The sequence below is a fragment of the Solea solea genome, chromosome 15 (genome assembly GCF_958295425.1).
Source record: "Solea solea chromosome 15, fSolSol10.1, whole genome shotgun sequence".
NCBI classification, from domain to species: Eukaryota; Metazoa; Chordata; class Actinopteri; order Pleuronectiformes; family Soleidae; genus Solea; species Solea solea.
Genome location: NC_081148.1, coordinates 15,756,953 through 16,205,906, shown reverse-complemented (window position 1 = coordinate 16,205,906; position 448,954 = coordinate 15,756,953). Strand labels below are relative to the sequence as shown.

The 448,954-nt window shown below is 41.1% G+C and overlaps 22 protein-coding genes across 37 annotated transcripts in view; 13 read left to right on the top strand and 9 right to left on the bottom strand.

Moving 5' to 3' along the window:
• Positions 1-318: 318 nt before the first annotated feature.
• Positions 319-15,653, bottom strand: foxn2a (forkhead box N2a). Of its 2 annotated transcripts, XM_058652071.1 has the most exons (6): positions 15,230-15,650; positions 5,055-5,629; positions 3,176-3,300; positions 2,980-3,026; positions 2,261-2,329; positions 319-1,554 (listed from the first exon to the last, which is right to left on the bottom strand). In XM_058652071.1, exons 2-6 carry the CDS (start codon positions 5,613-5,615, stop codon positions 1,181-1,183), a joined length of 1,176 nt encoding a protein of 391 aa, XP_058508054.1. In that variant the 5' UTR covers positions 5,616-5,629; positions 15,230-15,650; the 3' UTR covers positions 319-1,180. The 2 variants fall into 2 exon arrangements, with proteins under 2 accessions (XP_058508054.1, XP_058508055.1); XM_058652072.1 differs by lacking the exon at positions 2,261-2,329 and having other exon boundaries at positions 15,230-15,653.
• A 10,431-nt stretch (positions 15,654-26,084) lies between these two features.
• On the top strand, positions 26,085-36,016 carry fbxo11a (F-box protein 11a). 4 transcript variants are annotated; one of them, XR_009242238.1, is made up of 22 exons: positions 26,086-26,408; positions 28,124-28,248; positions 28,370-28,451; positions 28,846-28,990; positions 29,253-29,382; positions 29,932-30,015; positions 30,113-30,245; positions 30,350-30,456; positions 30,539-30,650; positions 30,738-30,844; positions 31,042-31,179; positions 31,439-31,656; positions 31,775-31,955; positions 32,054-32,176; positions 32,355-32,440; positions 32,594-32,670; positions 32,785-32,928; positions 33,081-33,191; positions 33,330-33,437; positions 33,528-33,578; positions 33,726-33,824; positions 34,369-34,509. XR_009242238.1 is itself a non-coding variant. In XM_058651254.1 (22 exons), the coding sequence occupies exons 1-22, from the start codon at positions 26,315-26,317 to the stop codon at positions 34,496-34,498; spliced, it is 2,640 nt and encodes an 879-aa protein (XP_058507237.1). In that variant the 5' UTR covers positions 26,087-26,314; the 3' UTR covers positions 34,499-36,016. The 4 variants fall into 4 exon arrangements, 3 of the variants coding, with proteins under 3 accessions (XP_058507235.1, XP_058507237.1, XP_058507236.1); XM_058651254.1 differs by having other exon boundaries at positions 26,087-26,408; positions 28,849-28,990; positions 33,528-33,636; positions 34,369-36,016; XM_058651253.1 differs by having other exon boundaries at positions 26,087-26,408; positions 33,528-33,636; positions 34,369-36,016.
• On the bottom strand, positions 35,994-43,566 carry msh6 (mutS homolog 6 (E. coli)). 2 transcript variants are annotated; one of them, XM_058651250.1, is made up of 10 exons: positions 43,153-43,566; positions 41,890-42,095; positions 41,612-41,793; positions 38,846-41,423; positions 38,024-38,307; positions 37,781-37,898; positions 37,593-37,682; positions 37,336-37,490; positions 36,276-36,475; positions 35,994-36,170 (listed from the first exon to the last, which is right to left on the bottom strand). In XM_058651250.1, the coding sequence occupies exons 1-10, from the start codon at positions 43,425-43,427 to the stop codon at positions 36,089-36,091; spliced, it is 4,170 nt and encodes a 1,389-aa protein (XP_058507233.1). In that variant the 5' UTR covers positions 43,428-43,566; the 3' UTR covers positions 35,994-36,088. The 2 variants fall into 2 exon arrangements, with proteins under 2 accessions (XP_058507233.1, XP_058507234.1); XM_058651251.1 differs by having other exon boundaries at positions 41,890-42,092.
• Positions 43,567-53,480: 9,914 nt separating this feature from the next.
• On the bottom strand, positions 53,481-73,661 carry kcnk12 (potassium channel, subfamily K, member 12). Its single transcript, XM_058650875.1, has 2 exons — positions 72,693-73,661; positions 53,481-57,997 (listed from the first exon to the last, which is right to left on the bottom strand). The coding sequence occupies exons 1-2, from the start codon at positions 73,030-73,032 to the stop codon at positions 57,105-57,107; spliced, it is 1,233 nt and encodes a 410-aa protein (XP_058506858.1). The 5' UTR covers positions 73,033-73,661; the 3' UTR covers positions 53,481-57,104.
• A 16,436-nt stretch (positions 73,662-90,097) lies between these two features.
• On the top strand, positions 90,098-112,264 carry golga4 (golgin A4). 3 transcript variants are annotated; one of them, XM_058651052.1, is made up of 25 exons: positions 90,098-90,317; positions 91,567-91,641; positions 94,040-94,141; positions 96,324-96,392; positions 96,521-96,850; positions 97,008-97,055; positions 97,175-97,231; positions 97,312-97,410; positions 97,502-97,649; positions 97,798-97,988; positions 99,105-99,188; positions 99,498-99,645; positions 99,743-99,921; positions 100,337-100,435; positions 100,542-100,697; positions 100,998-104,776; positions 104,890-105,011; positions 105,370-105,500; positions 105,782-105,868; positions 107,290-107,310; positions 107,441-107,509; positions 107,842-107,917; positions 110,259-110,350; positions 111,268-111,354; positions 111,537-112,264. In XM_058651052.1, the coding sequence occupies exons 1-25, from the start codon at positions 90,237-90,239 to the stop codon at positions 111,549-111,551; spliced, it is 6,345 nt and encodes a 2,114-aa protein (XP_058507035.1). In that variant the 5' UTR covers positions 90,098-90,236; the 3' UTR covers positions 111,552-112,264. The 3 variants fall into 3 exon arrangements, with proteins under 3 accessions (XP_058507035.1, XP_058507037.1, XP_058507036.1); XM_058651054.1 differs by lacking the exon at positions 94,040-94,141; XM_058651053.1 differs by lacking the exon at positions 99,105-99,188.
• Positions 112,265-113,298: 1,034 nt separating this feature from the next.
• Positions 113,299-157,840, top strand: itga9 (integrin, alpha 9). The gene is made up of 28 exons (XM_058652326.1): positions 113,299-113,823; positions 114,096-114,223; positions 115,807-115,913; positions 118,316-118,439; positions 119,901-119,968; positions 122,447-122,576; positions 122,665-122,750; positions 122,836-122,898; positions 123,307-123,444; positions 123,911-124,016; positions 125,786-125,880; positions 126,170-126,260; positions 126,503-126,548; positions 126,669-126,823; positions 128,720-128,880; positions 143,559-143,711; positions 144,564-144,640; positions 145,085-145,232; positions 148,854-148,940; positions 149,138-149,217; positions 149,325-149,408; positions 149,865-149,973; positions 150,106-150,213; positions 151,634-151,759; positions 151,958-152,077; positions 152,168-152,263; positions 155,414-155,533; positions 157,567-157,840. Exons 1-28 carry the CDS (start codon positions 113,648-113,650, stop codon positions 157,663-157,665), a joined length of 3,081 nt encoding a protein of 1,026 aa, XP_058508309.1. The 5' UTR covers positions 113,299-113,647; the 3' UTR covers positions 157,666-157,840.
• Positions 157,841-160,559: 2,719 nt separating this feature from the next.
• LOC131474340 (uncharacterized) lies at positions 160,560-166,323 on the top strand. Its single transcript, XM_058652152.1, has 7 exons — positions 160,560-160,753; positions 161,213-161,396; positions 161,883-165,176; positions 165,269-165,448; positions 165,523-165,695; positions 165,780-165,897; positions 166,030-166,323. Exons 1-7 carry the CDS (start codon positions 160,560-160,562, stop codon positions 166,228-166,230), a joined length of 4,344 nt encoding a protein of 1,447 aa, XP_058508135.1. The 3' UTR covers positions 166,231-166,323.
• Positions 166,324-166,397: 74 nt separating this feature from the next.
• LOC131474369 (zinc finger CCCH domain-containing protein 6) lies at positions 166,398-174,843 on the bottom strand. 2 transcript variants are annotated; one of them, XM_058652187.1, is made up of 12 exons: positions 174,202-174,843; positions 172,029-172,248; positions 171,826-171,939; positions 171,507-171,747; positions 171,270-171,406; positions 170,925-171,110; positions 170,698-170,812; positions 170,486-170,595; positions 170,155-170,387; positions 169,666-170,081; positions 169,407-169,577; positions 166,398-169,284 (listed from the first exon to the last, which is right to left on the bottom strand). In XM_058652187.1, exons 1-12 carry the CDS (start codon positions 174,285-174,287, stop codon positions 167,768-167,770), a joined length of 3,546 nt encoding a protein of 1,181 aa, XP_058508170.1. In that variant the 5' UTR covers positions 174,288-174,843; the 3' UTR covers positions 166,398-167,767. The 2 variants fall into 2 exon arrangements, with proteins under 2 accessions (XP_058508170.1, XP_058508171.1); XM_058652188.1 differs by having other exon boundaries at positions 170,925-171,053; positions 174,202-174,842.
• Positions 174,844-177,336: 2,493 nt separating this feature from the next.
• On the top strand, positions 177,337-190,640 carry LOC131474015 (fibulin-7). The gene is made up of 8 exons (XM_058651715.1): positions 177,337-177,808; positions 178,822-178,984; positions 180,200-180,376; positions 183,472-183,597; positions 183,699-183,836; positions 184,615-184,752; positions 185,201-185,339; positions 187,556-190,640. The coding sequence occupies exons 1-8, from the start codon at positions 177,731-177,733 to the stop codon at positions 187,926-187,928; spliced, it is 1,332 nt and encodes a 443-aa protein (XP_058507698.1). The 5' UTR covers positions 177,337-177,730; the 3' UTR covers positions 187,929-190,640.
• Positions 190,641-190,775: 135 nt separating this feature from the next.
• Positions 190,776-199,059, bottom strand: tmem87b (transmembrane protein 87B). Its single transcript, XM_058651714.1, has 19 exons — positions 198,876-199,059; positions 197,553-197,613; positions 197,379-197,470; positions 197,157-197,291; positions 197,018-197,071; positions 196,737-196,908; positions 196,494-196,555; positions 196,196-196,379; positions 195,984-196,083; positions 195,799-195,892; positions 195,161-195,232; positions 194,355-194,463; positions 194,158-194,216; positions 193,962-194,065; positions 193,796-193,872; positions 193,629-193,699; positions 193,440-193,492; positions 193,298-193,328; positions 190,776-192,547 (listed from the first exon to the last, which is right to left on the bottom strand). Exons 1-19 carry the CDS (start codon positions 199,029-199,031, stop codon positions 192,506-192,508), a joined length of 1,728 nt encoding a protein of 575 aa, XP_058507697.1. The 5' UTR covers positions 199,032-199,059; the 3' UTR covers positions 190,776-192,505.
• Positions 199,060-199,798: 739 nt separating this feature from the next.
• On the bottom strand, positions 199,799-213,216 carry mertka (c-mer proto-oncogene tyrosine kinase a). Its single transcript, XM_058652232.1, has 19 exons — positions 212,915-213,216; positions 211,797-212,049; positions 211,599-211,696; positions 211,338-211,508; positions 208,150-208,236; positions 207,941-208,056; positions 207,665-207,854; positions 206,997-207,142; positions 205,182-205,317; positions 204,668-204,818; positions 203,791-203,879; positions 203,583-203,678; positions 203,209-203,289; positions 203,026-203,118; positions 202,812-202,930; positions 202,613-202,722; positions 202,342-202,501; positions 201,430-201,566; positions 199,799-200,516 (listed from the first exon to the last, which is right to left on the bottom strand). The coding sequence occupies exons 1-19, from the start codon at positions 213,000-213,002 to the stop codon at positions 200,102-200,104; spliced, it is 2,736 nt and encodes a 911-aa protein (XP_058508215.1). The 5' UTR covers positions 213,003-213,216; the 3' UTR covers positions 199,799-200,101.
• A 125-nt stretch (positions 213,217-213,341) lies between these two features.
• Positions 213,342-218,803, bottom strand: lhcgr (luteinizing hormone/choriogonadotropin receptor). Its single transcript, XM_058650766.1, has 11 exons — positions 218,505-218,803; positions 217,319-217,390; positions 217,051-217,125; positions 216,883-216,957; positions 216,714-216,788; positions 216,563-216,640; positions 216,418-216,486; positions 216,227-216,301; positions 215,827-216,012; positions 215,564-215,629; positions 213,342-215,426 (listed from the first exon to the last, which is right to left on the bottom strand). Exons 1-11 carry the CDS (start codon positions 218,675-218,677, stop codon positions 214,259-214,261), a joined length of 2,112 nt encoding a protein of 703 aa, XP_058506749.1. The 5' UTR covers positions 218,678-218,803; the 3' UTR covers positions 213,342-214,258.
• Positions 218,804-220,781: 1,978 nt separating this feature from the next.
• Positions 220,782-231,152, top strand: sft2d1 (SFT2 domain containing 1). The gene is made up of 8 exons (XM_058651903.1): positions 220,782-221,039; positions 222,243-222,329; positions 223,260-223,342; positions 225,393-225,474; positions 225,718-225,753; positions 225,852-225,910; positions 227,790-227,819; positions 230,583-231,152. Exons 1-8 carry the CDS (start codon positions 220,974-220,976, stop codon positions 230,620-230,622), a joined length of 483 nt encoding a protein of 160 aa, XP_058507886.1. The 5' UTR covers positions 220,782-220,973; the 3' UTR covers positions 230,623-231,152.
• A 148-nt stretch (positions 231,153-231,300) lies between these two features.
• prr18 (proline rich 18) lies at positions 231,301-234,753 on the top strand. Its single transcript, XM_058651902.1, has one exon. It carries the CDS (start codon positions 233,278-233,280, stop codon positions 234,046-234,048), a length of 771 nt encoding a protein of 256 aa, XP_058507885.1. The 5' UTR covers positions 231,301-233,277; the 3' UTR covers positions 234,049-234,753.
• Positions 234,754-235,592: 839 nt separating this feature from the next.
• Positions 235,593-243,503, top strand: si:ch211-130h14.4 (uncharacterized). The gene is made up of 7 exons (XM_058651901.1): positions 235,593-235,729; positions 237,282-237,383; positions 237,776-237,937; positions 239,553-239,633; positions 239,727-239,865; positions 240,091-240,202; positions 243,147-243,503. Exons 1-7 carry the CDS (start codon positions 235,682-235,684, stop codon positions 243,292-243,294), a joined length of 792 nt encoding a protein of 263 aa, XP_058507884.1. The 5' UTR covers positions 235,593-235,681; the 3' UTR covers positions 243,295-243,503.
• Positions 243,504-247,668: 4,165 nt separating this feature from the next.
• On the top strand, positions 247,669-251,070 carry tbxtb (T-box transcription factor Tb). Of its 2 annotated transcripts, none has more exons than XM_058650765.1 (9): positions 247,669-247,875; positions 247,972-248,439; positions 248,550-248,814; positions 248,910-249,044; positions 249,205-249,266; positions 249,367-249,425; positions 249,512-249,688; positions 250,011-250,143; positions 250,332-251,070. In XM_058650765.1, exons 2-9 carry the CDS (start codon positions 248,234-248,236, stop codon positions 250,600-250,602), a joined length of 1,308 nt encoding a protein of 435 aa, XP_058506748.1. In that variant the 5' UTR covers positions 247,669-247,875; positions 247,972-248,233; the 3' UTR covers positions 250,603-251,070. The 2 variants fall into 2 exon arrangements, with proteins under 2 accessions (XP_058506748.1, XP_058506746.1); XM_058650763.1 differs by having other exon boundaries at positions 247,672-247,875; positions 249,364-249,425.
• A 4,643-nt stretch (positions 251,071-255,713) lies between these two features.
• pde10a (phosphodiesterase 10A) lies at positions 255,714-311,606 on the top strand. Of its 5 annotated transcripts, none has more exons than XM_058651887.1 (23): positions 255,714-256,002; positions 256,140-256,266; positions 285,051-285,182; positions 296,022-296,050; positions 297,454-297,577; positions 298,371-298,420; positions 298,541-298,681; positions 299,137-299,292; positions 300,594-300,644; positions 301,169-301,227; positions 301,462-301,513; positions 302,171-302,313; positions 302,441-302,533; positions 302,659-302,845; positions 303,779-303,921; positions 304,611-304,694; positions 304,790-304,940; positions 305,147-305,302; positions 306,305-306,477; positions 306,600-306,711; positions 306,832-306,912; positions 307,762-307,850; positions 309,104-311,606. In XM_058651887.1, the coding sequence occupies exons 1-23, from the start codon at positions 255,961-255,963 to the stop codon at positions 309,201-309,203; spliced, it is 2,475 nt and encodes an 824-aa protein (XP_058507870.1). In that variant the 5' UTR covers positions 255,714-255,960; the 3' UTR covers positions 309,204-311,606. The 5 variants fall into 5 exon arrangements, with proteins under 5 accessions (XP_058507870.1, XP_058507868.1, XP_058507869.1 ...); XM_058651885.1 differs by having other exon boundaries at positions 256,105-256,266; XM_058651886.1 differs by having other exon boundaries at positions 255,715-256,002; positions 256,105-256,266; positions 297,457-297,577.
• Positions 311,607-314,598: 2,992 nt separating this feature from the next.
• On the top strand, positions 314,599-345,626 carry LOC131474339 (uncharacterized protein C6orf118-like). Its single transcript, XM_058652150.1, has 9 exons — positions 314,599-314,808; positions 315,025-315,204; positions 315,401-315,523; positions 316,032-316,091; positions 344,684-344,793; positions 344,885-344,946; positions 345,149-345,333; positions 345,452-345,505; positions 345,591-345,626. The coding sequence occupies exons 1-9, from the start codon at positions 314,599-314,601 to the stop codon at positions 345,624-345,626; spliced, it is 1,020 nt and encodes a 339-aa protein (XP_058508133.1).
• Positions 345,627-346,978: 1,352 nt separating this feature from the next.
• On the top strand, positions 346,979-350,358 carry pla2g12b (phospholipase A2, group XIIB). Of its 2 annotated transcripts, none has more exons than XM_058652296.1 (4): positions 346,979-347,669; positions 348,874-348,962; positions 349,060-349,225; positions 349,650-350,358. In XM_058652296.1, the coding sequence occupies exons 1-4, from the start codon at positions 347,099-347,101 to the stop codon at positions 349,766-349,768; spliced, it is 945 nt and encodes a 314-aa protein (XP_058508279.1). In that variant the 5' UTR covers positions 346,979-347,098; the 3' UTR covers positions 349,769-350,358. The 2 variants fall into 2 exon arrangements, with proteins under 2 accessions (XP_058508279.1, XP_058508281.1); XM_058652298.1 differs by having other exon boundaries at positions 346,980-347,669; positions 348,874-348,950.
• oit3 (oncoprotein induced transcript 3) lies at positions 350,081-361,127 on the bottom strand. The gene is made up of 9 exons (XM_058652295.1): positions 361,028-361,127; positions 357,765-358,139; positions 357,556-357,666; positions 356,000-356,122; positions 355,779-355,901; positions 355,137-355,297; positions 354,603-355,015; positions 352,276-352,375; positions 350,081-351,260 (listed from the first exon to the last, which is right to left on the bottom strand). Exons 1-9 carry the CDS (start codon positions 361,083-361,085, stop codon positions 351,108-351,110), a joined length of 1,617 nt encoding a protein of 538 aa, XP_058508278.1. The 5' UTR covers positions 361,086-361,127; the 3' UTR covers positions 350,081-351,107.
• A 1,505-nt stretch (positions 361,128-362,632) lies between these two features.
• On the bottom strand, positions 362,633-418,392 carry mcu (mitochondrial calcium uniporter). Of its 2 annotated transcripts, none has more exons than XM_058651866.1 (9): positions 418,180-418,392; positions 391,800-391,913; positions 372,742-372,805; positions 369,856-370,026; positions 369,374-369,478; positions 369,121-369,281; positions 367,943-368,146; positions 366,946-367,062; positions 362,633-366,749 (listed from the first exon to the last, which is right to left on the bottom strand). In XM_058651866.1, exons 1-9 carry the CDS (start codon positions 418,294-418,296, stop codon positions 366,669-366,671), a joined length of 1,134 nt encoding a protein of 377 aa, XP_058507849.1. In that variant the 5' UTR covers positions 418,297-418,392; the 3' UTR covers positions 362,633-366,668. The 2 variants fall into 2 exon arrangements, with proteins under 2 accessions (XP_058507849.1, XP_058507850.1); XM_058651867.1 differs by having other exon boundaries at positions 391,800-391,910; positions 418,180-418,363.
• A 5,961-nt stretch (positions 418,393-424,353) lies between these two features.
• micu1 (mitochondrial calcium uptake 1) overlaps positions 424,354-448,954 on the top strand; it is a gene marked incomplete in the record, with an annotated part of 25,680 nt that continues 1,079 nt past the window's right edge. The window contains 11 exon segments of the mRNA XM_058651428.1: positions 424,354-424,483; positions 427,929-428,093; positions 428,895-429,075; positions 431,434-431,596; positions 434,170-434,213; positions 441,605-441,694; positions 442,424-442,538; positions 443,855-443,937; positions 444,426-444,626; positions 445,822-445,959; positions 447,312-447,420. Of these exon segments, the coding sequence (XP_058507411.1) occupies positions 424,482-424,483; positions 427,929-428,093; positions 428,895-429,075; positions 431,434-431,596; positions 434,170-434,213; positions 441,605-441,694; positions 442,424-442,538; positions 443,855-443,937; positions 444,426-444,626; positions 445,822-445,959; positions 447,312-447,420 (1,291 nt within the window).

The following is a 448,954-nucleotide window of genomic DNA, read 5'->3' as shown; positions in this document are numbered from 1 at the left end:
TGTGAGACAGAGTTTTGCTTTGAAAGGCTGCCATGTTTGCAGTTTCACTCATCATTTTGTTTCAATAAAGTGGGTTTGATCCAAACGAACATAAACAAAAGCAATATAATAATGAAAACAACTAATGTTACCTATTATTTTTTGATATTAAGTAATACCACTTTTTAAAGAATATGTAATAAATATGTTATTAAACGTCCTGAGTGCCAAACACTGTTCACAGCAGGTGGCAATGTTGATCAAAAACAGTGTAGGTTAATGATGTAAAGTGATGGCATCAGAGTCTAGCAGTGTGGAACATCAAGATGCTCACAGTGGTAACAAGAACAGGTTTTATTAATATTTTTAATACCATATATAATGCAATTGCATATCTTTGGCGAAAATAAATCTTCGTTAGCATACAAAAACCAAAAGCCAACAGCTTTAACTTGTTTAGCACTGTATTGGCCGCACAAAACGGAGCAAAGTAGTATAGCTAACTTTGCAACAAAATTTGGCAGTGGCAGAGTAATACTATTTCCATAAAGGTTGTGGATCGATTATTGCATCTCTCTTACAAGAGGAAACATAGATCAAGAATTTCTTTCAAAACGTTGGCATTTTTTCTGTTTAGCACAAAAAAAGGAGAAATTGATAACAGGAGGTTAGATTTTGTCTGTTACAAACATGCACTCATTCGCTTCATAAATAGATTCACTTGGAAGAGGATACAGGTTTGAGGAGGAAGCATGCAACGCTTTGAGTAATAAAACCTTCAGCTTGTCACACTGTCTTTCAGAGAAAAAAAAAAAATCTTGAATCACAATTTTCCAGTCTAACAGATGCAGGCAGGTCATTGTGGATAGGTATCTTGATGGTCCTCCATAGCCCAAACACCCAATCCCAGCAATCAACCCCCCCCCCCCCACCCCGAGTTACAAAAGTCTCTATATGGCTTTGTTCTCCTGTATGAACGATACTATTGCCATTTGTTTTGTTGGACAGGAATTTTCCCAAACAAAAAAGGCTCAAAATGGCCAGTGAACGATCAGATGAGGAGAAGGAGGCACACTGGGACACAAGATCAGGAGTCAGAGGTTAGGGTTCACAGGGTCCGGAGTATGATAGGGGCAAAAAAAAATTATCTTAATTTCCTGTTAAGTTTGTGCTCTTGACAGTACATTTGGAGCCCTCAAATTCAGCTGCGTATACCAGCGAGGTGCAACAAAGAGCCGGCAGCTTCCTTCAGCTCGTCATCTAGCTCCGGCTTGGCCTCACGTCGTGCCCTCTTGCGGACAGGCCACTTGATCGCGGGTGGGCGCCGTGAAGTCTGGTGGGTGCCCCTCTCGTCCCAGAGGTCGGAGTCCTCGTCACTGTGGAAGCCCTCGCTGCCAGCACGGCGGGACTGCCTGCGGTCACAGCCTCCCTCATCCAGAGAGGATAGAGACGAGGAGGAGGAACGGGAAGAGCAGCGCTGCAGGGCTGCGCTGCTGTAGTTGTGGTCCTGCTTTGGATCACTGCTCACCAGAAAGGCGTCGGGTCTGGAGAGGTCCAGTGGGCCGTCAGAATTGCCTGAGGAGGACAGAAATGGACAAACACTTAAGTAAACATTCAACTACAAAGTGATATTTTAAATTCTGATACAGCATTATAAAACCCACAAATGTCTCATATTAAAGTTAAGGAATAAGAATTGTACACACTTTAGCTGAAAAATGTATCTGAAAATAGAATTCTATTGTGACTTTACAGTAAACAGTTATTTTCTGAAGAAGAAATCAGACAAAGCACACACTGAAACGTTGGCTTTTGTTTACAAGTAAAAAGCAGAAGTGAGAAGTTGTTTCTGTTCAAAAGGGAAAAACTGATTTAAAAATAACTTGTCGTATGCATGAAAAATGATGCATCTTTCTCAAGCTTTAGCTGCTGTAGCACTCTGGAGCCATTCAGACAAGAATTTAGAAAAGAGAAAACATAATTCCACCATCATTGTAGCAATAGCGAGGCTCGTCTTTGGGCTAAGCTAAATAACCTTTGTTTACTCTCGTAGTTTCCTTAAGTAGTAATTTCTATAAGTAAAAAAATGTAATTGAAATCTTTTTTTCCATACAAGACCAAAAACATTTTGCTCAAACGAACTGGTGATATACACAAAACAAATCAAAGCACAAAAAAAATAAAAGAAGATTCAAGCAATGATAGGGTGGTACATGTCTGTGGAAGGAGACAAAGAGTTGGGAGAATAGGTGAAAGTATGGCTGCTTGTGGATTCTCTTACATGGGTCAACGTGGTGCCCGGGGGCAGAGTTTAAGAGCATCATGGCAGTGGCAGCATCAATATCAGACTCTGGAAGAGGAGAGAACATGCATGATGGTCAGTCCTAGAGTGTGAGGGCATGGTAGCATGGGCTCTCTGCTAGGACTGGGGGGGGGGGGGCTAGACTCCTCTAATCATTTTAAACCAGAGATATAATGATCTGATCACTGTTTATTGAATGGATTGGATGAACATTAGATTCATGAAAACAAACCAGAGGATATTGAGAGTCATCCAATCTCTACAGACCTGACCAAGTGTCTAAAAGCCTCACAGCTTGCTTCTGGTGCTCTAAATTATTAATGATTACAGTGAGACCAAGTGCTCGACACTCAGCATCAGCAGAACCTCTGCCTGTCGTCAAGGTTACAAATCTAAGAGGCAGAGGAGGGAACGAGGAGGCAGAGACATTGACTGGGAGCTCTCAACAATATGGAATACATGAGGCATCAATGACTGGAAAGCAACAAATCAAACCAAGAGTTGAGGGTAAAAGCACGGTGATGCTGAATGTTCTGGGACTGAAATGTGCGAAGGCAACATAATCAAAATACTGCACAAACACAAGCTAGAAAAAAAAAAAAAAAAGGTGCACCGATTGAAATTTATGTTGAAAGGCAAGCAGCTTTTATCACATGAATCCAAACTTGAAAACAGATACGAAGTCACTTCGCTCTCACCTTTAAATGAGCAGCCTTCTAGAAAGTGGTGGGGAGGTGAGGAGGCACTGTGGAAGGAACGCAGACGACAGATACAGAAAACATTCAAGTTATTTGAAAAAGGGGTTTTATGTCAAATCAAGTGGAAAAACTTCTTGAATAAAACAAGAAAGCCAGTTAGAATATGTTTTGCATAGGTCGATTGATTATGGTTTACCGGGGTGGGGAGGCGGGTGGTGTGCAGAAGGCATGTGCGGCAGGGAAGTGCTGCTTCTTAAGGGCTTGGATCAAGTTGGGGCGGTACTCTGGGTCCACACACCAAAGAGAACCTTTTCCATTGGCCTGTAGGGATGAGCAGGGACATTTAAACTATCATCAATGTAAGGAACTTCCCTGACAAGACACAAGGAAAAGTCTGATATTTACGGGAACATAGGGTTTGACCAAAAATTATTATTTATATTTCTTCTTTCTTTACAAAATTCCTGTTAGTTTCCTTTTAACTAAGCACATGTTTACAGCATTTATACAGCTGACTGCATTGGCAAAGCAGAACTTGTGATTATGTGAAATGTGTGTAGTTAATATTCATGTCGGCTTTTTCACTGCCATAACAAGTGTAAGACTACAATTTGTCTGAACAAAAAGCCCCTTTAAACACAAAATGCTAAACTTTTATTTAAAAAAACACTGTTTCTTTCTCTTAGCTGACACAGTAAACGGAAAAATCAACACAGTCATGGGTCGCATTTCATTATAGTGTCCTCATTTTGCACAAAAAAAAACCCTTAAGGCAATAGTTCTGAGACAAAGAGAGCGGAACACAGCAAACGCATGAGAAAGAATTCCTTAACAGCTTCAACAGAAGGAGCAAATAATTGCAGCTCTAAGTGAGGAATGAATGTGTCTCATGGTGATGTGTGCAGGAGTGTGTTAACTGTCACTTTATCTGATGGCAGCGTATTCTTGCCCAGCCTGGGAGGAGAATGGAGTGAGGAGGGAGGGGAATAACCTTGACTCAGATTACCAACCAGCCCTGATGCAGGAAGAAGGAAATGTCTCTATGGCAACGGAAACCACCAGCCAGTGTGTCATGTGAAACTATTGCTGGTCTCTCAGCAGACGAAGAGCCCACACTTGCTGTGCACCTGCATGCTGAGCGGTCTGCTCTGCACCATGTTTGCCACTGACTGAGCGCTAACCTCCATCCCATGGTGGGAAAATATCAGGTCTTAGCCAGACACAGTTTTGGCACCACACACTATACTGGGCACAAGTCTGAACTCAAACCGAAGGCTCAATATGGCTAGCGTTGTGTCACTCCCTGTATTAATTATAGTAACATGCAAATGATGCTACGTATACTGGTTTGACACAGGCCTGAGAATGTCTTCCTGAGGATGTTTGTTTTGGTGTTTTGGTATTAATCTTTAAAAGAGCTAGCTCCAATTTCTTCTCCTCACCACATTTTTCAACACATATAAAGCCAAAAAGCTAAATGTAAACTGCAACCAGTAGGAAGTGAATTACCAATTTTACAACTCATCAATCTCATCTCAGAGTGTTTAAGCATTTGTCACAAACATGTGCAAATGAGAAGGCCAACTTCTCTATTTTACACCCTTCTGTACACGAAAAAGCAGAATCAGGCTGACATTTCTTTCCTGTATGTCATGTTTGTTTAACTCGACTTGCCTTGTTCTGACAGTGGGATTCTTCGTACCCTGGTTAAAACAATTGCACTACCTTGCAGCGGATCAGGAGATAAAATCCTATCTTAGTGTGCTGTGTTTGCATTTTCTCTGAAGGAGGATCCACGACCTTGACTGGATTCCCCCCTCATTGCAGCAGAGACAGTGGGTCCTGCAGATGTGTATTACAGTCCCAGACACTATCACATGAGACACACTGCAGCTTCACACAGCGACACACAGGGACTCACTCTACTCAAACAGTGTGTTGCTGTATGAAGCTGTAACCACGGTAAGTAAAGTGGACAAGTATTGATCTATGGAAGATATGGTAAAATATGAATGTATACTGATCAATGTTGTGTTCTCAGTGTGTACAGGTTTGGGCTTTGTGTGCAAACCTACCTTTCCCAAACTCCTCTCCACCTTGCGGAAGCATTTGTTGAGGGACAAGTTGTGACGAACTGAGTTCTTCCAGCCAGTGGGAGCATTTGAGAAATAAGGGAAGTGCTCAAGAATCCAGCCATAGATTTCTTTAACAGGCAGAGACTTGCTGGGAGACTGCTCAATGGCCATGTAGATGAGCAGAGAAAAAGAGAAGGGGGGCTTAGACTTCAACGAGTCCCGCTCCCTACTTCTGCTGTGTGCTGAGGATGAGGAGGATGTAGGGCCCTGGCTCGACCCGTAGTCTCCCTCTATGTCAAAAAGGGGGCTTCCACTGGGCTGAGCTTCGGGGCCCCCAAGTGTGAAGTTCTGAAGCAGGTTCTCGTGAAGCCAGTTGAGGTTGGTGAGCTCCTCGTCCTCCGCGCCTCCAGTGCGATCCACACTGGTTGCCAGTGGACTGGATGCGCACTCTGCCTCGGGCAGTGTTCCTACACCACAGACACCTCTGAGCCCCGTCCGCTCCTCTTGCATACCGGGGATTTCCGTTTTCTTATCTGGTGACATTCCAATGATTGGACCCATTAAACCAAAGAGGTCTAGAGGGAGAGAGAAAGAAAAGAGGTTGTTGTTGAACTCAATTTCAAAGTGTTGAAATAACTGGATGTGGCATACTGGACTGATATGCTCTTCGTAGCAATGACCTTGTTAGTCTATGTTTTCCCTGAGGGCACAACCCCTGTAGCTGTGTCTGTCTTGCCTCTATTGTACTTGCTGACCCTCTCTCTCTCAATGCCCCTCTTCTCCGCTCCTGACGAGGACAGAGAGGCCCTCAGCTCCCCTTCCCCTCTTCACTCAAGCCAAGGAGCTTTGAGAAGGTCCTCTTAAGCAACTGAACCAACTTAAGGCTCCACTCCTCAACGCCCACCTCACTTCCTGACAGCCGCTCGTTATGTATAAATGAGCATGAAACCATCCAATAACTGCAGGGACGAGTGGAAAGCCTCCATCTTACAGAGGGGATGGCTCTTACAGGCTGATCTCCCGCAATCAGACAGGATCAAGTCTCAATTTGTCACATGCCAGATTAAGTGGTGTGAAGGGGCTATAGCTGCAGTCAGTCATTGAGAATTGAGAAATTCAATTTTGCCAGGAGCCCTGTGTCATTAACAAATTCCACCAAAGTACTCTTAATAATGAGACCATTTTTACATGAGCTCGGAGGAACCATGTCATCTTGTGTAACATTTAGCATTTTAATTGAACCAAACGTTCAGCATGTACTGTAGTACAGGTTTCGACACGATATACAATATTTCTACATCTCCTACCAACACAGACACCTGCATGATTGAGCTAATTTACTGTGGTCTTGCACATTGGTTGGTGAGGCCAAAAGCTCACAGAGATCACTCTCTGACTCAGCTACCACCAACCTTTATGAATTGGGTGTCACCATGACAACCATGTGGTCCCTTAAACTAAGAGCAGAAATCCCACATACAGTCAACAGAAAAATAGGTAATCTAACAAGTTGCCCTGTGTTCTGGAGTGGTCCTGAATGCTCTGGATCCACACTAAGAAGGGAGTGGGATTTTCAGGAGAGGAGAGGGAAGGAGAGGTGTGCGGTGAATGGGTATATCTTTCCATATCTTAGTGTAAGAACTGGGTCAAAGAGAAGTGTTTGCACAGTGCGAAGTACTAGCGAGGGAGTGTACAAACACTGGCACACAACAATCAGTTTGTGAAAGCAAGTCAGCAGGACAGGAGCAGGAATAAGAAGCCATTAATGCATTTACAAAATGACCACTCAACTCTGAATTAGGGGAGATACATAAAACAGACAGAGGCACTTCAAAATCTAGTGCCATGACTTTTTTTTCAGCCTTAAACACATTGTACATTTTGGTTTATTCTATAGATGGCTTCAATTTGGCTACATTGTGTTCCGCATTCTTATGCCTGCCAATCCTCTACTGCAAGCACTGCTGTAATTTCATTTTGGTACCACGTGTACCTCTTTGATTTCGCTCACAACCGAAGAGGGAGTAAGTCAAAGAGGTTCCCAGACCAAAATGTAAAGGGACAGGCAGAGTAAACAGAGGAAGCAACACAACAATAGGGAAATCCTTTTTGCGCAATAAGACCAAGACAGAAACAGCAAAGTGAGATCCAGGGACTGAGAGGAAGGCAGAGGGAGAAGGGAGAGTCAGCTGAGGCCTAGCTGGTAGGTAGGCTATGTAAAGTCTAGGATGAATCACAGCTCTCAGCAAAATAGTGCAATGAGGGGCAGTGAGCGAATTGCCCATTTGTCTATTCTCAAGGGACAAAACACAAAAAAGATATTCCTTGACACAAAAGGTTCCTGCTCTGAATGTACCCTTCAAATTTAAGCCTATATTGAGCTGTGCATATTTTTTAGTAACTGTTTAGGTAAAGTTAGGGGCATATTTTCAACAATGTAATAAAGAATAGGGGTTGTGTTGACATATTTAAACAACATAGTTAAAAGGAAAAAGAATGCAGCCAACTGACCAACCATGATGCCCTACTTTGGGCTGTTCATGATGAGTTTAAGCCAAGCCTACATCATGACCCACGTGTTGTGTTATATTATCCAATAAATCCTGATGACAAACACTTAGCTCTCAGCAAACAACAAGCTAAAGCCCCTTTTCAACTGGATAAAAAAACAAAAACAAAAAAAACACATAACCTCATTTCTGGGTCAAATAAATCTACATGGATGGTACTTTCTTGGATGTGTTCTTGAACATGAACGGGACAAACATAAAGGCAAACTTCTCCACTGGGTCTACTTGCATTTGAAAAACCTGTGTGTCGAACCAGAACTTATGGTCTATAAGAGGTATAAGACAGGTCAGCCAAAAAAGGCCTAAACTGCATCAGGACCCCTGCCGATTAAAAACTGTTTTTTATAGTCAGAGAGAGTCAACTGTAAACACAACTTTATTCCTCTTTTTCTGTGTATTTGTTTATCTGTTGTGGCTGGGGAATGGAAATAAGGCATGCCTGGAGTAAAGTGTCAGACTGCTGATTTACCTTAAAAGCACCAGAGAACTGCACCTCAGTTCTTCCACATGGCACTGACCTCTCAGTATGGCCCTTGGGTACCAGACAGCGCTTATCCTCTTTTGAGTGGATGCTCCAGAAGAACACATTTGAATATCAACAGACAGGCAGGGTGGACAGATGAGAAAGCTGCTCCACATCCAGCCAAACACAGAAAATGTTTTACCATGACTGCAGCTGGTCAATAACCACTGTTGTTGCGATGATCGCAGTTATCATTGCTCTTATGAAAAGGCATCAAAGAGAGGCGGCTATGAATGCAGTGAATGATGGGATGCTAGAGTGTAAAAAGTGAAGAGGGGAGAGGGAGCTAATCAGCCAAACTGGCCTGTTGACTGTAGCTCATCCTTGAAAATATACCAAAGCTGCTATGGAGCTGACCTGATGGCTCATCTGCAAGTTAAAATAGCCCAGCGCACCGCCAGCCTCATCATATTCATGTGCAAACAGGCAGGCACTAACAGCAGGTGCCAAGGCACATTTTCCCCTCTTTCAAACTGCTCTTTTATCCTGTTAAGCACTTAGCCTATTCAAAAATACACAAAGACATATGGAGATAGCTTTAAGTGGCAAATCAAGCCGTTGATGTGTCAAATATGTACAGGGGATAGTAAAGGAGATGATAGTGGCATCAAAATGAAGAGGTTCTGGTTGGAGATGTTTTCTGGGAGCGAATCTCACAATCAGGACTCAGTTGCCACGGCAGCCAGTGTTGTAAGGGAAGCAATTGTGCTCACGTCTGTGCATGAAGAGAGAGCTAATGTGGGGAGATCAATACAGGCGGAAAACGCTGAGGCCAGCAGTCTGCTGCTGTTCTCCACAAACCTGTCTGACAAAGAGTGGCGTGAAAGACAACAGCCATCCTGGACGTCATAGCACTTACTGACTAAATGACATTACGGCAAACTTTTATTATTATTTACCATGTAATAAACAAAACATGACAAATGACCATTTTCATGTAAATGATGAAACAAGATTTCAGGAGGGAAAAAAACTAGAAATAAATAGAGTATGTAACTGCCTGTTAATGCTAACACCACACCCTTTCCACAAGAAATAAACCACCTGACACAAATCAGTTACACCTCTGTAATAAATACACAAAGGTGTGTTGCAGAGCCCAATGGCAAGGGCTGTAATTTGAAACCCTAACTGATATTTAGGTGACTACTCAGTCAGGCTGGAGCTCTAAAACTGTGAATGAGACAAAGAAGGACTGAGTTGTAGTGGGAGAGACGGGGAGAGCGATAGAGAAAGAGGCTCTTCCAGAACAACGAAACCAAGTGTCAGTGTTCTATTTTATGGGCGGGTCAAATTGTACCATAACAAATAAAGCACCCATTGACAAGAAGGCTAATCGGGCTACTGTTAAATAATACATTTCTAAATTAAATTACTCAATGGATTAAAATGACACACTCTGTGGCCGAGGTGAAGAAAACAGAAAAGGCTTTTTTTGCTTGCAAAAAGAATCACGATTGGCCCTCAGCTCATACAAAGGAGCGGTTGTTTTTGCTCTCGTCATGTTTCAGAAGTGCTCAGTATTCACCTCACAGCCTCAAACAGAGGACCGGGAGGGGAGGAAACACCTCCCGCCTGTTGAGGAAGTTCATTTTCAGAAAACAAATTCAGACTTCACACAGAGATAGTTTGACTTGTTCGGCACCAAAAGAATGGAGTCGAGCAGCGAGGTGGCACTCGTCTAAGTGGCAGGATCTACTTTGGCAATCTATGAATTCCACCATGATGTAGCTCATAGAGTCACAGGCTGATGCAATTACTTAACAGCTAAAGGGGGAAAGCAAGCTAAACAGTGGTTCATGATGATGATGTTCATCCCGAGACATTGATTTCACACTGAGTTTTCAAGCTCAAACTCACTGTACTGCACTTTGACTGTCAACAGAGATGAGGCCTTCCAAAGTACATGCCTTCCCCCCAGCCAACACTGCAACCTTATCTTTTGGGTCATGTGGCCTGTGGGTTCAGTATGCAAACACTCGTCACCAATCAATGTAAACAACAACCACAAATACTTGAAACTTACAAAATCAGCACTAATTTCATTAGACAATTTGCTTTACAAATGTGTCTTAATGCACAAATCCTAGTAATGAATCAAAGAAAGGAGGTTTTATTTTTAAGTTTCAATACTATGGGAGCTTAGCTGAGGTTTCAACATCAGCCCCCTCCGGAATGTTCTATGTAAAAGATTACCTTCCATGTGAGTGCTAAAAGTGTTTGTGATTTGTGCACAACAAACACAAAAACCACCAGGGAAGAGAAATCAAGAGACAACTTCATTCTTGAACTCAAACACTTGTATCTGCATTTTACAGCCATTTGCAACCATTTACTTTTACTGTATTCCTGTTCTACAACACAAACAGCTTTAATTAACACTGACATTTTTGGTTCAACAAGATACAAGCATATCAATAAAAAAAAGCTATAAAAGATGTATTACTTCCACCAAAGAGGTCATGTTTTAGTCTCTGTCTGTCTGTTTGGGAGCAGCAAAGCTTAAAAAGTTAAGATAGATTTTTATTTTTATTTTCTCCAGGGTGTAAGTAGCTCAAAGAAGAAATTGAAATTAAATTTTGGTGGTGATACAGAAATGGGCCGTCTTTTGAGTAACACTGTGGGAAACGGAGTGGCCTTGGTGCTCTTTTTGCTCTCTGTAGTTGTTCACTGTTTTTAGGGCAGGGCAGTGTATAAATTACTTTCTACTAATTAGTGCTACTCCACATTTGTTTTTCTAAAAAAAACAGTTGATATCAGTTGTAATGAACATGGGGCAACATAGTGAAATCAGAACTAGAGGGTGCACAATCACACAAAGAATAATTACACCTGTCCGTGCCTTACAATCTCTGTCACACCTTCAGCTCAAATTAAGTTTCATCTTAAATTAACTGAAATCTTCTGACAATAACTCAGAAATTTTCTGACAATAACTCAAGAAATTTTCTGACAATAACTCACCATAGAGTTGTGAGAACTATGCCACAGACCTTTACAGAGAACAAAGCTCTACACATGTTCAACAGAGCATTGCTGCTACATCTGAACTCTGTATAATAACAGTGTGTGGTGTGTTATTTTTATGTTTACTTTTCATCAGACAATAACCATTGCTGTTCTAGAGGCAATATTGTCAAAGGTGGTGTTTTCTGGCACCTAAGTTTGCACTCAGTGTATCTTTTCTTCAGCCCCAAACATCCAAGGAGATCCCAACCCAGTCATTTGCACACAAGTTGGTGAGCCTGTGTAAGTGTTGTCATGCCATCATCAATAAGATAAATCTCGTTACTTCAGCCAGAGCTGACGAGACAAAGGCCCATTGTGACACAGGACACAGCCATGTTTCCGTCTTCCTTTCTCTCAATCAAGGAAACGCTTACATGATTGTTGCTTTCAATGAGGCGGGCCCTAATGAGCTGTGTCTTGAGTCCACCCAGTCAACGTCAAATGAGACACGCACAGGACAGTCAGGGAGTTGGAGAGTGGAGGGGAAGGGAAGGGGGGCCAGTGCAATCAAGAAATAACTGGAGTGAAGGAAGAGGTGCCACAACAGGAAGAGCATTGTAAATATGCCCACTTTCACAATCAACAACAATTGTGACAAATAAAGTGATTCACAATTCAAACAATTCACACTGTGAATTTTCAGATTAGAAGAACCAAATCTCAACCTATTCACGTTTTTTGTTGACGTCATGAGAGTAACTACAATAAGTTGACCGCAGTTTATAAAATGGTGACAGCTGTTGGATGAAAAGCTTTTGGGATAAAAATAGATGTAATTAAGCTGCACCATGATCTCTCTGGAGACGATGAAATGATGTAAAAACATTAAAAGAGACAAATTGATCATCTTAGCTGAACAGGGCAAACTAACTAAATTCACAGCTACCACCTATATTTGATTAACAGAATGTCAAAGTGGAGTCCACACACTCCTGGGGACGTCCCCATTTCAAAAACATACAGGAGCAGGGAAAGAAAAGAGGAAAGAGGACATTTTTTTAATAAAAATATGAACTTTCTTTTACTGACAGTTATATACAGAACTGCATTTATAGTAAGCTTGTCTACTTTCACTTAATTTACAACATACTGTGAACAACACAAAACAGAATTATAGACATATATATACACACAATCACATACTTATTCAACCTCTAAATTAACACCACTATAAAAATCAAAGTCACAAGTGACTTGGTAATTACAGGTTATTCAGAGAACAACAGGTTAAAAATATAAGAGTTTTTTTCTGTTCAGTCAATCCATGAGAAACAAGGTTTGAACAGTGTTGCACAATCCCAAAAGTTTCTGCCACATGCCACAGGCTTTCGTAATGACAGCTAGTCATATACCAACAACAGACATGTTAGATTTTAGCTAACGCAGCCTATCCTTGGGTCAGAGTATACAATGCTGTGATAAAACTGATTACATGGCAGTACCACCATTTTGAACTACAGATTCTGATCCACTCTTGCTTGGACATAGGATAAGAGCCTGACACTACAATCCAGTACCAAGCAATTTCCTGATTAAAATGTTTTAAACTTAACACTCAGTACTACTTTGTCACAACTGAACAGGAAAATAGAGCTCAACTGGATTTCAACGGGTGGTCTCTTGTGTTATGCTGATTCCCAGTCATCATACATCCTTGTGTTTTGTAAACAGAACAGAAAACGCAGTGACTTCTCAGAAACAACTGTCTTAACCAAGTTGTAAAATTGGTAACTGGTTAGTTAACACGAATAGACTCTGATCTTATCTAATCAAAAAATGTTAACAAGCAAGTCAGGGTTTACTGCCAGGACTGTATGAAACCACCAACAGAAACCTTGACTCTTGGAAGCAATTGTCACCACAAGCAGTTGTAAATTCAGGTTATAAGTTGTGAACGGTTAAAGTTAAATTTCCCTAACAATGACAGGTACCTTTTTGAAACACTGTGATAAAAAGGCGAGAATAGTACACTGCATTAATTAGTATATAATACTGGTCAGTCTACCCCCATTTCACCTCTTGCCGAGATATAAAATATGCCAAACCATAACTGAATGGTACCTGTGGCACCTGCAATATTCCAGAAATTCTCAAATATCCTTCCAATAGTGTACAACAAAAATTCAAATCCTTATAGCTATTAAAGCCATTTCCAATCAGCAATAACTGCATCACTGGGTTAAGACAAGTCTTATTTATAGAAATGAATGCAAGTGTAGCAGATACTTGTCTATTCTGGGAGGCCAAAGTGCTTACCCTTCTGAGGCTTCGGTACATACCAACATGTACAGGAGTGGATACATGTTAAGACTACAAACAACAGACACCAGATGGTTTGACCTACAATATGACCATGGCGATTCTGGCAATAAAATAATGACAGGTTAACAACAACATCTATTTCTTTTTTTGTCTCTTTCTGTCCCTCACGCCCATGCTGCCTTTGTCTATTTACCACTGGGAAACTGACAACTCAGAAGATAGACGGTCACACCCTGAGAAAATGAAAACAAATGTTCCCATCAACCTTTCATAAATCAAACATATAAACAAAAACCTGTCCAAAAAAAGGTAGCAGGTAGTTGAAGTTGATCTATTCAATTATTAAGGGAAAAGGGCGTTGCACTCTGCTGCTTGATCCACTTGGAATCATTTGCAAAAACATTTGAATCTTAGACCGCTGGTGTCACTGGATGCTATTAAATCAACTCTGGCTGGAGATGATGACAATAGTTCCATGTATATTTGTGCTATTTTATGATTTAACTATGACCCGTGCGCATGTTCGTTCAAACTATGGATGGTTTATCCTTTTAGGCTCCTGTAGAAACAAGATGGTGGACTCGATTAAGCAAACCCCTTGTTTTAGTTACATATAAAAGGCTTGGTCTAAGGCTTTAATTAACAGGACTTAAATTAATAGCATAATATTTTGTTTTCTGTAAATGAATAATATATCAATATTTTATGATCGGGTATTTATTATTTTCAAAAATATATTTTAAAAAGCATTTTACAGATACTATGATATATTTTATTTTTAAGATTTTAATGAGGCTTTCCTGTTTAAATAAAAGTTATATTAAGGTTAAAAACATGTGTCCAACAGGATTAAGCAGAGATGTTTTTCCTGCACTCTGATATTATTGGTAGAGCACTCAGTATCTGGGACAATCTTGTGATAATCCATTACATCATGTGGTCAGCTAGCAAGCGTAGCCACCAAGCCGCTGCAACTGCTCATTGCGCCGTGAAATATTTTCAAGTATTTTTATACATAAGAGCGTCAAATGCAAATCTTAAAAGTGACACCAGCAAACACACTTTTATTAACGTGGCTGTGTGCTACACATTGGCAATTAGCGCTAAAAACAATAACATTTAACGGCACACTGGCATAAAAGCGAGTGGGAAAGATGAAAGTGGTGTTAGCAAAAAAACAACTAATATGCTTTGTCGCTAACGCTAAAGACGTTGTGACGTTTAAACACCACAGACTTCACACTACTACGCTCACGAGCGAGCGCTGCCAGGAACACAATGAGGAATACAAAGTTACGCGTAAAGAAGTGGAGACATTGCTCAACACTTCCCGACACGAGGCGGACATTTCTGAGCATTCGAATCGCACTTATAGTTAACTCAGTGTTGTTCAGCGATAATTCCGAAGTAAGTTGAATTGCCGTGACGTCAGCTCACCAGTACAAAGTCGCGGTGACGGACGCTCAGTGAAGGCGAATACAACCACTGCTAGCGTTAGCACAGCATTTCAACTGTACCGGAATATTAGTACACCTGCTCTACTTCCACATATCGAACCATAACAACGACTCGGTGTCGTGGCGATCCTTCACTAGCTTTACGCTTCGAGTCAACACAGAGAATTGAGGTTAACATTAGCTAGCTGACTGACCACATGCTGTCGCCTGGTCCTGCCATGCTGACTGCTCTAAGCAAAGTCACATTTACTTTTAGCTTGTTCGAACCAGAAACCGTACACCGCTTCAACAACACTCGTCATACAGAGGAAACATTTTTTTTAAAAAAGAACAAAAAAATGGTGATAAACTTACATTCATGCACGGCGTGCCTCGCTGTGGTGTGTGTGTTTAAAAGGACACGTTCGTGCGCAGCAGTTTATTCAGATGTCTGTCTCACACAATGTCAGAGATCAGACCAGCAGCTGCTTCCTCCATACACGCGGCGCGCGGATCACACACCGCACGGCAACGCTACCAAACCCTCCTGCCGTCGTCATGGCAACAGGTCCGCTCCAGCCAATCAAAATCCGATCCCCTCCTATCTCCCCTGGCAACTGCCGCAGCGCAGGAGCTCCGCGAACGCGCACGCCATCCCATTTTGCACCGTGCTTTCACTTCTATCGCCCGCTGCTTGTAACGTAATCTACAAATGAGGTTGTCGCTTTTTTTTAGTGTTTTAAACAGACTTAATCATTGGCGAGGCATCGCCAAGTGTAGGATAATAATGTGATTAACTATAAATACAATAAAGTGTGAATATGATCAAGTCGAAAAGGTCCCAAACACATATATTCCCGCGTTATTTGGGCTACACAAACACCTCGGGGCGGAGAGAAAGGATGTGTCACCACACCCAGTCTCATGACGATAGTGGACCCTCAACAAGGCCCCTCCTAGAGTAAATGATGATTCAAGGAGCATGAGTGACATGTACATTCACATCAGACTCGTGCTGGGTGATACCTGAGTGTTTGTGCAAAGCAATAAAGTAAAGAAAATAAATGGGAAGAGAAAGAAAAAGAGCACAGTTAGATTTGGCCAGAAAGTAAAAGTAATTTATTTTATAGTATCTATATCCTATCCAATCCACTTTATTTATTGAGCACATATAAAAACAGCACAGTTGCCCCAAGTGCTGTACAATAACATACATGAATGACACAGCTAAAAAATAAATAAATGAAGAAGTAAAAAATACATTAAAAAAAAAGTGAAAACACAACATCTCACATTCACAGGGCTATTATACGTCACATATAGCTGTGTTTGGATAGGAGTACTCCCAGAAAGGCTGTGAAACTTTTTTTTTGTGAGAGTGTCTCTTCCAGGCTATCTGTTGGGTGCAGCTTTACTGGCCAACTGACTTCACACCAAACTGTAACTTTCACATAATGGTGATACCTAACTCATCTCGCCAATTCCGTTTCATAAGCGTACACGAGTGGCCCTCTGTTGACTGATCTATTATCCTCTGTGTTTGCTTTAACTGTGTCTCAAACTCGAATACCTGCCGTGCAGCAGTGCTGCTGTAAATACTTAAGTAGTGGTGTCGATGCACGCCCATATTTTTCTACTTCTTTTCAACTGGACAAACAGGCTTTGCAGCAGCATAATGACTGTTATGTGTCAGAGTTAATGCCTGTCTGATATTGTGGGAAGTATTTTTTGTTGATCTGGAGCTTGTGGTTTTAACAGCAAAGTTGCCCCATTGACTTCTTCTTTATTTATTTTATTTTCTGTTACACTGTGATGAGTATCTATGTTTTAAAGTATATACAAGTCAGGTGTTTGAAGAGAGATTTACTGGCTCCCCAAACGCCTTCATTTTCATTAATTATTTAATTGATTCATTCATGTTTTTCTGAGCCATTGCGCAGGTTGCTGTGGCATCATTTTCTTGCACACTGAGCTATTCTTAGGGCCAGTGAGCAGCTTAGACTGTGTCCCATTTTCCCTTCAAGAATCACTCCCAGGGATGATGAAGTTGCAAATCCAGCAAATGAGAGAGGAGAACTAGATGCATGAATCACCAGGGAAACACTTGATTGAAGATGCCTTGAAAAGACAGATCCATTAGTCCGTGTGCCTGCAATGGTGCTAATCTGATTGTAAAACTGTTAGGCTAAAACAGCGTGCCCCACTGACCACCATCAGAGATGTTCACAACGGCACTGGAGCATTTCCTGCGTCATATAGCATGCTGTCTGACCAAAGAGCTGATGAGGGACTTCGGAAATTGACTTCAATTTGTATCAAAAGGGCTAGGTAAAGAATAGAAGGATTACAGACTTTGAGAGGAGTCCGTGTGAGGCAGTAAAAGTGGTACAGATGAAGAGATGAACAATAAAATGTTCTGCCTGTGATGGAGGGTAGTGAGCGAGTATGAATGAGGATGCAGCGTGTCTTAGCAGCCAGCCTATGGTGGCATAGTGGTCAGGAGGCCGGCTGCATTAATGGTCCATAAATCTGCGTGGACTGGCTGGTGTGATGCCGCCCCAGTGAGACCCTCTCATGTGGAAAATGAATCAGACCATTTTTACAGAGCACAAGTGTGGATGCTCTCACCCTCCCCTCGCTGCCAGTGAGCCGATAAGAGCTGCTGCACACGCACGGCACTCCATTTCAGCAGGTCTGGAGCTCATAAAAGTCTCTATTAGTGACAAGCCTTGTTTGTATGCTGCTCTTCATTCAATCTGCCCTCTTGCCTTTGTTGTTCTGATTCCTGTTTTCTTTTGTCTCATTTCACACAGCTTTGGTTTCTGCAGTGGGAACCCAAACACTTTGATGCACAGACAGTAAAGAGGTGAAAACAATATAGATCAAATCACATTTCAGAGGAAACTAGTTTTAAGACTTTGAACAAGATGTGAATCTGTCTAATCTCTCTTACTCACACAAACACACTGCTCTTAATAATAAGTTCTGTTTCTGTTACACTTTGGATGAGCCATTATTTTCTTCCTTGGTCAAGTGAGGTCACAAAGTTCAGCCACTGTCCTTGTCCTGGCAGAGGATTTAGATGTTCAAACAACCATCGGCAATTGTTATGGGAATGAAGATCAACAGACAAGTGGCACCCTGATCTAATTAGTTTGAACCGTCTTTGAAATGCGAAAATACAGGAGCCACTGTGAGAAATGTGACACAGATTAAAGAGGGCTAACACACTGAAACACACGCTACTGCATGTGCACACATGTGCGCCATGGCATTTCATGTTCCTAGGTAAGTATGGCCAGGGTGGTTACTAGTTAAACAGGTCGTATTTGCATTCTCTCTAGGACAAAAATGAAACTTGACTGTGAAGCTTTCCAGATGCCGCCTGCTGGGTTAATTGCACTAGAAGGAAAAACTGACGGTCAATGGGGGGGGGGGGGGGGATTTAACATATTTACAGTGAAAACAGTGTAAATATGTGTAGACCTGCATGCCCTTTAACTGTCAGCTGAGCAACCAGGCGCGGTCTGCCGTTTTAAATGCAACATTGTCTTTGTTCTTCAGGTTTGTTTTCCCTGGAGCCTTTGCCAGATTCGGCCTGCAGTTATCCTCATGTGGAGAGTGTGTTTGCCTACAGGAGCCTTTGTTTGACAATCCTTTGCTGCTAACTGGGTCTTATGAATTGTGTCAGCAGTGCAGCAGTGGGCTGATTGTCTGTTATCTGTCAGCAGATAACTGTCACCTTTAATGCACAGGCAATAAAATACTCAACATGTAGGGCAGAGGAATGATCCTTTCAACAGTGAAGCAAATATCCTGTAATTCAGTATTGATTGAGTCTATTTGTTCAGGTTAGATTGGACAGATGCTTGTATAAACAGGTCCAAGTGTCTGTTCCAGTAGAGAATTAAGCGTACCAACATTAACCAAGCACTGTAAATTTAATTTCCTTCATGGAAAAGAAGCCAGCACTGTAACTAACTATTAAGTAATTAGTTTTATTGAGCTCAGTAAACAGTGAGGTAAACAATCATGTAAAATATTTGTAATGACGCATTCACTAAGCAACAGAGACTTCAAGTATACTTACAGTAGACCTTTAGTAACCACTCCAAAAAATAAACGATGATTCATTGCTACCTGAAAAGTTCAGGTTGTAATTAGTGACAGTTTGACAAGCTTGACTGTACCAAGTGAGGGACTTGTTCCACCTAGTAATGAACTTTGGTCCCGTTTTTTTATTTCATTGCCTTCAGTGTTGTTCTTTATTGACCAATATCCATGTTATCCCTGGCACTTTTAAGCACACTAAAACGGCATGACTCCCCTTTTAAAGACTTTCAAATGGCCCTGCCATACAATACACCACGTGCAGGGGGCAATTGAATTAACCCATTGATCTCTAGCTGTTCTATTGCCCAGCTAAATTTTGTTATTCAGCCTAAATGACTGCTTCTTGCAGGCAAATGAACACTTGCAGTCAATTAAGTGAGAAGTAAGAGGGGGATAAAGGAAAGATGTCCCACTCTGACATGTACCTGCCATTTAAAATGGCCCATCAGCGATGTGGAGTCGTGAAGTCTGTTCAGCCAATGAGTTCAACGTAAACAACAACACAACACCAGAAGCTTTGTTTCTTCAACACTCCCTTATCTTTTTACTGCATCTGGTCCTCCCCGCCTTGCCTTGGTCACAGACACACTTTATCTTGTGGTACAATGGTCGTCTTGTGCCTGGCAGTGTTGTCTGGCACTACCAGCTCTGCTAGTGGGCTATGACATGTATGAGGGATTGGTAGTTCTCCTTGAGCAGTGTGAAAATGTGTGTGTGGATGTTTCCTCATGTGATGGTGATCATTTTTAACTTGTATGTGCAGTTTTAAATTAATCGCTGCAAAACCTGTGACCACATGTTGGTGTCTCATTGTGTTTTTCCACCGGCTCTACTCGCCTCGCCATGCGGTTTAAGTAGCGTTTCCACTAGCATTGTACCTGGTATCGGGTACTATTTTTAGTACCTTCTCAGACAAGGTTCCAAAAGCGTGCTGAGTAGGTACTATAAAGATGATCGGTCAGACTGCCGGCCACTGACTGGCCAGAGTGCCGTCACAGGGAGAGATGTCCCACACACAAATCAAGCCGAACAGCGCCTAACTGTAGATCACTTAAAACTACTAAACAATCCTAAAAACGTGGGTTTATCTCCAACAACGACCAGGGAAATCTACATATTTAACAGAGGAGTCTGGTGTATTTAGGGACAGCGCCGGCGATCGTGAGCGGCATCACAGACCACTGCCGCTGTAGTCTGTGGAGTAGGAGGCTGTACTCTGGAGACGTGTGAACAGAAATCAAGCCGAACAGTGCCGAACTGTAGATCAGTTCAAACTACTTCACAATCCTAAAAACGCTGGTTAATCTCCAGCAACTGCAGGAGTCTGCTGTAAAGTCACTAGTCACTTGTGTGTGTGTGTGTGTGTGTGTGTGTTGCGTATAAAACGAAGTCACGCAGTTTCACTCAGCCGTGCAGCCGTTCAGTGATTGCTGTAAAAGTAGGTACTTTTTTTGTAGTGGAGATATAACCTAATCGTGGTGTGCCGTGCTGAGGCGAGTAGAGCCGGTGGAAATACACCAAAAGTATCACCAATCTCAAACCCTGAGGTTATCAACGGTCAGGAGGGTATATTGGCCGAAATTGAATATGCTGCTACCGACTGTATAAGTATGTTTATGTACATGTATAATGTACACTTTAAAAAATAAAAATTGTTTGGGTTCATGGCTTAGAATAAACTATTTATATGTTCTCTCGGCAAGGGCCTTGCTTTACTGTGGCCACCATCTTGCACGGCCATGCATCCAGAGCGTCTTAAGTGGAAGCTTATTACGCAAACAAAGAAGAATGACATCATCTCTGGTAAGCGAAGGCTTCCATAATTGCCTGACATGCTTGGGCAAGGGAGGGATGAGCTGAAGAGTTGTCTTTTTTTTTTTTTTCCCACAAGATGTTTTTAATTCTTACTCATTCTTGTGACCTTTAATTCAGCTGTGACGTCTGTACAATGTCAGAAGTAAGGTGTGTGAGAATAATGCACTGGTGGCAAAACCAATGCGAACATAACAATATTAACCTATTTACAGTTCATTTGTATGAAAATGCTGTGTAATAAGCATGTTTGGAACAAGGCAGGTGGCATCGATGAAGGGGTTCATCCGACACGGCTGTGTGGATGTCTGCTTATGATGATACAAGTATGTGCGTTGTGTGTCACATACAAGCGCACGTATAAAGTGAGAATGACCTGATGCCTGAGGGGCAGAGCATAACCTGCCTGGGTCTACAGAGAGCCTGGCTGACTGTAAGCGGGCACACGGATGTATAGTGTTGAGAAAGTGGTGCAGTGCTTCTCTGTGCCTGGCTGAGCACTGGGTAATGAAGCATGGCTTAGAAGAGAGGAGAGGAGTGTGTCTGCAGGGTAGGCATGGCCCTCGTGTTCCTATGCAACCAGGGCGGATGGCTAGGTGATGCAGGACCGCCTCTGTTCTACTTAGTTGTCATGCTGCTGCCACACTTTCTTTCCCTTGTTCTGGTTTGCTGTCCCTTCTTCCTCCCTCCTCTCCCATCCTTTTCTCCTGCAGCACATAAATGTGATGGTGTCAGACATCATCCCTCAGTTTGCCCGGTGCGCCCCCCCCCCCCCCCCCCCCCCCCACCACCATCCCCACCCCACCACAACCATGTGACAATATACAAAAGGTCGTAAAGATAATCAATGAACATTAATCCACATTATCATGTCATGTCATATCATTATCAAACGAGAGGGAATTAATCTGGACAAAGACTTTGATGTGATTGAATCTGGTAAAATCGGATCCAATCAGAAATAACCGGTAAAAAACCCAAAACATGCTTGAGTATTTGTATATTATTTTCGTTTGTTTAAATTAGACTCTTGCTTTCTCGATTGATTTCTCCTCCTTCCTGTCTGTGAAACAGTTGGCTGCACTTGCCCTTTCAACCGGAGGTCTAGTGAGAGCAGATGTGCTTTTGTTTCAGGTGTGGTGGGCTGGCTGTGATACTTTCCATAAGCAGAAGTGCTTCTTCTTTTGTATTTGTATTTACACTTTGGTGGATGCATGTAATGAACAAGTTCAGTCATTCAGACGAGGGTGTTCATATGAGCAGAACATTGGAGATTAAAAAAACAAAAAAACAGGTCATGGTGTCAAACTGTGTGTGTGTTTATGAGTCGGGGGGGTGTTTATGGTTATTATTTCAGAACTTGCCTTTACAAGAGTTGGCAGTTCATTGTCATTAAGTGTTAGTAAACTAAATGACAACAAGAGAGAAGCAAAAGACAACCTGCCATTATCCTCTGTGACTGATCCTCATCCGAGACACAGCATTACACCATTACAAAGACAAACTCTAAACATATTATCATCTATTGTGCAGCCACACATTTTCTGTGGGCAACAAGTGAAGATCTATTCTTAGCTGATGGCCTGGGCTTCTGCACTTTCTGTTCCTGCTTCTGATACGTTGAATGGATTGAGGTGTGATTCAGTCCTGCCAGGTCTGACTGTGCTAGTGTAGCCTGTGTCCAGCTGTATAGACGGTGGGGCCCATCGACCATCTGTCCCCCGACCAGCAGATTCAAGGCACTGTCCCCAGAGCAGAGAACGAGGGGGTGGAAGCGATATGAGGTCGGATGGGGGAATCAGCTTTGTGTTGCCATAAAGCTGTCTTTCCTCTCTCCTAGCAACGGCCTCCCATTTCCTTGGTTTTGGGTGGCATGGTCCTGTTGGTCGGTGTGCAAGGCCCCCTCACTTACTCTCTCTGTCCTATTTATGGTAATGAGCCATCTGCCCTCTCTGTAACAGCCGCCCAAATAGAAGAGAGGCTGGGAGGGGGGTGTCTCTGACAGACAGTCAGAGACAAAGACGCTTATCCTGTTGTGTCTGCCTCTGCACCAGTGGATGCCTTCAGATATGGATAGGATTCAGTGATGGCCAAGAATGGAGACAATCCTACAACATGTTCATCCTGTTACAAGGAAGAATGCAGTGTGTGTGTGTGTGTCTGTGCGTGCGTGCGTGTGTAAGTAGACAGAGAAAGTGATGGAGACAGAGAGTGCTACCACCTGCAGGTCAGTACATTAGGTTGTTAGACACAAAGAGCATTTGTATTTTTAGTGACCCCTCCCCAAGCACACTCACCCACAATATTACACAACGCTGCCATTATTGAGAGCCGCTATATGGATGCACCTTTTTAACTTGGTGACACAGGAGAGTGGTGGGCTCACCAGCCAGTGCTGAGCCACCCAGCATTCAATAGACCTCTGTTGCCACTGGATACTAGATTGGTTACCAAGCCAACACATGTGCCTCACTGTCATATCTCCTACATATTAGCATCAAAAACAATAGATCTTGACAGTTAAGATGTCTGTGTTTTAAGCTGTAAAGGTACCTTTCAGTATATTTGTCTAAGAGGGTGAGTGCTCTGGTATAATAAAAGATATTTTGTCAGTCCATCTTTGTCATCGGAGGAACACAGCTAGTGGAGTGTGAACAGAAAGGTAATTTGTGTTGTCACTGAAAACACCAAAGAGTAATCACTTCGATAAAACTGCAGATTTAACAATAGATGGCACAGCAACTATAACAAGAACTTTTACTTAATGCGAACAATGGGTTTCTTATAGTACCATTTTCAACACAAGGTGATCCCACTGAGGCCAGCCAACATTAACCTCATCAGACAGACAGACAAATGGGTCACTGACCACAGAACAACAATTTACAGATGGTCCTGCTGACAGGCCCATGGTTGAGTGAAAGCACAAGACACAATGGGAACGCACACAGACAAAAAAATATACAAGTTTGTATGAAACAACAGCATTGCATCAGTTGTGCATATGCTGCCACCTAAAGGCAGTTGCAATACAGTTTTACAGGTACTTAATGAATCAGTGGAACTGTATTAATTTAGATGAGCCATTACATGTGCCAATTAATTAGCATGTTGTCACCACAGGGACATATTGATATCCTACTCACATACAATGCAATGCTGAAAATAGCTGCTATAAAAATGGGGTTCGGTCAGTCAAACAGGAGGTCATGGTTCAATGTATTTAATGCACACAATCAGTAAATGACAAACCACACTACTGTTGTCATGGCAGCAGCCTCTGGGGCAGGAGGTCTTGGAAGATAAAAAAGCAGGGCTTCCAGTGCCTGAGACGAATTAAAACACTCATATATGTACATCAAACAAAACAAACTGGTGTTTCAATTACGGCGTTAAAGAAACTCCAGGGTGAGGCATCATTAAGACAAAGGAGAGAAAAAAGACACAGACAAAGGTAAAGTGTCATGTGATGCTCATCTTACCAACACATGTAGTGAATACTTAGAGGTAGAGGTGAAGAGACATCTAGTGGACAAGCTGTCTACTACATAGATACACAGAGTACAGGTCAAGTGTCAATTGTCTGTTTTGATTAGACATGAAGTGAACTTATATATGCAGAACATTAAAAATAAAATTAAATAGCTAATCATATGTTGCAAAAAATATGCATTCATTTCTTTTCAAGCTACTATCACTCTTGTCAGTGTAAAATGGCAGAATTACACACACATACTGTGTTTGGAGTATGTCAACAAGTCGGTCTGATTAAACAAATTTTGTTTAATGAGATCGACTTGTTGATTTGTTATCTCATGCATTCCCTTTATAATGATGATATCAACACAAACAGACTAATCACAATCACACATCAGAGTAATTACCCATTGATTACATGATTAATCATGCGATGATTAATCAATGATCCACATAATAAGTTGAAATTTAAAAAAAAAAAATAGTATTTACCTGTCCAACTGTTTCAATGTCCACTCACTTATGGATTCCATTTTACATTTGGATCAGGACACAACATTGGTATTTTGTATTCTGGGTCATGCAAGGTCATGGGGGTTGTCCCGCTTCCTCCCACAGTCCAAAAACATGCAGAGATTATTAATCAGACACTCGATAATTGACAATTAATGGACAATTGAGTGTAGGTGCAAATGTGAGAGTGAATGGTTGTCTGTTTCTGTGTGGCCCTGCAATGGACTGTGACCTGTTGGGGACTGGGGACAGAAGAGACAAATCACGTTTAACATTTCAACAGATCTATTGGTCTACCACTGTAAATCATGCAACAAGAATTTTAAACCACTCTAGTTAAGCCTTTTTCAGCACTGTATCATCACAAGATATTAATGTTATTATTAATAAGGGACACGCGGGGTGAGCCAGGCTCAGAGTTACAGGGGGCTGTCACATTTTGATTCAGCTTAACCAACAAAAATGGTTCACTTTAAAATAATAGTTTGGGATTAAACAATAGTTTTGCGATAAAAAATTTCACAATGTAAACCACATGCAAAGGCTTAATGGCAGAAAGCATTGAATACAAACCTCCTCCATGTCTGTATGTAGCAGGCATCCTAAGCACATACCTCCACAAGCTCCTCTAAATATGAGTGAAAAGTGGCTTATTATAAATCTCCTCAAAATACTGAGTTCAAGAGCATGTGAAGTGAAAACCCTCTATTTGACCCAAACACAATGGAGGGCACCACACACAAATTTGAGGAGCTACTCTTAGACTGCATTAACTTCCATGTATTTTAACAGCCTACACAAAGCATTATCCTTAACATTAACCTTAACCAGTTAATGCCTAACCCTTACCTTAACCTAACCACAATTCTAAGATTAGCCCTAATTGTAATCAGTTCCCCAGAAATGAGGATCTGCCTAATTCAGACCAGGTTTTTGTCTCCATGAGAACCAAGGTCAGTGTATGCCAGAAAAGGGGCAACAAACACATGCACTATCCTTATAAGAACACTCCATTGACATCCATGTGTTTAAAAACCATTACCAAAGCCTTATCCCCAACCTTAATCCATAATCAGTTAGACTTATCCCATATGCTGTTGTGTAATGTTGGATATTTTGGTGTGATCATTAGGATAATGTCAGATTTCCTTGATCCTTGACCTCCACTTTTGAGTGTTACACTCTAAAGTCACTGTACGTTATTCTTTGATTGCGTTAAAAACAGTTACTGTTGTTGAATAGACCGCCGTGTATGAGGAGAACGACGTGACGGGCGAGAGGTCCTCCCATGTGATGTGATGTGACTGAGGCCTGACTGACGGACTGTGCCTCTCTGTAATGGCTCCTCCTGCTACTGTAGAACGGGACTAGACGTAACACCAGCGCAGGGGAACGGGAACAACACACCGCGTACGTTTTACTGGAGCCGCGGCTAAACATGGCAGATCGTAAAATGACAACAAAAAAGACATAAACAATGTGCTCGGTGTCGCCTCTTCTGCTGTGAAGGCTTTAGCATTTCTTTCAAGATTAACAACACCCCAAATGAACTCCGTCAGAGCAAGCAACGTTAGCAGAAGACCTAGGCGAGTGTCGAGGCCGCGCCCGGTGCAGCCGGAGAGGAACCACCAGGAAAGAGGTGACGTGATCTCGCTGAACCCTTTGGCTTTTCTAACAGTTCGCTTCCGAGTTTAATTGTGTTTGCAATTATTAAATAGATTCATGTGTTGTTTGTGGTCATATGTAGGCGTGTACAGTTGAGCAGCGCGGATATTTGTGACTAAACAGTGGATAGTCAGGCAGCCAGGAAACACCGAGGCTTACGTTTTAATCTAGCATTGAGGCCGCGCTTTGTTTTGGTCAATTCTTTTAGGAGAGTCTGTTTTTCTTTTACTTGTCTGGTCTCATATCGACGATAAACGGTGCATTTTGTCAGCTAATTTTACGCCTGTGGTGTGACTGACACTAATTAGGTTATGGGTTGCTTGGTTCACGAGAGACCAACGCAGATAGTGATAGACGAAGTGGCTTTGCCTGTTGTCTTAGCATGCTACATGGACGGAGCCTGTACTAGTTAGCTGTTATTATTAGCATTTATTGCTAGCTACCTGCGTCCTGGCGTTATTAAAAATGTTGCGTTATAACTGTTCATAATAATGTAGCAACGGACTATTACACTGAGTTTGAGGTTTTATTTCCATGAACGATGTATAAACACAGACGGTGTGTCGTAAACGAATTTCGCTACATTATTTTCAAAGTAAACATTAGCTAAAGATGCTCTATGTTTAATCGCCATTGCTGGACGTTGGTGTGAGACACCTGGGCAACAGTGATCGGTAACGTTACAGGTGAATGTGTTTGAGCGTCGTCAGGTGCTCCAGTAGCATGTTGTGATATTGGATCTCACAGCATTAGCTGAATGACAAACAGCAGTGGGTTAACTCCTGCTCATCCAATTAAAACAGTCTGACAGGAAATTAATTTCTGTTCATTATGATAAATGTTCTTTTATGTTATTCTTACTTTATCAATGAAATTGTTTAGACATGACCTAGATACATGCACTCATTTATCAGTGTGAAATGTTTACATCATAGACCAAGTGTATTTTTATGGTGATAGTTATCAAAATAACTAATAATGTATGGTATACATGCTGTTCAGTAAATCTGTTTATGTTGATCAAGGCAGGAGAACATGAATTAGATTTTTTTCTGAGATAATTTTAATTAATTAGCTTTGTTACATGTACAGTGTTTGTAGTGGTTGCTGGCCCAGTAGCTGGGAGAGTCATCTTTGCAACCAGAGCAACAAGCACACAAGAGTTTGCATCTTCCATTCAGGGTAGCATCAACTCATCACGTCATTGTGAATGGGTTTATAAATAGATTTCTGATTTACTTCAGGGTTGATGCTATGGTTGTTTTGTTTTGACTGTTGATTGAATCCTCTCTTGATAGGATCTGTAATCAATCCATAGCACAAGGATCAGCCAATGAACTTAACTGTTTTCTGTGTGCCTTATGTGATGAATACTGCTAAAGCAATTGTCTTTGTTAATCTGTTTTTCTTTTTTTTTTGCTTAATTCTGACAGATTTATGTTTTTTGAAGCTGAAATTTTATGAATATGATATGCATAAAACCTAGATTATAAAACCAAAGATTATACTGTTTTACCTGGTGATTGGTATTGAGTAAAGACTGAAATTCTTAATATGCATTGGAAACACTACATTTTGACCATGTCTCTTGTATCTCCTTCACTTGTATAAGATACAGTATTTTGTATTCGTTAATTAGTAGTATTGCGTTTGTTCATTTTTAAAAAAAAATCTTTTGTCCCATTCTAGATGAGGACGTTCCTGCAGATATGGTTGCAGAAGAATCCGGTCCAGGAGCTCAGAATAGTCCCTACCAACTTAGAAGAAAGTCTCTTCCCAAGAGAACAGTGTGTCCGACAAAGACGAACATGGAGGTACATTTTATTGACTCATACTGACCTTCTTAAAAAAAGAGTGAAGAAATGTTTTGTGAAGAGGCACTTATCAATCTTATCAATACTTTAATCCAACCACTGACTTCTTTTTGATCTACAGGGTGCTTCCACTTCGACCACAGACAATTTTGGACACCGACCTAAGCGTCCCAGAGTTTCAGGGAAGTGTCCAGATTTACCCGGTAAATTTATATTCTCTAATTTTTCAAACATTTGAGAAGAGGACTGGTTGGCAAAAGTAACGTGCATTCTCACATACTGAACGTCCGTATGTCTGAAAAGCAGCTTTAACTTTTTTCCTTTAATCCATAATCAGAGCATAATTATATGTATTGTTAGTCATATCATGTTTGCTAGTAGAGGCCAGTTAATGCATCACTCAGTATCATGTTGCCCTTGTGTGGTCACAAAAAAAAAAACATTTTGGAAAAGTCATGAAGCAGCTAAACAAGCTTCAAAAAGTGGAAATTATAGCTGTTTTATTTGTAGCATTTTAAGTCATGGGTGGTGCTGTGGCCATTGCATGACATGTTGATTATTATTTGTTTTAAATTCAAAATCTCACCCTCCTCCCAGCAGCTCCAGCAGAGCAGTATTTGCAGGAGAAGCTACCAGATGAGGTGGTGTTAAAGATCTTCTCGTACCTGTTGGAGCAAGACTTATGCCGGGCTGCATGTGTGTGCAAACGCTTCAGTGAACTGGCCAATGACCCCATACTTTGGTGAGACATGTTGAAAAATATATAAGTATTTTCTCTTGATCACTATCCTGTGTCACTTTGTTTTAGTTTTGGGTCACATAAATATTACTATGAATACATTGCACAACCCACCAACAGTCACTTATACAGTCTATAGCTTCTTGTTCAGCTTTTTATGGGTTGATGCCTTCAATGTGTATTTGTTTGTGTGGATCACCAGATTTGAATTTACAAACAGCGTGGTTTGGATGGTATTAACCATCTTTGTGTCTTTATGTTTCAGGAAGAGGCTGTACATGGAAGTCTTTGAATACACACGGCCCATGATGCACCCTGAGGCAGGGAAGTTCTATCAGATAAACCCAGAAGACTACGAGCAGCCAAACCCTTGGAAGGAAAGTTTTCAGCAGCTGGTATGGATCCTCTTGTGGCCTTAATGACTCACTGCTGATTATATGAATGTGCTTCATGCGTTTTTCCTCTGTTCCTCTATCCTTATCACATTTCACCTTAAAAGTAAGACTTTTGTCATCATTCTCTCATGAAGCTAATGCCCACAATGGGACAGCTGTTGGAGCAGAGCATTACTCTTTGTAGTAGAAAATGGGGCATTGCATTTGTTGTTTCCATCTGTGCAACATTAAAGCCCACTTTACCCACTGTACAGACACCTAATGTCATGTGAGAGGGCAAAACCACAGGCCATGATGGTGATATTCAGTAAGCAGAGTGTAGAAGAGAACTGTGTTTTAATTGTATTCTTTTACAATAATTTGACCTTTTCGGATTGATTTCTCTTGATGAAATATGTTTTACATTTTTTTGGTTTCAAATTCTTCCGCCATCTTGTTGAGACTTGCATTAGTGGTGCCATGTTTTTGGAGTCTTCATTACGTCATTGTAAATCATTTGTTTCTTTAGTGTGTGTCTGAATAATTGTGTTGTTCATTTCATTTTTACAGTACAAGGGAGCACACGTTAAACCAGGCTTTGCAGAACACTTCTACAGTAATCCTGCCAGATACAAAGGGAGAGATAACATGTTTGTAAGTTAAATGATTAAAATATCTTCTTTTAAGTCTGATTTTTCTTCCCCCTCTTAAATGCTCCTGTCATTCCCCTGATTTGTGATGTTGTCTCCAGTACTATGACACCATTGAGGATGCTCTCGGTGGAGGTCAGGAGCCTCACTTTGACGGCCTGATATTCGTCCACTCTGGTATTTACACAGATGAATGGATCTACATCGAGTCACCAATCACAATGATTGGAGCTGGTATGTGTGTATGTGTGTGTCTTGCATCATGCGTCATGAAGGCAGTTACATGTACTACGTATGTTAAGTGTTGTTTCTGTTTAATTTCTCTTCTCATGGTGCAGCTCCTGGAAAAGTAGCAGAGAAGGTCATCATTGAAAACACCAGAGACTCCACGTTTGTATTCATGGAAGGCTCAGAAGATGCTTATGTTGGATACATGACCATTAGGGTGAGATGACTATTAAACGTTCATACCACGCGTTTGCTCGTTGTGTCATCGTTGTTCTAAACAGTTTTTGTGTGCACTGCAGTTCAACCCCGATGATAAATCCGCCCAACACCACAATGCACACCACTGCTTGGAGATTACGGTCAACTGCAGCCCCATCATCGATCACTGCATCATACGCAGCACGTGCACAGGTAGTTGATCTTTTAATCCAAGTCTGTGTGGGAATATTTGGATGTGGATATTTATGTAGTAATACATCTCTATCCTGCTTCTTTCAGTGGGGTCAGCTGTGTGTGTTAGTGGCCAGGGTGCTTGTCCCACAATCAAGCACTGCAACATCAGCGACTGTGAAAATGTTGGTCTGTACATCACTGACCATGCACAGGTAACCCGCAGCCTTTCATCTATATTGTGCATTCTATTAATACAACAAGGCAGGTGACCGAATCCATATCACAGCACAGTTCTTTTGCTTCACTTTACATTAGTTAATTAAGTAGGAGTAGCAGGGATTTTTCATCTTATGTGAAGTTGACGTAATTGTGTTTTAATAAAACAAAACCTTCAACTTGATCCTTTAAGGGAATATATGAAGACAATGAGATTTCAAACAACGCTCTGGCTGGGATCTGGGTGAAAAACCACGGAAATCCCATCATCAGACGGAATCACATCCACCACGGCAGAGACGTGGGTGTTTTCACATTTGACCACGGCATGGTAAGATGTATCTCATTGGTGTTTGTTTTACAAATTAAAGCTGTTGGACTGATTGCTGACAACTGAAGTCTTTTTTTCTTGAATACATGAGCACTTTTAGTTGTGGTGTCTCTGTGGTACTGTGGTTGTTTAGTGCTCTTATGTGTTTGCTGCATATCTACTATTTGGAAATATAAAGTGTAAAGGTTCTCCATCATTTACTGGAGTATTTCAGTTGGAGAGACAATATCATTTGAATATATTCTGTCCATTTCCCCAGGGTTACTTTGAGAGCTGCAACATTCATAGGAACCGTATAGCTGGATTCGAGGTGAAGGCGTACGCCAATCCGACTGTGGTTCGTTGTGAGATTCATCACGGTCAGACAGGAGGCATCTACGTGCATGAAAAAGGCCGGGGCCAGTTCATTGAAAACAAGATCTATGCAAATAACTTTGCTGGTGTGTGGATCACATCGAACAGTGACCCCACAATAAGGTCAGTGTGGTGTGGCTTTCAGAGTATTAAATTGAAAGTATAATTTAAATATGATCATTGGTCCATGCAGCGTTGTATTATGTCCTTTTTTTAAAAATGTCTTGTTTTGTCCAAACAGGGGAAATGCTATTTTTAATGGCAATCAAGGTGGTGTGTATATTTTTGGCGATGGCCGAGGCCTCATTGAAGGAAACGACATCTACGGTAATGCCCTAGCAGGAATCCAGATCAGAACAAACAGCTGCCCCATTGTCAGACACAACAAGATCCACGACGGCCAGCATGGCGGGATATACGTGGTAAATATACATATATGTGTATATTTTTAAAGCATTTAGGTCTGAAACAATTGTTCTAAAAACAGCGCGTAATGTATGGGCTGTTTTGTGTGGTGCAGCATGAAAAAGGACAAGGCGTCATTGAAGAGAACGAGGTGTACAGCAACACACTGGCAGGAGTGTGGGTGACGACAGGCAGCACGCCAGTACTGAGGAGGAACAGGATACACAGCGGGAAGCAGGTAAGATGACAGGGCTTTTACAAGCGTAATGGCGAGGATTAAGTGAAAGTCAAGAATCAGAGTTGTAGTGTCAGCTGCTAATATGGGATGTGTATGTGTAATGTCGGTAAATGTCGTATAATAACATAAGCATAAAATGCATGGATAAATGAGATAACGTTTTCTGTCGTTTAAACAGGTTGGGGTCTACTTCTATGACAATGGCCATGGTGTGCTGGAAGACAATGACATCTACAATCATATGTATTCTGGAGTTCAAATTAGGTGCGTATAAAATGATTACAATACTGACTTAGGTTTGCATGTGTTTACAACAGATAAATAGGCTTGTACATTCACACTCAGGACCTATTTAGGAAAGGAAAAGTATTAAGTATTATTGAAGCAGTGTGCTGTTTTGTTTTGTTTTTTTGACAGGACTGGCAGCAATCCTAAGATCAGGAGGAACAAGATCTGGGGAGGCCAGAATGGAGGCATTTTGGTTTACAACTCAGGTGAGAGGCTGATTGGGGGCTGATTTGGCTGTTGCTCACGAACTGTTTGAGCGTGACGGCAGCATTCTTCCCCATTGCCCCAATGACCAAACCTGAACGCTGAACGTTTTTCAGGCTTAGGCTTCATCGAGGACAACGAGATCTTTGACAATGCTATGGCGGGAGTGTGGATCAAGACGGACAGCAACCCCACTCTGAGGAGAAACAAGATCCATGACGGCAGAGATGGTGGAATCTGTATATTCAATGGTGGAAGAGGTAACCTTTATATTAATGGTTCAGTTATTATTATTATGCCTTATAACAAAAAAATCTTTTTAGACTAAGTTTGCATAGTTTCAGTTGGACACTTTTTATAGTTAATTTGCATGCTTGGTTTTTGTAATTGACTGTCTTATGGATGTCTTCAGGGTTGTTAGAAGAAAATGACATCTTCAGAAATGCCCAAGCAGGAGTCCTCATTAGCACCAACAGTCATCCCGTCCTACGAAAAAACAGGATATTTGATGGTTTTGCTGCAGGTGGGTAAAACCGTGTGCACATGCCGTTATCTGTTATATGGAATATTGTTTTTCTCTCATTACGGCTTTTTAAACATTACTTCACTTATATCAGTGCCAACTGAGCTCACTGTGAAAAAAAATCTGTTTGTTTGCCAGGTATTGAAATCACCAACCATGCCACAGCGACTCTAGAGGGCAATCAGATCTTCAACAATCGCTTTGGGGGATTGTTTCTCGCATCTGGTGTCAATGTTACAATGAAAGGTACTGTCACAGCAATTTCTCTTGGCAAAACAAAACAGTCTGATCCAAATGTAACTGACTGTATTATCTGTGCTTTTGTTTTTCTTTTAGATAATAAAATAATGAACAATCAAGATGCCATTGAAAAGGCTGTGAGCAGAGGTCAGTGTCTGTACAAGATTTCAAGTTACACCAGCTACCCAATGCACGATTTTTACAGGTAACGTGGTCAAAGTGATTGGAAGATCCTCAGCAGTTAAGTCTGTTTTGTGATCACTAACAATCAAACTCTCTCTGGGTTTCGCACAGGTGTCACACCTGTAACACAACCGACCGCAACGCCATCTGTGTGAACTGCATCAAGAAGTGCCACCAAGGACACGATGTGGAGTTCATCAGACACGATAGGTCAGTCCTAATGAACCATAACGTCTTTCTTGCACGAGTACACGACAACAGCTCATCAAAACATTAATAACCATAATGGATACAGCGAGGAAATCAGGCAGTAACAAACAATTGTAATGTTCTCATGTGCATCACAAAATTAATTGCAATGCACACACTCCTACTCTCGAGACAGAACAGAGAATCTCAGTTCTTGTCTGTGTCAAACTGTAATCACTAAAAAAAACTTCAATTTGATTGGCTGCCACAATGTTGGCCTGACAGATAACAAGGAATATTACAGCGGATAAAACTTCTGTAATGATTGTAAAACCTTTTTAAAGACATTAACATGGTTATAAAACAATGCACAATCAACATCTAAATAAAAACCTGTCTTATATTGAACTAAGTAAGACTTTCTTTGGTATTAGCATTACTGATTTATGCAAGTTTATATATTTTTGTTTTCAGAAGTCCCTAAAACTTAATTTAATGTCTCCTATCCAGTATATTGTGTCTGTAGTTTAACTTGTCATTATTTCTCCTCCCTCTCCACCTGCAGATTCTTCTGTGACTGTGGTGCAGGGACGCTGTCTAATCCATGCACGCTAGCCGGAGAGCCAACTCACGACACAGACACACTGTATGACTCAGCTCCTCCTATAGAGTCCAATACACTGCAGCACAACTGAGCAGAAGAGCTGAGTTCCTTTTGTGCTCCAGCGGGAATGGACATAAAGACACTTTAAGTTGTGCCGTGGAGGAGGAAATCCAAACTACAGATTCACTTTTTTCCCAGAGCATATACAGTGGCATAACATTTTAAGACTTCAACATGAATATGCTAAAAGAAGACTTTTAGACAAAAAAAAGAGCGGAAAGTCTGGTCGTGGATGCCTCACATTTTTTTTTTCCATCAGTTATTTTTCAAAAAATAAGAAAAAGTTGGGACAGAGCAAAAGAGCAGCTGGCTCAGGGTTTGTGGGTGTGTTGGTTCAGTCAAGTGAAACCGATGAGAAGTGGAGGAATGAGATACTGCAGTAATGTACAGCCCCATCGCCAACAGACAGTCAGAAGAGGCACAACTTTCTCATGAAGAGGCAAAGGCCCAAAATACAAAAATGCTTCCATCACTGGGCATCCGACGTGCCCGTGCGATACGTACGGGAAAAATGATCTAGCACTTCACCTCCTTTTGCCCCCCCATCCACCCCCACACAACTGTTGAAATTTGATTTTAATGCTTTTTTGTGTAGTTTTGTATTTTTCATGCAAAGATCTTACTGTACTTGAATGTCTTTATTTTATTAAATGTGTTTAATTTTTTGTTTATTATACCCTAGAATTGCTGTAATTACTCATGTCGCAGTATCTAACTTCTTTCTATGAAAGAGATCGGAGAAAAGAGAGAAAAACACTATAAACATTTTTTTTCTCCAGCAACGTTGACTCACATTTGCAATACAGTGAAATAGATGCTGAATTGTGCTTTCACAAGACTCGTTAGGGACTGAACAGTTGTTTTTTTTACGTTAATGTATGCATATGTTCCATTTCTCATGCAATACAAGTTACCATAAGGTGTGAGAATGCAACGAGGAGAAAAGGCTGCAGTTGTATCACAATTTATGGATGTCATTTTGTAATTACAATACACTTTTTATTGGATTAAACTGTAACTGCTGGTTTTGTCAAAGGTTTTTATGTATTACATGATGATCTGTTGGTTTGTACCCTCGGTGTTACATTGATTAGTCGTCACTGATTTCAGCTCAGTAGATTTCGAAATCTACAGGCAATTTTTTTCCCTGTATTCGAGTCAACAGACATGCACATATGCTGCTACTTAGTCATTATTACACATATTTGAGACATTATATGATTAAGGCTGAGACTAAGTCTTGTGAAAGTACAGATATTTACATTTATCCCCTCATTTGTCAATGTTGCTGGAGAACTTACAGTTTTTACTCTACTGAAGCTGAGACAAGTACCTATATACAGCGCTATATGGTTTCACCCCCCCATTCATGTGTATTGGTGATTGTGGGTTCTCATACAGATTGAAATGTATGCATGTATCATAACATCTAGACTTAATATATTGTGAAGTATTCAATAACCATTATGTAGGCGCTAGTGTGCATTAAAAGGGATTTCCTAGATGAAACATTGTCTTTTTTTAAAAAATAAACTTTATTAGATCGTTACAGTAGTGTATTTTTTTTTCCACCCAAGAGCTGACAAAACAAATTCAGCAAGAACAAATCATATTTTTGAAATTACAGGTTGTTGAGCACCTGAACAAGTGAAATAAAGTGTGTGTTGCCCTGTGTGGCGTCTTCAGCAAACTGGCAGAGCTTCCTGCAAGAGCAGAACAGACAACAACGTCGTTGTTAGTTAATACCAGTTATAAATTCCTGCTATGAATATTAACTGCAGTCTCGGCACAAAGCAACAGATACATACTTAAATAGCCGGAGGCTGATGGTGCTCTTCTCAAACTCTCTGGCCTTCCTGTGTCCTGATTGGATGACCACCTCTGGCAGGCTGGCAAGTCGAGCGGCGTTGAAGCCATAGCTCTTAGGACAAGAGCCGGTGATAAACTTGTAGAGGAATGTGATGGTTTCTTGACTCGGGTCCTCGCATTCATTCTCTACCATGCAAGCCTGGGACAAAACAGTGATGTAACACTTAATACCAGAACCCTGCACATGATTTGAGATCACTTATACAGACAAATTACTACTTTATGCTTCTTTTTGTGAAAGAATTGTCCCCATTATTCCCACACTTTTCAGAACACAAATAGGCCATTAGAAAACCACAATCTCCTATACTGGAATGGTAAGTGGTTGTCAGTTCTGATACGTCTTTAACCATAATCATCAAATACCAGCAGGCAGATGCTCGAATTAGTTTTATTTGCACACAAATCCATTAGTGATAGTGAATGTGAGCTCGGCATTTAACCCATCCTGTCTACACCAGTAGTGAACACACAAATCAGGCTCAAGAGCAAATGTCCAAATTCTGATTATTTAAATGTTAAATGACGCAAAATAGATGGTACGAAAAGGTGGAACTCCGAAACGCAGCACGCCGTCACCCGGACACTTTATGGGGATATTTGTGCAAGTACACACAAGTATGGATATTGAGAAATGGCCTTTATCACCCATGACATTGCTAATGACGCTGAGCTGTTAAACATTTTAAGTAAAAAAATAAGTAAAAGCATGATCCAGTTTACATTTTGTCTTAAACATGTAAATTGTGATAAAACATGTTACCTGTTTACAATGCAGCTGTAACTCTCCAGTTCACACGTTATTTAGTTTAATAAATAATAATGGGAATGAATTAAACTCTTGTTTCTCATTATAAATGCACAAAAAATTGCTGTGGGTAAGTGGTGAGTGATCACAGAGTAAGATAAAGACTTTCAAAACACTGATTGAAAGCGCATCGAATAGTGGCCCCTGAATCGTAATCGTATTGTGAGGCAAAGATTCCCAACCCTACTCACCATATGGCCCAACCGCACAGCAGGGTTGTTGGTGTAGTCCTCCACCAGGGAGTGGTAATGTGTCGAGAACAGGGTACGACAGCAGATCTTCTCAGCAAGCTCCTTCACAACAGCACTGGCGATCGCTGTGCCATCATATGTTGCTGTGCCCCTTCCTGCAAACAATTCACAGGCAAAAAATGACACTCCAAACAAACCGCTGTAGTAGAAAACTGAAGAAACTACCCAGGAACATGTGCAACAACAACTTCACTTACCTAATTCATCCAGGAGCACAAGTGAGTGGTTGGTGGCATGGTGCAGGATGCTGGCAGTCTCGCTTAGCTCCACAAAGAAAGTACTTTCCCCTACAGAAAATGGAGCCCACAGAAGAACTTGTAAACCTAATGAACATCATTTTACAACACAATATATATTGGTTATCTAAGGTGTTCTAAGGTGTTACCGGCCATAATGTTATCTGAGGCTCCCAGGCGGGTGAAGACTCTGTCAACTGGCGTGAAGCGCAGGCTCTCAGCAGGAACATGGCAACCCAGCTGAGCTAGGATGATCACAAGTCCACACTGCACACAAAGAGCAGTGGGGCATTTGAATATGGGACAACAGAGACACCAAATAGATCTCCCGAGCCCACCATTTACCCATTAGTTTTTCTATGTACATCTATGCATGTCCATAAATGACCCACCTGTCTCATGAGAGTGGACTTTCCACCCATGTTAGGCCCTGTGACAAGAACACACAAGGCGCCACTTTTCTCCTCTTCAGTTTCACCACTACCAGGACAGCCAATGCAGATGTCATTGGGGATGAAGTCATCCCCAAAGAAGGTCTTGGTGACACAGGGATGGCGGGATCCAACAAGGTCAATGAAGGGAGCTTTGCGGTCATCAGCGCCGGGAAGCACCACCTGTGGCCTCCCCATTGGTCCGTCCCCACCCTGACTGTAGCGGGACAAGGCCAGCAATACATCTGTGGTAGAAAAAATAAAGGCAAATTAGTCGCTGAATGTGCTTTAAAAACTCAGGAAAATTATAATCTCAGTATTTTATGGAACATTTTTGCAGCTCAGCTGTCATAACTTAATTGAATGAATAAAACAAAACAAAACATTAGGCCAAGGGATGGCGTAGTGAAACAAACAAAAACAGAGGTACATTTCTGCCTAAAACAAACATCACTGCTGTCTCCATAACAGTCAATCCTAACTATTGTTTGAAATGGAACAGTTAATTGTTCTACAAAAAAACATATCAAGCACTCAGACTGTTGCAACTTCCCTGCACATAGACGTTACAGAGAGATTGTGTATATTGATAACGTCTGCAGGAAATGTATTCAGAGCAGACACCTGCAATACCAGTGTGTCTCTATTACAGAACAAAAAAAAAGAAAATAATTAAAATGACTTTGTGCTGGGGTCATTAAAAAAAAAAAAAAATACTTGGCAAATTACTTTGACTAATATTGAAAATAAAATTCTGATTCAGAGTAACTAAAGTATAATTACCCAGCACTGCCATGCACTCCACACTAGTCTGCCACTCTCTGTAGTTTCTGTCAAAGTTGTAGAAGAGCCTCCTCATGCAGTCTTTCAGGGCAGCGTCTCTCTTCTCCTCAAATCCCTGCAGCTCTGAGAACAGCCGTTCAGTTTCCCGTGTTACGTAGCGCTTCCAGCCCTTCTTTGTTGATTTCACCTCGTACTCTTCTGGAATATTTCTCTCCGAGATGCTATCTGGCACCTCCATCTGGTAGCGGTTTCGTCCTGTTCCCCAGTAGGACATGTTTTTACAGCCGAGCCTCTTCTTCTGTCTGTCCAGGTATTCCTGCAACTCTCTTTCACAGTCCTTGATCTCAGCCAGAGCCTGGTCGAACTCAGGATCAAAGCCAGTCTTTGGGGTAATGACACCAGTAGTGCGGGCTTTCTGATGGTCAAAAGATGTGTCCCAGCGCTTGAGCTCAGCAGAGAGGTCAGGAAAGAGGCCATCTTTTTCACTTTTAACAGTCACAACTTGACGGAGCAGCGTGGAACAAAATTCAGCTGAAAGTGGAGCAAGAATAGAAATAATATCCCGCATAGTTTTGAAACCTTCCAGTGCAGAGAGGAAATCAGCTATCTTGCGCTTGCTGTAAGTGACCTCCTCATAGAGAACCGCTCTGCTGTCAGGGTGGTCCTGACCCTTCGGGGTGCCAATGCTGTGGATTTTACTCAGGAGACGCTCCAAATCCGGGAGTTTCTTCAGCAGGTCTGACACCTCTGTAGCCTGAGCCTGAGCTCCCATCAGGTCCTCAACTGCATCCAGTCGATCCTTTATGGATGTGGGATTACATAGAGGAGCACAGAGCCACTGCTTCAACAACCTCTTTCCAAAAGGGGTGGAGCATGTGTCCAAACGCTCCATAAGTGTCCCCTCTGTGCCTCCTGAACCATTCTGAAAGATTTCCAAGTTTGCTAAAGTCACCCCATCAAGGACCATTCGCTGAGAAGTCTGGGAGAAGAAACTGGCAGGTCCAGCAGCTCTCTCCATCTCAACATCAACTGGGACATATTCTTCAAAGTTAGCCATGGAGAGCAGCTCAAGGTCTACCAGACATTTCTTCAGGTAAAACACACATCCACCCAGTGCTGAAAGTGCCAGTTCATAACCTTCCTTAGGAGTAAGGCACAGGGAATCACTCTCAGACGTCATCTTCTTTAGAAGAGGAGGAAGAACATTGTTCCCAGTCTCCATTTCCTTGCTATCTTTGAAATAATCTTCCTCCGAGAAGGTTTTTAGAGTCTTCTGGGCATCCCAGAATTGCGTTCCTGCATTAAGTCCTTCCTGCAGGGCAGAGGACAGCGAGGCCTTGAGTATTTTACGTGTTTCAACAGATGGGTTTCCCTTCTCAAAGAGCACCTCCACTGGGGAAAAGTGTGCTATCAGGGTGCGCAGACGTGAGCAGTGACGATCATCTGGGAACTGACCTACATGAAAATAACCCACTGAGGTGTCCACAAAGCAGACTCCATAAGTGCGGCAATGACCAGAGCTTTCCTCTTCTGCCTTCTCCTTAAAACTCAGGAGGAACTTGCTCTGACTCTCTGAAGGAGCACCGTCCAAAACACTGTAGGTCTGAGTGCCACGTGTGATAATGCGACAGACCTCTCTTTTCACCACGCGGTCAAATTTTGTGGGCTTAGCCATGGACTTACAGCGGGCTTCCATCATATCTGGGGTTTCCGTCTGCTCCACTCGAGCAACCTTATATCCTTTCTGGACCAGTACATCCGAGAAGCGCCCAAAGCCAATCTCTGGGAAGCCCGAGTGTGCCCAGGTCCCCTTCATGAATGTCAGTCCCAGCTCGTTGACTCCAACCACAGCATCCATATGGTAGAGCTCATAAAACTTCCCCACCTTGTAGAAGATCACTGTATCAAACATATCGGATTTCAGCTGCCACCACCGACGCATGCCAGGCGTGACTCTGTTTAGAAAGTCTTCAGGCACATACAGGGTGGTAGGATCATAGTCATCCTCCGATTGTCGCCGCCTTCGACTGTCTTTTCTCCTCCCATCGTGCAACCACTCCAGTTTGTCATGGTCCCAAACGGTTGCGGCTCCACTGGTGCCTGAACCATTTGCCTGGCTCTCAAAGCTGTCAGGTGCAGAGAAGGCTGACAAACGTGACTTTGTGTCAGCTGCAAGAGGTGCTGGAGCTGCTGGAGCTTGTTTAGGTGCAGAGACAGATGGGGTTGTGGATGCTTTGGATTTTACATTAGGAGACTTTTCTGCAGGACGTTTGCGCTTCAAAGGCTTGATGGGGCTTTCAGCTTCTGACTCCTGTGTGCTCTCCTCTTCCTCCGCCTCACTACTCACAGTTCCTTCCTCCTCTTCATCTTCGCTACTTGACGCAGCATGTTGTGGTTTGAATTCCTCACCCGAGTCGTCACTGTCTGAGGCAACAACAATGCGACGGCGCTTAGCCTGGTTGCTCTTTTCTGTTGAAGCACGGGATGAGCGGCGACTGACTTTAGATGGTTTCACTTCCACAGGTTTCTCGTCATCGTCATCACTGATCTCTTCATCAGTTACACCTGACTTGTCAAGCTGACAAAGCAAAAAAACAAAAAAAAAAAACTTACATGAGTGTTGTTGACATACCTGGATACAACCCCCCCAGTAGTGACATATGTATTAGTATTTTAATCATACGTCATAAAATATTTTAGTTAAAATGCAAGCTTTTTAAGATTTACTTTATCAAAATGCTAACAAAAATGTAAAAAGAATGTCACCTCCATTTCTTCATCCTCCTCCTCCTCCTCCTCCTCATCTGATGCATCTGTACAGAGGGGCATCTTTAATCTTTTCTCAGGACTGTCAAACATGACCCCATCAGCAAGTTCCATTGCATGCCGTATCACAGGCTTGCTGCTAAAGAACACCCCTCCGGTTTTAGCATCACTGCTGTCAGAGCCTGAAAAAACAGAATGTGAACTAAGTATGATAGTACAATATAATTAACTCAAAGTTCAGCGCTTTTGTTTTTACAGTAAAAGCAATTGTTACAAACCTAGATATTCTCTGATATATTTAGTGCTAACCCATCCTCTTGTTGGAGGTTCATCAAAGAAATGGACGTGTATGCGTTGGGCTCGACCACGACCCCTCATCTGCTGTCCAGTCAGAGGTTGGGGCACCACCATGCATGGCCACCAGGGGTGTCCCTCCAGTTTTGCCCACACTAGGGCGCCAGCACTGAATGGGAGCGTGGAGCTGCTGGACAGAAAGAAAATTAGTTACAAAACAAAGAGGGCAGACTGCAACAGGTTAGTACTGCGCTGAAGAGACATTATATTCATGTTTAATTATGTCAATTTTCTTACGTTAATTAAACAATTAAACAGCCCTAACACATGCACTGTAATTTCACTTGTCATATGACCAAGCGTGAGGAGTACATGTGGAAATGAGCTAGCAGCCAAGTCTGTTACAATGCAGCTTTCCTCTTACAGAGATGTATTTTGAACATTGATACATAAATTTAATGTAATAAAATGAACTTGATGCATGTGTTTCTATCTTAATTCAAGACATACCAACATCATCTTAACTGTCACTAAATAGTGCTGCTAATGTATTCCATTTTTTCCACACTAGAAGCTCACTGGCTCCTAGGTCATTTTAGTTTGACACCCTTGGTTGCTATAATATATTAAAAGAGCCCATACAGTGTTAAATAATATATCCCTTTAATTCCACACTGTTAAATTAGATGGATTAGCATTGATAACAGTACAGTGTGCAGTTTTCATTAGGGTACTTGATATTTTTATTCCTATGTCAGGCTACAATTAAACGCACAAAATGAACATGAAATAAACAGATTTTTTTTGGATTTCATCAATTCTATACCAAATAAAGATGAAAGTTCACTTTCGAGGCAACAAGCTGGAGCACACAGTAGTTCCTTCTTTCCATTTATTTACTGGCTTTGCTTTATTTTTTTTAATAGTTTTTGAGTTTATATGACCTGAAATTATTTTCATGTCATGTGTTATTACCATTTTTAGTAAAAGGTTACTAGTATGGATTAGGTGGGAGTCAAAGAAATTAGTAGCAAAATGTGACATTCACTGTCCATGTTTAAGTAACCGTTACCTTACACCAATAAACAAATGATTAATAAAACCGAATTATCAAAGCCGCTAGGCTATCTATCCTATGATTCACTAACTGCATAGACATATGTAGTTGATTTTAAATCAATGTATAACTGAAGAACTGTTGGCCAGTGCCAAACGTCTCCACGCCACTCCTCCACATTATCACCCACCTTTCTTTGGTTGTAGCGGCCATGTCACCAAACAGTTTCTTAAACCCTCCTTTTGCGGACTTGCAGTCCGTTTTTGATTTGACTTTGTTACTCTTGGTCGGTTTTTGCTGCTTTAATTGTTGCTGTGTCTGTTTCGCTTCCTCTTTCGGAGAAGAGTTGGACTTCTCCACCGAGGAAGGCAGGTCTGCCTCGGCCGGAGAAGGACTCGGCTTCGGCTTGGAGACCGGTGGCGGAGACTTGGAGAAAAAGCTGAAAATAGAGCTTTGTTTCGCCATGATTGCGACTCAAAAAGCAGCTGTCTGTCGTTATATTTAAACAGAATAAACTAGCAATAGCGTGTGTCTCCTCGCATCAACAAGCACACGGCTTCACCACGGCTCGAGAGCGTCTCACTCGCGGGAAAGAGACGCACGAGCCTCCGCCAATGACAGGCGAGTGGAGACGTCACATGGTCCCAATATAGGGCCAACGTGACTTCCGCCCTGATCTGTTTTGGCGCTTAGATTATTTCCGGGTTTTTCCCAACTTTATTGAGACAGTTAGATACACATATAGATAGATGGATGGATGGATGGATAGATAGATTCATAGATAGATAGATAGATAGATAGATAGATAGATAGATAGATAGATAGATAGAGTACAGTAAAGGGTCAAACAGGACAAAACTGATACATTCTAAAAAAAAAACTAAACTGAATGTTTAATTAGGGTGGTGTGTTATTTATGTGTTATTTTTTTAAACTTTACTCTATGTGATTAGAAGTATTAATAATATAGAGCAAAACTGGTGGTGCAGGAAATGAGTGCCCTCTCTGTGTGCTGATTAATGTTGCACAGCTTGTTTATGGAGCATCATGCAAAGTCTATAACCTGCACTACTCAATGCTACCAGCAGAGTGCAGTACAATGCCGGAAACCTATGAGTAGCACAGGCAAAAAAAAAAATCACCTCTGGCAACACATGAATTTTCTAAAATATCTCTGGAATATTCCTTTGCTAGTTATTGACACACAACTGAGCCACATGCTGTCTTTTAGTGAACATGACCTAGGAAACATTAATGTGTGGCCATTTTGTGTAGTGCAGACATTAGCAGAACACAAGCATTCAAGCATATCAGAGTTGAATTGCACAGCCCTTGTTTCAGAGGCAGTCTTGAGATGAAATATAGAAGTGTGCCTGCAACTTCCAAACATAAAATAAATGCATACAGCATATTATTCATTACTGCTAAAATCATAGTGTAAATATTACTGCTAAATACTAAAAAAATGTTAACCATATATATTTTTAAACAGTAAAAAATCATCAACCTGCATATGACTTAGTGTGTGGCTTTTTAAAATAAATATTCAGTGCGTAAATACATTAGTTATCATGTATTCCTATAAATCCAAAGGGCATGTGTATATCAGACAGACAATATGGATAATGCACTATAGCCTAAAGCAGTTAAAAGATAGACTTTTTTAATGATGAATGCAGTTTACTGTGGAGTACAACAAAAAATTAATTTCCTCATAGTAACTTGCAATAGGTCCCCAGGACATAGACTCCTGAAAAGCAGGCAGATAATTACACGTAAAAAAGGAACAAAAAACAAAAAAGGTAAACATTTCCTGACATAAATAGGCTTCTTTTCCCCTCCAGGCACCTTCAATTATCTTTGGAAGAAAAACACAGAAATAACATTAATGATGACTCAGTTTTATTCTAGTATAGCCATGAGGTCATGCCAGTGTGAGTCAGCATAATAAAAATACCGGGATCCTGAAATTAAAGCAGCTATATGGAATTCAGCCATCGTTACTTTTATCCTTCCAATGGAATACAGCAGCTTCCCATGCATGAATGAACTGAATGTGGCACCCAGAGGACCAGTCCTCATTCCACAGTTCATCAAAGAGGAGCCAACGGTCCTGATGGTGCCACTACTGCACCTCTCTAAAATGTTAAACTTTGAAAAATTCTTAATGTTGCTTCTAGGATAGGAGGAGCACATGAGTGCAACGTGAATAAAGAGAGTCCCTCTTCTCACTTCAAAAACCCACCAGCAACACATTTAGAAACAAAGACGATGTCTGCTAACAGTCTGACTGCCAGTGTTTGGAGAAAAGTCCACCACATGCAGAGAGAAAGGGACAGAAACAGGGAAAGACCCTGGTCTTGTTACACTAAGAAATCATTTGTATGTACAGAATGAAACATACTTTCCTCCATGTTTGTTTGCTCAAACTTTCACTTATCCATTTTCAGTCAGAACACAGATTTTTTGAAAGATCAAAAACTGAGCCCTGCGTCAAAAGGTTTGACTGTAAACACTTGTGTAAACACCTGTGCTTCTTTCTATACTGTATCACATTAATTGTCTTGGGTGAAAACAGGAAGAGCATCAGCCGTCGTAGTAGAAAGATTAGAGATAATATATGTCTTTAAACTGTAAAATAAGAGGGGATAATATCAATATTTACAAACAAAAAAATAATCTATGTATTTATCACTGACATTAACATGAATAAATAACTGAGGTGAAAACTGAAGTGCATGTTTTTCTTTACATCTGTAGTGTCCAAAGTGTTGCCCTGCAGTCGCACTGACAAGGCTGATGTGAGGTGTTTTCTATTTAAACTCCACCAAGTGCATCATGTATCTATATATTCCAAGCTCAAAAGTCCTTTTAAAAAGGAATAACAGCCTTTTTTTTGTTCCCCCCGGAGCTCTTTTGATGTGTGCGTGTCAAGTGCTGTGTCACATTGGCAAGAAATATAAGGTGCAGCCTTGGAGAATAATATAAAGCTCTCTTTCCCTCCCTGATTGTGCAAGGCCGTCGTCATCTGGTCAGGCAAGATTAAAAATAAATAAATACACGCAGCACATTTACATTTTGAACCATGAATTGCGGCTGCAGCACAAGGTTCTTCTTCTTGAGAAGTGCAGAATAAAAGTCACACTGTGAATGCTCATTAATGACTGATTTGAATGGGAACTCCTCAGCAGCATATTAAATAAGCTGTAATGATTGTAATGATCTGCCCAATAACGAAGCTCTTTTGTCTAGTAAATAGTTTTAAACCAACATCAGTTCTTTTCCATACATTTGTTACGATGCACCTTGATTTTATATATTATTTTCAATATTCTTCATGCAAATTGGATTATTTTTGGTTTGATTACTGCAGCAATATGCACTATATGTGAAAGATTAGCAGATGTTTATATTTATTGGTTTTTTTTCGTTTTTGTCAAAAATAGTGATTTGAATGGGGTTTTAATGAGCACATTTTTGTGTGTAGGTGTGTTAGTGTGAGTGTTTCAGTGAACGTTGTTTCGACTAAAAAAAATAAAAAATACATACATTTTTAACAATATGCATGAAAGCCAAAAACACAGAAATGTGTCTCGTGTGTTTAAGGGTTAAGATATACCATTTTACAAATGCTGTCATGTACCGCTTTTGTTTCTGAAAACAATGCAGCTGAAGGAACGGCAGGATTGCAGGATTTCTCTCCTGGCATTTTTTTTTGAATCCCATTAGTCCCTGAGTTTTTATTGCACCAGCATCTTTGATGTGGGGAAAGATGTGGGAGAATTCCTTAAAACAGTTACATAATCACATCATATTCTGGACTTCAACAACCGTCTTCGCACACATCAAGCGTGTGGAGCGAAGCAGATGCAACAAAGTTGAAGAGAAGAGGACAGAGCCTCTTTCTGCATCATCACCATCACCTGGTGTTATTATTATTTATTGTGATTATTTTCACTTGTACCCCCAGGGTGTCTTTTTTTCCTCCTTTCTCCTTGTGCAGTGCAGCCTCAACGGTTTGTCTATTAGCATAATTAAGGGAGCACATCAGGCTCATGGAGAGACTGGTTCCATGTGCACTGCTGGGGCTGCACAGAGCCACAAAAACATGAAAACACAACTCAGGCCTCCCCCTCTTCCTACCCTCATTCCCTCCCTCCTTCCTCCCATCGTCTATTCCACTGCTGTGCTGCTTAATAGGGTGACCAGAAAAACACAGGCTCTCCCTCTGTTGTTGCTTTCACTTTACACAACATTTTTCACAATCACACAGGTTCATTTTTACAGTCAGTTCTGCCCAAGACGACAGCAATTAAAGGTCCTAATGTAAATCACTTGTGCCAGTTTGCCTCCTCCTGTGAACAGCGAAGCATTTTATTCTCCCTGTCCGTTTCTCGCCTCTCTCTCCTGTTACTGAGCCTCTCCCGAAATACCATAAACGTGTGAGATTCAGTCACATCATTCTTTCAGTCACATCTTTCCCCCGAGAGCAGAGGGGGGCCAGCGCTGATAGTCAGATAGTGCTGCTGCCTGTCAGCAAATTTAACACCAACTGCAGTATCTCTCAGTTTCATTCTCCCAACCAGAGGTAATGGAAAAGTATTTGTGTGGACCAAAAAAGGGGGGGGGGGAATGGGAGAGAAGAGAGATGGAGAATTACATTACAATGTACACTATGGCTCTCTCTTTGGTGCAATAAAAGCACATTTGTCTATACTTAGTGGATTTTGTAGCAGAGTCTGTGGAAACAAGATTATAGCTCACATTCACACCAGGGGAAAATATCCAGAATTTGACCATGAAGGACAAACAACTTCCATCATGACTGGAATTTAAGATCACCTTGACTGCGCACGCACACACACACACACACACACACACACACACACACACACACACACACACACACAAACTAGTTTGAAATTCAAAAGCAATTTAACCTTCCACATATTTTAAAGTCAACTCAGTTTCCAAGAAATTAATTTTCAGTTTCAGAACTGCTTTGGTAGCTGCATTCTAACTGCAAATCCTTCAAAGGACTATTTCAATAGTTATTTGTGCAAACAGTGCTGAACAAATGTATTAGACCACGACCTAGCTGTCCTAAATTAACTATCAAACACATTTTTTTTATGTTTCTTTAATGGTTAATACACCAGTATGTAGGAGCACTTCGAAATCGAAATGATAGTTCTAAGGCTAAAATAGAATTATTATTGTTATCCATGAATTTTCAACTTCAAAACAGTGGAAAAAAATAATAAAGCACATTATTATTTCTTGATTAAGATATCAAATTATAGTTATTTACTTGCATTCCTGCACTTCTCAGAGAAGAAGCCCAGTGAGTCGGCTTACTATTTGCCAAACAATAACATTTTTAGTTTTAGTTAGTTAGTTAGTTTAGTTTATTGTCCGCTTTCCACAGTTTCTGTACATCTACATGTACATGACTTTGCAAAGTCAAGGCAGAAAAAAACATACAGGACATGAAAATATCAGACATAAAAGAAACACATATAACATACATGTTTTTGTTTAAAGTGGAGATGGCTGAAGGTATTAGGCTTCTGCTGAAGCGGGCTTTATTGCATTTCATACTTTTAAATCTCCTTCTGTGAAGGTAGGGGTTGGAACGGATGATTGAGTGGGTGTGTGGTGTCCTGTGATATTGTGATGGCCTTGCTGTTTTTTTGTTAAAAAACAAACTTGCTGGCTTTTAAACAAAAGATTTTCTCATTTTTATGACAGGTAGTCTAATACATTTGTGAAGCACTCTACCTATATGCATGGTTTATAATAAGTGTGATTGTATTGTTCAGGATCTGAACTGATTTATTTAGCCAAATATAATGAAAAAAATCTCGATCTGAGTCACTAAAAGGTTTCCTTCTCAGCTCCAGTTTGATTGCGATTCGTCTTTACCGGCTGTGAACTGCCGTGGAGCGGGGCTGACACTGAGGAATTCCTGCGATAGTAAATGCTGCTGTTTCCTAATCTGTGGAAGAGATCGTATTGCACTTCATTAGCAGAACGGCTGAGTTTCTCTTATCTACTAACCCTTCATTTCCGGTCCCTCCTCCCACAGTGAGGGACCTTTTTTTTGAGCAGGTGTTATGATGTAATTGCCTCATCACTCACACTTCTCAGCCTTACACGTGTAGATTTGACTGTGACGTTTGATTTTAGTGGCTTATGGTGTCTTTAGATAAAATTAGAGCACCAGCAGCAAAATCAGCAGACGTTCCCTTGTCCATCCTGAATAGATTATAGTGCAGTGACCACTTGTTATATGAAAGGCAGGTGTGTGAAGAGGTTCCCGGGTTGAAAGCAATCCTAATAAATGTGTAACTGCCCCTAGTTAAGGTATGACTATAAAGAGTTCAGAGCCCGAGGCTATTAAAGCAACTGAAGCAATTAACCCCATTATCGCCCCCATTTATTTAAATGTATCAATTTATACTGTGTGGACATATTAATCCTGTAGAGTCACAGTTAAAGTCTGTCCCTATTCTAAGACTTTTTACATCATCGGTTTGCAGCCTTGATAAACCTTGATAGCTGTCAGCTAAATTCTGACTAAAGTACATTTTCATGAATTTTGACGAGCGCAATGAAAATGTATTTGCTGCTTTATTTGTGATTAAAGTGTTAAAGTTCTAATGCGTGTTCTGTTAAAGGCACTTTGAGACGTTTGTGGGTCGTATATGACACATGTGTTTATCATATTTCAAAGAGAAACACATGCTAATACCGTGCACCTTTTTGATTTTATGCACTCTGAGTTGCAGCTGAGATGACAAACACATTTATTTCTAATAAATAGGTGTGTGAAGGACAGGTATGAACAAAATATTCTTATTACTAGTTATTTTATTATTTTTTTAAATGCACTTTTCGTGCATTATGCTTCAAATTTGTCATCACTTGCTGCTTACTTCCTGCAGAAAATGTTTTGGTTTGAAAATGCTGCCCAACTGAGTTTGAATAGTCAACAACAACCTTGAACAACTGTAGTCATGGTAAACAAGAGAACATAGGACTGTTTTTGGTGGCGATGAATTTACATTTGGTACATGTGTGTGTATATATATATATATATATATATATACATATATATATCTATATATGTATATATATACATACATATATATATATATATATATATGTACAATCTGCTTTTTCTTCAGTTGAAAATGCACATTCTTGCCTTCATTCCATCCCATAAGTCAGTATTTCTTATCTGGTTTTGCAGCAGTGCAAAACATTCAATCCTTTAAAACCCCACAGTGACAAATGTACATGATTCACTGTTCTCATGGGGATCATTGTACACGTGTCTACTGCCATTTTAACCGTTTACACCCAAAGGAGTTTTATCATTTATCACTGTTTAATCTGATTAGGTTTTAAGAAAACCTGATTTTTCAACAGCTTGTCGTCCAAATTAAATTGGAATTTGAGGTCTTTCCGTAAAAATAAATTCTAAATTCTTTTTTTTACCAGTGTTTATTCAGCTGAAGTGTCAAAGTTCACCCTCTTCTCTCCTATTTGTAGCAGAGTTTTGCATTTGTAGAGTTCATATTCATATTCTGCTACAGTGAGGATGCAGAGAGAGGGAGGTGCAGAGACATAGTGTGAGCAGATAGATGGCAGGGAATCAGAGGTTTGTGCTGCAGTGAAGAAATCGAGGCACATGCCTCTGACAGCTGGACCCAGAGGAAACACTTCAGTTTGCTGCCGAAGGTTTAACTGCCGTCATGTCTCCCTGAGGAATAATCTCGTGCTGTTTGCACTGTAACAGTGTGACATGATGGGTTGTTTGCGTGCCGAGAATGAGGAAAACAAAGAAAAGACACAAGAAGGCGGTGTTGTTGTTGTTATTGTTTATCATTTCTCGTCACAACTGTCTAAAATCATAGAACTCTTTTGGGGATTTTGGGCCTGAATTGACCACGTTGCAGAAAAAATGTGTGTGATGTATTAAACAGAATCAGACTGGCAAGACTGGCAGCATGCCGATATTTCTGCAAAACAATAACATGAGTGATCAAAAGCAGTCCCGCATGAGTGGAGGGGAAACTGCAGTCATTCTAGGTGGGTGTTAATTCCTCCAGCAACAACACGGGACTGTTTTATGTCATCGCTAACAGTAGAAAGCAGACGTCTCGCTAAACAGAAAATTACAGATGAGTACAGACATTTCCTCCGCACAGGCTCCTTTCAACTCTTGTGCAGTGAGATAATGTATGTTGTTTTTCTGCATAATTTGCTGGGATCAGACTCATTTCAATAATGAATGCAATTACAGGTTTCCCCTTTATGACTAACATCCTGATCAACCCATTACCCACTCAGCAGCAGTGTGTGTGTGTGTGTGTGTGTGTGTTGTGGTGGAAAAAGGACCTGAGAGAAATATGTAGGCTAAAGGGAGACTTAACTAACAGTGATATACTGACATGATAAAACAATTGAAATTAAATGGTAAACCATCTGTGACCACAATCAAAGAAAGAGCATTTCCTATAATGCAAAAATGAAAGAAACATTTTGTTCTTTCTTCTCTGGGGAATATTATAATAAACCGCTGCTGTTGAGATAAACAAGCGAGTATTGGGACTGCAGGTATCACAGTTTTACAGTGTTACTTTACATAGTCTGACCATGGTTACCATTGTTAACCTAACTGTGGTATCACGCTCAGCGACACCTTTTATAAAGGGCTCATAAATTATACCATTATTATCACAGTATTAACACTTGGCAGACCACTAAATAAAGCATTAATAAGGAAAACAATCTGCAAGTCTGTGAATATTTATTTCTAGCTGGTGAGTCGTGTAGTTTGCAATTCATTTAGTTCAAAACTTCGATAAAAAGAAAGCCTGTTATATATGCCAAACAGCTTGATCTTGCTATTTGTATTTCAAGAAACTTCTACTTCCACTCCACTACATTCCCTCTAACTATCTTTGTTACTCGTTACTACCAAATAAAATCAGAAGAAGAAGAGTTGGTAATGGTCTGTATTTAGGTAGCGCGTCTCTAGTCTTGATGAGCTGCTTTAAACTATAGTTTTGCCATTCACATATCTTTCATACCCATTCACACGCTGCAATATGTTGTTAAGTGTCTTGCTCAAGGACACATATAGACTAGCAGAGCCAGGAATTTAACCCACAGCCTTGAAAAGTTGAATGACAACTCGAACTACCACTAGCTAGTGCTAGTTAGCACTAGCGCTTACTAGCATGAGCTATCATGGCTCAATCCTAACTCCTCACTATTTTTAATACTTTTACTTCTAAATCTTATGTTTTATATCAGAAAATGAATTTTGATACTTTAGTACAATAAATGTCATATACTTTTAGACATTTACTTAAGTAATATTATAAAAAAGTGACTTTTCTGGTAAGATACTTTAGGTACTTTATAGAAGACTGCACATTTTAGTCAAAACTGCTACAAGTCAATATCTACTTCAATAGTTAGTGTAACACTTGTTGTAATAAAGAAGATCATAGCATCGTCAGCAAATATCCGTGTTTAATGGAACCCCTCGTCTCATATAGGTTTGATTTTAATTACATAAATATAAAAGTACAATCATCGGTAAAAATGTGCAACTGGCAGAACAGAATTTATTTGCATACATGAGCTGAATGTTAAACGACAATGCAAGCAAACATGTGACACACGCCGAAGTGTCGAGAGGTCAATGCTGAAGGAGGAAGGTAGGTCAGTATCTCTGAGGATGAAAGACATCTGAAGCAGCTGTCAAATTGAGATCTGAGTGTAGTTTGTCGCTCCTTCAACAAAAGAAAAAAAAAAGAGTTCCGGATCAAAGCCGACATTGTGACTCCTGTTACAGACGCAGCCAAGCAGAGCTGTAATACATCATTCTGTTACCAAGCCACTCAACTGTTTACCTGCCTGCTGGTAAACAGCCATTCCCACGGTACTCCAGCCAAATAAAATGTGCATGCAGTTTGTTCCTGAAACAAATGGATTTAACAGTCTCAAAATGCTAAAAATAATAGGTTACCGCACTCTCACTGAAAGTCGAGAAAAGAACACAGTGCCATACGTTATTCAAAAAGAACCTTGTTGAATACACGATAATGCCTTTAGCACCATCAATGAACACCAAATAAATCTTCAGTCTCTGCTCGTTTCAGTCAAATTATGCATGTCAGTTTATTTGAGCTACTTAAATGTGCTGTTGACCGCAAATCTAATTTCACCATGTGAGCAAAGCCTGGTGTTTTTAACTGGAATAAATAGTTGGGACTGTGTTGATTTTTGCAATTAAAGGTGAAGTCACCGCCGCCAGCTTCACTGTAAATCTCAGTCTGCTGTGTTCACTTATGTTAAACACACATAGTCTAATCCATTTTAGAGAATTAATTACCCCTACAATTATAAATGGGCGACATGACATGTGTTTTTGCAACAAACAAACCAACAGTAAATCCACCTGTCTCCTCTTACAGAACTTACCTCTTACTTACACAGGAGCATGAGTGGAGCAGTTAGAACCATTGCAATCAATGGAGATCAATTTTGCAAAATGCAAAAGGATTGTACACTACAACACACAAGCTCTACACACTAGGATCTGTTCCATAACGAACCATTTTCTTATATGCAAAGGCTAAATAAGGCATTTGATTTCAAGACACGCATGCATTTTTAGGTGAGCAAACATTAAATATATCTGACGTCTTAAAAGCGGGATGTGTCTGATTGAAGGGAGATTTTATTTCAATAGACATTCTACAGAATCAGTGTGTGTGTTTATGTATGTACTGTATATGTAACGTTCACAGTCCTTTAATTTTCTTTTTCAGTCCTTTTACACACAAATGCAGACACACGCACACATGCTCCTTGTTGAAGGTCAGGTTACGGGTACAATGGGAGCTTTTAAAAATCAGGTCGCAATCTTGAAACCTTGAGCCTCAGAGGGAAAATGAAGGTTCACATACTGTAAAGCATCATTTGGTAATCATTATTCTTCACACAGGCTGAGTACAGAGTACAGAGTACAGAGTATGTCATTTTGCTACTGCATGACCAAACTCCATTTATATCCTTGACTGTTCAGTGTCTGCAATGTCACAGTTTGCAACAGTCTGGCAACTGACTATGAACCAAGCAAGCGTCACGTCACATCACTAATATCTCTTTTTATTTTTGTTTGTTTAGGAGCCAAGATATAGAGGGAATTATTAAAGAACAACATGTTCATATGTGGAAATACATGTGTTAATTAATATGAAGCTAAAGCCAGTAGTTAATTCGCTTAACCTGGCATAAAGACGGTCAAGTAGTATAGTCATGAAAGTTGGTTTGTTTATGAATTGTATATTGTATATTGTTCAAACTAAAAAAAAAGAGCTGTAAGTTTAGATTTAGACGTGCAGCTAGAGTTCCTTGAAGGTACCTAAAACAAAACAAAAGAAAACCTGGCTCTTAAATGTCCGGTGTTGAACATTTAGGTGCGGTTTATTGGCAGAAATTGAAGAGAGTATCGATAAGTATGTTTGTACGAGTCTATAATTAGGTGATTGTAGCCTTAGAATAAACCATTTTATACAAGGTTTATGGTTTATGTTTCTACAGCAGCCTGAACAAACTAGCCAGAGCATGCACTTCACTTTCTAAAATGGAAGTTAACTATGAAAATGAAAAAAAAAATCACTCTATTCTATTCTACTATATTAAATTCTGCGGTCTCACCATTAGATGTCACTCATTCTTACACACTGGACCTTTACGGTCTGTAGTTGACAATTCACTGCTTTACGGAGGATTATGTGTAAAATAATCTAGGTTTTCTAAAGCTAAGGAACCTCATACTTTACAAACAGCAGTCGATGTGTTCTTTATGCTAAACTGACCTGCTTTAGCTTCATATTCACTGTACTGATGTGAGAGGGCTATCAATCTTCTCACATTACCGTCTGCAACAAAAGTGAATATGCATATTTCCAAAACTTTAAACCCGTTGGAAAACCTGTGTTCACTTTATGTCTGGGGTAGTTAAGTTCTGAAAGCTGCATCTCGTTGGTCTGGTGACCGACGCGTGTTTCCGAGACATGGCGTCTTCACTCGTCCACGTGTAGATAAGTGAAAGCTATGCTGTAAGTAGAAAAATAGACGTTAAATAGTCCTCTGTTATATACATCTATCTCATATGGCTTTGCCATAATGGCATGCAGGAAAAACTAAGACAAGCCTGAAGATTTTTACTACCTGAGTAATTTTCTCTATTCTTCTCTAGGTGAGACTTGGGAGTAAAGAAATATTTTCAGCTAATGACATGTCTCGTATTCACAGTGTAGGGGGGTGACGAGCGTGAGGAGAGAGCCGATCTGCAAACGGAAAAGGAAGCAGTAGGATTTTGGTGCAGAAAAAAAAGCAAAGCAAGCAGCCTGTAAGGATAATTAGTTGTTGGAGATGGACAAGTTGATTAGAGACGCCATTGATTTGAATTGTGTGTGAGAACATGGATATAAAGAGACAGTTTCGCCATCCGTGTCTTTTCCTCCGTCTTGCTGTGGAGAAATTCCACCATCGCTCAGTGTTCAAATGCAGATGCCGTCTAAGAAATGTTACTGGTGAAAATAAATCCTGACAGGGACGCACCTTATCCTCAGGAAATACCCACATTTCATTGAATCCCTACAACAAATTCACTCTCAATTAAAAAAAGGAGGTTTAGCCTCTGCGGACTTTCACGTCATGCCTTGTTTGTTTCACAAAGATTCTGCAAAGTCTCTTTCAAATTAGGGTTTTGAGTTTTCCTAATAGACTGAACATAAAAGTTAATGTAGAGTCTTTTTTTATGAAAAGGGAGACCCAGGAATTAAACTGGAAGTCTCAGAACAAATTCCCTTTTCCTGAAGACTTAATTGTCTCAATCGTTAGTTTCGGGTCTTCTTCAAAAGCATGTGATGTCAATTTTGTAAATTATGTTCCCACTTAGAGTAAAATAGATGATGAAGAGGACACCAGTGTCCAATGTGTGCCTGATTACAAGTGACGAAGAGAAAGACTGCATCCATCTTCATGTCGAGTCTACATGTTTTTGCTCACAACTCTGAGACTGACCCAGCTACATTTGATCTGCATTATTCAACATTATGTGCTCATGGGATGAAACCGTTCATATTTTTGTATCCATCCACTCCCTCAAATTTCTCTTCAAACAAAACCAAACAACAACACTGAGTCTTCAGTCTGCATTCAAAGAGTAATTAATACCTCGCAAGCCTTTATCATTTGCTTCCTCAAAGATAGCTGTAAGCTTGAAATAAAAAGACGGAAACAGCTGGAAGGGGCTTTCTTTTTTACCTTTCAAGTAGTCCTGGGCCGCCAAAGCATGTTCGGAGCTGATAAGAAGGCCAGTTCCTGCCTCATGAGAAATGGATTTAATTACTCAGCTCTGCTCTTCTTCTCCATTTTAAACAATGGGGAACTACTTTTTTGTGGCTCCTTATTCTCTTTAAAACCCTCCACTCACAACAACTCTGACGCAATCAGGTGCATCACGGACATGTTTAGAAACTCTTCTTGCCACGTTTGCCCCACAAATCAAACTACTCACCTGCGGGTAAAACTGGACCCATGTCAAGAAAGAGTCGGGATTGCACAATCAATAAAGCGTCTAGAAATGGTGCAAAAAATGCATGAGAAGTATAATGCATAGATCAATATGTGCTATATCATTCAGTGGATACACCATTTATATCAGTAATAAATATGTACATTCAAATAAACTGGCAAGTTTTCCAAATAATCGAGATTGCACTGTGTACTTCCCTTGGCTCCTTTACAGTAGAACGTTCGACTTACACTGATATTTAAGATCAATTCAGCGATTTGTTCTGGTTCGGGTTTGTGGGACAGTGAATTGGGTGACGGGTGGTCCCTGTGTTTCCCGATTAGCTTCTCTCTTCATGCCACCATCGCCAAGACCACCACCACTGCCTGTATCCAAAAGTATCCCAAAAATTATATGTATCATGCATAACAAGTTACACTGATGATCCATTTCCAAAGCCTTTTTTTTAATGTTCCTCAGCCTCAGGGTTTGTACACAGCCGGAGCCTCATACATTATCTCCTCTGTGCTCTACCTGGAGTTACTTGTCTCAGCCAGCCTGTTGTTCATGATACCGAGAGCACCGACACCCCCAGAGAAACCATTGTGGCGTGAGCTGCCACACACTGTTCTGGGGTATCCATTAGCTGATTCAGACAGCTGCTTCTGCATGATGGCCAGTGACACTTTGTTAGATGCTGCCAGGTCTTTCATAGAGATCATCTCCCCTGATAGTCTGCGTCCCTCAGTGTCACTATCACAAGGTCCTTCAGAGTCGGGCGGGTGGCCAATCCGACTCTGGCGCCGCTTGGAGCCCGGTCGGATGGCATTGCGTCGGCCCAGGAAGGTGTGGGCTTTATTGCAACGCTGGCAAAACAAGCAGCTCATTTTCTCCAGGATCCAGTTGAGCACCTGCTTGATGACAATGGAGATGACGTTGAAGAGCGAGTAGATGCAACACACACCCATAAGCATGAAGAAGAAGTTGGCCACCCTGTACAGGCTTTGGTATTCATAATCTGCGCTCTGACTGCTGACGAAGTCCCCAAAGCCGATGGTGCTGAAGGTGACGAAGCAGAAGTAGAGGGAATCCAAATATGCCCACCCTTCCACAGGGGTGTACATGGCCGACGCACAGCAGGAGATAGTGATGGCTGACAGGCCAAGAATCAGCATCACATGGTACACAGAGGGCTTCCAGCCAGGGATGGAGTAGGCCGAGAAGTCATGGCGAATTCCTGGAGGAAGCAGACCACTGTTCCGGATTCTTCGCTCCCTCACAGCCTTCATCACCACAGCCAGCAGTGTGATGATGCGCTCCAGGAAAAGGTTAAAGAAGAGGATGGTGGCGGCGCAGCCCACAAGCCCATAAAAGATCAGGAACACTTTGCCTGCAACGGTCACAGGTGTCGTCATCCCAAAACCTGCAAAGACAGAGAAACAATGTCAGTTAATCCTCTAAGTGAGGCTAAAAAAACTGCCTGATTTCTTCAGTTTCCTGAAGAGATATTACTGAAATAAGGGTGCATTAGAGCGAAAAACAACCTCAAAGTCTAATTGAGTGTTTCAAACGCTGCTTAAATCTTATTATGTAAACATCGGTGCCAGTAATGGAAATGATGTAAAAGCAGGTTTGAGTGAAGAACATACAAGTGGTGTGCAGAGAAATTTGATTGGTTGAAAAAGCAAGTCTTTAATTAATGAAGTCAAAGTTGAGTCATTTGTTAGTGATTTTCAAGTGCTTAAATTTGTAACTCAGCTCCCACCTCTGATATTTTCCGTTGTGTAAAACATCGGGTTTGTGCCGCATATGGTAAAGCTGCAGTGCGTAACTTTTGGTGACTTTAGTTGTTGATGTAATTAAGTTGCCTCTGTTTGGTCCTTCATCTAAAAAAAATGTCAGTCAATACTATCAGACCTGACCTGACGAGCAGTAGAATTCCCCACTGTGGGTTTTTTGTTAGTGCCTCTTTATATTTTCAGTAATTCTTCACCCTGTTTGCTGCCGTCTCCTTTTATTAGCGCAATTGCCTCCATCTGTCTTAAATCGCTTCCTGTTGGCAGAGCGGGAACGTTGCCTATAACAACATGAGATAGCAGACATTTGTTTGTATGTAAAAGTGACACATTACAGCTTTAATATGCAGCGTTAATTATGGCGTTAATTGCTGTGGGTGGGCCTGTAAAACCAAGGACACTGGATTTGTATCGAGGTGATGAGAGTATCTCTCTGTGTGTCTGTGTGGTTTGGCTTCCTGCTATTTTTTGATTTCTTGGTCAATTAGACAGAATGTTCAAGCTGAGGCAAGGACGAGGAGGGGAGGGGGAGGATGTTTGTGGATTCAGTTGCATTTTGAATTGGCACTTCAGTCTTTAAGAGGATGTCACAGGTGCAGCTTGTAAAGTCTCCCAGCACTTAAACAGCAATACCTACAATTACCACCAAAGAGTTGCAATTGATGTCGATGGCCATGATCCCAATGAAACAACAGTATAATAATGACGAATAAGTCTTTTGGAGAAACAAACAAGTTAACCCTGCTGACTGACAAACCAATAATGCTGTCCTTTGCTATTACTTTCATTTTGTGAGCGTTCTGATTCCTCGTTTGAATCTCATTCCAGGTCGGAAAAAAAACGGTTTATGGCACAATTGATTATAGCTGCACTAATCATTAATGTTTTAATCTGAATCATGTAATTGCTCTTTTACTTACTGTACACATCTGATTGTTTGTTCATGTAGGTTAAATAAATCACTTTGGAATGCTTTAATCTGTGTGCAGCCTGCCTCTCTGTCACCAGCCTTGAGCCTTGTTCACACACCTGCTAATGTCCGATTTTTCATGTGCAATATTTGTGTGCACACTGCATGGTTATTTGTTTGCACACGGGCAGTTCCTGTACTTCTTCACACACAAACACACACTTAAACCCAATCACAATGTCGCGCAACAAATAAAACGGCGCTGAGAGATCAACTAGTTCACTTCCAGGCCAAGGTTAATTGATTCTTTCACCGTGACTATCCTCCATCTCAGTCTCCTCTGGGCAGCGCTTTTACCTCCTTTACCGTGAGCCTGTCGGTAACCATTCTTGTCAGGCAATAAATGACATCAATATCTCGCCAATACTTCTTTTTATGATACTCAGAATGGCTTTTTTGACCTTATCTCGCACACTCAAAACCACTCTCATGTGGCTTTGCTGTTGACATGCCGGGTCATTTAGATCAACAATGACTGATACAGATAGTTTTTTCGAGACAAGAGGAAATATAAACCCACATGTACACACACCTCTTGGCCTCTCTCTCTCTCTCTAACACACACACACACACACACGTTTGTGCTTCATTCATACTGCGGACACACATAGACATAATGCATTCCCTAGCCCCGTACTATTACCTTAACCATCACAACCCACACTAACCTTTGCCCTTAACCCTGACTAAGCACTTTAAAGATGTGAGGATTTGGTCCTCACAAAGCCACACACACGCGCACACAGAGTAAGAGAGAGGGAGATGTTTTCCACATTACAACAGACAGTGAATCACCTGGTGTCGTCAAAGACAGTGACACAGACAGTCGGTTCAGTAACATACAGAGAGACATCATTGACTAAGAGAAAGGTGAGGGGCAGTCATTATCCAAATCAAGCCCTTGAATGAGACCCTATTTTTCCAGCTCCATCGTAATTAATTAGCAGCCCAAGACTCCCTTCACCCGACTGATTCAAAGGGAAACAGATTACATCTTTTCAGCGCAGACAGAGACGGTCCTCTGCACCGTCTCTCATTACCAAGTAAATTACCTAGGAGAGGAGAAGGCACCAGGCATCGATTCAGAGTAGCATTTCAGAGCCATTACTCCTGACCACTGTGTCAAGATGCATTAGGGGAAATAGAACAATAATAGAAAGCAAAGGACGGCCAAGTTGAAACATAAGACGCAAACGGTGAGTGACTTTTTTTTCCACAAGGACTTCAATGGCGCTTAAAATAAAAATGGTAGGGTGTAACTGTCAAATGTCTGTTAGATTCAAACAATGAGACAGTGAGTTGACACAATGCTGATTAAGAATATCAGCTCCACACGACTCTCTGTTTCTCAGCAAAGTGGTGCTTTGATTGACATTCCTGTGCTGCACACAGGAAGCGATTGGTTTTATAATAAAACAGACAGACAGACAGAGGCAACAGCGACGTTGTGCTCGTAAAGTTAGATGATTGTGTGACTGAAAACACAAAGAAGCACGCACCCGCCCCTGCACTGCTGCTGTATACACACAAATGCTCCCTCAGTCAGGTCTGATAGTATTGCTTGACATAATGGTGCATTGTTTCTCTTCACAAATACCAAACAGAGACAGAACAATGACATCGACACTGACAGAAATCAGCTTTAAACGGTAAAGTAACCGATGCTGAACAATGACCCTGCTGCTGACCCCAGTGAGCACTTTAATCCCTCCACTCTGTCCAAACCTGAATCAGACACTAACAGCACAACACGTCATGGCAGGAAATGCCATGCTAATCCAATCCAATCAAAGCCCAGGGAGAATATTTGCCCATTAACATTAAATATGCCCAATTCAACATTGAAAATGATGTTATGTTCTAATGGGTAATGATATTTGCACGCACGCACACAGAGATCCAAGCAGGAGGAAAGTGACTGAAATGGCGCAATTAGTATCCATTTATTATCATTTGACAGTTTTAAGTGATGAAGGAGCTGTTGTGATTGTTATCAGACTGTGGGAAATGAAATGGAGGGAAATACCTAAATAGGCTGTCAGTGAATGTGGTAACATCGCTTTTCAGGTCGACTTTTATCACCGGCGTCTAAATCACATGTTGGAAAGATCAATCGCTGAGTTGACACAATTCCGACTGAAAAGCTCTCATTACAGACCAGTGTCAGTTTACAATGGCTCATTAAGGCATGTGGTAAATCCAGGACCCAAACACCACAAATGACCAAAAAGGGTTTCTAATAGAAGTATTGATGGACTCCGTGAATGCTCTACATTTTATTTCCTACACTTAGAAGACTACTGGCCTCTAAACAGTAATCAGTCATCAAATTTTACCCCAAAGAGCCACTCTGAATGAAGAACTGCACGACAATCTATGACAATCTCTACAGGTTTTCCATTATCTGGAGTGTGTGGCAGTACAAAGCTGCTCAAAGCAGCTGTTTAACCGTCGAACTTGTTCTGCTCGAACTCTCCTCACCTCAGGGAGTGAAACCACAATGTTCCCGAGCAAGAAACTAAATTGGGCTGTAATTGCTATCGTTTGCATTTCAAAACAATGCAGCAGAATATAAGTATTCACCCTTATAAAAGAGAGCGTTAATCATTACAGAGTTGCGGGGGATTCTACGATGGTGCTTAAGGTTAAGCGGCAATACTTTATTCCCTGTAATTGTCAGAAGACGACACGAAAAGACAATATTTAAATGCATTCTCTTTACTTAACGCTTTCATTCTCGTTGACTCGGAACCTTCGAGTCCTCTGGTTCCCACCGGGCGGTGATCAACCGTAAAACCTCACCCGCTGATTTACCCAGAGCCATGTTGGCTTTCTGAAACTAGAATAAACCATATAAGGAAAAGTGGAAAGGGCCAGACCCGGGAGCTCGTCCTCTGCACATCCAGTGAAAGAGAAAAATGTTTACAATCCATCAAGAAGGGATTTAAATACACATACTACTGGTTTAAGATTCTGAGGCTGTGTCCATTATGGTTCCACTATCATGTTACAATAACAAAGATGCTATAATAAAAACGTCATTGCAAATAAATAAATCAACTGACTGTGGTGGAAAAGAAGTCACTTCCTCCTCAGCTCTAGGGAACATTTTAGAGTCTTTCATCTTATCGTTTCTTTGTTTTCTGACCTATTGATTCTGTGCATTGATTTCTGACTGATTGAAAAGGTGTATTGATTCACTGTAGCTGCAGAGACAGACTGTGACAAGGCCAACCATTGCAAGAAAAAAAAGCTGAGCACATTACAGATTCACGCATGAAGTCCGTATTAAGAGTTCCGCTGACAATTGAGAGAATGTAAATGCCGTCAGAGTTAATCTGCAAGCTCCGCAGAACTGTAAATTATAGCCAAAATACACAAAAGAGCAATTTCAATTGGGCCAAAGCTGCTTATGAATATCCACATAAGGATAAAGGGTATCTAATAGCACTCACACTCATGTTTCTGTGTTCGAACGAAGGATATGCATCAATACATTCATTTGTCAAGGAAAATAGCATGGAGCCTGAAGGTTAATGCTTGTCACAGAGGACACCACTCCCCCCCGTCCCCACATACAGCTCTCCAGTGTCCAAAAAATGGACCAGAGGGCTCATTATGGGGAATGCTCTGCAAACCAAAATAAATAACTAAATAAATCTATTGCCTCCCAATGTCCCCAATTAATAGGCTTGAAAACAAGCTTCCAGTCAGCTGCTTCTCTCCGTAGGGAATAGTTTCGAACGGTCTGAGCAATAGAGCAATAGCAGGGAAATGTCACCAATGCCTGTCCCTCTGATGACTGTGTTTCCGAGATGAACAGGAAACCATTAGTCACGGCGCGGCGTTGCAGGGGTCTGCAGAGAGGACAGAGGGCTGAGGAAGCAGCGACGCGGACAGACCTCCAGAGTTCATCGGCACACCATCTGCTGGGAAGCTGTCGGGATTATTGGCCAAATGGGTGGTAATGGGAACACTCACAACACGTGTATGCTGAGATTTAAGACGGCAGTATGGGTCACATACATGCCAAGATTTACTAAAACAAAGGCTGTAAAATATTAATGCAACACCCAAAGCCATATGGGGCCCTAAAGGACACAGTCCACCCACACACACACACAATACAATTACATTAATGGTAAAGCATTCTGTGCGTCAAGGGCTTGATAATGAGTGTTTTACTCTACACATGTCTGTGCAATAATTAGGAATAATGGACTGTGGTGATCATAATGAAATATGTAGCGTAAAGTCACTAAAGCTGGTCAATAGATATAAATGATAAGAGTGGGAGCTCACTGCGAAACTCAATAATGTAGCACAATCCAAGTCTGTGAAGCACAATATGAAATATTTCTTTTTGCCCCGTTTAGCTTAGTCTTATCTGAATCCAGTCTCGTGTTTAAAGTTATATCTTACCACTTTATTCCTTGGCAGCGAGAGCCAGGGGAATTAATGACTTTGCCGTCATCCATATGGATTTGCTGACAAAAAATAATATATGCTGCACTGATTTTTGGACCTGTGCCAAACACTTTCTTACGTTTTCGAGATCATATATTGTAAAAGTGAAACCACGCAGAGTATCTGTTACTGTGCACTCGCACCGAGGAGATAAGAAAGGGGGGTTAAATAGGCAAAATTAAAATGAAGGTGTCATGTGGCTTCATTGTTCATCTGCAAATGGGAACAGAGATTTCGTCCTTTCATTCGAGTGAGTCATTCTCTCGTCAGAATAATAGCTTCTCCGTGATGGATCTGAAGGCTACGTCCTTGTGTTTCCTATCGTGTACTGTGTGCACAGTCAATGTTTGAATAAAAGCTTAGCTACACAAAGCCCTCTTGTATTATTCCCCAAAGCAAACACACCTGTTCAGGTGGAGCGTTCGAAACACTAACGCCCTCAGGTCACTGTGATAAGCCTCCATGTTCGTCGTAATGGATAATACCGATTGTGGCGCTTGTGTAGTATCACGGTGACGCTACATTAACTGTGTGTCTTTCGTTGCTGCTTAGGCTTCACATGAGAACAGTGAGATCAAATGTTAGCAGGAAGTGAATGCTCGGGGTTTGGCGGACCTTCGATTTAATGGTTTTTCATTACGGGCAAATGATGTAAAAGCATGAGTCCCTGAAATCCAAGCCAGTGCAAACGGCCGATTCCTGTCAGGGCCTGACTGCTACGTCAAAGTGACAGCTGCAATAATGAGCTCAAATCAAAGAAACCACAGCTATATACCTCCCCGAAATGACGAGGCAATGCTCTGCTGCTCGCAATTAGATTATATTCTGCTTTCTATGAACTCAAAGTGGCCAAATGTGTGAGATTGTGACTCTGCCAGAGGCTGTCAGTCCTGGAGGTAGTGGGATAATCTATGAACGCTGGCATTAGGACAACACGTTTTGCCTCGTTTGATCCTGGTATTTTCCAGGGATACCAGTGGATTCACTGAGCGGCTCACGTGGTTTGACTGATTCTCTTCTCTGGATTCTCTTTACAGAACCCCTATGAATCCACCCACCATGAGAACGTACTAAGTGTGGCTAACACTAGTTGACAAATTATGATCAGACTGAATCGCACCTTTGTGCATAAATTATCATCATCAAAACCAAATGAAAATCTTAAAACAAGGTTAAGTAAGTGGTTAATTGCAATTGTTTATTGTCATTGTCTGCCACTTTATCCTCCACATCAGTGTCGCAGGAGGTGCTGGAGCCAATCCCAGCTGACATAAGGCGAGTTCACACCCTGGACAGAACATAGAGACAAACAACCAGTCACTCTCACACCAATGGTCAATTTAGAGTGTCCAATTAATCTCTGCATGTCTTTGGACACCGGAGTACCAGCAGAAATCTCACGTACACATGGGGAGAACATGCAAACCTGGATTAATTGTATTGTGTGGTCAATCGTAACGTGAATTGTTGGATTGCATGATTCCATAATTCTCTGGTGGTACTTGGAGGAAAATACAGAAATACTGTTTTAATGTATATAACAGGATATGTGTTGAGAGTGGAGCTGAGTAATTTTGACCCGAGTGCGTAGAAAATTAAACAACTAACAGAAACATTTGTTAGAGTCACCTTATCTCTCGCTCCATCTTAATCTAATTTCACTACACCAGTGTGTGAAGTATATCTGAGGAAGAGGAGAGAGCAAATGATCTTATTGGGAATAAATATGCCTCCTATGCTCGGCCTATTTACACCACTTTATTTTAACGCTGGCAATACTGGTGTTATTTTGAGAACTCAATATTTTCTTAGGTGTAATTATAGTAGTTTTTATGTCTTTCTTATCTCATATTTTTTGGGTAACATTGTACATGCAGCTGCTGTGGCGAACTGTTGCGAGACAAAAACGTAGATATTTGTCTAACAATTAAAGGATGTCTCATACAGTATCTCGTCGAATTATCTAAAGAAGGATCAGGTGTGCACTTTCATCTGATTCAAACAGATTATATGAAAAAAATTAACATGAGTGGCTCAGAGTACATATTTTTAACCATCTGCATGTAATTTGTCTAAACGGTTTGGTTGGTTTTTCCATTACAATATAGTACCACCTCAACGTGGGCGGAGTCACCACATCACGGCTGCATGAAACTGCCATAACGTTGTTTTATACATGACACACACACACTAGTGACTTGTAAAGCAGTTGTTTTCGGTGTAACTCAATCATTAGACTCAGTTAATTAAAAAGATTTGTTACTTCCTGCATGACCGGAGCACAGCCTCCGTCTGACACAGTCACTGATCCGAAATAGAGCGGCAGTGTTTGTGATGCGGCTCGCTAAACACACCCGACCCCTATGTTAAATATAGAGATCAAGTGAGTCGAATAGCGCTAGTGGAAAAGGGGCTTAACTGTAACTGTATATATAAAAATGCACCATCCATGGTGTGTATTCTAATAATGATTCAAGGTCATAGTCAAAGTTTCATATCTGAAATTCAGTCTCACAATTGCAGTGTGTTTGCATTTAGCCATTTGAAAGAAGCACAGTCACGACACACCGCCGCTCTTTCTCCTTCATACAAAGAGACAGATGGACGGCTGTCAAATCATGCTGTTTGCTCTCGTGTTATTAACACAGATAACTATTTACATCCATGACCCCAAGACGTGGATACATGTGGAGAAGTGCAATCGTTACGCAGACTCTCTGCAGCAGGGTGACATTTTGCCAAGTGTGTGTCCGACTTTACCGCATCAAAGGTTTGCGAAGCGGCCAAATGTTTCCAGAGGAACTTTTCTGCTTATGGAGAAAGTCTCATAGCTGCAAGTCAGCATGGACACCAGCACCAATGCAAATCATGTTGGCCGGCAAAACTGATGATGATCAAATTATGAACACCAGGATAAAGTTTCTTGAACGATTGTTCAAATCAAATTAGCCCTGATGAGAAGTGCAAAGAGCACACATAGTTTATCCTCTCTTTGCTTTGCCAGTACAAAGAGCCGAATCAGTGAAATGCTAATCAGTTTGAGCAGAAGGATGTTTCGGAAAATCTGCTGTGTCCTCTGAAATGAACTTGGCATCACTTGGTCGTGATGGGTTGAGTCTGTGAGTTACTGTATGTAGGTGATTACACGGCTTATCGAGACAGGGCAGATTTATGACCTGCTGTGACAGAGTACAAGCGTTGCAGGGGTTATAGGGTGACACCTACACACACACACACTCACGGTTTGATAAGGTTGTGTAACAGGAAGTATCGCCATTTTTTTGCCATGAAAATATTAACTCGTGCAGCTAAACAGAAAAAAAAAAAAAATCAAATGAAGGCCATCAAACACTTTTGCTCCCGTCCATCATTGTTGTGCTCAGCTTCTGGACTGACACAATCTATAGGGATCTTTCATGAAGCTAAAGGCAATCTGTTTTTCAATTTTTGACAGTGGCATTTTATCTGACTCTGTGCTTTTACTGAGAAAACCTGATGATGTAAAGCGAGGAAGTCAAAAAAGGAAGCAGACATCGGGCCACACGGCTGGTGTAGTGGTTAGCACTCTTGTCTTTGCAGCAAGAAGACAACCCGGTCGGAACGAGGACCTTTCTGCATGGAGTCTGCATGTTCTCCCCGTGTGTGTGGGGTTTTCTCTGGGTTCACACAGTCCAAAGACATGCACATTTGGGGATTAGGTAAATTGGACACTCTAAATTGACAGTGTGAGTGGAGAGTTGTTTATCTCTATATGTGGCCCTGTGATGGACTGGCGACCTGACCAGGGTGTGACCCCGCCTATCGCCCTGTGTCAGCTGAGATTGGCACAGCACCTCCCATGACCCACATGTGGAGGATAAAGAGGTAGAAGATGGATGGAAGCAGCCATTAGGTAGAAAATAGAGTCACGATGGCCTAATTACTCTATTAAGTGGTGTTCATTTAATTGTATGATGTACTGTTTGTGCAATACGACCGGCCTCTCTTTCACAATGACAACATAATTACACAAAGGCGTAACTGGAGATCAAAATGGCAAAGGCGCAAAGTTAAACTTGAGATTGATGTGAAACAGGAGTCAGGACTGTGTGGGACAGACTACAGACTGAACAGGAGGCTTGAGCAAGTCTGAAGCGGCGCCGCGCACTGATGAATCTGCTTTCACAGATTGTGAGCCGAATTCCCACCCACCACCTGAAAGCACATTCATAACATAAACAGTAGCAACAACACAGATGGTTCCGTCCCAACGTGGCAGCGGCGAGCGGTTGATCAAAATAAGAACACGACATCAAAACAAACACGCACTGCCTTCAGGAATCCACCTCAGTCTGTCATGTGACATTTCACGCAGCTTAAATGCCAAACGCACGCCTCGTCACGCTGAGGTGACGCTGTCTTCTAACCGTAGAGACACTTGAATTACAAGGCACAGTATGAGGACAAATGTGCTTCGCAGTTCTCTTCCAGTCACATTGGCCGAGGTCAGACAAGCGTGTAATAGTCACACAAACCTTACAAGTAAGCCTCGGAAGCCGCATCAGCATTTTTTTTTTAAATTGGCACAACAAGAAGAGCAGGATAACACCCACTAACCTATTAGGTAAAGCCGTTTACTCACACAACAGAATATCAATCGTGAGATAGAGAGAGAGAGAGGACATGGGAAGACAGTTTTTGTAAAGCTTTGCTTTTGGATCAGGGCATAACAAGCTCTCAGACACCTAGAGTTTACAGAATGCTCACCAAAGTATTTGTGGGATATCCAGTGATTACTTTTTGATCCCGATCAGTGCAGTTATGTTTTAATAGTAACACTGCAACACCTGATACATACTGTGTCCTCTCTGGTCTTTATGGCTATATATATATATATATATATATATCCTTTATACATATATGTATATATGTATATATAAACTCATATTTAGGATAAAAACATTCAATCCATGGAAAGAAATTTTAGAAATGGTTTAGGTTGTGCTCATCTGTAGCTGAGTGAGTGCAGACAGGCTGTAACTGGCTGTAAATCAAAACAATGAGCTGTTGTGTAAAATACTATCAAATTGCTTTAGCACTGCTCCTATAACGTCAGTGTTTAGCTGAAACCTGTAGTATAAGCCAAAACCATGAATACGATTACCTACTTGAAGACACACATTTGGCTTGTGGCTAAACTTTGGCTTGTGAGAGATTATACCAGTCCTGGTCTATAATGAGGGAAGAGCACGTTGTCATTTTACTGCAGCTCAGCTCTGCACAGCCACGGGTTTAACTCCACCCGACCTTTGACATTTCTCCACGTTTTGAAATGTGGCCTCATTTGTAGAGAAAACTTGAAAAGTGTTTGTTAAGCTGTCCTACTTTTCTTGTCTTATCTTTGTGACTTGTCTGGGTGGGTGGACATGACTGTGATGGAGAAAGACGCTGCAGTGGTTGCTAGGGGCAAGAAGAGACAGGACTGAGCCAGTATTCCCAAGAACAAATTGAATCTAAACCAGCAGCGGATTATTGCATTAAAAATTCAACAATTACTGCCCTCTCAGAGTGTCCCAGTCCGTCTCAACAAGTTAGAAGCCACCACTAAGTACACTTGATTCTCTTAGAAGAGTAGAAACTGTGCTGAAATGAGACAATAGTTTTACAAAATGTCATTGCACCAGCTCTCAGTGAGACATGCAGGCCCAGAAACAGCCCCAGAGACGTGTCCTAATTGGCAGTCATCAGCTATCAATCAGCCTTGAGGTTTATAAATAGCGTCTGTTATTAATAGAAATTCTACTTATATAGCAGACTCTGTGCCCTTTTAATGGGCAGGCAAACAGTACGATATGTAGGGCAGGAAACCGACACCGAGAGATTGATGTTTACAAAAAAAGAAACTTTACAAACGTATGTGTCAACAGATGAAGAATCTCGTCTTGTTTTCCACAGCCTTGCCTGAGGCTCTGGGAGGCTGTGGATTTCTGTGGTTTGGATAAGGTCAACATGTTGTCGGGATATGTGTGGATGTTTGACTTTGGCTTAAGTGGAACAAGATAATGGACTCTGAAATGGCACCTGCTCAACTCAAAGTCAGAGTTGAGTTTCCCCACTGTTCCAAGTCCAAGTACAATTCATGGAGGTTGATTCTGAATCGAGTTTCCAAGATGGGCTCTGATTCTCTACTTTTGCGTTTAAGTTTGTCCATGGTTCTCAAAATGTGGTATGTGTACCACCAGTGGTACGTGAGATTCCTCTGGAATCAGAAATACTGTTCTAGTGTATATACCAGGATATGTGACCGGAGTGGAGTGAATCTAACCTTGTCTCTCGCTCCATCTAAATCTAATTTCAATATTCCAGTGCCTGAAGGAGGATGATGAGAGAGGAAGAAATCTGCCTCTTGTGAAAAGTCTGTAGCTGACTTTGCTCAGCCTATTTACACCACTGTATTTTTAACGTTGGCAACAATGGTGTTACTTTGAGAGCTCAATCTTTTCTCAGGTGGCACTTGATATAAAAAGTTTGAGAACTATGCTCGATATAGTTTGAGCACAGACATTTGCCGTAGCTCTTCGAAGAATTCAGCGTTGTCTGTTTCGGCAAAGTACACGATTATTGTGTTATTTAAATTCTGCACTACAACAGTACAACAATTTTTTTGCGGTTCACTATACATCTGCATCATTGTGTCACAAAAGCGACCCCTTTACATTAGGGCGATGTCATGCAAAGACCGACCGCAATCTATTGGTAAAACTCCGTCACAGCCGCTGTCACACTCCTCCCTCACCCAATTTCTTGCTACACCTATGTTGCCTCACACCGCTGCCACCGACAAAGCTTTATCATCACCACCCCGGCCCTCCCCCTTCCTAGATCAGGCTCAAAAGTTTAAAATGTTATTCACATGCATGCGCAGGATTTTTCTTTGCATTCTCTATAGGGCTTAATGCTGCTTAGCCAATCCAGGGAGCGTCTGACGAGCTAATTATATTTCCATTGTTTGCATAACTAGTTTAATATTGAATAAATAATGAGTTTCCCTGGCTTAATTAATCTTTTTTTGCAGTTTCAAGTGCTCTGTCCATAGGTTTTACAGATATTTCTTTTATAATTTTGGTCTATTAACTATTTATTTTTCCATTGTGATACCATGGGTGGCCAATAGAGCAAAAAGACGTCTCAAATCCAGACCATAGAGCACAAACATCTGCAACAACAAAGATTACAGCAGGACTTGAATCTCTATTCGATGCATAGTGTGCTCCTAATCTGCTTTATTGTTTGACATGATGATGTATGTAGTCTTTAACGCTCTATTTAGATTAGTTTAGTGGAAAATATCTATAAACGGCTACATGGTAAATTTGTATTTTGAATTCATTCATTTAATACGTCTCATGCGAACTCTATTTTGAGAAAAAGCTTGAAGCACATGACTGTAGACCAGAGAAGAACCTTCTTGTCTGACATCCAAATTACATTGTGACAAAAAAATATAGGTCCCCTTTAATTAAAAGTTGTATTTTTCTGAGCTTTACTGGATAAACAACTGGATAAACAAGCGCTTCAAGTGGCAACAGCTTCGCTTTCATTTTTCAAAGTGATATTGGAGGAACATCAAGGGGAAAGAAGTGTCACTGCTGATTTCGAGCCTCTGCCACAGCAGAGAGTCAGAGGTGGGAAGTGTTTTGGAGGAGTGTCTATAGAGCACGCAGGGGGATGCCGCTCTGAGAAAGAGTTGTGTGGGGAGGCCCACAGATCCCTTTGATATCACCTGCTCAAAAGCGTGCACAAAAAGGCAGCACAGAAGCAGGAGGAGTGGAGATGAAAGTGAGATGGAAATCCAGACAGAAATGCCATATCTCACAAAAAAAGACAAATACAGTAGAGAGATCAACATCACCCTTTTCAGTTTAAATTATCTGCTTTGAAGGGAAAACTGCTGCTGCACGGCAAGCGTAGCACTGGAGGATTTCAAGACGCATGTACACAAACACGGTTGTTGTGGTTCGTCTCTGCGACTGGGTGAGCTGAGAGCATCAGCTCCCTGTTTTTCTGCATCTGCATGAGAGAGAAGACGGTGGAAAAGCCTGTTAAGCTCTCCTGACATGTCTAAATTAAATGAACCTCTGACAGGTTCTCTGCTCACGCATCCAATTCTCTCTTTTCCTTATCACTCCCCTTCACACAGTTTTGAACATTCTTAATTGAAGCTGTTGTGGAGGGGTGAGTTCACCAGGCCATCATGCATGCAGTCCACCACATCAAGTGTTCCTGCGAGGGACAGTTGCTCTTTTCTGACCTATTGCACAGTAAATGTTAAATGAGGGGGCGCAGACGGGGGCCCTTGAATTGACATTCCTATTGGTTTGAATGGAAATGTGGCTACGAAAAAAACCAAAACATCCTGCACCCATGGGTGCTGTCCTATAGCCAAGGATGAGTGTGCCATTCCAAATGGCAGGCGAGTCAGATGTCGCCCACATTGCCAGAGTCCCTCACAGCCAAAATGTAACACATGACTGGAAAAAATGTTAATCTGTTATTCTGTGTGTAAGCCAGGGAGGGGAAGGCAGCCCAAAGGGATGGCATGCATTTGACGCCTAGACTGTCAGACTGATGATTTTTGACAGACAGAAACCACATTTCAGTGTGCTATGGACAGTATGATCTTATCTCATCTTCCTCAGCTTCTCTTCTATTAACTGATATTTAAAACATGGATGTGACATCAACAGCTCAGATGCCTTACAACTAGAAAGTAGAGTTCTTTTTTATATATATGTGTACAAAGATTGATATGTGCTTATGTAAGGCAACTCGTTTTTCAACAAGTTTACACAAGACATGACACAGTCCAGAGAGAAATCAGGGAAATTCAGCATAGTATCACCCACCTATAGTCGACACAACAGTTCCAACAAAATAAAAAGCCCCTGTAAAATCCCATCGTGGCCTCAGGGCATCAGCCCGGATCCCGGCGGCGATGGCAGCCTCGTACTCCCGCAGGAAGGAGTTGAGGTCCTGCAGGCTGATGTTGAACGTCTCACTGAAGTTGTGGAGCGTCCCGTTCCAGCGGCCGTGAGCCCGTAGCTCCGAGGGCCTCTCTATGGCCGAGAAGACCGCAGCGCCGCACAGCAGGTACAGGATGATGAGGAGGGCGAGCAGCACGAAGCGGCCGTTGTCCTCGTTGAGGTGCAGGGAGCGGCAGCCTTGCAATCGCAGGGCAGGCATCATCCAAATTTCAGCACCACGCGCGCGTCGGACAGCGACAAGCTCCACATCAGAGGCGACATTCACTCGCGTGCAGGTTCTCTCCTCTGAAGTCACTGTCCCGCTGCCTCACTGCACTTCTAACCCACAGGCAACATTTCCACTTCTACTCATGCAGCCCCTGCGCCACGTTGTCTCATTGTAGTTGTGAAGTGGTGGCAAAAACACTCCACTTGTGGATGTGAAGTCTGCAGAGTTTAGGGCAAAACCAGTGCTCATCATACATGCATTCTCTCTCAGTTGTGCCACTGCAGCTGGTGTGGACTGCAGCTTGAATCCAGCCAGACGCGCTCCTTTTGTGCAAATGCAAGCAGTACAGTTGTATTATCCTCTGGGTCTCCTGCACCAAAATGCCTCTCCGCAAAAACCACGATGACGCTCTGGATTCTACATGAGTCGCAGAAGAAGCCTCCTGTCTTACATAAAGTCATTTATCCTTTTGGCTGTTCTTGTGCTGCATGGACGAGTGTCGAGTTTCGTGTGATCGTTGCACCTATAGTATATGATGGCGAAAAAAAAACCTTTGCTGCAAATCAGGACATAGTGAGGGAAAAGACATAAGGAGAAAGGAAAAGTATCCCCGCGCGTCTTCAGCTGAGGTGATCCTCAGAAAAACTGAGGATTTACATTTTCACTGCAGCCGTGCTACATTGTGTCATGCGCACTGAGGAATACTCCACTCACTGGAAACCAGGAGCACAGACGAACTGCTGAGCAGGAAAAAAAAAGTTTATCAGGAAAAACCAACAATGAAAAATAGAATAAATAGAAAATCAAATAAAATTGTTGGAGGTCATTTTGATTCTGAAATTTATTTTTTGCATAGACTGGTGAGCAATCACGGTTTAGGTTATCTCCACTGTAGCCATCATTGATGTAGTTTTGCTTCCATTAAAAAGCATTTGCTGACTTAGAGGCAAACACAAAACCATATTCAGTTCAGCGATTCTGACTAAATCAATGGAGACCTGCTGTTGATCCATGAAAATAACCATAAAAATATCGACTGAAGCTCCAAAAGCAACAATTATCCACCCGACGTGGAAAGACTGACCCTGTTGTAAATGTCAGAGGTGACATTTAGCTGACATAAACAAAAAAAAAACAGAGCCGCCTTTAAGCACTGTATGATGGTTGACTTTAAAGATAACAGTTCCAAAACTAATGGAAATAGAAGAAAAACAAAAACTTGTTACCAGGTTTTCCCCAGAGTGACTTTGAAGGAAAATGTCAAAACCTAAAATAGTGTGCTTAGAAATTAGAATCAATATCGCTACCATATGTTGATGCTGCTTTGTGATCTCGCTAACTGGATTACAAATTGCAAATTAAGGCAGGCGGCAGAGCAAGGACACGCTCAGCACAGCAGCACACGTCTTTGTCAATTCTAATCATTACCTCAAAACATAAAAAACGCACAGAACAGAGATGTAAATAGGGGAAGACAACAATGTGACAGGACGTCATACCATGAATTATATTACATCATTAAATCTGTGGTATAAAACAGGCTTATATTATACACGGTGCCTGCATATCCGTGTGAAAACTGTGAGACACAAGCAGGATACAGGCATGCACTGAAGGTAACGTATAGCAGCATGAGGAAAAAACTGATCACTTGAAGTGGGATAGAAAAGGCCATCCCCCCTTCTCCTCCCACTGCCCAGCCATGTTCTCCACCCACTAATATCTTTTCAGGGTCATGCGGGGCTGCCGAGTATCCCAGCATGCACCGTGGAGGTACCAGGAAAGTCATCGCAGGCTTTCAGACATATGGTACAGAAGCTCATTCATACCTGCAGGCGTTTTTTACTCTCCGGTTCACCTGACCGTGAGCGGAAACACTTCTCAAGCAGTAGCTCATCCTGGGTCCATTCATTTACGATGGCTATCAACCACTGAGACATCAACGTATCCGTTTTGTTGACGATTGGGTGTTAAAATCTCAATATTTATTTATAATCAATTACGCCATGACAAATGACAATGTGGCTCCAAGTGAGAGGTTGATGTGTTTCGTAGATTGTGCGTTTACGCGGTTAAATAAAGTTAGAACTTGTTGAAGTTAGTCGGACATCAGTCATTGACTATTCAAGTGTGAGAACGTTAAATTAAATGAGGTCTTTATCAGTCCCGCGGGGGAAATTCCTTCCTTCGCTGCATTTAACCCATCCTCTAACCCTCCTAGAATTAGGAGCAGCAGGCAGCCACTGAGCAGCAATGGGGGTAGGTTACCTTGCTCAGGGGTACACCCGCCCTTCTTTTGACCTGGTGGGGACTCAAACCAGCAACCCTCCGGTTACAAGCCAAGTTCTCTTTCCGCTTGGCCATTATGAGGTTACAGTTAAGTTTTTTGGAATGTTGTGAGTGGTACAGATATAGAAAAAAAACAGGAGTTGTTACCTTCATCACTGAGTTCACTTGGCAACAACGGGAGCAGGACGTGGACAGGCATATGCAGGTTGTAGAAAACAATAGTTTGGTAATGAGGATAAGCAAAGGTCCAAAAGTCAAAGAAAACAACAACACTGTCTGAAACTAAACAGCAAAAAAAAAAAGTGCTGGATCACTATCTAGTGCATGTTTTAGAAGTGTGTTGCCCTCCAACACACCTGATTCAAATAAAGGGCTCCTTATCAGGCTTCTGCAGTGCAACAGCAGGTGAGCTGGAGCAGGGAAACATCTAAAACCATGCAGGGCAGTGGGTCTCTCCAGGACCAGGACTGAGAAACTCTGGACTAGACAAAGTGGCAGAGACCGACTGATAAGCAAAGACTAAATAGTGCAGGTGTGGCTAATAGAACCCAGGTGAAGGTAATGAAGGCGGGGGAATGTAATCAATCTGGTGGGCGTGGGAGAATGACAGGAAGTAAAATGATCTCTAACAAGGGAAGAAAGTTTCAAAATAAACCAAGAAATGGCACAGTGTGAGACAGATGCTACACACAGTATTTGGATTTACCAACGTGGCAAAAACTTGGACTGTGGAGCAGGAGAGTGAGCGGTTTATGAACTTCAGTTTCCAGCCAGAAAAGTCTAAAGGCTATAAAGTTGCAAAATATATTTGTGAGGCGTCATCACACATTTTATTAGGTGTGGCTTTTGTCTCAAGTCTGGAATGAATAAAAGGTAGAGGCCTTTTATGCTGCAGGTAAAGAACTTTTTGACACATTGTTAAAGTGAGTAACAATGATGCCATCTAGCCAACGGTGAAATAAAAAAACAGGGTAATGGTTCATGTGAGAGCACACTGTAAAGTGGAAGGAAGTCAGGGTAAAAGCAAAGTAATAGCTTTTCAAAACCTGCTAATATTTGCAAAATTTGTCTTACAAAAGTCACAAAAAAGTGGAAAAAAAACCCTCTCCTGCTCTGATGCTGTACCTGTTTTACAGCAGTGCAGGTTAGTTGTTGAAAGCCCCTCTCTGCACACACCTTAGCCAGCGTATTATGGGAGCCAGAGGGCATGTAGCAAAGACAGAGAAGAGACAATCCGTCAGAGTGCAGCAACAACAGCTCCTGCAGTGCATAAAGATGAGGAGACAAGGGAGGACACACATCCACTTACAGTGAAAAATGAAACAGGGAAGGAAGTGACTGAGGGATTTCCTCGCACCCCGCTGTGCAAATGTAGCTCCCAGTGATTGAGAATATAATGGTTAAATCAATAATTCTGGACACAGTGTATCAGTCATATCGTTGTTCGATATGTGCTGATGTGAACACTTGTTTTTTACAGAATAAGTAGAAAAAGAAATCTCAGACATCCTCTTGAATGTCTGCTTCCGAGGACGGGATTCAACTAAACTCTTTTGCACAGAGAATTTATGTTCACCAAAATGTGTTTAAAATGATAGTACATCATTTCTTAATTTTTTTACATAATACAAATCTTCTGCGTGTTCCCATTGACATGAGCAGGTAAGAGCACACATACTCGTGTTTGAACGAGAGAGAGAGAGAGAGACAGAGAGAGGTGGTATTGATTTGGTTTTTGACTTGACATGGCCAATTTGCACAACGGAGTCCTCCGAGATTTGAGAACAACCCTTTTCAGAATCCTCTTTTATCCGGGTGGACTTAACAAAGCAGCACCTGCACGCCACGTGTCAGAGGTCAGCAAACCGTAATCTGTGTCCACAACAGTACACAACAGCAATAATTTAACTCACTGAAAGGAAACAGACCGAATCCGGAAATGCCGATCTCAATTTGCAGCGTTACTCTCTACATTTGCCACTTTTTTTTTTTGATAAGAAACATATTTTGCTCATAAAAAATAATGTGTCAGCGCTGCAGACTAAATCTAAGATTTATGAGTTTGCCAGTTTCCATAATAAGTTTTCTTTTAAAATAAACTCTTGTTATTCTCTTCTCTCAGACATGGCAAAGCTGCATGGTCAACCATATTCCATTTATTTTGTGTGTGTTATTGTGTGTGTGTGTGTGTGCGTTTGCTTGAAATGAAAACCATTACCCCGCTCATCCTGTCAAGATGGATTTGTCCTCAAGAATCCAGTTAGATTTACAGAGCACAACAATAGTTCTCCTTGATCTGTAGGGGAGGGTGGTGGTGGTGGTGGTGAGGGCCGGTGAACTCTGTCCATTAGTGTTCCACTGACTCACTCACTCACTCACTGTCTACCGCTTTATCCTCCACGCGAGGGTCACGGAGGGTCTGGAGCCAATCCCAGCTGACACAGGGAAAAAGGCCAGGTACGCCGCGGACAGACAGGGCAAACACACAGAGACGAATAACCACTCACTCCCACACTCACACCTACAGTCAGTTACGAGGAATTCATCTCTGTGGGAGGACACCAGAGGACCTGGAGAGAACCCACCTGCACACGAGGACAACATGCAAACCCGGCACAGAGAGGCCCTCGTTCAAACTAGGATTCAGATCTTCTTGCTGTGAGACGGTCAGGCAGGTGAGGCAACAGTGCTAGCCACTACTCCTCCATGTGTGTATTAAATATTATTCTTTAAAATGCTTCAAAAACGAAGTCTTTCTCTGTCTATATTCTCATTATGTCACCTTTTCTTGCCTCATGTCCACATCCATCCCCCGCTACTTCAAACCTTCATGCAACACACACACATTTCAGTCATTCCCCAGAATATGTCCTCTAAATCCATGGGTTCTCAAATTGTGGTACGTTTACCACCAGGGGTACGCAAGCTTCCTCTGATGGTACTTGGAGGAAAATCAGAAATACTGTTCTAGTGTATATACCAGGGTGTGTGTGTGATTGGAGCTGAGCTGAATTTTGAGCGGAGTGCATAGAAAATGAAACAAATAACGAATAAAATATAACTAATTAAAGAATAATTAATAAATAAACTTATTTAGCTGTACCTTATTGGGACTAAATCTGCCTCGTGTGAAAAGTCTGTAGCTGACTTTGCTCGGCCTATTTATTTACACCACTGTATTTTAACCTTGGTGATAATTGTGTTACTTTGAGAGCTCAGTATTGTCTCAGGTGGAACTAGGTGGTGTAAAAACTTTGAGAACCGCTGCTCTAAATCCTAACCTTTCAAGGAAATCCTCTCATACAGCATTATCTCTCTCTGTGAGAATCTCATAAGTCTCGTCGAGTGAAAACCCAGAGGTGATGCGCTCAAAGAGCTTTCGGAGTTTCTGTGTTTCTGTTCATTATTCTACCTTTTAAACGGGCAGCTTGTAGCTCTCAAGGGCAGCTGAAAGGGGAATAAAACATACATATCACAACTGTCTGAATAGAAAATAGAGGGTATAACCAAGTTTACTGCACCTCAGAGGTATTTCGCCTAACACGATGTTTTACTGTCATAATCTTATTCTTATACTGACAACGTTGTATTCATAAGTCACTGAATAAAAGTGCGACAGCTGCTCCTCCTTTCTTAAAACAGACTTGTGTTATAGTGTAAGCTGCGATCCAGTGCTGCAATAATACACATTTATATATATATCTAATACATGAATGAATGAATATCTTCATTTCATATAAAAAGTAGACATAAAGTGAGATCATTTAACACAATTATTAGTGCATGTCTTAGTTTTGCCTTATATCCTGTACAACACAACAAGGAAAAACCAAGAAAATCAGAAAATACATAAAACATTGCGCTTACAATTATAATGCGAGACTTTCAATTATTTTACATTTCAACCCAAAAGAGTTTGTTCCATTTACCCCAAAACGGACACACGTCTACATTTAATATTTGTTCTCACTTTGGTAGTTTCAAACATAAATAATCTTCACAAATTATAATTTCCTTCTCTTGATTTAAAGACTGTCTGAATGCAAACAGGAAGAGTTTCATTCGCCACACAATAAAAAATCATCTCCAGTGTTTTAGAATAACACAATGTCAAGAAATGTTAACACAAAAGATCCTATTTCAAACTGATTAGTAGATACCAGCTATCCAACGTTATTTATTATTCTAATTGCACTTTTTTGAAGTTTAATCATAGGATATTGGTTCATTTACCAAGTGTTACCTCGAAATTCGACACAGTATGGCATATAAGGCATTACAAGTGAACAATACAATATCCTGAGGCAGTTTTTAATTCAATAAACACATGTGTTATTGTGTATAATTTGCCAGTATATGTTTATAAATCGACTGAATTAACTATGAGGATTTAGTGCTTAACAAAGAACACTGTAGGACACTGCAGTGTTTTCTTTTTTCGGGATGTTGTTGTTCCTCAAAAGGTCACAACACAGACGTCAAACTTGAAACATTGAGGCTGAGATGTGGTGCACTTCTGTTAATTACCTGGAAAAGAGTGCGTGGGCAGATCTCTGCTCCACAGGCTGCATCCCCGGTGCAGTGAATCCCCTGAAGCAGCACATGTCACGCTCTTGTGGTTTTGCCTTAACCCAAGAACACTGGAATAAATCCAGTGTCTTACAAGTCACATTCACATATATTATGTTTAGTGTCTTTTGCAAATGGCACTTCTTTGCATCATCATTGTTAAAAAAAAAAAAGAGGAAAGAAAAAGGAATAAGGAATGAATAATAAGATGCTGCATCACAGCCTACCTGAAAAAATCCTTCAATCTAATCCCAGTATAGGGTCCTGTTAATAGTTAGAGGTAGATTTCCACTTAACTAGAATGATTTTTGGCCCATCGAGGAAACTTTACAATGAAGGAAATTTGACTCTACACCAAGACTAATTTATCACAGTGACAACCACCTATAGGCGTTCTCTCCCTTCATATCTTTTTTCGATTTTACTTTCTTTTGTAACCTTGGGGCAGGATGCACAGTGTTTCACATGACTTCATATAAAATAATAGAAACATAGCTGCTATATGACCATCTATATGCTGGTACACTCTGATGGGTTATAAAAGTCCAAGGATAGAATTCCCACAGCAGCTGGTGTGACATTGTATTTCACTTTTCAAAATGTTGTTGGTTTTTTATGACTCCGAGTTTTTTTTTTTTTTTACTTTCCTGCCACCACGGTCCACACAAAAGGAGATCTGAATTTAAGAAGACGGAACTGAACATCAGTCAAACAAAAAGCTGAAACTAAACTTAAAAAAGTGTTTGTGAAGGAATACGTCTTTTAATCTGTACTGTGCAGACGGAGACGGAGCACGTGGAGCAGAAAGTGAAAGTGTCGGTAAGATCAGAGTTTCCCAATCCTGGTCCCGAGGACCCGCTGCCCTGCGTGTTTTAGAAGTTTCCCTGCTCCACTGCACCTGATTCAAATGATCAGCTTATCGCTCATCACTGATAACGATCCAGTTTTTTGAATCAGGTGTGTTGGAGCGAGGGAACAGATCTGCAAATCCTGTATTTTTGTCATCCTCACATCCTGCCACCCTGGTCCTGCATGGAGGAGTTCACGTCCTGGCATCTTGTTCGGCAGTATCTGACCAACCACTGTGGTAAGAAAGAAGCACCTCTCCTTTATAATGGTTATGAGCATTTGGTGGAATAAGAGAGTAAAGTAATAAAAGATGAGCTTCTTCTGTTGGGTGGCTGCAGATGTTCAGAAAACGCCGGTGCTCCTCTGCATCCAAAGATGAGGTGCTCACTCAGAGTATATGCTGATCAGAATTCCCCCCGCAGGAGTGTCTCTGTGGGTTTTCAGGGCTAATAGATCAGAGACCTCAGAGGAGACTGGAGAGATTATATCTTATTTGGCTTGCAAATGTGTCAGGATCCCGCAGTAGCTGGGAAACGCTGCAAATGAGAAGGTGGAAGTTTGGCCCAGCTCCCCGGAACCTTTTGCCTCCTCACGTACACCCTGCCTCCAGATAAGCTGCAAAAAAATGTATTGACAGGCTAATACTGAATATTTCTTCGTGATCACGTCTCTGACTAAAAAGAAAGAAAAAAAAAAAGAGAAGCACTTTAAATCAGGATTCAGTGCTCGAGCAGGACTCTTGATTGATCGACTCTCACTATTTCCCAAACACCAGTAACAAGTAAAACAAACCATTTTTCAGGGTGTATTTAAAAGCAAGCACAAAATGTCCACTGAGAGTTTGTCTGTAAGTGGTTCAAGAGAAGTTCACTGCAGCTGGGACGACCAGGCCTCTTATACAGGAACTTCCTGTGCAGGACCGATCAGCTCCCAGGATCCACCTGAATCAAACATGCACACCTGCAACCCAGCTCACACTCACATGCAGACATGTCATGCCTGTTATGTGCAGTGTCTCTTGCACTGGTGTTTTTGTTGACGTCGCGTGATATTAATGTCGGTTTTGTCTTTTAAATCGTGGGCCAATTTATTTGTGAGTTTTTGTGACGCACGCACGCAGGCACAAGTTTTATGAATTCAACTAGGTGCTTTTGAAGTTGTATGTGACTGAGCCTGGTTTGTGTATTTGGTCTGTGCCATAGTTGTGGAGTAGGATTATGTGTGTCCTCGTTTATCTCATTTGTGTCCAACAGTGGTTTGAGTAGTTTGTTTATTGCAGGCTCCTTTTTTAATATTTCATATGTGTCTGTGTCCTTTAACATTTCCTCCATTTGTTTGTTGTTTGCTGTTGTGTCCGCGACTAGAGCGGTTCTGCCCTTGTCAGCCCGAGAGTACGGCGACGTCTTTGTCCTCGGGCAACGTGAATATGGCCCGTCTCTCTTCCTTTTTCACATCCTCACTTTTCTCTGTGGTAAAAAACAATATTATTTTCCCTCATTGGAAAAAAGAATGCATGCACTCCTGAGATGGTAAAATAATCAGTTTATTAGATAAGCAGAATGTGACTGTGAATGTGAATACACTTTATGAAGAAAAAGAAAATGTTCCAGTGAGAATGTCGTTGGTAACACAGCTTGTAAAGTGGAGCCTCATGTTTCTGACACATCTTTTGGATGGCTGCGATTCAAATGTGACTATTCCAAATTTGTTTTTCTCTATTTATAAATGCACGAGCCTTGTCCTCCACCGAGTTAATCAAGCAAGAGAAATGGTGATGTTTTCAATCAAATCAATTTGTTTTCTTCTTTTAAAATATCTTGAAAATGACTTTAAATTTGTGAGGAGCTGCAAAGACAATTTCCGACTTAAGTTTTAATCTTCCAAAATCCAAAATCATTTGTAGGTGTTATAAATAATGTTATCAATCATGAATTGTGCCCACCAATTCATACCAGTTTAGATAACCTAAGAATATGTATATAGCGACTGTCTTAAATGGCACGGTTCCAACATGTAAGAGCTTAACCACATGCAGGAGAGTGAAGAGGTTATCATGATGTTACAGACACAACAATACGACTGTGAAAAGCACAGATACCATTTCACGTAAACACAGAACAAATGGGAAATTTATGTTTGCTCCGTGGGAAAAGGTTGAGTGAACGGCAGAGATGATTGATGACGCATTTGTCACTTTAGGACATGATCAGATTACTGCTCCTTTCTTCTTTGACGGCTTCTCTGTTTGCAGCCCCAGCTCCTGGAGCTCCAAGTGGGAGGAATCACAGTTGTCAGCAGGATTGCTTTCATCCATTGCCACAAAGCGACATTTTATTATCACAAGTAGATAACCCTTCAAGCCACTGCCCTAAAAGAACCCTCCTGGCCAGACCTGTTCTTTATCAAACCGTACAAGGCATACATGCACATGCATAATAGCCACAGCAAGAACACGCTGAAGACGTTTCTATTATGCGAGAGTGATGTTTGTCTCATCACATCGTCGGCAACAGAGGAGACGCTCACACTCTGTTGTGCCAGATGCTTTAATATTCCCAAAAAAAAACATGAAAGTGTGTCTAATTGGACACATATTCATGTCAGTGAAGATCCGTAATTGGAGCTCACTTGATTTTAAGGAGATAAGTGACAACTTTCAATTCCCCCAGTTATCTTTCTGTTTGATATTCACACACAGCCTATTATAATAATAATAATAATGCTGTGAAACAGTCAGTGCCTGCAGTGTGAGCCACATTTTTACATAATGCCCTGTGTTCATTGCTTTGTCCTCTCTCCACTCACTGTTTCTGCACAACTTTGAATAGACACAACGCTTAGTCCCTGTGTTACACGATTCCAAAAAAGAATCTTTTTGAGAATCTAATTGTTTTAATTAAATAAAATATTTCTTTGTATTAAGTTAATTATATAAATACAAGTTTGCTTTTAGTTCTGGTTGGTCTGGTAACACCTGCCCTTTCACCCTATGTCAGCTGAGATTGGCACATTATGACCCTCATGTGGAGGATAAAGTGGTATAGAAGATGGATGGATGGATGGATGCTCTGGTAACTGTGGTGCTGCATCATTCAGTAAACAATGACAATTCAACACGACAAGCTCACGTTGCATTTCATGCTCCGCGTGCAATTCTTAGGAAATGTATGTTAAAGGAGGTTAATTAAACACAGCTGAAAATAAAACACTGGATTAAAACCTTGTTTCCCATGAACCTCTTTAGCAGAAGTAAGTCATTTTTTATCCTTGCAAAGATAAAACAATAATATAGGAGATAAAAACATAAATATCTTACATGATCTTTTATGATGCCATGAAAATCTTAAGTGTTATAAATATTTTAGATAGTCCTAAAATGCCCAACTCAATTTACTTTATGGACTAGTCAAGTTTAAACATCCAAATACAGAGAAGATGATTCAACTTCAGTAGTGGCTACCACTATTGCCTTACAGCAAGAAGGCTGTGGGTTTGCATCCTGGTTTGGCCAAGTTCTTCTCTGTATGGAGTTTGCTTGTTCTCCCTGTGTGTGCGTGTATGCACAGGTTAACTGGACACTCGATGGACTGGCTACCTGTCCAGGATGTACCCTGCCTTTTGCCTATGTCAGCTGGGATTGGCACCAGCAGCCCCATGGCCCTCATGTTGAGGATAAAGCGGCAGACAATGAATACACAATTCCAGTTCAGTCAGCAGTTGCTACGAGCCATACAAACAATGCATAAATGTTAAATGTGTGTTGTACAATAACGTGTCGTCATTTACTTTTCCACGTTTCAGCTCTTTCCTCCCAAATTAGTTCATGTGAGCACAAATGCCACCGGGATACTAATGTCCCTGACCACAGAGAAGTATGTGAATCCAACTGCACAAGATGGTAATAGCCGTCTGGAGAGATCGTGCCTATTATATAAAACATGCCGATCCAGATGTACCACCCACCTCTCAACATACTGAATCTTTTATCAGCTGAGCCCCTTGTAATGAACATCATTCTTCTCATTAGAGAAGCACCAGTACAACAAACCTGCAGGTGAGATCACACAGAAAAAACCCAAATATTAGTAAATATGTATGTAACATGGCAATGTTAATTTTTTTTTCCAAATGTTTCCTACTGATGTGGAAATAAAACAAATTACAGCAGTAGAGTTATTACCACGACATATATATATATATATATATATATATATATATATATATATATATATATATGTGTGTGTGTGTATTCTTCCTGTACAGTAATCATGTACAGGAAGTTATGACAAAAGTGACTGATGACAAAAAAGGGAGAAACTGAGCTGTATTGCAATTACGTTCTCGGGAGGAACATATAGTTTTGTGAGAGTCCCCGGTATAGTGGGGAGTACCTTTTAATATTTCATGCTGCAATTTAACCACTGCTTGTTATATTTAGTTGCCTTCTCTCCCTGCCAAAAAAAGCATCTCTCTCTTTCTCTCTCTGTATATATATAAATATATATATATATATGTATATATGTATATATATATATATATATACATATATACATATACAGTATATGTGTGTATGTGTGTGGGTGTTGCAGATATCTTATACATCAGACATGAGTTACTACTACTACTCCCAGACACCCACCATGATTTTTAGATCAACACTTTTTAGACTGACAAGTTGTGATGGCAGAAAAGACACCCTGATCGAAGTTGGTGCATTAACTTCACGTGCATAAATAAATGGAGCCGTGCGGTGAAGCTGAGTGCATACATCACTCTAACATCTCTAACGCGATGGCTGGAACTGCTGTAGGAATTCATCCGATGTCAGACGGCAGTGATAGGCATGCTTCACACAGCAGCTTATCAAACTTGGCAGTGATCCTGCGTGCTTGACGATAATGAGTTGGTATTTGCTTTTGCAAAATGGAACCAAAGGCACTTAGAGAACACCTCTTGGTGCAGCACCTGCAGTATACTATATATCAAAGTTAAAAGTTTAAATGTAAATAAATGTCACACAATGCTAATTAAGCGTGTTTCGATTTTGCGTGTTTCGAACATTCCCACACTGCACTGCACTGCACTGCACAGGCAGCAGCAACATTGCGCTAGTAAAGCGAGATGGCTGCAAACAAGCTGGAGTATGACTGAAAACATGAAGAAGGCCCCACAGAAGGTTTCAGAAGTGAATTCCGCTGCTTGGGATAAATACGTCTCACCCCTGCTTGTCCCTGTGCTGCTGCTGCTGCTGCTGCTGCTGCTGCTGTGTAGAGCCTGTTTTCAGACAGCACAGCATAAAAATAATGTTGCATCGTTTCTGATCACTAAGACCAAACAGAGGCAGTATAGTGTGTGTGTGCGTGTGTGTGCATGCGTGTTTGTGCTACATTCAACTTTTGTAAAGGGATGTGTCTATTATATATGTATATATATATATAAGTGTCAGTGTTGTCTCTTTAGGATAATTAATTACCAATTAATTATCAGCTTCAAACAGAACCATTCCAGTGAGACTGGCAGAGCTGCAGCCTCTCTCTCTCTCTCTCTCTCTCTCTCTCTCTCTCTCTCTCTCCCTATCTGTGTGGGTGTGTGATGCAGAATTAGCTCCATCTAGTGGATCCATTCTACACTAAACCGATGACAAACAATCAAAGTACACCAAAAAGGTTCATCGTCTTACCACCATAGCCAGGATTGGGTTTTAACATTTTTTTTTAATATATATAGTATTTAATGGTCGTAAAATGCGGATCACATAACCGCATTACCAAAATAAGTAACTATTATCATCACAGATTACATTTTAAAAAAAGGGTACAGTATGGATGTTTTAATGATAACCAATGCTATAACCTATAATTAAAACCTGGAATAATGCGTCTGAAGGTTTTATGACAAATTTTCTAATCCCTGGCAGAAAGAAAAAAAAGAACAGTCTTTAGACAAGATGGAAGTTTCACGCAACAGCAGACTTTCAAATACAGTCTTATCCCTGCGGCAATATGACTTCGATTCAACTTCAAAATTGTAAACGATTATGCCCACTGCAGAAATAAACTGGAATAAAAACACATCATACCTTTGTCACTGCACTGGTCCAATAAAAGTGCATCATCCATGTACTGAAAATATCCGTGTTTTGGACAATGGCGTGAGAGTTGGTGGCTGTGCTTGTCACAATCTTTATCTTCTTCACAGGAGTGAAAAAGTAATGAAGAATAAAGCTAACAGAGCCTCCCTGCGACAGCAGGCATGGGCACACAATACAACCAGATAATGACACCATGGGAGACGGGGAAGAGGGAAGAGTCGGTCATTGTAGCAGCCCTTAGTCATCAGTCTGTGTCCAAAGCAGCTGTTACCTCAACCTTAGCACAAGACTGACACATTTCGGAAAGGAATAGATGGTGTAACACAAAAGCAACTTTTATAAATTGCCACATAAGTGTCTCACTTGTTATATTTATTTCTTATTAGTTTTTAGAGGAAGGGGTGAGAAAGAGCCTGGGTAAGCAGAGTCAGCGAAGAAGAATATAAATGTTTAATTAATTTTCCTTTCTCTTTGGTGTCAGCAGTGACTGCTTGTGGGAAAAAAAGAAAGGCAATTTAATGTTTGCTTGGTCTTCCCGTCCTGCAGATTTGCCTTTAATTGGGCATCGAGTACCTCCACAGGGGATTTGTAGCTTCCTTCTTATCGATTCGGTCTCATCACGCCCTCTGTGTTGCTCGCAGTCATTTGATGTGCTCATTATTCTCCTGTAGCCAACAGGTAGCAGACATGGGTCTTAGTTGGAGCAAAAATGTTGGGTCATCCTCCCCTCGAACCTTGTTGTTCAGTTAGTTGTCTGCAGATATGGGAACAGATACAGTATGTTATTACAATTCAATTCCAAATCGACCACGGTAACATCTATAAAGAATGAATTTACAGCCCACAACATTGGTTGATAAATTAAAACTGCCATCACTGAGACAAATTAGATGTTTAGACACATTTAAAAAAAAAATGGGAGCATCCAGTCAGTCTTATTACGTGTGTTAAAACCTAGGAAGACCATGTGATCTAACACTTTAGATCACATAACACTCTATTCTATTCCCAGCTGCTTTTACCAAGCGCCAAGATTGATATTTGGGCAAATCTCTGGAATTAATTATGAGGTTTTTCACATTTTATAGCATTGCCAGTAAAGCAGTCCACATATTTTATACATGTTCTAATGCCATACAGTCTTTTAGAACTATACATGCCGCATATTGCATTGTGAGATAGTTGCTGTTTAACATGAGCCTCCGAAACAAACAACCCAAGACAGATGTGCAGCAGTCAGTTCCCCTGCTTGGACACATAAAGTGTCTGCTGTATACCTCAGGGCGAAGCATTAACTGCAGCTCCATCACTCTGCCATTAACCAGCCATCATTCAAACTAAATGTAGCAGACATCCATCATACATCAAAAGCTCCGCTGAGTTGTAATGTAAGCATTAGCGTTTCACAGTCTTGAATGTTGAATGTGTTTTCTGCTCCAAAATGACATGTCCTATATCATCCTCTATATCTTTAATATCTTTACACATGGCCAGATCCTAAAGGAAGAAAAATGCCATGTTACTGCATTGAGCTCGACACACACACACACACACACACACACACACACACACACACACACACCAATCATTTCAACCTCTCTGTCTGCTGCAGTTTTTTGTTGCAATGCCCAAGAAGGAATACATAAGTCATTGCAGCAAAAATACATTTAGTTATTTTTAGAAAAGCAAAGACAAAGATATTACTATAAAACTCTGGAGTGCAGTGGCTTCACAAATATCAACCAGAACACTGATATTTGCTGATGTATGTGTGTGTACATTGACCAGTTTTTTTGACCTGTCACGTAAAATGACAAATTCTCATCTGCAACGTTTGCATAATTGTGCTGTCCCAGTACAAACTCATTTGAAGTTTCACATAGATGACGATATGTGTTGAGACGGAGACACAGTAATTAGTTAAGTTAATGAAAAAGAGGAAAACCATAAAAATCTCCAACATCTTCAGCCGCACACTTGTAAAGTACGCTCTAAAAGCTGTAACTGGCCCGAAGCAAAATCACATTAAATGTTCATGGGCAGTGCCCTCTGATGTCCAAGCAATGTTGTTGTATTATTCAGTATCCTTTTCTTTTTTTATTTATACAAACATGAGCAGAGGGTGTGTATTTCAGTCAAAAGACACAAAGACACAAACATCGATCCGATGAGTAAAATCAAAGAAATGTGAGCGCAAAATACAAGCTGCTTTCACTCCAACCTCCTACACGCACATCACATCAACATTTGATATTGGACTCAGTATTATGTATTTAAGTTAGTAAGTAAGTAAGAAAGAATTTTTATTTTTCACAAAATCATGGATCAAAATGTGCCGAGTCTGTATGGGCACAGCAATCCAAAACAGAGACTCGTGCAGCAGCAAAAATTAAACCAAAATAAGACAATCAATCAAACATAAAGTGCTTATTTTATAATTGTGAGGTAGCAACTTCAGAAAGGCTTAACAAATATTACACTACTGTTTCAGCATTATATTTGAAATAATTCGAAATAGACTACCTACAAAAGAACAAGGCACAAATCATTGTTGTGTTTTTATGAATGACTCTCTCACAATCAGCAGGCACATGAAAACAGCTTGCAATTCCCATGTCTTCTATCTCCTCTGCTCAGTGCATCAGTCCAATAATAATATAATAATACAATATAATAGCTTATCCAATAATTTAGTTGTTCTCAATAGTTTTCTATAGATGCATGAAGAGAGGGCAGGAAATACAACTAAGTGGGTTAAGCCCTCCAATTCTCCCTCATGTGTATAGCTCTCTTTAAAAGTATGCAATATCAGCATATATTTATTCTCATCAAAATTCAAATGTAGCTTAAAATGACTTAGTAAGTAAGTTAGTAAAATGTATTTATATAGCATATTTCACAGATAAAAAAAAATCACAAAGTGCTTTACAATGAAATAAATACAACAAATAATAAAAGAGACATACAAATACAGTGGATAAACACAAACACAAAAACAGCGATTAAAACAGTCGTCTAATAAATAGCCTTTAGTTGCATTTTAAAAGTATTAACAGAATTTAAGCAACGTAAAGACAGAGGCAGCAGAGAAACATGTTATAAGTCGCAATTTCAAACTAATTTACAACTCCATTAGACATTTTTGGCGTGCTACCCTTTTCCTCCACGGGTGTCGCTGTCGCTAATTTAGCCCGGACTGGCCCTTTAAAGATGACGTTTCAGTTTTCCTCCACGTTGGCCGCACTTGCGCAGAGAGCGCGGCCACCTGCTGGAGATCAGGGGCGAACAAGGAAGTCTGGCACTGTAAGGATTGAATGTCAGGCTAAAACGAAAACAGGACACGTCTCTGCCGGATTGTAGTAATCTGCTCGTCAGATCTCAGCTACGTCGGCGAGACAAGATGTTTAAAAAACTGAAGCAGAAGATAAACGAGGAGCAGTCGCCTCAGAGGAATGCGCAATCACCGCAGCAGCAGGCCCAGGTTGGTTGTAGAGTTTTGCTAACAGGCTAAGCTAACTTCTGTTTACATTAATGAGGCAGCTCGGGGTAAGACAGCTGTCGTGTCGCTGACTAGGTCATGCAGCTAAAATGATCATCTATTCATATCGCATTGACTCGTGAAGCTGACAACTTTGCCCGACTTCTTTCGCCAGTTCACCCTCGTGCTGTGTAAACATTAGCGCCGTACGCTAAGCCAGTTAGCTGTTAGCAGCTAGTAAAGCGCGTTCATGAAAACCTGTTACTGGTAAACCTAGTTGTCACAGGCAGACCATTATAAAAACAAAACAAGGAAGAACAGTCAACCGCGATCGTCTCTGTAGCCAAAACACTTGTCAGGGAGCTTCAGTGGACCTCAGATATTATGGGCGTGTCTGTTGAGGGGTATGGCATAAGCTGCATGTAGATGTCAGACTGCTTTACTTGAGTGACACGTTGATAAAAAAAAAAATACTCATGGCAGTATCAAATGTTCCTTTGCCATTGACAAGAGTAACATCACTGGAGACGTTGCTATAAAGTTTGATTTTTATGATTTATTAGCTGTTGTATTGGAAAGACCATATATAACTGGTTTGCAAAAAGACAAAACAAAGGGTCTATTTTACCGAGCAAGTAAACAAGTTCTTCTTTTGCTTTATAACTCTGTGGTACTGTGTTCTGCGGTACTGTTGGTACAAAAGTATACCCATTGCTGTGAAATCAAAACTGCTTCATTAAATGAAAATCTGCTCAAAATCATAGTCCCTCTACTTGTTTTACAAACTACAAATATTAGCAATACTGCAATGATTCTCACAGAAAAGCACATGATTTGTTGACTTCAAGCAGTGATTATAGTAATAACCAAAACATTAGGACCAGTAACAGGACATTTTTATTATATGGTTCTGATATACCTTTTGTATATGTTAAAAGCTTTTTTTCTGTTGTACACCACATGTGTTTTCCTGCATTTTGTGTTTGTTTGCCTGTTGCCTGACAGTAAACATATGGAGAAAACTTCAGTTTGTTACTGAAAGGTTGTTTGTGTTTGCAGTTCTTGACACAGTGTCTTGCTGTTAATCAAGCACGTTCAAAGGTGAAGACTCAAACAGTGGGGTACAAAGTTGTTTGTAATGATGAGTTGGTTCAGACCAAGAACCATTACTTTCAGTTCAGTGTATAATGCTATGAAACTTGAATTATTTAATGTATTGAACTTATATATATATACTTATTTATTCAAACAGGGCTCTGGTGATCGCCGCAGCAGCCAGACTCCCCCATTTCCTCATGACGGTTCACCCACTCCCAGTGACAGAGAGGTGAGCATGCTGTCCGCCTGTGCTCATGTATGCTTATAACATATTTACACATAGCTTCAGCCTGCAGAGATGTCGTGTCCTCTCCCAGCTTCTGTTCTTTTCTTACAGTACAGTGATGTTTCTGTCAGTCCTATGCTATGCTTAATGTTCTCCTGCTTTTTGATTGATGTTTCAAGTGGAAACAAAAAGTGACTTAAGTATTTTCCTTCTTTAAAGAGTAAAGGATATTTTAAATTTTCATTACTTATTCATGTTTCTGTTCCTTCTGACCAATATTATTATTTTGCATTTATTCTCCAAGCACGTCCACTCAGTTGTAGGTGTTCCATTACTTAAAATAACAGCTCTCTCACCACAGTCCTTACAATTCCATTAGAACTCGTGGGCAGGAGTAATCCTGTGATAACTGATGTTTGAGATTAATCGGCATTGCAATCTCTTTTCAGGTATCTCCTCTGTTGTTGTTATTTAACTGCATGCATTTTACCATGGGAGACTGAATTAATCAAAATGTAGATCGCACCACAAAGTATCACAGCATTGAATCAAAACATGATTTTACCATGGCTCATTTAACTACACGCACAAGTTATTTTTCACAGTTGTACCATAACTGCTCACCAAAAAGGGATTCTCATTTCGGAGCACAGGGAAGGACATTTTAGTGGTGGTGAGCAGACCATATTTCAGCATGTGTATGAATAATTGATGTATCCTCTTCCTCAGTTTTTTTTTTTTTTTCTCCTTCTTCCTTCGGTGTGTTGTTGCACTATGTTCTTCTAGTGCACATGGACAAGTCTGTGGGAGGTTTTCATTAGAGAGTACTGCACACTGGTGGTGTGGTGCTGACCATGACTGTAAGATGGTGGATGATGCAAAGCAAGGGTAATACAAATATTTGAAATGCAGTGCAAGGCCAGTTCATTTGTTGAGCACTTTGTAAGACACATAAGCCATTCAATAGAGACATAAAAGAAGGCTAGAGAAGCACATTAAAAAAAAAAACAAGTAGAAATGGAGAGAGGAGGCACTTAAAAAAAAATCATTACAAAAAAAAGTTTTAAAGACATATCAAATTTATTGCAAGAAGAAAAATTAAAATATATCAAAACTTTAATAATAGTTATAACAAAACGAAAAGACTACAAATGGGACAGGGAAGAGTTTAGAATATGATTTATGATGAGGTAAAAGCAGTAAAGTACAGAGCTATTTTTAAGTTAATTTTAAAATGGGTTATAGTTGGGGCCACTCACATCATCATCTGCAGATCTGAGAGTTCTGTAGGGCTTATACACTGCAAGCATATAGAGAAAGGACACGTGATGATTGAAGGACATGTAGACTTTTTACTTAACAAGGAGCTAGAAGTTCTATTTTTTTAGTTTGTGGAAGAACTCTCTGGCATTCAGCAGCATTCTGAATAGCTGTTGTTGTCTAACGTTCTTGTTTGTGAGATCGATGAGGGGAACATTAAAGTAGTCCAGTCTTGAATGTAAATGTATGTAAAGGTTTGTCCAAAAGCTTAGATAAGGATGTTTGCAGTCTTGGCTGTTTGATCTTCAGATTAAAAAAACATCTTAAACAAATATTCATGAAGATTTCTACGTGGATACTCTGCAGACCATTGGATATGGTGTCTCTATTTGGTCAGGTTTATATACACAGGGAGGTTGAATATGTTAATCTCTGGCTAATGTCTTGGTTGACCTCATGTCAGAAGGCATCAGGAGAAACTCTGGAGAGTTCACAGCAAGTGAATGGGAAAGTGTCCTGTTTCCTTCATGTTCAAGCCATGCTCCACCCTCTCTGCTGGATCCTCTTGACATTCTCCTGCTCTTGCAAACATGTCTCACCTAAACAAAGTTCCATTGCATTGGATATGTGAACAGAAAACTGTCAAAAAAAAAAAGATTTGGACCCAGAATGTCAAAATGTCTGAAAACAGTTTATTCCTTTCGTCACTTGGGCTCATGTGCCCTCAAAGTTTCTTGTCATTTCAGCATCTTTTCTCACTTCACATAACTTTAACACTTTGACACACTGTGATAGTGATTTGGTCACTGAAGGCAGATTTAGCCAAATTTGAAAAGCACTAACAATATAACTTAATGCAGAGATGTCAAACTGTTAATCATAACACTGATGTTAATTGAGTGTTTCACTTTCTTGTTTTCCTCACTATTTCATGTAGTCTCTCTCTCTCTCTCTCTCTCGCTCTCTCTCGAGCTCTCTCACACCCTCACCACTCTGTCTTTTTCTTCATCCATCTCAGTTCAGCTCTGGTTAGACACTCCCTTCAGCTCTATTTCACTCTCATGGTGTTGTTTTTCTCATTGCTCTCTGTGTTCCTCTCCTTTCCCCACCCTCCGTCCCATTATTGCACTGACGGGGTCAGATGCTGGCTGGGATGATAGCAGAGCCCGCTTTTCTCTCTGAGTATACTATCTTTGCTCTGGACCATTCAAAACGACCCAAAACGGCCCAGGTAGCCAGTGTGGTGAGTTTGTCCTCACTTCCTGCCTCTCCCTCCTCCTCTTCCTCTTCCTCCTGCTCCTCCTGCCCTGTGCCTTCCTCCCATCGTCGCGCCTGTGGGGTATCGTTAGACAACTGTGGCCCAAGTAGGGACTGCTTGTTCCCTGCTCTGACTCCTGTTTCCTTTGGATTTAGCAACAAGAAGGCATCTCATATTTTAGGCTAACCCTGCATCTTATAAGGTTTACATTGTGGGATAGAAGCTTTGTGTGCTTTTTGCCATATGTTGGTTTATTATCTTACCTTTCAGTTGTTATTATCCGTCATAGAATTTAATGTTGCCTCCTTGTCTTTAGGTATCCTCCTTAGTTGCTTGCCTTATAGACCCTCAGTACCTTGTTATGTTGCCCAGTGGCCTTTGTCCCTTCTCCTCATTCCCCACAAGTCTGTTTAGTTGGATTGCTTTTGACTCTTCCAAGTAAACAAACAGAGCAGCGCAGATTCCCTTTGGTGAAGTTTAAACCGCATGATGTGAGTTCATATTTGAAGGTAGCAAAAAAAACGTTTCTATTGTGATAGAAACAATACATTCTACTGGAAATTTGGCATTAGACTAATTAATTACTGACAAAATAACAACGTTTTTTACATTTAACATGCTCACATTAATGTTGCTAACATTATATACATTTGTATGTATGTTAATACATTGTATACATATTTAATTCATTGCAAAATGTTTGGATTAAAAAATCAGCTAGTTTTGTTTTCCTACTACTTCATGTAATCCTTGTAGATATATTTTAACATTCTATATTTAAATACTGTTTGGGGTTGTTTACCCCAAAATCTAATGCTTTATTTACATGACTGTGTATTTCATATTTCGAAGACAGTTTTTCATAAGACATTCTCCTGGAGCCAATGGTAACCTGTTAACCTTGCCAGTGGAAAGAGAGGTGAATCGGTGCCTTGAATTGTCCTGTGATGCTTGATTACTTCTCGGTCTAATCAAATTGAATCTGTAGCCTCTGTCATGTCAACACTTAGCCTATGTTATGTCAGTGGACATAATTGGACTGTGTGTTTCAGTGTGTTGCAGCTACCAAATGTGGTAAACTATAAACTTGTTAAATCCATCACAGTGTCTCCGCCATGTTCCCTCTACATTGTATCAACATGTCCCAATACAGTGTTGATTGCTGAATACCATGATCATAGTCATATTATTTTTTAATTTTTTTTTCTGTTTTATATTGGATGTACAATCTTGTGTTGCCTGTTTTGTTTGTCATTTGACCCCAAACTTAATTCAAGAATTATTTTAATTGTCACTTCACATGAGTTGTCCTTGTGCAGATTAAGTTCCAGTGCAATCAAAACATTCCTAATTCCTGCCCCATTCACTGACACCTGTTACTGTGTTGTAAGAGCAACAGTTAGCAATGACATAATGCCTTTTGTGTGAATCAAGATTTCCCTGACCACATCAGTATTAAGCCTTTCAATTATCTTTCCTTATTACTTGATCAACTCCGTCCCCCACCCCACCTCCCTGAACACTAATGTAGTGAAACAACTAAACGTGGTAGAACAACTTGCTAAAACAGAAGCCATACGCTATTCTTTTTTTCAAAGAGTTGTTGTTAAACCCAGAGGTAATGGTGATCACTGGTCCATTAACAAACACGGTATAAATGTTGAATGTTGTGCACAGTAATACAGAGGAAGGAGTAACTCGGGAGCTGGAAAAAGGAGGAGAATTTTTGCTCACTCTGATTCTGCCTCTAACAATCACAAGTCACTTAAACCAACTAAGCTGCTAAATGTTTACTCACTTCAGATATGGGCTATATCTTTGTGCTCCTGTAATACAGCTGCAACTGCACTGACAAGCATCTAAACCAAATACCGGCTCTTTGACTTGACTTTGTCTGTTTGTTCTGTCCTCATGGCTGTTCTGTAGTCTAGTCTTAACCCTTTTGTTTAATGTACAGTAGAGATGCCTTCTTTATATGTATATAACCCCTCTGTTTTTTCCAAGTTGCATGAGGGTACCCATTGCCCCTGCATTGCTCCAAGCAATACTAATATTGCTCCCTCCAGAGTAATCAGGGAGAGCCACGCTGGGTGTGGATGACTAACTGGCCCAGGAGTAGTTCACTGGAATGGCTTTTCTTTCTCTGATTATGTCTTTTTATCTACAGGGTGTCTCTAAAGGACCATCCAGGTCACCCAGAGGTAGCATCAATGGTGAAGGAAGTGCTTTTCCTCATGTATGTTTTTCTCTTTTGTCCCATCGATTTTTTTATTTGTAAATTCTAAGGTAGTGTTGTAAATCATATTGCTCATGTTTTCATCTTCTACTTTTTTGTTCATACAACATCTCAAACATCCCTAACAGAGAGAGGAACCTCAGTCTTTTGCCCAGAAATTGCAGTTAAAAGTTCCCTCAATGGAGTCGCTGATTCGTGGAGGTGCCAGTCGGGCAGAAACTCTGTTCCGCTCTCCATCTAAAGAGAACCTGGTCCGAAGCTCATCGCGCGACTCACTGAATCTTTCGGGAGACAACGAGTCTCAAGGCACGCCCATGTATGATGATCCGCCCTCAGATATTGAGAGTGAGGCTGAGGAGCCACCAGGAAGTGCTGAGGCCCTTTCCAAAGAACAGCTGTTGCACCGACTGCTTCAAGTAGAGAGGAGTCTGGGGAAGTACAGAGGAAAGTACTCGGAGGTGAGAGTTGCACAAAGATTTCCCAAAGACAATAAATATTGTGTGTAAATAGATAGTTATACAAATCTTAAATTACAACTTTATTAATTGTCATTGACGATTTTCTCTATTCTTCCCTCTCTGTTTCCTCTTCTTTTACAAATGTTTTATTGAGCAGCTGGTTACTGCATATCGAACAGTGCAACGTGATAAAGAAAAAACACAGGTACATTTGCAAGTATTTCTTTTTTGATTTGTTCTTCTGAAGGAGATTTCTTCACCAATAATTTTTTTTGAAGCATCCTAAATTGATCAGTTCTTCATTTCTTTTCTCCCTCTGCTCAGGTCATCCTCAGTCAGAGTCAAGACAAAGCTCTCCGCCGGATAGGGGAGCTGCGGGAGGTAAGAACAGTATGTAGTGAATATAGATCTGTCTTCCTTGTGGATTGAAGTTTTGTGTTAACACATTGAATGATCTCCAGGAACTTCAGATGGACCAGCAGGCCAAGAAACACCTACAGGAAGAGTTTGATGCTGCACTGGAGGAAAAGGACCAGATGATCAGTGTCCTTCATACACAGGTAAGTGCACTAAAGTGTATGATACATGTCATACACTTAAGTTAAGCACATGGGACAAAAGTATTGAAAGTGGTTTGTTTTTGCCTGTCAGGTTGCTCTGTTGAAGAAACGAGTCAAGGTGGTCCCTGGTGCTGTGCTACCTGAAGATGAGGTTCCTCAGTCTGAGGATACTGATGACTCTTTTTCTGCCACACAAAGTCCTTCTAAGGAGCAAGGACTTGAACCAGAAGCCAGTGAGGGTGAGCTTTTTCTAATTATTGATTTTTTTTTTTAGTCATGTGCAAATTTCAGAAATCATTGTGCAGACATTATATTACAGATTTCTCTGGCATTTCCGAGAGAAATCTATTGATACCTTTTATTTAGTGTAATGTATTTTTTGAACAGGAGAGGGCAACAGTGATCCAGCCAAACTCATGGAGGCGCTACAGAAGAGAGTGAAGAGGCAGGAAAACCTTCTGCATAAGTGTAAAGAGGTGATGCGCACACACAAGGAGCGCAGCACCCAGCTGGCAAGTGAGAATGAAACTCTGCACGAGCAGCTGCAGGAAAGACTGCAGGAACTGGAGAAGATGAAGGTAGTTCTGATGAGTTATTATAAGTGTTGACAGAGGTTATACTACAACATCAGGACAGCGTATTTCACACTGATCTGTAAAGTTTATAAAATATCTGCTACGTTATCACTTTTTAAATAAATTAAATAAGTGGGGAAAGCTGAGCTAAGATGTAGTGAATGACTGACTGAAAAGTGTGTTTAGGCCAATTCATTTTGTGCGAGTCTTTGTGGTCCACTGATAATGTGACTCCATTATCTCAGTGACACAGTGAATTGCAGTTCTCAGTGTCCAAACATCCAAATTCTCTTGACTGCACTCCAGGATGAGGGTTCATGTCATGTCATGTCAGCGTGACATGACTGAACCATTGTTTTCATTTATGTGAGAACATTTAGCCGCAACGGAATGATTGCATGTTTGTGTTGTTTGTTATCTACCGCTGCATCAACAATATCAGCTACAAACGTATGTCGTTGTAAAGATTGTGTGTATATTGATTGACTTGGTTTTATTTTTTGCCTTAATGTTTTATGTTATTTCTGCTCTCTGCTTGGGAGTAGGGAGTTTTCCGTGTCTGGAAAAGCAGAGGTTAACAGGCATTTAGCCCTCTTAAGCAGCATGAAGGCATCCTGGAAGTGCTGGGCTGGGCTGTGCTCATCCTCTGCCTCAGACAAATACCATAAAGCAAACCATCTGTCTGCAATCCATGTCCCTAGGCACACGGATTTTCCGGTAGAAGGAGTATTATGTCCTGTTTTATAAAGTTTTGAACTTCAACTGTTTGTCAAAAGGCCACATAGATGCTAAGCCTCTTGGGACATGTGGAGCAGACAACCAAGAAACATAGTCAACCCAGCATTTCCTGTCAAGTAACCACTAGTTAAGCCGTGGTGGCACACAGACATAGCAACTACATGCCATTGATGTTAAACCAGGCTGTAATTTTGGTCAAAATGTTGGTTTAGCAGTGCCTCTGTACACTTGTTGTGGGTAAAGAATCCTAGGTGGTGCAGAAAACATCTCATTTTGAAGTTATCTGACCAACGTGCATACAGAATATGAGCCTTCTTGTCAGATACAGAAGCAGCCCAGTGTAGTTGAGATTCTCATATGTATTCTGTTTAATGTCTAAAGGAACTGCACACAACTGAAAAGACAAAGTTGATCACTCAGCTGCGTGATGCTAAGAATCTCATTGAGCAGTTGGAGCAGGACAAGGTGGGTAAAGGAGCTTTAATACCTCAGTTCTATTTTGATTGAAGGTCTTGCTTATTCAGTTGTCTTTGAGATCTTGACATGTTTTTATTCTGCCACTGAGAAGAGACACCTTGAAGCCCCTTTTATTTTCCTTAAACTTTAACCCCAGCTCTGTAGGGTGGACAGCAGTTAATGAGATTTCTGTGAGCGGCTAAAAGCACTCGAATTTAAAAACAGGGACACAGGGCTAGTATAAATTCCAGAAATAGCAGTTGAATCAACCGTAGGGCAAGCAAGTCAATTTGATGCTCATTTTGTTGTATGTTACAGGGAATGGTCATTGCTGAGACAAAGCGCCAAATGCATGAGACACTGGAAATGAAAGAGGAGGAGATTGCACAGCTTCGCTCCAGGCTCCAGCAGACAACTGTCCAGAAAGAAGACTTACAGGAACAGAAAGAAAAAGCTGAGAAGTCAGGTGAGTGGAATACACTTTTGTTTCTGTTGAGGCAGAATGTGTTTCCTGGATACCGTATGTTAATGATTTTATTGTTATATGATTTTTTTTTCTAAAGCATTTGAAGAACTCGAGCGAGCGCTGGGTGTAGCTCAGAAGGCGGAGGAGGCCAAAAAGCAGCTGCAGGTTCAGCTGGAGGAGCAAATGAAGAACATTGAGATGGCCAGTGAGCAAGAGAGGAAGCTTTTGCAGCAGGAACTCACTAGAGTCAAACAGGAGGTGGTCGCTATCATGAAGGTCAGAGAGTGACCTCTGCACAATTACTTTCATTTTTGAAGAAACCATACATTCATGGGAGTATTACCCTGTGGGTTTGCTATTAGCTTTTTTCCACAGCAGTCATTTTGATTTAAAGTGTTGGAAAAGCACAGATGTTCCATTTAGCTTTAAGGGCATATTCTGGCTCACTGTCACACTGTCCTGGCTACTTGAACTGAACCAAGCCGTTATTAATGTTATCAATAACACATGTGCTTTTGTGAAAAAGGATAATTGCAAATGTTACAACATAATATCAAAGCAAATCATCTTGTGACTTTAAGTGAAATGCAAGACTATTTCTACAAAATGTTGTATGCTGTAAAAGTACCTTTGAGAACACATAAGCATTATGTGCGGATTGTTTTATTATTATTATTTTTATTTCCTTTAGAAGTCATCAGAGGAAACATTTACAGCTATGGAAAAAGTCCACGGAGAAGCTCTGGCTACTAAAGAAGCAGAGCTGAGCGCCAGAGTGAGCGAAGCTGTGGTAGGTGCCAAATGCTTGTATTCATTTAATTTAACACTACAAACAAGTGCATTGGATGAAAGGCAACAGATATGACATTTTGATTTGATGTGATTATGCTATGTAGGAGAAATGCAAAGAGGAGTTTGCCCAGGTAGCCAAGGAGCAGGAACAGCAGGCTTCTCTTGCTTTGGAGGATGCAGAGTTACAGAAGACCGCTCTGAGGACTGAAGCTGATAATAAGGTTAAAGAGATACAGCTGGAGCTGGAAAGTGCAAGGACTGTGAGTGTGTTTTTTTACTTTTTTTAATGTAACTAGAGCTGGCAGAATGTTTTGAGGTTCAAATATTTTCTCATTTACATGTTAACTGCATTTATACAGTCTTATCCAATTTAATGTTTACGTTATTGTTTGCTGTGTTGTATAATAGTATGATGCAACATATTATAAGTTAAATGTTTTAGACGTGAACAACCAACATATGGATGCCTCATTAAAAGCCTTAAGGTTTTTTTTTTTTAACTGTCAAGTGACAATTGAGGTATACAATCATCTTTACAACCTGCATGTGTGTGATTGCAGAGGATACTGGAGCTTGAGAGTTCTCTGGAGAAGATCTCACAAGACGGATCATGTCTGTCCCATGAACTTTCCAGTCAGCTGGATGAGCTAAACGATAAGCACCAAGAGCAAATCACTGCATTAGAGAAAAAGCATCAGGAGCAGTTGGAAAACCACAAGGATGCCCTAACCCTGCACCATGATGCAGTTGTGGAGGAGCTCAAGGAAAAACAGAGAGTTGAGGTAGAGATGCTTCTGAAGGACAAAGAGCTGCAGTTCCAAGCACATGTTGAAGACATGAACCAGAAAACGGTAGAGAAACTGGATGCAAAGCAGGCAGAGATTGAGGCTCTTTCATCTGAACTCTCTGATGCATTGGCGAGCAAACAGCTTCTGGAGGAGAAGTTAGTGGCAGCTGTAGATGCTCAAAATTTAGCTCAAAAGGAGCAGGAGGAGAAGTTTCAGGATCAAGCAGCAAAGCACAACATAGACCTCGTAAATATTAAACAGGAGCACGAGCAGGCAGTCAGAGGTATAGAGAAAACTCTAAAAGAGGAGCTTAATGCATTGAGCATTGTTCTGAAGGAAAAGGAAAAGAAAATTGAGGAGCATATCCTTAGAGAAACAACACTTCATGATGAATCACATTCCAGTTTGCAAGAAGTAAATGTTAAGGTTAAGGAACTAGAGCAGCTGCAGCAGAGTTTATCAGAGTCCCAGTTGGATAGTGGGAGTCTGAAGGAGTCTAATGCCCAATTATCAGAAGACCTTGATCAGTGTAAAAAGAAATTGGCAGATTTGGAGCATCAGTTGGAAGTTGCAAAGAATGATTGTCAAGAAAAAGGGAATTTGCTTCAAGAACTGGAGAACCAATTACAAGAGTCCAAAAAGGATCTCTCAGACAAGGACCAGTCATTGACTGCAGATCTAAACGCTAAGCAGGAGGAACATGCAAAACTCAAGAAACAGCTGGATGACGAAAAAGCTGCACATGAAAAGAAGGTGAAAAGAATAACAGAGCTGGAAAACAAGGTTAAATCGCAGGAAACTAAAATGGAAAAGTTCAAGCACAAGGCCAAAGAAATGCAAGAGAATTTTAAGAAAAAGCTTCAGCAAAGTGAAGAGAACGCGAAGAAGGAACTTGCAAAGAAGGAGGCAGAGCTTCAGCAGAAAGAGCAAAAGGTTCAAGAGAAAATTCTTGAGATGGCCCAAAAAAGCTCCCAAGGCCTCAGCACTGCAATGACCGAGTTGCAGGCTAACCATAAAGATGAGGTGGAGAAGCTACGTGACTCCCATAAACACGACTGTGAGGAGCTGGAGCGTCAGTTGAAGGAGAAGTTTGGACAGCAGGAAGAAGAAATAATGGATAAACACTCCCTCATACTACAGGAGAAGGCACAGGAACTGGAGGAATTATCTCAGCAACTAGGCAGAAGCAGGGAGGAACATGATCAAGCAATGTGTGAAATAAAGGATTTAAGGGAGGACCTGGCAATTCGAGAAACCACTGTGCAGAAGCTGCAAGAAGAGCTTAACGAAGCAGCAGTTAAGATGGAAAGTTTGTCTCAGGTTGAAACACTGCTGAAAGAGCAAATTGAGTCAGTGGAGAGGAACCTAAAACAGGCAATGAATGAGAGAAATGCCCTCCAAGACGAGCTGAACACAACAGAAGAACAGGGCAGGGAGAAGTTAAAGACACTATCTGAGACGTTGGAGGAAACAGAGAAGCAGCTCAAAGCTCTGCAAGGTTCCAGATGTAAGGAAAGTGAGGACCTACAGAATAAGTTTGAGGAAACTGCTGTCCAACTACAAGCCAAGGAAGCAGAGCTCCAGCAGCAACTAATTATGATCAGCAACCAGATGGAGAGATACTGTCGAGAGGTTCAGTCTAAAGTTGAGTGTGAATCTAATGAACTCTGTCACAGAGTTGAGTGTAGGCTAAATGAGCTGAAGGATAGACTGCTGTGTAGTCAGAATAAGATAGGGCACCTCAAAACCACTATCCTTACTAAAGTAGATAGAGTTTGCACTTTAGAGGAGACTCTCCGCCAGCAAATGGAGGAGAACAAGAATCTATGCATTTCATTAGACGACATGACTGCTCAGGTAAATGCTCACATCGAGCACGTCAAAGCCTTAACACAAGAGAAGGAGAATCTTTCTCTGTCTGTCGATGAAAAAAATCAAAAACTTGAGGAGCTGAGTGAAGCCAACAGAATCATATCGGATAGTATGAAAACAAACGAGGAGCATATCCGTGGCTTGGAAAACATCACCAGTGACTTAAAAAAACAGCTAGAAAGTAGCATGGAGCAGAAGGAGGAAGCCATAAATCAGATGAAGCAGCAGTATGAAGAGGAGCGACAACAGGCTGCTGCGCAAATGAAGGAGACCATAGAGAGATTGGAGCAGGAGAGGAAGTCTGCGTTAGAGCAGGCCGACACTCTCAGGAACAGCTTTTCTGAGTATGAGAATAAAGCGGAGACAAAGTTCATCCAGGATGACCACACTATTACATCTCTGCAGAGCAGGCTTGAAGAGCTGGAGTCTGAGATCTCTGACAAGAAAGAAGCTCTGCAGAGCCTTACAGCAAGTATTGACAATCAGTCCTTAAGCAAGTCCGAGATGGACCAAGTGTTGAGTGAGAAAGAGCAGAGACTCGGCAAACTCGCCTCAGAGCTGGAGAGTTGCATTAGCCAACTCAAAGAGCACCAGGAGCAGCTGGCCTTAAAGACAAAAGAGTGTGAACAACTCACAGCGGATCTCGAGCAGCAACACAGCATCAGGGAGAGTGAAAAACGAGAGTTGGTGGAGCAGCTTCAGCAGGTCCAGATGAAGTGCACTCAGACTGTTAACGTAGAGCAGGAGATGGCGGACAAATTACACTCATTCCAGGAAGACAACCAAAAGTGTAAACTCGAGCTGGAAAGACAAAGAGAGGAATTTGAAAGGATGAAAGATGAGATTATCAAGCGCAAGGAGGAGAGTCTGAAGGCAACTGAGGAGAACCTAGTCGCAGAGAGCGCTAGAAAGGTAGCGGAGCTGAAGAAGAAAGCTGAGCAGAAAATAGCTCAGATTAAAAAACAGCTGACCTCACAGCTTGAGGAAAAAGAGCAGACGATCAAGGCTCTTCAGACTAATTTGGAGGAAAACAAAAGCAGTGAAACATCCAGCACACAACACATAGATGAATTAGAAGAGAGAACAAAATCACTGGAGGAGGCTCTTGCTAAACTGAAAGAGGAGCACGAGAAACAACTTGAAGAAATTCTGAGTAATGAGAGGCTTGAGAAAGAAAAGTCTTTAGAAGCATTGAAAAGTGTGTATGAAGAGAAACTGTCCTCAGTTCAGATGGAGGCAGCTGAACAAGGGGAACGCAAAGAAGCTGAATCAGCGCTGCGTGAAATTGAGGCGAAGCTAAAAGAAGCAGAGGAGCAGAATCAAAGCCTTGTTTCAGAAATAGATAAGCTGAAAGAAGAAATGCGTGACAAGGAAGCCCAGCTTAATCATCATCAGGCAATGATTAATCGACCAGAAGTTGAATCTGAGATCAAGGTTGAATGCAGCAGCCTACAGCAGACCCGGAGCGGGATGGAAAACCACACCCCCATGCAAGAAGTGGATGGTGATTCTCTGGAGTCCCTCAAGAACAAACTGAGTCAGGTGACACATGAGAAAGAGAAATTGCACAAGGACTTTACCAGGTTACAGAAAGACATCCGACTACTGAGGAAGGAGCATGAACAGGACGCGGAGTACACCAAGAAAGAGTTGTTGGAGGAGAATGAGAATAAGCTGAAGTAAGTTTGTGAAATCCAGAAAAGAATCACATTGAATAAAACAATATGATCCTATATTTGTAGACATGAGGTTGCATTATGGCATCCATGCTAACTGACTACATTTCCTCTAGATTGGAGCTGGAGGATTTGGAGATGAGGCACAATTCTACTATCAAGCAATTAATGAGAGAGTTCAACACACAAATGGCCTTAAAAGAGAGGGAGCTTGATACATCAGTTAAGGAAGCTATTGGTAAGGCAGAAGAAAGTACTTCTCTGTTCATTAAACTCAAGTCACAGGATTTATAGCTGTATGTTTATAGGGTAAAAATGAGGGTGTGCATAATTCTCTTTGGCACGTCACACATTGATCACATTTACTTCCCGTGAGTGGAAAATCTGAGTAAAGATGACCGACTCCTACGCAACAACAGGGTGGACCAACACGGAAAGATGTAATATTGTATCTGAAGTGCCATGTCTCCTTATTTCCTCCATGTTTAACTTTTGTCTTACGTTCCAGATCAGATGGAATGTGAGTGAGCGGTTTGGAAGATGAGTTTTGTTCTAAGTTGCTGACTCTGGCTCATTCCTCTTTCTCCTCGACACAGCAAAGGCTCAGTGTGTTGAAGCAGAGCTCATCACTTGCCATCGTGAAGAAGCCAGTCAGCTCAGGAAGGCGATTGCCCAGAAGGAGGACGACTTGCACAGAACTGTTCAGAAATACGAAGAGGTTATACAGGTATGGGTAAAGCAAACGGTCCCAGTTTTAATTGTGATTCAAATAGATTTACCATCGAGAGGAGATTCAACCCATCCACCATTTGGAAGAAGTTACCTTCCCTTATACTTGTCAGAACATCAGCAGTCAGTTGCTGATATGAATCGCCCATAGACATAATTAAAGGGGGAGGTCTGAAATAAGGAAGAGCAAAGTTATGACACTGACAAGAAACACAGGAAATGAATCGGCTGTTGTTTATTATTCCCCTCTTTTTTTTTTCTTTTTTTTTACCTTTTAAGAGTCGAGAGGAGGAGATGGGAGACAGAGTGTGGCAGGTTCAAAAAGAACTGGAGGACTTGCAAGCAAAGAGCCGTGGCACTTCTGAGGTACGAACTATGTTTCTGACCAGGTCATCGGCACATCTGTGATCGGTGTTACAACTGCTTGATGTGACACAGATGTTTGAATTTATACCTTCAGTAATCAAAGTCCATTATATATGAGCCTGGAGCTTTAGACTATACATACATATATATATATATACATCAGTCACTTTGCAATGCATGAAGTACATATGGCTGTATGAAATCCCTTTTTTCAGTTCCCTTATGGGAGTCTGATGGAAGCATTACTGATTTTGAATGGCAGCCTAATCCTCGTGTGTTTTAGTTTCACTAAAAGCTCATATCCAGAATAATAGACTTAGCAGTGACCGGTTATCTGCTCCTTTGTCTCATTTTGTAATTCGTCTTAAAGTGGGGGGGGGCAATTTGCTTACATACTGTACTTAGCGCTGATCAGTGTCCCACATCAGTCATGTGGCTGCACTCCAGGACGCAACGGACGCTGGGAAGCTAGTTTTACTCACTCAGGAATGCTCTCTTCAGAAAACAGAGATTGTGAAGCTGCAGCCAGCCTTGGTCCCTGTTCTCAATTATCATCATGTGAGGTGATTCCTCTGCCTTAGATTTATACTGCATTAATACTCACATTCAAGATGTGCATACTGGCAAGAGGCCATATTGGACAAAAGCTCTCCTGAGAAATGCCCTACCCAGGTGTTGAGGTGCCTGTATTGATTTTTCTACCTTTACACACATGTCCAGATGCACACACACACACACACACACACAAAAAAAGAATTTCGTTGCTCTTAGCTGCATTTTTCCCTGGTGAGGTAATATTTTTTTTTATGGTTGGATTGTAAGGGCTTTTGCTGCAGGAGGCCTTTCCTTACTACGGGCCTCAAAAACCATTCTTCATTTAGACAGTGGGTCAGTGTCTCTCCATAGACACAGCATTTATTTTCCTAAAATCAAGTCCAGTTTAGTTTGCGCAGAACAAACGGGGCATGAACAGTCCTCAAGCCGAACTGTATGTCATTTAAAGACGAGGCAAGTAATATTCTACATTTTCGTCTTTGTATTTATTTATTTAATTTTGTGAAACACTATTGAACAGGACTGACTTGCTTATTTGTTTGGAACTATTTTTAGTGGGGGATTAACACTCGTTGGTGTGCTAATGAGTTTTGTGCATGTGGATCTAATCCAAACCATGTGGCTCACTGATATCTTTTAATAGTGAGGGAGGAATAGGCTGTGTCATGCTTTTCACACACAAATGATTCTTTTCATCAGTTAAATGTTTGTTTCTGGTCTTATCATGGTGCAGTATTTGTTGACTTAACAAAAAATATTGAATATAAATTGAAAGATAAAACTGCATAGATTAGATATTATTATTGCCCTGTTACGATACTTGTATTCATTGCAACTCTTATTTTCCCTCATTATTTCCGGCACAGCTGAGCCCAGAAGAATTGCAGGTATGCTGATTTCACTCTCATATATGATCTATATGATAATGTTAAAAAAATGTATTATACATTGGCACACACTATTAGTACATCGCATGTCTTGGTCCACCTACCATGAATGTTCTGTCCACTATCTCAGGCTCAACTTGCTGAGAAGACGTCCTTGCTGAGCGACGCTCGGCTGAAGGAGCAGGGGTTTCTGGAGACGGTGAGTGTCAGGCTCCGTGCCCACTCTTTGCAGGGACAAGTGAACAGCAAATCTCAAGCGGTGTATTCCCAGGATTCTGTGGCCTCCAGCGAAAGCAGCTACTGCTCTCCTGCTGTATCAACTTAATTACACAGCACATCTGTTTACATTTGGTTTAACCCTATAAACAATCGGAGCATCGCCTCCCACAGTTTTTCTCACTAACATTCCCAAAGGATGGACAACAAAATGTTTATATCACATGCAGCAATTTTAGCTAATGCTAAGACCCAGTGGGGGCAAATTGCCTTTTTTTTTTTTTTATTGATAAAATTTGTGTTTCTCCACTGTAGATTCACTCACTTGAGGACAAGATTAAGTGTTTCCACCGAAAAACTGTCGTAACTCATCTGGGGAGCACGTTCAAAGGTAATGTTGTGCACCATGAATCACTTAGTTCTGCTTTTTAGAACAGTCAGCACCATAAAGATACAGTGTGTGCATACAGTAGAGATTGAACACAGTGCAAACATGCATGACAAAAACAACACACACCTGCACTAGAAGGTAGATTGCACATTTTTATTGTAATAGTGTTGTTTAACGTAGAGGTCGTGATGATGTTTTGTAAGTGTGTGAATTTTACAGTTAGTTTTCCCAAGAGCCTTGCTGCTCTCTAAGATCAGCATCACATTATGGATCAGAGAGACCAGAGGTGCAGATCCTGAACGTGTGTGTTGACATGAGAGAACAGTCTGGTTTGACCCTGCATCTGAGGCTATTTATGGTGATAATATTCTAATGATATAATATAAAACCTTCACATGAGGTTTCGCAAGGGATGCTGGTGCCAATCCCAGCTGACATAGGGCGATAGGCGGGGTACACCCTGAGTGTCCAATTTACTTAATCCCTATATTGCATGTTTTTGGACTGTGGGAGGAAACCGGAGAAAACCCACACACACACGGGGAGAAGATGCAAACTCCGTCCAGCTAGGCCGACTGTCTAACTTTAAAATGTAAACACTTGTCTGTTGCATTCAAACCCTTGTCAAATACGTTCTCACAGTGCTGATTAGGCCTGTCAGCTCCACGTCTCTCTCTGTAGTTCTCCGTATAGTGGTTTTGAGCTCTTGTGTCGCCCAGCAACATTCTCACGCTGCAGATAGCTGTGTGATTTACGCTGATTTCACGCTGATTTATTCTATCAAAGGACACATTACGCTAGTAAAGTGAGATGGCTGCAAACACAAAGCGTCCAAGAAAAGTATCAGAAGAGAATTCTACTGCTCAAAAAAAAAAAAAAACCCAGTGGTTCAGCAATTTGTTGATCAATATGCTTCTTGCCGCTGCTGTGCTGCCACTGTATGCACACAAACCCATTTTCAGATGAAAGAGGTAGCATACAAATAACGATGCCTCATTATTCAGAGGCAGAATAACAACATCAAACATCTCCAAAAGTCATGCACTGCATGGAATGGCAAGTAGAAGGGGAATAAAAAAGAAATAATTAAAAGTAGTAAAAGCAATAAAAACACAGGGTGAAAAAAAATTGGCCAGCTAATGTGATTTTCGGCTTACTGGTTGAGCCATGGGTTTTAATCAGCTTTTATTCAATGTCGGAGTAAGAATTAGGGTTAGACATATAGCTCGCCATGTGGTTGAGATTAAGGTAAACCTCTCCTCGATGCCGTATCATTAGGGGAATAATAAATCGAACATTGTTTGCGTGTGTATATGAGACGGTATTTAGAGGGATTGAGTGACTTCTTCCCTGCCGCTGTGTAATAAAGAGAAGCTGCTGTCAGAAGGAGGGGGGCGGGGCAGCAGCCGTCCTCCCTGGATTTAATGGGTTTTGCAGATCGTGGTCGTAATGTTTCCCACACAAGACCCAGACTTCTCAAATCATCTGCATGCAGTGCACACACTGTATCCTCCAACCTAATGCCTCCTCTGTCCCGTCTTTCCTTTGGACCACGGCACTTTTCGGTGAAAGTGTCCCCCTTTCATTCTGTTGAGCTGATTTAAGCCAGTCGGAAGACTTTTTTTTTCCATGACTGATTTAAACTTGAGATGACCTCTGTGTAGCACGAGGTCAGGAGGACACAAGCTTGGAGGAGGATTCTTTTATGATGCATTGCTTCACAGGAGAGATGAAAGAGCATACACTGATCCCCTCACCCTTCCCTGTCCTCTAAGGTCTCTCTTTGTGCATAGAAGGACATTGGATGTCATCTGAATTATTATTCCAGATAAGAAGAGAGGAAGTGGGTGGTCCATATTAAATACTTAATGTCTTTAATGTTTTTTTTTTAAAGTTGTGAAAGCAGAGGCTCCTCTGTCCACCACATATTCTGTCATTCATAGCTTTTGAAGGGGTGGTCGAGCTTCAGGGCTTAGAATTAAAACGTTATTAAAGTGTTGATGCTGAGCCTCACCACTGTTTCCTGTGCCTGAAGTTGGTGTTTAATTTGATCCCATACCTATGTGGAAAGAGGTTGCTAACACAAACATGATGCTCTGGGTTGTCTCTGACTGGCTGAATGAATGCTCGTCATACTTTATAACGTGATTAAAAAAACAACACTGTACATTAATAACCAAAAATTCACCCATGAAATCTCTTGTGATGTATTATTCCTTTCATGAATGGTAGCACAGAGGATCCACACATGTACTCTTATGATACGCCAATGTTTAATAGGAAATATTATTGCTATAGTATGTGCTATAATGTGACTGCTTTGCTTTGCTTGTCTTCACAGACTCCGTTGTCACTGACGCCCTCTCAGAACCTGCTGAGATGGAATACCTGAGGAAGGTGTTGTATGAATACATGATGGGACGGGAAACAAAAGTATGCTTTTTTTCTTTTCTTTTTTTTTATTATTTCTTTGTTTGGTTCAGTTCTTGTTTTTGTTCATTTCTCATTTTTCTAATATTAACAAATGTCAAACACTGGATGCCTGTCACCATCTGGATTAAAGCTCGATGCCTACAGGGAAACATATTTTAGGTCTTCATTGTTTTACTCCTGATAAATTCTGGTTGTTATCTATAATAAACGTATAACGTGAGTAATGTTGGCAAAACGAAACGATGTCTTAGGATATGGGAGATTCATCGGCCCATCACATTTTTTTTAAGTGGGGAAGGGTGAGACCATTTAGGAAGTCGTATAAAAGTCAGGTTGTGTCCAATCGGCTTGGGTGAAAATTAACAGTGATCTCCGTAATTAACAGTGCTGTTGACATGGTCCTAAAGTCAGCATGATTTTCCCAGCTCCTCAGCAAACAGTTAGCCTTTATGGCTTCAGAGCAGACCTCCGTGTGGAGGATGTCCCCCAGCCTGCCTGCCTGCAAGCACATGCATCTTGCATGACGCAGAATTGCCATTTAAAGACATGCTGGCCTTGTTTAGTGTTAGTTGAGTGGTTAGGTTTCCTTCACAGCAGCCCTGTTTCTGATTATCCCCGGCGTTTATGGGGAAATGCATGCTCCCTGGCAAATAGGCCTGGAGTTGATTATGCAGATGATGTTTTTTCCCCTCTCCCTCCCTCTCTCTCTCTTTTTTTAGCCCTGTTGCACTTTAATTATCCCGGAATAAGTTTAATATAATTAGATATTGTGTCAAACTGTAAAAGGTGTGTGTGTGGTGTTTGTTCTGAGAGTATTGAAATGATAAAATGTATTGAGGTTGAGGAAGTCGAGATTTTATAAGTTGTCAAATGTTTTTATTCATTTATTAATTTTTGATTATTGTCATCTTCTTCAGACAATGGCCAAAGTGATTACCTCCATGCTCAAGTTTCCTCCAGAACAAGCGCAGATGGTTTTGGACAAAGAGGACACCAAACCGGTTGTAAGTATCTGTTTACACACTGAAGATGAGCTTGTTTGCTAAAGTAACCTCAGTCCCACTATGGTTAATGAACTTCTTGTATCTTGTGATTAAAAAGTACATTAAAATAAAATAAAATAAAATAAAATAAAATGACAGTGACCGTGCATTATTCATTAAGTTATTGTCATATCTCTCCACAGCCTTGGTTACGATGAGTGCCTGAAAAGTCCGGGTACATTTGGAGGGAATTTGCTGCTGCTGCTGAAGGGAAATACTGACATGGATCAGATAGAGTCCTTCTCTTTGCATTTTCTGTCATTTTATATGTGAGTGAGTGAGTGAGTGTGTGTGTGTTTGTATGCATACGAGCACATACTAGGGCACAAGTTGGCGTTGTGTGTGTGTGAGTTTTTGGGTGCAGTATGTATCACTACATTTAAAGGTATTAGGGAAATATCAAAGAGAAAAATACTAGAAACAGTAATCTTCCAAGGATTCAGTTTTACGTTGTGGTTAAATTTGTTAATTTATATTTTTTAGATTAAGATTAATTGGTTTCTCTTTTCTTTTATTATGTGTTTATAATATGCATTGGCGCGTGCAATAAACGATATCAGTACCATGTATTGATGCTGATGGTCAGTTGATTAATAGGTTTGTGTGTTGTGCTCTCGTCTGAATCACTTCCTCTGTAAAACTGTTAATGACCCTTTAACTGTGCAGTCGCACCACATTAAGAAAACGGCCTCTGTGGACCTTCAACGCAGCTTTTCTATGCTTTATATTTTGTCACTGATGCTGACATAGAAGCCCCAAAACACAAAAAAAACTGTAAATTGTACTATAATGATTATGAGAACTGTACTTTAGGGCACTATATGACTTGCTATACATTTTCAGACTAACAAATTAAATCTTATTTACAGAACACCATTTGTCACTCCTTTTATTCTTTTTTTTTCTCTCACACTATCTGTAATAAAAAATCGAATTATTTATCTCAGTAGCTGTTTGTGCTTTGCTCAGCAAGATCCCCTGGATAGTCGTAATGAACCTAACCTTAAGCCAGGGTAAGCGACAACACGTAACCTTTGTTTGACCCTGTATAGCTTTCTTCCACGCCATTTCGACAGTTCACTTTTCTCATGTGTTGGACAATGGTTGTCCCAATTTTATGAGAATTGGCACTAGCGAAAGCACGGACAAGAGCGCGAACCTCTGCCATGGTTTGTGTTTCCTGCAGTCTCTCCCTATCTTACATGTTTAACACTCGATGTAAAAGGACATAAATCTAATCATTTCTTCCCCAGGGACTGTCATCCAAAACCCATCCTTTGCTTTGAATTAATGCTGCTCACAAACCAGACGAATGCAGCCAGAAACATAACCTCCTCAGTGTACTGGTAAAGTATGTTCACACCTACACATGACTCATTAACAGTTGAGAAAAAGTAGCCTGTGTGATTTACTGTACAATTAAGAAAACATTGGATCAGAAAACCAAATGTCTAAAGAAACAAAAATACTAAATCCACCATTCATAATTGTGGGCCTGAAAAAAGGACACACTTGGATCTTTTTTAGACTGAAACAAAAACTTTCCACCTTTCAAAATATGTCAGCCTCAACTAAGCGAAACAACTAGAGAGAGGGCGAAAAAAAACACTGGAAAATTGGACGTATAAAAACGTGCAGAGAACACATTGAGGACACAAATGCAGAAGACATGAATACAACTGAATTCTGCTCATTCTGGCTGGAAAACGTTAGGTGGCAGCAGTGCGCCCTTCTTTTTTCCACTTTTTACGAGTTGAGCCCCCAAAAGCCCACGGGTGAAATGCGATGCTTTGCGCCTCAAAATCATTCCCGTCTCTCCTTGACCGTGTTCGCAGGAGTATAAAATGCACTTCCGGCTTTTACCTTTCACATTAAAAGCCACGCCGCGCCGTAAGCCAGCGGTGCATTTCTTTTGAATGTGAGCTCGTTTCTCTTCTTCCCTGACCGCAGTTAACTTGGCGCCTCTGACAGGATTTATCCCCACGACCAGGAGCCTGCGAGCTGCAACTTTCGCAGATTGACACAGAATGGAGAGAAGCTGACGCACCGTTATTTACCGGACTGTTCACTTCCCTCCTCAAGCCTCTCCTCATGCCTTCACAGCCTGCATGTCGTGCTAAACCAGGGAGAAGGAGTTGAAAAAAAGTTTTTGACAACTGAAGTACTGACAATTCCTCCTCATTGTTTTCTTTTTTTTTCCTCTCTCTTTTTTTGGACACTTTAACCGCGTTTTTTTTTTCTTCTAACGTAAGGGATGGCTCCTCTACGGAGACAAAAAACAGGAGTACAACATGTTTTCTATGTCTGTCTCTCCATTTCATTTGTTTATTCTTACAACATAGACTTAGAACATCCTTTAGTGTTCCGCGGACCAAACTCTAGTTTTTTTGGCTACTCTGTGCTGGAGCATTATCATGACAACACACGCTGGTGAGTCCAATAAAAAATATACTTTTTTTTGTATCAGTGACGCCACACATTTGTACTTTTGAACCAATGTTTGTATCCAATGCTTGGGCTTTACCCACACCCACTCGGTTTAAAGTAACATCTTCTGAATTGTCCCGGTTGTACAGAACATGTATTGTCATATTTGATTCAAGGGCTGCAGTGATGGGGTTTACAACTCTATTGAGGGCTGAAACCTCCACAGTGAGTGTCCCATATATATATATATATATACCTGTATGTTGTGTTTCCAGGGTGATCGTGGGAGCTCCGAAGGCGAACTCTACCTACAGTAACTCTGTGCGCTCTCCTGGAGCCGTTTACAAGTGTCGAGTCCACAGCAACCCAGAGCGCCGCTGCACAGAGATGGACCTGGGCAGAGGTCAGTGACCACAGCCCGCAGCATCACCACAGCAGCAGCCTCACAAGATGTGAACAGTTCAGAAAAGGGAAACTCACTCACACTGAGCAAAACCTAAACCTCTCTGCACTATTCCTCCCTCTCTGGGTTTTCTTGAAGCTTCTCTCGTCCACTCCAAACTCCCCCAAGCATCTGTTTTGTTTTATCAGAATAATGCAGCCTTAAGCTTCTCTTAACAGTGCCACTGTTGTTCTTTTAGTTTTGCAACCTGCGTTCTGGGGACATGCAAAGTACAAGAGGGGTCCTGTGCGAGGAGGTCCATAAATATTTTTTTGATAAATATGATTTTTTCGCTTCTACTAATATTTTCCAAGAACGTGAGCCAAAAGATTCAGCTGCTTGACACCCCCCCCCCCCATAACCCTGCTCTGTTCTCGTGGTCAAGAAGCCGGGCTGCACGCATGGCTTTAATATTAACCCTGTGCTCTGTCAATGTGTCACCAGAGAAAAACAGCAACGGTCACAGTGAGCTGCGACACAGTGACACAGAGAAACAGACAAACACAGACTGTTTTATTGCACTGTAGTGTAGGGCTGAACACTTAGGGTAAATATAATTTTAGATTAATCGCACTCTTGATCTATAAACATCTTATTCTACAGACTGAAGAGAACATCTTTGTTCTGTTTGTCACAGATCTGCACAAATATAACAGCAATCATTTTTAAATATGATATCGTGAATCATCCCAAAACATGAAATGATAGCTTTTCCTTAAATCTTTAAAGATCACATATTATGGCTTACGGAAACTGGATTAGTTGTTTTTTATTTTAATGTTTTTCAATTTAAGGTCCAGAGTTTGGAGGGTTTATTGGCAGAAATTGAATAAACTCTCCATAAGTATATGTTTGCATGAATGTATAGCTGCTTTTAAATGTCCAGAACTGGTGTTTTTTTTCTATTGTGTTCTTTATGAATGAATGATGCAATTTCCTTTGTAATTAATACAGTATCTGTCCTATCGATCTATCCATTTATCCATCCAAGCATCTAAACATCACAATCGTTATTGTAGCTTGAGAATAAGAGACATGTACCGTATGTACTTTAGACAAGGGTCTTGTTTTCCAGGGGCCGTTATCTTGCACTGCCATGTTTCCACAGCCGCCTGAATAGACAAACCAGCCAGACCTCGCATTACATGGTTTGAAACAGAAGCTTACAATGCAGATAAAGGAGGGGACATCCTTTCTGATAGGAGTCCTCCTGTTATAAAATGGGCATTAGATGTCCCAAATTCCCACGCACCGGACCTTTAATCGGTTGAGAAAGTAACTGGCATGTTACTCGGTTGTAAAAGATCTTATATATCAGACTTGTTTAAGTTTCAAACATTGATGTTGATGCATACTTGCTGATGTCATCGCGCGAGTAGCTCTCAACTGAGTGCAGTCACATATTCAGTGCGTATCGTGTAACTAATAAAAAGCAGAGCTCAAAAAAAAAAAAAATATTGACATCAGCTGACATGAGATGATTTGCTCCAAGACATCCTTCCGACCTCATGACTCATCTGCAAACGGCTCGCATTGTCTTTCAGGAAACAAGCCGAGAGAGTCGTGCGGGAAGACGTGCCAGGGAGACAGGGACGACGAGTGGATGGGAGTCAGCCTGGCCCGTCAGGACAGAGCCGATGGCAAAGTACTGGTGAGTCCGGGGGCAAAACACCGCAATAACTCCAGCAAACTGTTTAATGCAAACCATGTATGCTCCTAAAAACAGGCCAGATTATGCCTCACATCACTGTTACAAATGTCTTACCATGAACCGCACTGTAAAACCACAGCTGGTCTCAACATTACAAGCCCTCTTTAGCAAAAAACAAAAACCACTCCCACTCTGTGCCACATGCTTACAACCTCTGAATGGCATAAGCTGACGTTCAGTTTGGAGGATTGTCTTATTCTGTCGTTGCGTCTTCAGAGCTGAGGTCACAAGTGAAGGCAAGACACATTTTGGAAGACTGCTGTGTGGTTACATAATACTGTGAAGCATTCAACTCCAAGTGTTTGGAGCTGGAAGAGTTAGTGGAACAGGGTTTGTTTGGTTGGATTGGATTGAGAGGAGCGTTTAGTTATCTCAGAAGAACTAACTAGTGGTGCTAATCCCAGATGTGCTTGGCTGGGCTTTTGCACACAGATTACAGAGGCTTTAGCTCGTCTCGGTGGTCCCGTCAAAGGGGCGGCATCTCATTGAATTTTAACCTTGGTCTATTGCGGTGGCTGGTGAGGGGAAATAGAAGCTCTCACTGAGAGTTTGAAGGAGAACGGTGGACTGGGCAACTCTTGAAACCTTGATAATAGGTGTGAATTTGTGGCTAATTGACCTCAGAAAACATGACAGACATTCTTCGCTCTGAGGAGGTTCAGGTAAAACTTTTTGCCCCCCCCAGTCTCTATTTCTTTCACTTGTCCTTGGTCCATCTTTTTTCTTTCTTTCTTTCTTTTTTTTTTTACCTCAATGGAATGTTTTGGCTTGGTTTTACCAACCATAACGCTTGGCTTTACTTGTCAGTCTGTCTGTCAAACTTTGAACACTTCTTGGAGTTGTCAGTCTAGCGTACACGGCACAGTAAATGCAAGCTGTTAGCTACAGTGCGCAGTCTCTGGCCGTCCATAAAAAATAAAACAAAAAAAAAAAGACGTGATAAATCAAAGGCAGTGGCTTCCTGAGCTGCCTGATGCAGTGCATCTTTTTTTTTAAATCTCCTCTGAATGGACTCGCGTTCCTGTGCAACGCGAGCACAACGGCTGCGTGGCAGATGTGTACAGTGGTGATTTCATCTGCACTTTCGGTGAACATCTCGATTGCGACCCGTTAGCTCTGGAACATGACAGCAGCAGCAGCAGCATACTACAACACTGGAACCTGTCAGCTGCTGCAGAGCTCCTCTTGCTATGTTTTTATTATTTTATTCTATTTAGCCTTTATTTAATGGGGGGGGGGGCTATTTTTTCAAGGGAAAACAGGTAGCAGCGTTAATAAAACATCCCATTGCGGACATAAACACCAACAGATAGATATTTTATTTGAACGTAGCCCAGAGTGTAACTCCCAGAAAATGAGACAGAGCTTTACAATTAGCGATAAAGTTCTGCGAAGCATCTGCAGACATGCAGAAGCTATCTCTTTCCTCCTCCATGAAAGAGTTCACGATGGCGTCGCCACTAATGTTGCTCCAGCTTCGTTTCTCGACACAGCATCTTGCTTCCAGACAGTCATCCGACGCTGTGTGCGCGCCCACAATCAGTCAAACTCGTACATTCATTTAGATTGGCTGCGTGTGTGTGTGTCATGTGGGAGGGAGGCTGGGGGAATTAAACGGCGCATGGGGAGATGGAGTGAATTTGTCTGCACGAAGGCGTCCAGAAGTGTCCCCAGAGCCCCCACCACCACCACCACCACCACCACCACGGCTCCCCCCAGGGGACTAGATTATTACCACATTTACACATATACTGTATGTGGTCAGTATTATTGCAGAGGTCAAACTCTCGTCTATATTCTCCTGTTTGCTGTGAGATATTTTGAAAAACACAGCTGCAAAACATTATTTTAAGGCTCATTCCAGCAATAAGAAATGTAATCTCTGTTTTAGCAGCGGCACATTAAAGCCTACATTTGGTTCTGTTCCTGAACCTTCAACACAGTTTTTTTTTTTTCTCCGTCTGAACCTGTGGCTTCTACGTTTGCCTCTAGAGCAGCTATTTAGGAGGTGAATGTGTTTAGAACACAAATGTTAATGTGAAAATTTCCTTGTTGATCATTAAGTGCAGCTTGGGAAAAACGGATCATAAGCTTCAGTTGAGATATTCACACCACAGACCATGGCTGTTATGGTCAGAGTTATGGATGGGCTGTAATTCTCCCCCCCCCCCCCTCTCATTGAGGATGGTTTGACAGCCACAGAGACTCGCTGACTCTGGCCCAGGGTGTCAGGGGCCTTAAAGCGTGGTGGAGGAACCGCCTGCTCGCACTCTGAAATGTTTGTGTTTACAGAACAAGCATGTGTCTGAATTTGAAGTTGTGCTCCTGCCCCTTCCTCGCAGGCTTGCGCTCACCGCTGGAAGAACGTCTTCTACGACTCGGAGCACATCCTTCCACACGGGTACTGCTCCATCATTCCTCCAACGCTGCAGGGCAGAACGAAACCGCTCATCCCCTGTTACGAAGGTACAGTCAACCAGTATTTACCTCAAACACGTTCATGCACTGCTGGTGCAGACGTCAGGAGCACTCTGGGGTTAAGTGTCTTGTCAGTGGTCACATCGGCATGTAGACTGTTGGAGCCGGGGATCGAATCCCTGACCTTCTGCTAACCTGGAGCACAGGTTATGGTCTTAATTTGGACACCAGATATAAGCAGTGTCAATATTTTTGGCCTTTTTGGAGGAGAGGCGTTTTTCTTCTCACCTTGTTTATTTATTTTTTTGTCTTCAGCTTTAAATGTCCAGGTATAAGCAACACATTTCATCTATAGTGCCACAGCAAAGCTGACGTGTGTGGATTTTCAGTAGAATATCTAAGAACTGTCCGTGTGATATGAACTACAGTATGGGTCATGGGTTCTTTGGTTTGTAACAAAAATATCTTTTCAATAGCGTTCAGCACTTAACTCACTTAACGTGTTATAATGTGAACTGTCAGTCATCTCGTGACCACACAGATTTCTTTTAGGACCATGATAAGTCCAGACCCCCGGTTTGGGAACCCATCTGTTTATTCTCCTCTGTGGTTCCAATTCATCGCAGCGTGTGCTCTTTGCAGGGCCGGCACCATTTCGTGGACTTCTGGCCTGTGATTGGTGTTTTGGCACCGAGGAACAGTAGCATGAGAACCTTGAAGTGTGATCTCTCGTTCTCGTGCAAGAACCGACCCCTGCTGCTAAATGACACACCATTTGTTATGCCAAATAAATGAACTTCTGTTCAGTGGAGGGGGAACAGTTCAGATTTACTATGCAAACCTTTTCGGGGCAAAAGAAAACCCCCATTACCAAGGTACGACTATAGCAATTGCTTTTAATGGATAATAAACTTGACTCGCAAACTTTCAGAGCGCAGATTTTAGCGCGGCCTTTCCAGAAATCATGTGTTTTAAGGAGAGATTTACTTGTTAAGGAGAGAAATAAGATTTCTTTTAATGACTGTAGCAAATCAAATCGATTTATGCTGCCGGTAGTTTTCCTTAGTGCACCCTCTGCAACAGTCAAAATCATTAGAAACAATGTCCTGTGTAAAATAAGGTGTTCCTCATATGTTTTGATGTGACTGTGGGCTATCAATCCAAAGCTGTTCTACACCTTAACTGTGCACGCAGGTCAGGATTCCACTTCCTTCCGTACCTCTGTTGCCAAATAGCCAGACCGACTTTGCATGAGACGACATTTGCAGCGCATTTTTTTGCAAATCCAAACTCAATATTTTTGTAACCTGAGAGCACTGTCATCCTACCCCCCCCCCCCCCCCCCCCCATCCCCAAGTAATAGGTCTTCTCAGTCGACTTTCTGCCCCCAGATTCATCTTGGATGGGACTGGGACTTTGACTAGCTCCATATGGAATGCAGGAAAAACTCCAGTAAATGCTGGCCCCGAGCACACAGTGAAATCATTTGTGGTTTGCTCTTTCTTACAGACTATAAGCAAAAGTATGGGGAAGAACACGGCTCGTGCCAAGCCGGCATAGCAGGAGTTTTCACAGAGGTCAGTAACGCTGCTTGTTCATTTCCTTAATCCATGTAAAACTCACTGTCTGTTTGACTGTTGTTTGTCTGGCACTTCATCAGTCACGTCATCTGTTTAGTAAGCTGAGAGTTAAGTCATCAGTCACGTCGTCTTAGTATCACATATGGAAAGGAAAGTATTGTTCTCGTTTTCTTTGTTTGTCTTTTTTTATCTCAGCTAATATTCTCATTTTATTGTTACCGTGACCACATGTCACCACATTTTTCCACGTATGAAGTTGAGGGGAATTTCTTCTGCCTTCTACAAGGATATTAAATATTGTAGATGCATGCAGTACATGTTATTTATTCAGTGCTCCGGACACTCACAGAGGAAAGATTTCTTCAGGAAATGCTACAGCGGCCTCACTTGACCTCTCGTGGGGTTCAACAAGATAAGGTGCTGGGGGGACTCACCTCACTATATTTGCGTTGACACATAGCAAATTACCTTTTTCTAACCTGGAAAACATCTTTTGGTGCCGCGTATGTGAGCTGTTAGAAACACAGTCGAGGTGGTGAGAGGTCAAATAGGTTTTAACTTTTAAAAGCCTTTTTTTTTTGGTCAAAACACAGTTTGACAGGAACATATGAGCAATAAATCCAACTTTGAAAGCTGTGCATTTAATCACCTTAGTCATTTTGTTTTCTTTACATTAGCAATATAATTCTTCCCCGGTGTTTCCCACGAGCAGTAGGTTCTGCAAAAGAAGTGTCAAGTTACAGCTACGCTTAATTTGGGACATACAGTAAACTGTGGTGCAACTGCTGTGGGCTCAGAATTGTGTCTGCAGATAAAACACTTCTCACTGGTGAGGAAACATTCTGGGCCAGATTTCATGTAATTATTGGAGTTTGTTTAAATATTGTATTATTTATTATGTGTCAAATGTGCCTGGTGCTAATATCAATAAGTAATTATCAAGGCAGACATTTAAATTATTCTAACTATGCTTATTCTCTGCTTTTTTTATATATAATTTTAATCAAAATATCTTAAATTTTTGGTCAAAGCAAGGCATTTGAAAACACCTCTTTGTGCTCTGCTTCTTTTATTAAATATTCCAATGATAATATCTTTCTATTAAGCCCTCATATGCTCTTATACAGTATACGCTTTTAGTTTAGTTCAGCGTTACATCACATTCTAATCCTTGTGTTCAGCAGATCGATGGACATTTCAAGTGTTAACAAACATAAGCCATAACTTCTACTTTGAAGTAGAAGTTATGGCTGTTTTAGTATATTCTCAATAACTTATGTTTAGCAGCTTTCCAGTAAAGCTTCTTGTAAACGTTATACATTAGGAGTTCATACACATATGACTCATTTTATTTCAAATGATCGGTTGTTGTAGAGCAGAACGAGAATAAGAGCGTGAGGTCATGTTTTAGGGAACTAGGTTCATTGTTTTGTTGCATAATCTCAAAAAAATGAAAGCTTGGAGGTGTGGCACGTCGTCAATCATTGTGAGATGGTTTCGTCTTAAAGACATCTGGCTTCAGAAAAGAAAGACTCTGGTACAGTGAAGCTACTGCTTTAAACTCAAAGAGTAATCATCACACCCTCTTTTTTTCCTTTTCTTTTTTACAGCCTGAGAATGTTACTGTTGATCTGTTAAAGCATTTGAATGACTCTTCACCCCCCCCCCCCCTCCCCTCTGAAAGAATGCGGGGAATTTGAAGGAAAGGTGTCCAACTGTTAAACCTTATCCTTGCCTGAACCAGGGGTCCGTGAGCCTGGTGGTGCCCAGATGTTTGACATCACAGTGCGCAGGGAAGGTCTCCTGCTGAGTGAGGTCATCCACTTTGTTTGTGTGCAGCATTGTTGTTAAAGGTGACCGTGCACGCTCTGGTGTAGAAACAATGCCAAAGACACTATTAGAATACCTTGTAATTTAATAGCACGCTCATGTGTTTTGGCCTCAAGCCTTTATCAGGTACATACAGTATGTGTTTTAAGAAGGCATTTTAATAGTTTAAAAGAGAAGTTTTCTTTTCCCATTAAAACAGCAACTCTTGCCAACTAAATGTGAGTCCAGGAAGTGGAACACCAAGCATCAGCTGATGAACACGACACCGTTTATTGGCTGCAGTTGAAACAGAGCGTCTTAATTGTCGTTTTCTGGCTCCAGATAACTGTAGACCGTTGCAGCGAGGATCTGCAAACTGTGCATTTTATGGCTGTCAACTTTGCTCTGGCTCCGAAATGTCATCGTCACATCAAAGCTTCGGCTGGCATGCGGTCTGGATGTGTGGTTGAGAGCAGATAGCGCAAACCAGTCTGCGGCCACTGGTTAACCAGATCTTCACCCAGCTGTGTATTTTATTTTTCACCCTCTCTTCAGCAGACTCCTGTGCTGCTGCTGCTGTCTCTGCTGCTGCTGCTGCTGCCGTTGCTGCTGCTGCACATGGAAGGTGAATCAAAGTCAATGAATGTGTGGGTTTTTCATTTTCAGGAGCTGGTGGTAATGGGGGCACCGGGTTCGTACTACTGGACTGGGACCGTCAAGGTGTACAACCTGACCTCGGACTCTTTCTACAGCCCCAACAAAGACGACGTCGACTCCCACAGATACAGCTACCTCGGTGAGAGTCCGTTAATGTGGAGAGTTGTGTCGAATATCACAGCTATGAGTATGAAGAAGCTGTAACTGATAACTGTCTGTGTCTCCAGGCTATGCTGTGACGGCGGGACACTTCTCCTCTCCTAATGTAATAGACATAGCTGCAGGGGCGCCTCAGCACAGCGGCAGTGGAAAAGTAGGGACTTATTTCCAGCTGGTGAACTGAAAAGCTCTTCTTCTGTTGCTCGCTACAGTAAATTTCTTTTTTTTCTCATGCGCAGGTTTACATTTTCAAAATCGACGGTGTGTCTTTGGTGAAGAGTTTTCAAGCCTCAGGGAAAATGGTACGAGCTGGGATGTGGTCTGACTTGCACGGTGCCAAATAACAGTTCACTTTCTAACCAAGCGCATATTCTGTTTTGAGGTTATTGTAGCAGCGTACTCTTTCATCACACGGGATTGTGTCGTCAAGTTTTAAGATGCGCTGCAGACACAGTATTTTAATCCAGCACTGCTGTACTTTTGTATCCGTCAACTGTTCGGACAACCGTTTAGGAAGCGACACAGGAGTTGCTTATACTTTCCATTGGGAGAATGTGTGCACAGGTTTCTTTAATATTACTGTCCATATGAAAGGCGGCGGGGGTGGGTAGGGGGGAATGGATTAAATCAGCATAGTTGACAAATGTATGAACCTGAAAGACACGTGTCTGTGATCTGACCCATTGCTCTGTGGCTCGGCTTGGTTCCAGATGGGCTCTTACTTTGGCTCCTCATTGTGTGCAGTTGATCTGAACCAGGACGGCTTGTCAGACCTGCTGGTCGGGGCACCCATGCACAGCCAGCTCCGGGATGAAGGCCAGGTGTCTGTGTACCTCAGCAAGGGAAATGTGAGTGGGATCCGTGGGTTGGTGGTAACATGATACTGTCGTTCACAGTCCTTTACTGCAGAGTCTCTCCCTCTCTCTCTCTCTCTCTTTGACATAGACATAACTTATTACTTTGTGTCTCACTTTATGTATGCTCATGTGTGATTCATTTGCTGACCATATTTAATATCATGTCATTGGACTAAAACAGGAGAGCATTGTGTGACTCGGCAGTGAGAGTATTTAATCATCCAAGAAAAAAAAAGTTTCCCTTTATGAACGGTTTATTTACGAGTGCTTGTGAGGAAGCTGTCGTTCTGACTGTTTGACTGTTGAGTTGTTCAGATAAAAGACACGTTTTCGCAGCTGTGGCCAAAATAATTTCATTGTCGGAAAAAACTGCAGTAATTTCACCGGAGCGGTAAACAGTTGCAGCTTTCTCCCATCGTTTGTTTAACTCCGCATAATCACCTGCTTCTGTTTTTAGGGGGTGATGGAAGAAGCCGGCGTTTTAACTGGTGACAGCGCCTTTAATGCACACTTTGGGGAGTGCATCGCTGCGATTGGAGACATAGATGACGATGGTTATCAGGGTCAGTAGTGAGTTTCTTTATATGTCTTTATATATTGAAATGTATTTAAAAGAATTGGCTCAGAAGATCCAGCGCAGTCGCCGCTGTCATGGCATTGTATGATGCACAATGTTTTATTATACTATGGTGCGTTTTTATAGAGAAAACATTATGTTTTACAAAGCAAACCTTGCTACCATTTACACACTAAACACATATTTTGTTGTGAAAATGTGGACGTTGGAGAAAATCTGAGACTTAAACCTTGGGAGTCACCAAATTAAATGTAGCTGTCACAGGATGATTGATGAGATTATAAAGAACAAAAGGACCACACTGTAGTTTCAGCAAGCTTCAGTCCATTTAACCCAAATCATTTGTGTCGTACATTAGCGCTGACCATTGCCACATGTTTGTAAATGGTATTTTGAAAAGTCTTCCCCCAGCAATTTTTGCAACAAAGTAAAATTGATAAAAAAACATATTCACTTTGCCTTAAGTCTCAGGTGCCATGGTGTCCCTGAATGCACCACAAAGGAGAGGCATGAAAACAAACCCTACGCTCAGAGCAATTGCCAAAGTCCAACACTATCTGTGGTCATGTAAGCTATTTTTAGCCACTCTTGAGAGGTCAAAACAAAGCCGGCGGCCATGTTTTGTACTATAAACCTTATAATGGCTCTCATGAGGTCTATGAAGTTGTAACCCGGGCAATGGCAACCACCTTATTACGGCGCTCAGCGCTATTGTACCCGTAGTCGTCCAACAGAACCGTTTCCTCCGTCATCTGGTGAGCAATTATGTCGCAGAGCTCCTCAGGCAAAATGTTGGCTTGTTCAGTAGGTGCAACCAAACGCATCGTTTTTGACAGACATTTTGTTTCAATTACCCTGCGGCAAAGGGTGACATGACGAAAAAAATGTTTTCCTCTCTCGTCCTCGTGCACACATTTAACCAGATGACATCCAAATTAGATGCACACACACACACACACACACACACACACAGACAAGAACTTACACCGCCTGTTTCCCTCATGGCTCAACTTGGCATCTGTCTCAGACTTGAGGCTGGAAGCCACCGTCTGGTTTCATCTCTGTGTGAGATACTGTGTGCCTGCAGCCTGGCACTGTGTGTGTGTGTGTGTGTGTGTGTGTGTGCGCGTGTGTGTGTGCGTGCGTGTGCGTGTGTGTGGAGAAAGATGGCAGCTGTAAAGTATAATTCATCCTGTAAGTTGTCAGAGTGTCGAGAGACTCAGACTTCCTCGCCGAGTGAAAATATTATTTACAGCTTAACCGCTGCCATTTAATTTGAAAGAACTACTGCAGAAATCTAAAAAATAATACATTTGGTTTCACTGACAACCTTTGCAAAATGAGTTAATTATCGTGTGATTTTTTTTTTTTTTTTACAGAACAGAAACAATCCGTTTCTGCTTTGGTATGATCAACCACGCGGCCTGGAAGTGTTTTTGGTTTATAAAAAGGAAGCTTATATGTAGGGACTTTGTGCGAAAACTGCATAAGGAGACGTTGTTTCAGTGCTCTCGCCAACACTTTATAGTCTTGTTTCCACTTTCTCAGAGGTCGCACACGTTTTTATGGCCACTAACAACACTTAATTGTCTATTAAATGCCTTACTGTAACCGCTTGTTTCCCAGGCACTGGCCCAATTGAAAGTAAACAGAAGATTAATGAAAACATTTGTACACACTTTGTCGTTTACGTGCGCGTACGTCTCTATTCCAACTTTTCTAAACACATTTTATGTCCCGTGTTTGTCTTTGCAGATGTAGCCATAGGAGCACCTGAAGAAGATGACTATGGAGGAGCTGTTTATATCTACCACGGGGATTCCACAGGGATCATTAGCAAGTACTCCATGGTATATTTATTTTTTTTCTGCCTTCCCAGTTAAAATGACCTTGCTGGCACTTGATTATTACATAAACAGGTTATAATGCACAATTTGTACAATTCTGAGGTGTGTTTTCTCAGCTTTGACCAAACTCGCCATTTACCATCCAAAATGTGCGATGTGTTATTTACAACACGTCTGTCAAAGCAAAGATGGAGCGATGGAAAACAAACGGCCAGAGAAAAATATATTACACAATGTCCTCTTGTCCATGTTGGCCCACGTGTTGTTTAAAGGTTGGTATCATCTGTTACAGAAACTGTCTGGGCGCAGTATAAACCCTGGCCTGCAGATGTTTGGCCAGTCCATCTCCGGCAACGTGGATATGGATGGCAATGGATACGCAGGTAAAGGAAAAATGGCACCCTCATGTTTTTTTTTTTCCGCTCTCATTCTACTGAGTTACAGACTCATGACAGAGGCGTCTTGTTTACCGCATTCTTCAGCTGACAGTCACACTGCAGTCAGCGTGACACTTAAAGATCTCTGTGCATTGTTGTGGATTTGCAGGTGTAAATTGTACTGACAGCATTAATGCCATATCTCCTTTGTGGCTGCTTATTTTTTATTTATTTTTTTTACATTGCAGATGTCACTATTGGAGCGTTCATGGCAGATAGCGTGGTGCTACTGAGGTGAACCACTGACACAAATCTCTGTGACACACCGCTATTTTGTTGTGCCATAATTTGAGTCCGTTCAGTGTCTGATCTTTCCCCCACACTCTGTTCCTGTGTTGGCTGCTGTGGTTGTAGGACCCGGCCTGTCATTACAGTGGATGTCTCCATCTTCCTCCCCGTCTCCATCAACATCTCCGTGCCACAGTGCCACGAGGGCCACCAGAACCTAAACTGCTTCAACGTCACGGTGTGCATGCGCTTCAGGGGGAGGCAGCTGCCGGGGCAAATAGGTGAGGAAAACCGTTGCAAGGAAAACCTCACATTAATTGTCAGGTTGCTATTATACTGAATGCAGAAGAGATGAACAGACATTTATACCATTTAAGTCTCTATCATTCTATGACAGTTTTTCCGTGTCACAGAAGCAATCCTATTTTGTCGCACAATGTCGCACAACTGGTTGTCAATGTCTCCATGTCGATGTTTCATCTTAAAGATGTCAGATTACATTTGAAATCTCTTCCACCTCAATTATATCAACTACTTCATCAAATTCTCTTTTAAATCAAATAATTATCAAGATGAATACAAATTAGCACAGTACAATAAACAAACTGACAGTACCGACTAGGCTAATGCACCCTGGCAACTGAGATCTGGAGCTGGACCGTAGTGTTAAAAAGTTTTGTCGAGCAACAGTTGTCAAAAGTATCTTAGCAACTGACTAAATCAGGCTCGTTGTTTGGCTTGTAGAAAAGTACAATCGTCGGATTTTATCTGTGACAGTATTTTGGAATATGAGGAAACTATGTGTTTAGTACAGAGCGAGAGCCGGGAGCATCGTCTTTACATAAAAGCAAAGCCAAATAAAACGAAGGACAAAGGCGAGCTTGGCTCTCGCCAAAGTTCTTTTTAAGTAAATATACCAGTTAGTTATCTTAAAAACTTAGAACATGGTGTATCTCACAAATTCAGTCTATAAAACCAGGAATTTAAAAAAAAAACAACTCGTGACCGGAGTAAAAGCCCAGTGATTTTCTTCCGTCTTGTCGTCACATTGACTTTTGAGCCAGAAATCTCAGTAGACATTCGTCAACACATCAGTGAAACACTTGCAGATGTGTTATGTACAACATTGTCCACTAAGTCGAAGCAGTGGTTGAACATTGGTCGATCATGTGATCAGTCATAACGTGCTTCGCTTGTAGCCTGTCGCTGGCTGTCGGTGCTCATGGCCGATGGTTTCCCCTTCAGCCCTTGCTCGCTGGCTCTTGGGTGCGGTGCCTGTTGAGTGCTGAGGTGCCCTCTTGTTCCAGTGTTTGGGTGTGGTTATTCATAGCCCTCCCCTGGGGAGCGGGGATCTGTCGTTACATAATGACTATATCCCCGGCTCTCAGGAATAAAGCGGCTCTGTTTAACCCTCTGGCAAACACCATGGAAATTTCAGCACCATGTGTTTTGGTGACTCCCAAAATGAAACCTTCCTTTGCCTCCTCTGGAGTGAGATCATGACGTTTCCCCCTGTTGGGCCGAGGAAACAGTAGGCTTTGGTCCGGCTGGAGTGTGTGTGTGTGTGTGTGCGCGCCACCCCTCCCACTGTTTTACCAGTGTCACACCCTCTTGAAGCAATTACTACACACTAAGGCTGATTCATGCAGAGGAATGGATGTGAAACAGCCAGAAGCCCATATATGGTTTGTTTCTTGGAAACACTGGGCATGATTGACTTCATACGTACTAGTTCTCATTTCAAAATACATTTTAAAGTGTCTCTAAAGCGTCACTAAGACCGGGGGCCGGACCCAGTATGAATGTTATGATTGAAATGTTTCCTTTTCGCAGCAATACTTCTCTGCTCGGAATATTACTTTTTTTTTTGTTAGTCTTTATCTCCTTACCATGAGTTATGTGACGTTATCTTTAACGTAAAGTCAATTTGTCAACATTAATGGAAGTCGGCTATTTTGCAACACTCATCTTATGTTTGTGGATGAAATATTGTCCACATTGAATCAAAATGATCTGTTTAACTTTCCCTCTGGCTCCCATTCATTTGACAGAAACAAGATATAATTGACTCCCCCCCCCGAACCAAACCCTGAATACTCAAAGTTTATCTTTACTGTCCGACCCGCCGCTGTCAGTCAGTCAGTATTACGTGTAATGCTGTTCGTGTCTCTTCTCAGAATTGCTGTATAACCTGACAGCTGATGCGGATAAGCGACAGAAGAGCCAGCCCTCGCGGGTTTACTTCATTCACAGTGGATCTCAGATCAGCCAGATGAGCCAGCAGCTCAGCCTGGACATCAACAGAGAGGAGTGCCAGCGCTACACTGCCTACGTTAAGGTATGTTTGGAACGCCTATGCTGGATCGTGTCCTCAGCTGATCCCTCGCTCTCTTTCCCATGACCTTAAGCACACTCACCCTGCAGTGTCGATTTGTGGTTTGACTTATTTGCTTAAGTGGCCTGTTGATTTGTCTTTGTTTGCAACATCAAATTTGTTTTAATTTAGTTACCATTAAACAAAAAAAGACAGAAGAACCGTCGCATATCACACAGTGATTTAATAGTCGTGGCTGCTGTAGCTGAAGGCTATAACAGTCGTCTCCTGGGAAGTTAATTGTGTCGTCCTGCTGGGTTCAGTTAAAGGTGCACTCGATGGTTCGTGAAACGATGCTGCTCCAGTGTGTGTCCGCCGAAACTGACAGGGACAGGAAACAGAGTCTTCTTTGTCACCGCATAGTCCTGCTATTGTGTTCCTCTGTGATTAAGTCATGTAGCCACAGAGGGTCCTCGTCCTGAGGTCGCGTCTGTGTTTCACCTCATCTAATACAGGGGGCCCATTACAGGCCTGTAAATTTCACTGGCGTTCTTAACGCCGTTTCTCCAGGCACTCTCACCATGGGAGGCTGACCTGCTAACTAAGGGGGGGGGGCCTGTCTTTGTGGCGCCTGCCTCTCTTCTTTCAGCCATTCAGACTGTAATGAGTGCGTATCACACAGAGCAGTCGTAGCAATGAGCCGCTTCGAGGTTTATTTCGGCACTAAATCGGACATGTGTTGACACAGCCTCTCCATTAAACCTGGATAACACATTTCAAATGTAATTTTCCTCTTCTCTTCATCTTAGTTTCAACACACTCCCGACATTCCCGGGGAGGCTAAGTCATGTAAAGTGGTGTTTCTGCCCAAAGTAAAGCTGCCATTTCAACACTTGTAGCAAATGTCCTCAGGTTTGTGGGTGGGCAAGTGAATTGTCACTCAGTCGATGCGTGTAGCTGCCACTTGTCTTGTCTGTGGCATCTCTCTGGCTGCGAGATAAACACATTTTAACTTTAAGTGCCATCCATCAGGCCAGACGCGGACTTCAGTTTGAAGCCATGTTTTGTAGCTGAGGGTTTGTTTAGCACAAGGGCTGTAGATGGTGAAGCGCTTACTTGGTTGGATCTACTTAAACATTAGAAAAATCCATCCATTCATCTGCAAACTGTCATGTTCACATGTCATTCTTTTATGGATTAAATGGATGAGACATATAGCAAGTGTTAACCCTTTAGCTGTTCAGGCAGGTGGATTTTTTTTATGTGAATCAATCTTCCTTTTACGCGTTCACAACAGTGCAAATGGGTCAATCCCCCCAAATGTTGATCTTTGCTTTTTGATACTCAATATACGTCAATAACGTCACCTGGATGCAAATAATATAACATATTTGCTCTGTAGGAATATTTCTTTTGGCTCGTCCGTGGTGTGAAGTGCCGTGTGGTTGCTGCTGCAGCTGTGTGTATTATTTTTCCACTCTATGTTTTCACAAATTCCACCTGCTCAGCAGCAAACGTCTAAAGTGCAACTCCCAGATCCCAGAGCTACCTAAAGGCTGAAAAGCCACACAGGATGGTGAAGGTGTGGCGCCAAAAAATGACGATCCTCCCAGACTGTTTAAACCCTAAATGACTTGTATATATATATAAAAAAAAAGAAATGTAATGACCTAGTATGATAAGTGAGACGTAAATGAATCATTATAATCAGAAATGATGTGTCTGTGCTCTGTGAGCAGGTCACGTCTGCTTGACCATCATTTATCATCTCCCTCATGTGTCTGCCAGCTCACCCATTCTTTAGGAGAGTTATGTTAATGCAAACCAGCTGGTTGCCATCCTCAAGGATCCCTCCCCCCCCCGTTTTCTCTTGCCTTAAAACATGTGGTGAAAATACAGGATTTCAGCTATAGTGTCACAGGAGGGCGGTGGGTTACTGTTGTGTCAACTGGGGGCTGCGTGCTTCCGCGCTGCTGATGGAAAACCCTCACGTCAGGGTTGATTTGCTCGGGATCTGGTGCGTGAGGGCCGGTGGAAGGAGGCCATGAGGCTATTCTTAACTGCTCTCCCGTTTGCAACCACTTTGTTCCATCAGTCGACCGAGGTTCAATAATGCACCGTTAAAGTCGTATTTGTTCGACGTGCGGACTGGAATAGACGTCCTCGGTTTATAGCGTTTAAAAATGTTGTTGAGAACACAAAGCAATGACAGGAGTTATTCATAGAGCACAAAGTACAGAAGCCAATAGTTGAGTCCTAACATTTTTGTGTAATTCCTTTGGAAATTATGCAAGGCTTTCATGTTGATCATTTTAAACATGTTTTCATTGGCACTGGCCAACAACATACCATTCCTCCAGATGGACTTTGTTTGGGTATTTTTAGCTAAATAAACTCCACGCAGGCTTTTACTCCTGTTGCGCCTCACGTTAGCGAGGGAAAGCGCTGATGACTGATGACTGATGACTGATTAGGGTTCGGATGACCAGTGGTGCTGCTTGTGAGATGGAAATGAGTCAAGTAACAGAACTTTAACCGGAAATTTGTTTTATTGAGTCATTTTGAGCCCTTATAGTTAAATAGCTTGAATGCTTGGTTTATTATTCACGTGCGCATGGATGTCTCACTGAACTGAACTTTATTATCAGGGACAGAGCAAATTCTTATGGGTTGATTCTTCTTCTGGTGTAGGATGGGCTTGATTAAGACTCGGGGGGAATGGAAAAATTGATGATAAAAACCGAACCAGTGAAGCTCATACGCTGTAATTCATCTGCATGCAGACCAACTGTTGAGTGGACTACATCAGCGGAGCTCATAGCTTTAAAGTACAACAGGTGTTGTCAACATTACATTGTGATATACACCGAGTCGTAACTTCAAATAATAAAGCGTTCATTATTCACTGTGTCACATGTTGATTGGTCATAGGCTTGCTTTTACTGCTCACTTGGCTTTGATTGATTGCTGAACACAGTTAAAGGATTCCTCAGTTAGCTGTTAAGCACTCTCGTCTTGATCTCGGCTCATGGCGTGTTTACATTCTCGGCTGTTCATCCGTCGTCGTGTACGTGTTTCTGCTCCGGCAGGTCCCGGTCGCAGTGCGCGTGACGTGAGCTTTGAAACCGTGCCAAGAGCCACTTCCATTTGTGGTCATGAGTGGTACTATGCGGCACTGTGGATGCAGCACAGTCCCCATGGAGGAGCTAAAATAGGCAGCTCGAGTCCTGCCTGTAACAGTTGTCTGTTTAATTTAGCTCGTAAAAGTATCCTGCTCACTTTCCTCTGGCCTATATTCCACTCCGTGTGTGCCCTATATCTTATGTCCCCTGGACACTTGCTTGGCACCAGCAGAGTATTTAAAGCTCCATCAAATGGTTACGCTGAAGACTGATGCTGGTTATTGGGGCATCTGCGGCATGAATATCTATTTGTGAAAGCTTTATGATTTGAAACCCTCTCGAGTTTCCAGTTACATCTCGGTGAATGGACAAACTAGATTTGTGGACATGTTGGATGTGAGCAGCAGCGTGCTCATGGGGTCAGTGGTTGGCAAACAAACAATGGGAGGACAATCCATCGTTTTCATGTATATTGTGTTAGAAAACAAATGATAGAGAAAGAAATGATAATGTAGATGCTCACTCAGGGCCGTGGGCGGGTCGTGATGGCAAACGGCAGGGTATATAGTAGATGCTGCTCCATTTGAACTGTTAGTATCACTAAATGACCACAACTGGTGAAGATGTACTCAGTTGATCTCAGTTGATTTGTGAACTTGTTTTCATCTTCATCTCCAGCAGGAAGATGATGGTTTCCGGATATTTTGTGAAAGAAATTGGAGAAAATTTGATGATTATAAAAGATCATTATTGTTTGCTTCCCCACCTGTAGAAGCAGATGATGCTCTATTGATTTGTTATTGACATCAATCACTGAATGGATGTGATATGAATGGGTATGAAAGTAGTGATAGAAAAAAAAAAAAAAGTGTGGTCAACAAAACTAGAAAAGCATTGTATAAACACAAACCATTAAGTATTATTATTAAGTATGTTGCTTTGTATCTGGTGCCAGACAGGGTGGTGCAGCTCATTGTCAAAATGAAGTAACCACACTGATCTATGAATGACAGCTCACCTGGCAGCGTTTGATCTGTGCCTTGCACTTACATCGACTAATCTGTACCTCAAAGGAAAGTCAAAACAAATGTGAATAATCATTTACGCTTAGTGTTTGACCCTAGTCTGATCCCCGCAGACAAACAGGAAGTAAGGCAGGAGTGGGAGTTCCTGTTGCTGCCGCCCCAAAGAATCTCCAGTCGGACAAAGTCCCAGAGTCTCAGCACCGTCTGGCACGTGGAGACTACGAGCCAGGCTCCTTCCACACTGCCCGCTTTGTTTTCCTCTGAACATTTCAATAGAAACGTGCAATTCCCTTGATGCCATTCCCCTGGTTTCATTTAGCACGGGCCAAGAGACGTGATACAATGAAAGTATATAGCGGGAAGGTAATCAGATCCAGCTGTCGTTTATTAAATATGGCAGCGACTCAAGCACCTACTGTATTTGTAAAGACTGCAATAACAGAAAGGGATTTAAAAAAAGAAAAGAAAAGAAAACGAAATCAGTGTCCTGCAATAATAAAGCACGTGAGAAATGTTACGAACGCTCTCATACTGTACAAATAAGTCCATCTCAAGTATTCATTTTGATGGCGTTCACTGGATACCAAAGAAGAAGCTATTCAGGTTAATTTTAGCTCGGGGTAATATATCGGTCAGGATATCCCTACATGGTCATGCCAGAGTGAACGGGCTTGTTTTGGGAGAACACAGACTCCAACAGACTTTTGTTACTGTAAAACAGATCAAACCTCTCTTGAGGTTCATTCAGTGAACGAGCACTGAAGATATTTTTTTGCGGTATCGCTGCTCATTAGTCGCACTCTGTGCCGTTGCCATGGTAAATCCATCGTTGTTAGTTACATCACAGCAGACCAAAGGTTTCGGCAGATTTCATGATTTGTGGATCTTGGCAGCTCGGAATTCTGGGCAGAATGTTTCCGCAGTTTTTTGGCTGCTCCGCTGCCACACAATGCCACTGCAAAGAAGCGTACTGGGTGGCCAAGTCTAACCACAATGAAAGAGTTTCTCCCGCCATGTCTCCCGCTTTCCACTGCAGAGGAAACATGAATGTATATGCGTGTTTTGGTGGGAACACACTCAACCTGTTTAAAAAAAAAAAAAAAAAAAGTTTGCAAATTCCCGGTGAGATGCCGTCAGTATCACAATCTACTTCCTGTATAAATTGGCAAGATCTGCCACACAGGAAGTGCAGTAAATATATACAGAGGATATTTGTTTATATCTGGCAGCGACACTCACCTGCCTTCATTTGACTAATTTCTAACTTTTATCAGTGCTTTGTCTGGAAACAATGGCTCCAACAATAACAGTGGAGCTAAAGAGCCCCAGATTTAATGCACAGTGACGAGATCAGCTGCAGGAAGCATCTGGACACGTCCTCCGTCACCAGGATGGGATAGACTCAAACACAAACACGCCAAGCTTCGTTTTAAAAAGGAGGTTGGATTTCACATACATCAAATTTCAACAAGAGCATGCGTTTAGACTGTAATGTTATTTAAATGGCCGGGCATGATGCAGCAACTGGTAGCTGTGAACTTAAAGGAAGTCGTTCTCGTTCTTTTAACGTGCACATTTATTTATTTATTTGAATGGGAAAGCAGATAACGCGCTTCCTGTTTATGCAGAAGAAACTTTTTTTTTTTTTTTTTTTTACAGAATGTTCTAGCGACGTCAATCTCTCAAGTACAGGAAGTCTTCAGATGCTTGTTGTCGGTTTTGAATACCAAAGAAATGAAAATAATTACATCTGATGCTTTTGGTTAGAACTCAATAAACCGTCGATTGTGTCCGAAAGATCGTCGTATTAACTGTCTCACACACCCTGCTGTTATACTTCTAAATGTTCTTCTTATTATTATAGAAGTAGTATTTATAGCATTTGATTCACATTTCTCAAAAGCACAGAGCTGTTTCCTTCAGGGGACTTCTTCATCTCGAGTCCTCTTCCCTTTTCCCCCCCAGCAAAGGTTAGGTTTGTGTTACCGCTCAGGAGAGAGCCCTGCATGTGTCCTTGCAGTGACTCCACACTCATCAGTCAGGTTACAATAGAGATCGTCAGGACCTTAACAGTGAAGAGATGTGATGGTGGTTGGAGCCTCCAAGAATTCGGAAAATGAAGAGGCTCTAATACAGGAGTCAGGACCCTTTTAGACCAATTTACCTTCTCTGCATTCTCCTGGATTTCTGGAGCTCAGCCTTAGGGTCATTTCAAGAGTGTGTAAAGCCTTGTAATTCTCTCAAATGAGATGTAATAGCCCTGCAAATAGCACAGAAACAAATAATGTGTCGTGAATATCACAATGTGGGAGCTGAGTGAGGAGGAACTGAGCTACAGTATGAGGGCTGGCTTGCTCTCAGATCCAGATATTGCACTAATGCAGCCATGGTTCGTGCTGGCGCTAAATCAAGTTTTTGTTGATAGAATGTAGTAAAAATAACACGCTGATGAATTTGGTATGTCTCAGACACAAACCTATTCCATCTGCCAATTTCCAGTGGGGGGGAATGAGGCACCTTTTTCTCCTCCTTTATAAATCCCAGCTGTGGTTTTAACTGTCCTAGGGTCAAATGTTGAATGCTTTCTTCATGATGCATGCGAGGCCGTAAAAAGTTTCCTGCAATTTGTGTTTACGCGAACGTTGTTTTTAAAAGCAGTAAATTCAATACACTTGGATCCTCTGAGGCGTCGGAGACGTATATCTCCTTATCTGCACCCCTGGGATCTTTGTCGAGGCAGCGTCGGTTTACTGGAAGTTGGTTGTGTGTGTGAGTCACGGCTCTTGAACAGCAGGTAGTGTGGACTTCAGCAAAATGAATGTTTTGCATGTGACAGTGCAGATGGTGTACGTTTCCTGTCAGTAACGTGACGGTGCGTCTTGGTTTTGGCCCAAGAGGAAACGTGTGTCGCCTCATGGGAGACGCTTCGACACGCTGCTGTGTCAGTCCACGAACGCTTAGGATCTTGGGGCTGATTTATGATTTCATGAAAACCGTGCTTTGTCTTTGAAAATGCACAGCAGCAGATTTCTTTGTATTGTTTGTCACATATTTTTAGCTTAAAGGATCACCGATTAGCACTTAGCTTGTATTACTAGAACAGGGGTAGTCGAGAAATATCTTCATCCTTTTTTTTGTTACGTGCCCAACAGTGACACTTGGTCCGAGCCTTGGCCCGAGGCTTGAAAGTGCAACGCTAATTCCGCACTTTTTCGACCCACTCGTAGCGGGACGGGACCTCATTCCCAGAATGTAAACGGTGTCTGCCATCTTTGCTAACAGCTACGCTAACACTTGGTCCTGTTAGCGTAACTGTTAGCAAAGATGAAGAATGCAGACATTTCTCAACTCAGTGGAAACTGAGGTTGGGAAGCACAACCTTTCAAAAATACTACCACGTTTCCAGTAATACAAAGCTTAATGCAAATCAGTGAAGTATTCCTTTAATTGTGATTCAGGCAATAACAGCCATTAACGTTCGTCAGTAGTCAAAATGAGACACAACAGACTCGCACATTAGTTTTTATATTAAAGTAAACTAAAATAAACCCATCGTTTTGCTTCCATTGTGTGCCACAAGTGGAAGCTTTACACAACCAGAGGGATTTATTTATGTGCAAAGGTTCATTGTAGGCAAGGACACTCCACTGTTTACTGAAAACACAGTTTACATCTCACTGCCATGAGTGTACGATCCTGTAAATCCACACATTTGTTCAATTAACTTAATAAGTTAACCATCCCCTGCTCCTTAATAAGAACATAGTTGTGTGTAGTAGACGCACTCTCTTTCAGCGAGCTCTGAGCGTTTGCTTCGCTCCCATTTGAAAGGATCTATCGTTGTGATTAGTTCTGTGTAGGCGCAGTGAGTCTCCGTGGACAACAGGTTGAGAAAGTGTCTGTGATTAATTAGACCGGTGCCTGAAACTGGACAGAGATCTGAGAATCAGTGTGTCTACGACTTGCATCAGACAGACTGAAACATTTTCCAGTGGTTGCAGTAAACATGGCTGATGGGAACAGTTTTCAAAGGCTTACTGCATTCATTTGGTATGACTGCTAGTGTAGCATTTTCATATTAGTCAGAATGATTTGGTTTTGGACAGGATGAATGTATTTAAGTGCATTTTTTTTACTGACCCCCCCCCCCCCCCCCCCCCCTCATTTCCAGACGTGTTGTAAATAAAATGTGTGTAATTTCACAGATTTGTGTAATTGTTTCATATAGCACAGTTCCTTTTAGCTTTAAGGAGCTTCATAAGCTAAGTGACTGTTTACACTTTAGCAGGTCAGCCCATAACTCTTTTGTTCTCTTCACCCTCATAACGATCTCAGCACTGCTTTCTGGTACAGCAGGCAGCTGTTTTCACTAGAACAACTTAAAAAAATAAAACAAAACAGCACTCTGAATGTGCTCAGCACCAGTCAGCAGTTAGATACAGTACAGTTAGCCACCAGCCGTTTCACACAACACAACATTCAGCAAATGCTGAGCCAGATACTTTCGGCGGAACCCACTGACAGAAAAATCACTCAGAGAGTGCAAACCTCCACTAAAGCTGCTCAGTTTCCCACAGTATCTATAAACTCCCCTCTCTCACAAGGTTAACAATTATAATAAAAAAAAAGAAGAAGACATGGTTTTGGATCATTTTCTCTCACCAAACAAAATCTAATCGCTTCTTTCTGAGAAACGTTCATCAAAATCAACTTTTTGAGTAACGCTGCTCACAAACAAACAAACAAACAAACAAACAAAGGCATAAATCCTCTTTGACGAAGGTTAAAAGGAGTCACTGATGACGGACACAGAGAATCCTGTTCTGCACTTTTGTTGTGGCTTTTTTTAGCATCTGACCTCAACCGAATGGTTTTACAGCCTGTAATTCTTTCATTGACTGTTATGAAATGTTAACTGGCTAATAAGCATGGTGTTTTTTTTTTATAGTTGTATATTTCACTTTCGCTGTTTTGATAAGGTCGTTGGAAACTAAAATAGGGGAGTGAAGTTTGACCCTAGAGTGGCCAGACTGCCTGAATGCTTATGTGTGCTGGATGTGTTCATAGCTTTTCAGCTTCCCCTCAATGTAAAGAAAAACCTCTATCACGATATTATAAAAACATTTGCATCATTAATACTCAGCTTAAGGAAAGGCTAATACAGGAAAAAAAAGATCATCACATTCTTGCTCTGAAGTCCTTAAAGCAAAGTTTTTAGATGTTGTTTAACATCCCACTGGCAACAGCAGTGGACTGAGGCAAACAAACAAAAGATACTGTGGTGCCAAAGCATGCGGAGACTTTGATATTTCTGCCAGCACATGTGACCGGACAGATTAAGCAGCGTGAGGAGCACTTTCACAGTCGGAGTGAAGCTGTTCGTTGACCTCTGTGGAAAAGGTTTCTTGCTAAAACAACGCAGTGACACTCATTTCTGCTCCTGCACACTTTGTCATTCGAGGCATCCGAACATCTGCTAACCTTTTCAGAGCCGAGCAGCTGCTGCATTGACATGTAGTCACTGTAGCGGAGAGTTGCGAATTACACTTTGTCTCACTTTAAGGAATTTCTTGAGCTGTCTGTCATTTGCTACAGACATACTTTCATTTTTTTTTTTGTCTTAGCACACACACACACACACACACACACACACACACAACCCCAGCCTTTGACAGGGTGAATCCATTCATCACTTAACTAAAAAGCTTTTTCCATTTAAGATTCCCTGGAGTTTAGCCCCTTGAATGAATTGGCCTCAACCTGCAACTCATCCAAACACCCATTGTCCTTAAAAGGAGTGCTGTGCTCACGTTTCCCCTCACAAGTTAATTAAGACTTCCCACGACCAGGCTTAGGCTGTGTGGCTTTGAGAGAATGGTTTGAACCGCGAGAGGAGCTCGTGTGCATTTCAGCCGGGCGTGAGGTGTTTAAACTGAGGATCAGAGCCTGACAACATCATCATCATCATCGTCATCATCATCGTCCCCTCACCCACCACAGTGGAGCTGCTCTGTGAACATGAAGGAGGGGCAGCTTGGTGTTTTGCCATCATGTTGATCAGATTAACATGTGAGCGTCACAGCTCACAGCGCTGGAGTATCACTTAAGTGCAGCTCAACTCGGGTTCAGGGTGAAACGTATGAAATTCAAAAGATTCATTCATGCACCAGCTGTCTCCGCGCTTCCGAAAAACATATGGGAGCGTCGAGTGTGGATGTCATACGTGTAGCAGAGAGGGCAATCATGGGAAAAGAATGGGTCCAAATGGGTCCTGAGTGTGAGGGCAAGCGGGAAGATAGTAAATTGGCGGCGTCCTTGTTCGACACAGAGGGTTTTTTCTCGGTGAAGGTTTAGTCCCTAGTTGTTTTCTTTCCAAATATGCAGCGTGGTAAGCTGTCCTCTCTCCTGATAGGAAGGTGCATACAGGGAGCAAGAGCTTCTATCAAGTGTGTCATTAAACATCCCATCTGCTCTAACGTGCAGATTTACATCCCATTGTTGAGAATTTACAGTTTTCAAAGTATGTAGGGAGGTGCTGGAACACAGCTGCTTCCCACCGAGTTCACTGGCATCTCTGTGTGTGTGTGTGTGTGTGTGTGTGTGTGTGTGTATGACTGGAAACATGAATAAGTCATTTTGTCCATAGGTTGATGAAAGGTTTTAGACTAGAAACCATAAAGGAATTATCCTTTTCTGGCACTTTTTCCCCACTCTGTTGTGAATCTTAATTGTTTCAAGGTCCAATGTGTCAGAATTTCTGAAACCTGTAGTTCTCTGACGCGCTTGGAAAAGGGAGGGGGCACTAATTCTGACAGATTGGACCTTGAAACAATGTCTCCCTCTCCCTCGATTTCTGCCATTTCCTCTTTTTTCTTCAATGGTGTTTGCACTTGATGTATCTGGCCACAATGCTCTTCTTTGTTTGAGCTTTCACTTATGAGAGTGACATTTCAATTCATTGAGAAAAAAATATAGTTCACATGATCTGATTTTTTGAGCTTTTGGTTCATACCTCTCTCTTCTGTACATGTTTCTTGAAGTGAGGGAAATTGGGAAGTCTGTTGCCAAATGATTTATTCTGCTTTCATGAAAATATCATGTGGCTCACATTGCCAGTTTATAATTGTTTATTTGATTATTTTGATAATCGATAGCAAATAAATCATTAAACATTAATCCTGTTGGTTTGTGGACAAAACAAGACATTTGAGAACGTCATCATTTCAAGGTTAGACGAACACGATCAGAATTTTTTCAAGGTTTTCTGACATTTTATGGACCATTTTATGGATATTTTAGTTGCAGCTGTACAAATATCTACAGAGTTTGAATTAAAAGGAAAATGAATCCATTCCGTTACATTAAATCTTTGGGATATGCAGACAAAGATCATCAGGATTGTGTATTACGTGATCTCACCAGTTTATTTTCAGACATGGGCTGTCATGTTTGAAAACTTTTCATCAGCGATGCATCTATAATCAGATACTTTTTTGCAGTCATGCAGTAATGGCTATTTTGACATGACAATGAAAAGGAGAACATCTTCTGCTGTAGATGAAGGGAGGCTTTCCAAACTCTTGTCTTACTGTGCTTTTTTAACAATAAAATAAATAGTATGAATGCTCATTTAAAAAAATAAAAAATAAGTAGGCTTATACATTTATACAAACATACTCGTTTTTACCACTTTTACCACCTGTGTAAAAGTTGAAATCTACATTATGTGCCTTAAATGGAGCTGAACAAATCATAAACATCAACATTCTGAACGAAGTAAGTAACAGAAACAGTGGCCACAGTAAGGCTCTTGCAACAAAACCCCTGAATGTATTCAAATGAGCATTTTTTATTTTAAACACTTATTTTATGTAACAATGATTTATTTATTCATGTAACGCTGTAAAGCTTTACTTTCATTGTAAGTCTTGCCCTGTGTGATCTGAGATCCAGGACACACCCTTTGACCTTCATGGTTGAACATGTGTGTGTGTGTGTGTGTGTAGGGAGAAAGCCTTTGACTCACCGACGTATAAGAAACAGTTGTTGGGTTTCTTTCCATAAAAAATATAAGTAACAGGCAGTTAACACTAGATAGTGTCCTTCTCAGCAGGAGCTCAGGAATTCCTCTGTTCCATAAATAGGTGAATTAAAAGCAGGTTCAGGAGGGAGTGAATGGGTGGAGCAGGGTGTAAATGCAGGTGTGGCGATTGGCAGCGTTGGTCAGTGGATAATAAAACCTTAGGCCAAGTGTTCCTTACGCAGCCTCTGGCACTTCCAGAGTAAACTCTCTGCGTTTTGGGAGCGCTCCAGGTAGTTAGAAATCTGATTTCTTGTACTTTATGAAGAAAACTGTCTTGTATTTGCAGTAATGGACACCCTCGCCCGTGCACTTGTACGTAACCGTCACCCTTAAAGCACGACATTGTGCAAACAAAAATGTCATTGCATGTCATTATGCCCTTCAGTTCTCCTGCGGTTTGTGAAAATGTGAGATAAGAGAAGCGGTGGGAGTTTGGAGTCCGGAGACTGGAGCAGTGAACTCCCTGGGGGTCAGTTCACTCAGGGGCCAGAGGACAGGGGCCATTTAAAGCGTTCTGCTTTAATGGCCACTAAGGCTGAGGACTTTGCCAGTGCCCTGCATAGTATACCACCACTTGTCCAGCACAGACTACCACAGTATGTCATGTTACCTCCCAGCTGAGACAGACCCACTGCTAGAACAACAGCACCTCTGTAAGTCCAATGAGGCATGAATCGCACTCCAGGGATCGACGTGAGGTTAATGTCTTTGTCAGCATCTGTGTTACTCAGCTTTATTTGACCAGTGACTTCTGCTGAGTTGATGGGCAGCACTGGGCTAAAATGAAAGTCAATGTTGGGGGGGGGGGCGGTGTTTATTACAAAGTGAGTTCACACTGGTGTCTACTGCAGGAAACAGGGTGAAGTCTGGCACTGGTGTCTGCTCTTTGTACCTGAGTTCACTAAGATTCTGCTGAAATCTTTGTGAATATGCTCACAATCGTATATGATATGTAACATTTTTGCATCAAAATAGCTAAACATGATAAGACTAATGTCACATATTGTGTTTACAATAGCCGAAAACTTTTCCAACACTGTTTAAATCTGTTTTTTCTCGCCTTTTAATGACATCATAAATATCTTTAGGTTGCAAAAAAAAATAGTTTGACCTTAAGTCCTGCACTTTAAAGGTCATGCTCACATGGTTTGTAACCTGTCTCCTATATCTAATCTGATATTTATTGAGACGCCTGCTGCCGACCTCTTGGCCCGTTCACCTTTGGAAAAGAGATTAAGATCTCAAAGGGTTTACCTCGTTAAACACGGCGAAACAGCAGATTAATTAATGCGGAAAATAAATGTACAACCTTTTCCATTTTCTGCTGTGGACTGTGTAATAACGATGGAAAATCACTCAAATATCTCCGATGTTATCAGCGGGAGTGCATTTTATCGGTGTGCAGCACCAGTTCCCAAATGAGCCCCAAATCTTCTTGTTTTCTTTGTCCACTCATGTCCTGCACTAACAGCCGCTGCTTCCTGCTGTAACTCTCTGTAACACTGTTGACGGGTTGGGGTGGGTTGTCCACTGCTGTTGCCCACAGCGTTCAAAGCCCAGCGCCGGCCGTGCCTGAGGAAAGAGGATGGGTGGAAAACACTCTGATAATGGACAAAAGAGGGAAAAGAGCAAAAGAGCGACAACCACCAGAAAACACAGGGAAGCCCTTTGTGTTTACATTGTGGGTTTGGTACACACCAGTGGGGCAAAGGGGCACGGGTCGCCTCTGTGTGTGTGTGTGGTTTTCTGCACATTCATTTCAGGGTCAGACCCTTCATGCAGACTTAGGAGCGGTGACGGACAGAAGAGATGAAAAAGCAACATCAGCATTTGCTCTTTTCCCATGTATTTATTTCAGCGCTGTCATCTAATGAAGATATGGGATTTGATCACTTTCAACCCTGTTTTCATTTTGTCTGCATTGTTTCCAAACCAGATGCCAAATCAAACACTCCTTCTGTGGTCTACTGATGGAGTCGCCAGAAACGCAAAGATAGCTCTCAGAGGCAGCGCCAGCTCCTTCTTCTTCTTCTTCTTTTTTTGCTTCCCATGTGTTCGCTTTGCTGAATTTGCTTTGAGGACTTTCAGCGGTGGCTCTGTTTTTCACTACTGTAAGCAATATGACAAAAAAATAAATGATAATTGATGACACAGTTGTGTCACACATCTGCTTAAAACCAATCGAGATAATTGTGCGGTTTGTTGTGTACTTACATTCGCAATTAACCGTGTGGCTCTTTTGGTGCAGTGATTGCAGTGATAACATAATATCCGCACTATATGATCATCCAATAATCAACAGTGCAACCTTTCTTTTCGCCCCCGCCATCAATTGGACAAAGATGTTCAATGGCTGCAAATCATACAGGCTGTTACAGTTTTGAGGCTTTGAGGTTAAAAGTCGTCTCGATAATTCTGTGTCTATGGTGGGACAATCTCTTTACGATCCCCCTTTTTTTTCGGTCTCTGCAGAAAGATGCGAAGGATGTTTTCTCCGCCATTACGTTCGAGGTGGCGTACAGTCTGGGGAGGCATGTGCTGACCGGACACCAGGGGCAAGACCTGCCCGCTCTCGCCCCAGTGCTGCGATGGAGGAAAGGAAAAAAGATCGCAGTGAGGAACGAGGTAAGATACGGATCGGTATCAAGTTAATACACACACCCAATCCAGCTAATACTGAAGGCCTCGGGGCCTCGCTTGTTCACTGCTGAAAATGACAATGTTTATAGAAAGTGTGTCGAGATGACAGATTTTTCAAAACTCGCCTTGAAAAATACACTTTATAGTATTTATTTTGATTTGAGAGTTAACATTTATGTTTCTGTGGTTGAATCTTAAGACAAAATGGACCATTGTAGGTGTTATTTCCGACAAAAAAAGCTTCTAGTCGAGTCTAAAGCCTGGAAAAAATATCAGAAAGGGTAGTATTATCTGTAATTTATGCTCTTTCACACACGTTTATGTTAATCTTCCTCTTGTGTGAATAGGATCACAGTTTCTCAGCTGGTACTGCAGAAGGGGAAAAAGGAAATAGCTCAAATTCAGGTTATAATGATCCAGTGTTACCAGCTTATTATTGTCCGTGTTAGCTTTTCTTGAGTGGGATCCAAAAATGACTGATTTGTTTATTTTCTTTGCAACCACCTCTGCCCCACATGTGTTTCCCAACTGTCTGGACTTCATGAAAAACGGAGGGACTTTTGCATCTTTCAGCACCCACAGAATCCATTTAGCCGAAAGTAATCGAACGCTTGACTTAAGTTTCCTTTCAGAAGATTTCGCCCCAAAACCCAAAGACCACCCCTCTGACTAATTAAAAGAGAGATCAGACAGAGACAAGATGTTGGACCTTCCTCCATGAAAACCTTCTGGATGGCTCCAAAAACAACACAACACTGCCCCCTAGTCTGAATGTGCAGTTGGTGTTTGCACAGCATTAGGTCATATGAACTGTGTACTTTACCGTTTCCTTTGCAGACTTGGTTTGAGAAGAACTGCCTGTCCGATGACTGTGCTGCAGACCTGAGGCTCCATGGGAAGCTGTTGCTCTCCGGGTAAAAAAAAACCTTCGACTCCGCCGTTTCGATTCATTTTCTGCCTTTGCCTTCTCTTCCAGGCTGATGTCATAGGCCATGTGGGTGTGGGTAATGGAGTCATGACACACGCTTGGAGGATATCCATATGTTTTTTTCCATAGCCAGGGTGTTCCCTGTCTTCTATATTGTGAATCCTGTACTCCTTGTGCATTCAGCGAAGGTTTACATCTGTCTTTTTTTAGAACACACAGGAAATGATTTGTTTTTCCTGAAACATACTCAAGGAACACCCCTCGTCGTTAACTAACATTTTGTAGTTTGTAAAAGATTCCAAACAAAACAAGCTTAGATCTGTTGTTAATATAAACCTTTGCTCTCTCTCCCCACTTTAACACCCCAGAGTTGCTACAGGAGGTTTATTTATTCTCTGAAATGTGTTGTTTACTCTGTGTTCCCCTTCAGGTTGCACAGCGGACCCCATTTGGCCCTGGGAGGAGTGAGAAATGTCTCTTTGAACCTCACCATCTCCAACACCGGCGATGACGCCTATGACACCAACATCTACTTCAACTTCTCCAGAGAGGTTTTCTACATCAACTTCTGGCAGAAGGTTCATTTTCCTCTATTGAAGAATCTGTTATTTATTTACTTTGGTGCTAATGTTTATTTCTGAAATCGGAGCCGTCCGCATCGGTTGAATATTATCGCTCTCTCCGCTCGGATGTACATTTGCTCGGGACGGTTTATTTAAATAGGCTGATTAAATGTCAGGAGTGCAGCCTAAACACTGAGGCATACTGAAGAGAGTGAGGGAGAGAAACCAGCGAGAGGACAGTTGGACTGAGAGCTTTGCCTGAGAGGAAAGACAGCCCTGTAGATGAAAGGACGAAGAGCAGGAGAGCAGCAGATGTCCCATCTTAGGAAGTGGCTCCTCTGACTGACCTCTCAGTCGTTGCTTTGATACATTCAAGACAGTCACAACATGTGAGCAGTGTGCTGGAGAACAAATCATATACTTTAATTACCTCAAGCTTGCACTGTATAAACTGTATTCTTCATGTAGAAAAGTGCAGAGCCTTACTGAGCGGGGGGGGGGGGGAGGGGACTACAGTAAGGCAAGTAGAAGTTAGTGCAGTAATGATGACTGGCGTCGACCGTGCATTGATCAGACCACCTCGCCACACTCGCTGACCTGGAACAGACAAACGGACAGAGCGAGTTCAGCATCCTGCTAAAGAAATGTCTGCCCCCTGTCGTCCCACATCAAACCGTGATGGATTTTCCTAGTGACTGCGCTGCGTGCGGATGGATTTCACAGCGTCCACCTCTGCCTCTGCTCGGGTCTGTTCGCTCAATTGTTGCAAAAAAAGAAAAGACACAGCTGAGAGAGGATGCCACGTCAAACGGACTCCTGCGCGAGTTCACGCAGCAATTCAGATGCTGGAGGGGACTGCGTCCGTCAGGGAAGCTTTTCCCCTCATGATTGACCTCCTCCAGCTGGATTTCCTCTGCAGTGATGGATGGGACCAACTTTGCAAAGCACCAAAAACCCATGACATGATTTAAAACCCCCAACAAAGCCCAAATTGAATTTATATGGAATATATGCTGCAGGCAAATGTTAGAGTGCCTCAGTTTCAGTTTCATAGCTAATCCGATTAACCGGGCTGACGTTAAGTATCAGGTTCCCAGTTCCACAATGGCCCCTGTCGCACAGAGGAGACGACAAAGAGGCCATGACAGAGACATGTCTTATTACCGCTGGAGAAGTCTGAGATTATGATATGAAAGTTAGGGTCAGCGCTCTATACTCCCCTGTGGCTCTTTCACCATAGAGCGGAGCACGGACTTCACTCCCTTCATATTTAAGCGTGGGGTGTGTTATCCCACTGTTGTTCTTGCAACACAAGCTGTCAGGGAGCTGCGGAGGTGAATTGGTTTCAGAAGCACAGCCCCCCTCACTCTCGTGGGACGGCTCCACCAGCTTCTGTGTTTTCATATTTTATCTCTGAAATATTTGAGCAGTCTGTTGATTTTAAGGCCAGAGCGGGGGCTGATGTTTGTACCATTGTGTTTCAGACAGTGGTTAATAATCCACACAGAACACACACATATGATATTGAAGTTTTCTTTGTAAATCTTATGTTTACTCAAGTTAAAGTTGCTATATGTAACATTTATGTGTTAAAATATTATAAAACAGCGACACTAAAGTTATATATTTTGTTGAGGCGTTTACTTTTATTAGCCAAAACCTTTCCAACATTCTTTAAATCCATGGAAATCCTAACTAGTACTAGTAGTTAGCCAGAGTGTTGTCTTTTATTATTTCGTCACTAACTGTTGCTGGTGTTGCTGGAACCACAAAAGCACAGGGAAACCCAACAAGGCGACAAGACAACAGTTCCCATGATTCCACGCTGCTTCCCAACGTCATCCGACCAGGTCTTTAAATCCGAGTCCAGGACTTTAACTTGAAATTATTTTATTGTCCGTGAGTAAAGGGGGTTTGGACATTTTTCGACCTCTGTCTTGCGGTGATTTATCAGCTGGAACAATTGAGGGTTGCCCTGGAAAAAAAAAAAACCAGAGTTTGGAAATGTATCTGAGAAATGTGTGTGAGTGTGTGAATTTCAGCCAACTCTCAAACCTAAGAATATATCACACACACACACACACACACACACACACAGCCCTGCACATGCCATAAAAAGCCCTCGTAAAACTCTACAAATACCAGTTCCACATGTACAGTGGAGATGAAGGCATAGACATGTAGAACATGTAGAGTGCGGGCCTCCTGTGTATCATCATCGTCGCGGGCCGGCTGCTTCACTCGAGGCTTCAGCTGACACTGCCGCAGAGTAAACAGTCCCGGTGATTATTAATGGTCCTGCCATTTGTGAGAATCCCAGCATGCAATTTGCTCCTGAGAGACAAAAGCGCAGCAGAGAAAGTAAGCTGGACAATGAAAGTGAAGAAGTGCTGAACAAACACACTCCGTCATGTGGACGCTCAACTCACTTCATGTTTGAGTGCTCTGCTCTCTCTCAACGGCTGCCAGGTGGGTGACGGGTAAACAGGCCCACTTCCCCAATCCTGCCCAGTCCCGTGGGACAGTCGGTGTTTGTACAGCAGCACACAGGAATACAGGAAATAGAGGAAATTCCACCATTGCCAGTGGTGACCCCTGTCACCACCCCCACTGACGGAGGAGCTTGTCTCCACGCACACAGGGCAACGCTGCTTATTTAATATCGCTTAATGGAGATTGAGCCACACCCTAGAGCGACACTGAGAATCTGCTGAATAAGAGAAATAAGAATGCTGATGCTGCTGTGGATGGACGTGTATTAAATATATCAGTAGACAACCTTCACGCCCTTTTTTCCATCACATTTGGAAACATGTTGAAAACACAGGCTCATTCTGGGCAGGAGGACAAGCCTGCAGATATTTTTTATGACTTACCTTAAGCCCACCGCTAAATCTTCCAGTCTGTCTTTCTCTCTTTCTCTCTCTTCTTTTTTTTTTTCCATCAAAGTGGTGAAGCATCTCTGCTGTCTTTCATGCTTGCAGCACACAAGCTCAGCTGACAGACTCTCAGCGGACTCTGGCGAAAAGAATTCTTACTCTTCGCAGGGTCAAGGCCCGAGTGTTTACCCAGTGCAGCCGGAGAAGCTCCATATTGTTTAGACAAGCTTCCAAACACACAGCCTGGAGACTGGCCAATTACCCACCCGCCAAGATGTGTGTGTGTGTGTGTGTGTGTGTGTGTGTGTGTGTGTGTGTGTGTGTGTGTGTGTGTGTGTGTGTGTGTGTGTGTGTGTGTGTGTGTGTGTGTGTGTGTGTGTGTGTGTGTGTGTGTGTGTGTGTGTGTGTGTGTGTGTGTGTGTGTGTGTGTGTGTGTGTGTGTGTGTGTGTGTGTGCCATCACTGCTTCATACATTCTTTGTGTAACCTAATTTGGGACTTCAATAAGACACGTGGACCGATTACTTTGACATTTTACTGCAGCTTTAAAAACACCGACTGGTGCTTTTGTAGTCACTTGTATAAATGAGATTTTCTTTATGTTGACCATCCAAAGATCACTTATCAGAAGTGACTGTTCCCCGTCTGTCACAGGCTGCAGCTCGTCTCCTGTCTCCACGAGCATCACCCACTCTGTCTCCAGCCTGTCTCTCTTTATCACTCCCTCTTAACTCCCGCGTCTATCTGTCTTTTTGCAGGAAGAGAAGGGTATTTCCTGTGAACTCGTCGATTTGGACTTCCTCAAATGCAGCGTGGGATTTCCCTTCATGAGAGCACAGACGAAGGTAGCACCGAGCCAACTGTGACTAAAGTCCCCGTCTTAGAGCGGCATGCAGTTTATACACCTGTTTTAGTTTTGTCAGTAAACCTGGTGACGGCATTTTTTTTTCTGCAAAAAATCTCACCACAAATGCACTGTAGCTCATGTATTGAGAGTACAGTCGCTGACATCCTGATTTATTCTGTCTTTTTTCCTCTTCAGTATCATTTTGCGGTGATATTTGACACGATTCGTCTCTCTGGAGAAAATGACACGTTGCAGTTCTTAGTTCAAGCCAAAAGGTAAGACAAGTACATAACAGGTGGTTTGTTTCAATCATTTTATCCCCATAAATAAACGTGTGTTTATCTTTGATAATTCACAACTTATGTGACTTGTTTATTTTTAGTGCCAATCCTGAGCACACACTCTCAGACAATATTCTGGATCTGTCCATCCCTCTGGTTCACGAGACCGACACAACCATTACGGGGTAAGGAAAAGAGGAATGCTGCACTGGAGACATAAACTGGTTGCCTGTCTGTTGACTGCGGGGATTAGAGGGAGTGTTTTTGTCGGGATGGAGCACATCGGCTTGAGACGCCTTATCTGTGAAACGCTTTTATCGTAACTCTGCTGTGCAGAGACAGGAGAGAGATGTAAAACAGCCCAAATCCACCAGGAGTCTGACATCTGATAAGGCTGCTGCTGCTGTGTGTGTGTGTGTGTGTGTGCGTGTGCAGTCGTTACTCTGTAGGGAGGTTTAGAGCAAAGCTGGACGACTCTGACTCATATCTCAACTCCTAAAGAAAACTCTGCTGTGCTGCTCATAACCTGACTAAACCAAGAGATTTGTGGCATTTTCTTTCTAAAAGATACTGCTCTGGGCACTGAAATAAAATGTTTATTTTAACGTTAATACATTATGTGGCGTCTCTGTCCCCTTCAGTGTGGTGACACCGAGCTCCTTTGTGTATGGAAATTCCATTGACGCCTCGCGCTTTGTTCAGCTGGAGGACATGGAGTGCAACTTTCAGCCTCTTAATCTCACTTTCCAGGTACTACTTGCACAGTGTACACAAATAATATTTATACTTACATATGTATATATATGTATATATATATATATATATATATATATATATTAAGCTCTCTATTCCTTTCCCTCTATCTGTGTGATGTGTTTCCAGGCCATAAACAAGGGGCCCAGCAGGCTGCCTGGTTCCACTGTGGATATCAGGATACCCAACCGCCTGGTTGGCAGCGGAGCCGACATGTTCCACATCATTGAAACACAGGTGGGTGCCAACAGCAGTCTATGTACATTATTTATCTAGCCTCGATCCTTATTTATTAGTTTGTACATCTGCAGGCAGCCTTATTTTTATTTCATTTGCCCAGCCATTGACTCTTGGTCTCGTATGCAGGTCAGATACCTTTTGAAACAGATTTTTTTTCATGGCTTGCTTAGCAATTTGCTGCGTGTGCGGCAAAAATCTTAATCATATTGTTGATGCTGCTACTGAAGCTGGGTAACCATTTTGCTTCACAACATTTTGCATTCAGATGAAGAAACGCAATACTCCCTCTGGGTGTAAATGTTTTCTTAACCCTAGCGTTGCGCCCTCTCATATAGGTAGCTCACGGGGGAGCTCAAGCTGTTAATTGTATTTGCTGTGAATGGGCAGACGGGGTCGACTGTATCCCACCCTCCTCGAGCCCATCTGGAATCACTTTCAGGGGATCAGACAGCTTGCACGAAACGGGAATGGGACACCTGCAGAGCGGGCTACTGCCCGTACCATCCCCAGCCCTGAACCATACATCATAAACACACTTAAAATTGCCTCGAGCCTGTGCCACGCTGGACATTCGCTCATGTATATTTTATAGCCATATATTCTTACATCCTATACAGACCTCCATTTGTTCAGACATGATGTATAAGTTCCTGGCTGTTGCTCCATATGTTGTAATTTTTCTGCTTTTAACCCCGCCCCCGCCCCCTCCCCCCGGTCATTATTTACCATGAAAAATCGGTTCTTGTCAGGGATTCCATCAGAGAATGATGACCAACCACGACGCTGCCTCAGTCTGCATGTCTCATTGCACACACTGCATCAGCCGAGTGCGCCTGCATGTGCCTGTCTGTATTCGTCATTGAAAAGGGGAAAACAGAAGAACTACTGGGCAGCGTTTGTTTGTTTGCTTCGTTATTTCCATGTCTTTTCTTGTTGTAAACATTAAACCCATCTATAAGGCTCTTGTCAATGCCAACCAGGGCCGAGACAGTGTCGCACACGGCACAGGTTTGTCCCCGGGCTGAAGTCAGTGTTGCATTTGTGTCTTTACAAAAACAATGGCAGCAGAAAATAGGACATGAGAGAGTGAGACTATAAAAGCCGAGGCATGCTGGGTGGCAGCAGAGCAGACAATGAGGAAGGCCAGGAGAGTTTTCCACCTCCACACCTTTCCAAGTGTTCCCTTGGGTCAGGGCAGTAAAGCAGACACCTCTAAATCACTCCATATGGGAAACCTGCATGGGAGGGGGTACCGGCTTCTTGTTGGGGAGAACTTCCTGTGACCCCTGCAGACTCCTAACAATAGTGGGATCAGGCCAGTTTAGGTGACAGAGGTATTTGTGTCCCATTTTTGCGTCGACCTGAAATCCAAAGCCTTTTTTGCATCCCTAAAAATGTCAACCCATCCGTGTTTCAGGTGGCCGATGGTCGAGGGAACTGCACGCCTCACAAGAACCCAACACCCTGCACCATCCCCCAGGACAGAGAGAGCATCTTCCACTCCATATTTGCCTTCTTCACCAAATCAGGACGCAAAGTCTTGGTAAAAAAAAAATAAAAAATGCAGCCCTCACATTGCACTTTGACATTTCAGAGGTCACTGACCGTCACCCCCGGAGAAAATTCCTTTTTTGTACAACATCTGTTTAAGGCACATCCTTCTCTCTCTCACACACACACACACACATATGTTTTCCTGCAGTTCCTAAACACTTTCTTCTTCTTCCGTCTATTTCAAAAGGACTGTGACCGGCCTGGGAGAGCGTGCATGACAATCTCCTGCACTTTGGGTCCACAGTTAAAAGAAGAAGCTTTGAGTATCGACATAAAAATTCTGCTCAATACCGAAATTCTTAAAAGGGTGAGAAACACTGCCACAAAGCATGGGATGTTACATTCCTGGGTCGGAATGATTTCATGATTGAAGTGATCCACCTTGTTTAATCCACAGGATAGTGCCTCAGTGATCCAGTTTGTGACGAGGGGAAGTGTGCAAGTAAACGACAGAGCGGTGGAGGTGATGAATGGTCTCCCGGAGGACATTAGTGTGAGTATTCATCTACACTGACGGAAAATAAATGGATCGTAGTCCCCAAAATGATGAGGAAATGATACGATACATGTCATTATGCAAGCTTATGTTGAGATTGTAGATGTTTTTTCTCCCACAGTCCAAAAACATGCAATATGAGGATGAGGTAAATTGGACACTCTAAATTGACCACAGGTGTGAATCTGAGAGTGAATGGATGTTTGTCTCTATGTGGCCCTGTGATGGACTGGCAAACTGACCTCGGTGTACCCCGCCTATCACTCTATGTCAGCTGAGTTTGGCACATGTGGAGGATAAAGCGGTAGAAGATGGATGGATGGATTTTGAAGTGACTTTACATTTATACAAACATACTTATAGTATGTTTGTATAACAATTCATTTTCAACTTGCAGCTTTATTGGTCACTTTCAACACTTGCTGAACTCATTTCGCCAAACAACCTCTAGAGAAACGATGCCCTTCGTATCAAGCACCAAACAGGAGACAGCAGCCAGCTGGTGAAGACCAAAACAGAAGCTAAAAGAGGAGATTAAATATACGACTTCCATTTGTCAGGTTCCAGGAAAAACTCCAAGTTAATGTTGATGCCGCTCCTTGTCTGTGTAAATATGAACATGACGTTATTGCTTGATATTTTATTAGCCTTTAAACCATTTTTTTTAAGTCACATAGCAGAGCTGCTGCAGCTAGAAAGGCAGCCTATAGTTCTACTTTATTCAATAAGCACATACATATAACGCACGAATACGGCGGATCATGCTGGGGTCAGACATTCGTCGAGACACTGATGTGATGTCATTTGTATAGGATGTGAGTGCAGGGAGCAGCTGGGAATTGTGGGTATAAAATATACGAGGTTGGCACTTGCGATTGGCTGTTTCCATGGTCCTCAGCTGTGCTCAAGGACACTCCCCGCCCCCCCACTGAGTGATTGAATGGCCCGCCAGATCAGATGTGATGATTAAATGGAGCACCCCCGTATGCTCTCAGTGGGATCTCTTAAGTGATTAGGGTGGTGACTGGGCTGCAGCCCAGCTGACCCTGAGCTCCGGGCATGCCTGGAAAAGTCAGACCTTGCTATGAATATGTTCAAGCCGTGACACTCTGTCAGCACACAGTATGTGTGCCCATTCCCGTGACTATTACTCCTCTGGGTTTTAGTAAACACAGTTCACTTTTCTTTTTTTTTTCTGAGGGTTCCAGCTAGAATACACACTGCACAGTATGATTTGTGGTGTCTGGTTGCCTTGCACACACTGAGCCTACCGGTTGTGAGGAGAATAACACGCTTCACTTCATAATTTCCATGACACCGAAGTCCATATGCTCTCGTCGCAAATCCCGAGTTGCGCAAGCTTCCAATTCAGGCACACATTCCCAGAAACTGAACTGATTTCGGAAGTTAAATTTGGGAAAGTGGGAGTCAAAGAGCAATGACCAGTCGAGCCTTGATCTCTTTTGCTCATGCAGGCACTTTGGCATGCATAACAACAGTTAGATCCCAGAGCTGGGAGTAAAAGGGGGGGAGGTGTTCATGTGGGAAGATATTCAACAGAGAGATTAATCTTCACTTGTCCACTTGGTTTTTTTGTCTTGGCTCGCAGTTGGCGCCTCATGCCACATTTGTGTTCAGAGCCCGTGCAGCACCTCACCCCGAAATGTTCCTCAGTCACTTTTGGAAGTGACCCACCACTGTATGTGTAAAACTCATCAAAATGGACTGGGTGACTGTTGTGAGAACACAGTTTTATTTGCATTCAGTCAAGGTAACTTAGTAAATAAACACTTCATAGTGCTAGAAAAGCATCCATGTGAAGTTTCCACATGTGCTTTAAATCAAGTGATCATAGCAATTGCTTTAGAAACGACTTATACACACAAACAGCAAGGAACTATTTTAAATCACAAATGCAAAATTCTTGTTTTCTTGTTACACAAATAAACCTCAAGTTTTTGGTTATGGCACAAGAAAGAATATGGATCCAGATTTGTTTTTATTGAAAACATTTTTAACCTTGCGAGATGGGAGTGTTTTGACACAGTGGGAAACTGTTTATCCAGCGTTTTCCCTAGTTGTTTATTTGATCAATTTTAATTATCCAGGGACAAAATATATTTGTCCCTGGATGCTATTTTGTTTCATTATTAAGTGAGCTGAGGTTGCTGGTCGTGATGGATTAACCACTGGGTCAGTGTTAACTCGTGCCATCATGGGAAAACAGCATAAGCTGTTATTTATTGTGGAACCAGGCTATTTTTTAAAATTTGCACAACCTCCCAGAGATAACCCCCAGACGTAGCCTCAGCCTGGGCTTCAAGGAGTCATCTTAAAAGCAAGGGAGTGTTTGATATATCATTTTCATTTTCAGAGTCATGTAAATATTATTATTTGGCATCAGTAATACATTATAGAACAGTGATGGCCAAGCAAGTTTTATAATGTACTAAAATAGTGAACCAATTCTAATGTGGCTCTAGATGAAAAGTCAAAAAAAAGTGTTTCAAACATGACCAATGTGTCCATTGTTAGGACCGGGCCTCGGAAAGAAACCCTGATCTCAACATGAATGAGGAGACTCCCTCATTCCACCTCACAACAAACCACCAGCAACACATTAAACAAACCATTTTAATAAAAACAAGCACGACATGCCTGCTGGCAGTCTGACCTGACTGATTCAAGGGAAGTCCACTGCAGCTGCGATGGCCAGGCCTCTGTACAGGACCCATTAGCTCCCAGAATCCATCTCTCACACACACACACACACACACACACACACACATGCCATTCAAGCAAACATACATTACACACACTTGCATACAGATAGAGACACACGGGAGTCCAAACACCATATGAACCTGATTTTGACTCCACTTTGATTTGAACTGTTCTGTCCTTGTGTCGCTGATAAAGAAAGTGTGTGTGAGGGCATTTGTACTGTTGCTCCTCCTGAGTCACGAGTTCGGACAACACCTAAATCTGACTGAAACAAGATGTGTTTTGGCTGTTGTTGTCATTGCATTACATTGCATCATTAGCCGCACATGACTTCATGTGTGCTTCATTTCTTGTGTGTGTGTTGAATTTGACTGTGACTCACTCATTCGCTCACTGATTGACTGAGATGTTGCTATGTTTCAGCTGGTGTTTGAGGCTCTCCACAGTCAGGAGCCAAGGGGTTACGTAGTCGGCTGGATCATTGCCATCAGTCTGCTGGTGGGAATCCTCATCTTTTTGCTGTTAGCTGTGCTACTATGGAAGGTAAAGCAACACGTCACCCCTCCACGCTCTATCACAAATATGCTTGTTGTTGGGTTTTTTTTTTCTAACCTGGTAAGATTTAGCAGTTGTCACCAGTGGGGCTGAAAGCACTGTGTCTAACTGTGATTAGATGTCAGCACAGTTTTCAGCTGCACAGAGGCGACAGGAGGCGGGGGGGAGAAGTGAGGGGCAGAGCCTCAACACTGTGAAGAAAGGAAGAATCACAGAAAATGGACTATAATTCACACCATACCTCTCACATGAAAGAAGAGTCTAAAGGGGAAACGGCAATTACGCTGACGTCCAGAGGCCCTGTTAGCACAAAACTCCTTTTTCTTTTTCGCTGCCTCATTTTCCACTGGGAATACCACAACTAAACCTTGGAATGTTGGTCCTGGGATATACACCCCCCCTCCCCCCCCCACACACACACACATGCACATGCACACACTCCCCAGGTCCTCAGATCTTGCCAAAATAAACCCCATTTACAAGAGCAGCACATGTCCAGTATTGCTCTTTTCAGGAAATGCCTGAGGAGAGTACAGGTCTGTATCAATAAACTCAAGTCGCCAAATGCAGATAAATGAATGGAGTCGTCGTGAGCGAGCGAGGCCGCATCCCAGTGTGGCTGCTTTGTGTACATAATACACTCCAAAGAATCTACTGCTTTCTCTATTCAATTCACGTCGTCTTCACATTACGCTCCGTAAACGCCATGTTTTTTTGGGAGAAGCGGTATGTTTCTACTGAGCAAGTGCTTGATTTGCTGCCATCTATGGTGGTGGTTAAGCCCATTAACTTGTAACTGTGTATGCTTCACATTACTGCTCAGAATTGTTCAAAGCATACATGCCAAGATGGTTTCAAGTCATTTCCTATTTCCCACACATCAATTGTGTTTCTTTTTTTTTGTCATGGTTGGAGAAAAGTCAACCAGCAACTATAATTATAGACATAATAGGTCACAATAGTCATTAACTGTTTTAATGAGGCTGTTTTAGACAAACTCAGTGATGACATGTTTTTTTCTATGACCCCTTACAGTAAGTTGATGAATAGCAATGCATTTACAAGCTGTGACAAATTGAATGCAGACCAAGGAAAATACCGTGTAACCCATTTTCCCCCACTCACACAGGGATCATGTTTTCTTTTTAATAGAATTAGAAATTCAGTATTTATAAAAAAAAATATTTAAATGGAGAAACAGTTACTGTACCTCAATGATAACACTGATAAAAAAACAAATACAACATTTAGTTCAGTGTAGGTATTTTTAGGTTGATACAAACAAAGCAGAACAGAGATTTTAACACAAATCTACAACTATAGTAAAAGGAATACTTCACCAATTTGCATTTAGCTTTGTATTACTAAAATAGGGGTAGTATTTTAGAGAAATTGTGCTTCCTAACCTTAGTTTCCCCTGAGTTGAGAAATATCTTCATAATTCTCTTTGTTACGTGCCCACAGTGCTCTATTTGCTAACAGTTACGCTAACAGGACGTTAGCGTAACTGTTAGCAAAGATGGCGGCCACTGTTTACATTCTGGGAATGAGGTCCCGTCCCCCTACGAGTGCGTTTAAAAAGTACGGAATTAGCATTGCAGTTTCAAGCTTCAGACCAAGTGACCAAGTGTCACTGGTGGGCACGGAACAAAAAAAAGAATTAAGATATTTCTCGACTCAGGGGAAACTGAGGTTGGGAAGCAACATTTTTCAAAAATACTACCCCTATTCTAGTAACACTGACTCTCTGCAAGGAAGAAATCTATGTAAGTATGACGTCGACCATTTATACCATTTCCTGTCTTAACCAGTTATTTTTTAAAACAATGACTGTTCTCAAGGAGAAAAATGGACCCTAAAATGTTACAGTACACTTTGGAAAATGGCCAGCGCTAACGTAAAGTCTACGTGATTTTGCAGTTAATGAGCTGAAACATGAAACTATGTTTTTCACCCCCACAGTGGAATCTGACCATTGATACCAACTTTTTTTTTTTTTTTTTTTGTGCTTTCTTAAACAGATGGGCTTCTTCCGTCGGCGCTACAGAGAGATCATTGAGGCTGAGAAGAACAGGAAGGATAGCGATGAAAGCTGGGACTGGATGGAAAAGAATCACTGAGATATCCAGTGAGGCTCCCAGAGGAGCCAATGAGATTAGCGATTGGGTCGAGACGGATCCAATAGCATGGGGGTGCTATGGCCCAGCCACCCCAGTGGCACCAGGCCATTCAGTCTTCCATATGTGGAAGAGTAGAATATTCTCCATATTTTTTGGAGACATGATATTTTTTTGTGGGCGGGTGGAGGGGGGGGAGGGAGGGAGGGAGGGAGGTGAAGGAACAGGTTTCTGAGGTGACAATGTGGCTTACCAGAGGACAATCTCAAATGGAGGAAACTCCCAGCCAGCGGAGCATGGCTGCTGATAGAGACCCACACTTGTGTGGAGATGGCACGAATTACTGGTGGACAACAAAACCCTCAGGACTGTGTTATATAGCAGATTTATTTTTATACATACACTTTAAGCCATACTGTGTAAAACTGGGCTTTGACAGGAGCCGGGGTTATGAAGGCCATTATAAACATACTAACAGTATGTTTTCCGAAAAGCACTGATGTTTGATAAGAATGAATGCCTTGGATCCTTAGCTTTCCTTCTAATGCCAAGGATTTGACCCGTATGGCGTTCGATTGGAGTGAAAGATTGTATCTTCTCTCTCATCAGCCTGAGATAATTCCGTTTTACACCCACACATATGCACACACGCAGTCATTAAAACACTGTGTCGTGATGTCATGCGTCAGTATTTTTAGCTTTGTCTCAAATCCATGAAGGCCCAGGGAAAGTGCCCTCTGAGATCATGATGACCTAGTTCAGGATGCAGCAATCAGCTCTCTGTTAACACTATTTCCCATGTTTCCTTTTGTTTTCCGTGCCTGAAATCTAAAGTATGGGTTGAGATTTTTACCCCCAGAAAGTCTGAGATCGAAGTTTTAAGCTTCACAGATTTCCACAAGCATTCCATTTATTTTGGTCTCTGATGCTTTTACCTGTGTTGGGTGTACAGTAGGTGTTACAGTGGATGTAAAGTAGGATTTTAACTGATTTTCATTTCAACCCTGACACTGAATGATGCTGAGTAAGTGCTTGTGCAGTAGAGAGAACTATCTGAAGCTGCTTTTGCTGGGGAACTATTGCTTAGGTACACAGCTGGCTTTTTTTTTTTTAAGATTGACCCCCCAAAGTTTCCGTGTTCAATAAAAGGGAACCGCGTTGATTCACTATTATGTCAAGACATATGATTGTGGTATATTTCTGAAGCCTTTCCAGACATCACCTAAATAGACCGCTCAATTTTTCTATTATATTATTAGGACTTTAAAATGAAATATGAGACACGACTCTCCACATGCCAGATGAAAACCTGTGATGTGAGTAATTTAGTCATTTACAGGGGTCTATGACATGACTAATGCCCCCAAAAATAGGTGGGAATGTGGCGCACTCAATCACGACTCATAAACGAGCTCTTTCGGGGCTCAGGGGAAAAGCTCATTTTGAAGTCAACATGGAAGAATGTCTGTGCTTATAACTCTGCCCACCACTTAAGTCCATGGCTCATCAGTGCTCAATTAGTTTTTATGTCATTTGGATGACGGGTAAGACAGTGATTAGAATTTTGTAGAACACAGTGAGTTTAAGTGTAAATTAAACGTCACCAAAGGAGAATTTTTCCAAAAACTATTAGACAGTTGCAGAGATTTATAGCCAAATAACCTGTAAAAAAATACTTTTAAATTATGCTTCATGAAGTTATTTTGGAAGACCTAATCATCAGTGACCATCAGATGTATATGAATGATATTAAAATAGATATCAGTGAGTTTGTCACTGTGTTGTTTTTTTGCAGTAGACCTGAGTAACATTGAAACGTGCAATGCCAAAGAACAAAACCTATATTTAAAGACTTCAGTGCTGAGTCACTTTATGTCTCACTATGATAGTTTTCCTCTCTATTGTGTTTAAGGAATTAATACACTTTATTTCACCGTTAATTTCCACTGGCATGATGGCATATACTGTACACATTCACGTCTTCCCTCTGTTAAAGTGATCTTTATGCAGAGAAAACCGACACTTGACATTTTTTTTTATTAAATCTTAACTGTGATGGTTATATTTTGTTTGTATATTTGTTTGTTGTCAGCAAATCTCACAGTTATTTGTTGTTTTGTGTTGTTGTTGTTGTTGAGTATACTACTGTCACTGAATATCATTTCCATTATAGTGTGCCATATTGTTTTTCAAATTTGAGCTGTATATTTATCTGTTGATAAATCTTAGAGTGAAAGGAACTGCCTGTGTTTGCCATTTTTGAGTGTGGCTGTTGGTGGATTTTCTTCTGTTGTTGATGGAGTGTGGTGCTCTCTGCTGGCTGTCGGGTGTACTCGCAGGCTGCTAGATTAATTACATTAATTCCTCCAGTGTTGTAAGATAACATTATACACTATGATGAAATACACTATGAAAAATGGACATTATATTGTATATTCTGATTGTGATCTTTGATGAAATACTATTTACTACTGTAATACTACTATAATTTGTGAAATAACTGACATTGCACAAAGCTGTTATGTTCTAAGTCCAGTTAATATTTGATCCTATTGCCAAAATGGAACGACAAACATTGACTGTGACAAATTATGTGGCAAGATTTGATGACAAAGATTTATTGGTCTTATTTCACTTAACCCCTCTGTCCTTATTGATTAATCAGTTTGTCAATAAAGTTAATAGTTGATGGATTAAGGGATGTTGGCAACCTTCAGTTGGAGAAAATCAAGCTACCTGATGAAGATCCCTTGGTCAGGTGACACCAGTTGCTATGAAACACAAACTTCTCTGTAGAGTACGATGAATTATTAAATACTTGTCTGAATGCAACAGGAACACCTCACCAAAGGGAGCCGCTCACTTTCTTTTGACAGGAGATCATCAGTCTGATAAATATGTCCTCTTTATTTGACCATGGACTCATCAGGACTGTGGTGGTGGAGCAGGTGGTCGCACCGCTCTCGTGTCATTTATGCCATTTGGTGCTGCTGTGTGAGAATTCAGAGGAGCCCGAACAGTTCAGTCACCTGGAGGAAGCAGCGCAGGCTGTGGCTCGAGCTACTGAAAACATGGCAGCAGTGGCTTCCAGGTATGTGACTATAGGAGCCTTTTATGTTAATTCTTGGCATGTCACACTTTTTTTGTTTACAAACGTTTTTTGCAGTAATATTTGTGGTGGTCATTGAATGCACAGGGATTATAGCACAGTTCTTCTCGCTTAATTTACAGACAGATTGTTTAAACCTTTTCTCATTTACATTTGTTTGCCAGAAACACACACGTTACTACACTACATTACAATATAGCATGATAATAGTATGGTTACGGTATGATACCTAATGTAATATTATGCTAATACTATTTTATTTCTAATGCAAATTACAGCTTAGTGATACAAAAAAAATGATATTAGTACAATACTTTACAGCAATTAATCTGCAATTAAGAATAAAGATTTTATGTGTAAAGCTGCAGGTGAATCAATTATGACATGCTTTTGTATTCAACTGTAATACATACTATCAAATAACTGCTTCTGTACCTTTAGGCAAATATGTGAGACAGACGACGAGGTTTTGCACATGGAGATGTCATCGCTGTTGGAGTCGGTCTCCGTGTCTGGACAGCATGTGCTGCTGGCAGCCCAGAAACTCAACATTCAGCCAAGTTTGTCTGAACACAGAGAGGACCTCATCACTGCTACACAAAACGTCTTCCTGGGAGTTGTCAAAGTAGGATTTTTCTTCTCCTGGTCAAAAAGGAATCTCGAAATGTATTAACAAAATACCTCATAGGCCATAAAATACCCTTCGAAATAGATAAAGATAGGCAGAAAGGAATGGCTGCATTGTCCGACGCCAGACAGTCGCTGATTAATAACACAAACAGATTCCAAGATACATCTTCAACAGCTGCATCTGCTTCACTTTCGCTGAGGTTTCCAAGAAAGATATCTGTATAATCTTGCTTTTTAAATGGAAGGACAGTAGGTTAAGATCAGCTATTCCCTGTAAATCAGAAAAAAAGTACACAAGTCTACCTTTTTACTGACACTTCAATAATCCACAGTGTCTGCTCTATACAGTAGTTTGTGATTTACAGGGTTCAGTCAGAGCCAGAGTGGTTGACGCATCATCCACAGTTTCATTCTACTCTCATGGATTCAAGAAGAAGTATGAACTGTAACAGTAACACAGTGACTTTATCTGTGTTTCTAGGTTCTGTTAGCAGACGACGATGCTACTGTCAGGAGAGTTGTAGCTGCGGCTGACGGGGTTTTGGAGTGTCTCGCAGAGATCGGCTCTTCTTTGGACATCAAGTCTCTGCTCAGATCTTTCCAGGTGTTCTCTGAAGCTTTGTTACGCCTTAATACTCTGACAGTGGAGAGAGCAAATTCCTTACAGGACCCCGGACAAAGAAAACAGCTTCTTGATTCACTGGAGACCCTAAAGAGGTGCATCTCCATGCTGCACACGGCTATGATCACGACCATCAAACACCCTGCATGCGAGCAGGCACAGGCAGCTAAGAGGTACATTCTGGAGAAGGTGCAAAGCACGGTGAGCGACATTATTATAACGCTTAATAGCGAATGTTATAAGGGAACAATAGGGCCTTTTGGATATTACACTGGGAGGAGGACCAGCTTGCTGCAGATTCTTACTAGTTCTTCCGCCTACTCAATCCAAAGTAGTGGCTTTGATAGCATAGTAAGAGATCTGGTGTTTCACTGCATGGTTGTGGCAAACTCTTCTCGTAGAGAGTTTCAGCAAAAGGTGGTCGGCCATTGCCGTCACATCCTGCAGTTCTGGTCAGACGTGAAAAGGATTTTAAAGTCCACAGGGAATCCTGACGAGCAGAGCCTTGAGAGCACATCAGCGTTGTTGGTGCAACAGATACGGATGCTTGACACAGATTTGATACCAGCTCTCCTCTATCAAGTCTTGGACACATTTCTTTCAGCATCTTCTGCACTTCAAGAGCTGCTGCGAGTGACGAGACAGATCCTGGCAGCAGATTCGTCAACAGAGATGGATCTGAACTTTCTTCAGCCGCTTGTTGAGGATTTAATTTCTGCCACCGACAGAATAACACAAGTGGCTCACTTAATCTCGGCTGTGACTGCTGATGCAAAGAGTTTGGAGAATGTGGAGAACTCACGGGTTTGCCTGACAAGGCTCAGAGCTCGGATCGCACCTCTGTCACTGGAGCTGGCAGATAATTCCTCGCAAACTGTTCAGAAACTTCACGAGGTCTGTCGAAAATGGGAGGAGGAGGCAAGTCAGCTTCAGGATGCCATCAGTGATGCGGTGGATGTGAAGGAGTTCACCAGTATTGCTATTCAGGAGATGGTCCTTGACCGGCATGGATGTGATGCAGCATACAGCGAGCAGAGCTACACATCGTTTGAGGAACATGCGACAAATCTTCTCTGTCACATGGAGACGGTGATTCACTCGGTGAGGCGGCACTTGGACAGAAGTGATAACCCTATTTACAGGAATGGCCTCCTGGTCCTGCTGAGACAGGTCCAGTCATCTCAGAGCAAAGTGTGTGAGTCAGTCAGAGGCATGCTCCTCGGTGCCTGTCTCAACGTGGCGGTATACTCAACCTTCTCAGACAGTGTGTCCACAGTCATCCAACATTTTAAAGTGTTAAGAGAGGGACTGGACGGCCAGCAGCATCCACATCTCCTGAGCCCATTGCGAGAGGGTGCACGTCAGCCTCGAATCTCGCAGTTATGTTTGCCAGAGAAAGACACTTGTGAACTGAGCCTGGATCGTAGGATAAGAGGCTCTAACTCACCTGTTTTGGAGGTAACAGAGAGGGATTCTCCCACTGAACATGAGGAGGAGCACTCAGATGAGAAAACTGTGGGAGAAGAACTGCCTCATAAATACGACATTGATGATTTAAAGATCCCATGTGTCTCCAGTGTGCCCAAACTGATTCGCAAGCATCTTGAATTTGACCTTCTGCCCCTCATTTATGAAGTTGTGACTGTGACTAAAGAGAAAGATGTGACAGTGCTCAACCAGGCCTGCACCGGGGTTCTTGAGTTGTCAAACTATTATGTTCAAGCGACTAAGGAAGCCTCGGCCATTGTTGACACGGTCGATTGTCAAACACTGGAAGGTTTTAGAGCAGAGCTCTTGTCGCTGACTCCACTGCTCGTCCAGACGGCTCAAGAGACTGCAATGAGCTCGGCAATGAGCACAGAGAGCCTTTATAAACACAGTACACGGTTTTCTGACCTCATCAACAACATTAGACACATTTTACTGCCAGTAGCTGGAACCTGGTTTCATGCTGTTTATGCTGAGCTGCAAGGAAATCTATCTATAGCTGTGGCAACTACTGTTACACAACATCTAAATGAAGTGATACATTTAGGGGCCGACACGGTCCAGCTCCTGATGACATCATCGGATTTAACCTCAACAGACAGTCAAGAAACCTTCAGCATTTTACACAACAAGCTCAACAAGGCACAGAACAACACACGGTGTCTGGTCGAGTTTACCACCTCTCTGAAAGGACAGGTGGATCAGTCAGAGGGTCTCTGTATCCTATGGGGTCTCTCCATTCAGATTTTGCTAAATTCTCTCGATAAGATTTTGGGAACATCCGCTGCAGTGAACCAGCTTAGCCCTCAGAAACAGCTGTCAGTGTTGTCGGAGAACTCGCTTCGGATCCAAGAGGCCGCGAGGATCACCAGCCTGAATTGCAAAAGTACTTACAAATCAAAACAGCTCACAGGGTACCAGGATGAACTCAAAACACTGACTGAAGCGTACCTTAAAGCTGCAGAGGAGCTCGGCCTAATGCCGAGTGTGATGCAGCTTGCAAGATCTGAATTCTTTCAGAGACAACTTTGGATTAAAATGAGAATACTTTCTGGTTATTTGATGAAAGTGAATAAGGATTATGGCGCCGCACTTCAAAGTCTCGTCGGCATTGCTCGTTTTTCAGCTGAACACTTCAGAGGGAGCAACACGGAAGATACAGAGCAAACATTTGAAAAAGCGGCGAAAGCGCTTCTTGAAAATGTCAAATCGGCGACCAAGAGAGTGGAGGACAGTTTAAACTACATCAAAGATCCCCGCGCACGCTCCAGCCTGAGGTCTATCAACGACCACATGTCCTTTCAGATTTCAGATATCGTAAGCAGGGCAAGGCTCATGGCTGAGACTCGTTACGTTTCTGACACAGTCAGTTTGGATGTGCAGATACAGTGCTGGTCGGCTAAAGCTCACCATGTGGTGGAGGAGATCAGGAGGCAAGACGGGATTCACCCAGAGGCAAAAGAGCTCATCAGGACTGGTCTACAGGGCAGAACACCTGAGGTCACCAAAGAAGCGTTGTCTGCATTTCCATCTCAAGTCAAAGAGGAGGAAGACAAAACAGTCACATCCTCACAGAAAGGCAAAACAGAAGGTGTAGATGCTCCACAGGTGAACACACAGGTGGCCGCTGTGGCCAAATACCAGACTGGAAATATGGAAAAATATGTAGGTAATTCATAGTTGGCAAATTTTGTTTTACAACAAATAATGCCTTTGTGTCACAGTGAATTGAGTATTTGTGTTTTTTTTCTCCACAGGATGTTGTCAGGTGTGGAGAATACAAAGAAGCTTCTTCACTGACCTACACCTCCCTTTTTCTGAAACAAGAAAGTGATAGCTGGGATCCCAAGGACAACAAAATCGTCCAGGTGACCAGGAAGATGGCGGACACAATATGCCACATGACTCAGTACTTGAAGAAGAGAGGCCCAATACTAGTAAGGACCGTCTTTAGTGAAAATGGGTCTTGATATTTGCAGATAAGATGATCCACAGCCATTTCTCTTTTCAGAATAAGGAGGCATTCGTCACCGCGGCCAAAGATGTCATCTCAAACTGCCAGTCACTGACTCAGTTTATCAGAGTCATTGCCAACCACTGCTTGGATCAACAGTGTACGGTTGAGCTGTCCCTGATTGTTGAGCAGCTTCTCACCATCACCAACCAGCTCAACATCATCTCCAGGTCAGGAATTCGCTAAAAACTTTGTATGAAAAAAGTATTAAAAGCATACGAAGGCTATAAAATACAATCTTAATGTCTACTTAGCGTTAACGCTGTAACACCTGGGTGCAAATCGTCAAATGAGATCCTGGTGAAGAACGCACAGAATCTCCTCCAAACAGTGCTGCGTGGTGTCCGTGCAGCTGAGACGGCCTGCATCACTGTAAATTCCACACCAATGACACAGTAACAAACCTGTCAAAGCATTACGATTCAGCTCAACGTGTCTGTTACGTGACCTCCTGGGAATTGTCGCCTGAGCCATTAAAACTGCACGGTTGCACTCTCATTCCAGGGTCTGAAGCAGCCGGAACCAAACTCAGACGGAGCAGAGGCTACAGCTCTGTGTTTCCAGTGGAAAAGGAATCTGGAGCTCCACCGAGCCCAGCAGACCTCTAACCCAGAGACTGACGAGCTTGGTTTGAGGAAGACCTCGTCCCACCCTGTAGCACCCAGTCTCGCCCCACCAGTGAACGTACGGCATGGCTACAAGTGACGCACGTTAGACGGTCACTTCTGGTTTGTGTGGACTTACAAGTAGAGCTTTTAAAAATGACGCAAGAAAACCTTTAGACCATCTTCAATGACATTTGTCTTGAACGTGCACACTAACGCAACATGATATTCATAATAAAATAAAGAAATAGTGATTTTTTTTCTCTCTTTATTTCAACTATTCGTAGTAAAATCAATGAAATGTAACCATTTTATGTTAAAATGTAAAACAGTATTATCATAACCACTGTGCTTAAAGAAATAGCCATTACAAAACTCACAAACTCACGAATGCAAAGTGTATTCCATACAAAAGAGGGATTTACAAGGTGAAGTATGAAAACAATAGAAAAGTAAATAGTTTCAGTAAAACAGCCATCTCATCTCAGACGCAGAATTGTCAAGCAAAACAACCTTTCCAAGCGATATAGTGTGCGCCCGGTAATGTTTTATAGTGTTCTTCCTTTCAAGTCCAATAAAGTTCAAAAATATAAACACAAAATACAACGGTGGTCCAATATGACAACTTCCATGAAGCTGACCTAGCTGATCATGTGATTGTCCACCACAAAAGTGTAATCATCGTAATAAAGGCCCCCAAATTTTACACACTGGACCTTTTAAACAGTGAGCGTTTTGGGGAATGACAATGATAAATCAATATAAATGTATTTGTTATTATTACTCATTGGTGATAGGGTTAAAAAAAGGCCACGACAGTAACGTCCTCAAAGCTTTTTGGCCATTTTAAAATGATAATTATCCAACAATGTCCAAAGATTAAAAATTAAATGGTTGCAGTGTTACAAAAATCTAAAATTTCCTTTCAGCAATGCAGGAAACGGTCAATTAAAAACATACTGCACAAAGAACTCAGCAAACTAGCTTAACCATGTCGTTGAAATCGGCTGAAAAAAAAAAAGGCAGCAGCAATCGATTACTGCTACATGCGACAAGAACCTACAGGAAGTTAGGATTTTCTGAGCTGATCCCACGCTCATATGAGGGTGTGTGGTGAAAACTGGAAATACTGGAGAAACACAAAAATCCCTCATACAAGTGAGCACAAATGTAACTCCATCATAATATAAAAGTGTGTTGAAATAAATATGAAATTACAAAAACAGCTAATAACAAGGGAAACCTTTGATCGATGACTCTCTGCAAGTAGAGAGAGAAAGAATGAACTGGGACTGTAATGCCTGGTGTGAACCATGGACAACATGTCATGTTTTCTTAATTCCTTTTTTTCCAAATTGTTCAAATACGTACAAGAAAATTCCATAACGATAAAAAGACCTTAACATAAACACCTCCATAGCGCTCGGCATTAATATGATCACGTTAAAAGGCGGTTTCTGTACACAACTCCGACATCGTGTCCACAATGAAAAGAATGTGCCGTGCACATTTTATACAGGATGATTTATATATATATATGTAGAAATAAATAGATTCATGTAAAGCTAAATAAGATGAACCAAATTGTTTTATCAATATACAATTTTTTTTTTTTCCACATTCCCATATAGGAGTGTTTACTGACAGAAAGGGGAAGCAGTGGGATCAAAAGTCTTGAAAACGTCTTTGAGTGTCCTGTCATCTGCTTCTTCCTCTGGATCCCCTTGTTTCTGCTCCTCCTTTGGAGCCGCCTCCTCCTGCCCTTTCTCCCCCTTTTCCTCCTGTTGCTCCTTCTGCTCCTGGTCCTTCTTTAGCTCGGCCTCCTCCTGTGTTCCTGTAGAGCCCTGTCCTGCAAGTTTGGCCTGTCTGGGGTCAGTGTACTGGGGTCGCATCAGCCCTGCCAGAGCCTGAATGGGTAGATTATGAACTGCAGGCGGTTTGACAGGTGAGACAGGAGGAACTGTGGGAGAGCTGGAGGGCAGAGACTGCTCTGATAAGTCTGTGTTCCTGACCTCCTCGAAAGAGTCACTTCGTTTGGTTGGTGAGAGTGATTGTGGCACAGCACTCTCTCTCTTAGTGGGATGTTTCAGAATCCCCACCTTATTGGGAGACTCTACTTGTTCCTTCTGCTCCGCTTGGGTACGAGGATCATATAGACTGATTCCCCCAAGGATTGTAGTTGGACTCTCTAAACCTCCACCTGTAGATGCCAAACGAGGGGCATAAGGCGGCAACCTCTCAGGCTCTGGCTTGGCTCTAGCAGCATGAGGAGAGGAGCTGGAGCTTGCCTTCTGTAGTCGAGGATCCACAGCTCCTCCGCCAGAAGAGGGTTCCTTCTGAACCAACAGCTTGGAGTCCAAACTTCCAGTACGCTTGAGTCTGGGATCCAGAGTTTTTTGCTGGCGTGGGTCAACGGGCCTCTCTGCGGAGGACCGAGCCTCTAGAGATACTGAGGACAAACGATTCTTCAAACGTGCAGCTATCAATCTGGGGTCAGTGGGCGGAGGACTGGAAACTGGGGGATGGTCAGGCAGGTTTGTACGGTTCATTTGAGCATCGGCTATAAGAGGTGGCAGAGGGAGGTTGATGGAGTGTTCCTGCTTGGGCACCAGGGAAGGGATTAGGTCCTCAGGGGCCCACACCACAGTCTGAGCAAAGGCAGGCCGCTGGAGCAGAATGTCCACCCGGATGTGGCTAAACTGCTTTAACTGGCACCGAGGGTCTCGTAGCACCACACCAGGACTGGCTTCCAGAGGGATCAGAACTGCTCTGTCCCGGAGCTCCCGCTCTCCTTCATCATCCTCTTCCCCTGCATGAGTTTTCTGAGGAACAGTGAGGCTCTGCTGATGATACGGACTTTTATCAATTGGTCTCGTCTTTCTGGGGTCTCTGGAGAGACGTGGATCTGCACCCCCATCTGGATCTTTTTTCACATCAGGAAGTCTTTGTCGAGGGTCCATCTTCACACGTGGGTCAGTGGGTGGTGCCCTCTCCTTTACAGTCCGAGGGTCTACTCCTACTGGGCCCGCTGGGGCAACCTGGGAGGGCTTGGACTGAGGCTGCTGCATCTCACTCTGCTTTTTCAGCGTTTTGAGGATGGAGGCAACACAGCTCCCATCCTCCTCATCGCTGGAGTACCAGTTTGTAGTTTCATCTGCAAAAATGATTCAATCATGATTAAATGTTCCTGAAAGTTATTTTAAGGCATGCAGATAATTTTAAGGGGGATTTCAGGACTTCTGCAGCCGTTGGTTTAGCTTTACCTCAGACACTTACCTCTGTATGCATTAGTATCATCCTGAGCCTCAGCTCTCTGTGGCTCATTCCCCTGGGTCTGTGTGAGGTGTATAAAGATGGCTTTCTGCACTGCTGGAGGTAAAGACTGCAACTGTGACTCTGCACCCATCTGCTGCTGCAGGTTCTGTACGAAGGCCAGAGCTGGGTCTACTGTAATGAGGGAAAAAAAGGTCACATTTTCAGCACTGCTTAAAAGCATATTTAACCTACTAGTATATCACATCAACCTAACACTGACCTCCTGGTTGACCCATGGCCTGGTTTTGAAGGAAGCTGCCAATTGGCTCAACAGGGTTTTGACCCAGTGATGGAAAAGGGAAAATACTTTGAAGCATCTGTAGATCTGGAACAGCAGGAAACGGAGGCCTCTGCATATTCCCCTGAGGGTTCATATTAGACTGGTTTCCATGAAAAGGTGGTGGTTGACCAGGGGGGACTGGTGGCGGCATTGGAAATCCATGAGGTGGGTGCTGGCCTGTCGGGCTCTGTGGCATAGACGGTCCTGCTGGGTGACCCATAGCACCAGGTGAACCAGATGGAGGAAGTGAGGGAGCAGAAGGACCTGAAGGCACCATATCTCCACTCTGTGTGTCCTCTGAGCCGCCACTAAACTGACCAGTGCCTTCACTTTGATTCTGGGAGAAGTTGGATCCACTGAAAAACAAAGTTCACTGTTAGGTTGAGGAAAAGTTCCAAGTACTCTTCAGAGTTTGATTAATTTGGTTACCTGAGACAGATTTTTTGTGCCAAGTCTACAGTCGGTTGAACCTTGATTTCAAACAGGGAGGGGATCTTCTTCCCTGCTTGGCCAGAAGCTCCATCTGTGGGACTGCTCTGACCAGGAGTGGGCAGCAACCCCACACCAGGAGGAGGCTTTGGAAGCGGGGCGATACCCTGCTTCCTCAGATCCTCCAGCTCTAGCTCGTCCTCACGGGCATTCTCCTCCTCTGTGTTAATTATCTGATCAATTTAGTCAGAAAGCAGAAATAGAAATGAATGCTGAGCATTAAAGCTTAGAGGTCTTCAATATCAAAATGACTTTTTTTTTTTCTTCATACTTTATCAAGCAACTCCTTGGTCACGTCAGTCAGAGATTCATGGGAGAATTTGCAGTTGTCCCCTTGATAGCATTTGGCTCCTGTGTGAAAGAACTTGCACGGGTATTCATGTGCAATCACAGGTTAAGGAACAGAACTTCATGACATTTTCGTTAAATTACGCAACACAACTTCACAGTGTAATTAAACCACTTGTCATTAGTGAAGGATATTGTGCATGTAAATGCAGTTGTCTCCTTTACTGCAGTATCCTTGGAGGTAAAATTTACAAAGTTCCCTTTTCTTTTCGAGCGCGACAAGCTCGTGTTCAAACTTGCACTGTTCCCCCTGGAAAAAAAGACACCATCGTTCAATTGTTCATCATATTCTCCACATATTTTGCTGTAAAATGTTTTACATTGATAAAAATAGCAAAAATAACATTAGTGCATTACTGCACCTTGATGCATCGACCCTCCAGGAAGTACTTGCAGATGAATTTGCCATTGTGTTCAATTGTGTGCTGACTGATAAACTCCTTGCTCATAATTGGTCGTTTCTTCTGAAAGCCAGTGGACATTTTTCCATCCTGGAGCATGAAATGAACAAGAGAGCCTTTAGTTTTTAGTTGTATCTTTTTTTTCCCCTGAAATCACAAGCACAATCGGTTATACTGATATATATCTAAAATCAAAAAAAATTTTCAAAGTACTGTAGCTTGCAGTCTGTAGACCATAATTATTAATGTTATGAAACTAATATAATACTATTACTACTCAGTTTTAAAGAACTTCTTTAATCTCACCATGTCCTCCATTCCCTGATCTCCTCCACGACCTCGTCCCCGTCCGCCCCAAGGTTTGCCCTTCATCTTCTTGTTCTTGAGGAGCATCCCGCGTCCTCTACCTGGTCCACTCCCTCTGCCTCGTCCCCTCTGCCCAACTGAAAATGACATCGTGGAAGAAGCTCAGTCTCAAAACACACGACACAACCGTATGTTTGATTCAAAATTAAAAAAAAAAAAAAAAAAAAGTCTTCCTACACTGTTGGTGTTTCATCCCCCTCATGCTTCCTCTCTTCATCTGGTCTTTAACATATCGACCCCTTCCCTGACCTGGGGATGTTGAATCTTTTGACTGCTGATACTCGGACATGTCATCATCATAATCGTCCTCCTCTTCGTCGTAGTCGTCACTGTAGTCACTGTATTTGTCAAAATCACTGCTCTTGTGCGGCGGCGACCTCTGAGCGTTGCCGTGGCCTCCCTTTGACTCCCGTCCATGCTAAGAAAACGACAAATATCACATATTAATACTCTATAAGAACACTAAGTGTCAGCATGCCAGTGGAGCTGGAGTCACCTGGCCATCAGCCTCGCTTCTGGATCCCTGGCTCTTCCTGTTTTTAGGCCTTTCTTGTCGGTCGTAGTCAGAGTCGTAACTGTCAGAACTGGAGCTGCTGGTCGGGGAGTGGTGCTGAGGAGGAGGCACGACATTATTACACTGAGTTTTTAATGAATCTTTGTTGTTGTGACATTGTAATAACAAGCATTATAACGTCATACTTTCTGCCTGTCACGTCTCCTCCTTTTAGACTTCCTCTTCTCTCTGGTCTTTTTGTGCCTTTTCCTGGAGTGCCTGTGAGTCTTCTCTTCTTTCTCTTTGGCTTTCTCTTTTTCTTTCTCCTTGTCCTTTTCTTCACTCACCTCCAGGGCCTCTTTAGTTTCCTCATCGATTCCAATCCCTTCGTCGTCTATTTCTCCATCCTCTAATTCACCGTCCTCTCTGAAGTGAGGAAAAGTGAGAACAGTTAAAAATAAATGATAGAACGGCTGATAAACCTGTATAACATGTTAATAATAACTCTTTAATGCCTTAGAGCAAAATACTAAATATCGTGCCAGACATGTTCCAAAATGCCCTGAGCGTTTCCAGCATTATAATCATCATATTAATAATCAAAGGCTAAGTCTTTATTTCCTGCATACGGTTAGTTTATGAAAACAAGATTAAATTCAACCTCACGATGAATAAAATACACAAAAATCTCATATGAATGTAACCTGGCAACAAAGAACATTGTCAAAAAACACACACTATTTAAATAAACTTATTTAAGCAGCAAAATGACATCATGAAAATATTGTGAATGACAAGTGAAATCCTGTAGCACACGATGGATACAGTAAGGTCAATTATAAAAGATACTAACATCTATTATTTTTATGATTGGCAGTGGGCATCTTTCTACATGTTTGCTGGTGTAAAATATGTGTGTGTGCTTTATGAACAATTTCTGATCAAAGTTTGATAACAGTATTATTTTCATATCGTGTGATATCAGCCGCATAAAAAAAAATAGCGCGGGTGAGATAGTGAAACAAAACCACTGTGACATGACATGACAACTATTTGGACTCACTTATCAGTCCTCTAACACCTGAACAGCTCCGGCTTTAACCAGTCACGCTTAGCAGTCAATGCTAACATGATACTGTTCCTACTCTTTCACTTAGATCCAGTATGCCAAGTTCAATATTTTTGAATGAACTAAATGATTTCATTTTCAACTACTGTTTCCTTTTTGCACACTTGTCCATAGTCGTACCAAACTCAAGACACCAAATGGAAGCAAACAATAACCACATAACGACATTTATAGAATCCACTGATTCTAACATGCAATAGAACCAAAATCTTTCTCGCTGAGCAACACAGTCACACAAAAAAGCCCCAATAGAAGGGACTTTTTGCACCCGAAAATGAAACAGGTGTCCGGGGTGAGCCACGTCAACTGAACCCTACAAGCTTTAAAGGCCTAGTATGCAACAGTTAAGTGACATCTTATGGTGAGCCTGCAGACTTTTCCACAAGCATCAGTAGCCTCTGAATACCAGGGTATTCATTACCACTTTAAAATGCATAGGAACTGCTCCAGCAGGTTTGTCCATATGGAAACATGGCAGTGCAAGATGGCGGCTTCCTTACAGCAAGGCCCTTGATCTACGGCTAAAAAACACTAACCCAAACAATGTTTATTTTAAAGTGGTTTCACACATATACAGACACATCTATAGATGACTAATCCTCCTCTAAATGTTCCACAACTGACCTTTAACCTCCCTCAAATGAAGTCTACACCAGCTGACTCGCTTTCATCGTTTGATGGGAAAAAAAAAAACAGAGCCAACTAAAATTGCCCTCCTGCCTGGCAGCCATGTTAGGATTTACAGACCAATGGCCTTTTGAGATTTCAACCCTGAGTGAACCCTGTGTCTCAGCAGTACAGCCTCACAGCCACTAGGTGGCGTACAGGACGGGGATGGGCGTGGCACTGGCGCCATGGTCACTTGCACAGTTTCCCGGCAGATGGCAACCATGGAGCCGTGAATCCGCCCAGGTACCACAACACATAATGATGATGAGGTGTGCTACTTTGGCATGGAGATGATCATGGAAATGAGTGTTGTCGACGCAGTGATGGGGAAATCTACAGTATCTGGACAGCGTTATTCAACTGCACCACAGATGCATGCAAAGATATGTGAGGTGTGGGAAGGAGGAGGAGGGGGAGGAGGTGGGGGAGGAGGAGAACACCGTGGGAATGGCTCTGTGCCCTGCAATTAATGTTGAAAAGAAGGGGAGGAAAAAAAAGAAACAGTCACACAAGCATGTAGACCCACAGCACTGAAACGCACAGATGAGCGCATTAACAATGGCACAAGAACGTTACTCGACCTTTCATCCCCTGCAAGCTCAGAGTCTGTCATGTTTTTGTCAAGAACAGGGGCTGGGGGACTGGAAACAAGGCTCACAGAAGCCATTGGAGAAACGGATCTGCCTCCCTTTTCTCTCCCCGGTACCAGAGTGAATTAACTCAAGTCACTCAAGGAGACGTTGGCCTGTGAGAGATGCTGTGAAGATTTCAGACTGGAAAAAACTCACGGTGTTACATGTCTCGACAGAGACAAGTGAACAGACACTGTCCTCTTTCATGTCAATGGCGTTTTAACTCAGTGAGCAACTGCTCGGTAGCCCCGCTTTGCTAATGTCCAGTCGGTTGACAGCTGCCATGGTGCAACAGAGGAGACGCAGGGAGGAACAGACACAAGTGTAACGGTGCTCGTTGGCTTCAGCATCTTCATGTTCGTTTCTCTCAACATCATCACAAAATGGCTTCTGAGTTCTGCAGCACATTTGTCGATTATGTATTCCTCTGTGTGTGTGTGTATATATAGCGCTGTGCGGATCGACCTAACGTCGGTACAGCACTCGCGCGTCAGTCATTGGTCGAGCGTCGCTCCGAGGCAGAGAGCTGCGGTTGTGATTGGTCAGAAGCGACGTCAGTCATTATCAACATCTGCAACAATGACGCGCGTATGCGACGCAGGCTTGTGTTCTTTTTCTCGTTGTTTTTTTTAAGTCAAGGCTCGTGTTATTACGCTGTTATACGAGCCCACACGTTGTTTTCTGTACAAGACAACCGAAGTCTATTGAAAGTATCGCTTTTCTTATAGTGACGTATTTATGTTCTTGTTTTTCAACGCACGAGCCCACGCACTGCCCTGTAAGACACGCCCACCTTACACAACACACACACACACACACACACACACACTGTAATACCCCTTTACGTGCCAAACATATATTAATTGTCTCATTGTGTTGAAACTTTATTATGTGATATTTTTATTTTTTTATTTTATTAAAATGTGGAACCATCATCACCACCATTTATGTGAAATAATATAATAACACTACTTTTGATTTTTTCACTTTTTTTAAAAAAAAAACCAACAACCATTACTTACATTTTTTTCTTATTGCTGGCTCATATAAAAACTGTAATGACCGTGAATGGTGTCGCTGTGCTGACAGATAAACTGTAACAGGGTTCTTGTTCAAATACGTTGTTGAGTCAGTGAGATGTAGGCAACTGGCAAATTTTATTAGTACAAATATTTACTACTTGCTATGCTAACTAATTACTTTTACTATGTGTGTCATGTGTGTCGTGCACCCCCAGTTGAGAATTATTGATATAAAAAGAAAAAAGGAACAAAATAAGTGTGATTTTTGTGTAGGATTTACAATACAACAGAGCTTCCTGAATGACTTTATTTTGAGGTCCATACAAATTCTGCAAGGCTTATAATGTGCCACCAGATGTCGCTGCATCTCTATGCATTAGAGAAACTCCTCCCATCTTCTCAACACACTCTGTTCATTTGTAAGAACATTTCCATCTCTGTCCTTAACCACTCTTACCTGCTGCACATCCTTTACATCTCTGTCTGTCTGTCCAGTGAATTGATACAAGTCCTTATGTCCTTCCTTCGTGTCCAGCCTTTGCCTTTGACACTTCTCCCTGGCTGTCCCACTTTTTCTTTGCCATCCTCTTCACTTGAATACTTTCCTGTACTTCCTCGTTCCAACACCAAATTGCCTTATCTTCTTTCCTCTGTCTAAAGGATACACCAAACACCTTCTTGGCTGTATCCCTCACCACTTTAGCTGCACTTTCCCAGTCATCTGGTAACTCTTCACAGCCTCCCAGAGCCTGTGGCAATTCCTTCCTGAACTCTTCCTTTTCAGCTTCCACCAATTAATCCATGGCTCTACCTTCACTCTCTCCCTCTTCTTGTTCAAAGTCATCCCATCTGATGCTGCCTAGCCACGTTCTCCTATCTCCTTCCAATTCTATCTCCATCTTACACTCTCACAGGTCACCCTATGCTCCTCCATCTTCCTGTAATAGTTTTTGCTTTATATTTAAACCACGCTAGGAAAGTTTGAATCCACCTCCAATGCTCCTGGCCTTGCTTCCCTTCCGTTCTCTTGCACACAAACTATATCTACCTTCCCTCTCTCCATCTAATCAGCCAGCTCTCTCCCTTTACCAGTCCCTACAGTTAAACTCCCTTATCTCACCTCTACACTCCACCCCTCCTTCTGTTTCGCTGCCTCCTAACACACCTTCCCCACTCTTTGGACAACAGTAGCACAGTTTCCATCTGCACCTTGTTGGTCCGATGGCAGTCGTTGTTAACCAGGGACTCAAACGATCCGGTTTAGTAGAATTGTTTTCAGTGATCCACGTATTTGATGTGGCAAAGGTTTTACACCAGATGCTTTATCCTCCACATGAGGGTCCCAGGTGGCGCTGGTGCCAATCCTAGCTGGTCAGGAACCCAGGGATTCTCACTGCAAAGGAAAGAGTGCTAACTCTACACATGTGGCCCATGTTGACAATTTTAACTGAATACATATTGGTATGGATTAATCTCCTTATTGACATGTAGTGACGATTCTTATGACTCTTTCTTTACAATGAATATTGAACAATTACATGTTTTGCAAGTACTTCCCCATATTTCAACACCGCAGGTCATTTATGGAACAATAATTGACCTTGACAATAATTGATAATATTATGTACTATGTATGCACAATGTGTTATAATGCACTGTAACATAAATTCTATTCTATAATAATATATGCATACAATTATGGAATGTATGGACTGTCATCAATAGCTTTATCACATTATGACTACTGTGTAACAATAAGTAGTGGTTTATTATCTTTATTTCATTCAACTTTGAAACCTCTCAAAGTTTATTCTGTGCTGTAATACCTGAATTTATCCAGTGGGGCTTAATAAAGGGTCTTAATCTTAATCTATACATTGCAACAGTGAATTGTGCAGTATAACTGATCTGTATGTTAAGCATAACTTGGTCAAAGTAGTATTTTGACAAATACCCTGAGGGTTTTAAATCATTTGAGGTTACAAGAAAATGAACTTCCATTACATGTATACACATATATGTATCATACTTTCACATTGGTCGCGTGATCAAACGCCACAGAATGAATTTCGTCTCAACTGACTTTGATTCATGTGAAAGTTTTTTTCAGCAGAGAGAAAGAAGCACTGTGAAGTGTTTTGGGTTCTTCTCGGTGGGAGGGATTCTTGCTGCAGGGAAGCTCAGCTCGGTGGCGTGTGCAGAGCGCAGAGCGCAGAGGCTGCGGAATCTTTCCAATAGCGCAGGTCCAGAGACAAGAGAGCGCATCTGTGTCTCAGACACCTGAGCAGCGTCAGCGTCTTTCTGCCTCTTAAAGTCAGAGGACACTCGCTTACAAGAGACAACTCTTCCTTTGGATTTTATTCAAGACAAACAACAACAAAACAAAACAAAACAAAACAAAACAGGAGAAGCCTTCTACACCTTGGAGAACTTTCATCACTGCTGGACTCAGAGAGATGACGCTGTCTTTTCGACACAGGTGTTTGTTTTTGCTGTGTTTGACAGCGATCCAGTGTGGACATGCTGCCGTCCAGGTAACACAAGCCCTTTTGTTTTATTTTATTTTATTTTACATTCACTTATGTGCAAATAACACTTCAGGACATTTTCCCCCACGTTGACGGTTTTCCACTAACATCTGGAAAACTTCAAAATAAATCTCAAAATCTGACCAAATCCTGAAACTATTTGTGAAATGATTTATTTAGTTTTCCATTAATAGTCAGACCATGCAGCATATCCGCAAGAAAATAGATTTCACCTGTTGTCACAATGTGACCACATGTCCATAGATTAACAAAAGAAAACTGACCATATGAGCATATGATGGGGGTTTTTTTTCACTTCATTTCCCCTTTTCCTGAAAGAGAAACAGAGTGAAATGTAATGAAATGATTAGTTGTTTCTGCAAAACAAAAAAAAAAATAAGCCCTCGAATCTCCAGCAAAGGAATTTAAAGTATGATGCACAGTGAAAGTGTTCAAATGAGCATATGATTAATAAACCCTGCTGAAGGGATTAGAGGCGCTTTCTCTGGGGAATTTAGCAAAGGCTTTCCCCCTCAAGTAACTGCCAGTGGCACCCATGCTGTTTTCAGTCTGCCCCCATAGAGGATCATCCACTGAGTGTATGCCTTCCTGCCCGCCATGCAAATATACAACACTGACCTCTGCCAGACAGCTTTTGTCCAGCTGTGTCTACAAGTGGAGTTGTTGCACTAAGTGAAGTTAGAGACAGAGGTGAAGGAGAAAGACGATAGGCCTTGGAATATTTCAAATGTGAGTGAGTGCAAGTGAGGTTTGGAATAGAAAAGAACGAAAGCAAGAAAAAAAACCAATAAAGGCAATAAACACGTGTCACTAATGTGCTTTGACGGTGTTAAATATATAAAGTGCCCATGCTAATGAGACGGAGTCACTTTCGGTGACATCATGCTCCACAGCTGCCCATTAATGTTTATTGACCACTCGTGTTTTGTGCTCATAACTGTTTGACTGATACTCGACTGCGTTCACAATTGTTTCTTTTATGTATTCGCTTGCCACAGACATGCATGGATAAGCACCAGGTGGTTGGGGTGCTGCGTCAGATGGAGAAGTTCCTGAAAGGCCAGGAGATGCGGTTCACGGAGGGGCTCAGGATCATGAAGTCGAAGCTGGCGACGCTGCAGAACTCTGTCTCCAAGTTACCCCAGTCAGACCAGTCAGCCAGTGAGTTAACAAAGCGGCCAACAACATGCAAACATCACATGTCATCCAGCTCATAGCTGCAAAGGCACAGTTGTTTTTTGCAGGAAACATTCTACATTCTATGCATTTGAACACTGCAAAACAGAATTTTTCTCACTGACCTGTAGTTTAGATTCCCCCTTGAACAGAGTAGAGCATCATTTAATCTGTAATGCATTATTGAGCCTATTCAAAGAGCAGTTTCAGGACTGTTCAGTAATTCGCTGGCTCGCAGAGTCAAAATCAACACAAGATTCCAAGGTATTGACTATACAGATTTTTTAGCAACTCTTGATTGTTTGAAGTCGATCTTCAAACGTTTATTTCTCTGTCAACCAGTGGCAATAGAGAGCCAGATATGGCTTCTTGTATTATGGGATTACGCATTCATCCAACAGCATAGGGCCATCTCAGTTACACAGCTGTGTACTTGACAGAGGAAGTGGATTTGTGGAATTGTGTTGTTTGGCAGTGTAAGCTGAGGCCAATTTGTTAGTGATGGACCGGTCCAGTCCATAACTTTGTGGAGAGGACTTGGCGAGATGTCGAGAGGCTGATATTTTACACTTGCAGCAGTTAAGATCCAACAAAATAATAATAAATTAAAAAAGGACCAGCAAAATCATCACCACCTGCTTTAAATGTTCAGATTGGGATAAAATCTGCAATGATTTTGGATTGTTTCCACTCGCTGATAGTCACTACACACAGAACATACCATTTCTGTGATGAGTACACTCCTGGTCTTGGTCTTAAAAAAAACATTTGACAAAAAAAAACTGATTAGAAAATGGCACTATTAAACACACTTGGCTGCTGTTACATTACAAATGGAGCTGGACCTCATTGAGGTCTGGTAATGGAAAAACCGACAATGCAGTGTCTGAAATATGCTGTTTTCACTTGAGCTTAAAAATGTGAAATGTGTTCTCGCAATCCACCGAGGTGGAGGAAACACAAACAGCGAAAATATAATCGATTCACAATGTCACGGAATGTAATTACGTGCACCACCACGCATTCTCACTGACCTCTGCTAACTTCCTGGGAATGAAGCGTCCCTTCCACATGAGGCCCCTCCCCCCCCAGTGACATGTGCACATGTATATCCTCAGGCAGAGAATGCCAGAGGATGTCAGGAAGCCTGGACCACATGTGACCGGCCTTCCTGTCATGTCGTCTGCCTCTCTCCCACAGCTTCCACCACCTGCCCCTCCCTGGAGGCCCCGGCTCATGGAACCAAGTTTGGCTCGAAGTATTTTGTCGGACATGAGGTCCATTTCACTTGCTTGCAGGGCTACCATCTTGTTGGCTCCGCGACACGAGTTTGCCAGGACAATGGCACCTGGACCGGTATCAGTGCCATCTGTAAAGGTGAGTCCATGGTTTGTTAGAGCAAGATACAATAATCCCAAATCCTGCTGCTGCTTGTGATGCCTGCTTCAGATCCTCTTTCCTGTCTTGGAATAGGATCGGTGTTAAATATTTTTTTTTTCTCATTTCAGCTACAGTATTAAAATCGGAAACAAAAATACAGTATTTTATTAGTTCTTCTTCACACCCCATCCCGAGCTCTGAGAAACCAGGCCTTTTCTGTAGCTGCAGCTAGACTTTGGAACAAGTTACTTATGGAAACTGTTGAACATTTTAAATCACTCTTAAAGCACCTCAGGATAAGAACAGTCAACCAGACACTTCCATGTAGATTTGACCTTTTTTTATTATGTTACTATTTTACTGTTTTAGACCTTTTATGTTGCTGTGCCTTTTATGCCGTAAAGTCAACCTTGGTTGTTTTTAAATGTGCTCTAGAAATAAAGTTGACTTGGCTTGACTAGTCTCGGCAAGGATTTGGTTTCATGATGGACAGCCCTTGTGATAAGGTCACTAGTTCCAATCCAAAGACGAGTTGAGGGCTGGGGTGCTCCTGAGCAAGGTACACAACCTCTCATTGTTCTCCAGGCGCAGATAAGTGCTGCCCACTGCTCCTGTGCCCAGTTTGTGGGTTCACTGCAGGTTGTTGGTGTTTGTGCAAATAAAACTAATTCTAATTCTAATCCCAGTCAAGAAAAAATACATTACATTCAACAGAGAGCTTTTCAGCATTATTTCCTCCACACACAAACATTCGTCCTATCTCTCTGTCTCACACACACAGCTAACTTTTAAAGGACTCGCATTGACTTGGCCAGCCTAACCAATATCTAACCTTCTCCCTAACCCTAAACATAACCAGTTTCTAACGTTAACCTGACCAGAATTCAAATTCTAGTTCTGCCTCATTAGGCGAGTGTTTATGCCAGAAAAGGTCCTAAAGAAGCAGCAACTACAAGTAAACTCATGTCTTTCTGTAGTTGTGAGGACGTTTCATAGACAGAGTGCATTCCCTGACCCTAAACCTTCACCTAACCACGCTCTGCTGTACATTTAACCACAATTCTAACTAAACCCTGTTAAAGTGTCCTCACAAAGTCAAAAGTCCTCACAACGATGGTGTTTGAATCAAAATGTGTTCTCACGGGCACACAGGCACGCACGTACACAGATAACATTCAAAGAAAAGAGCCATTCTTTTGAGGGGCTGCAGCTTCTGAATGAAGCCCTCGTTAAAAAGGCATTAAATGTCTCCGAACACAGGAAAACACCTGTACTGCATTCCACTGTGGGGAGCTTCCCCCTCCACTTTTCTGCCCCCTCATCAACAGCAATTGTCGGGCTACTGTAAGATAACACCCTCCTCCCTCTCTTGCGAATGTTTGCCCAGCTCTTTTACAGCAGTCCCACTGGACGGGCTCGCGTCCAGACATTATACCCAAACCACGGTCTGATAGCACAGAACTATGCCAAGCACGCTATTGATAGTCCAGTCAGCCTGCACTTGGCGGCCCTCTTCCAAACACTCCCAAAAGGTCCAACATGTGCACGTATGTTTATTGACATTCATGGTTAAACCAACAGGAGAAGGTTTTCGGGCTCTACACAGTATTAACCCTGTTCGTGTTTTCCAAGCCCGGTGTGAGAGGTCTAAATTTAGCCGTGCTTCAAAAGCATGACTGACAGACTGTGAAGCCCCTGAAGTTAAGATACGTTTAGAAATAGTTAGTGGAGTCAAGTGGGCTTTTTCATGTCACGGCTGCGTGGTGGCCACAGGGGAAGCCAAAGGAATATTAAAGGGATTGGTTGTACCATGACTTCAGCGCTGGAGCGCAAAGCCCGGCAGAGGACATCTGCACGATTCTCAGAAGTGACTACAGATCACAAAGATCATAGCATGTGATGTACTATTTATCCACTTGTTTCATTACACACTGACAGACGGAGCGATTGTAAAGCTGCCAGAGATCTGTCAACAGCTTAGAGATTGGGATATTTTATGTTTTGTTAGAAACAGGCCTGACATTTTATTGGCTAATTACGAATTACCCGTGCCCCAGATCAGTCAATGAAACTAAAATGAACAATAGAGAGAGAGAGAGCTGTCACATGGCTTTGCATATTGCACGTATCAAAACACAGGCCACGGAAAGTTCGCTGCAAGTAAATTAGAGATGCAAAATTATTGAAAAGGTGTTGAGAGAATGGAACTTCCAGCTCAGTTTGTTTTATCGAAAGGGAACAAAAAGTCCAAAACAGTGTTTTTAAATGTGTTTTACAACTGTAGAAAATAAATAAAAATAGAAAATATGTGCATGTACGCTAACACCAGCGACTTTGAAGATGCAGATGGACTTATTATTGAATGATGCATTAATAATGATACCCTTCAGATTTCCTGAAGAGAACGGCTGTTTTTCCACATGTGGCACGAATCAAAGGGCATCTCTGTGCCCATAATGACAGTACCAGCTTCTCATTCTTAAGTATCATTTATCAGACTGGATGGGCTCATCCCTGCTTCATGGATGGATGGTAGAAATGAAAGACTCACAGAGACTCTCTCATTTTCCCCCCGTATTTCTTTACCAGTGTCACAAGTTTCTGCTTTTCCCTGAAACCTGAGGTAGTTATTTTTATATGAATATGCACTTCATTCTTTTTCATATTCTTTCCAAAGTGTTTCAGTGGGATGCATTTGTGAAAATGACCATAAATACTATATTTTTCAGTCCCAGATACCTGTGACTAAATGTTTTGAGCCCTTGTAGATCCACTGTGATCTGTAAGTTGTAATACACATGTGTAAATGGTAAACTTAGGCATAATATTGTTGAAATTGCACAATAAATTTCAGGCTTTTCATTATTTTCATCAAAAAAAAGTTTGTGTTTTCCTTTTCATAACCAATCTGGGTAAAATCAGGATTTGCAAAAATCCTTTTTTTTTGTCCCGGCAGTCTGAACAGGACCAAAGAGTTTTAGATTTAGTCGTGGACTCACTTGGGATTTGGATCAATGAGTGCAGTTTTAGAACACATATTCTATCTTAAATATTTCACTGACAGCAGATTCAACCCTCTCTTTCATCCACAGATGTAAGTGAGTGTGCAAGTAATCCCTGCCAAAATGGAGGTACCTGTGTGGAGGGCGTTAACCAGTACAAATGCACCTGCCCTCAGAGCTGGAGTGGCTCACACTGCCAGCACCAAACCCACACAGGTCAGTGCTACAAAACAAATGCCTGAGACTCCAGTGCAACGTGTTCTGCTCCAAGTCAAACTAACTCAGGTTAACATTTCCTCCTCTCTCCCCCATTGCAGCGCCACCTGAGTGGAGTGTTATGAATGACCCGGCATTCAGCCGAAGACCTCGCTGTGCTCAAGTGAACCGAGCCCAGCACTGCAGCTGCGATGCAGGCTTTCACATGAGTGGCACGTCTGACAACAGTATCTGTCAGGGTGAGCTCTAATCATGTGTTACTCAGTTGATCCCCTGGGCACAGATTCTGCTGTTGCTTTTGCTTTTCTCAGAGAAGTACCCATCAGAGACATGTTAGCAGGACAAATGTAACGTAGCCGCTAAAGGAGCTTGAAAAAACTGCAGTGCATACCTTTTTATTGTTGCTGATGTTATTATTCTGCCTCTGTTTAGTCTCCATGAACGGAAACAAAGAAACATTACTTTTGATTTGCTCAAGCAATTCTACCACAACTGACTGAGGGAGCATTTGTGTGTATGCACCAGCAGCTTAGGGTTTTTTTGAGCTGTAGCATTCACTTGTGTAACTTTTGTGTAACGTTTGCAGCAGGCTTGCTGTACTTGTGCAATGTCGCTGGGTTGCATGAGATCTAAACCCGGCTAGCGAGAGTCGTGTGGAGCTGATAGGCTTAATCAGCATTGTGTGACAATGGTGTGAATGTAACAGACAGTCATTTTGTTTTTCAAAGTTGTGCTGAAATACACATTACCCCCATACAAATGGGTGTAATCTGCAGAGCCAGCCTGTGACAAACAAAATAATCCCCTAGAGAGGTTAATGAGCTGATTAGCATTTAGGCCCCAGTTTGGTTGTTTTCAAGTTGTTGAGACTGTTTGTCCAGTTTCTCCAATGTTTTTTTTTTATGTTCAGAAACGGTACAAAACTCTCCTCCAAGTTACTTCTATGCACAAAGCCTTGCAATGCTCATGTCGTAAATGTTCAAGCTGTTCTTCATGTATTTCTTTGCTTCCTTGCAGATGTGAATGAGTGTGAGGTGTACCGGCTCGACCAAGGAGGGAAACTCTGTATCCACGAGTGTGTCAATGTCCCAGGCTCGTACCACTGCTCTTGCCCCAGTGGCTACAAGTTGCTCTCAGATGGACGGAGCTGTGAGGGTGAGTGACAAGATGCAGCAGAGGACAAAGGCTCATTCACACTCACACGCACGTGCCATATCTTGCTGCATATGTAAGCTCCAGAGAGAAATACCAGAATACCTGTGATTTAGAAAAAACCTATGGAGCCTTTTTCAGCTGCAGAGTTTCTGAGGGTATCTGTCAGCTTTGCAAACTTTGCTACCACTTCCATTCGCACCCCTGAAGCTTACGGCGCTTGCCAGTGGAATGAATGACCTCATCTTTTCCCAGAATGAATCTTTAGGACATGAGGCATTTGTGGGAGACTAAACTTAAAAGAAAAAAAAAAAAAAAAAAAAAAAGCCAAATAAACAATCACTGCACAGCACCCCCTGCTCTGACTGTGGTAACCAGGAAGCACAGAGTCAGTCTGGCAAGTCTCTCTCCCTGCTTCTCATTCTCATGCCACTGCTGTTTTGTCCTCCAGATGTGGACGAGTGTTTAAGCCAGCAGCACAACTGTAGCCAAGGGACAACTTGTATCAACACGGGGGGAGGCTTTCAGTGCGTCAGTCCAGAGTGTCCCCGATCTAATGGCGACATCAGCTATGTCAAGACGTCTCCTTTGTAAGTGGACACAGCGCCGTGTGACCGTGTTTGTTTTCTTTGTCACTTGCTCTGTGAGTGAAAACATGCAGAGGAAAAAAAAGAAAGAAAAAAAAAAGAAGCCCTCTCACGTCTCAGCAGAGAGCTGTCATCGACTTTTAAATGATTTCAAGTGAAAGTTCTGCAAATGTACAAGGTGCTACAGCCGCAGCCGGGTCTCCAGCAGACTGCTTCTTATTGCTATTGGTTGAAATAACATTAGGATCGCCATGGCAACTGCTGCGATCTATCAACACAGCAACATCCCTAATGGCCAAGTTAACTAAACGTTTTCAGAGGTGAAATTTAGGGGCTGCCAATGAAACCACACTTTAAATTGTTGTAGACATCTGTCACAGTCAACCCACCAGCCTCCCGACCAGTTGACCTGCTGTTGTTGTGTGTGTTCCCCGTCTCCCAGTGCAGTGATAGATTATTATTATAAACATTTTTGGGAGGTCTCACTTTCTGTTTTACCTTCAAATTAAGTGGCTTGGACAATCTGGTTAAAATGTTTGAATGTTTTTTACTGTTTGAAATTCTTGCCCCACTTTCATAGAATTCAGTGTCACCAGATCTTTACTTTCATGACTGCGGTATTATCAGGATGAATAGAAATGATAACAAAAAAAAAACAATATTACCGAGATATAAATCACTCCCGACAAAGTACACGTACGAGCAGCCAAACGTCATCCGAAGTCCCGGCCAAATGTTCGGAGACATCGCGACTTCCACGTCGCTGTTTGCCCAACAACAGTAAGCTACCTCATTAAAAGGCATGAAACAAAGCTCTGTCTGCTTCTAGTGAACCATCACTGTGGTGAAACACAGCCCCGGTGCCAGAAAAGCGAATGGATAAATGTTTAGGAAAACACTTGTAACAAGGGACAAAGCAGGAAATCAAGTAAGCCAGGAGCTGTGTGTCCCAGTGCCATAGCGCTTACTAATGCTTTTCACAAGTAAGTGTACTTACAGGTGTCAGCGTGCACACATCTGCTTACATCTGCAAGAAATTAAAAGAAATGACAGATGATATATCTCAACAAATGATTATAACGAGGAGATTTCGGCACGAATAACTCACTTTAATGGAGAACTACAGCCGTACTCATCCGTCTTTGAACACAACAGTTTACTTGTGATGCCAACAGGCATCTTTAATAACAGTGACTGCATCTATCAAACACACTATGAGCACATCAAATAACTGTTTAACTGTTTATATCTTTTTTTTTTTTATGTATTATTTTCTTCTGTTTACACATAGATACGCAACAGAAAATGCCCCCAGTCCTGACCTGACACCCCAGGCTGTTTTGACCTCATATGTTCTGTATGTTACGAGTGTGTGTGTCACTCCTGTTCAATGACAAAGACACAGTTACGAGCACTTTCCCACAGGGAGAGACCGATTGTGTAACTGTTCCACCGCCGTCGAATGGCCACACGACGACATGACGACAACTGAAAACACACTTTGCAGTTTACAGTTGCGAATGACTCACGTTACTTCGCACCAATGAAAAAAAGGAAAAGCAAACAAACAACAAACAACAGCGACAATATCCAATGACGTAAGGAAAAATGTGAAGCCTTTGCGACATCACAACTAAATGAAACAGAAAGAGAAGAACCCCATTGTTCTGTGTCTGAAAGTATTGAGTCCTACCCCCTCTTTACATTCTGTTTTTAAACTTCTGTTTTGATTGCAATATGCAATAATATAATAAACTACTCAGACAAATGACCTACACATCCTATTCCATTTGCTGTGGTGACCTTTTCTGTTGTTCCCTCGGTTCCCTAACTTTTGGATATTTGTGCAGTTTAAATCTTAAAGGAATACTTCACAGATTTGCATTTAGCGTTGTATTACTAGAATAGTGGTAGTATTTTTGAAAAATTGTGCTTCCCAACCTCAGTTTCCCCTGAGTTGAGAAATATCTTCTTATTTTCTTTGTTATGTGCCCACTAGTGACACTTGGTCCTGTTAGCGTAACAGTTAGCAAAGATGGCCGACACTGTTTACATTCCGGGAATGAGGTCCCGCCCCCCCTACAAGTGGGTCTAAAAAGCGCGGAATTAGCCTCGGACCAAGGCTCAGACTGAAGAAATATGTCGTCCTTATGGGTTTTATGATTGTAAAACAACAACATTAAGCACTGCTCAATAACTGCTGCATTTCTGTCTTGTAGTCAGTGTGAGAGAAACCCTTGTCCCATGGACAGCCGCTCCTGCCACACAGCCCCCAAGACCGTGTCCTTCCACTACCTGTCTCTGCCGTCGAACCTGCAGACCCCTGCCACGCTGTTCCGCATGGCGACCGCGACGGCCCCCGGGCGCACAGGCCCGGACAGCCTGCGCTTCGGCATAGTGGGCGGGAACTCCCGTGGCATCTTTGTCATGCAGCGCTCAGACCGACAGACCGGCGAGCTGATACTGGTCCAGCAGCTGCGCGGGCCGCAGGAGATCAGCATCGACGTAGACATGTCCGAGTACAGCGAGCGCACCTTTCAGGCCAAGCATGTGGCCCGGGTCCACATCCTGGTCTCGCCTTACAACTTCTGAGGTTTGAAAGGTGACGGCGAACAAAGAAAGAAGTTTTCTCCACCCACACGACATGGCTAAAGTAGCATAACAGTGAGAAACACACGACAATATTACACAGCTATTTTATGAATGTAACAACTTATGGCAAAACACACGATAGACGCTTATGTCAGTATGAGCTCTGACCGATTAGGCTTGACTGCGTGGGTCAGAATGCATGAAAAGTAGTTTAAGAGCATAATGAATGGGTTTGGGAGGAATCAGTACTTATTTCTGTCATTTTTGTTGCTTTTGTGTTTTGTGTAATTGTATGTAGGTTGTGTCTGAGAAGCTCAGGGTCAGGCTGTGGCGTTGATGGTAAAACCTGAGACATTAGTGCTCCTGTGGCTCTAATTTATTGGAAATATTGTTGCCGGTTTTTGCATCGTAACATACTGTGTGCCACATATCTTCAATTATATACTGTATATTTGTTTGTTTTTTTTTGTACTCGCTTGCTTTGTTTAAGGCACCAGTCATTATATTTTTAAATCACCATGTATGTTACACAAAAGCAGCCTTATTACACTCTAAATCATAGATGATTTGACAAGCTTGCCAAAGCACCGCATCATTTATCTGGAATTTTAATTCAACTCAAATAAAGCCAGTCCGGCGTCCAGTTCACTACCTCGCCTGATGCTGAACAGTGTGCTGTTAAATGTTCCTGTGGCAGTTCTTCCTCTCGTTTTACATCCACGCAGAGTGACTTTTAACGAACGAAATGCAGACCAACACTGATAAATAACCACTTCACGGCTATAAATAGTTCTGTGATTGAGTGGATCCATTTTTGGAGATGGATGCACGCCTTTTGTAAATCCTAACTTCTCATCCAGAGACTCACAGGGGAATTCGATTTGAAGCAGGAAAGTAGTTTCACGGTATTTCAGTTTGACTTGAATACAAGGAACTAGCTGTCACATTTTGAAGTCACATCTTAGTGTGTCTATTAGTTACGGGGAAAAAAAAAAGGAGACTAACTTTCACCACATGTTCTCTTAACTCCCTTCACTCCGTGGCTGGGCTCCATTCAGGGGTTTAGATTGCAATAAAAGGGGCCAGAAGCGCTTCATGCGTTCAGGAGGGAGCGGATGGGTGAGAATCAAAACACATGCCCTGACGGCACGCATTGCTTTGAAAATGACAACGCGCCCTAATGGCAGGCCTTATTTCCTTCAGTAACCAGACCAGGAGCACTCTCACATTGCAGCCTTTGTTTTTAGGCTGTTTGATGTTCACATGTTTCATCCATTCTCAGGCACAAGGATATTGCCAGAGACGATTAAAGAGCACTGAGCTACATAATACAAGCCATTTGGAGGGAAATGATAAAAAAAAAAAATAATAGAGTGAGAGCCTTGAGGGATAGCCAGCTTGTGGTTTATACTAGTTTTTATGTCGGAGACACAGCAACATGACTGCACTGCTGTCATTTCATGGACACAACGCAGGGGAAACACATCAAGACACAGTGCAGTAACTCAAGTACGACTCTTCTAATTTGTTTTGCGAAACCGCTGATCCCTTTATGAATGAAAGGTTTCCTGTGCCTTGTTAATGTGTATTTGGAGCTGCACTTCAAAGCTCCTGATCACATGTCACCAGCAAAAGGCATGTGCACCAAAAAAAAATAGGAGGAAACATCAAAAATTCTTGAAATTCCAATGGCAGTGAAAATGTCGAGCTCCAGTCTAAGCAGTTGCCTCCTAAAAACATCTCCTGAATGTATCTATTCAAACACTAAAACCATATATCACACTCAAGTGAAACTTTTAATTGTATTGCATTAAAATGTACAAACATTGTACAAGTGTGTTGCTGGTATGTTCAGCCAGAGTGAGAAGCAATGTAGAGGAATTTTGCTGTACTTTCTTTTTTTATTATTATGCAGGAGAGGAGTGAGGTCGCCAGTGGATCGTCTTTCATGTTGGATCAATGGTTGGAGGAGATCCAGAGGTGCAAAAACACAGTGAAGGTCTCTTCTACTTTTGACTTCTGAAAAGTCATCATTATGACCTGTAATGTGGATTACAGGCCATAATGATGACATTTTTACGTTTGATACAAGTGTTGGACACTTAAATGCAGTCAGTACTTTTAGCTAGAAGCACATAATAAAACAAAACAACAAAACAAAAGCTAAAACCGGTTGCTTAGATGTACAACTGAGCCCCACATGGAGTTCCCCAAAATGAGACACTTTTTTACTCTTAGTCTCCACAAATACATGCTGCTAGTTTGTGATTTCATGCATGTAAATCTGCATTTTAACTCTTTGGTTTCTATGTAGCAGGCGTTCAGATAACTTTTCAAAGTTTGTTTCCTTTTATAAGGATAGGAAGAAACTGTAAAAGTGGTGTTTTACCCCCCAAATCCTGATATGAAGTGATGTTGTACTGTAGGTCACACACAAGTGTCGTTCACTATAAAACTGTCAAAGCTTTTACAGCATATAGCACTTTCCTAGTCTGGATAACCACTTATAGCTGCTTTACACTAGTTTTGTGCATCTATCACACATCTCTCATATCCATTCACACGCTGCTGGCACAGCCGTCAGGAGCAAACATTAACTGCTTTGCCCAAGGACACATGTAACCCACCATCTCACTCTACAGTTGCCCAAATGTTATTCGAGTAGTTTATTCATTGAGGGCTTCTGTGTTGAAAATAAATGTCTACAGCAACTGGGCGTTGTTCAAAGTCTTTCAGATTTTCATTATTCATCACAATTTCCCCTCACAATAGCCCATTCATTCCAGATCCAACCACTCAAATCTCATATTTGCAAGGCAGCTTAAAAAAACAGACTAGAGTAAAATGTGCAGTGTATTCTTTTTATTTTTATTGCCAATACTGAACATAATAAACCAGGAAACAAACATTCTCCTGGATTTATTTCATATTTCTTTTTGAGTGTACAAACTTCCCGAGAAGGAAGACAGAGAACCGCCGGTACGAAAAAGTTTGAAGCCAGTTCTTCATGACACTCGTGAAAAGTAGAAAAAGAAAAACGGCAAATTATCCAGACACTGCTCCACCTCTGGAATTATGAAATAACAGGAATGAGCCACAACCCATCTGTACAAATAATCAAAGGTCCTCTGCAGGTGTCTGCAGCTTTATATAACAGAGGGACAGCCTGCCATTGTAAACACAATTATTTCAATTTTCCAACCAAAAGAAAGTGACAGTATAAACCCATTCACATGATTAGCTTGTGCTAACCACATAACTTCTCTTTTTTAGCATAACATGGGATGACATGTATAGATGACCTGCTGTTACATTTACATGAAGAAGACAATGTTAGTGTTCCAACTTTGAAAATGTCAAATAGAATACAAAAAAAAATCCAACCCAAAACATATTAAGACTTTAAAACCATGAATGTTATTAAGAGTGTCTCTGAAACCAACTCGACGATTTCATTGGCAAAGACAGCAAACACTGGAAAGAAATAAAGTACACATAGCAGTTTGCAGTCTGCATAAAAACATTGTGAGACTGTTCAGGATCCAGGTTAATAAAAATAACAATAATAATAATCATAATAATGGAATCACACAATGTAAACACACACCTCAACAACTTATAAGTACACTTGAAAAAGAACAACAAATAAATAATGAAATCACATTGCTCCATCATGTCAACCTACAAACAGTATATTGCCCCTAGTTTTTTTAAAAGACACAAAACCAGACTCCAAACACACATACAGTAGATCCACAACATGACAGCAAACCCAGTTCTCAATTCAAATTGTACAACTCTCCAGTTTATGATTCATCTCGCACACACACACACACACACACACCAACACTGACAACATCAGGTAGTTTCAATCCAAACATGAATGACAACTTGTATACGCCCGGTTTCCTGAATCAAGAGACAACCTCGCACAACAAATACATGTAGGCACAGCTATGATCTTCAAAGTGCATATGAGCAAACACCTATGCCATTTTCCTTTAAGCGAATTTCTGCAAACGGGAACTTTATGTAATTAAGACAACTTCTTCAAGACATCGATCAACAGTCTCTCATCTGGCTACAAAATTAGCTCAAATAAACCACTTTTTAATTGTTTTCCCCATAGGAAGAAGTTCTTCAAAACAACCAATAATATGTAGATACCCCCGAAAAAAAAGATGTGCTTGTACATTTGAAAGTACAGTACATTCATACATGTGGTCCATACTTAAATTCAATTCATAATCATAAGATAAAATAAAATAAAATAAATACATCAAATAGGGCAATAACAAAAATGAAACATTCTCTTTGGAAAGAAAGCTTCACAACTGATCGAATAAGAAAAATAATGAACTGGTGAACTGGTCGATGAAAAGACAAGTCTTTTTCGGGGAGAAGAAGTTGAGGAAAGGAACCGGGGTCTTCCTAAACTGTGACCTGCACCACCTTGCAGAGTAGCAAACATTCAGGAGGATCCTCTGGAGAAGCTTAATGGAGAAGCTTAATGTCTCCCTGGTGGCAGAGTCAAGGACTTCTGCTGTGTTCTCCCTCCTTCACATGAACATTTTACCTCACTCCAGCTTCGACATCTCGTATTTCGTTGTCATGATTTCCTGAGGGAAAAATATGGAAAAATAAACTGTAGGAAATATCAAATTTAGACAGGAAAACCAGTAAAACAAAGTTATTTTTTTGTTACTACACAGACTGTACATAAGACTTTGGTTAGCCACCAGGGGGCAACTCCTCTTTTTGCAAAAAGAACTACTCCTGAATGGAATAAAGCCCAATTAATAGGCCTAATATTCCTTTTGAGATAACAGTTTCAATCACTAGTTTCAGGTGAAAATTATATTCCCATTTGGAGCAAAATAGCATTACACAATATGAGTGGGTGATAGCTGGTATCATCTCGAGGCCTAAAAATGGGAGTTTGTTTTGCGACCAAAAGACGACGGCCAGTTTACTGCCCAACGTTATAAGTATTTTAATAAAACGGCTCCTAATTTCATATAAAACGAGCTTCTCATTTCTCAACAGCACTCAGCTGGAGTGAGTGAAAACAGTCTCTGACTCTTAACACAAATAAAACTCGTACAAGTACATGATGTCATGCTAAAACACTAAATAAAACTTCCTCTCCAGCTGATAGAAGGAAATAAAGGAAAAAACATGGGATTGGATCTCAAATAAAACTCTTCACAACACTGCAGAACATTTAGGAATGGGGTGAATAAAACAGACACAGCAGCCTGATGTCAGCTGATGTCTCTGATTTATAACTGACTGGTTAAAGTAACACGTTGTGTGTGTATGTGTGTGAATCCTGTTTTGCAGATTATACACCAACGTGTGGTTCCTACCTCATCTGAGTCGAGCAGGACAGGTAAAGCTCTGTGAGGACAAACGGGACCAAAAGGAAGAACAAATTAAAATCACACGTCTTATTCAAAAACAAAATCAGCTGGTTAATTAAAAAAAAAATCAGTGTGACATGATGCTTACACGTCGGTAAGAGAGGTGGGAATGTTATCCTCCACCCACTTCAAGTCCTCCTCCTGGACAAGCAGAAACAACGTTGAACAACAAAGAAAGAAAACACTGCCATCTGCTGAAAGACGCTGCACATGCAACAGCAGCTGTATTTCTTACACATACTCAACATAGAGCTTTGAGAAACAATGTGTTACGTACTGGGTTTGGATCTGTGGACCTCGCTGTGCCGTTTGACTCACTTTTACTTGCTCTCAATTTAATACCATCAGCTGTGGATTAAACAAAACAAACAAACGGCGCTCAACCAACGCAAATATTAACAGCGTTTTGGTTAAAAGGAGAACATTTTTGCGACGTAATCATACCAATGTTCGTCGAGGCGATGAACTCCTCTATCTCCTCATCGTCGTCAGAGTCATCGATGAGAGGTGTAAAAGCATACCTGCACACAGTCGATTAACTGATCCATTGTTCACAAGTGCCAGCCAGAGGGGAAAGTGTTAAACTTAACAGTCCTAATGCATGTCTTACCTCTGGTTGTTGGCAGACGGCCTCCATAAGAACATGATGACGAGCAGGACGATGGAGAACAAGAACCTCCAGAAAGCATCCTCCACCCAGAGCTCAATCCAATCCTAGAGACAAAGAAAGGTACGATTATTAACAAAGCACAAACCTTTAAATTATATCTATTTTTTTTTAATTGACCATGCTGAATTATACTCACAGACTGGCAGTCTGCGAGATGAAATTTCTTTGCTGTCCAACCCATGAAAATGATGGAAGCTGGAGGAAAGGAAACGCCATTTATAAAAAGGCACAGTAGATCTTCTACTGTTATTTATAGACACTCCCCTCTGTGTGCACAAACATTCACTCTGGTACAGAGAGTGTGACATATTCTGGTGCAACTGTGTCACTTACCAATCACAGCAAATAGCAGTGTGTTTGTAAAGTGTCTGTAGAGAGACAACTTCACAGGGTTTCTCCGTAGCTTCAGAGTCTTGATGGTTTGTGCCAGGCTGACAAAGATGTTAGTGGCAGTCAAGGAACATACGTGGCAGACATTGAATATAGTGTGATCAGTGACACCTGTGCTTTTCCGACTATAACATGTCAAACAAGCAGAAACCTTAGTGGGTACATCAGCCAATGCATACAACTCTTTTCTCCTCAGCTGAGTCTGCACCTTTTACTACGAGATGGAAGCACGTTATAATAATGTAAATATGCTTACAGATTTGAAATGTAACTAATATTGTAAATATACATTATTTGATGGATGGATCTATAGATGCAGGTGCATTCAAATGCTACTTGTTTAAAAAGTCAGAAGCTATTTTCTGCTTGCCGTTTGAACAGGAGCACTTCTAAGAGAATAGTGGTTGAGCATGCAATCCCTATTGCTCATTCAGACCAGAACAGTCCATTAATAGCAACAGAGGAAAATGCTGGAAAGAAGAATATGGCAAATCTCAACGGCAGGAAAACCACCAACCAGAAGCAAATCAGTGGTTATCCAACTCAGCAAAAGCTGTAGGATTGATGCAAAGCGGTTTCCACTGCAAAGCAAACTTGCACTTTAACTTTTCTTTCACTGCGAATGATCTTGGAAGGGAATAAGACAAGTGCAGATCAAATGATCCTGGTCTACTCTGGGCACACATTGAAGGAGGCAAGGAGCAGAGAGAAACCACATAAGGAAAGGTTGTAGGTGCACTAAAGGATATCCACCAGCATAGAGAGGAGTCAAGCAGAGCCAGAGGAATGTTGGCCAGCAGGGCCAAGTCAGAGTCTTTTGCCTAGAGGGGAAGACAGAGCAGGACCAGAGGACCCAAGGACAGAGGTGAAAGATGAGGAAAAATCTGACTCAGAGAGCACGATCATGAAGAAGGGGGCAGCACGGAAATGAACCATTTACCAAAAGTGCAAAGAGGGAAAACAAACAGTCACTCAATTCACTATCAGTACGATCAGATATATCTTTTTTTGTATGTCATTACTGGTGCTGCTAACAAGTGGACACAGGTAGGATATGAACCAGATGGCACCGGATTCAAACATAGCCAGACAAATTGCAGTAATGAAAGCGGAGCCATTGTCTGTACCCTTGATTTTTTTTTAAAAATAAGGAAAATACACAAACTGTTAAGTCACTTTCAAACACAATACGACAAAAAAACAAGAATCATACACACAATCAGAAATCTTTAATTTATGAACTCATGCTACGGGTAAAAAAAAACCCCATAACACTACATTCCTCTCCTTAAATTCAGATATTAGCATTGTTTAGTTATCACGACTGTTATTCAGATTAAACAAGATATTAAAATCTTAACTTCTAATACGATACACAACGACTTACCCCAGTAATCCTCAGGACACCTTCGATGCTAGCAAAGGCAAAGTAGAGAACACCGAGCCCCACAACTCTGTGCATGACTGTCCCCAGTCGAGGCCTATAACAAAAAGGAGATGAAGTTTGTCGCCCGTTTTTTAAATAAAGAAACGGTATCTTGTATCTCTGTGTGCAGATATTTGCTGACATACTTTACGATGCCATATCCAAGACTGACAATGATAACTAGCAACCGAGCCAAAGTCCTCTTGAGGGCGGAGACCAGCTCAGCAAAGATCAACAAACCTGATGCTAAAGGCAACAGGAACAGTGGAGGGGGGGGGGGGGGGGGGGCAGTGTTCATTTAAAAACCAAACATCATAAAAATGGTCAAAACATTTTGAGCTGATTTGTAGACGCTCACATGCAGAGCCGACAGTATTGGTGTTTTCATATTCAGCGCAGAAGACGGCCATCTCCACCATCCCGAGGAATATGACCCCTGCTATCCAGAACTGGATCCTCAGCAGATCCTTCCAGTAGCACGCTGCCCAGACAAACCACAGCAGGGCGTACAGGATGTACATGATGCACATCACCATGTAGAACTATGAAAACAAAAGGAAAGGTCCATAAACACGTGTGGGAGAAACTGGCTTAGATTAGGTAGAAACCAACATTTCTCAAAATCTGACTTTTGTTCGACAAGTGTGAGCACTTACGATCATGAGAGGCCATTCTGTGATGGAAATGTAGCCGTGGCTGCCTTTCATCACGACACTGACTGGAAAAGCAAAATCCAGACAGCAAACCAAAGACAGAGTTAAAAGACCTGCTCTGATTATGGAAATGATTTCATCACATGAATGCACCACAATGGACTGTCTTTACACAGGAAGTAAAATAATTCAGGGTGATGACAAATACAGGTGCTTATGACACTATTACGACTTACAAACCCTCACCTGTCAAATTCCAGTGAACCTCCTGTTTATTGGGCAGAAACTTGACAACCAGCAAGTAAGGCCCGTCCTTCCATGTGGTGGCTATGACATTGTCTCTGATATTTGCGCTGCTGTTCTTTGCGGTGCTGCTGCTCTCTTCTTCCTCAGTAATCCATCTGGTATAATTTTGATCCTGCAGTGTTACGAATAATAACACACCGTTCAGGACTTTACAAAAAACATAGTTCAATACTATGCATGAACTCTTAAAAGGAAACAACAGAGCTTCTTTGTTTTCTTACTGGCACTTTGCCCTCAACAGGTGGAACAACTTGACGTGGTTCCGCCTTGGCTTTCTGAAAAACACATGACTGGATATTGTAATACAGAACGATGGTAATAGATAATGCATGTGGGACAAGAGTAATGCAACAAACCTACTTTGAGCATTGGGAAAGAGCGCATTACTCTGTTGCACTTCATGGGACTGTACACATGTTCAATGTACTCTCCTTGTCCGAGGGGATTTGGGTCCAGGCTCTCTCCACGACTCAAAGGCGTTCTCTCATACATTTCCTGCGGACCGTGACAACACACAATCAGCATTCACAAAAGATCAAGTCTAGTCAGATGTTCAGTGGCGCACTTTGCCTTTGTTCTCACCTCTATATTAGTGAATTCATTGTGACAGGGGTAGTATTTTAAATACCAGTGAATTGTGAAGGTCATTTCCTCCGGACAGCCAAAAGAAACAACTAAACAACAACAACAACAAAAGATAATTAACACATGGGACACCACCTTCTCACAATAGACATATTTTCCACATCATCTTACCTTTAAGTTCAATATCAGTGTCTTTATACATGGATTTTCTTAACAGCAGTGGCCTTGAGATCTGTGGGAAATGTAAAGAAGGTTTATGAGTTGGAGTGCAGCCAAGGACTGTTTTCTTATTAAAACAGATGCAATTAGACTGAAGGGACTGTTTGGGTGTGATGGAGGCTCAGTGGTTAGGATGTGCCTTGAGTTCAATTCCAATCAGACTGAGCCCTAACTGTTTTAACAGAGGGAAAGGTCACGGACGTGTGGATCAGGTGAAATGGAAACTTAAATACTATCCATGGGTGTATTTCTGTCTGTCTGTGTGTCTGAGTTCAGTGTAGAGTTAAACAACACAGGTAAAAAATATCTAATTGTGAATTTTGCAATTTGATTTAAGATATGAGTCAAAGTTCAATTTACGTAGTTGTAGTTCAATGTCAGCCAAATGACCTCCCCACGTTTGACCATGCCTCTGCGTGCACCCAACAGAACACATCAGGGCCACCACAACACCTGAGACTTCGCACTACTTAAATTATTAATCGAGGCTTTCTCATTCGTTCTTGAATCCAGTCTGGGAGCTGGCTTAATACTGTACATGTACTGACTCTACATAAGTGAATGACAGGATTGTAAATCATCTTTCGTGGCGTGTTTTCTAGGGATGGGAATCAGTATTGGCCAATATCGGTCCAATACTCAAAATCAATGGATTGGATATTGGACAGATAAAAATGTAAAACTCGAATCAATCCAAAAATCCTATGTATCGCATGCTTCAAGATGCACAGACTGTAAAAAAGTAAATACAAATCAGCAAAAGCATTTTAGCCGAGTCAGTTTGTGCTGTTTATTTCTTCTTCAGGGAGAACAATAACAATATCTGAGACATAGTTGGAGAACGATGTCTTTGAAATGACTTAGCACAAATGTGTTGTTTACATAGTTATAGTTCATAAATGATCCAACATGACTGTATCGGACTAATAATGGTATCGGTAGATACTTAAGTTAATGCTATCGGTATTGGTAACGGACACAAAAAAGTGGTATGTCCCATCCCTAGTGTTTCCATGATGCAGGTTGTTGGAAATTGCATAAATACAATGATTCCAGGAAAAAGCTGGACGCTCTTTTAACAAAGCAGGGGTTTTCACTTTCCTGTCCCATGTTTTCAACAATATTAAGGAGACAAAGCCGAACTCAAGGGTGGCTAACGCAGGACAGTTGACGCGACTGTCAGCTGATAGCGAGCTAGCATAACAAAGCTAATGCAGATAGCATTAGCTAGCCGGTGCTGTGGCTGTCCAGTAGGTGTACCAGGAACATACTCACATTTTCTACTGTGATTTTCCACAGCCCCGTTTCTGGAGCGGCAAGAGCCGCATGTATGGTGTTGAGGAACATAACACCAATGATGAGTCCCCCCCACGGGTACAAAACTCCTTTGCTCGGACAGATCCACGTCCTCATCCCGACGGCGGCAGCCATGTTCCTTGTAGTATGTAACCGCTTCCTGTAGGGGGCGTCATGAACAGCTGGAGGAGGAAGGAGGGACGTGTTATTGATAAATCCTTTGTTCTCAAAGTGTGGTACGCGTACCAGCAGTGGAACGGGAGCTTCATCTGGTGGTACTTGGAGGAGTGCGTAGATAGAAAATGACACAAAAAACAAACAAACCAACACATTTGAGTAGGAGTAGGATGGAAGAGTAAATTATCTTATTAGGAATAAATCTGCCTCCTTTGAAAAGTCTGTAGCTGATATTGCTCGGTCTTTTTACACCACTGTATTTTAACGTTGGTGATAATGAGTTCAATATTTTCTCAGGTGCTACTTGGTATAAATAGTTTGAGAACCCCTGATATAGAGAGATAGTTTTACATGTCTAAAGTAAAAATTCTATTTTCAGTGTGGAACAAGAGTCTACTGATTTACTGTTTAATTGTCACCTTTAAAGGAATGAATATTTTACAGTAGCAAGTTATGGATATCATTGATTAAAATATAGCTGACATTCCATTTACTTTTCTTTCATTAGGGTCTGCCTTGTTGGGATTGGACTGAGAAGTATTGGTCTTGAGAAGGTCAGTGTTTTTACCAGATACGGTCTTTAAGAGGAAACAACACCCACCACACATGTGTATATACAAATCCCCAAATCTACATGTTTTGGAGAATATTTCCTCACCACTATAACTATCATAGTGACCAAAGGTTAGTAAAGAGCTTTGAAAGGAGTCAACAAATGAGTCGTATACATATAAAATCACTTTATAAACATTCTGTACATTTTTATATTTACAAGATAAAATTTCAATTCTGTTCAACAGTTTCACAGTTCAATGTATTTTAAGCTTATTGGAACATGTTCATTAAAACAGACATTTCTAACACTGATGTATCGGCTGTCCAAGTAAGGCACAAGCTGCTTAAATAAGAACACTATAGTCCACATTAGAAAACATCCAGGTGCTCCCAGTGTAAAAAGGCAACGTGTTTAGTACTGATGCATTATGGTGGCAGTTTTATCACAGTTCTGAACTTCTGGGTACCAATCATCACAGCAGGCGAGACGTATCGCATGAGCTGTGCACCATCACTGTCACATCACCATCACTCCACAAAAGAGGAGTGTCCACGGCAGGAGATCTCAGAGAAGGGTCAGAGGCGATTGCCACCACATAACGATCATCCTCCTCATCCTCCCGGCCCTCGTGAATGTCCACAGTGACGACGGCATTTTCTGCTGCCCGATGGCTGCAGGAAGGGGAGGAGCTGAACACCGGGTGTCCAGCATGAGGTGTTTCCCCATCAGGGTCCTCTTCAGGAAAACTGGTGTTAATATAAATGATATCGTCCCTGCTGGAAGACTCTGGGAGCTTTTCGGTGAGCTTGTCCAACATTTCTCGAAGTTGGAGAAAGGCAGGTCGGTCCAGCGGATCTGCCCTCCAGCAGCTGTACATGATCTCGTATCTGGGTGCAGGTAAATAGAAGAGATATCTCTGTCAATAAATCTTGTTGCATTTCTTGTATGACCTTTTGTTTTTTTGCATGCAGTTAACACAGCTGGAGGAGTTTGTTTATTCAACCTTTAACCCCTTAATGCCTAAATATATTTCCAATTATCTATAAAAATGAATGTGTGTTTTTGCTTTTTAGCAGATGCTAAAGTAAGTGGAGGTTGTTCATTTTAATATAGCACATACAATAATAGATCAGGCATTTAAGGAGTCCCCTCCCCTGGAGCACCAGAGAGTCTCATGCCCAGACTCACATGCCCTACTATTGTTCTTACACAGCCATTATTGTTGGATGTTGCGAATTTGCTACAACCCGAAATCAGCAAATAACTTCCACAATTTCCGTCACATGTAGTCTATTCTGATGTGTCAGCAGTAGAAGCAACCAATAAACTAGTACATATCTTTTCCTTAGCAAAACTTCCCTCAAATTTGAGGAATTTCCCGTCATTAGCAGCCAAAATCTATGTGTTCTGCGAGCCAACACTTCTACTTTCATCAACTGGATTTAGTTTACACTGCGACTGCTAGATGGCGGCAAAGTGCTTCCAAATGCGACCCTTGGTATGTGTGGAATATACATCAACCGGCATTAGTGGGATACATACGCCACCTCGTCTGCATTCATACCAGTCGTTCATCTGTCCAATATCACTGTAGATGGCAGTAGTGAGTAAAACCATTTCACTTTTAGAGACTAATGTTGTTTGTTGGATGAAAGTCAAAACAGGAGAACTGAAAACATAATGTTATGTTGCTCGAGTTTAACCATGAACTTTGCTACAACAAAGAGGAAGAAAGGGGGGAGTGGAACATACCAGGGCTTGTTTAGTATTTGTATCACGTCCAGAGGAGACAATACTCACAGCTCATCCAAACAGTCTGCTGGTTGTTTCAGTCTGTGTCCTTCCACAAGGTAGTCGTAAATCTCATGGTTTGGGATGCCAGGGTAGGGAGTCATGCCTCGTGTAGAAATCTCCCACATGGTAACACCAAATGCCCACTGCAAGACATAGCATATAAACTTTAATTGATGTTGCATCATAAAGTAAAAAAAAAAAGTCTGTCATTTGTTTCTCAGAAATACAATTCACTTAACATCATTGTAAGTGAGGGTCACCCCTCAATGATTTCTCCAGTGTAAATAAAGGTTGTATGTATTTCCCTTAACCTTAAATTGTGCTGTTGTGCAATGTACTAAAATATATTTCAAGAGAATAATCCAAGTCCACTAAAAAGTGAATATGTCTTGCCTTTCTTTTAACCCCAGTTCATAAATGCCCAAAAGCTCAGATCTGTGTGAGAACTAGTATATGACTTGTGTCAACAATACAAAAGATGGTTGGACACTTGATGGAAATGGAGGTTAATCTTCAATATTTAGGCTCCCGGAAATCCAAAGGAATGTTGAGGACTGATACCACAACAGAACAAATGACGTGTGAAAGACTCTAAACAAATCTAAATCACACCCTTAGAAAGAAGGCCGAGTAATTAAAGCTGATTAAAGTCAGCAGACTTCATCTAAAATTAAAGACATATTAAAATCCTTCTTTCAGTGAGTTGCTCTACAGTGAATATCATTACTGGAAGAGACGAAATATATTTTTTTTTGTGGTGAACCTGTCTTTTCTGTCAGGAGGAAGGCAGGAGTTGCTGCAATCATTTTGTGTGTGTGTGTGTGTGTGTGTGTGTGTGTGTGATGTGCTCCCATTTTTTGCATACCATGACCAAAGAGTGACAGTGCAGAACAAGCAGGAGCAGATGGAAGTACTTACCACGTCACTTTTTACGGTGAAAACTCTGTCGGCAAGACTCTCTACCGCTATCCATTTCACAGGCATCTTGGCTATTCTGCCTTGTCTGTAATAATCTCCACTGTAGATCTTCTTGGATAACCCAAAGTCTGCTACACACACTGTCATATCATCACGCAGCCTGTAAAACAATGTAAGGAACATATTTGATATAAAACGGGAACACACAATCAGATGAATAGTTTTTATAGTTCATTAAAAGTGAGTGCTAATCATTTTTTTTGGGACTTACATGCAGTTGCGAGCCGCCAGGTCACGGTGTAGGAAGTTGCGCCCACTGAGATACTCCATACCCAAAGCAATGTCAACCATGAACTTTAGGAGTGTCTGAGTGGGCAAAAACTGTGTAAAAAAAACAATTATGAGTTAATATTATTAAGTCTAACAATAATACACTATACACGTAGTTCAGTGTTTGGATAAAATCTTACCATTGGACTCTCGCCAAGGCGTGAGCGGAGAAGGAAGCTATGCAGATCTCCGTATTTCATGAATGGCAGAATGACCATGGGCTTGGGAAAATGTCCCGAGCCAACTTCCAAGCACACACCTAAAGAGGAAGTCAGTGCACATGACTGAAGTTAGAACATGAAAATGAAAATGGACCAGGGAACAAAACAGAGTAGTGAGGTTCTAAAGTATCACCGAGCAGGCTGATGACGTTAGGGTGGTTGAAATCTTTCATGCAGGCCGCCTCGTTCAGGAACTCTTCAATCTCCCTTTGAGAGAAGCTGTCCACTGTCGGAGGAAAGACAAGAAGGTCAAATATTTGCTTGTCAACTCCTTTAGAGTCGATCGAAGAATCCATTTTCCCGATAAAAAACTCACATTTCATTGTCTTGACGGCAACTTTTTCCGATGTCCCATCCGGTTGTCTTAAATGTCCCTCCATCACTGAGCCAAATTCACCTAATAAATGAAACCAGATCATTGATAATTATATTATTATTTGCTAGCATTGTACTTTAAAGGAATATTTAGCTTTGTATTACTAGAATAGGGGCAGTATGTTTTCAAAACTGAGAAAAAAATTTGAGAAACTGAGGTTGGGAAGCACAGTTTTTCAAAAATACTGCCCCTATTCTAGTAATACAAAGCTAAAAGCAAATCGGTGACGTATTCCTTTAACCTAGTTATGATACTAATATGGAAGTGAGTGTGTGTTCTGTGCACACGTCACCAGACTTAATCTGTTTGCTCACCCTCTCCAAGAATCTTCCCTATCAAGAGCAGGTTCCTCATGACCATCACGTCCTGAAGTTTGGCCTGGAGATCATCACTAACACCTAGGTTCCCAACTGCAGACAGATATAAATGACAGTTATTTGATTAATGTGCTTAAAACAAGATAACATAGATATAATCTATATGCATTATGATTGTATCGCCCTCATCCAGTGAAGAACATACGTGTGACTCCTATGACTGATCGATTGTAGGATCTTTGGGGTTTGTATTGTACAACAGGCTGCGGCTTCTCTCCAACTCCAAACACTTGCCTGCAGGGGGAGACATGGGAAATCAAGGGTCAGAAATGAATTGGGGGAAAAAAAGGCTTTTATGTTTGCTGCTCCCTTTGCCTGGAATGAACAAGAGAAATATTTGAAAGTTCAAGGCTTGGTCTCACTGAATGTTCTTAGGAGAACGCTGGACACCTCTGTCTGTACATGGTCTCTCTGATTTATGGGGTTGCTGTGATTGGGTCAGGTTTATTTGGTTATTAAATGTTTTTGTAGTATGTATAGCTGCTGACGGTCTGTTGTTTGTAACTGTGCTGCTGCCTGACATGGCCAGGACACACTTGAAAAAGAGATTTTTGTTTTTTCCTGGCTAAATAAAGGTTAGATAAAAGTGAATAATCCTTTCACTTTTGTCTTTACACACACATGCTGACATTTAACTGAAGAGTTTGTCATAGTACGACAGCCCTCTGAGTTGTTTCTTTCCTGAATGGGTTCAGATACCGTTTTCCTATCTGAGCAGCAGCACTGTGACACATTCCTGTCCGTATCCTGAAAGGCGAGTCTGAGTCACAGACTTGATAATAATGAATTCCAGAGATTTTACAGGTGGTAGCCCTGTGTTTCTGCAGCTGGCCAGTTAAACAGGGGGTGATTAAGAGGAAGTAAAGGCAGTTCATCAACATAAGTGTTTGTCTTACTGCTGCAGATGTATTACTCAGCAACCCCTCTGGGTAAAAAGTTTTTATGTTTTTAAATTGGCCACAAACACAGCGCTCTGCATAAAATTTGGAAAATAAGTGAAGGTGAAAGAGAAATCATCATACCCAAACCAAGATTCAGAGCTCCGGTTGTGTACACAGATACCAGCCCAGAGGATAATAAGCAGGAGACAGAAGCTACACACCACTCCCAGCACAACATGGACAGAGTGTGGAACCCCAGTGTCCGGGCTGGACGATGGGGACACCACTGATTCTGAGACAGAGGGAGGAAATGATTAGCGTGGATGAAGTTTAGTTATGGAAAATCCAGAAAATGCTGCTATTTCAATAGAAAACTGCGTATTTCACCGCAGCCACCTTCAGCTTAATCTGGCACTCATTTGTTCACCAAAATCACTTGTAGTAGTGTCTGTTATCACAGTAAAATGCTGCCCAAAATATGAGAACAGTACATTCTTGAGATTCAGTCAATCAATCTAAGAATGCTGTAAAATTGCTTTATGGATTCATAGGGCAGTTATTATGTCTACGTCAGTGGAACTACTATACATTACATTGTCCAGGTGATAAAGTCCACAGTTCCCAGATGAGGAGTTAAATCAGTAGAGCAACTTACTGTCCTCTGGCACAAACAGCCAGACCCGTGGGCTGACCATGCCGCTTCCTGCCTGTGTGCAAGCAGCCACTTCCACACTGTAGGTTGTGTTGAACTCCAGCACCGGTACAAAGACCATGGTTTTGTAACTGTGGATCTGAAATCAATAAATATAATCGTCTATCACTGGGCACCTGATATTCCGCAAGAATTGGAGCTTTGCACGCTGCCCCCTTTTTTCAATACATCCTAATAGAAATATGTACATGTATAACATATTTTGGGATTATATATTACCTCTGTAGGGAGATTAATTAAATCTGTTGACCCCTTCTTTTCATCCATTCCACTTAATACACAATACGAAACTATAATGTCCAGTCACTTTGTGTAAGACACCGCTTTGTCACGTATACTTGGAATTTATACAAAAAAAGGGAAGGGGACAAACTCTCAGTACAAGCTCAAATGCTGCATGAGAGGGAGCATGTGACAGACATAGTCCTGGATTTCACAACAGCACACGGTAGCATCTGGTGTTCCCGTCCCTCACTAATGTGCTGACAGTCTGACAGAGAATGCTGAATCCATGATTAACAGTCTGTCACGTCTGTGCTACTAAACAAAAGACAACACGTAGATGAACGCTCTGACAACCGCAAGAGCTCAACACATTTTGGAAATGACCTCAAATTTGAAAAAAGAAAAAAAAAAAAAAAAACGGCATCAACACTTCAAAGTCCAAATTTATTATATATTTATTGTAATTCTCTCATTTCTCTGATTTATCTTTCTTAGTAATGATGGCCACATTTTGACTTCATGGCTATTTAAGGGCAAGTGACTCTGAGGATTACGTTTGTGCAAATTCCCAGAACTCATTGCTAATATAAACCATATCTTTGTATGTAATGACATCACTGACTGGGTAGAATATGACAGTCTGTGGCACACATCCCATTGTATTCATATTTTATTGACTCTGGGATGACTCAGGGCCCTGTGCTGAATGAAGAAAAACACTGATGACTACTCTTCACACCATCACCTTCCTTGGACTACTACACACTCAGGAAGGACGGGAAGCCCGCTATTGTACTAGAGCGCACTAATACACTAACAGGGGGATGAGTACGCACAAGCAGCATCATGGAATACTGCCAAGGACGTTTAATACAAACAAAATAGTTTGCCATTAACTTCGGTGTTGCTATCTTTGTATGTATATGCACTTCTTGCCCTGTTATGTTACTTATTGAGAGTGGTGATAGTGTTGATGATCACAGATAATAGGGAAGCTGACCTTTGGTTCTGTAGGCAGGACAAAGGGAGGGTCACATTTTTCAGATTCACAATATTTTTGCCAAGACTCATTCTTTTCACATTTGTCATGCATTAGTAATTGTTTTGTAAAACTGGAAACAACATGTCAGCTGTTCATTTGACACAATACGATATATATTATAACAATCTGAAAACGGTGAACCTATTGCTATAGCATCACCATTTTACATATATTTTACCCCATTTTTGATGTGATTTATTGTCACCTATAATACCCAATTCAAATTATTGTATGTTCTGTAATTACTGTATATTACTTATCAATAGTTTTAGTAGTTTAGTTTCATTGTCAGTGACCTGTGGTGCATTCAAACTACCTTCAGGCTCAAAGGGGATTACTTCTCTGTTCACTCTCTTCACCCCATATCTCAGCTTTAATTTATTGTTACGCAAACTGAACATGCAATATGATCACATAGTGCATTTGCCCACAGTGCATAAGTTATCGTGACTGCCACATAAACACTACACTTCTGTTTCCGGCAAACTCACTTTTTTCTCCTGTGTGCCGTGTCTGACGATAACATCGTAACCGCGCAGAACGCCATTTATCTTATCTTCTGGAGGAGGCTTCCACCTGATCACCAGCCATGACTCATTCCGCTGTATGGTGACGTTTCGGGGGTAAAGCGAAGGCACTGGGGACATGACAAGAAACATGAAAACACATGGATTGAGACGTAATCAAGAGACATGGCAAGATTTCCAATAACAAAAAGGAAAGGAGAAATCATTGCGTACACCTAGGAATGTGGTCACTTCTAGGCACAGCACATCACATCTTTCAACTAAAATATCCCCCATGATGACTTAAGGAAGGAAACTGTAGTCAGTTCCACCCAGTGAGGACTTTGTGTTTTCTCAGAGAGACCACTCCCATTTCCTATGTGCTACCACAGGAAAACCACAGAGATTTAGTGGATATGACTTTCTTCTGAAGGGGACCGACCATGAGCAGAGCAGGTAGCTGCACAATGTGCTTAAATTCTGCTTATTAAAGGTTGCCCCTGCATGGAGGCTTACATCAAGCACATTCTGCATGGGAAAATAGGCTAATTACATAGGCGACCTCCTGAAACCCAAACAAGGTGGAGGAGCAAATACATAACATTCTCCTAAACAACATTCGACCTGCAAATGTTTCCAAGTTTCTCACACACCTCCTTCTGTGGTGCTACTATGGATCCACGAGCTGAAAGGAGAGGCTCCCACTTCGTTGCTGCAGGAAACACTCGTGTTGTATGACGTCAAAGCTTTGAGCCCCGGGACTTCACACTGGAACGGCGGCGCGGTGATGTTGATGAACCTGGTGGTCATCACTTCCCCCTTCCGCCGACTCACCTCTTTAACCTGGAACAGAGCAATGAAGAGTGACAGTTGATCGGTTGAGGTGGACATTAAACGGCGGCACCAGCTTGTGGAAATGTGAGGCTCACCCTGATGTGGCATTTGGTGAGTGGAGCGAAGCCATCGTGGCCAGGTCTCCAGCTCAATATCAATTTATTGGACTGGGTTTCCACCACGGTAACATTAGACACAGGACTGGGAAGCACTAGAAAACGCCACAAAACCATTATTAGCCCCTTAATATGAATGAATATGGTCAGATGGGGATGTCAGCCTGACAGGAAGACTTGCGTCTTACCTTTGATGTTGATACTTGCTTCTCTGGAGGTGGAGACGCCCTTGGCGTTGTAGGCCTCACAGCTGAACTGTGTGTACTTGTCCACGCCTGCATTTGACACAGAGGACAGTGTTGCACGGTGTTGTTTGAATTCAAAACAACCAATTCTCGAGGTCATCATAGCGCTAAATGTTTTGGCAACTAAACATCCCCTCAGCTGTTGTTTTACTTTTGCAGTGGGAAGAAACAGTACCAATCAGGACGACAGAACAACAACTTCTTCTACTTTTTGTACAAACTAACTGATTCCTCTAGGTGTCAAAGGTAAATCTGGGGCTATGGTGCCACGTCAGCCTCAAGAGAGAAGCAAAAATGAAATTGATGCCAACGGTACAGGATGACACACTTCTTTGTTTTAGTATCTCAAAAGTTCACATACTTCCTCAAACAGTAAGATCAAATCGAGTCTTTCCACTGTCATGTCCTGTCATAACAATCCTTTTGCAACGGCCTTTTTCACCAGAACACACAATTCCCATCTTTCAAAAGTCACAGATCTACCCCTTTCGACTAGGACTGGGACAGCTGCTAGATAATGTCCCTTTTGTGCTCTGGTTTACCAGTGTCTCTGTCTCGGAAACCATTCCACAAAGCCAAACACAGAGCAGCCTGTGAGCGATGACTGAAACCAACTTGGGATGTTTTGCTTACATTCTACAGAATAGCACCAGCTCATTAAGTTTATCTTCATCTGCATGGAGGTTTGTACAAAGACAGAGTCACGTCTGATTGAATCATTTGGATTCTGCTGACTTTGTGCCAACAACATACGTCCGTGTTTGGAAAACTCTGCTCAAGTTGAAACATTGCTACACACACACACACATATGTACATATATATATATACATATATATATAGCCAAGCTTGTTGTTTCCCCTTTGTGGCTAAGATTCCGCCAGACATTATGGATTCCTGTGGTGACATGTTTTCATGGTGACAATAAGAATAACAGGGTCCACAAACCTTTCTCCAATTATACCTGCAGCATAATCCTTGCATAAATTCAGTAGTTTCCACTCATAACCAAGAGCTTCAAGAAAAGTAATTATGTGAGACCAAAGAGGAAATTCCCAGTGCGAATCTCATGGCTCATTTAAAACACACGTTTAGTAAAGTTGTATACTTTTGGGAAATGAGAAAAGGATCAATTTCAAGCACTTCCATTTCTGCCTTCTCTGCGCGTGGGAAGTATATGACAACAAAATGCAACAACAGCAGCTGAGGGGAAGAAAATAGCAGGGTTGGAATCTCAAATGGAAACATCATACACGATGACAGGATTCAATAAATGCAGAGCAGAAAATCGGGTGGAACGACCAAATGTATAACGTGGAAGTGGTGCAGTGTAGATCCAGCGGCCTGTAATTATCAGGTCTGGGAGAGTTCCAGCTTACTGAGCATCTATGTTATTTTCCATTTTTTCTTTTGGGCTGCGAGTACAGCCATAGATCACTCCACCGGGTCGCGACTCATGCACTAAGAATTTTCACCTCACTCCGTCTGTTTATTCTGCATCATAAACAAAACAGATCATCTGCTGTATCCCGAGAAAGATAAACAACAATGAGAAACGTCTGTATAGCTTTAGTTAACACATTATGTGATTTCATGCTACAGGAGCCGGTAACAACCCTAAAATAAAACCAACAATTAGTGACCACTGTGCACATCAAAAACACTCTGCTAATGAACTCAAATGTGCCATGGACTCATAGTATGCATGAGTTTGCAGGGGTGCACAGCTTTATTGTGCCAGTGTTTGGTCCTGCAGAGCTGTGGTAGAGTGGAGGCTGCCAGCCTCTGTGTCCAGCCCCTCCCCGTTGGGCAGTGGGCCGTTCTGTGAATAAGGTCTTTGTCCTCTGGGTCAACCCCCGAACCCCCGTCTCTCTGTGCTGCCTTACACATTCTCATACTAGGCCCAGGTCCTTGCACATGCAGGCGGGGCCAAAGCACAGCTCAAAAACCTTTAACCCTGTCAGGTTTTGGTCGTATCTCCACCCAAAGACTGCAGCAGGCAGTGCTTAGCCTGCAGGCAAGCTCGAGATGAAGGGTTAGAGCACTGAGAGCAGAGAGGTTATGCTTCTAATGACAAACGTTTGTGCTTTGTGTGTGGTGTTTTGGGATCCTATGAACTGAGCTTCTCTTATCGAACGAGCACAAACACAAGCTCTGCTGATATTGACATGAGTTTGATTCAAATGTGTTGTGTAACTCTATTTTAGACTTTTTTTTTTAGGTTTCATGCAAAGTTGTTCCCAGTGCTGGACTAGCAATTATTCCACTAAGACGACCTGTATTTAGAGGACATGTAGTGGAGCAGCCTACAGGAGAGACTCCTCTGTCTCTGAACTGCCCTGTGATTGGTCGAATCCTCCTGTTGCACCGCATATCGAGCTGTGAGGCTGTAAATAGAGCCTATAGGCGGCGTAAAAGTGTCATTCTCTCTCCGATCACTTGATTTACACAATGCTGGAAGGTTATTATGGAATTATTGATTAATAACGAGCCTCAAGAGTCCGGCCTTCTGTACCTTTAAGCGCTTTGTTTGCTTTATTTTAGCTCATTGGAGCAGGAGGCCCCAATGGCTCTGACCATGGTGATAAATGCCACTGCAGTATCCGGGGTACAGATGCTGAGGCAGCAGAGACGAGGCAGAATAGAAACCACCAAACAAAGGGATTCCAGCTGAGTAAGACCTCGTCCCTACTGTGTCACCATAGTTTTATCTCTGCTGATGAATGTTTTGTATTTTAAACCACTGACACTTGCAGTGGAGTTATTTTTCCTCTTCTCAATAAACAACCAACAAATACAGACACTGCAAAGAGTTCAAAGGAGACATTTCCATTTTAACAAGATCCTTTTTACGAGAAGAAAATTGCTTCTGCTCTGATCTGACACATTTCAGAATGATAAAGGACCAAAGTACAATGTGAGTGTGGAAAAACAGAGCACGGAGCTGTCAGTTAAACTTAAATCAAGTCTGAACAACTTGCAACAGGAAAGACACGAGAAATTACACTTCTTTTTTTCGACATTTTTCATCAACTCAGAAGGAACAGGAAACGGGAGTTGACTGTGACAAACATAGGCTGTACGTGTGAGAGGAAAAGAGTGACTGTGTGTGTGTGTGGCGGTCGTGTCTCACCTGACACAGAGAAGATGCTGGGAGAGCTATGAAAGTCACTGTCCGGTAATCCATTGCGGAGCCAGCGGATCTGAATGGGGTCTGGGGGTCCCACGGCTTCACAGGACATCGTGAAAGCTGTATTTCTTGTCACATTCCTTTCCTCGGGTTGGTGAATAAACGTCGGCAGACCTGCAGGAAGATGCGAGGCGTGAAAGTGTCAAATAAAAACAAAATAGAGGAAGAGGAAGATCCCATTGTACGCGTCATATTTAAACTCACCATTGACCGCCACAAAAATGGGTTGAGACTCTACAAGTGTGTTGCCAATACTGAGTCTGCAGCGATACTCCCCGGCGTCCAGTCTCTGCACTTTGATGCTGTAACAAAGTACACGAGAAAATGCCATTCTGTATGTGTAACCTCTATCTTTTTATTCTTTTTATTCTTTTTTACATGTTATTATCAAGCTGTACACACCTGACAGTGGAGAGGAGAGTTGTAACCCCGTCTGTGATCGTCTGAAGCTCATTGATGACGACCTGACCGTTTGCCGTCAGGTCCTGGCCATTCTTCATCCAGATGATGGTGGGCTCCAGCCTGGTGTCTGGGATGTCAATCGAGCAATTGAACTTGGTCTCGTGGCCCTCAGAGAGCTGGATGGAGCTGACGGTGGGCTTGAAGTGCAGCTGCCTCAGCTGATCGGGGCTCAGGTAATACCGTGGAACTCGGGCTGGTATCAAAATAGAATCTGAATTACTGGCCGGTCGCTGAACCCGGGTACTAGAGTGCTGGGCTGCTTCCGGAGGAAGACGTTAGGTTATGGCAAACTGACAACACTCTGAGTGAAGATACATCTGCCAGACAGATCTGAGAGTGGTATCAATCAATCTTCTCATCCAGAGAACTTTCAGCAAGTTGCATTCTCACTGCACAGTTATTCTCCACCAGTCATATTACTATGTGTGAATGACCTTGTTAACCACAAACCGGCGGAACCAGAATTAAACACAGAATACATGACATGGGCTGGATTCATGTGAATATTAAAGTAAATATCTATATTAAAGAAAACTTGCATATAACACAATAATAAAAGCATTCAAAGAGAATGTTAAACTTAAGTTGAGAACTAAAACGGATCATTTTCATTAGTTCAATAGTTTATATATTCACTTTTTATTTCATATATACATTTATTTAAAAAATCAATTGGAGAGCAGCAGTTTAAGGAACGTATATACAGTAATTTTGGTAGATTTATGACATAAATATGTTAATTTAACAGAAAAGTAGTTAGAGATTGATTTTTTTGAGATTTTATGTGTTTTTCCCAGTTATATAAAAAGATATATAAAATAAAACTGTTATTGTAACTTGAACGGTGGTGCTGACAGATTATACTGCCAACACACACACATTCAGGAGTTTTTTTCCCTCCTCAAATGTGCAGGACTGTTACTGAGAGTATGTAAACAAACGCCTTTACGCTCCACATCAGCAGAATGTTAAGATTTAAACAAGATGTCGAAGAGAAACACAAATAAATACCAAACCAACAAAAAGCAAAATACCAGGGGACAAAAACAAACACTGACCGCTCACTGGATTCCTCGTTAGAAAGAGAAAAGTCGTTGCAGAGAGAAAAAGTCCAAACCAGCCTGGAGTTGACCTCTTCTTTGCCATGACCACCACCGGACCTGCGGAGCTCCGCGTTCTGTCCCGCAACACTTCACAAAACGTCCACTTCTTTATTTTACACGCAGCCACATTAACAACAAACAAACCCTACATCACACACTCGAATAGCGGCTTCGTCGTTGTTGATTCAGCCGAGGTTTCATGAAGAGCGCAGAGAGGAGGCAAGAGTTTACCTTTCTCCACGCGTCACAGGAGGCAGCGTCCACTCCACGGAGGCGGGACTTAGGAGAGAGGAATGTGTCGAGAGAATGAAAAACACCAAAACAATGTAATAAAATAACAAATGTGTTTGTGATAACACACACACAGAACTCTTAGAGCCTGTATTTTTATTATTTTTGTTTCAAGTTTCACTATAATGTATTTTTTTCTTCTTATGAAAACAGAAACAAATGCCACCTTACACATATTACATAATAATAACAAACATCGTATATGCAGTACATGTGGCCTACTAACACATAGACTGCGTGAATTATTTTATTGACAAGATCCCTCAAAGACATTTAAAAATAATATAATAATATAAAATATAAAAGCCATGGAGCAGTTCAGTTGTGTAACTCTTCCACCCAGTGGTCAGTTTTGGATACAGATTTATTTACTTAATTTTTTTTACATACATTGAAATAGTATGTCAAAGAAAGTAGTTTGAGGTAGCATGCCTATGGCATAATTCCAGTTTGAAATATCTATAATTTACTGACTAGTCATGATTCCAACTGCGGTCAAGTCATTCGTCTTCGTAGAACTGGAAAATATATACATATATATATATATATATATATATATATATATATATATATATATGCCAAAGTGGAATTGTGGAGATGCCCACAACTTACACTGTGAATATGCACGTGAATGAAAGTGACATTTAGCACTGTGGATATCAAAGATTGGGCAGTTTAACTAAGAGGCACTGAATCATGGATTTCTGCTATAAATGCCCAGAGTAGCTGTTAAATATTAAAATGGCTTCCCCTTTGGTTACATGTAAACACACTGAGTGTTTATATCCTTTTCTGTGCAAAGGCCACAGTACTACTTAATTAGGTGTCAATTTGCTGCAATAAGAAGTCTCACCTTTAGGTGTCACTGATTCTTTTACACTGGACCTTTAAGAGCAGCCTCTGTGGACTGGTTTTACTCAGTATCTCCTGTCACTTTTTTCACATTTTCAACAAAAAAACGTTGAACTAAACCGTGGCCCATATTTCTCTGACATTGCCTTGTTGATTTCAGTTGAGCTCATCTTCCTCCTTCACATCATGGCTCTGCTGCTGCAAGGCAGCCAGCCTCACTCCTGCGAGGGCTCCTTTGTCATCGGGGTTTTCAGCACAGTAGGCCTCCATGCGGTAAATGCGGGCCTTGTTTTCGCAGCAGCCCGCAGTGCTCAGGAGCTGAAGTGCATCCTTTCTGAAAGCCTTGGTGAAGATGGCGTAGAGGAACGGATTGGCGCAAGAGTTGATGGGGAAGAAGAGCACCAGCAGAATCTTGGAGTTGGTGACTGTGATGAGGGGGACTTTGAACGCAGCGGAGATAGCAAAGAAGGAGATAGGTGCCATGCAGAGGAAGTCAGTGAAGATGAGCACAGCCATGCGCTTTGCAATCTTGGTGTCCGCACTTCTTCCGGGGAATTCTGGGTGTTTTATAGCCAGATAGATCAGCACATAACAAACACACACAACGACGAAGGTGCCCACGTTGAAGAGCAGGATAATTATGATGAAGGCCTGGGCCAAATGTGTCTCTATGTCCATTGGTAAGCACATGCTGACTTTGGAGTAACTGCTCACACCAATCAGGGGCAGAATCCCCATCCCCAAACAGATGACCCAACCAAATGCCATTATACTTGCTGCCTGCGAAAGTGTGAGGCGGCGCTCCACCTGCAAAGCATTAGTGATGGTGTGCCAACGCTCCAGGGTGATGGTGGAGAGGGTGTAGACGGACAGTTCACCGCCAAACACTGACAGGAAGCCTGCAGCACTACAGCCCGGCCCCGTCTGCCACTCAATCGCGTGCTGACTGTAGAAGCCGCGCGTACGCAGGTCAACGGTCGCGATCATCAGAAGGTAGACCCCAATGCAGAGGTCAGCAAAGGCCAGGTGGCACATAAGGAAGCGGGGGACCGTCATCTTGCTTCTGCTGGTGAAGCAAACCAGGAGCACTGACAGGTTTCCTGCGATAGCTAGAATGTTGATGAACCAAATGGCCACTCTGAGAAAACTGAAACCTGCAATGTCCTCACAGGGATTGAAAGCATCTGCTTCAGGCGTGCAAGTCAAACTCGGCTGTGTCTGACAGAAGTCGAGCTCTGGATAGAGGAAGTTTACATCACCAAAACCTTCGTTCCTGGCAAACAGGTCGTAATCTGGGAAAAATGTCAGGTCGATGGCTTGAGCCCTGTTTTCAAAGAAGGAAAACGGGTGAGATTAAAGTCAACAGATTAGTCCATCTTCAACTGAAGAATTAAGGATGAAATCAAATTTAAGCAGTTTTGGTGCTTCAAATGAAACCTTTCCTTAGTTACAAAGGTTTACCTTGCTGATGGATCACTGTCACCACAATACTTAGAGCCATTTGTCCAAGGATTAACTGGGAAGTCCCTGGATCAAAGAAAACACAAGATTATTCACTCCAGAAGTTTAGTCTAAATTGTTAGTGTTACTTGTAATGTAACAACTTGTTTAAAATAGATGCGATTTTCACCCCAGTATATAATGAGTGTAAACTGGAGTGGGTATAATTGGGGAGAAATTGTCCCTGCTTTACCCTTCTGTAAAAACGGTTAATTGTGAGTCACCTTTGTGCATCCCAGTTCAGCAGTGCACAGCAGTGGCTGTTGTAGGTGAGATGGGCCTCTCGCAGGCTCCACAGCCCCTGCAGAGGAGGCAGACTTCTCAGGGTGTATGCCGACCGAGCCAGCAACACCAGAACTGACTCCAGCCCCTGTGATGGTAATTGTGCGAGAGCTGTCGCAGAAACATCCCTGTGAATAAACCAAGAATATTACCCCTACAGCATTGAAATCTTTTTAAAATCACCCAGTTCACACATTAAGCTTATTGAAGCCAATATACAGTATGACGCTGTATATTGACCCAATAATATACTGTACTTGGTCAGTTTGACTAAGAATTTCTTTTTTTAATCCCAAATGAATCAAATAAGTGTTGCATTAAAGGCTTGTGGATGTCACTTACATGACACCAGGGCCTTTGGCTCCTTTGAAAGCGTCTCTGTGGATTACTCTGAGGTTTCGGTTTTTCTTCAACACTCTGAAGACAACACATTTATTTGAGGACAAGTAACGGAATCAACATTTATGATACAAATCCACTGAAACCATTTATTTAGGAAAAAAAAAAGAAGAAGAAGAAATGTGTGAAAATACAGCTTATCTATCTTTGTTCCATTGAAGGCATGGTCGTGTATTTCTTTGACGCCATTGTTATACAGGTTCCTGGAATCAGTCACACGATTGTTTTAAATAAAGATGTCAAAATAAATAATAAAAATACATTTCTTGCGTCACTTACATTGTGATGTATTCCTTTGTCATTCCATTGAAAGAATTTGAAGGTATTTCCAACAGATACAGGTTGTCACAGATGTCCCTGCAAGAGCAGGACAGTTATGCAGTGTGCCTTGTATTTTGTCTTTTCTCAAGAGTCTCAGCGCAGCACTTACAAGATGAACTCTGATTCAAGAGAATGGATGGATGTAATGTCAGGGAAATGTGTTATCCCAGTGTTTGAGATGCTCCTGTTGTACAAAGGGAAACGTGTGGTTATTCTGTGATATTGCTAAGAAACAAAACAAAACAAATTCCTGTAACGTGTGTCTTTAAGTCTCTCACAGGTAATGTAGTTTAGGAAGGTTATTAAATGTCCTTCTGCCAATGTGCATCAGATTCCTGGTGTTGTGGATTGAGCTGCGAGGCAAACATCAGTCAGTATACAAAGCAGAATCACAGTAGTCCTCTTGTAATGCTGTTAGTTATTTCATGACGAGAGAAAAGACTTACATTTCAGAGACGTTGAGGAGGTTATTAAACGCCAGTGTCTCAATGGTTTCCAGGCTTACACTCTGAGCAATATCACTGAGTTTACAGGGGAAAACAAAGACACTCGGTTCATCCAAACAACATTTGTTTTGTGGTTCTTGAGGTTAAGTTATTTTCTTAAAGGGTAGGAACACTGAAACTACTAGACTAATTCAATAATGAACTCACTTCACTTGCTGTTTTATGACAATATCAGAGCAGTTATAACTGACATAAAATTGATGCTTACATCCTCTGGACTCCCGTCAAACCTTCAAAAGAATGGCTGGAAATGGTGCGAAGTGACAAGTGATAGAGAAACCTGTAAGGAATATGCAAATGTATTTTAACTTTACAGTATCTCATAGATCATCTAAGACATCTTAAGGGACAGCACAATTTCATCGTTCACTCCATTGTCCATTGTTTTGTTGCGTATGAGAAAAATCACCAAAAAAAGTCTGTTTGTTTAAAATGAAACCCCTCAAATGTCCATGTGCACACATGAGACTGTTATCCTTGGTGTTTATGGACACATACTTATCAGGAGAGACTCAAGGTTCTGTGATTTACCAGAGGAGAGGTCAAGCTCCTCCACCTTCAAGGCGAACGACAGTGTGTTGAACCGTTCAAGTGTGTTCAGATGGAGGAGTGAGAGGATGAACTGTGTGCTTGACTGTGTGAAAACACCTTGACATTTTGTTTGCAGGTAATTAAGCTGCGGTTGCAGGGGGGATAAAGGGAAAAAGGAAATGTCAGAAGCTGGTACCTTTCAGTTTGCAAGGGCTGTTTAAAAGGTTAAAATGATAAATCTAAAACATTTTGTAAGCATATACATATTAATAAATCAAAAGAGGGTAACCACTGGTTTTGTAGTTACTGCATTTTAATAAAACTGTAGTTACCAGTATGAAGACTATAATGGAACTAAACCAGAGCATTTTGACTGCATGTGGTTTTGCATTTAGGAGGACGCCTTGGTGTCAGGATATATCTCCAATGAAATAAAAAAGATACAAACCTACAGCTGAGATTTCATTCATGTAATATGGCATAAGCAAACTTTTCTCTTTTTTGATGAGCTATCAAAACAGTGGCATCTTCTCTCCTTTTAATAGCTCCAACAAATGTGGAAAATGGGTTTTACGGCCTAATAACTTGAGTACATCACAATCATAATATATATATACTGTATATCCTAAAATATGAAAAAAATAATCTCTCATTTGTATCACATTTTAACTATCGCTCCATGCGTAATTACGCACGGAATCATTTTGGATGACGATTTTAACAAGGGTATCCACATAAACTGAGAGAAGTGGATATTAGCTGTTATAATCACAGAATCATGCATTAATATTCGGACTGACCAGCTGTCAATAAATAATAACGCGTAGATACACCTGACATTCTTTACAGTGGAGTGAACTTACAGCCTTTTATATCTGTGACCCATCATCGGAGTAGAGCCTTCTGTCACGTTGTTGCACCTGATGGTGTTAGATAAACAGCGGCAGATCCTCGGGCACGCGAAACCAGCTGCGCCTTTGCATCCAAACAGTAATAAAAGAGACAAGAACAGTTGCACTGGCGCAGAAGTCCGCATCGTTGCTGCTGTCCGGGGAAAAGCCCGAACACACAGAAGAGAAAGTGGTGTTTATACACTTGATCATGCGCATTAAGATATTTGACTCTTCCTCACAATGTCTTTGACTGAAACTACAGCAGTGTACGCGCAGGGTGGAAACTCATCTGCCTTCTTATCATCAAGTGACTCAGAGGCAGTGTCACAGAGAGAGTTTGATTTTTATGAACATCAGCTAAAAGTTTATTTGTTAATGTGAATAATTTGTTTTGAGTGGTATAGTCTGTCATTTGAAATTAGTGAGGTGTCATTTGTCATTCGTGAGGCATGCAGGAAATCCACACTTTTATTGGATCACATTCACATGATCTGATTGCATACTGTCCTTAAGAATAGTTATATAATATTTTTACAGGCAAAGCTGAATATAAGTAAGGTTACTACAACTTCACTGAGCCTGCAAAACTGTGATAATACACTCCACTAAATCTGTGGAACAGCATTTGCTTGTTGGGTAAAAGTCCAGATATAGCAACTGCAAGTAAATTGTCTTTTTTTATGTTCAGTTTAACTATTTTGCAAATGCAATAAAGTGTACTTTTAATTGACAGACTGAGGTTCAAATGTGAAAGACATCCGGTGTTAGCCTCACATCAGTATTGTGACTTAATTAAAATATAATAATTTTACGCCAGCAAAGTGACAGAATCTGGAGTTTTATTTACTTTTGCCATGTTAACATCAGTTCATTAGCAAAATTGCCAAGGATGATGTGTTTTTTTTTTAGATTTCTCTGAACCCATCCTCTTCTGCTGGCAATGATGTGTTTTCAGTGCCACGCTTTCCTTCTGATTGTGTTTGCTCATGTAAGTGTTGTGTGTATTTAAGAATAATTGCCAAAAGGATTTCTGCTTCCATACACAAAAAAAAGGCTAAGTTGATGACTGTGTCCCTCAAGAGGACAGTGTGACATAAAGTCAAAGGCCTCCCATAGCTGTGTCTTGTTTCGTGCGTGTTCTGTTGCTGATAAAGACAAGGTGACATTATATAGCCTTGACTCACAAGATTTATTCTGCATTACACGCCAGAAGACACTAATTTGATTTGACTTGAATTCATACAGAAGCCTTCACTGAATTAATGTGTCCATTTTTCAAAGAAAGAAATATGAATAGGGTTGAATTCAAAGAATTCACATTTTTTGTCTTATTATGTATGGAATCAGTCACAAGATAAGTAAGTGGACCTTGCATGGCCATGTCAGCAGATCTGTGCCATTGTCGTGTTGTTGCATTTCCACTAGGTGGCGACAGAGCAACGTTAAAACATAAAGCAGGCTAATGAAAGTAAAGGTAAAATAAATGAAAAATGTAAAATGTAAAGTAAAACAGGCTATTTTAAACAAACCAGTATCTGATCTGCTTAAATTAACAGAATGTGTTTTTGTTTTCTGTTGAATTACATATTGCAGAATTGAATGACGAAGAAATTGAAGAAGACATCATCTTCTTCAATTTCAGATCATTTAAATACAAATGTTTTGTTTCTATGAATAATCATGATCTCTCTGCTGATTAAAATACAGTCATTGTGATGAACATTTTTGGCCATAACTTAGAATCTTTATGATGTACGAGACATCATTTAAATGTGAATAACATGTTGTGGCATTGTGTTTTATTCTTTTTTTTATAACCTTTTAATTTTGAATTCCTCCACACACAACAAACTATTATGCAGTAGGTTTTGCTGAATTTGGTGAATGGGAGATACAAGCCCCACCTGCAATTTCTCTCTGAGCCACCAGTGGGCTCTGGAACAACTGACAGTGTTGTAACACACCAGCAGCTATTTTATTTTGGCTTAGTTTAGTTTGATTACATTAGATTAGATTAGTTTATTTTGGATTAGGTTATTTATTTTTAGTTTATTTTAGTTTCGTTTATTTACATTTATTTGCGCTGATATTCCATCCATCCATCCATCCATTTTCTCGTAATTCCATAATTTCCGACAGCACTGAAAGGCAGCACTGTGTACCAGGAAGTGGAGTTGTGACGTCGCCTTCCTGCACTGATCTGTGATCAGCGTTTCATTGATCTTCTTGCTGATTTGTCAAGCTGTTTAGGCTGACAAACCGATCCTGGGCCAGTCCTGTCAGAGAGTATGGTACAGGAAGTCGCTTTTGCGACGGTCAAAACTTAAGTACTTTGGCGTAAAGTAAGTGTAAGTAGAGGCGCATTAAACATAATCACTAGGTTATATTGGTTTTTTGTTTGTTTGTTTTTTAAAGCAGTGTGTTAGCTAGCAGCTAGCAATGGACAAGCTTCGCCGTGTGTTAAGCGGCCAAGAGGAGAATGAAGAGCTTGGTCTCACTGCACAGGTAAGCTACTCTGCTAACACTGTCACTAACATGTTAGCGGTTAATACGTATTAATTAAAAAGAATGTTACTTGAATAACATATCCGTTTCCCAACATTACTCTTAGCGTACTTGCTGTTGGGGTTGATATAGTTTTGTGTTCTTAGTCGCAGCAGTTTAAATGTTAGTTGACGACAGTTGGCTAACGTTAGCAAGCAGAACAGCCTCATTAACATATGCTTTCTCTTCCAATGTTTCAGGTTAATGATATTAATAAACTGCATTTGCTTATTTATTTATACTTTTTTACACGCGTTCACGATGAGGAGGAAATGAGGTAAGGCGAGGTCTTAAGTCATGTGTTTTATGTTATGTGGTTGTTAATTCAATGAACTCTGTTACACCAACTTTTGCTTTTTTCTTTGCTGATCTACTGCACAGTTTTTTGTTTTGTTTTGTGGTCCATTTCAGTGTGGTTACTGTTTCACACTCACCTTTTAAAGGTGGCAAATATTGTGTTGCAATTCACAATATAAATCATTTGTCATGCAAAAGAGTTTCTATCATTTTGAATAGGTCCTTGGTTCTCAAACTGAGCTTCCTCTGGTGGTAGTTGGAGGGAAATCAGAAATACTGTTCTACTGTATACCAGGGTGAAACTGAGGAATCTTGACCAGTGAAGAAATGAATTGGATGACAAAAAATTATAATAAATTTAATAATAATTTGAGTCACCTTATCTTTCGCTCCATCTTAATCTAATTTCACTATACCAGTGTCTGAAGTATAGAAGAGGAGCATGAGATAGCAAATTATCTTATTGTGAATAAATAATGCTTCCTGTGAAAAGTCCGTAGCTGACTTTACAACACTGTATTTTAATGTTGGTGATAATGTTGAGCTCAATATTTTCGCAGGCAGTACTTGGAATAAAAAGTTTGAGAACCACTGGAATAGGTAAAACATATTCACGGAGTAAATGTTTGAAAAAATATCACAATTTAATGTGAGGCACATTATTTCAAACATATACACATACATCTTCACCCATCTGATATAATGTTCTGTGTTCGTTACTGAGACCTGTTATGTTAGGATAATATTGTGGCTGGCTGTTATCTTCTAGGCTCCAGCCAACACGGTTAAAAAACTGGCTTCCTAGGCAGTTTTCTTTGTGCGTGTCATCAGGTTTGTCTTGTGACATCCTCCCATTGTTCTTGCCAGGTTTTTGATGCCACCACTCTCAGCTACAGCACCAGGGTGAAATGGTTCATCATATGCTTTGCCGGAGGCATCCTGTGCTCAATACTCGTGAGTGTCTCTGCATTTGGAATTTGAGTTTTGTGGGTTTTTTTAAACTGACAGCATCTCTTGTGACATATCTGTAGGAACTAGGTCAACAAGGTCAACTCATGTTTTTTTAAATAAGCCATGACAACAAATTATATAATTGCTGAAGTTAAATAAACATTTATTGAACAACAATCTGCATTTTGTGTCAGCAATACACTGTACTTGTATATGTAGAAATAAGGTAAAAGCTAAATGTTAAATATATGATTCAGATAAACTAAAAAACCAAACTTTTTTCACGTAAACATTTGGATGAAAAAATAGTTGTAGAACAAAAATGTGCAAACTTACATTAATAAATAATAGTTAATCAAAAACATTGGCAGACCAATTTATCTATACTAGCCACTATAAATTGTTAATATTTCCCAGAAAAGTTGTCACCATGACAAATAGCTGTCATGTTACACAATGTGTCTTGCAGTAAATTGACACAGAGACGTTGCTATATCACTTAGAAGGATTCAGTTAGTGGCATTGCAGCTAAGTTGACAGGAAGTGACTCGCCACTAACACTTGAGCCACCACATTGTTACAGTTCCCAACACAAGTTCTCTGTGGAGGCCCGGTGGTCAGGGGGTTTATGTGTAATTTCTGACTAATAGACAACAGTCTCAAACATATCTTGGGTTGTGTCATCACACCCTCTCTCTCACTCTCATCTCTGAAAGCGTGTCAAAATAGTATGTTGGTATCAATTATCAATTATCAAATATCATACCCTGTAAGGCCAGTAAAGGCTGCCCTTATCTATCATCTAAATAATAAAAGAATTTATCCTTTAAAGGCTGCAAATACTCTACAAGGGAAGAGTATTTTTTTTCTTATGTGGAGTTACTGGTGATGTTATTGTATCATTTAGCTGACATTATTTTGTGGTTTTTACAGGGGACAGCATTGTTGTTCCTTCCTAACGGAGCGAAGTTCTTCGCTGTCTTCTACACAATAGGGAATGTGACAGCTATTGCCAGGTACGTCCTACTCAAGTGTGACTTCTCTCTTAAAACTATATATTTCTCACCAGTGTGGCACACTGCCAGAAATACGTCAAATAGTGAGTTACAGACGTATAGACTATGATTTCACTGTCTGGACGACTGCTACACCTCATTGCAGTCATCCTTCCTAAGGCAGTACATTTACCTTTCACAGGTTTTCTGCTTGCAAAGCATATTTACTAAATACTGTGTACTTGTCAGTCAGTATTTGCCCCACAGATGCTGCAGAATACATGAAATTTATTTTAATTTTTCTTGATTGATTATTGATATTCTGTTATTGCTATCTGCTGTTTCAGATGGATTACATTATTAGTCAGCCTATGTGGTTGCATTGTACTTAGCTACCTTAGAGCCTTTTATTATGACATGTTTATCAACTCACCTAATTCATATCTAAGTACAAATAGTCTTGTTACTATTACCACAGCATTTTATGGCAGTATGAAACTGCCTTTATAGTTACCACACTTTATCTGCACCCGAAGGCAGCCATATCTTTATTGTAATTCTAGGACTCTTCATCCGTGCATGAATAACCGACATTAATGTGAAAGGCTTTCTTCTGAATAGGGATTGCACAATTTCGATGCAAGTGGGCATGTGCACAAAGTGCCACAATAGCCCTTTGTGATTATGAGAGCTTAATTTAATGTTGCCTGAAAGAGATTGGGATAAAAACACAGTGGTCATTGAACAGAACAGACTAGTTGTCTGTGTCCCCTAACGTTTTTGTTTTGTCATTGGTCCTTTTGAGCAGAGAGGACATCAGTGTTTGCTTATCACCTTATTAGATTTCTGAGCAAGGAATATATCAACTGAAAACATATCACCACTTTTATTGAAGCATACAAGGTCAAGTGTCTTCCTTGTGACAGGACACCATACAAACCTTCTCTTGGTCTTAGTTGGTCTGAATGTGTGATACACTGTTAGTGAGACGGTGTGGTGTTAAGTTACTGTTAAGTTACTTTCTGACTGTATATATGAATAGTTGATAGTTTTGACTTTCTCAGTGCAGTGTTGTTTGCTTCACCCAGTCAGAGCAGCCTTTGGCATTTCATGTTAAACTGTAACATGGATGAGTATGAGTGTAATGTTTTAATGAAATTGAAATCCCTTTTCACCCATATGGACAGAGATCATTGGCTCAATCATTTCATACAAAGAAGTGGGAGGTTATGTAATCTCTCTTTTTTGATTAGTAGTACATGTGCTTGGCTTTGAAAAATCCCACTCACTGGCCCAAAATTATTTCCTTTTTCTCATCAGCAGTGACAGTGTGTGGGGATGTCGTTAGTGTCTGACACCTGAAGCTTCCTACGATTGTGTATCAATAGAAAGAGCCTGCGTCAACACAGACTACTCTTATGTCTCATCGAACAGATGTGATGCTCCACAGATTCCCTCTACCCACACAGCGCTGCTGAGTCCAGAGCTGTGTGCCTCGTCACTGGGGAAATCCATTGTCTTGTTAGATTTACTGACGTCACACATGCATCATGTAGGAGGCTTTAAAGGCATAATTGTGGTGTTGTCCATGAAATATTTATCGCCCACTAATAACTGTAGTGAAAAATTAATTAGTCACTCAGAAGAGATTTATTTGTATGTGCCTGTACAAACTGTATATGCAGGTCATTCTGAAATTCATGTAAACAAAGTTTTGTATTCATTTTCTGATGTTAAATTTAGGGGAAAAAGACGACCTTTGACCTAAAATGTTGAGCAAACAAAGGTGTGTATTATGTCAGTTATAGCTGACAAGGGTGCTGATGTTGGGTGGATGAAACCCATGTTATGTTATGTAATTAAATTAGTAAAACAACAAGCCAACATGCTAAGACATGACAAAAAAAAGTAGTGTACTTGGCTGCATTATTTAAAGGTGCAATAACATTTTAGCATGGTGAAAAGGTAGCACCAGATATATAAAAAAAATATCATGCAAATGTCCTGTATTAATGCATAATAAGATGTTAGAAATGGGTCAATAGTCTCTTTCTTTTTTCTCTTTCTGAAGCACCTGCTTCCTGATGGGACCACTGAAACAGCTGAAGCGCATGTTTGAACCAACAAGACTGATAGCCACCATTGTTATGTTGGCAAGTATAATATTTTACTGTTGCTTAGATTTGTTATGGATACTCACATTTTAATACGTATTGGAGATAATCTGACATCTTTACCTTTTTTATTATGTAAAATGGTGACATCTGTGTGCAGGTGTTGCTCTTTTACTTTTCATTGGGTTACCGTTGTACATTTTCTGTATAATGTCTAGAAAGAAACGTGTTTGATTGCATAGCATTTAAGAGGCTCTAACAGTTGATTTGTTCTTCCACCAGCTCTGCCTTGTGTTAACACTGTGTGCTGTGTTTTGGGTAAGTAGATCACCTAGTTTTCAAGCTTGTTACTGTATCATCCTCATTGTGTCATTGCAGTGTTGGTAATAATTAGAATCCCTTTTTTTGTTTGACAGTGGAGAAAAAATGGACTGGCCATCATCTTCTGTATTCTGCAGTTTCTGGCAATGACATGGTAAGTGTTGTGAGTGAGCGTGTGTGTGTGTGTGTGTGAGCCATCTCTCCACAACACTACAGCAGGCAATTAACTGACTCATCACTCACACCTACTCGGATGAACCCATCTTTTGTGTGATAGCTAACTTTGCTCCGACTTTGCTCTAACTTGAATTAAATGTTTGTGAGTAGAGATAATTAGGCTGCTAAAGCCTAATTAGGCCTTATTTAGATTATAAAAAAAAGGAAATGCAACACCATATTACATGTATTGATCATAATGACCATGTTTTCAGCCTTACTAAGATGGACAGGCGTTTAATTTTGAGTTGTTTACACAAGACAAAAGTCAATCCCAACTTCCTGTGCATGATTACTTCTACCAGTAATATCACAGGGGAATGGTCCAGTGAGAATACACACATGCAAAGTTATGTATGTATATGTAAAATATGTAAAAAAGCCAGCGTTGAAGGTTGAAAATGGTAACTAGAATCCCAATTGAAAACAACGTAGGGACACAGTTGACAGACAAGACATGTAAGACCCAGCCTGTTTAATTTTTACATTTAACCTATTTGGTTAAACTTGGAGGGTCAGCAACAGGTGGAGACCATAAAAGATATTATATATGCTAAATTTCCATTGGCATATTTTATGAGAGAGAGGGAGAGAGAAGGGTATGCTAACCTTGGCTTAAGTGTCCCGTTCTGCTTCCCCATTCAGGTGAATAGTATCCACACCAGTATGTCAAGTTTGTCTTTGCGTTCAGCCATCCATGTTTGAATATTATCTCCACTGCAGACCCTTGTTTTTCCTCTCCTCTGGTCGAGACAGTTTTAAAAGGGCTAAGCTCACATCATAGTCATTTTATTTCTTAATATAATACAGTTCATACATATAGATCCCTTGAAGTATACAATATTATCTCAGAAATGTTATAGTGGTTTTCTGAATCGGACAAGTGGAGGAAAAAGAAGATGAACTGTTATGGTCAGTGGGGTTAAGTTACAGCTTAGCAGTGAATAGGAAGACTTGTGCTTAATGCATATGGGCATGTTAGTACTTGTATGTTCGTCAATTTGAGCATATTTGCACAGCAGTAACAAAGGAGCTTTGAGTGTGTGTGAACGAGCGGGGAAACTCAACATGTAAACAACACTAAAAACTCGGGAAGAAAGAAACTGACAGTTTGAGTGCATTGGTCTCTACTGACATCACTGCTTTTGCACCTACATGTTGTACATTCACTTCCGCCTAGCCTGCCATCTCTGAGGCATCACCATGGCAACCACAAGTCACACATCACAGACTCATTCATAACAGACAGGGGGCATAGTGCACTCCCACACAACCACTCAGAGGCTTGTGTGAAGGTGGATCAGTAATAAGCCACTGACCCACATACAAGCCCCCTTTTATTCAGCCTGTGTAAAAGGTGCAGATGTGTAAAGACAGCACCTTTTTGTATACAGAAATCCTTTGTAAGGACAGATACCACCTTGTGCAATCCCTACGGGTTCACACTGAAACAAACGAGCTCTCTTCCATGTGTGTTTCCACTTCTGTCCTTGTAGTTTAATTTCTAATTATATGGACACTGATGTAATAGATGAGGGTTTACTGCTGGTCATCAAATAAGATGGCATACGTGCTCAGGCTTGGGCTGTGGTTAATAATTCAACTGCTCTACCAGATTCCTCACATATTTTACATACTTTATGCATCAGATCAGGGCTAAACTTAAGCTGTGATCACTTCCAGTGCAGGGAATCTGTTGTTGTTGTTTTTGCACATCAAAAACCCTTCAGTCTAATGATTACTACATGGTGGAGCTCTGAAAGCATGCTTTACGTGTTTCAATATATTCATTTATGTTTTGTGTTTTCCTCTTTCAGGTATAGCATCTCCTACATTCCATTTGCAAGGTAAGATAGATATATATTTTTTTTGCAATCATGGTATATGTAATGTTCATTTATATGTGTTGGTTTCTGGTTTAAAGGATTTCATCAATCATATTTAATATCTAATAGAGAAAGGGGGACCGCATGTGACCACAAAGTTATTGCGTCTCCTTCCCCCATCATAAATAAAAATTGTCTTCCAATAATCATACTGAGATAAATCTCTGTGAGCTAGCATTAGCTTGCATTAATCTAACCAAAGCGTAGGGCACTTGTCAACATGTTTACAAACTGGGGAAAACGTTTTACCACGTAGGAAAATGTGTTAGGTGACAGGCCAGGTTTAGCTTATTAGCTCATTTTAATAGTCATCTCTTTTATATAGTCATGTCCTGTTGATTGTCATAGTTATGTTAAGTGCAATCATTCTATTAGACCTGGAAGAAGTGGCTACCTGCACTCTCACTCAGTGATTGACTCAACCCAAAGGATTTTAAGAAATTAAGTACTGTATATATAATGTGTGATATAGTTTTGCACCTTTTTAATTCTCTGTTTAAGAATAGGTCTTCAGTTGAGCCATTCCTGAGAAACCACTTACTCTCCACGGAGACCCTTAATAATTTCCTTTCCACATTGTGCTGTCTGACACTGAAATACCTCGCACACAAAACTGCTGTGAAAACATGTTTTTATTTATCCTTAAACTCTGTTTGTCGCCACCATATGGCTGTAATCCCCCATACGACTCGTGCCGGCTTTGTGTCAAGCAAATGGCAGCTTGTTGTTTCACACTCGTGCTCTGTTCCCCCTGTGATGCTATTGGCTTCCTCCGGGATATTGGATGGAATTATTTCCTTGTGTAATAATTCTCTTCAGCCATATTTACCAAAAGTACCCCCCCCCCCCCAGAAGCTTTTGCATTAGTTGTTGCTGAGCTTATGTTAAGATCTATAGGGTTAACGCACAATACAACATTCTGATTAGATCAAGACCCAAATAAGGTCATTCTGCCAAAAGCAATCTCCATCCTTTCTCACAGGATATTTGCTTCATGAGCGTCACAGAGCCTGATGGCAATAAATTGTTAAATGAACAGTGCTTTGCTTTACTTAGCTCCTTTTAATTGTCCTAGCTGGTGTTCCACCTCTGTGTTTCCCAGAAGCCAAACATGAGGTGTGATTTTTGTTTTCTCAGTCCAGCTGTATGCAAGACTGACGAAGCCCCCCCACATGCAGTGCCTTGTGCATTTGGGCAACCCTATAATCCATTGTGGCAGCTGAGAGACATACTAGAACATCCCTGGGCGTCCCCTCCCCCAACCAAAATGCTAATGACAATACAAAGCTGAGATACAGACCTTTTTCCTTGTTCAGACTTCCAAAAAAAACCAGAATTCCTATGGAGAAATGCAAATTTGACTGCTAGTGTTGGGGCTTACCATTATTTGTTTGTGAAACCGTTGTTGTGTTGTGTTAAACCTTATATTTTTGTATCAGCCTATTATCCTCCTTTTGCTTTAATCTTCTTACTTTAATCCAGTTTTTTGTTTAATTTACATTTGATTATTTTTGTTGTTACAGCGCAGCTGTGTATTTTATTAATCTGACCTTATTTCTTCCCCCTCTGGATGACACAAAAAAAAAGAAAGAAAAAAGCAGATGAAGGTCAATATTTACTGCTGTTTTGAATGTGACCAGGAGCTCCTTGTGTGCGTGCGTGTGTGGTCAAATGGCTGGTCACAGCACCACATGGCAAGCAGATCCTTTTTAACACATTTTACATGGTTGCCTATTTATAACCTGATGCCCGCAGACCAAGGTACTCAAACCTGCTGCGTGTGCACTTCCCACGGTGTATTTGGGCGACTGTTGCTCTGATATTTGATCAGAAGTGGAGTGAAGTCTCTGATATTGATCATTTATTCATGTAAGTTTAGTGGGAGCAAAATAGCACCAGGCCTCCAAAGAATATATATATTAAAAAAACCTTTCATGCTGTATGCTGAAAATAATAGAGGACAATGGTATTGAGTGACTTTAATGTGGACACCGGTGGGACAAACCAGAGCATTTAAAGGAGTGAGTCTCCACTCTGCCCCCCCACACCCCCCCACCCCCCCAATCAGGCTGCTTCCCCCTTCTCCTTTTAACCTTGACGGGTTTCACACCTCCTCCATTGAAATTTGACGGTGACTGCAGGCAAAGTCTGCATAGCAACACACACTGGAGCAAATGGTGTGAAGGGGAACCAGAGTAAAGCAACGGTCTCACGGTTGTCATGGTGATCGCTCATATTGCATCATCCTTCAACTCCGACTACCTGGAGAGCGGGAGCCCCCCGTCACTCTGAACATGTGGTGCTTCCCCGGCAAAACACGCTCACTTATTCATGTCAAGCCCCACCCTAAGTCCAGCCTTAACAAAGGCTGGAAATGTTTTTTTATTTGATTTTGTCTCATTTCATTTTACATGCATGACCCAGTTTCTGTCACAAACCATTCCTTGAATTTTTCGTTCTTCTCTCTCTCTTTTTAAAATTTTTTTATTTCTTAATGGGTGGACTGCGCTGCGGTTGTTTTTTAACGGGTCACAGTAGGAAAAGCACACGTATAAATAATTAAATAATGATGACCGAGGTCCATTTAGCTTCAAGGGTGCGTGCTGGTTCACTGTGACACCGTCCTCATTTGTGTTAACTTAACAGCGTCATTGTTAAGTGTGGGGTTTTTTTTGTGCTGTGCAAAGGGCCCATTTCACATTTTTTTGTCCTTTCTTTCCACAGGGATGCCGTGATGAAATGCTTCACAACCTGTCTGAATTAGGACTCTGGAGTCCCCAATTTCATTCGAAGACTGGTCCAAATATGCAAACTGCAAAAAAAGAAGAACAATGGCTCTGTAAATTATAAATCCATGATGTTTATACTCTATATTTCCAAGATTGTTATTGTGGCTGTTTCATGCTGTGAATTGGTGCCGTCTGGGTCTATCTGAAGGTTTAGAATGGTCATTAGGCTTTTGCTTTTGATGCAAGACAAATTAGTGCCTTTAATGTCTAATATATTTAAACATATTTCATATATTCTTTTTGGAGGATTTTATAGCTTCTTTTTTTCTTTGCTTCACGCTTACAAGTTAAGTGCCTTAACGTTGTTTATACACACACACATTTGATGACATTCTGACCAGCTGAACATATTTACATCTGAGTGACATTCAGTTTTCTTTTGGATGATTTTTAGAACACATTTTACTGTTTTACACACGGACATTATTGAAACACATCGTGTTTCTGTTTTCTCTCCCTGTGTGAGTTAAGAGGCAGTGATGTATAAAGAGGCTCTCTTACGCTGCTTTCGTGTTTGTGAATGATCATTCCCTTTAGGCACTGCTTCACTGGTGATGCACTGGGATATTTGATATCCACTGTTCTTTTGAAATTTTAATATGATTATAAAAAAAAAGAGGCTCCCGTCTGTTAGGCTCCACTGAGCATGTCGCACACTCCTGTCTCGCACCCAGCCGCTAAAATTACTTTACAATTTTATATTTGATTTCCTGCCAGATGTTAGTAATGCCCCAGTTAATTATGCTTTTCTGAGCATTGTGGTTTTGATTTGACCTATTAACCCAGTATAGCTTGCATTGGGTTCCCCATATTGCTTCAGCATCACAGTGTAGCCTTTCATTAGGATATGGTTGTCATGACAACCTCCCTCCGGAAGATGTGTAACCTTTGTCTACCCCCCATGTGTGGTGCAGATGTTCACATTATTCTGTTGAGGTCGTGTCGTTTCCCTTTTGGAGAACACACCGGAGCAGTGCTTGGATTTTAGTTTACACCGTGTTGTGTGTGTGTGTGGGGGGGGGGGGTGATCTACATTTTATAAATCAGTCTCTGAGGCTGCGTGATGCTTCTTCATTTATGGTATGAATCAGCAGAAGAGTTTGCAGTGAAACATTTTTGCTCTCCCTCCTACCACAGCGTCTTTGGACACTAAATACGGACTAAATCTCCTTCTCAGTATTACTCATTCAACTAACTTGGCAGAGATTTGAGGGCTAAAATAATTAATTGAAGGAAGGGTCGGTTTGTGTGTGTGTGTGTTTTTTCCCCTCCTCTTGACAGATTGCAGAGATCACGGCAATCTGTTAAGAGTCCCAACTGTTGCCTCTTCATTACATACAGTATAATCCACTCTTATGTCAGAGAAGAGCCAAAGCGACCCCTGAAATCAAACAAATCTTTGTCCCGCACGGTGTCATGATTTGTAGACTAATAAATAACTAGGTGTTGTGTTGTCATGGATACTGTCCATGCCATTTATTAACAACACCGGTTGTATGATTGGCTTAAAGTGGAGAGGAGAGCTACACAGCATCTGGTTAAATAATTCTAGTTTATCAAATTACATTAGAAAGTAATCACGGACACCTTATGGAACTACACTTAAATCCCATGTATTGATATTGTGGTAAGTAATAAAGTCAGTTGCATGACTGTTAAATTGTAAACATGAGCATCTCAGGCAATATGAAATAAACTGTAAAACAACAACAGCTATACTTTTGGAGGGAGTATTGATTTTGTCTTGTTCTCGACAAGGAGAGAAACCAAATCTCACTGAATCAATGGTGGAACTGTCTTGAGTGAATGTACAGATAATAGCAGAAAGAAAGAAAATCAATAATGTAGTCTATTTGTATTTTACCCCTCAGGTCCTTTCATAGAGGCTGCGTGGCTGAAAGAACAATGGACCATCACTTTATTGACCTGTGAGACTTTTTAGTGCACAAACGGAACATGTCGGTGTGTCCGTGACATGTTCTCTTGGTTCAAGGACAGCTCAGGTTTCAGAAATGACCGTCTGCGTGAGATGCAGAGAAGCATGTGCTTCATCTTCAATTCATTTGTCCCTTTTAAATTACAATATAGGTACAAGTAAACTTTATTTTTTTTAAAAAAAGTAAAACACACAGCCCCACAGCTATGGTCTAAAATCAGTGCTCCACAATTCAGCATCACAATCTTTGATTGTCTGTGTGATTTTGAAAACAGGCCTCAGGGGTTGTCTGGTGGATGTTAGAATGATGTTGTTTAGTTAAGGGTTTTGGTTTGGAGTGAGTGGCTTGGAGCAGCAGTGTGGATCTAGCTCATCTTATGAGGAAGTTGTTGGAAATTAAGAAATGACATAACCACAGTTTTCTTCGTGGCTTTGTTTGGTGCGTCTGCTGACCACGCCTTCCTGTCGCCACGGTCTTAAAGCAGCCACGCAGTGTGAGTGTGCGCATCAGTTGAGCCCTAGTGGACGTGGACAACAGGTGCACTCTACTGCCTCCCTCCACCTCGCCGCCGATGGATAATGCCCACAGAGCGCCGCTCGTCGCTTTGCACAGAGCTCCCTCGTCTGTACTTTGAGCATTTGCACGTTTTTACATCCTGATCGCTTCCAGACTCAAAGAGACAAAACAAAAAAAATGCCTTTTCCGCCGATCAGCCTCCCTCAGCGGATCTCCTCTCCAGGCAGGGAGCTGTTCGGGAAAAAGAAAGCCACCGCGGTGCCTCCTCCTCAGCCTGAGCACACCAGCAAATCCTGCGGAGAGAAAGCGGGGTCCGACAGGGAGAAGCAGTCCATTTCTTGGACGTCTGCGAACTTGAGGAATCTGGGGCGAAAAGCCCAACAGCAGAAGAGTAAAAGCCAAGACCAGAAGCCGGGTGTTGGTCAGGAGACTCAGGGAAAGTGTCCCTGGCTGATGGTGCCCAAACCTCAGGACTCATCGGAAGGAGTCAGGCGCTCCAGCTCCATGGACTCCGCCAGACACATCCATGGCAAAGACGAAGGGAAGAAGGAGATCCAGTTCAGCCTCAGTCTCACCCCTGAGGCCATTCTCGTCATCCAAAAGCGCAATCTGGAAAAGCAGATGCTGGCAAAGCAGCAGAAGTGTTGCGCCTCCACGGACTTTCGGCACAGGCGAGTTTTTCCATCCAAAAAGACGCACGGAGCGTCCAAGGGCTGCGCTCCCCTGGCCAAAGCGGAGAGCGCCGAGCAGGACATCACTGCCATCGTCAAGATATCGCTGTTGAACGATCAGTACAAATACGACGATGTGGAGTACGAGGACGAGGACGGAGACGTGGACGAGACTGTCGTGAGGAAATGTAAAGAGTGGCTGAAAGGCGTCGAAAACGCCGCTGCTTTGGGCAAAGTGGACAAACTTTCTGCACTCCCGCACCTTAAAGGCTGCTGACACCTGACGTCTGACCTGACTGAACTTGAAGTGAGAAGAGACGGTGCACTCTTGGAAGTGTGCGCACCTGAGGCCTGCTGCAGTGGCATCTCTAACGCGAGTGTAATAAATGTGAGGACACTGTTATCCACGTGTCTCCAGAGGAATGTCACCGTGTCTTGTTGGACTTCAAAATGCGTGAATTAAAAAAACAAAAACAAAAACAATAAAAGGGATAATTTGACAGACATGTAAATGTTATCTGCAGCCTGCCTCATCCAACAGTGCTTTTTATGGTTCACAGGGACGTTTACTTTATTAGTTTGATGCCTCTTCTATGTTTGTTTTTATATTATTATTATTATTATTATTTTGTTTGTTTGATTTGAATTCCTTAATGTTAATGTCTTTTGCACATGGAATCTGTTTTTGAGTGGGGGGCGTCTGTGGGTCGGCACACTGGTTTGCGTAAAGGGACGCAGAAGCGTTCCTTTGTTGTTGGAGAACAATAAGCTGTCAACACAACAGGGCTTTATGTGCGTCTCATGCTGCTAAAACCAAACTGGACTATTTATTTTCTCTGATGAGAGGGCTTTTATCCTCTGTTTTTATCACTGATGTACTGTATTTAATATAACTGAACATTTGTACTGTCAACATTTGTTTTCTCAGCTAATGATTCTATGCTGTTTTAAGTAAGTAAAAAACAATGTTTATTTAATCACACACGTGTCCTGGGCCCCTTTTAAATCCTTGCTAATGTGTGTCATGCCTCTACAATAATTCTGTCACATGAGGGTGGTTTGCAGTGGATTTCCTCTTCCGGTTTGTTCCTGGACAGTTTTTTTTTTTAAAGGCTCTTTGTGGCCACTGTTGCTACCTGAGGCCATTTGGGCATTAGTGTTCTAAGCTTCTTAGATTTCCTGTTAAGCAGGGTTGATCAGTGCACTGAATGGCCCAGGTGCATGATCCCCCCCCTCAGGAAACTACCCCAGACTGCTTCTCTTTTGTCACATGGAACGGAAACAATGCACCCAGCTACAATACACATATATATACAGTTAAAAGTGTGGCTTCCAAACTGTGCCAGAACGTTGTCATTTGCAAGTGACACATTCCCACTTTGACGTAAGAGCTGCTGCACCCCACTGAAGCACGAGTGACTGTATTTTTATATGGGTCCTGTAATGAGCCTCAACAAACCCAAGTGTTAAAGATGCTTTTGGCTTCTTTATTGTTTCACTTCAGCTGCCCTCCGTTTTATTGCACTTACACCGTTAAGGGAAACTTTAAAGGAAAACGGCAATGACATTAAAGCCTTAGATACAGATTCTCCATCCAGGGTCACAAACATAGTTAAATGTTCAGTGCAGTGCTCTGCAATACGCTTTTAACTCTTTTGTATTGTTCTCTGTAACTTGGAAACCAGAGAGTGTTGTTCACTGTAAAAAGCTCAATTACAACCTGGGCAGAGGAGTTTTAAGTGTCCAGGACAGTACAGTGCATTTACAAAGCTCCCACAACAACAACAACTGGTAAGCTATTTGATCAATTACTTGCACTTATATTCTCAGGTATATCATTGTCGTTTGGTTATATTTTGTAATTTGAAGCAAAATCATTTTCCTTCAGAGGCCTCAATCAGGGATTTGCCATGAGATCAACTCTGGATGCACACAGATATCCTGGTGGTGTCAGAAAGGTATTTAACATGAAGTTAACATGGTTTTCCGTGTAGAAAAATGCAGTCATTCCAACACTTGCTTCTGTTACAACTACTTTTTAAAAAGTAAAGGAAGTAATCATCCACACTGTTAAAAACTTCTGTTATAGCATCCATTTTAAATGAGGTGATAAATACGTGTCCTCGTACAACCTGGAAAGATTAGACAGGACGCACCATTACAATTATTTGTAAGCTGCTAGATAGGAAGCCTGTCGTCGTGAATACATTGCCCCCACTGAGTGTCACAAACTGCTCTTATTGTCACATGTGGCTGCAGCCTGAGATCACACTGAGCCTGCACTGTTTGTACCAGGACCCGTTCGGTTCCCCGTGGCTCCTGCGATGATGACTATCAGCTGGCTCCGTGACTGAAAGTTATGCAATCCTCGTCTATTGTGTCATTTCAGCCGTGGCCTTGTTTAAGTGCCTCACTCTGCTATTCATTACTGTCTGATTGAGGCCTGGAGCCGGGCTATTCACGACTGTCCTGGGGGTGACAAGTGCATCAGTGGGTCTGAAGCAGCTCAGTACTTGAATTCAACAGGAAAAGTTGAATTTGAGGAGATAGTTTTTGGCACTTCTGGCCTGGTCGTCTCCCTAAACCTGGTCTGTTTCTGCACTCCCTTATCAGCTGAGAGTAAAAGGGGAATGGCTGCAGACTACTGTCTGCCCCACTGCAGTGTCATGGTCGCTGTCTGGAGGAGTGACGTACAGAAGGACAGCTGCATTATCCTCCACTGAGTTATGATGGCAGGGAGCACAGATGGATGCACGTCACCGACACTTTGCACAGAACAGCCCGAGCAAAGAACTGCGAACTGGTCCCCCTTTTGCCGTGCCGCACCGGCATTACTGTAGCAACAGAACTGATAAATCCTGCGTCTCCAGCAGCTTTTGTGAGGAAAGACAAAACAGACACTTCCTGAACAGGCTTGGCCCATAAACTGTAGTAATGTGGCCCTTCATTGGCAGTCTGTTAAGAACGAGACGTTTCCCAGGGACAGGGCGACCTCAGAGAGAAGACACATCAGAGAGTACAGTCCTCCCATAAAAGCTCAAGCATGTTTTATTCTTCATTTGAGGGTTGTAAAAGTAAGCAGAGCTCTACGTTTTACCGTGAAGTTAATCTGCTGTGGCGTGCAGGCGTTTACACTCAAGCTTGTGTTTTTGCTCCACTTTTTTTGTATTTTCTTTTTATTCTCAGACGTCAAAATGGTAATTTGCCTCAGAAAGTGTGTCCTTAAATGCTCCCTATGGGTATCGCTGATCATCATGCTCTGTCTAAATAAAGATTAAAGGCTTTGTTGCCTGATGTAGGACAGGAAATAAGGTGAAGGATTTAGAGAAGATGGGCATATCCATCCTGTTTATATCGCTCTCTTTCCTTTTTCTTTTCCGGCAGCACGTTATTGTGTGGGAGGATGATCTTGGCACACGAGAGAGAGATTACCAAAAATGCATTCTTTTTTAATCTTTCGATTCACTCCCACGGCAACTAAATAGTTATTTTTTTTGCTACTGTTGATAGACAGAGGATGACGTCAAGCCGTGGAGGAAGAAGGTGGCGTGTGATGGCCGCTCACAGCCAGAGCAAGAGGCCAAGGTCTGGCATCAGACTCTGCTAGATCAGGTTGGTATATTTAAGTTTAGCCTCTATTTCACATAGAAGCCACAACTAAAATGGGTTATTTATCACTCGTATTGCCATGTTAACATTAATTCAGTTTGGTGTTCTGGTAAAAAAAAAAAACAACAACAACAAATATATCAACAAATTAAGATTTAAAAAAAAAAAACTCTTCCACAATAAAGCACATTTAATTAGGAACAAAAAAAAGCAGTCACTTTACAAGAATGAACCAAATGAGACCAAATGAAAGTTTGTTTAAAGCTGCACTGAATCATCATGTCTTCACCTGCAGTTAAACTTTACCCTCTGTGCCCCCCCCACACTCCACAAGCTGGCACTTCCTTGTAGCTCATTTCTTTTGGCCTCTTTCGTTCCCACTGTTTATCCTCTAGCGCCATCTAGAGACCTACAGGAACATGCACCACCTCAGAGATGCTCTCCATCACCGCTGTGCTGCTCTGCTCAAGGACAAAGTCCTCTCACAAAGACTAGTGCTGCAGCAAAGAGACGAGACGACCAGGGCCAAGTACGAGGCGAAGAACGAAACAAAGCAGGTATACTTTCTATTAAATGAAGGCGTTAATGTCTTCTGAAGGTTTTATGAAATCTTGCATTTGTGTTTAACGGTTTCAAATGGAAGTGTTCTTCTCTCTGTGTAGTATTTTCCCTCCATATATTGTTTATGTTTGTCGCATTTTATCAGAGAATCGATCACATCATCACCTTAAAAAGCTGATTTAAGGTCAATAATGGAAGAATAGATTGTTATGTTAAGTGACCCGTCTCTTCTACACTGTCTCTGTTAAATATACGGAGATTAAGAGATTAAAATGAATTAAAACACTGGCAAAATTGGTTAATAATACCAGAGAAGTTAAAGTTAAAGAATAATAATCAACCAAAGTGCAAAAACCCGTCTGACATTAAATATATCTGATAAGATGGTTTGCTGTCCTTTCTCTCTCTCTCTCTCTCTCTGATACATGTAGAGTTAGTACAAATGTTCGCCCATGAACTAATAAACTCACAAGAGCTTATATTAACAGTCCATAATAATAATAATAATAATTACACACAAAGTGTGCTCTGTAAGGTGCTTGTGTCATTGAAAGTATTATATTTAGATTTAGTTTATCAGACTCGTCCTCGGCACAACGATCTGATGCAGATCTGAGGCATTTTACAAAAGTGTTCACTCAAATGTAGACACGCTTGTTTATCAAAGCCTTACTTTTTTGATATCTACTCCGTAGAATTTCTTAATTATCCAGATGCTCCAAAACAACTTTATCAGACTTTAACTTAGTCACGGATCATGGGACTCACGGCAGATAATCTGATAAGATAAATGAGGTCTGATCCACTCGTTCACAGCAATCCTGATGTTCAGGTTACAATGTTTTTATGTTAATTTTCACGTCTCACTTTTAAAACTTGAATTTTGAAATGACAAAAGAACAATATCTACTTCTCTGCTCCATTAAAGTACATGAAATCAAGTTTTTCCGCCCTCTGTGAATTTGAATGATGTGAATTAACATGACTATTTCTCTGTTAAAATCTTAACCCGTTGATCTCTCTTTGTTCCCACACTTTCTCCCCCCCCCCCCTTTTGTATAAATGCTCTTACAGTGTGCCCTCTGTGATTGACTTTGATTTTGACTGTCCTGTCTCTGTTCTAACCGGGTGTGAAAAGAGCAATAAGCTTCAGAGAGCGGCTGCGTGGAGGGGGTTTAACGCGGGAGAGATCCTGTCTTATCTTCCTCCCTTACAAAAGCCTGACTTCTTCAGGAGGACGTAATTGTCCCCTCTAATGACTTGCACTTGGGCCGCTGGGACAAAGACGGGACAATAAAGGACTTTAGAGGCCCTCTCGTCGTAGGAATCCTTTGCTTGAAATTGCTGAGCAAATTCCCTTCACTCAGATGGAGAGGCCGTGTCACAGACACAGCGGTGAGGCAGGACCAAAGCAGGCAAAGGCAAGAACACCTGCTGGGGCCTAATTGGTCCCTGCTGCAGTTGAATGACTTCCTGGGGCTCCATGTTTACTTCTCATTTGTTGTGTGTGTGCTCAGTTTCCCAGCCCCTGAAAGAAGCGAGGCTCACTTTTAAATCGCTCTTCCCACATTTTACTGTCCGTCTGTCTCCTTGTCTTTCTTCTTTCCTCAGAAACAAAAGAAGCGAGCCTTCTCCAAGCTGCAGCACAATGACTCATACCTCCAGTCTCTCCCCAAAACCAGCTATTACCAGGTAGATCAGGCGCTGGAAGCATAATTACCCCCAAAAATAAAACACGACACCCATCCTTTGAGTTATGTCTCATTTGAGTCATGTGTCTCTGAGATCTTTGACCTCCAGAAGCAGCTGGTCCAGCGTGGACATCTAAAAACCAGCCGCGAGTTGGAGGACTTTTACCGGTGCATTGACTACAACAGTCCTCCATCACAGATGCAGAGAAATCTGCAGGATGTCAGGAAAAAGAGTTAAGTTTCAGATCTGCACACAGTAATGATGATTTTCTTCTTCTTCTCACATCTACAGAATATGGAAATATGGTGATGTTCAAATGTTGACATCTGGGGTTACGTTTTTCCCTCCTTCTGTTGCCACTGTGTGAACTATTTTCTTTCTCTCTATAACATTTTAAAGTCTTGACCTGAAGCACCTTGAGGTAATTTTTGTTATTTGGCACATTTTGATATAACAGTGCTGGGAAGCAGGTCGTCTGCAGTTGATTTGACTTCTCAGCAGAAGACAGAACACGATCCCTGCTCTCCTGAAGATGGAGGAGATGAGGAGGATGACATCTGCTGCTCCAGGTTGTAACCGACTAAAACTCCAGTTTGTTTGCAATTCTTTAATCTTTTTAAAAAAGGATTTACCACTGTCAACATTCATCCCTTTACTCGACTACATAACAGGTGCAGTTTTGATCTGCACATTTATTACTGCCAACACCTTTGCGGTGGGAATAGTGCTGAAATAGTCCTCAAGTAAAAGCATGATTACTTTGATCTAAGTACAAGTAAAGTTACCAGTCTAAAAAAAAAAAAAAAAAATACCACATTTAATTAGTCAAATAAGTCAAATTAAACAAAAATTACACAGAAGAGGGATGGTCCCTCCTGTTTAGTGGAAAAAGGGGAATCAAACGCTGTTTAACAAAACAAAACCATGTCAAAACATGACATACGATTCCTGTTTAATTAAATAACACTTGTACAAAATGAAGTTGTGATTCATCTGTATCTCTTGGAAATGAGTTCTGTTTCCACGTGGATAAGGACCTTTAGAGGAGAGGTAAAAGTCCTTCTGGTGTCATAGGTTAAAAGCTGATAGTGTAGTATATTCACTCTTTTTTGTAGACCTTTATTACACGCTGGAGGTGAGCTGGGAGAGGGCAAACCTCACACAGCTGCAGAAGCCACTGCTCTGAACTGTGCTCACTCTGAATCTTTGTTTGCGCTGCCTTCAAGTGCAAACACAGTTTCCACTGCGGGGCTTGTTTAGCACGCACCCTCCTGCAGAAAAGAGCTGATTACTCACGTAGAAGTGAGATGACCAAACACACAATCTGAGCCCAGTGTTGTGCACCTCAGACCAGCCAATCTGGCTCCCTCAAACATCATCTGAGGTAAAATGTCGTAATTATGTCCACTACAAAAGAGATTTGGCAATTGGGCCGGTGGTGTCACTTCATGCCAGCACTGTGAGCAGATGTTGAAATGTTTGGAGAGTTTCTCCTCTCTTAAAGCTTTATTGGCTTCCAGGCAAACACTGCTCCATTTACCAAAAGTGACAAAGATAATGTGAGTGCCTGCTTGACTTTGAGTTGTGGTTTCACTCATCATTACTTCAATACGGAATGTGCTCTTCCTCGTATAAGAAAAACTAACTTTAGGTGATTCTTTTGATTTCCATTGAGTGCATCACGTTGTTCCTCCTTTATTTCAACTTGATTTCATTTCAAATAATAACTTTATTTGTATAGCGCCTTTCATACAAGGAGCGCAGCTCAAAGTGCTTCCCAATAAAAGGAAAATGAAGTTTAAAAAGGAAAGAGGTGCAAATACAATACAACAATGAAACACAACACAGGGTGGAATGAGTGTGAAAAGGAAAAGTCTAAAAAAAAACAACCCAACAACCGTGTTTTAACTTTTGAAATAAAACAAAAGATGCAAAATAAAACAGTAAAATACAACGCAGGCTGGAATAAAATAGGAAAAGGCTGCAGACGAGAGGTTCAAACCCTGCTTTAACTTTGAAATAAACTAAAAATGCAAATAAAACACAACACAGGTTGGAATAAAAGACAGGTTTTAATTCTTCTTTTAGAAATATGGCTTGCTTCCCTGATATCTAAAGGTAACGTAGTGCATTCCAAAGTTCAGGGGCGTAAGTAACACATTTGGCGCCATCCCCAACTGTCTTTCGACCGTTGTGGGGAACCTCCAATAAACCGGCAGTGGACGATCGCGGTGTTCTTTGCGGCACATGGCTAACAAGGGAGTTCCTACTTCCTCGCTCCTTAATATTTCAACTATATTAAATGTCTTTATATTCTAACTTTATTTTTTTTCTACTGTTTGCTATTAACTCAACAACAAAGAGTCCAGACCCGCTTTCCGCTCTGCACCTGTTCCCATCGCGCCCCCCCCCCCCCCCCCCCGGCGTCCTTTGTGTTTCTGTGTTGTGAATGTATAACAGAGCGGTGTCATGCTGTTAATTAGGACCCAACTCTGTTTAGTAGGAACATGTATAATGTTAGTACGAGGCTGCAACTGTGAAAGTGCCCAGTGGCCTGGGGACATTAGGAGCTTGGTAAGAAGGTGATTGAAGGCCTGCGCTGACAAGTCATCCATCAGTGTGAAATCTCACCACTCCACAGACAAACACTGAGGCAGCGAAGCCCACGTCCACCCCCGCCGACCGCACGCCCGGCCCGCCTGTGCATGGGCACATTCCCCAAGTCCGTGAGAAATACTCAAAATAAAAGCAATTAGAGCTGAAGGCGAACTATGGAGTCAACAAAGTGCTTTGGAAAAAAAATGTCAGCCAATGAGCAGATTTATCCAATCCCTGCCTCTTTCTGGCTATTTATACATTTGTTATTAGCTGCTGTGATTTATTGGACAGCGATGCAACGCAGGCAGTGATTTTCTATATTTGTGGCCGTCTGGTCACAGTCACTCCAACGTGTTGAATTTCACGAGTGAGCAGAACAGATCAGCAATATTAAATTGACCAGAACATACCGTGTCTGTTTCTATAAATTGACCTCGACGGGTGGAAAACGTACATAACACAGGGTTGGTCCTTCTGCGTCTTATTTTGTGGCCACATTTTAATCAGTAATTGTTTTTTTTGTTTTTTTTTCATCACCTGTCATCACGTCAGCACTTATATTGTACATATATGAGTGCACACACACACACGTCCACATCCTCGCTCCTCCAGCGGGGGCAGCCCCTGGTGTTTGTATAGATCTGTTACCTGCTGCACTGTCCTGTGAGTAAACGCTGAGCCGCTCATGAGTCCTCCCTCCAGCCAGTTTACACCCAGCAGACAAAGTGTGTTGTCACCCGAGTGCGCAGTGTTATCGGGTGTGAACAGCACCCGCAGTATGGCGACTCTCGTGAAGTGGCAAACTGTCGCGAATATTATTAACAAGTCACGTATCACAACAACAACAACAACAAGAAGAAGAAAGTTGATGGAGATGTTTTTTCTCTTTTTTTTTTCATATGTGTGTGTGTGTAGGTTATTGGAGCACAGGTCTGGTTCGGGGGAGAGCAAGGAGAAAAAGGCAATCGAGCAAATGTTTCCCAAGGTTGGTGACAGTGATGGTGTCAATGCATTTTACTTGGTTACTTTCTTTGTGTGGGCCACACGGTGGTGTAGTGGTTAGCACTCTCGCCTTGCAGCGAGAAGACCCGGGTTCGAGCCCCGGTTGGAACAAGGGCCTTTCTGCATGGAGTTTGCATGTTCTCCCCGTGTGTGCGTGGGTTCTCTCCGGGTACTCCGGCTTCCTCCCACAGTCCAAAAACATGCAATGTGGGGATAGGTAAATTGGACACTCCAAATTTACCATAGGAGTGAGTGTGAGAGTGAATGGTTGTTTGTCTCTATCTGTGTGTGGCCCTGCGATGGACTGGCGAACTGTCCAGGGTGTACCCCGCCTATCGCCTGATGTAGCTGAGATTGGCACAGCACCCCCCGCGACCCTCTGGCAGAGGATAAAGCGGTAGATGATGACTGACTGACTGACTTTCTTTGTGTTGAACCAGAACGTTTCTTCCAGAGAAATGCTGATTAGGTTAATTGGAGACTCCATGTTGTCCATAAGTGTGGATGATTTGACTCCACGTGTCACCTGGGTTGAGGTCTGGGATTGGCTTCATTCCCTTCAAAGGGATTATTTAGAAAGGAAATACCCTTGATTATAAAACCTGTTTGGTTTTCATATGTGCCTTAGATTGAGACTTAAATATGTACGTAAGGCAAGGGTCTTTGCTAAAAACCAGCATTTCACATTTTGAAGTTGTCCTCCTTTCTCGTAGTTCTCTCGTTATGTTCTCAGAATATGGAGAAGTGAGGGTAGGATTCCCATGTTTGTTACAATCTGCATTCTCACTATTAGATGTTACTAAGACCCTGTTCACACCTGGTATAAACATCCATCTTGAGTGATCCGATTACAGGCCTGACCGATCCAAGTGTGTCTTCAGATCTGATCACAGAAAACCACGTTCGGAGGTGGTTAGAGGATGCGTTTGATCACGTTCCTGAGCTGCTGGAACGCATTCTGTCCTAAAATTAGAAACCGATCTGACTCATCTGATGTCGTCTGATCCACGGCAGTTTCAGGTTGTTGTTTCTTTACACTTATCACCGCTCATATATTCATTTATTTGGCGCCACAATGTTAATAGATAACCATACGATTTCTTATTGGTTGATTCACTCAAGCTTTCTCTCTCTCTTTCCCTCAAACTCGTCACATGTTGTGACCGAGGACACATTCAGGATGCATTTTTAATCTCAGGCGAGAACAGCCATACTTGCAGGTCTATCACTGAGGACAGATGTTAATAAAAAAAAAGTTTGAACAGAGCCTAATTCTCACACGAGAAGACCAGTACCACTCCCACGTCTGTGCAGGGAATGTGAAGCAGCCACCAGTTACCACGTCCCATAGCTTATCATATAAAGACTGACATTATTCCTACTTGTTATGGTAGCTATGTTCCCGGGGGGAGGCGTGGTGGACTAGAGAAGAAGAGAAAGATGAGGTTATGCTCAGGTGCTGAGATGAGACTCATTTTTCTCTCACCTCCGTGTCAAGTTGGGCCTGAGCAAACAGGGGAAGAGCCTGAGTGGAGGGCGAGCAGTCGAAGGCAAACAGTGGTCAGACAAGACCGGTCAAAGCATTACTCACTGCAACGGAGTTGACAACTCTGATTCACCGCTGCTGGAGAGGCCCGTCAGCAGGGTTCAGGCTCTGAATGGATGTCAGGCACCTATAGTGCGGACTTTATGTATCTGTTTGGAGCCACAACCACTGTACTTTATTCTGAATCTTGTTATATCTCTTAGTTTTTAAAAAGAAAAGGTTTTATGTGTGAAAGTTACAGTGTTGTAAAGGCCAAGAACGGCAGCTTTGTTTCTTTAACATGCAGGGATAACAATTCAGTCACTCTGAGGCTGTTGATTCTTATAAAACAGCGCTTCATAAGACTGACTAACTATTTTCCTTTAGATATAATTTGTGTTTTTTTTTTTTTTACTTGAACTTAAACTTGAAGGGTTGCCAGGCAACTTTTGTTTATTTCATCCTGGAAATGAACTACAACTTTAAAAAGGTGGTCGTTTCAAATCAGTCTACACTACGTTGTAATGCGAGCGTTTCAAACTACAAGCACAAGAACACGTTGACATTTTGTAGTGAATCGTTTAACAACATTTACAGCGACACTGTTTTGGTGGCGCTTCAAGAGACGGTATAGAGTAAAGACGAGCTTGAGTGATGTTTATTCCACTTGCACCTGCGTTTTCTCCTTTGAGGGCCACGTGAATGGGCTGGCAGATCTACAGCTCCCATATAGAGCAATAATGTTAATTCACAGTGCTGCAGTCTCACATCAGGAAGTGGCCAAGTGTGACAGTTAGCGCTGGGTGGGGTGTTGGAGGAGAGGAAGGCGCCAGATGAGACACTAGGACTGTGGGAAATTACACCGCTACGACACCTCCAACTTTACCACTGTAGTTATCTTCGCTCGTACACAGAGCTGGGGATAACCTCTTCTTTTTAAATTACTAAATGATTAATGGACAAGGATATGATGAATGAATGTAATATGTGCCACCCATAGATGAAAGTCCCCACGTTTAGCCCAACATTATGAGGATCTTCCAAAGCAAGATGCCTGATTTGGTAGGTCAGACACTTTTAAGTATGTGGTCACCCAGACAACAGAAGACAACTTCACTTTAACTCTTTCTCTGAGCAGATTATACCCGAGATTACCGAGAAGAGCAGGAAAGCGGAGATTTACTTGCGGCGGCTGAGACAAATGCATCGACTCTGCTTAAACAACATGTTGATCTGTCAAAGGTTGGTCGTTGAGCAAAAAGAAAATGATACACCGACGGAGAATGTAACCTGGATTAGGGGTTAGGTTTCAGGAGTGCTCAGTGAGGAGACAGGCGCTCAAAAAAAAGTCTTTTAACTGCCTTTAAACTCTTGAAACTGAGCGGGGTTTGTTTTTCTCTGCTTGCTGTGAACTCTGGTCCAGACTGTTGGATGGAGGAACAGACTCAGTGTGCTGGCAGGAGGAACAAGGCGTCCAGGATTTGGTTAGTAACACAAACCAGCCACAACACAACACAACACTGCAGAGCTCTGTGGAAGATAACACATAGCTGTCACACACTATATGACTTTCAATTTTATTTTTTACTATTATGATTATTATTGTGTTTGTTTGTTTTTTTGGGAAGCTCCCATGGAAACAGGTCACACTGAATTGAATGATCAGATTATACAGTGGTTGATTGTGACTGGGACGTCGCCAAAAGCAGATCATATGGGTTTTTTTTCTATCATTCCTCTTCCATAGGTGCTTCCTGGTGTCGACTCCAAACAAGGGAAGATGAGCCGAACCCTCCAGCCTCCTCTTACCGCTCTGAAACAACCGACACCAAGAGACCAAGTGAAACCTTCATGTACCCAACCGCTGCTGAGCAGAGCCACCACAGCCAGGTGCATGAAAACAAATATCCAAAAGGTTTTTTTTCTTGTTGGTTTGTTTGTTGGTTTGTTTTAATGGATTTCCTGAAAACAAAAGGACTGGTTGTGGGTGTTTCCTTTGCAGCCACCCGTGTTTTGAGACTCCACTTTGGGACACAGCAAGAAGTGTTTGCTGCCGTCAAACACCTGATCCCTTATCCATTGAAGATGTGTTTCAGCAAAAGCACACGGTGGTAACATTGTGTCTCAGATTGAAGTCTTTTTTTTTTGTTAAAATGTTTTATTTTATATATATATATATATATATATATATATATGTATGTACTGTTTCTGTTCTCTCTTAAGATCATTGACTGTGGGCTTAAACTGTGGAGAAACTTTACTGAAAACACATCAAATCATTGAAGAACCTCTTTATAAGGAATATGCCGAGGGTTTTTTTTTCATATTACAGATTAACTGACAAAGTAATGACAAAAAATACATTTAAACTGCTAATGTCTAGTGATTTGTGACCAGTGGTTTCTTTCTTTATAATGACACATAGACAGCTGATATGTTATAATGTATTATTGTTGCAACACCGACAGTCTCCCACTTTTCAAATACAAACTAAAAACTCAACTGTTCAGAATGGCAAACTCCCACTGTCCAGTTTTATTGTCTTTTATTATATATTGATTTTATTTTATTATATCTGCTTTTTAACTTATAATGTGTTTTATTGTATGTGAGGTGACCTTGAGTGTCGAGAAAGACACCAACAAACAAAATGTATCATTATTATCCACTATTATCTATTATTATTATATTTAATATTGAATTGTCAAATTAAAAAGATAAAACCACTAACTTTGCAGATCACTCCTGAGATACTCTGACTTTGTGTCACAGATTCAATAAATATAATTTAACTTAATGCATTAATCCTTTAAAAGTTACGAAAATCTTTTAACAGTTTGAAAGTGAAAAGTGAAGTTTTATTTTTTATTTTTTTTTTATTTAACAGAGATTATTTGCAGCAGGCAGGGTGACTCACGATAAGCAGCTGTGGCCATTTTCATGTTAAGGACGGTCCCTGTCACCCAGATGTGTTATTAATGTGTTGTTGGACAACAGTGGGGCTCAGTGGCAAAAGAGAAAGCGCAGAGCCGAAACTTAAATGACAAACACATCCGAGCTTTGTGGAGCTGAAGACCAACCGCGGACAGTCAGACTACAGTGGTGTCATTTCTGCAGGTGTGGCTTTGATCTAAGTGTCAATATTTACAGGTTGATGTAATAAAATAGGCTAAAGTGCTTTATTCAAAACCGCTGTCATCCTGTGTACCTCAGTGATATGGCCGCTCACAGCCAATCAGCGCGAAGGCCGCAAAGATCAAAGAGGAGATGAGCCAACCATCTCTGCTCCAAACACCCATCCTGAGATGCAGCTCCTCTTCTCACTATATATTTGGGGAGGTGTTGATGTCCCTCAGTGTCCTGAGCTGAAGTTTGCCTTTGTGGAGAATCAGGAGAGAAAGGCACTTTGGGGATAGATTTATTTTTGTTTTGTTTTTTAACTTCAAACCATAAGTTCTGTGATTGCTGTAACAGAATGGCCACAGGCGTCAGTGAGTGCGCGGGGAAGGCCAGTCTTTACCGGGTGGATCATCTCCTCAGTGCGGTGGAGAGTGAGCTGCAGGCCGGCAGCGAGAAGGGCGACCCCACGGAGAGGGAACTGAAGGTGTCTCTGGACGAAAACGAGCTTTGGCAAAAATTTAAGGATCTTACCAATGAAATGATAGTGACAAAGAATGGCAGGTGAGCTGAACTGTGCTGCGCAAAGTGACGTATTATTACATGTGTTATTATTACAGTTAATAAATGTGTTTATTTATGTTAATAAATGTTTTTTTTAACGTCTCATCAAGGCGCATGTTCCCCGTGCTGAAAGTGAACGTGTCAGGATTGGACCCGAACGCGATGTATTCTTTTCTGCTGGACTTTGCATCTGCAGACAACCACAGGTGGAAATATGTGAACGGGGAGTGGGTCCCGGGAGGGAAACCCGAACCGCAGACTCCCAGCTGCGTGTACATCCACCCGGATTCGCCCAACTTCGGAGCGCACTGGATGAAATCTCCGGTCTCCTTTAGTAAAGTCAAACTCACCAATAAACTCAACGGAGGAGGGCAGGTGAGAAAACCCACGGCTTACTTTCTCGGGTGTTTTATTTTCAAAATAAAATGGAAACTGAAAAGTGTAACTCGGGTTTATTTCTGTGTTTGCAGATCATGTTAAATTCCTTACACAAGTACGAGCCACGCATCCACATAGTGCGCGTCGGAGGCCCGAGGAGGATGATCACCAGCCACTCTTTCCCAGAGACACAGTTCATTGCGGTAACAGCATATCAAAACGAAGAGGTAAGTAACACGTGGAATAAATATTTAATTCTAAAATGTAAATCACAATAAGGTTTTTTTTGGTGCGTAAAATATGTGCGTAATTTGCGTTCAAGTGGTTGAAAATATGATACAAACACAAAAGTTATTTTTTTTCTCCCTTTTTATTGTTTGTTTTTAGATAACTGCTCTTAAAATCAAGCATAATCCCTTTGCCAAAGCCTTCCTGGATGCAAAGGAGAGGTAAGAATGCATGTTCATTGTTCCACAAAAAAAAAAGCATTAAAATGTTCAGTCCAACAATATCCGGGGTAATTAATGATGTCTATTTTTTTGCCAGAAGTGATAGCAAAGACTTCAGAGACGATGCCAGTGAAAACCAGCAATCAAATTACTCCCAATGTGAGTATTTATTTATATTTTGATCCAGATTTCTAAATGTAATATCACATCATATCCTAAAGTCTGTTCTCTTTTTGTGGAGCCAGTGGGTGGCTGGTTTATTCCTGGCACAGGGTCCTTCTGCCCTCCCGCCAGTCCTCATGGTCAGTACGGGAGTCCCGTCTCCCTTTCACCGTCCCACGGCTGCGAACGCTACTCCACCCTGAGGAACCACCGCTCAGCCCCCTACAGCAGTCCATATGCCCACCGGACCAACTCGCCCAGTGAGTGCCTCCCTCCCAACTTCTTACCTTCATACATCCAGGAATTGCACCACTTCCTCTCTAGCTCTTAACAAGAAACGCAAACAAATGCTGCCATGTGAGGAATGTTTTGCATTCCTCTGGCTTTTGTGTGAGTTGTAGCCACAGAGCTGTAAATGGCTGAGTTTCAGACTAGGAATGTACACGCAGAAGATCCACACATTCAACTGTCATATGGCTACTGATATCAGAGGCACAAATCCTGAATCACACTGAAAACTATTGTGATTTTTCATATGTGATACCGCCACTGACCTGTCCTTAACACTTCTTCTGTTTGTAGCTGGTTACTCCGATAACTCTTCAGCGTGTCTCTCAATGATTACAAGCCATGATAACTGGTCCAGCCTGCAGATGCCAACACACTCCAGTATGATGCCCATGGCCCATAATTCCACCTCTGGTACCAACTCTAGGTTTGTGTAGTTCTACTTTTTAAAACATTTAAATCTGTGTTCACCTTTTCCTCAAATACTTCTATTTTAAAAATATATTTGTCAGACTTGTAACACATAGGTACGAGTTGAACTTTTGCCAGTGTTGCACCTCTAAAGCATCCCCAGAGTGAGTGAGTAAGATGTTTTCTGTCCATCTCTCTGTACAGTCAGTACACCAGCCTGTGGTCTGTGAGTAACTCACCGTTGACTACCGTGTCTCAGAGCGGTGGGATAAACAACAGCCTGAGCTCCCAGTTCCTTCGTGGGTCCAGCAGCCACTACCCTGGCCTGTCTCACTCTGTCACACTGCCCTCCTCTGGTTCCCCCATGTATGATAACGGCACAGCCACAGAGGTGCACGACACAGCTCAGTACGACACCTCTCCACACGGGCGACTGCCCTCGGCCTGGACTCCTGTTACACCTCCCTCGCTCTGATGGAAATTGTCTGCATGAGTCAGCCCCAAATTTAACATTTTTTTATTTGTCCTTCATGAGCAACGGACTGCTCCATGTTATTTTCAAAGAGCTTAAATAAGTCGAAGATCTCCACGGTCCAAAAGGTTCTTCACTTTGGTCACTTTGAAGTTGGTGTGGAAACAATACGACAGAGAATATGAGTTCTTGTACCGGTTTTATGAAGTAAAATGTCTATTGTTGTAGAGTTTTTCTTTGGATCAAACGGTAGATAATGTATATGTTAATGTTTGTGACCATGTGCAACCTGCTTATATTAAGCATGAGTCCATGAGATTGACCACATCAACACAGAAAATTGTACAGCAGAAAGGTTAACGTGTTAATAATGTAAATGTAAATGTAACGAGGGATTTATGTGTAAATAGATTAAGCTTTTGTACCTCGGGGGACACTTTTTGTCATTAAAATAAATGTGCTTGTGCCTCACTTCCTGTTGTACATTGCTCATGACAATATTTTGTATGCAGCAGGAACATGGATCCTTCCCCCAGCAACATAGAGGACAGTGCTCTCTGTGATAGTGGCCCAAATAGTTTTATACCAAAAAATACTCGTATTTCCACATTTAATGCAGAAAGTTGCTGAATGTAACCCAGCCACAAAAGTATGTATGAAAGCCACTCATATAACAAATAACCTCTAAAACTCATATGATTAGAAACCTTTACCCCTTAGCGTACAGCCTGCTGGGAATTACCCAGATTTCTGTACTTGTTTGTGGAAAAATGAGCCGGACACATAACATTAGGAAATGAAATCTTTCAAATGTGTCTGTGAAATTTAAAGAAACTTCATTTTGGTAGTGTCAGTCAGTGACGTCACCTTTTAGATATGCTGTAAAAGTGAGGACGAACGCATCCTGAGAGTAGAGCAGCAGAGACTGAGCGTTTTGCACACATAGGTGAGGAATTGCATCTGCGTACATCTGAGGGAGGGACTGTATAGACGCTGTGCGGATGCCACAGTGAGAAGCCTCACTTATGAGCACCCTCAACTTTGACCCTCTTGACCTGTGCCAATTCACATGTCCCTGACATGTGGACAGTTTTTCTGAGGATAGTTTTTCTAAGGACATTGGTCTCACATGATCATCTCCCATGCGTGTTTATGCTGTTGTTGTTTTTTTGCCAGTAAGACATCCAAAGCTGTGTTTTCACAAACACATGTTCCACCCCAGGACAATCTAGTATCTGATAGTGTCTGATCATTGATTTTTACAGCCCGTTAATTCATCCATCTATTCCAGACATGTTTAGCAGCTTTGACACATTGTCATTTTCACTCAAATTTCAAAAGCTGTTAAGGAAGTAGAGCCACAGATCAAAGATGTGTATTACTTTAATTAAAAAGAACATGATACTGCACTCAAGTATGTAAAGAGCTCTTTAGCACCTTTCTGTCACACTGCAAGCCAAGACATGTATTTTGTCAATTAGGTGAGAAAATGCATGATGGCAGGCGTGACATGAAAAATGACCTTAAGACACACAACAGCATGTTTTTTTTTTTGTTTTTTTTGTGTTATATGGAACCAGAAATGACTGACTTTTTACTTTTAAGTATATTTCATTGAATCTGCTTTATCCTAAAATGGTAATTTGTTATAATGTATAATTTCTATGATAATTGCAAAGGAACAACCCTCTGCTCTGCCCCTTAGGGCCTCAATTTCACAAGCATTTTTGCCATAACTGTATCATGTGCAGTGTTCTACGTGGAGATCAAACACACAGAAGGAATATTGTGTACAATCTTGGTTCAGAGTGAACAGCTGTCTCATCTTTCTCTGAACTTATAATGCCCCGGAGAAGTTTACCAGTCAGTCAACCTTTCATGTATTTTGACCTTTATAATTGTCACTGGATGACCTAAAATAACTTGGCAAAGAGTATATATATGTATATGTATATATACATAAATATGTACATAAATATGTATATATATACATACATATATATATATATGTATGTATATATATGTATATGTGTATATATATATATACTACATATATGTGTATGTGTATATATATGTATATGTGTATGTGTATATATATATATATATATATATATATATATATATATATATATATATATATATATATATATACACATATATGTGTATATACACACCATGCCATCTTTTTGGACTCCATGAAGCCCATCATGTTGCTTTATGGACAGATAAAAAGGGGCCAAATGAAAGTTTTCATCATATATTTAGCAGTAAATGGTGAGTGACCCCTGATTTTTAGTGACCCCACTCAGTTAAGACTCTGTTATATCAACAAATATTTGCAAAACGGATGGAATTACCATGTTAAGTTCATCAAACCAGCGTCTTTGTATCATCTTAAATCGGGGTGACAAACTCATTTTTAGCCAAGGGGCCACATACAGTGCAATTTGATCTGAAGTGGGCCGGACCAGTTAAATAATAACACAATAAACTATAAACAACAACAACTTCAAAAATGGTAAATGGTCTGTATTTATTATTCACTTTTCTAGACTTGATGACCATTGGCCATTCATCCATTCACACCCATTTACTCACTCTTTCATACACAACACAATTTTTCTATCACTCATCTTTTCTTACCCATTCACATGCTGCCGGCACAGGCGCCAGGACGTGGGGTTAAAAGCGTCTTGCCCAAGGACACATCGGCACGTAGACGTTGCGTTGAAAAAGTGTATCTTTACAAAACATTTTGTTCTTGAGAAAAATAAGTGCATTTTCAACAATATTATGTCTAACTTTACCATTTACAGATGTGCATTACAACGTACAGATCATGGTGGATCTACAACGGCACCAAGCATTTAGTCACAGGTATGTGCAACTGAAAAATAAAGCATTTCACATTATGATTAGATTGTGTGATGTGAATTTTCACAAATTCATCCTGCGGGCAGGATTGGACCCTCTGGTGGGCTGAGTCTGGCCCACGAGCCGTATGTTTAACACCCGTCTTAAATAGTGTCACAGGAAAATGAGCAATTTTATAATGGATTCATAGATAAAATGTATGTTTTAGCTGTTTTTACTTTAGTGACTCTTGGAATGATTGGATTTCTAAACGACTGTTACTATTTCAACACTTTCTTGTAACAGATTATTTTTAAATATCAAGGTGGTGTCGAACAAGGAGCGGCGCAGAGAAAGTGTACTCTGTCGTGAGTGAAGTGAGGCCCGTCGGAGAACCCATTCAGCACGGAAGATCAAGGTCAGTGTGAAAAAGGACATCACCGCTTCCTCCTCCTTACACAACCCGGCAGCCACAGACTGACAGGAAGGAACAGACGTATAATACGCCAAATCAAATATACAACTCACTGATTCACTTGTGTCTCCGTCCGAGCGTCTCACTATTAACCCAACCCAGTGGAAGAAACCATCGTGTGTGTGTGTGTGTGTGTCACACACCATGTGAGTGTGCAACAAACAGCACGTGTACAGAGCACAGTGAGGATTAAAACACAAATAAATCAACACAGGTAAAATGGATTACCTGTCATGTGACAAGTATTCATCTCTGTAGTTTTAATGCACAACATATTACAAATGTAACAGCTCAAGTCAAAGGGGGAAAAAAGGCATCCATCATCCATCATTCATGCAGTAGACGCTGTGGCTTTAAAAAGCCAATTGTATGCCTCGTGTATCTCCTTGTTATTATAATAAAATACTAATTATAATAATATAATAAAACATAACAAGCAATATTTAAAAGGAAAATGGCACATGCATTATATTAAAAAGAAGAAATATATATTAAGAAGAAATAGAAAACCTAAAAAGCCACGAAGGCAGGGTGTTTCTCAGCCTAATAATCCCATTATGATCCTGAAAAAAAAGAAAAAAAGGATCTCTGTCAAAGCAGGGAGCATTGACGCAAGCATGTCTTGACGTCAGTAGCTGCAGTGAATGAGCGATGGGGGGGAGGAGGGGGAGGAGGAGGAGGGAGGAGAGGGGGCGTGTTTGCCTTCAGAAAATACCAGCGTCAGTGGCTTCAATGCGACTGTAGATTTTTTTTTCTTCCTTTTTTAAATAAAGCTGCTGCGGATGTGCGCATGGATGACTCGAGCAGAGAGAAATACTACAGCTCTTTCTTTCTTTCTTTCTTTAATTTGAAAGCTATTAAGTGTGAATGTGACACATTTATGAAACAGTAAAGCTGCTGGAAATCCAAACCAAATGTAGTGAATGGAATGTGATCCCCCCTCACCTCCTAAGCACCAGCATACAAGACAATGTAGAGACTCTAATACTAAATACTAAATAAATACTAAAGTTAGGATTTTAAAGAAAAGAAAACTCCAATTTTTTTGGCTTCAGTGCTGCATTTTTCAAGTAAAAAAATGTGCAAGGGCTCGACCGGTGGCGTCACTGCTTCTATATTACGCACACACACATGGCACGAGAGTCCTGCTGCATTTATTCAAAGCGTAATCTCAAATTGCTGTGTGCAGTGGCTGCTACCACACACACACACACACACACACACACCGGAGTGAAAGCAAACCTGCTCGACCAAGACTCTGTCTGGTCCTCACGGAACACAATGCGCGTTCGTTTGTTCCTCTCGTGTCACTCAGACACTTGGATCAGGGGCTTTTGCGCAGGAGGTGTCACAGGCGAACAGGAGAGGGTTTTGTCCTCGTGGCTGGACCGACGGTGTTGTGAAGGAGCAGGTACCGTGCCGCGCAATCCGCTCACGTCACACCTGTAGTGCAGTGCGCTGAGGGATCGCCTTCTTCTTCTTCTTCTTCTTCTTCCTTCTTCGCAGATGTTTTGCCGCGAAGCGTTTTCTGGCGAGCGCCAGTTTGAACGCTGCCACGGGGACGCACACACGCAGACCACGTCCTAATCATCTCCGTGTACGTTGGCCTATAGCCTACTTTTCAAGATATCCAAGACTTCCCTTTGTGTCGGCTGTGCGTCACGCGTGCCTGATTAGACTTGTAGTGTGACGTCGCTCACTTCACGAGAGAGAAAGAGAGAAAAACGTTGCATTTTTACTTAACCCCCCCCCCCCCCACACACACACACACACACACACGCACACACACAAAACAAAACATCCCTGCGGAGTGACGACGAGACCCACAGACGTGGATCAACAAGTTGCCCTCCAGTGCGTAATTTCCATCTAAGCTGGCTGCAAGCATATAATCCGCGGCGCACGTGATCGACAAATCACTTCAGCTGCAAATATTTCTCATTTGTCAAAAGAGAAATAAGCCCCGGACCGTCCGCGGTGACGCATCCTGACCGATTACGGCGGGTATCAGGAGCCGGCCGGCTCCAGCTCCCATGTCTCGCCGCGTCTCCAGATGCTCTGCTGGCCACCACATGGTAACTTTGCGCACACAGCATGCTGGAACAGATTTAAAAGAGAAAGCATCTGAATGAATAGGACTGAGATTTACTCGCGTCTCTCTTCTCGCTCCCTGACAGACTGTTGTGTGTGCTGTGTATCCCGCTGGTTGAAGGTGTTTCACGTTATCAGCGGCGAGGAGATCCATCATTCGAACAGGGAGCAGCAAATGTCGAAGAAACGGAAAAGTCCTGACGACCAGGACTTTGAGGAATCGGCGCTTCCAGGATGCAGCGACCAAGGTAGGAGTCAGCTGAGCTGACGGTGTGAAAGTTCGACTGTGAGAGTGCAGGTATGTGAGAGGCACATCAGGACTACAGCTGTTTGACAGAGTAACACACATGTGCAATGTCAAGACCATGTTGCCATGCAGTCAAGTATTGGGTTGTTGTTGTTATCCCTGGAGAACGATCTTGTGTGTTGCTGTGGATTACTTTGTATAATCTCTGGTCAGCTCTCAGTGGAGTTGCATTTGTGTGACAGAAGGTTTGGCTACAGAACAACAGACTTTCATTTTCTGCTTGGAGTGGAAGTGTGTGGCACCAGAATCAAAGAATCTAAGTGAACCTGGCTTATTGTAGTTGTGGCTGTCATCGCTTAAAGTTACACTCTACAGTTTTGAAGTGGCTTTGGGATCATGTGTGTTTAGTCTCTCTTTGTCGTCTTCCTGCATCTCTCTTTTTTACTTGTTCTGGTATTGAGGAGGTTCACAAGCAGGGGGTGGGAATCTCAGTGTACTTCATGATACGATACGCGACACATGCTCCACGATACCAATAATAGCTTCTGTTAGTGATGCACAAATGCAGCATGGATTTATTATGTCTGACGGCTATTCGAAACCAGTAATCACTTAGTTTGGAACAACGATTGTGTCACAAAACTGTCAAACTGCATGTAAAGTAGGGGTGAGAATCACAGGTGAACCTCACGATACACGATACATGGTCCACGATACCAATAATATCACGATACAGCGATTTTGTGATCATCAATATAGCGATACATCATGATATCTGTCTAACTGGAGGGAACACAAGAGGGAGTTCTGCCACCTCTAACGCCAATACGACCCCATGAATGACTGGATCTTATAGTTTTGTCGTATATCGAGTAAAGGGAGGTTAGTTTATGCTGTTTTTATACTTAGGGTCTCGGTAAGACCACTATCTGTACCACACTATGCTACAGGTCCAGCCACATTTACATCAAACACATAGAGGTACTGTGTTATCCACACTTATTCATTCTAGTTTAAAAACAAGACATGTCAGAATTTCCACCTTGTTCTTAACTGATATTGCTAACAATGGCTTTCCGGAGATACATTTGAATCCATGTTTTTTTTTCTCCTCCGTAACGTGGTCAACAGGGAGGTCGCCGTCACTCCCAGGTTCTACTTTAGTCTGAACGAGTGACCTGCGTTCTCCTCCTGACTACTTCTGATTGGCTACGACTCAACCATCACCGCGTTTCTTTGCAGCTTGAGTTATTAAAAGAGTGCATTAAATAGTAAAAGTTATCTCTCATGCGTAGTAGTTTGTGGATTGTTCTGATCCGATAATACCTTTTTAAGATGAAAACGTAGTAGTGTGAATGTATTCATAAAATAGCAGCGTGCTGCAGGATGAATGGTAAACAAAAGCCAGTGTAAACAAACGTCTGTACTGTTCTTGGGAATGTTATACTCTCAACCCCCTGGGATCTCTTGTAACCTATCTCCATCTGTGATGTAAACCCATTGTTTGCATATTGATGATTTACGTGAGCCCAGCTGGGTTTGGTTTCCCCGACTGCGTCCCCGGTTGCGTAGGCTCGGCTCGTCCCTTTGTTTGAAACGCAGGTATTCCTCTTTTTCAGGAGACAGCTTTTGTAATACCTCAATCGGTAACGGAGCTGCTATTATGCTGGCAAATACATGACAGGAGTTGTAATTTCAAGGCCAAGAACAACATTGCCTCCGAGCAGAGAGTCGTCCCAGCTTGCAGGAATTGTGCCGTAGCAATGGGAACAGCTTACATGAGGGTGAGGCTCATGTGAGGTTTCTTTGCTTCCCTTTATTTAAGAGTAAGAGTTCAGAGTTGGTCGTAATCATTAAGCTGTATTTTTTTTTTTTTTATATTTCTAGAGACGAGTTTCACATGTAATATTTAATTTCAGCAAATGTCCGTCACATTCAAACCCTTGACAAATGAGTTGACAGCTCCACATGGCTCTCTCTGTATAGCAGTGTTTTGTTTTCATGTCTGTGGAGACATTCCTGGACTGCACTCACATTCATCGCGTTTACATGCACAGTGTAATCGAGCTAAGGCCGTAGTCCGACTAAGAAAGACAATTGGACTACTTGTCAAGTCCGTACTTGGCCATGTACGTCTTACTTCTTCCCCATAGGTGGCGCTGTGTCTCTCGACACAAAGAGAATCAGTTTCCTGTTGACCTTTAAGTCACAGAAAAACAAACGGCAAACGGTGAGATGGATCGCACTGTGGTTCTGTATGTTTTGTCAGTTCAAACGTGGGTCTTCTCCTTAGCTTTCGCTCTTGCCGACGCCATCGTGTTGTTTGTTCTTTTCCAGTAAACAGTTCTGCAGTTTATACGTCATCTCTTTCTACTTTCGGCTCTAAGACTGGGGAGGAAATGCTGGTGCATGCCCAGAATGACAAGTCTGACTAAGTGTATAGTACATGCAAGAATAATCGGACTACGAATCGCATTATCCAGGCACTGTATGTTAGTCCGACTAAGACTAACTCGACTTTAGTTGAACTAATGTGTTTTATGCATTTTTACATCACAACTTGTGGAAGCACCACAGCTGCATAGCACTAGTGAAGCGAGATACACCTGCAAAAAGTTGGACTTTGGCTGAATTTGGTGGCGATAGAAGTTCTGCACTTTATTTTGTCCCTTAAAATGTGCAGATATTCATCATACCTCTGAAATGTGTTAAGTTTACTCTTCTTTTCCACCACACGATACCTTCAAGATTGTTTCCTCACACTTTCCTCTCGTAATTTCAACACATGCCGGTGGTTCTGCTTTTACTTGCCCAGGTTTTGAGATATCCATCAGTGAGATCGCCGCCCTTCACCCGTCACAGCAGAGGTTCCTAGAATTTGTTGCGCTCAAAGCATTTAACAGTTTCATCTTTGGAATTTTAATCACACATCTTTTCATAAGGGTAATAATGTCTTCGCAATTACCGCCAATCCACACCCCCGCGTTATTTTAGCTGTGGATTATCCTGAAAAGCAATTATTCCGTAATTATTCATCACAGTGGATACAAAAATCTCTAGGATATCTTAAAACTGGACAAATACAATTGCACTATTCTCCCCGGCTAGATATGTAACATGCTGTGCACACAGTGCAGACTTTAGTAAATATTATGACTTCTCCAGGCTTGTTTGAACTGAAGATGTGACCTGTTTGCATCACAGTGTTTGGCTCCAAACCTTTTTGGGCCACGTTCAAATGAGACTTTCCCTTGGCTAACATGGAAGGGGAGTCGTGCGCTTCCTTCTCCAACTGTGTCTGGCATATGTGGACACACCCACTGAAAGCCTTTGCATGCTTTGATACAGGCCCACTATACTGTAGTACAGAAAGCTTTGTCAAAGCAAATGATGATTTTAAATCATTTTTTTATAACAGAATATACTCATTCTGAGAAATCAGATAATATACTGGAACTTAAACAAAGAGAGGCAGTAGCGCATTCATTTAGGCCTTAGCCACATGGGAACAGAACTTTTCCCTATATCCTTTTTGTTTCCGTAAACACAGCATTGATTCAAGAAACTCTTAAATGCTGTAATACATATGACGGGTCTGTACATAGGTTTATAACGCTGCCACTGTGTATAAACATTTTTTTGGGATGAACCAAACCAGTGAGACTAAGGAAAGAAATAAAAGTTACCATAAAGTGAGAAAAAAGGAAGAAGGCAACAAAGATATCGAATGAAATAGAGAGATGGGGCGACACAAGTCAGAGGTGGGGCTATGACTTCATTGTTTTCCTAAAGTAGTGTATTGGTTTTGAGATTTGATTCACTCTGGGACTAATTTTTTCCAAAAAATAACATTTTAGGGCTCCCAAAATCCCAAGTTAAGCATTACACTGGCGCGCTGTCCAGTTTTTCTTTTCAATTCATGCACATCTTTCTATTGTGGATTCACCACCCAAACCTCTAATCTTCTGGTGAGTTGAAATCTAAAAAAAAACCATAACTCCTCCATTTGCTGTCACTTCAGTCAGTTGAATGTTTTAACTACAATATTTTCAAATACATTTGGAGTTTCGAATGTGCATGAAGCAAATGCAGAGATTCTGTACTTCTCAGTTCTAGGAAATAGTGGCTGAGAGCAAAGAGAGTAAAGACCAAATTCTCTTCGGGTTTTTTTTTTAAACGTGTCTAAAAATATGGCTCGATGATTCACTAAATCCGTAGTCAGTGCAACTCCTGCTAAAATGCAGTAATGATACAAAAACCCTCAACACACTCTATCAGTGGTTTACTCATTCACTTGAGAGAAACTGCACCTGCTCCCTCACGACTGGTTTGCTCGCTGAATGAAATTGTTGCAAGTGGTTAGTTAATAACTCATTTGAAACGGTTTACGGGCGGGATAATGGCAGAGGAAGCTACGTTAAGAGATGCCCCATCCACAGGATTTCTCTATTTCCTCACAAATAGAGAAATCCTGCACTTTTAACTTTTCATGGATTGTTTTGTATTGTGACATCGTCGGTATCGTGGACCATGTTTACTGGTACGAAAAGCGGACAGACATCATAAAAATCCATGCTGCGTTTCGTGTGTCATTAACAGACTGTGTCACTATGGCGCCGCTATACTGTCGCTGCTCTATTCACTGAGCGTTTGAGCCCTGATTTTCACATGGAGGTCGTCGTTTTTGTTCGCTCGGATGTCCGCGGTGAGGCCAGGAGAGGAGGTGTAGAAACGGAAGCATTGAGATTCATATCAGGACCACAAAGCGTTTTTGTCTTGGCTCTTGGTTGTGCAGCCTGGAACTGTCGATTACAAGGCCACTCCTGGGCCCTTGAACCACTCAGGCCGCCACCAACCACCAACCACCAACCTTCAGCTGTGCAAATGTCCGGCTCTCTCCCCGTCACAAAAGATACCACTGCAAAACATAAGCACGAAGCTTGATATCAAAATGTGCTGGTAGGTTATTTTATTTGTCAGTTTTCTTCCTGGTGAAGAGGAGAACCATCCTTTTCTACTTTTACCTGTTTTTAAAGGTCTAGTGTGCAAGAATGAGTGATACCTGCTCCTCCATTCCCCCCTCCCTTTTTCCGAGCAGTGACCTTTGCATAGTAGATATGATGTTGTTCCGCTTTGTTCATCTAGAAAAAGCACTGCACGTACAGTAGATGTGCTGTATGAGTGTATGAGTGAATGGTTGCAGCTCTGAGTGGTCATCGCGACTAGATATGTTTAAAAAGGCTGGTTATGTCTATATCATAGGTTATTATAGTTAACAATAAAGTTAAAATTGAGAAAAACATTTTCATTAACTGGAATAAAAATAAAAACAAGAGGTTTTTTTTAAATGATAACTAACTGAAAATGAATTCTGTGTTTATAAAATGAACTCAAATTTTAGTGTTCATGTGCTTAGTTTTCGTATTTGTAAATTAATTTCTTACATAATCCTTTTGGGTTCATATGAAGTGGATTTATTTTTTTCTCTGTTGGCAATATTAGAAAGTATTTTACTTAAAATCGCCTTTTTGAATCTCGCACCTGGCTAATACTCCATATTACAAAAAACTAACTCTAAAACTAATACAAACTCAACTAAAACTGAGCAATTACAAAAGAAATGAAAACTAAGAAGTACGAGCAACACCTTTGTAGTTTTGTTGTTGTTGACAGCTTTGTGGTTTCAAAGATGTAAAACAACTCTTTTGCGCTGATATTAGTATTAGTAGGTTTACAGTATGTGGCCATAAATCCTCTCTGATATTGAGAATATGTCATTACAAAGTGGCCTCAACAATGAACAAGTTGTTCCTCTGAGACATGAGATCAGTTCAGTTCAAGGTCAGAGAATAGTGTGAGACATTGTGGATTAATTTGTCCTGATTAAACTGAGGAGCCGCTCCTCTTCATATGGTTAATATCCAGTGATGCACCATGTGTCCATGGTGCTCACAGGCTGTGCCGTTCTCCCTCCTCATGATGCCATAGAACCCTTGCAGTCTCACACAGTCTCACACACAGCAGCTTTGAGCTTTGAGGCCGTCAACACAGGCTTTTTGTGTTGTTACTATACTGCAGGTCACAAAAGTGCACACAAAGGTTTTCTTTAAGACAAAAAAATTCCCTGATTTCCTTTCAAAATAAACCTTAAATATTTGTGCCAAATGTTGACCTTTGCTCGCTCTTGATTTCCCATCGGTGCCGTCACGCACATGTGCCTTTGAACACTAGGTGGGGCTAAAGTATTAGTATGAAAAGCAGGGAGGGCGGCAGAGAAATTCACCACAGTGTGGACGACCACTGACTCTGGAGTTCAGACATTTCCTTCTTTCTTTCATTCTTTCTTTCTTTCTTTCTTTCTTTCTTTCTTTCTTTCTTCCTTTCTTTCTTTCTTTCTACAGCATCACCGTCGCCATTTTCTGCCAAATATAGATTTATATCACGCTCTTTTTCATTTGTGTGAATTTACAGGAAGGCAGAACAATCTAATAATTCCATGTACTTTTTCCAGTTAAAGTGAATTCTTTGTTGTTTCACCAAGCCAAGGTTATTCATTTCACAGTTTCAGTTTGAGTGCAGCATGTGTGTGTGTGTGTGTGTAGTTCATGAATCGATTGTGTCCATGTGTTATCAGTAAACAGGCAGACCTGACATCTGGCTGCTGGGCCATCTTGGCCCAGTGTGATGTCTGCTGTGCAGAGCGAGTGACAGGCCTGTACGTCAGCGCTCCATATTTCTCACCTATGATTCATAGTGACTTTGTTTAGTTTCTGATGAGGAGTGCAGGCGGCCAGCTATAGCTCATGCCAGGCCACTCCCCAAATCCTTTAAGCTCAATATGGAGCTCACGTTCTCTTTCCCTTTCTCTTATTCTCTCCATCCCACAGCATTTCTTCTTTAATGAAAAACAATCGGATTCACTGCACCTCAATCAAATCCACCCTGAATTTGTATCGCTCTCAAACCGCTTACTTTCTGTTACCACAGCAATTTATTATTTATAATTTTTAATACAGAAATAAATGGGGGTTGTGCCAATTATACATTTGTTAAATTAACTCATATTGCAATCTCAGTGTCTTATTTATGGTTAAACATGTTTATTATACTTCCCTCTTCCATTCATTTAACAACTTCATACTTAATTCCACTCTGTGTCCTTTACTTCACATTCACAGTTTGGTACCGAGATTTGGACTTGACTGCTTGTAAACACTTTGTTGTATTTGTCTTCACAGTTGTTTAAAAAAAGAAAAACTAATATTTGTCATAATGGTTTTAATCCATAAACTCGGTCAAATCAGTGTTTCTCTTTTATACTACAGGTTTAATGGTTTCTTATATATGCGGTGTCAAGTTACTTATGACTGTTTTTTTTCTACAGAATACTGACACGTTCTTTTTTTTACTATGCTTTGAATTGATAGGGAAGTTGAACTATTTTCCTGTAATATGCTCACAGGGGAATTCAGATTTTCAAACCACTAGTGGGCAATTAGGCAATGATTCCTCATATTTTCATGGAGCTTTGTATGGGAAAATGAAACAACAAGGATGGAGACTTGGCCGTACGTATGCATGAGTGTTTGGTGTTTAAAAGGTCGCTGTTTGACCAGGACTTTGCGAGCACGCCAGCTCAGACATTGTGTTTAACAAGCAAAGTGGTCGCCGAAGGACGGTGTTTGCCTTTAGTAGTAACTCATCATTGTTTTGTGTGTGTGTGTGTGTGTGTGTGTGTGTGAGGTGGAGAGCAGAGTGATGGTTTGATGAGACGCTGATGAGGTCATGGCTCATGTCTCCTGCTTGCGTCATCACCAATGTCATGTGGTTCCTGCCAGTGGAACCTTTTGTAGCAGCGTCAGAAGAACAAAAAGGAGAATGAATCATTTGTCCACATATTATCAAAAATCGTCTCACTGATTGACCGAGCAAGAATCCCTTGAAACAAACCCACAGATTTCCTTTTTATTTCATTTTTGTAGCTGTGTGTGTGTGTGTGTGTGTGTTTTTCATGAGTTCAGCCCCTGACGTCGCACACACACGTTTGACTCCCTGTTTTGCCTGTTTATTTGCAAGATTGCACGGTGAAGCGTTTTACACGCCTGAGTGACGTCAGCAACGCGACATGGGCAGAATTTGTTTTGTCCCCCCCCCGCCGCCCCTCAACAGACCTCTGACCACATGCTCATCACCGTAATCATCCTCTAGAATTATGGATGTGATAATCTGGGTCACACAAGTGGTGCCAACAGAAACACGGTGGTGTCCGTGTGTGAAGACATGAACGTGTGCTTGTGTAAATATTTAAAATACATTTCAGGGCCCAACCTCAGAAATATTATTGAACGCTCTTGTGATGTAAGAGAATATAAATGTGCAGTGCATGGTCTGATACTGAAGAACAGTGTCTTAATGTCTGTATTTTTGTTGGACATGTGAATTCTGAGGCACATTTTTTTTTTTTTTTTACCTTGAGGGGAATAAAATACACGTCTGCTGGCAAGCTAATTTAAATACCATTGACTGCTTTGGTATATGTGTGTGTAATGCACATAAATTACATTGCGCTGTGTGTGTGTGTGTGTGTGACACAAACACTCAGGCAGGCATAATTTGTGCCAGCTCTTTGACGTGGAGGACATGAGGCCCAGGCGGGTGCTGTGAGTGGCAGTAACAGCATCTCCTGCTTGAGCCTGCCCCATCTCTGACTTCATTGGCTCCAGCTCTGACGCAGATACAAACCCCCCTCCCCCCCTCCTCTGCACACTTCTTTCATCACGTCATCACGGGGTGTCTTTTTGTTTTTTTTTCACCTATTTAATTTTTTTTTTTTATTCATGTGCTTTCTGCGGTTCCCTCCACTTGTCTTTCATGCTTTCATGCACTGATAAGAACCTTATTGTTTTATTTATATATATATATATATATATATATATATATATTTCATGCTATATAATACATATTAATCCCTCCTTACTTTTAAAGTAATGTCTGAATGACTGTGAGTGCATACACTGCCAAATTAAAGACAAAATATTAATATAACTATTAACCCGTTAACACCTGACCCTCAAAATATCTGCCAGGACTTTTTCCCTCCTTATTTTAACCATAAAAGGACCAGAGAATGTCCTGTATGTCCAAAGTGCTTTTGGTAATTTTTCCAGAATAACATCCCAATATCTGGCAGGTATATACAATTTACTGCATGTTAAAATGCTGTTTTAAACAATTTAAAATGAAAAAAAAAAAAAAAAGTTTATTTGGAAAAAAACACTGCATTTGCACACTGATTCTCAGCTTTCAGAAACTGCAGCGTAACTACAGTAATGCAAAGTGCGCTTGTGCAAACGTGTTGTCGGCGATACGCTCGGTGTTAAAGGGTTAAATATGAAAGCCTAATGAATAGCGGGCGTCTTTTTACCAAAATAAGTTCCCAAAATAAGAAAGCAGAACATTGACTCTTTGTTTCATTCTCCCATCTCCTCTTCCACTGAGAAATACATGAACTGGAATATCGAGACAAATCCCAGTGGGGCGTTGCATCAGTGAGCCAGTGAAATGTAAAAAAATCTACTTGCCCTCAGTGTGTACTTGTCAATCAGGGCGCTGTGTGTAAGTGTGTGTAAGTGTGTGTGTGTGTGTGTTCTGGCTCAGTGGACACTTACCGGTCAGTCTATGTAGCTGTTACAAAGTCTCATTGAGGAACAAACATGGGTAACACAATTTAAATGTGCTTATTTTCATTTACAGGCTTGTCTAAAACCTGGTAAATGAACTGCTTGTTTCTTGTTGCCCAGTCAAACAGAGCCACGGAAATCTCATGATATTCTTATGGGTTCATTTTACAATATTATCTTCATTGAATGAAGGATCACTGACACACACACACTGATTTGAAGATGTACAAAGGTCAAGTGTCAATAGAGTACTGGACCTGCACTAAAATCCTAAACTTTGTATTAATTACGTTAAGTTAGGTTAAGTTAGATGTGGGATCAACAGTTTGAGGGGTTTACGAGATAATTGCCAACCTCTTGCAAGACCTGGTACACATTGACTGAATATAAAAATGCACACTTTTAAGCCTACTTCTCACTTGAATTATAACGTCTCTAAGAGATCATTTAATAAGGTCTTCTTCAATAGCACACAATGTCTATTTTCTAAATTAGCATTTTGAGGAAGATAGATGATGAAGCACGGCACAGATGACCATAGTATTTTACTAGGAAGTATCCCAGAGATTAAAATCCTGTTTAAAGGTGAGACATAATATGAATCGTGTTGTGGGTATGTAGCTCCGCCATTTTGGAGACCCGAGGAGACATTTGTCGTACCTAACCACAATTCAGATATTCCCCCCTTAACATAATCAGAAATGAGGTCGTACCTCATCAGAACCAGGTTTTGGTCTCCCCGAGGACTACCGGTCCTGACAAGGTCAGTGGTTAAGCCAGAAAAGGTCCTAAAGAGGGAACAAATAAAAGAACACACGCACGCACAGCTTTACCCCCTACCCTCACATTACAGACCTCATCTACTTAAGCACATTTCTCATTCAAGGCACTGTACAAGGTTTTTGCACACTGCACACACACACACACACACACACACACACAGACACACACAGAGACCAGATGTAAGTGAAACATTTACAGATCACATGCGAGCACACGCAAACATGACACAGGAGCATAGTTACATCTGTATAGGCACAAACGCGCACACATCACATGCAGCAGACACACACCACAGAGACTTCCAGTCCCCTCCCCCCAACTGAATAGTCTGTTCTGACAATCCACAGGACAGCCGGAGCATTGACGTCAGAGGCAGGCCCATGAAAATACAGGGTCCCTGGGGGACTTAGGGAGTTATGCACATCTTCACAGCTTGGCTCGCAACTAGTGCAACAACCAGTGAGCATATTACTGCCTGCGTTTCCTCTTATTTGTTGGAAAATGCAACAATTAAAAAATAAAAAAAAGAGCCCCACATTTACACAAAGCCTGGCAACGTGACTGCAACATGGACCGTCTCAAATCGCACTGTGATCCACGAGGACAGGGTGTATAATTTAGGTTCATGGAAATACAAATCACAGCACAGCATCACTACCTGCCCACCTTCGTCCTAATAATTGCCGTTTTGAATAACTGCCGTCAGACTATAGTTTATTAGACATACCCGGAGGAAAGGTTTGTTGCTCAGACGTCCGCACTCTCCCAGGAGAAAATATGACATCTTTGTTTATCACTCAATGTTCTGAGCTGTTTTTTTTTTTCTTGTCTCCTTCCTCTAAGACATCATTAGGACGTCAGGCCATTAGTCTTATTGTTCTCTCGCGTTCTCTTTCCCCATCTTTACCGACATAACTCGTGTCAAATTCTAAATATTATCTAACATTTTTCCGTGTTCTGGTACAAAACGATAACCACACATGAATACAAACAATAAAAATACAGCTTTAACCGCACACCGCTTATTTATATTTGTCAGATTTGCTCTAATTTAGTGTAATTTAGCGAATCAATATCTTGTCTTCTCGCATAAAATGGGAACCAGATCCAAAAAAAAAAAAAGGAAAATGTAAGAAGAGTGAATGCAGTGATGGGAAAAGCTCAGCATGTTTGTTCCCTGAGCTGATTCTCATGAATCACCGACTGTGAGGTCACCTGCTTCTTTGACAGCGCTCCATCCAGAGTTTGTTGGATGGTTCACATAATGACCACGATCCTCCTTGTCTGCGTTGTCGTGATCTAACCCGCGTTCACCATAACTGTGAATGCACATCCAAGATGTTCAGCATCAGCGATGCCTGTGAGGAGACGGGAGACATGTTGGTCTCACTCGATTTAACCTCTAAACCTTCTGGCCCTCAAAAGTCTGGAACACTTTTGAGACTGAATAATTTTATATCAAAACCAGATGACGTCTCAGTTGTCAAACAGAAGTTTTCGGTGGTTTTCTCCCTTGTTTCAATGAAGCTGGAAACGAAGCCACGCTCCAATATTCCTAATGAAACCCAAATGTACGCTACATGTTAAATAATCAGTCATTTGATGCTGTATTTCTCCTCAGTGCTGCAGCCAAAATAATTAATTCTGAAGTGGCTGCCCTTGTCCAGCTGCAGATCCCTGTGTATATGTAGAATAAACCTAAACCTGCGGATTTATTTAGTCAGACTGTGTAGATTAACAGTTGATTACACGTCGCGTCTTGCGAATTCAACCCGTCTCTTTCGAGCTGTCGACGGCAAGAGATGCAGCAGTGGCTTTGTCAACAGGAAACAGGCTGATGTGGAGAGAGTTGCCTTTTATGGACTTACTGACATTAACGACATGCTCAAGTAACCTGAGGAGGACGAGGGCCCTAACTTCCAGTTGGGGTGGAGCTGATTAAATGCAACACAGTGCTATTATTTCCATTATGGTGCTGTTGCAGTAGATAGACTTGTGCTCTTCATCTGTTCTGTGTTGTTTCTCACTCCTCATTGTAGATTACAGAGGCCTCTGCCTCTTACAGTGTCGCTGTAACGGCGAAACACGATTAGGGTTAGGTTGAGGTCAGGGTTCGACATGAACTGGTCATTGTTAAGGTTAGTTTGGTTCTGTCCTAATGAATGGAAGTCTGTGAAAGTCCTTAAAAGGATAGCTGGGTGTATGTGTGTGTGTGTGTGTGTGTGTTGATGAGCACACACATGTCTGAAGATGTGCAGACCGTAGGCCGTAGTCATCGCCGGGAGGATGTTGCTACAGTAGAAGCAGCTGAGCTGAGAGGGAAGAACATACATATTGAGACGCATATGTATCATCTATTATTATTATCATTATTCACTTTTTCATTTTCACAAAAAGTCAGTCCAGATCAGTCCAGAGAGACGACTGGCAGACATTTTGAGTTCTTGTGGTGCTTGGTTCACTCATTCCAACTGTATCCAAACAAATGAAAAGGTACTGTGACACACAGTAGCCACAACATCCAGTGTTTTTAATCTCAATCTGGCACAATGAACAAGGACCAGTACAGCTACTCAAGTCAGGAAAACCCTAAAGTTAAAATATTATACTATATGACATCTAATATATAACATATTAGATGCCATACACACTACTGTAGTATATATTCTATGTTGTATCTATTTAAATGATACTTATATCTGAAGTAAAAACAAAACCTTACTCTGTAGTGTTTTCAGGTTCCAGGTTCATGCATCTGCTCCTTGTTTTATACTGAGTAATTATTGTGAGCCGATCAAAGAAAAGAAGCAACTTTGAAAATGCAGCTTTGACAGAATAAAAAAAATACATAAAATAAAACAAATGAATAACAATGAATGAAAATGTACACTGATGGATTGTCACAAACATAACGCAGGACCCATTCGTTCCGCTCCCACTTCTGCCCGAGCTAAATTGATATTAAAGAATATCACGATTTTAACATGGGAGTAATTTGAGTCTCATTGAACACAAGGCTGTAATGTCAGGGTCAGAGGAGCAGTGTGGAGATACTGGGCAGCAACCGTCAGTGCGTCCCCAGCAAAATGCAGCGCACTCTGTTTATTTTAAATAGTACAGGAAACATCTGATGGCTCAAGATTTCCTGGGATCATTCTGGTGCTTGTGCGTCTTTTCCCAGCCGTTAATCTCATGTATGACTCGTGTGTCTCATACTCCGTAAACACACATCAGAAGAAAAGAAACGGGGCGAAAATAATTACAAATCTGTGTGTTCGTGCTTGTATTCCGATCATTTGTGTCACGTGTTTTATTTTGGAGTGGAATAATATTCGACATCAGTTAAACTTGACAGGTCAAGCCACTCAGTTATTTCCTGTTATGCAACGATGATGCGATTGTTCTGCCACTGTGGAGAGGCCGGGATCAGACACACACACACGGTTCTGTTTCATCCCTTGTGATCGACCACATTTCCCTATGGATTATTTAACCTTAACTAAAGTATTATTTTCAATCTATAATTCCATGCATGAGCTGCTTGAAGCAAAGAGATCGGCTCGGAGCTTCCTAATTTTGTCTGTGTAAGAGAGAGAGAGAGAGAATGTTTATAATTCTAGAATAAAAACTCACTAATGTTCACATAGTTGATGTCATTTAAAAAAATATAATCCTGGTGTACTGAACTGACAATGTGTGGTGAATATTTGTTTTCTAATGTACAGAATATGCAGCAATTAGTTACTAAAATCACTAATTATGAAAGTAGTAAGGTAAGGTTGTAAATAAACTAGTAAATAGAAGATTTGACTAGCTTAAAAAAAAAAATATATATATATATATATATATATATTATAGTAGGAATTCCCGATATCGGTATCAGCAGATATTGGCTTTGAAATGTATTATCAGATATCGACATGTCGAGTTTCACCAATATGACTAATTACTAAAACAGTAGGCTGAAAAAGCTGCTACCTCCTTGACTTCTTTGATGCTTATTTATTTTGCACAATAAAAATATTTTATAGCTACATCTGCTGTGAAATGAGTATGAAAAATAATAATAATAATAAAGATTTCTCTACAGTAAATGACCTCTGCAGTTTGGAAAAGGAAAGACTGATATATCAGTATTGATATAAACCAAGGGTCTGCAACCTTTGTCCCCTCTCCACCCAAACAAAATGAATCTGGAGCCACTTTTTTATAATATTAAAACACTTATATTTATCACCTTGATTGAGAAGAAAAATAAAATAAAAATAACCTTTTTTTTTTATTATTCAAAGCTACAAGGAGCCACTGCACAAAGATTGAAGAGCCACATGAACCACAGGTTGCAGACCACTGGTTTAAGGCCCAAGCCCTCGCGATATATCGGAAATCGGCAAAAACTCCAATATCACGCATTATAGTGTTACTGAATTTAAAGATCTGAATGGTTTTAAAATGTTCTCCTATGCATGATAATGTGTGCATTTCAAACCTGAGCGTGTGTCCAACGTTATCGTCAGCTTTTTATTCTATTTATTTATTTTTGTCTGTCTCTCACTTTAGCATCACCTGCGTCATAAAAGTCGTCTCTACATGTGAGGGCTTTTCTCGTCAGGCTAAAAATGGGAGGGAGAGAGAGAGAGAGAGAATCCATTATGTTATACGTGACCTCTGAATGGAGCAGCTGCTCCACAGTGTAGGAATGCCAGTGATTGATGGTACACATGGTGATGCAACACACAACAGCTCCCACCTCGCTCTCTCTCTCTGTCTCTCTCTTTCTCTCTCTGCCTCCATATGATCAGTATGTCATGCTGCAGCTGTGGGGGAGTGTGGGTCTCGCACACTTGATGCTGTATCATGTTGCCGACTCAGAGCTGTTCAGTTTCTCTCCGTGAGTGCTGATAACACGAGCACGTGTCCACTAAGTGAAACAAGGTTGCTCCCCTTTCGTTTGGGACTCGATGTGGGGATCTTAGAGCCCACACAGGAGAACATGTTGTACCCATGTTGACCCAGGATCTCTGCTCTATATTATGTGCAGATTTAGAATTTAGTGACAACAGCGCGTCTCCTCTTATCTCATCTTATATAATATGTTCATTTTATTTATTATTCAATATTTCAGAAGTGCGAGAACAAAAACGTTGACCCGAATTTGAGGCTAAAAATTGCTTTTTATTTTCACTATGTGACTGGATATTACCATTATCATTACCGTTATTGGATTACCACTTTCCTCCTTTATTTTAGAGGGAACATTGAGTCTAAATATTCCACTTGCTCTGCAGCTGTGTTGTGTTTGTAATGATTTGCAGAGTTAGGCCTTTTTTGCTGAGGGAACATACATTGATTTATTTTTCCCATGCATGCCCGTTCAATGTGATATTTACAATTATAATTTATGTAAATGTGCAACTAGGTTGGCCAGGTGTAATGCATGGGTTGAATACATTCCCTTTTATAAATCTAAGTCTCTGCATACATTTGAAGCTGTGATAAAAAAAAAAACAGTAAATAAGGAGGGAAAAGCAGGATAGACATGTTAGACATGTTGTTTTACTTTATAAAACAAAACTAGTGTAAAATCTCAATCAAACAAAATATACAAAATAAACAAAATAACAATATAAAACACTGATAAACATGTTTTTATGGGACCACCTTGCTGAAGACTACACTGGCCAGACAGTAAAATTGAACTCGTGTTGCATTTTCAGTGCACGTCAAAAGTACACGCCTCGATTCTCTGTCAGATGTCGTCGTCGTCTCCTTCTTCACCAGCAGTGTCTCTCAAGAGAACGCTGAGATTATGGCTCAGCCCCCTTTTACGCAGCCAAACGCAGAAACAGAGGAACAGCAGCGTCAGGAGTGCGCTTCCTAGACGCGTCAAGTGCTTTTGCAACACCGGAAACAGGGAGGAGTCACCTTTCAGAATAAAAAACATTTGTTGGATCACTGAAAAGGGTTTTAATTGATGTGTCCAAATATTGATAGTGAGAAGACATGGCGTGAGGGCCCTTTCACAGTGGTTGATGTCTTGGAAGTTGTTTGCAGTAGTAGGATGAAGCGTAAACAAGAGTTTCAGTCAAATTAAACCTCCCCAAATCGTGTTTAATCTACTTGTTCTTGACTTAAGATGACAAGCAAGTGGGCTTATACTGTATACCTTTGTCAAAGCGACCGACACTCACAACCAAAGTAAGACAAGCAGGGAAAAGTTGCAGGAAAATATATATATGTTTTTAAATCGCTGTGGAATTTAATCGGCAATACTGGTTGTTTAATGTCATTTGGGTGTAGTTGGCAACTAAAAAACCATATGGAGTAGTAGTGTTATAGTGTGTGTAATCCTTAAAGATAAATTAAACAATTTAAAATACTCAATTCACCAAGTATTTAGAAGTTTTCATTACAGTGATTGTCACTGCCGCGTTCTGAATTTGGAGGCTTTTATTTTGAAATTTTGACGGGAAGCAGTTCTCTGTTGTTGTGGCTGACTTGACATTGGCGCGCTACCCTCTTCCTCTGTGTGTGTGTGTGTGTTTGTGTGCGTGTGTGTGTGTGTGTGTGTGTGTGTGCTTGTGTGTGTGTGCGCGCGTGCGTGTGTGTGTGTGTGACTCCCACTTCCCCGCGTCTATCTATGCGTCGTACGTCGTCTCCGCTCCTCCAGTCTGCTGCTGCTGACCATCCACAGCGGAGCCACCACGCCGAGGAGGCGGACCGACTGCAGCGACAGCTCGGCCAGCAGCACCGGGTTATAGCGGCGGTGGTTGCGGAGGGGGGAGGAGGGTGGGGGCAGCTCGCTGCTCTTCTTACCCTTCTTTAAAAAACCGTGCACAGCCCGAAGCAGCGAGGACACCACCATCATCATCATCATCATCACCACCACCATCACCACCATCATCATCATCATCATCATCATCACTTCAGCGTGTCCTGGAATAGTTTTTCTATTTTTTTCCCAGACTCAGACTGAAGTTGCCGCTGCTGCTGCTGCCGCTGCAGAGGCGCACTTTTCTCCCTGCCTCCCTCTCTCCTTCTGCGCTCACAATCCGACATGGAAGATGGTCCGTCTTCAACAAGCTGTTTCAGAAGGTTAACGGACTGTTTCCTGGGTGCAAGTAGGTATTTAAAAACAAAGCAAAACAAAACAAAAAGACACTTAAAGGTGTAAAAGTGTAGATCCCAACATGTTTATGTTGTTTCTGCTGGTGCTGCAGGCGGATATTCTCCCGTACTCAACTTTATGAATGACAAGTGATAAGTGATCTGTGGATGGGTGTGGACGTCATCACAGGACGGACATCCGCAAAATGTAGCGTCTGCGTCTTTCTACAAAAAAAAATATAGAGATGTTTGTGAAATCATGGTTCAGTGAGTCTGTCGCAAAGTGTGCAGTAAAAAGCAGTGGAGTCGATTCAAAGTAGAATTTCTGCTTATACCATAAAATATTAAAAACACTACTAATAATAAGTAATCTGAAAATGTCCTGAAGAATTCTAAATTTGGGGTCAATATGCAACTTGTTTTTTAAAATAGTTTCTACAGGTCTCTTTTATTCCAACATGAATATTGTGTCTTCACATTATTTTGGATATATATTAGCATAGATGATATAAAAAAAATTAAATTTTGTATGCAAGTATCTAAACTATACAGAAAAGGTGGATGCATTTCTAGCTCCACTAAAGTAAATATTTCCTGTTTTGGTTTAGAAATGACATTTATTTCCTCACTCAGTCTCAGTAAATGTGCACTCCTTGTTGCATTTTGGCATCTTAATGTCATACATTTGTTCTTCCTGACGTGGCACATTTTTGAATCTTTCCATACTTGACAGTGTCTACGTGCATGAGCCACATGAATCACTCTTTCAGTGATTGTTTCAACGGCACTTCGGCGACCTTTATAAAGGCAACAGTGTAATGAGGAGAGTGTCGTCTGTGGCCCCGGGATACTGGATGATGCCAAACTACGCACACAGCAGTAAACTGCAGTCATGGAATGTATTATTGTGAGGTACAGTGTGTAGGTATCCTCCTGCCGTCATGCTGACCAAAAAAGGACAAGAATGTCAGGTTTCGCGGCGCGTCCAGACTTTTGTGCGTTCACTAAACAGCGAGTGACTTTACACTAACACTGATTCTTATTATAAATGAGTGATTCCGTCACCTGAGGGAAAAGCTCATTATGTACCTCCCCACATGTATGCTCTCTTCAAAAGTGGTACAGCTGCCTGTCAGTTAATCTGGGGTTAAATGTGGGATTAACTTGACATGCCTGTTTGATCGATTTGGGACGAGGGAATGGTTTGATTGTGCTTCATCTAAAGGCAATTTGAAAGTGATTAAAAACACATGAACAGGTCTGTGAACATATAGCATGAGTCATTCTATGGTCTGTATGTTTTTACAGCTTTGCTACAGAGACTGTTTTCTATAAATAATAAGACATGTGATCGAGCAGAGGGCCTTTTTTTAGTTAGTTCTGTCGACTCGTCACGAGAAATAACATGTATGGGTGTTAGGTAATGTGTGTGTGTGTCCGTGTGCATTGTTCGTGGGTGTTTCTGGTCAGTGTCAGAGGTCAGTGTGGGTCACACCACCACAGTAAGGTGTCTTAAACCCAACTGATGGAACGAGTAGTGAGCAATTGTAACTGAACACACTTTTGCTTTTTATCATATTTGTTTTGGTTTTGAAGAAATGCAATATTACAGCACACTATAATCCACTAAATCAACATGAAACTATGGATTTTAGTCGCATTTTCTCAGGTTGTAGCTTATGGTCTAAGAAGCAATGACTGTGTTTGATGGTGGTCCAGGTTGTGATCCAGTTGTTGTTCAATCAGTGTTTCAGTTCGAAACAATGCCATTATCGCAAAGATAGCAATTCACTCAACTTTTGATCGGCCTGTTTTGTACCAACAAAAAAAAATCATCTTTAATCCTTAGAACACAGAGCATTTAGGCTGCTTTTTTTTTTTTTCTATTTCCACGTTAAAACGTGTATACAGAGGCGCTAAGAATGTGCACTCCAGAGTGCTTGATATCCTTTTTTCAACACAACCTACAGGCAATCTTTCATTTTCACCAACTATATAAACACACCCGAGCAAAAAGTACTCAATTTAAAAAAAAAAAAAACAATTGGATTGAATTTGTGAAATTTGGAAATATGTCACAGTTCAAAGTTCACTTGGCTTGTTTTTATGAACAAAGAGAAAAGAAAAAGACACAGATATGACCTATGTATGAACACACACTCCCAGGATGTCCATATAAGGAGTTGTGTATTAGTCCCGCGGCAATTTACCAAGGGTGCACCCGTGCCACAGGTGCACTAGGCGTCAAGTTCTCATCCTTCTATGAGAGAATAGAAGTTAATATGTTATGTATATTTGAAATTTTGAAATGTATTTATTTAAAAAGGACAATGCAAACATACAGTATCACGGTAAATGTGCCAGTATAAGCCAAGGGGCTACTTTACATGAGAAAAAACACAGGACAACAAATACACACATTGGCATGAAATGAGACCCAAAGAGGGTGGAGCAAGTCCATATAGGATCTTATAGATGGTGTATATATATGATACAATTCTGTCTTTACTCCGAGTCATAGTGTTGTTTCTGTGCCCGTACATTTTGTGGGAGGAGTTACTGAAGGCGGCATACTTTTATTCGGCCTTAGATAATAACGATCTTTATCCAGAATCATGTATTTCTACTTAAACCCAGCAAAAGACGTCTGTGTTGTCAGGCAGGAAGTGATCACACTGGACATTCCCACTGCGCGCCTTCTCTCTCACTGCCAGGGTTTCTCCCAGCACTGTCACAGAATAACTAACTAACTAACTAACTAACTAAATAAATAAATAAATACGGTACAGTATATCATTTATATCGTGAAAATATGTTAATTAAAGTCTGATTGACATTTGAATGACTCAAAAATTCTGGGCTGGGCTGAGTCTTTTCCAAATAGTTTATCTTTGTGATTTGTCTTAAGTGTTTATTTAAACTTGCGGGGAAAATAAAGCCAAAGAAAATGCGATATTTGCGATACAAGCTGTTTTTTTTTTTTTTGTTTTTTTTGTCTGGATCAGTGCCAGGGCACAGTGCATGATTTGAGTAGGGGAAACAGATGACCCCCCCCCCCCCCCCCCCCCCAGCGCAGTCAGCTTGTTGTGGGTTGGTATCTGAGGGGATGGGAAAAGGCCACATGCATGTCGATTTCTTTACAACTTGTCCTCGTGTCAGGACTCATAAAAGCGCAAGCCGCTGGAGAAGACACAAGGATCTGTGGTTCTCATTAGTGAGTCCCCACTGGCCTCTTAACGGGGCAGCTGCAGAGTTAAGCATCAGTCCAGATGTGGAGCAGGGAACATGACCCTTGATTACTGGTGAGGGGGGCACATCGACCACGGCAGACGAGGCGTTGACACGCCGAGTGATTACAGCATCACTGTAAAGTTTCATCGTCAGCAGTGACAAAGGCTTTGTGATGTTTAACCTCTGCCTGTGCTTCACTTTCCTGTCACTGCAGGGAATGACTTTGACATTACATTGACTTTTGAGTTTTAAGGTTGACCTGCGATGAGCTATATTTCGATATCATTTGTATGCGTTGGTGCAAACACAGTTTGTGATGTGTCTGCTGTGGATGTTTTCCAAGATAATTCTTCAATTTTCCTTTAGGAGCACTCTCACTCTTTAACCCCTAGTGCTCATGCGGCACAGGTCCGTGCCACAGGTGCACTGGGGGTGAATTGCCGTGGGAATAATACGCGACTCCTTATATGGACATCCTATATGTGTGTTTATATAGTTGGTGAAAATGACACACATGGCACATTCTTATCCCTTCTCTATATACATTTGAACATAGAAATAGAAAAAAAAAGCAGCCTAAATGCTCTGAGTTCTTAGAGTTCATTATGTGACACTTTATCACACAAACATCGATATCGACTCGACTGATTTGATTTTGTTTTTTTTTACCGTGATAGCGTTATTGGACCTGTGATTTGTCTGAAACTGTAGTATGTTGCCACGTGCCTGTGACAACATTACTGGACTGTGGATTAAGGGACATGCCTTATCTACATCTCAGTTAGCCATTTATAGCCCTTACCCTTTACGTCTAATGACCTGGGCCATGGAAGTGGAAATAATGCAAATTACATTTCCATGGAAATCCCTCCCTCTCTCTCTTTCTCTCTCTCACAATAAAGAGAGATAGAGAGAGAGAGAGAGAGAGGTGTGATCATCCATGTTTGTGCAGCAGTGTTTGTTTTTGCCATGTGGGGGCGTGTCTCTGTAAATGAGGGCACTGCAGTCCACAGTGAAACAGCGTTTTCTTAATTTGACACTTTCTCACTGACTAGTTTATTGAGTTATCCCTACTGGTCACCTCATCCTTGGCTCTTGTGGAATGTGAGGGCTGTGTGTGTGTGTGTGTGTGTGTGTCTCGACTGAACACACACACACACACGCACAGCCATAGACGCAGGCTCAATGAATAAATGAGATGAGCAGTAAAAGCATTTTCATCGCCAGTGTTTGCCGCTCGCTGAATGTCAGTCCTGGACGCTGTGCTCCAGCCATCCCATAGATAAGATAAGAACCACATGCTCTTCCCACCTCCTGGCAAGGGAGTCCCAAACGGACTTGCTGACGCACACGCCTCCCATCAACCCCCACCCCCTTTCCTGCCTCAGCCTCATGTCAGGAGAGTGAAAAGTAGTAACTTGGCAGCTTGCCCTTGACTCTCTGCCAGAAGGAGTGCACTTCTACAGAAGTGGTCTTTTCCCTTTTTCCCTCATGTTCGTTTTTTTTTTTTTTTTTTTTTTTGAATCTTGGTGCTGCAGAAGAGAAACAAGTCGCTCATTAAACACTGGCACTGCCAGTGTCGACTTCTCCCGCTGACATTATGGTTCAGTACAAGCTGACAGAAGTGCTGAGGACACGGGTTCAGCTGTGGTGCCGCACTGTCACAGATAACTAACAGCTTCTGGGGACTAAGAGATGAGTGATGGAGGCGGGTGGAGTTGAAAGTTGTTGTTTTTTAACAGCTCTTCCCATGCTCATTTATCTGCATCTGTTAGCATATTGTTTCAGTTCAGCAATACTTTGTACAAAGTGGGGGGAAAAAAAACAATCATAGCACCTTATTCATTAACTCTGATGCCTTTAAATGGAACGCCTGAGTCTGTGGTGGCAATATCGTATACACAGTATGTCCGGCATGGGCTCAAATATTAACCTGACTGTCAAGTATAATGCAGGAAATGACAAAGACGAGATGAGATGTGATATTAATGTATTCTGGGACCTAAAAGTTTGAAGAAAACTCCATGGTCCAAATCTAGTGAAATTAGATTAAGATGGAGCGAGAGATAAGGTGACCCTAATTGTTATTATTATATTATTTATTTTAACTTATCAATCATTATTTAATCATTATTATTATTATTTTTATACAAAATGACATATACAGTATTTCTGATTTTCTTCCAAGGTAGGAAAATCTGTGGTACGTGTACCACCTGTGGTTCGTGTACCCTGGGAAGGACAGCTATGTGTTTACAGTGCACATGATTGAGAAAGGGGGGGGGGGGGGGGGGGGACAGGAAGTGTGAAGTATGAGAATGAAACTATGGCTGACGCATGCAACAGAGTGACAGAGTGAGGCGTGGTGTTGCGTAAAGACGGATCAGAGAACGCTTGTGCAAGCTCAAATTAAACAAAAATGAACCGTTCCGTAAATGGTGAAATGTGAAGAACATTGGCTGTGCATACAGAAGGAGAAGTTAGACTTTGCGAACAGATGATTATCGGTTCTTTTTCCTGAAGGAGCTGAAGAATACGCGGGCACTTTTTCTCCTTGTGTGTCACTGATAAACGTTGACCTACACAGTGTTGGCTCACCAAGACTGACTTGGTATCACATCTGAATTCTGATGTTTGTATTCATTTGATTGCTATATGAACACAAATAATAGTAATAATCGAAGCCCTTTTTTACATGATAGAGTGAGTTACTCTGCGTCCTCTACAAGCTATTTACTTTTCTATATAAAATGAAAGCATGCCCAATTGATTTCCATAATAAAAAAATCTCACAAATTTGAATTGTTACTTCCAGGAGTTTCTATGAAACGGGAGCTTGTTCACATTGAGACCCAGACAGACTGCGACTGGTTTGGACTTCCCTCCCCAGTCCCAGGGTGTGGTGTGCTATAGTCAAGATAAGCGTTACGCAACAATACCTCACTGCATGAACTTGGGGTTTGGGTTTTTACACAGGAAGCCAACGTCTGAGTCAGGCACCAGAATCTGTGCCAACTGGGCTTCAGCGACTCATAAACATGCTGCACAACAAAACTGCAGCATTTCCCGCCTGTGCACGTGTCTGCAAAGGCGACATCATTTCACTCGGTGTCATTTTGCGCTCAGAGATGCGAAGCATCGGATACAGTGACTCAAGGACTCAAGGACTGCAAGAGTAGTTCATCACTGTGGGCCACTTAGCTGCTTTCTGCTTTAAAACCTTTAAATGTTCAATAAGTAAAATGCAAATATTCACGTATTATTATTATTATTATTATTATTATTATTATTATTATTAATAATAAAAATAAGTAGATTCCATTATTTTTATATTAAGTCACTGGAGTTCCATGTTGACATGGTTTGCATGATCACTGCGTCCCACCTTCACATTCTGATCACTTGGCGTTGGTGGCACACAGATTTCTTAAGAACCTGTGATTGATGAACCATTATTTCTTATCTTTTAAATCTAAACAAATGTCTGTTACATTCAAACCAGTGTCAAATGAGTTGCTGACGAAGCCGATCAGCTCCACATGACTCTCTATTTTCATTAGGTCTGTGCCTTATTGGACATTCCTCTTCCCTAATGTCGATCTTCAGCCTCTGTTCTTAATCCGCACTTGCCCCGAACTCACACTCAAGAAAGGATGACGAGTGATGAGGATGGTGAAAAACCAATCAAAGACAGAAACAGGGGCGAGTCTTTTCCTTGATTGGCGCTTGTCCAGATATTCCTGCACACTGCTCCCTGTGTGTGTGCAGCCGTCATGAGAACAGCGACGAGACGAGATGTGTGTGCTATGGTGATTCAAGGCACACAGCAGTGGTGTAGTCTGCTTGACGTGCAGGTATAAGCTGTGTACCCACGACAAAATGTTTTCGTAGGTTATTGCGCTGGTGGTCTGTAATCCAACGCTGCTTTTTTTAGTGGGTGTATCTCTTTTTATCTGACGGGGGCGGAGTGGAGTGGACTGGGCTGGACACGCTCAACTGTTGCACTTTACCAGCACTGACTGAACGCTAATGCATCACAGTTGTGAGTGCAGAAGCCAGGTGAAATGAACCGAAAGAAAGTGACACCTTTTGAGGGTTTTCAGCAGCCTGTTGTTGAATCGACAGCCTGCTGCAAATACAAGATGTTAGACTGATGGTAACATTCCTCCCACTGGTAACTGCTCACTGAATCAGAATCAGAATCAGAATCTGATCTGATTCTGATTCTGATTCTGATTCTGAATATCTGACCAGCAAGACACCATTTAGTGTGTGTGTGTGTGCATCTAAATGCACACACACACACACTAAATGGTGAACCAGTGCAGAAGCACACAACGTGAGTAAAGCAATACCGCTTCATACGGCAGCACTATGTCTGAAAACACAAAGAAGCATCTATGAACACTTCCAGAAGTGGATTCTAAATGCCTGTGTCTGCACCACACAGTCTGTAAGTCATGCTACAGTAAAAAAAAACAAAAAACAAAAACAGATAAACAACACATAGTACTGTCGCAAAAACTCCTTTGTCTTGTAAAAGCAGACAGCATCATTTCTATTGCTCTTTGCAATCCAATCCAACTTTATTTATAAAGCACAAACAACACTATCTGAAACAAAGTGTTGTACATCACAGATAAATAAAATATAGAAACATAGGGCCTAAAAGACCTAAAAAAAACAACTATAAAATATAAAAACAGCATGATACATTTTATAAATGTATGTGTATGTGACTATATTTGTCCACAGTGGGCGACAGAGGTTCCGAACTGCAGCTTTAAGGTTTTTGGATTGTATTGGATTTTAATGTTTTTTTTAATTAACTGATATCAGACACATTTCTATACTGAACATCGTATCGGCTCATCCTGAGTTAGGTAAATGTCACTTCTGCCCTGCTGCAGTGTTACAATAAACAGAGACGACTTAAACTCACAACTGTTACTTGTTTGGGAGGAAGTTCATAAGATAGATTACATTTTTTTTTTTTTTTTTTTTTTACTTTTTTAATAGTGTTTGTGTGATTTGTTTTGTTTTCACTCTGTCACACACTTTATTATTATCTCCAGTAGAATGACGCCATTGTCTTCACCACTGTGGGAAGGAAAATTTCACTGAGGTTTTGTCAACATAAAATAAAAAACCCTGGTCAAACCAGTGACCATGCTATTGCTTCTACTGCAATAGTCTCTCTCTCTCTCTCTCTCTCTCTCTCTCTCTCTCTCTCTCTCTCCCCCTCTCTCTCTTGCTCTTTTGCTCTCTCTTCCCTGATTGAGTGAACACATGTGGTTCCCAGTGGGTTAACCATTCTGGACCACAGCATGTGGGACATATCTGGCTGCACCTTTGATTAGCCACTGTAGTTGCATGCTCGGGACACTGACGCATTACCCACAGCTCTGAGTGTCACTGCGGTCACATTAGGTTGAGCTGCGGCTCAAAAGACTTCAGAGGGAAAGCCTATAAGATCGGCAGAAAGTAGCAGGAATGTTTGGTAGGGAAAAGTGCCATCAATCACCACCGTGCTGTAATATCGCGGCTGTCGGGTCAACCCATTAATTGTCCTGCAATCTTCTTTTTTTTTTTTCCACTGAACTTTAATAGGGATTAACTATATTTACTTTTTTTTTCTCCCCCCCAATAAACGGTGATTTCTGAACTGATTTCTGACGAGTGCATGTGCATGTGTCAGTACGCCACCACTGGTCCTGGGCTGAATGTTTAGAGCAGATTTTGTGCACGTATAATTTGCTCTCCACTTCTTATGTGCCTTGTCGTTAGTTCAAGATTCAAAGATTCAAAGATTCATTAGATGTGTTGTTTTCAGGGATGGATTTCTGCTGTATAGCTTGGTGGTTATTTGAATTTCTGTTTGCCAGATACTGTCTTTTATTCCCATTCTTGCCTGACCTCTGGTATCAACCAGGTACTTTTATTCAGACGGCATTCTCTGACGAGCTGGTCAGTATACCAGCAGTTTCTGAAATACTCACTATGCCACATGGTGATTTCATTTAATTAAAAAAAAAACATGTGTTGGCCTCCAAAGCCTGATACAGGTTATTTTTCTGTGGACACACACACAGGTTGGTGACTTACTGGCACATTTCTTTTATTTAAGTGATATGTTGACAATCAAAAATGACATGTATTACCATGACCAGACTTCTTGGCTTGATGTTGAAACATTGACTACATAAACTCAACTTCACAATGTGTTTGCAAAAATGCTGAATTTATTGATACTTTAATGGTTAAAAGTGTCCGGAAAAAAACCACTGGCTATTGTAGAGAGAACGTGTGTGTGGGTTAGTTTAACCACAGGGGTTGTACCCAGAATACTTTTTTATTTTAACAGCCAATATACTGCAGGCACGTTGCTAAATTCTTATCACTGCTGTTAGTTTTTGCCCTATAGAAATAGGACATCTGACTATTTTTGTTCATGTGCACACATATGATAGCTAAAAAATGTTCAGAGCCCATCGACACAAAACTGGTATTCATAAATTCACACAGTCTGTTTTTTGTGTGGTGTCACTTATCACAGTGCCTTCTTTGTGTGTCTGATTGGACACATTCGTACGGGTCCTCCACCGGGCTTCCATTTTGTGTCTATTTGTATGTCTTTCTGTCCCCTGTAGCTCCCTCCACCCACCCCATGAATTTATTTCTTCTCTCATTTATTGAGCAGCATTCTGTCGCTGTGCATCAGAGCTGGTCAGGAGTCGCGTGAGGTCGCGAGGAAGGCATTCATGTTTTGAGTCTGGACAGCGTCAGGCCACAGCGTCCTCCATCCTCTAAACTTCTGTTTGCAAACACACTCACACACACACTGAGCAGATGATCTATCGTAAGTGAAGATCAAATGATTTGTTCTCGGGGAATAAATCAAATGTTTACAGGAGCACAAATGAACAGATAAAGGTACCTACGACTTGATTTTCATACACCTTTTACTGGCATACAACAGGTTACCTGCAGCTGAAGTGGAAGCTTCTCCATATCATCTTACATCTGGTAACAGTGAAATCTGTGCCACACTTGTTTTGTTGTCCATGAGTATTTGTAGCCAATTCGCTGCTGAAACATCATACAGGATTTCAGACAAACGCACCACTTAGTAATACTTTAATGTGTGTGTGTGTGTGTGTGTGTGTGTCTGACGGCAGAACACATGCCTTCCAGCTGCGTGTCCTCTTGTGATTCATACTTGAAGGGAGTCTACACAGATGCTGCTGATAACCAGACGTTTTCGTGAGAAAGCCGCAAAACGACTGTCTGCGCACAAAAGCCTCCTTTTCCATTATTGTCCGCTAACAAATACAGTTGCTGTGTACGATATCACGGAATGAACATTTTGCAATTATATAGGATTGAGTTCATGGTTCAGTGATGATATTGTGCCCCGCAGCTACATGATGTTTGTTTCACACACACACACACACCGACACACTACCTCAGCATGAGTGACCTAAACACGGTTTCCTAGTGCATCATGACGGCCTCTCAGACGCCAGCGGGTATATTAAAAACAACTTTCCCTCAATGATGGTCTGGCAAATTGCTTTTTTCCCTGACAACAAAGACAGTAAACAGCAGCACTTAGCAAGCTCTCAAGAACCTAATTGCCTATTAAGCACAATTGAGTCCTCCTTTATCCTGCTGCCTCTGTTGGGGGCTCCTGTCCCTGGAGATGAAGCCTTACAGTAAACATAAGTGAGTTAGCCTGGCTATCGGAGAGGTTCAGCCGGAAAATGTGTAGCGGCTGCCATGCTCACTTCACAGGAAAGTGAAAGAGAGATGACCTTCGGTTGTTACTAGCCCGTGGGTTTGTTTGGGTGGCTTTCAGAAACAATGAGGGCCAGCGTGAGGTGTTCTTTCCATCCTCTTACATCTTAAATTCCTCTGTCCGCCCATTTTTCTAATCTTCCTATATTTTAATTTTTTATTTTGACTGTTTCTTTTTGCTCTTCAGGCTTGACCGATGAGAAAGTGAAGGCCTACCTCTCACTGCACCCGCAGATGCTGGACGACTTTGTGTTGGAGAGTGTGAGTGCGGAGACGTTGGACAGATGGCTGAAGAGGAAGACCAGCAGCAGGCCTGCAGGTATACCTGCTCCCACACACTCACACACACACACACACACACACATATATGCTACAGGTCTCTGGATCCCCGTGACATAATGATTGAATCAGCGGATTTCAGCGTATAGTGACGCACAGCTGTAATTTCTCTAATATTTTGCTTCGGTTAACTGTTTGTACTTTGTACCTCACATAATCCCATACGAGTTCCTGAACAGTCGACCGCAAACACAGGCTGCCATGAATATCTCCAGCCGCGTCAGTCGTTTGCTTTTATTGCGCCCGAAAAACCAAAGATCCAAAGGAGCCGCGGCAACGTGTGCCTCTGTGGGCTCCGTCTATTACAGGACAGATCCCTCTCCCGCACGTGTTTCCCTAAGTCGCCAATGTGTGTGACAGACAGACGAAAAAAAGGGAGAGGGAGCGTGCTTGCCGGGGTGTTTATGGGTCATTCGATGTGTCTGAGTGGGGCTGAACTGAGTCTGTGCCGTGCACTCCGCACACACACACACACACACACACAGGCACTGTTTCTCAGACCAGCCGTATCCATCAAGGGCCCACAGAGCTGGCACTCTGCCCAGTCGAGCTGCTGACGTCAGAGGCGACCTCCAGAGACATGCAGCCGGCTGAAGGGGGGCCCAGGGGAGGGGTGGGGATGGTGGTGGTGGTGGTGAGAGTTTGTGCTGGCTCAGGGTGAGGGCGTGTAGAAGTGAGGGTGGGTGGGGGGGGGGGGGGGGGGGTGGGGCGGATTTGTCACATTTTGGAGCTGCTTTCTACATGAGGTTTACAGACAGTAGTGTTTATTGCTGCCATGAGACGTCGGTTTCTCAGGTCTGCTCCCGCATGTGAAACAGTTTCCTGTATACAGTCTGTGTGTGTGTGTGTGTTTAGGTTCACATTCTTGCTGTTGCCAAGTAGGAATAACTCATTTCACTGGCGTAATGGAGGTCAGAGCAGATGAAGCATGTGCAAAAGCAGAACGCCGAAAACAAAACAATGTGTCTACTTCAGTTTTAGTGTTACTGTGCTTGTCTTTGATCGAGTTTTAGTGATCACATTCATAGTCATGGTCATGTGACTTACAACAGCTAAATTATATGTGTGCATGTGTTGTGAGTTTACCTGGTATTCCCTATGTTGTGGGGACCTACATCTGTTTACACTGTCACATTATGGGGAATACTTTTCTTTATGGGGGCAAAAATCAAGGTAAATTACTACATTTTAAGGTGAAGATGTTTTTTAAAGTTAGGCTGAGGTTAGTATTAGGTTAAGGTTAAGGTTCTCTATCCAAACGATAAAGAACACACTGTGGCAGTTTCAAGATCCTTTATTTGTCATTTCCCATGGTATTTGTAAAAAAATACTCACATTGAAGCGAAACTACAGTATGTTTCTCACCAGCTTCTCATGACAGTGCAAGATAACACGGTATCATAATAAATAACAAAAGAGGAGGTTTTTCAATTGACTCCGATGCAAACCCACTGGCCGTGCATTCACATGCTCACAGGAGCAGTAAAATAAAAGTCAGACTATGAGGTTAGGCTTTGGATAAATATCCAGGTTGGGCTGACACTCAGACAGACCTTTATTTTATTAATATCATCAGCGTTTTCACGACCAATAATAAATAATTAGAAATAACCGAGTAGTAGAAGAAGAGTACCCTGTGCATCTGTAAGACAACATGACAGAGCGGCAGTATACGATGCTCTTGGAATGAGAACAGGCTGCCATTACTGTGCCAGTGTCACAGAACTCTGACAGTCACGAGGCCTGTTATGGTGGATTTCATCATTACCAGCGAGTTTCAGATGTCAGTCGATTCTCATGTCGTCCAGAAAAGCCTGCTCGTGAACCATTGACTGCCTGAAACGAAATGACATGATTTTTTTCAAAGTGGTCAACAGCAAACAATAATAACGTCACTGATACTCTCATACGTCTAATGTTCCCGGTCGAACTGATGCGCTGGATGAGGTGACACTGTGCAGAGCCATCCGCCAATCCGTCAATCGCGTAAACGCCTATTGCTATTTGCGTCATAATGACGCCACGTCCTCCGTCATAAAAACCTCAACACGGATGGATGGGGGGGGGGATGCAGCGATATCAGGTGAAGTCACATCCGTCTCCCATCTAAACAGACGAACGAGGTTGACCACTGCTGCAGAAAAACGTTCCTGTTAACAGTCGTTTGTGAAACAAAACAAACCCTTGATAGTTGATGATTTCTTCCCCTGTGGTGACAGAGAGAATCTGACCGCATCTCACTGAGCACCACCACTTCCTGCTCTGCGTCAAGTCAGTATCATCAGTAATGCACATGGCTTTTGCCATTCACATTGTTGAAAGTGCACATGTGCACACACACACACACACAGAGTCAGACATGACACTGACTTCCTGAAGACTTACTCTAAACTGAAATTCATGCAAACCATACAGCATGTCATTAGTTCAAACATAATAGTTTACATTATGGGGACTTTTTGTCTCTTTTAATATAAATAAAAAGTGGCAGCAGCATTTTAACCTGATACTTGACGGGTTGTTTATTTCTTCTCATGGGAACAGATCATTTCTTGCACTGTTGGAGAATTCATCTTCTTTTTTTTTTTTTTTTAAATGGCTACATGGTAATGTATCTGCACACAAGTGACATAAAATACCCCATACCCACTGGTCAAAAAAACCTGTTTAATCCAGGGTTTGAATGTTTTGGTGTTTTTTCACCAGTGGAAATGTGCAGGATTTAGTCCTGGGTAAAGTAAATCTGCAGTGCACGCTGGTTTTTACGAGTTGGAGCGCAAGACGCGTGCCGATTTCTTCTTTTTCTGCGTCATTTTTGGCAGCGACGCAATTTCCGCTCGTCATTTCCAACACAAAGACGTGCATTCATTTTTCGTCTCTTAGTTTAGTCATTAGCCATGGATGGTTTTAGTAAACCTTACTTTTTACAAATTGGGACAGTGCTCAATATTTTTTGGTTCATCTTACTTGACTTGTTTTATTTCCAGCATGTTTTTTTGTAATCTAATGTAAAGGAAACAAGGAGACCAACCACTGGCAATGGGAATGTTGTTATTTGCCTTTTTTTAGTGGGTTCACCAGGCTTAAATAATCCTGGGAATATCTACTAATTTTGTATGAAAGAGGCTTAAGATGTGAAAATAACTATATCAGGTTGATACTGTATCTATACTGAGTAACAAACTGAAGAAATTCTTATTAGGATTCTGTCATAATTATTATTCAAGCAACATCTGGGATGATCCGCTGTTACAACCTGTGTCCAGATGAGGAACGCAGAGCATTTTCTGAAGTTATACTTTGGTTTGTGCTTCACAAATACGGAAATACTTAATCTTTTGGCACAGCAGCAGCACCACGTTATCGTCAGTATCAGGACTTTGAAAAGATTGTGCAAGAAACTGTGTCTGTTTCGAAGAAAGCATCACACAGACTTGGAGGAAATCATGCCTTTTGGAAATGGCTGCTCGATCTGTGTTCGGTTGCGATTTAACAATAATAAGAATAATACATAACTCATTAATTTTTACGACTCTCTTAAATTTTATGACTTTATTCTCGAAAGATGTCTTTTTTTTCTCTTCAATCCTTCGTCGTATTTATCAGTAGATTGTTGGTAGGTTGTGATAATGGTGCTAGTATTGTACACAAAAAGTGCGATTTTGACCATAATATTAAGCTAAATTATGTTAAGTAAAGGAGGGTTAACTACCTTAAGGTATTGAACGATATACAGCGATTATTTCGACAGGAATTGAGATTGCGATATGACTCGCGATATCAGAAGGAATGCTAATGTTCACTCTGTTATTCTCATTTTCATTCCAAAAAGGATTACCGTGTGATATTAGTGGCAGATATTGTGCCTCCTGTGATTTGAAAATCCAAATTGCAGCAGACTATATTGTGATCAAATAATATACAGCTACTTGCTCTATGTAGTTTGGCTCTTCAGCTGCGAGAGGTGTTAACTTCAGTAACCAGCACGACAGCTCGCTCATCATGTCTCACATCTATCTGGGGGGGTTTGATCTTTAGGCTGCACCACGTCAGTAACATCCCTGTAAGTCCACTTCCTCTGTCAGAGTCAGAGCACTATGAGCAGACACTTGGGCACCACTCTCTCTCTCTCCCTCTCTCCCTCTCTCCCTCTCTCCCTCCAGCCTCTCTGCATCTGTATCCGCTCACATGACAAGCGCTGTCTAATTTCTGGTTCATCACACAGACTAACTGCTCCCTGTGTTGCGATGGCTGGGATTTAACTTGTGGATTTATTTGCCACATTTCTCCTGCTGTCTTAAAGAAGCTATTATGGGTTTTTTTTTTCTTTCAATTTTTATGAGTGCAGTAGCAGCAGCAGCAGCAGCAGCACGACCTGTCCTCATGTGATCATCACTGAGATAACCACCACTTCCTGGAAGCCACCCCTGCAGCCTGTCCCATTCTCATTTATCATGTGATGAACAACACTGGATTACATAAATCTGTTTTGGAGGCACACATACACACATACACACACTCTTGTGTGTAAGTACTAAATGTTGTATTTTTATTTTTTGTAATTCGAGAAAAAGCCACCACAGTTTGCACATTTGCTGTTGAATTATAGTTTTCAAGTAGCTGATTTTGTCATAGCGGTGAATTATAAACCAGACTGTTTCAAAACTGAACAGAACACAATTTCCCAGAATCCCCATGGAAGTCTCTTGACCGTCATAACTCTCTCTACCATTGTCTCACTGGCAATATTTACTTCACACCACACGCTGCCATTGGCTAATTAATATATTCCCACTATTTGCTACTTATGTGTTCTTTATGCACACAGACACACACACACACACACACAGTGAATACAACAACCGTGTCTCTTTAGCCAAGACAGTGCGAGGAATGTCAGCTCTGTCACGGATGGTGTGGGTGTAGCAACACTAGCAGTGTTTTGGCAACAGACGTTACACACTGGAGCTTTAATTAATAAAATGTTAGGTCATAGTGAAACCTTTTCCACAGTTAAAGATTAGTTTAACATTTGAGATGCTACAAGCGAGGAGATATTTGGAAGTTGCGGCTGAGAAAATACGTCAAAGGCCAAAGGTCCACCTCCCTTTACCAAAAAACCTCAGACAACATACCCAAAATCCTCCTTTTTCTTTATTTGGTTTCAAGTTTAAGTTGTTTTCACTTTTGAATGCAAGATGACGGCCTCTGTAAAGTGAGGCCTAAAGTTCATACAAAAGGCTTCTTCTGAGGCTACAAAAAACACACTCTCTTTGTTTTAAAGCAATTATACACCAATACACACACACACTCACACACATATGGATAGTATATTTAATTTCTGCCAATAAACCCTAAAAACGTCAGCAACAATATGAGCAAAATTTGTGCTCTAATCCAAGAACGTCATTCACTAAGTTGATTATCTGGGAGAAGTTGGACTGACTGATTCAGAAATGAAGAACTTTGTGTGAGGGAGTCTCTCTCTGGCCTGGACTCCGCACTGCCAGAGCAGAGCAGAGCAGAGCTGAGCTGAGCTGAGCTGAGCTGTTAAGTAGCCGATACTGTATCTCAGATGTGTTTGGATGGTAGTCACAAGAAGACAAAGATGTGCTTGTGTAGCAGAAACTCATACCGCCGCTGCTGTGATAAGATAGCTGCCTCACCTGCAGGGCTTTCCATCAGAGGAGGGGGTGAGAGGAGGAGGAGGAGGAGGAGGAGGAGGCTCCGAAATGCAGTGCTTAGTGGAAGCTGGAAAAAGCATTTGAATTTGATTTGTCAGTGACGTTTGAGATGCAGCTGAACAGACTGCATGCCTGAGAAAGAAAAGTTTGTGTGCTTAGGAAGAAATGTGCAGAGATGCCCTGGGCTTCGGAGCTGTGATGCATAAAACTCTCACAGAGATTAAATGTGCTCGACTCGCAAATAACTAATAGCCGCGTTGTTGATTCATGTTGTATTGCTGTTTCTTGTTATTTTTTGCAGATCTTTTTTTGTAGTTATACAGACTTTATTCCTTTTGCTGAACCACACCGGGCTAGAAAATGTCTTCTACAAAATTGTTGGAGACTCTGAGTTAGCAAATCTGTTTTAATCCCATCAAAAAACTGTGAGTGTCCCAGTTTCTTTAGAAGCCCAATCCACCTGTGAACTGGCAAACTGGCCAGGGTGTGACCCCGCCTATCGCCCTGTGTCCTCTGAGATTGGCACAGCTCCCCCCGCGACGCTCATGTGGAGGATAAAGCGGTAGAAAATGGATGGAACTTTCCACCTTGTGCGTAACATTCATTTATACTCAATAAAAGTTACAAAATACGCTCTGACAGCAAGAAGCCAGTTGAGGATGAGCGTGTTTGTGAAGAGAGGCTCAGAAGAGGAGGCCTGCTTGCTTTTAACAGCTGCACATCCTCCGTGGATGCAGGACGACCACTAGGTCGACACGTATTGACCGCTGAGCCACTGCGAGCGGACGGTAGGACGATAGGAGACAGATCAATAAAGCCAGAGGACCCACTTTTTTATCTCAGATTTGTTCAAATTACATTTATTATTTTTATTATCTCCGTCATTTTGACTTGATTTACGTAAAAGTGTGCGCTCTCTGACAGATCTGTATTTGAAGTTAACGGCACATTTTCTGTGCAATATTCAGGGTAATTCTTTTATCACTCTCACCGCAATAGATTTTAAATTCTTTCATCTGGCCACATCATACTGCAACCGTATGCACAAAAATAATATTCTCAAGCATTTTTTTTTTTGTCCCACAACTGCTACAGAGGAAACAAATGATCATTTCAGATAAACTGGAAGCACTTGTGATAAAAAAAAAACACCAGAGGAGTGGAAGTTTGTCATCTAATCTGTATCTGTCGAGAGGTGAAGTTTGATGAAGGCATGTTACTTTTACATGCAAACTTTTCAGTAAAAAACATCATTCATTTCGATTTTTTTATAGTTTTATGACAAAACTATTTATTTTTGCTTTTTGTTCATATTTCATACAAATAGTCTGTGATTGTTTTTACCATCATGACTTCCTTCTCTTACGTCTTAACTGCCACACTAGTGTAATATGCACATTTAAATTCTTGATTTTAGGATGACAAACGCATGCCAGGAGTTGTAAAATCCTAATGTGCGTCCATCTTCTGCCTCTTTGTCCTCCACACGAGGGTCACGGGGGTCGCTGGTGCCAATCCCAGCTGACATGGGGCGAAAGGCGGGGGACACCCTGGACAGGTCGTCACTCCGTCATAGAGACAAACGACACTTTTGTATACTGTGGGAGGGAACCAGAGAACCCGTGGCGAACCCACACACACACACGGGGAGAACATGCAAACTCCATGCAGAAAGTCCTAATGTAATACACATAAATTGTCAGTTGGTTCTATGAAGATAATCAGTGAACTCAAACGCTCAGAACGTCCCTCTCAGAGCCACACCTGAAAAGCTTTTCTTTCCCGAGGTTGTGCGGGTTCAGGAAATGTTTAAATAGAGATACGAGAAGAGGTCTGTTCAGCCTCCGACTTGCTCGACAGTTGTGTTTAGCATTTAGTAAACTGGCAGTCCATTTTCTAAGAACGTGTTGGCGCTCTCCTCCTGTGTTTACTGAAAGCACGGCAGGTCCCTGCAAATATGGGATGGCATTAGGACAGGCTACTGGTTTGTGTCCCTGTGCTGGTAGCTGACCACACTGTACACTGATAAAACACACAGACACACACAGACACACACACACCTGTACACATTCCTTCCCTCTCAGCCCCAGGGGGAGGTGTATCAGTAGGGTTAATCCCCTGACACTTACCTGATGAAACAAAGGTGTTGTTGTTGCGAAACAGGGCAGGAAAAGTGTTTTATGATAAAGATGCTGATCCTGCAAAAGGCAACAAGTCCCACACGTGACATTACCTGCTTTCTTCAGCAAGTGCTGGGCTTTCTCAGTAGGAGCATGAGAGCCACGCTGGACCTGCATATGCTTTCTTTAAAGAAACAGGTCAAACCAGGAAACTTCACAGTGTAGCGGATCTAAAGGCCACTCGCCTTCATAGCACTGACACAGGACTTATCTGGATTTGTAGATGTACTTTTATGAGGGAACAGTCTGCAAAATGCTACAGTTTCTTGTTACTTTTTGGCCACTTGGACATTTTCAGTGTGTGTGGCCACAGTGTTTAGTGCTCACTCGGTGGTTCCACTGGGGCTGGCGCAGTCCCGATGCATGTAGAGATGGGTTACCAGGCAGTAATTGGACCTGCACTGATACAAACACTGCCTGGTGACTATTTCCTCCAGGAGGAACATTTAGTATTGGTAGACATACCTCTGGGAATAGGTAGGCTATTGTGTCCTACCGAGAGTTGTGGTCGAAATGTCAATAATATTAATGCTTGTGCAATATATTATTCTTGGAACATGTATGCAAAATCACATGGAATGTAATTCAGCTGCTGCGTTATACAGTGGACTGTTTTTAACCAAAGTTTCTATGTGCAATGATAGACTGTAACATAACAGGTGGATGTAGTTTTCCAGTGTGCTGGTGTAGAACTGCACAAAAGCAAAAATATATTAAATAACCACCAGGGGGCAACTCTGCTTTTATGTTAGCAAGTTTGAATAGAGGTCGGAGAAATGAAGTGTGATTGACAGCTGGTTTTGTGTCTGATGGTAGGTGACGTCTGTGACATCTTTACCAGCTGTAGTACAACAACTAGAATATCGGATTCTGATTTAGAATTATTCGTTTAACGTCTTACATACACAAGCAAGTGCTGTGATTTGGCGGTAAATCGAGGTCCAACTTAGTCTGGTTTTAAAAAACTTGCATATGCGTTTGTGCACAGAGGCACAGCTCATACGATGTAAAATAGTTAATCTGGACTAAGTAATAATCCAAATATGGAATGAGTAATTCATTCCCTGTTGTGTTTTATTTAATTTTTCTTCAGTCTATAGTAAATTGGTTTATTTGTACAGGCCTCGGGCATCTTGCTCAGAGCTCACATATAATTCTCTTCATTACATCATTTACATTATACCCTCGTGTAGCACATTACATCAGACTGTAAGGCAATAAAACGTTTAAATTTTAAATTCATTTTGTGTTTTTTTTTCTAGTCCATGGATAGAAGTTGAACTGAATTGAATTTGAGCAAACTTTGGTACAGAACAATAATAATAATGATAATAATAATATTTTTTTTTATTTAAAAGCGCCTTTCAGGTCACTCAAGGACACTTTACAAACAAAATGAATTAAAATCACACAGTTAGATAAAAACCAAAAAAACACATAAAATCAACACAATAATACAGAAGAACCACGTTTGTGTTTAAAATGGAGGCTTTAAACCGCCCATTTCCCAACAGGTAATGACTCCAAAATTTGTCTTTGTAAAGTCTTTCCAAATTTAGACATTTTTGGCCTTAACAAATCATTATAAAAAACATTCCCGTTTTATCAAAAGGGGTTTGAAGTGTTTTTCAAGTGCAGCTCTCTGTCCTCTGATTGACGTCATTCCCGGCCGGGGGTTAATACTAAAATAGCTCTCACGGCTAAGTTAGGAAACTCATAGCATTCTGGAGGAATGTTTAAAACAACAAACAGTGTAGCTGGCTGTAATGTCTTCTTCTTCTTCTTCGTACGTACAAAGTGGTTTGTTGCTGTCGGGGTCCAGCTCGAGTCAGCACTTCCCGGGCTGTTTCTAAAAATCTCCACCACTTTTGCGTGATTAAATCACATGGAAACATTATCAAAGTGATCTGAGGAGTAACTGTTCTCGTGTGCTGTTGACCCACGTGTAGAGAAGAGGAACCCGCTTGCGCTGTGTGACTTGGTTTTTCTTTTCATCCCAAGTAGCACTCGCAGACCCGGCTCCAGGACTGTAAGTCCGGAGACTGTTGTGATTGGCAGGAGCTTTCATTATTATCACATTCTTCAGTGTCCACGTCCAAAGACAATAGTCATATGTCTACTGTCTCTCCAGCAGCCTGAAATCACACCAAGAATTTGTTCTCGAGGCCACAACATTTTGCACTTGTCAAGTCAAATTAATTCCTCTCTTAATTCTGTTTTTAAAGGAGCGTAATTGACGTAAATGTAGATCCCAGTCTATGCCTAATGTGTATTGCTGCGTCACAGTCAGCATATTTTCTGCGTTGACTCGTTGCCCCCGTTACCCCCGTTACCTGACTGATGCTGTTAACACAACATCTGCTTTTGCTTGCCTGCTGTTTGGAGTGCAGTGTCATCGTAATCCACCCGGCAAACTGAGGTCTTCAGTGACTGACTTCACAGGTGCAGAGTTCCGCAGACTTGGTGACGTGAGTCAAACATTGTGCTCTGGGGCTGTGAGAAGAGAGAACTAGTTTTCTCTCCAGTTGCTACACGGGGGTTATTAACACAAACCCTGTTCACTAATCAAAGACAGATGGCAGGATGTATCATCTGTGACCAAAGCATAGTGAAACAAAAGGTTAAAGCTGAACTTGCCCCATCTTAACATTCACTTCATTACCATGCACAGTTTAGCCCAGAGTCCAAATCAGGTCTGACTGAACAAATACATGCAGTTGTAATTTGACTCCGAGTCGTTTTAGTCCAACTTTTCTAACGTTTTTACACTTTATTTCAAAAGTCTTGTTTTACTTGGACTTACATTAATGTCATATAGACGTACTGACCGTGTCTTTACACTTAAAAGTCAATCAAACATTGTGCTTTTCAGACTTTCTGCTTTGGTTACCATTTTCGTATCAACCATGCAAACGAAAATAAAGCCTAACGTTGGGATTTTTTTTCTCTTCACAGACGACACATCGGCGAAAGAAGTCAGCAGGGTAGGTTTTTCTTGCCAAATTTCATGTGCAAATATTTTGTTAAATTAAGCTTCACGTTTGCAGTTTCACGTGTTCCATTGTGTCCAAGTACTCATTTAGAGAAACCCTGTCCTTAAGATGCAATTCAATGGGTTTTCTCTGATTTTATAAACTACGTAGAGCAGTTGTAGGGTTTGTTTTGTCATGATGTGAGTTGTACAGAAAAGGTAATGAAATAGATTGATGTTTTACTGCACATTCTGCCGCCCTATATGAGACAGTTTGCTATAGGACAACCATAGGAAAGCATGGATCCCCTCTGCCTATAGTACATAGGTTCACACCCTTGTCATCTTGGCAGCATCGTGCACCTCTTAGGCCCGGTGTCAGCACCCTCTGTGGGGCCCCGGGGCTGCAGAGAAGTGGCGTCCCCACACATAATTCCTGAGAGAGAGAAAAAAAAAAAACCAAGGGCCACTTCACCCTTCAGTGCGTCATCCATACGTCTGTGTACGACAACAGGATGTGGAAGAATAAAAGGCGTCCCACAGGGGAGGCTTTCTAGTGCTGCACCCTCCCTGCCATTCTGTCCTCACCCTCTGTGCAGGCGCAGAGATGGATGGTTCCCGGGCCCTGCACAAGGCAGGAGGTCTGCCTCTTACATAACAGGACTTATGACCCCCAGGGTCAGGGTTGTAAGATCTCGTGTGGGGCAAGTATCATGCACGCCTGAGGCACGGGGAGAGCTGAGGAGGGGAATGCAAAAAGCTAAAGTATTGCGGGGTAACGCATATCTATTTTGAGGGAATGCTAAATGATTGTAAGCGAAGGCAAAAGTATTGCAAGGAAACGCAGAAGTTTGCTCTAAAAACTTTCCCACCCTGACCCTAGAAAGTGGACTCTGACCATGTTGGGCGCCGATTAATTGGATTGCAATCAACAACCTCACCCCTAGATACCACCAAATCCTACACATTGGTCCTTTTATGTTTTGATGGGATGGTGCGGTAATGCTCCATCAAGTTTTACATCTATAACACATTTTAATAGATTATATATTTAAAAATCACAATAAGATATTCAAATCGTTGCACTCTAGACGATTACACAACCACACTTTTGAGCTGAGGCCGAGCTCCAGAGGTTGTCGTGGCTCAAATCAGAGCCGTGTGGGGGGATTCTGGGCTAGAATGCGGCCGTCAAAGGGAGCGTAAGGGCGGGCTGCAGGGTAATGTTGTGATGAATGGCACGGAAACAACTGTTAAAATCGTGCCTTTTGAATGAGTCGACGTCTGCGGCGGGAAACATTACACTGCGTGTGATACAGAACAGAGGCCCGCCGTGGCACTTGCAGAATTTTGAAATTCAAGCCCAGTGTTTATGCGAGACTCTGCAGTTGCAACTTCTCTCTGTCTTTTGTCCAGCAGTACCGGGACACGAATATGCAGGGTGTGGTGTACGAGCTCAACAGCTACATGGAGCAGCGTCTGGGCACGGGAGGAGATAACAAACTCCTGCTCTATGAGTTGTGCAATATCGTCAAAGCAGGTAAACGCGGGAACCGTCCAGATTACTGATAATCTGGACGTTTTCAGGTTGCATCGCAGCGCTGCTGCAACCCACAGGTGACACTGACAGTAAAACGTAATGCCAATATGTTTCAAAGTTAGATATGAAAGCTTGTTTGTGGACAACCGTGAATCCCTGACAAAGCCTAACATTTTGTTCTTTATTTATTGATATTATTATTTATTCAATTGTCAATAGTTGTGAAGGGTAGTAAAATAACCGCCCCATACCGTCTCACTTTTTGGCATCATGTCACACTATTTAGGTAGAAATCACAAGCTGAAGTGCAAATGCAAACCAAATCAGGATTTACTGTTCCGAACCATACCATAGTGAGCTGAGCTGCACCGTGCCACTCGATACAGAAAATGCAGTGATAAAAGGATAAGTTCATAATGTCTTTGTTTTCACTGTTGGTGCAACAGTGCCTCTGTTGTCACAGTGTATGATAACGTGACCTATATACCGTACATGAGAGAAATGAAATGGGACGGGAGAGGAGAGGAGGGAATATGATGAACTGGATGACAGTCAAAGCCTTCGGTCAAAGTGTCCTTGTCATTATGTGGGACAGAGATAAAAGATTGGAACTGGACTATTGTCTCCTCGTCATCCTTTCCCTCCCAGACATTCTTGCCATTTGCTGTTATTTCATGGACAAACAGTGGCATCTCATTTTTTTTTACTGGACTGTCTAACTGTGTTTAAAAACATGCACTGCTACACCCCTGACCTGTGTGTCTTTTCTTTTTTTTTGCTATTATTTCTGCAGCAACAAAAGCTGATGGATTTGCACTTTACTTCTTGGGAGAATGCAACAATGTAAGCACAGAGAACCGCTGTTTCTGAGGATTATTTGTTTGATATGCAGCAAATGCAGTCATGTGTGCGTTTGACATTTGGTGCTCATTCCCATCTGTTTCTGCCCGTGCTTCTCAATAGAGTTTATGTTTGTTCACTCCAACGGGGGCCAAGGATGGCACCCCAAGCCTCATCCCCTCTGGCCCCATCGCATTTGGGACAACCATTGCCGCTCATGTTGCCAAGACTCGCAGAACACTGCTGGTAGAAGACATCATGGGGGTAAGGCTGTTTTTTTTTTTTTTTTTTGCATGCAGTAGAAAGAGCAATTAAATGAATAGGCAATTAAATAAAATCAATGGGTAGCTTAAAGTTATATAAGAAATAGTACAATGGAATAAGACAATGCTAAGCGAAAAAAGGTCTTAAGATTACTTAACATTTAACGGTTGCAGTGTTCTCAGCTCACTCAAGTGCTGATACACTAAAAATCATCTTTAAATTTCAGTTTTATAAAGCGTATGAAGGAATCATTTATAGAAATGTATGTATAGATAATGAATTAGCATAGAAATACTGAGTTTGAGTGTTGGCTGATTACATTACTCACATTAGTCTCGTCGGTTTTAGATCATTCCTAGTGCAGAAACGTTACTTATTCTATCTTTTTAATTCTTAAAATGAATTACTGACAGCTGCACAGGCTGTAACAGAAATGTCTTGTCTCCATGTTGCAGGACGAGCGCTTCCCCGACGGCACAGGGCAGGACTCAGGGATCCATGTTCACTCTGTCCTGTGCCTCCCCATCCTTACTGCCATCGGAGACCTCATTGCCATCCTGGAGCTACATCGGCACTGGGGCAAGGAGCCCTTCAACCTCAGCCAGCAGGAGGTCAGTCTGACCCAGACAAAACACACCAAGAGTGGGAGGCTGGAGCAAGGCTCACAGAACTACAGTTAGCCTGGTATTCACCTTAATCTGGATCCGTTTAAGATCTCTCTTAACTCTGTGGGGTTCAGTTGGAAACTAATGAGGATGTTTTAAGGGTCCTTAAGACTTTTTTTTTACTAGGTGCTAATGAAATACAATCTGTAAAATGAAACCGCGACGAGCTGGAAAAGGACTTTGTATACGTGTTGCTCAAGACAGTAAAGTCAAAGTGCGTAAGCTGTCAGAATTCACCTTTAAAAATCTCCCAGACAGAAACCATTTTACGTCTTATATATCAGCACATTTGGCTGAGTCTCATGCAGGCCTCACTGTAGACTTAGTCTTTAGAAGCAGTAAGTAGAAGTGGTTTGAGGATATTTTTTTTGTGTTTCTGACAGCCTGCTGTAGTCTCATATTAATCTGACTATACTTTTAACCTTTGAGAAGTGTGTTCTCAGTGTTTCTGTGGTAATGGAGCACTAGAGCTGTCGCGGTGAAGGGATTTCCACCACGATATACAGCGCTTAACAGATTTATTAGACCACTGCCACAGCTGCCCTAAATTAGCAGCACTGGTGATTATCAAACACATTTGTTTATGTTTGTGTAATGGTTAATACACCAGTATGTAGAAGCTCTGTGACCCGAATTAAGATTTTTAATGCTAAAATATAATTTTTTTTATCCATTTATTTTCAAATTTACTGTTGAAAAAAATTAAATAGTAAAGCACATTATTATTTCTTGATTAAGATGTCACATTATAGGTATTTACTTCCTTAGTGGTTGAATGTTATGCTTGATTCATTTCTGACTTTTCTGAAGCCCAGTGAGCAAATTAAATGTGGGTATAAATAGGTGAATTCAGTTTGTTATTTGCCAAATAAATAACAATAACATTCTTTAGTTTTAAGTTTTTGAAATATTTCTCAAATATTTTAGATATTAATATTTTTTATATTGTTCATGTTTTCTCATTTTATAACAGGTGGTCTACGGTTACACATTTGTTAAGCCCTGTATTTAAGTGAGTTAATACTGTGTTATGGGATATTATCAGATCAGTGCAGTGGCCGTTGTTTCTGTTTTATTTTCGAGGTGACATCACCTCTACAACTGACCCAATTTATTTTCATTTTGCTGCAGCTTTAATTTCAAACCCACAATGCCAAACTTGTAGATAATAAGCCAGAATTTGTGTGTTAAGTGTAAAATGAATTTACCGTTCGTTAAAACTAAGCTTAATTTTTTTTCTCCCCCAGGTTGCGACAGCAAACTTAGCGTGGGCATCAATTGCCATTCATCAAGTACAGGTGAGCAAACTTCATTTAAAGGACCGAGTTTAAAGTTGCACCTTGTAGCCGAGGATCAGCTCTTAAACACGTCACTAAAGACTAGGTCTGGGAGCGAGGTGAAGCCTCCCCGTCCTGCTTGTTTGGCTCTCAGATGACTTTGTTTGTTCTGGTTCTGCGCTGGTGTTTTCAACGGGGGGAAATCCACTGTGTACAAGAACTGGGTTGTCACTGGGCCCAGTCCAATCAACTAAGCCACAGATTCAACAAACAGCTCCCCGAGGATGTCATTATGCCCCAGTGCTGTTTTCATTCGAACAAATAGCATGACACCTTAGATAAGCAGTGTCCCACTGCAGCACTGTGAGCCGCTCGCTGCAAAAACACTCTGTTGTTACTGACACTCATGACGGTGGCCCACAGCCAAGTGTGTAGACAGCAAGCCAGCGTGTTTACAATACAGTGTAGGACGCTGTATGTGCTCTGTGGGAAAAGTCTGACATGTCCCTGTGGCGAGTCGTGACCTACATATGTTCTTTCTCTAGGTGTGCAGAGGCCTCGCCAAACAGACTGAGCTCAACGACTTCCTACTAGATGTGTCAAAGTAAGAGCTGCCGACGGTGCATTTTTACCCCTGATTAAATGAAACATTTTCATGAGTGTATATTTACATAATTGCACGTGTAACGAAGTGAGTTGGTATTTCGTGTCTGTTCTCCTCAAGTTGATTGAAAAGTATTTGCTCACGAAATAGAAAACGTCATGTCTTGAATGTGAACGTCATCAGAGCTTCCCATTTTGTCAACATCTCAATGCACCATTTCTTCTTTTCGCACAGAACATACTTTGATAACATTGTGGCAATAGATTCTCTACTTGAACATATTATGGTGAGTGTGATCCCTGCAAGTATGTGTTCATTCACCTTGTCCCCAAATGCGGCACATCCCGCGAGTGTGTGTTAGGATATGTGTGTGTGTTCAAACTCCCGCTGTGAAACGCACATACAGTGCACAGCTGCTCTCTCACCACCTGAGGGGCAATGCAAATGTTACCTCTTCATACCTGCTTGTGTATATAATACTATACGTCTGATAATATCTTTATTAAATGTCCATCGTCAACACGATAGATTTGTGACTCAGACACAGTCGGCGACCGTTTTTAAATCTAAAACAAATGAGCTATGGATGCATGTTAAACATGGTTTCCTGCTTCTTCTTTTTATTAAAAAACAACCTTTCTGTATGTGTTCTGTCGCCCTGTGACTGTGGTAACATCTGAGGTCAATCAAGTCATGTGGCTCAAACACCAGAATATACACCAGAATGACCTCAAGTTACACCATGTGTGTGTGTGTGTGTGTGTGTGTGTGTTTTAAATCCTCTGCATTGACTTGTTCCATCCAAAAGAAACAATTAAATCAACAGCAGTGTGTCTGATTTAATTGAGCTGCGGGTGACAAACATCATTTTCCATGTTTTTCCTGATTTTTTTAAATCCCCAGTGTTGCCAATAAGCCCCGTGTCCCTCCTGTTGTTTTGCAGATATATGCAAAAAACCTGGTGAATGCGGACAGATGTGCACTCTTCCAGGTCGATCACAGCAACAAAGAACTGTACTCAGACCTGTTTGATATTGGGGAAGAGAATGAAGGCAAACCTGTCTTTAGGAAAACCAAAGAAATTAGGTGTGTGAAGGGTCACATTTTTCTCCTTTTCTTCTCCCAGTATTCTTAGTATCTTCCTCGTAATTTCATTTTTTTAATTCATAACCAAAGTCTACAAATGAAACTCTCCTCTCTGCTTTGCTTCCAGGTTTTCTATAGAGAAGGGAATAGCTGGTCAAGTGGCTCGGACAGGGGAAGTCCTAAATATCCCAGATGCCTATGCAGATCCACGATTTAACCGGTAAACCCCCCCGACTCGTTTGTCATGGCAATTTTAAATAACCGTAGAATTACCACTTCTACTAACTCTCACCAGCGAACGTCAAATTGATGTCGTATCCTTTTATTTTGTGTCTGCCTTGACAGAGAAGTGGACCTCAAAACTGGTTATACCACACGGAACATCCTGTGCATGCCCATCGTGAGCAGGGGGACTGTTATTGGTGTGGTGCAGATGGTGAACAAGCTGAGCGGAAGTGCCTTCACTCAAACAGATGAGAACAACTTTAAGATGTTTGCTGTCTTTTGTGCTCTGGCCTTACACTGTGCAAATGTGAGTACGTGCATGCAAGTCGTCTTAAAATATATAAACAACTTCACTGAAATTAAAATCTCGTTAAAGGTCCAGTGTGTAACTGTAATTTAGGAAGGCACGGGGCCAAAAGTGAATAATACGACCCATAACTATGTTTTATGTGGTTGTATAATCACTTTAAAATAAAGACAAAAAGTTTTTGTATATGCTTTATCATATATATGCTATAATGCTCTAATTCATACATACTGGTCCTTTAAGCAGATGGATTATGTAATGTTTATGGCGCACAACATTCAGTGTTCCCGTTTCTTATAGTAACTCGTGTCCACTTAGACTGCGCATTGAACCCAGATATGAACAAAAAGCTTGTTCAGATTTCGGGGACGGTCGACTTGGCGGTGACGATTATGCCTCATAATCTCGTTAATCATCTCGCAAAGCCTCGAAGCCTGCCTTGTGTGGTCTGCCTGTCGAAAGCCTCTCCTCTCTGTGAGGCCTGACTCACCATCGTCTCGTGCGACAAACGTACGCAGGACCGACGTCACAAAGTGGGTTTCAAAATTGATGAGGCATGTTAATATTTTAAGACAAGAGGTCTGCATCCGTCCACTGACGGGATTTATGTTTAGCTGTAATTTATGCCTTACGTCTCCAGCAAACTGACTAAGACCTGCTCCTGATTTATGGTGATTTATGGTGGAAGGTGTAACACTTTGGCGCCTGTACCTGACTGTCTTATTCCTGCATGTCTGGGAAGGCAACAGCGATACAAACCAGATGTGGAGACACCCAAATAAAATGTGATACAGCGCAGGACTGATGCGGATAACTTAACTCCGTTTGACCCTTTTGAAAATGCCAACAGCGACACTTATAAAATGAGATCTTTTTTTGCTGTATTTTTATTTGGTTTTCAAACGGCTAACTCATGTTCTGTGACTCCCACAGATGTACCACAGGATCCGGCACTCTGAATGCATATACAGGGTGACGATGGAAAAGCTAACGTATCACAGCATCTGTACATCAGAAGAATGGAAGACCCTTACCCAGCTCAACCTCCCCACTCCCATTTATAAAGAGATTGAAATGTGAGTCATGTGATGTGAAACAAAACAAGAAACATTTCTGAAGTTGGCCTACAGCCACGCGTCTGTGAAAGAGTCCAGGTCTGGCTGTCCTGATGTCAGCTTTGTCACATGCAGACTATCTGTGTTTCCTGTTCTTCTCTCAGCTGAACTGTACATGTGTTAAGTTAATCAAGGGCTCCCTAAACCCCGCCTGAATGTTATGTTAAAAGAAAGATATACAACACGTCACTTATGTGTGTTTGTACTTGTTTTTATATCTTTGTGAGGTCCAAAAAAAACAACTTATAATCTATCTTTGTGAGGACATTTTGTCTGGGTCCCACAAAGATAGATTATGTGTTGGGTTAACATATTTCTAGGGTTAGGGTTAGTTTTAGGTCAGGGATCTCAAAAGTCCACCAGGGGTGACAGAAGTTCTGCATAGGAGCTTTAACCTAGCTATAACCAGCCCCTAACTGTTCCATTCTTTTGCATCCGTCCCTTGGGGTACCAGAGTAGAATGGTACGGTATAAATATCCCATGGAAGTCGACGTCTATTCTCATACAAAGCTTGACGACTTGTTGAGACAAACAGCCACAAAGCGGCCATAAGGCACAGCCCACACCCCGCCTACCTAGTGAATGTACTGGTCTTCGTTGAACCAAACCGAACACAGCATATGACTCTCCCTTTTTCCATTCCTTCCAGGTTCCACTTTGATATTAGTCCCTTTGAGGAGATCTGGCCTGCTGTTTTTATCTACATGGTCCATAACTCCTGTGGAAAGACCAGGTAACAGGCGTCACAGGGCTGTGTGCTCTCAGGGTCAACTCTTCATCAAGGCATTTGTTAATTCTCTTTTTTTTTTTTTCTCCAACTGCATGCAGCTTTGAGCTGGAGAAGCTGTGCCGATTCACCATGTCTGTGCGGAAGAACTACCGACGTGTGCCCTACCACAACTGGAAGCATGCAGTGACGGTGGCCCACTGTATGTATGCCATCCTCCAGAAAACCACTGGGATCTTCACCGAGCTAGAGGTTTGCTTCTTGTCGGGTTAGAGTTACAGCACAGCTTAGCAAAAATGAATGAAATTACACATACTGTAAATACAGTTTATTATACGTGGCACGGAGAAAAGAGAGTGTTATTTTTGCATAATGATGAAAAAAAAAAGCTTTTGAATCCTTTGATTTGTGTGATTTCAAGTAATCATTTTTAATTGTACCTCCATTCTGGTTTACAGAAGAAGGGTCTGTTGATAGCCTGCCTCTGCCATGATCTGGACCATCGGGGCTACAGCAACACATACCTGCAGAAGTTTGACCATCCACTGGCTGCTCTGTACTCCTCCTCCACCATGGAGCAGCACCACTTCTCTCAGACCGTCTCCATCCTACAGGTAGAGCTCTTCTCTGCAGAATCTACATCGACCCATGTCGCAACATTTCTATTCATTGGTTGTCTATAAGTGCGAGGATAAGGTCTGACAATGACGTGCGAGGACTTGCACACAGTGGGCAGAAACATGCAAACAACACAATTAAGAACGAGAGCTGCAAATTATAATTTGAAGCCCACTAATTTAAAAAAAACGATATGGCCTCTGTAGCTTTTTAGATGTTCCACAGACCAGACTGAAACGCGACACTAAAGGTGTGGAACAGCCACGCCCCTCAGTGTGAGATCAGCTGACTCCACTGCAGCTTTTGACAAAATGTCTTTTCAACGTGCACTTTTGTAAGATGGCTTACGCTTAATGCTGTTTTACCTCATCATTGTATTGTTTATTTTTATCTCACTTTTTATAGTGTTTTATCCTTGATTTATAGTCAGTGCTCTCATTTTACCTGGGTTTTATATAAACATCCACATTTGTTTTCAACCTTTATATTTTATTTTAAGAGTTTACTTGCATATTATATACATATACATATGTTTATGTATATATATATATAAACATATATATATATATATATATATATATATATATATATATATATCAATATATGTGCATACTCAATTATAGTAATAAAAATAAAATAATAGAAATACCAGTCTTTACCTGAAGGTGGCCTTTTAAAAAAACAAAACAACTAATCTATTCAACTAAAATATTTGCTTTGAAATCATTTCATTTGCTATTTCTTTGTCTGATGACAAGATACATATATTCTTCACATTTCTAAATCCACATTTCTCTCTGTATTTTACACACACAAAAGAGAGCATCGTTAATATCTGAGTGCCTTCCTCTGTGATGTCCAGAATTCGCTGTGGCGGCACCGTGAACCCGAGATGACCCCGAGGTTTATCGGAGATTACAACCTGCTATAGTCTAGCTGAGCTGAACGCCTCATAAGTGGAGCTTTTTCTTTTTTATTGATCTCTTTGTTTCTCATAGCTGGAAGGGCACAATATTTTCTCCAACCTGAATTCCACTGAGTATGAGCAGGTGCTGGAGATCATCCGGAAGGCCATCATCGCCACAGACCTCGCCCTGTACTTCAACAACCACCAGCAGCTGTCAGACATGCTGACCTTGGACGGGCTGGACTTAAACAACCACTCGCACCGGTGAGTTTCGCATCACATCACAGCTTTCGTAGCATCACTCAGAGACATGTGGATCTGGTGCCACGTAAACAGCTACATTTGGATTGTGCACATGGCCATAACCAGGCTTTGCTTCCCTCCAGGGACCGTGTGATTGGTCTGATGATGACAGCATGTGACCTGTGCTCTGTTACCAAGCAATGGCAAGCCACACGACTCACAGCCAATGACATCTATGCTGAGTTCTGGGCTGAGGTATAGTGGGATACTGTACTGGACAGTCACTCTCTTTAAATACATGAATAAATAGTCAGGTGATCTGCTGTAGTTAAGTAAGAAATATAAACGTTTTTCCTTTACTGTGTTCCTCAACAGGGAGATGAGATGAAGAAGATTGGGATACAACCGATCCCCATGATGGACAGAGACAAGAAGGACGAGGTTCCACAAGGCCAAGTGAGACCAGCACGCTTGCTCATGTGTGTCTGTGACAGCACTGATGGCGTGGAAACGCCACGCTTGTTTCTCAAGGTTTTTTAGGAAATGAAAACGAGAAGAAAGAGTAACAGCTCAGCTGCTCATTGGGAGTTGACGTAAAATTTTAGATTAGATACCATGAACACATGAATGTCTCTATATTTTAATGAATGGAGAATAACTTAAAAATATGAATTACCATTACTGAAACAACCTTTTTTTAAGAGGAGAGAGATGTTTGGGCCGTCCTTATCTTTCTTTTGGTAAACCGTGATCATAAGAGCATTAATACATGATAATCTTAACTTAAATTTTTAATCTGCATAAAAGAATACAACAATAAATTAATTAAAATGAATAAACAAATCAGTTTTTATTGGTATAGCAAATCCCAGCATATATTATCTCAAGGCGCTTTACATAGTAAAGCAGAAACACAACAGTTCGATAAACCAGTTACGGCCTTTGGTTCGCTTATAAACGTTTATGTTTTTATATAATGATGTATTATTCTTCATCAGAACTAATATTGATCCCATGTTCCCATTTACATTTTTTCCAATACTGAGTCTGCCAGGACATCTGATCAGCTAGTTGATAACAATGATGACCTAGTAAAGGTATTATAATAATATTAATATTAATAATAATTATTAATAATAATTAAAGAGTTTTCTGAAGAGAACAGATTAAGTTTCCCGAAGTTCCAAAGACTAGTTAACACGTCACAGACAACAGAACCTTCAAATCATGAGACGTGTTGCATTTTTTTATGTTTACTTTTGTTTATTGTTTTGTGTTTTGTTTTGTTTTTCTTCCCATTTTTAGGTGGGATTCTACAATGCTGTTGCAATTCCATGTTACACAACGTTATCAAAGCTCTTCCCTCCGTCCGGTCCTCTTCTAAAAGCCTGCAGGTAAGTTTTCTAAGGTCGATTGATAAAGAAATGTACAATTTTTTATTAAAAAAAAAAAAAAAAAAAAAGTGTTATTCAGAATAATAATGTAGAACTGTATAGTGTTTCATTTCTGGTCTGGTTGAGCCGGATTATGTTGCATTGCACATTTGCTGGGGTAACCCACTGGTTTTTTAATATGTTGTGACCTTGATCTGCGGGGAATGCAAACAAAGTGAGCATGGTAATATTTAAGCCCCGGCAGTACGTCAGCACTGGGCTCTGGGTGGGCAGTGGGCAGTGGGCCTAGACCCCGTGGAGCCCAGCTGCTTGTTGTGGGATTTGCCACAGACGTGTAAACTGCATCAGGCTGACTAATTGAAAGGAATGGCAATAAAGGGCAGCACTTTTTGCAGTCATGTCAGGCGTGATTATAGCACATGGAGGGGACTGGCTTACATTTAGCTGTTTGGTAAAGTTTCATTCATTTAAGTTAAGTGCAACCTTTGGCAATGATGACCTCTGTATTTAATCTAATTGTCTTTTCACCTATAATTTTTTGGGTTTTTTTGCATTTATCTGACAGAATTGCATATCGCAAACTAATTTAATCTTTTCTTTTTAAGGTTCAAAATGAATACTTTGTCTATACTATAGTTAAAGTTAAAGGATCAAGTGATATCTGTGATATAACTTTAAATATAAACAAGTGTCTGTTAAAGTACAACTAAATGTTGGTGATTCATCCTATCAGCTTCACACTCTCTGTCTCATATCTTGTGTTGCTTGGTGACCTTACCACACTGCGCACAGGAAGTGATTTGTTTTATGTCAAGACAGGAGGCAACAGCAACCTCTAGACGTGAATAATGTGTCGATACACTTATTTAGTCGGTAAAATGTCAGAAAATGCTGCAAGGTACTCAAACTTGGAAATGATGACGTTCTCAAATAGTCTTGTTTTCTCCACAAACCAAAATGATTCAGTTTTAACGAATTCTTTGTCATATGGAGCAACAGAATTCACATTTAAGAAGCTGAGAAATCAGAAAACTGGTTTGAATTCATGCAAAAAACACTCAGTAAACACTGAGTACTTAATAATTAATTCATAATGGATTAATCAAATCACTGTTGCAGCCCTACATCAACAACATCAAACATTCAATTAGCAGCATCGAAAAGTAGCTGTTTTAAAAAATTCTCATTCTTCAATTCTCTATTCTTTCATATTAAAACCATGTTTGCATTTTAATTGCGCTTTGTGTCTCCAGGGAGAACCTGAACCAGTGGGAGAAGATCGCGCGAGGAGAGGTGGAGGACGTCGTCCCCAGCCGACCCTGTGATTCAGGCCCCGTTAAGGTGGACAACTGACTACCGGGTGGGTGACTTCGCCTACCAAAGGAACACAACCTGAATCCTGCCACGGACCTGGAACGTTGTCGGAGGAAGAGCCCACGTCGTTGTGTGTTAGCAGGAGACAGATCAGCAAACGGCAACTTGACTTTTCACAAAAAAAAAAACAAAACAAAAAAAACACACGGTTACCTCATTGGGTGACAAAGGTGTCAACACTGGCAGTTTCACCGATCCCAGAGACTGACAGACAGCTGGTGGGACTGAGGGACTTGAACCCATCACCCTAAGTCCGCTCAGCTTGGGAATTCATTTGGTAGAATGGACGTGTGCTCTTTTGGTTGCTTCATGTTTGAGTTGTTATATGAATTGCTTGTTTGAGCTGAGTTTAATGGTCTTGTATTTGCAGAGGCCTTACTCTGAACCTTTCACACGCTAGGATATGTGAATTCTTGTTGGCGGTTCAGGCTTTTATGTTATTTTATTTTATTTTATTTTATGTTTTTTTTTTTTTTTTTAAATGGTACTGTTTGCCTTCTGTGGTAGGGTTATCATACGCGCACTACTTCAGCAAGGTTTTCCTAGAGACATGAGGAATGTGTAGAGCGGGAGACGGTGTGCTGCCATCTTATTGAGGAGGCGGATGTCAGAATGTTTTATTTTTAATCACTTTTGGAGCAAAAGTCCTTTGCAGTACTTGAATAAAGTGATACGGCCTATTCTTGGAGGAGATTGCAGAAACCCCCCCGCAGCATATTCTACAAAATGTGGACAAACTGTGATGAAAGTAGTTAAATGATGGCGACGCTTGTGGACACGGTCACATGAGAGTCACGATGGTTTCTCCCAAAGGTGGACCCCCACGGCGCTGCCCCCGGCTCCCTCTGACATTTAGAAACCTGCTGCATCTAGTACATCGGCTTTCCTCTGATCTACAGGATACGACCTCAGGCCAGCAGTCACGAGTCAAAAAAGACGCGTGAACAGCATCACGTTTTCGGGTCATTTATAGTAAGCCAAGACTGCAGCAGCACTATCGCATCATGAGTTTCTCCTATTCATCAGTAACACGGACATAGCCTTCCGGTTGCAAAAACAAGATTTGCCGTGTCAGTTTTTCAGACGGGGAAATTCACCATGTTTATATACAGTCTAAGATCAGTGATACATCCCCCCCAAAGATGATATACACAATATGGATAATGCACAAGTGTCCTGGTGAATGATAAAGACAAGTTTATCTGCATAGACACAGTACATTTCCATACATTGTCGTGGCTGGTTTAAAGCTGTAGCGATGACACTGAACATGTTGCCACGTTGCTGTGTGGGCCCCGCAGCTCAACGGGCGCCTCAGCCACTCTCGTCTCCACGTTAAGCTAAAGTGCACCATATATTGTGTCCAGGACGGCAAACTTTTTTGCTGTGGTGTGGAACCATGAGAGACGGAAATCTCCCCCCCTCCCCCCCCAGTGCTCAGTCTGCAACATCACGCAAGGGGCGTCCATTTCTTATGAGACCCCAAGAACTTCCAAAAGGACAAATTATGTTTGTCTGAAACTGTCATTCCAGTGGACATTGTCCCGCCCAAGAATTAATTTAGCGCTCAAATAATTCGATTTACCACTGGTACTGTGCTCCCCCCCCCCCCCCCCACTCCCAGCAGTGTGAATGTACACTTTGACGAATGTTTTCGTTGATCGCAGATCCTCAGTGGGTTAGATTTGAATTGCACCATCGGTTTCCAATGATGTGCTCCGTCGTACTTTTCAGACTTGCCTCCAGTAAGCTTCGTCCGAGAGCGGCAGTTAGCAGCGTGCGCCTAAACTGAAGTTGATGTATAGTTTTTCATATACAGTAACGGGTGCACACTGTGTACAATCTAGGAAATAGTTTGTACAGAGTTGTTTGCTCTGATGGTGCTAAACTGAATGGCAGTTTTGTGTGTGTGCTTGTGTGTCTGTGTGTGTGTCTGTGTGTGTGTGAGAGAAATCTTTTTCCTGTCTCTTCCCCCCCCCCATTCCACCCCCACCTGAGTACATGGTTAAGTCCATATCACTGCACTGTCCCTTCTATTTTTCAGCACCAGTTATATCCCATTGTCTGCACTATGTTGAGCTTATGATCTTTATCATTATTATTATTATTATTGTTATTAATATTATTGATGATGATGATTATTATTATTATTGCTCTTATAACTATTGTTATTTTCTTAATTAGAGTTCAATTTAAATTAACTTATATTTTTTTATACAAAGGAAAAAAATAATGTTGGCCTTTTTGTTTTGTACAAAGTAAAAACATCCGACAAAGCGGTCTATAGACATGTTACTGTTACCCAGAGAAATTGAGCGACGTCTCAAACTGTAAATGTAAGAGCAGTAGCCCAAATGACTTTTAATAAATACCTGAAGAAGAAAAGAAATCTGTGTCTCTCATCATTTCAGTTTACTGACTGTACTTTAATGTCATTACCTACTTTTTTAACTGCAGTGATGCACATTTTTAAACTGTATTCACATTTTTTAAACTATTTACAGTACGCCATGTCTTTGTTGTTGCGCCGTATTGTCAGTATCACAAGGTACAAACGGTGCTGTCAGAGTCCCAGAGCTTCCCTCCCTCAGTTGTTATCTCCATAGACAAACACTGAAACTTACTCATGTGCACAAATAGCTGCCCACCGCCACAGCTCCACAGCTGGTGACTGACGTTGACGTAGGAAGGCGTCCTTTGGGTTTTTCCAAATTTAAATTCATTTGGAAGGAGAAAAAAAAAAGAGGACAAAGGATGACTCATCCCACAGTGTTCCTCTGTTTGAGTTTGTGTTTGTTTTTTTTTTTTCAGATTTTATACAATTTGCAAACACACATTTCGTTTTATATTTACATGATATCACAAAATGGATAAAAATGACAAGATAGGCTCTCTCTTTTTTTTGTGACCACCACAACATCAGACGTTAATGGACAACAGAGGAATGCAAATGAATGAAAAACTCCATTCTACTTGTTTCCATGAAGTATAACATGTTCCTGTGTCTCTTCCCTGCTGCTCAGCTTTGCCATCTGGGTGCTTTTCTATTCTGGCCATTCCAGCCCTGAGGCTGAGCTTCACTCTCTCTTCCTCCTCTTCCCTCTCTTCTGCAGCAAACGCTACTCTCATGACCGTGTGCTTACTTGCACACAATAACCCAATCACCGCCAATTACCCAATTTAGATAATAGTTTGATTTTGATTTTTTTTTTTGGCCCTAACCAAATGTCCCTGATAACCAATGTTTACATGATAAATCTGGTAATGGGGTTACACTGTGTGCAAGAATTTGCCCCAGCCTGCAAGAGAGAGAGAGAGAGAGAGAGACATTTGACTTTGAATATCACAAATATTGTTGTTCTATCAGTGTCCCATGTTTGCACACGTCAATTGTTTGGGCATTCTGACAGATTTTAACCCACTAAAGAAATTCTGAAAATGAGCTCCAACCTGTCAGAGGAGAGGACAGGTCAGGTGATCTGATGATACTGACATCAGCAGCAGCAGTGATGAGTGTGCTGACTTGCTGACGGGGTGCACAGTCCCTGAGACGGGAAAAGGGGACACAAGTAATGACGTGGACGACTAAGATGAAGCCTGCTGAATGATTTTTATGCGACACCAGTGTCGGATGGCTCCACATACAGGAGGGCAAAGTGGAATGAGGTCACAGAGGGATACTGGATTCAGTCTGCTAGAATAAGAATGGAAGGCAGGGAATCTCAAACCCGTTCCTGATTCCTGACATGTTCTGAGCAATGTCCCTTTACTCTGGCAAATTCTGGAAAGATTTAACTTTGATACAATGAATGAATTGTCTCGTGTTTTTCATTTTACCATGACAGTAGCAGAAAAACAGAAATCACTATAATTGAATTGAATTCATTCATTTTAATGACACCACAAATCTATCGTACCATTTAAATAAAGTACTTCAATGCTTTGAAAAAATGAAGTTCATAATCATAAAAACAATAAAGCTTTTTCACTTGTTGTGCTTTTCGTTTAATGTTCCCACACCATTTTCCAATCATGTAATATGTTTATTTTTAGGTTTTTAATGAATCCTGGTTTATTTGAATGCGTGGCTGTGAATGAACGTGACGCACGTGTTTCAAAAACTCACAGCTTTGACATCAGTGGCTCATCTCCTGAGGCACAAGTGAGGAAAAGTGCACCTCACCTGCGCTCATGGGGACGATTAACAGCGAGACTCGAAACGCACCGCGTCTCGGTCGCCTTGGCAACGGAGGGCTCGACCGACGAGTTTAGGCGACAAGACGAAGCCAAAGATTGTTTGCCGTCGTGAGTAAAAACACAAAAGAACAGTTGAAAAACAGGTGGGATTATTTTTGTAATGTTTGTTTCTGTATGTCACGCGCTTCAAGTGCAGTTTGTTGAAGAATGAATGCGCACGTTTGGTTCCGTGATTACGTCACAACCTGCGAAAGTCCTGCTCAGTTTGTTTGAGAACAAACGTTCTGAGCTACTTTTCCACATTATGCTGTTATACATTTGGATAAAGACTCATTTTAAAGTCATGCACCTGTTTTTTTTAATCTATTTGTTTTATCAGTAAATGGAAGCAGTGGATTGAAAATCAATAGATACATCTGGTCTCTGGTTTAAGGCTCTTTAAAAGACACTTTTTATACACACATTAAAGGCACATTAAACATTAAACGACTAAAGAAAAGGAAATAAATAAATACAGTATCAAAAAATAAAATAAAATACAAATGAGATTATGTTTAAAAGTGAAATACTACAAATGAAATTAACTCTTAATATGAGATATAATGACATAAAATAATAAATTGATAAGAGAATGATGGGTTTGACCTCAGATTTTGTAGAGGAGTTTATTTAAAAGCACTTTTGTCTTTCCAATGACGTGAGTTCAGTACATCTGACACTATCATTTAAAAGAAAAGAAAAGAAAAGAAACATAGTGTACATTAGGGGTGGGTCAAAATATGGTGACATTTGGTGACACATCGTCGTCCTTCCTCGTGCAATACGATAATCGATAAGCCAGAGTAAATATCGATATTTTAATTAACAAATTAAGGCACTCTAACGTAAACTACTTCATGTTTCCTCGTGGTGCTGCTCAAATGAATGAGGGAAACTTGGGCTGAAGAAGAGTGAGTTTACAGCGGGATAATGGAGGAGAAAGCTCTGTAATGAGTTTCCCCTATCCACATTCAATACATAGACTTTCTGCACTTGGTTCTCTATGTTGTTGATTATCACAGCATCGTCGTACCGTGATATTATTGGTATCGTGGACATTTTACTGCACATCGTGTCGTGAGGCACCTTGTGATTCCCTCCCCTCGTATACACTGACCTACATTGTGTCCTCACAGCCATGTCCAGCAGCCGTAGGCCTAACTGTTTCAGGAGCGACGTCCACAGACTGCTGCAGGCGGCTGAAGCTGGTCAGAGGGCTGACGTCCTGACCTACTTCTCAGGTCATCTGGGGCCCCGCAGCCTGAACCACAGTCTGCCTCGTATGGACACAAAGCAGCGCTTCTGGAAGATGTCCAAGAGCCGAGAAGAAACTCCAGACCCTCTGACAGTCCGGTAGAGACGAACAAAGACACTGACCTATGTACACAACAAAGAGACGAAAGATTCTCCCTCTGAGTTCACCACCAGCACTATTGCTGTAGAATCTGACAGATCTGAGTCAGGACAAGCACAGGCCTCTGATCGTGCATCACATGCAGACAGAAGAGTCAATCCCAGTCTACCTAACACAGCTCGTCGTTCCTTAGAGTTTGTGCCATTCCAGCTGAGCGCTCCTTCCCAGAAAAAGCAACATTTTTCATCTAATCCTGAGGGGAAACAGCAAGGACTGAATAATGAAGACCAGCTAAAGACTAAACAATGGTTTGGCAGGGAGTCTGCAGCCAAGCAGGACCCGTGGGTTGGAATAAATGTTGCTGAAATGCATGAGAGGAAACTACATAAGGTGAGGCCGGTCACGTAAACTGTGACAGTGCACTTGAAAAAAGACTTTTTTCTACAATGTCAGGTTTTAATAACATGGTCATTCTGCGATACCCTTTGAACACTCCTGCAGAAGGTGTATGAATAAAGACGTGCAGCCTCTCTTGCTAACGATGTGTGTGTGTGTGTGTGTGTGTGTGTGTTCCTGTCATGTCCAGGAGCTGAAGAAGCTGTCAGCACAGAGCTGGCCCAGCAGAGACCGCCTTGCGGTGTTCAGTGACGTCTTTGATGATGTATGTGAATACTCGCCAGTATTTGGACGCATCCTGAGGGAAATTAAGGTTTTTCCATTTCCTCTGTACCCACTAGCACATTTTTAGCATGTGCCATCAAATGTAATGGTGCTAAGAGTGAGAGAGAGAGAGAGAGAGAATCCCTGGTGGAGCGTGTGGAAATAGAGCAACCACTGGACCCCTTGTCATGATGCGTCAAGGAGCAGGTCACCAGAGGGGAAAGGTTTCATTACTGGTTATTCATGACAAACAAGTTTTTACAGTTTTAACGTTTTGCACTTAAACAAAACAGAAATGAAATTAAACGGATAATTGCTTGGTATTTATTTGTTGTAATGACAAAACAGGTGTTGCCAAAATATTGTTATTATGTGACAGGATAAAACTATGACTAACTAAGCTTTTGCTTATGATTGAACAAACAAACATAATTACAAGTGCACTAAGAATACACAGTATAGTGTAAAAACAGCATAACATTATAGTAACTTTGAAAAGTATTGTATACACAAGATGTACCTTTTGATTAAAATGATTTCTTTCATTTTTCTATCAGACAGATTATGATTTATATGTCAACCACCTGATGGCATCCCAGTCACCACCACATGACATGGTAAGGCACACTGTCCATAATAAATAATATTGTCTCATATGGCTGACTTTTTTGTTCACATTTTGGACGACATACCAACCTATGACATTTTTGTCAAATATTGGACAACATACTATAGTATGACTTTTTTGTCATATTCTGGACGACATACTAACCTATGACTTTTTTTTCATATTTTGAACTACATACTAAAGTATGACTTTTTTGTCACATTTTGGATGACATACTAAACTATGACTTTTTTGTCACATTTTGGACGACATACTATAGTATGACTTTTTTGTCACATTTTGGACGACATACTATAGTATGACTTTTTTTGTCACATTTTGGACGACATACTATAGTATGACTTTTTTGTCACATTTTGGACGACATACTAACCTATGACTTTTTTGTCACATTTTGGACGACATACTAACCTATTACTTTTTTGTCACATTTTGGACGACATACTATAGTATGACTTTTTTGTCACATTTTGGACGACATACTATAGTATGACTTTTTTGTCACATTTTGGACGACATACTATAGTATGACTTTTTTGTCACATTTTGGACGACATACTATAGTATGACTTTTTTGTCACATTTTGGACGACATACTATAGTATGACTTTTTTGTCACATTTTGGACGACATACTAACCTATGACTTTTTTGTCACATTTTGGACGACATACTAACCTATTACTTTTTTGTCATATTTTGGACGACATACTATAGTATGACTTTTTTGTCACATTTTGGACGACATACTATAGTATGACTTTTTTTGTCACATTTTGGACGACATACTATAGTATGACTTTTTTGTCACATTTTGGACGACATACTAACCTATGACTTTTTTGTCACATTTTGGACGACATACTAACCTATTACTTTTTTGTCACATTTTGGACGACATACTATAGTATGACTTTTTTGTCACATTTTGGACGACATACTATAGTATGACTTTTTTGTCACATTTTGGACGACATACTATAGTATGACTTTTTTGTCACATTTTGGACGACATACTATAGTATGACTTTTTTGTCACATTTTGGACGACATACTATAGTATGACTTTTTTGTCACATTTTGGACGACATACTAACCTATGACTTTTTTGTCACATTTTGGACGACATACTAACCTATTACTTTTTTGTCATATTTTGGACGACATACTATAGTATGACTTTTTTGTCACATTTTGGACGACATACTATAGTATGACTTTTTTGTCACATTTTGGACGACATACTTACCTATTACTTTTTTGTCACATTTTGGACGACATACTAATATATGACTTTTTTGTCACATTTTGGACGACATACTTATAGTATGACTTTTTTGTCACATTTTGGACGACATACTATAGTATGACTTTTTTGTCACATTTTGGACGACATACTAACCTATTACTTTTTTGTCACATTTTGGACGACATACTAATATATGACTTTTTTGTCACATTTTGGATGACATACTTATAGTATGACTTTTTTGTCACATTTTGGACGACATACTATAGTATGACTTTTTTGTCACATTTTGGACGACATACTAATATATGACTTCTTTGTCACATTTTGGACGACATAACAACCTATGACTTTTTTGTCACATTTTGGACGACATACTTACCTATTACTTTTTTGTCACATTTTGGACGACATACTAATATATGACTTTTTTGTCACATTTTGGACAACATACTAACCTATGACTTTTTTTTCATATTTTGAACTACATACTAACCTATGACTTTTTTGTCACATTTTGGACGACATACTAACCTATTACTTTTTTGTCACATTTTGGACAACATACTAATATATGACTTTTTTGTCACATTTTGGACGACATACTAACCTATGACTTTTTTTTCATATTTTGAACTACATACTAACCTATGACTTTTTTGTCACATTTTGGACGACATACTAATATATGACTTTTTTGTCACATTTTGGACGACATACTAACCTATGACTTTTTTTTCATATTTTGAACTACATACCAACCTATGACTTTTTTGTCACATTTTGGACGACATACTTACCTATTACTTTTTTGTCACATTTTGGACGACATACTAATATATGACTTTTTTGTCACATTTTGGACGACATACTAACCTATGACTTTTTTGTCACATTTTGGACGACATACTAACCTATGACTTTTTTGTCACATTTTGGACGACATACTAACCTATTACTTTTTTGTCACATTTTGGACGACACACTTATGTATGACTTTTTTGTCACATTTTGGACGACATACTAACCTATGACTTTTTTGTCACATTTTGGACGACATACTTATAGTATGACTTTTTTGTCACATTTTGGATGACATACTAACCTATGACTTTTTTGTCACATTTTGGACGACATACTAACCTATGACTTTTTTGTCACATTTTGGACGACATACTTTTAGTATGACTTTTTTGTCACATTTTGGACGACATACTAACCTATGACTTTTTTGTCACATTTTGGACGACATACTTTTAGTATGACTTTTTTGTCACATTTTGGACGACATACTAACCTATGACTTTTTTGTGACATTTTGGACGACATACTAACCTATGACTTTTTTGTCATATTTTGAACTACATACTAAAGTATGACTTTTTTGTCACATTTTGGACGACATACTATTATATGACTTTTTTGTCACATTTTGGACGACATACTAACCTATGACTTTTTTTGTCACATTTTGGACGACATGCCATTTCTTTAAGTAAATTTTTGGGGCTTTTAATGCCTTTAATTTATGGTACAATAAGAGACAGGAAATGGGGAGGCAGAGAGGAGGAATGATATTTAGGAAACGACTGTCCGATGCGGGATTCGAACCGGGGCTGCCTGCAGAAAGAAGTTTAACCTGAACATAAGGTGTCAGCTTTACCAAGTGAGCTGAAAGCTGCACTGCTTTCGTTTGGTGTTTTTGTCACACTTTGGACCACATACTATAGTATGACTTTTTTGTCACATTTTGGACGACATACTAACCTATGACCTTTTTGTCACATTTTGGACGACATACTAACCTATGACTTTTTTGTCACATTTTGGACGACATACTATAGTATGACTTTTTTGTCACATTTTGGACTACATACTAACCTATGACTTTTTTGTCATATTTTGGATTACATACTATAGTATGACTTTTTTGTGACATTTTGGACGACATAGTAGAGTATGATTTTTTTGTCACAATTTGGACGACATACTAACCTATGACTTTTTTGTCACAATTTGGACGACATACTAACCTATGACTTTTTTGTCACATTTTGGACGACATACTAACCTATGACTTTTATGTCACATTTTGGACGACATACTAACCTATGACTTTTTTGTCACATTTTGGACGACATACAAACCTATGACTTTTTTGTCACATTTTGGACGACATACTAACCTATGACTTTTTTGTCACATTTTGGACGACATACTAACCTATGACTTTTTTGTCACATTTTGGACGACATACTAACCTATGACTTTTTTGTGACATTTTGGACGACATACTAACCTATGACTTTTTTTTCACATTTTGAACTACATACTAAAGTATGACTTTTTTGTCACATTTTGGACGACATACTATAGTATGACTATTTTGTCACATTTTGGACGACATACTAACCTATGACTTTTTTTTTCATGTTTTGAACTACATACTAAAGTATGACTTTTTGTCACATTTTGGACGACATACTATAGTATGACTTTTTTGTCATATTTTGGACGACATACTAACCTATGACTTTTTTTTCATATTTTGAACTACATACTAAAGTATGACTTTTTTGTCACATTTTGGATGACATACTATAGTATGACTTTTTTGTCACATTTTGGACGACATACTAAACTATGACTTTTTTGTCACATTTTGGACGACATACTATAGTATGACTTTTTTGTCACATTTTGGACGACATACTATAGTATGACTTTTTTGTCACATTTTGGACGACATACTATAGTATGACTTTTTTGTCACATTTTGGACGACATACTTATAGTTTGACTTTTTTGTCACATTTTGGACGACATACTAACCTATGACTTTTATGTCACATTTTGGACGACATACTAACCTATGACTTTTTTGTCACATTTTGGACGACATACTAATATATGACTTTTTTGTCACATTTTAGACGACATTCTAACCTATGACTTTTTTGTCACATTTTGGACGACATACTATAGTATGACTTTTTTGTCACATTTTGGACTACATACTAACCTATGACTTTTTTGTCATATTTTGGATTACATACTATAGTATGACTTTTTTGTGACATTTTGGACGACATAGTAGAGTATGATTTTTTTGTCACAATTTGGACGACATACTAACCTATGACTTTTTTGTCACATTTTGGACGACATACTAACCTATGACTTTTATGTCATATTTTGGACGACATACTTATAGTATGACTTTTATGTCATATTTTGGACGACATACTTATAGTATGACTTTTATGTCATATTTTGGACGACATACTTATAGTATGACTTTTTTGTCACATTTTGGACGACATACAAACCTATGACTTTTTTGTCACATTTTGGACGAAATTCTAACCTATGACATTTTTGTCAAATTTTGGACGACATACTAACCTATGACTTTTTTGTGATATTTTGGACGACATACAATAGTATGACTTTTTTGTGACATTTTGGACGACATAGTATAGTATGATTTTTTTGTCACAATTTGGACGACATATTAACCTATGACATTTTTGTCACATTTTGGACGACATACTAACCTATGACTTTTTTGTCACATTTTGGACGACATACTAACCTATGACTTTTTTGTCACATTTTGGACGACATACTAACCTATGACTTTTTTGTGACATTTTGGACGACATACTAACCTATGACTTTTTTGTCATATTTTGAACTACATACTAAAGTATGACTTTTTTGTCACATTTTGGACGACATACTATAGTATGACTTTTTTGTCACATTTTGGACGACATACTAACCTATGACTTTTTTTGTCACATTTTGGACGACATGCCATTTCTTTAAGTAAATTTTTGGGGCTTTTAATGCCTTTAATTTATGGTACAATAAGAGACAGGAAATGGGGAGGCAGAGAGGAGGAATGATATTTAGGAAACGACTGTCCGATGCGGGATTCGAACTGGGGCTGCCTGCAGAAAGAAGTTTAACCTGAACATAAGGTGTCAGCTTTACCAAGTGAGCTGAAAGCTGCACTGCTTTCGTTTGGTGTTTTTGTCACACTTTGGACCACATACTATAGTATGACTTTTTTGTCACATTTTGGACGACATACTAACCTATGACCTTTTTGTCACATTTTGGACGACATACTAACCTATGACTTTTTTGTCACATTTTGGACGACATACTATAGTATGACTTTTTTGTCACATTTTGGACTACATACTAACCTATGACTTTTTTGTCATATTTTGGATTACATACTATAGTATGACTTTTTTGTGACATTTTGGACGACATAGTAGAGTATGATTTTTTTGTCACAATTTGGACGACATACTAACCTATGACTTTTTTGTCACAATTTGGACGACATACTAACCTATGACTTTTTTGTCACATTTTGGACGACATACTAACCTATGACTTTTATGTCACATTTTGGACGACATACTAACCTATGACTTTTTTGTCACATTTTGGAAGACATACAAACCTATGACTTTTTTGTCACATTTTGGACGAAATTCTAACCTATGACATTTATGTCAAATTTTGGACGACATACTATAGTATGACTTTTTTGTCACATTTTGGACTACATACTAACCTATGACTTTTTTGTGATATTTTGGACGACATACTATAGTATGACTTTTTTGTGACATTTTGGACGACATAGTATAGTATGATTTTTTTGTCACAATTTGGACGACATATTAACCTATGACATTTTTGTCACATTTTGGACGACATACTAACCTATGACTTTTTTGTCACATTTTGGACGACATACTAACCTATGACTTTTTTGTAATATTTTGAACTACATACTAAAGTATGACTTTTTTGTCACATTTTGGACGACATACTATAGTATGACTTTTTTGTCACATTTTGGACGACATACTAACCTATGACTTTTTTTGTCACATTTTGGACGACATGACATTTCTTTAAGTAAATTTCTGGGGCTTTTAATGCCTTTAATTTATGGTACAATAAGAGACAGGAAATGGGGAGGCAGAGAGGAGGAATGATATTTAGGAAACGACTGTCCGATGCGGGATTCGAACCGGGGCTGCCTGCAGAAAGAAGTTTAACCTGAACATAAGGTGTCAGCTCTACCAAGTGAGCTGAAAGCTGCACTGCTTTCGTTTGGTGTTTTTGTCACACTTTGGACCACATACTATAGTATGACTTTTTTGTCACATTTTGGACGACATACTAACCTATGACCTTTTTGTCACATTTTGGACGACATACTAACCTATGACTTTTTTGTCACATTTTGGACGACATACTATAGTATGACTTTTTTGTCACATTTTGGACTACATACTAACCTATGACTTTTTTGTCATATTTTGGATTACATACTATAGTATGACTTTTTTGTGACATTTTGGACGACATAGTAGAGTATGATTTTTTTGTCACAATTTGGACGACATACTAACCTATGACTTTTTTGTCACGTTTTGGACGACATACTAACCTATGACTTTTTTGTCACATTTTGGACGACATACTAACCTATGACTTTTTTGTCACAATTTGGACGACATACTAACCTATGACTTTTTTGTCACATTTTGGACGACATACTAACCTATGACTTTTATGTCACATTTTGGACGACATACTAACCTATGACTTTTTTGTCACATTTTGGACGACATACAAACCTATGACTTTTTTGTCACATTTTGGACGAAATTCTAACCTATGACATTTATGTCAAATTTTGGACGACATACTATAGTATGACTTTTTTGTCACATTTTGGACTACATACTAACCTATGACTTTTTTGTGATATTTTGGACGACATACTATAGTATGACTTTTTTGTGACATTTTGGACGACATAGTATAGTATGATTTTTTTGTCACAATTTGGACGACATATTAACCTATGACATTTTTGTCACATTTTGGACGACATACTAACCTATGACTTTTTTGTCACATTTTGGACGACATACTAACCTATGACTTTTTTGTCACATTTTGGACGACATACTAACCTATGACTTTTTTGTGACATTTTGGACGACATACTATAGTATGACTTTTTTGTGACATTTTGGACGACATACTAACCTATGACTTTTTTTTCACATTTTGGACGACATACTATAGTATGACTATTTTGTCACATTTTGGACGACATACTATAGTATGACTATTTTGTCACATTTTGGACGACATACTAACCTATGATTTTTTTTTCATATTTTGAACTGCATACTAAAGTATGACTTTTTTGTCACATTTTGAACGACATACTAACCTATGACTTTTTTGTCACATTTTGGACGACATACTATAGTATGACTTTTTGGTCATATTTTGGACGACATACTAACCTATGACTTTTTTGTCACATTTTGGACGACATACTAACCTATGACTTTTTTGTCACATTTTGGACGACATACTATAGTATGACTTTTTTGTGACATTTTGGACGACATACTAACCTATGACTTTTTTTTCACATTTTGAACTACATACTAAAGTATGACTTTTTTGTCACATTTTGGACGACATACTATAGTATGACTATTTTGTCACATTTTGGACGACATACTAACCTATGACTTTTTTTTTCATGTTTTGAACTACATACTAAAGTATGACTTTTTTGTCACATTTTGGACGACATACTATAGTATGACTTTTTTGTCATATTTTGGAAGACATACTAACCTATGACTTTTTTTTCATATTTTGAACTACATACTAAAGTATGACTTTTTTGTCACATTTTGGATGACATACTATAGTATGACTTTTTTGTCACATTTTGGACGACATACTAAACTATGACTTTTTTGTCACATTTTGGACGACATACTATATAGTATGACTTTTTTGTCACATTTTGGACGACATACTATAGTATGACTTTTTTGTCACATTTTGGACGACATACTAACCTATGACTTTTTTGTCACATTTTGGACGACATACTTTTAGTATGACTTTTTTGTCACATTTTGGACGACATACTAACCTATGACTTTTTTGTCACATTTTGGACGACATACTTTTAGTATGACTTTTTTGTCACATTTTGGACGACATACTAACCTATGACTTTTTTGTCACATTTTGGACGACACACTTATAGTATGACTTTTTTGTCACATTTTGGACGACATACTAACCTATTACTTTTTTGTCACATTTTGGACGACATACTTATAGTATGACTTTTTTGTCACATTTTGGACGACATACTAACCTATGACTTTTTTTGTCACATTTTGGACGACATGCCATTTCTTTAAGTAAATTTTTGGGGCTTTTAATGCCTTTAATTTATGGTACAATAAGAGACAGGAAATGGGGAGGCAGAGAGGAGGAATGATATTTAGGAAACGACTGTCCGATGCGGGATTCGAACCGGGGCTGCCTGCAGAAAGAAGTTTAACCTGAACATAAGGTGTCAGCTTTACCAAGTGAGCTGAAAGCTGCACTGCTTTCGTTTGGTGTTTTTGTCACACTTTGGACCACATACTATAGTATGACTTTTTTGTCACATTTTGGACGACATACTAACCTATGACCTTTTTGTCACATTTTGGACGACATACTAACCTATGACTTTTTTGTCACATTTTGGACGACATACTATAGTATGACTTTTTTGTCACATTTTGGACTACATACTAACCTATGACTTTTTTGTCATATTTTGGATTACATACTATAGTATGACTTTTTTGTGACATTTTGGACGACATAGTAGAGTATGATTTTTTTGTCACAATTTGGACGACATACTAACCTATGACTTTTTTGTCACAATTTGGACGACATACTAACCTATGACTTTTTTGTCACATTTTGGACGACATACTAACCTATGACTTTTATGTCACATTTTGGACGACATACTAACCTATGACTTTTTTGTCACATTTTGGACGACATACAAACCTATGACTTTTTTGTCACATTTTGGACGACATACTAACCTATGACTTTTTTGTCACATTTTGGACGACATACTAACCTTTGACTTTTTTGTCACATTTTGGACGACATACTAACCTATGACTTTTTTGTGACATTTTGGACGACATACTAACCTATGACTTTTTTTTCACATTTTTAACTACATACTAAAGTATGACTTTTTTGTCACATTTTGGACGACATACTATAGTATGACTATTTTGTCACATTTTGGACGACATACTAACCTATGACTTTTTTTTTCATGTTTTGAACTACATACTAAAGTATGACTTTTTGTCACATTTTGGACGACATACTATAGTATGACTTTTTTGTCATATTTTGGACGACATACTAACCTATGACTTTTTTTTCATATTTTGAACTACATACTAAAGTATGACTTTTTTGTCACATTTTGGATGACATACTATAGTATGACTTTTTTGTCACATTTTGGACGACATACTAAACTATGACTTTTTTGTCACATTTTGGACGACATACTATAGTATGACTTTTTTGTCACATTTTGGACGACATACTATAGTATGACTTTTTTGTCACATTTTGGACGACATACTATAGTATGACTTTTTTGTCACATTTTAGACGACATACTATAGTATGACTTTTTTGTCACATTTTGGACGACATACTTACCTATTACTTTTTTGTCACATTTTGGACGACATACTAATATATGACTTTTTTGTCACATTTTAGACGACATTCTAACCTATGACTTTTTTGTCACATTTTGGACGACATACTAACCTATTACTTTTTTGTCACATTTTGGACGACATACTAACCTATTACTTTTTTGTCACATTTTGGACGACATACTTATAGTATGACTTTTTTGTCACATTTTGGACGACATACTTATAGTATGACTTTTTTGTCACATTTTGGACGACATACTATAGTATGACTTTTTTGTCACATTTTGGACGACATACTTACCTATTACTTTTTTGTCACATTTTGGATGACATACTATAGTATGACTTTTTTGTCACATTTTGGACGACATACTAACCTATTACTTTTTTGTCACATTTTGGACGACATACTTATAGTTTGACTTTTTTGTCACATTTTGGACGACATACTAACCTATGACTTTTATGTCACATTTTGGACGACATACTAACCTATGACTTTTTTGTCACATTTTGGACGACATACTAATATATGACTTTTTTGTCACATTTTAGACGACATTCTAACCTATGACTTTTTTGTCACATTTTGGACGACATACTATAGTATGACTTTTTTGTCACATTTTGGACTACATACTAACCTATGACTTTTTTGTCATATTTTGGATTACATACTATAGTATGACTTTTTTGTGACATTTTGGACGACATAGTAGAGTATGATTTTTTTGTCACAATTTGGACGACATACTAACCTATGACTTTTTTGTCACATTTTGGACGACATACTAACCTATGACTTTTATGTCATATTTTGGACGACATACTTATAGTATGACTTTTATGTCATATTTTGGACGACATACTTATAGTATGACTTTTATGTCATATTTTGGACGACATACTTATAGTATGACTTTTTTGTCACATTTTGGACGACATACAAACCTATGACTTTTTTGTCACATTTTGGACGAAATTCTAACCTATGACATTTTTGTCAAATTTTGGACGACATACTAACCTATGACTTTTTTGTGATATTTTGGACGACATACAATAGTATGACTTTTTTGTGACATTTTGGACGACATAGTATAGTATGATTTTTTTGTCACAATTTGGACGACATATTAACCTATGACATTTTTGTCACATTTTGGACGACATACTAACCTATGACTTTTTTGTCACATTTTGGACGACATACTAACCTATGACTTTTTTGTCACATTTTGGACGACATACTAACCTATGACTTTTTTGTGACATTTTGGACGACATACTAACCTATGACTTTTTTGTCATATTTTGAACTACATACTAAAGTATGACTTTTTTGTCACATTTTGGACGACATACTATTATATGACTTTTTTGTCACATTTTGGACGACATACTAACCTATGACTTTTTTTGTCACATTTTGGACGACATGCCATTTCTTTAAGTAAATTTTTGGGGCTTTTAATGCCTTTAATTTATGGTACAATAAGAGACAGGAAATGGGGAGGCAGAGAGGAGGAATGATATTTAGGAAACGACTGTCCGATGCGGGATTCGAACCGGGGCTGCCTGCAGAAAGAAGTTTAACCTGAACATAAGGTGTCAGCTTTACCAAGTGAGCTGAAAGCTGCACTGCTTTCGTTTGGTGTTTTTGTCACACTTTGGACCACATACTATAGTATGACTTTTTTGTCACATTTTGGACGACATACTAACCTATGACCTTTTTGTCACATTTTGGACGACATACTAACCTATGACTTTTTTGTCACATTTTGGACGACATACTATAGTATGACTTTTTTGTCACATTTTGGACTACATACTAACCTATGACTTTTTTGTCATATTTTGGATTACATACTATAGTATGACTTTTTTGTGACATTTTGGACGACATAGTAGAGTATGATTTTTTTGTCACAATTTGGACGACATACTAACCTATGACTTTTTTGTCACAATTTGGACGACATACTAACCTATGACTTTTTTGTCACATTTTGGACGACATACTAACCTATGACTTTTATGTCACATTTTGGACGACATACTAACCTATGACTTTTTTGTCACATTTTGGACGACATACAAACCTATGACTTTTTTGTCACATTTTGGACGAAATTCTAACCTATGACATTTATGTCAAATTTTGGACGACATACTATAGTATGACTTTTTTGTCACATTTTGGACTACATACTAACCTATGACTTTTTTGTGATATTTTGGACGACATACTATAGTATGACTTTTTTGTGACATTTTGGACGACATAGTATAGTATGATTTTTTTGTCACAATTTGGACGACATATTAACCTATGACATTTTTGTCACATTTTGGACGACATACTAACCTATGACTTTTTTGTCACATTTTGGGCGACATACTAACCTATGACTTTTTTGTAATATTTTGAACTACATACTAAAGTATGACTTTTTTGTCACATTTTGGACGACATACTATAGTATGACTTTTTTGTCACATTTTGGACGACATACTAACCTATGACTTTTTTTGTCACATTTTGGACGACATGACATTTCTTTAAGTAAATTTTTGGGGCTTTTAATGCCTTTAATTTATGGTACAATAAGAGACAGGAAATGGGGAGGCAGAGAGGAGGAATGATATTTAGGAAACGACTGTCCGATGCGGGATTCGAACCGGGGCTGCCTGCAGAAAGAAGTTTAACCTGAACATAAGGTATCAGCTTTACCAAGTGAGCTGAAAGCTGCACTGCTTTCGTTTGGTGTTTTTGTCACACTTTGCACCACATACTATAGTATGACTTTTTTGTCACATTTTGGACGACATACTAACCTATGACCTTTTTGTCACATTTTGGACGACATACTAACCTATGACTTTTTTGTCACATTTTGGACGACATACTATAGTATGACTTTTTTGTCACATTTTGGACTACATACTAACCTATGACTTTTTTGTCATATTTTGGATTACATACTATAGTATGACTTTTTTGTGACATTTTGGACGACATAGTAGAGTATGATTTTTTTGTCACAATTTGGACGACATACTAACCTATGACTTTTTTGTCACGTTTTGGACGACATACTAACCTATGACTTTTTTGTCACATTTTGGACGACATACTAACCTATGACTTTTTTGTCACGTTTTGGACGACATACTAACCTATGACTTTTTTGTCATATTTTGGACGACATACTAACCTATGACTTTTTTGTCACAATTTGGACGACATACTAACCTATGACTTTTTTGTCACATTTTGGACGACATACTAACCTATGACTTTTATGTCACATTTTGGACGACATACTAACCTATGACTTTTTTGTCACATTTTGGACAACATACTAACCTATGACTTTTTTGTCACATTTTGGACGACATACTATAGTATGACTATTTTGTCACATTTTGGACGACATACTATAGTATGACTATTTTGTCACATTTTGGACGACATACTAACCTATGACTTTTATGTCACATTTTGGACGACATACTAACCTATGACTTTTTTGTCACATTTTGGACGACATACAAACCTATGACTTTTTTGTCACATTTTGGACGAAATTCTAACCTATGACATTTATGTCAAATTTTGGACGACATACTATAGTATGACTTTTTTGTCACATTTTGGACTACATACTAACCTATGACTTTTTTGTGATATTTTGGACGACATACTATAGTATGACTTTTTTGTGACATTTTGGACGACATACTAACCTATGACTTTTTTTTCACATTTTGGACAACATACTAACCTATGACTTTTTTGTCACATTTTGGACGACATACTATAGTATGACTATTTTGTCACATTTTGGACGACATACTATAGTATGACTATTTTGTCACATTTTGGACGACATACTAACCTATGATTTTTTTTTCATATTTTGAACTGCATACTAAAGTATGACTTTTTTGTCACATTTTGAACGACATACTAACCTATGACTTTTTTGTCACATTTTGGACGACATACTATAGTATGACTTTTTGGTCATATTTTGGACGACATACTAACCTATGACTTTTTTGTCACATTTTGGACGACATACTAACCTATGACTTTTTTGTCACATTTTGGACGACATACTATAGTATGACTTTTTTGTGACATTTTGGACGACATACTAACCTATGACTTTTTTTTCACATTTTGAACTACATACTAAAGTATGACTTTTTTGTCACATTTTGGACGACATACTATAGTATGACTATTTTGTCACATTTTGGACGACATACTAACCTATGACTTTTTTTTTCATGTTTTGAACTACATACTAAAGTATGACTTTTTTGTCACATTTTGGACGACATACTATAGTATGACTTTTTTGTCATATTTTGGAAGACATACTAACCTATGACTTTTTTTTCATATTTTGAACTACATACTAAAGTATGACTTTTTTGTCACATTTTGGATGACATACTATAGTATGACTTTTTTGTCACATTTTGGACGACATACTAAACTATGACTTTTTTGTCACATTTTGGACGACATACTATAGTATGATTTTTTGTCACATTTTGGACGACATACTATAGTATGACTTTTTTGTCACATTTTGGACGACATACTATAGTATGACTTTTTTGTCACATTTTGGACGACATACTATAGTATGACTTTTTTGTCACATTTTGGACTACATACTAACCTATGACTTTTTTGTGATATTTTGGACGACATACTATAGTTGACTTTTTTGTGACATTTTGGACGACATAGTATAGTATGATTTTTTTGTCACAATTTGGACGACATATTAACCTATGACATTTTTGTCACATTTTGGACGACATACTAACCTATGACTTTTTTGTCACATTTTGGACGACATACTAACCTATGACTTTTTTGTAATATTTTGAACTACATACTAAAGTATGACTTTTTTGTCACATTTTGGACGACATACTATAGTATGACTTTTTTGTCACATTTTGGACGACATACTAACCTATGACTTTTTTTGTCACATTTTGGACGACATGACATTTCTTTAAGTAAATTTTTGGGGCTTTTAATGCCTTTAATTTATGGTACAATAAGAGACAGGAAATGGGGAGGCAGAGAGGAGGAATGATATTTAGGAAACGACTGTCCGATGCGGGATTCGAACCGGGGCTGCCTGCAGAAAGAAGTTTAACCTGAACATAAGGTGTCAGCTTTACCAAGTGAGCTGAAAGCTGCACTGCTTTCGTTTGGTGTTTTTGTCACACTTTGCACCACATACTATAGTATGACTTTTTTGTCACATTTTGGACGACATACTAACCTATGACCTTTTTGTCACATTTTGGACGACATACTAACCTATGACTTTTTTGTCACATTTTGGACGACATACTATAGTATGACTTTTTTGTCACATTTTGGACTACATACTAACCTATGACTTTTTTGTCATATTTTGGATTACATACTATAGTATGACTTTTTTGTGACATTTTGGACGACATAGTAGAGTATGATTTTTTTGTCACAATTTGGACGACATACTAACCTATGACTTTTTTGTCACGTTTTGGACGACATACTAACCTATGACTTTTTTGTCACATTTTGGACGACATACTAACCTATGACTTTTTTGTCACAATTTGGACGACATACTAACCTATGACTTTTTTGTCACATTTTGGACGACATACTAACCTATGACTTTTATGTCACATTTTGGACGACATACTAACCTATGACTTTTTTGTCACATTTTGGACGACATACAAACCTATGACTTTTTTGTCACATTTTGGACGAAATTCTAACCTATGACATTTATGTCAAATTTTGGACGACATACTATAGTATGACTTTTTTGTCACATTTTGGACTACATACTAACCTATGACTTTTTTGTGATATTTTGGACGACATACTATAGTATGACTTTTTTGTGACATTTTGGACGACATACTAACCTATGACTTTTTTTTCACATTTTGGACAACATACTAACCTATGACTTTTTTGTCACATTTTGGACGACATACTATAGTATGACTATTTTGTCACATTTTGGACGACATACTATAGTATGACTATTTTGTCACATTTTGGACGACATACTAACCTATGATTTTTTTTTCATATTTTGAACTGCATACTAAAGTATGACTTTTTTGTCACATTTTGAACGACATACTAACCTATGACTTTTTTGTCACATTTTGGACGACATACTATAGTATGACTTTTTGGTCATATTTTGGACGACATACTAACCTATGACTTTTTTGTCACATTTTGGACGACATACTAACCTATGACTTTTTTGTCACATTTTGGACGACATACTATAGTATGACTTTTTTGTGACATTTTGGACGACATACTAACCTATGACTTTTTTTTCACATTTTGAACTACATACTAAAGTATGACTTTTTTGCCACATTTTGGACGACATACTATAGTATGACTATTTTGTCACATTTTGGACGACATACTAACCTATGACTTTTTTTTTTCATGTTTTGAACTACATACTAAAGTATGACTTTTTTGTCACATTTTGGACGACATACTATAGTATGACTTTTTTGTCATATTTTGGAAGACATACTAACCTATGACTTTTTTTTCATATTTTGAACTACATACTAAAGTATGACTTTTTTGTCACATTTTGGATGACATACTATAGTATGACTTTTTTGTCACATTTTGGACGACATACTAAACTATGACTTTTTTGTCACATTTTGGACGACATACTATAGTATGATTTTTTGTCACATTTTGGACGACATACTATAGTATGACTTTTTTGTCACATTTTGGACGACATACTATAGTATGACTTTTTTGTCACATTTTAGACGACATACTATAGTATGACTTTTTTGTCACATTTTGGACGACATACTTACCTATTACTTTTTTGTCACATTTTGGACGACATACTAATATATGACTTTTTTGTCACATTTTAGACGACATTCTAACCTATGACTTTTTTGTCACATTTTGGACGACATACTAACCTATTACTTTTTTGTCTCATTTTGGACGACATACTAACCTTTTACTTTTTTGTCACATTTTGGACGACATACTTATAGTATGACTTTTTTGTCACATTTTGGACGACATACTTATAGTATGACTTTTTTGTCACATTTTGGACGACATACTATAGTATGACTTTTTTGTCACATTTTGGACGACATACTTACCTATTACTTTTTTGTCACATTTTGGACGACAAACTAACCTATGTAGGGGAGGAAATATCTACCACCAAGTAACAATCTCTCCCCAAGAAGTATTCTGTCTTTCCGGCGTTAGCAAGAGGTTTTCCAAAGTAAAGTAAAGTATAGTAAATATTTATTCAATCTGACTCCATTTAAACAACAATTAACTTTACTTTTAAATATTGTGGGAATTAAAGTTAACCAATCATTTGAAATGTAAACCCTTTAAGAATTCAATCCTATTATCAAGAAATCTGACACTGATCTAGTTCAGGGATGGTTCGTATTATTGAAACCACTCAGTGACCTTTTTCCACATAGAAGATTAGCCCTAATGCCTAGGTTGAAGTATTCAGAGGTCAGAAATGTAACACAGCAGTTTACAGGACATAATACTCAATCTTTTCTATTCAACTCAGAGGTGAAGGGTATAGCCCTTGTTGAACATGGAAGAATAGCCGAGACACCTGGGTTGAAGTATTCAGAGGTCAGAAATGTAACACAACAGTTTACAGGACATGATACTCAATCTTTTCTATTCAACTCAGAGGTGGAGGGTATGAGTGTTAAATCTCACCATATAACTAGACTAAATAAATCTTCAATAACAGATTCTTAACTATTTAGAACAAAAGTCTCAACAAGGCAATATTAGAAATGAAGGGTTTAACATACCAGTTTATTGAAATGTCCAGTGGTAGAAAAATACAGCCAGGAAGTTGTATGACACACAGTTGATGTGTGGGAGCTTCTGTTAAGCAGTCCAACTCACTGGTCACTGGGAGCTCTGTCCCTTATATCCAAGATATCCCACCAGAATACAGACACTTTACATTTACATATCCATTGTGATTTACTCAGGAAGGCTATTTCCTTCTGGGGACCTTTTACTCACCATGGGGTCTTTTCACATGACAATTGAGCCACCTTGACTTGTCTACTTCCTGCACTGAGACACACTTCAAACAAGACAATGTTTACACTTCAGAGTGGTGGGACTGTCCCCACTGATGAGGTTTGAACCTAGTTGATTAATTCAATCAAAGAGCAGAATATACAGAGTGATGACGTTTCGTCTAGTGTCTACAGGGTGTGGTCTCACTGTCTTACACCTATGACTTTTTTGTCACATTTTGGACGACATACTAACCTTTGACTTTTTTTTCACATTTTGGACGACATACTAACCTATGACTTTTTTGTCACATTTTGGACGACATACTATAGTATGACTATTTTGTCACATTTTAGACGACATACTAACCTATGACTGTTTTTTTCATATTTTGAACTACATACTAAAGTATGACTTTCTTTTTCACATTTTGAACGACATACTATAGTATGACTTTTTTGTCATATTTTGGACGACATACTATAGTATGACTTTTTTGTCATATTTTGGACGACATACTAACCTATGACTTTTTTGTCACATTTTGGACCACATACTAACCTATGACATTTTTGTCACATTTTGGACGACATACTATAGTATGACTTTTTTGTCACATTTTGGACCACATACTAACCTATGACATTTTTGTCACATTTTGGACGACATACTATAGTATGACTTTTTTGTCACATTTTGGACGACATACTAACCTATGACTTTTTTGTCAAATTTTGGACGACATACTAACCTATGACTTTTTTGTCACATTTTGGACGACAAACTAACCTATGACTTTTTTGTCAAATTTTGGACGACATACCTTTTTTGTCACATTTTGGACGACATACTAACCTATGACATTTTTATCACGTTTTGGACGACATACTAACCTATGACATTTTTGTCACATTTTGGACGACATACTAACCTATGACATTTTTGTCACATTTTGGACGACATACTAACCTATGACTTTTTTATCACATTTTGGACGACATACTAACCTATGACATTTTTGTCACATTTTGAATGACATACTAACCTATGACTTTTTTGTCACATTTTGGACGACATACTAACCTATGACTTTTTTGTCAAATTTTGGACGACATACTATAGTATGACTTTTTTTTCATATTTTGAACTACATACTAACGTATGACTTTTTTTTCATATTTTGAACTACATAGTATAGTATGACATTTTTGTCACATTTTGAATGACATACTAACCTATGACTTTTTTGTCACATTTTGGACGACATACTAACCTATGACTTTTTTTTTCATATTTTGAACTACATACTAAAGTATGACTTTTTTGTCACATTTTGGACGACATACTATAGTATGACTTTTTTTGTCACATTTTGGACGACATGACATTTTTTTAAGTACATTTTTGGGGCTTTTAATGCCTTTAATTTATGGTACAATAAGAGACAGGAAATGGGGAGGCAGAGAGGAGGAATGACATTTAGGAAACGACTGTCCGTTGCGGGATTCGAACCGGGGCTGCCTGCAGAAAGAAATTTAACCTGAACATAAGGTGTCAGCTTTACCAAGTGAGCTGAAAGCTGCACTGCCTTCATTAGGTGTTTTTGTCACACTTTGGACCACATACTATAGTATGACTTTTTTGTCATATTTTGGACGACATACTAACCTATGACTTTTTTGTCACATTTTGGACCACATACTAACCTATGACATTTTTGTCACATTTTGGACGACATACTATAGTATGACTTTTTTGTCACATTTTGGACGACATACTAACCTATGACTTTTTTGTCACATTTTGGACGACATACTAACCTATGACTTTTTTGTCACATTTTGGACGACATACTATAGTATGACTTTTTTGTGACATTTTGGAGGACATAGTATAGTATGATTTTTTTGTCACAATTTGGACGACATATTAACCTATGACATTTTTGTCACATTTTGGACGACATACTAACCTATGACTTTTTTGTCACATTTTGGACGACATACTAACCTATGACTTTTTTGTCACATTTTGGACGACATACTAACCTTTGACTTTTTTTTCACATTTTGGACGACATACTAACCTATGACTTTTTTGTCACATTTTGGACGACATACTATAGTATGACTATTTTGTCACATTTTGGACGACATACTAACCTATGACTTTTTTTTCACATTTTAGACGACATACTAACCTATGACTTTTTTGTCACATTTTGGACGACATACTATAGTATGACTATTTTGTCACATTTTGGACGACATACTATAGTATGACTATTTTGTCACATTTTGGACGACATACTAACCTATGACTGTTTTTTTCATATTTTGAACTACATACTAAAGTATGACTTTCTTTTTCACATTTTGAACGACATACTAACCTATGACTTTTTTGTCACATTTTGGACGACATACTATAGTATGACTTTTTTGTCATATTTTGGACGACATACTAACCTATGACTTTTTTGTCACATTTTGGACCACATACTAACCTATGACATTTTTGTCACATTTTGGACGACATACTATAGTATGACTTTTTTGTCACATTTTGGACCACATACTAACCTATGACATTTTTGTCACATTTTGGACGACATACTATTGTATGACTTTTTTGTCACATTTTGGACGACATACTAACCTATGACTTTTTTGTCAAATTTTGGACGACATACTAACCTATGACTTTTTTGTCACATTTTGGACGACAAACTAACCTATGACTTTTTTGTCAAATTTTGGACGACATACCTTTTTTGTCACATTTTGGACGACATACTAACCTATGACATTTTTGTCACGTTTTGGACGACATACTAACCTATGACATTTTTGTCACATTTTGGACGACATACTAACCTATGACTTTTTTGTCACATTTTGGACGACATACTAACCTATGACATTTTTGTCAAATTTTGGACGACATACTATAGTATGACTTTTTTTTCATATTTTGAACTACATACTAACGTATGACTTTTTTTTCATATTTTGAACTACATACTAAAGTATGAGTTTTTTGCCACATTTTGGACGACATACTATAGTATGACTTTTTTTGTCACATTTTGGACGACATGACATTTTTTTAAGTACATTTTTGGGGCTTTTAATGCCTTTAATTTATGGTACAATAAGAGACAGGAAATGGGGAGGCAGAGAGGAGGAATGACATTTAGGAAACGACTGTCCGTTGCGGGATTCGAACCGGGGCTGCCTGCAGAAAGAAATTTAACCTGAACATAAGGTGTCAGCTTTACCAAGTGAGCTGAAAGCTGCACTGCCTTCATTAGGTGTTTTTGTCACACTTTGGACCACATACTATAGTATGACTTTTTTGTCACATTTTGGACGACATACTAACCTATGACCTTTTTGTCATATTTTGGACAACATACTATAGTATGACTTTTTTGTCACATTTTGGACGACATACTAACCTATGACTATTTTTTCACATTTTGGACGACATACTAACCTATGACATTTTTGTCACATTTTGGACGACATACTAACCTATGACTTTTTTGTCACATTTTGGACGACATACTAACCTATGACTTTTTTGTCACAGTTTGGACGACATACTAACCTATGACTTTTTTGTCACAGTTTGGACGACATACTAACCTATGACTTTTTTGTCACATTTTGGACAACATACTAACCTATGACTTTTTTGTCACATTTTGGACGACATACTAACCTATGACTTTTTTGTCACATTTTGGACGACATACTAACCTATGACTATTTTTTCACATTTTGGACGACATACTAACCTATGACTATTTTTTCACATTTTGGACGACATACTATAGTATGACTTTTTTGTCACATTTTGGACGACATACTAACCTATTACTTTTTTGTCACATTTTGGACGACATACTATAGTATGACTTTTTTGTCACATTTTGGACGACAAACTAACCTATGACTTTTTTGACTGATTTTGGACGACATACTAACCTATGACATTTTTGTCACATTTTGAATGAAATACTAACCTATGACTTTTTTGTCACATTTTGGACGACATGCTATAGTATGATTTTTTTGTCACATTTTGGACGACATACTATTGTATGACTTTTTTGTCACATTTTGGACGACATACTAACTTATGACTTTTTTGACTGATTTTGGACGACATACTAACCTATGACATTTTTGTCACATTTTGAATGACATACTAACCTATGACTTTTTTGTCACATTTTGGACGACATACTAACCTATTACTTTTTTTTCACTTTTTGGACCACATACTAACCTATGACTTTTTTGTCACATTTTGGACGACATACCATAGTATGACTTTTTTGTCACATTTTGGACGACATACTAACCTATGACATTTTTGTCACATTTTGGACGACATACTAACCTATGACTTTTTTGTCACATTTTGGACGACATACTATAGTATGACTTTTTTGTCACATTTTGGACGACATACTAACCTATGACTTTTTTGTCACATTTTGAACGACATACTAACCTATGACATTTTTGTCACATTTTGGACGACATACTAACCTATGACATTTTTGTCACATTTTGAATGACATACTAACCTATGACTTTTTTGTCACATTTTGGACGACATACTAACCTATGACTTTTTTATCAAATTTTGGACGACATACTAACCTATGACTTTTTTGTCACATTTTGGACGACATACTATAGTATGACTATTTTGTCACATTTTGGACGACATACTATAGTATGACTATTTTGTCACATTTTGGACGACATACTAACCTATGACTGTTTTTTTCATATTTTGAACTACATACTAAAGTATGACTTTCTTTTTCACATTTTGAACAACATACTAACCTATGACTTTTTTGTCACATTTTGGACGACATACTATAGTATGACTTTTTTGTCATATTTTGGACGACATACTAACCTATGACTTTTTTGTCACATTTTGGACCACATACTATAGTATGACTTTTTTGTCACATTTTGGACCACATACTAACCTATGACATTTTTGTCACATTTTGGACGACATACTATTGTATGACTTTTTTGTCACATTTTGGACGACATACTAACCTATGACTTTTTTGTCAAATTTTGGACGACATACTAACCTATGACTTTTTTGTCACATTTTGGACGACAAACTAACCTATGACTTTTTTGTCAAATTTTGGACGACATACCTTTTTTGTCACATTTTGGACGACATACTAACCTATGACATTTTTGTCACGTTTTGGACGACATACTAACCTATGACATTTTTGTCACATTTTGGACGACATACTAACCTATGACATTTTTGTCACATTTTGGACGACATACTAACCTATGACTTTTTTGTCACATTTTGGACGACATACTAACCTATGACATTTTTGTCAAATTTTGGACGACATACTATAGTATGACTTTTTTTTCATATTTTGAACTACATACTAACGTATGACTTTTTTTTCATATTTTGAACTACATAGTATAGTATGACATTTTTGTCACATTTTGAATGACATACTAACCTATGACTTTTTTGTCAGATTTTGGACGACATACTAACCTATGACTTTTTTTTTCATATTTTGAACTACATACTAAAGTATGAGTTTTTTGCCACATTTTGGACGACATACTATAGTATGACTTTTTTTGTCACATTTTGGACGACATGACATTTTTTTAAGTACATTTTTGGGGCTTTTAATGCCTTTAATTTATGGTACAATAAGAGACAGGAAATGGGGAGGCAGAGAGGAGGAATGACATTTAGGAAACGACTGTCCGTTGCGGGATTCGAACCGGGGCTGCCTGCAGAAAGAAATTTAACCTGAACATAAGGTGTCAGCTTTACCAAGTGAGCTGAAAGCTGCACTGCCTTCATTAGGTGTTTTTGTCACACTTTGGACCACATACTATAGTATGACTTTTTTGTCACATTTTGGACGACATACTAACCTATGACCTTTTTGTCATATTTTGGACAACATACTATAGTATGACTTTTTTGTCACATTTTGGACGACATACTAACCTATGACATTTTTGTCACATTTTGGACGACATACTAACCTATGACTTTTTTGTCACATTTTGGACGACATACTAACCTATGACTTTTTTGTCACAGTTTGGACGACATACTAACCTATGACTTTTTTGTCACAGTTTGGACGACATACTAACCTATGACTTTTTTGTCACATTTTGGACAACATACTAACCTATGACTTTTTTGTCACATTTTGGACGACATACTAACCTATGACTATTTTTTCACATTTTGGACGACATACTAACCTATGACTATTTTTTCACATTTTGGACGACATACTATAGTATGACTTTTTTGTCACATTTTGGACGACATACTAACCTATTACTTTTTTGTCACATTTTGGACGACATACTATAGTATGACTTTTTTGTCACATTTTGGACGACATACTAACCTATTACTTTTTTGTCACATTTTGGACGACATACTATAGTATGACTTTTTTGTCACATTTTGGACGACATACTAACCTATGACTTTTTTGACTGATTTTGGACGACATACTAACCTATGACATTTTTGTCACATTTTGAATGAAATACTAACCTATGACTTTTTTGTCACATTTTGGACGACATGCTATAGTATGATTTTTTTGTCACATTTTGGACGACATACTATTGTATGACTTTTTTGTCACATTTTGGACGACATACTAACTTATGACTTTTTTGACTGATTTTGGACGACATACTAACCTATGACTTTTTTTTCACTTTTTGGACGACATACTAACCTATTACTTTTTTTTCACTTTTTGGACCACATACTAACCTATGACTTTTTTGTCACATTTTGGACGACATACCATAGTATGACTTTTTTGTCACATTTTGGACGACATACCATAGTATGACTTTTTTGTCACATTTTGGACGACATACTAACCTATGACATTTTTGTCACATTTTGGACGACATACTAACCTATGACTTTTTTGTCACATTTTGGACGACATACTATAGTATGACTTTTTTGTCACATTTTGGACGACATACTAACCTATGACTTTTTTGTCACATTTTGAACGACATACTAACCTATGACATTTTTGTCACATTTTGGACGACATACTAACCTATGACATTTTTGTCACATTTTGAATGACATACTAACCTATGACTTTTTTGTCACATTTTGGACGACATACTAACCTATGACTTTTTTATCAAATTTTGGACGACATACTAACCTATGACTTTTTTGTCACATTTTGGACGACATACTATAGTATGACTATTTTGTCACATTTTGGACGACATACTATAGTATGACTATTTTGTCACATTTTGGACGACATACTAACCTATGACTGTTTTTTTCATATTTTGAACTACATACTAAAGTATGACTTTCTTTTTCACATTTTGAACAACATACTAACCTATGACTTTTTTGTCACATTTTGGACGACATACTATAGTATGACTTTTTTGTCATATTTTGGACGACATACTAACCTATGACTTTTTTGTCACATTTTGGACCACATACTATAGTATGACTTTTTTGTCACATTTTGGACCACATACTAACCTATGACATTTTTGTCACATTTTGGACGACATACTATTGTATGACTTTTTTGTCACATTTTGGACGACATACTAACCTATGACTTTTTTGTCAAATTTTGGACGACATACTAACCTATGACTTTTTTGTCACATTTTGGACGACAAACTAACCTATGACTTTTTTGTCAAATTTTGGACGACATACCTTTTTTGTCACATTTTGGACGACATACTAACCTATGACATTTTTGTCACGTTTTGGACGACATACTAACCTATGACATTTTTGTCACATTTTGGACGACATACTAACCTATGACATTTTTGTCACATTTTGGACGACATACTAACCTATGACTTTTTTGTCACATTTTGGACGACATACTAACCTATGACATTTTTGTCAAATTTTGGACGACATACTATAGTATGACTTTTTTTTCATATTTTGAACTACATACTAACGTATGACTTTTTTTTCATATTTTGAACTACATAGTATAGTATGACATTTTTGTCACATTTTGAATGACATACTAACCTATGACTTTTTTGTCAGATTTTGGACGACATACTAACCTATGACTTTTTTTTTCATATTTTGAACTACATACTAAAGTATGAGTTTTTTGCCACATTTTGGACGACATACTATAGTATGACTTTTTTTGTCACATTTTGGACGACATGACATTTTTTTAAGTACATTTTTGGGGCTTTTAATGCCTTTAATTTATGGTACAATAAGAGACAGGAAATGGGGAGGCAGAGAGGAGGAATGACATTTAGGAAACGACTGTCCGTTGCGGGATTCGAACCGGGGCTGCCTGCAGAAAGAAATTTAACCTGAACATAAGGTGTCAGCTTTACCAAGTGAGCTGAAAGCTGCACTGCCTTCATTAGGTGTTTTTGTCACACTTTGGACCACATACTATAGTATGACTTTTTTGTCACATTTTGGACGACATACTAACCTATGACCTTTTTGTCATATTTTGGACAACATACTATAGTATGACTTTTTTGTCACATTTTGGACGACATACTAACCTATGACTATTTTTTCACATTTTGGACGACATACTAACCTATGACATTTTTGTCACATTTTGGACGACATACTAACCTATGACTTTTTTGTCACATTTTGGACGACATACTAACCTATGACTTTTTTGTCACAGTTTGGACGACATACTAACCTATGACTTTTTTGTCACAGTTTGGACGACATACTAACCTATGACTTTTTTGTCACATTTTGGACAACATACTAACCTATGACTTTTTTGTCACATTTTGGACGACATACTAACCTATGACTATTTTTTCACATTTTGGACGACATACTAACCTATGACTATTTTTTCACATTTTGGACGACATACTATAGTATGACTTTTTTGTCACATTTTGGACGACATACTAACCTATTACTTTTTTGTCACATTTTGGACGACATACTATAGTATGACTTTTTTGTCACATTTTGGACGACATACTAACCTATTACTTTTTTGTCACATTTTGGACGACATACTATAGTATGACTTTTTTGTCACATTTTGGACGACATACTAACCTATGACTTTTTTGACTGATTTTGGACGACATACTAACCTATGACATTTTTGTCACATTTTGAATGAAATACTAACCTATGACTTTTTTGTCACATTTTGGACGACATGCTATAGTATGATTTTTTTGTCACATTTTGGACGACATACTATTGTATGACTTTTTTGTCACATTTTGGACGACATACTAACTTATGACTTTTTTGACTGATTTTGGACGACATACTAACCTATGACATTTTTGTCACATTTTGAATGACATACTAACCTATGACTTTTTTGTCACATTTTGGACGACATACTAACCTATTACTTTTTTTTCACTTTTTGGACCACATACTAACCTATGACTTTTTTGTCACATTTTGGACGACATACCATAGTATGACTTTTTTGTCACATTTTGGACGACATACTAACCTATGACATTTTTGTCACATTTTGGACGACATACTAACCTATGACTTTTTTGTCACATTTTGGACGACATACTATAGTATGACTTTTTTGTCACATTTTGGACGACATACTAACCTATGACTTTTTTGTCACATTTTGAACGACATACTAACCTATGACATTTTTGTCACATTTTGGACGACATACTATAGTATGACTTTTTTGTCATATTTTGGACGACATACTAACCTATGACATTTTTGTCACATTTTGGACGTCATACTAACCTATGACTTTTTTGTCACATTTTGGACGACATACTATAGTATGACTTTTTTGTCACATTTTGGACGACATACTAACCTATGACTTTTTTGTCACATTTTGAACGACATACTAACCTATGACATTTTTGTCACATTTTGGACGACATACTATAGTATGACTTTTTTGTCATATTTTGGACGACATACTAACCTATGACATTTTTGTCACATTTTGGACGTCATACTAACCTATGACTTTTTTGTCACATTTTGGACGACATACTATAGTATGACTTTTTTGTCACATTTTGGACGACATACTAACCTATGACTTTTTTGTCACATTTTGAACGACATACTAACCTATGACATTTTTGTCACATTTTGGACGACATACTAACCTATGACATTTTTGTCACATTTTGAATGACATACTAACCTATGACTTTTTTGTCACATTTTGGACGACATACTAACCTATGACTTTTTTGTCAAATTTTGGACGACATACTAACCTATGACTTTTTGTCACATTTTGAACGACCTACTTACCTATGACATACATACCTATGACTTTTTTGTCACATTTTGGACGACATACTATAGTATGACTTTTTTGTCACAGTGTAGGATACAGCCTGTTTGCTTTTTTTGGTTCTTTTTTCCATTAGTCAATGAGCAAGCATTTTGGTCAACATTTAAATATAATATGTTTTTCTCATGTTACAGTTGCTCAATGCTTCACTTTGCAAAGTAAAAGAAATGGAGATTGAAGACGCTGAAAAAGAGATTTGCAGACTAGAGCTGGAAGCCAGAAGAGCTCTAAAGGAGAATAAACGGTATTGCATGAATCCCCCTCTGACATATACAGTACAGAATATATATATTTTACACTTAATTCTGTTTTTGTTTTTTGTTTTTTTATTTTAGAGTCCGAATGGAATTACAGAAGGGTCCAGCTATCATGGGCCCTTTGGAGAGTAGCATGAAGAGTAAGTCTTAAAGACTGTATTTGTTCCTCTAATAATTGCTAAATCACATCTATGCATAGTCTGTGAATAAACTGAGCCAATAAATTCCTCCATCGTCAGTAAAGAAGAAGATTTCTGTAGCAACAGTGAGTCAGCTGTGACCTCATGATTTCTGCAGGGATGTATGTCCATTAATACACACAGCTCCTCTGTGTTTGGACAGATATATCTCTGTCTGGACTGCAGGACAGTGGGACATCTGTCAGACACACCAACAAGGTCCAGCTGAAGAGGCTTCAGGTGTTGAACATGTGGAGAGAGATCCAACAGCTGGAGGAGGAGATTAAGGAAAAGCTGGTGTCCACTGACACAACCGCTGCCACTGAGAAAGACATCGAAGACCTGAAGGTGCTGACAGATAAACTACAATATTACTTTGCACACGTAGTTAAAAGAACATACAATGTTTGCCCTTTCCCTCTTGGCTGCAGGTCATTTTCAATCTGGTTTTTTTGTTTGCTTTCAGGCAGAAACAATACGACTGATAGCCTCAAATGACCGACTGAAGACCACCAACCAGGCAAGGAAGTTTGACCTTTTTTCTGCCAAATCACTGTTTGTCTTTGTATTGAACACATTTACGCACATTTCCTGCCATGTGATAGTGGCTCACATGTTTTTTGCGCAACGTTTTTCTCTGAAGAAACTGGAAAACAAAATCAACATGGTGCTGCAGAGAGAGAAATCGAGCAAGACCACAAGATGGTACATGTAGATTGTAACAGATGATGCTTTGCTGTAGTTCACCAAAGACCAAGTGACTCTTTCTTACTTTCTGCTGCTCTCCTCTGTTTTTTACCCCAGGGCTTTGTGGGACGGAATACAGTGTGATCTGTGGACCGAGAAATGAAAGCTTTATCCTCCACATGAGGGTTGCAGGGAGCTGGAGACAATCCCAGCTGACAGAAGGCGGGGGATCACACTCTGGACTGGTCACCAGTCCATGACAGGGCCGATAATTTAGTGTCCAATTAAGTTCTGCATGTTTTTGGACTGTGGGAGAGAGACCGGAGAACCTTGACTTAAGTTTGAAGACTTTTCAGGTCTTCAAACTCAACCCAGGCCTACAGCTAATTATTGAAGATGACTATGACCAGGATGATCGAGAACCTTCACAGACAAAGTATCACAATAAATCCAAGTGCAATCAGAAAAAATACCTTAAAATTAAACTTAAACTATCACTTACTTGTTGTTAAATTGCTCTGCTTTTACCAATGAATGTTTAAATGTACTTTCAGTGTTAAAAAGATGTCAGGTTTCACAGTAAAAAGTTGTGAATTTAAATATGTATGTTGTTTTAGTGGTGCATACAATATGATATGATTATTATATCATATTATATTATAAATATTGTTTTTTATAAGAACCGCTTCCATTTGTTAATGCGGTTTATTTCAGAATTGAACAAATTCTGTACGGAGCTGTGGGTGAACATGGTACAACATTTCATCTTCTAATTTATAACCGTAGTTCACAACATAAACATATCTCTTTGTGAACAGAAAGGCCATAAAAATCTATCTACTCAGCATTGGGAGCGCTCTACTGTTTAAACACTAGAGGGCAGCAGGTGCATATGATAAAAGTGCTGTATGTTGTCCACAGTAAAGCCTGCATCAGAAATTTGTCTGAAAATTCCACCCCACAAACTCAGTCCTCATGAAGAGGACAGTGTTTCAAACTACAGCAAAGGTCGTTATCTTTATAAAGGTCACAGGGTGAAATACCAGTATTTGATGTGCCAACACTTAAAGTGAAAACCAAGAGAGTTTCTACTAAAGTTCCATGTGACGCTCAGTCAATTCTGGCTCTGTGGATAAAACTGCATCCATTTAATGTGCTCACCAATCCCAGAGAATGAGAAGATTACATGAATTAAAGAAGATTTCTCTGGGTTGATATGGGGGTGACCTTTGCTCCTGACAAGAGCGAGTGCCTTGCTGTCTGCTAGAACCTAATCAGAGGTCAAAGTCTTGTGTTTGGCTGGCAGAAGCAGGAGTAGCACATTCTGTTTTTGTCCCTCAGTGTGAAAGCTCTGCTCTTCCTGACAACAACACCTCATCCTGTGTACAGAGCTTCCTCGGGCCTGGATTATTTCCAGTTCAGCACCATGCTACTCCGGACTGTGGTTCTGCTCCTTCTTTGTGTGTCCACGGGCATGTGTGCCTCGTTAGTTTCTTTACAGGCTCAGGAAATGGAGAGGGAGAAAGAGGACCTCACTGAGAAGTTAGCTGTTGTTGCTGATGCTGTTGTGGCAGCGGCAGAAGCAGAAGCAGCTGTGGAAAAAGGTGAAGCTGCTGCACTGGACCAAGCAAGTGACACACCTGCAGAAGAGAAACCAGAGGAGAAAATATTAGCAGTGGATAACCCAGAGGCTGACAAACACAAAGTGAAGGAAGCTGAAGATCCAGGAGAAGACAGTGACAGGTCTGCTGGAGACAGCCCTGCTGTGGAAGCTCTCGGTGTCATCCAGGAGCTACCTTCTTCTGCAGAGGAGGACACTGAGATCAAACCAGTCCAGACAAACCAGTCCTCCCACAGACCCTCAGTGAAACAGGATAATAACACTTGGGGCCTTAGCTCAATTAGAAATAGCTTCCAGGCTGCGCACGGATACTTTGACTCCCTGGTGGAGCTGGTGGGTGGTCGCGATGGTGTGTGTCAGTACCGCTGCAGATATGGTAAGACTCAGTCTCTTGACTTAATGCACCGTTAAAGCCATAGTGTGTAACCTTTGGTGATCTGTGTTGTTGTTGTTGTAGTAGATTTTTTTATAAGCAATTGAATATTGGGCCAAAACATGGTGCCTTAAAACATCTTCAGTCAGAACCAAAAACCCGCGTTTGCTGCCTTAAGCTAACAATAATGTGGACGTTGTCTTTAATCAGCAGCTTGTTATGAAGACAAATGTGTGTAAGACACATACTCGTACTGTTAATATTTATCGTTTACTGTTAAATTTCAAGAATTACTGCTTCTTCTTAGAGCCTACCATATGCAAGTCATTACTTACTCCCCCAAATCCATGAAAACAGCAGTGTTTTTAATTTTATTTTTCAAACCAAACATTTAGTTTAGGTTAATTTTCAATTCTCAATAAGTTGAGTTAATCATCTGCCGGGCCAGATACTGATGCTGGCGGGCCAGTTTTGGACCACGGGCCACCAATTGCTGACCACTGCGTGATAGCATTATCTGAAAGCTGTGTCCTTCATCAGAAAATGGGCATACGGTTGTGTGTCTTCTGAAATGATTTGCTTTCGTATCATTTGTGTTTTTAGTCATACTCCAACTCGTTTGCAGTCGTCTGCCGCTTTACTGTTGCTGCTCCATCTGTCCTGACATAAAACGAGAGGAGAACAAAACACAGTTAAACTGTGAGCCAGAGCAGGTTGTGTGAAGCTGACAGGCTTAAATCAGCATCGTGTGAACTCACTTGACAATGGTTGGAATGTCATTTACATCACAAAACTGCAGTTTTATGTTTCTTAGAACAACATGTCTTAAGTATTGTGGCGATAATGATCTCTTAAAGGAGATTGAAATAAATCCACATGTAGGTATGATTACTATAGCGTCATGTGCATTATTTTATCTCTTGAGGTGTCAGATTGAATCAGTTATCTCGCCGTAGTTAATCAATCACTTATGTAAAGATAATTCACATCATGTCCCTATGGCTGCTGATACTGAGAGCCGAATACATTCTGTTTATCAGTGTGGAAAGTGGACGTTTTGTACCTATAGTTACACAATCAATGCTGATCTCAATGACACACACACAGTCACGTAAGAACAGAGACGTGTCGCCGCGTCACGTGATGGCGTTATTTTGTAAATGAACCTTCAAGTTACACATTCAGTTGATTTTCTTTGTTTTCTCAGGAGAAGTTCCACAGCCTCGTCCTGGCTACCAGCTCCAGGAGCCCAACGGCTGCAGCTCCTCTCTGGTGGGATTGCAGGTGAATACTGCTGTAGGTGACCTGTTCAGCCTCCAGCTCAATCATCCTGCCCAAGAAGCTACATTTTGTGTCGTCGTAGCACTCTATACTAACATGTTGTTTTTGACAGCTGGACCTGGGGATCCCTGCTATGACTGAGTGCTGTAACCAGCTTGACATGTGCTACGACACGTGTGGCACGAGCAAGTACGACTGCGACCTCGAGTTTCGCTCGTGTCTGCACGGCATCTGCTCGAACCTGAAGAAGAGCTTGGGCTTTGTGTCGCAGGTGCAAGGTGAGAAGTCTGTCTCTCCTTTCCTTCCTTGCTTCCTTCCTTCCGGCTCTATTTCCCAAGCACATGAGGAAACGGTGGTGATATTTGTATACTAGAAATTATGTTAACACTCTGTCTATCTCCTCTTATTTGGTTGATTTATGCATTGGACTCAAATGGCTGAGTTGTTTTTATGTGAAGCTTCTGCTTCAAAAGCACGTCCAGGCTGCCGTGTGAACATGGCGGCACAAGATGGCAGCCTCAATAAAAGGCCCTTTCCTAAAGTATATATATATACATATATATATTTTTCTAATACTCCAACAAATTGGAACAATTTTATAAATATATTCAGTTTCGCCTCTTAACTGTTACACATAAGACTTTCAATGATTTAAAAAAGAAAAAGAAAAATGTAAAGTTAATCTCTGTCTTTTCTTCTCAGCCTGTGAGTCAGTGGCGGACGTTCTCTACAACACAGTGTGGACTCTGGGTTGCAGGCCTTACATGAACAGCCAGAGGGCAGCATGTGTCTGCGATGGAGAGGAGCGGGATGAACTGTAACACAGAACATTATGAACATTTCCCTTTTTTTTTCTTTTTCTTTTTCTTTTTTAAAGACAAGAAAAGGTTAACATGAGTTTTTGATCGATTATTTTGTACTTCAAAATAATCACAGAAGAGGTTCCGGACCTCCTCGGCGTGACTTTGATCCAAACTTGGTGGAGAGCAGTTTGTGAGCTTGTGGCTGGGCTAGGGTTTACAGTCATGTGTAGGAGATATTTCACACGTGTCCTCTTTACTTTAAAGAGCCGTGTTGTAAAAAACAAAAAAAAAAAAAGAAAAGAAAAAAGACACATACATGGGAAAAGCAGATTAAAAGTTTCTTGCATTTTATTCATACAGAGTATTAAAAAAAAGTCAGTTATCTGAGCATGATTATCAGAACCTCAATTAACTGCTCATGCATATTATAGTCTCAATATTCCATTTAATTTTTAGGCCATTTAGGCCTCCATGACTCCATTACCATAAATTACTCCAAACTAATATCTTTCCTGATGGAACGATATTAGTAGTTCACTGTTCACGGGAAGACACAAGATAATTATGTGCTGCTATTTAACATTTATTAAAAACTGGTTTTGACAATCCTGAAGTCTGTATGTCTTGTGTAAAATGTAACACGCCTCCGTGCTACTATTTGATGTAAGTTATTTGTTGTTTTGTTGTTTCCTTTTAATAACAAATGCATTACAAATTGGTGTTTTTAATGACATGATTGAGTCTAGATTAACTGTCAGGGTGATGAAGCAGTGATGTGCATGATTTCCACCCATGGCACACTGGTATCTCCTTTCCACCGCACTGGTAATCCGGGACACACTCCCCAGCCATCGATTTACCCGAGCACACCAGATATAATACAAAAACACATCCATAGTCCGCCACTGGTGAGAAATATAAACCAATTTTATAAATCCACAAATCTTTAAGCTGTAATCGAGCCCGAGAAATGCTGCAAGGTATGACCCAGAAAAACATCCTTCATGCTGTAGTTGCTACAAATGGACTGTGGCCCGTCCAAATTATTTCTAATAGAAATGCCATTCACTTTAATGTCCGTAAATTGTGCTGCCAGGCAAAGAGGCACAGACTTTGGATGCATTAACGAGAATCTAAGTGATCTACAGCAACATGAGTGACACTGGGAGTGGATAAAGGTTAAGTGCGTGTGTTATGTGTGTGAGGGGGAGTTTAAAAGAGACCGTCTCTCCACATACTGTTTATATTTGGTTGAAAAAAATCAACTGTCAACTGAAATCTAAATGTGGTTTCTGTGATCCTGGCTTGTGCTGTTCCGCCAGGACTTGCTCTTATTATCTGTGTGTAAACGTCAGGACTAAGGCAGGATGAAGATGGGGCCTCCAGTCAGGGTGTGCTGCACCTGAGCGTCCCCGCTCCGAACCCCCCGTCGGACACGCCCTCGGCAGTGTTGGGCACAGCGGGAGTCTCCTGCTCCACACACTAAGACCTGACAGTGCAGGAACACTTGCTGTAAACAAAAGAAATTCAGCTTATTTCAGCAGAAATCCAATTATGTCCAGAGGGGGTACTGAAATATTGAAATAACTAGTCAGTAAAAGAACCACTATTTTGATCACAGAGTAAAAGTAACTATTTTAACAAGGCTGGGGTTCTTTCTTGTGTCGTGCAAAATGTACAAGGGGACACAAATCTCACATGAATTGGTTTTAATTAAATTATTAATAAAATATGTGAAGACATAATGTGTCAGTCAAAATGGGTCAAAGGTCACAAATGCGTTAACTTAAGGTCCCTGAGGACCTTCATTTGCACCAAAGTTTCTGGTGCGTGATTTATTTATTTTATGTTTATTTAATTTTTTTTGATTTAGGAAGTACAAAGTACAGTAAAAGTAAAATGACTTTAACCCTTAGAACACAGAGCATTTTGGCTGCTTTTTTCCACGTCTATGTTTAAACGTCCAGTATATACCTGGGCTATAAGAATGTGCAATAATAGAGTGTCTCATATCCTTTTTTCAGCACTACTTAGGCAATCTGATGAAAAATAATAATAATTTTCACCAACTATATAAACAAAAAGTACTCAAAATGTTTAATATTGGAAATACGTCACAGTTCAGAGTTCACTTGGCTCGTTTTTATGAACAAAAAGAAAAGAAAAACACTCTATTCTGTGACTTCTGCACAATTATTGCTGCTTTATATCACTACTAAAAATGCCATATAAAATGAATCATAACTTTGACTCATCAACACCTAAGAAGACGGAAAATTTAACCCTAACCCTGAATACGGGACCTATAAACACACACCACCAGGACGTCCATATAAGGAGTCCCACGGCAGATCCATGCCACATGTACACTAAGGGTTAAAAAGTACACAAAAAACCGACTCAATGACAGTAAAGTGAGTAAATGTAATTCATTACTTTCCACCTCTGATTACATCATGTCAGTCTTCTGCATTACTGTGCATCACACATACACCACGCGCTCCCAGCATGCATCGTTTACTCACTTGGTTGTCCTTGCCAATGAACTTGAAGACAGGGACCTGGTAGTGTTTAGAGAGCTGGTCCTTTGATGAATATTGTGTCACTGCTTCATCAGAGATGCACCTGAGCAGGAGGCAGCCAAAGCAGGAAATGTAGTCATACAGGTGACCTCCTGAGACAGCGCTCACTCAAAACAGATCAAAGTCACAGAGCGGCACGAAAAACATTTACTCTGGACTTTAGTGGAGAAATGGTTTGCCAAAGTGTTCCCCACATGACAAGGCTGTTTCGATTTCTCTACCTTAAACATTATTGTTTCCCTTCCACATTAATCAAGAGTACGAGGCCCGTGGCATTTTTCATTTGACATTTCCTTGCGGAGATTTCCTGTCCTATAACTGTCAAGCAGCTGATGCTAAGGCTGCGTGGTAACAGCAGCCGGGCCTGATCCAGTTGACATTTATTGTAGGAATTATTTAATGTTGTGGCAATAAAAGAAGTTCTGCTATTTGTGAGAAAACTAAAAAAAAAAAAAAAATGTTCACATAAGCATGACACTAATAAACAAAGGCGCTGTGTTATCACAGTGCCATGCAGTTTTAGTTTTATTTGCTCGGATTATAAAACTGTTGCAATCTCTGCCAAATACAATGCATGTTAATAACATTTTAATTTGTACAGCCCACGGAACTGAAAAATTACATCTGAAAATTCATTAACTTTGTGCCTCTGGAAATGATTTCCATTGACAGTGTGTGTAATAACAACTCATTGTCAAAGATTTCTATTAAAAGAAAGTCTCAATAAAAACCGCTTTGCTCTGTGAATGGATCAGACTAACAGGGGTGGTTTTATATTTTTAAATTACAACGTTGTGAGGCCCAAATATAAGATTCTACTCTTAAATCAATCGTAATATATATATATATATATATATATATTAAAAATAAAAAAATACCAGAGACAAATATGTGAAAACTTGGACAAATGTAATTGGATGACGTGATACTAGATGTGTGGTGTTAAAATAAAATAAAATATGTTTGAGAAATTCAAGGACAGTGCATCGTGTCTTCTTTTCACAACCAACCAATTATTTCAGACACTAGAGCAGTGTTTCTCAAACCTTTTAAACAAAATAACAAAAACTCAAATTGAAAAAAACATTTCTGTTAACTGAAATAAAAACTAGAGTTTAAAGAAAACGATAACTAACTGAAACTGAATTGTGTGTTTACAAAACAAACTAAAATTGCAGCGAAAACATGCTTAGTTTTCATCTTTATAAAGTTATTTCATACAATATAACACAAGCCCTCATATGAGGTGTATTTATTTTTTCTCTGCCGGCAATTTTGAAAAGTTGTATTTAGAGCTGAAACAATTACTCGATCACTCGAAGCTTTTTTCAAGATTAAAACAAGAATTTTGATTGTTTCAGCTTCTTAAATGGGAATATTTGCTGGTTTCTTTGCGCCAGATAACAAAGAAATCATTAAAAACCTTTTGGTTTATGGACAAAACAATACATTCGAGAACATCATCATTTCCAGGTTTGACAGACGCTGATCAACATTTTTTAACGTTTTCTGACATTTTATGGACCAAACAATTACTCAATTAATTGTGAAAATAATCCACAGATTAATCGATTATGAAAATAATCGCTGGTTGCAGCTCTAATTGTATTTTCATTCACAATGAAAACGTTTTCAATTTGTTTTTGTTTTACAATGTGCGACATAAGGCTGTGCAAGTTAAACACAACATTGGTTATGCAGTTAATTGGGTTGAGTTGGTTCACCTAAGCGAATCAAACCTCTCGTCTTTTATTGTGTTTATTCTTGGTTTATTCTTGAGATTGAGCTCCTGAGACCCCTGGCTCACAAACAATGTGATGTGTCTCATGAGGATCATTTATCATTATTTAGGTTATGTTCATGTGTGTCTTGAGTCTGTTGGCTATTTGATTTTTAGCCCAACACACGGACTGCACATTTTGCATTTCAGTCTAATTTCTTGTAGACTGTTACATTTGATCCAGGGATGTTCATCATCGTCCTAAAGCATTTTTTTATGTAGGTTTTATGACACATAAAAAAAAACTATTGAACCCGCTCTAAAAACGAATTAAAACTAACTAATTTCAAAAACAAAAGTCAAAACTAAATAAAAACCAAAACTAATGAAAAACTATTATAACCTTGCTGGGGACTCACTGCCCTGCATGTTTCAATATAAAAATAGATAAAATTATAAATAAAATTAGATAAAAAAATATAGTAATACAGTATTCATTGCATTCTGAGGTAGCATGAGGCATTAAAACTGATAAAAAAAAATGATTCACCCATCTTTGATGAGGTAATACTTAAGAGCCTGGTCAGCTTTGGGGCCTGGTGTGGCGAAGCAGCTCTCCACCAGAGCAGAGAGGCCCTCCACTCGCTCCTTGGGCTCCACCCCGAAGAACAGGGAGTCGTGCAGGCGGAGCTGAGGTGGGGAGTGGTAGGACTCTGAGAACTCTGCGTTCTTAAAGAGCTCCAGAGAGAAGGGGAAGACTCCCTCACTGTGGCCTGCCAGCTTCAGGGCAGAGCTGCGCACACTTGCCTGGTACCTGTCCGACACGTGGTACTCCCTGGGGAACTCACAGGTGACCGGAAGCAACAACTTGCTGGTGCGGACGATCACGTCCCTGCTGCTGCCCGGGTTGCTCCTGGGAAGGCCTGTCACCAGGTTAGTGCCAACAATCTTGTCACCTGTCACCTGGGGGGGGGGGGGTCAACATTTATATCACTTCACAGCTTCTTCGGTGACAACCTCACATGACACACTTTTGAATTACAGTTAAAAATTAAAAAAAACAAAACGACTCCATGTCTCTGACCTCCACCACTGTGCCGCAGGTCTTCAGGCTGAAGTTGAGATTGATGTGCGTGCCGTTGGAGACACCTCGACAAGACGAGTTGGACAGGAAGAGCTCAAGTCCTCCCACAAGGTCCTTAGGGACTGACACAGTAATAGAGCTGGGATCACACTGGACTGGCACTGCAGGAATGAAAAGTGACACTTTTGATTAAGTCATAAATGATCCTGCACTATGTTTAAAAACACTCCGAGGCCACAAACGTTTATGAAGGCTGCTCACTCTTCCACGACATCAGCATGGATCAAAGTCCAAAAATATTCATAATCCACTAACAATAAATTTTCATAGCAATAATGACTTAAAAAAAAAAAATATCTCACAAGGACAACAAATGTTTTTGTTCGGTTAAAACTGAATCCAGAATTAGATCTGAATCATCACAGAACTGAATAATTTCTTCCTATGGTTATAACCTACATGACCAAAAATCTTAACTTTTTAAATTCTCACAAATCAGACAGAGGAAATATCAGTTTGGGCCTGAAGAAATGAATTATGATCCAAATTCAATAATCTTTTTAGATCATTGCAAAGCTTGAGTGTCAACTTAATTTATCGTAATTTATCGAAACAATAATAATCCCACAGAAACCCTCTCACCCTGACATGTGCGTCTGTCCTCTCCCAGCTCCAGCCCTCTGGGACAGTGGCACTGATATGAGTGGAGCAGTGTGGAGCAGCCATGGCTGCAGCCTCCATTGTTAACATGACAGCCATCTATCTCTGCATGACACACACACACAGAGAGAGAAGATTTAGGACACAGTGTATATCCCCTTGCTTGGTTCACCTGTCACAGTAGACTCATACATGGACAGTACCTTTGCAGTGGCGTCCGTCCTCGCCCAGCACGCGACCCGGTCTGCACTCACAGCGGCTGGAGCCTTTGGTGTTCACGCACACCTCAGCACAGCCACCATTGTCCTTCTCGCACTCATTCACGTCTGAACACAGAACATACACCACACCTGGGTCAGGAATTATTCTCAGATCGCTCTTGTTTTAATCGACCGACTGCCAGATGGAGGGAGTTTATTACCACAAGGCAATTCAGTGAGTGGGAAGAGGTTGATAAATCAGCTTTAAAGGAGTTTGAAACACACTTTATAACACTGAGCAGACTGAGAAAGATACATATATACTGTATATGATAAAAAAAGTTTTTTTCTCCCTCTCTAGGGGTCACCATGGAATATAAGGGATGGAATAGTGCAAGACAGAGAGGGTAAAAAAAAAAGGAGAAAGTAATTTCTAAGACAGGGGGAGACAGATTAGGACGATGGGTGAATAATGAGATAATGGCAGTTTACGCGCTGCCCAGGTTCCCACTGCATGTCTGTCACACATCATTAGGTGTACTGTCCACTCTACACACACACACAAACACACATATTGTGATAGGCTCCCTGGAGATTTACCTAAAAATATGACAAATAATCATTTTGTGCCGAGAAGGAAACAAATCCTGATGAGGCCACCTAGATCCAGATCATTTGTCAGCCGAGACACCTGGACTACAATTAGTAAATCAAACAGGACATTTAAGCATTTCAAAATTAATCGGTAGATTAAAGTTTGAGTAACTTAAAGTAGCCGAAAAATATTCATTCAGGGTCGTGCTGAGTAGAGCTGGAGCTAATTCCAGGTGACTAAGGGCAAGAGGCAGGGTACACGCTAGACAGGTCGCCAGTCCACAGCAGGCTCAAACAGACCTGATCTATAACACTCACACCTATGGTCATTGAGGGTGTCCAATTACCCTAATCCCCAGTCTGCATGTTTTTGAACTGTGGGAGGAAGCTGGAGAGGAACCCACAATGGAGAACATGCAAACTCCACAAAGAAAGACCCTCCGTTGAACCAGTGACCTCCTTGCTGTGAGGCAACAATGCTAGCCACTGCACCACTTTATAGCCCCTATAGATTAATAATATCCATTTGAAAATCGATCCAAATAAAAATAATGGCTGGATGCTCACGGTTCAGGAGTCTATCTGACACTGATGTGGCGGTGGGGCTGTGATCCACAGGTGAACAGACGGGTTTATTGTTTAAATCCCTGACAATAGGACAATATAAATGCAAATAAAGAATAAGATTCATTTTCAAAGCGCTCAAAAAGCTGCGGGTAAGACGATGTATGTAAATACATGTAATATACTGTATCTGTACATTATACTTTCAAATTCTGCCCCATGTTGAATATTTTACTAAGAATAGCATAAAAAAAACATGCTTCACTTTACATCCAGTCTGTCTGAGTTCTCTCGTTATTGTTTTAAGAATCAATCTCCAGCTCATCCACTCCTGCTTATCTGTTGTTGTCACTGTTATCTGTCATCTCTCTTCACCCCCTCTGTCTCTGTCTCTGTCTCACCCAGGCACGTTTGTCCGTCTGGTCCCAGCACAGTTCCAGGTGCACAGCGACAGTCGGACTCGGGACACGTGGGACCTGCACAGTCCACCTCATCACAGATATCGTAGAAGTCTGTGCAACAAAGACATAAATCATGAAGAGTCACACTTCTTGGATGGGGGGGGGGGGGGGGGGGGGAGGGTTAGTTTTATACAGACAGGTTCACTCACAGCCACAGTAAACATGGAAGCAGACCGAGGGTCTGGGCAGACGGTAGACAAAGTACCCCCCGGCACAGGCCTTCACGTCTACACTGGCGTTCCACTGGCAGCAGTTGTCATTGTAGCTGGCGCACACAGACAGGGTCACGATGCCGTCCTGGGGTCGAGGATGGCTGCCACTGAGCCAGACTGGAGCGTGCGTGCCACAGTGGTTCTCAGATATGCAGAAGGTGGGCATGGCATCCCCAGCCATGCCAGTGAAGCGGTACCATTCTCCAGACATGTGGCTGTCACACAGAGGCACTCCAGACGACTGGTTCACGTGGAACTCTGTGTTCCTCCACGGCTCGTTCAGGCTGATGTAGGCAGAGCACGGGTCCACGGCTGAGATTTCAAAAAAAATATTCTTATTATTCATGTTATCTGTATTCTATTACACCATTTATTTTAACATCTTTTAATCTTAAACTTTAAACTGCATTTGTGTATGAAAATCCCCCTATAAATAAAATAAACCTTATGTATACTTATGATGTAAATGTGTATTTTAAAATATGGAGGACAAAACAGGGAGACAGTGTAGAAACAGACAAGGCAGAGAGTTACTGTTTAGATTAAGTAACACTCCTTAAATGGTTACTTCATCCAAATAATGAAGAAAAGACAACAAACAAAAACAAAAGTCCTTCACTTGATCTCATTCTGACAGTTTTCAGATCCAGCCAAAGCAGAAATCTCTGCAATAACATTATGTGCATTGTTAAGTACCACTGGATGATAGAAGATGGCTGTTTGTCATTTGAAAAAAGGCTTTAGCAGTGATTTTGACGGAGAATAACACGATTAGTTACTTTGGGAGAATGTCACTGTCTGCTCAGTCTACAGACAAGCAATAAATCCCTGTTTTGTACCATGCAGCAAACCTTCATGCCGTCATGATAAACACAGTCGATCCTAATTGAACTAAAAGCCAACATTTATCCAGCATGTTTTGCCAGTGGTGACTTCAGAATCAGGAGAAAGAGCGGAGGAAACAAAGTGCAGCAAAAGCATGGACGCGCTCTCACTTGGTCGGGCCCTGACAACAGTGTGATTAAGAGGCAGAGGTACAACAAATACTGAAGTACAGACATGAATGATGATTTGAGAGGATGGCGCGGGCCTCGGTAAGAAGCATCTGGGATGAAGACACAGCGTGAGGTCCATCGGCTCAGCAGTAAAGCGTCTTGTTTGACAGGCCGGAGCCAGAGAACATGACAGCAGTCAAGCAGCACATACAGACAGGGACACTTCAGTGGAGCAGTAACCCGCCACTGTAGTTAAGGTTCACAGCTTTCCATTTATTAATCACTCGTCCTCAATCAAACTACCCTGTCAGGCAGTTGTTTAGGGAGCGCTTAGCAACGTTCATGAGAAGCCAAAACTGTGATCATCCTGCTTTCTTTCTAACTTTTCAAGTGCTTGCAGTCCCCTTATCCCTATGAACGTTTAATGTATGTTTGTCTTTTATTACTAAGTCAATAAACACAAAATTAGGAAAGTCTTCAGTAAATAAAATGTTCAAAATGTTCTATTGATTTAAATATTCAGTCTATATTAAAATAACTAAAGGCAGGACTTTTCAATTTAACATTTCAAACAATGATTTAAACTTCAAGCACACGGTCCATTTGATGTGTATTTGGTGTACTGTTATGACGTCAGTGAACATAACTAAACATTAATGAAAAACACATTCAATAGAAATTGTTCTTCGTCTCCCTCCTCTTCCTCTTCTTTCGGCTTCTCTCTTTAAGGGGCGCCACAGTGGATCTTCTGCCTAATAGATACTGCTCTTGCTCAGTAGCGGCCCATTTAAAGCACATTTCAGCCATAGTCCAATTGTATGCAGACGTACTGCTTTACTAGCGCAATGTTGTTCTTCTTTTTCTTCCATCAGTCATGGGTGAAAAATGCGTCGCTCTGTGTTCAGCGTGGGAACGTCGCAGGAGACATGAGAACAAAACATGGCTATATTGAGCTGACAGTCTCCTTCACCACCGCGTGGGCTCATTTGGCAACAGAGTGGACGCAACATTCATTATTTATATTTAACAGTTACGGAAAACTCTATCTCACTGCTTTGCAAATGAGGAAACACCCGAGGCAGAGAAATGCCTCTGGTGTAAAATATCCTAATGAGAATTAAACAGAATTTAACTGCGTCATCTTCAATGAAAACAACTTTCTCTGTGACAAGGGTGACAAGAGATTTACACTTGTCCGTACTGCTGATAACACAAGCAGACAGGAAAGCACACTCATCTGTTTATTACAAATGATGGTAAGAAACTCTGCAGCTTGGGTGTAGAATTACGCGTTTCTTTCGTGCAATGGAACACATTTTATGGCCATAAATGATGTCCCTGCATTTTCTCCTTCCATCCACTAATGGACTGTCGATCCTGTCGCAACCTGCTGCTCCAGTAAAAGTAGAAGGATCCACTTAAGCTCACAGAATAAACGAGCAGTTTTGGGAACGTACAGTTGACCAACTGTGCACCACCTCAAGCAGCACGGAGTGGGCAAAAGAACAAAGCTGACTCATGAGGGTGTATGTTAATGGGGGCCTTAAATCTTCCAGATGGGGCTTGAATAGCTTAATATGGCTGTTTAGGGAATGCAGAGCTGCACCAGACCTGTGTCCGACTCCTGCATCACATCTGTTCAGATGAGTATGAAGACCATCAACAAAACGGTGACTGTCGTTCCATATGTAGATATAAAGATGACAATATTCTGTGCATTTCTGTGTTCTAACGAAATATTACAAAAACAATCTGATGCACCCGATGCTTCATCTAGAATCATCAAACTCCTTCAATCGCCCGGCTACTTTTGTCAATAGGCTATTAAAACTCATCCCATCCATCCTGTTGACGTGTCATTTCAATAAGATAAAATGGAGACTGATTTTATTTTGAGTTAATGGCACATTCTCATTCTGAGGCTGGAAATTAAACATAACATTAAAATAAATGTATGTGTTTGGCCTTGAAAAAAAATTTAAAGTAACCCATTATTTAGACCATAGTTGTGTATAGATTATATATCAATATAATGAAAAATGTATGTGTTTTTTTTTAAATAGGATTAGATGACAATGACACAGTAAAATATCGGCTTTTTACTTTAACCTATTTTACAATAAGAAAAAAAAAAAGATATCAAAGAACAAATAAATCATAATAAGGATTTGTCAGGCACGACATGAAATGAAATGTTTCACTCACCTTCGCCTGCAACGGCGAGATACTCCTGCAGCAAACGGATAATCACCAAAATAATCATGATATAATTTTTGCTCTACACTTAATCTAAGCTCGGTGAATATGCTCGTGTCCCTCCTGGTTCATCCCTTTTATCTGTATGTGTCTTTCTCACCTTGACCCCCTGATCTGCTTCTCCCCAAATTGGGACCGTCCTCCTATTGTTTCAGCTAATCAGTTGAACATGCTCTTCCTTTTTGTTTTTTTCTGTTGTCATGTTGAAGAGAAAAAGTGTGGTGACGGTTGTTTTGTCTGTCTTGTGTTTCCCTGATCCTCCCACATTTAAGAGACAAAGACATGGCAGCAATGAGTTCATCTTTAAATCAATCAAATGAATCTTCTATGTGCTGTGCAGAAAGTGTGCTCACTGCATGGCAACACCAGCGTTTGCACACTCAGGACTGACCATGGAGTTGACTGAGACGCTCGGTGAGGACAAACTGTGCCCGTGGAGTGAATATGTTCTTATCTAGCTCATTACCCGAGTACTAGCTCAGACCAGGAAACGTGTAAGGTTTCATTTAGAAGCTGTCCAAACTAACCAGGTGCTCGCAGTTTTTATTTCTTATATGTAATCAAATCAATGGAAGCATTACTCAGCGAGGCTGCTGCAGGAAATGGGGCGGAACACGCCATTCTTGCTTTGTGATTACTCCTGGAAATAAGATACGATTCGATTCAGCACTTTACAACACTATAACCACAGTGCGGGATAAAAGCCATGCAGTATGAACTGTAGCGCCTTTTATACTTTAATTTTGCTCAAATGAGATTTTCTTTATCTTGATATTGTTTTAAACGTTTGTTGTGATACAGATTTGCATTCATTTGGTCCTGGCACCAAAGATTTATCGCATCTTCCTCCAGGGCCAGCGTGGGGTTTGCACTGAAACGTCTCAGGATTATTTGCAAATGTTTACAGTGGGTTCACATCATAAAAATAAAACAAACATAATATTTAAAAGGAATAGATTGCAGCCTTTCGTACTCACTCATCTGAAGGTCACAGGGGGCGCTGGTGCCAATCCCAGCAGACATAGGGGGAAAGGCAGTGAACAACCTGGACAGGTCGCCAGACCATCACCACAGGGCCACATGGAGACAAACAACCATCCACTCTCACACCTATGGTCATTTTATAGAGCGTCCAATTTGCCTAATCCCCTAATCTGCATGTTTTTGTACTTTGGGAGGAAACCTGAGAACCTGGAGAAAACACAGGTTCTCAGGTTCTCACACACAAGGGGAGAACATGCAAACTCCCTGCAGAAATCAAAAGGTCAATGCAAAGGTAAGAATGCTAACCACTTGTAAAAAATAGAAAGAAAAGAGTTCTTTCCTCATGTGCGGAGACCCCGACAACATGTGATGTCATGCATCCATTGTATGCAGCAGAATTCATCCCCACAGGTTTATCTTTTAGGATGTCCTGTGCAAGGAGAGCTGGAGGCCAAGGAGAACCGGAGGGCACGGTCAAGACCTGGAGTAGCTGCCTCTTGTAAATATGTCCAATAGATCCATTAATCACCGAGGCTCCACTTTGAGTACAAGAGACAACTGCACGTGGACCCACTTTCTCCAAAACCTGGATAAGGATTTTATTGATAATTGAATTACATTTCTCTTTTATACATATTTCATAAATGGTACAGGATTTTACATGTTCTTTTTTGCCAACATTGCAGCATCGTATGTCAACAGAAAAACAACAAAACAAAGAAAAGAAGAAAAAAAAAAACCAAAGAAAAAGAAAAGAAAAATAAGAGGTCAGAATGGAGTACAAGATCATTTCAATCCTACATTCTGCTTCGCTCTTTAGGCATTTTAAACACATCTTATTGGAATTGCACACAGATGAGATACTTTAAAACATAACACACATTCCAAACAGAACAATAATAATAATGATGCGATTCTTTGGAGGAAATAAAGAGGTCGAGGGTGAGTTCAAATGAAAAGAGAGAGGGACAAGAACAGGAGGTGTTCCCCAAAAAGCTAAGAGAGTGGGCCTGACGCTTTTTCCTTTTGACTCAGATGCAGGACGGAGTTACTGAGGTCAAGTGGTCATACAGCTTTCTTTACACAAGCACCGAGGATGGAGGGTGCTTTCTTTTTAATTGACTGGGGAGTAAAAATGACACACCGATGTGTGGGGACATGGGGGCAATTAAAGTGAAGATGGGACTGAGGTCTGATGGGGTTGGAGCAGTTGGTTGGCTGGGACTAAGTCAAATTTGACAAGGCAGATTCTAAAGACGCAGCCCTGTCCACTGCCCTTTATAACTAGGAATCTCTACAAACAACATTCTTAAATTATCTTTGCAAGTTGTGTTTTTTTTTTTTCCCGTTAGATAAATCATCTTTTTTTTTTTTATTTTACATAATTTCCCATGTAAACATACATTCATGCAACACCCTCTTTATAATAAAGTTTCCCTATATTTGATATATTTTGTTTTTAAAAAATAAAAATAAAAATTAAAGTGAGACAAAGGCAGTAAACAATAGATGGCATGATTTTTTGTTGGTTTTTTTTTAAAAAAAAGGAGGAGGTGATGATCAAGAGAAGACTTGGAAACAGTGAAGAGGAGGATTGGACTGCAGACAGAGGCCTCAACTTGCGCAACTGTACATCTCCAAGGAAACGCCATTGTCACTCTGTGTGTGTGTGTGTGTAATTGATACAAAACTAACATGGCTATGAAGTGGGATGAAGGCAGCATAGATTTTTACTACCACTGACAGGCAAGGACAAGGGGCAAAGTATTCATTAATATCGTGATCTGAACTTTGGCGCCGGATTCAATGGGCAAACACACATGGACACACACGTGCACACACAAGCCGAGATGGATTTCCAGTCTAAGATTTCAATTTAACTATCCTCCCTATCAATGCGTCTTTTCAAAGAAGAGATTGACTTTCTCACTGCTGCTGCTGTCGCTAAGAGGATCTACACCTTTTTAATTATTGGTCGCTCGATAGGTGCCGTTTCCCTTGGAGCTGACACACACACACACACACACACAGAGTTAAAGATCAGACCAACTCCTGTCTTTTTGAGATCTGCATGGCTAACTTCTAATCCTGACATAAAATCATGCATTTTAGTGAAACACCTCTACAGTTAAACACCACAATCTCCTCCTTCACACACATACCATCAGGAGAGGTCACGTCGCTGTGCTTCCCTGCGTCTGCACAGGTGATCTCGAGCAGCTCAGAGTTAAAATAACTGAGGGCGGCGTGTGGAGACACCGCCACCAATCCTCGCTCTGAATGGGGGGGGGGGAGGGGGGGGGTGAAGCCAAAGAAGATTCAGTGACGATTTAAAAAAAAAAACAAAAGAAGAAAAAGGACAACATAAATATATGATCTCTATAGGCTTTGATTTAACTGGGGGGGGGGCGTCAGCTAGATGTGGCAAAGGAAAGTGTCCAATTAAGTACAAAATTGCAATAATGCTCCTACACATTCACAAATTTCTACTGAGGGCATACCACAGCATGCAGTCTACCCTGCCTTGCCATCAAGGGAGCAGGGGGCATTACAGCAACAGTGGGAGGAGAAAGCTCTGGCTTTATTTTAGGAGAAAGCAAGCCGCTATGAATCAGTGATCAGTGTCATGTTGCTCTATTTTTAGGTGCAGCCTTTTATTGTTTTTGTCTGTGCATCTCAGATACTATGGAAGGTTAGGCAAATTATCCGAATCCTGCTCCTTCTCTAAACTGCAGATTCTTTTTTTTTTTTGTTAAAAGCCATTCAGTTCATCAGATATATTGAACTATAACATGCCTGTCACTTTGTCTGAAGCAGGGGACTCGGTTTCTTCACCTCTAAGGTAACACCTATACAAATAGGGGAGAAACAGGACAACATCACTACCCATAGGGCATAAAGGGTCATTGGATGGTTTGATGAGTGTGAAAATGACGCGAGATGTATGCTGTGATGTGGCCTTTGTCGTCATCAGATCCCAAACCAACTGGACACCTGTGACAGACCTTGGACCGACATGTTAGTCAGTGCTCTCCACCTCGTCTCCATCGTCATCAAAACACCAATATTTTAGAACATTGTCTTCGTCTCTCTGGAATTCTGAATCAAAACCAATATGTAACTACAGCTTGTTCTTCTTTTGCCAGATCTCTTTAAGAAATGTTATGTTTTGTTTTCCAAGAGTGTGGACATTTGTGTTTGTGAGACAACAGATGTCAAAGACAACATGGCTGTCCATAATTCCAGCCAAAGCCATTTGTCCCTATCTTAGTGATACCTGGATATGATATAGCATTCAGTATAATCCTCTTTTTCTTTGTGCGTATGTGATGTCGCAGGTGTGCAATGGTGGGGTCCTTCTCGATGGGGGAGATCTTTATGAGCTTGTCACAAAATTAGGTTTCGCAGGAGAGCTCCTCCCCCCACTGAAAGAAACTAGCCTCTGGTCATCTGTTTATTTGATTGTATACATATATAGATTTATATTCTTCTCATAACAAATATAATATGGCTTTCAAAATAAAAAGTGCCAAAATATTTTCTTTTTTTCTTTTTCTTTTCTTTTTTTTTTGGAATAAAAGAACACACAGTGATGTTGTTGTCGGTAGTACTCTCCTACTTGCGCAGACCGGGCCGCTACAGGAAATCAACAGGAAGAGGAGACGAGGCGTCGCCGTGCCTGCGTCCTGTGAGCCGAGACAAGCTCCCGACAAAGGTCACGACTGGAAGGACAGCTGTCTGTTACCTGGAGGAGGCGTGGCCCAGGGAGGGAGAGGCAGCAGAGTTCGGCTTCAGGGAAGACGCCAAAGGTCTCCCTGATGGTGCAACTGCAGTCGGGACTTTCTTGTAAACTTTAACATTTGGGATAGAGTCTCTCCCTGGAGCCGGCCCCCCAACCAAGAGTAGGTGTGTGTGTGTGTTGACAGTTTGACTGCTCAAGGAAGCGAGACTGTACTGCTGTGTCAATCCGCAGCGTGATGGTCGGGGCCCTTGTCCCAGTGTACCCTGAAGTCCCACACACACACACACACACACACACACACACAAACAAACAGGCACGCATGCACACACACACACACACTCAACAATGCCCTTCTGTGTGTCCTCTGTCCTGGAGCGTCTAAAGGTGTGATCATTCCCGATGTCCCTGGAGGTCACTTAAGTCTCTCTCTCTGGAGACTTGAGGCATATCCATAGTGCCCAGTTTTATTTCGTCGTCATTTAAAGTCGTCGTCCTTTTATCCATCGTCGCCACCAACCTTCGCCGGGTACGAGACTTCTTTGCTTGGTCTTGTCATTGTCGTCTTTGTCTTTCAGAAGTTTTTTTTAACTTGCAATTCCATCTGGAGTTTTCAGTCAGGAAAGAAAGAAAAAAAAAATTCAAACAAAAAGAAATAACAAAAAAAAAAAAAAAAGAGGAAAAAGATTCTAACTCCTACAGTCAAGAAGGGGAGGGGAGTTTGGAGTGTGGGAGGGATGGTGGGTAGAGGGAGAGGAGGTGTGAAACTGTTGTGGGTAAAAGGAGATGGAGAAGAGTGTTGGACAGCAGGGAGGTGGAGGGAGAGGAGCTTGTAGGAGCCGAGAAGGGAGGGAGTCACTCGTTCTATCAATTTTCACTGGTGGTGAGCTGCTGAACTGGGAGCTGGAGTTGGAGCGGGTCCCGAAGACGCTTCAGATCCAACTCCACCTGTTGTGGGTGGATGGATGGGGAGAGGGGGAGACGGGGAGAGAGAGAGAGAGGGAGCGGGGGAGGGGAGGGGAGTAAGAAATTTAGATTAAAGTGTTCGGGGAAATAACACGAGAGTGAATCTAAATACAGTCATTACAACTACGCAAATCCCCCAGTGTGAAATACAATCTGTGAACGTCCGTAGCCATCGTACCTCGGCAATATCATCCTTCAGCTTGTTGTACTTCTCGATGTCGAAGCGTGTCCTTTTCACCCCCTTGTGGAAGAACAGCAGATATTGTCTGTCTCTAGCATCGGGGTAAACATACTCCTGCAGGATCCAGAGAGACACAGACAGAGCGTTCAGTAACAGGAAGCACATTTATCGGGTAGCCTGCGTTTTAAGCCGCATTACGTTGTTGTCATATCAAAATCTAATGTTCATCTTTCAACTGCAAAGGGCAACAACCAGAGACCAGATCGGCCTTTCAAGCTGCTAAAAATATTGTCATTCAGAACAGGGCGTTGTAAAGAGGGAAAGCATTAGTTCCATTATTGTTCGGCTTCTTTCTCAGGTTGCTAGAGGAGTTACTGCAAAGTGTTGCTAAAATAATACATGACACATCGCGTTATTTGGCACAGAAATGCATGAAAAGGACAACCTGTGCGTCTACCAGCAGTGGGACTATTAATAAGACTCATCTGATGATAATGTGAACAGTAAGTAGTCAAATAGGTCAAAATATGAGAAGAGCTGCATGTTGTGAAATGATTTATTGACCAGCAGTTGGTTAATCAAAGACACTCGCTTTACAATACAACAAGAGCAAGTCTCTAAATTTAGGAGGCTGCCACCAAAGGACGCCTGACTCGCTTCTTTGACCTAAATAATTAATGAATATGAATATGCAGACTTCATGCACCTTTTATGAGGTCAAATTCAATACTTTTCAAGCCCTTTTTAATGTTCATATTTAAGCTCATCCTATCAAAAATGATATCGTCAAATCACACTAAAAGAGATGATGTTATTATGTGATTGTCCCTGGTGATTGCTGGAGATTAACCCACGTTTTTAGGATTGTTAAGTCTTTTTTTACTGATCTATATTTCGGCAGAGCAGGTACCAGGTACTATTCTAGTGGAGTGGAGTGGAGCTGGTGGAAACACAAACATTTCTTTCCAGTGTTTAGGATTTGACTGTGTCCTACCTGACGTGTGAGCACAAAGTAGGCATACATGGCCATGGCCGTGCCATAAGTGATGAAGTAGGTTACAGGCTCCATGATATCCCAGGAGTACTCCCACCAGGTGAGCCGGGCCAGGACGCCGAACTGGGTGGCCATGTACGCCATGCCCCCCCACAGCACCCAGGTGGTGCGCCGCTCCGCCTTCTTACTCAACTCCTGCCTCACCTGCACGGCAGTCAGGAAGAAAACAGAGACAGTCAGTGAAAGAAGAACGACGTTTGGGTCGAGAGTCTTGTTAGGGGGGGGAAAAAAATTGGATTTTCAGCAACAAAAGCTGCACACAAACCGAGAAGAGCTGATTATTTTAGGCCCTTGTTTAAAGATTAAGGCTTAATTATCATGAGATGAACTATCCTGCTGTGATCACAAATTGATTATGTCATTACCGGAATGATAACTTCATTGTTTTGCTAATTTCCCAACTTGACAGCTCCTTCACTATCACTAATGACTCAACTGGCCACGCCACCTTTAAACGGTCATTCTTACAGGCTAAATAGGAACAAAGCCTGGTATCCTAATGCTAATGTTGCAGTGTGTAACCTTTGGTGATTTTAATTTTAAAGTGTTTTGCATACGTGTTTTGTATACACGGGCAGGGCATGGGTGAGGTTGGTTGGGAACGAGAAGCGTTTGTCCCGTCCAATTTGTTGAGCTTCTGAAGGTTTTAGTGGGCTGTGTCCTTCTCCATCACTCCCACCATCACGCTTCCTTTTTTTCCTTAGTCTAATTTTATTCTTAACTTGTTAAATTGCTTTTGAGAAGAGGGAGACAGGCAAAGTGATTTTTCTGCATGTGTTTCAAACTTCTTCCATCCTGTGTCTGTCTTGAGATCATATTAATGACTTCCTGTGTGCAGCGGGGGAATGTTGCCAGGCAACACAAGATCTAAACACCCGCTATATTGTGAAACGCAGAGAGTCATGTGAAGCCGGTAGTCTTAACAAGTGGTTTGGAGCTAACAAACATTTATTTATATTTAAAATACATTTAAAAAAAAAAAAAGCAACTCCAGCCCCTCATGCTTTTTTTCTTTTTTCTTTACATGGTCACATTTACACTCTACAACTTTCCAGTAATGAAACTGTTTATACAGTACAACAACAACGGAAAAATGTAAATCATGTCATTGGAAGGACCTTCTCTAGGGGGCGGAGTTGAGAGTTGAGGTCCTCCAGTCGTCCAATCAGCTGACGCTCTTTGCTAAGTTGGTGCTCCTCGATGCGCAGGGTGGTGTAAAGCTGCTGCACCAGGAACTTGACATCACTGAGCCTCTCTGCCTCCTCGTGGGGGAGTATTTCTATGACCCACACACACACACACACAATACACCGTATCTGTTAACAATAAAGCCTTATGACGGAAATTTGGCTTTACGGCGCCAGACCTCACCTCTTCTCGGTGGCTGCACGAGGTATGTGGTGTCATTAATGACGAGGTTGAAGTCATCCAGCAGCAGGATGTCTATACCTGTGGAGGAGGCAACCCTTGCTCCATCTGGATGGGGGGGGGGGAGAGAGAGCATGTAAGATGGAGCATTGACGGTGATCCACTTCTTTCACCTCTCTTAATAATAAGACACAATGATGTCTGATTACAGTGAGAGGTCAAAGCAGACGCACTCACACACTAAGATTGTAAAGTGGCAGTTGATCCTGCATAATGAGTCCTCGGAGCAGAGTGAAGGGGTGAAAAATCCCTTCATGGTTCTTGCTTTGGTATTAAATTATGGAGAAAGGCCAGCGCTGCAGCAACACTTAATAGCCTCCAAAATACAAGACCACTTGAAAGCATGTAAGGGCATATCGATGTAACCCGCTGGACTAAACGGACATGATTGACGCGTGTGTGTGTGTGTGTGTTTGCGTGCATACCTATGGAGTAGATGGCTACCCGGTCAATGCCTCTGTCCTCTGCCTGGAGCTGTTGCAGAAAAACTCCCACACAGTCACTGAGAGGCTTGAGGGTGAACTGGCAGCGCTCTCGCCTGGAAGGCAACGTGACTGAGATCACCGGCAGCCCATTCTGATAAGCCACCGTCACCTCTGAGGGGGGAGAGAGGAGCGGCAGGCAAGGAAAAAACACGAGTCAGACAAAATGTCACAAATGTAGGAAAACGTTAGATGACAACCGGCGGTCTCTACTGTGCTTTTATGTCCCCAAATAACTTTAATAATAACACATTAGTAGCCATTTGTTGTTTGTTTTGCTTTTGGTTATAGTGAGGCTTAGCTTCTTATAAATAATTAGCTTTTAAATATGCAGAACAATGGCCAACTTACTCATGAAGAAATACACTGTTTTTTTGCCTTCCCTGGAGGGTTTTATGACAATTCTCCCTCACAAAGTCTTTTAAATGTGAACATTAAATGAATATCATTTATGTGTCTAACTTGAAGTCTGCCAGTTAACACCACACTGTCCACGACAACATAACCACACACTTCAGGTTCTGGTATTCTGACGCTCCATCCATCAGTGAGCTACATGTAGGGCTGGGTAATATGGCCAAAACATTATCATGCTTTTAAAAAAAAAGTTTTGAATCAGTCAATATAGGTGTAAAAATAAAATATCGTATAGTATGAAAGTTGAAGGAAGCAGTTCATTGTGGTTTATCAAATTCTTTCTGTTTACAGAGTGCATGAATGATGCATTATATAGACAGAGAGCAAAAATTGATTTTTAAGAAAGTGACACCCCAATTTGTTTGCTAGTTACTGATCACCCGGCTATAATTGTATTGATTTAAATAAAAAATCCTGATGCTCCATCCACGCATTAACGACATGTATCATCTGAGGGCTGCAGGGGAGCTGAGGCCAATCCCTGCTGACAGGTGCAGAGAGGTGGAGCCCACTGTCTGTCACAGAGCTGATTTATAGTAACAAACATTCACGCCTACAGGAAATTAGGAGCCTCGAGTCAATCAAACCTGTAATGTGATGTAAGAAAAGAGGGGAAACCTTCAAACTCCACACAGACAGTTACAGAACCTTCACACTCTGTGGTGACTGCACCAAACAAAAGTGTGTGTTTAAATAAATCATTTCTTCTGACCGACCACACACACACACACACACACACAGGAGTGTGGTTTGACACCCAGTAGAGGGCAGAACAGCAGCAGCAGCTCCACCTGTTGGAGTTCAACAACAAAGCAACTGAACCAAGACAAATAGGAGACGACTTCACTGCTCAAAAGGCCAAATCCAGTATCTGCAACGCGACAGTTAACTACAGCGAATGCCTTGAGAGTTATTAGTAAAACCTATATGAATTCTGACTTGATACAACTCCAAATACGGGAGAGTGCTTTTCTGCCAAAAACAAGCCCTTGTTGGTCTGTTAATCCCCGAGAATCAATGTGGCATAAAATTGCTCGCCCTCTCCTCACAGAGCTGTCATAGCTGTGATTCACTGATGACAAATATTGATATTTATCACTCCCATAGAAAGGCTTTAAAAAAAAACAAACTCTGGTGCCTACAATCAAAAAGACCTTGAGCTACACATCATGAACCACTCATTCCTCTCACCTTTTCATAGCAGCAAATACAAGAAAAAAGGACGGGAACATATACAAAAATGTGTGCTCGGAGCCTTCATCTACAGTAAACGTGCTAGATTCTAGGGATGCTCCATACCACCTTTTCTTGCCTGATACCCGATCAATCATTTGTAATTTGTAATCATCTGTTAAGCTATCTTTCTTCTTTTATTTCAAAACAGGTCCACATAGCTCACAGGATCACACACACACAAACACCTGCAGCTCTCATCTCTCTATATAGTATTTAGCATAGCAAAGGTTTTTTGTGTCTTATATTTTTATTTCTGACATGTGATCCAGTGATTTTGAACAGTTTATGATATTGATATTAATCCTAAATATCGCACCCTAGTAGTTTCATTTTTGCAACATACAGCCTAACCTCCGTTTTGTTCCGCCGCAGGTTTGGCCGTGGCCGTGGCCGCCGTATTAATAACGCTTCGTGCTGCAGCTCTACTGGTCAGTAACTGGTTTTAATGAGCCTGCACAGCATATTGTATTATCATACTGAGTGGCCCCTAATGCCAGAGCAATGCATCAATGCAGAGGGCTGCAAGCGCACAGAGCGGAGAGCTCTAAGCTGCCGTATTACACCCAACAACCTCTCCCTCCTGCTCAGCGCCACTGCAGTGAATCAGCAGATCTCTGCTTGGGCTCGCACCAAGAAGTGAGGGGATCATCGTGTGGCACAGGCAGCGCGAGGCGGGCCTGGTTTCAGGAGCGTCGCGACCATGTTCAAAGACAAAGAGCTGCAGACGTCTCGTTTCACGGCGACTTTCGGTGACAGTTTGAAACTGAAGCCTAACCGTCTGGCGCTGCTCTCCTCATGCAGCCTCCTCCCTTATTTGTCCTCCCTTATCCGAGCATCGCGGGGCAGATTATTAAGGGTGTGAGCATCGTGTGCCCATCTCTGCTCCAAGGCTACATCTATCGAAGCTCACTTTAAAATGAAATCAGATTGTCCTTCTCCTTTCAATCCCCCTACCTATCCATCTCTCCTACATTCACACTTCCCGTGTCTCCTGCCTCTCACACAGATGAGCAGATGCTTCCCCGAGACAAGATTTTATATTAATGGCTGAGGGCTGTTAACTCCAAATGAACCTCTGCTGTCTGACTGATGCGGATAAAATGTTCTCTTGTGAACCCCTTTTTAGTGGATGGGGGGGCAGGGGGCTATAAGGGAAACCCCTTTATGAGGCCTTACCTTCTGGAGCAGCGGAGGAACACAACAGTCTCTGACCATGCCATGATGGGCTGCCCCTCCAAACCTGCAGACAGAAAAAGAAACCTGGATATTAGACTTCATCTTTCATTTCTATTCTAGATCAGCAACAATGCATCGTCCTCCTCATCCATGCTTTTTACTTGGATGACATTATTATTATGTAACAAAATGCCTCAGTCTGTTCCAGTTTAAAGAAATGTTGCTCCGTGCAGAGCCACACCCAACACACACACAAAAGGAACAGCTCTAACTGCTGATTCCCAGTCACGGAAATATTCTACAACAGGCTGCTCCTGGTCTCTCTCTCTCTCTCTGTTTTCTGTCTCTGCGTCGCCTCAATCTTTCAAAAACAGCAACAGCGTAGTTATGTATGAATTCTGGGGGAGTAGAGGATGAACAAAGCTGGGGGAATCCCTCTTTTTTTTTTGGTTAGGCAAAGAAGGGGTTATTAAATGCTTAGAACGTTTTCAATGACGGGATTCATCATGTTTTTCTGGTGAGCCACGAGGGAGCCTTTTAAGGTATCAGACAGGCAGACGGGCAGATTTCTCCCCATGCTTACACGGCAAAGAGGGGAGAGGATGAGACTGCAGAGGGCCAACTGTCCCAAATATGAGCCATGTGATATTTGACACTGTGGTGTTTTATATTAATGTGTTCACGGGGTACAAGTATATTAAATTTCCCCACGGTGGGAGCACAGCATCACCACTCAATACCAAACACATTAAGTGATCCTTCAGTCAACAGTCCTGACTGTTTTGGTACTAGGACTTCCAGCCTCAGTATGATGCACTCAGCGTGTGTACAACTGTTGTAATTTTAGATTTACAAAACATGATAAATATAATAAACTGACCCTTACTGTGCTGAATCCCAAACAGCAGAGAAGCTCCTACCGTTTCTATTTTTACACTGCACTGACAGTTATGGACCACAGAGACTAAAGACATGTTTGTGTGTGTGTGTGTGTGTGTGTGCAGTCAGATACTGACTCAGTGGTAAAGACACTCAATACAAGAACTAAGAGAAGGAAAATCTAGAAGAATATTTTTTCCATGATAGGACCCAAAGATGCAGTTTTAGACCATTTATCCTACTATGTACATCACTGTGTGCTGTTGATTTTGGCTCAAAGGGGTGAAGTTTATAACATCAACAACTTGAAAAGGTCATAAAAATTGGAATTTCCATTCAAGAGTCAGAGATATACGATAACCAAGAGCTGTGTGAACATAAAATAAAAAATGAAAAACATTATACATTATAACATGAACTATACGATGACAGAGGGACCGTCAACTAATCCCAGCACCAACCTGACCAAAACCGCTGACCAAACAACCACTGCCGAATAAAAGCCCCTGCTGTCAATCATGGTGTGTGACTTTCAGTCAATTCCCCAATTCCCCACAGTTGTTTATAGTCAGACGCTTCAAAACAGTCAGACTGCTGCACTCCCACTGACCCTAAAAATTAGCAGTAAACATTTCGACAGCGGAACGTGAGTGACATTAATTAGCAATGAGCCGTTAACCTGCACGCTGTCAGCTCTGGATCTTTACTGCCGTGTCCCGAGGATGCAACACCGACTATTTACTACCACTATACAGCGGGATGCATAGACAGAGCGGAGATGTTATACACCGAAACATAACTGTTACTACTGCGGTCCTGATGTGAGACTCCTACAGCAAACTGTGTATACGTGTCTGCACGTGTGCACTGTAAAAACCTAATGTTGACACCTCCTGGCCAAGGATTAGTGAATGATGCACAGTGGAATGTGTGTCTGTCATGTGTCGCCAATGCCGCGGTAACGAGAAGAGCCGAAGGTTTCATCATCAGGACAGGCACAGCATCACCCGCACACCTAATTAATCACACATACGCAAATACAAAGCTAAAGTGTGTACGTGCGTCCATCTGTGCAGAGACATGTATAAGTGAATGTACCTCTGCATGTGTGTACAGGTAGTGGGTGCATGTGTGATTGTGTGTCCACCCGTCAGTTCACCAGCCTGTTTGTCAGCGGTAGTTGCAAAGCGACCGAGCGATCTTTACCACACTCCTCTTCCTCCTCCTCCTCCTCCTCCTCGGCACACAGCCCCTGAAACGCTGCCTGAAATATTTAACAGCAGCAGTCAATAGCACAGCAACCTTGGAATCAATGTCACGTGGCTAAGAGGGGGAGAACAAGAAAGAAAGCGGGGCATGGAGGATGGCCACGGAGATGGACAGATGAACTGAAGAGAGAGGAAAGTGTGCAGGAGGAGGAGGAGGAGGATTGTGAGGATAAATGGAGGAGCAGCAGGGGAGCGATAGAGATAAATAAAGGTTGGAGTAAAAGGGTGCCGACGTCGCTAACCATGTGCTGCTGCATATACTGTATTCTGCAGCAGACAACCCGAAACGTGACTTTAGTATGTGTGTGTGTGTGTGTGAGAGAGAGGGAGAGAGAGAGGGAGAGTAGATGAGATGATGGCTAGAAGGAAGCAAACTAGAAGAAAGAAGGCAGAGAGAAGGAGGGAGATTAAATACAAAGAGAGAGAAAAGAGTATGAGGGAAGGCAGCTGGAGGAAGGAGAGGAACAGTAGACTTGGGAGGAGGAGGGAGGGAGAGAGGGACGTGGGGAGTGCTGATCACTGCAGTAAAGGAATCCCTCGTCTAGAAAGGGGGGTTGCCCCTCAACTTCACCCTCCCTCCTCCATCTCTGTCTTCCACTCACAATGAATCCTGATGTGCTGATTTTGATCGTCTCTCATTTCTCATCTGCACTGCGCTTTAACTTCCGCTGCCTTTTATCACACCTCTTGTGTGCGTGTATGTGTGTGTGAGAGAGAGAGAGAGAGAGAGAGCATTTCCCTTTAATTTAAAAAAAATAATAATACTAATATCTTGTTTGCAGCTAAGCAGAAGCACTGCAAGCAAGGTTGCAATTGATTATATGGGAAATACTGTACTGCAGGGGATGAGAGTAAATAAGAAACACTGGGGGGAATATAAGCTTTCTTAATACCAGCTCTCCCCTGCTCTCACATTACTGGTGCTAAAGGGACTGGCAGATTAAAGAAACAATTTAAAGGAGAAAAACAAAATAATGTTCTCCTAATGTTTGTGGCCTTCCCGTGTTTCCAGCACAGCACTATTTGGATGGATCCAAGGTCGTCATTTGTTGTTTTGATGGTGATGCGTCAGTCCAATATCTCCCGTAGGTGCTCAATTAAATTAAAACCACAAAACAATCCCACACAGCTGTGCCGGTTTTCAAGACAGATAACAGAAAAAAAATCACAAAATTATAGTCAAGAGGAAAGTGAAAGTGCTGTGATAATACGGACTCTGTCCAACAGGCCAAAACACATGAGGCTTGATGTCGAGCTGTTTAAAAAGCTTCGGCCATTGCCAAGTTAATCCTCACCCAATTTATAAAATAATGCTTCAAGTTGTTTAATTTAAATATGACGCATCTTGTTAATACTCCAAATGTTCAAACAGTGCATGAAAATGACTGATTCTGTCTGATGCTCGTGTGACCTGCATGCTGACAAACCAAGAGATGATACTTGAAATTGATATTGATCAGATACTGGTCAAATTTGGGATTTTGGAAAGAGAAGAATAACCTAATACTCAATATTAAACCCTAAATGTGAAATAAATGCTTCCCTCCAGATGTCCGCTACACAGTTAAAGCGTTGTTTCTGAAATGGCTGGTTATAGCTAGAACAAGTGTCTTATTAACAGCCAAGCTGTTTAAAAAGAGGTAAAAGACTCTGTTGGACGGACACTAGTGTGAGTAGTTACTCAACGCTGTGATATCAGCATCATAACAGGCACAAGAAGTGGTAATGAGGATTCCCCACGAACAGTGCTTAGTGTACTGGCTATTGCGGTCGTCATTACAACGTACAATGTTATCAAACTCTAATTGCTGCTTGGCACATCTACACCCACCTACGACTACAGGCACAGTGACTGCATCCATCCATGTGGTAATTTGGCCGCAGCTACAGACCAGTCGCACAAAGCCATTCATGAAATCACACACCATGTGCGGATGCTGTTCACTCCGACATGAATGCACACATGCGGTTTAATTCTCCCTTTAATATTGCACCTGCTTATCGGAGATGCCTGAGCTCTTATTCTCCCCGCAGTCCATTTTCCTGGCAGAAGTCGTAACGTGCGGACAGATTTTAAAGGGGAAAGGGCAGAGATCAGTTCCCTAGTGGCTCAGTCGTTGGAGAAAGGCGGCCGTCGAAGAGCAACGGGGCGCTCCATCACACTACAATGACAGACAGAGCTTAGAGAGGAGTGCATGGTCAAGGTGGGGTCAGAGGGAGGTCACAGTGTGTAGAATGACGGTAGACTTCAGGATAGATCAATAGCTAAGAGGAGAGAATAGACGAGGTTCAGGTAGAGAACTCATCCTGCCACAATCCACGAGGTGGACGCAATTTTATGCAAAAACGTTTTCAAGCTTCAGCCAATCAGAACGCTGTAGCTCAAACGCCACACGGCTTAAACAGAGCTCTCAGACAAGGTTGCTCTCCTTGTCGCGCCAACCCAACAATGGTGCTTTAGTAACGTTATGACAGACACTGCTCTGCTAACCTGTGATACGGGATGCTCACGCACGAGTCTGCTGCAAGACTTAAAAAAATACGGACAAATAAAGTATTTCGGCACTTCCAAAAACCCATGATCCGCTAAGCTGATGTAAACAAGACAGTCACTATAGGACTGAGCCAAACAAACAGGCAGCGTAACTGGATAAGCTTCCTGCGACACGATGACAACAAGACGGAACTATTGGGATTTCTAGCTTACGGAATTGTGACGTTGTTGACAATTTGGTGATTGTGCAGTAGAGCAATAGAACACATCTGTGCTGCTTCAGGCCTGTGGCACAGGTGCTTTTGCAATCAGTGTTGTTGTTGTTGTTGTTGTTGTTGTGACTCTCCAGGATGCAGGCTTAGAAGAGCTGCGGACTGAATTAGATCAAGGTCAGTCCATCAGGTTGTTACTCGCTCATGATGTGGTGAAGAAACTGGGCACGGACAAATCCTGTGGCACACTTTTACTGGTTGTGATGTCCCTTAAATAATAAACTAAACATAAAACCAAGCACTATTTTTGCTATTTCTAACACAATTTCAACTTTTTCTAATGCAGAATAGAAGATTTCACACACATAAACTTATATTTTGATACCAAGGTCATCAATATTTGATTATCCAATCACAATCCAGGTTGATTGTTTTGCGTGGCTTTTCTCAAAAAGGGAGTTCAGGAGGAAATGTGTGCCGAGTTTGATTCAAAGCTGAAATGTGCACCAAAATATATGGACGGCCAATTTGTAGGAAGGAAGGAAATTATTACAGTTGAAAAGTTGATGACTGATGGCTTTTGATGTCAATTTGCTCACTGTTTTCTGATTTGTAGACTAAATTCAACCTCCCACTTAGGGAAACTGGATAAAAAAAAAAAAAACTGCTGGCTCACATCTTATAAATTATACAGCGAGTATGTAAGGGGCATTCTGTGTCAGTGCAGTATAGCTGATGTGTCCAGTTTTATATCTTGTTGTGCATCATGTCACCTCCTCTCTCTCTCTCACTCCCTCTCTTGCTTTCTCTGCTCTAGGGCGAGGTCCAGGTCCTGTCCACTCAGCCTCTTGCAGGCTACACCTCCCCATCATGAGATTGAGAGAAAAAAAACAAAAAGAAAAACAGACAAAAGCACAAATTCCCCTACAGTAGATAAGGTGGCTGCGCTGCAATTGCTCGAGAAGAGAGTGGATTTAAGTCCAGTCGGTGTGTCTGTAGTCTCTGTCATTTCCTCTGCCTAGGAACAATCTTATGTAACAAAAAGGCTGCCATTTATCTCGTCTGTGTTCCTCGGGTTGCTGGTAAAAACCATTTAGAGATATGAAATCTGCAGTCACTTTCTTCAGCGGCACAGTATTAAGTCATCTCTGCTCACACAAGGAGAAGGACGCTGTGACAAAGCACAGTGTGCCCCGCGAAAAGCCCATACCCATCTGATCGCTCCACTGCAATGCAGCGTTGATAGTGAAAGCAACTCTCCCCTGATTAGGCAATGTCAAACATCACACCCCAGTCTGGTTACAGCAAGATAATAAACAGATCCCACTTAATCTGGCATTCCATTTCAGTAAATTGGCTTTCAGACAATGGCCATGCTTTGATTAATTGATGCCAGCGCATGGCACGCTTGATCCATGGGATAAGATCTCAGCGGTGCATGAGTCCATTTCCACGACACGTGGGCTACTTCAGAAGCACCGGGTGGAGCCCTCATGCGCTCGCCACCGCTGACACCAACGACCCCACCTCACTGCACTGCACTCCACGGAACCAGCAACACTGTAACCTGATGCATTATTAAACAGCTGTGCAGGCATTCACACATGAGCAAAAGGCGACTACAGTGAATCCTCTAAAGATTGAACCCATCTGAGGAGAGGCATTTGCATTTTCCAACGCTCTTCGGTCACTTTTGAGATGAGAGTGAAGTGCAGCGCGTATCTCGAACTGTATGAACTGTGTGTGTGTGTCTGTCTGTATGTGTGTGTGCGCGGTCAGTCTGCAGACATGACCCTTTACTGATTGCTCATACACCAGATGGCACTCGCCGGCGCCGCTTGTATCAGGTGTTCATTCCAGTGCAGGTCACGCAATACTTCACTCACCTGCTCCAGTAACTGGATGAAGGGAGTGAAGTTTTTTTTTTTTTTTCCTTCTTCACTCCCTCAACCCTTTTCACTTTCCCCCCCCCCGCTTTCTTGAAAGAGATCTTGCTGACATTCACAGACACACGGCTCATCTAAAGAGAACTGTGGCCGCCACTCTGGGACTTTTACAACTGGCCTGAGGGTCGCATTGGTCTGCACTGTGAACTGGTCAACTGGACTAGCAATAATGCAGCCAAGCAGGAATGAGTTGTTGAACCCCAGGATGCATGCTGGAGGCACACATCTTACACTGGTCATAGTGTTAAGCTGAGTGAGAGTGAGAGAGAGAGAGACAGACAGAGAGAGACCTTACCACTGAAACCGCTAAGTGATGTGACCAGGTCAGTCAAAAGCAGAAGTGTGTATGTTTGACAATTTTGTAATACTTTCGATCTGCTGCTATTACCCTATAATCTATATTTAACTTTTATCATTTAAAGCAATGCCTTTTTAAAAGTGTAGGATACCCATTTTCATACTGGCCTAGTACTCTGCACTAGAACAGCGCAGACCTCCAATCAAGGCCCATACTACACTACTTCTGACAGCAAAATTAAATGTGTCCTTCCCTTGCTCCATGCTCCACGACACCATTAGGTTTTGTGAAAACCAATTTCGTAGTTTTGGGTGATTCTGCTCACAGGCAAACAGACGAACACACAAAAGACAAAGACCTTTGGCAAAGATAATAAGAGCCAGTTGACTTAGTCAACAGTCAAATTCCCAACGTGCATCCTTTTATCAACAAAGGTGATCGTGATATGTGAAAAGGTGAAGGCCTGCAGCTCTTCTGCATCACACGCCAATAAATGCTGCTGAATAATCCCGGCTCAAACTGGGATTATCCTCTTTTTTCTCTCTTTCTCTTCCCACCAGCAGCAGCAGCAGACAGAAAGCCTTGCTGTCCTTCTTCACATGCCAACATTGTAATTATCTGCTTGAAAAGAGAGCAGATCTACATTTAGCACCCACATTTTCTGTTGATTCTGGACACATTAATTAATTAATGTGGAGCTTGGAAGATAAAACATACATTTTAAATTGAGAAATAAATTACCAGCTATTTGCGCTGCCTAAGCCAGAACAAACGACCACTTTACTGCTTCACCTGCTGAAACTGCTTTGGGGAGCTTAAAAACAGCAATATTTCTCCCTGATGTTTGATGATTTATCCAGTAGAAAACAACTTCTTTTTTTTAAAGTAGTTTTTGTGGCAACTCCCAAAACTCTGAATAAAAGTGCTCATGCTCATGTTCAGAGCGCATGCTTAGTACAAGGTCGTCATCGCCAGTTTATCTCATCTATAATGCTGAAGGGCACAAGATGCTCCACTTTCTCCATTTTCTGCTTCCAAAATCTGTCTCCGAAAGATGTTCCCGACAAAAGGGCCCAAACTCTGTTACTCATGACTAACTGTAGTGAGAGATGAATTATATACTCCAAAACTTCATCATTCCTGGTTACTTCTACACATTTAAATTTGCTTTACTAAATCCTTTCCATTTTATGCGAGATGAAAGTTTACTTTTGTGCAAACGGCTGTCGAGAGGCACAAAGGAGGTTTTTTTGTTCTTCTTCGGTAAAGAATCTCTCCAATTAACTGTCAGCTGAGACAAAACATGCAGTAAGATTCAATAATGAAAATGTCCAATTTGAATTTCAAGGCAGTTGGATGACTGAATCTTGATTGCGTTTTTTTTTTGTTGTTGTCGTTTACTCGTTCAGCTTTTAGCGAGCAGTGAGGTGAAGTAAAATTTGTAGTATTGTTTGACTAATGGGCCAAACCGATGGTAACGCACTGCTTTAATGTGCAGGTATTAAAACAAAACACCTGGCCAGACTACAGAATGCAGGGGAGAGAAGGGCATGCAATAAATCATCCCTAAGCATAGATCTGTCTTCACAATACAAAGCTGGAAAAAAAACTAATTGCACAGTGTAATGGCAATAGCAAAATCACACGATAAACGTTGCTTTATTTCTGTTCTTCTCTCAGTGCCTGGGACAGGGGTTTCGTGGGGAAAAATAATGACCCAAGTTACAGCCCATAGGAACTGCATTATTACGTACCCAAAAAAACAACAACAACGAGAACAGCAGTGACCAAACAGCTATACTAATTTTTATTCAGGGGCAGGTATTACGGGGTGGGTTTTCTTAATTTAAGTCTGGAAGAATAAGAAAAACTCTCAACTCATAGCATCCGAGACCAACTAGAAAGACTTGTAATACCTGTGCATTGTGAGTTGATGAAACAGTTGCTCCCATAAATGGTCAAACATCAGCTAGTCCAGTGTCGTGCCAATATTCCCCTGATGCAGCGCTGAATGTTTGCTCCTCTTTACTCTCAGAGTGTGTGTGGTGACATTCAGAGCAACATACAATGTCTCCCAGACTGCTGTTATTTATGGAGCAGAGCCTGGGAATGGGAATTCCTTTCGAGGAACTTTGACGGTCTTCTCCCCACACCCAGCGTGACCTTCAGAGGTTTCATGTCCATAGGTTTTTAGATGTTATATCTTTTTCTTGTCCTTCTTCTTCCGTCTGATAAACCAGTGTCATCAGTGTTCAGATTCTGGGTCAGAAGAGGCAATCACAAGCCAATTAGGAGCGATAAGCCACAACTTTAGAAACTGGGATTTTTGCGTTGAATACCCTGTAGTGTAAATTAGCCTTTAGAGGACATCTCTCTCTGGACTGTAAAAGGGGCCAAGGTCAGAGTTCAACTCTGTTTCTGTCAGCGTTTAATGTCCAGCCTTTGAGCCACTGGTCCATGGAGAGACTCCAGGAAGTCTGGAAAAAAACTGAAGCAACAGCAGTGCATCTCTCTGCCCTCTTTGGTTGTGTCAGCAAGTCTGTCTGAGTTTGACTTTGCTGCAGTCCACATGGACATTTGGCATGCTAAAACACCGGAGCAGGAAATGAATGCAACTCAGACAGACCGACAATGCTGAACAACAGCTCGCTCATACTGAACACAGCAACCTACAGCGCTCTTCATAAAGATACCTACTATAGCAAGACTGTTGGTTTACACCCTCACTTTGTCTATGATTAGACTATTTTAAGTCAAGCTGCAAGAAGGCGGTGACAGCTCTTTTGTGTCGTGTTGTGTTTCCACTGAGTCCTACACTTTCACTTCCTAGAGAGGGTGCAGCCCAATATTCACCAGCTTCTCCTTTGCCATGAGAGTGAAGTGTTTTAGTGGGAGAGTATGACGTACAGTACATGGAGACTATGTGACTGGCTGCCCAAGCAAATTCCTAGAGGCATTTCAGTGACTAGGTTTACAGGGATAGATGGTATACTGTAACAATAATACAATATTTATCTGAAAAAGACAACGCCTTAAGGTCATACTCTGAAGATTTTCCCAGCTCATACTGATCTTCACGTGAAAGATCGGATATTGGTTGATACAATCTTGAGATCAATGTTTTAATACAGACTCTATCCTCTGCACAAATGTTGAAAGACTACCGCGGTGCTGTGACCACAAGATTTTAGACTGAAATACCTCTGAATGAAATCAAATCAGCAACCAGTGAGTCAGAATCAAATCAAATCAGTTCAGGACACCAGTGCAAATACCCAGCCCTGGTGAAAAAGCAATTATCAAATCATGGTGTGGAGTCTTCTGATCTGTGATTGCACGAGGTGGGCACGTCTATGTCTTCAATCAGATTATAAACTGTGTCATAAATAAGTAGACGCATACAACGATCATCTCCGCAGACCACTGTGAACCTGCACGGCCACAGGTGACCTTTAAGGGAGCCGAGAGGCAAAGGGTCCAAAACAGAAATACAGAGCCTGACCATCCACTTGAGTACTAATAGCCCCATTAATGGAGGCATCTCTTCCATGAGACAGAAGTAAACGGATGAATAAACCCAGAGAGCCATTGTGACTGACTTATGGTAGCATGTTCTCAGTTAACCTTGCGAGGAGTCCCTACATCATTTTTTGTGAGGATGCATAAATGAAGCTGTGTCACTCTCTTGACAGGACCAAGGCTCAACACTCAGTGAGACAAAGTCACATCCATCCCCACAGCCCTTGTTAGTATGAAAGCATGTCAGTGTTCAAATGAATCAACGCGGAGTACTTGTTAAAGACTTTGGAGATATACCGTGTTCGTGGAACAACGGCGTGTCATTATCTTGTTGTGTCAGATAGTTAATAAGAACAAAAGCTTCACCCTAAGCCATTCGCAGACCCTGCACTGTGTGGAAGAGTCAGGAAAAGCTTGCTCTCAAACAGACTACATACGGTTGTACAGAAAGCGGGGCATGCTCTTTCATGGTGCCAACCTGCAGGGCCGGGGGAATGAGAGTCACAGCAGTCGAGTGAGCAGAGAGCACCAGCTCTCAGATCTCAGGGTTCTCGGCGCTGCAGCTTGTACTGTATTCACATGCCTGCGCGTTATGCGACAGTCCCTGCTCCACGAGCTCTGTGGAGTCATGACAACCCACCATCCTGACTCCCGGACCACACAATGCTGACAATGCTGAACAGGCTCAGCTGATACTAATTGTGGATCAGGCTGCATGGCTGATAATGACTTTGTTAAAAGACCGTCCCCATCCTCTAATCTCGCCTCCAGCTCCTCCTCTCATTTTTGCCCTTTCGTCTCTGTGCCAGTCAGCTTCGATACTGCTCACACAATCACTCTATCTTTGTCCTTATGCCCTCATTCAAATCTTAATCCTCATCATCACTGTGTTGCCTTTTCTCTTTGATTCTAGTTTGAATGCAATTTGACTCTCATCTTTCTCAAGGGCCTAATCTGCCACTCGACTCCCCGTCCATTTCCCTCTCTCCCTCACTGCAGGAATCAGCCTGGATATTGGTGAATGAGCTCAGGCGAGGGCACAACAGTTTCTTCGTCGCGTTGCCTCCCACAACGGACCGACCACTGCAGCTCCGTGTCCAAGATACGACTGGTTTAAGCTATCTGGAAGCAAAAGCGGTTTCTTTTGGTGAAAATATGCTAATAATGTGCATGTTAAAGGAATCTCAAAGGGGCTACATACCACGAATGAGAGGTTTAACAGCTTTGGTGTGATCACTGCCTCTCTGAACACAGCACCTCTCTGGTGAGCTGGATCACTCACGGTAACTTGGAATTCAAAAAGTCTTCGGAACAACAAATTCACTTTTATTTTTACAACCAACATGACCTTTGATGACCTTTAATCCCGCAGACTGCAGGCCAATAATAAACCTGATTAATGACAACGCTGTGTGGAGGATGTGCTGATAATTTGCAAGAAAAACAAGGCCAAAGTAACAGGATGAAGAAAAGCTAAGTGTTATGATCGTAAATCGACATCTAAAAATAGACTATACTGCACTGATGCAATTGGACAGAGTGATTTTAATAATTAAGTACATTAATCTGGATTATGTTGGCTAAAAAAAAAAAGCAGCAGCAGCAGCTTTATCAGTAGCCATCTTTGAATAACTGAAATTAAGACTTTGCATTCTTGTGCAACTAGCACTGATATTAATACTAAAGCTGCATTTAATACGATTTTATATTAATGACAGTGTTTTATCTGCACATCAGCACAGGCCAGACAGGCTGTAGCGGCAGGTTCGTTTGACGCCACATGCCGTATGTTGCATATCACTGCAATGGGACTCCATCATGACGAAAATGTACAGCGTTGTCATGTCATCATGGATTCACGAGAATGCGGGGGCAGCATCAACACAAATTGTCTTCCTCGCAAGTTGTAAACAAATTGTCGATTTAAGACTTCAAGTCAGTCAAACCACCTGGCAGCCGTTTATCATACATTCCTGCTTTTGAACGTCGGGTTTCTGAATGCAGAGCGGGTCACGCGATCGATCAAGATGGACGACGTGTTTGTTCAAACTGAGACAGAAAATGTCACTTCATACACGGGGAGAAAAATTGCCGTCGTAAAACACATTTTGCGATCAATCTCAGACAGAATATATCCCGTCTAACTATAGAGAGTGAATATAATATACATACAAAGCAGGGATTGTTATCTGAAACACTACACCCCTTTATATCCCTAAATGTACTGGTTAGCTTATCAATATAGTGATGCTATCTCAGTCATACAGGTAGGTTTTAAACCTTACTGAGCTGATCAGTATCTGTGTGTCATGATGCAGAATAATCAGTTTGATTTGAAGACAAACCCAAGAATGACTCAGTGCACTTCTCTACCATCACTGTATCAACTGTTTTCACTCATGCCTGCAGACAAATGACAACTGAAAATGCTATCAGAATGCGCGTACATTTTATTTATAGGCACCTTAGCGCAATAAAACCTGAATATGTTTACTAATGCCTTGTTTATGTGGGGAAACACAAGCCATCTGCTTAACAGCAGTTCAATTAATGTGGAGTTAGGACACAGGTTGAGAAAAAGTGACACATGCCTTCCTCGTTTATTTCTCCTTGCATCACTTTTTTTTTTTTTACGTTACTCCACAAAACGATCACTCATGTCAAACTTTAGTTACCTTATCAACTCTGATAATCAGCTCCTGCTTGAGCCTTTGAAATAAACAGTACACGCCCACACACACACACACAACAAGCCTTTTGACACAACACTGTCAGAACCTTTCCAAACTGATTTCAAGTTTCATTTAGATAACCTTTCTGGTGTGTTTGCGTGTGATAGGGAATAGTTAAGAAAAAAAGTACAGCAGAGACTAAAGGTCTTTATAATAAAGACTTTTTCCTATCCTAATTCATAATCTTATTTATTCTTGATGTAAAGCAACTTTGAGTTTATGAAAATATAAATATTATTATTACTATTTTTGGAGTGTTGGAACCATTATAGTGCATCATACTGTTATAATTACTACTAAAAATACCATAGCAGTGAATACACACACAACACAATCACTGGATTACTCTGATATGGAAGAAAACATTCTGAGGCAGGTTCTGGGGAAATAAAACGTGACCTATTTTCGAAGCTGATTTCTTTTCGCAATTGACAGAGCAATATTGTTCAGTGTAAGGCCATCTGACGGAGAGAAATGTGATTTTCGACACAAATTGCACTTCATGTCTTTCTCTCACACCTCACAGTTTTGAAATAAATGCTTGAAGCTTAGAATCCTGGTCGCAATAAAAGGAAACCTTGGAGGAAAAAAAAAGAAAAATGTTACATGACCCTACCAAAGAAGCTGTTGGTTCAGGAATGATAAATCTCCAAACTTTGTGGCCACATCTGCAATTAAGTCAAGTTATGGACAACACACGGCACAACCTCTGTGTGACTTGACGCCATAAAAGGAGAAGTGATGGAAATGTGTACATGCAGGGAGAACAGGACAGGAAACTGCTTCACAACAAGACCGTTGGAGAAGAGAAATTCTGCTTGAGCACAAAAAAAATGTCATTTAAAATACAGCAACTGGTTTCACGTTCCCTTCATAAACACGCCAGCCTCCCGGAGCAAACAGAAGCCTCTCTTCCCATAAATTGGCCATTTCCCCAATGCTCACCTCCATGGCAGCTTCCTGCACTGAAGAAGTGATTGTGCCTTTAAACTACAGCCACTTGTCAGAACTGTGACAATGTGTGATTGCTCAGATCGGTGTAGATTACTGACAAACATCAAGCAACAAAAATGGGAGCAATATACACCGTGGACTGACCAAGCAATGTTGTTGTTTTTTTTTTTACTCGTCTCTGTCTCAGGAAGAGGAAAGATTATTTTGACATCCAAGATTGGTAAAGACACGAGTCAAGTGTGCCATCGAGTGTGATTTGCTCAAAACTTTGTACAGCTCAAAGTTACAAAACCACGTCCCCTAACTTCCCTTACACTAAATCTCAAATGACAATGACAATTTATGGTTTTACCAGTTTTGTCTTACAAATCTCATCTTAAGTCCATGCAACAGTGTACCCTATGATGTATTCTTGAATACTATTACACAGAGGAGCATGAACTGCATTTATTTTTCAGTCAGGAGCCTCATTTACAGTAAATCTCTCTCTTCTCATGTATCAGTGTGACATTTGACAACATTTCCACATAGTCGCAACTCCCTTCTGTAGAAGCTGAGTCACAGATGGGTCGAGAGGTCCATGCATGGACGACGACGCAGTATGTGTGTGTGTGTGTGTGTGTGTGTGTGTGTGTGTGTGTGTGTGTGTGTGTGTGTGTGTGTGTGTGTGTGTGTGTGTGTGTGTGTGTGTGTGTGTGTGTGTGTGTGTGTGTGTGTAGCTGTGACCCATCAGGCCTCGTGGGAAGCTGCAGCTAAACTGATGGATGCCAAAGAGCAACGGAGGGAGGAGGGAAGGGAGAGAAGTAGGAGCCAAGTATCAGAGACAAGTGCCTGTACTGCAGCAATGCAGGGGCAAGGGAGAGAGAGATATCAAAGAAATTAGAAAAAGACAAAAAAGTGCTAAATGAAATCAATGCAGTGCACACATAGGGTTCTAAACATATAACATCAGACTCTATTTTCACTTCTTTCAGAATCTCTGCTCGATGTCATTGCTTTGCTGATGTTTACTCCTGGTTATGAGAATAATATCTTTCACCTACGTAGCAGACAACAAGCCCTGGTGAAGCAAACACTCCCTGCTGAGCCTCCTATGTCTCCTCCCTCCCCTGCCCTCTGAACAAACAGCTCTCCCTCTGGAGGCTCTGTGGCAGGGAGTAGGACACTCGCAACTATCAACCGGCTGTTTCACCCTCATGTAAACAAGGTCTCGCTAGGACAACCCAACCACGGCTGGTGCTCTTAACTTACAAGCAGCGATAGTAACGTATACATTTCCTCCGTCAATGCTTCCCCAACCTTCCCCCAACGCTGTTCTGAGAGACTCGCTGCAGTGAAATGTAAACACAGTCCGAGGGGAAGCATCTGCTCATTTTTCATTGTGCAACCCCCCCCCCCCCCCCCCCCCCACCCTGTGCAAACGCACGCCTGGCCTTCTCCATTTCACGTAGCCCAATGACACATAAAGGCACATGCACGAACCCAATCAAATCACAAAAGAACACACAACCGCTACGATGCACGGTACCAAACAAATACACACATCAAGAAAGAAGAGGAGATGAGCTAATGCACGGGCACTCACGAGAACAAATATCCTGTTCTCGTCATAAAATGTTCATCCCCAGCAAGCTTGTTGGGTAGCCAAGCGCATTTCCCGGTTGAAAAATATAAACACACTTAACCTTGAGCTGATCTTTTTAACATAATGCATCTCTATTGGATTCTAGCTGGACTTTACTCACAGGAATACCAAGTGCAAAGACTTGTGGTTTGACAAACACAAGTTTGGGGGGGTGGGGGGGGAGATGAAGGACAAAGTGGCAGAGATGAGAAGTGAAGAACTGCCGGATCTCGTGACCGCTTGTTATGTTCCGTCGGAAGGACACCAACGTGACACCATGTTCTGAGAATGTTGCCACTGCCTAGTGCTAATCTTCAAGACACCACATTTACACTGATGACATGGTGTAGGCAAAACTCACAAGTACACGTAAAGACACGGACTGGTGGACCTTTTACTTTATATACAGTCGATAATGTCTTCCAACGCGTACCGGCCCTAAAAATAGCCGCAACCGTCGAGCAGCTGTCCCAGAACACTCAGTCAAAACCACATGATCACGACGATGTCAGCTGCTGCTTTAAAGGCCAAAAATGGACTAAGAAAAAATGCATTATTAAACCTGGGATAAGAATGTTACTTGTAAAAGTACCACAACCTCCATCTGAGATTAGTACTCAGGCTGCAACTAACAATTATTTACACAATAGAATCATTTTAATTGTTTTAATTCATGAAAAAAAACACTCAAACTGATTAATCGATTATCAAAATCGTTCAAAAATAATGAACAAATCGAATAATCGTTGCAGTCCTAGTGAGCTGGAAAACAACAGACACAACTTCAAGAATCTGTTGCAACACAACACCGCAGGAAGACAGAACAAACCTCATTGTGATGTGATCCAAACACAGATGGCAACAGTGGATCAAAGTAATAACTGAGGGAGAAGTTAGTGAGGCTGTGATGTCACACGACTGAGCCCAGCAACAGACACACAAGTGACACAAATTCATCCTTAATTTGATCTGACATCAAATTTCCATCTGAAAGCCCCCAGTACCCGACAAGTAAATCAAACATCTGCCGGTCAATTGGGTATATTATGATACTTTGTGAGACTCAGACAGCTGCGTGGCTGTTTGCATACATCTTACACACCTCTGGTGTTCATACAGTTCAATTTCACTGTTGCCTTTGTCAAGTCGTCAACTACAAGCCTCATGCAGGCCCGTGTGGCTGCACTCGTCTGATAGCATGTGTGCCGAAATGAAAGGCAAGACATTCCACGAGACGCAGTATGTTTCCGTGCACAATTAAATATACAAGCACTAACTTATTGAATAGAGTGTGTCTGCCTGCTCTAGGCGAGGTGGTGATATGCCGCCTTGTTAGTATTAGACTCATCAGTCGGGGGGAAAAAAAGTATAAGCCTGGACTTCACCATGTTTTCTTTCATGCCAGGGTGGGAACTGTGGAGTACCTGAGTGCAATGTAGCTTTTCCACTATGCAGTTGTAGCACGGCTCGACTCTTCTCGTACTTTTTTTGCTTTTCCATTCGGGATAGCACCTGGTATTTTTTAGTACCTGATCTGGCGAGGTTCCAAGCGAGTGTAAATGTGATGTCAACAGACTGACGGACACTGATAGTGTGACACTGAGAGCGTTGTCACTGGAAGAGTGCTAAGTGTGCTGTCCGACACAAGAATCAAACCGCACAGCGCCGCGCTGTAGATCCGTTAAAAAGACTTAATAATCCTGAAAACATTTACATTCACAACCCGTTCTGCCGTATTTAGTCTAGTTTAGTTTGTGTTGCGTATAAAACACTGTCACTGCATTTTCGCGCAGCCCACATTGAGGCGATACTACAGTAATGGAAAACCACCAAAACCATGTTTGATCCGTGCCATGTCAGCCATGCTACAACTGGGAAACGCACCACAAATTAACACACAGTAGTAATTTGATTTCCAAACGCATTAAAAGGGCTGGGGGTACCCCTGAGCAAGGTGCCCAACCCTCAATGCTCCCCGGGCGCTACTCAGTGTGGCAGCCCACTGCTCCTAATTCTAGGATGGGTCAAATGCAGAGGAAAACTTTCCCTAAGGGGATTAATAAAATTAAACTTAAAACTTGAACTTTAACTTTTATTATCTGGGTGTGTTGGTCCCACTTTGAGAAATTACAGTACAAGTGGACTAATATGTTTAAAGGGAATTTAAAAAGTCTGGTTTTAGTCATCCTGACATCATGGAAACATCCTGACAGACATGCTTCTCACCCTCCAGTGTGGCCCCGGCCGAACTCATCTGTGCTGTAATGTAAACTCTGTGGCACTGAGCATCATTTGCAATACTTTTGTGTGTGCTCACATCGCTATAACGTTATTACACAACAACAGTTGGGGTGAAACGACTTCGGTATTTGTTTTTGATACGTTTTCTTTCACACCACAGGTTGGGTTTTATGATGTAACATTGCATTTGCAAAAAATGTCTGCGTTTATAATACAAATACACATTTGTCAAAGTGTCAACACACAGGCTTTATTAAGGTTGAGCGGGGAACAGGTTTTCATATGGCAGTGCACAGCGATTCATGTCAACAGCACTAAATCAAGGCAGCGGCGGCCGTGGTGGGGAGGTTGCCATTGAACAGTGGGCTCCATGAATACATTTGAATAGATTTTGCCTTATAATGGCTTTATCAGAATACTGCCCTCCAGTGACCTCATCAACCTTCAAAGGATTCTCTTGCATATTAATCACTGGTAAACTGAGAATAACAGAAACAACACAGCCGTCCTGTTCAAAACAGGAAGTGGCAGAGGGATTATTAAGATTTGGATGACAGGTGGTTATTAGTCAACATCATTCCAAAAACGCATCTAGCCTGCCAAACGAAAATGTTGTGCGTTGAATATGTATTTTTTTTATTTTTTTATCACTGATTTACTAAATAGGCACGTTATAAAATAACAAGGAATTAATTAATGGTTGTTCCTACAAGTGTTGGGTAAAGCTGGCAGGGTTCTTAGATTACAATTCTGCAGGTACACGACTGCCAACAATGAATTAGCCAATATCTATTTGATAACTGCAACAATTTCAGATTATACATACACACATCTCACGTATAAACACAGAAATCACCGTAGAAAGTTCCTGTCAGATACACAAACACTAACCTGTGGAGACAGGGCAGTGGGAGGCTGGGTGAAGAGTGTGCACTGGGCTGCTGACCGTAGGCCATGTGCTCTCCTGACAGTCTGGCGGGTGAAAGGAGCAGACAGTACGTCCTGCTGAGGAGGAGACACAAACAGAAAAAGATGTCAAGTTGGGCAACATCGTCTTTAGATCGAGTAGCAAAGGTGATTTAATTGCGTAAAAATACTTTTTCTTTTGGCTTCTCCCTTTAGGGGACGCCACAGCGGATCCCTATGCAAAATTATAAACCTCACCATCAGGACCTAAACAGTCCCCATCAGGACCTACAGCACAACAACAGCAAGCTCCAGACATGAAAGTGGTCATTGTGTTGTACGTTCTATTTGCATCCTCTGCACTGCCATGCAAACACGCCGTGTGGTCAGAGCTGTGCCTGTCGTGTGTGGATTCCCTGTGTGCTCTGGGGGCAGCGAGTGAGGAAGCCCCAATTGCAGATGAAAGAGCTGCAGAAGCTCCACACCTAAACCAAGATTAGCTGTGAGTTATTTTTCCCCATTATCCACTACTGCACAAACTGATTGTTGAGGGAAAAGTGACAAAAGTGTGTGTCTGTGTGTGTGTGTGCAGCCACAGGGTCACAGGACACTGGAATGACTCAAATACTTTCACCTTTAAAGTCAGTGCAGGCACTCAGATGTTCTCTGCCTACCAGCACTGCGGAAAGATCAGATGGAGACAAAGTGGGATGGATAATTATAAACACTGTGTGTGCCTTGACTGTACACTTTGAACAACAACCCGAGTACCACGCTAACTATGCATATTGGCGCCAAGTATGTGGAGCTGTTTAGCCTCAGGGGGAATCTGAGCACAGACAATCTCACCGTACAAGATTTGTATTTACAGCAGTCTAAAGCATTGACTTTAGAGGTGAGGTGCGAACTATTATAAAACTATAAAACTATTCTACCTTTAAAAGCACATTTAAGAGTCAACGCTGACAAATGAAAACAGTTATAGGGCTTTTCCACTATACAGTTGTAACTCGGCTCAGCTCCATTCTACTCTGTTTGGTATCAGACACGTCGTATTCCATTACTATAGTACTTCCTCAACGCGGGCGGTGTCGTCACAGCACGGCTGCACGTGATGTCGTTTTGTACACGACACACACAATCTAGTGACGACGGGCAAAGAAAGCAATCATTAGAATGGGTTCATTAAAAAGATTAGTTCAGCACTTCCTGCATAAAATACTGCTGAAGGGCAGATTTCAGCAGTGTTGTCGCTAAATACAACAGACTTCTCTGGTAAATATTGAGATTTTAGAAGTTTTCTTTGTGAAATGTTGGAGATTAACGCATGTTTTCAGGACTTTTGAGTCTTTGACACTCTCTGACCAATCAGTGGCTGGCAGTCTGTTGACGTCACATGTTAGTACCAGGTACCAGGTTCTAAAAAAGCGCGTCTGCTATAGACGTCAATTCAACCACTGCGCTGAAAATGGCTGGCAGCCAATGAGTTTTAATAGTTAGGCGAGTTCAAATGTGTGTGTGATGTGTAATGTAACCAGTGTGACAACGACAGGAAAGAGAAGCAGCCGCAGTGAGAGGATGATCTCACTGCACCTTGAAAGGTTCAGGAAGTCCTTTGTCCCCACAGCCATCAGGCTTTTTAACAGTGACCCAAACAATGAGCAGGTTGCAATAATCAGACCGGGTGCAATATTTGTTTATTCATCTGCTTTTTTTTTTTTTTTTTACTATTTATCTGTTTGTTTTATACTGTTTTATACCTATCTATCAAGAGCTGCTGGACAATGTGCATTTACCCCATGGAGGATTAATTAAGTATTTATCTATCTCTAATTAACTGAATACTTTCACATTTTATGCCCAGAGAGGATAGAACATGAAGCTACAGCTAGTGTTTTAGTAAACTCAACTGGCAGGAGGAGCAAGAGACAACTGCTGCCTCTGTACAAAGGTGACCACATCCACCTACTACAGCTAAGTGAGTCATCGACATGTTAAAACCGGAATATGACGATGCCGCATTGTTTTATAGAGAGCAACGGACTGTACTACTTCATGGTTCAGTGCAGTCCGTGGTTTCCCAGCAACCTTCTGCCAGTGTCATTGTGAGGTAGCAGTTTCATTGAGATTAAACTCTAAAAGCCAACCCGTCTTTGTGTTTTTATTGGCAACGATAAATGAAGACATGCTGCATCTTATATTGTGCTAAATGCATACCTAACCTATTGAGTGAGCACACTTACAGCATGACAACTGTTGTGACAACCTGTAAAAGGTCTAGTGCCGAACATTCAGGGGAGTTTATTGGCATGAATTGAATATACTACCCATAAGTAAGTTTGTATTTGTGTATAAAGGTTTTAAAATAAAAATGAGTTGGTTTTCATAGCCTTATAATGACCTTTTAATATGTACTCAACGCAAGGGACTTGCTTGACGGAGGCCTTAATTGTTCACATCTGCGTTTCTACATCAGCCTGAATGGAAGCTTCCGAAAGAACAGGCTTTCTATGCAAATGGAGGAGGACAACATTCTTTCTCGTGTGCGTAAGTCACGCAGTTCCTCAACATGCTTGGAAAAGGGAAGGGTTAGGGGAGGACTCCTCAGTTTGTTATAATCTGCAGTCATTAGCTGTCACTAATTCTTACACACTGGGCCTTCAAATATAACATATTCAAACATTTCAGAGTCACCAGTTCAGCACATCTGTGTTTTCAGACCGATGTGGGCATGAAGAGATCCACACACACACACACACACACACAATTCAACACTGTGACACAACAGATCTAACCACGACTGAGCCACCGCACTGCCGCGGAATGTAGGCTTTACATTAATTAATCAATACCAATAAACACAACAGTCCATAATAAGAAAGGCCGGCACGAGAAGCTGTACTTCTTTAGCGATTCTGCCGAGTATTTCCTGCTATCAGGATTCTAATCAATGAAGAGGTGTCAGCTTAGCTTTTCCTCAACATGTTACACACACAATTACCTTTCCTTTAATGATTTTGAGCTTTGGTTCATCACATCACAAGCAAAGATGTGGCTTGGATTATGCCAATTTGAGTGGTTGCCAGTAGAAACACTTGTTGATAAATGTAGAATTGTAGAATCTTTACTTTTCAGTATGCACACCTGCAGGCTCATGGGTTAGCTATGGTGCAGAGCTGCAATTATAACCAGTACTTCTACTATGTTTCTACAAATGCAAACACACAGAAAGGGACCACGAAGGACAGTTACTGAAAGAGAAGTACAATTTGCAGACTTATTCCGACACTGTCTTTCCACAACAAACTGGACCCCTTGTGGTTATACAATTTCAGCAGCTGGACACTCGTCGTTCACTCGTAGTTCTACAAAAGAATGAGCAATGAAGCTCTGGAAGACTTTCAGACACTTTCAGATAAGCAATGGACCTTGGCACTCGCATAATATGTTGCTCGCTTCTTATCAATGACAAGTCAGACATGCATGGACACATATGAGGGGTCTGTCTGTGTTCAAGACTCCACCGAGTACAAACCGTGCCAGTGAACGACCAAGAGGATCTGAATCCTGTGATCTGTTACTGTGGAGGAGGAACAGCATGCATGGAATTGTTGACAGTGTGAAGTGGGATATTTACTGAAGCTAAGCCAAGTAACTGGACTGACTCATTGTCATTCTGACAATGAATTCAAGCTGCAGCAAAAACAGTTACACAAAATGTTATTATGGGTCAATAAAGAGTGGGTTTCATTATTTTGGGGGACAAGCGTGAACTATAGGGTTTACGTAAAAAAAAAAACATCACCACGCGGGTAAGAAATCACATACTGATATGTACTAATATATCAGTTCAACAGTAGAATACTAACCAAAAATAGACTCGTACAGCAATGGAGTGTCCTCTGTTTGAGTGGGGACAGGTGAGCTCAGCCCTCCAGACACACACAGTGTGGTGTCATTTAAAATTTGCGCCACCTTATTTGTTTCTTAAGGACGTGGCTGTGACCTCTTTGCTGCACCAGGCCTGAGGTCCACTGAGGGGAGGATCCTACTCTTTTGGTTGATTAGATTGCCACAAGGAAAAGACAGCTGCTCTCTGTAGATACTACAATACTTGAGTACAACGATACAGAACATACACACACACACAAAGTTAGCTACTTTATTATCCTGATACAAATGGCCCCAGCTGGTTAAGTCCTTGGATGTTGTCACCAAGCCTGCAGCAAAGTACATCTTCAAGGGTTCACTGCAGCCCAGAGTGAGACATGTAATTCTGAATAGTTTATATCAGAGCTGGGGGATGAAGTGGTAGCAACTATTAGCTCCATAGTCTTCATGACAAGACGCAGGCAGCTTAATAGTTTTTATGAAAGTATACAGTACAGCAATATTGTGAGTGTCACATATTTAAGGGTGTAAAATTTTCAAGTAAACCTACATAAGAATAATCATTTTTGTTACTGTGTGATATAAAACTAAGAGATTCAGACGGAGAGAGGAAATGTAGCAGATAAAAGCCTCCATTTTTACTTTAAAACCTTCTCCTGATGATGTTTTTTACAGTAACACTGATTTGAAGTGTGCACAGCTGCTTCAGAACAGACTGAATGGCTTTGTTCTTCCAAGACGATATTGCGTGCGTCAAAGGTTCAGCCACGTTATGTGTGACACATTCGGGGCACTCGCAGAAAAGTGTTTCATATTCCTCATCACAGCGAGAAAATAAATAACCACTGGCTTTGTCATGTATTGATTTACCGGCTGACTTATAGCAGTGTGTACTATGAGCTCACCGCTGCTCTCAGACCAACCTACTCAGATCACAGACACATCAAAACCGTGCCTGGTGCACAGCTTGCAGTATTATCAGGTAAATCCAATCACACCAGCACTTCATCTACCGTGCGCCATGTGTCGGTACTCTGCTGTGTTTGCCACCCGAGTGTACACTGGATTGTTTTACATTAACTCTAAGCCAGACACCAGCATTCTGTCACCTCTGCACATTTGTGATGCCTGAACTGACACGATCCTCAGCTTTAATTACTGGAAACGACTCATCAGCAAAAAAACGCCAGAGGACTCAGATGTCTCTTTATGCAAGATATCTCACAGCATAGATTGGCTAATGTTTTATCTTAGATGTCACAGATGCTAAGTTAAGTGGACCGCTGTGTAAGATTGTGCAACTGAATAGGCCTGTGGGTGTGCTCTACAACGGTGGCATCAGACTGTGTGTTTTCAGCACATCCACTCATGAGCTTATTATCCCCTATTTGATTATGAAAACAGTTCCCCACACCGAAACATTAATGTAATGTCTAGTTAGTCGAGGCTATTCTTGACAAGCTTGCTGATCACAGTAGGGTAAAAGTCCAACAAATAAACACAGACTCAAGTGACCAAGAGAGAGGGTATAACACACACCTCATAATTTGCACTATAAATGACTAGGAGTTCAATAATACAAAGATAAAAACCTGCTTTATCAGGAGTGTAAGTACAACAGAAATCACCATGTGCATAAGCCAAGAAAACAAGACAAATTCAAAATGCCTTCCTCATATCATATTTAAAACGTGACAGCTAAATCATCTTGAACAGAAAAGTGGTCCATTATACCTATAGCATACATATAGTGTAATAAATAAAATAAAAATAAATACAACTGTACAATTCTTCATCAAGGGATTAACTATCACCTCAGGCCACATCCATACAAATGAGTTTTTATCTGAAAACCATTTACAGATAATAAAAAACAAACAAAAAAAAAAAAACAATCTGCATCCAGACAATCATTTCAGTTCCATATCTGTATCGGTACTAACACACCTGAAAGCATATATCATGTAAGCAATTCAGGTACATTGAGCAGGTGCATTCTGGTGTAAACAGGAAGACAACTCTCCTCTGTAGTTGTTTACTTGGCTTCAGAAAGTATCCCCAACGACCACAGTGAAAAATAAAGCAAGGATTCCTGTTTGCAAACTAGCGACAAGGTGAAACCATAGACTGCATGTAGAAATTGGCAAAGCCTTACAGTTGCCTCCCTTAGGTCAATCCTGAAGTTACATTATAATAAATATCTACCATGGGGTGACTCTGCTGGTTGCAGAAAGAACTCTGTTTGAATGGAAGTCCATGGGAAAATGATGTGAAAGTGATGAAGTATGACAGATATGAGTGGACACCAGACAGCTGGTGTCATCCAATAGGAGACTAGTTGCAAGTGTCAACAAGGCCCCGTCCAAATTGTGAATCTCAGACCTTCAAAATGGGACTTTGGATTCTTATTGTTGACGACCTGACCAGCTCTCACCAATTCGGTAAAACTGAATAAAAAGAACCAGTCAGGAAGCAAACGTGGGTAACGTCACTGTTTTCAAAGGTCTCCGTTTCTGCCCATCTAGCCTTGTTGTTGTGTGGATGCAGCACAGAGTAAGAGAAGTGTCATGACAGAGGTGCCCAGTGGATTGGGAAGCCGTTGAGTAATAAATGCAGACAAATGAATGGGAAATGCTATCTCCTAGCATTTGAGCGACTGAACTACAACAGCAGATGGTAAATGGAGGGCATCCTGCAGAGAATAAGGAGCAGGCGTACGTCACATCATCTTGTCCTCACATACTGGATGTTCAAACGTACAAGCTATTAAATATTGCATGTCCCTATCGAGTCCATTGTCTACATTCACTCTGTGTGCACTTTATGTGAGGTGCCGTTGTCCATGGGGACTGCAAAACTGTGGGAGCAGCAGAACGGCACCTTCTGAAGGATTGAAGGATTCTGCACCAAAGTCAGTGAGCGACACTTAAAACTTAACAGTTATTCACATTATGATCTGGCCATTTCTCCCAATCCCCTTATCTTCCCCTCTCAGCTCTTCTTCCTGCCTTGCTCCGTCACCCTCTCTGTATTTCCCTTCTGTAAGGAAGCTGCAGGCATTCACTGACCAAGAGAATGGATGATGTGTAAGATGAAATTTCCAACACATTAGGCACATTCTAGTACTCAGTGCCTGCACATGCAGGACACAGAGGGGGGGGGGGGGCTGCTGCCTAATGATAATCATCTATTGTTAAGAAGAAGAAGTGATCTAATTGAAGGGGAATCCCTGGCAGACCCAAAAATATAGACTCTCGTACAGCGAGAGAATAACCCATTCAGGTAGAGGCGGCATGAAGGATTCACACTAATCACATCATAGACCCAGTCACATTCCCAGTGAACCCAACTATCAGCTTCCTTTTAAGGACAAGTCTTCATTGTATTGTGTGTGTGTGTGTACGTGTGGTTTGCTGCAGGGCTGGACAAAGAAATGACATGAGCCATGCAGCCAAGCAGTGACAAAGCAATTTAAGGCCGACAAAGCGAGGGAGGGTTGCATGGTCAGTTTCTGCCGTGATCATTAATCACCTGGGAAAGGTGGACACCCACCCATACACAAATGTGACGCAAACTGGCACTATACTATACTATTTATTGTTTGCTGATGTGGGACGCACACAAATCGGGTCATGAAGGAGGCGAGAGCAGAGAGTGGGGTTGACAGCTTAGCATCTGCTGCTGCAGCAAAGAGGAATGGGTGGGCTGAGAACCGCCTTCATTTATAATGGAATACAGCAACAATGCAGCTTCATCCCCAGGTGTCTCAGGGACTGCAAGAGCCGGGATATGGCCCAAAAAAGAATTTAAGCCCTACATTCACCACACTGCTATTTTTCTGATTTATTGCCCCAGGTGTTACTCAAATAAAGGTTAGCAGGGCAGAAAAACCAACACCATAACAGCGCTGGTATTGTTGGTAATCAGGAATGCACTGGGATGTCACAACAAACGCTTCTGACTTTATTGCAAATTGAAAGCCATTGCTTTTCCATCCAGCTATTGAGGGGGGGTCAGACCCTGTAAACAAGCATGAATTGAACATGAAGAAGGAAAGAAGGATAAAATTGATACTGAAACAACCGGCAGGGTAATGGATGCACAACATTTTGTAAGGAATGTCCCTTTTGCTTTGCGTCATACAAAAGACAGACACCCTCCGAGGAGACGGAGATGATGATCAGCAGCACCATGGAGAGTAGGAGCGTGGGTGTGAGGGAGAGGAAACTCAAGCATGTGAGAGAAAGAGAGAGTGAACACGCGTCAGAGAGGAGATGAAGGACTTGGCCTCTGCATGAGTGCGATGACTACAAAGCAATCATTCTTTGCATCAGTGAATAGTAAGGAACATTAACTGGCAAAAAAGTTATATGAATAGCCATATTAACTTAGTATGCCGCAGCCAAATGCTGCTTTTATTCTGTAAAATGTGGCTTACAATTACAGGCAGGTTCCCAAACTAAGGAACGCATTACTTGGGCCAAAACAAATGAGCGGTGGTCATGAATCGCACATATTATGCACAGATTAAAAAAAAATACATGTTGACGTTTAAATGAACTTGAAAATACAAACACATAATGTACCTCAATTCTTCAAGGATATTGCCAGATTGTATATTGATACCTGCGAGGATAAATAAAAGGAAAATGATGAAAGAAAGGAAAAGCTCTGGCAGAAAAATATCATGTTGAATTCAGGAGTTCGCTGTAGGTGACTAAAATTGTTTATTGGGTTTTTGTTAAGCTGAAGCCGTCTCATCCAAGAGGCTTCTTCAGTTCTGACTAAGTGGTGGACAAATCCAGGTATTTGTCTCTGTACGGTGGATACCCGTCTTGAGAGTCGTTATGTTAAACAAAGCAGGTCGGCCACTTCTGACCCAGCTTCAGGTTGTTAGTTTCACCTGAGTCAAGATGTGAAAGAGGGCTGTTATGGTCACCTGAGGGACATGGTACATTTCCACGCAGTTAAGTCCAGCTATGGTTGTAGCTCCACTACACCATTCAGTTTGACTACTGTCCTTGTCCCAGTATACAAGCACTAGTGGGGAATCGATTTATTGAATGAAGTGTGTCCACCTTCGCTAAGCTACGGGGGCAAAACACCCACGTTCAGCTTGTTAGGATTAGGCCATCTCTGGTTTAATTTGCATGCATGTCAAGCTCCATTCATTCCTCTCCCGATCCATCCAGGAACTTTAAGCTGACAGAGCATAGCACTGAGGCCACTTCCTCTGATAGGTGGTGGTTTCTTCTTTCACTCCCTTGTTTAATGTTGGAGATTTTTAAGTCTTTTTAACTGATCTACAGTTCGGTTGGATTCTTGTGTCGGACTCTTCCAATGACGACACTCTCTGCCAATCAGTGGTCCGGCAACTGTTAATGTGACATTTTAGTTTCAGCTCAGCTCGCTTGGGATCAGGTACCAAAAAAAGCACCACGGTCTACTGCTGAAGAAATATGGGTACACGGATGATGGGTGTCTGCACACAGTGTCTCTTCAGGTTGAAGTCCGAGGGGGAAAAAAAAACAAAAAATGTATTCAAATTCTGTCTGTAGACCAGCATTACATTCACAGTGCAGCTCAGCAGTGACTACAAGTTAAGCCTGTAGTGTAACTCTAGCCAACCGCATCAATCAAAGTGTTATGGGCCTGTCATTTGTCTCTGTTGAAATGGAATCTTGCAAAGAATAGAGTTAGCCGTTTTGTCTAAGGATGACTTTCTATGCACATGATACTGCCACTGTATATTACAGGTACATGTGCCATTTCCATATACAATATCTTTCTGCTTGTCCTCTAACATACAATACTCCCTTCTTTTTTTAAGGATTTCAAAATTTTCACTAATGTTGAGTTATATACATCAACATCTTGCCACATTTGTGTCCTGGAGGACAACGTAATAATAACACCAAATACAGTGGACTGTGTGCATTAAGTTTGAATCATTGTTGGAAATGTTTAGGATAATCTAAACAAATTGGCAAAATGTGTAACATAAGCCCAGTTTTTAGTTAGTTCATAATAGACTAAATATTTAAATAGAATTGAAATATCGACAGACATGAATGCCTCATGGACAGAAAATGAGGCATTGGTTACAAAGCAGAAAGGATAAAAAAGATTTAGCCACCAATGGATAACTGTAAAAAATTTGAAGTGATGAAGGTGACAGGTGCTTATTCTTATGCTTAACAGGATGAACCTCAAATCTCATTGACATCTCTTCCTGTGTAACCAAAGGCAAAGATAAAACTGCCTGTTTGTTGTAGCGTAACATTTGTTCTGTAGAGCTGGCTGAATGGAATGAGGTAAATAGTGCACAACAGTACAGTAGGCGTTTATTAAGTGTATGTTTACATAAAGAAATGTCCTGCTATAGAGCTACAGACGTCACGTGACTCAGTTTCAATGAACCGGCCGTGTTGGTAGCCTAAGATGCAGCAAAAACGAACCGGAGCGGTGCTGGATTGAACCTGTTCACTGCAGCCTTTAAATCCATTTAAAGCAAGAGAGGACATTATTCTGGACCTGCAGGATCCTGACATCTTCAACTTCCTGATTAACTTCCATTCATCTTAGTCCAGAGAGTCACTGAAAGTTTACAAGAGCCGGGAGGGGAGCAGATGGTCATAATCTGGCTTTGTGACAAACATTCAACTCTGGAGTCGACCAACAACACGTAAATAATTGCTGTGTTGGTGTTGCTGTGCAGACTAGTTCTTGGTAAATCTAGTCCATGTTTGAAGAAGAGCTCACCATGAAATCTGTTGCTTCTAGGTTCCGTCTTCTTCTGCTCCCTGTGAGTATGTTTGATAGCAGTGATTTACCTCTGTCGTCTCTCTAGATCTAAAGTGTTCTCTCGTCAGCCTGTCCCCGACTGTTTTGGCATCCCGGGACACAACAGCTATCTGCCATTTTTCAATTTTTATGACGAAAACAGCCAAAAAGAGACTGGGTTGTCTGACATGTTGTCTGATTTATGTGTTGTCTAGTATACACATCCATAGGGGTGAACAGTGTCCTTTCCTGCCAGAGAACGTTACCTTGGTTATATGACGTCAGCTACCGGAGCGCTATACACTGCAAAATGTGCCAGTTGGGATGTACTCTCATTGTGCCTGCTGAATGTGTACTGGGTATATTGGTTGCGTCAGAGGCTATAGGGACAAAGGGTGCATTTAAGTTAAGAGGTATTTGATAAAATGAGATTATAAAATGTATAAAGAAGCAATTTTTGCATAACAAGGGGCAACTTAATGGATAACCTTCAATTCTTTGTTGGAAGATGAACATTTTTAGGGTGCAACGTGTTACCAAGGCACCAAGACCACTAGCACTTTTGAAACTGTGACACTTTATTTACCTTTACTTATCTTCTCACCTTAATAACTTAAGAGTGGCTCAGTCATCTTCCAACCAGAAGGTTGGGGTTCGAACCCCAGCTCCACTAGTCTACAGGCCAGTGTGTCCCTGGACAAGACACTTAACCACAAGTTGCTCCTTGGCCATGTCGTCAGGGTGTGAATGAAGTTGAGTGACAAGAAGTGCTGCACATAAACGCACCGTATTAATGTGCGAGAGACAAAACTGTAGTGTTGAGCACTTTTAGTGGTCATCAAGGCTAGAAAAGTGCTATATAAATAGTTAAATGCTTTCCTTAAGAAAAGCCAGTTTGGCAGCAGGTTTGGCTGAATGAGGAATAACTCACAAACCATTCTCTGACAAGCAGATAATTGTTTTCTCCCTGGACTGTATATAAAGGGGAAGGTTTATGGGGATAATTTGCAGATAGCCAACACAGCAGGAAAACACCGTCAAAGACACACAAATACCAGGATACCAGTGGTTTTTCCATATGCACAGTAAAACAGCACTTTTTATTCTGAGGCCACAGGTATGTCAAACAGCTGTGCCCACTCCGAGTTCAACACCTTGGAGGCAACATTTTAAATATTACGCACACAAGAAAACAGCAGAAAGTGACACATAATGGACATGTGGCTGCTTTTAAATACCTTTAGAGCAACATAATGGATAAAAACACACAAACACTTAGGCTATTGTGGTCTGCCAGCAGGTCAGGAGACACCAATAAATGCTGCTTTACACTACAGTTTTGCTATTCACCCACTCACTCATACATTCATACAGTGTACAAATGTGCAGCACATTTTCTATCACACATCTTTACGTTTGAGGTGTTGCTCGACACAAGATATTCTGCTCTGCACGTCTGTGTGTAGCCAAGTGGCATAAGCCTGACACAACGCAACAACAAAAGTGATTAATTGTTATATTCCAAGCAGAATATAGATGTTGTATAAAGTGTCTGACATGGATACTGAGCAGAGAAGAAAAAGCTTGCTCAACTTTTCCAAAAGGAAGAAAATACTGTCCTGACAACTGTTTATGGAATGTAAACACATAGTTCCCCTTAAGTAGACCAAAATCAAGTCCTGCACAACGGCCCGTTGCTCACAAAGCCCAAGCCCAACGAACACCATCTCCATGGAAATGCATTCGCCAACAAATCTCCTCGTCACCACTCTCCACTATTTATAGAAGGGTGGAGAGTTAGCAAGCTGGCAAAGGAAGAGCATCATTACAGTGAGAATGGAAATGTCTAGTATCTTCACCTCTCCATGCTGCCTTTATTTTTACTCACAGCTTAATTTCAAACAGCTCGCTCACAATCCCTCAGCTGAAAGCAGGATTTAAGTGTGTGAAGTTACAAGAAGCTGCGTGTCTGTCAAACTGCAGGTTGCACACGCACACATGCCAGATAGAGGGTGAAGTGGGGTCATTCCTAACCTTCTGGGGCAGAAGCTCGTGGGACTCTGCCAGGACTCTGCTGCCTTTTTGACATCTACGTGTGAGGAGGAGACAACCACAGGCATTTTGCAGGTCAAAAGATTCTTCCTCAATGTCAACTATAAAGGAACCGTGTGCATGCACAATCACATCCACACAAATAAATCAATACAGAAGGATGTTTCTAATTCCCTGCACGGGTCCGTCATACAACAAAGAGCTGGATGAGTGAAGCTATCTGATGAACAGAAAAGACCTCCACCACCACACTGGACATCAGTCGTGGGATCAGCGCTGTCAAAGGAAAAAGTCCTCCACAATTTGCCAATTAGCATTAGTCTCCAATTTTCAGTGTCTCACACTGCAGCTGCTCCATAAAACTGAGCTTTGACAAACAGCACGGCATTAACTCAATGACCGAGAACAATTACAGCTGTCAGATTTCATTAGCAAATGCACTCAGTCTTAGTCTGTCACCATCATCTAATTGCTGTGTAGGGCTGAAACAATTACTCGATTGATGCAATTATTAATTGACTACTAAATTAATCGTCAACTATTTTGATAATCGATTAACGAGATTCTTTTTTTAAAGATTTAAAATAAGCTTCTTAAATGTGAATATTTTCTGGTTTCTTTGCTCCGTATCTGAATAAATCATTAAAACTGAACCATTTTGGTTTGTGGACAAACAAACATTTCCAGATTTGTGAAACACTATCAACATTCTCTGACATTTTATGGACCCAAATGATTAATCGATTAATCGAGAAAAAGATCAATCGATTACGAAAATAATCGTCAGTTGCTGCCCTAGTGCTGTGGTTGTTGCTCCTGAATATTCCTTCTTAAAATGATGATCCGATGCCGACACAAGTCACAAGTTAAGTGCTCTTTTAAGCCAGAAAACAAAAGAAAATTGAAATATATTGTGTCTTGGAATCACATCAGAGACCTCATCAACAATGGTTTAAAGCAGCAGAGCTATTTACATAAGCAATTTATTTACTTCCCTGCTTCCTGGAGGTGCCTTTGAGCAAAAGTGAGATTGTACTGTATCACTCACACGTTGTCCCCTCTAAATCCTCACTGACACAAACACAGGAAGACGGAACGCTACTCATATACGCCGGGAAAATGCTTTGCTTTCATGACGCACAGGTGTTTCGTGACACACAGGGCATCTAAAATTAAGCCGCACATTGTATGTCAGTCACTGGAAGACCTACATCAGGTTAACTGATGTGCACAGTAATACAACATTAACTCTAGAGGTCAACCGGAATGGGTTTTTCTAGGACCAATGACTTTGCTATTATTAAGAAATCCGTGCAGCTCACGGCCGGTATAAGATGCGGGGTTGTTTTGGTCGATAGGTTTGGCCAGTTTTGTTTTTTTCCCCGTCATCTAATAAAATATAACAGTTTAATAATAGCAATTATAACAATAAATCAAAATTTTCTTTTCAATTCTCTCCTTAGGAGTCGCCACAGCAGATCATCTGCCACCATCTTGCCTTATCCCTTGTGTCCTCTCTCGATACAAAAGACTTAAATTGATCCCCTTAAATACTTAACCACACTTATCGTCTGTCTCTCCAATCTGTGTTTTGGTGCTTGCACTGCAGTGGACTTACGTTTTTAAATATAATGATGTATAAATGTAATATTACATACATGAATTTATTATGAATTTAAGAGAAGTTTAAGAGAACAGAATCTTCTGCGTTTTTCAATTCTCGGCATTTTAAAAAAATCTGATGTTTACTTGTGTGTGGCTCCTCAATTGGTTATTTCATCTTGCTCGCTTCCATCCGTTAACAGTTTGCTCTGCTTCTTTTTCGCCAGCTATGCCATGTCTGTACCTGGCTAGGGGATGTGTGTGTGTGTGTGTGTGTGTAGTTAAGTCAAGCAATTTGTGTTTCCAGACCTGCTGATTCTGAGGACTTTGGGTCAGAAGCCCTGATCTTGCAAGGCTGGTTTTCCGCTAACAGATGGTATAGGGAGGGGTGGAGACAGCCAATCTCCCCCGCAAACAAGCCACCAAGCAGTTCAAATCGGGTAAAAATCTTTGGATAGTTCCTCTTTAAAACCAAGACACGATAATTTGATAATAGCAAAAGAAAGGCTACAACCAACACGTCTGTCATACCACATGTACGACCCATAGTACAAGGCCAATCACCCCCCGCTCTGCTCTCTGTAACCGACATGCTTATTCTGTGTGTGTCTCCAGCCATTGATCCACTTGCACTGATACAGGAGTTAATTAAAAGAAACAAGACTCAAAGCTCAGACCTCTGATTCATTTGAAACTGGCAATTAAGTAGTCAGGGGGGAGGCGGGAGTCCTACCAACAGGAAAATTACAAATTAGCTGCAAGAATGTTGCAGGGCAGCAAATACACATACCCAAATTACATTTAAAAATATGAGCTTGACTTGTTCGGGGCTTGTTTGGCTCATCTCTCTGGTCCAGTTAATCATTGCAAATAAAACAATGGGACTTAAGGGCTACGAGTTGATTGCTGGGCAAAAGTGTGCATCCTTGTTTTCACCATGGTGAATCCCCAGCCTCGGTTTGTGTCAACCACAGCTCTGCTACAATCTAGGTAATTACAGTGCAAACCAACTGGGCACCAGGCCGGACAGACAGTCTTGCTTTCTGAGGCTCACTGACTCCCTGAACGTGCTCAGAGCCTGATCAATCTCAGTTAAGGTTCAGTTCTGGGTGTGTAATGATGCAGCCAGAGGCATCATTCAGAACACACTGACAGCTCCATTTCAGAAGGCTGATATTGGAAAAGTGAAAGGGAACAAAACAGAAATGGTGAACTTTTATGAGTCAGCAGCATAAATGGGCCTTGAAGCTTCTGGATAATAACAATTCTGATGTACGCGTGGTTTGTGGGTGTCAGACATCCCCGTTCTCCTGTCGGCATTTCTCTGATCAGCTGCCAGGCAACCGCTTCCTTCAATGTGTCATTGTTAGGACCACTACATCTTAAAAGTCAGCTTCCTCCACTTCAACTGACATCACAATAGAGTAAATGCAACTCTGGGGAGCACCAGGCACTAAATACTGTATGTGGATAGGACAATAGAAAAAAAAAAGTCGGACTCAAGCTAGCCTGGGTGCTCTGTGCACGCCCCATAGTTCCCATCCCCAGCTTAAACCCAGAAAATAATAGAAGACGGTACACGGAAGAACAACAGTGATAAAAAACAGGGATAAATTCAGGCTGGCACATTTCTTCCAACTGATAAGGACACCGACATGCCAACAACTAGCTGCAAGCTAAACAGGAAACCACCTGATATTATACAAGATGTAAGGGGCTTAAAAACTTCATTCAATAATTAAATTCCCCAACAGTGCTTCTATACTGGGACAAGGACAGTCGTCCAACTTAATGGCATAAATGTGCATGGAAATCTACTGTCTGGAAGTGCCTGCTTGGCACCAAACCACCATGGAGCTACATGTTCACTAGCCATAATAACCTCCACACAAGAGGGATGTCACAGCCCTTGAAACATACTGTTTAACCATGACCAGCAAAGCCATTTCCCTGGTAACTAAACACCACAGTGTTTCACTAGTACTCACACTAACTCTTAAATGGATGCAGATTTCCCTCCAGCAGAGCAGAGTCCTCATCTTTCCTCTGTAGGTCAACTGGCTTTGTCAGAAGTGACTAGACCAATTTCTTAAATCACCATGACAAAAAAAAAAGTGTTGAGTTGAAAATGTCACGCTCTCTTGCCATTAACCCTGTGCACTGATCCAGCACGGACAAAGGAACTAGTCGGGAGCTTGTGTGTGGGGTTATTCCACTGATTAAAGTGCTATTGACTGGGTTTAAGTTTGAAGGGCGATCTATTAAGTCAATTGTACATATTATTCATCGTTCTATGCTTCTCTCCAATATCTGCATCCAAGTGTGATGTTCTCTCTTGGTTACACTGTGACCTAATGGAGCAGAATTTTGTCCTTGAACACCGAGTAATGTATTCATTTTCCCTCCTACTGAGTTTCTAAGTGACTTGTATGCCTGCATGAATCATTTACAGAGTAATTATACTTAAAACAGTTGTTAGGGATTCTAAATGCTCCTGTTTCACATACCTTGGTGATCTCGGATTACTTAAAATATTTTTTGCAGAGAGCTACCCAGTGACATTGGTTTGACACTAATTGAGCACAAATTTGCCACAAACAGGGAAATGATATAACTCCAATTTCGGGGCAAAAGTTTGAACAGTAGACATTTGCAGTAATCCTTTCAGCTCTGCTGGCAGTGACATGGGAACACTAACAAGAAGCTGCTTTGCTCACCCAATTTCCCTCCAGCAAAAGGGGTGAGCCTGAGGTCGAGGGAATCCTCACATCACAAATCCTAGCATTGCTGTGAACGACTTTCCAGCCACTACTTTGCCCATTTGTAAAACAGGACTCCTTTGAACATAGTAAGTCACACTTCTAATTAGCAGTTGCTGCCTTTGACTGCTACACCAGTTTCTTCTCTCCTCCTCTTCCCCCTCCCTGATAGGATTGTTTTCTGCTTTCACTGCACAATTGGGATTGATGGAACTGTCAGATTCAACAGACTATTTTGTTTTCAATTCAATAAAGCAGCACAAAGTAGACAAGTGAGAGCATTTTTGGGACATGGGACAGTTTGGCACGGGAATTTACAGCTGTGTCATATCCACTTGAGTTTCCCTAGACATGTATATCTGTAGCTCAGAGATATTTTAATGACAGGCTTACATCTAAATAAAAGGGGCTTTTATACACACACATATTGTAGGTTCTATTAAAACCAAACAAGGTGGAATCAGTGAGGATAATACATTTCTAATTAATATGTGTGAGTAGGAATGAAGTGATTCTACAAATACATAATTCAGCTCAGACCAGGGTTCAGTTCACACTTTTTTTTAGTTGAATTATAATGATAGTTTTGTGATTTGCATGCATTATAATTTTGATTATTCTATTATTATATGTATAAGTAAAGAAATGACAGCAGGCCATACTATCACAGTTCCATCACCCTCCATCATTTCAGAATCATTAAACCCCACACAAGGAGCGTTTTTGTTACACAACCATTAACCACGCCATGGTATGGTCTGAAATGGTAAACCCTAACTCTGGCTTGTGTGTGTCGCAGGGTGCGTGGGGCCAGATGGTGATAGCTGTGTCAGCAATTCTCACTGCATGACACCAAACTGGCACAATGCACCGTAGCCCACCAAAAAAAAGGAATCCAAAGTGATTCCTTCTCAAGAAATCTCTTGTAGAGTTTTTTTTTTTACACTTGTCCAGATGCGACTGATTCACTGACCTCTAGAAAACTTTGACCCGGCCATATAATATGTGCATTAAATTAATGAGTTTAGGAGTATAAGGGCTTTCATGTGAAGTAAAACCAGAGGGTATTTCAACTACTTTCTGCAACATTACTCTATGGCTCATTACTCTGGGTCTTTTGCTGCGTTCGGGAACTGATAAACTCAAAACTGCACCATGCAAAGTCATGCACAGGATATCCTGAACCTATCCTGAATCTTTCACAAAACTCGAGTTAACAGTTCGTAAATATGAATGAGGAACATTTGTCTTGTGAGGACGAATGTTACATAGAAAGCCATCTACACTCCTTATTGACTCATTTTGTTCTTTCGTTGTGATTTGGTTGTAAATGTAAATGTAAATGTTTTTTTGTAACAACACCAATATGGCTAGAACATACAGTATCTAAACAGCATAATTAAAGAGGATATCTGTACAAACCTCATTCCCAGCGATAAAAAGTGTAATTAATCCTGCGTTTAAACATTTTTTTCCACCAGTAAGAAAGTGTTAAATCGGCCTTCACTCCAAGGTCAAATGACTCTGCAGTGCAGATGGGTTTTAATGTGCTTCTGCTCAGATCTGCATCATTGGAAACGCAAGATCTGGGTGAAAACGCTCTATTTTTATCAGCGATGCATCATTTCTGGTGCAACGCTACGACGCGGACTCCTCTTCTGGCCGTAAATAGTTATCGTATTTTTAGCCATCCTTACTTACATCCTAACTTGAGACAGCACTCACAATCACCACCAAAACATGATCACTGTGAACCAAAAGCGTAATTTGGTGTTTCTTTCGCTTCCTTGTTTTCAGTAACATCACAAATCACGCACAAATGGGAGACAAAAACACCACAGGGCAGAGCAACCACTGGCAAAGGGAATGGTGTTACTCACCTTTTTTTTTTAGCGGGTTTAAAAATCCCAGGTATACACAATGTGAAAGAGGTTATTACTGGCAACAGATTTACAATCCTTTCACAATTGCAAATAAACTGAAATATGTGTTTGTGTGTATTAATAAAATCAGGAGTCACCCATAACTGTCCCACCTTCTTAAATGGATGTGTGCATGGCTGACCATCATACAAGCTAAATCTGCCCAGTCTATAATTAACATCTATTTGAACACTACATTGCAGCAAATGTGTTTGGCTGTCACAATAATGAGCCTAATCCCCTAATCTGATAATGGTATGAAAGGCAGGGCTGCTGATAACCTTCAGGTTGTAGTGGCAGCCTCACCTGCCCGCCTAACAGAGGACACAACCAGCTAGATGTCCCAGAAATGAGGAGGTAACCAAGCGTTGCGGCCATCCATCATCACATTACACACATTGGCCTAGTTTAATGTCCTTTGCAGACTTGACTGGAGGCATGCTGGGCCACACGGAAACATGGGAAGCAGCTAATTAGTCTATGCCAACAGCGGAGGTTCACCAGTTGTTTACCACACCAAGGGTGAAATCCCTTTCAGGGTGTTAATGAGGACTTCGTCCATCACAATGGCCTCATCCATAACGACGACACCACATCTCCATAACGACCCGCCGATTACAGACAAATGTGGCTCCTTAATCGAAGCATAAAAAAACAATAACTGTACATTCAGACAGTGGGTTGGATTGGAGGATGTGGCTGAGTGAATACGGTGCACCACCTTCAGTGAGGTTGTAAGGTTTTCACCTTCCAGGAAAGTTCTTTTTGACCAAAGGGCAAATAACTGGTGAGTGTGAGAAAGGTTACTGTGCAGAGCAGGTGCTGTGTAGTGTGATGCATTCAGACAGCTGAGGAAAATTAGAAGAGGGAAGCACACGGGGGAATACAGGACACGCACTAGCATATGTCTGGAGGTGTAAAACGGAAAAGAAAAGGTAGGGTTTTTTTTTTCTTTCTGTCAATGAAATGGTGGAAAAATAACACTAAATTCACAGCTGTTGACGGGACACGTGTAAAAAAAAATAATAACCCAGTTTAATCAGTGGCATGGTGGAAACACTGCCGGAATTGTATCTGTTCTGCTGAACCCTATCTCATCTCAAATATCGACTCAAACATTTCACTGACCAGTCAAACTATGGTAATTGAAAAGGAATTATAGAAATGTCAGGATTCAGGAAAAACAAACCACAGCAGACTTTTAAAAGTAGACTCCATCTTGCTGTGGAACACATTAACATTACATCCCTTGAAACACTTGCTGCTCATTACTATGTTATTAATGAGTGTCACAGCTCGCATGATCCCATCACAGGTTGGTGGGTCATTTCTTTTAACCTAATGTCTCAAAGTGAACAGGATAAATAAAAGTGGAATACAGAGATGTACAACCTAAAGCAAATATGGAGCTTATACTGTATGTATGTAATAGAGTGCCTACTGCTGTTGCATGGACATGATTGCTGTAATAAAAGTGTGACAGACTCAGACACTGCAAGTAGTTCACCATGTGGCAATAATGAAGATGAAAGGAGGAAACATCTGCCAACTTACATGTGTAAAAACATGTAATGTTATAACAGATAATGGGGGAAAAAAGGATAGGATAAAAGAGTTAGGGTGTATTGCACAGACCGTGACAAACAAACAAATCCCATGTAGGTGTCACAAGGACCACATTTTGCTAAACATGCACATACTGTAGGCACACACACAGAAAGCGAGAGGTGTCACAATGGCATCATGACTGATGATTACTCTGGCTATCGCTTGCCAGGTGGATTGCCAACTAATCAGAGAAACACACCCATTAAAGTCATCAGCATTTAGTCTCTGATGACACATTTTAGGAATGCATTTAAATTCTTTCATGGTCTACGAGTTCTGACCAAGCACTCGCTGGAGTAGTTTCAAACACAATATCCCTGCACTCCCCACAAAAAAAATGTTAGTCTTTGTGTTTTTATTAATAATGATAAATGAGATGAACTGCATGTTGCATTATGCAAAATGCATAACTCACCCTTGAGTGAGCACTGGTGACAAAATGAAGCCCATAAAGGTCCAGTGTGTAACATGTAGGAGGGTTTATTGGCAGGAATTAAATGTTCTACCTATATGTATGTTGTATTTGTATAATCACTTAAAATAAATACTTTGTATTTGAAGCCTCTGAATAAGCCTTTTATATGTACTTTAGGCAGTGGCCTTGTTTCAGTCCTGTAGACAAACATGCATTTTGCGTTTTGAAGCAGAAGCTTAATACGCAGTAGAAGAAGAATGGCATACTTTCTAGAACGCAAAGGCCACCGTAGTTCCCTGACAACTTCGGGAATGGGAGTGGTGAGTGGAAAAACAACTAGGAATTAGGAATATTGTTGTCAAATATATTTCTATGTATTTGCACAGTGCAAATGCTTAATGGTTGTATGTTTCCTTCAAGTCCACCTTTAAACTTATCTTTTACATTGCTCTCCTGTCCACAAATTCAAACAACAAAGAACTACACGGAAGTTATCATCTACTTTCCTGCCAACACAGATGCAAATTATGGCCTATTTTCAAGGAAACCAATCACAACAGCAGCATCATAAACACATACAGTGTCGCAGCCTTGACAAAATTTGGATTTAGATGCTGAATTCGCTCAGAAGGGCAGTTGTTATCATTTTGCACCTGGCAAAAGAAGACTGGTGGTTTCTTCTTCATATCCTGAACATTTTTCTCTAAGTCTTCCATCTAAAACTAAAATAAACAGAGAGAGAGTCATTCAGTCATTGGCAGATTCAATCTGCACTGCCATCAAGAACAGCAAAGAACAGCCTCTGGAGGGCACAAGACTGTTGGAGGGTTTCGCAATTGGCAGCGCCACCTCGATCTGGGGAAACAGCTGATTTTTCAGACCACATTGCAGCCACTCAGGCTCTGCCCAGACATTGTTTTAACACCTGAAACAATGAAGCAAGGGGTAATGCTGGAACTTACCATCCCCTGGGAAGACAGGATTGAGGAGGCAAACGAGTGGAAAAGGACAAAATATGTCAAGCTTGCGGGGCCGACTGCCGAAGGAATGGCTAGAAAGCCCATTGCCTGGGGAAGTTGGCTGCCGGGGAACCACCAGCCGCTCACAAACGTGGTCACTCACAGTCCTTGGCATGAGAAGACAGCCAAAAATAACAGCCATTAAAAACATCCTGGATGCAGCGGAAAAGGCCTGCCAGGTGGATGTGGATCAAGGAGAATGAGATCCATGTGTGAACACACAAGTCAGTGACTGATCACCCCTGGCTAGGTCGCTTGGGTGAGGGCATCTGCTGATTAAAGACCTGAAACAACCAGTGACCCCGGGGTTCATGCCCTGATGACGTTTTCATGCAGCACCAAAATGTGTATTCTAGAACTAAATTAATAGCAGGGGTTTTAATACAACATAATATGTTGTCATTCCCAAAAATGTTCATATTTTTTGTGATATTCTTTGCATCATTTACTATGAAACACTTCATAAAGCAGTTGAGGCTGGTTGCCTTCAACTGCACCCAAATTAGTCAATACTGTATGCTAATGTGGAAAGTGTAAGAGCAGCAACATGGCATGGTATGTGAGATGAATGGAAAATACATGCTACAAATCAATCATTTGTGTAACTTTACCTTTGACTGACTGAAATTCTATCATATCACTTTGCCTCATATAACCTTGCAAGAGCATATGAAACCCCACAGGAAAACACAAATCAATTTTCTTACCCGCTAAAGAAAACCCACTAGATTGCACTTCATGCCTATTAAAATTGCCTTGTACAGATAGTAATCGAATAATAGTGAAAAGATGGAATGGAACAGCTGTGCTGACCAAAGATTATTAAGATTCCTCTTTGGCGGAGGTATCAAACACCATCTGATAAAATCTGAGGATAGACCTGCAGGTCGACATCATAAACCTCTAATGTTATGAGCAGTCAGCTTGGCTTTTATGTTGAAATGAGAAGTCAACCCATCTGTCAATCATCACACTCCAGAGTGAAGAATGAAATCGTTAATTGGGCACAAATTCCACTCATCATTTCATGTCAAATCTCGGTCATACATGTAAATGTGAGATCATGAATGGAGTCACAAACCATGTTGCTCATTTTAACCCTTCTTTTACCAAGCCTGTCGTCGCCGACTTCTCATTACAGTAACTCCTAGACCGTGGGTGATATCTAGAAAATTCAAAAACTATGGACTGGCCATCTGTCGAGGGTGTACTTCACATTTCACACGATGTCAGCTGAGATTGGCACGGCACCCACCGTGACCCTCATGTGGAGGATAAAGTGGTAGAAGATGGATGGATACCTACCAGAAAGCAGAGAAATAGAGCTTTGCACCCATATACTTGTCATTACGGTAGCCCTTAGTAGCATATTCCTAAATGGCCGAATAACAGCCAGATGTCGAAAGTGAAAGTTACTCGTTATTTTTTGACAATTCTACAGCCATAAAGTCAAAATAAATCCAGGCGGCCTGATTATCATGATGGTCATAAGAGGGTTAAAGAAGAGATTACATTAATGAAACTGCCTGTGTGGAGGGGTTTATCAATCAATCAATCAATCAATCAATCAACTATCTTATCACCTTTAGCAGACTGCAGCCCCAAGCAGGCAGTCACTCTCTTTTCACACTAATCCAAACAACTTTAACGGTGAGCCCGTCAAAGCAGCAGCGATAAATTAGTTGACTCCAACACTGATTGGATTTAAAGCCAGGAGTGGGATTTGAACTCATGGCCACAGGTGGCTAAAACCACTGTCTGCTCAGCTTTGGCGAACATGTTGGTTTAAACAGCAATAAATGTTTTGGGTTTTTTTTTGAATAGTGATGTCTATTTTACTCCCAAGTTCACAGTGAGTTTTAGAGAATGCAGTGAAATGACTCCCTTTACTCATATTACAAATCCCTCTACAACAATTTATGGGAACAGTTTATTCACAGTGACTCAATTCTTCTGCCACGGTTGCATTTAACATGCCATCTGACTCAACAGTAATCTGGTGCAGGTTAAACGAGCACCTCTGGAGCCCACAGTCTGCCCTGCATCCCCGAGGAGACGACCCCTCGATACTCCACCTCCCTGTGGAAACAGCAGTCATCATACACCTGAAAACTTGGCTCAAAATAGCCTATCGGTGTCTTAAGAGGATCCTACCCTGCTTACAGACACAAAATGCTTAACGACACGTCGTTAGCGTGTGCCCCACTGCAGTGTTTAAGACACCAGTCTAGAAACAGGGTTTACACACTGCAGTGAGGGACTCGCAAATGAATATAAAGACTTGGCTGTCACACGGTAACAGGCCTGAGTTAGAAGCTGCAGCAGCGCTTCAACGGACAAAGACACAGTGTGACAGGAAAACAAAACTACAACCTGAGCAGACTGACACGAAATGAAAACCTCTTAGCGCAAACTCTGCAGACATACAAACCCGCCCCCCCCCCCCCCCCCCCCCCCAACCCCCCTATAAATCACATGAGGTTTGAATAGGCAGAGTTATTTTAGAAGAAGGGGAGAATATTTATTCTCCATGGGGGGGTTAATGTTTCCTGTTATGACAGTTCACGGTAGGCAACAGCAATGGGGGCCAAAGTGGAGCATGTGTGTCTATTCAGACCAGCCAGACCAGCTGCTTCACCTCAAGGCGGGGAAACAGCATGTTTGGTTTCACAAGCCCTGCTGCAAGTGTTTGCATATGGGAGGAGTAAGAAAAGCAAAAACAAGCAAAAGAGGGGAAAAGAAAAGGTGAGCGTAAGACAAATAGAGCAAGGAAAATAAAGGCGTGAAGGGATGGAGCAGCGCGGCATAAAAGAGACGCACAAATGTGCACACACAGCAGTGTTTCTTGCTACAACGCACAGGTTATGCTATCCCGGGTAGCAGTTACTTCCTCATTCTTTCATGTCCAGGTCAGTCCTGTGATTTACCTCCCTCCTCAGGCAGCTGCTGATAAGGCTCAGATTTTCAGCTGCCCAAGGCACGAGCGAGTGAAATGTGCAACCACTGCACTATAACAACATTTTTTAAACCCTGTCGCCTTCCTGTCATTGTGAGCATTTCTGCTACTGCATCTATTACTACGCGGGCAAGAACATGGATTAGCTTGCAGGAAAACCCAGGATCACCCCACCACTGAATGGGGAAACACCCACAGGGAGGGAGGGAGGAAGGGAGGGAGGTTATAGCAGGCTTGGCTGGAGAGTGTGACATCATCCAAGTGTGGGTTTTCCATGTTTCTGTAAAGTCTCATTCATATGTATGTGTGTGTGTGTGTACATTTTGAACGTTAAACCTGAGACACCAGGACAGTTTGGGCACATTTGGCCAGTCCTTCTGTCACACAGTAAAGGAGCTATTTATGGGTTAAGACCTGATTTAAGGGTTGGATATAGGTTATGATGAGGGCTAGGCATTTAGTTGTAAGGTTAAGGTTATTTCGTAAAGCATTTTGTAACCTTGTTTTGAAAAGTGCTACATTATTAGCCATTATTATTTGGTAAGGGGCTAGGAGATGCATTATGCCTTCACAATGATAGCTGTGCAAAAATGTGTGTGTGTGTGTGTGTGGACAAGTGTAGTTTTCCTTTCTCCACTCTGCTGGGCATACTTCCATTATTCTGCTGCAACACACACACACAGACTATGTAGAAGGATGAGGGGAATCATCGGTCATGGACTGGCAACTAAAGCTTCCTGCAGCCAAAAAAAAAAACCCGCCCTGCTCACAATTAACATGTTTAATGCAACGGCATAAAAATATAAAAAGACACCCATCCCCATCCGACAGCAGCCGAACCAACACCAATGTCTACTGCAGAAAACGTCCCAACACCTACGGTGGGATCGCGTTCATATTGACACACAGTCCTATGAGCAGCATTGTCTGGACGATTAAAAAAGAAAGCTACAAAGTTGAAGGACGCAGGAGAAACGAGGCTTTATGAGGAAGCGGCTGAGTGTCGGACTCGAACGGCTGCTTTACAGTAAACGTCTGGGTAGCGTCAGTGGGGTGTAGATGGGCTTCTCAGCAAGCTCTCCAAAAAAAAAAAAACTGCATTGCCTCTGTTAAAGATTCACGTCCCCGCGTGGATTACAACACCGACACGACACCAGGTTGAGATACATATCATGACTCATCCTGTACCTCACCTTTACGCGAGGCGCAATCTCAAGAACAAGACATGAACGGAAAAAATCTTGAGGCTAGTTAGCTCTACTTCCTTAGCCAGCGCAGCCGCCGCTTTCCCTCCCGGTCCAGCCAGACTGCCCGGTCCTACACCTCCTCCCTGAGCGCACACACGTCCTGGGACTTACCGGTCGTATGTGCTGATGGTGTCGCTGTGAAGAGACAACAAGTGCGGGGAGGCTGCCGGCCACCGCTCCGCTGCTCCGGGACAACAGGAGTATCGATCTGCACACTTTCGCAGCCATCTCTGTAGTGAAACCTCGCCGGGAAGGAGACTGCTGCGGGCGGGCGGACAGAGACGCACCGAAGGGAAGAGGGAGGGTGGTGGGCGGGTTGCGGGGCTGGACTACACGGCTTCATACACATGCCCAGTGTTGCACCAGTATGATATGCATAGATCAGACGCCTCTGTGCGGGCTACTCCAAAACAAATAGACACCGACTGTATTTGATATCTATGAAAGGAACACCTATCACTGAGTTCCTCCATTTAATTAACCAGAGCTGAACTTACATGCAGGCTACTCATCTGACAGTACACACACAGGCTATGATATAGAGCTGTGATATCAATCATTTAAAAAAAAAATAAAAAAATGCACACAAAGTACTTCACATAAACACATTTAAATTATTCATCGAGATTGTCAAATGTATATTTGTGTCTTTAGTGTCTACTGTTGTTTACCTTTTATTTGCATGTACTGTATATGTTCTACTGGAGAACTAGGTGATTTTATTATACACTGTGCAATGGCATTGATTCGATTTGACAAAAGAAAACTCTTTGAGATGCCACTATACATGCTAAGGAGTAAGAGAAAGAAAATATCAAACTTAAATAATAATCATGTGATTCTCTCTCCTCTACAATCTATTTCACAGTATATATTATGTGAAATATACTAGTGGTGAAGTCATGTACAACAGTGATACAACAGGAGATTTTCTTTTTCCTCTCATGTACAGTAAGTACACAAGTCTGGCATTCCCAGTCATGAAAGGAATATCGACAATTCAACAATACAAAATCAATTACTTTTCTTGCACACCCCAGCTACCATGTCCATGTATAACCTATAAGGGTTATATTCAGGCTGACAGTATGGGTCCCAAGCAGATTTTTCCACAGTTTCTGTGGTGGCTCCACCCACGTTTGCCCACATTAGTTACCTTTCCAGGCTACCTGGGTACTAAGTGGGCATGGGCTTGAAATGGGCAAATCATGCAGGTTCTATATGGTTTCAGTAACATGGGCCCATGTGGGCAAACATGAGTGGGGCCATGGAAACCTCAGGAAAACACACTGAGGACCCATATTGTCAGCCCGAATATAAACCTTATGGGGACCATGTGGACGTTTGAGTTCTAAATACTAAAAATAAGAAGAATCAGTATGATGTTGTGAACTTAAATTCATTTTAAACCTCCACCAAAAGCCACGCAGTTTCCCCAGTGTCACTACACATATCTCACAAGGTCAAAATAGTTTTTTAAAGAATTCTGAATCTGGCTCACCCAGAAAATCGAATCCTTTCTTCATGGGGCTATAAACTACATCTTAAGACAATTTCAATCTAACCTGTCCTTTACTTTTTGAATTATGCTGCTCACAAGCAAAGAAATGCGGCCAAAATCATAACCACCTTGGCAGAGGTAAAATCAAATCATAAAGCTTCTAAATCTTCATTTTATCATTTATGTCTTGGTACATGTACGCTTGTTTGTAGATGTACAGTATATTGTCCTGCTCAGCTTTTCCTACAGCAAAACTTGGCACTTGGCTTGCTGCTGACTTGTGTCCTGCTATCTTCAAAGAGACCGACACAACAAAGCTCGCCTCTTTCTGACTCTTCGTACTTGCTGTCACTGGTCACATCATCGTTTCCCCTGCAAGTGCGTCTAATATTAGCTTGTCCTTCAATCACTCTTGTGGCATGTACAGGAGTTAATCGAATTGAACTGATCTTCAGTGACTTTTAAGCATTTCAACGCATCTCTGGTCTCCTCTGCCCAAGTGGCAGTGCATAAGGGTAAGCACTCAAATGTGAGGAGTTGTGTTTTCTCCCGAATCGCTCAACCACTGCAAAAGCAAGTAATAGATGTGGTAATGGGTCTTCTTTTAGTCAATGAATGTCAAGGAGACTCCCCTTAGTGGAATGCAGCCTACTCTCCTTAATCTTTAACCAAGCCTGTCATAAAATGCAATACGCAACACATCTGTAACGTCCAATGTGATAATGCACATGATAACATCCTTTGAATAATGGCTTAAACTTGAGAATAAAAAAAATTAATAAAAACAAATTGAGACGCATGTGTTTAGAGATGATGTAGATTGTGCTTGCCTGCTGTTTGCTTGTGAAATCCAGTTGTAATATGTCGTTGCTGCTGAACTCATGTTACTTCCTTCTGTACTTCCTCAGGTGCAGTGCAATGGGCTGTGTGGGCGACGCAATTTAAATGCAAATTCCCCGCCATGGACAAGGACCTGCTCAAGGCCTCAAGGGTGCATTGATTCTCAAAGGGAATCTTTGTGCCAAATACTACCGAGCACCTCTCATGAACCTTTACACTACCACTGTCAACGTACCATGGATGAATGGAATTTGTCATTTACCCCCATGGTGCATCTGCAGTGTAAATAAAGGACACTGCATTAATGGGAAATAAATCAATGAGTCGGTCAGTGTCATCAGCTTGCAAAAGGCTATACAGAAGGTAATTGTCATTACTTTTACCAGTGTACAACAAACCATAACATCTGAGTTTAATAGACAGCAATGCGAGCTACAGCATATCAGATAATTTATTCTATTTAATCAGGTACAATATTTAACAGGATTCATAAAAACAAGAAAAACACTTTTGTGTAATTATACATACGCCATATCTGTATCAGTAATACCTACTTCATAACTATTCTTCCTTATAAAATATCAAATCAGCAAATTAAGTCATAAACATGGTTACAGAGGAAAATATAGAACATTTACAAATATGACAACTTTTGCTTGGATGCGTGTTTATGAGTGTGTCTGCATGTCGATGCATGACTGAAACGTCTCTTAGCAGCATTCACTCCCTAAAAAGGCCAGCCACAAGCAAGCATGCACGGGTGTGTTGTTTCTATTTCATCACACCACCAATCAATGTACTACACAGTGTAAACCTAGACCTGAGTAGGAGGGGTACATTTATTTCCCTGCTCGCTTACAAACAAGTCTTACAGATAACGTGCAGCAGTATGCGTGCTGAAACTAGAGCCTTCTTTTGTCTGCATGGCTTTACCTGAGACGTCATTCATTGTAATGGCACAACTTGAGAATCAAATTTCACCATCGTTTACATTCTACAAAGCACTTCAGCTGGGACCTTTCCTGGGTGCACAAAAACTGATTTTTGCTCTTATAAACAAGTGCAAGTCAGAGCAGCAGCAACACAGTTGTGCACTAAAAACATGTGAGCTGCTGGCCTGTCTTATCTCCTGTTGCACCTTTGCACTGCCACAATCGCATAATAGCACTGCTATTGGCTTGTACTGGTCTCTACATGGCAGCACAAAGTCTACAAGGTAAACGTTTAACTCATATGCTTCACCTTACACATGAATTAGATAAGACTAATGGGTGATGCCCGAGTCAGAAAGTGGAAACATGAGTAGGAACCAGATATGTGGAACATTTTAGGGCAACTGTTAGCTGATCCTTTCAGGTCACTAGTCCACAACATTGAACACAACCATGACCAGATGCATCAGACGTGGTCGCAGAGCTGAAAACACTCCGGTCAAAGCCGTTCAGTGACGTTTTGTGTACAATTATCCACGACTAAATATTTGTGATGATGTGTGTGCTTAAGAATGTCTGGCTTTTAAGAAGCTGATTACTGTAACGATCACGGAATGTGTTCTGCATGTTTACAAGAATAATAAAAGGCTGACATTGCATTTGTAATTGGGATTAATGTTTCAAGAAATATATGCAGCCACTGTGGAAACCAAGTCTGTGCTGTTGTGACCAATGTTGTGAAGCAATATTTCAATAGCTGGCAATTTTATACTGTGTAGTTGATAAATTAAATTAAAGAACCCTGCACTGGAGAGCTACCAGTAGAGAAAGGTGTGTGTGTGTGTGTGTGTGTGTGTGTGTGAAGAGGATGGGGGGTCATATTTATAATAATTTGTAATATGAGTAATCGGAATAATTAAAAACATTAGTTGTGTGTAGGCGATATTAAGGTACTGACAATAATTACCTCAACCTATAATGACAGCTTCCTGGAAACAGTTCCCGCCGTGTGATAGCGGCATGAAACAAGTAAACCTCACAAGTAAGACCTGCCTGTGACCCCTGAACTTTCTGACCACAGGTCCATTAGTAACTGTGGAATTGATTAAGCAATATATTGACGAAAAGATCAGATGTTTCGAATGCATAGATTCTTGTCCCATTTGTCAGGACGGTGTGTCATTTGTAAATGACCCCCCCCCCCCATATAAAGATATATTAAGCTCGATTTTCATTAGTTCATAGCTTACAACCTTGTTTTATGCATCGCAACAAACAAACTGTCAAGAGCATTTTTTGGTTTGATACGCAGATTGGTGTATTCACATTCTGCTCCTGAACACAAGTTAATCTAACAAAGTGAGATGACATTCAAAACAAGGTGTTGTGAACAGCAAGCTAAGCACTGTGTATATGATAAACAGTATACATAACAAAGACACAAACATACATGCCTCCTCTTACTGTTAAGACTACAGATAAGTGCATTATCTTGATTTCTTTGTTCCTCTGGTGTCATTTCACTTAACCAATTATTATTATATATGAAAAAAAAACACGAGTCAGGCATTTAATAATTAGGCACTGACCTATACGCAGATCAATTTTGTTAAGCTGTTTTGAGTTCAGGAGTATGATGATGCATCCTTTCACATTTCAAATGACCCAACTACTGTTTGGACTTCACAGCCACTGTTTTGTAACATTGTCAAGCAGTCTTTCATCACTCTATTTAAAACCTCATTAACACTGACGCAAAGACACATTAAGACAAAATCTGACTCCCCGCAACCCTGCATTCATCTATGACACATCCCCTCAGCTAACTCAGCAGCTCCCCAGCTTTCCCTTTCAGATTGTGAACTCAGTCCAGCAAATGCATTGAAGGCAACAATTATAACTGGCACATTGCCAAGAGGCAGTTACGTTTTGAGCGTCTTTTTGCTGCTGGAGCTGTCAAGCATGCATGACTGACAGCAGAGATTCCCTACATCCCAGTCAAATGAAGTTACACTATTGGAATTACACATTTTTAATCAACTGTAGGATATTCAATTACACATTGTATACATTCAATATTTTATCAGTGGTGATGTTTTCTTTATATGTACAGCAATTTTGTCTTGTCATGATAATCAATTCAGAAATAATCTTATCTATAGTCTTATTTTTCCCCCATAACATTTATGGAAAATGTACACTACGCTTCTAAATGAACCCTGAATAATTTGGATCGTCACACTTAATCTTCATGAATGGATTATTTTATTATCATGAAAGCATAAGATTTATTTAGCAAGAATTTGCAAGCATATGTTTACCCAACCATTTACAAATCTGATATATTGACAATTTGGGTAAGACAGTCTGATGATCCATCCATCCAAGATACTTTACAAAAAGTTTGGTGTCAACTGAAAAATGTGTGATAGGTTTTAATTTTCTTTATGGTTTATGCTGTTGGAGCCATGGAGTTTTCATGTGTTGATGATTTCTGGCCAGGTCGCTTGTCTCACGTATGACATTTGTGCAGATTTGTCAATGTACAGCAAAGTTACAAGCCACTTCCTGTTTCGTGGCAAAACGGCAGCTAAATTTTAAATGGGTCACTTCCTGTTGGGTGAATTTATGTTTGGTCTCTTACAGGGCCCTTCCTGTTTTGTGGTTAATGATACAAAATTCGCCAAAATTCCGATGGTTGATAACTTTTAATCTTTGCTGTGGCTACTACAAATTAATGCATTTTTTTTTGTATAATTGAGATGCTCAGACGAGTTTGTTGGCCATGGTCCCAATGGACTTTATTGTTGGTCTTGGGCTGTGATATTTTCCCAACAAGTTTCGTGAAATTTGGAGCAGTTTAGTATCGACTTTCTCCATTTTGCAATTTTTGAGTGAGTGTGCAGGCCGTAATTATAATTGGTAACATTATAAAACTGCATATTCAATTTTTGAATTTCTTGAACTGCAATGGGCGGCGCCCCGGAGTGCCAAGATGTTTCCCCGCCCCGCTTTTGCTGAACACGGAAGTGCTGTGTACTCAGCTGAGCTCCATCTCTGCACATACAGGAGGGGAGGACCTTCTCGAAAACGAAGATATTGTCATTTTTTCGGACTGACTGGCTTGTGTATTGACACTAATGTGAGTAACCATGTCGTCTCCTTGCCCCCACTGCTATTTTACTAACCACTGTGTAACCAGTCGCAGTTCTATGGGAGCGAATTTATCCTGACGTTCACTGTTAGCTTGCTATCCAGCTAGCATTAGCTGCTCTTCGGAGCTCTTCTGGCTGCTCCATTAAACAGTTAAGCGCCTCACACAAACACCAATGCATGATACAGACCAACGAGCGCTGTTAAAGTCATACAGGTTTTATATTTGTTAGCAGATAAGTAACGGCAAACGTATTACCTGCCGAATGAGTGTAAAGTTAAGGCTAAAACCAAAACATCGCGTCCTTGTGCATCAGGAGGAGAAAAAGTTCGTGCGCGTTTCCTCTCTGACGTGACAAACATGACAGGACCAGAATCTGGAAACAATGCATTTTTTTTTTTTTCAATTCGGGAAAGATAACTTACTCACTAGTGGATTAATACGGACGTTATGGCTACTTGTTAAACCGACTCTAAAAATGTGATCATTTTGGTCCTGTCCAGCATCCGATTAAAGCAATGTTTCTTATCAGTCCCAGCAATGAATATATTGGTAAACCTGCCCTTTTGTAGGAGAATGCATATTTACGTTCATATTCATTTAAGATGCTACACATTGTGCATTTTTTGTGTGTCTTTGGAGTCTTATTCTTTTTATGTATTATGCTGTTTTTCCAAGTGTTCTTTTTCTTTAATGGTCCAAAAACATGCAGATTTGGTGATTAGGCAAACTGACTGGTCGGTGTGAGTGTAAGAGTGGATGGTTATTTGTCTCTATGTGGCCCTGTGATGGACTGGCCACCTGTCCAGGGTGTACCCCACCTTTCGCCCTATGTCAACTGGGATTGGCACCAGCGCCCTCCGCAACACTCATGTTAAATTCTACTGAATCTAAACTTTTCGATTTACAAGGTACATTTGCAGGGGAAGTTGTGTGTCACTGGACCACAGTTTTTGAAATTTGAGCTGTCAGATCTGCTCAGGTTATAGAGTTTGTCGACCAACCTAAACCCTATTTGGTTTTAGTACACCTGTTGTTCGTATAGTGTGTATAAACATGATCTTCTTGTTGGGCACTGAGAAGTGGCTAACTATAGTGTGAGTCACCACGTCTGTTAAAACACCTCAACTTATCTTTTGTTATTTTTGTGTGTATGTGTGTGTGGTTTAATCTATGAAACTGGGTAGATGGACTATGGCATCATAAGAAGTGGGGTTTTTTTTTTCAACCTATGCCAACCAGTAAACTTAAAGCTGTTATATACCATAAGTAAGTTACAGACCCCCTTGTGGGTCTATGCAAGTTTCTTCAACAATTCTTCTTCTGCTCCTGACAAAAATCCCATCTCTCTGTGTTTATGTCTACCACCTGGAGGCATAAAACATCCCTGAGCAACAGAGGAAATACAAAATTAAGGAACCTTGGAAAATATTTATCGACATCTGAGAACCACATATTACAAATCCTAATTGATGACATAAATTATAATTGCCATAGTCTGTTTAGGTGAGTCTTTCAGCTCCTGTTTGTTTCTATAGGATTTTCAAAGAACACAGCAGACATTCAGTTTATGTTAGTTGGTAGAGAATGATCAGGGCTAATATCGATTTACTAGGTTAGACACCTCATCAGTTTGTGTTTTCTTTTTCACTTTCTAGTTGAAATGAACAGGCTGAAAGTGATTTTGGATTGTGCTGTGGATCTGGCTAATCTCACTGTCAAAAGAAGGAAAAATAATGTCTTAAATTACTCTGCTCAGAGTGAAATGGAGCAGCCTGACATTCATACAATGAATTAAAGTGTCATGCCTGAATTTATCAGGACTCTTAATTGGCTCAGGTTTGTTGTAGGACTTAAAATAGGATTCAGTGATCTGTCACTTTTGGACTATTAATTTATTACTCGAAAAAATTGGAGTGCTTCAAAAAATATATTTTTGTACAATATCCAAGCACTCTAGGATTGTACAGATCATGGTTAACCCTCACTATGGAAATTTTAACACTGCAGACATAGCCTATTTCAAAGGCCCAGGTGGACATTATTTTCATCAGCCACAATTGGCAGTCAGGGCCCCATAGTAGCGTAGTGGCTACTGGCTAGCACCGTTGCCTTATTGCAAAAAAAAGCTGGGTTCACAGCCCGGTCCGACTGAGGGTCTTTCTGTATGGCATTTGCATGTTGACATTCCGTGTGCACATGTTTTTTTTCGCCGGGTACTTTCATCCCACAGTCCAAAAACATGCAGAAGTTAATCTGACACATCGACTGTAGGTGCGATTGGTTGTTCGTGTCTGTGTGTCAGCCCAGCGATCGCCCTGTGTCAGATGGGATTGGCTCTGGTGGCTCAGCTGGAAACGCAAAACAGTTTTGTGTTTATCCGTTTGCTTCTTATTTATGATGATTTTAGGCTTGCCTGGCACCCGTGTGTTTGTATTTGTGTAATATGTTTGGGCAAAGATGACACAGCTATTTTCAGTTGGACATAAAATTTGTAACCTAGACATTTCAGGCAGATCTAATTTAGGTATCAGGCTATTTTCTCAAGGCAACATTTGAAAAATGATTTAGAAAAGGATTTTCTTTCTATTTTGTTTTATATCTGTATGGCTCATTGTTTATGTTGTTTAGCTCTAAATAATGCAGCTGTTTGTACCAGCATCTCTCAGGTTGTCCTAAAGAGCAGTGTAGAAGTTGTTAGTCTTTTTGAAGAGAGTCTTTTTCAGATTGAGCTGTCTCCAGCTTCACAGAAATGACATGCATACTTTCTCTTAAACTCCGACCATCCAGTCTGCTTTCACAGGCTGCTGAACACTCCAGCAATATGCTCTGTCATCTTTTTTCTTTCTGCCAAATCATTTTGACAATCACTGCCTGAATTGTTAATAGGATATTGACAGGTGGCACCTTTAAGCCACAGTGGAGTTAAGTCCTCTATCCCGCACTCCGAATAGAGCACACAAAGGAGCTACAGATGCACACTGACTACCTTGCTTAATTGCTGATTGCCTTTTTGTGACATTGATAAATGAAACAACAGTCTGGTTGAAAATGAAGTTCTGGAGCTTAGCAGCACTGGTGGCAATTAATTTAATCCTGGCTTTCTTTTGTTTATTAATTAAGTTGTGAGAATATGACAGGGAACTGCTGTTGTTCTAAGCTTTGCGATAAGTGTGTTTAATTAGTTTTTGGTCAGATTTTCCAAATCTTCAGCATCAATAGTTCCCAAGCCGTATTTATTATTTATTTTTAAGTTACACACTTTAAACACAGACTTTGTGGAATTTAATAAAGAGCTAATTTTAAACAGAAGACAAACTTCTTGTGAGGTAGGAATATTTCTTCAATTGATTTGAAATTGGATTCATTTTGGTAATTTCTAATGCAATAGGGTCCTATGTGTCACTCCATCCTTTCTCTTTTCCCAATACAGGATGTTTCGTTTGCGGGCACTGTCCGCAGTTTCAGTGGGGCTAGCACAGTTGTCCCGACGCTACCACAGTGGGGCAGTGAGAGGGTCTGGTCAGAGGAGGCTGATGCTTGTAGCTCTGGCTGGAGTAACTGGCGTGTCTGCCAGTGCTGGGCTGCTGTGGAAAAGGTAAGTCACAGGCAGTACTTCTACATACTATCTAAATCCTGTGGACACACGTGACACACACACACACACACAGCAAGCAGCATTGCTGTCGTGTGTCCTGAGTTTGTCGGTTCCTGAGGAGGTAAACTAGGATTTCAACAAAATTCAACAGTAGGTTTCCTCTTGAGCACATGTCAGATTTGATCCCCTTACATTTCACAATTGTTGGTGTAAAGTAATTAAATTCCTTACCTGTATTTATTTCTGATGACATTCAAAGCTACCACCTCAGAGGTGTCATATGTTTATGGCTATCATTTACTAAGGAGGCTGGGGTTTAGTTAAAGCAAAAGGGTAGAGAGAGTGTTGATGTGAGTGCTCTGTCGGGACATGATGACTGTGCTGCAGTAGGTCGAGTGATGGATGGTGCCTCAGGGCATTTGAAACTGATGGGACGGGACCGTTCCAGGCCCTCACCTCAGGGTTCATTCTCCTTGTGTCTCATTAAACTGAATTATTCAGCCTGCTACAGACAGATCCAGCTATTTATGTGTATTGCAATTTTCAATTTAGTCAGAAAAATGGGCGAGTTGGAGTTTGTCATATTCTCTGCATGCCAAAACCTCTGCGAATTGTACAAACACTCTGCAGGATTCTCGTTCCTCTTTTTTTAAACTCTGCTTAGTATCATAACCACAGTTCACACTGTAAAAGGTAGTCGGCTACATGGTCCACCTGGGCTTGTTAGTAACAAGGATAGTCAACATGAAACTGTTCCTTGGATATTAATCTTTGTCTAATCTTTTTCTTTGTTTAAAAAAGAGCATATGCAGACGCTGGGTCCTCTGTTCGACACACTGGACAACCAGGAGAAGAGGAAACTGATTTCATGAAGGGTACAGTCTCAGACACTGACTCGGAGAAATCAGTGGAGACCAGCAGTGGAGATGAAGAAGGGGAGGGAAAAAAAAAGAAGCCCCGCTCTGGATTCCGTGACCGCAAGGTAATCAATAAACAAACAATCAGCCATTCAGACAGTCTTTTTATTCACATCTAGAATGATGTTTTATCCTCCTTCTGATCAATGCTGAACATGCAAATGCAAGTATATTTTTGACAGTATATTTTTCACTGACACACGAGCAAATCAGCGAGCATGTCTGCCATCCTAAATAATTGAACCACCCATAAGATTTTATTGAACCACTCATAAGACTTTATAGCTTTTAATTATGCAGCAAATGACAACAGACATACAGAATAAAATGTTTTTTGAATATTCTACTGAGTAAACACGGTTTGAAACTCAGTGTATTGGTGTTGGAGAAACGAGGAGGTTGAAAGAAACAATGTGATGCAATGGCACATCTAAGTTACAGGTGCAGAACTATAAATGGCACAATCACCTTTGACTGTGCAGCAGTCATAGTCTGGTCTAGTAGATGTCTAGGGAGCAAACTGTTATAGTGAATCACAGCAACACATGATTCACCCGGTGTTGGTAAAAATAGAGTTTGAGCCAGCTCCCTTACGATCTGGAAAAAGGGTTGAACAAGGGTTGGATGATTTTACGAATATAGCCATCGGTGGTTGTTTTGTGGTGGTTGTCCTTCCTGACTGTACCGGGTTCACTCTCTTTCCCATTTGATATTGCCAATAGTCATCCATCCATCCTTTCTCTATGCTACATCTGCTTAAACTAATCACATCAACATGTCTGTTGAATATTTATGTTTGGAGTTTTTGGTTCTTACGTGTTCTTTTGTCTTTACATCTTTCAAACGTTGGTAAGCTCATTCAAAATAATATATATTCACCAAAGCAAAATTATGCAGCAAGCAAGTGGGAGTTTTTCCCCATCCACATCCGTATGTGCTTTAAAATTCAGTGCATTCACTTTACTTTGAAACTGATTTACCACTCTTGCAGCAGAAAAATACCGTAAATAACAGGCATGACACACACAATTTAGTTAATGTAATTTTTGTAATGGAAAGGGAGAGCATCAAAGACTGAAAGGTCAAAAGAATGAACTTGGGTCTCCATCAGTGTGTGGGTGATGCTGACTTTAGTGGCCTATAAATCTGAGGTGATGAGAACTTGAGTGAGATGACAGCTTGTCCGGGGCTTTTTTATCACTCATAGTCTTTGCTTTTCCACATGACTCTGCTGTAACTTCTCTTCCACACGCTGATGGTTGCTTCTTCTGCAGGGTATGCGTGTGGTAATTTTTCCTCAAGACATTGAAGGCTATTAAAATGATGAAGCAAAACTGAAGCTTTTAATCACAGTTACAGACTCAAGAAAGTGTAGTTTGATCAAATCCTTTATCTCTCACTCTCTCTCTCGTTTGAAATAAAGTGGAATACAGCGTCAGAGTTTAGACTGTAAAATGGTTTACTTTTCCATAGGGGTTTTGTTTAAAATAACCACCTGTGCAGATTGTTGCTGAGCATCAGTTTCCCAGTTACACTGCAACTTATTATTAGAATGCCAATGAAAACAAATAATTGGACTTCACTGTGTCCCACAAGCCACATCCACACATAGAATAGAATAGAATAGAAAGCCTTTAGTGTCATTTTAAAGTGATGTTAAAAAACAAAATCTCGGTGTAGACAAACATTTTGATCTGTAACTGAAATAATGTCCCACACCTTTGAAAACCCTTAAGCACATATTTTTCCTTGGGTCTTGTTTTTACCTGTTTTAATATTTGTCCTCGGTGATCAGATCATAAGTGCACAACTCTTCAGTTCATCAGTTTGAATTTAGCATTAGTTCATGTCTGCATATGTCTCCAATGATGACATGAGATCTCTTCCTCAGTCACTATGCAAATACGCAGGCAAATTATTTCTGTTAGCAGAGACTACATGCTGTTTTTATTTAGTCCGACTAAACTAGATGTGTCCATCGTTGGTGAATGTTGGTCAAATTTTCACACTTGTGTTTTTTTGCAGCATTTGCCAAAGTCAGGATGCGTTTTAAAACGAAATTATTAGTGTGGATGTGGCTTTGTGACCTAGAACAAATCTGTGGTCTACCTATATTCTACCCTGATACGATATATTTCCTGTTTTGATAGTAGTTGAGTCAAGAGTCAGAAGGTTAATATACCTCACGCATGGGACTGACACCTTGTTTTCCTTATTCTAGTCACTCCATCACCCCCCTGAACTCTCTAAACCCTCACTCAGAAGATTTACTTGCTCCACACATGATTTAAATGTAGCTACTCCTTTCATTTTTATTAGTTTGGTTTAAAATCTATCCACTTTCTGGACCCGACTGTATGTTGGGATGACACTTACTCTTTAACCTGTGAAATGAATTATACTTTTATGTTTGCTTGGCACAGGTGATGGAGTATGAGAACAGAATAAGGGCCTACTCCACTCCAGACAAGATTTTCCGTTACTTTGCCACACTGAAGGTCATCGGCGAGCATGGAGATGCTGAGGTTTACATGACGCCCCAGGACTTCATACGCTCCATCACACCTAACGAGAAGCAGCCCGAGAGTGAGTTTCTTCTCTGATTTCTGAACATCCAGTGGTCCACGAGAGTTCATGCTTTTTAAGATTACTCATTTAGAATTAAGTGAATTTTTTCAGCTGATTTTGGCCCCAAATACATTTATAGCAACCTGCTGTAATGGAATTTCCCATTATAGCATGATGAATCATAACTTTCTTTTCCCTCCATAGCTGTGTTTTAGATTCACATACAGTGCTATTTGAAGTAAGGTTCACCTTGTGCTAGCTTGTGCACTGTCAGTCAGATCTTATTTACCTGCAGTTTTGTGCAAGGTGTACGTCAGGCACTGTAATTGAGAGTGAACTGGTGTTGATGAACACCACCCCCAATGCCGTAAACAAAAATACTCTGTGGGAAACTGCATGTGTCAGAGCATGCATGCTGATGGTTTATGGTCATCACTCTCCAGGGTGAGATGTTTCCAGGGGGAGTCCAATTGGCCTTCAGTGGTGTAGCATTACCCAACATGGCTCACATTCATACTGACCACACATGTGGCAGTCATGGCTCAGAATATAAACACCCTAATGGAAAGAGGGGAAAGGAGAGGGGATGACAAGACTGGCCAGGCATGCTGAGTTGAGGGAATCACGAACACAGCAGTTGGTGCATCAATTAACGGGTTCAAACCAGAGCAGACCTCAGGCGCCTCACATGAAGCCAGTAACAGATATTTGATCTTCCACCATAGGGGGACTGGGATGGCAGGGAGCTTAACATGTTTAACTTCCGTCTCATCCCGTTTTTCAACACGACAACTCCAGTTAGATTTGAGACATCTTCTTGTATGGCAGTTTATTAACTTTCATCACAGAATAGTGGTTGAATTTTTAATGTGTAAGAGAGCCATTTAATCCTGAGGATTTATAGTTGAGGAAGCAAGCCTGATGTTAGCACTTAAATGGGCCTGTCACATACACCATGTTTGAGACAGACCTATTCAAGTCCTTACACACGCTTTTCTCCTCACCTCAGCATTTTTACCTGTCAACCATACTCAAGACTTGGCTTAGCAGGTCTCTCATTGGCCTTCCACTCTTAAACTATGTACCTCACATGAATCCCTTGCTCTTCATCGTGTCTTGATTCTGTCTTTTGCCCTTTGAAACTGGAATTAAAGTAACAACAAGCTGAATTTTGTTGGATAAGAAAAAGATACACCTAAATTAGGTTCAATAACAGCCTTTAATTTGAGCCTCAGTTACCTTTGTTTAAATGATCAGCTGGTTTTTTTTTTAGCTGAAGGTTGATGAGTTACCCTTAGACCCAACTATCCTCAAAAGTATTTAGTCTTCAGGTTGCTACTATTAATTTGTTAAGCTAAAATGTATGACTTCACAAACCGTTAATATTTTGTGTAGACATATGGGCTTAAGAACTGTACCAGAATGCTTAAGTTCAGAATTTTCAGGCCCTGAATTGGAAATCAGGGGAATAATTATTTACTTGGCAGACACACTTTAAATTTCCTTAAATTATTTTTCTTGGTCTTGGAGTGTGATTATGTTTTACTGTTATGTTGATGAAGCCAACTTGAAACAAAAATGTGGTATGCACTTCATTAGTGTGAGATTCATGTGAGATTTATGCTCAAAGCGTCACTAAAGTGTTAAGTCTGTTTTATCAGCCAGCATGCTGCTAGTCCAACTGTGTGATATGAAGAACCTGTTTAACTCTCTGACGTTCCCCTCTCCCTCCCAGAGGCACTGGTCGTGGATATATTTTATAGATTCATTTAACAGATGGTAACGGTTGTGTCTCACAGTCATTTTGAAACAAATCACCTTAACGAGGTATATTAATTTAGAATCCCACTTTTTTTGGTAGTATGGTTGTCCTTTTGATTAAAAGAGCACAGCTTATGTTTAAAGTCTGTTTCATTTGGTTTAGTAAAAAGTAGGACAAGTTAAATATCAGAATTATATTTAGCTGGAAAGTGCATTGGTGAATTTTGCCTAGAAATACTCAACACACAAGTAGAGCTACAGTAAAATAAAAGTTCTGTATCATAACTTCTACTTACCTAACCTTTATTTGCTTCATCACAGTGATTATTCAAACCAAACCCAAATCAAATTGCTCATTTCAAGCAACCAATACATACAAACATTGCTCATAGTTCTTCTCAGCTCTCTGACTGCTGAACAGAATGTGAGGTGCCTGTTGAAGAATTTTTGATAAATGCTTGTTCTCAGGATCAATAAAGTTGTCTGAATCTGTAAATGTAAATACTTCATACAGTCGGTTTTGCTTTGTGTCGCTGACTGGGGTTTATAAATAAGACCTGAAAACTTTGTAGTAACTAATGATCATAAAAGTCAAAGCTGAATGTTGATGATTGTTTATATTAAAGACCTGGCAAAGTGGAAATGGGTTATTAATGACAAATATTAATCTCTTAACAAGTGTTGATGATAACCAGAGGTGAAATGCTTCATGCTTTTCATTCTTGGCATTAATCTTGATGTCGCTCATGTGTAATTAATCTGCCTGCCATTTTGTCTGTTATTTGTCTTCTAATCTGTATGCCCCTGTTCATTCTCCTTCTCTTTTTCAGATCTAGGCCTCGATCAGTTTGTTGTGAAGCGCTATGATGGGAAGGTAAGAAGTGGGCATTGAGGCTGTAAAAAGAACAGGGGGTCAACTTAGCAATCATGAAGGTCAGCAATAGGGAGTTTAACTTTAAATGTTCAATCTAAACCTAATAAATAAATAAATATAAACTAAACTAGTTAACTGTAGAGACTTCCATTTTCTGATTGATTTTGTGATGATGTCCCAGAATTGGCAATATCAGTAAAATTATCAGTTTGTCTTATACAGAAAAAGAGAGCATTTACACTTATGCACATTACCCATCATGGCGTGTGGGCATGTCTGACATCCATCACCAGCATAATACAAAAGAGCTACAATTAGGAACTTAAAGATAAATGAATCTTGTCTTCCCAAAAGCAGTGTTCTAATTACTTGACAGAGCTCTCATTTCAGCATTATTCTCTTGTACCTCTTGTGCATAATGTACAAAACTGAACATTTAAAGTTAATATTCCTTTATTTTGTTGCATTTCAGAATTTTGTATGAAATATGTCATGTAATTATAAAATATTGAAAAATGTTGAAAAATGTGCAGAAAATGTTTAGCAAGATGCCTAAATTATGGTGTTAAATGTGTAGTTTTAAAACGAGTAAGTAAAACGAGAGAAAAAAACATCAGATTATACCTCAATTCCCTTAAATAACATTTAATTGGGCATTGCTTATCAAAACATAAGCAAGGGTTTACTTCTGTTAAAGTCTAAAATCAATTTGATAGTACCTGTATGCATATATTTAGTTGTATTATTTATTGTCTTTCTGAATCACAATTCTTAGAAATGTAAATGTAAAAGCATAATGAAATCCAGATACATATTTCTGGCTGAAATTGTAAAATATATATAAAAATAATATAATAATATGAAATAATATGCACTCTTCTTTTCTTTGCTTATTTGTCTTTGCTTTGCTTTCTCAACTGTCAATTACTCAGAATGAAAAAAAAACGAGTTGAGACTGGAAGCAATAATCAGAATATTGTGACTTCTAAAACATTGTAAACTGAATATAAACTAAAGATTAAAAGCGAGATTTTGTTTTGCTCTGCATTTATCCAGAGCATATTAAAATTTTGTGGCCGCCTCAAATGGAAATGTAGCACTGCACGTTTATGGCCCTTGTCTGGTTATGTAAATGTTGTTCCTATATTCAGGCCTTGTGTTTCTTTTAATTGCCAGGCAAATCTTTGGACACATGGTTTTCTTTGATGCTGAATTTAGCATGTCCCCTGAGATTTTTCTGGTCATGGCCAGAGTGGCCGACTCCTCCCCTCCCTCTCAGGCTCTATCCAAACCCCTCTTGCCCAGAGACATGTGCCTACATCTCATTGGGTTAATGGGCACCGCTAGCTAGTTTGAGGGCGAATAATCTATTCCAGTTTCTTGCCAAGAAGCCATGAAATGTAGTTCACATGAAACTAAAAACTGCAATGAATCAGAGCTTGATGCAATTGGCCATGGCAACTATAGTGGCGCAGTATTTGTAGTGTGCAAATCTTTTTGTTGTTGGAGGGTGTGGTGAAGTAGACGGGGTGTGTTAGGGGTGAGGTGGTAAACTATGATTTAGGTCAAGGTTGACTGCAGTAAGGAGTAGAGTATTATGTGAGTGTAACAGGAGAGCTCTCCTTAAAGACTTCCGTGTCTTAGTTCCTGTGGTGTAATTTTAAATTTGCCTCACAAACTGAGAGATTTGCCTTAAGGGGAAGATAAAAGTGTATGTTTTGTAATCCTCTCACTGCATCCTTCTCCCTGCTCTCTCCTGCTTACGCTAATTTGTTCCAGGGCCAGTATATATGTCAGCAAACAGTACAAGCCCTATCTGGTTGTTTAACAACTGTTTATATTGACTTGCTCTGTTTGTTTTATTTTTGCTTTCCTGTCAATGGAAACAACAATTGTTTTAGAAGCCTTTAAATGAGATTGCTGCGTTTGCTCAGCCAGTCTTTCCGCTGCATGTCTCTGCTGTTAATCTACTGTTTATTCACGCTGTGTGACCCTTACCCGGATCATGTGGGCATGCCTTCAGATACAGTGATCATATTTTGATGTGTCCTGACCTTGCCATTGTTAACTGTAGATTAATTTCTTGTGCAATTATCAGCCATTCTCGCTCATTCACATAACAAGTAATCCCTCCATTTTCTCTCCCCTCCTTTTTCTTGTGAATAACCATCATCGGCTCCCAAAATCCCCATTTTTTCTTCTCCCCAATCATTCAATCTATTGATCCCCCGTTCTCTTCCCACGAACTCCCCGATCCTCCTCTTCTCCTCCTTCCCAACTTCTCTTCTGTCTCCCTCCCTCCCTCCTCATTGCTGCCCTTTGCCCCTCCCTCTCTGCAGGACTTCTGGCAGGTATGGGGTGTGTTCTGAGCAGCATGTGTGCACCTGAATGAAAAACTGCACTTTGTAGTCACTACCTACTTCTCCCTCTGTCTCTCTTCTTTTTTTTTTTTTTTTTTTTTTTTAAAGCTTTCTTTGTATTACTCAGTTTTTTCACTCCACTGTAAAAGAATGGACAACATAGTTAATCACTGTTGTTAGTCCAGGGGAACAGCTAAGTAGATACATTTGAGTGTTGATTAATAAGCCTCGACCTCTCATAATTTTCAATGTTCCTGAATGTCTCTGTCAGTCAAGACGACGTTAAGATAAGCTGAGCACAGCAAAGGGCAGGTCACAACCTGTTCATTTATTAATAACAGGGAGTGTAGGAGACTGATGTTGACATGCGCCCTATTGTGAGTGCACTTTATGCAAACACAAACTCTGTATTGTTGTGGGACTGTGTGTTGGATACCTCCCTGGTGCCCTTTGTGCAGCTTGGTTTGGCAGCTGCTTGCCATACCTTTTTCTGTTGAATTATTACCAGTGACTTTACAGGGATTATTTTTAAACACTGCAACAACGCTACATCATTTTGCCAGTGTCCCAAATTAAAAATTAGTTTTGTAAAGCTGAGATGCAAATAGCTGTCATCTGTATTGGTTAATGCCGAATCATAGCAATGCTGTTCCCCTGCACTTCCTCTGTCTTGCTTTCTAAACACACCTTTTCTCCTCATACTCATATCTTCTCAGAGATCACCTTTAGCTCTCCACTTGCTTTGGCACTTAAGCCCTTTCCCCAGCATGCACTGCTCTATTGTCTGTGTCTCACAGAGAAAGTAGTTGGTGGTGGCGCCCTCTCTCTACGCATGGTGGCATCACAGGATGGGTTCGGACCCAGCAGACGGCTCTTCTAGCTAACATTGAGGCTGTAATGATGTGCTTGATAGCCTTCACAAATCCATCCCCTGGACGTCTATGCTGCATGATATATGTAGAGCATGTTTTAGTGTCACTGAAGGCAGTACTTGTACTGTACATCTAAAATGTATGAAAATTGTTTGCTGTGTGCTGTGACCTCTCAATATAAAGCCATAGCGTCTGCCTCATGACCAGCTGTGACTGGGGGAGGACAGCTGTCACTCATAGGGAGCGCAGAGCGCTGTTTCAGTGGAAACAAGATTCTTGTTACACCAACTGTTGTCATGTTCACTGTTTCTGATTTCACAGGAATCTCCCAGGAACTATTGTTTGGACTGTCAGCTCTATTTCTACATCCTTTAACACTGTCTTCAGTTCTGACATGACTTTTTCACCCACTCTATTACAGTGTTACTAAGAAAAAAAATCACAGTTAATTCTATTCCTTATCTCATTGTCTTTTCCTGTCCTAATCTAGAAGAGGTTGGGTTGTCTGTACACCTGGTCGGCTATTTTGGTTCCCCTTCTGCTCTTAAAGGACAGCTGCCAGAGAAATGTGGTTTTTTTAGCTTATAACAGGGCTGATTATTCTGAATCGGCCTCCCAGAATAATTATGAGTTATTAAATGTACACCTACTCTGCAGTTACCCCTGGGATCAAAGCAGGGGCTAATGCATTAGTGTTCCTTTTAGCTACACACTGTTCTGATGGTTCTGAGGTGTCATCATACACAGAGGAAAAAAAACGCTTGATCTTTACTATTCTGATGGTCAAGGATGGATTCTTATCTATTTCTTTATTTTTATGTGTCGATGGTAACTGTGGTTTTCAAGGGTGAGTCCTTTGTGGTTTTATCTAAGGCTTGGATGGAGGCCATGCCCTAACTGTGTGTAAGAGAGCTTTCAGCCACCATGTAGAAACATGAGACTCAGGCCCAGGTTCACTTTACCCTCAAAAAGGCCATTGTGATGTCCCCTTTCTCTTGATACCCACATCTTTTATTGTACCTGCCAAAGTGTCAATAAGCTCAGAGCTACCACATCACACAAAGCGGCACAAAGGACATAAAGGTACATTTATGATGCATTCGTCTCGTGTTCTCCTCCCTCTCTCTTTGACTCGCTCTGCACTGTCCACTGTCACACTCTACACCTCTTGCTTTTTTTATTTTAATGAATGATTCCCCCAATGGTTCCATGCTCCAAGAGACCAAACTCTACTGAGACTCACCTGTAGAAGAGATGCAAGGTCACTTGGTAACAGGCGGCATTTAAGTCACACTCACTGTCTGGTCTCAGAATATACATTTCTCTCTTTTTTGTGGTGCTCAGAGGTGCAACAACAGTATCATCGGTTTTGGTTTTTTATTATTTTAAAGCTTTAACACACATATGGGCTTATATCTCGTCTCTCGTCATCCACTTGCCTTTATTCTTATCTCCTGTTATCGGGGAGTCTGCTGCTGCAGTGTCGGTCACGGGCTAATCAATAACTAAGCACTGCAGCCCGATCAGTAGGGCCAAGTCTAAGGTGTCATCAGCCAAGTGCCTGGCTGCATAAAGTGCTTGTGGAGCATTGTAAATGATAAGATTAAAGGCAGCAGAAATGTATGTGTGGCATATTTTCCTATTTTTTGCATCCTAATGTAAATCTTATCTCAGTCTAATTTGCTGTAATAGCTTCTGGATTCTTTCTAAACAAACCCATGATGCATGATTTTTTTGGAATTGTTGATTCTTTTCAACAGCTATGACATAAGAGGCGTGAGCTCTTAATTAAATGGATGCTGAATCAACAACGCCGTGTGCTTTTGTAAAGCTAGAGAAAATGTAACAGTTTTCCGGTTTGTCAGTTTCCAGTGGTGTGATTAGAGAGTGCTTCTGAACAGAGAGGTTTCGCCCTTTTGCATGCATGGCTGGCTGTGATTGACTTATATGAGTCTTATTTGTGGGGCACTTATAGCTTGGGTGAGTTGTAATTTGGCTATGGCAGCTGTTCTGGCTGCTGTATGTCTGCCTGGTGCACTGGGGAGATCAGCCCTGACCAAACCCTTATCCCCATCTGTGTGGGTTTGTGTATATGACCGCAATACATTTGACTGCTCTGCCGCCAGCAGCTCCGTTAGTACTATGTTTCTGCCTCAGCACACAGACTAGTGGAGTGGCTCAGTCGGTCATCTGGACACAGCCTGTGGACTCAGCCATAACTTAGCTGACACACGTATGATCACATGACATAGCTCAAGGCGGAGATGCTAAGAGAGCAGTCGTCACTGATAACAGACTAACATTGACAGAGGAGTCATGGGCTTTTAATTAACTAGATGATAATTCGAAACTGATAAAAGACCAGACTGATGAAACACAACAGATTTTAAAGTCTGTATTGGAGAATTACATAACTGTGTAGCCCACCTGAATATCGAAATTGCATATGTGCACATTGTTTACAAGAGAGGAAGGAAGCACTGCATGAATCCAGCTGATTCAGGTGTTTTTTTTAATGATTTATTTATCAGTTTACTTGGGGGGGGCACTGCTTTTTATGTAGCACTCTCTATGACTAGTGTGTGGTTTCACAGCTGTGCAACATGAAGCTACTTATGTCTGGAATTGTTTTGTCAGACCCTGATGAAGACTTAAAGTTGATACACTTTGGTCTTGTTTGGCATTTATCCTCGATATATAAATGCTTAATTTAACTTATCCTTAAGGTGGAGTGCCTTAATGCACTGTTAACATCTCGCAGGACTTCTTGAGTCATGTTTTGTACATATCTGCACAGTTAAATGGTTTGCTGATGGATCATCTATCATTGGTTATCTTGAGTTGGAGGCTAAATCTTGCACTAGTAGAAAGGTGGATGAAGTAGAACATGAGGCGTGATCTTAGCAGGGCCACGTGCTCCATGGAAAAATCTGCCTCACAGCATGCACAATGTTACATCAGGGCACAAGTTTGCTGTAGTGATACATCATGATGATAAAGCACACACCATATATGAGAGCGAGAGTAAAAGCTAGACTATATTGTCAGCTCAGCAGGGAAGTCGGTGGATGGAGCGTGGGATCCCAAAAGAGATAACCATGCTCTCCTCTAACTAGGACACTGGCTTTTGTCTGAGTAGACAGAAAGTTCTGGGTTTATTAGCAAGTATGTCCATGCACAGTCTGAAGCCTCTAATTTTATCAGCTGAATTTATTATTTGGTTCTTTATTCATGGAATATGTATTTGTTCTTTTTAAATGTCATTTTGGCTCTTCTGCGGGGGTGTTTTTGTCCTTGACTCAGGACTGAAGTGAAAAAATAATGAGTTATTATGCCTAATGTACTCAGTGCCTCTGTTGTAATCATTATAATCGGCACCGTTGTGTTTATGTCTTTAATGTGCAGGGTTGTGTAGCTTTCTGTGTAGCGGTGAACACACACTTGCCTGCTTAAGTACACACTTGTGAGGTTGTGTGAGTGACATTAGACTGGCTCACCTCGGGCCTAGGGGGTCTTTTCTCTGAGTGTTATTGTTCCAAACTCAGGAGTCCAACGCCAACCTCTTTTATTTTCTCATTTTGCTTCTGTTTCCCATGTGGGCACAATGTAGTTTTACATTTCTCTTCTTTTCCTCTACATATACAGTGAAGGTCTTCAACTTTCATTGAACCAAAAACTAAAATGAATTATGTCTCCCCCCCAGAGTAATAACAGTTGTATTTCTCTCACCTTCTCCTACTCTATTTTCTGCTCACATATTTCACTGTAACAACTACATTTCTTTATTTGTACCATGGATACAGTACCTAAGATGGACATGGATTGGGAATAGTGATAAAACTTACTTAGAATATTAGAAAAGATGGAAAGAAGTAGACACTGAATGGGTTTAAGTGGCTGTTATAACGGCCTTGTTAGTGGCACAGTATAATTTTACATTTTGGCCTTATTACAGTCTTTGCTTTATTCTCTCTACTTTCAACAGGCATGGTTGTTCATGAGTGTACATTGTAATGCTAGACAGTAGAGATGGGGAAAATATAATTACATTCCTAATTTGAGTGGAATCCCCAGTTATCTTGTTTGGAACAAGATGTTTTCTGTGTGTATTTGTGCTGTGTGCAACAATATGAATGCATGTGTGTCTTTGTCGTTCAAGGCTCTGCTAAAGACAGCAGACGCCGTGCTGTTATCTAACAGTTTTTCTCCTCCTTCCTCCTCCTCTGAAATGGACTCCTTGCAGACGGAGGTAACTCCACGTGGGCTCAGCGAGGCCCAGCCTCTCCATCCTTAGGCATGCTCTGTCCATCTGTCCCCTCTCTCTAATGAAGTGTTGTATCAGTCGGGACACTGTCTCTGTTTAGTCTCTTTTCACTGAGTGTGTTGTGTGCATGTGATTAAGTGGCACTCTTCATGCAATGCTGTGGATATACACATGCTAACCGGAAAAATGTCTTTAATGTGTGTTTGTGTGTGAAAGAGAGTTAAAATCACTTTGTTAATAATGATTAATACATTTGGGTTGTGTTACAGGCATTGTTAATCAATAGTGTGTGTGTCCGTGCTACAGGCTCTTGTGATGTTTTCCCTCTCTTTTATGTCAGTCTCACACCGTGAGTACAGCCTCTGGTGAATAATGTGTCTTGTACTTGAACTGACCACAAACTCTCACTACCACACTCACCTGCCTGAATGGCTTCATGTGTATGCAGCACTTGCATGAACGTTATCGTGACAGTTTTTATACATGTCGTCATACATGCGCTCTCCTTTCTGTTTTGTGCGTGTGTTTGTGTGCACTCGAGTGTGTGTGCGCAAACTTGCACACGCACACGTGTACACACACACACACACTCAGCTACACCTGGGTAGATGCAAAGGCTGTGAGGCTTGTGCACCGGAATCATGTGAAATGTTTGTAATCGCTTTCTGTCTTTTTTTGTCCTCCCCTTTTGTTTGTCCTGGCCTGGATGAGCAGAAAATCGCCCAGGAGAGGGAGAAGTTTGCAGATGAGGACAGCATATTTTTCTCACTGGGAGAATGTGGCCTTATCTCCTTCTCTGACTATATCTTTCTCACCACTGTGCTGTCCAGTAAGTACAATGTTGAACTCCACAGTCCTCCTGTTAATTGTTCTTTTGACCCACCCATTCAAAAAACCCATATCCTTAAAATATTCCACATTGATCAGAAATCTATGAAAATTTGTGTTGTCTTTGCCTTTTGTTTTATTAGTTCACAATGTTCCAATATGGTATGATTAATCACGTTATCATGAAGCTGACATTCAGCCATGATCTTCAGTTACACTGATGGTAGTGGATGGTAATTTAAATTAAGCTCTGACCGCTTTCTCACCAATGGCTAGTAAACTTCTCTCTTCCAGCTTAGCTTGGTTTTCTTATTATAATCCAGTCATATGGAGAAAGTCTCTTGGGAAGTTTTCAAGGACGAGTCATTTTTAAACAGTCAGGGCAGGGTGCCTGATGTTTGGTTTCAATCCATTTAACACGGCAATAAAAATAGGACACACGAGATCATATTTTATTTAACAGAAGTGCACATTGCTTCAAGTCTCATAGTGCTACTGTACATGTTCTTTCCATCTGTAGAAATGAATACTCTTAAGTAATTCTTTTTAGCAATATGCAGTTTCTGAAGGTCACTGTACAGACACACGTGATTCAGTTTATATTGGAGATTGAAATATGTAAAGCTCCATATGTTGTGTTTGTCCAGCGTGACGTAATAGCCCGCATATCTTACATGCAAAATGTGCATTGCTTAAACATTATGAGCGCTACAGAGGGACAGTGTATCTATTAAAATGATGCAGACCATGTTGTGGAGAAGACTATGATAACATCTTCACCAAAAAATGAAGGAAGTGAAAAACAGATGGTGGGTTTAAATATGTGATTTATTTTAGATTTGCATTTTTTTTTTACCTTCATCATTAGACAGGATGTGCTGACACTTGGCTGTGGTTGTGTGTGTGTAGATGGTTCAGCAAGGCAGATGCTGAGAAAATGTAAACGGAGGTGCAGCAGACACAAATTCAAATGTCCCTGATGCAAATTTTAGCATTTGCTCATACAGAGGGCATGTTCTCTACGAGCAGCTCCCCTGTTGGCTGAGGATGCAGCTGTTAGCCGATTGTGTAGTATTCATAGTGCAGCTGTGTGCTGGCTCAAAAAATAGAGCATCCTAAGTACCTCATATTGCACCACTGGGGGTGAGATGAAGGCTGAAGATGCTGCATAGTTGATATATAATTACTGAAACTCTTTAGCTGTTGTTTTGATTGATCGCCATTGATGTGGTGTGTTGTTTTCAAATAGTGTTGTGCTGATGTGAGGATGTGTCTCTTTGTGTGTGTGTGTGTGTGTTTCTATACTGTGGCGTGCAGCTCCCCAGAGGAACTTTGAAATTGCTTTCAAGATGTTTGATCTCAATGGTGACGGGGAGGTGGACCTGGAGGAGTTTGAACAGGTGAGCAGCTTGTGTTGCATGCAGCTGTCACACACAAACAAGCACAAAATCATATTGAATAACGTAGCACATTAAAGAAAACGGAAGGTTAAAACAGCAGGTGCCTGCATCTGGGCTGCGCTATAATATTAGTGTAGCTCCTAATTGCATTACAGTTACTGCTAATGCAAAGTGACAAGCAATAAATGCAGGTTCCTGCATTGGTATGCACCACTGACATTTTGTGCTCTGCTCAATCCTATCGCTTGATCCAATGGGCTTTTTGATGTAGAATACTACATATATTATGATAGACATACAGTATTTAAATGAACACCTCATTATTCAAGGGGATTTAAATCGAAGTAAATTGCACCGTGATAATCTCACATAAACCTTTATTTTGCTTTACTAAATCATTTTTAGAACAGTTTCTACAATGTGATAGATTTATTTACTCCAGAAAGTATAAAGTAAGCTCATCCTGGTTGACATCCTTTCATCTTTAGGTCCAGAGCATCATACGGTCCCAGACCAGCATGGGCATGCGACATCGCGACCGCTCCACCACAGGGAACACCCTGAAGACAGCCGGCTGCAGCTCTGCTCTCACCACTTACTTCTTTGGAGCAGACCTGAAGGGGAAACTCACCATTGGTAGCTTCCTGGAGTTTCAGAGGAAATTGCAGCATGATGTGCTTAAACTAGAGGTAAATGAAGAAGTGGGGAAAGTAAATGTTTAATTATTTTTTTCATTTGTTGGTGTACTGCACTGTTTTGTACAATTATAAGGAATTAATTTGAATACTGTGGCTTTGCTCTGGATCTCAAGTCTGTTCAGGGACATGAAAACTAACAGCTTTCTGACTCAGTGGAAATAAATCTTACTGTCATACTGAGTAAATATACAAACAAACAAACCCAAAGGAGAAGTGACGAATGAGTTGATAAACTACACAGGCAAATGAGGGCTGGCGCTGGCAAAAATGCCTGTCTGTCAGCATCTCTCTGAGTTGGGACAGTGAAATATAAAAGTCATCTTCTGCCACTTCCTCAGCAACCCTCCCCTGTCTCTGCAGTAACAGCAACTCATCAGTGCTTTTGAGCATATGGTTATTCTTTTAATTAGCGTGGGTAGTGTCTGACTGATACTCTGAACATCACTGGGCAGCATCATCTGAAGTTCTAAGAATAGGACTTGAAAGAAAGTACAGTCTGTCGAGTGTTAACGATAACACAAGGTTCAGAATGTGCAGTCAGAATGCCACAAATAAGGGTGACACTTTTTTTAAAAAACAAGTCATTTTTGCCTTTGTTCTTTTACTTCAGTTGAGGAGGGTGCAGCTCATACAGTGCCATATTTTGCCAGCTGTACTGCACTTGTTTTTTTTCTCCCACTCTCTCTTTTTTGTTACTCTTTTAATATCCCTAATTGGTAAATTTCCAGGTAGATCTCAAATCACCACTGAATTCAAAGCACAACATATAGATATTCAAACACAGCACCTCACCTTCCCCACAGCTACACTGAATATCATGCATACAAACTAAAATGCCATAATAGCCAGGAACCTCCGCTTACAAAAGATATATTCTCTGCATGTGCATTAATAGACGGTTCACTCCTCAAATCTTCACTCCAGGCTTATTCTCTCTTAGTCATGAGCTGACACTCACAGGTTTCCACAAATTATCAGTTTGAGAGCTTGGCACATTTAGAGAGAAAAGACAGGGGGAGGCTTGTTGCCGTCAAAAAGATTGACCTGACTGGATTGACCACTCCTGCAACATGGTAAAAAATGTATTATGTAGATTTTAAGTCACCAACACTGGCTCAGTATATGATTCAACTTGGAACAACTTGGACACCAGTATTAACACTAGTTACACTTCCCTCTCCTCCAGTTTGATAGGAATGATCCGATGGACGGCAGAATCACTGAGAGACAGTTTGGCGGCATGTTGCTGGCCTACAGCGGAGTCCAATCTCGTAAACTCAAGCAGATGCAGAAGGGGTTGAAGAAGATGTTTAAGGATGCACAGGTAGATAAATGTCCTGCTTGCACAGAAGTCTGGTGGTTGTGTGTATGTGTCTTAACTAACTGTTGTACACGTGAGGAGGTGAGGGAAACACTGTGTGCCAGAGGGAAATGGAGATGGTGCTTTGAGTGTGTGAATGATATGGATTAGAGGTAATACATTAGTGGGAGAGAACACCACATTCAGAACCTGATATCATCCACATGACTGACACTCACTCTCCACTCACTTCCACTGTCTCTGTGGGGACCAAGTACAGAGCAGCCGGTGTCTCCCTTTGCCTCACACTCGGTATTTGTTTTTATGCCATGTCCTCATTTTTGTTTTTGTTTGCTCTTCTATCAATCAAAACACTTTATTTCGGCTTACTTTCATAGTACACAGCAAATTGTATAACAACGAGATTTTTTACCTTTCCCTCACCCAGCTATTTTTCTGCAGACAGTCACTTAAGGCAGTGCAGTGGCTCTACTGGGACACACCAAACAGGATAACAATGTAAAAATATTCTAAAAGGAAAGGGCTTGAAGCAAACATCAGTCGATGTGTACCTTTCCTGTTTCTCGTGCTTAACATGAACTTTGAGGTCATCCTGGTTCTGCTGCACTGTAATGAGCCCCGTAATTCGAATGACTAAAGTAACATTCATGCATATTGTGTCCCCAGAGGTTCTTCAGTTTAATTTTTTATTTAAAAGAGTCACATCCTAGTTTGTTGGTTTACTTTAATGCACCACAGAAGCCAGACTATGCTTTTATAAAGCAGTTTATAGCAAAGCAAGAAAACATCAGGGATGTTTACATTTCTCCACTCCATGACAAAAACAAGAGGATGAATGTTACCAGAGTTGTGTCTCTCCATTGAATTAAACTGCAGTAAATATCTCTGTCTGTCTCTCCCTCTCTCTCTCCCCATCCATCCATCTATCTCTCCCTCTTCTTTCCATCATAATGTCTCTCAGCCTTGGCGTAACCTGTAGTGTAAACGAGAAAAGCGTTATTTACTGCCTAAAACCAGCTGTTTACTGTTTGTTGTAAATGAGCTCATTAGCGTTGTGGCAGCTGTGTGACTGACTGTGTGTCTGTTTGTAATGTGTGTACGTGTGCGTGTGTGTCTAAGACCGTCTGTTTCCTTATTCATCTCCGCTTGCTGTGTATTCATGTGCATGTGCCGCTGCTGAGCGGCTCCAGGAATTACTTTGTGCAGTCAAATCATCAATCATCACAGTATTTGGATAATTTTGCACAGAATTGCTTACATAAATCTACAGGGATAATCTTTCCCTGATTTGCCCCAAGTATTCTCACCCAGTCTTTTTTTTTTTTTAAATATATTTATTTTCCCCTCTCACGCAGGGCATCACATTTGAGGAGGTGGAGAATTTCTTTACTTTCCTAAAGAACGTGAATGATGTGGACACAGCGTTGAGTTTCTACCACATGGCCGGAGCCTCCATAGATAAAGGTACACCTGTGGTTTCCCCTTTCTGCTGACGTTCTCCTTTTTCCTCCTAATTACTCCCCTTTAGATGTAACTGTTGTCACTTCCATCCTCTTCCTCGCAGAGCTGTTAACTCTCCATCCAGCCATATCCTCCTCCCACATCTCTTTTTGCCTGGCTGTGCTCCAAATTGTAACTCAGCCGTTTGTCATCTGTTTCTCCATCCGTCCATGTGTCTACCACTTCTTCCATCAGGGCGGCATGCTTAAGAGCACCCTTCAGTTTAAAACTCCCCAGTTAATATGGTCATAAAATTTATTTTTCAATGAAATTGATTCATCATGTGTCGCAGCTGCAATTCTGCTGCAGTACTGAATAAAAAAAGCCAACTTTTTTTTTTCGCCAGTTAAACACCTTTAATGTGAGACAGCTGCACTTGGACGCTTCTCAGTCGCTAAAGATGAAACCTGTAATTACTCGGTGTAAATCTAGACAGTGTCAGTCTATATTCTCTAGGTGCCAAGTCCTACTAACACAGGACTTGGCAACTGACCCTAGGTATCACAGTTTGGTTTGTGAACATCCATTTTGAAGCTTTGGAGTTCTCATGTTATCAGGAAATGTTGACCAAAGGGTTTACGCAAAAGATTTGTGGTATCATAATGCTCAACCTCCTCAGGCGCTGTTATGGCACTGCTTGTTGTTCCTTTTGAAGGAGGAAGTGCAATGCAGATTTGAGCCTGGCTGTGAACCACAACATTCAAATTCTTGTGCTTTATGGACTTGGATAAGGCTCAAGACCAGGAGAGACTGCAGGACTATGGAGTTCTGGGACTGAGAGTTGTGTCCATATTCTGTCCTCTGTGTGATTCTCATGAACAGGAGGACTGTAATATTGGGAGGCCTCAGAATCGCCACTCTGCTGTTTGCAAGTGATGTACTTCTGTTGGCTCCATTATATTACAACCTTGAGCCAGTTGAGAAGGTTTTGGCATCTGATTCATTGAGATGCCGCTCATTTGAAGCTGGCGTGTCCAACTGGTAGATCAACCCAGAAAACTACAAGTAGAGATTGCATGACTCGTCTTACCCGTGAATGCCCTCAGAATCCCTCTGAAAGAACTAGAATTTCACTAAGTGTCAGAAAATGTATGAGTGAATGGTTGCTCAACAAAACCAGTTACCAAGTGACAAATCAGTCATTAAATAGTCTAATTTTCTTTATTTTTTAAAAATCTCTTTTCATTGACCTTTGACACTATTTAAGTAGTTTAAGCTATATATTATATATTTTTACCCATATTTTATGTCTTCCAACTTATTTTAGTTGTTTTTTTAGGTGTGTTTTATTGCCTTTTATCCTGTCTTTTATTTATTATTCAGCATTTTACAAATAAAGTTGGATTGGATTGGATCTTCCTCCATGTTTGCATTTTACTGAAAAAAAGAGTCTTTCGCATCCTAAAAAATGTCAGTTTTATTGTGAGAGCAGTGAGGACAAGTAGTTTTTTTTAGTTTTTTCTAGTCAATTGTTTGATTTGTCAATTTCCTTCATCTA

Excerpts from the sequence above, each read along its gene's own strand:
- pla2g12b (XM_058652296.1), top strand. The coding sequence starts at position 347,099 with ATGCTACTCCGGACTGTGGTTCTGCTCCTTCTTTGTGTGTCCACGGGC. Across the intron at positions 348,963-349,059 it reads GATTGCAGGTGAATACTGCT|CTGGACCTGGGGATCCCTGC; the intron begins GTAGGTGACCTG and ends TGTTTTTGACAG. Across the intron at positions 349,226-349,649 it reads CTTTGTGTCGCAGGTGCAAG|CCTGTGAGTCAGTGGCGGAC; the intron begins GTGAGAAGTCTG and ends TTTTCTTCTCAG.
- tmem87b (XM_058651714.1), bottom strand. The coding sequence starts at position 199,031 with ATGGCTGCCGCCGTCGGGATGAGGACGTGGATCTGTCCGAGCAAAGGA. Across the intron at positions 196,909-197,017 it reads CTGTTGAGGGCAAAGTGCCA|GATCAAAATTATACCAGATG; the intron begins GTAAGAAAACAA and ends GTAACACTGCAG. Across the intron at positions 195,893-195,983 it reads CTTGGATATGGCATCGTAAA|GCCTCGACTGGGGACAGTCA; the intron begins GTATGTCAGCAA and ends TTTTTGTTATAG.
- LOC131474015 (XM_058651715.1), top strand. The coding sequence starts at position 177,731 with ATGACGCTGTCTTTTCGACACAGGTGTTTGTTTTTGCTGTGTTTGACA. Across the intron at positions 177,809-178,821 it reads GTGGACATGCTGCCGTCCAG|ACATGCATGGATAAGCACCA; the intron begins GTAACACAAGCC and ends CGCTTGCCACAG. Across the intron at positions 183,598-183,698 it reads CCAGCACCAAACCCACACAG|CGCCACCTGAGTGGAGTGTT; the intron begins GTCAGTGCTACA and ends CCCCCATTGCAG.
- itga9 (XM_058652326.1), top strand. The coding sequence starts at position 113,648 with ATGGCTCCTCTACGGAGACAAAAAACAGGAGTACAACATGTTTTCTAT. Across the intron at positions 119,969-122,446 it reads TAGCAGGAGTTTTCACAGAG|GAGCTGGTGGTAATGGGGGC; the intron begins GTCAGTAACGCT and ends TTTCATTTTCAG. Across the intron at positions 145,233-148,853 it reads ACATCAACTTCTGGCAGAAG|GAAGAGAAGGGTATTTCCTG; the intron begins GTTCATTTTCCT and ends GTCTTTTTGCAG.
- LOC131474339 (XM_058652150.1), top strand. The coding sequence starts at position 314,599 with ATGTCCAGCAGCCGTAGGCCTAACTGTTTCAGGAGCGACGTCCACAGA. Across the intron at positions 316,092-344,683 it reads AGTCACCACCACATGACATG|TTGCTCAATGCTTCACTTTG; the intron begins GTAAGGCACACT and ends CTCATGTTACAG. Across the intron at positions 344,947-345,148 it reads TTTGGAGAGTAGCATGAAGA|ATATATCTCTGTCTGGACTG; the intron begins GTAAGTCTTAAA and ends GTGTTTGGACAG.
- fbxo11a (XM_058651252.1), top strand. The coding sequence starts at position 26,315 with ATGAACTCCGTCAGAGCAAGCAACGTTAGCAGAAGACCTAGGCGAGTG. Across the intron at positions 28,452-28,845 it reads GAAGTGTCCAGATTTACCCG|CAGCTCCAGCAGAGCAGTAT; the intron begins GTAAATTTATAT and ends CCCTCCTCCCAG. Across the intron at positions 31,180-31,438 it reads TCACATTTGACCACGGCATG|GGTTACTTTGAGAGCTGCAA; the intron begins GTAAGATGTATC and ends CCATTTCCCCAG.
- mcu (XM_058651866.1), bottom strand. The coding sequence starts at position 418,296 with ATGGCTGCGAAAGTGTGCAGATCGATACTCCTGTTGTCCCGGAGCAGC. Across the intron at positions 369,282-369,373 it reads CGTGCAGCCACCGAGAAGAG|AAATACTCCCCCACGAGGAG; the intron begins GTGAGGTCTGGC and ends TGTGGGTCATAG. Across the intron at positions 367,063-367,942 it reads ACTTTGTGCTCACACGTCAG|GAGTATGTTTACCCCGATGC; the intron begins GTAGGACACAGT and ends TGGATCCTGCAG.
- msh6 (XM_058651250.1), bottom strand. The coding sequence starts at position 43,427 with ATGGCGAAACAAAGCTCTATTTTCAGCTTTTTCTCCAAGTCTCCGCCA. Across the intron at positions 41,424-41,611 it reads AGGAGGATGAAGAAATGGAG|CTTGACAAGTCAGGTGTAAC; the intron begins GTGACATTCTTT and ends TTGCTTTGTCAG. Across the intron at positions 37,899-38,023 it reads AGTCCACTCTCATGAGACAG|TGTGGACTTGTGATCATCCT; the intron begins GTGGGTCATTTA and ends CTTTGTGTGCAG.
- LOC131474369 (XM_058652187.1), bottom strand. The coding sequence starts at position 174,287 with ATGGCTTCTGTGAGCCTTGTTTCCAGTCCCCCAGCCCCTGTTCTTGAC. Across the intron at positions 171,940-172,028 it reads GGAGACGTGACAGGCAGAAA|CACCACTCCCCGACCAGCAG; the intron begins GTATGACGTTAT and ends CCTCCTCCTCAG. Across the intron at positions 170,596-170,697 it reads CAACTGCATTTACATGCACA|ATGAATACCCGTGCAAGTTC; the intron begins ATATCCTTCACT and ends CTGTGATTGCAC.
- foxn2a (XM_058652071.1), bottom strand. The coding sequence starts at position 5,615 with ATGGGTCCAATCATTGGAATGTCACCAGATAAGAAAACGGAAATCCCC. Across the intron at positions 3,301-5,054 it reads TGGAGAGGAGTTTGGGAAAG|GCCAATGGAAAAGGTTCTCT; the intron begins GTAGGTTTGCAC and ends TCATCCCTACAG. Across the intron at positions 2,330-2,979 it reads AGAAGGCTGCTCATTTAAAG|AGTCTGATATTGATGCTGCC; the intron begins GTGAGAGCGAAG and ends CTCCTCTTCCAG.
- LOC131474340 (XM_058652152.1), top strand. The coding sequence starts at position 160,560 with ATGTCCTCTTTATTTGACCATGGACTCATCAGGACTGTGGTGGTGGAG. Across the intron at positions 161,397-161,882 it reads TCTTCCTGGGAGTTGTCAAA|GTTCTGTTAGCAGACGACGA; the intron begins GTAGGATTTTTC and ends CTGTGTTTCTAG. Across the intron at positions 165,177-165,268 it reads CTGGAAATATGGAAAAATAT|GATGTTGTCAGGTGTGGAGA; the intron begins GTAGGTAATTCA and ends TTTTCTCCACAG.
- pde10a (XM_058651885.1), top strand. The coding sequence starts at position 255,981 with ATGCTCTGCTGGCCACCACATG. Across the intron at positions 301,228-301,461 it reads TTCCTACTAGATGTGTCAAA|AACATACTTTGATAACATTG; the intron begins GTAAGAGCTGCC and ends CTTTTCGCACAG. Across the intron at positions 306,712-306,831 it reads ATGCTGAGTTCTGGGCTGAG|GGAGATGAGATGAAGAAGAT; the intron begins GTATAGTGGGAT and ends GTTCCTCAACAG.
- tbxtb (XM_058650763.1), top strand. The coding sequence starts at position 248,234 with ATGGCCACAGGCGTCAGTGAGTGCGCGGGGAAGGCCAGTCTTTACCGG. Across the intron at positions 249,045-249,204 it reads CAGCATATCAAAACGAAGAG|ATAACTGCTCTTAAAATCAA; the intron begins GTAAGTAACACG and ends GTTTGTTTTTAG. Across the intron at positions 249,689-250,010 it reads CCACCGGACCAACTCGCCCA|CTGGTTACTCCGATAACTCT; the intron begins GTGAGTGCCTCC and ends TTCTGTTTGTAG.
- oit3 (XM_058652295.1), bottom strand. The coding sequence starts at position 361,085 with ATGATTATTTTGGTGATTATCCGTTTGCTGCAGGAGTATCTCGCCGTT. Across the intron at positions 355,298-355,778 it reads GGACAGACGCACATGTCAGG|TGCCAGTCCAGTGTGATCCC; the intron begins GTGAGAGGGTTT and ends TCATTCCTGCAG. Across the intron at positions 351,261-352,275 it reads TCATTGGCAAGGACAACCAA|CAAGTGTTCCTGCACTGTCA; the intron begins GTGAGTAAACGA and ends TTTTGTTTACAG.
- lhcgr (XM_058650766.1), bottom strand. The coding sequence starts at position 218,677 with ATGCGGACTTCTGCGCCAGTGCAACTGTTCTTGTCTCTTTTATTACTG. Across the intron at positions 217,391-218,504 it reads GGTCACAGATATAAAAGGCT|GTTTCTCTATCACTTGTCAC; the intron begins GTAAGTTCACTC and ends TATTCCTTACAG. Across the intron at positions 216,013-216,226 it reads GCCAAAGGCCCTGGTGTCAT|GGATGTTTCTGCGACAGCTC; the intron begins GTAAGTGACATC and ends GTTTATTCACAG.
- kcnk12 (XM_058650875.1), bottom strand. The coding sequence starts at position 73,032 with ATGATGCCTGCCCTGCGATTGCAAGGCTGCCGCTCCCTGCACCTCAAC. Across the intron at positions 57,998-72,692 it reads AACTGTTGTGTCGACTATAG|GTTTTGGGATGACGACACCT; the intron begins GTGGGTGATACT and ends CTGTCTTTGCAG.
- prr18 (XM_058651902.1), top strand. The coding sequence starts at position 233,278 with ATGCCTTTTCCGCCGATCAGCCTCCCTCAGCGGATCTCCTCTCCAGGC.
- mertka (XM_058652232.1), bottom strand. The coding sequence starts at position 213,002 with ATGGCAAAGAAGAGGTCAACTCCAGGCTGGTTTGGACTTTTTCTCTCT. Across the intron at positions 208,057-208,149 it reads AGCAAGTATCAACATCAAAG|TGCTTCCCAGTCCTGTGTCT; the intron begins GTAAGACGCAAG and ends GGCGTTTTCTAG. Across the intron at positions 207,855-207,940 it reads TCACCAAATGCCACATCAGG|GTTAAAGAGGTGAGTCGGCG; the intron begins GTGAGCCTCACA and ends GCTCTGTTCCAG.
- golga4 (XM_058651052.1), top strand. The coding sequence starts at position 90,237 with ATGTTTAAAAAACTGAAGCAGAAGATAAACGAGGAGCAGTCGCCTCAG. Across the intron at positions 90,318-91,566 it reads CACCGCAGCAGCAGGCCCAG|GGCTCTGGTGATCGCCGCAG; the intron begins GTTGGTTGTAGA and ends TTATTCAAACAG. Across the intron at positions 96,851-97,007 it reads ACAGAGGAAAGTACTCGGAG|CTGGTTACTGCATATCGAAC; the intron begins GTGAGAGTTGCA and ends TTTATTGAGCAG.
- sft2d1 (XM_058651903.1), top strand. The coding sequence starts at position 220,974 with ATGGACAAGCTTCGCCGTGTGTTAAGCGGCCAAGAGGAGAATGAAGAG. Across the intron at positions 225,475-225,717 it reads TAGCCACCATTGTTATGTTG|CTCTGCCTTGTGTTAACACT; the intron begins GCAAGTATAATA and ends TTCTTCCACCAG. Across the intron at positions 227,820-230,582 it reads TCCTACATTCCATTTGCAAG|GGATGCCGTGATGAAATGCT; the intron begins GTAAGATAGATA and ends TTCTTTCCACAG.
- si:ch211-130h14.4 (XM_058651901.1), top strand. The coding sequence starts at position 235,682 with ATGAGATCAACTCTGGATGCACACAGATATCCTGGTGGTGTCAGAAAG. Across the intron at positions 237,384-237,775 it reads ATCAGACTCTGCTAGATCAG|CGCCATCTAGAGACCTACAG; the intron begins GTTGGTATATTT and ends TTTATCCTCTAG. Across the intron at positions 237,938-239,552 it reads CGAAGAACGAAACAAAGCAG|AAACAAAAGAAGCGAGCCTT; the intron begins GTATACTTTCTA and ends TTCTTTCCTCAG.